Consider the following 506,385-nt stretch of genomic DNA (forward strand, 5'->3'; position numbering starts at 1 on the left):
AGAAGTAATGGTGTATAAAGATATGTAGTTAAGTGCTTAGGTGATGAAGAAGTGCTGAAACAGTAGTCAGGAGATATGAGGTGAGAGGATAGACATCAATCAAAGAAGGCCTCCTGCAGGAGACAACACCACAATCCTCCCTGTCTTTCAAACTGGTAACCTTGGCACAATCCTTGATTCCTCCTTCTCTTTCAACCTCCATATTCAGTCTGTCACCAATTCCTGTTGGGTTTTCCTCCACAGTATTTCCTGGATACCCCTTTCAGGGTCACACCTGGAGTTTCCAGTACTCTACCAGTCACGACTACAGGAGGCAGAGTCAAGCAGAGGCACACCCATTCCATTCCTAGCTTGGCCAGTGGCTAGTGAGTGGAAGGCCATCTGCTACAAGTCAAAACTCCCCTATGCTGGGCAGCAGCGGCATGGGAGAGAGTCAAGGGCAGAGACTCTTTTACTGCGTGGAAAGAGGCAGTGGTAAACCACTTCTGTATTTTTACCAAGAAAACTCTATGGATCTGCTACCAGAACGATTGCAGATGGAAGTGGGGCATTCTGGGAGACATGTGTCTATGGCGTTGCTATGGGTCGGACACGACTCGACAGCATGAGACAACAACAATTTCCCGGCCCTGCCCCTTTTTCTCCATCTAAATGGTCACCAGGCTGGTCATGGTAGTAGTCGGCTTGACTACTTCAACAGCCTCCTCACTGACGTCCAATCTCTCCCCTCTTAAATCCATACTTTCCAAGTGCTTAGTACAGTGCTCTGCACACAGTAAGCGCTCAATAAATATGATTGAATGAATGAATGAATACTTTGTTGCTCAGGTCATTCTTCTAAAATGGCATTCTGCACTTGTCTAATCCCTTCTCAAAAATCTCCAATGATTACCCATTCCTCTTTCCATCACGATGAAGCTGAGCATTGGTTTTAAGGCACTCAATCAGCTCTCTCCCTCTAGTTTTCCACTCTCCTCTCCCACTACACCCCAGCTCACACATTTTTTCTTGTCAACCTAACTTAGTGTGCCTTGTTCTCATCATTCCCACCGCTGACCTCTTGCTCAACACCTGTCTTGCCTGGAACGCCTTCCCCTCTAAATTCAACAGATGACAGCTCTCGCCATTTTCAAAGCCCTTTTCAAATAACAACTCCTCCAGGAGGCCTTCACCAATTAAACCTCTTTTTCGATTTCTAATCTCCCCAGTTCATATTCCCCCTACTGGCTGTTCAGCATTTCTTCTCCTCTTATGCAGTTAAATACTCACAATGCCCCAGATCACTTAGGTACATGTTTTATCTACTTTATTACTTCCTCCTGTCTGTAATTTACTTTAGTGCCTGCCTCCTGTATTGATCTGTAAACTTCTTTATAATAGCTGTGTGACCTTGGGCAAATGACTTTACTTCTCTCAGCCTCAGTTACTTCATCTGTAAAATGGGGATTAAGACTGTGAGCCTCAAGTGGGACAGGGACTGTGTCCAACCCGATTTGCTTGTATCAACCCCAGCACTTAGTACAGTGCCTGGCACATAGTTAATCACTTAACAAATACCATCATTATTATTACTACTAATAATAATAATTAATAATAATAATTAATAATAATAATTGTGGTATTTGTTAAGCGCTTACTATGTACCAAACACTGTACTAGGAGCTGCAGTATAAAGAAGATAAGCAGATTAGTACGGTTCCCGTTCCACACGGGGCTTACAATCTCAGGAGGAGAGAAAAACAGCTATCTTATCCCCATTTTACAGATGAAAAAACTGAGTCCCAGGGAAGTCAAGAGATTTGTCCAGGGGAGTTGTGACTTGCCCACGGTCCCACGGCAGGTAAGTGACTGAGCCAGGAATAATCATAGTGGCATTTGTAAGCCCTTACTATGTGCCATGCACTGGGGTAGATACAATATAATCAAATTTGACACAGCCCCTGTCCTACATGGGGCTCCCAGTCTAAGGGGAAAGGAGAGCAGGTATTTATTCCACATTTTATAGAAGAAGAAACAAAGACCCAGTTAAGTGCCTTGCCTTGCCACACAGCAGAGCAGCAGCAGAGTCAGTTAATCATTCAATCAATCTATTTATTGAGTGCTTACTGTGTGCGGAGCACTGTACTGAGTGCTTGGGTGAGTAAAATGTAACAATATAGTAGACACACTCTCTGCCCACAATGAGCTTACAGTCTTGAAGGGGAGATGGACATTAATATAAATAAATTTATGGATAAATACATAAGTGCTGTGGGGCTGGGGGGGAGGTGAATGAAGGGAGCAAATCAGGGCAACGCAGAAGGAACTGGGAGAAAACGAAATGAGGGCTTAGTCAGGGTAGGTGTCTGGGAGGAGATGTGTCTTCAATACGGCTTTGAAGGTGGGGAGAGACGTTGTCTGTCAGATATGAAGAGGGTGGGCTTTCCAGGACAGAGGCAGGACGTGATGAGAGGTCAGTGGAGAGATAGATGAGATCCAGGTACGGTCAGTAGGCTGGCATTAGAGGAATGAAGTGTGCAGACTGGGTTGTAGTAAGAAAACAGCAAGGCGAGTTAGGAGGAGGCAAGGTGATCGAGTGCTGCTGATGGTAAGGAGTGTCTGTTTGATGTGGAGGTGGGTGGGCAACCACTGGAGACTCTTGAAGAGTGGGGAAACATACACTGAACATTTTTGTAGACAAATGATCCGGGCAGCAGAGTGAAGTATGGGCTGGAAAGGGGAAAGACAGGAGGCAGGGAGGTCAGCAAAGAGGCTGATATAGTAATCATGGTGGAATAGGATAAGTGCTTGGATTAACGTGGTAGCCGTTTGCAAAGAGAGGAAAGGGCAGATTTTAGCGATGTTGTGAGGGTTGAACTGACAGGATTTAGTGATAGATTGGATATGTGAGCTGAGTGAGAGAGATGCTGGGGTGGGGGTCGCATAACTAGCAGGATTGGAACTCAAGTCTTTGGACTCCCAGGCCTGTGCTCTTACCATTAGGCCACACTGCTTCTTGAGGGTAGGGAATCATGACTATTACGTCTAATGTACCCTCCCAGGCACTTAGCACAGTGCTCAGCACAGAGTAGGCACTCAAGAAATAGAATTGATTGGGCAGATTTTCACAGGGCATCACTGCGTCACATGGCATTCCCAGAATTACACATGCAGTTTTGCATGCATATAGGTATCTGGTATCCGCAATTTAAAGAGGGGATGGCAGTTTTGTTCCCACCTGAGGGGAGGCTGAAGCAGGCCTTCCAGTTCAAACTTTGGCTTTCCAAACTGGAGTACTATCCCTTTCTATGTATGGAAGCTACTTCATCACCCTAACCTCCCTGGCTGCCCTCTGTGCCCACATTGCAGCAACCAGACCTCCCCGCAACCTTCCGGGAGCAGGTGAACCAGGGTTTATAAAGTGCCAGGAGGTATGTCTTATTCGGCTTTCTACCCCTGCCTTGACAGTGCTCTATCAATTGTAAATGCTATATAGAGTCTCATCTGTTCTCTGCCCCAAAGACACAGATTTCCTCCAGCCTGCCCTCTTTCCTAGTTTAAATGAAGAATGGGGTGTGGCTATCCTAGAAAGAGGTCAATACCCTTCCCTCAATTGGGTATCAATGTCAGTGTCATCATCCCCAGAAAATACTGAGTGTCTACTACGTGTGCACAGTACTGTACCAGAGCTCTACTGTGTTCCAAGTAGCATATTGGCCGCCTACTCTGTGCAGGGTACTCTACTGAGCCCTGGGGGGGGGGTGGGGGGGACGGTAGTATAAAGTGTGATTAATTAATTCATTCATTCTATCATATTTATTGAGTGCTTACTGTGTGCAGATCACTGTACTAAGTGGTTGGAAAGTACAATTCAGCAAAGAATAGAGACAATCCCTGCCCACAATGGGCTCACAGTCTAGAAAGGGGAAGACAGACATCAAAACAAATAAACAGGCAAAAAGTTTAAGTGCTTACTATGTGGGGTGGATACAAACAAATCAGGTTGGATACAGTCACTGTCCCACATGGGGCTCACAATCTCAATCCCCATTTTACAGGTGAGGTAACTGAGGCCCAGGGAAGCAAAGTGACTTGCCCAATGTCACACAGCAGTCGAGTGGCAGAGACTGGATCAGAACCCACGACCTTCAGACTCCCAGGCCCGTGCTCTATCCACTGCACCATGCTGCTTCTCATGCTGATCCCTTTCCTCAAGCAGCTCACAGTCTGTTGGGGGACACGGGAGACATGAATTGATGAATATCCTATAGCTAAGAGTGAGTGAACAGAAATAAACCGTAGACACATGGGAATAAATAATTCAATAACAAATAAATAGCTCAATTCATAAGTGCTGAGGTAGCTGCAGGGATAGCCCGCTTTTGGGTAGGGACTGTCTCTAAATGTTGCCAACTTATACTTCCCAAGCGCTTAGTACAGTGCTCTGCACATAGTAAGTGCTCAATAAATACGATTGAATGAATAAATGAATAGCATGCCTGGGTAGGTGAATGAACTAGGTAGGTTTTTAGGAGGCGTTGAAAGAGGGAAGGGAGTTTCAGGTGGGTGGGGAAAGTGTGAGCAATGGGTGTGGGAGATGAGTCGTCTGTAGGCTGCAGCAGCGTGGCTCGGTGAAAAGAGCCCGGGCTTGGGAGTCAGAGGTCATGGGTTCTAATCCTGCTCTGCCACTTGTCAGCTTTGTGACTTTAGGCAAGTCACTTCACTTCTCTGTGCCTCAGTTCCTTCATCTGTAAAATGGGGATTAAGACTGTGAGCCCCACGTGGGACAACCTGATAAACTTGTATCTCCCCCAGCGCTTAGAACAGTGCTTGGCACATAGTAAGCGCTTAACAAATGCCATTATTATAAGGACCCCATATCTGGGATTCTCAATTCATCATCATCAATCGTATTTATTGAGCGCTTACTATGTGCAGAGCACTGTACTAAGCGCTTGGGAAGTACAAATTGGCAACATATAGAGACAGTCCCTACCCAACAGTGGGCTCACAGTCTAAAAGGGGGAGACAGAGAACAAAACCAAACATACTAACAAAATAAAATAAATAGAATAGATATGTACAAGTAAAATAAATAGAGTAATAAATATGTACAAACATATATACATATATACAGGTGCTGTGGGGAAGGGAAGGAGGTAAGATGGGGGGGATGGAGAGGGGGAGAGGAAGGAAGGGGCTCAGTCTGGGAAGGCCTCCTGGAGGAGATGAGCTCTCAGCAGGGCCTTGAAGGGAGGAAGAGAGCTAGCTTGGCGGATGGGCAGAGGGAGGGCATTCCAGGCCCGGGGGATGACGTGGGTCGGGGGTCGATGGCGGGACAGGCGAGAACGAGGTACGGTGAGGAGACTGCTTTTCACCTAGCTGGTCCACAACCACTAACCACGATCCTATTTTCCCTTGAAAAACGCCCGACCCCTCAAGCGAGGCGGATGGGCCCCCCATCACAGGTCACGTGTCCCCCTCTCCTCCTGAGCCTCGGCCGCCACGTGCTCCGGGGCCTTTTAAAGCGCCTCCAAGCCCGCCCCATCACGTGACTCGGTATGGGGGCGTGACGGGGGAGGGCGAGCGCCTGTTCCCATTGAAGGCAGGATCGGTTTGCGTAGTGACGCAGGCGCAACCCAGCTCCTCCCTCCCTCCGCCCCCTTTCCCCTCCCCTCCTCCCCACCCCGTTTCACCCCCGCCCATCTCCTGGCCGACGACGGCGGCGGCGGCGGCGGCGGCTCTTGGAATGGAATGACATCACCGGCTGTGGGGAGCTCGAGCTGCTGGGAGAAGCGCGAGCCGCAGTGTCTGTCCTCGCGCCGCCTGCCCGCCGCCAGCACGAGCCCCCACCCACCCCCGGGCCAACGCGCACCCTCCTGCCGGAGCTGCTCTCTGGCTCCTCGATTCTTCCCCCTTCTCCCCCACGTTCTTTCTCCGTCGCTCGCCTGCGGGGAAGAGCGCCGGGGTCCGGGTCCGGATTAAATGCAACAACGCCGCCGCCTCCTCTTCTTCTTCCTCCCCCTCCTCTTCCTCCCGCTGCTGCTGCGAGGATGTGAGGGGACTACGAACCTGGGAAGCCCAGTCCAACCAGCCACCAGGTAAAAAAGAAAAAAAAAATCCCGGGGGTGGTGGTGTAGGGGGAATGGCGGGGGGGAGGGCGTGCTGGGAGAGGAGATGCAATGGTGGGTCGGGGGGCCGGGGGGGGCTGCACAGGGGGACGTGATGCACCGGTGCACTTAGGGGCATTGTGCGATGGAGCCCCGGAGAGATGTACCGGTACACGCGGGGGACATTGTGGGATGGAGCTCCTGAGGGGGTGGGGGGAGGGTGCACAGAGATGCCGGAGCTCCCCGGACGCTGCACGGAGGAACCTCTGAGAACAATACCCAGGATGGGGAGGGGGGACGGGAAGGCTCGTTGCCAGCGGACTGCTCCCGGCAGCTCTGCCCAGGAGATGAGAGCTGGATGTTGCAAGAAGGGATGGAGGGTGGGGGGAGCGCTCTTTTGTCCGTGAAGAGGGGGGATGCGACCCCACTGCCTGGGGCATTGGAACCGGGCGGCATGCGGTTGGGGGACGGATGGGGGCGAGAGGGTTTCTGTCGGCCGTGGGGCTGGATGCACCAGAACCCCCCGTTGGTTGCACCGGGAGGGATGGAAGGGGTGGGGGCGCGGCACGGTTGCACCAGGGAGATGCCCCGCCCGGGTATGGGGCATCGCGGCCCGCCGGGGAGGAGGAGGCTGCAGCCTGGACCTGGGGGACGCCGGGCTTTGTGCGGAAGGACCGGGGAGCGGCGTGCCCGGGGAGTGAAGAGGATGGGGAGGACAAGGGATGCTGCTCCTTGGAGCGGCGCCAGCAGAATCCCTTGCCCTACCCTTCGTTCCTACTTCTCCCGAGCTCTGCCCGTCTCTTCTATCTGTTGCCTGGATTTGTACTTCCCAACCGCTTAGTCCAGTGCTTAGTAAGCGCTCAATAAAAATGAATGAATGAATGTCTTTCTGCCGTCTCCCCCTCCCCACACCCCTTCACCCCGCATCCTGCCCCCTCTGTCTCACCCTCCCGTTGGTAGCGAGGGGGCCCGTACCCGCGCCCGTGGGCACTCCGACTCTTCCCAGCAGCAGAGGGCTCTCGCCACCCGCTCCACCACACCCCTCCCTCTAGGCAGTGGGGCGCCCCCTCCCGCTGGCCACCTGCACCCTCTCTTCCGCGCGCCCCTGTCGCTTTGGCTAGTTCACTGCCACCTGGGGCGGGAGCGGCTCCAGTATTCTTCCCTCGGGATTGGCAGACGGATCAGAGGGAGGAAACGGAGGGGGTTCCAAGGAGCTCCCCTTTCTGGACACCTTGCAGAAGGGTAGCGAGGCAGCTGGTCCAATCGAGGCCTGAAAGCAAGGGCGGGTGGTCTGCTGTTTGACTCAACTGATAGGGACAGGGACCCTCCCCCCCCCGACTCCATCCCTTAGCTCCGAGTGGTCGAGGGGGGCGGATACGGGACTCCCCTTCCCGTCCCCTCGGCTGCAGGGTGACGACATTCAGATGAACCGACCCAATCGAACCCCCGATTCAAGGCCCCCTCCCCGCCAGTTCGACTGCCACCACCCTCCTTTTCTGCCCTCCTCCCCACCGGCTGAGATTGTGACTGTGTGTGACCGGGCTGCGGGAGTAGGGATAGACGTGGGGTATATGTGTGGAGTGAATGAGGGTCTGAGTGTTTGGCGTGGGTATGTACGCGTGTTTCGTGAGTCCATGTGTGTGAGGTATGTCTTCACACATGTATGTAGAGGCGTGTGTCTGTATGCCCATCAGTGGGTATGAGTGACTGTGTATGGGGAATGTGGCCGCAGGTGCCTCCGTGTACATACATGTGTCTCTGTGTGCTTTGGTTTTCCATGTGTATGTGGGGAGTCGGGGATCCGTGTGCCTGTGTCTGTAAGGGAGTGTAGGTGTCAGTGTGAATGCGTGTGGCATTGGGTGTGAGTGTGTCCCATTGTGTAGAGAATGTCTTTCTTTGTGCGTGTGAGTATGCGCTTGTCCGTGTGAAGAGCCGCCCGGTTTCCCACCCCCCGCCCCAGCCCCGGCTCCGGGGGGAGAGGGAGGGGCTGGGCCCCGCCCCTGCCCGCGAGCCCCCCGAGTCCGGCCCAGGTGACGTCATCCCCAGAGTAGGTAGGTGTCGGCCTTCCCGCTAGAAGGCAGCGGTCCTCGCATCTCCGGCTCCGCCTCCATTGTTACCCCCTCTCCACCATCGGATCGGATCGGGGGAGGGGGGCGGATGACAGTGCAGTTTGGCAGGAGAAGGGGTGAGGGGGACGGCCCAAGTAATCCGGTGCCGGCGACTAGTCCCCTTCGCTTCGGGGGAACAACCAGCCTAGGCCCCCACCCCTCCCCACCCCATCCCATCGGGAGGGGGATACACGGCTACACGGCCACACAGCTGGACACATACAGTCCCGGATAAAGACATGCATACACCTCGAAGATACACACACGCGGTTGGGGAGGACACCCTTGCCTGGGGAGAAGGGGTGCCATCATCACCCCAGCTTCCAGAACTCCCGTCACAGAGCTCGGATTCTGGGGCCCCCATCTCCCTCGTTCACTCTCACACATATGTACAGACACACAGTTATCCACACGTGCACACCCTTATACAGTTGTTCGTATACAAGTGCACATCTGCACACGTATGCATAGACTCACTGTTGCATCAGACATGCGTGCAGACACACTAATGCATAGTCACACCCAGAAACAATCATTCAGACATACACACTCAAAGACACACCCTCACCGACACATTCAGGCACACACATAGAAGCACTTGCACAGAGTGCACGATGGCACACAGAGCTACGTGCCCAGAGATCTTTGCATAAACAGAGTACACACTCAGTCACAGATTCTTACCCACACCCAAAGCAGACACACAACACCCATAGGCCCAATCGCACATCTATGTATATCACAAAGCTATTCAAAATAGACATTTATACCGAGACACAAACACCCACAGAAACAGATCCCCACACACCCAGAGGCGTACAGAGACCCATATAGGCACGCACACACATGTACACGCACCCCCGCTCGGCTTTCCCCCCAAGTGGGGAATTCTGTCTCAAGGGCAATGTTTGATTGCTGTGGCCTGCTGAGGTCAGATGTCAGGACACTGGAGCTGGAATCCCATTTTGCACAACTCTTCTGTGTCTGGTGGTTCTGGGTTAGGGCGCTGGAGTGTCCAAATGTCTGGCCAGCCCCTGCAGGGGAAGATTGGAGACCTGGTAAACCTCTGGCCCTCTCTTTTACCTGCCTCATCCACTATTTTTGTCTTCCTTCCCCATCCCCTCCGCTCCCCATCCTCTCCGTGCCCTCCTCTACCACTCCCTGTCCCCTCAGCCCTCCAACCTCCCTCCCGCTAAGTGACTCCCTTGTAGAGCAGGGAATGAGTCTATCAAGTCTACTCTATTGCTCTGTGCCAAGCTGCTATTACAGTACTTGGTACCCAGTAAATGCCATTGATTAATTTACAGTTGTGCCCTGCTGCAAGGTTCTGGCAGAGCTGAATGCATGTGTGGGCGTATGCAGGCAAACGGGGGTTTAGGCATATCGTGTGGGTGTTTGTGTGTGAATGTGGGTTAGTAGGCTGGTCTGACTGGTGTGATTCATTCAGTCGTATTTGTTGTGCGCTTACTGTATGCAGAGCACTGTACTAAATGCTTGAGCTGTACTAAGTGCTTGGGATTATGTGTGGGGGGTGTCCCATGGGTCTGCAAGTGAGGGTGTCAGCACATATATTCATGCGTCTGTGTGTGACTGTTGGAGTGATTGTACCTGCATGATTGTGTGGGTCTATGTGTGAGAGTGGGTGTGAATGTGTGTTTGTGTGTGTGTGTGTCTTTCCTTGCTTTTGTGTGGGAGTGGGCTGAGATTGAAAGTGTGGATATGTGTAAAGTGAACATGGTTGGGAGGTGATTAAGAAAGTTGAATGGTTTTGTTGAGAGCAGGGGCCCATTTTACACTGTCAATCAGAGTGAATGGAAAAGTTCCATCCGGGCAAAAGGAGAGGGTGGGGTTATGACGCTTAGGGAGAACTGCGCGTTTCAGGCTAAATTCAGAACCCCAACCTGCAGGTTCGAGATTAAGCCCTGCTGCAGGGCTTGATCAGCAACAAGGGTCAGGGAATAATCCCCTCCCCACCTCTCACCCCCGCTTCCAAAACTCATCAGCCCCCCACAGCCTCACCACCCACTGGTTTGGTCTGCTCTGGGCAGGGGCTGGGGCATGGAGTGAATGGAGCAGTGTCCCTCCATCGGCCCCCTTAGCTGCAGAGGAAGAAGCCCAGGATGAACTGCCCCGATCCTTGAATCCCATTTTAGGGATACCATTGATTGATTGAGTGGGGTCAGATTGGCGGGATCTGCTGACAACGAGGTCTGGCAGGACCAACTTGGCCATCTCCTTTGCAGAGATGCTGGACTGTGGCCAGTTCCCGCCCAGCCCCCATCCCTCTCGCTGTTGTCTTTTTCTCCCAATCAATCAATCAATCGTACTTATTGAGTGCTTACTCTGCATAGAGCACTGGACTAAGTGCTTGGGAGAGTAAAATACAAGAGTTGGTAGAGATGTTTCCTGCCCACAAGGAGTGTACAATCTAGAGGGGTAGACAGACATGAAAATAAATCAATAAATTCATTACTGCTATGTACATAACTGCTGTGGACTTCTCTTCCCTGACTCCCGGGATGGGGAATGTTTTCATTATTCTGGAACTCTACCATGTTGGTCACCCCCTCCCCTCACCCTACGCCATCTCTGCAGGGGCCAAAAATAGATTAGACCCCAGTAAGGGCCAGGATACAGACCCCCACGGCCCCAAGACTCTTGCCTTGGGTCGTACACACACCCCCCGCCCCGACTCCGACTCTTTGGAACCCTCATCGAGCAGGGAAATGTCCCTGGTTCCTGGCCCTGTGCTGGTCTCAATGAAGCTGTCTCCGGATGTCCAGCGTAAATAATAATAATAATAATAAAGATAATTATGGCATTTGTTAAGCGCTACTATGTGCCAAGAACTGTACTAAGCGCTGGATCTGGGGACAGTCCATCCAAGGTTGAGGCGATGGAGACGGATCACTCTTATACCCCTCTCCCCCAGCCCTAGGACTCACGGAGATGATGGCCAGAGCCAGGGCAGTAGGTGGGATAGGACCCTCTGTGGGACAGGGTGGGGGTTGGGGAAAGGCAGGGCTTAGGCTCTGGATGAATAGGAGCACAGAGAGAGGAGAGAGATGGTCTCCCCTCACACCGAAATAGTAAATGTTTCCACAGTCGATCTTGGACCAATCAGTGCCGTGGTGAAGAAATATCTGTTCTCAGACTGGGAGGGACAGGGACTGGGTCCAACGTGATTTTTTTTTAAATGGTATTTGTTAAGCGTTCACTTTGTGTCAAGCACTGCACTAAGCACTGGGGTAGACACAGGATAATCAAGTTGGACACAGTTCCTGTCCCACAGGGCTCCCAGAGTCTAAGTCGGAGGGAGAACAATTCAGTCCCTATTTTACAGGCGAGGTAACTGAGGCACGGAAAAGTTAAGTGACTTGCCCAAGATCACACAGCAGGCAATTGGTGGAGCCCGGATTAGAACCCAGGTCCTCTGATTTTCTTTACCTCCGTCTCAGTACTGAATGTAGTGCTGGGCAGAGTAAGTGTTGACACCCATCCCTCTCACCAGTCAGGTGGGTGGGACTTGGGGAGGGTGAGGGCAGCAGCATGGCCTAGTGGAAAGAGCACAAGCCTGGGAATCAGAGAAATGTGCGGTTCTCCCTCTTGCTTAGACTGTGAGCCCTAGGTGGGACAGGAAGCATCCGATCTGATTAACTTGTATCTATCCTAGTGCGTAGAACAGTGGTCGACAGATAGTAAGTGCTTAACAAATACCATAGTGATAATGATAATAACCTGTTTGACTTTGCAGAGCGGGCCTCAGCGGGTTCTCTAGAAGTGCAAACTCTGCTCAGATTGCGGGGCGGGAGCTGTTCATCATGGGGAGCCAGGTCCCGATGGGTCTGCACCTTCTGCAAATTCATTCATTCAGTCGTATTGAGCGCTTACTGTATTCATTCATTCAATCGTATTTATTGAGCGCTTGGGAAGTACAAATGGGCAACATATAGTGGTGGTCCCTACCCAACAACGGGCTCACAGTCTAGAAGGGGGAGACAGACAAAAAAAACAAACAAAGAAGCAGACAGGTGTCAGTACCAACAGAATAAGTAGAATTATAGCTACGTACACATCATTATGTAGCAGAGAAGCAGTGTGGCTCAATGGAAAGAGCACGGGCTTGGGATCCAGAGGTCATGGGTTCTAATCCCAACTCAGCTGTGTGACTTTGGGCAAGTCACTTTACTTCTCTGTGCCTCAGTTCCCTCATCTGTAAAATGAGGATTAAGACTGTGAGCCCCATGTCGGACAACCTGATCACCTTGTATCCCCCCAGCGCTTAGAACAATGCTTCGCACATAGTAAGCACTTAACAAATGCCATTATTATTATTATCATTAATAAAATAGAGTAATAAATATGTACAAATATACACAAGTGCTATGGTGAGGGGAAGGAGGAAGGGCGGAGGGAGAGGGAGCGATGGGAAGAGGAGGAGGAAAGGGAGGCTCAGTCTGGGAAGGCCTCCTGGAGGAGGTGAGCTCTCAGTAGGGCTTTGAAGGGAGGAAGAGAGCTAGTTTGGCAGATGTGTGGAGGGAGGGCATTCCAGGCCAGAGGTAGGACATGGGCCAGAGGTCGACGGCGGGACAGGCGAGAACGAGGCACAGTGAGGAGGTAAGGGGCAGAGGAGCGGAGGGTGCGGGCTGGGCTGTAGAAGGAGAGAAGGGAGGTGAGGTAGGATGGCGGCATGGTGATGGAGAGCTTTGAAGCCGAGAGTGAGGAGTTTTTGCTTGATTCGAAGGTTGATAGGCAACCACTGGAGATTTTTGAGGAGGGGAGTGACATGCCCAGAGCGTTTCTGTACAAAGATAATTCGGTCAGTAGAGTGAAGTATAGACTGAAGCGGGGAGAGACAGAGCACTGTACTATGCGCTTGGGAGAGTACACCACCACAATAAACAGACACATGCACCGGGGGACGGATCTGGGAAATATGACCAACCTTAGGTTCCATATCCAGACCCCCTCCCCTCCAAGTCAACACAGGCTCTGCTATTGCTGGGGTCTGGGAAAGGACAAAAGCAGTGGGAACCAATAAATGAAAGGACTTTCAGCCACTCCACACCCCCTTTAGGGCTGAAGACCGTTAAATAAATCAGTCAATGCTTGGGACAGATCAATATAACAGAGACTCGATCCCTGCCCACTAGGAGCTTACAGTCTGGAGGACCGATCAGGTTTGCTTTGTCCCCATAAGAGTCGATTTGGTTCTCAGATTTGGGTCTGTCCATGACTTCGCCTACAGTACCCCCACTGGGAAGTGCAGGGTGGAGTGGGGAAGGGATGGGGTCCTCCTCTGGGATCCTGGTAGATCCTCTCGCCCCCTCGCCACCCTGCGGAGAGCTGTTTGCTGTGGCCGGGGCCCTGCAAGACTTCAGTAACATAGCTTCAGGCTCCACCTCTCCCTCTCTTCTCATGAGGTATTCCCTTCCATCCCTCCCTCCCCCCGCAGCCCCCGACTCTTCCGCCCCCGTCCCCTTCCCCAGCCATGCCACCTGTCTCCTCTGGTGGAAAATTCGGCCCCAGGGTGGAATGGAGGGGATCCTAGATTGGATCAGTGGGGGTGAAACCAGGGAAACTGCTCTCTGGAGGAGGTAGCTTTGCACTGGGATTTCTGAGGGGGGTGGGGATATGGCAACTGTGCAGGTGCTATCACTGGGACTTGCATCAGTCGTGACTCCCTCATGTTTGGCAGTTGGGAGGGGTGGTGGAGGGGCAGGGGGTAGTCTGTGTGATCCTGAAGCAGGAGAATATTATTATTTTTATCATTATTATTATCATATGGTACTTGTTAAGAGCTTACTATGTGCCAAGCACTGTTTTAAGTGCTGGGGTAGATACAGGTCAATCAGGTTGGACCAAATCCCTGTCCCACATGGGGCTCACAGTCTGAGTAGGATTTAATCCTCATTTTACAGATGAGGTAACTGAGGCACAGAGAAGTGAAGTGACTTGCCCTAGGTCACACAGCAGGCAGGTGGTAGAGCCAGGATTAGGACCCAGGCCTTCAGACTCCCAGACCCAGGCTCCTTCCATTTGCCACGCTGCTTCCCAACTGGTCTCAACCATGCGCCTGTGGAGTGAGAACCCCAGAGAGCATCTCTCCGCAGGGTTGAGAAATCTGCTCCTGATTGGGTCCAAGGCAGGGAAATGTGAAGCATGATAGAGTATGTGGTGGGGGGAGCCGAGGCTGCTCTGGACCAATTAGGGGCCCCCAGGCCACTCCAGCACCTGCTTTCCCTACAGCCCTAGTCTTAATGTCACCCAGATATTCACAGGAAATAATAATGATGGCATTTGTTAAGTGCTTATTCTGTGCAAAGCGCTGTTCTAAACGCTAGGGAGGTTACAAGGTGATAAGGTTGTTCCACGGGGGACTCACAGTCTTAATCCCCATTTTACAGATGAGGGAACTGAGGCCCAGAGAAGTGAAGTGACTTGCCCAAAGTCACCCAGCTGACAAGTGGTGGAGCCAGGATTAGAACCCATGACCTCTGACTCCCAAGCCCGGGCTCTGAAATTTCAGCACTGGGGAAACCAGACTAATAAACAACCAACCCCATGGGCTTGAGTGCAGCTACTGTGTGTTTGTACTAGGTATGTGTATTCTGAGAGTATATTGGGTCTGTGTGTGTGTTGTGTTGTGTACTGTGCATGAACTAGGACTCTCTGTTTAGGTATTCTTGTACTGGGTCTGTGCATATGTGTATCTTTATGTGTATGTATGTGTACTCTGTGCATGTATTCGGTCTGTCGTGTGTGTGTATTCTGTGTGTACACAAGTTCCCTGTCCTATACCGGAGTGACTGTGCCGTGGGAGCCCGGGGGAAACCGCGCTGCATCTGGAGTCTCGTGTCTCTAAACCAAGTACCAACTCCGCCCTCCACCTCCCTCTTTCCCTCTGTCTCTCCCTTCCACACATCCTCCCACTAGGCAGAAGCAAAATCTAAATGCTGACGACTTGGGCTGGAACGGATATAAGCGTGGGGGGGTTCCTGTCCGTATGGCTGAGCTAGGTCTGCCGTCTGCCCGGTGGCTGGGGGAGCTGGGGCGGGGGCAGGGGGCGTGGTGCGGTGGCTGGAAGAGAGGGGACCACCACACACAGCAATGGCGCCGGGGATGGAGTCGGGGGTTGGGGGGGGAACGAATCATCCGGCGCCTGCAGACTCTGATGATAGTGCAGTTGGTATCCCCAAAGACGGTGCTTGGTGGTTGGTGTCGAGGGTAATGAGGGGCTAAATTGAGTTCCCTCTTCGAGGGGGATTTTTCTCCTCTCTTACTCTCCCCTCTGCCTTTCCCCATGTCTGGGCCTCTTGGAGGGCCTAATGACAAAACATGACTGTGCACATGATGGGGCAGGAAGCACCCCCTCTTCCCCCCTTCCCCCACCACACACCTGTCCCACTCCCTAAGCGAAAGAGAGCCTGAGAGCCCAAGAAAAGGCAGCTTGAGTCTTGCTTTCTTAGTTTGGATTCAATTTGTCCCCATATGATGTTTCAGGAGATCCCTCCATCTGCCAGCCGGTGGATGATCTGCACTCTCTCGCCTCTGCCCCTTTTACCTCCTCGCCCACGGCATTTTTGGTCATCTGTTTTCAGCTCTGCCAGGCGGGAGCGGAACAGGAACTCCCCCACAAAATGTTCTGCTCCCTAAAAGTCTGGGTGGTGAGGGAAGGAGAGGCCTAAACTAACAGGGAGGGATTCACATTGGAATTAGCTGAGTTTCCTCTCCCATCCACCCCCCATCTATAGGTAGAAGGGAGAGTGGGTTGTGCAAGTGGAGAAAGCCTAGCTCATGTGCCTTCAGCAGTGTGTGTGTGTGTGTGTGTGTGTGTGTGTGTGTGTGTGTGTGAGTGTGTTTCAAATCCAACACAGACCTGCTATTCCCTCTGGTCTGCCTCCTCTGAAGCAGTCAGAGTCCCCTTACTTGGCCACAGGCCCCATGTATTTCCATGCCTTGCTCAAAACTCGTCCTTACTGGCCCAGGCCTACTGAGCGTCTTGGCCCTGCCCATCAGGTTGGCCGGTGCCCTTCACGCCAACAGTGCCTTTCTGCCCACCTGGATGTGCCCCCCGCTCCCCCCCCCCCCCCACTCCCCCTCCCAATCTTACCTTCAAAGTAAGGGGTTTGTTCAGGTTTGGGTTAGGGTTCGCGGGAGCAATTGATAGGGCTTAGGGTTAGGTGAGGGTTAAAGGCTTAGGGTTGGGGTTGGAGGCCCTAGTATGTTGGGGATCCAGGGAAATGCGTGAGGGGCATCTGGTTGGCTCCTTGGGCAGAATATTTTGGGGAGCCCTCGGATGTGTGCCCCCAGGTCTCTGCCCTATTGCACAAAGCAGGGAAGAGGGAGGGTTACATCAAAAGCCATTTGGAAGCCCTTGGGTCTCGTAAGAGCCCTGGGGGGAATGAGGCTCGCTGTGGGGGCAGAAACAGCTGCTGCATCAACCCCTCCACCACCCCTTAGGGGGCGTGGTCCCTGGCCTGATCAGAAGAGGCCCCTCTTTGCTGGGAGAGCTAGAGGTGACAAGGGGAGAAAGCCTCCGCTTAAGAATAATAATAATATTAATAATGACATTTGTTAAGCACTTACTGAGTTCAAAACACTGTACTAACCACCGGGCAGATACAAGATCATCAGGCCAGATCCAGTCTCTGTCCCTCACGGGGCTCAATTAATGGCATTTATTGAGTGATTACTGTGTGCAGAGCACTGTACTAAGCACTTGGGAGAGTACATTGCAATAGAGTTGGTAGACACATTCCATGCCCACAAGGAGTTTACAGGCTAGAGGGGAATAATAATAATAATAATAATAATGATGATGATGTTTATTAAGCGCTTACTGTGTGCAAAGAACTGTTCTAAGCACTGGGGAGGTTACAAGGTGATCAGGTTGTGCCTTGTGGGGCTCACAGTCTTAATCCCCATTTTACAGATGAGGTAACTGAGGCACAGAGAAGTTAAGTGACTTGCCCAAAGTCACACAGCTGACAATTGGCAGAGCTGGGATTCAAACCCATGAACTCTGACTCCAAAGCCTTTCCACTCTCCACTCCACTCTTTCCACTCTTTCCACTGAGCCACAGTGCTTCCAGACGTGCTTCTTCCAGACATGAAAAGAATTTATGGATATATATATCCGTAAATATATATATATTTTAAAGTTCTGTGAGGCTGAGGGTCGGGTGAACATCGTGTCTAAAAGGTGTAGATCCAAGTGCAAGGGTGATGCAGACATGAGAGGAAGTTGAGGAAATGAGGGCTTAGTCAGGGAAAGCCTCTGGGAGATGTGATTTTAGTAAGGCTTTGAAGATGGGGAGAGTGGTGGTCTGTCATATAGGAAGAGGGAGGGAGTTCCAGGCCCGAGGGAGGACGTGGGCAAGGGGTCGGCGGCAAGACAGATGAGATCAAGAGAGTAGGTTGGCATTGGAGGAGTCAAGTGAGCAGGCTGGATTCTAATAGGAAATCAGTGAGGTAAAATAGAAAGGCGGGAACTGATTGAGTGCTTTAAAGCTGATGATGAGGAGTTTCTGTTTGATGCAGAGGTGGGTGGGCAACCACTGCAGATTCTTGAGGTGTGGGGAGACGTGAACTGTACTTTTTTTTTTTTTTTTTACAAAGTTGCTCCGGGCAGCAGAGTGAAGTAAGAACTGGAGTGGGCTCACAGTCTAAGTAGGAGGGAGAAGAGGTTTTAAACCCTGCTTTACAGATGAGGAAACTGGGGCTCAGAGAAGTGAAAATGACTCACCAAGGTCACACAGCAGACAAGTGGTGAAGTTGGGATGAGACCCAGGTCCCCTGACTCCCAGGCCCGGGCTCTTTCCACTAGAGCCCACTCTGCTTCCTGAAACCGTGGTAGCCGGAGGGATAGCGGATGTTTCCTGTCTTCTCTTCCCTCTCTGGTTCCCTTCCTCCTGTTTGCAGAACAAGCAAGAGAGAACAGAAGCATCCAAAAAGGAGGCCCCAGCCTCTTTGCATTCCAGGAACTTGGCCTGCAGGCTCCGGATCTGAGGGTTTCTAGCTGAGGGGGCAAGCGGGATGTCATCTCTATGGAGACGGAGCAGCTGGAGACTACTCCATCCTCTCGCCCGCCTGGCCTGCCTGGAGCTGCCACTACCTCTACCCTGGCTCTGCCCCCCCCAGCCCCACCCTCCAGCTTCCTGCCTTGGAGCTCTCTGACCACCTCCAGGCCCCCAGGGTGTTGATTCTCTTGGGAATTCAGAAAGGGAGGGAGGAGGGGAGGCGGCACCAAGGCCCAGAACCGCTCAGGATGGAACAGGACATTCTTCCCTGCTCCTTGGGGAACTCTTATGCCTAACAGCAAAGGTGAGAAGCCCTCTCCTGGGGCTCTGAAGCCGGGGATGGGAAAGAAGTGGGGGCCCTGCTTACTGGAGGGGCCTGGCCGGATTGTGGGGGTTCGGTCTGAGCATCTCTGGGTGTAAGCCCTTGGAGACAGGTGGGGGTAGGCGCAAAGGTGGCCTAAATATTGGCCAGGTCTCTGGAGGTCACACTGGCTCCCCCTGCCAGGGGATGGGGAGATGGGAAGTGGTGGGGCGGGGCAGGGGGAGGTTCAAAATCCAGACCCGGGACCAGCGAGTGTCGACATTTCTGAGTGGGACTGGGTCTACACTAATCAATCTTCACTGCATCCCAGGGCCAGGGGTCTCAATCATTCTGGCTCTCTGAGTCTCCTCTCTGTCTCTCTCTTTCTCTGTTTCCCTGGCCACAGAGGAGCTGGGCAGCATAACAAAGGCTGTTTGGGCAATGCTAGGACTGACTTCAGCTGTGGAGTGGGTGGCCGGGGTGGGGAGGGGACAAGACAGGAGCGAGGAGAAGAGGCAGACAGGGAGGTGGCAGGATTTCTGGGCACTGGGTTTCTCTGCTGCTAAGTCATGGTAATATGGCAGCATGATCATAATAATGATAATTGTGGTATTTGTTAAGCGCTTACTAAGGCACTGCTATGTGCTGGGGTGGATAGAAGCAAATCGGGTTGGACACAGTCCCTGCCCCTCGTGGGGCTCGATGGAGGCTGAGGGGGAGACTGGAGGAGAAAGGGGCTACAGTGAAGAGAAGCCGCGTTGAAGCCGCTAGAGAAGCAGCGTGGCTCAGTGGAAAGAGCCCAGGCTTGGGAGTCAGAGGTCATGCGTTCTAATCTCAACTCTGCCACTTGTTAGCTGTGTGACTTTGGGCAAGTCACTTAACTTCTCTGTGCCTCAGTTACCTCATCTGCAAAATGGGGATTAAGACTGTGAGCCCCACGTGGGACAACCTGATCACCTTGTATCCCCACCAGCGCTTAGAACAGTGCTTCGCACATAGTAAGCACTTAACAAAAATGATAATTATTACAGTGGAGCTCCCAGTGCGGGGAGGCGAGGGGGCAAGGGGAGGGGAACGGGGTGTCTGTTCCCGCACCTCCTGGAAAAACAGTTTGTAGTAACATACTTTAGTCTTTCACAACACCCCCCCCCCACAATCCCCACACTGAGTATGCATGTGTGAGCATGCATGCATGCAGTCATCATCATCATCGTCATCATCAATAGTATTTATTGAGCACTTACTATGTGCAGGCAACTGAATTAAGTGCTTGGGAGAGGATAAAATACAACAGAGCTGGTACACATGTCCCCTGCTCACAACAAGCTTAGTCTCTTGTGTGTATGCGCAGGTGTGTACATGAATGTGTATGTATGTGTGCAAGAGTGGTTGCACGTGTTTATGAGTGTGTATGGGTATGCATGTTTGCATGAGCACACATATAATAATAATGACGGTATTTGTTAAGTGCTTAACTATGTGCCGGGCACTGTACTAAACGCTGGGGTTGATACAAGCAAATCGGGTTGGACACTGTCCCTGTCCCATGTGGGGCTCACAGTTTCTATCCCCATTTTACAGATGAGGTAACTGAGGCCCAGAAAAGTGAGGTGACTTTCCCAGGGTCACACAGCAGACAAGTGGCCGAGCCGGGATTAGAACCCATGACCTTCTGACTCTCAGACCCGTGTTCTATCCACTACGCCATGCTACTTCTATATGTACATATGTGCATATATGTGCGCATATGTACATAAGCACACACAAGTGTACATGTATATACAAGCATGTGTGTGTGTGTGTATACAGTCAATCAGTCAACGGAATTTTTTTATTTTAATGGTATTTGTTAAGTGCTTACTATGTTTCAAGCACTGTTCTAGGTGCTGGGGTAAGTACAAGTCAATTAGGTCAGACACACTCCCTGTCCCCCATGGGGCTAACAGTCTAAGTAGGACAGAGAACAGGTATTGAATCCCCATTTCACAATTGAGGAAACTGAGACACAGAGGAGTTAAGGTCACAGCAGGCAGGTGGCAGAGCCGGATTAGAACCCAGGTCCTCTGACTCCCAGCCCTGTACTCTTTCCACTAAGTCATGCTGCTCCCTATTTACTGAGCTCTTACTGTGTGCAGAGCACTACTAAGCACTTGGGAGAGGAAAGTGTCTTAGAGTAGGTAGACACATCCCCTGCAATCAATCCATGATATTTATTGAGTGCTGACTGTGTGCAGAACACATTACACATTACCAATTACTTGGGAGAGCACAGTTCCATAGAGTTGATAGACATAAAACTTGTCCTCAAGAAACTCACAATCTGACGGGGAAGACAGACATTAAAATAAATTACAGACAGGGAAGCAGCAGCGTGTAGGGATATGGACATAGGTTCTGGCGGTGGTGGAGGAGGTGACTATCAAAGTGCTTAGAGGGCACAGGTGAGGCAGAAGAGAGGGAGAATAGGGTGGGGAGATGAGGGGTTAGTCAAGGAAGGCTTCCTGGAGGAGATGTGATTTTAGTAGGGCTTTGAAGATGGCGAGAGTGGTGGTTATGAAGAGGGGAGGGCCTGAGGAAGGAGTCAGCAGAGCGAGAGGCAAGAGTGAGGCCCAGTGAGTAGGTTGGTGTTAGAGGAGTGAAACGTGCAGGCTGGGTTGTAATGGGAGAGGAATGAGGATAGCTAGGAGGGAGAGAGCTGTCTGAGTGCCTTAAAGCCGATGATGAGGAGTTTGATGCGGAGGTGGATGGGCAGCCACTGGAGGATTTTGAGGAGTGGGAAGACGTGCACAGAATGTTTTTTCAGAAAAACGATCCAGGCACCAGAGTGAATTATGGATTGGAGAGGGGAGTGTCTCTGTGTGGTTCTGGGTGCATGTGTGTGGTACCACCCCGGCTGGTTGCCCTGAGTCCACCAGGAGACCACAGGCAAACGCGCTGCAGGATGAGGGAGAGGAAAGAGCAGACCCTGCCCCCCTGCCCATCCCCAGACCTAATCCTGCTTGTGGACAGGGAACATGTCTACCCACTCCATTCTGTTGTACTCTCCCAAACGCGTAGTACAGTGCACTGCACACAGTAAGTGTTCAATAAATACCATTGATGGATTGATTGATTAATCCAAGGAGAACAGTGTTCTCACTTGCCTTTCTTCAGTTCAGTCACATTGGTCCCTATGGCTGAAGACAGGCTCAGCCCCCACCAGGGCCCCAGGCCTGGGTTCTGTTCCCGTTCTGACCCCAACACCCTGTGTGGTTAAAGAAACAGCATGGCCTAGTGGATAGAGCAGAGGCCTGGGAGTCAGAAGGTCATGGGTTCTAATCACGGCTTCACCACTTGTCTGCTGTGTGACCTTGGGCAAGTCACTTCTCTTCTCTGTGCCTCAGTTCCCTCGTCTGTTAATTGGGGATTGAGACTGTGAGCTGCATGTGGGACAGAGACCATGTCCAATCTGATTTATTTGTATCCACCCCAGCACATAGTACAGTCTCTGGCACATAGTAAGCGCTTAACAAATACTATGGTTATTATTATTATTATTATTATTATTATTAATATTAATAATAATAATTATTAAATGGCTCACCCTCTCTGTTCCCTAGATTCCCTGTGTGGAGGAAAGCACTTCTGGGAGATAGAAAAAGGAGCATCTGGTTGGGCTTGATGAGTTCTGTGTGGGAGAGTGGGGAGCTCCTTGTCCTGAGCATTACTGTTTGTTTATTTTTAAATCCTTGAGCCAAAGAAGCAGGCTCTGGAGCAGACCATGTGGGTTTTACCGTGGTTTTTGTCAGCTGGGAGGGACATTTCTGATTTGAGCAGGGGTAGGTGTGAATGTGGAAGAAGAGCCATGGTTATTGCTCGTTGTGGGCAGGGAACTAAGTACTAACTACTAACTCGGAATCGTACTCTCCCAAGCACTTAGTACAATGTTCTGCACACAGTAAGTGCTCAATAAGTACCATCGATTGATTGATAGATTGCTCAGTGTAATTCATAGACTCTGAGCCCTATGCGGGCCAGGGACCGTCTGATCAGATTATCTCATATAGCATTGTGGCACAGTGGAAAGAGCACGGGCTTGGTAGTCAGAGGTCATGGGCTCTAATCCCGGCTCCACCAACTGTCAGCTGTGTTACTTTGGGCAAGTCACTTAACTTCTCTGTGCCTCAGTTACCTCATCTGTAAAATGGGGATTAAGACTGTGAGCCCCACGTGGGACAACCTGATTACCTTGTATTCACCCCAGCGCTTAGAACAGTGCTTTGCACATAGTAAGCGCTTGACAAATGCCATCATTATTATTATTCCTATCCTAGTGCATAATAGTGCATAATAAATACTAATAGTATTATTACAAAGCAGAATGGGGCTGGGGAAAGGGTAGGCTGGATTCACAGAGACCTGATTTGGAGTCTGAGCAGCCCCCATGGAACTGGCATCTGAGTACTGGAGGATTTGCCCTAAATGTGGCTAAAAAAGGAAGACACTACTCTGAGGACCTAAGAACTTGAAACTAAAAACCAATAAAAATTCTGGGGTCCTTTGCCCCATCTCTTTGCATTCGTATCATGCCTGTCTGTCTGTCTGGGCCAGGTTCCCCCCAACAGGCAGAGTGATTGACAGAGCTGGAAAATTCCAGACCAATGCCAGGTCCTTTCCCGCTGCTGCTGGGCCATGTCACCTCCCCCCACCCCCAACCTTCTTCTCTCTTCTGAGTCGATGACCTCCAGCTTCAAACCTGCCCCATTTTGCCCCATCTCCCCATTCCTTTCTAGCCTCTGACCTCTGCCCATGTATATTTAGCCCATGTTTACCCAGCTGTTTGCTTCCCTTTTTTGTTTATAAATAGCAGCAGGTCTCCCAGGAGTGCTTGAGAGGGGTGGGGGACACTAGTTCTGACTTAATAATAATAATTATTATTATTATTATGGTACTTGTTAAGTGCTTACTATGCACCAGCGCTGTTCTAAGCGCTGGAGTAGATACAAGTTAATCAGGTTGGACACAATCCCTGTCCCACATTGGGCTCACACTCTTAATCCCGTTTTTTTTTTACAGATGAGGTAATTGAGGCCCAGAGAAGTGACTTGCCCAAGGTCACACAGCAGACAAAATGGTGGAGCCGGGATTAGAACCCATGAGCTTCTGACTCCCAGGCCCGTGCTCTATCCACTACACCACTCTGCTTCTCGACTTGTGGGGAAGCGAGCAGAGAGGAGGTCCAAGTCTAGATGGTTCTCACTTGCCAAGGATTAGTGGCATTCTTCCTTCTGGCAGGCCTCTGACTGGGGAGGTGTTTGTCAACCTTCTCCCCTTCCCAAACTCCTCCATGGCTCCCCCAAACCTCCCATTGCACTTGCCCGGGGGTGCTGGATTCCCTTGGATGCTTAGGGGTTAAAGCTGAATATTTTGAGAGTGAGAGCTGCCTCATCCCCCCTCTCCATCTACTCCCCTCTCCCTCCAGGCTCCTGCCCAGGAAGCTGGGCTGGAGAGAGGAGATTTTCAAACCAAACTCTTTCGTAGCCCTGATGGTTTGATTGGCTGCCAAAGCTCCTGGCTCTCAGTTTGGGAAGGTTCCCCCCCACCCCCAGCCCCCTTTAACTCCCCCTCTTCCCTATGGTGTCGGGTATCAGGTTGGCATAAAAACACCCATCTGTTTTCAATCTGGATTCTCATTTCCATCTTCAGTGCATCTTCCCACTCCTCCTCCTCTGCACTCCCATCCCCCTCCACAGGCACACAGCAGTTCAGTGTGTAACTAGATGCTTTCTAAACACACACTGTCACACGCAGTTACACACAGAAACACATATCCAGTCACACCCAGCGTATGCACACACACACACACACACATTCCCCCCCCCCCCCCCGGTTGTTGCTAAGGCCTGGAATGCCCACCCCCGTGGAGCAGGGGGGAGGGGTCAGCTGCAGACCCTCTCCCCCTCCAGGACCCCTACCCGCGACCATGTGGGCCTTTACTGGAGTAGGAGGGACGAGCTTGCCATTTTCCCCCTTCCCTGGACTGGTTTTTCCCAGCCTTGAAGGAAGGGGCTGAAGGATGGAGACCTTTTTGGTGATCCCGGACCTGGGAGCCAGCCCTGATGAAAAGGGTGGGGGGGGGGGGGGGAGTTGCTGTTAAAGCATGACCACAGGGGAATTGCAGAGTTGGGGGATTGAGACCTATCCCTCCCACTCCTTCCTCCTCCATCAGCCTCCTCCATCCTTCTTTTCCCCCTCCCTTCCAACCATCCTTCCTCTTCCCCATCCCTCCCACTCCTTCCTCCTCCATCAGCCTCCTCCATCCTCCTTTTCCCCCTCCCTTCCAACCATCCTTCCTCTTCCCCTCTCTTCTCCCTTCCTTCCTTCTTTCCTCCCTTGCTCCTTCCTTCTCCCCCTCTGACTTCTCACCCCGGGAGCGGCCGCCTACCCCATCCGACTGCTCCTCTTCCTCCTCTCCCGCCCCTTCTCCCATGCTCCTTCCCCCGCCCCCCAAGCCCCTCCCTCGTCCCTGCCCCAGGCTCCACCCACTCCTCTCTTGTGCCTTCGCTCAAACCCCCCCGTCGCCCGCCCCTTCCCCCAATACTCCTCTCGATCCCTCCCGCCCCTTCTCCCCGGCTCCTCCCCCCCACCAGTGTCCGGGCGGGCGAACGCACGGACGGGGCTGTGGCCGCCCAGATTCGGATCCCAGACACCTCAGAGCTGCCGCGGGGCCGGGCCGGGCCCAAGGAGCGCTAGAAGTGGCGAGGCCGGGGGTCCTGGCGGGCCTGGAGGAGCCGGCCCCCCCTCCCCCCCTAGGCTCTGCGGAGGGAGCTAGAGGGTGAGTGTGAGGGGCCCCCCTCGCCTAACCTCTCCCCAACACTGTGCGAGGAGGATCTCCCTTCCCCCACCACTCTCCACAAACGTTGCAAGGTTGGGGGTCCGGGGTTCAGGGGTACCCCCTCCCTGTTTGGAGGGGATCTTGCACGGGACCCTCTTCCCCAAGGGCTTTGTTCCTACAGACAGGAATCCCCCACCCCTCCGCCCCCCGGACAGGCCTCTTGTAACCCGCTACCCCCTCATGGAGGTGTAAGGTGGCCTTGCCTGGCACTGAGATCGGGCAGGGCATGCCGACTCCCCCCCCCGCCCCCCCCCTCCAAGAAAGTATTTAAACCCTGAAACCAAGTAAACAGGTCAGTATAGGTAGATTCTCTGCTTGGACAGGATTTGGTAGAACGCCCCCCCCTCTCCCCCAACACCCCTCCTCATATCCCTCAGATGGGAGGAGTCTGAATGTTTTCCCTAAATTTCTTTATTTTCTGAAGGGCAGGGGAGCAGGGAAGAGGCAGACCGAATAGAAACGGGGGCAGGCTGCGACCGTTATTTCTGCCCCCAGCTCAAGACCCCATCGAGGTATTCCCACACCTGCCCAGAGGTCAACTCACAGCAGCCAAGTTAGACACCGCTCCCTCCACCTCCGTCCGCCCCACAAAAAGCCATAAAGGTAGTCAAAGCAGCAGCAGGCTGGCCTGTCCTCTGCCAGAGCCCCCTCGCTGGGCCTCTCTGCCCAGCCTCTCCAAAACCCTCCCCCCTGTTCAAAGTTTCCCTATCCTCCCAGTCGACTCTGGATTTGCTTGCTTCTCTTCCTTCCACCCACAGACACAGGGAGCCTCAGCTTGTGAAGAGGCCTGGGAAAGTTATTTTTCCATCCTTCTCCCCCTCCCCCCAAATCTAGAAGCTCCTATGGCTAGAGGTTTTCCAGCACGAGGCTTGGGGTGCGTGGGTGGGGAGACTGGGTCCCTGCCCCCCATCTCCTGGTGGGTGGAGAGAAGGTGGCCCATCTGCCCACTCCACGAAGTGGGAATAGAGAAAGAGGAGGATCGAGGGGCGCCCTCCGACCTGGCTTTGAGAAAAGGAATCTGGGACCACCTGCAATGGGAAGTCCCACCAGCTAGACATTTGCCAGATGGTATCCATCGTCCACCCCAAAAACTCCTCCTGCCTGGGAAAGGGTGGAGTTTTTTGTTCCCATTTCTTAGCTGGGAAAACTGAGGCTGAGAGGGAAATTGTTCAAAGTGGCCAGGGCACCAGAACCCAGACGTTCACCTGGTGTTCCTCCTCCTATCCCAAAACCCTCCCTGAAAAATTAGCGTGTCAGTTTGCACCTTCTCCCTCCAAATAGAAATATGGGAAATATGGGGAACATATTTATTCTATTTATTTTATCTTGTTAATATGTTTTGTTTTGTTGTCTGTCTCCCCCTTCTAGACTGTGAGCCCGCTGTTGGGTAGGGGCCGTCTCTATATGTTGCCAATTTGTACTTCCCAAGCGCTTAGTACAGTGCTGTGCACACAGTAAGCGCTCAATAAATACGATTGAATGAATGAATGAATGAATGAAACTTAATCTGGGGTGGAGTCACTGCCATTCTGGACCTGCTCCTCTCTTCACTCCCCTGCCTCCTACCCCCACCCCCAGCTCTCTCCTGAGCCACCACAGTGTCAAGTCTCCCACCCCATCCTCCCTCGTGGGCCCCAGGGGGTGCATGACCCTCACTTCTGGGGAGGAGTCAGGAAAGCTGGGTTGGAACCGAAGTCCTCCAGGGGACAGCATTGGCAGGCTGGCGTCCCCCCACCCCCTGAGTAGCATTGGAACCTGTTGAGTGCTTGTATGTGGGTGTGAAAGGGGAGAGGAATGGCAGAGTGGGAGGCAGATTGGGAGGAATCTTTGCTTTGAAAGAGTGAGAAGAAATCCCTATTGTAAGTTTGGGGTGCTGTAACTGTAGCACTGTACAAAAAGCCTCCAATTCTCTCCTCACTGTGCCAGCCTTGGAGAAGGTTCTTCTCTCCCACTGCCCTGAGCCCCCAGGGAATACCTTTTCGTGTTTTGAGTTTGTGGTTTATCTTGTGGCAGTGGTGAGTCAACCCCCTGCTCCTCCTTCCTTCCCTCCCTCCCTCCCTCTCTCCACACACGAGCACAAGCTTGTCTGATCCCGTAGGTGCACGTGGGGGATTCGTGCTGAGGAGCGGGTGCCAGCTATGTGTGGGCAGGCTGCCTTCTTCTGGGGTCTGCTCTGGGTTTGCAGTCCCCCTGTCCAGAGAATCAGAGGCAGTTGAGGCAGCGAGTCCAGCCCTGGTTAGGGTAGAAGCAGTGTGGTCTAGCGGAAAGCACGCCTGAGAGTCAGAGGACCTAGGCCTGAATCCTGGCTCCACCTCTTGCCTGCTGTGTGACCCTGGGCAAGTCACTTTAATGACTCTTGGCTTCAGTTTCCTCATCTGTAAAATGGGAGTCAGTACCTGTTCCCCTCCTACTTAGACCGTGAACTCCTCTTGGGACAGGGTCTATGTCTGACCTGATTGTCTTGTATCTACTCTAGCGCTTGGCACATAATAAGTGCTTAGCAAATACCACCACCATCATCATTAGTATTATTATTATTGCTAACATGGTTCAGTTTTTCTTTTTGGTGGGAGGGTATGAACAATCTGGGTGGGCTTTCACCATGGAGGCCCATGACCTGGCACACTCGATATCTTGTCCCTAGGCAATCCTGACCCTGGAGTCCAGATCCAGCATGGACAAACCGAGCCCTGGAGCCAGAGTTTAGAATGACCAAATCATAAAACTTAGAAAATGGTCAGCCGCTGGCAAATCAGTTTAGCTCCTGACAACTAAACATTTTTTCAATCCCATCGATGGTATTTATTGAGCACTTATTGTGTGCAGAGCACTGTACTGAGCACTTGGGAGAGGACAATAGACTTCTGTATCAGTCTCCTTGCTGACCTCTCTGCCTCTTATCTCTCCCCACTCTGGTCCATATTTCACTCTGCTGCCCGGATTATTTTTTATGAAAACGTTCAGTCCATGTTTCCCTACTCTCTGTACCTCGATCTCGTCTAGCTTGCCGCCGACCTCTCAACCACATCCTGGCTCTGGCCTGGAATGCCCTCCCTCTTCATATCTGACAGACAATTACTCTCCCCACCTTCAAAGCCTTTTTGAGGCCACATCTTCTCCAAGAGGCCTTCCCTGACTAAGCTCTCATTTCCCCTTCTCCCACTCATTCATTCAGTTGTATTTATTGAACACTTACTAAGCGCTTGGGAGAGTGCGGTATAATAAGAAACAGACACATTCCCTACCCACAGTGAGCTTGCGGTCTGTAGCTAATGAAGCCCTGATTTGCTTCCTTCATTCACCACCTCCTCAGCCCCACAGCACCTACGTACGTACGTATCTGTAATTTATGTAAATGTCTGTCTCTCCTTCTAGACTGTAAGCTCGTTGTGGGAAGGGAATGTGTCTACCAACTCTGTTATATTGTATTCTCCCAAGCACTTAGTACAGTAAGCATTCAGTAAATGTGATTGATCGACAGTGCAATACGCTTGGTAGGGTCAGAGCTAGACCTCATTATCCTCAGTTGCCAGGGTACAACAGCCATGGAAATAACCTCTAACCTACCAGCCTATTGGGCTGGTAATTGTTTGATTCTTATTTCTTAGGCTAGTGTAGTTGTTAGGCTGACTGCCTTCAATGTGCTCTTCCTCCTCTCCTTTCTCTGCTTTAAACTGTAGTCTTAAGAATAATAACAATAATAATGGTAATTGAGGTACTTGTTCAGCACTTACTATGTGCCAAGTACTGTACTAAGTGCTGGGGTAGATACAAGATAATCAGGCTGGAGACAGTACCTGTCCTATGTGGGGCTCACAGTCTAAGTGGAGGGAGAACAGGGGTTGAATCCCCATTTTCCAGATAAGAAAACTAAAGTCCAGGGTCATGAAGTGACTGGCCCAACATCACATAGTAGATAGGCAGTGGGGCTGGGATTAGAACCCCAGTCCTCTGATTTCCAGGCCCAGGCTCTTTCCACTTGGCTACACTACTTGGTCTTATTGGTTCCATTTTCAGGGGGGATTCTCTGTTACCAGCCAATTCTTCAGGTAAAGAACCCTGAAGGGGTTTGAACTCCAAGGAGTGGAGATATTGAGTGATGTGGAGCTGGTCTTAAAGCAGTAGTTGGGGAAAGCAGTACTGGATTCCCCCTTTCATCTGCAACAGAAAAGCCAGAAAGCACCTCCATCCCCTTCCTCTACCCTAAAATTTCCCCAGAAATTTGCTGCCCTGAATTTTTAGAGACCAAGCTGAACTCAGACTTTTTTTTAGTTTTTTTTGTTTGTTTTTTGGGGTTTTTTGCAGGGGGAACTCATCACTCAATAATCAATGTGCCTCCTCCCCTCATCCACCCTTTCAATTCTTGGTAACTCCGACTTCCCAGTTGAACTCAGTAAAGGCCCTGCGCCTTCCTCCTCCTTTTTCTCGTCCTCCTTCTGCTGCTTCTCCTCCTCTTCCCCCTCCTTTTCCCCCTCCTTTTCCTCCTCCTAGTTCCTACAGTAGGGTCTTCAATCTAGTGAGAGGACCGTGGGCCACATCTTTTTACTTCTCTTGTATGTTCAACCTGCTTCACATTAGGCCTCCAGCCTCCAATACAGTCCCAGCCCACAATGGGTACCCAGTACCGTTGATGAATGATGTTGGCTGGGGACTGCCCTTTGGGAGGTCATGGAAATCAGGCCCAAAAAGGTAGAAGTTCCCCTGCCCCTCAGACCCATGGAAGGGAATATTCTTTCCCACTGGCTTGATGTCTTCTGGGCCAGGGGCTACTCTCTGCCCTGAGACAACCGTCAAAGCCCCCTCCCTCCCCCAACCGGATCTGCTCCTTGGAATGAATCACTAATGGTGGAGGGAACTATATTCTCTGAACCCCGGCTCCCCCTCCTCCTCCCCAGGGTTGGGGTGCTGGGGGGGTGGGAGGCTGGACTCTGGCCCCCCGCCCCACGGTGCTCACAGATGATATGTGCTTGGTTGGGCCATGACCCGCCTTCCCCCCCCTCCATTCTTTGTGTGTGTGGTGACTGGGGGGGCCGCGGGTGATTTATGAGGGAAATTCCTGCGGAGGGAGGAGGAAGAGCCTGGATGGAGAGAGATTGGGAAAGAGACAGACACAGCGGCCCCCTATGGACTCTACCAGCTGGATGGGATCCCCTGCACTCTCAGTTGTGGCTTGGGGAGGGGGAAGGGCATGGGAGGTCAGCAACTGATGGTCAGAGAAACACGCCCCACCCCCCATTTCGTGACCAACTGCCTTATCTCCAGACTTAGCTGGGGGGGGGTGGGGGGCGTCAAGGCGACCTGAAGTGCACCCCCCTCCCCACAACTGGAGAAAAGCAATATATGGTCTCTGGACCCAGGGACCCGGCTCCTCCTGCCCCCTTCCCATCCCCCTCTGCTTTCCATTCCTTTGTCTGTGGACATCTGGAGGGGGAGGAGTCGGGTGTCAGTTGGACTGGGCGTGGGGGCGGGAACTGCACAGCCTTCCCATAGGTAGAAAACAGCTGGAAAGTCAGGCCTCCTCACCCCTGCCTGCCTCTCCAGAATTTGTGGTCAAGTAGACTCAGCCACTTTGTGGGAGCAGTCAGATTGGGTAGCTTCCGGGAGGTCCCAGAAGACCTCCTGGAAATCCAGGGGTCAGGGTGGGAGATGAAAAAATGGGAGCTCCTGAGAGCAAGGGGGAGCAGGCTTGAGGTGCCAGGGGGGTAGGATTCATGCACCCTCCCTCCCATCCTGACCCCGGGCACCTTAAGCAGGCAGGATAGGGGAATCCTGTCCCTAAGCCCTTGGGGTCTCGGTTCTTCCTCTCTGATATTTCATTCATTCGGTTATATTTATTGACCACTTACCGTGTGCACAGCACTGTACTAAGTGCTTGGGAGAGTACATTATAACAATGAACAGACACATTCCCTGCCCACAGCGAGCTTAGAGTCTAGAGAACAAGCTTACAGTCTAGTGTTGCCCCCCCACCCCCATCCCCGTTTCTGGTCACTGCGCCCAAGACCCTTGGGCTATGGAAACTGCTTGGTCAGGTTAGGACCCCCCCACCCCCATTGCCCATGGGCCCTCAGACACCTGGGCTGCGTGTCCTGATGAGGGTCATGCAGCAGGGTAAGGTGTGGTGGTGAAGGCAGGCTGTCTGCAGATGGGGGCCCCCAAATCTGGGTTTGTCCCATGGAAAGCCTTGAAGTTGATGTTGAATCCCATTTCTAAACTCCAGTGGGCTCTGTCCCTCCACCACCGGGCTGGGTCTCCAGTTCTCCCTGCCGAGGCCGCCATGGCACCTGTGCCTGCCGCTCCCTCCTGCCCATTGGCTCGGAAACCTGGCATGTGGTGGTGGCAGCGGCAGGGCTGGGTCTCCCATCGCTAGGACACACAGAGCCAGATGGACCACAGTCCTGGCCCGGGCCCAGCCCAGCTGTGTGCCCTCCCCTGCCCCCGGCCCCCAGAGAGCCCAGGTCAGGCACCCGCCCCCTATCCCAGTCCCCTCCCCCAGGCTCGGAGAAGGGGTCAGCCTCGGGCCACGGCAGGGGAGGGAGGCGGAAAGCTAGCCAATCCCACTTCTCCCCTCCGTCTTCGCCCCTGAAGCGGAGGCCGACCCTGAACGACCTGGCTCAAGAGAGGTTTTCTGGGCCTTGGACCCTGCCCAGCCCCATCTCGGTCCTGCCCATAGGCAGACGTGGAGTTCCAGCCTCTGTCCGTCCCTCTCCCCATCCCTGCTGGCTGGGTTGGCCCTGACCCTGACCGCCAGGGTATTTTTAGCCGCACTGAAAGGGAGCCGCGGAGAGCAGGGCGCACACACACCCAGGGCCCAGTTCCGGGTTGCACGGTATACTCTAATTCGGTTTCTGGTCAGGAAAATGACCCCGTTTGCTTGATGGCAGGGGAGGGCGGGCCCCCAGGACGGCCCAGCGCCCTGTCATTAGTTGGGGGTGGCTGGGGCAGGGCCGGAACCCAAGTGGCCTGGGGATCAGCAGATTCTGCTCTCCTGGTCCTGAGCCTTCATCTCTCCCTCCTCCTGGCTGTCCCCCCTGTCGCTCTGCTGGTCTTTCTTTCTGTCTGCCTGCCTTCCAGCACGCCCGCGCATGTGTGTGTGTGTGTGTGTGTGTGTGTGTGTTTGGGGGGGAGTCTGTCTCTAACTCTCTCTGTAGCTCTTTCTGCATCTCTCTTTGTCTCTGTCTCTCCTCATCTCTCTGATTCTGTCTCTGCAGTTGAATTTGAGGGGCTGGTGAGGAGGGTGGATTTCCCCCTCCAGCCCCTATCTCTCTCCCCTGCCTCAGGATGGTCCCTGAATTGGAGAAGGGGGCCCCCAGGGGCAGCTGCTGCTATTTCTTATTTCCAACCTTCCCCCCATCCCCTCGGCTCCCGGTAGGAATAAAGGCAGCCCGGCCGCCTGGCTGCCCTGTTTATCAAGCACAAATGGGAGATAAAATAGTGGAAAACTAATTTTTTCATGCTCATTGGTGAGAAAGATTAAAATTATGCAAATCCACAGCCGAGAGCTGGGTGCACGATAAGGGGCTGTTCAAGCCGGCTGGCTGACTGGCTGGCTGGCTGGCTGCTGCCGTTGCTGCCCCCGTTACTGCTACGGCCGGGCTGCTGCGGCAGGGAAGCTGTGGGGAGGGGGCAGGGGGCCGCCCTGCTGATGGGGCAGGCCTAGTGGGGGTGGCCGAGTGGGATGTGTGTTTGTGGGTGTGGAGGAGCATGTGTTTGCACAGTGGTGGGGTATGTGCAGATATAGGGGCATTTGTGCAGGTGCACATGTGCCAGTATATGCACTCACTGTGGAGTGCCTGTCAGGGTCTGAGTGTATGTGAATGGGGGTGACTGAATGTGCGTCTGTAAGGAGGGTGTGCACATGGGTGAGCGTGTCTGCCTTTGTGTCGCTACACTCCGGCATGTGTGTGTGCATATGAGTGTAACCAGATTGGGTGCCATTAACCCACATTTTTCAGACAGGAGTTCAGCGGGGCCTAGTTGTATCCGACTAGTCCAGACAGGGAGCAGCTTGGCCTAGTGGTTAAAGTCCGGGCCTGGGAATCAGAGGACCCTGACTCTTGCCTGCCACTTGCCTGCTATGGGACCTTGGGCAAATCATTTGACTTCCCAGGGCTTCGGTTTCCTCATCTGTAAAATAGGGAGTCAATACCTGTCCTCCCTCCCTTTTAGACTGCGAGCTCTGTGTGAGACAGGGACTGTGCCTGGTCTCATTATCTTATATCTACCACAACGTTTAATATGGTGCTGAATACTACATAAATGCATATCAATTTCACTCGTTCATTCAGTCATATTTATTCAGTGCTTACTGTTTGCAGAACACTGTACTAAGCACTTGGAAAGTACAATTCAGCAGCAGAGACAATCCCTGCCCACAACTGTTATTATTATTACTGTTGTTGTTATTGAGTTGATTGTCCCTGACCAAAGTGTTTTAACCCCATTCATTGGTGTTTCTTGGCCTGTGGAAGCCAGTGGAACCCAACAAGGTGGCCCAGTGGCTCAATGGAGAGACCTACCCTGAACCCCTGGGGCGATGTGACTTTTCAGAAACCCAGCTGGAAATTTTCTCTTCCCCTTCCCCCAATTTCTGGAGCCCCCACCCCCCAGAATCCTCCTTACCTCCCTACTAATGATTGACCACTCCCCTCCCCCCCCCAATCAACACCCCCCCATCCCTGTCCCTGGTGTTAAGAGCTTACTGGGGACAGGACACCATCCTGGGTACTTTGGGCAGGGTCTTTCCCTGTGTCTCATCTTGTCTCTTCTCTCTCTCTTTCTCTCTCTCTCTCTGTATCTGTCTCCCTGTATCTTTGCCTTTGTCCCCCTCTGTGTCTGTGACCTAGTTCCTCTCATTGCTGTTGCCAGGGGTTTGGGAAGTTTGTGGGCCAGGCTGAGATCAGGTCTTTTCTGATCCCCTTGTTTTCCTGGGCTTCTCCCGTTCTGTGTCTTTGTGCCAGTGTGGCTGGGGAGGGAATCAATGGGGAGACAGTAAACAGGCATTCATTGTGGGGGAAAGAGGAGCCCAGCCAAAGGGCCTGCTTGTCAGCTCAGCCTGGGCCTGCAGTGCCCTCGGGCCATTGTTGTTGCATGCTCTGCACTTGTGTGACGAGGCGTGGCTGCCGGCGGGCGGACATGGTGGTATCTGCACATGTGGGTACCTGTGCACGTACTCCTAGGGTGTCAGTTTAGGTATATGTTTGTGCTTGTGTTTGTTTTGTTTTGCTCTGGGACTGGGGTGGGGGTGGGGAAGAGAGAGAGAGAGAGAGAGAGAGAGAGAGAGACTGGATGATGATGTGCTTGAACTAGAGCAGACTGGGTGAATAAAAAATTTGGGGGGAGAAATCAGGCTCTGGAATAAGAGGACGTCCTCTCCTTTGTCCCACAGAAACTCTCTCTCTTCTTTCCCCCACCCCCCTTTCTCTCCTGCCACCCACCCCTTGTAGTCATTCATTCATTCATTCATTCAATCATATTTATTGAGCGTTTACTGTGTGCAGAGCACTGTACCAAGCGCTTGGGAAGTACAAGTCGGCAACATATAGAGACGGTCCCCGTGCTTCCCTGGGGCTGACTCTGGAGTGGATAGACCCCAGCACGACCTGACCTGCATGATGCTGTTCAGACCCATGGGTGGGCTCCTCCTCACTGCCCCCCCCTCCTCAAGTCTGCTGCACCTCTTCCCCTCCCCACGGGACCCTTCCCTAAGGGAGAGGAAGGGAGAGTGCTGGGGGTGAGGGAGAACTAACATCCAGGGGGAGGGGCTGGGTTTGAGGGCCCTAGTTGTAACCCTGCCTGTCTCCTCCTCTTTTCTCCACAGACGCTGCCCCTTGTGAAGCTCGGCAAGTCAGGCTGCGTGGGGTGGGGGGGGCCTGCCCCCCTCCCCCCTTCCTCTCCCTGCAACCACCCATCCATCCAGGGTCCGGTTGGAGGCGGTACCTGAGGATGTCGCCTGCCCGCAGCATGGCCATGGCGCCCGGCGCTAGCCATTTGGTACTGGTCGTCGCCCTCCTGCTTGGCTGCGTGGCTGAGGGTGAGTACTCCGGGGAGAGTGGGTGGGGAGCGGGTGGGTCTACCCAAGGAAGCTGGCCTTTTGGAGCAACCTCAGCTGGGGAAGCCAACCAACTGAAAGAAGGGGGCCAGGCCCCGACAGAAGGTGGACAGCAAGAGTCAGTCGGTCAATCGTATTTATTGAGCACTTAGTGTGGGTGGAGCACTGTACTAAGCACCTGGGAGAGTACAGTGTAACAGACTCATTCCCTGCCCACAACAAACTTACAGTCTAGATGGGGGAGACAGACACCAATATACACAAATAAATTACAGATAAGTGCTGTGGGACTGGGAGTGGGGATGAATAAAGGAAGCAAGTCAGGGTGATGCAGAAGGGAGTGAGAGAAGGGGAAAGGAGGGCTTAGTCTGGGAAGGCCTCTTGGAAGAGATGTGCCCTCAATAAGGCTTTGAAGCGGGGAGAGTAATTGTCGGATATGAGGAGGGAGGGTAACCAGGGGCAGGACGTGGGCGAGAAAGAGGTCGGCGGAGATGAGATTGAGGTACAGTGAGAAGGTTGGCATTAGAGGAGCGAAGTGTGCGCGTTGTAGTAGGAGAAGCAGCGTGGCACAGTGGAAAGAGCACGGGCTTTGGAGTCAGAGGTCATGGGTTCAAATCCCGGCTCTGCCACCTGTCAGCTGTGTGACTTTGGGCAAGTCACTTCACTTCTCTGTGCCTCAGTTACGTCGTCTGTAAAATGGGGATTAAGACTGTGAGCCCCCCCGTGGGACAACCTGATCACCTTGTAACCTCTCCAGTGCTTACAACAGTGCTTGGCACATAGTAAGCGCTTTACAAATACTAACATTATTATTATTATTATCAACAAGGTGAGGTAGGCGGGGGCAAGGTGTTTGAGTGCTTTATAGCGGATGGTGAGGACTGGACATCCTAGGACAGGGGCCACAGAGAAGGTTTTGTGGTGTCTGAAGCGCCTAATCCAGTGCTCTGCACACAGTAAGTGTTCAATAAATACCACTGCTTGATTGATTGATCGATTAGTTTCCACCTCTCTCTCCTCCTCCTCCGGGCCCTCTCTGGAGTAACAGCTCCTAGGGATCCGGACTCCAGGGTTCAACACTGGAACAATTCCCCATCCGAGCAAAATCAGGTGCCTTCCCTGCCAGCTGGGTAACCCCACAGCCTGAGGCCAGAGGCTGAATCTCTCCTGTCCTCTCCCTAGCCCCTAGGGCCTCTGGAAGCAGGGAACACAGGCCATGGGAGGAGGCAAATGTCTCTCTGGTCTCCTAGCAGCCCAGGCGGGCCCTCTGATTCTCTTGGCCCCTATGGGAAATGTTGGGTGAAGCCCTGCTGCCAGGCAGGTGGGAGGGGTGAAGAGCTCAGGGAGAGGGAGAGAAAAATTCCATCAGCATCTGAGCCCTGAAAAGATTTGGACGGCTTGAGTCAAGAGCTTAAAATGGAGGCGAGAAGGAGAGAAGAGAGAGAGAAAGAGAGAGAATGTTTGTTGGGGGGGTAAAAAGATGGGGAGAGAAGGTGGGAGTGGGCGGGGAAGAGAGATGGGGAGACCAGCGGTGGGGGGGTGGGTCCAGGAGGAGGGGGGAATAGGGAGATGGAAACAGACAGAAAGACAGAGACCCGGAGAGAGATTTGAATAATTTATCGTGCTTTGAAGTTGCTGGAGAAATTTCAGCTGCCTTGGGAAGTCATTTCTCCTTCTCCTGGAAAAAACAAAAGGTTTCCTTTCAGCATTTTCTGCATAATTAATGCAAACGGGGTGGAGCTGGGGGAGGGGCATGTTAGGGACATTTTACTTTTTCTCCTTTTGCAATTCTGGAAGGAAAACAAAAGCAAAGGCTTTTGGTTTCCTTTAAAAAGAAAACGAGCAAGGATTATTGTGGTGGGAGGAAGTTTTTTTCTAATGGGAGCTTGGAAGCAGGCAGAGGAGAGGGAAAGGGGTTTCTCCCTGCTAGAGGACACCTCGCCCGACCCTCAACCATGCACTCCAGCACTTTGGCTGGTCCCCAGCCTGGGACTACTTTGTGTCCCACCCAGTGTGGTGTGGGTCTAAGGAGGAAGAGTAGGAATCCTCCCCCACCCCAATTGGACAAATGGGCAGACACTCCGCCTGTTGATGGGTGGGTGAATATGAACAGAGGGACTTGGGGATGCCCGTCAGCCCCTGGGCCAGAATGATGAGCCACCCAGCTGATGAATCCGTCTCCATCAGCCTCACCAGGGCACTTAGAGGGATCACGTGACTGTGGTCCCTCCCAATCATCCGTCCTTGTGCGTAGCCATGGACCGTCCAACCCCCCCCCCCCGACTTTCTCCTCTATTCGTTCTTTCAATCGTATTTATTAAGCGCCTACTGAGTGCTTGGGAAAGTTCAATATAACAATAAACAGTGACAATCCCTGCCCACGATGAGTTCATATGCAACTCCCATCCATAGCTCTATTTAACCCTCTCCTTAAGGTCCTCAAGCATTCAGCTGCATAACCCTCAGTCATTCAAAGTATTTATTGAACAGCTACACAAATTTCATGGTCTTTCTCTCCCTGCCCTCCTTCTCACCAGGTGAATAAAAGTTTCCTCAGGTGTGTTTCGAACTTGTCGCCCTCCAGCTCCAATGGGTGTCCCATCACCCTGTGGCCACGGGATTTGGTTTCACCCCATCCCTCCCCTTCATGACTCTGTAAACTGTAACCCTGCCTCTCCAGACTGAAGAGTCCTGACCCTTTTGGCGTTTCCTCACACAGAAGCCGCTCCTTCCTACTGTCCACCCTGGTGGTCTGGTGGATTGGTGGAAGATGGGTGGATGGCCAGATAGATGAGATGAGTAGATGAGTGGGTAGATGGGTGGATGGACAGGAATGGTTGAGCTGACGGACAGATGGCTGGAAATCCCCTCCCAGACGAAGCTTAGGAGGGATGGGGGCTGGATGGGGCTTCAGGGAGCCAACCCGCTTTGGGACTTGGGCCAGGGGCTCCCCTGAGCTGATTGCTGCTGGACTGACCACACCGTGCCTGCCCCCAACATGGCAGCCTGTATCATACCCCTCCTTCTCCGTGACCCTTGACTCTTCCCCTCAGGCCATGCCAGTCTAGGGTGGTGGGGGTGGAGGGTAAGGGATGTACTCTCCTAGGCCCATCTCTCCCCAGCCGATGCCCAAACCATACAGCTGGGAGGATGGGAGATGGGGTGTTTGGCTTCAGGTCCCTCCACCCCTTCTCCCAGGCCAACATCTCTGCTAGATAAATATGGCCAAATGGTCAGCTCCTGCAGCTGTGTGTTAACCCGTCTGTCCAGCTTTCTGGACAAACCCACTCTGCCTCCTGCTCCTCCAGTTTCCGCTAGGGACTTCCCCAGGGCGCCTGGCTGCCCCAGTCAGGGAAAGGGAATTCCAATTCCTGCCTAGAGTGGCTGGGGTGGGTTTGGGGCTGTTCAGGGGTCTTTGAGCTGGGATGGGGGCTCTCTGAGGGGCCTAGCTCCTTTCTGCAGCATCTCCATAGCCAGGGGGATCCCTCCTCCCTGAGGGTTAAATGTGTTGGAGGGAAGTAAATGGTACATGCTCTTTGTCTCTGTGGGTCTTTGTCTCTTCATGTCTTGCTCTCAGTGTTCCACATCTGCTTATCCCTTCTGCCCTGTCTGATTCATTTGTTCGCTGCCCCTTTTGTCACATGATTCCCCTTCCCTTTCCTCCATCTGTCCACTGTATGTCTGCCCTCTGACTCTCTCGGTCCCGGTTGCCTATGCTCCTCTCTCATCCCTGCTCCTCACCTTCCACCACTCTCCTTTCCTCTTTCCTCCCCATTTCCCTTATGATCTTTCCTCATTTTCTCCCCAACTTCCCCCCCAAAGCCTTGGACTGTGTTCAACCTGATTAGCTTGTATCTACCCCAGCACTTAGAACAGTGCTTGACATATAGTAAGCACTTAACAAATGCAATCATTATTATTATTATTATTATTATTATTATTATTATTATTATTATTATTAACATTCCCCCACCCAAATTTCACTCCATTTTCTGTTTCTCTCTGTCTCGCAGTCTCTCTTCCTCCCCCGCCATCTATGTCCATCTCCCTGGTGTGTCTGTGTCTTGGGTATCTCTCTTCTCTGTTTCTCTTCAGTGGTCTCTTTCTCTGCCCTTGTCCATCTCTGTCTCTCCCTGGTGTATCTGTGCCTCTCATTTTCTATTTCACTGCCATGGTCACTCTCTTTCTAGCTCTCTCTATGGACTTCCCTTTCTCTCTTCCCTCTCCCGGTCCTGACCTGTGCATTGCCCAGCTGCTGGTGGCTTTCCCAAACACCCACCCCAGCCAGGAAATCCCTTGGGAGATTGAGAAGATGTGGAGGTGTGGGAAGGGCTTTTTGGGATAAAGGATGGAGGGTCCCCCCACCAAGAAAGCCACTCCTGGGGGTAACCACAGAGCTGAGAATAAAACCCCAATTCCATTTCTCCCATCCTAAAACTGTCAGGGGGAGAGGTGTGGGGACCCCAGATGGTGTTTTGCTGTTTCAGCAGGAAAGAAGGTAAGTCCTCCCAGCCTGGACTTTCTTAGGCACCAGTATCTCATTTGGGTCCTCTCTCCCCATCCGTCCCTTTGGGAGGCATGGTTGGGGATGGGAAAGTGATTCATCAACCTGCAGAAAAATATGTGGCAAAAGCAGCTGCCCACAGAAAGAGCCAAAGAACACAGTGGACAAGAGGCGTCCGGCTAGGTCGGAGCATTTGCAGTGATTGGGGCCTGGGGGAAAGGAGGGTGGTGGGAATCTGGAAGGCTTCCTGGAGGAGGCGGAGCCCCCTTTGATTCTTGAGGTTTCGGCCCCATCTCCGGGTCAGCCAGGCTAAGGGTCAGCAGTGCCTCCTCCCCACCCCCTTCCCAGGAGTTTCTAAGCGGGTGCTGATGGCTACCGCACACCGGGTGGAATTGGGGGAGATTGACAGGGAGGGGCTGGGCTAGCTTGAGTCCTTGAATACCCAACGGGTTCTGGCTCATGCTGCTCTGTGCCCAGGCCGTCCTTGATGGTCCTGGTAGAGAAAAGGCCCTTGGCCACCCATCCCCAGACACACCCATCTTCTGTCTCAGCCGGATTTGGCTGCTGTGGGTGGGGAGCTGCCGTGGGGGAACTTGAGCCATTGTACCGGGCAGGGGGTGGCAGAAGGGGTGGGTGGATGGGGAAAAAAGAATAAATTGTTCCCCTTGACACGTCGTCCTTTGTCGCCGTGGTTTCCCGGAGGCGGGAGAGCTGCGTGCTTCGACTCCAAGCCAGATTCTTAACCGACGGCAAGATTGAGCCGCCCAGTGGGTCTACCGTTCAGGACAGAACGTCCAGAGGCTGGGGCGGGGCAGCATATGGGGGCACATGTCTCAAGCAGGGAGACAAAGCAGTGAGACTCTGGGCCTGCTGTGGGGAGGCAGGGGGGTGGCGGTGCAGCGGCAGCAGGGTCACTAAACTGAACCAGAACTCAGCCCCACCCTGGAACTCCTCTCTCCCTGGCACAGGCCAAGCTCCCGCTCCCATTTGTGGCCATTTTGGCTAGTGAGGTAGTGGGGCAGCAGCCTCCCATCCTGCTTGCACTATTCTCCAGGGACCTCCATGGGGAGGGCTTCTTGGTTCTGTGTGGCTCCACCTCCACCTGTTACTTCTAGAGCAGCTCCTGGAAATCGGAACCAGTACCCAGGGACTGTTCCCTTCCTCCCGGCATTGCTCCTCTGTGCCCCCGCCACCCAGCACACACACACACTCCCACCTAAGTTTCCTCTTGGCCCCTGGGCCCAATCTCCTCCTCAGCACCCTTGACTTCCTAGCTTCTCTATATGTCCCTGAGGATCGGAGCTGGGGAGAAGAGGAGGAGTGGAGGCTGATTGCCACAGTGACAGAGAAGTCCAGCTTCCTCATGTTTAGGAGCATACCTGACTCATTTGAGCACAAACCTTGGGGTATGGGCAAGAAATTCCAGAGAGAAATATTAGTTCTGGAGAGTGGGAGGGTGGGAGGAGAAGCTGGATGGGTTAGAATGTCTGGAGTCATGGGACAGACCTCCTCCTGCAGGAGACAGAATTGGGGAAGAAGGTTACCCAGTTCAGTGGAAACATGACAAGGGTTTTGGGGGGCAGGCAGCTGAGCTCATTGGCATGAAAAGCAGTGCTAGAATGGTACTACCAGTGTCTCTGATGCTTAGTGGGTGTTGCCCCCAGCTGTACGCCCTCACCCCTCCCTCTCCACTACCCCATCAGCAGACCCATATAACTCTTCCCACCTGCGGGTTTGGAACCAGGGTAGTGCAGGATGAGCACGGAATCCAGTAAACATTACTTCCCCTCACGGAGATATCGGGGCATGCGATCATCCAGCCCCAAAGCCACCCTGCCCAATAATAATGATGATGATCAAGCAATCAGTGGTATTTACTGAGTGCTTGGGAGAGTCCAATATAACAGAGTTGATAGACACGTTCCCTGCCCACAGCAAGCTAACAGTCTAAACGGGGAGCCAGACATTAATATAATAATGATGGTAATAATTAGCCACATTGTCCTGTCTAGAACCATTGTCTCCACAAAGGATCCCAGAGTGGTTTCTGACACAGGGAGGGTGGATGTACAGTGGGCTGTCTGTACCGCCTAATGGGTCTGTATGGTCACGCCGTGCCTGTGGGGTGGGGTGTGGAGAGTGTGTCTCTGTGAGTGCGTTTGTGAAAGTCCCCCCCAAAGTGACCAGCAGAGTGCTCGGCACACAGCATCCAGGACATCCTGAGGATGGTGATCCTGAGACTGGTGCCTTAGCAGCTGCCATAGCAAGCTTAAATGGTGCACTGAGTGGTGGAGCGGTGTCGGGACGGGAGCAGCAGACAGATCGGCCCAGTGGGGAGCTCTGTGGGAGCAGAGGCCCTGAGAAGATTGGGAGGCCACGGGACCGACTCGGATCTGGTGATGGACCCTGCATGGGGTAGGCAGAATGTGGGTGGAGACTGGATGACCACTTCCTGCTCTGGGAAGGTCGGGAGACCACAAGGCCGACTAGGAACCGGCCGTGGGCCCCACCCGAAACAGACCCCTCAGCCCAGGAGAGGACCGACTCTCTCTGCACCCGGCCCAAGGTGGGGTGGCGGCCAAGCACACAGCTTCTCAAACCCACCCCTGGTCAGGGACGTGATCTCCCGGCCCAAATGGGGCCATCCACCAGCCTGGAGGAAAGCGTGACAGAAAACCTTCTCTCCCCTAGGGCATGAGTAGCAGCATGAGAGCAGGTGCCAACTCCAAGGGCTGAGGACTCAGACGCAGGAAGGGAGGTGAACAGGGCACCCATGGAATTGTCATCCCTTCCAATTCCCCAGCCCCAGGACAAGGGGGCACCCATTGGAGCGGGGAATCAAACCAAAGGAAACAATTCTTCACCTGGGGTGGGATGAGCAGGTGGCATTCGCCATCCTGGGAAGCTGTGCAGCGGAAAACGTCAGCAGGTTCATGGGGGGCTTGGGTAAATCTGTGGGTAAGTGCCCCATGCTGGGTCACTAGAGGGAAAGTCAGGGATGCAGAGGGGACAGTTTAAGGTGTTAGTTGGTCCGTGGCTGACCACAAGGATCCGGGGGCCACGGTCCCACTGTTCCTCCAAATGTTCCAGTGCTGCTGTCAGAGAAAGCAGAGTCCTAGGCTGATGGACACAATGTGAATCATGAGTTTGACCCAGGATGACGCAGGGGCAGCGGGCACTGTCTGTACCGCCCTCTCTCCTCCCTTCTCCCTCTTGCCCTCTGTTCCCCTCCCCGCCACCTCTCCTTGCTCTTTCTTTCCTCTTTCTTCCTCCTCACTCCCTCCCTCCTCCTTTTCTCCAGATGACACCACTCAGAGGAATCTTGATGCATTTTCACACCTATCTTGCCAGCCAGCCTCTTCAACACACCCTTCCCACCACCTTGGGCCTCATTTGTGTTATTTCTAACTTGATTATTATTGCTAATGTTTGCCGAGCATCGATTTTGTGCATAGTGGTATATTAGGTGTTCGGGAATAGGCTCAAAGCAGCTGTTAGTGGATGGCATTTATTGAGCACCTCCACCGGATTGCAGGCTCCTCGAGGGTGAGGACCATGTCTACTAACATTATTGTATTCTCCCAACTGCTTAGTACAGTGCTGGGCTCACAGCAACCACTCAGTAAATACCAATGATTGATGGGCACTATACTGAGTGCTTGGGAGAGCACAGCAGTAGCAGGACATATGGTGAAGATGACAGGCCCCCACCCCCAACCCTGAAGACAGAATTTTCAATCTTCAAGGGGAGACGAACACACCAAAATTTGCACCTTTCAAGAATCCAAACTAGCCGGAACCTCCCTTCTTTCCCTTCCTTCCCTTCCTCCCTCCCTCTTCACCTATGTGTCCCCTGCACCACCCCTGAGATAGAACCAGGCGGGAGCTGGGTTATCTTCCTCAAAGATTCCCACTGCAGCCCGCAACACTGGCATTTCCTGGCTCTGAGCATCTCCCGGGAGAAACAGCAGATAATGTGGCCCAAGCATGGCAGACTGTCTGCAGGGAGAATGCCTGATCTCCGGCCTAGGGGCAGAGGAGGAAACAGAGTGGGTGGCAGCCATGATCCACCTCAGGGATTCCCCCATCTCCTGAGTAGGCTCCTTTGAACAGCAACCACCTGAAGGATCGTTCTGGGGTGTGTTTCTACCCACTGGAGCCAGACAGATTGCGCTGGGGTTGGGGTAATTCTAGCAAAAGGTTTTATTTCTCCTAGGGGCTGCAGAGTCCTGGGGGGAGTGGGGTGGATGGTGTTAGGGTTTTTGTTACTTTCCCACCCCCCTCCCCACCTAGGAAGGGTAGGGCTCTCCTAGGGGAAAGATACACACATACATACACACATGTGTGCGCACGTGAGGCAAAGACACAGAATGAACTCACAAGACACGCAGAGAAATAGAGACATGGAATTGGGCTGATACACAACAGGTGAGAAAATCAATGTCACAAAGAGGGACAGTGACATAGATATCTCCGGAGAGACCAAGATAAGTACACAGAGAAAGGCAGAAACCCAGAGAGATGAGAGAGGCAGATTCAGAGAGAAGAGACTGACCCACATAGAGAGAGAGAGAGTGTTAGCTTCCAGGAGTAGTTCACATGCCACTCACCCATCAGCCCTTGGTCAGGCAACAGCAGGCCCCAGGCACCCTGGTCCCAGTTCCTCCCTCTTCCATGTGACTCCCACCCTCGACCCTTTTTCCAAGTTGCCCCTCCACAAGCCTCGCCACTCTCCGACATGTTCCACTTCTCCCCATGCAGAACTCCCAAGATTCATCAAGGAGCCAAAGGACCAGATTGGCGTGTCGGGTGGCGTGGCTTCCTTCGTGTGCCAGGCCACGGGTGACCCCAAGCCACGGGTTACCTGGAACAAGAAGGGCAAGAAGGTTAATTCGCAACGGTTTGAGGTAAGTCCGTGCCTTTGACACCTCCACTTCTTCCATCTCTGAGGTGCCGCCACTTTCACCACCTCAGGCCACAGATGCCTGAGAGCCCCCAAATTCAGCCCCATTCCCTAGTCTGAAATAGGGTGGCCCCTGTGGCCAGGGTGCTCTTCCTGTCCCTGATTTGTGCCAGCTCTAGTCAGGGCAGGATTGGATCTGGTTCCCCTCCACTCTCCCCACTTCCCAGCTTTGGGTGGGGGAAGGGGGAATGAAGCCCCCACCGACTCCCAGCATGTCTCCCCCAAGGTCCGACAAGATCCCGGAACTCCCGAGCAGGGCCAGAGAGACCCCAGATCCAGAAAAACCCCAGATCTGGGCTCTCTGGCCTCCGTTAGCTCTGCCCAACTTGTCCATCCCATCCTTCTGGCTCCTCTCCCAAATGCCCCTCCTCCTTTCTGCTCCTACCCTCCCAGTGCCTGGGTGGCACTTAAGAGTGTTGAGTTTCTATCCCCCAGGGGCTGGACAGGGGAAACCATGTTGTCTCTTGCCTCCGCGAACCCCAGGACACTGGGGGATCACAGGTTGGCAGGATTTCCCGTCAGGCCAGTGGGTGGGGGTGCCAGGGGCTTCGGGCAGAGAGGGAAAGAAGAGTTGCCCTCACAGCCCCAACAGGACTGAAAGGGAAGACTTTCTCTCCTCTCCTGTCTAACCCCCTGCCCACTGCCCCTATCCCTCCATCACAGACCATCGAATTTGACGAGAGTGCAGGTGCCGTGCTGCGAATCCAGCCACTTCGAACGCCACGGGACGAGAATGTGTACGAGTGTGTGGCCCAAAACCCTGTTGGGGAGATCACCGTCCACGCCAAGCTCACCGTGCTCCGAGGTACGGGGTCCTGATGGTCAGCACAGCTGGGGTTCCCCTACCCTCCCACAGAGACGCAGCATGGCCTAGAGGTTCGAGTCCTGGCTCCGCCATTGGCCTGCTGCAGGACATTGGGCAAGTCACTTAATTTCTTTGGGCCTCAGTTTCCTCATATATAAATGAGTAATCAGTGCCTGCTGTTCCTCCTACTTAGACTGTGAGCCTTGTGGGAGACAGGGACTGTGTCCGACCTGGTAATTTGTGTCTACCCCAGTGCTTAGCACAGTGTGCGGCACATAGTAAGCACTTAACAAATACCACAGCTACCATTATTATCATTAGGGGGTGATGCAAACCAGGCAGTGACAGTCATCCTGGCCCATCCAGTCCCAGACTCCGTCTCCAGTATGTGGCAGCGGAGGGCTCAGAGGGACCGTGTGATGGTGGCCCTCCTGGGCATCCATCTGTCGAAGGTGTACCGCGTGACCCGCTTCACCTTCTCCTCAATAGCCCCTTTTCCCCCTTTGGGAATCACCCTGCCTCACTCCAGCCAGTCCTGTTTCATCCTCCCACGTCCTGTCCTCCCCCGCCCACACCAGTCCAGTTCCCTCCTCACTGGAACTCAGCTTACACTGAGCCACCCCCTCACAATCAGTTGGTGGGGTTTATTGAGCTCTGCCGCGTGGGAAGTGTTGACCTGGTCCTTGTCCTCAAGGAGCTCACAGCGTAATGGAAACAGACAAAAATGATTGCCAAATAGAGGGAACAGGCGGAAGAGACAAGGCTATAGCAGGAAGTAGTGCAACTCTCTCAGGATGAAATAGCTCAATGAATAATTGAATCTACAAATAAAAATAGACGTAGGTACATAATCGCTGAGGAGCGGAGTAAAATCCGTAGATGCCTGGGAGGGTTGTCAGGTGTAGTGAATTCTTCAGGCCGCATGGAAATCAGCCATCTGCTTGGAAGGTAGGAAGTGAAGAAACGGAAAGAGCCGTCAACTCTATCTAGCAATTTTGTCCTTCCCTCCTACCTCCTACACCCCCATCTACATGTATTCACACCTCTGGTATATATATAGATATAGATATATAGATATAGATAGCTAGATAGATAGATAGATATAGATATATGTGTGTGTGTGTGTCAGGGCAGAGGGAACACGGGTTCTGGGTGGTTAGTCTCCGTCAGGCCTTTCCCTGGGTTCTTCACATCCTGTGGAGAGAACTGAGAGAGGTTAAAAAAAACTAATTCTGATTCTGTTTGTCACCAAAGTCTGAGAGAGAATCTGAGAAAAATACAGATCAGGGCCAGAGTCAAGGCAACCGCTGCCATTGCCTCTCTCTAGTTCCTCCTCCTTCCCTTCCCTCTAATAGTAATAATAATAATTGTGGTGTTTTTTCATATATTTACCAAGCACTGTACTAAGCATTGAGATAGATACAAGAGCATCAGGTTGGACACAGTCCCTGTCCCCCACGAGGCTTGCAGTCCAAGGGGGAGGGAGAAGAGGTATTGAATTCCCATTTTTACAGATGAGGAAACCAAGACACAGGGAAGTGAAGTGACTTGGCCAACGTCACACAACAGACATGGGGCAAAGCCAGAATTAGAACCCAGGCCCTCCTCCCCCCAACCTCAGGCTCTTTCCACTAGACCACACTGTTTCTCCTTCCTCGTTTCCTGTCCTTCTCTGTTCCACCGTTTTCCTTCTCTTCCCCTTCCTCTTTGTCTTTATTCTCTCTTTTCCCACCCTCCCTACTTGTCTCAGCTGTCTCAGCCCAAGGGAGCTTGAGTGTTTGCAGATTTATATTGGGTGTTGGGGGGGGAATGAGATGGGAACAGACCTGTGCATGGGTGCCTAGCACTGGGACTATTTGCCCTGGGCCAGTAGACAACACCAACATGATTTAGGGAGTGGTTTGAGGACAGGAGGAAGGACAACCTCCTCCAGGGGTCTTGTACCCAGAAAGCCCCCAACTCTGTGTACCCCTTGGGATAAGACATGAGCTGTCCAAACCCAGAGGGACATAACATCAAAATGCTTAAAGGGTTCACAGTCAAGTGCATAGTTGATGCAGAGAGGAGGAGGGGTAGGGGAAATAAAGGGCCAAGTCAGGGAATGCTTCTTGGAGGAGTTGTGATTTTAAGAGGGTTTTGAAGGTGGGGAGAGTGGTGGCCTCTCAGCCATGAGGCGGGAGAGGGGGAGTTCTAGGCCAGAGGGCGGATGTGGGCAAGGGGTCAGTGGTGAGATCGATAGATCGAGGTACAGAGAGTAGGTTGGCGCTAGGGAAGCGGTGTGTGCAGGCTGGGTTGTAGTAGGGAAGAGAGTTTCAGGGATGAGAGAGAAGAAAAGAGCAACTCTCTGAGAGCCAAAGACCCAGAGAAGGGGAAACAGAAAGGTGGAGGCAGAGAGACCTTCCAACCCTTAGAAGCTGCCCTCCTCCCCTTCTGAATCAATCTGCCCCAGGAACAAGAGAGAAGGGGAGAGTAGTGAGGTAGCCCTCCCCCCCAAAATGTCACGTCTAGACCCCTTTTCACCACCAGCCTCTCTGCCTTTCCTCTTTCACCAGCTCCAGAGCCAGCAGCTGCCCCATTTCCCTACCTCCTGCCTTCCTTTCCTATTTCCAGTGCAGCTCATTATCCCAGTCAACCAAGACCTTCTTAAGCAATGAAAAGACAGACAGACAGACTCTCAGGGACAAATCAGGAACAGAGGCAGGCTTGGGAAGAGAGAGAGACAGGGGCACACATACATAAACAGAGTCACAGGGGCGGAGAGACAATGAGAGAAACAGACAAAGACAAAGCAGGGACAAAGAAGGCAGGATCAGAGAAAGACCCAGACTCAGAGAAGCAGATCTTGGTGAGAGTAGAGACAGCACAGAGTGACAGTGAGAGGAAGAGGGAGGGCATGGGCCAAAAAGACAAGGGCAGGGTTGGGGTGGAGCATGCAATGCATCAAAGAGAGAAAGACACACACACATACACATGCGCATTTGCACGCAAATGGACTGACACACAAAGAGATAGGCAAGGGCAGATGGAGTGACAAACAGAAACAAAGCAGGGACACAGTGAGATCCAGAGAGAGAGACAGAGAGACAGAGGCAGAGAGAGAAGCCTTGAGCTTCTCAGGCCTCTGATGGTCTTGAGGTCTCCCCCAGACACTCCCCTTTCTCAGCATGATGGAGCAATGTCCTCAGGAGATGAGGTCACGCCCCCCACCCCACCCCACCAAACTTGGTTCTTTGGTGCCCAGAGAAACTTGGTGGGGAGTAGGGTGGAGGGGCCTATATTGAGACAGGAATCAGCCATGGGCAACAGGAGGGTTTGAAATCATGGTGCGTGTGGTGTGAGGCTCCTGGCCGAGCCGATCCCTGAATCTGATCACGCCTCAAGCCGCAGTCGTTTTAATTAAACTCAGAGGAATTCCGCACAACGTGCTGCAAGATTAACATTTTTGTTTAATTAGAAACACCCGGTAATAATAGTTGTATGAGACCTCCTCCAACACTCGCGCGCATACACACACACACACACACACACACACGCGCGCGCGTGCGCGCGCGCGCGAGAGAGAGAGAGAGAGAGAGAGAGAGAGAGAGAAAGTTATTCTCTCCCCCCAACACCCACCTCACTGGTGCTGCCTCACCCGCTCTCAGTGGATTAATTGGTTCAGGAAGCAAATGCAGGAGAGGTAGAAGAGAGCAGAGCTCTTCCCTCGGCTGGCCCCCGTGGGATTCCCGAGTGATATCACCAGCAGCCAATAGGAGCTGCAGAGAACCCTTGGGGGGGTGAAACATCCACTCTCACCTGCACCCGCTGCTCTGCTCCCCTCCTCCTTCCCCAATTCCCTCTCCCCTCACTACCCCCTTGCCCAGGCCTTCGGTGGCCTCCTCCTCCCTTCTCCCTGCACGTCCCAAAGGGCATATTCCACTAACAGCCAGAGAGTAACAGAGGCAGCGCCTACTCTTGCTCACAACCCCTCTACCCTTCCCCCTCCTTCCACTCTGCTTAGAGATGCACCCCTGCCACTCTCCCCCTTCCCCCGCACCAAGCTTAGGATGAATGTTTCCTTTGGGACCGGTCCCTGATGGTGATGTAGCAGGAGGCTGAGCCTGCCTTTTCCTTTGCACTGACTCTAGAGAGGTATGTTGGGCGCTGGGCTTGGAGGGGAGGGGTGAATTGTTCATCATCAGCATTGATTGAGTGCCTGCTGTGTACTTGGCATTTGGAAGCGTATGCCGATGGAATCAAAGGAGAAAGACACGGTCCCTGCCCCTGGACAGCTTAAAAGCTAAGATCCCTGAACTAAGAGACTGTGTCCAACCTGATGATCCTGTATCTCTCCCAGCACTTAGCACAGTGCTTGGAACAGAGTAAGCACTGAATAAATATTATTATTATTTTTATCATCATCATCATCATTATTATAATATCTGGGTATGGAAGGACCCCCCCGCAAAATACCTCCAGCATCTTCACCCATGGGGTTTTAGTTGGGAAGGCTGGGGCCTGGCTGGGTGTGTTTCTTTGGGTGGAGGTATGAATTTTCATTTGAGAGCCATTGTGGGTGGGTCACATGGGTAATGGGGCTTGGAAAGGGCAAGCAGTCGGACAAACAAGGGCAAATAGGTCAGAGAGAACCAGTATGGGATCTCCCCAACCCCCCCTTAGAAGCTCTTGGGTCTCATTGGCAAGACCCAGGGTGAGCGAGGCTATGGTGGTGATGTTGGTGGTGGTGGAGGAAGCAGTGGCTCTTGGATGATCTGAGTACAAAATCTGAGGAGAGAGATAGAGAAATAGAACAATTGGGGGTCTCCATGGGTTCAGGAGAGGTTGGGGAAGTGCCACAGATGAGCAGTCCCTAATGGGTCACTAGAGGGAAAGTCACAGGTGAAATGGGGGTAAGTCAAGGGTGGTGGATGGTCTGTACCTAACCCTGAAAGGTTGGGGGGGCATCCAGGAGGGTCACCATTACACAGTTCCTCTGAGCATTTTGGGGCTGCTATCAGAAGCAGAGTCCTGGGATGGATAGACTGAGTGGTCTAATGAGACTTCGAAGGAGAAATGATGTGAAGGCACAGGTAGAGAGGTAGACTTATCCAGAGACACCCACAATATAAGACGGGCAGAAGCTCCTGACCATTGGCTTTCTGGCAATCAGTCAGCTAGAGTGCTCCCTTCTTCTCATCCATTCTCTTCTCCCATTACATACCCCAGTTCACACTCGCCATTCATCTCATGTCAACCTACTCCCTGGACCTCATTCTCGTCTCTCCTGTGGCTGACCTCATGCTCATTTTCTAGCCCCTGTCTGGAACTCGTCCTTCCTTCAAATTTGACAGACCCACTCCCCAGACTCTCTCCATCTTCAAAGCTCTTCTGAGATTACGCATCCTCCGGGAGGCCTTCCCCACCGACTTTCTCTTTTTTATGGTATTTTTTAAGTGCTTACTATGTGCCAGGCCCTGTGCTAAATGCTGGTAGATGCAAGCTAATCAGGTTGGACACAGTTCACGAACCACATGGGGCTCTCACAGTCCTCATCCTCATTTTTCAGATGAGGTAACAGGCCCAGAGAAGTGAAGTGACTTGCCCAAGGTCACATAGCAGACAAGTGGCAGAGCTGGGATTAGAACCCAGGCCCATGCTCTATCCACTAGGCTACGCTGCTTCTCAATGGCCTCATCCCCGCCTCCATTAACTGCCCCACCTTCTACACATTTGAGTCATCACAACGACCTTTATTCATTCATTCATTCAATCGTATTTATTGAGCGCTTACTGTGTGCAGAGCACTGTACTGAGCGCTTGGAAAGTACAAATCGGCAACATACAGAGACGGTCCCTACCCAACAATGGGCTCAAAGTCTAGAAGGGGGAGACAGACAATAAAACAAAACAAGTAGAGAGGTGTCAATACCATCAGAATAGATAAATAGAATTATAGCTATATACACATCATTAATAAAATAGAGTAATAAATGAGGTAACTGAGGCCCAGAGAAGTGAACTGACTTGCCCAAGGTCACACAGCAGACAAATAAGAGAGCCAGGATTAAAACCCAGGTCCTCCGACTCCCAGGCCCGGGCTCTTTCCACCAGGCCATGCTGCTCCCTGTATGCCTTTGTCCTTCTTCCTCCTGTCTGTAAGGTATTTTGGTCTCCATACTCCCCGCTAGATTTTGAGCTCGTGGAGAACGCTAATTCCTGCTGTGCTCTCCTAAGCGCTTAATACAGTGTTCTGCCCACCATAGGCACTCCATAAATATGATGGATGAGGATGATGAGGGGAGGCACAGTGGGTGGTTGGTGGGTGGAGGGGGGAAGGGGGTGGCAGAGAAAGGCCAAAGGAGAGAAGTCAGGTGGGGAGAGGGGAAAGATTGATGGTGGCCCATTACTTACCATGAAGATGGGGGCCCAGGAGGACAACAGTTACCCTGTCCCTCCAAGCTTCCTGGTGCCCCTGTCAGAGACAGAGTCCCAGGTCGGACAGATGGTGGACCTGACCCGGCATAGAGTCTGCTCAGTCTTCCTGGCCCCCAGATGGAAGTGGAGGCGATTGATTTTTTTGCCAGCTGGCGCCAGCCTTTAGCCCTGATTGAGATATTCTCTCTCCCAGTTGGGCAGTACTTTAGTCTTTTGCCCCAGCGGAGCCAAGCGGTTTAGGAAGGAAGGGCAGGTCCAGCCACCCTCCAACCCCCACACTTCTGCTGCAACCCCTAGCCCTGGCGTCTGGCCCTGGGTGGTCTTCTGTAAGTGTCCCATTGGGGGCCAGCTGCAGAGCTCCTCACCTGTGGTTTCCACTGACCCACCTCAGCCCCCTACCATTTCCCCACAGAGGACCAACTGCCCTCCGGCTTCCCTAACATCGACATGGGGCCCCAGCTCAAGGTGGTCGAGCGTACCCGGACCGCTACCATGCTCTGTGCGGCCAGTGGCAATCCAGACCCCGAGATCACCTGGTTCAAAGACTTCCTCCCCGTGGACCCCAGTGCCAGCAATGGGAGGATCAAGCAACTGCGATCGGGTAAGGGCGCCAGGATGCTTCTGGCAGACACTCCCAGGGTGGGGAGATGGGAGGCTGGGTGGGAGTATGTGGGGACCCCCCCCCCCCCCACCAACCTTGAAGGGTCCCCAGGGTTCATTGGAGCCCTAGTGGGTGGCTGGGGGAGGGGACAGTTGGTTTGGGGGAGAGGGCTGAGGAGTCTTAGGGGCTCTAAGATTCTGGGCCAGGAGGCTACGGATCGGGCTGGGGTGGGGTTGGGGGAGACCATGAGGCTGAATCTTGATGCCCGAAAACCAACCGGACATTTCCAAGGCCGTGTCCCTGTGGCCAGGCTCTTCGTCTGAGCCGGAGCAGCATTTGTAAGAAGTTGGAGGCGTGGGGGAATTCAGTCTGCCTGTCTGTCTATCTGTCTCCGGGACATAGCTGTGTTGGACAGCAGCAGTGTTGGGAGGGGAAGGCAAGGCTTAGGTTTTGTCACGTTTCTGTCTGTGGCCGTCACTTCTACCCCTAATTTCCCGGTTTGAGAGAGCAAGAGAGAATGTGTGTGTGTGTGCGCGCACGCGTGTGCACTGCCCCTTGATCCCTGTGGGGTCGTTACATGTAGTTTTGACTGTTGAATGTTCCTGTGACCAGACCATACCCATGATCTCTTTCAATCATCTGATGTAGTAGGAAAACCAAGATCTCTCCACCTCTGTGGTGCCCTCCTCTACCTCTTTCTTTTCTTGGGAGGGAGGGAGGGAGAGAGAATGTGAGAACACCTGGTGGGCTGGGGCGGGGGGCAGTCTCTGTGTGTCTATGTGGGTGTCTCTCTGTTCAGTATCTCTATGGAATCATCTTTACTCTTTTTCCCTTTTGGGGTGTCTGCCATCTCTGTTCCTCTGAATGTGCATCTGTCCTGAGTGTGTCTCAGTCGGTGCATGTCTGGATGTATGTGTTTATATGTACACTATCTCTCAATCTCTTTGTTTCTCTCTGTTTCTGCTTTCCCTTGTGTGTCTATCTCTGCTTCTCTTTCCCCCGATATCTATCTATCTCTATCTCTCTCTCTCTCTTTCTCTCTCTCTCTCTCTCTCTCTCTTTCTCTCTCTCTCTCTCTCTCTCTCTCTCTCTCTCTCTCTCTCTCTCTGTCTCTCTGTCTCCCTCTGCTCTCCGTCTGACTGTCACTACCTCCGTCTCCCCCACCTTTCCTCCTTGAACACATATCAGGTCACTGTAGGGCCTAGCCCCCAACCCCTCCCATCTCAGAACCACTAATTGGGAAGACCTGAGAAGGAAGGAGGTGGGGGCGTGGAGGGGGGGCCCAATCTGGAGTCTTCACTCCTTCTCTCCCCCAGCCCCAGCCCGTGAGGCTGATCTGCGTGCGCTCTCCCAAATAACCCGCTGATCACATGTGTTGTTTTCTCTCTTGTTCCACTATTGTAAACGCTCAGAGACCTTTGGTAAGTGCGTTTGATTCCCAACTAAACAGTGCCCTGGCCCTGAAACTAATAACCTTAACGGCTTCTCCGAACGGCATGTGACGTGGTCTCGGTACTAACCCCCCGGCCAGGACACCGGTCCTTTCTGAAACGGCTGCCCTCCCTCGGGGGCTCCCCCACCCCATCCCTTCAGGAGTGGGGAGGAGCCACGTTCACATCTCCCCTCCCCCAGGAGCTGCTGGAGTTTCACATCTACCGGGGTCAGGAGCTGGGAGGTGGGCGGCCCAGGTGGGACTGGGGAATCGGGGGAGGCAGAAATGTCAGGGAAGCCACTTGAAGGGCTGGAGTTCGAGAGTCCAGGGCCATCTGAGAATACTCCACCCATCTCCTCCCTCAGGGGCCCAGGAGGAAGCGCTCCTCTAATAATAATAATAATGGTATTTGTTAAGCACTTACTATGTGCCAAGCACTGTTCTAAGCTCCTCCCTATGAACCCTCAAGCCCAGTCCCCGGACAAGCTCCAGTCAGATCAATCAATCAGTGGTATTTATTGAGCACTTACTGTGTGCAGAGCACTGCACTAGCACTTGGGAGAGTACAGTATAACAGAGTTGGTAGATACTTTCCCTGTCCACAAGGAGCTTACAGTCTAAAGGGGGAGATAGACATTAATATGAGTAAATAAATTATGAATATAGACATAATGCTTTGGGACTGAGACAAAGGTGACTGAAGAGTGCAAATCTAAGTGTGAGGGTGAAGCAGAAGGGCGTGGGAGAAGAGGAAATGAGGGCCTAGTCGGGGGAGGCCCGCTCCTTCCCTTCCCCTGGGATCCCCCATGTTGGGCTGATTCAGTTGCTCACTGGGTTGCAGGTCCCCGGGGGGAGGGAACGGTCCCCACTAGACTGCCAACCCCACCCACCTCTCTCCTCTTGGAGAGGGGGAATGGGGGTGTTCCTCAAGATCGCTGACCCTTGGTGAAGTAGGAAGCTGTCTCTCTGCGCCCCCCCCCCCCCCCACTACCCCTTAGGCCCCAGGGGACACTTCCTCTCTCTGTCCCCTCCATGCCCCTGGGGGTGAGCATGGAAGTTAGATGGTTAGATGTGAAACTCCACCCTGAAAATCTACCATCTGTGTCCCCCAGAGTGCTCCTGCCCTTCTTGAATTTCCCTCCCTCCTTCCCTCCCCCAGCCCTTGTCTGTCTCTCCATCCTTCCCCTGCTCCCCACTCCCTCTTTGAGACCAGCCACAGAGATGGGAGTCAGCAGTGTGGAGGTCGGGGTGTTTGCCCTTCTACCACTCCCCCCCCGCCCCCCGCCACCTCCTGATGTTCCTGGAGTCTGGCTGTTCACTATCCAGCCAACTCTCTGTCCATCCCATGGATTGTTGGTCAGGCAGGGTTCAGGCTGCAGTGACCTCAGGGGAAGAAGGCCATCCCTTCTTCTGTGCCAACATTCCCCCACAGATGGTAAATTTTCAGATTTTCCTCTTATATTTTTGGTTCTTCTTTCTGAGTCTGCGGGATGTATCCCTCCCCCGCCCCACCACCGTGGTGTAGCTCTAACCCTATCTCTTGTCTCCTCTCCCATCCCCCCCACCCAAACCCTCCATGTCTCTCCCTCTTCCCCTGCAGAGATTGTCCCTGTAAATGATCCCCCTCAGTTCCTTGCTTTATTAACCGAACGAGACCCTAACCTGTCGCTAACCACTTTCCCCTCGGACAGTCCCCCACCGCCTAACCAGTTAACAAGATGCCAACTAACTAGTAGTACTTCCTAGCCTAACCACATAACCTCTCCCAGCAAACATGGACTGTGACCCAGAAATACCATAACCCCCTTCGTGCCTCCCCCCGCCCCACCTCCCCAGAAACAACACAGTGCCCCACCAGCTGGTGACCTAGAGGTGCCCCTCTCTGCCTCCCTCCCAAGGGGTGGGAGATGGGAGTCTCTAGGGGGAAATGGGGCCTAGGGAGAGCTGGGAGCATCTGGTGGATTTTGTGCTGTCTTCAGGACCGGGCTCATAGATTTCCCGTCGAGTGGGTACTCCAGTACGGATCGGACCCCAAGAGGGGGCACCGAAGGATGGGTCAGTTGGGGGGGGGGGGGGCTTCCTCGGCTAGAGGGGAGGGAGAGCGGGGGCGGCTACCAGAGCAGAAGTCCCTCTGCCTCTCAGCCTCCTTGCTTCCCAGCCCCCAACCCCTAGTCTAACTTGGCTAGTAGCATGCAGGCAGGTTCCACTTTGGGCCCTGGGGAAAGGCTCTCACTGTCTCTGAGCTTCTGTTCTCTCTCCCTCCTCTCCCCACTCCGATGGCAATGGGGACAAGGTTGGGGGGTGAGATGGGGAGACAGGATAGCCATGGAGCCCCCAGAGTGCCCCTGCCCCTCCGAGGATGTCCCCTCCAGCCCGGGTCTCCGCCAGAGGCCGGACAGGGCTACCCAAAGTACCACCCCCTCCTTTTCCAACCTGCTGTCCCCAAGTTTCCATCTGTCTTTCACGTAACTCTCTCTGCTTCCCTTACAGAAGGGACCCCAATCCGAGGTAAGAGGTCCCACACTCACTCACCCACCCACCACTTTCCCCACCCAGTAGAGATGCCCTCCTTCTCACCCCCTTCTCCAGCCCCCAGTTACTCTCTTGGTGCCTTCCTCTGTCTTTATTTCCACTGCCCCGTCTACTGTGTTCCCGGCTCTGTCTCCACGTGGCTGTCTGTGTTTCTGTCGTGTCTCTGTAGGGTGGGTGGGGTGGAGGCAGGGAGTTGGAGCCATGTGCCAGGCCTAGGTTGGCCCAAAGGCTTCAGTTTGGGCTCAGTTGGCTCCCTCCTCACCCCAGGCCACAGGAGGGACTCATTGGGCACCAAGCCGCTGGCATCGCGGCAGGGTTGGGGAAGGATGGTGGGTGCCACAGCGCCTGCTGCACCCTGTGGCTCTGGACGGGCTGATCGGTGTTGGCACCTGTTGGAGGACTTGGTCGGGAACCCCTCCCCTTTGGTTTCCTACCGGGGTGAGAGTCCACCTGCTGGCTGAGCCCCCGCTCGATGCCAGGATCGGGTCTGGGGTGGTGGGGGCAGGGTGGACGGTTTCGATATGGGAGGGACACTGGAGGGTGGAGGGCGCTGAGCTCGGCTCTGTCCTCATCCTTTTCAGGCTACTTGGCGCCAGCCGGAAACAGGGACTGGTATTTTCCCCTGGTCTTGGTGGGGACCGGGGCAGGTGGTGGGCAGCAGGGGCCTCGGAGTCCGGGCCGCTGCTCCTGTTTTGCCCCCAGCCAAGCTGACCCTGACAACCACCTCTTCCCCTTGTTCACTGCAGCTAGCCCACCCTCCTTGGCACCCCCCCCACCCCACCCCACCAGCTAGGACCACCATGCCGGTGGGGAGCTGGGGCCTCGCCTGGGGGTCAGGCGGGGGCGGAGAAGACCCTGTGCCCCATTCACCGAGGGCCGTGCTCAGCTACCTGCCCTTCCCTTCCCTAATGTGCAGGCACCTCCCATGCCAGTCAGCAACCTCCCCCTCCCCCCAGCGTCTGGAGCGGGATGGGGTGGGGTTACAGTTGCCCAGTTCTGCCATAACACCCCCACTTCTCGTTTTCTCTCTCTCTCTCTCTCTCTCTTTGTCTCTCCCTCTTTCTCCATGTCTGTCTCTTACCAACTTCCCCAGGAGCCCTGCAGATTGAGAGCAGTGAGGAGACGGACCAGGGGAAGTACGAGTGTGTGGCTAGTAACAGCGCCGGGGTCCGCTACTCGTCACCCGCGAACCTTTACGTGAGAGGTAGGGAGTGCAGCAGCTCAGAGCCATATGCCCTCCCTAGTCGCCCTTCCGCTACCGGTCCAGCGTGGAGAATCTGAGCCGGGCCGGGGGACACCTCCTCTTCTCTCCTCTTGACTCTTCTTCGCTCCCTCCTGCCCTCCCCAAATGGGGCAGGTTGGCAAGGGGGACGGAGACCTTGTCCAGGGCTGGGCCTTCCTGGAACAGAGGAAAAGGATCAGTGTTTGGGGTTCTGGGGGAGGTGCGGAAACAACCCTCCTAGGGAGATGGCTGCCTGTCTCTGGCCTGGGGACCCACCCAGCCTCCCAGGGAGAGGTCCAACTTCCTGGATAAAATTGCTCCTGAGGTGGGGGTGGGGAGGGGCCCCAACCTATCCCTAGCCAATGGGAGAGGGTCTGATGCCCTCGAGAGCTTTTCCAGGGAGTGTTGGGCTACGGGACCTCCCTCTACCTCAACCCTGTTGTCTCTGCTGGCTTGGCTTTTCTATCCTCCCCCTCCACCCCCAGGTTCAAATCTTTGGCCGACCTGACTGCAATAGTGTGTGTCTCTGGTCTAGTGGGGGTTGGGAGGGCTAGTACCGGGTGTTGTCCCCTGAGCACTTTTTTCCTTGTTTCCTCCTTCCTCCCCCCACTCTGCCGGAGACCACAGCTCTGGGAGATCCTCCAAGCACCCAGACCAGGGATCCCCACCAATACCGCCGCCCCCACAGCTCCCTGGCCCTGCCGTTGTGCCCTCCCCATGTCTTATCCTTACCTGTCCCTCCTCACTCAGTCCAAGAGCAGGGTTTGAATTATCTTTGTAGAGGAAAGTCAATCCCTCCCCAGCTGTTTTCCCGCTCCTCCCCTGCCCCATCCCCGTTTTTCCCATCCTTGTGCCTCTCTTCCCCCCCACCCACCCACCCACCTCGCCACAGTCTTAGCAAGACCAGGACACTTGAGTTCGGCCAGAGGCCAGGTCTGGCGTTCAGTGGCTGTCGGCATGATTTCTCCTTTTGGGGAGGTCGTGGGCGGGAGGGGGGTCATTTTTGAAAACTCTGTGGACTTGTTTTTTGGGGGGAAGCTTGTAGGTGGGGGGATACCTATGCCTGCTGGGACTAGGATGAGGAGCCAGTGGGGAGGGAGGGAGGATGGGGAGGGAGGAGGGTGGGGCTATCTTTTTCTACTCTCCCCACCCTCACCTCCCATCTTCCCAACCCTCAAAACCCCACCCTCCTTCCACTATGCTAGCCAGAGGTCAGACTTCTCCCAGGGTGGGATGGGGAGGTGGGGAAGTTCAGTTCTGGTGGGGAGGGGGCTGTTTTCCCTCCAGTGTTATTCTGATTTTCATCCTCGTGTGTTTGATTTGAAAGTAAACGGGGTCTGGAGGTATGGGGATTGGGAAGACAAGGGGGCACTCCTGAAAGGTACAGAATTCAAGGTGTACAAACACACACTAGCACACACACACATATTCACACATATGAGAAGATAGCCATCGTGGTGAATGTTCCACTCTTGGGTTCCGTGAGTTTCTGACACTGCCTTGCCTGCCTTCCCACTCCCCACCCCCACTGGATGGGGACGGGGACAGGGTTTGTATAACTTGAGGTCCCTGAGAAGAAAGGTCTCTGATTGGCCAAACAGTGGGACTTAGACTTGGGGAACAAAAATTATGTGGGAACACAGCCATAGATGCTTCTTATATTCCAGATTTGTGGGTGAGATGGGGGCAGGGCAGGGGCAGGGTGGAAGCTAATGGGTGTTGGAGATGGAGATCCTGGATCTGGGGTCTCTCTCTGGCCCCGCTTGGAAGTTCTGGGGTCTGGTGGGATCCCAGAGGGACTGAGGCCAGGAGTCTGGCCCAGACAGCTGCGGGGCTGGGACTGTGGCTTCTTCCCCCGCCCCACCCACCCAGCTGGGAGCCAGGAGAGGAGGGGGCATCAGCCCCCATCATCCTCACAGAACTGGCACCACTGGGTGCAGTTCTGGGTGTGTTTGGTTGGGGGAGAGGAAGGGGAGGGCCTGCTCTCCAAATTCCTGCCTCTTCCTCCAGTTCCATAGTGTATCGTCCACCTCAGATGGGGCCCATCGAGCCCCCGTGGGCTGGGGGGTGGGGGGCGGGTGTGAAAGCTGAAGTCCCCAGCACCTCCTCCCACCCCTGGAACTTTTCCTGGAGCTTGGACATGCAGGGCCTAGGGAGGGGCTGGGCCCGGGATGGGGTGCAGGTGGGAGGAGGAGAGTTGTCAGGGAAGAAAGTAAACTAGTTGGATGGCGGGTGGGGGTCACAGCATCCAAGGTCGTTGCTGTATTCTTTTAATTTTGATTTTGATATCTATTTTCTTTTCCCTTTGGTTAAAAACGGAAGCAGCCATGGGGGTGGGGGGGCGGGGGGGCGGTGGGGGGGAAGCCTCGGGAAAGGCCTTTTTTTACTCTCTCTGTGTTTCCCCTATTTTTTCTCTCCTCCTCATGTCATTGTGTTCCGCATCCAACCCCCCTAACATCCCTCAGAGCTGCGAGAAGGTTGGTGTGTTCTTTTTCTCCTGTTTTTGCTTTCTTCCCCCCATTTTTACATCCTCGAACGAGAAACAACGGCAAAACGCCCCCCACCCCCACCCCCGCCCATCACCCCCGGAACAAAAAAATCAATTTACAAAAAAGAGAGAGAGAAACGTTCTCCCCCCCCCGCCCCCAACACCCCCCAAACAATCACAAAAAGCCCAAGGAGATCTTTAAGACGCGCGAGGCCCTGCTGGCTCGTGGGTTTCCGAAAGGAGACGAGAGGGTCCCCTGCCCCCCTCTCCGTCTCTCTGTCTCTCTCTCTCTATCTATCTCTCGCGCTCTCTCTGTCTTTGCATCCCCTGGAAATGTGGCTGAGGGCTTTCTTGCACCTTTTCATCACCCCCAATTCCGAGCCTGATGCATGATGGAAGAATGTTTGACTGCTGCCCTTCCCCCCCCCCCCACCCCCACCCACCCGCCCGCTCCCCCTCTCCCTAACCCAAACCCTGCCCTGCATGCCTCTCTGGGTTGATTTGTTCCGTCAAATTGGTGGGGCGGGACCGGGTTGGGGGGAAGAGTTTCCAACTCTTTGGAGTGTCTTTGGTTACGTTCTGTTTGTTTCTTTCTTAATTTGTTGGTTTATTACTTTGAAATAGCTTTTGATCAATCTCTTTTTTTGTGAAGGGGTTCGGATTCCCTTGCTTTTCCTGTTTCAGTTTCCCGGGTTATGCTGTGCTGTGGTCACTTCCCGAAACGCATTGTGAGAAGCCAGTGTTCCTGCACCCCACCCCCACCCCCCCTCCCCTCACTTCCCCCCATTGGTACCCTGGTCCTGGAGAAGGGAAGGAGTCACACAGCTGTAACGTCTGTCTGGGAAAGCGGGGACTGGGGATTGGGGATGGGACTGATGGGGGTCAGAGAGGGAAAGTTACCGACCTCAAAACCTGGTCTGCCGAGCCGCCCCCCCCCACACACACACCCCCACCCCCACCCCCACCCCCGAGACTATTCCGAAATAGAATTTGCAGTCAAAGGTTTAAACCTCTGGGCCCTGGGAGAGCAGGGGCTCCTGTCCGGGCTGAGGGTTTGTTAGAGACCAAAGTTTGTCCATTTTGGGGTCATTGTGGGTCTTCTTGAAAGGAGTTGGTTTCTGCCCCTGCACCTCTCCCTTCCCCACTCTCTCCCTATATCCCTTCCCAACTATCCCACATCTTCTCATCCCCCCCAACCCCAAACTCCCTCTATGCACCCCCAGCTGATTTTCTTGCTGTGATTGGCAGGTTTGTAGGGGCCATCCTGGAGACCAGGGGGTTGAGGGGAGGGGGGGAGGGAAAGGGGGGGAGCGGGGTTCCTCTCCCCCTCTCCCTCCCTCCCTCGCTAACTCACTGCCCTCCTTAGACCAGTCCATAAGCAATGGCTTTCTGCGGGAACAGGTATTAAAGCTGTGTGATTTTTGGAGAAATCCAGTGCAATATTGACACCGTCTCTCTGTATCTCTTTCTGTCCCTCTCTGTCTCTGTGTGTTTTTCTCATAAAGATGCTGAGTTTTCAGTGCTCAGATCATCAGGGCTGGTATTGATTTCTCTGTCTGTCTGTCTGTTGGTCTGTCACTCTCTCTGTCTCTCTCTTTCTCTTCCTGGTCTCAGTCTCCCATAGCTCCCTCCCAGCTCCCCCACCTTAGAAATATTGTGCTATGGAAACTGTGCCTTTCTGAATTAGCAGGCTCAGCACTTCCAAAAAATGGAAGGAAGGGTGGGGGAGGAAAAAGAGAATTCAAAAGAAAACCTGAAAACTTCCTAAACCCCAAATAAAGGTTGGCTGGCCCCTAGTAACCTTGATGGCTAAAAGCAGCAAAGAGCGGGGACAGCCTGAAATGTTTTCTCCCATGTCCCACCCACCCCGACCCGTCCCTGCCCCTCCCCCCACCCCTCCGCAACCCCCCCCCCCCCCCCTTTGATGCTGCTCCCTCCCCTTCTGGGCTCAGCTGGGATATGTATGTGCCGGGCCCTGGACAGGTGGAGAGGGAGATGGGTCAGGGCCCCCCCCCCCTCCCCTGCCCCGGCAGCTGAGTGGAGCCTGTGTAACTGGAACCCCAATTACAGAATCAGGACCAGTCAGACCCAGAGGGGTAAAGGCAGGGGTGCCTAAGTCTCCGGGGAGGAGACTTAGACTGTTTCTGCAGACGTTGATGCGCCATTCCCCCACCCCTTGCCCCCGGGGCTTGAAATGCCTGGCTCCTCAGTTGGTGTCAGGGCTTTGTCCAAGCCTCACCCTTTGCCAGCCTCATGGCAGGGAGGGGCCAAAGGGTGTCCATTCCCCCCCCACCACCACCACCACATCCCTGAGGAGATTTCACCAGAAGATACTACTACACTCCCAGGCTCTGTCCTGTCTGAACTCTGCCTGTGGGGGACATGGGCTCTTCAGCAGCCCTGGAAGTAGGGGCAGGCAAATGGACCAGCCCAAGAGAATTCTTCTTCCAAACTTACCTTCCCCTCCCTCCAGGAAGTCCTTGCGGAGTCAAAAACTTAAGGGTATCATCCCGTCCCCCAGCTCTTCCCCATAAATCACTGCTGGCCCCAAGGCAAGGGTCTGCTGTCTGCTTGACCGCTTCACCGACCCCTCCCCCTCTCCCCAATGTGGAAATTTGGGTCTAACCACCACAACCTCCAACCTCTGCAGCAGCCAGAAACACCCCGACCTGAACCCTCAGAGTTTAGGGTGTCCCTCCAGCCGGCCCTGCTCTGGGGCCCATGGCTGTGCTCGGGGACGCTAACCGAATCCTAGCCCCTTCCCTCCATCGGGTGGTCCCAGGAGAACTAGGAGTGTCCTTGGGACATAAGGCACATAGAGACCTTCCCTCTTTATGTAAGTGAAGACAGTAAAAATATCTGGAGTTTAAGAGAGTTTAAGTATTCAGCAAAACCAATAAACACCAATCAGCATGGAATGGGTTCCCAGCACATCGGAGATTTTCTTGTGTTGGAAGGCTGACCGGGAGGCTGGCCCCAAAGAGCAGAAAATCAACTCCAGTCATAGGAGGCAGATCTTTCCTCGCCCGGTTCTAGACTTCTCTTTCTCAGCAAGAATTCAGCTTCTTAGCCCAGGGACAGTTAGGGTTCTTGCTGGGTTCCTTTCTCCTCTCAGCTCCTTTAACTGCCACTAGAATGTAGGCTCCTTGAGGGCAGGGATTGTGTCTGCCAACTCTACCCAACAGTCCTCTCCCAAGCGCTCAGTCTGGCCCACAGTAAGCGCTTAATAAAGACTATCAATTGATCAATTAATGATTCACGTGATTAATGACTAATGGTTCACGTGACCCTCGTGGACGGATGTCCCAAAACCCAGGCTTCTCCCTCCCCTCTCCCTGTTCCACCTTCCTTTGCCTCCTTTGCCCCGACCTCCTTTCCAAGCCAGTGTCGGTGCACCTCCAGCCAGGCGGACTGGTTCCAAGGGCGCCGGCCAGACAAGAAGACGGTTGTCTTCGACAGACCTGTTCCCAGGGTCTAGGCCCGTGTTCAGATGCAGCCTAGCGATCTCACTACACCCTTTCTCCCAACTCTCTCTCTCCCCCTTCTCCCATTCCCTTCCTCCATACCACCTTTCCCCCTTTCAGGAACCTTGAGACCCGAGGGGGCCTTCCTTTTCTGGCCAGGCTTTCGCTTTTCTGTGGGAGAACTGTCCATGGCGGGCACCTACCTCCCAGGCTCTCCCTTCTCGTTTCTCCTGTCGCCAGATCAGAGCAATTAGAGAGGCTCCTCCACTCTCACCCCTCTGCTATAGGTGGCCACCCAGAGCTATCGGCCCAAGTCTGCCGTTCCTTCGGGTCCAACCCCAACCCCCCAGCCCCGGCCCCGCTCTGGCCTCAAGGGTGGCAAAGGAGACTGGGAATTCTGGAGTATTCCAGCCCACTGGACCCTGTTCTGGAACCTTAGGGTCAGCAGGGGGATGCCTTTTTACCTGCCCCCTCACCCTTCCCAGCCCTCTCTCTCAGGGACCCTGGGGAAAGTTGGACGGGGTGGAGGTTGGGGGAGGGGGGAGATGGTGGAGCATTTCAGAGCACTAGGGCCCCCCCGCTGTGCTGTCATAGCCTACCCTGGTCAGCCTTGGGGAGAGATTTGGTGGGGCAGGGGGGGACGGAATTGGGGTTGGCCCAGATTGGCTGGGTTTCTGCCAATAGTTTTCTTGGGAACAGCAGCAGGAAGTATGCAGGGCGGATTGCAGGAACACTGTGCTGTACTGGTTTAGGCTGTCCTCCTCCTGCCTGTGCCCCTCCCCTCGGACTCTTCCCCCCCACTCCACCCCAACCTCCTCCTCCTCTCCCTGCACTGCTTGTTCTCTGTCTCCCCCAGGGGAAATTAGATTACGCCTTGTCCCATTCACGCACCTCATCCTCAACCCCCCTGGCAAACCAGAGCCCACCCCACCCCACCCCCCCACCCCCGACCTGTGCCTATGAGCGGAGCTGCTGTTGCTGCTGCAGAGACTTCAGGTCGGTGCCACTGTGCACGTGGCCGGCCACTTGATCCCTCCCACCGAGGATGTGCAGCCCTCTGCCCCCGTGCACACCCACCAGGTGACCCTTCGCCAAGGCGGAAAGGGCCGGGGTTGGGGCTCAGACAGGTGTAATCTAAGCTTCCCTGGTGGTGTAGAGCTTGAACACGACTTTGGCATCCCCTTCCCTGCTCCCCCCATTTTGGAGGACGACAGAGGTTCCTCTCTCCCCAAAATGGCCAGTAATGTCCTCGGCCTGCTCCCCGCTTGCTGAGTGTTGAGATGTGAACACTGGTCAATATCGTTTCTGAGTGCTTCAACCGATCACTTCCACCTTTGATTTACACCCTAACCCTCTCCCTCCCTCCCCAACACCCCCCCCCCCTTTCTCCCTCCCTTTTCATTTGGTTGGTGGGGTGGGGGCGGAGGGGAGGGGTCTCTTCTCCTCGTTGCTTCCTGATTTTGATTTGGCTGTGAATCGGGGTTTGAAGGGACAGGGTCTCGCCCCACCAAGCTCCCCAAATGGGAGCCTGGGCTGGGGGTGCTCCAGGGTTCCCTGGTGAATGAGGCTGAAGCTGCCGGCCTGGCCTCCATCCAAGCAGGTGTGTAAAATCTGGGTTCCTCTATGCCCCCACCCCCCCACCTCCTCTCCCCACCCAGGGCCTGGCCAGCACAGAAAACAAACCAATGGCCCAAGTCTGGGCCGCTCCGGAGACACTGCTGCCTGGACTGGGGAGGAAGGAGTGAGACCAGGGTGGAGGGGGACTGTGCCCAGGGAGGAAGGGTGTGCGTGTGTGTGTGCACGTGTGCATGGGTGTGCCTGCCCATGAGGGTGTGTCTGTATGTGCATATGTACCTGGGGGTGTGTGTTTATGCCTGTGTGAATGTGCTGGCTGGGTGTGTGTCTGGGTTTGTGTTGCTGACTTGGGGAATGGGGAGGTGACTTTCCCGGCTCCATGTGGAGACAGTGCCGAGGTTTCCCTGCATCGGCTGGGATCTCGAAGGAGGTTTCTGCTGCTGACCCACCCCACCACCCCGTGCCCACAGGGTTTGCCCGTGCCTGATTCTACTCTCCAAGTGGCATGGCCCCTCCTCCACGTGCATACGCACGCACGCACACACCTCTTCTCCCAGCCCAGGGATCCAGCCCCTGGCCTCCACCCCAGCCAGCTTCACTTCACCGTAGGTGCCATGGTTGGGGGGGGCGGCTCAGCCGGATGGTGGCTCTGATTTGCCATTTGACCCCGCCCTCACTCCTCCTTCAGACCCCGATTTTCAGCAACCCCCACCTCCCCCCAGCCACCCCACCCGATCTGTCTTTGCTTTGCTTTCCTCCCTCCCCCACCCCCACAATTTTTGGTCATCTCCCTCCCCTCGTTTCTGTTCTTAATTAATCTCCGTTCGGATTACCGTCTAGTTCTGTTTCCACGACAACTCTGTCTGCATCCCACACGCCTATGTGTGTCGCTGTTGATGCTGTGTGCTGGCCAGATCCGTCAGCATCCATCAGCATCCGTTTCCCCATCTTTCCACCCCAGAAATGGATATCTCTGCCCCCTTCCTCCTCTCCTCCCCTCCCCGATCCCTCTCTTCAGCCTACCCCTTCCTCTCCCCCCACCCCCACCCCATTAAGGGCTCATCCCTCCTCGACCCCGACTGTCTGCATGCCCTTCAGTTTTGGTTTAAAGTTCTGTCCATCCCGTCTTAGGTGTGACGCAGGGCTCTTTGGGGGTGTGTGTGTGTGTGTGTGTGGGAAGGGGGGGTGGGGGGTTGTGTTTTCTGAAATGCTGGCAGCTGGCCCCCAGGCTTTCCCCTCAACCATAGTGTAGCCCGGAGCCCTCAGGGGCAGAACTCAAAGAGAGACACAGAGATCAGAACTTGAGCCCCATGTCCAACTGTGAAGAAGCCCTGTCACCTCCGCAAACTCCCCCACGGCCCCCACCCAGTTGACTAAAGGAGACGGGTTCTTTGGCCCATCGCCCCTTTCCCTCTATTGAGTGGAAGCTGAAAGCCAGAGCAAGGATGGGAAGAAAGTGTCAAGCTGAGGGCCGGACCTCACCCCCTCCTCCATCCTGGAGCCCCTGCCAGAGGGCCCAGGTGGAGTTTCGGTAGTGACTGGGTACGGGACGGGGAAGGAAAGAAAAGACTTTTGGTGCCCCCCAATGGGGACAGCAGGCACAGCCCCTGGGCTCCAGGAATCATGCACGGTCTCCCCTTGATGGTCCCCTGGTTGGCACTGCTGCCCCCATGTAGGCAACTGTTCTCGGACTGGGCTAGATGAGCAGGTGGGCTAGAGGGCCCGTGGTCCATGCCCCTGCTCTCCCCCAGATCCCCCACAACCCCGACCGACCAGTCCCGGGCAGAGGAGAATCTGGCCCAGTTCCTCAAATGCCATAGAAAAGTTCCCGCGTAGGCCAGAATCTCCCGCTAAAAGTGCCGTTCTGTGGCCAGAGGACCGGGTTTTCTTGAGGAAGTGTCTACGCCATTCACCCATTAACCCTGTGAAAAAGTCACGGTCCTTTGGGGATCACCCACCATCCCTACCGGGAGGGAGACCGGTCATCCCCCCCCCCCCCCTCCACCTCCCATCCTGACCCTATGTAGGAAATGAGGCAAAGATTGAGAGGCTGGGCTAGGTAGCCTGACCAAAATGCCCAGGTGCTAACAGTTCACTCTGAGTGTGGGGATGAAAATGGGGTGGGGCTCCTAGGGGGAGCCGGTGGGATGGGGCAGGCAGGCTGAGTGGAGACCCTGATCTGGGGTCTGGTCAGAGCCCCGAGGGGTTGCGAGGCCGAGAGTCTGGCCCAGAGGGCCAAGGGGGTGGGAACTGCGGTTTATATCCCTGCCCCCTCAGATAGGAACCCAAATAGGGGAGGGGGCACTGGCCCCCATCGCCCTCACAGAGCTAGTGCCAGTGCCTGAACATCTCCCGAGGGCCCCTTCCTCCACCGTTTCCTACCCACCTTCAGGGACCCCCTGCTCCCTCTCCTAAACCTTAGAGCTTGGCCGCATATTTCAGAAAACGGAGCCCCTAAAGCCAGCCCCCTGCCCGCGTCCATGTTCTACCCTGCAAGGCGCGGAAACTGCATCCGCTTCTCAGCTAAGGAGATGCACAGAACATGTCACTCTTCCTCACCGTGGAAAGTCCATTACCCTGTTTTTATTTTTTTATTATTATTATTCTCTTTCTTATGATTAATTATTCTATTTATTATTCCGCCAGGGCTGTGATGTGACAATGTGACGTTCCACATTGTGTCACATCAGCTAGAAAAAGTATGAAGCATTACAGTGGGTTCCCCTGCCCCCACCCCATCTGTCTGTCTCTGTCTCTCTCTCTCTCTCTTTCTCTTTCCCTCTTCCTCCCTCATCTCTCCCCCTCCCTTTCTCTGTCTGTCTTTCTCTTTCTCCAGTATCCACGTGGGCGTGTGCTAGTAATGCCCAAGTTAGAATCCTCTGCATTTTTCTTTCTCTCTGGATCTCTCTCCTTTGCTCTCTCTCTCTGTCTCTCTCTGTCTCCCTTTCTCTCACTCTCTCTCCTCTTTGTTTCTGTCTCTCCCTCCCCTCTCTATGCCTCTGTCTTTCTCTGTCTCTTTCTCCTTTTTACCTATTTTGCATGATGTTTGTGATTCTGAGAGCTGCATCTATTGATGGAACCGTGTCAGATCTTAAAGAGGCTTCGTTAGGGTTTCTATACCCGAAAACCACAAAAATTTCATTAGAGTTTCTCATCTTTTCCTCTCGGTCCCAAGGGGCAGGAGTTGCGGGAGATGGGATGGGACAGACAGTATGAGGTAGTACAGTGCCCTCCTAAGTAGCCTCACCCACACACACTTTCTGAAAGTCAATTCAGAGCTCCCCAGGGGCATTGCTCATCCCCCACCCCCACCCCACCCCTGGCCATAAATTCAATTTCCCAGGAGGCTGGGGTCCTGTCAAACCAGGGAACCCCCTTCAGACAGGGGAGGTGGCAGGCAAGTCCACTCACTGACAACTGAGTTGGGTGCCAGGGACCCCCAGACTCCTATCCTGGGTGCTGGGTCGAGGCGGGGGGGGGAATCCTGGAGCTCCCCCTCCCCCCCACCAAAGGTGTTGGCGTTCAGTAAAGGGGTCAGGGTTGGGAAGGGAGAGAAATGCTGGATCTGTCAGTAAAGATGAGAAATTGCTAATAAATTTTTGTGTAATTATCTGTGCTGTAATGGGTCTAATCTTGATCAATGGAATCCTGTTGCTATGAAATATCGCTTTATGTCTACCTATTCTATATCTCGTTTGTGAAGTTTCTTATTTTAAAGTTTATGATTTCTTTGTGTTTAGTTTTGATTTCTTTATTTTGCTTTTGGTTTATCTTTTTTTTTTTTAAACGGGGGGTAAAGCAGAGCCGGTTTGTATTGAAATGGTTTTCTGCTTTGTTTTCTTTTTCTTTTTTTTGTTCCTTTGTTCCTTTCTTCCTTTCTTTCTTTCCTTCATCCTTTTTGATTTCCTTTCACCCCGTTGTGCATCTCGCTCCCCTCCCCTCCCCCCACCAGTGCGCCGGGTGGCCCCCCGCTTCTCCATCCTGCCCGTGAGCCATGAGATCATGCCCGGCGGCAATGTCAACATCACCTGCGTGGCAGTTGGCTCGCCCATGCCCTATGTCAAGTGGATGCAGGGGGCTGAGGACCTCACCCCCGAGGATGACATGCCCGTCGGGCGCAACGTCCTGGAGCTCACAGACGTCAAGGATTCGGCCAACTACACGTGCGTGGCCATGTCCAGTCTGGGAGTTATCGAGGCTGTGGCCCAGATCACAGTGAAATGTAAGAGGGCAGGTCCGGGAAGACTGGGAGGTGGCGGGAGGTGGGGGGGAATACCCCGCCATCATCACCCTCATCATCTGTTAACGTGTGTTGTCGGGGCGGGGGGGGATACCCTTTTTCTGGAAACCCAGACCATTCATTCATTCAGTCGTATTTATTGAGCACTTACTGTGTGCAGAGCACTGTACTAAGCGCTTGGGAAGTACAAGTTGGCAACATATAGAGACAGTCCCTACCCAACAGGGGGCTCACAAGGATTTGGTGTGAGGGTGAGGGCCCCGCCACCCGGACCCTTCCTTGTCACCCAGTAAGCTCCCAAACACCCTGATGTAGAACCAAGTGGCCCAGGCTCGTTCTGGGGCCTGGGTGATCGCCCTCTGGCTCCAGCAGGAGCCTTGAATGCTTTTCTGGGCCACTGGGAGCCCGCTGTCCCATTCGCATCCCCTTCCCCCATCTCCATCCCTCCCGGCCCCCAGCTTCCAGGGCCGACTCTCTGGGAAGGTCGGGATGTTCAAATCCCAGAAAGTTTGGGGTGGAGTACCCCAGGGGTGCCGTTCCAGGGCCGTAGCGTGGCCCCCATCAGCCAGCGGTGTAACCCCGGCGCCAGGAGCCACCTCTGCCAGCCTACGACACTGGTCGTTTCCTTCCCCGCAGCCCTCCCCAAGGCCCCCGGCACGCCCATCGTGACAGAGAACACGGCCACCAGCATCACCATCACCTGGGACTCGGGCAACCCCGACCCGGTATCCTACTATGTGATCGAGTACAAGTCCAAGAGCCAGGATGGGCCGTACCAGATCAAGGAGGACATCACCACAACCCGCTACAGCATCGGGGGGCTGAGCCCCAACTCCGAATACGAGATCTGGGTGTCTGCCGTGAACACCATCGGCCAGGGCCCTCCCAGCGAGTCGGTCGTGACCCGGACTGGGGAGCAGGCCCCAGCCAGTGCCCCCCGCAACGTGCAGGGCCGGATGCTCAGCGCCAGCACCATGATCATCCAGTGGGAGGAGCCCGTGGAGCCCAACGGCCTGATCCGTGGCTACCGGGTCTACTACACCATGGAGCCCGACCACCCCGTGGGCAACTGGCAGAAGCACAATGTGGACGACAGCCTGCTGACAACCGTAGGCAGCCTACTGGAGGACGAGACCTACACCGTCAGGGTCCTGGCCTTCACATCTGTCGGCGACGGGCCCCTCTCTGACCCGATCCAGGTGAAGACGCAGCAGGGAGGTGAGGCCTGGGGCCGAGGGGCGCCCAGCGGCGCTGACAGACAGGCTGCTCTCAGTTCTCGCTCTCAGGCAGTGTCTCCTCTGGGCCCGGGAAGGAACCAGAGACCTCCCCACAGTCCCCGGCTGGCCCTTCCCCACACCACCGGGCCGCACCATTCAGAAAAGCAGCAGGGGCGAGACTCTGGAGGGAGACTTGGAGGTGTTGGGTGGCCCATCCCTGGACATGAGGAGGGGGCGGGGCCTCCGGAGGGCCGCCATCACACAGCCCCTCCGGGCGCCCCGGTGCCACTGTCGGAAATGGGGTCCTGGCCTGAACGGACCGTGGGGTCGACCCCGGGAAGGGGGCCCAGTTCACGGTCTCGTGCGCCCGCGGGTCCTCTCCCTATCTGTCATTCGATTGGTAGTGTTTATTAGGCTCTTAGTCCGTGCAGAGCACTGTACTGGGCACTTGGGAGAGAACAGTAGTTAGTGGACACGATCCGGGCCTTCGAGGACCTTATGGTCTAGCGCCCAACAGACCCTAAAATAAATTACAGGGAAGGGGATGCAACCAAATCAAATAATACATATCTAAGTCCCCAGGGGGTGTCCATAAGTGCTTCAGGGTCAGGGCCCAAGGGTGTAGATGATGCATTAGGGAGGGAAAGCAAAGGGGCAAGATGAGGGGTTTGTCAGGGAAGGCTATGTGGAGGAGATGAGATTTTAGTAAAGGCTAGAGAGTGGAGGTCTGTGGGATGCGAAGGGGTAGGGAGGTCCAAGCAGAAGGGAAAGCATGAGCCAGGCATTGACGGCGAGAGACGAGCTGGTGAGTAGGTTGGACTGTAGTCGTAGTAGCAATAGTCTTTACTAAGCACTGACTGTGTGCAGAGCACTTTACCGGGTACTGGGGAAGACTACAGAGGTGGGGATCAGACATGGTCCCTGCCCCTGATGTGTGCTGGTTTGTCAGAGAGGAGCCAGTTTTCCCACCTGCACCCCTCCTGAGGGGGTCACAGGGCTGGTGAAGGAGGGGATGTTGTCATGGGACTGGCAAGCAACTGGGAGGGCTCCTCTGCGGGGTCCCGCCATGTGAGCTCCTGAAACAGAGCAAAGTGGCAGGTTGCGCTCCCCAGGGCTGTGAGCGGGAGCCCATCTTTCTTTCTCCCCTCCAGTGCCCGGGCAGCCCATGAATTTCCGGGCCGAAGCCAAGTCGGAGACGAGCATTGGGCTGTCGTGGAGCCCCCCGCGGCAGGAGAGCGTAGTCAAGTACGAGTTGTACTACCGGGAGGGCGAGCACGGCAAAGAGGTGAGGCTGGAGGTCGGCTGGCCAGACAGGGCTGCGCCTCCACAGGCACGTCTGCCTGGTCCATTGTCCAGTGGTTCATCCTCTCTCTCTCTCTCTCTCTCTCTCTCTCTCTCTCTCTCTCTCTCTCTCTCTCTCTGTGTGTGTGTGTGTGTGTGTGTGTGTGTGTCTCCGTCTGTCTCTGTCTCTCGGCCCCTCTGCTTCCAGGTGGGCAAGACCTTCGACCCGACCACCTCGTACTCAGTGGAAGACCTGAAGCCCAATACGGAATATGCCTTCCGCCTGGCTGCCCGCTCACCACAGGGTCTGGGCGCGTTCACTGCGGAGGTCAGGCAGCGCACGCTGCAGTCCAGTAGGTGTCTCTCCTTTCCCGGGCTTCTCTGAGGGAAGCGAGCGAACGAGCGAGTGAGCGAGCCAGGCTAGGTGCCACATTGTGGGGGCAGGAGGCCCAGGAGCAGGGGGAACGGCCCTGGAACCGTTAGGCGTGTAGCCGTGTGTGCACCCGTGCACTTGTGCGCATGCGTGGGGGTGAGGCGGCCCAGGGGGCTCCCTCCGCCGCCTGTCCCCATCTCCCCTTCGACCCCAACCTGGGGATGGAGGGAGCCCTGGAGCACCCCCAGAAGAATTGTCGTGCCACTGGCCTTCAGAGGGTGGAGCCAATTGGAAGGGCTCTCTCGTCCCCTTTGGGCAGAGGAGTCCCGTTGAGACCGGATCCCCCGAGTGGGACCGTCACCGGTCGTCATCTTCGTCGTCGTCATCCCTGCCCCAGTGACACAGGAGTGGATCCTGCCCTGGATGCGGGGTGGCGGGGGAGGAGGAGGAGAATGAGAGAGACAGCTGGGTTAGTGGGGCCGGAGGGTGTCCATAGCCCCAAAGTGCTGGATTTTAGTTTAATGGATTGTCACCTTCGCTGTTGTCCCGGGGATGGTGCCCCCACCCTCCCATCCCCCCCCCCACCCCCCTGCCCCCCCGATGGCAATATTTCCACCCAGATCTTGGCTTGGAAAGGACCAGGTCGGGGGGTCCTCTCCGTGCATGAGTGGCTGTGGCCGGCTGGTCTGTGTGTCTTCTGTCTCTTCCCATCTCTACTCAGTCGTGATCGTGGAAGCCGCGGACAGAGCCCCCTCCCTTCCCCTCCCCGCCCTACCCCATGTCCCCCATTCCTCCATCCCGCCCCGGGCCCAAGTGGGACTGCTCAGTGAGTGCATGTCTGTGTGTGTGCATGTGTGCGTGTGTGTGTGTGTGTGCGTGTGTGTGTGAGGGGGAGGCGGTTCTCCCCAACGTCAGGCCACTGGCCACTAGCGGCCATGCCCTCTGAGCCAAAAGCCTTAGGGCAGAGAGTGAAAGAGGTAGGGTGCTGGGCATGTTTGGGGGTGGGGGGCCGGGGGGATGGTGGGGGCGGGGGGGAGGGGGGCGCGGACTTGCCTGTGTGCTTTTCTTTCCCTTGGACTGTCCCACAGTCTCCGTCCATTCTGCCTCCTCCGGACTGCCAGAGCTGTTGGGAAGGGGGTGTGCAGGGGAGGGGACGGGTCGGGTGGAGCCAGAGGTAGCTGGAAGGGCTTAGTCAGGCCAGCGCATAGCCCGAGGAAAGAGGCAGCTAGCCAGAGGGCACGGGGACTTGGGAGGAGTTGGACTTCTCTCTCCTGGGAGAGAATGGGGATTCTGCGGCCTTGCTCATTTTTACTGAGGTTTGGAACTCTGAATCCCCTAGTAGTGCCCCACCCCTTCCCCTGTCAGCCAGATGATTTCCCAACCCCTGACTCGAGGCCGAGGTTGTGGTCCTAGCAGGCAGCCGGGCATTTTCCTCCCTCCCTCCCCCCAACCCCAGAATCTCCACCTTCCTTGGCTTCTATCCTGTGGGGATTCTTCCCCCATGCCCTGCCCTCCTCCCTACTCTGCAGCATCCCCTTTCCCCCCCCCGCCCCCCCCCCGTCCTCCCAGGCCCCGTTCACCGCCCTCGGGATTGTGTCTTCATCTGTCTGCCTGTCTGTCCGTCTGCATGCGGCCACTGTCCCCCACCCTGCCCCCCCATTCCCCACCCACCCTGCCCTCCAGCCGCCCTCCCCCACCCTCCACCGACACGACACGCCAGGGATCAATGCCCATTTCAGTCTTTGTCACTGCCTCTTGATCTCAACTTTGCTCTGTTTCTGTCCCCAGGTTTCTTTCTCTTTTGTCTTTGCCTCTGCCCCAGTTTCTCTATCTCCTTTCTGTCCCTGTATGTCTGTCTGTCTGTCTCTACCGCTATGTTTCTGTTTGTTCACCTTCTCTGGCTCTCAGGTTCTGTCTCTATGCCTTCTGGGCCTTTATCTCTCAGTCCTGTCTGCCTTCATCTCCTTTTGTGACTCTGTTTCCCTACCCTTGGGTCTCCGTCTCTCACCTTACTAGTTCTTTGTGGTGTGTTCTCTATCTTTCTCTCTCTTTCTCTCTGTTTCACTGTTTCTTTCTCCCTCACTCTAGCCCCCCACCCCAAGCAATCTCACCCAACCTGCCCCCCATCCGTGCCCCCCCTCCCCGTGAAAAGGCTTTTCTGGTGTCTGGTGGGGAGTTCTCCCACCTCTGCTGTCAAGTCCATGCCCCATCCATCTCACAAGCTTCCCCCATCCCCCGACCCCAGCATCCTCCCAGCATCCTCCCTGCCCCTCTTTGCCCCAGCACCTTCCGCATCTCTGCCGGGCGTGGCCTCCCCGAGCCGCATCATCACCAAAGCCAAATCCATTAAACTAAAGGTAAAGTATGGCTTTCTTTCTGGGGCGGCTGTGTTTTGAACTCTTCCGGTACCAGAGACCCAGCCCCCAGCCCCTGAACCCCTTAGCCCCTGACCAAGCTGGAGAATTCGCTCTCACTACCACGCTAGCTGGCAGGGCCCAGCCAACTGGTGTCCCTCCAAACGTCAAAACCCACCCCCCCCCAACCGCCAAACCCCAACGCAGACCCCCTATTTCATCCCTCCGGGTGGGAGTCCCGTCTCCCCCCCCCCCCCCGCCCCTGAAGGCAGTCTCCACTAGGCACCTCCAGGCCATGCCAGTCGTCTCTGGTACTCTAAAGGGTTTGAAAACACCACCGTTCAGTCCGAGGTCAGTAAGGGTCAGTCCCGAGGCTTGGGCCGTCTACCTCAAAGCCCGTGCACGGTGCCGCACAGGTGAGTACAGACAGGTCTCAAGCCGATTCACAAACACAGCCCACCCTGTGTGGGGTCCTGGCCCCACCAGGAGCACCGTGGAAGTGTGGGGACTTGGGGGGCAGCGGGGGGGGGCACACACGGGCGGCCTCCCTAGCGGCCAGCATTTACACACAGGTTGGGCTGACCTGTGAAGGAAACTCCGGCGGTGCCGTGCCTCCCACCCCCCCACCCCCACAAGGGTCCCCGGTTTTGAGCAAGTGACTGGATTGGTCCCGGGGATCCCAGTAGCCGGGGCGGGGGCCGCGGGCACGAAGGGCAGGACGGCCAGACCCTCTCTGGAGCAGGTTTCTGAAATTTCCAGGCAATTCCTCACAACGCCCTCCATTCCTCTCCTGTCCATATCTCCATCCCCCAGACCAGGATGGTCTACTGTCTCATTTTCACCTGGCTTCCTCCTACCCCAACTCCAAGGAGCTGAGCGAGGAAGGAAATGTGGCGGGGGGCTCTCCTCCTTCCTCTCTCCCCTCGCCCCCACTGATCACAGTCCCTCAGAAACCCACTCCTGAGGTGGCCTGGCCCCTAGGGGGCTTGTTCCTCCACCTCCACCCTGCCCCTCCCCTCCCCACCCTCGTAAGAAAGTCTGATAAGTTAGCAGTTGAAGTGCGGAAGGTACGTAACCAGACGGGAGCTCTCTTGAAGACGTTTTCCTTTTTCTTTCATTGTTTCTTCTTCTTGTTTTTGATTAATTTACTCTTCTTTTGTGCCGCTTCTAGTTTGGGATTTTGGTTTGGTTCATTTTCCCTGCCCCTTTCCCTTGATATCCATTTCCCTTTGGTTGGCATTTGGTTTCCATTTGACCCACTTTGGTCGGGGGCGGCTAGCCGGGGAGATGGGGCTGGGGGTGATGGAAGGGGGAGGTTGAGTTTGGAGAGTAGGGACAGAGTCCCCGGACAGGGTCAAGAGGCACCGGGGCCTGAACTCCGCGGGCCAGGAGAGTCAGGGGACCCGGGTTGTCTCTGCAGGGATCCTGCTGTGTGGCCTCCGGTGAGTCCCTGAAACTCTCTATGACCCGGTGTCCTCCTCTGGAAAGTGGGGAGAAGAGTCCTCGGCCTCTCCCTGACTCCCAGGGACAGCAGGGTGGTGGGGGGGGCCAGGGGAGAAGGAACCAGATCGGGGATGGGAAACCCAAAAGCCCAAGAGGCCAGACCCCTTGAGGGTTGACCGGGACCTGGGGACATACCGTTTTTGGAAACGGCCATCATTAACCGGGGCCGCTCCATCCCCGAGACCTTCTCTGGACAGATTAGGTGCCCACTGTGGCTCCAGCCGCCCCTGCTTCCCGAGTCAGAGTCCTGGTGCTGGGTCTGAAGGGATCAGCAGAGCGGGTGCCCCTTACTTGCGTGGTCTGTGTGTGAGGGTGTGGGGAATGGAGATGCTTGGCTAGCCCCTCCCTGCCACCCCCATTCCTTTGGATTTTGGTTTTGTTTCCATCGCCTTTAGACTTTTGAGTTGGTCTTCCTGAGCCAGCTTTTGTTCGTATGTTTTATTTTAGGTTCTTTTGTTATCATTTTCTTTTCTTTTTTTATCTTTCCCATCTTTTGTTTTTTCCCTCCCGTCCCACCTCCCTTCCCTCCCTCCCTCCCTCCCTGCCCCCCCCCACCCCAATAGAACCGTCCGCCCCCCCTCAAGACGTAAAATGCGTCAGCACGAGGTCCACTGCCATTCTGGTAAGTTGGCGCCCGCCGCCAGCCGAGAGCCAAAACGGCGTCCTGGCGGGATACAGCGTCCGCTACCGTGCGCTGGATTCAGAAGACCCAGAGCCCAAGGAGGTGACCCGCATCCCCCCAACGGCCAGCCACATCCTCCTGGAGTCGCTGGAGAAGTGGACGGCATACCGCATCACCACCGTGGCCCACACGGAGGTGGGGCCCGGGCCGGAGAGCTCCCCTGTCGTCGTCCGCACAGACGAAGATGGTAATTGGGCTTCCTGTGGTGGGGGCGGGGGGCGGAGGGGGAAGCCGGGGCCGGGCATGGAAGGGGCAGGAGGGAGAACCGGTGAGTAGAGGAGGGATTGGCCAGGTGGCATCCCTGCCCCAAGCGCCAACTCCATAGGGGATGCTTCCCTAGTCCCATTCCTTCCCCCGCAGCTGTCTGGGCCGGACAGACCCCCAGCCTTTCTCTTTCCTCCTGGGGCTCTGATGAGATCCCCAGGGCTTCCGGGCAGAGCTGGAAGGTCTCCGACCCCCTACCTCTTGAATGCCTGCCCGCCCCTCCCCAGCCGAGTCCCACTGATGCCCCGCCCCATTCCCTCTTCATTGTGGTGGTGGTGGTCACCACTGAGCACTGTAGTGGACACTTGGGAGTCGAATGCATGGTCCCTGCCATCAAAGAACTTCCCTTCTAATGTACTCCAAATGAAGAATTGAACTGGTGCTGTTGGTGGTGGCAGTAGTAGTAGTAGTAATACTCCTGCCCTCTGGGGGAAGTGTGCTTAAAACTAATAATAATAATGATAATTGTGGTATTTGTTAAGCATGAACTGTTACGCTGTTCTAAGCGCTGGGGTAGGTGCAAGATAATGAGGTCCCACATGGGGCTCACATTCTAAATAAAGCAGGTATTGAATCCCCATTTTGTAGCTGAGGGAACTGAGGCACAGAGAAGTGATTTGCCTAAGGTCACACAGCGAGCCAGAGCTGGGATTAGAACCCAGGTCCTCTGACTCCCAGGCCTGTGCTCTTTCCATGAGGCCATGATGCTTCCCTAATGGATCAAGCACTAAGCATTTTTCCTGCACTTAATGGACTAAGTGCTGGCAGAGTACAAAGCAAGCAGGGTACAGTCCCCGCCCCCAAGGGGCTGCCACTCGAATGGGGGAGCCACACCTAAAAGTATTTCCAAACCGAATAATCGTCCCAGATCACGGAATTTGCGACTAAACGTTGGCGCACAAGGGCCGAGCCTGGGCTTAGCCATGCCGGCAGCGGGATGATGGATGCTCACAGCCAACTGTCAATGAGACCCAGTGAAAAGTGGCGGGGTCACTCAGAGCCGACAGTGGTCCCTTTTGCTCCCCAGCCACCTGGAGATGGCCCGGGAACAGGATAGTTAGAAGGAGTCTCACAGTCTCCCCTACCCCTAGGCCAGGGCCCTGTATCTAGGTGGCTCCTTCGGTCCAGTCTGGGCTGCCCCTGTTCTGCCCATCCACCCATCCTCTGGAGGGTCTCCAAGGACTGAGCTGGTTAGGGTTCTTTCCCTCTGCCCTCCTGCCCCATGGTTCGGTCCCCGGGTTGTCAGGGTTAGGGGGTGAGGGCTGGCTCTACCCCCTGCTCCCCACTATCCTGCTGACCCACAACCCCCATGACAGTCAAGCACGTTGGGAGGATGCCCTGCCCTGGCACTTCCCCTCACCTCCACTATCCCTCCCCGGGCCGCTGCCCCATCAGCACGGCTCCCCGGCAGCAGACAAGGAGCCCCATGCTTCCCCGGCAGCCAGCCCAGGCCCCGGCCAAGTCTTCTGGAGCTCCAGGGCCTGGACTCGCTAGGCCAGAAAGCAGCCAAAATGACCATTCTGGGCACCCCAGCAGTTGTTTCTCTAGAGCCATCAATGGCTCTTTTCCAGACCTGAACCCAGCGGGCCAGGGGAAACAGATAATCCTCACCAGGCCACTCGGGGTAGGCAGGGAGATGGAGGTGTCAGATCAGCATGAAAACGGGGGCGATGGGGAGGTCGGGGGGCGGGGACGTCTCGGCAAACTCGGGCCCTTTGGCTCTCCAGTGCCCAGCGCCCCGCCCCGGAAGGTGGAGGTGGAGGTGCTGAACGCAACGGCCATCAAGGTGCTGTGGCGCTCGCCCATCCCAAGTCGGCAGCATGGCCAGATCCGGGGCTATCAGGTCCACTACGTGCGCATGGAGAATGGAGAGGCCCGGGGCCCGCCCCAGATCAAGGACGTCATGCTGGCGGACGCCCAGGTTAGGAGGGTGGGCTCAGGTGGGGGCGGGAGGGGCAGGGCGGGGTAGGGGGTGTCAGGGGATAATGGGGCAAGGAGCGGGAAAGGGACTGGGCAAGGGCAGGAGTCAGGTGGTGTATGGAGGGTGTGTGTCCTAAGGACATCTCGCCTGCCACCGCAGTCGTCATTGAGATTTGCCGCTCTCCCCAACCCACTTCCTGTTCCTCTCCAAGCTCTCAGACCGCAGCCTGTGGGGAGAAGGCCAGGCTCGTCCTGGAGAGGAGAGATTCTCTCTCTCTCTCTCTCTCTCTCTCTCTTTTTTTATGTCTCTGTCTCTCTCGCATGTTTGGCGCGCCGCCCTGCTCTGCTGTTTCTCTCATTGCCTCGACTCAGTTACTGCCTCTGGTTCCAGACATCCTTCCTCACACTGTCACTCTCTTTCTCTCTGCCCTTCCTTCCCTCTCTCTTCCACCTTCCCCTCTCACGTCCCCCACTCTCTCCTCCTCTGCTCAGTGGGAAACAGATGACACTGCTGAATACGTAAGTACCCACCACCTCCAGTGGCCCCCCCCGGCGCTGTTCTGGCTGGGGTCTTCTCCCCTCCCCCTCCTGCCCTGCCCTGTCCTCTCCCTGTCTCATCCTGCTTGTTCTGCACCTGTCCCTGCTGCCTCTGTCCTGTGCTCCTTCCTCTGGCCCTCCCCCATCCCACGCACGTCTCCCTCGGGGTCCCCTCGCATGTGGGTCCCCTCAGCTGCCTGTGCCTGCTGCCGCCACCTTCCACAGAGGGCCTTCCCTTTGGGGGTCCTGGGCAGGGCAGAGATGCAGGGATCTAGGAGGGAGTGAAACCCACCCCCACCCCTGCCCCCGTGCCCCACCCCACCACCAAGTTGGATTCATCTTTGCAGAGCAGTTTTCAGTCCGGAGATGGTTTTGGGGGCCCCGGAGGTGGAGTGAACTTAGACCCGAGCCCAGATCATGCCACCCCCACCCCAACCTCCAATTCCACAGGGGAAAAGCCTGATAGGCCTGCTGTCCGATTTTCTTTAGGTCAACCCTGATTCAGTTTGCATCCCTTAGTATTAAGCACTTAGTACAGTGCTTTGCACACAGTAAGTGTGCAAAAAATATGATCGAATGAACGAATGAATCCCTGGTTAGATGTGGGGGCTGGGGTACCCTGGAGCCTCCCGAGGGACCCGGGAAGGAGAGGAGATGGAGGGAAGAGCCAAAGGGAAACCCTGCTATGTACCGCTGCCCTGTCTGGTCCCCCGTCCCTACCCACCGGCCCGTCTCATCTCAAGCACTTAGTACAGTGCTCTGCACACAGTAAGCACTCAGTAAATAGGATTGAATGGATGAATCTCATCGTCCTGGGGAGGGGGGAATGTGCATGGATGTCAATCAGTTATACTTACTGAGCACTCACTCTGTGCAGAGACTGTACTAAACGCTTGGGAGAGTGCAATCTAACAAGAGTACGTTTGTATGTGTCTTGTCTGTGAGAGGCTGCGGGTGATGGGGCTGGGCGCCAGGTGTGTGAGACAAGACTTCTTTTAGACTGTGAGCCCACCTTTTAGACTGTGAGCCCACTGTTGGGTAGGGACTGTCTCTATATGTTGCCAATTTGTACTTCCCAAGCACTTAGTACAGTGCTCTGCACATAGTAAGCGCTCAATAAATACGATTGATGATGATGACTCCAAGAGTTTGTGCTCAGCACTAGCAAAGCCAGTTTGAAACTGTAAGACCTTTCTGAAGGCCTTGGAGACGGAGGGTGCACCTCCCAGCAATTGCACAGATATCTAACCATCTCCTCTCTTTGCAGCCAGGGGGGCTTCCGAAGGGACGAGGGAGGGAGGAAGGAACGGACGCGTGGACGGTTTTGCAGACTGTTGAGTCCCAGATGTGGGTTTGAGATGGATTCTGGCACGGCCAGATGGGTGAGGCTGCAGGTGCTGAGCAAGTGTGATTGGACCTGTGAGGGTGTGCGCCTGTTGGGTATTCTTACAGTCGTATTGCCTGCGTTCGTCTTTGCATATTTGCTGTTTGTAAAATTGGGTGTGCGAATGTGTGCGTGCGCACACCCGGGGCTGTGTGCCTGAGCGTGGCGGCACTGGCACTCACCCCAGCGTCTCCCTGGCAGGAAATGGTCATTGCCCGGCTGCAGCCCGAAACCTCATACTCCATCACCGTGGCCGCCTACACCATGAAGGGGGACGGGGCGCGCAGCAAGCCCAAGCTGGTGGTTACCAAGGGCGCAGGTAAAAGGATGGCCCCACCCCTGCCCCGCATGCCCTTTAGCCTTAAGACCCATGCTCTCTTTGGGAAAAGTGGGTGGGAAGGAAAGGGAGGAGCTTTGAGATTCCCACCCCCACCCTAGGGGGGCCAGCGGGCCCCTCACCCTCTCTGTGTGTCCCATGGACATGAGAGCAACCCTCCTCCCCCTACCCCTCTGGGCCCGACAAGGTCCTTGAGGCCAGAGATGCTCCCCTCCCTCCACTGTCTCTCTCCGCTCCAGGTTCCTTTCACGGGCCGGCTGCCTAAGTGCATCAACAAAAACTGGTTTGCTCCAGCCAAGCAGCTATTACCCCAACTCAATTTCCCCACCTCGCAGTAGCTATGTTAGAAAAAAAAAGATCTGCCAACCAGCCCAGTAAACATCTGTTGATTCGTTGCACCTTAAGCAAGGAGTGCTGTCTTTCGTGATGGCTCACGGCTGGAGCTGAATTTAAATACCATACTACATCTCCACTCTCCTCCTGGAGCATCCTAAGTGCTTGTGCAATGAAACACTTGCTTCCTCCCTCCCTCCCTCCATTCTATTTGTGTCTGCAAATATATTTCCAGAGCCAGCTGATGAGACCCAAAAAAAAACCCAGTGACAGAAAGCGGGTCCCAGGCAGGAGGGGACAGCGGACGTTGTGCTGACTGTCCTACCTGATGAATCGGAGGGGTGGGGGAGGGTCCAGAAAGTTCCCACCTGCTCCCAAGAAGGGGTAATTCCCTTTTTGACTGTGGTCCAAGGCAGTGCTCATAACGGCGAGGAAGCCGGCTGTTCGCTATCCTGGGGGCCAAAGCGGGACAAGGATTTTTGAGGGGGACAGATGAGGTTAGGGCTGCACAGCTAACATGGTCTGAGGAGTCTCCAGCCCTGCGTGGAAGCCCTGGGGTCTCGTTGGACCCCCGGGAGAGTGAGGCCAGGGGTCCGTTCTACATCACGGGGGGCGGCCACGACCACCTCAGCCCCAGCCAGGAACTGGGTGTGGGCAGAGGTGGGGACGAGGTCGCTGAGGGAGTGGTGAGATTGCTGGTCCTTTCTCCTCCTCCTCACCACCACTCTGGAAGGTTCCTGTCCCCCCCTCCTCAGGGGGTTTCAGTCTGTGCAAGTGGATCCCCACCCCCCACACCAGCTCTCCGGGTCCATGGGAGCAGCCAGCCACCCTCCCGAAACCCCACCCTTAGTGACGTAGCCCAGAAGTCCCCCTCACCGCTACCCTCAAGCTCCAAGCTACTTCCCAGTTGTCTAAACCCCGGAGGAGACCGACCAAGCCTCTGCCACACATGCTGTGTCCAAGACAGCAACCACAATGGGAAGGGGAGAGAAAATCAGGCCTTGGGGGAAAGGTGAAAGGATTTGAGGGATTCCCCTGGGAGAAAGCGTCGAGAACCCAGATGCCAATTCCATCAGGGCCGTGGGGGCTTTTGTATTGACCCCTGGGGATGAAGTCACTGTTGCTGTCAGCTGGCCATCAAGGCCAGACTCCCACCTTGCTTCCCCCAGGGCTCTACCCAGGGGAGCTAACGGGGTCAGAGAGACACCCCCCCCTTCCTGATTGGGTCTCTGTGACCCCTGTTAACTCCCAACTGGCCCCCCCAACCCTTTCTGCTCCTCCTGTACTCTCAACAGGGAGTCGTCTCCTTATGGTCAGTGCTGCTAAGCCTGGAAAAATGGAGAAAGCCAGAGGAAATGGGCCTGAAAGAGCCCCCTTGGACCCAAGGAAGACCTTTCGAACTGTCAGGGGTGGGGGCCCAAGGAATGGCCAGGGAGGTGGGGGAAGAGGTGGCCGTCCACCAGGTCTTGGACGGAAAGAAGAGCTCTGTCCCGAGCGGGTTAGTCATCTGCCCACGTGGAGGCAGGGGGTTGGCCCAGGCAAGCCTTTGCAGTGTCTTCAAGCCCAGCCGAGGGACCCAGGGCCCGCTTCATCCTCCTTCAGCCCGATCACCCACTACCCCCTCCCCCACCCTGCCCATCTCCTGCTGCCGCTGCCAGCCACCCTTCTCCCAAGTGGCCAGGGGGCGTCAGAAGGGGCAATCGGCGAGTTGACCGAGCTCGTCTCTCTGCCTGTCTGTCTTCCCACAGTTCCCGGGAGACCCACCCTGTCTGTGCGGCCGACTGAGGACAGCACCCTGCTGGTGCAGTGGGAGCCACCCGCCGGCTCGGAAGGCCAGGTTCTGGGCTACCGGCTGCAGTTCGGCCGCCAGGATGTGCCCCCTCCAGCCACCCTGGAGTTTCCAGCGCAGCAGACCCGCTACGTGGCCGGCGGCATCCACCGGGGCGCCACCTATGTCTTCCGGCTGGCGGCCAAGGGCCGGGCGGGCTTCGGCGAAGAGGCCGTGGGGGACTTCGCCACCCCGGAGGACGTGCCCCGGGGTTACCCCCAGATCCTGGAGGCCGGCAACATCACCTCTGCCTCATTCCGCATCGGCTGGCTGCCCCCTGTGCTGGCCGAGAGGAACGGCGCCATCGTGGGCTACACAGTGGCTCTCCGTGAGGCCGGGGCCCCCGGCGGCCCCGTGGAGACAGAGCTGCCTGCCACCGGGGCCGAGAACGCGTACACCCTGCGCGGCCTCAAGCCCGGCACAGCCTATGACGTGAAAATCCGCGCCCGCACGGCCAAGGGGCCGGGGCCTTATAGCCCTGCGGTCCAGTACCGGACCTTCCTCCCGGACCAAGGTAGGACTGATCCGCTCCCTTCCCTCCCCCCCGTCCCCCCTGGGGGCACGCAGTTCATCGGCTGAAGTCAGGGGACCACCGGTAGGGCGTTGCTGCTATCTCCCCTTTGCCCCCTCCTTCCCTCCCGGCCCCCCGTCTGCCCCTCCCCACCCTCCACCCAGGTAAGTGCCATTTTCTCCTCCACGTGATGCACGTTTAGTCCAGACGCTTCTGGTGAGATCAGTCCTCCCGACAGGTGGGCCAAGTCTTTCTTCAGCTTTGTGGTAATCTCTCCCTCCCCTCAACCTCTCCCTCCCCACCCCCCCACCACTTCCCCACCTTTGCCTTGGACCTGATCAAAAGGCACTCCCCCAGGTCATCGGTCACTGCCCCCCTGCCACAGCCAGCTGCAGTTCTGCCTCGGGGTCAGGGCTTGGCGAAAGACAGCAAGGACAGAGAGGAGTGGAGAGGAAAAGGAAGAGAAGAGGGACAGACAGGCAAGCAGGCAGGCAGGCAGGGCCCTGTGGAGGTGAAGAGGCTAGGGTTAGGAGCCTCTGGAGAGTCTGGACAGGCTCCAGGCCGGGCAGAGACCGCAGTGGATCCTGCCATCCTCCACCTCCACCGAAGACTCATCCCTCCTAGGCCCCGGGTCTGACTCTTTCTCTCTCTCTCCCTCTCCTTATCCCCCACCACCTCCCTCACTTCCCCCCGAATCCTTCCTCCCCGGCAGTTTCCCCCAAAAACTTCAAGGTGAAGATGGTGATGAAAACGTCCGTCCTGCTGAGCTGGGAATTCCCAGAGAATTACAACTCGCCCATCCCGTACAAGGTGAGGGGGCCTGGGGGCGGCCACGGCCGCACCAGATTAGATCTCACCCTCCCTCCACCCCTGACTCCCCTAATCCCTGTCCCTGTTCCTGTCCCCCATCCTGCCCCTCCCACCAACCCCGATGAGGTGGCTCCTTCAGGGCAGGGATCGTGTCTTTGCCTCCTCCACTTCTCTGAGCTCACAGGACAGTGGCAAGCACTCAGTAGGCACCCAGCACGGTGCCCCTGCATCCAGGAGGTGCCCGGCACTGCTCCTAGATCCAGTAGGTGCTCCTAGATCCAGTCGATACGGTGCTCCTGCGCCTGGCCCGGTGCTCCTGCATTCAGTAGGTGCCCGGTACAGTGCTCCTGCACCCAGTAAGTGCCTGTCACAGTGCTCCTGCACTCAGTAGGTGCCTGGTACAGTGCTCCTGCACCCAGTATATGCCTGACACAGTGCTCCTTCCCACAGTAGGTGCCCGGTACAGTGCTCCTGCATCCAGTAAGCGCCTGGTACAGTACCCCTGCACCCTGTAATTGCTATGGTGTGCTGCGCACAGCAGATGCCCAGTAAGGTGCTCGAGATGCAGCAAGCACCCTGCACAATGCTCACACAGAATAGGCACCTAATACAGCTCTGTGCATGTATATGGTGTTCTACACCCAGTACAGTGCTTTGCACCTGGTACAGCACTTTCAAAATAAGTGTGCTGTTTATAGTGGACTTCCGGTATGGCACTCTGCCCCCAGTAGATGCCCAGTATAGTGCTGGGTACCCAGTAGGCACCCGGTACAGTATTTTCAGTAACTCAGTAGCATTTCTGGCCCCAAAATGTAAACAGAGCAATGGGGAGAGTCCCCAAGGGAAGGATAAGGTCCCTGCCCTCGAGGAGCTGACAGTCTAAGTTGAGAGGAAACACACCCACGTAAATGTTGTGCATACAGCGGGAGCCGGAGGAAATCTGTCGATCTAATGGGTAATAGTAAGAGTGGAAAAGTGACATGATCAAAGAAATAAGGAAATAAAGGAGTGGAGCGTGGAAATGGAGATCATTGTAACCGCCGCACACAGCAAGCGCTTGGTACAGTGTCTTAAATGCCGTAGGCTCCCAGTACGGTGCTCTGCAAGTTGTTGGCACCCAGTTCGGCGTTCTTCACTTGGCAGGGAGGGGCCCGGTACAGTGCCATGCACACTGTAAGCATCCAGTAGGATGCCCTGGCACCTAGTAATCCCCCAGTAGGTGCCCGGTATGGGACTGGGTCCGGAAAAGGCTTCAATGCTGTGTACCCTGAAGGTACCCAGTTCAGTGTTCTTCACCCAGCTTGTGCCCAGTATCATGCTCTGTATACTACAGGTGCCTGGTACAGTGTTTGTCACCCAGCGGGTGCCCTGTACAGTCCTCTTTAAACTCGGCTCTGCCGCCTAAATGCTGTGTGACCTTGGGCAAGTCAGTTCACTTCTCTGTGCCTCAGTTCCCTCATCAGCAAAATGGGGATTCAATACCTGTTCTCCCTCCCACTTAGACTCTGAGCCCCATGAGTGTCTTGATTATCTTGTATCCATTCCAGTGCTTGGTACAGTGTTTGGCATATAGTGAGCACTTAACAAATGCCACAGTTATTACTATCATTATTCTTACTGTAGGTGCCCACTATAGTGTTTTTCACCCAGCAGATGCTCAGCTCAGTGCTCTGCACACTTTAGGAGCCCTGTTGGGTGTTCTTCACCCAGTAGCCATCCAGTACAGCGCTCTGGACACTGTAGGTGCCTTATACAGTGTTCTGTGCCCAGGACTGTGTTATTCTGAACACAGTAAGCATCCAGTAGAGTGCCCTGGCTCATAGTACACCCTCAGTCTGGCACCCTTCACACAGAAGGTGCCCGATATGGGACTGTATGTAGCAGATACCCAGTGGGTGCCCCGGGCAGTGCTCTGCACCCACTATATGCTTCAGCGCTCTGCACTCAGTACAAACCCAGTGCAGTACTCTGCACACAGTGTGCTCCGATGCTTGGCACTGCCTCCAGCTGGGCCCAGAATAGGTGTCCAGTAGGAAACTGTGCACGAAATAGACATCCAAAATGATGCACATGGATTATGGTCTATGGTCCATGCTCAAGTGCTCTGCACACAGCAGGTGTCCAGTTCAGTGTCTTGCACATGGGAGGCATGTGCAAGGAGGCGCCCAGTTCATTGCCGTGCACACAGGAGGTGTGGTGCTGTTCATGCCGGAGGCACCCAGTTCGGTGCCGTGCAAATGGGAGGCGCCCAGTCCAGTGTCATGCACACTGAAGGCACCCAGTTTGGTGCTATGCACACAGGAGGCGCCCAGTTCGGTGCCGTGCACGCGGGAGGCGCCCAGTTCGGTGCTGTGCACGCGGGAGGCACCCAGTTTGGTGCTGTGCACGCAGGAGGTGCCCGGTTTGGTGTCCTGCACATGGGAGGCACCCAGTTTGGTGCCGTGCACGCGGGAGGTGCCCATTTGGGTGCCGTGCACGTGAGAGGCTCCCAATCCGGGGCCGTGCACATGGGAGGCGCCCGGCCCGCACCTGGACTACCAAGGCTGCAGGTCTTGCAGCCAGCTCCGTCTCAGCCCCGCAGGGCCGGGGAAGCTGGTCCCCGGCCGTCCCTTCTTTCCCCGTCTCAGCGGCCCCTGGTCAGCGTTGGACAGTCTCCCCGGGCCAGGTCCCCCACCTTCCCCGTCCCCCCCGCAGATTCAGTACAACGGGCTGACCATCGAGGTGGACGGTCGCTCCACGCAGAAGCTCATCACCAACCTGCGGCCCAACACCTTCTACAACTTCGTCCTGACCAACCGCGGCAACAGCATGGGCGGCCTGCAGCAGACGGTGACCGCCTGGACGGCCTTCAACGTGCTGGCTGGCAAGCCCGCTGTCACCCACAAGCCCGACTCGGACGGCCACGTCACTGTGCTCCTGCCCGATGGCGAGAGCCCCGTGCCCGTCCAGTAGGTCCCTCCCCGGCCCCTGCCCCCGCTCGCCGCCGTCCCTCCCCCGCCCTTACCGGGCCCCATCCGCCTGTGGGGGTCTCCAAACTGCCGGAGTCTCTGCCCCGCAGCCCTCCCGCTGCAGGCAGAGCACGGCTCCTCTGGTGCCGTCGGCCTGCCCTCTCCTCGCCCCCCCCTCCGGGGGGCCGAGGGCACGGAGCGGAAAAACCCGGCCGGCCGGGGCTAGGGAGACAGACAGCAGGTGCCCTTCCTGCCCGCTCGGAGCAGGAGGGCTGGGCTGGAGAAGCCTTCAGTGTGGAGGGGTGGGACAGGAGATAAAGGGATCTGGGTCTTGTCTGTCCCTCCCCCTCCACCCCCCCCCCACCCCCACCCAGGAACTATTTCATCGTCGTGGTGCCTCTGAGGAAATCACGCAGCGGCCAGTTCCTGAACCCTGTGGGGGGTCCTGAGGAGATGAACCTGGAGGAGGTCAGCAGCCCCCCCCCCCACCCTCCCAACCCCGGTCCCCCCGACTGCGGTCTGTCCCCACGGGAATCTCGGCCGGGCCCTGGGGAGGTCTGAGTGGCCATGGCCCTGCCCTCTCCCCCCACTTCACAGCTGATCCAGGACGTGGCCAGACTGCAGCGCCGGAGCCTGCGCCACTCGCGCCAGCTGGACGCGCCCAAGCCGTACATCGCCGCCCACTTCCACGTGCTGCCAGCCCGCTTTGAGCTGGGGGACCAGAAGCACTATGGGGGCTTCGACAACAAGGCCCTGGAGGCGGGGCAGAAGTACGTCTTCTTCGTCCTGGCCGCGCTCCAGAAACCTGAACCGGTGAGCAAGCGCGGCAACCACCCATTTTTCCCCACCCTCCCCTTCTTCCTTCTGTCCGTCCATCCTCCTTCGGTTCTCCTTCTTTCTCTCCGGTACTCTCCCTTGGCCTCCCACCTCTGGCTCTGGCTTTCTCGGAGTCCTGATTTCCCAGGGGTAATTCCCACTCAGAGACCTTCAGAGGAAGTCCGTCTGTCTGTCCGGGGGGAGGGTCTCAAGTCCATCTGATCCTTCTTCTGTCGGGTTTCCTCATCCCCCCTTTCTTGACCCCTGCCCCAGGGCAGCCCGGCTTAAGCTGGCCACCCCCTAGCATCTCCTCCTCCGGCCTCTTCCCCCTTCTAACCTGGCTCCTGCCAAAGCTCCAGCCAGCCACACTCCGTCCCTCCAAGCCCGAGCCCGAGTGTCCCCCAATCGCCTTCCGTGTCCGGCACAAACCTGGGGCTCCACACTCCACCCCAGCAGACGTTGTCACTGCTGATCCCCCGCCTCCTACCTCCCCCACTTCAAAGTACTGCTGAGGCGTGGCCACCTCCTCTGGGAGGCCTTCCCCGATTAACTTCCCATCTTCCCCATCTCAAACCACCCCCCACCATCCCTCAGCCTCCTCAACCCTCTTGGACCCCTCTGTGTGTTCTTTTCCTACCGGGATCTGTTATTTAAATGAAGTCTCCCTCTTGCATGTTTATCCATTTGTGGCTCTTGTCTCCCCAATTAAACTAAGGGCCCAGTACATGCTGGGAAGGTGGTGGGTGGGGGGAGAAGAAGTTGGAGGATGATGACAACCATTTCTCTTCTCGTCTTCTCGAATGTCTAAAGACATTTGCTGCCAGCCCCTTCTCTGACCCGATCCAGCTGGACAACCCAGACCCTCAGCCCATCATCGACGGAGAGGAGGGTCTCATCTGGGTCATCGGGCCGGTCCTGGCCGTCGTTTTCATCATCTGCATCGTCATCGCCATCCTGCTGTATAAAAAGTGAGGGGGGGCAGGGAGGACGGAGCGGGGCTGGAGGGGCAGTGGATGTGGAAAAAAGTGCCAATTTTGGGGTGCGATGGAGAGTAGGAGAGCATGACTGGGCCTGCAGTCACCCAGATGCTGCTGCTTTCAATCCCTAAAGAGCCTCTAGACTGAAAGCTCCCTGTGGGCAGGGAATGTGTCCACCAACTCTGTTGTATTGTCCTCTCCCAAGTGCTTGGTCCAGTGCTCTGCACATGGTAAGCACTCAATAACTACCGCTGATTGATTGAGCCCACCCTACCCCACCAACCTCCAGAGCCCTTGGCAGCACATCTGGGCCAGAGTCCCTGAGATGCGCATCTCCTGCCCCTCTCCCATGCCCTGGTCTCAGCATGGGATTGCGGATGCGCTGGGGGGCTGGAGGGTGGTGAACCAGTGTTTCCACCCTATCGTGGCTGTCCCGGATGGACTCCCAGTCTCTTCCTCCCCATCATTGCACTGTTGCACTATTATTACAATAGTAACGATAATGATGATAATGGTGATGTTGGTTAAGTGCTTACTATGTGCTAAGCATGGTGGTAGAGACCAGCTGAACAGTCAAGCAGGTCTGACACAGACAAGTTCCGGGGTGGGGGGCCTCTGACCCATTTGCTCTGGGAAGCAGCTGGGCCAGCGTGGGGAGAGAAGTGGCCCACTGACCAGAGCCGCTGGAGAGGAGGAGGAAGGAGAGCTGGCCCATGCTTTAACACAGTCAAACTTCAGGGGGCTCAGGAGGAGATGGCCTAAAGGGTGGCTGGTGGAAGTCTGAGCTCCTGGGTGTCCCTCCTGCCTCCACACCACCACCTCCTGCAGCCCCAAACGCCCTCTCCACCCCCTTTCCCCCAGGACTAGAGCTGAAGGAAACAGACTTTTCGACCGGGCATCGAATCTTCCCCAGGCGTACCCAGCTCCCCTCAGGGACCTTTGTGACCAGTGGGGGATTCGGCGCCCCTCTGGCTCCCCACGCTTAGCCAGGCTAATGGGCCGGGAGAGGAAGAATGGTCTCTTGCCCACATCCTAGGGGACCCCCTTTGCCTCCCCTTGGGCGGCTTCCCGTCAGGGGTAGCGCCACGGCCGGGCTCCACAACTGCTAACGCCTGTGTCTTTTTCACTGCCTTCCCTCTGCCGCCTCCCGGGACAGCAAACCGGATAGGTAAGAGCAACCCAGGCAGAGGCCCTTCTCCCCGGCCCAAGAACCTTCGCTGTCACCCTTCTTGCCCTCTCCCGAAACCCCTCCGGGGGGCCCAGGCCCCCAGAACCCACATTCTCTCATGCGGCCTTGCCCGCCCCCAGCACTCTTTCTCTCTCTCTCTCTCTGCCTCTCTCTTGCTCTCTCTCTTTCTCTCCCCCCCCACCCCCTTCCTGGGTCTCCTTGAAGCAAGAGGAAAGACTCAGAACTGCGTACCAAGTGCCTCCTGAACAACGCCGATCTCACCCCCCACCACCCCAAGGACCCCGTGGAGATGAGACGCATCAACTTCCAGACTCCAGGTACCCAGCTCTCCTCGGAGATCTCGCCCCTTGCCCGAGCCCGCTCAGGCTGTCAGCGGGGTCCAGGGCAGACCCGTGACTGGGCACTGGACCAAATGGCCTGATCAGACGGCCATCACCTAGGTCGAGGGGGAGGGGGCAGGCCGGAAAGAGGAGAACGTCGTCTTCTCGCTACTGCGTCCTTGTGTGGGACTCTCCTGATCCCTGCCCTAGCTCAGTCCCGGCACGCTCCAGCTTTTGCCCCGAAAACGGGGCAACAAACAGCCCCCGTTCCTGTGTACTGCCGGCTGGGCCTGGGCAGGGGTCAGGCCCCTGGGCAGAGGCCAGCCTGGGAGAGACTTTCCTGGGATTCTGACCCAGGATGCCCCCTTCCCCCACTCCCAGGTCTAGGCAGGGGTCCCCTGGGCTCCTCTGAAGGCCTCCCCAGATCCACCTGCTCACCCCTCCTGTGCCCAGGCTTTTCTCCCTGCCTTGGGGGACAGAGCTGGGGCCAGTCCAGGGGCGGAGTGTGGGAGATGCTGGCCACTGAGGCCACCACCACCCCCCCGCCCCCGGGCCCCACTGGGCAGCACTCTGCTCCACTTTCCAGCCCCCCACAGTGAGGGCCTGATCTGCTGAGCCCAGGATAGGAAGGACATAGAGTCGGCTCCCCCTCCCCAAATCAGCCTCCCTCCCCCTCCTCCATCCTCTGCCTCCCTCCCTCCCTCCTTCTTAAATTTATGTTGCTTTTTTTGGCCTTTTGTTTGATCAGCATGAGGTTTGAGCGCGGCGGAGCGGCTGGTGTGGCATGTTTTATTGGTTTATGTTTTACTGTTTCCCGCAGATTCTGGCCTCAGCAGCCCCCTCAGTGACCCTGAGTTTGAATTGGAAAGTTAGTTCCCGGGTTGTGTCTTCCTGGCGGTTCCCTTTCCCATTCTCGTCCCCCTCCCACCCCCTTCCCCTCTGCCTGCCCCTGCCTGCCCCCCTGCAGGGAAGGGGTGTGCTCCTCTCTCTGTTGTTGGCTGTGGTCTCCCCCTCCTCCTCTCCCCAACCCCCTCACGTGGTTTGGTTTAACCTGCTCAGTCACTCAGACCATCTGACTCCACGCGTCCCGTCCCCATCCCCGCCATTGCTGCTCACTGCTCAGCTGCCAGTTTTACAGGGAGAGAAATGCAGCTGTCTCTCTGACTCTCTGCGCCCCACCTTGGCCTGGGTTTGGGTCTCTCGGTCCCTCTCCATCTCTCTCTTTCTCTCTCTGTCCTCAGGCCATCTTGATCACTGTGCCTATCTGCATTGTTGGTCTCTGTTCCTCCCTCTCTATCTTTCTTTGCCTCTCTCCCTCCATTTTTCTGTATTTCATTCTCCATCTCCAGTCACCTTCTGTGAGTTTGTACCTCCCTCCTTCTCAATGTTTCTCTGTGTTTCCCACCTCTGTTTTTCTCTCTGTCTCTGCCTCTCTCAGCATCTCTTTGCCTCTGACTCTCTCATTCTCACTCCTTTGGTCTCTCTGTCTCTGCCTGTCTCTGGCACTGGGGATGGTTACCAGGAGAAGAGAAGGGGACTCACAAGTTGTCCCCCCACTGATGGTGTCACCAGATTTTCCAGTGGGGGTGTGAGGGAGGCTGCCTCTGCTGAAGCAGGGAAAGGGAGCAGGGGAGTGGACAAGGAGGTGTCTTGTGTGTTTCCGTCTGTTGGTCAGCCAGTCTGTCTGGGTGTGCGTCTCTCTCCCCTGTGTGTGCTTATGTGAGCTCTGTTCTTCCCAAAGGACGTGGCTCTTCCCGCCCCTCAAAAGGGTCAGTCCCTCCTAAGTGTCCCCAGGAAAGGGGGCGGAGAGAAGGTCCAACTGAGGAGCCCAGCCAGCCACCCCCCCAAGCCCCAAGGCTCGTCACCATTGGGAGCAGAGGGAAGCAGCTGGGAAAGGAGCCAGGAGCAGCGAGATGGGGGTTGGGGGAGCAGGGTGCAGAGCTGTTTGCCAGCTCCAGGACAGAGTCTTTTCTCTTCCCTTTTGGGCTTTGCTGTCCCCTTCCTTCCTCCCCTTCTCTCTCCTCCACCCGAACTGCCTGCCCTGAAGGTTGGTGAGGCGGGAGGCTCATGGCACCGGCACCGGCGGGAAAGGAGGAGGACAGGGAAGAGGAGGAGGAGGAGAGGGCAGGCAGGCTGGGGCCAGGGCCAACTGTAAAACTGACCACCCCTCCGCTTTGCTTTGCCGTCTCTGTGCCGTGTCCTGAGGGGCTGACCGTGCCGCCACACTGCCCACCTCTACATCACCAGATACCCAGGGGCTCGAAATTCTCCCTGCCCCGACGGGGACCCCGGGCACTGGGGAGCAGCCTGGGGCGGCCCCTGCCACCACCCGATCCGAGAGCTGGGTCTCTTGGGAAGGGGTGGAGGGAGAGAGACATCATAGTGAAAACTGTGGTGGGAGGGGGTGCTAGGGGCCACCCATTAAGGTCTGAACAGGATGGGGGAATGTAGGCGGCCCCCAACCCCCAACTCCCACTCCCCATCTCCCTGAAATCCAGTCCATCCCCTTGCGGGCCACCAACGCACCCTCCTCCTGCCCCGCTGTTTGCCGTTTCCCAAGGGGCTGAGAGGGGAAGCTGTGCCACCAGTGAAGAGTCCCACGGGAGGCCAGAAGCCTCATTTCTCCCCCGCCCATCCCCGGCCCCACCCCTTCCATTCGCGGGACCCAATTTCGAGCCCCAGCCACCTCCCTTTCTCTTTTCTAACCTCCGTCCTTCCATTGCAGCTCTCACATTGTAAAGTTGTGTTTCTCCTGCCCCGTCCCGCCCCCCCCGGTTGGATGGCACTGGGGGGCGGGGGGAAGGTTTGTGTTCATCCCCCCTGCTGGGGTCAGTGACTGTCTCCCTCCTGCCAGGCATGCTGAGCCACCCGCCTATCCCCGTGGCCGAGCTCGCCGAGCACACGGATCACCTTAAAGCCAATGACAATCTGAAACTCTCCCAGGAATATGAGGTGCCGGCCCCGCGCCCCTTCCCTTGGGTAGGGTGGGGCCTCAGCTTTCCCCATCCCTCCCCTCTCCCAGTGGGACCCCCTCCAATTGGAGCCAGCCTACCCGTCCTTGGGGTTTGGGGAGGAAAGGCTGGGCCTCCCTCTCTCTCCCCACTATCCCCCACCCTGACGGTCACTCCGCTCTGACCTGCAGTCCATTGACCCTGGCCAGCAGTTCACCTGGGAACACTCAAACCTGGAAGTGAACAAACCAAAAAACCGCTACGCCAATGTCATCGCCTACGACCACTCCCGTGTGATTCTGCTGCCCATAGAAGGTGAGCCGAGTAGGAGGATCTCCCCCACCACCACCCTCCAATTTGCTGGCCACCACTGGCTGGCCACCACCACCCTGAGTTCCCCAAATCCAACCTCTCCCCTCCACCATCTGTCCCCTAAACAAGCTTCCACCCCACCGACCGGAAAACTCCATCCCTCCCTCTCTCCTCCTCCAACACCTACCCGGCTTTACTGGAAAACGGAAACTCCCGATTGTTGGTTTCCAGGTTGGGTGCCAGCTGGCTTCCCCTCTTCCCCACTCCATACTCCTCCTGACCCTCAAGGCCCTCCCCAATAGCCACTTCCTCCAGAAGGCCTTGCCCAACTGATTCCCCCAACACACCCGCCTTCTGGTCATGTCACCCCCTCAGCTGGCTCATTTGTTATTGACAGATCGGGTCCCTCTGGCCTCTGGTGCGTTCGTCTTCCCCATTAGACTTGAAGCTCCTTGAGGACAGGGCTCAAGTCTTTTCCATCTTTCGTCTGTTCGGAGCCTGGGGCATCCTGGGATTCTGAGACTAACAGGGCAGAAAGTGTGTGCCTGCGCCTCTTCCCTTCCCACCCACTGGGGAAGGCCAGTCCCGTGTACTGCCATTCATTCACTCATTCATTCAGTCATATTTATTGAGCACTTACTGTGGCTAAGCACTTGGGAGAGTACAACACAACAACAGACACATTACCTGGCCACAATGAGCTCACAGTCTAGAGGAGGAGACAGACATTGATATAAATAAATACATTTCGAATGTGGACATAAGTGCCATTGGCCTCTGCCCTGACATGAAGAAAGCACGGGACTAGTGGGGCCCCTTCTCTCAGAAAGTGGCCTGGCTGGTGGGGCTGGAGAAGTGATGAGCCACATTGGTGCCCCCCACACACACACACACCACCACCCCCATTCCCCAGTCCGCGTTCTGTCATGCTCCAGTGACCACTGGCGAGCAGGGGATGAGGAGGAGGAGAGGAGGTAGAGGAGGAGGAGGAAGAGGACAAGTCATCATGCAGTAGTCAGCCGCTCCTGGGCCCTCCCAGTCCCAGGGACTCATGCCCTCTCCCGGCTCTTCCTCGCAGGCCTCGTGGGCAGTGACTACATCAACGCCAATTACATTGATGGCTACCGCAAGCAAAACGCCTACATCGCCACTCAGGGGCCGCTGCCCGAGACCTTCGGCGACTTCTGGCGCATGGTGTGGGAGCAGCGCTCAGCCACAGTGGTCATGATGACCAAGCTGGAGGAGAAGTCTCGGGTGAGTGAGGGACTGGCAAGGGCGGAGTGGAAAGGGGAGAGATGGCTGGGAATGTGTCTCCCTGTGGGTCCTGTGGTTCACACCGGGCGACCTTCCTTATCCAGATCAAGTGTGACCAGTATTGGCCTGGCCGAGGGACGGAGACGTATGGGGTGATCCAGGTGACCCTACTGGACACCGTCGAGCTCGCGACATTCTGCGTGCGCACCTTCTCCCTGCACAAGGTACTTGTGGATTGGGGGGCAGAGGGAGCAGGCCCTGCACTGGCAGAGCTGTGGGGGTTCCGAGCCCCAGGGCCTTTGGCTTAACCTTCCCGTTTTGCCATCCTGCCCCCTTCTGTGGGGCCCAGACGGTACCGTGGCAGGATCCGCCACAATCTGGCAGGGAGACAGCCTGACCGACTGACCTCTCCCTCACAGTCAGTCAATCGATCAATCAGTCAGTGGTATTTGTTGAGTGCTTACTGTGTGCAGAGCACCATTCCAAGCACTTGGGAGAATACAATAGAACGCTATCAAAGACACATTCCCTGCCCACAGCGAGCTTACAATCTAGAGTCCAGCATAGGGTTTCCCTCCGGCGACCCAGCAAGGGGCTCTTGGTCCACAGATCTAGCCCAACCCCTCTTGAGCCTGATCGTATTTTGTGCTGTCCGACACTGTATGGGAACGATCCCCATCTGCTTTCCTAGGCGGACAGACAGAGATGGGGGGCTGGCTGGGACCCCTCAGGGCTGAATACCCCTCCCCACTTCCCCTTCCAGAATGGTTCCAGTGAGAAGAGAGAGGTCCGCCAGTTCCAGTTCACGGCTTGGCCAGACCACGGGGTGCCCGAGTACCCCACCCCCTTCCTGGCCTTCCTGCGGCGAGTCAAGACCTGCAACCCCCCTGATGCTGGGCCCGTCGTCGTCCACTGCAGGTACGTTGCTCCTGACTAGAGGCCCCAACTGGGGGTTTGGCTGGGCCCGTGCCCCACCCCCATCTCGCTTGTCTGTGACCCCCAACCCTAGCCCTGCCTTCTGATCCCCATTCCTACTACTGAAGCAGAAGACATTTTGCCTGGCACTAGCCCCTCACTGGGCACTACCTCTGGGAGGGAAAGGTTTGAGGTTGGGGGAACCAGGGAGGAGGCCGTTAGTCTGCCTGGACCCAGAAGAAGGTGGGGGAGGTGAGGAGTCAGGGGGTCCCGGAGATGCTTAGGGTCCCTTTCCTTCCCCTCCCGCTCCTCCTGGTCATCCTCCTCTTCCTGCCCCACCCCATCCCCGTGGCTGGAGGTGGAAGGGGGTGCCAGGTCCCCAGAGCCCGGCCCGGGGTAGCTCCATGGGCATCAGGAGCCAGAGGAGTCGAGGGAACCGGAATGGGGGTCCTCGTGTGGCAGAGTGACTTATCGCCCATGGGCCCCGGCCCCTGAGCCCAGCCCCATGGTCCCCTTTTCAGCGCCGGGGTGGGACGGACAGGCTGCTTCATCGTCATCGACGCCATGCTGGAGCGCATTAAGCATGAAAAGACAGTCGACGTCTATGGCCACGTGACCCTTATGCGCTCCCAGCGCAACTACATGGTGCAGACGGAGGACCAGTACAGCTTCATCCACGATGCCCTGCTGGAGGCCGTGGCTTGCGGCTACACTGAGGTCCCGGCCCGCAACCTCTACTCCTACATCCAGAAGCTGGCGCAGATTGAGGCGGGCGAGCACGTTACAGGAATGGAGCTGGAGTTCAAGGTAGCGGCCGGTGGGGACCTGAGATGGCAGGCAGGACGGGGGACCAGGGGCCTTGTGGGGAGGGGGTGAGGTGGGGTGGCGGCCCGGGGCCCGGGGATGGACAACAGGATGGGAGGGGGCCCCATGTCGGGAGGCAGAGCAGGGCAGGCCAACTCCCGGGGAGTCTCCCCTCCCCCCGGTGACCCCAGCGCCGCCTTCTGTTCTGGCCCCTCCAGCGCCTCGCCAACTCCAAAGCCCACACGTCCCGGTTCATCAGTGCCAACCTCCCCTGCAACAAATTCAAAAACCGCCTGGTCAACATCATGCCCTACGAAACCACCCGCGTGTGCCTGCAGCCCATCCGGGGCGTCGAGGGCTCCGACTACATCAATGCCAGCTTCATCGATGGATACAGGTGGCGCCCCGCCCCACCCCGGGCACGCAGTGGCCTAGGCAGAGGGAGGGGGGAGGCTGGAAAAGAAGGTGCCGGAGCCCTGGAGAAGTGGACTCTGGCCCAACCCTGCCTGGGATAAGCACGCTTCCCCCTGCCATGTGTCCGGGCCCCACGGCTGCAGAGGAGGGTTTTTCCCAGAGGCACCTGTTCCCAGAGGCTGGGGATCCTGGGGTTGTTGGTGTTGCTCCTTCCTGACCCAGCTTGCTCCTGCCCCGCCCCCAGGCAGCAGAAGGCCTACATTGCCACCCAGGGCCCCCTGGCCGAGAGCACAGAGGATTTCTGGCGCATGCTGTGGGAGAACAACTCCACCATCGTCGTCATGCTCACCAAGTTGCGGGAGATGGGCCGGGTGAGTTGCAGCCCACGGGTACCCCCCAACACACACACTGTCCCCTTGGTGGGCAAAGACCCGAGGTGGGGCACCTTTCTCTCCATGTGTCCTTGGGCAACAATGGGGGCACTGCAGGGGAATGCCGATAGGGTACGTGGCAGATGGAGGGGGCCCTGGATGGCCGTTGCCCATCCTCTGTCCCGCTGGGCCCGAGGCTCGCAGACCCCAGCCGGTGACCATCCTTGGGACTTCCCTCGATAGGAGAAGTGTCACCAGTACTGGCCGGCGGAACGGTCCGCGCGCTACCAGTACTTTGTGGTGGACCCCATGGCTGAGTACAACATGCCTCAGTACATCCTGCGGGAGTTCAAGGTCACGGACGCCAGGGTGAGTGCATCATCTCTCCTCTTGCCCCGACCCACAATCATCTGGCCCAAAGGGAAGGGCCCAAGCCAGGACATAGCTTACCGGCGGGAAAGTGGGAAAAAGAGATGGGGAGGGTCAGGGTCGTGGGGAGTTGGGGGCAAGGACAGGGGGACGAAGAAGAGCACAGGCTTGGGAGTCAGAGGATGTGGGTTCTAATCCCAGCTCCACCACTTGTGACCTTGGGCAAGTCACTTAACCTCTCTGTACCTGTTACCTCATCTGTAAAATGGGGACTAAGACTGTGAGCTCTGCGTGGGACAACCTGATTACCTCGTATATACCTCAGTGCTTAGAACAGTGCTTGGCACATAGTAAGCGTTTAACAAATGCTTAAAAAAAATGAGAGTGGGGGGGAATTCACTCTCAGGGGCCAGTGAGAGTCATCAGTTTCGTCATCTTGGCTTGGAAAGGGGCCTGGCTGGGGCACTGCAGGGAGGGGTTGGCACAGTCCCCATCCAAGAGGGACGGACTTGGGAGAGATTGGAACCTGCAGATAGAGAATAACGGTAGATGGGTCAGCAGTGGCGGGGGCCAAAAGAAGGAAACACAACAACTGTACTGATTCCAGATGATGGAGTTGAAGTGAAACCCGTGAGTGAGAAGGAAGTTGGAGGGTTAGCGTGATCAGGGAAGGCCTCCCAGGGGAGGTGGTTGTGTCCTAGGAGGACTCTGAAGTAGGGGAGGGACAGCGGCGAGAAGGTCTGCTGGGGAGAAGTGCAGAGACCCGAGTTTGGGCCAGACATGGACGGCCCCTGGGAGCGGGGCAGGCTTTGGAGGAGGAGGGGCGGAGTCTGGCCGGCGGGAGCCGTGGTGGGCTGCCTTGGGAGGAGCCGGGTTAGAAGCAAAGGGAAGAGGCCGGAGGCGGGGGCTCCAGGGACCAGCCAGGAGGCTGGGTTGGCGATCCCGACACAGGGGTCTGGGGGAGGCCTCGAGCCGGGCTGCCCATCCCCTCCTGGTCCTGACAACCCATCCCACCCGCAGGACGGCCAGTCTCGCACTGTCCGCCAGTTCCAGTTCACTGATTGGCCAGAGCAGGGCGTGCCCAAGTCCGGCGAGGGCTTCATTGACTTCATCGGCCAAGTCCATAAGACCAAGGAGCAGTTTGGCCAGGACGGGCCCATCTCTGTCCACTGCAGGTAGCCATCTGGCAGGGCTGGAGCCTCCGTCGGGGAAAGAGGATGGGACGGGCGATGGGATGGCTCTCTGCTGCCCCTTGGCCCTGCCAGCAGCCAGAGCAAGAGGGATTCGTAGAGGTCTGGGGACGAGCAGCCCAGGGAAAGGCGGGGGCGTCACCGGGTCCGTCCCGAAGGCTCCGGCAGCCCCAGCCACCCTCCCCAGAACCCCGCATCTCCGTTTTTCTGTCCCATTTGCAGCGCGGGCGTGGGCAGGACCGGCGTGTTCATCACACTGAGCATTGTCCTGGAGCGGATGCGCTACGAGGGGGTGGTGGATATCTTCCAGACTGTCAAGATGCTGCGAACGCAGCGACCTGCGATGGTCCAGACGGAGGTAGAGGACCAGGAGAGGAGGGGATGGGGAGGGCAAGACAACTCAAGGAATCTATCCGCTCCATCTCAACCCCACCATCCACTTGCGGTGGTTAACAGCAATCAGTCAGTCTAGCTATCAGTAGTATTTATTGAGTGCTTACTATGTGCACAGCACTGTAGTTAAGCACTTGGGAGAGGACAAAGCAACAGAATCAGCAGACACATTTCCTGCCCATAACAAGTTTATGGTCTAGAGGGGGACAGGCGTTATTATGAATCGGTCATAATATATAATTTAAAGATATGTGCATGAGTGCAGCGGGGTTGCGGGGTGGGGTGAATAGTAAGCACTGAACAAATACCATTATTATTATTGTTGTTATTATTATTAATACCAAGTATCCAAAGATCACAGGTTGAAGTGCATAGATGACACAGAAGGGAGAACGAGTTGGGGAAAAGAGGACTTAGTCTCTGAAGACCATGTGGAGGAGACGTGACCTCAGTTATGTTTTGAAGGTGGAGAGAGTGGTGGTCTGGTGTATATGGAGGGGAGGAGTTCCAAGGTTAGGGGGAGTACATGGGAAGGGGGTTGGCAGTGAGATTGACGAGATTGGGGCACAGTGAGTAAGCTGGCTCCCGAGGAGCCGAGTGTGTGGGCTGGGCTGTGGTCGAAGATTAGCAAGTTAAAGTAGGATAGGACGAGCTGATTGAGTGCTTTAAAGCTGATGGTTAGGAGTTTCTGTTTGATGCAGAGGTGCATGGCCAACCACTAGAGAGGTTCTTGAGGAGTGGGGAGACATGGCCTGAATGTTTCTGTTGATAAGTGATTCGTGCAGCGGAGTGAAGTATGGTTTGGAGTGGGGAGAGACGGGAGACCGGAAGGACAGCAAGAAGGCAGATTCAGTAGTCAAGGCGGGATAGGATAGTGCTCAGATCAGCATGGTAGCAGTTTGGATGGAGAGGAAAGGGCGAATTTTAGCGATGTGAAGGTAGGACCAACAGGATTCGGTGACAGATTGAATATGTGGGTGGAATGAGAGAGACGAGTCGAGGACCAAGCCAAGGTTACGGGCCTGTGAGGTAGGGAGGATAGTGGTGTTGTTCACAGTGATGGGAAAGACAAGGGGAGGGCAGGGTTTGGGTGGGAAGATTAGGAGTTCAGTTTTGGACATGTTTAATTTGTGTCAGCGGGACATCCAAATAGATGTGTCTTGAAGGCAGGAGGAAATGCAAGATTGCAGGGAAGGAGAAAAGTCAGGGCCAGAGATGTATATCCAGCCCCGTGGAGATCCCCCTACTCAGTATCTCTGCCTCTGTCTCTCTCTTCCCTTCTCCCATTCCCAGGATGAATACCAGTTCTGCTACCAGGCGGCGCTGGAGTATCTGGGGAGTTTTGATCACTATGCAACATAAAAAAAAAAAAAGAAAAAAGCCATCTTTCTGCAGACTCTGCCAACCCCTTAGGTCTGAGCAGGTTGCTCCTGCCCGCTGCCCCGGCGGGGGCTGGGTGGGGAAGGAGTGCTGGAACTCTTACTACCCAAAACAACAAACGGAATCAGAAGCAGCAGCGGTGGCTTTTCTTTGTGGATGACGTGGTGGGGGTGGGGGGTGTGGGGGGAGGGTGGGAGGGGAGCCTCTGTTCGGCCCGACATGAGCCAGCGGTGACTCTGGAGTTGGGGAGGCCGTCCCCCGGGACCCTCGCTGGCGGCGTGGGGAAGGTGAGGACCCTCACGGTCCAACGGAGTGGGGGAGGGGGGGCGTCCAGCCCTTCTGCCTCCTCTCCACCCTGCCCGCCCACCTCCCCCAGAGGAGGGTCTGTGGACAGACTTTGGTGTCCGTGGTGCTCTTGACCTGCCAAGACCGCACGCGTCCCTCCCCCTCGTTCCCCACTCCCCACCCCCACCCCCCACATCCTCACTTCCCCAAAGCAACATGGTACTAAAGCAAAGCGCCCGGGGCTCCCCCGTCCCCCTGCTGCCCTGGCCCCGGGGCTGGTGGGGTTCGCTGTTTAAATACTTAGAACATTCCTGGATTCTTTTTGTTTTCTTTTTCTTTTTTTTCCCTCCAATTCCAAACATTTATCTCCAGGGGATTGACCCCAGACCCACAGCTCACGTGGTGCTGGACATCGGGCTGGGGAGAGGGAGAGGGGAGCGGCAGCTGTCGGGCCCGGACCAGGGGTCAGGGACCCTGACCTCTCCCACAGGCCCCTCCTCCAGGCCCTCCGTCTGACAGAATGTCAATGACCACAGCCCCCTCCCTACCCGCAATCCAACTGTTTTCAGTTTGCACTCCCTTCCCCCCTCCCCTTGCTGAGGTAGGAGGGGGCTGGGGTCCCTCCCCTCGGGGGTGCATGGGGGACCTGGCTCCCACCTTGTAGGGCAGGACAGAGATGAGTTTTCTCCTTCTACCGATGCTGCCCCGACTCCCTCCCCCGCTAGGCTCCCGGCCCGTCTCCCCCGCCCCCGCAACCGGGCCCCTCGCGCCTCTGGCCCTGCCCACTGGGCCTGGCCCCAGACTCCGAGTGGTGGTCTGGTCGGAGAAATCGGGGAGCGGTCCACCCCCCAGACGTATCTGCTGGCGAAATACTGTGAGTGGCTTTCTTTCATGTATCGATGTACCTGTTCCGAGTGACATTACCTTTTTTTTTTAATAGTGTATTTTTTCCCTTTTTTTAAAAAAAAATAGTCAATGATTCAAAAAGAAAATTTGCTTATTTGTTCATATTCTGTTCTAAAGACGGTCTATTTTTTCACTGTAGAAAATGCTCTGTGTGGCGGCTGTGATATATAGAAATGGCAGTGCAAATCGCTCCCCGTCCCTCTCCCCACACTTCCTGCTCCTCTCCCATCCTAGAAGTTTAAACTCACTCCTGAGAGAATCAAACACCCTTTCCTTTTTCTTTTTCAAATTGATCTCAGACATATCAAACGCACGCCGGGGTTGGGGGGGGGGTGAACGGAGGGGGTGGGGAAAGAGGAGGTAAGGGCATCCTGAAGAGGGGAGCGTGGGAGATCCTTCCCTGACGCCTGATGCCCGCCCCACCCGAAAGTGGACGAACAGTCCAGGGCCTGGCCACGGGGCAACCAAGGGGCAGACTGAAGTGTCCAGGAATGAACGTCGTACGCTTCCTTTCCATGATTCCTCCTGCTTGGCCTCCTGTGATTTCCCCCCCACCCCCACCCCCCACCGCCCTTCCTCCTCCCACCCCCCCGACAGAGGAGGGGCCGTGGAGAGCCCGGGTCAGGGGAGCAGGCTCTGGGGCCAGCAGGACAGAAGCCAACAGCCAGACGGCTCTGTGCCGCCAACCCCCCAGACCTGTTTTCCTGCATCAAGCAAAAGGCCTCTTAAAGATTGCCGCCCATCTGCCTGTGAGCTGCCCGAATTCTAGGGGGTGGGGGCTGCAGCAAAAAGTCTCCCCGGGCTGGAGGGGAGGGCGGGCGAGGGTGGGGGACACGGGGAAAGAGGGGAAAATGGGCGTAATAAGGAGAAACCTCGGCACGGTACAGTTTTTCCCCTTTGTACAAAAGCGAAACATGGCTGCTTTCATTCACACTGTTACTCCGAACAGAAACAGTGAAGTGGTTTTCGTGCCACTGTGTATGTAGATATATCGACTTTGTATTAAAGGAAGATTGTCTGAAAGAGCTGTGTAGAAGCACGTTTGTGGCCAGGTGACTGGGGGGTCGGGGGTGTGCTCTCAGCCTGGATACACAGAGAGGCTCCATCTGGGGGTTTCATGGCCCCCATTCAGAAGCTCTGGGGTCTCGTCAGAACCCCAGGGGGAGCGAGGCCAAAAGTCTGGTCCAGGGGGCCACAAGGGCGGGAACAGCCCCTTCAACACCCGCAGCTCGGGGGTGGTGCGGATACTGACTCTCCATGGCCCCTAGTATCCCCCGTGCAAAAAAAGATGCTGCCTATGGGTTTTACTTCCATCCCGCTCCCCACCAGGGTTGGGACACACATTTCCTCTTTCCAACCTTCCTTTATCTTCAAAATGACCGAGTCTCCCCTCCATCCTGAGACTTTTGGGGCCAGGAACCTGCACAGAGGAGTTGATGATAGGATCAGTGGCTTGCCCCACACTCCTCACCCTCTTTTGTCCCTGCCAGGCAAGGATGTGCCCACTGAGGGCATGGAGGGCGATGAGCAAGTAGGCGGACATTGTGGGGAGAAGAGGGCAGCGCAGTGCCAAGGTATTTTTTCCAAGCCAGGCCCATTCACATCCAAAGTGACTGCTGTGCTGTGCTGTCATAACCCAGCAGGCAATTGCCTCAGTAGCCACTGCAGTCTCTCACCACCCCATCAGCCAGCTGATTTTCAGGATTTTCCCTGGGTCCTGTCCACCGCAAGGGATGGCCTGGGAGGTCCTTTGGATACACAGGAGCCGGCAGGCAGAACCAGAATCAAAACCCAAGTTTCCTGATTCCCAGAGCAGTGCTTTTTTCCACCCCACCAACAACGCAGCTTCAGGAAGACAGAAGATGAATGGAGCACTTTCTTTCTCTCCCTGATGCCTGACTCTGAATGGCAAGGGAGAGAGGGCAGAGAATGCTTTTCCATCAGCATAGACTGTGGTGCCATACCTCTCCATACCTCTCCATGGCCTGGAACAGGATCAGGTGCTCATTAATCTTTACCTGCCCCACTGGTGGCTTCAAGACACTATCAGCTCTCTCCCCCTTACTCATCCGAGGGGATCTCACTTCAAAGCCTTATTAAAAGTACATCTCCTCCAAGAGCCCTTCCCTGACTAGGCCTTCATCTCCCCTTCTCCCACTCCCTTCTGCGTCATCCTTGAACTTGGATCTGCCCCCTTGGATCTGCCCCCTTTAGTTACCCCCTCCTCAGCCCCACAACACTGATGTACATATCCATAATTCATTTATTTGTATTAATGTCTGTCTCCCCCTCTAGACTGTGAGCTCCTTGTGGGCAGGATGTGCCTATCAACTCTGTTTTATTGTACTCACTCAAGCACTTAGTACAGCGCTTTGCACACAATAAGTGCTCAATAAATACCACTGAGTGATTGATTGCAAACCTGCTCCTTCTTGGGTCCCCCTCACCTTCTGCAGGCCTGTTTCAGCTCAGCACACAGGGCCTTCTATTCCACCCGGTGAAATTGTGCTGGGGTGAATCTGCCAGGAAACTCCTGGGGCTTGGGACTCTGTTTTGGGGTTCACCATTTTGGGTTTTAAGTTAAATGATGCTCACGTTCCAAAAAGAAAACAATCCAACAAGTTCCTCCTACCATCCTGAACCCAAGTCCGATCCGCTAAGCATGAGAGGAACTTGGCCTCAGGCCCCCAGACCCGAAGCAGGGCTGCAGAGTGTCTTACCTGGTTATGGTTTAATTAAGCATCTTTCTGTTCACCAGCACCAGCCCGGTTGGCTCCCGACCTCTGTTACCCATGGTTAGGGCTGGCTGCATCAGAGAGGCATGCTGATGGATTTATGCTTCTCCCTTTGGGGAACTTTAATCAAATTAGCCCTTCTGGAAGATGAACTTCCAGGGAGCACCCATGTTTCCTTTCAATTAGCATCCAATGGCAGCCAGCTGCAGGTGGGGGATGTGACTAGAGGAAGGATGGCGGGCGATGTGGGTGTCTCTGTTCATCCCTTCCACCTCTGCCTCTCCTTATCCTCTTCTGTTTCCCTGAGCCTTTTCCCTGGCCGTTGGGTCTCATCCCCTTAATCTCTCTCTCTTTCTCTGCCCATCTCTGACTCTGTATTTATGCCCCTCCCTAATTCTCTCCTGGCCTGCAGCCTTGCCAGTTGCCCCTAATTGCATACAAGCAGGCAGCAGATTGGCCCTGGGCATGGGCCCGTTCCCCTGGGGCTCCCCCTTAGAGGCCAAACCCTTTCCCCTGCTCCTCTGGGGACCTCCCATTCTACCCGGTCCACTCTGTGGGACTCACGCCTGCCCCAACTCCAGCCCTAGGCTTTTGTCTGCAGTTCTGATCAACCAATCAGTGGGATTTATTGAGTGCTTACTTTGGGCAGAGCACTCTACTAAGCAGCTGGGAGAGTATAAATAGCTAATAGACATGATCTCTGCCCTTAAGGAGTTTAAAGTCTAACAGGGGAGACAGGCACTAAAATAAATTATAGCAGCCAAGAGTAAGGATATCCATCCACTTCAGCATCAACCAAAACTCCTTACCTTTGACTTTAAAGCACTCAGTCACCTTGTCCCCCTCTTACCATACCTTGCTGATTTCCTACTATAGCCTAACCTACACACTTCACTCTTCCAACACCAACTTACTCACTGTACCTCGATCTTGTCTATCTCACCACCGACCCCTTGCCCACATACCCCCTCTGGCTTGGAACTCCCTCCTGCTTCATATCGGACAGACATTCACTCTCCCCACCTTCAAAGCCTCCCTAAAAACTTATCTCCTCTGAGAGGCCTTCCCTGACTAAGCTCTCATTTCCTTTTCTCCCACTCCCTTCTACATAGCCCTTGCACTTGGATTTGCACCCTTTAAGCACTTGATATTCACCCCATCCACAGCATTTACATCCATATCCGAAATTTATTTTCACGCCTCTCCCCACCTAGACCATAAACTCCTTTTAGGCAGGGAATGTGTTACTAATTTTGTTGCATTATACTCTCCCAAGCCCTTAGCACAATGCTCTGCACATGGTGCATGCTTAGTAAACACCATTGATTGATTGATATGTACATAAATGCTGCAGGGGTGGGGATCAGGGGAAGCATCTAAGTGATTAAAGGATGGGATTAAGTTCATGGGAGAGGCAGTGGGGAGGGAAAATGGGGTTGTGGGGGATGAGCACTTAATCCAGGAAGGCTTCCTGGAGGAGATGAGATTTTTAGGAGGGCTTTGGAGATGGAAAGAGGGCCAGTTTCTCGGGTGGGGAGTTCGGGGGGAGCTCCAGGCAGGAGGGAGAGTATGAGCAAGCGATGAAGCATCAAACCAACAGACCCTGAGCCTCTGGTGCCCGCAGTATGTCCAGCCCTGGAAATCAGTGGCAGGGAGAAGAGGAGAAGAGAAGAAGAAACCTGTCCGTCTCACCTTCACAATATTGCCAAGATCCGCCCTTTCCTCTCCATCCAAACCGCTACCTTGCTGGTTCAATCTCTTATCCTATCCCGACTGGATTACTGCATCAGCCGCCTTTCTGATGTCCCATCCTCCTGTCTCTCCCCACTTCAGTCTATACTTCACGCTGCTGCCCGGATTATCTCTGTGCAGAAATGCTCGGGGCATGTTACTCCCCTCCTTAAAAATCTCCAGTGGCTGCCTGTCAACCTATGAATCAAACAAAAACTCCTCACTCTTGGCTTCAAGGCTCTCCATCACCTCACCCCCTCCTACCTCACCTCCTTTCTCTCCTTCTACAGTCCAGCCCACACCCTCCCCTCCTCTTCCACTAACCTCCTCACTGTACCTCGTTTTCAGGTGTCCCACCGTCGACCCCCGGCCCATGTCCTTCCTCTGGCCTGGAATACCCTCCCTCCACACATTCGCCAAGCAGGCTCTCTTCCTCCCTTCAAACCCCTACTGAGAGCCCACCTCCTCCAGGAGACCTTCCCAGACTGAGCCCCCTTTTTGCTCTCCTCCTCCCCATCCCCCTGCCCTACCTCCTTCCCCTCCCCACAGCACTTGTATATATCTGTACAGATTTATTACTCTATTTTACTTGTACATATTTGCTATTCTATTTATTTTGTTAATGATGTGCCTATAGCTTTAATTATATTTGTTCTGACGATTTTGACGCCTGTCTACATGTTTTGTTTTGTTGTCTGTCTCCCCCTTCTAGACTGTGAGCCCGTTGTTGGGTAGGGACCGTCTCTATATGTTGCCGACTTGTACTTCCTAAGCGCTTAGTACAGTGCTCTGCACACAGTAAGAACTCAATAAATACAATTGAATGAATGAATAAATTAGGAGGCATCAGCACCCACCTCCCCCACTGAACCGGCGCCTGGGGACTTCCGGCCCCAAGACCGCCAGCAATTGCCTGCACTTAGAGCCACAGGAAATTTTTCATTCCCTGGCCAAGAAGAGCTTTTGAAGTAGAGGAAATGAAGGCCATCATTCAGCTGCATGGGGCGCCGGGCTGATTGCCAGAAGACAGCATTTTCTCTGCCACTTCTGATCCTAGTCAGTCTCGCTAGACCTCAGGACCCAGGAACTTGAAGGCAACAGTGAAGCAGCGTGGATAGAGCACGAGCTTGGGAGCCAGATGATCATGGGTTCTAATCCCAGCTCTGCCACTTGTTGGCTGTTTGACCTCAGTCACATCATATGTAAAATGGGGGTTAAGGCTGTGAGCCCTATGCTGTGAGCCTTATGTGGGACAGGGACTGTGTCCTGCCTGATTAACTTACGTCTACCCCAGTGCTTAGTACTATATCTAACAGAGAGTAAGCGCTTAACAAATACCCTAAAAACAATGGCAATGGCCCCCATTCCTCAGGCTCGAAGGCACCTGTTTTGGGGTAACACAGGAGTGGCCCCGTTGATGACCAGGATTGAAATGTGGCTCGGTGATGAACAGATTAGAGAAGCAGCATGGTTTAGTGGGTAGAGCATGGGCCTGGGAGTCAGAAGAACCTGGGTTCTAATCCCTGCTCTGCCACATGCCTGCTGTGTGACCTTGAGCAAGTCACTTAACTTCTCTGTGCCTGTTACCTCATCTGTAAAATGGGGATTAAGACTGTGAGCCCCATGTGGGACAACCTGATTACCTTGTATCCACCCCAGCACTTAGAACAGTGTTTGGCACACAGTAAGCTCTCAATAAATATCATTATCATCATTAACTTCTCTGGGCCTCAGTTACCTCATCTGTAAAATGGGGATTAAGAGTGTGAGCCCCACATGGGACAAGGACGGTCCAACCTGCTTCACTTGTATCTACCTCAGTGCTTAGAACAGTGCTTGACACATAGTAAGCACTTAACAAGTACCATAATTTACCAACCATAGAGGGGACTATCGTTTGGCACCTTTAGGGAGTGTGTGAGTGTGTGGGTGGGTCTGGGGGGCAGGGGTGAGGAGGAGTGAGTGGGTATTCTTTAGACTGTGAGCTCATCATGGGCAGGGACTGTATCTGTTTGTTGTTGTATTGTACTAGCCCAAGTGCTTAGTAATAATAATAATAATGGCATTTATTAAGCACTTACTATGTGCAAAGTACATTGCTTTGCACACAGGAAGCACTCAATAAATATGATCAAATGAATACATGCACGTGCATGCACATCAATATCTGTAGTGAACATGCCGTGCCCTTGGCATCAGAGGTCACTCCTCCCTGGGCTGAATACACAGAGAGTTAGTCCTCTCCCGGGCTGATGGAGCTGCCCTGGGCAGGGCCCGTGGCCAGTTCTGAGTTGGCCTTGGGACCTCTGCCCTTCCCAATCTCCTCCCACGTCCTGCCTCAATGGTGGTGAGCCAGCCACATTCCAAGACCTCATTTGATGCCGAGTCCAACTCTGAAGCAATAGCCGGTGAAACTGCCTTCTGCCGCAGACCACCAGGTCTCCAAGCAGTACAGGAGGTGAGACCACGACAACTTTAGAGACCTGCCATTTGCCATGAAGCCTGTTGTCCTTTTGGGTCAAAACTCTGCCCACCAATTTGACACAGGATGCATAGGCCTCCTCAATTTGGTTTTCTAGGGTTGATCCTGGGTTCTTTCCCTCCAACTTCTACACCAATCACACACTTACGACACCTATCATCAATCGTATTTATTGAGCGCTTACTATGCGCAGAGCACTGTACTAAGCGCTTACACACTCACAACCACACATGAAAAGTCTCAACAAATCAACTTTCCCTACTATTTAAGCACTGATTTATAGACACAGCCACCTCTTCCTCCAATCTGTAAATTATTTCAGGGTCTGTCTCCCTGCTGAATTATAAACACCTTGAGGGCAGAGATCATGTCTAAGTCTATTGCATTCTCCCAAGTGTTTAATACGGGGCTCTGAACACCGAAGGCATTCAATAAATGCTATTGACTGATTTCTACTTACAGGTCCATCTGTGCATTGTTGGAGAGCAGAGTTGAGAGACTTTATATACACACTGTGTGGTGTAGTGGACGGAGTCAGAAGGTTATGGATTCAAATCCCGGCTCCACTGCTTGTCTGCTGGGTGACCTTGGGCAAGTCCTTTCTCTGAGCCTCAGTTACCTCATTTGAAAAATGGGGATTGAGACTGTGAGCCCCACTTGGGACAGGGACTATGTCTAACCAAGTTTGCTTGTATCCACCCCAGCACTTAGTACAGTGCCTGGCACAAAGTAAGCGCTTAACAAATACCACAATTATTACAATTATTTCTTTTATCCCCAAATCCTTACTTTTACACTTTATTACTGTCTCCTATCTGTAATTTATTTTAGTCTCCACTAAGACTGTATTATTCTGCAAGGGCATAGGCCTGGCAAAAGGACAACACCCCCTCCCCCGACCCTCCCTGAAAATTGTTTGGAACATTGAGAGAAGGCTGGGCTCTCTGCCCTCTGTCCACTCTGAGGGCAGGGAACAGGGGCCAGGACCTACTGAGGGCAGAGCAAAGGGAAGCCCGGCATTTGGGAGGGGGAGGGTGCCGCTTGTCTTTTCCTCTGAAACCCAACCAGAAGAAATCTTTATGCATTAAATTTATTTAATCAATTAAATGTATATATTGTAAATTATTTATATTAATATCTGTCTCCTCTAGATTGTAAGCTCGTTGTGGGCAGGGAACGTGTCCAACTCTACCAACTACCAACTCTGTTGTAAAGTACTCTTCCAAGCACTTGTACAGTGCTCTGCACACGGTAAGAGCACAATAAAAACCACCCCTGATGATGATGTTTTACTGAGCACTTACTGTGTGCAGAGCAGAGCGTACTACGTGGCTGGGAGAGCACGATTTAGCAGAGTTGATAGACATGCTCCCTGCCCATTTCTTCTTACCTAAGCTATGGCTGGGATAGAAAAAGGAAGCTAGAATGGGTTCATTTGGTCATCATCCATTTGGAGGAATATTGTAGACTAAGCCCTCTTTCCAAATCTTTTGTTAATCAAAGCCTCACCTGGGCCCTGGAGGACTTAGACCTCAGTGGCTGTAAAATATTTCCTTGTAAAGCTTGACTTTAGTATTCTCTGTTGTGATCTTTCCCCATTTGTGGTACGGATTCGGTCTATCTTGTTTGTGGACCTGGGCCAGCTCTGGTCGCCTTTACAGAATCATCAATCCCCTATCTTCCTTTGATGGCCCTAAATATGGGATTGTCGGATTTTGACCCTGGTTTGGGGTTATACAGTGAAATGGACCCTACTTGGATCTTCTGAAGATAAAAATTTATTGGGTGCCTAATAACTGTAAGCCCCTGAGGGCAGGGATCACATCTACTAATTCGATCAATCAATCTGTGGTATTTACTGACCACCTACTACCTGCAGAGCACTGGACTAAGCACTTGGGAAAGTAATAATAATAATAATAATAGTAATAATAATTATGGTTTTTGTTAAGTGCTTCGACACTGTACTAAGCGCTAGGGTAGATACAAGCTCATCAAGTTAGACGCAGTCTGTGACCCACATGGGGATCACAGTCTTAATCTCCATTTTACAGATGAGGTAACGGAGGCACAGAGAAGTGAAGTGACTTAACCAGGGTCACACAGCAGACACATGGCGGAGCCGGCATTAGAACCCAGGTCCTTCTGACTCCCAGGCCCGTGCTCCATCCAGTAGGCCACGAGAGCTGGTAAACCCGTTCCCTGCCTACAAGGAAGCTTACAGGCTACTAATTCTACTGTATTCTCCCTCATCCTTGATACAGTGCCCTATACCCAGCGGGCACTCAATAAACAGTATTATCAGCAAGTTCAAGAGGGGCTTGGCTTTGATCCATGGATAGGCAGTTCATAATGGGTCACCAGAGGGGAAAGTTAAGGATGTAGAGGGGAAATCAGGGGTGGTTGGATGGTGGAAAGAATAACTGGACTGGGAGTCAAGAGATCTAGATTCTAGTCCTCCTGGAGTGAAAGGGTGCTCATGCCTCCTTCCAGAGAGTTCCAAGGGGCAGTCACCCTAGCCTGGGGCAGTGAAAACCAAGAAGAATATTCATCACTCACCGCACGGAATGTGTCTATCAACTCTGTCGTATTGGACTCTCCCAAGTGCTTAGGGGAAGCAGCGTGGCTTAGTGGGTAGAGCATGGGCATGGGAGTCAGAAGGACCTGGGTTCTAATTCCAACTCTGCCACATGCCTGCTGTGTGACCTTGGGCAAGTCACTTCACTTCTCTGTGCCTCAGTTACCTCATCTGTAAAAGGGGGATTAAGACTGCAAGCCCCATGTGACTCAGGGACTGTGTCCAACCTGATTAACTTGTATCTACCCCAGCACTTAGACCAGTGCTTGGCACATAATAGGCACTTAACAAGTACCAAAATTATTATTATTATTATTACAGAGCTCTGCACACTGTAGGTACTCAAATACCACTGATTGATTGATCACTGCACATCCTATAAAGCAGAGCATCGAGGCTCTCCTCCACCAACCCCCTCCCTCTCCCCTATGTGCTTTCTTCTCCCTGCTATACCCCAGCTCACTCCCTTTGCTCCTATCAAGAAAATTTCCTCTCTCCAATCTCCTGTCCCTCTCTCAGACCCACTGCTCAGCATCTTCCCCCTGCCCTGAACTCCCTTCCCGAGCTGCTGAGCCACATCCCTCGTGTCCTTCCAAGCCTTCTAAAAAGCCACGTCCTTTGGGAGGCATTCCCTGATTAACACCCCCCATACCTCAACCACCACCACCACCTCCTTCCTTGTCAAGCTATCCCCTCAGCCATCTCAGCATTCATGGATTGCTCTATTCATTGGAAGCTGCTTGAGGGCTTAACTTCTCTATGCCTCAGTTACCTCATCTGTAAAATGTGGATTAAGACTGTGAGCCCCACTGGGGACAACCCGATAATGTATCTCCCCCAGCGCTTTGAACAGTGTTTGGCACATAGTAAGTGCTTAAATACCATCATTATTAGTATTATTATTACCATCCTCTCAACTGTAAGTTCGTTGTGGGAAGGGAATGTGTCTACCTATTCCATTGTATTGTCCTCTCCCAAGCGCTTAGTCCAGTGGTCAGTAAACGGCAAGTGCTCAATAAATCCCATCAAATGATATTTGGCCATTTCCATGGTGTAGTGGATAGAGCACGGTCCTGGGAGTCAGAAGGTCATGGGTTCTAACCCTGGCTCCACCACTTGCCTGCCGTGTGGCCTTGGATGAGTCACTTCACTTCTCTGTGCCTCCGTCACCTCATCTGTAAAAAATGGGGATTAAGACCGTGAGCCCTAGGTGAAACAGGGACTATTTCCAGCCCGATTTGCTTGTATCCACCCCAGCGCTTAGTACAGTGCCTGGCACATAGTAAGTGCTCAACAAATTCTACAATTATTATCTTGTCTTAAATTGTAATCTTCTCAAGGACAGGGACTGGGCTTTTCTTTCTATGGTGCTTTCCACAGTGTCCAGTATTATGCTCTGCCCTGGATAAGCACTCAATGGCTACTGTTGATGATGATTTGACAGGTGGGTGAACTTTGAACCAACTCCTTAGCTAATTCTTCTCTGGCTCCAAGATCCAAGGGGCCCTTGGCCTCATCCACCTCTCTTCCTCCTTCCACATTGCTCCTACACATTCTTTCATATTCTTTCTTTCTCTCCCTCTCACCCTCTCTCCCCTGCTTGCTCCTACACATTCTTTCATATTCTTTCTTTCTCTCCCTCTCACCCTCTCTCCCCTGCTTCTGGCCAGGCCTTTGATCAGCCTTTAGCTCCTCCCCTCATCACTGCAGGCAAATGCACTAAAAGAGCCACCCTCCCCACACACCTCCCGCACCGGCAAATACCTTTTAATTCGATTGCTTGAACTAGCACCGGGAGATTATTAGTTTTTCTGTAAGATTTGATTTAATTAATTAGTTTCAAAATATCAGCCCAGCCATGCAAGCAAAGAAAAACAGAGATAAATCCCCGCCATAGTGCTGTCTCATCCTTTAAAGGCAATTAACTCTTAGTTATTAGCTTTTAATTAGGGAATAATAATGACACCATTAATATGGTTTATTCTTCTTGTCACCAGACAGCTGTTGCAAACAGATTTGATTATCAGATCCTGGAGGCTTTTTGCCCACCAACCTCCCTGAATGAAACGGCATTAAGTCCTCTCCTATCCCACCTCAGATCCCAGGAGAGTCCGAGTTGGACCCAGGTGGGTCTGGAGCAGCATCAGACATCATGGGGTAGGAGGAGGAGAAAGCAGAGAAAGGAAAAAGAACCAAAAATCAAGACATCAGCAAAGTTGCTAATTTACAAATCAATTTTTCCTAATGAGCTGCTGACGCCCCTCTTTCCATGCATGGCTGGCATCCCGTGTGGAGATTCTGGCCATCACCTTCTCCCAAACCTCAATGATCCCTGTGCCCTGTCCCCCCGAGGCCGGGCTGTATCAATCGCTCCGTCTTCATTGAAATCTGCCTCCACAGAAAACCTTAGTCGCCGGGAAGAGCGTTCAGTTCTGGTCAGCACAGGACAGTCAGGACACAAAAGAGCTGGAGGAGGGATGGAGAAGGACAACCAGGACGGCTGGAGGGAGGGGGGCTGAAGCGGCTTCTGCCTGCAGATGGGTTGAAAGGGCCCGGAGATGCAGGCCCAGAGGGGGAGGGACTGAAGGCTACAGAACCGTCCCATGTTTGGAAGGCACCAGAATGCGGGAAACCCACTGAAGCAGGAAGGTGGGAGGTTTCAAACCTACAAAAGAGAAGCAGCATGGCCCAGCGGAAAGACTCCATCTGGGCCTGGGAGTCGGAGGACCTGAGTTCTAATCCTGTTTCTGCCATGTGCCTGCTGTTTGACCTTGGGGATGTCACTTCATTTCTCTGGGCCTCAGTTACTTCATCTGTCAAATGGAGATTAGGACTGTGAGCCCTATGTGGGACAGGGACTAGGCCTGACCCAATTACCTCATAACTACCTCTGCAGTTAGTACAGTGCCTGACACATAGCAAGAGCTGTACAAATCACATTAAAAAAAGGAAACCTTTCTTCACTCACAGGGCTTAGACTGGTGGAATCCGTACCCACAGAACCTTTTGCAGCTGCAACTCCAGGGATCAATCAGGGGCCACTAGAGGAAAAGTGGGGCTGAACAAGGGGAAGTCAGGAAGGGGTGTTGTCCTCTGAGCATGCCGCTGCCAGCGCCAGAGACATAATGCTGGACTTGGGGTGGAGGGAGCTGGGGGGCAGGATGCAAATCAAGAGGCCAAACCAGTTATAATGTGTGGAGAAGCAGTGTGGCCTGATGGAGAGAGCATGGTCCTGGGAGTCAGAGGACCTGGGTTCTAATCCTGGCTCTGCCAATTGCTCGCTGGGTAAACTTGGGCAAATCCCTTTGCTTCTCTTGAGAAGTAGCATGGCTTAGTGGAAAGAGCACGGGCTTGGGAGTCAGAAGGACCTGGGTTCTAATCCTAGCTCTGCCACTTGTCAGCTGTATGACTTCGGGCAAGTCACTTAACTTCTCTGTGACTCAATTACCTCATCTGTAAAATGGGGATTAAGATTGTGAGCCCCACGTGGGGCAACCTGATTACCTTGTATCTACCCCAGCACTTAGAACAGTGCTTGGCACATAGTAAGCGCTTAACAAATGTCATCATCATCATCATTATTATTCTCTGTGCCTCACTTTTCTCAACTGTAAAATCGGTAGCCAATACTTATTCTCCCTCCTACTAAGAATGTGAGCTCCAAGTAGGACAAGGACTGTGTCCAACCTGATTAACTTGGATCTACCCCAGTGCTTAGAACAGTGCTTAATGCAAAATAAGCCCTTAGCACTATAATAATAATAATAATGTTGCTCTTACCCTGATGCCCTTTGCTAGAAGCTCCTTCAGTTCCCAGCTTTACTTGGGAGACATTGCTGCTTTGCACAGGCCTGGCAGGGGGTGGGGGGGAGGGGGTCAAGCCTGGCCCAAGTGCCTCTGTGGGATGGCCCCCTCCCCTCAAGCTCATGACAACAGATGAGGAGAGGGTCTAACCCTGGTGCTCAGTTTTCAAGTTGGACACAGGGGAGCGGGGGATTTCTCAGCTAGACCAGCCCCTCAGACTGCCTGGAGAACTAGTCAGTCATATTTATTAATAATAATAATAATAATAAATAATTATGGTACTTGTTAGGCACTTACAAGTACCAAGGACTGTTCTAAGTGCTGGAGTAAATACAAGTTAATCAGGTTGGACCCAATCCCTGTCCCACATAGCGCTCACAGTTTTAATCCCCATTTTACCGATGAGATAACTAGGGCACAGAGATGTGAAGTGATTTGCCTAAGGTCACACAGCAGATATGTAGCAGAGCCAGGATTAGAACCCAGATGCTTCTGACTCCCAGGCCCATGCTCTCTCCACTAAGCAACACTGCTTCTCAGCATACTGTACTTAAGCACTTGGGAGAGTACAGACGTATTCCCTGCCCACAGCGAGCTTACAAAATAGTGGAGCCAGAGGGCAGCAGCCAACATACATGGCTGGGCCAGGAGCCCTCAGACCAAGTAGCCAGAAGAGCTGCCCATCATCTCCCCAGTGACATGGTTGAAGAACCGAACACCCTCCTTTCTCCCTCCTACCATTCCTCTCCAAACTCCTCGAACGAGTTGTCTACATCCACTGCCTCCATTTCCTCTCCTCCAACTCTCTCCTTGACCTTCCTCCCCCTTCACTGCATAGACACTGCCCTCTCAAAGGTCACCGATGACCAAATTCCACACCCTCTACTGTATTGTCCTCTCCCAAGTGCTTAGTCCAGTGCTCTGCACATGGTAATTGCTCAATAAATAGCATTGATTGATTAATTGATCCTAACCCTCCTTGACCTTTCTGCTGCCCTCAACACTGTGGACTACCCCCTTTCTCCTGGAAACACCCTCCTCCATGTCAAGCTCTGGGCTCCAGATCCACTTTAGAAAACAATTGACCCAGACTCAGACCCTGAAACCAGGCCAAGACTTGGAGAGAAATCAGGACACGGCCAAACAATTCTAATAAAAAGGGAAATCCTGGTGCTCAGGTTGGCTGACTCGCACAGACATAGCTAAAGTCACTAAGTCATAGAACACCTTGGCCCGAATAGGAGAGCAGTTAAAAGTGGCCCCATTCTGGACTGTTACTTTTACTGCTACCACCACTACTATTAGCCCCAGGGCAAGGACCTATAGCTCTTTCTAGGCCTCTGATGCAGCCTGAGATTTTTTTTATGGTACTTGTAAGTACATTTATTCTAAGCACTGGGGTAGATAAAAGGTAAATCAGGTTGGACACCATCCCTGTCACACAGAGGGTTCACAGTCTTAATCCCCATTTTACAGATGAAGTAGCTGCTTCTGATCCCATACAGGGACTCTGATACTTGCTCCCTCATCGGCCTTTAGGGAGCCTGAAAAGTGGGTTCCCCCCTTCATCTCCCCCAACCCCCTACCCTGCCCCCAATTTTCCTTCCCCAGAATGGATGTTGTGCAGACTGCTGGCCCCACAGTGGCAATGTGGCACAGAACCAGGCTGAGCTAAAACCAGGAGGAGGAGTAAGGGTCTTTCCTTTCACTGGAAACTGGCCACCCAGCTTCTGGATATATCACACTAATGAGCGGCCAGAGGGCTTTGCCAGGAAATGGTTATCTTCATCAAAGAGCTTGCAGGTGTGTGTTACTTTAGGACTAAGGCCAAAGGCCCAGCACCCACTCAATCCCCCACTCCCTACCCTCGAGGAAAGCAGGCTAAACACAACCAGAAGATGACACACAAGACCATCTGTCAATCTGTTATGTACACATCTATAAATTATTTATTTATATTAATGTCTATCTCCCCCTCTAGACCGCAAGCTCATTGTGGCAGGAAACGTGTCTACCAACTCTGTTGTACTGTACTCTCTCAAGTGCTGAGTCTAGTGCTCTGCACACAGTAAGTGCTCAAACACTACTGACTGATTGATTGATCTGACTGAGCCATGCTAACCTGTCCTTCCTTGCTTCTCCTCCCACCTCCCAGGATACTCACCCCTCCCTCTTCACCTACCCACCCGTAACACCTACACGCATATCTCTCCTCTTCCCCCCTCCCCATAATATATTTCAGTGTCTGTCTTGTCCACTAGGTGGTAAGTTCCTTGAAGATAGGGAATGTTCCTATCAAAGACCTGGGTTCTAATCCCAGTTTTGTCACTTGCTGTTGGGTTGTGAGACCTTGGATGAGTCACTTCATTGGGCCTCAATTCCCTCCTCTGTTAAATGTGGATGAAATACCTGCTTTCCATACCCCCTAGATTCTGTGCCTCCTGTTGGTCAGGGATTCTGTCCGATCTGATTACACTGTATTTACCCTAGCCCTGAGTACAGTGCTTAGCACACAATCAGTGCTAAGCAAATACCACAATTATTATTATCATTATTATTAGTTCTATTGTACTCTGTCAAGTCTATAGTACAATGTTCTGCACAGAATAAGTGTTTAGTAAATAAATACATTCTTGTCTAGCTCACCTCTGACCTCTCAATGTCCTGCCTCTGGTCTGGAAATGCCCTCCTTCTTCACATCTGACAAAACAATTACTCTCCCCACCTTCAAAGCCCTACTCTGACTAAGCCCTCTTTTCCTTTTCTTCTGCTCCCTTCTGTGTCACCCCAACTTACTCCCTATAGTCACCTCACCCAGAGGCAAAGCACTTATCTGTAATTTATTTATTCATATTAATGTCTGTCTTCCCCTCTAGACTGTAAACTCATTATGGGCAGGAAACGTATCCGCAAATTCTGTTGTATTGTCCTCTCCCAAGCACTTAATAAAGTGCTCTGCACATAGTAACTGCTCAATAAATACAATTGATTGATCTATAATTTATTCATTTATATTAATGTCTGTCTCTCCCTCTAGATTGTAAACTCCCTGTCCACAGGGAAAGCGTCTACCAACTCTGTTATATCCTCCCAAGCACTTAGTACAGTCCTCTGCATACAGTAAGTGCTCAATAAGTGTGACCTATTGATTGATAATATATTTAACAATACAGGCCAGATGGCAGGACACAGATAAGGGATCCTTGGCAAGATGGATGAGATTGTGCTACAGTGAGTAGATTGGCATTAAGAGGAGCAAAGTGAGCTTGCTGGGTTGTAGTTAGAAATCAGGGAGGTGAGGTAGTAAAGGGCAAGATGATCGAGTGCCTTAAAACTGATAGTAAGGAGTTTCTACTGGATGTGGAGGTAGATGGGCAACTACTGGAGGTTCTTGATAAGTGGTGAAACATGGGCTGAATGGTTTTGTAGAAAAATAATCCAGACAGCAGAGTGAAGTTTGGACTGGAGTTGTGAGAGACAGGAGGCAGGGAGGTCAGTAAAGAGACAGATGCAGCAGTTAAAGCAGGATATGATATGTGTGAGCCCCCTGTGGGACAACCTGATCACCTTGTAACCTCCCCCGCGCTTAGAACAGTGCTTTGCACATAGTAAGCGCTTAACAAATACCATCATCAGTGCTTAGAACAGTGCTTTGCACATAGTAAATGCTTAATAAATGCCATTATTATTATTATATGTGCTCAGATCAGCATAGTAGCGGTTTAGATGGAGAGGAAAGGGCAGATCCTAGCGGTTGTGAAGGTAGAACTGACAGGATTTCATGATAGATTGAATGTGTGTGTTGAAAGAGAGATGAGTCAAGGATAACGCCAATGCTACTGGCTATTAAGACAGGAAGGATGGTGGCGTTGTCTAGGGTGATGGGAAAGACAGGAGAAGACAGGGTTTTGGTGGGAAGATGAGAAGTTAATGTTTTGGAACTGTTTAGTTTGAGGTGTCAGCAGCATATCCAAGTAGAGATGTCCTGAAGGTAGGAGGAAAATGTGAGACTGCAGAGAAGGAGAGAGATCAGGACTGGAGAGGTAGATTTGGGAATCATCTCTGTAGAGATGGTAGTTGAAGCTGTGAGAGCAATTGAGTTCTCCAAGGGTGTGGGTGTAAATGGAGACTAGAAGGGGATCCAGAACTGAGCCTTGAAGGACTCTTGCAGTTAGAAGGTGGGAGACAGAGGAGGAGCCAGTGAAGGAGACAGAAGGATCAGCCAGAGTGACAGGAGGAGAACCAGAAGTGGACGGCACCAGTGAAATCTAGGTTAGATCATGTTCCAGGAGAAGGGGATGGCCGACAGGATCAAAGGTGGCTGAAAGGTCAAGGAGGATTAGGATGGAGTAGAGGCCATGTGGTTTGGCAAGAAGAAGGTCAGTGGTGACCTTTGAGAGGGCAGTTTTGGTGGACTGAAGGGGGTGGAGGCCAGATTGGAGGGGCCAAGGAGAGAATTGAAGGAGAGGAAATGGAGGCAGAAGGTATAGACATCTCGCTCAAAGTGTTTAGAGAAGAATGGTAGGAAGGAGATGAGGTGTTAACTAGTGGGAGCCGTGAGGTCATGGGAGGGTTATTTTTAGGATAGTGGCGATGTGAATGCTCACATTCACGGAAATTCATTTGCGGAATTTGCGGAAATTAGAGGAGAAGAAACCACTGGGAAGTGAATGGTTGACGTGTGTGGTGAGGGAGGGAAGAAAGGAGAAAGGAAGAAAGGAGTTGGCAAGTGCTTTGATAAGGTGCGTTTTAATGTCTGTCTCCCCCTCTAGACTGTAAACTCATTATGGGCCAGGAACATGCCTTCTAATTTATCTTGTACTGTACGCTCCCTAGTGCTTAGAACAGTGCTCTGCACATAGTAAGCACTTAATAAATACCATTGAAGGATTGATAGTGCAAAAGGCTGGGATCAGAGGGCACAGGTGGTGGGGGTAGATTTTGAGAGGAGGCAGGAGATTGCTTGAGATCCTCTTGGGAAAGATGGGAGAGTCGACGGAGTGGTGAGAAGAGGTGGCAGGGAGGACTTAAGAAGAGCAGGAAAGATTTTTAGGGAGATCACAGCTGATGGTTATATTTTATCAATGGAGTACGTGGCCATATCATTAAGGGCAAGTGATGGTGGAGGTTGGAAACCTGGGATAACGTTGCAGCTCTGCCATGGGCTATTTCGATGACTAGAGGCAAGTCACTAAACCGCTTGCTTCTTCAGTGCCCTCATCTATAAAATGAAGAAAATAGTGCTTCCCCTTGCTTACCTTCTGGAATGCTGTGAGGCAAAAATAAAGCAGTGTGAAACTGATTTGGAAAAAGAAAAGAGCCTTACAAAGTAAATTTGAAGGAGCAGACCAGTCTGGGAAGGGGCAGTTGAGGCAGACACACATTTTAAGAAATGGGTCTGGAGTAATCCTTTGTAATCCCCCAGAGAACCACTCCCTCATCCAGCAAGCTGGAAGTCTCTTATTTGATCTCTTGGGACACGAGGTATTCTCCTCCATTCCCGAGTGACCCAAGTTGGGGATAGGGAGAGGGGTATCTAAAATGGGACATGGAACCATTTTTTCAGAAACCACCCCAAAGCAGGACCACTTGTGGAGTTTTTAGCTCATCCCAGTGAAGTTTCCCACTGGTTCCTAGATGGGAATTGCTCAGCTTCAGGGGCTCCTGCCCTTGGGGTGCCTGAGAGGTTCCCCCTAGCCTCAAAACAACCCCAAGGGTCTTCTGTTGTCTCAGTAACCGAAGAGGAAGCCCTTTCCCGTAATCTGTCAGTCAGTCAGAACTTCAGATGCACCTCATTCTCCAAAACCCCTCTACCTCCCATTCTGTGACCATTTGAGTTACTGCCCTGAAAGATGATGCAGACAGATACAGCAGAGGAGGCAGGGAGCAAGGGAAACTTCTCCCTGCCCCCTCCTACCTCACCTCTCTTCTCACCTTCTACAGCCCAGCCCGCACACTCCACTCCTCTGGTGCTAGCCTTCTCACTGTGCCTCATTCTCGCCTGTCCCGCCATCGACCCCTGGCCTGCATCCTACCTCTGGCCTGGAATGCCCTCCCTCCTCAAATTCGACAAACTAGCACACTTCCCCCCTTCAAAGCCCTACTGAAAGCTCACCTCCTCCTGGAGGCCTTCCCAGACTAAGCCTCCCTTTTCTTCTGCCCCTCCTCCCCTCCCATTGCCCTGACTTGCCCCCTCCGCTCTACCCCCTCCCCGCCCCACAGCACTTGTGTATATATGTACATATTTATTATTCTATTAATTTTATTAATGATGTGTATATATCTATAATTCTATGTATTTATATTGATGCCATTGATGCCTGTTTACTTGTTTTGATGTCTGTCTCCCCCCTTCTAGACTGTGAGCCTGTTGTTGGGCAAGGATTGTCTCTGTTGCTGAACTGTACTTACAAGCACTTAGTACAGTGCTCTGCACACAGTAAGAACTCAATAAATATGATTGAATGAATGAATGAATGGAAAGAGTTTGTCAAAGGAAATGATTATCAGCTCATTGTGGGCAGGGTACTTGTCTACCAACTTTGTTGTACTGTGCTCTTCCAAGCCCTTAATCCAGTGCTTTGCACACAATAAGGGCTTGATAAATACAGTAGATTAATTGATCGATTACAGTCACAAAGGGGAGGGATGGGGCTGCGGCCCCAGAGGGAGGGGACACCCTTTGAAGCTGGAGGGTGGAGGTCCAGAGCAAACCACTGGACACCTTTCTTCACCCAGTGGAGTATGAGCAGATGGAATTTGTAACAGTAATAATCAACCGATCATATTTATTGAGCACTTACTTTGTGCAGAGCACCGTACTAAGCACTTGGGAGAATACAGTATAACAGAGTTGGCAGAAACATTTCCTGCCCACAACGAGCTAGAGGGGGAGACAGACATTGATATAAATAACTTATGGATATGTACATAAGTGCTGTGGGGCTGAGGGAGAGGTGAATAAAGGGTGCAAATCCAATCGCAAAAATAATAATTATGGTGTCTGTAGGTGCTTACTATGTGCCAAGCACTGTACTAGGCACTGGGGGAGATCCAAGATCATCAGATCGGACATGGTTCCTTTGCCTAATGGGGCTCCAGTCTAAGTAGGAGGGAGAACAGGTCCTGAATCCCCATTTCACAGATGAGGAAACTGCGGCCCAGAGAGGTGAAATGACTTACCCAAGGTCACCCAGCAGGCAGGTGGCAGAGCCAAGATGAGTAGCCAGGTCCTCTGCCTCCCAGGCCCGGGCTCTGTCCACTAGGCTGATACTGTGCAAGTGAAAATATCAACAACAGGTTCAATTTTAGGTTTGAGTAGATTCAAGAATGAGTGGTCCCTATTTTGTCACTACGGGGAAAGTCAAGGCCGTAGAGAGGAAAGTTTGTGCTGTTGGATGGCTCATGGCCAATCTTGAGGACGGGAGTATGGGGATGGGGGGGCACTGTCACCCAGTTTCTCCAAGAGGCCCGGTGCCATTGTCAAAAACGGAGTCCCTGGTGAGCCGGGCCACATGTCTAACTCCAGAGCGTTGTTGCCCCTGGTCTGATGTCCTTATCTCCCTGTTCAGAGATCTGAGCGATGACCCGGGGGCCAAGATGAAAAGCCGACATGCGGTGCTTGCAGAAAGTGGAGCCCAGAATCCAGAAAAGAGGAAAATTCATGTACTCCTTTTTTCGCAACAAGGACTGAGCGGGTGGGGAGGGATGGGGCAAGGAGCTCAGAAGATGACAATGAGTGAATGACAAATTGGAAGTTGGAGCTCGGTCCCAAGACTCTGGATGGGAAATTGACTTCTCTGGGCCTTCATTCCCTCATCAGATTCAATACTTGTTCTCCCTCTCCATCAGGCAGTGAGCCCTGTGTGGGGCAGGGACTGTATCTTTTTTAATTATCCTGTATCTTTCCCAGCGTTTAGTACAGTGTTCGGCACGTAACAACCTCTTATGCTATTAGTATCATTTCTAAGATGGAGTGTAGTAGGAGAATAGAGTGGATAAGTAGAAGGGAAGCACCTGATTGAGTGCTTTGAAGACAATGGCCTGGGAAGGACCTGGGTTCTAGTCCTGGCTCCACTACTTGTCTGCTGGGTGACCTTGAGCAAGTCACTTCACTTCTCTGTGCCTCAAAATCCTCATTTTACAGATGAGGTAACTGTGAGCCCCATGTGGGACAAGGACCGTCTCCAACCTGATTACCTTGTTTCTATCCCAGGGCTTAGAACAGTTCCTGGCACATAGTAAGTGCTTAACAAATACCATTTAAAAAAAAAGGCCAGGAGTTCCAGCTTGCTGTGAAGAGGAATGGGAAATGATTAGAGCTTTCTGAGGAGTGGGAAGATGGGTGTGGATGGATGTTTAGAAAAATGATCCAGGCAGCAGAATGAAGACTAGACTAGAGGTGGGAGAGGCTGGAAGCAAGGAGGTCAGCAAGGAGGTTGATCCAGTAGTCGAGTCGGGATATGTCAAGTGTTGGGATCAGCATAGTAGCATCATAGTACTAGTAGCATCATAGTAGCATCATCATCATCATCATCAATCATAGCAGTTTGGATGGAGAGGAAAGGACATATTTTAGAAATGATGTGAAGGTAGAACCAACAGGATTTGGTGACACATTGAATACGTGGGTTGAAGGAGAGAGATAAGTCGAGGATAATGCTAAGGTTACAGGCTTGTGAGATCGGGAGGATCGTGGTGTTTACAGTGCTGGGAAAGTTAGGTGGTGAGGATTTGGGAGGAAAGATGAAGAATTCAATTTGGGACATGTTGAGCTCAAGATACCAATGGGACATCCATGTAGATATGTTCTGGATGCAGGAAATGTGATATTGTAGAGAAAGAGAGATCAGGACCGAAGAGGTCTGTTTGGGACCCATCTGCATAGAAGTAGTAATTGAATGATAATAATGAAAATAATAGTGCTATTTGTTAAGCACTTACTATGTGCCCAGGCACTGTACTAAGCACTGGGGTAGATACAAGGTAATTGGGTTGGACACAGTTCCTATCCCACATAGGGCACACAGTCTTAATCCCCATTTTATAGTTGAGGTAACTAAGGCACAGTGATGTGACTTGCCCAAGGTCACACAGATGACAAGTGGCAGAGTCAGGATTAGAACTCAGGTCCTTCTGATTCCCAGGCCCGTGCTCTATTCACTGGGCCACAAAGTCATGAGAAAGAGAGAATGAGCTCTCCAAAGAAGTGGGTGGAAGTGGAGAATAGAAGGGGACCGAGAAGGGACCCTCCCACATTCATTAGACAGAGGGTAGCAGAGGAAGAGCCGGCAAAAAAGACCGAGAAGGAGTGGCCCAGAGAGAAAACCAGGAGAGAACTGAGGATCAAGAAACCAAGGTTAGATGGTGCTTCCTGGAGGAGTGTGATCCACAGTGGCAAAAGCAGCCCAAAGGTCAAATAGGATTAGGACAGAGTAAAGGCTGTTAGATTTGGCAGGGATATTGGTGACCTTGGAGAGAGAACTGGATAGATTGGAGGGGGCAGAAGCCAGACTGTAGAGACCCAAGGAGGGAGTTTCAGGAGAGGAAGTGGAGGCATCAGGTATAAACAGGCTGTTTGAGGACTTGAAACAGGAATGGTAGGGTGGAGATGGAGCTGTAGCTGGATGCTTAGTTTGAGTGGAGAGAGGGTTTTTTAGGACATGGCCACATGACCATGTTTGATAACAGAGGGGAAGGAACCACCAGAGAGTGAGTGGCTGAAGATGGCAGTCAGGGACAGAAGGAGAGTGGGAGAAAATGTATTTAGATGGCGAGAAGGGACGGGATTGGAGGTGCAAATGGAAGGGTGGATTTTGGAAGCAAGGGGGAGTGCTCCTCTTAAGAGGTGGCCAGGAAGGATAAGAGAGTGGATGAGGGGATAAGAGGGAGCTGAAAGCCAGGGGGAGGTTTGGGGGAGTTTCTGCCCGATCGTTTCCATTTTGTCAACCAAATGGATGGCAAGGTCATCAAAGTGAGAGAGAAAAGAAGCAGAGGCACTTTGTGGGGGAGGCTGTTAGAAGTCTGGATTAGCCAGTGCGGGTGGTGGGCATGGAGCCAATAAGGGAGTAGAAGCAGTGTTGCTGAGCAGAGGATAGGGCAGAGTTCTAGAAGAGAAGGATAAATTTGATCCATCCACGACCTGTGTTTGACCTATGGCTGCCCCTCAGCTTAGGTGAGGACCAATCTATCAGGGGGCAGCCCTCTTCCACCGCCATCTTGTTTATGACTTATGATGCCTGGGCAACTCAGAATACAAGGGAATACGAACAGCGGAAGCAACAGAGACAAAACACGTGCAAGGAAAGGGTGCGCTGACAGGGAAAACGGAGGAACACTTCATAGCTGGGTGTCATACCTGCCCAAGGCCTACAAAGTGAGCAGAGAGATGGGTTTTTCTACTTGGAAAGATGATATGATGCTTTGAAAAACAGGAATTGTGGTCCGCAGGGGAACAGAGTAATCAGAATTCATATTTTATAGGGCAGTTGAAATGAGGCATTGGCTCAGGACCCGGGGAACTGACTAGGAGCAGTGAGAAGGGCCATATAGAGGAAGGGCCGAAAAGCCACTTGAAATTAGGGAAAACCGCAGGTTGGATTTTCAAAGATGCGGGAATAGACCGTGACTCGTCTGAATTGATTGTCCGGGATGAAGAAAAAGCTCTGCTCCCTGATGATTCGAGAGGAGTGCCGGGTTCCACCCGCAACCTCTGCAACGAACTGTAGCAGGAACTCACTGGAGCTTGAAGGGGGCAGATTCCAAACAAACAGAAAGAAACACGTCTTCATCCAGCAGGGGGGGAAGTGAATGGGATTTATTCCCACAGAAAGCCGTTCAGGCAGAAACGCCAGCAGAGCGCTTTGGCTACATTTGCAGATCAACAGTCCATTATGGGTCACGAGACGGAAAGTTGGGGGTGTTTGATGATGATCCACCCCTTACCAGAAGGGGATCTTGCTGGTTCCCCTGTACTTCCTAGTGCTGCTGTCGGAGACAGAGTTCTAGGCCAGGTGGAGCCTAGAGTCCGACCAAGAATGGTGTAGATTATGTTTTCAAACTGTAAACTCCCCAACTAGGCTTTAAGCTCCTTGAAGGCAGGGATAATGTTCGTTCGTTCATTCATTCATTCAGTCATATTTATTGAGCGCTTGCTGTGGGCAAAGCACCGCATTAAGTGCTTGGGAGAGTACAATACAACAACAGACAGACACAGTCCCTGCCCGCAATGAGCTTTACAAACTCTGTTGTCTGGTCCTCTCCCAAGGGCTTAGCACAGTGCTCCACACACAGTGAGCGCTCAATAAATTCCACCGATGGATTCACAGTGGTCCACAGTGTTGAGCCCCGTGGCTAAGATGGACCCCATTAAGAATGCACATCCTTTAGAGTCATGGCTTGGCAGCAGTGCCAACAGCCATCTGGGATGTCTCACCCCTTGTTGCCACAGCTTCCAGGGTGGGGCCGGGACACCAGACCAGACCAGGCCAGCCTCAGACCCAAGGGACATTAGCTAAAACCCTCTCTCATCTGGGAACAGTTGCCAACTGAGGATAATAATGATGGCATTTGTTAAGCGCTTACTATGTGCAAAGCACCGTTCTAAGTGCTGACAGACTGATAGGGTCAGGTTTCTCTCCCATCTGGAAAGATAATAATAAAAATAAGTAATAATAATAATTGTGGTATTTGTTTAGCACTTACTATGTGCCAGGCACTGTACTAAGCACTGGGGTAGATGCAAGCTCATCAGGTTGGACACAGTCCACGTCCCACATGGGGCCCCGTTTTGCAGATGAAGTAACTGAGGCCCCCAGAAGTGAAGTCACTTGCCCAAGCGGATTTGTGGTAGAGGCATGATTGAAACCCAAATCCTTCTGACTCCCAGGCCCGGGCTCTATCCACTAGGCCACACTGGTTTTCTGAGAGGGGGCAAGATTGGAGTTTAAAGACAGCGTCATCATTCCCCAAATGCCAGCGCACCAGGATGAGGGGACTCCCGTTGGATGTTCAAACCAAACCAAAGGAAACACTTCTTCTTCCAGCTGGGGGTGAGCAGATGGAATTCGCTCCCCCAGGAATTTAGGCAGCTGAAAATATCAGCGAGTTTAAAAGGGATTTGAATGGATTTGTGGAAAAGTGATCCATGACAGGTCACTAGAGGAAAAAAGTCAGGGGATAGTTTGGGGTATTAGATAGCCACTCCCTGCACGTGACAGAATCCTGGACTGGATGGACCGTGGGTCTGACACAGTAAGAGCCTTTGCTCATTGGTCTATTGCGAAAGATGAGAGGAAAAATGCAGTGCTAAGCAGAGACAGTCAGAAATACGGAGACAAGAGAGATGTCGGGGATGTGAGGAGGCTCAAGAAGGATTTGGATAAATTTATGGACAACAGGGTCGTGACAGGGCACTCGAGATAAATTTAAAAATGTTAGAGGGTGGACTCAGAAATGACAACACATTCTCAGAGTCTCGGCCAGTGAGGGCAATAGCAGCAATAAGATTTGTGATATTTATTAAGCGCTTACTATGTGCAAAGCACTGTACTAGGCATTGGGATAAGCACAAGATAATCCCACATGGGGCTCACAGTCTAAGCAGAACTGGCATTGAATCGTTAAAATCCGCCCCTTCCTTTCCATCCAAACTGCTGCCACATTAATGCAATCACTTATCGTACCCCGCCTTGATTATTGTATCAGCTTCCTTGCTGACCTCTCTGCCTCCTGCCTCTCCCCACTCCAGTCCATACTCCAGTCGGCTGCCCGGATCATTTTCCTTCAAAAACGTTCAGACCAGTTTCCCCACTCCTTAAGAAACTCCAGTGATTGCCCATCCACCTCCACATCAAACAAAAACTCCTCACCATTGGCTTTAAGGCACTCAATCACCTTGCCCCCTCCTACTTCACGTTGCTACTCTCCTACTATGACCCAGCTTGCATACTTCATTCTTCTAATGCTAACCTTCTCACTGAACCTCAATCATGTCTATCTCGCCACCGACCTTTCACCTGGAATGCCCTCCCTTCTTGTATCATTCAGACAATTGATCTCCCCCACTTCAAAGCCTTATCAATAATAATAATAATAATAATGGTAGTTAAGTGCTTACTATGTGCCAAGCACTGTTCAAAGCACTGGGGTAGTTACAAGGTAATCAAGTTGTTCCACGTGGGGCTCACAGTCTTCATCCCCATTTTACAGATGAGGTAACCAAGCCACAGAGAAGTTAAGTGACTTGACCAAAGTCACACAGCTGATAAGTATTGAAGGCTCATCTCCTCCAAGAAGCCTTCCCTAAGCCCCCTAGTCTTCTCCCACTCCCTTCTGTGTCACCCTGATTTGCTCCCTTCATTCATCCTCCCTCCCATCCCCACAGCACATATTTACATATCTAATTTATTTATTTATATTAATGTCTTTCCTGTAGGGCCCCCCCCCCCCCCAAACTGTGAGCTTGTTGTGGGCAGGGACTGTGTCCATTTGTTGTTGTATTGTACTCTCCTAAGTGCTCAGTACAGTGCTTGACAGACAGTAAGTGCTCAATAAATGCAATTGAATGAATGAATCTCCATTTTACAGATAAGGGAACTGAGGACAAGAGAAGTTAAATGACTAGCCCAAGATTACCCAGCAGGCAAGTGGTGGACCTAGGATTAGAACCCAGTTCTCCTGAGTCCCTGGCCCAGGCTCTTTCCATTAGGCCACGCTGCTTCCCAGTTTTGAAAGAGATGGGTGGGGCACGTCTTCATTTCTGAAGGAGAAGTATGATCAAAACCTCCATTTGGAGAGAGGGCAACCAGGATCTGGTCTCAGGGAGATTCCATTCAGTTGTGCCCTAGAACTCCCATCAGGGTAAAGGTGGGTGGAACCTATGCCTCTCAGTGGGAAGTCAGGCCACATGAGCCTACAGAATGTGGGATTAAAGTCCTCATCCAGTTCAGCCAGTGGCAGTCTAAGTAGAAGGGAGAACAGATATTGAATCCCCATTTTGTAGATGACAGAACTGAGGCACAGGTCACACAGAAGGCAGAGCAGGGATTAGAACCCAGGGCCTCTGACTCCCAGGCCCCAGGCTCTTTCCACTAGGCCATGCTGCTTCTACAGCTTGTCTCAATCAATCGTATTTAATAATAATAATGATGATGGTATTTGTTAAGCGCTTACTATGTACAAGGCACTGTTCTAAGCGCTGGGGGGATAAAAGATGATCAGGTTGTCCCACGTGGGGCTCACAGTCTTAATCCCCATTTTACAGATGAGGTAACTGAGGCACAGATAAGTGACTTGCCCAAAGTCACATAGCTGACAAGTGGCGGAGCGGAATTTGAACCCATGACCTCTGACTCCCAAGCTCGTGCTCTTTCCACTGAGCCACACTGCTTCTCTATTTGAGTGCTTACTCTGTGCAGAGCACAGTATAACAGAGTTGGTAGACATGTTCCCTGCCCAAAATGAGCTTACAGTCTAGAGGGGGAGGCAGACATTAATATTTATAAATTCTCAATATGTACGTTAAGTGCTGTGAGACTGAGGATGGGGTGATTTCTAGACTGTGAGCCCACTGTTGGGTAGGGACCATTTCTATATGTTGCTAACTGGTACTTCCCAAGCGCTTAGTACAGTGCTCTGCACACAGTAAGTGCTCAATAAATACGATTGAATGAATTAAAGGGTTCAAATCCAAGGGCAAGAATCATGGCAGAAGGGGCTGGGAGAAGATGAAATGAGGGCTTAGTCAGGGAAGGCCACTTGGAGGAGAGATGCTTTTAATAAGTCTTTGAAGGTGGGGAGAATGATCATTTGTGGGATATGAACAGGGAGTTCCAGGCCAGAGGCAGGACATGGGTGAAAAGTTGGGGTGAGATAGATGAGATCAAGGTACAGTGAGTAGGTTGCCATTAGAAGAGCAAAGTGTATGGGCTATGTTTTTGTAGGAAATCAGGGAGATAAGGTAGGATGGGTCAGCGGATGAGTGCTTTAAAACCTACAGTAAGGAGTTTCTATTTGATTCATTCATTCATTCAATCATATTTATTGAGCACTTACTGTGTGCAGAGCACTGTACTAAGTGCTTGGGAAGTACAAGTTGGCAACACATAGAGACGGTCTCTACCCAACAGCGGGCTCACAGTCTAGATGGGGGAGACGGACAACGAAACAAAACATATTAACAAAATAAATAGAATAAATGTGTACAAGTAAAATAGAGTAATAAATATGTACAAACATATATACATATATACAGGTGCTGTGGGGAGGGGAAGGAGGTAAGGAGGGGGGATGAGGAGGGGGAAAGGAAGGAGGGGGCTCAGTGTGGGAAAGCCTCCTGGAGGAGGTGAGCTCTCAGTAGGGCTTTGAAGGGAGGAAAAGAGCTAGCTTGGTGGATGTGTGGAGGGAGGGCATTCCAGGCCAGGGAAAGGACATGGGCCGGGAGTCGATGGCGGGACAGGCAAGAATGAGGCACATTGAGGACGTTACTGACGGCAGAGGAGTGGAGGGTGTGGGCTGGGCTGTAGAAGGAGAGAAGGGAGGTGAGGTGGGGGGGGGGGCGAGGTGATGGAGAGCCTTGAAGCCGAGAGTGAGGAGTTTTTGCCTGATGCGTAGGTTGATTGGTAGCCACTGGAGATTTTTGAGGAGGGTAGTAACATGCCCAGAGCGTTTCTGCACAAAGACGATCGGGGCAGCAGCGATGCAGAGGTGGGTGGGCAACTAACTACTGGAGGTTCTTGAGGAGTGGGAAACACAGCCTGAACATTTTTGTAGAGAAATGATCCAGGCAGCAGAGTGAAGTGTGGACTGGAGTGGGAAGAGACAGGAGGCAGGGAGGTCAGCAAGGAGTCTGATGCAGTAATCAAGGTGGAATAGGATAAGTTCTTTCATTAATGTGGTAGCAGTTTGGATGGAGAGGAAAGGGTGGATTTTAGGGTTGTTGTGAAGGTTGAACCAAGAGGATTTGGTGACAGATTGAATATGTGGGTTGAATGAGAAAGATGAGTCGAGGATAATGCCAAGGTTATAGGCTTGTGAGACAGGGAGGATGGTGGTACTGTCTAGAGTGATGGGAAAGTCAGGGGGAGGACAGGGTTTGGGTGGGAAGAAGAGGAGTTCTGTTTTGGACATGTTAAGTTTGAGGTGACAGCAGGACATCCAAGGAGAGAAGTCCTGAAGGTAGGAGGAAATGCAAGACTACAGAAAAGGAGAGACATCAGGGCTGGAGATGTAGATTTGGGTATCATCCACATAGAGATGGTAGTTGAAGTCATGGGAACGAATGAGTTTTCCAAGGGAGTGAGTGGTAGAGGAGCCCGTAAAGAGACTGAGAATGAGCACCCAGGGAGATAGGAGAATCAAGAGAGGACAGGATTAGTGAAGCCAAGGTTGGATAATGTTTCCAGGAGAAGGGGATGGTCGACAATATCCAAGGCAGCTGAGAGATTGAGGAGGATTAGAATGGAGTAGAGGCCATTGGATTTGGAAAGGGGATTATTGGTGACTTTGATGGTGAAAGCAGTTTTTGTAGAGCAAAGGGGGAGGAAGTCAGATTGGAATGTGGAGTGGAATGGTAGGAGGGAGATGGGTGATAACTGGAGGAAGCCATGGGGTCTTGGGAGGGTTTTTTTTTTTTTTTAAGGATAGGGAGCACATGAGCATGTTGCAAAGCAGTGGGGAAGAAGCAATTGGAGAGTGAACACTTGAAGTTGGTGGTCAGGGATGGAAGAAGGGAGGGGGCAAGTGCTTTGATAAGGTGTTAAGGGATGGGGTCAGATGCACAGGTGGAGGGGGCGGATTTTGAGACAAGGCAGATCTCCTCTTGAGATACTGCTGGGAAGGATGGGAGAGCTGAAGAAGGGGCAGGAGGAGGGAGGGACTGGAGAGGAGCAGGGGAGATTTTAGGGATCACACCTGATGTTTTCAATTTTGTCAACGTAGGTGGCCAGGTCATTAGGGGCAAGAGATGGGGGAGGAAGGGTGTTAGGGGGCTTGAGGAGGAAGTTAAACATCTGAAAACAACTGGTGAAGGCAATGGGCATGGGAGTCAACAAACATGGAAAAATAATGTTGAACAGGGGAGAAGGCAGAGTGGGGAGAGGGCAGAGTTAAAGCAAAGATGAACTTGAGGTGGACCAAGTCGGCCTGATTTCCACATTTCCGCCAGCAGTGCTCCGCGGCTCATGCACAGGAGTGAAGGAAACAGACTGTGGAGGTGATTCAGGGCTGTGGGTTAGTGATATGAGATTGGCGAAGGGATAGGGGAGCGAGTGAGGCTGAGATGAGTAGAGAGGGTGGTGTTGAAGGCATCAATTTGCTCATCCAGGGAAGGTAGTTTGGGTATGAAGGCTAAATGGGGCATGATGACTTGGGAAAATTGTTTGGAGTCAAAAGATCTGAGGTCTCTGTGGGGGAATAGGACAGATTTGCAGGTAGGGGGTGTGTGGGAGAGAAGGCAGAGGAGGTCATGGCTGGATAGAGGGATTTCAGAGTTGGTGAGTAGAGGTTGTACAGTGACTACTAGAGTGACTGCAGTGTCCTCTCTCAAACGCTTAGCACAGTGCTCTGGACACACTAAGCACTAAAATATCACTGAGGGGGGTTGTGGCCCAGGGAACCCACCCCGTAAGGGGCTGAGCCTATTGCTACCCATTCCTCTGTTGCTGTTACAAACTGAAACTCTGTTCTTTCCCCTCCTTTTTTTATGGTATTTGTTCAATGTTTGCTATGTTCCAGGCACTGTACTAACTGCTGGAATAGATACAAGATAATCAGGTTGAATACAGTTCATGTCACATAGGGTTCACAGTCTTAATCCCCACTTTACAGATGAGGTAACTGAGGCACAGGGTGGCTCAGTGGAAGGAGCATGGGCTTGGGAGTCAGAGGTCATGGGTTCAAATCCCAGCTCCACTGCTTGTCAGCTGTGTGACTTTGGGCAAGTCACTTCACTTCTCTGTGCCTCAGTTACCTCATCTGTAAAATGGGGATTAAGACTGTGAGCCCCACGTGGGACACCTGATCACCTGGTATCCTCCCCAATGCTTAGAACAGTGCTTTGCACATAGTAAGCACTTAACAAATGCCATCATTATTATTATTAAGTGACTTGCCCAAGATCACACTGCAGACAAGTGGCAGAGCCAGGATTGGGACTTAGGTCCCTCTGATTCCCAAGGCCATGCTCTATCCAGTAGACCACGCTGCTTCTCAATTGCTTTGGCAATCTGGAAATCATTTTGGTCCATCTCTCCCATTATGTTATAAGCTCCTTAAGTAGTAGTAATAGTATTAAGTGCTGACTGGGTGCAGAGCACTGTACTAAGCGCTGGGAGAGAATACACAGGTGGGAATTAGACACAGTTCCTGTCTCTTGGGGGAACTCTCAATCTAAGAGTTTAAGAGGGGAGAGGGATTGGAGATGGACACATCAGGAGTGAGGAAACATTAGAACAAGGGCAGAGAACGTTTTGTGTCTTCTTAGGTCCGTATTCCCCTCAATTAGGATGGTGCCTAGTGCTCAGGAGGTGCTCAAAAGCAGTGTGGCCTAGTGGATAGATCCTGGGCCTGGGAGTCAGAAGGACCTGGGTTCTAATTCCGGCTCCACCACGTGCCTGCTGTGTTACCTTGGGTAAATCATTTCACTTTTCTCTGCAGATCAGCTACCTCATCTGTAAAATGGGGATTAAGACTATGAGCCCCATATGGGACAGGGACTGTGTCCAACCTGATTATATTGCATGTACCCCAGCACTTAGAACAGTGCCTGGCACATAGTAAGTGCTTAATAGAGAAGCAGCATGGCTCAGTGGAAAGAGCACAGGCTTTGGAGTCGGGGGTCATGGGTTCAAATCCCAGCTCTGCCAATTGTCAGCTGTGTGACTTTGGGCAAGTCACTTAACTTCTCTGTGCCTCAGTTCCCTCATCTGTAAAATGGGGATTAAGACTGTGAGCCCCCTGTGGGACAACCTGATCTCCTTGTAACCTCCCCAGTGCTTAGAACAGTGCTTTGCACATAGTAAGCACTTAATAAATGCCATCATTATTATTATTATTAATAAGTACCATAATTATTATTATTAAGACTACTGGTAACAATCTGTTCAATGTCCTCAATCCAAAGTGTGAGAGTCCAAAGAATAACAGAGGGTATAAAGAAAAGCCGGGTTGGTCCCAAGGTCCAACCTGCCCAGGACTCTGGGCTGACACCGGGTGACACCAGGATGCTTTAGGGGGAACCATGTGATGGTGGCTGTCTTGGATGCAGACCATCCAATGCCCCATACTGTCCATCAATCTCACCAATGCTGTCTTGATAAGGACGTCTTACTATTCCCGTGCCATTTCCTCCAGCTTTCTCTCTGGTTCTCCCTCATGGCTGAACACCTTCCCTCCGATGATCCCTCGGGCTTGAGAATGGAGGGAAAAGGGCAGTGGGCACTCCAACCCCCTGGACCCTGGCCAAGGAAGGGCTGCGGTTGATGGGATGAGAAGCAGCAAAGCAGTGTGGTACAGTGGATAGAGCACAGGCCTGGGAGTCAGAAGGTCATGGGTTCTGATCCCAGCTCCACCACTTGTCTGATGACTGGCCCAAGGCCACACACTTCACTATGTCTCAATTACCTCATCTGTAAATGAGGACTGAGACTGTGAGGACTGTGTCCAACCCAATTTGCTTGTATCCACCCAGCACTTAGTACAGTGCCTGGCACTTAGGAAAAGCTGAGTACCATAATTAAATTAACTACCTGAGAGTCAGAGGACTTGGGTTCTAATCCCGGCTCCACTTGTCTGTTGTGTGACCTTGGGCAGGTCACTTCACTTCTCTGGGCCTCCTTTCCCTCACCTGTAAAATGGGGATTAAGACCGAGTCCTATGTGGGACAGGGGACTGTTTCCAACCCGATTTGCTTGCATCTACCCCAGTGCTTAGTAAAGTGCCTGACACATAGTAAGTACTTAACAAATACCATTAAAAAGAGAGAACAAGAATAGTCATTCCAGGAGGAGCAGCACTGGGAACAGAGGAAGAAGGAGGGAGACCGAGAAAAGAGAGGATTTCAAACTCCCTCTCAAGCAAAAGATAGTACTGAAATGGTCACCAGCTGCCCTTTCCAGTCCTCAAAGCAGAGCCAAAAGCCCCAGAGCTTGGAAAATGGCCAAGGAGATAAGCTCCCTCCAATACAGAGACCATATCTTGGGGTTTTTTGTTTGTTTTGTTTTTAAAATGGTATTTGTTACATGCTTACTATGTGCCAGGCACTGTACCAAGTGCTGGGGCAGATACAAGATAATCAGGTTGGACCCAGACCACATCCCACATAGGGCTCACAGTCTTAATGTCCATTTCACAGATGAGATCACTGAGGCCCAGAGAATTCACTCATTCATTCAATCAATCGTATTTATGGAGTGCTGTGTGCAGAGCATTGTACTAAGCACTTGGAAAGTACAATTGGCAACAGATAGAGACAATTCCTACCCAACAACGGGCTCACTGTCTAGAAGGGGGACAGACAACAAAACAAAACAAGTAGACAGGCATCAACAGCATCAAAAGAGAAGAGAAGTGACTTTCCCAAGGTCACACAGCAGACCAGTGATGGAGCCAGGATGAGAACCCAGGCTCTCTGACTCAAAGGCCCGGGCTCTTTCTGCTAAGACCAGGTGCTTCTCAGCATGTTGTTCTGCACCGTACACTATGATCCAGTGCCCTGAGCAGTGTGCCCTCAGGTGGCTATCCAGCACAGAGGCAGACAGTCCTGATGATGACTCCATTCCAACCCACCCCCAACTCTGGGAGGAAGACCCTAATATCGAGTCCAAGCCCTCCAGTCCAGAGAACCATTAGGAAAAAACCAGCTCACAAAGACAGTTCGAACCATAACACAACTGGAATTCTGCAGTGTTCAACAGCCTTTAATTCATTATGAACCTAGAGGCGGAGAAAAATATGCAAAAAATACATCACATCCCTAATCTAAAGGGGGAGGGGGGAGGGAAAAATCAAGATTTTTTAGCACATAAGACACATACAAATATATTTCATTGGAAAAAATGTGCATTTCCCATGTCCCATGAACTCTTGGAGAGTGTGGCGCTGAAGCCCCTCATACAGTAAAGGAAGATGGCTCTGCACATGTCAGTCTTAAAACTCAAAGCAGGGGAGGGAGGGGAGGGACAGAATCCAAAGGAAAACCCAGCCACAAACAACGGCGTTCCATAGATCCAGATTCACGTTTAAACATTGCTCACCATCTGAATATGGGCACCTGGGGAACACACTGGTGCTTGATTTTGACAGTATAAATAGTATTTGAAAAGGTACACTATATATGAATACAGTAATGGTGCTACTTCAGCCAGGGCTGATTCATGCAGAGGAAAATTCCTGTTCTAGCCTCCCCTCCCTCCCTCCCACCATCCCTCTCCCCTTCCCCCTTCCCCCATCAATCTCCCCAACCCCAACCAAAAAAACCAAAAACAAAATAAAAAGAAATCCTCTGCTGTTGCCATTCTCTCCATTCCCCTCCCCCTTTAAATATTTCTCTCTGGCCCGACAACTGTTAAAACATCCTTTTTTTTTTTTTTTTTGCACAAGCAAATTATCCTCTAAATCATTTTCTAGTGAACACCAGGAGACAGATATGAAGGAGCAATCTCTCTGGCTAGATGCAAAGCCAGATAAAGGAAAGGAGGAGTTGATTCACTGCCGTTCCCCTCCATCCTGCCAGGGGACCCCGGGGAGAAAAGCATTGGAGCCCTGCTTGATTTTCCCCGACATCTCTCTCTCTCTTTCTCTCTCATTCAGCACGAGATGGTCCTGAGACAAATTCACTTTGCAGTTCAAAACAGCTGCTTTTTCAAACACACACATCCCCCACACACCTCACAGAAAGAACACCCTTCCCCTGATGCCGCCTCCGGAGGCAGGAAGTGTTAAAAAAAGGAGGGAGAGCTTGAATACTGCCCCACCCCCACCATTCCACACCCCCAAATGGCTCCCCATAAAGGATGTGGATGGGGCAAAGTGATCCTGCCTTATCTCTATGGCATTTGCAAGAGCGGATCCACTCTCTCTAGGAGGCGGCCCCGAGGCAGGGAGGAGCTGGGACTCTGAAAAATTGGCTTCCCCCTCAGTGCTCAAAAAGAAATTCCGCCACCCCCCCCAACCAAACACTGTCCCCTAGTAGCATTACTCTGGCTCCATGTTCTCAACTGGTAGGTAGAAGTGCCCCAAGTTCCTCCTACTCCCCAATAGGCTGGTCTCCTGCCTTGATCAATATTCATGAATAAACAGGTCCCACCCCCGGTACAGGTGTGACAGAGTATGACTCCCCCCCCCCCCCACCCCCTGACAACATCCCCACCACCAACTCTCCCACCTCCCGCCCTGTCTTGCTCTGCCCTGAGTGGGGATGAGAACAGGTCACCCTGCAAGGTTTCCGTGCCAACAGAAAAGTGCTCCTGGCCACTGCTGGGGTCTGGGGGAGGGCCTTTGTAACCACACATCCAAGGATTCCTCTAAGGCTTCCATCATGCGATGATTCTCACCATGGTAAGAAGGAGAAATCAAGCAGACCAGAAAAGAAAGTGTTTTTATTTGGCTAGTCGGAGGGGGGGGGGGGGGGGGGGGGGGGGCGGAGGGAGAGGGAGAAGAAGAAGGAGCCAGGGCACTGCCTGGCAATCTGCTTTACGGGGTGGGGGGAGGTGGGTGGGGCTGGCAGTGCACACAGAAAAGAGCAATAGAAGAGCCCACCCCCTGCCCCAATCCCTCCTCTACGGAGAAAGGACTGCAGGGCTAACACGAAATCAGAGAGCCCAGCTGAAAGCCATGCGAGGGTGGGGGAGAGGGAAGGGATGGCAAAGGGATGGTGGTGGCTGGGGAAGCATAGGTTGGGACAATCTTACTTCCTCTCCGTATGAGGGGGCCCCCATGTTTACCCTCCTGTTTGCTCATCTCCCCCTCAGCCCCTCAAGTGATATGGGTGGCCCCTGACAGAGACAGACCTTCCATGCCAAGACACGTCTTTCGTGCCAAGACATGGCAGTTTACGCGGCCCTGCCTGACATAGACAAATAATAGTCAAAAATGGCAACAAAAGAATCCAACGAGCTGTCTTCTCTCCCTCCATTCGGTGGGACCCCGACCAGTTATCCAACCCGGGAAGAAAATGCGGGCTGAGGCTCTCGTGTTTTTGTTAAAGCCACTGCTTTATAAAGCCAGTTTGGGGGACATCCTTCCTTGTTTGTCTTCCTCCGTTTTGTTTTTTAGTGACGTGTGTTTATAGAAAGAATTTAATAAAGGTGGTTTCTGTACAGAATCGCTGCTCGAGATGTTGGGGAAATAGCACCTTGTTCCAAGATGGTTTAAAAATTGAGAGTCAAGTTTGCTTTCACCAATAGGGAAGCCCCCTCTTTCCCTGGCCCAGAAAGGGGAAGCCAAACCCCTTCCCAGCACCTGAGCTGTGCGGTACTAGGGATTTGGGGAGGGTGAGGGGGTGGGGGGTGGAAGAGCTGGGGAGATGCTTTCCTTCCCTGGGAAAGCAGCAGGGGTGACCCCCAGAAACTGAGGCAGCCTGGAGCCTGTCCAGTCTTTTGGACAGCCGACACCAAGGGTAGATAAGAGGAATTCACAGCAAGTTATTGCACAGGGGAGGGCAGGGTGGGGAGCAGGGGATTTCCACTTGGCTCCATGGTTTCCTTGGGGAGTGTGGAGATGGTGGGGTGTGGTGGGGTGGCGGCAGGAGGTGGGTTTAAAACCCCACCCCTGTTAAAACAGGTTGCTCTGGGTCCCAGGTTGGTACTGGGACTGCAAGAGCGACTCCATGAAGGCCAGGTAATTGTGGCCTTGTCCGTAGTCCTCCGGATTCCGGGAACTGCCCACCCGTGGACGCTTGGCTGCCTTGGCCTCGTCTCCTGTGGATGCATCTTCTGGAGGGGCCCCGGTAGTGACAGACTGTGAGAGACAAAAGAGCACATGGCCGTCATTAAAGTGACTCACCAGAACCCAGCCGCTCCTCCCCCTCCACTTCCCCTCCATCTATCCCGGCTCTGCCACTTGTCAGCTGTGTGACTTGGGGCAAGTCACTTAACTTCTTTGCACCTCAGTTACCTCATCTGGAAAATCAGGACTAAGACTGTGAGCCCCATGTGGGACAACTTGATAGCCTTGTATCTTCCCCAGCATTTAGAACAGCGATTGGCACACAGTGAGCACTTCACAAATACCATCATCACCTTTCTTTCCAGCCCAATATCCTCTGAAACCACATAGTTTAAACACTTCGATCCTGGTGGATGCAGGTGCCATCTCACCAATTGGATAAGGAGGTGTTTGAGGCCAGCTGGGAAATGCTCTTTCCTATTCATTCTTATTCATATTATCTCTCTCATCAGAAGGTCAGCAGTGCCCATTAGCCCTGCTGTACATTCAGTACGGTTCCTGGTGGCTGAATGTATTCCACAATTGTAGCCTGGTTGAAACCTTGAAATCTGTAAATCTGTGCAGAAGTAGCTCCCTTATCTCCAGGATCTACTGATCCCCTTTAAGAAAACTGGAGCCAAAGTGTGTGTGGGTGTGTTTATCTTAACAACCACCAGGGTGCTGTGTTCACTACTCTGCTTCCTTCAGGGATGGGACCTCCAGAGGAGGTGGTGTAATAATGGGAATAATCACCACCACTGCTTGCTCAACCTCCTTCGGATGAATGCTTGCCAATAGTATGAGAGGGAGAGGGTGAGAGGGGGACAGAGAGAAAGAAGGAGAGAGGGAGGGAGGGAAGGAGAGAGGGAGGGAGAGAGAGTGTGTATGTGTGCCAGGGGAGAAGGGGAATGTTCCATTTGCCCCTCTTTACAGACTACTTAGGGGGACACTGCTTAGGGGCCTGAGAGCTGAGGTCTTCACTTTGTGTGGGAGGTGAAAAGTGGGAAGAAGAGAATTTGTACAAAGCCAGCCAGACAGAGCTGAAGCAATTATCTGGATAACTAGGAGCCCAACCCCTCTTCCCCTGGTCCAGGAAAGCCTATCCCAACCCCCTCTGCCCCTGCCTTTTTGAAAAGCATTTACTAACAGGGTTCCAGTTGACATGCTGGAATCCTGTTGAACCTGGCTGGAAAATCTCTCTCTCTCTCCCCTCAATCCCGGAGCCTCGTCGGCCACAGCATCTCCTGCCGTGGGCTGCTCAGCCACCTACCAGCCGGGATTTTACTCTCTTGGGAAGCTCCTCCTCCAAGGTGTAGATATCGCTGCGCTTCACCAGGAGCTGGGAGCTGTCCTCAAATTCCACCTGCAGCAGAAACAGAAAGAAAAAATCTGAATGAGAGTCTGAGAGCCCACCCTTCCCGGTTCTTGGTCCCCTCAGTGATGGGCGCAGGACAGGTCAGATGTCCCTGGGTCAGAGAGGCGCCTCCGGCTGAGTTACCACCCAAGTTCCAAATTCAGTCCGAAGGAGGGGGCGGGAGCAGAGGGCATATCCTGCAGTGGTGTAACAAGGGACCCTGGGAGTGGGGTGCAAAAGCTCACTGGATACACACTCACTCCCTCCTGAATGCCCCATGCTCAAAAAATCAACCAACAGTCAGAGCAGACGAGCTCTGAACCACCCACTTCCGACATCAGAAGAGGTGCGATTCCTTGGGGAGGTGGGAAGCCCCCGGCAGTTAAGCGACAGAGAGAAGAGTGCCAGGGATGACCCAGTCTGGCCCCAGAGACTCTATGCTGAGGTCCAGGCAGGGATGCAAGTCCAATGTCTCCTCCACTGCCCTCTCTCCCCCCAGGGGGCATTTGGCCCAAGAGACACCATCCATTTCCTGTCCGCAAATGACCAAACGGTGCCAATGCCTTGGGAAACTGGCTTTAGCCTCTCCTGCATCCTGAGGTCTAGCCTAGGAGAGTCAGAATATGTTTACTGTCCCCTCCCCCTTCCCCACTTTCCCCGAATCACCCAGTGATTATGCCCAGCTGGTCAGTCATTTGTACAAAACCAAACCACTCCAGCTCCCCAAATGTGTCTGTGCTTTAAAGCCTGTCACACTCATCAGCCAGATCGAAAAATCTGGGGATGTGAAACAGCTTCCTGCTCCCAACTGTTCTCTCTGACCCTTGGTTAATTTACCTTACCTCTCCAGTATAGAAGGGAAGATGTCTGTTACCAAAAAATAAAAAGAAAAACCCCCACAAACGAAGAGACAAAGGCAGGAAGAATTCAAATAACTTGATAACTATTTGGAGAAGTTCTTTTCTCTTTGAAGATGCTCTTTTAGCTACTGCTGACTAGCACCCGACCAGAGAGAGGTTAAAGCTAGTTAAAGGATAACTGCTTTAACCTGGAAAATTCAGGAGTGGATGGAAATTCTTCAACTCATACCCTCCTTCTCACTCCAGACCATCACTCCAGACTTCACCCTACCTGGAACTCCCTCCCCTCCATCCCCACAAGCTTCACCGAATCCCCCCCACCCCCTTCCACGTTTTCTTACAAACCCAAGGAGTTCAGGAGGCCTCCCTTGAATCATCTTCCCAGCTCTCGTCAGGCCACCCCCTCCTTCACCTCAGGACCAATTTACCTCCTGTTTTTTTATTTCTTTAACCATTTGGGCCTGTCGCCAATCACTATTCTCTCACTCGTAACTATGGGATATTCATTCAATTACACCTGCTGTCTTCCCATTAAACTGGAAACAACGTGAGGGTGGTGTCTTTTTCTCCTCCTGTCTGTCCCCAATACCCTGCACTCAGCAGGCCCCCAGTATATACTGGGGCTATCAATATTCCTCAGACTAGTTTGGGGAACCGGTCCATCGTCACCCAAGTCCAAAGTGGCTCAGAGACTTTCGAGTTCAAACCCTTTGATCTGCAGGGATCGACAAGGCCTATGGCTGGCGGTGGGAAAGGGAGCACAAGGGGAGAGCCCCAAATTTCAGCTTCTCAAAGGCCAGAGAGGCAGACTGCTCCAGTCCCTGCTCAGAAAGGATCAAATGTGTCCCTCTGAGCAGCAGGGGTTCTCCTGAAGCACAGTCAGTCGACCAGTCCATTGATTAATGGTATGGATTTCTGCCGCTAATCTCCTCACTGTGCCTCATTCTCGCCTGTCCCACCGTCGACCCCTGGCCCACGTCATCCCCCTGGCCTGGAAAGCCCTCCCTCCCAACATCCGCCAAGCTAGCTCTCTTCCTCCCTTCAAGGCCCTACTGAGAGCTCACCTCCTCCAGGAGCCCTTCCCAGACTGAGCCCCCTCCTTCCTCTCCCCTTCATCCCCTCTCCAACCCCCCGTCTTACCTCCTTCCCTTCCCCACAGCACCTGTATATATGTATATATGTTTGTACACGTTTATTACTCTATTTATTTTACTTGTACATATCTATTCTATTTATTTTATTTTGTTAATATGTTTGGTTTTGTTCTCTGTCTCCCCCTTCTAGATTGTGAGCCCACTGTTGGGTAGGGACTGTCTCTATATGTTGCCAACTTGTACTTCCCAAGTGCTTAGTACAGTGCTCTGCACACAGTAAGCGCTCAATAAATACGATTGATTGATTGATTGGATTGAGCACTCACTATGGGCAACGGATTGGCCTAAGTGCTTGGGAGAATCACATACAGAGGAGGGAGATGTGATCCCTGTCCCTGATGTCTGAGGGCTTGCCCGGGGCTAGGGAAATGCCATGGCTGTGGGGCTTAGCCTAACAAGAGAGCAGGCTGAGGCGGGAGCCCCAGAGGAATCTGAACAGAAAGCCCCAAACAGGAGCAAAGCCTAGGCCCTGGCTGACCATTTAGGCCAGCACAGAGGCTAAGCGCTTGGCTGCCAGACAACGTAGCCCAGATCGCAACCCCAAGGGCATCAGGTATCGCCTCCTTGGCCACCCGAGTCCCCGGCTTCTTGCTTCCCCAGAGGAGGCTGGGGGAGGAAAGGGGTTGGAGCAAGGGTCGAGAATCCACCAAGAGCCCTTTCTGGAGATTCCAGCCGTGATTATTTATCGGGTTCTTAGAGTTATCATCCCTGCCCCAGAGCGAGGATGGTAAACGCGAGGGAGTGCATTATTAGTCTGTTATAGCTCACTACTAATCAAAAGAGCCTGCTGAATGTCAGGCAGTACTACCCATAAAAGGCCATCCTAAGGGAAATCTGCAGATCAGATTTTTCATTTCTTTAAACTCCCCTCCCCGCTAATCCCGAGAGGACACTTCCACAGGAAATGGATGGACGGGCTCACACTGGGTTTTGGTGCCCCGGCTCCCAAATGGGGTTCCAAAATGAGCTGTTCTCTACCGGCGTTCTCATCTGACCGCAAAGGGATTGAGCTAGAGACGGGAGGTGCATCTTGATTCTGACGGGGCTTTCTCACGCTGGTGAAAGCTGCTGGGCAGATCGTGTCTCCCGTGGTTGTTCAGTGAGGCTGGATCCCTTGCCAGCCCACATCAACCGGGGTGTGTGTACTGGGGAGGGATACCCCCAGGAGAGCCGGCAGAGCAAACGGCCAGACCCCAGCTGACAGGGCCGCTCGCTCAGGGAAACCTATGTTGACCCTAGGGCCCTGGCCCAGCCCACTGCTCAACTCACCCAGGGGGGTCATTAAGAGCTGAGGCTGGCCCCAAGGGGCATTCGGGTGGAGGGGGCTCCATTCTACTCCTTATCCCATTTGTGGTGTGGACTCTTCTTGAGCAACACTGGCTCTGAAATGTTCAGGCTGAGATCCCCCCAACCCACCACCCCAATGAGCCACTTAGGGTCTAGGGGATTATCTTGGTTCTTGCAGGAAAGAAATGATGGTGGGGGGGGAGGGGAGGGGAGAGAGGGAATGGTCCAGAAAGAGAGATCCAAGCAGCCCGGTTTGCTGGGGAGGGGAAAGGGCCCCACCCACCCCTCTGGATTTAGCACTGCTCCTCGCAAGAACAATTAAAAGCCAAAACCCAAACTAGAAGAGACTTGGGGAGATAAGGAAATAAGGCAGAGGATTAGAGGAAAGTTCATTTCAAGCTTAAGCAGTAGGAAAGGTCAGAGCCAAGCCAGTGTCACTCTCCCCGGGACGGATGAAAGGAACTGGGATGCAGGAGGGAAACAGACAAATCTCAGTGTGGCTTAGTGGCAAGAACATGGGCTTGGGAGTCAGAGGTCGTGGGTTCTAATCCCAACTCCACCACTTATCAGCTGTGTGACTTTGGGCAAGTCACTTAACTTCTCTGTGCCTCAGTTACCTCATCTGTAAAATGGGGATTAAGACTGCAAGCCCCACGTGGGACAACCTGATTACCTTATATCTACCCCAGTGCTTAGAACAGTGCTTGGCACATAGTAAGCGCTTAACAAATACCATTATCATCATCATCTCTGGCACACTCCTCCAAGGGATCAAGGGGTGGCACCAAATCAGGGCACCCATCTATCCACTAGATCAGTATCATCATCATCAATGCTATTTATTGAGCGCTTACTTTTCTTTATGGTTTTGGCTAAGCGTTTACTGTGTGCCAGGCACTGTACTAAGCACTGGGGTAGATACAAGCTTATCGGGTTAGACACAGCCCATTTCCCACAAAGGCCTCACGGTCTTAATCCCCATTTTATAGATGAGGTAACTGAGGCCCAGAGAAGTGAACAGATCTGCCCAAAATCACACAGCAGACAAATGGCACAGCTGGATTACAATCCAGGTCCTGTCATCTCTACTAGGCCATGCTACTATGTGCACAGCACTATACTAAGCGCTTGGGAGAGTACAACATAAAAGAGTTGGCAGATACTAGATCTCCCTGGGAGGATCACACACCCATAATTCTCCACACCCCCTTCTCCCCTGCAATCAATGGTATTTATTGAGCACTTACTATGTGCAGAGTACTGTACTAGGTGCTTGGGAGAGTACAATACAACAGAATTAGTGATATGTTCCCGGTCTCTAATGAGCTTACAGTCTAGAGTCTCCTGTCTCTCTAGTCTCTCTCTCTCTCTGACCAAAATGAATGCAAGGGATTCTGCATCCATCACACTTTGGTCTTTGTAACCTAACCAGACTCCAATAGCCAGGTTTGTACTAAGCCCTTAGAATAGTGCTCTGCATGCAGGAAGTGCTCCATAAGATACCACTGAGTCCTGGATTGCTTGGCTAGCTTGAAGTAAAGATCATGCATGCGTATCTTCAGAGTCCCAGGCTAGCTAACAAGAGGATGGTTTGAGTTTGGGATTCTAAGCCATAATTTAGCACCGGAGGTATCGGAGACAGTTAGGGAATTCTGGGACAGGTAGGCATTTTCTTCTGATTGAAAGCTGCTTCCTGGGAGTGCCGGTGGTTCTATCCTGGGCTCCATATTGGCCTGCCTCCCTGGCCACCGGGAACTGCCCTGTCCCCTCTTCAGTCCCTTCCCAACAAGGTGCCACAGGAAGGTATGACAGGAAGCAGCATGGCCCAGCAGATAGAGCCCAGGGCCGGGAATCAGAAGACCCGGGTTCTAGTCCTGGATCTACTGCTTGCCAACTGTGGGACCTTCGGCAAGTCACTTTACATTACTGTGCTTCTATTTCCTCATCTGTAAAATGGGGAGAAAATGCCAGTTCTCCCCCCACCAACTCCAGACTGTGAGCCTCAAGTGGGACACGGACTGGGCCTGATCTGATTGTACTAGATCTACCCCAGCGCTTGACACAGAGTAAGCACTTAAACGCCACCATTATTACTGCTATCATTGCTTATTACGAGGGAAGCCCCAAATACCAGCTGCCAATTAGCTGGAGGCAGCGTAGGGGAATGTAGTTCCACACTCAGATGGCCTGCAGTGAGCAATCCTCACAGAAACTTGATTAGGCCCTAACTGTTCTTTGCCTGATTGATCGAGAAAGTTGAGAGCAATCAGTCCAGGGTAACGCATTGAGCGCTCACTACGTGTAGAGCACCAGATTGAGCGCTTGGGAGATTGTCTCCTCTCGGATCTATTGCTCACACCCTTTCCCCCTTCCTGGAAAACTTCCCACCCCCCCCACCCCCGCCAAATCTGCCAAACCACTTCCCTCTTCTGAGACCTTCTGGCCTTCCCCAAGTGAGGCCCACCTTCGGGGTCACACCATCCCAACAGCAACTTTAGCACTTAGGGTGACTTTGCCTATTTAATTCCTTACTTTTATCATTTGTGCGTATTCTCTAACTCGTGAACCTATCATACGCTCAAAATCTGTGTCTGCCCATCCTCCTCAGGGGCAGGGAGGTGTTCGCCGCTCTGGACTGTAGGCTCCCCCTCTGGACTGTAAGCTCATTGTAGTGGACACATTCCCTGCCCTCAATGTACTCTCCCAAGCGCTTAGTACAGTGCTCAGGAAATGCCGATGATCACGAGGAGGAGGAGGAAAATAGAGGCAACGAGCCCCGTGCCGACCAATCGACCCCTGCATTCCTTTCCCGCAGCCGACGACCATGGAGGGACAGGAAAATAAAACCTCAAAAGACTGGCCGTGGGATGCCCACCTCGAGGTTGATCCTGGTGAGGAGACGGACCAACCACCCAGGCAGGGAGATGAAGCTCAGTGCCTGAACTTAACCTTTAAACGCCCCCGGGTTTTCTCCCGCAATTGAAACCACTCAGCCATCGGCGCCCCTGAGCTGGGATGAGGCCGCTCAACAGTTTCCACTTACCTGATAAATGTGGCTGATCTGGGCTGAAATGAACTTAGCCTTATAAACGTTGCCATCAGTCCACTGGAGCTGAACCACCTCCCCCTCGGAGGGGGGTCCCAGCTGGATACAGTCTCGGCTCTGTGGACAGAACAGCACGGGTCAGGGGTCTTGTCCAGGGGCAGGTTAGGAGAGTGGGAGGGAATGGGTTCTTTGGGAGATTACTGTGCTCCAGTGGGGTGACAGTGAGACATGTCTACAAACCAGATCGACGTGCCAGCTCCCTCCAACAACAGCCGCCCAGTGAGGGGCTGTGGCACTCTGTTATTCCATGAAAAACAAGGAACATACGCCGGAATGGTACCGTGATGGCTGGAACCTGGGATAGCCTGTTAAGAGCCCAGACCCGGGAGTGAGGTGACCTTGGGCCAGTCACTTCCCTTTTCTGGGCCTCAGTTTCCTCAACTGGAAAGTGCGGATTCAATGCCTGTTCTCCCTCCCCCTAAGACTGTGAGCCCTGTTGAGGACAGGGATCATGACCCGATTATCTTCATGTTTCGCACAGTGCTCAGCACAGATTAAGTGCTTAAACGCTGCAGTTGATTTTTTAAATCATCATTATCAATGATGATGATGATAATAAATACTAATAAAAAGCCTGCTCCCAACGTTCATTCGCACCAACACTCTGACTCGTGTCACTCCATTCTCCCTTGAAATCTAGAAAAATGACCCAAAAGCCCAAAAGGGAGAGGCAGACCCAGGCGCATCAACATCAATGCCTCCTTGAAAGGGAGCTGACTAGAAAACACTTGGTCCAGCTGAGCAGGAGAGGAAACCATTCACGACAGGAGACATGTGGGGTCATTTATGGCTTCCTCTCCTCCATGCTGCTTTCTGGTTGCTAGGTGATTAGAGCCTTTCTTATTTCCTCCCTCGCATGGAGATGTGAGGGGCACTGGCCCTCTGAAGAGAAGGAGGTGGGAGAGGGAGAAGGGGGAGGAAGAGGCGCCGCTTACAATAATGCTCTCGGGATACAAGTTGTCGCTGTAGGAACCGTCGTCGAAGTTGACCTCGTAGAAGGTCTGGGTAGTCATGCCGATCACTTGACACCGATAGTAGAGCCCGTTGCGGTTCTTTGTGATGACTGTCTGGCCCAGGGTCACCTCCCTCAGAAGCTGGCCCTGGAACCGGAGAGGACAGGAAGGGGTCATGCTGGTGGTCCTGTGGGGGGGGGGGGGGGGGGGGGGGGGGGGGGAGGGGAAGACAAGGCGGGGAGGGCATGCACACTTACGCTGGGGCTGGCAGCTTTGTGCTTGGAGCAGGTGATGGACACCGCATAGGGCCAGTCATCGGGCTCCATGAGCACGCCTGCGGTGTGGGCACAGGTCACATGGAAGGAGGTGGAGCAGTGCTCATAGGAGCACTGGATGCAGGCCCCTGACACCTTCTTCATCCGCTTTCTACAGTACACACACTTCTGCGGAGACACACGATAATAATAATAATAATAATAATGGCATTTATTAAGTGCTTACTATGTGCAAAGCACTGTTCTAAGCGTTGGGGAGGTTACAAGGTGATCAGGTTGTCCCACGGGGGGCTCACAGTCTTAATCCCCATTTTACAGATGAGGGAACTGAGGCACAGAGAAGTTAAGTGACTTGTCCACAGTCACACAGCTGACAATTGGCATAGCGTGGATTTGAACCCATGACCTCTGACTCCAAAGCCCGTGCTCTTTCCACTGAGCCACGCTGCTTCTCTAAGAAGAAGACAAGAAGACACGAGAAGACACTGCAATCAGAGAAAGACAGGTGAGCACTGGGAAACCTATCCTGTCCTCTGACAAGCCAGCCCTGGGAAGGGCTGATCTGTCAGAGGAGGCAGTAGGTTCCCCAGGGCTGGCTTGAGGCAGGATGGCCACTTGACTAGTGCTTCTTGCCTCCAGGCTCGGGGACCAAGGGTCGGTCTGAATAGCCAACGACAAAGGGCCTAGGGTATCAGCAACTGACAATCCCCTTGGCCCCCAGACCGCCAAGGTCTTAGATACTGGCAAGAGCCAAGGTAGGCCTCACATAGACACTGCAAAACCCGAAGAACTCCTGGCTTTATCTCTGCGACAGACTCAGCCTCAGGCAGCCTTGATTAATCAGTTGAGCACTTACTTTGGGAGGGGAGGGGGGCGCACTGTACTAAGCACTTGGGGGGGCACAATAAAATAGACACACTCCCTGCCCTCCAAGAGCTTACAGTCTAGTGGGGGAGACAGACACTACAAGAAACCACAGGTAGGGGAAGCAACTGAGTATAAAGATAACATACTTAAAAAAGTGTTAGGGGGTCAGGGCAAGTACCTGAAGTGCTTAGCTAGGACAGACTGGAGAGCAGAGGCGACACAGTAGGGGGTGGGGAGATGAGAGCTTGGCGCTTAGTACAGTGCTCTGCACACAGTAAGCGCTCAATATGATTGAATGAATGAGAGTAATCATGGAAGGCCACCTGGAGGAGATGGTGGGATTTCAGTAAGGCTTTGAAGGTGGGAGAGCCTCCCATTTACCAGATAATAATAATAATAATAATAATGGCATTTGTTAAGCGCTTACTATGTGCAAAGCACTGTTCTAAGCGCTGGGGGGATACAAGATGATCAAGTTGTCCCACGTAGGGCTCACAGTCTTAATCCCCGTTTTACAGATGAGGTAACTGAGGCTCAGAGAAGTTAAGTGACTTGCCCAGGGTCACACAGCAGACATGTGGCAGAGCTGGGTTTTGAACCCATGACCTCTGACTCCAAAGCCCGTGCTTTTTCCACTGAGCCACGGAGGGGGGAGTTCCAGATAGGAGAGAGCACGGTGAGGTGGGGGTGGAGGCAGAGGCAGCAACAATTTCCTGGCAGTTCACTCTGAGGCTAAAGTTTTCCAGTCCCAGCCTCAAGGCCAGATCTACTCAATCAATCGTATTTATTGAGCACTTACTGTGTACAGAGCACTGTACTAAGCGCTTGGGAAGTACAGGTTGGCAACATATAGAGACGGTCCCTACCCAACAGTGGGCTCACAGTCTACTCCTCCTCTCGGGCCCCATAGTCTAGCTTTCCCTCATTTCCCATATGTCTGGCCCTCTCCATTCATTCACTCATTCAATTGTATTTATTGAGCGCCTACTGTGTGCAGAACACTGAAGCGCTTGGAAAGTACAATTCGGCAACAGACAATCCCTACCCAACAGTGGGCTCACAGTCTAGAAAGGGGGAGACAGACAACAAAACAAAACAAGTAGACAAGCATCAACAGCAGAGCAACCCAGTAGAAAGAGCCCAGGGGTCAGAGGACCTGGGTTCTCCTCCTGGCTCCACCTTTGGCCTGCTGTGTGACCTTGAGCAAGTCACTGCACTGCTCTGGGCCTGTTTCCTCCTCTGGAAAACGGGGGTTAAATCCCTCCCACTTAGATTGTAAGCCCCAGGGGAGAGAGGGACTGTGCCAACCTGATCATGTATTTAGCCCAGCACTTAGAAGAGTGCTTGGTACATAGCAAGCACTCAACAAGTGCCATAATTAAATTCCAATCAATGCCACTCCCCAGCCAGGTAAGAGTCCCTCACTGGTTGGGGCTGGGCTAAGACCACAGCCCCAGTCCATCAAGAGGCCCATCAGGGAAAAAGTGCAGAGGTTCTTCCCACAAGTCCCAAAGACAGCAGTTCAGGCACCCTAACTCTGAAGCATCCACAACAGGAAAAACTGAAGCCTGCCGGTTTGAGGGAAATGAAGGGGGAGAGGGAAGTGTACCCCTGTGGGCCAGGAAGACGGGTAACTGGCCCTCCTACTGGAAGAAAACCCTTCTAGCAAATGCATGCTGAAAAATCCCATCAGGGCACAAGGTAAAGAATGGACTGTCTCGGACCCGATGAACAGCACAATTCATTTACTCCTCTGAGGGATGACAGCTAATTATTCTGAATTTCCCCGTCATAAATAATTTACCCTGGGGCCCGTGATACCCCATTAATCAGGGCCCCGGTAAAGTGCACCGTCTCGACTGAGAAAGCACACGCCTGGGTGGGCAGAGAGGCCCTCAGCTTAGGGAGAGTCGGGTTCTCTGGGCCAAAGCTGTCTCCCGCATCCATCGGGCCCTCTGAATCATCCCGAGTCCGACGGAACGTGGAGCTAGGCCGGAGAGTGAAGAAAAGCCTGGCCCGCTACAACGATTGAGGCTCCCCACCCCACTTTCAAACGGGAATGTAGAGCTGGGCTGGGGTGGTGGTGGTGGAGGAGGAGTGCCCTGATGGGTAGGTGCCCGGGAAGAAACATGGAAAATCTGCAGAGGAGACTTGATGAAGCCTGGGTGGTCGGGGCTCGGGGGAAGAGCTCTGTTCTATCTCCTCCATCGATCGATCGTTCCTGGGCAGCCCCAAGCCCAATACACTACTACTATGAGGCTCAGCATTGCTAGAGGGTGAGGGAACCAATCGGAATGGAGGGCTTTCTCCATTGCTGCGCCAAAGGAATGGATGGGCCAAGACACTGCAGACAGCTAACAGGGCTAGGGTTGAGACATCGTAGGTATGGGGGCTTTGGGCCCAAAGTAAAGACCACAGACACAATTGCTTTGGGCTCAAAACCAAATAAGCTGGTGCCACCCTACCAGAGAGTCCCCCCTGCCCACTGGGAGTGCAGGAGGTGAAGAGGGGTGAGGCTTTTGAGCAAGTAAGATGTGGCTTGGGGGTGGCACACAGGTTGCACAGTGCGAATGGGGGGAGCCCTGGGATGAATGAGGCTGGGAGTCCGATGTCGCCCGCACTGCCCCCACAGCTGGGGACCCAGGAGGGTGGGGGGCAGCAGGCCCCACCATACCCCTCAGGGTTGGCACGTGACAACTTCCCATGTGCATCCCAACAACCCCAGGGTCCACTATGTTGCGGGGGGGATTGTGGCAATAATATTAATGCTATTATTGTTAATACTAACAATAATAATGATAATAATAACATTGGTCTCTGTTCAGCACTTGCTAAGCACTGGGGTAGATACAAGACACCCCAGAGAGAGGGCAGATACTGAAACCCCATTTTCTAGATGAGGAAACTGAGGCCGAGAGAAAGCAAGTGACTTGCCCAAGGTCACATAGCAGGCAAGTGGGAGAGCTGGGATGAAAATCCAGGTCCCCCAACTTCCAGGCCTGGGTTATTGCCCCTAGGTCCCACTGCTTCTCTAAGCGCTTACTATCTAGAGTCTCGCTGCCAGCATCCTCAAACTGAAGGACAACTCTAGTATGGGCCAGTCACTGTGCGAAGCGCTGGAGTTAAAACAAAATCAAATGAGACAGTCCCTTTGCCACATTAAGTAAACAGTCTAAGCAGTAGGGAGAAGAGGTATCTCATCCCCCTTTAACAGAGAACAACAATAATAATAATAATGGTATTTAAGTGCTTACTCTTTGTCAGGCACTGTACTAAGCACTGAGGTAGATATAAGATCATCAGGTCAGACAGTCAGACAAATGAGGAAAGTGATTATAGGTGAGGAAAGTGAGGCCAAGTAATAATAATATTATTACATTATTTGTTAAGTGCTCACTCTGTGCCAAGCACCATTCTAAGTGCCATGGTAGATGCAAGATAATCAGGTTGGACACACTCCCTGTCCCATACGGGGCTCAAAGACTAAGGGGGAGGGAGGGAGAACAAACACTGAATCCCCATGTCCCAGATGGGGAAATTGAGGCTCAGGGAAATGACTTGTCCAAAGTCATCCAGCAGGCCAGTGGCAGAGCTGACACTGGAACTCAGGTACCTTCTCCTCAGTCCAAGTCCCATGCTCTTTCCATTAGGCCATGCCTCCTTCATGGTTTTCTCGTAAAGGCAATGCACGCACCAACTACCCCTGCCACTGGCCTGGAATGCCCTCCCTCCTCATATCCACCAGACAACCAATCACTCTCCCCCCACGCTTCAAAACCTTACTGAAGGTACATCTCCTTCTTAGCCTTCCTAAGCCCTCTTTTCTTTTCCTTCTACTCCCTTCTGCGTCACACTGACTTGCTCCCTTTACTCATCCCTCCCTCCCAGGCCCACAGCACTTATGTACATACCTGTAATTTTATTTTTTATATTAATGTCTGTCTCCCCCTCTAGCCTGTAAGTCTGTTGTGGGCAGGGAATGTAGTCTGCCCACCGTAAGCGCTCAATAAATACGACTGACTGACTGACCAGCACCCAAGCGGGCCTGGGCCCTTTCAGGATCTGTCAATGCCCCTCCCCCGCATCCTGCCACCAGCTTACGAGTGGGTAGGCAGGCAAGGAAGTGGGGACCGGTCCCACAAGTTGAGCCTAGGAACCAACTTTCGGGCTTGCTCCTGCCACCCCCCACCCCGGCCATCCAATTCAGCGGCTGTGACATTCCACATGGACGCCTGCCTCCTCGCTAGAGAATGAATTAAAGTGATTAGCAGCCGAGACTGAGACTCGGAGTCACGGCTCTGCGGCAGCCAATGATCTGGGGCCGAGAGGAGGCGGCTATTTAGGGAAGGCCAAGGCGGTCCGGGCCGGGGCTGTCAACGGGCTAAAGCGCTCCCGCCCGCATGAGGGCCCAGCGCCAGGCTCCGACAGGTACCATCTGGTGCCTGTGGATTCAGGCAGGCGGCGACCCCTAGTGGGGGCTGCACTTGCTCTCGCCACTCCGACACCGCCAGGCCCATGGCATCTGTGCCTGAGAGATAATGAAATGCAGCATGTGGTGGCATGCGGCGGGGTGGGAGCCAGACAGCCTTTTGGCCGATTGTACACACAGCTGGCTACCTGTTACTCATTGGCCGTAAGCGATCACAGGACACAATAACTACTTCGGAGACCCCGCCTGCATACGTGCCCAGCCCGGGCCTTCTGGGAGAGGACACTCGGCACAACATCCCTTTCCCCTGACAGGTTTCTCTCCCTCCAACACTTACACCTCCCGCCTACACCTGTTGGCTCTCCTCGGGACTCACGTTTCGCCACAGATGAAGATGCAGGCGCGTGGACACCATTTCATCCGAATGCCACAGTGCCCACGCGGCAAGAAGACCTGCCCTCCCATTCAGGCCCTGGCTTTGTTGACCTGGGGCTCTCTCTGTGCCCCACTTCCTTCAGGCCTGATTAAGAGGAATGGTCTGGGGAAAGGGGAGTCCAGGAAGCAGCCTGATGGCATGGTAGGGAGACAAAGACAACAACAATGGGTCGAAAGGAGTCGGGGGAGGACTGGGGGAAGTTCAAGCCAGAAGTTGCCGTCAGGGAAGGGACCCCAATTCCTTTCAGAAGTGCCAATGGGACTGATTAAGACTGCCACTACCTCAGTGGTCTCGGGCAGCGGGGTCTGCCGCTGGCCCAGGATAGTGATGCCTCTCAGATCAGTGGGCGGGTAGATGGCCAGGAAGGAGTTAACTGCTTCCTTGAGAGGCCCCATTAAGCAGTACAAGTGAGTCTTGTGTAAAAGGATTTTTAATTCATCGTTACAAGTGCTGGTAATGAAGAGGATGCATGCTGGAAATGTCAGGCGATCCATAAAGAGCCCAAGCTGGGGGATTTATCACTTGCGCATCGCAACGTACCGCTCCATCACCCCACCTGAATAATGGATGCTTTATACATCCACACTGGTGTACTGAGCCCATTTGCCCACACCGGAGGGACGACTCTGGAAGCCAACATTGCCTCTTCCTCATCACCCGGCCACCAGCTTAACTGATTCTTGCCCCCGTTCCCAGGTGCCAAGTGGCCCGGCTCCCCTCCGCGGTCACCCTGCCCCTGGTCCGGGAAGTGTTTGTCCATCCTCAAGGACTCCCCAACCTCCCCCTCGCCATCCCCACACAGTCTCCGCTGGCCAGGAGGAAAACGGCTGGTCCGTCCTCAGCTGATGGCTGGGCCAGACCAACCCCAGATGGGCCAAGCTTCGGACTGTGGAAAACTCTCAGGATTTCTGGGATCTCAGACCAAAGAAGGGAGATGAGGATTCCGAGGTGACAGAAGATTCTGAATCCAGGCCCACCAACGATTCCATACAAATGGCACTAGCGCCCAGAGGGCTTTTTGCCTTATCGATCACTTGTACTTATTAAGTGCTTACTCTGTGCAGAGTACTAAGTGGTTGGGAGAGTATCCCGGAGCGAGGGGGTTCTCCCAAAGGGTCTATTTACCAGTGCCGGAGGGAAAAGATGTGAAGGAGCTGGCTTTGATTGGTGCATTTTAAGCCATCAGCAGCAATGGGAGTTTGGACAACGCTGGGGACTCCGAAACACTGAAACCTTCTCTGAGCGCCAGAAGCTCAACCCTTGACCCTCTAGAGCATGGCAGCACGGCCACCCGGCCCGGGGAGCGATCGGACTGGAGGAGGGCCCTTCGATCGAAAGGACAACAGCTCTTCTGTCCACCAAAGGGACACCTACCAATTTCCACCGTTGCTCTGGAATTCCACTAATGTCCACGGGATGACGCTCGAGCACGTTAAGAAAACGGACTTCTGGGACAGCTATCGCGCATATCACATGGATCCACCTGGAAACCGACGAGATCATGAGGGCGAGATTGAACCCTCTTGGAGGTGCGGCTGTTTCCGAGACGGTCGGTGCCCAACGGAGGCCACCATTCCTCTACTCACGCCCCACGAGAGACACCAATGCCAATCCCTTTCCCCCTCCCACCAACCACCTCCCTGCCAGGATGTTGAAATGGAGGTGGACTTTGGCCACCAGAGAGGCATCACCGCTCTCTGCTCTGACCCCAGAGATCGGCAGCCCCAAGAAGCTGGGACCAGAAAGGCAAGCACGAGACATTTGTGCTGGGGCTCCCCCACCTACCTCCTGTCAGTCGTCCGGTGAAGTGCTCCTCCCCTGAGATTACACAAGCAGCATTCCTGGAGTAATTAAACCATTACCCAGATTAATGTGCAGTGCCATCCCGCCAGCCCTCCGCTCTCCACTGAAGCCGCCAGCCGCCCACCTCCTCTCCCGCTTGGAATCAACGTTGAGCCTCTCAGCGGGTTGTGAGTCCAGGGTGGGGGAGTGGGGTGGATTTCTCCAACTAACTCCCCCACGAGCTCTACATTTCAGCCCCGACTCTCTGGCCGATTAACGGGCCGAGATCTAGGGCGCTTCGGCCCTCGTGCTTAGGGGTCTTCCAGAGGGGGTGACGAATGATTACGTCGAGTACGTTACCGCTGTCCAGGAGTTGGTTGTGCACCGGGAACAGGTCCAACCTTCATTGACCAGGTCAGGGCGGATTCCGTAACAACCTGAAAGAAACCAAGTAGTCGGGTCGGAAGGCCGGCTGCCCCAGCTACCGGCTGCTCTGAGCGGGCCGCCTTCCAGAACTGGGCCTCAACCGCCAAGACCGGCACCGGGGGCTCTCTAGCCTCATTCAGGCCCTCAATCCCAGAAGGGAAACCAAGGAACTGGATGCTTGGAGTTCAGAGGTCCTGAGGAAGGCTGAAGCAGCAGGGGAAGAAGCCAGCACGCTCTCTCAACACCCTGGGGGGTAGTAAGTCGAGAGAGGTCTAAGCCTCCTCGACGGGCTAAAATGCGCAGGTTCATGTCCCTGTTCAGTGCATAGGATGCCATCAAGGGTTAGCGGGGTTTTGGCAACTGTCAGCCATGCCTGCCACGCAGAACCCGGAAAGGCTCGGGGCGGGGAAGGGCACAAGTCCGAGAAGCTCCTTTATCCAGACAGATAAGGCCCGAGACTCAGCCCTCCTGCCACAGCAGCCTCCTCAACCCGCAGCCTCTTTCAGTCAAGGACAGGCCATGAAAACAGATCTGACACAGTTGCCTGGAGGGTGGGGCACACAGTCGGTGGGGGAGCTCGGGGGCCTGGCGATGGAGGGTTGGGGAAGCTGCTTGAGAAATGGGTTGAAAATGGAAACCGTGCTCCATAAATATTCCAGTTCAGTGTATCAAAGCTGGATGGGGCAGGCTGAAACTTCAGCATTGATTTTTCAGGTTTAGAGATCCCAAGAGGAAAACTCTGGACTTGGGATCACCGCATCTGGACCTAAGGGAAAGAGAAGCTGCCTTGCCGAGACAAAGAACAGAGATGCCTCTGGTGCTTCTAAGCATCCCTCACGCCCCCACCCCAAGCAACCAAACTGCCAGGGTAATGTCTGAGCCAAATCACACGGCGCAGGCACAAGACTTTACTCAGGGCCTCTCATTTGCTGAGTTGGGCTCAAACTGAGCTGGCAGCGAGTTGGCAGTCAGCCTCCCAACCCCTGCAGAATTTGCTGATTCACACCCAATCCCCCGCCCCACCCCTCACTTCTCCACCATTAGGGGAGGTCACATCTCCCTGCAGAGCCCCCCTGGGGTAAGAGCACACAGCCCTCCTAAGGCTCGCCACTGCCGCTCCAGGTCCACTGTGACGGGGAGCCGAGAGGCCTCCTGGTCCCCAGAGGCCACGATGGAATTCAACCTTCGTTCTAATTCTAATTCTCTTCAAAAGACATTTGTGCTGAACTGCAGGGTGACCTCTTGTCTCCAAGGCTGAAACCATAAAAGTAATTTCATCTGATTCCAGGCTGATGTGACCTCCCATCTGCCAAGGTCAAATAGCAGAGTCGCAATCTTCCACTCCACCTTGACTGGCTGCAAATCTCAACTGGCTGCAGCGGGCACAGCCGGGCATCTCCGGGGCTTCCTTGGGTCTTTGCACTGGGCTACCGCCCGCTGGTCCCGGTGTTTTTATGAGCAGTTAGGCAGAACCCGATTCATGATCCCACCAGACTGGAAGCTTCTTGAGGACAAGGAATGTGTCCATCAACTCTCTTCGATTGGAACCTCCCAAGCATTTAGCTCATGTGCTCTGCACACACTAAGCGCTCAGTCAATACCATCGATCGAATGACTGCCTGATTTTGGACCATCCAGAGCTCTGCAGGATCCTCTTCTCTCCCCATTCCTCCTTCCCCCACCTCCAAGTCTCTTGCCCTCCCACCAACCTCCAAACATTTTGTTTTTTAGAAGGTTCAATTTGTCAGCCCCCAGAGCGGTGAACTGACTATTCTGAAGCCTGGTCTAGCTCAGAAGATCATCATCATCATTATCATGTTTGTTAAGCACTTACTATGTGTCAAGCACTGTTCTAAGCATTGGGGTAGATACAAGTTAATCAGGTTGGACCCAGTCCCTGTCTCACATAGGGCTAACAGTCTACGTAGGAGGGAGAATAATAATAATAATAATAATAATAATAATGGCATTTGTTAAGCACATACTATGTGCGAAGCACTGTTCTGAGCACTGGGGGGGGATACAAGGTGATCAGGTTGTCCCACGTGGGGCTCACACTCTTAATCCCCATTTTACAGATGAGGTAACTGAGGCTCAGAGAAGTTAAGTGACTTGCCCAAGGTCACACAGCAGATGTGGTGGAGCCAGAATTAGAACCCATGACCTCTGACTCCCAAGCCCGTGCTCTTTCCACTGAGCCATGCTGCTTCTCTAGGCAGGGGATCCCCATTTTACAGATGAGGGGTATGAGGTCCAGAGAAGTGAACTGCCTTGCCCTCAAGGTCACACAGCACAAGTGGCGGAGCTGGGACTAGAACCCAGATCCTCCGACATCCCGGCTCAGGCTCTTGAACACTACACCACATTGATCCTTTATGAAGATGTTCTTAAAAGAGAACAGAACAGCCTGAAACTTGTAGGACCGAGGCACTAAAATAGGAGATTGAATTAACTCCAGGGCAAAGGGAATGAAAAGGAAAGCCTGGACCCTTATCTAGAGCTTGTTTCTCCCACCTCAATGGGGAGCCCCAAAGAATTTGTCTCCGCCTTCTTCTGGAAGGGAGAGGTCTCGAGGCAGTAATATTTAAGGACAGCTATTGCTGGACCAGTCAAGCCACTGGAGATGGTCCAAGGGATAAATGAAAGCAGCCCTCAGGTCACTCCAAAAAGCTCGTGTCGGCTATGACTTTTACCCTTCTTCCTCCCCTACCCTTTCCTCCAAAGCAGCTCCGTCCAGGTGGGCAGGCCTGCATTTCCCCAGCTGGGTCTCTCCCCAACTCTCCCCTGGAGGGGTGGGAAGGAGGAGGAACCAGCAGAAGGGAAACTGGGTCAGTTTCCTGGTCAGGCGACAGTTAACCTTAAATCCTGGCCCAATCCACCACCGGGTGCTGGACTGAACCAGGGGGAGAATACATTGGGGGACACTGGCACAAGGAGAAAGCTTGTGCCCTGCAAAAAGCCAAGCTGATCCATGGGCAAAGGGTGCGAAGTTTGGAGCAAAACATTGGAGGAGCTTCTTGTCCTCCCAGGAAGGACATCCCTGGAGTCCATTTCCCATTCTGCCCATGAAGAAGAGCTGGGAGGCAGACCTGTAATAGGTATGTCAGGAGGAGAAAAGTTCCCAATAAAAGAATGGGCTGTCTTCTAATAGATGCTGTCTCCACGGGGGCCCAATCTCCAACTGGAAACATTCTAGGCCCGATCTGCTGGAGTTTCGGCAGTTACACAATTTTGCCCTTGGGTTTCTAACGGGGGACGTTTTCCAAGACGGATTTGGAAACGGAAGGCGACTCGCTCTGCCATCTGGGTCCGCCTCCCCTCCCCGTGCTGCTGGGTGATCTTTGCGGACCTTTAATTGGCACCCCTGAGGCTCTGCTTTTTTTCCCCGACTGCTCCTGCATTTTCCTTCTGACCAATCATCCTTTTCTCCCCCGCTCCCTCGCCTGGCACCCCTTCGCTGGCCCCCGTGCTGCTCCAGCCCCCTCTCAGCCTCTAAAATCTCGCCCTCAAACCGGGGAGGAAGCCACAGATTACCAGAAGGAAAAGGGGGGTGGGGGCCCAGGGCAACATCCAACTCTAGGCCTTCCCTCCCAAAGGGAAAGTTGGAGACTCAGAGTCGGGGTGACTGCAGAGTTGGGTTCCCCGCAGAGAACCCAAGAAGCAAGAGGTGACTTGAGGTGACTATACCTCTGACACCTTCTCTCGGAAGACTTTTCCAAATCCCTAGCAAGTCCCAGTGGGGGGGAGCCAAGAGCCATCTGAGACACAGCCGGTGTTTTCATCCTGTTCCTCCTCCTCATGCTCCCCCCACCCCCGACTCCTGCCAGAGCGCAGACCCTTCAGGGAGGCCTCGACTCACTGGCATGGACCTGCAGGTAGCACTTGGAGCAGGAAATCAGGAAACTCGTTCCATCTTCACCGATGTACGAGTTGGCAGGAAGAGGCTCTATGTTTTCGCCACTTGAGGTAAAGCACATCTCAGGGATCAGGGGCTTGGTCTTCTGGCCACACTTGGAGAGCTGGAGTAAGGAGGAGCCCTCTGCAGCGGAAGCTTGGGACCCCTCTTTGTCTGCCTGGGAGGGCTTAAAGGAGAAGAGTTCATTAGTGCCTAGCCAGGTCTTCCCTTGGCCCTCTACCTTGACAACATTGCTAAAATCCACCCTTTCCTCTCCATCCAAACTGCTACCATGTTAATTCAAGCGCTTATCCTATCCTGTCTTGATCACTCCATCAGCTTTTTTGCTGACCTCCCTGCCTCCTGTCTCTCCCCACTCCAGTCCATACTTCACTCTGCTGCCCGGATCATTTTTCTAAAAGGCCTTCCCCAAAGAGGCCTTCCTCTTTTCCCCGGCTTACTCCACCCTCAGTCCCACAACACTTATGTACATATCTGTCGATCTTTTCAAGAGAGACCAAGAAGGCGCAATCAGAGAAATAGGAGGAGAACCAGGAGAGAAGAGTGTGAGGGAAGCTGAGGTTAGATAATGGTCCAAGAAAAAGGGGGCGGTCCAAGAATCTAAGGCTGCTGAGAGTTCTAGGAGGATTAGGATGGAGTAGAGGCCGTCAGATTTGCAAGAACATCACTGCTGACTGTAGAGAGGGCTGTTTATGTGGAGTGAAGGGGGAGGAAACCAGATTGGAGGGGGCCAAGGAGAGAAATGAAAGAGAGCATGTGGGGACAGTGGGTATAAACAACTCTCTCAAGGAGTTTGGAGAGGAACGGTAGGAAGGAGATGGAGCGATAACTGGAGGGAGCCGTGGGGTCAAAGGTGGGTTTAAGAGACCATTTAGTCCACGCTAGCCAACAAGGTGCCATCACTGCTAAGCGGTGCCCTTCTTGGTCAGTCATGGCTCCTCCTAAGGTGCCTGGAAAGAGGCCTGCTTAGTGCAATGCACCCGACATGGTGCAGTCACTGCAGCAAAGCCCAAATGGCTCCCTGGCAGAGTGAAAGGCTCAGTGCTCCTCCCAGAGTACCACCAGGGAGCAACCTGTGACTCCAAGAAATTAAGATGAAATTTCCAAGGGTTCAAGATCAGTTCAAGACCCACATATGCTCCAGAAGAATCAAAGCAAAATTTCCCTCTCGTTCCCCCACCGTCTCAATTTTGGCATCTCCTCTCTTGCTTTTTCAGCAAGCAAAATCTCTGGAAGGAGATTTCAAGGTTCTTGGTAGTGAATCAGGAATTTGATGAAAAAACAACAACAAAAAAAAACCCTGGCACCAACAATTTAGCGACTCCCACCTCTCTCTCCTGCCTGCCCAGGCAGCTTTTTTCTTTAATCCATAGATTTGGGGCCTACGGAAGGAACGAGGTTGCATTTCTTTCAAGATCCAGAACCCTCGGGTGGGACCTGGCTCTGGCCCACCTGGTGCCGTTCCTAGGTTCAGATCTGAGAAGGAGGCAAAGGCAAGGCTCACACAGAAACGGTCCATTTGCCGAGGAGCCCGTGGGACAGGCCTCTGTACAAACAGCTGGGGGGGGCGACCTAGGAGTTGCGAAAGACACATTCCACTGGTGAAGCAAAACCCTCCTCTCTCTCCTACGGTACTGACCGTATGCCACTGGTGGGAGGGGGAAGGGGATGGCATACAGACATGCCGGTGTTTGCAGCACTGTGCATCTATGTCTTCTGGCCATCACCTCCTGGCCCCAGTGTGTCAGACTGTTATGTCTTGCTCCTCCCAACCCCTGGACCCCTACAGATGCAGCCATGGCAGTTAAGGCGCTAGAGGGCCAGACGTCGTTCGACAAAGCTACATGCCCCAAGTCTCCTGTCTCTAGCCTGGCTTGGTTTTAGAGTTTGAGGAGTTCAGCTGCACACAGTCCCTGCAGGTAGGAAAACTGGGTGCCTTACACCAAGTCTCCTAGAACCCGGCAGCATCTTTCAGCCATGGGATGGCAAGGAATACATTTGACGCAGACAGCCAGGCCTCTTCTCAGCAAATGCCCCATGATGAACCAGGCCCAAGCACACATGCTTTAACACGGTTCTCTCATTCATTCATTTATTCAATCATATTTATTGAGCGCTTGCTGTGTGCAGGGCACTGTACTAAGTGCTTGGAAAGTACAATTCGGCCACAGATAGAGACAATCCCTTCCCAACAATGGGCTCACAGTCTAGAAGGGGGAGACAGACAACAAAACAAAACAAGTAGACAGGGTGTCTTGATTGGCATCTCCCCCTATCCTCTCGTGAGCCCAGGACTTGGGCTCTGCCTAAAAACAGGCTTTAAATCCTGGTTTAAAAGGAAAATGGGGAATCTGTCCATCGGCCCAGTGGCGCCTTCCCATCCCACAGCCTCCCTCGAACTACAAAATGCCACTTTGGCAAGATGAAAAAGCCAGCATTCTGGGTGCTCTTCACCCACTCCTATGAAGACAAGTCAAGTAGGAACATCCTGACTCTACCACTTGCCTGTTATGAGACCTGGGGCAAGTCACTTAACTTATCTACACCACAGTTTCCTCTACTGTAAAATGGGGATCCAATACCTGTTCTCCCTTTCACTTAGGCTGTGAGCCCCATGTCAGCTCGACTGATCTGTATCTACCCCAGTGCTTACTTAGGTCAGTGTGAAACACAGTGAGCACTTAACAAATACTACTTAAAACAAAACCAACCAACATATAAAAAACCTAAACCCAACAAATTCTCCAAGAGGGCAGCATTCCTTCTCTACTCGGTCAGGGGAGGCCTTCCAGAGCCTGTGTCGCGGCCTCCGCTTGGTTCAGGAAAGGAAATGGCCTTTCAGGATCTGGGACAACTGGATACACGAGGCTGCCCAAACTCTCCTGAGAGGATTGTTTCAAGTCAGTGGAAGCCACAAACAGCTCAGAAACAGAGAGACAAATGAAAGGCTACAAAAAAAGCCAGTCGTCAGCAGTTCTGCTGGCCCCATCTGATGGGTCTAAGGGTCAGGGATTACCTGGTTGTATGGGCAGAAGAGAGTGCAGACGGCACAATATGGCTCAGTCAGGGCGGCAGCTGCATTGAATTTCCTCTCCGCCTGGAAGTTGTGCACTTTGTTCTTCCACTGGAGGGAAAGCAAAGACTTCAAGGCCTCCGGATCACTCACATCTTCCTCCCCGGAGAAAGGAAACGCTTCTGGAGAAAATGAGCAATGGGTGGGAGGGCATGGGAGGAGAAAAAATGGAGGGAAGAGGGGGATCTCAGGGGAGAGGAAAAAATCAAGGGAGGGGAGAGAGGGGGACAGAGGGGGGAGAGGAGGAGAGAGCCTTTAGTACTGGTAAGATTCGCAGACCACCAAAAGGAAAAGCAGCAAGGGGCAGGGACCATACTGGGCCCCTTGCTCGTGACATGCCTGGATGGATGGCCCAGAAGGTTCCTTGGGGTGGCCAAAAGGAGATTTCCATCTGCCTCTGGAGCGTGGCAGCCTGACATGAGCTTCAGGCAGCCAGGACTGTGTACCAGCCTCCATTTAGCAGAAGGCCACCATACCCAGGCAACCTGCCCCAACCCTCCCTCCCCTTCCCCGACTCTCCCCAGATATCACCTGGCATTGAAAGAGTCACACCATGCTTCTGGAAGGGGTCATTATTCTTGGTAGGGGAGATGGGACTGGGGAGGCGTGACACAAAGATGGGGAGAAAAGAGCCAGAATAACAGGGACTGGGAGTAGAGATTTCTCAGACACAACAATAATAATGGTAATTGTGGTGCTTGCTAAGCATTTGCTATGTGCCAAGTGCTATACTCAGCACCAGGATAGATCCAAGATAAATCGAGCCAGACGCAGTCCCTGTCCCTCATGGGGCTCACAAACTAGGGTAGAGGGAGAACAGGTGGCTTCATCTCCCTTGTCAGATGAGGAAAGTGAGACCCTGAGAAGTGAAGTGACTCGCCCAAAGTCACACAGCAAGGCACGTGGCAGAGCTGAACAAGAAGCCAAGTCCTCTGACTCCCAGGCGCACACTCTTTCCACTAGGCCACACAGCTCCTCAGACACTTCAACCCTACTTCCCCCAGCAACCTTTGAGAAGGTGGGAAGCCTATTCCAGGTGACTGCACTCCAGGCTCTGACCAGTTCGACGAGGTTGAAACAAAACTGCCAGCATTAAACCCGCCTGGAGTATGCAGCAACGAGCCAACCCCCTCCGTGCCTTCACCCATCGTGCCCATTTGATGTCCACCTCCAGGGAAGTGATAAGAATAATAATAATAATGGTATTTGTTAAGCATTTACTATGCGCCAAGCACTGTTCTAAGCACTGGGGTAGATACAAGGTTATCAGATTGTACCATGTGGGGCTCACAGTCTTAATCCCCATTTTACAAATGAGGTAACTGAGGCACAGACAAGTGGTGGAGCCGGGATTAGATCCCGCAACCTCTGACTCTCAAGCCCAGGCTCTTTCCACTAATCCACACTGCTTCTCTAAAAAGGAAAGGCAGGGCAGGATGAGCCCCAGGCACATCTGCAGAAGTGGACCCTGGGAAAATGAGGCCCCAGTCCTGGGGAGATGCGACAGGAACACCGGGGCCGTCTCAAAGTGACTTTGTCGGCAGGAAGTCTCAAACTACCAATCGATGGGTCCACTTCAGGGAAACCAGAGGCAGCCTAGCCCACCCGGCTCCTGGCCCTGACAGCTTGTCACCAAACGGGTATTTAATTGCTTTGATTACTAAGTGCACTCTCTCCATTCCCTCGGGTCTCATTGCCCGTGCTTCCTGCCCGGAGGAGATACCCGAACGTGGCTCGGCCTGCAAGGCTCGGTGGCGCTTCCTATCCAGGCGGAGGGCGTTCTTGAAGAACAAAACCTGAATCTCTTCTGAAATACAAAGTGGGATCAGTGCAACCGACTGATGGCTTTTGTTCCCTCCTTGTTTTAGGGTGTTAAGGGATGGGGGCGCTGGGCCTCCAGCCCCCTCTCTCCAAGACCCCCTCCCTGTGACCTCTGACTTAAGAGATCCCGCTCTGGAAGCAGAGAAGAGGTGTGACCCTCTCATCTCCTGGGGGGCCCTAACCTCAGGGTCACCCCCAAAGGAGAAGTGGCCTCTTGGCGTGGGCCTAGAGAGCAGAAGGCTTGGGCAGCCCCATCCCATTGAGGGAGAGGGAGAGGGGGAGAGGGGGAGAGGGGGAGAGGGGGAGCGGGAGAGAGGGAGGGAGAGGGAGAGGGGGAGGGGGAGGGGGAGCGGGAGCGGGAGCGGGAGCGGGAGAGGGAGAGGGAGAGGGAGGGAGAGAGAGAGAGAGAGAGAGAGAGAGAGAGGGAGAGAGAGAGAGAGTGTGTGTGTGTGTGTGTGTGTGTGTTGGGGGGCGGGGGGTGTGCAAGAAGAGAACACAAGCTCTGTCTGTGGATAAACTCCAGCAATTTAATCCCTGGGTTGGGGGTGGGGGTTAGGGGGAGAGGAGATAACTGCAGTAGTTCTGACCAGGTGCCTTTTTCCAGCCCTCAAACTGGATTTGGGCTTTGGGTGGTTGGGGCTGAGGGGGGCTTTCCATTTGACCGACGGATTCCGAAAGCCACTTAAACGGAGGGAGGTAAATGGCCTCGAAGAACTCCAGTACAGAATTCTGTGACCAGCCTTGTGCCCCCTGAGTATTAAAAGGACATAGCTCTCTCTCGCCCCCACCTCCCTGCCAGCCCTTGACTATTTCCTTCTCCGAAAAAATCACTCTTGTCCCTGGCTAGCAAGCAGCTTGGCCCCCAACCGATTGGGCTGCCTGACAGCCTTGTGGCTCAACCCCACGGGAAATGGCAGTGTTTGCGCAGAAAGCCATTCCCAGGTTTTGAGACTTACAGAACAAGGTCTGGGAGCACAATCCAGGAGGTCAGACCGCTGGGAAAACCTCTAATGAGCTTCCTCCAGCAAAGCAATCTGGTGCTTATTACTAAGTTTTTCTTCTAAACAAAACAACAATTTGGGGTAGTTCTCTTGGTTTCTTTCTCCTGTAAGGCAGCTGGAAGGTCTTCTAGACTAGCTTATTTCTACTGGTTGGAATTTATTCCCAGGGAAGCAGCGTGGCTCAGTGGAAAGAGCACGGACTTGGGAGTCAGAGGTCATGGGTTCAAATCCCGGCTCCTCCAATTGTCAGCTGTGTGACTTTAGGCAAGTCACAACTTCTCTGTGCCTCAGTTACCTCATCTGTAAAATGGGGATTAAGACTGTGAGCCCCACGTGGGACAACCTGATCACTCTGTATCCCCCCAGCGCTTAGAACAGTGCTCTGCACATAGTAAATGCTTAAATGCCATTATTATTATTATTATTATTAATAGTGAAAAGGCAATTTCCTCTGCTGAGTTAAGCAGCGCAGCCTAATGGAGAGAATTCAGGCCTGGGAGTCAGAGGACCCGGGTTCTAATTCCTGCTCCACCACTGGCCTGCTGGGGGACCTTGGGCCAGTGCCTTTTTTTTTTTAAATGGTATTCATTATATGCTTATTACGTGCCAGGCCCTATACTAAGCGCTGGGGTAGATACAAGCTAATCAGGTTGGACGCAGTCCCTGTCCCACATGGAACTCAGTCAATCCCCATTTTACAAATGAGGGAACTGAGGCATAGAGAAGTGAAATGACTTGCCCAAGGTCACACAATAGACAAGTGGCAGAGCCAGGATTAGAACCCAGGTACTCTGACTCACAGGCCCATGCTCTATCCACTAGGCAATGCTGCTTCTCACTTTGCTTTTTTAAAAAATATATATAGTATTTGTTAAGTGTTTGCTATGTGTCAAACATTGTTCTAAGTGCTGAAATAGGTACAAGTTAATCAGGTTGGACACAGCCCCATGCGGGACAGGGGCTCACAGTCCAAGTAGGGGGGAGAAATGTCACGGAATCCCTATTTTACAGTTGAAGAAACTGAGGCACAGAGAAGTTAAGTGGCAGAGCTGGGATTAGAACCCAGGGCCTTTCGACTACCAAACCAGACTCTTTCCACTAGTCCACACTACTTCACTGGGTCTCAGTTTCTTCTCATCTGAAAAATGGGCATTTGATACCTAGTCTCCCTCCCACTTTGACTGTGAGCAGAAGACGGACTGTGACCGACCCGATTACCTGGTATCTGCCCCAGCACTTAGAACAATGCTTGGCTCAAAGTAAGCACTTAAAACACCACAGTGATCATTAGTAGTAGAAGTAATAAAGGCAAAAAAAGGCCTGTCCTTCAAAGAGCAGCTTGAATGTCCAGATCCTCAACTTCGAAAATAGCGATGACTGCGGCATTTGTTAAATGTTCACTATATGCTAACTGCTAGGGTAGATCTAGGATAATCAGTTCAGGCATGGTCCCTGTACCCCCATCGGGCTCCCAATGTAAGGGGGAGGGAGGAGAGGTATCTCATCCCCATTTTCCAGAGGAAACAAGCAAGGCCCAGAGAAGCCAAGTGACCAGCCCAAGGTCCCAAGTCCCAAAATGGCAAAGACAAGATTGGAATCCAGATCTCCCGACTCTCGCCACAAGGCCATGCTACTTTCCCTTGCAACCCCACCTGGATATGACAACTTGCCCTGCCCTATCAATAGCTCACGTGGCTATAAGCTCTCGCCCCGGGGCCAACCCCGCCCCTGGGCGCTCACCGTCATCACTCGAGGTGTCCTGTTTGACGACTGACAGTGGGGATCGGGTCGGTGGTTTACCGAGCGGGTGGCGCCGACTCTTCTTGATCTCCATCTTCAATTTGGAGAACGTGGCAGAAGCCTGTAACCAGACAAGCCCACAGACAAGGAGAGGGCCATGAGGGATGGCAGAAAAGAGGGGGCCCATCCTGGCTTCTGCTGGCACCTTCTTCCTTAGGGCCTACAAGCCCCCAACCCAACCCACCATCTTGGCAATAGGCTAATATGGCTCTCAACCAGGATTCTACAAGTGGCTGTCCCCGGCCAGTCAAATGCCCCAGGCCTGGATGGCCAAGAATCTGGAAACCTTGCCCTGTAAGGGTAGGGCAGTCGAGCCAGCCTATGCCAAATGGTTCATTCTCCTGAAACAGGCTGCTCCTCTCTGTGCAAGTTCAAGTTTGTTCCTCTGAGGGCCTGGGAGGGCCAGGGGGAGAGAATCACCAGCAGGGCCCAGGGCTTTCCCCAAATGCAATTTTTCCTGAAATCCCAATTATGCCACCGGGTGGCTCAGGCCCGGATTCCTCCCTGTCCTCCCCGGCTCGGGTAGATTTTTCGCCTACCTGCTCCTCCCTGGCTTCGGGGCTGATCTCTGCGTTCTCGGCCTCTCCGTTCTCATCCCCCTTCCCGGCAAGCTCCCCAAGGGCAGCCTGCTCTCTCCACGCCGGGCCCTTCTGCGTGGCAAACTGCTCAAATGCCTGCTGGCAAGACATGCGCTCTTTATCAAAGACCACTTTCTTGGACTGGGGAACCACGTAGAGCATGGGAATGATGGGGCGAGGCTTGAAGTCATCCTCTTCGCTCGGCCCCTCAGAAGGGAGGACCACATTGAGGGGGGCCGAGGGGAGATCCCCGGCCGAGGTGGTGGTGGCTGGAGCCAGCAAGGGGGGATCAAGAGTCGGGGGTGCTAGTGGAGGGGTCTCCTCCTCCGGGCGTGGAGGCAGTGGCTCAGGGGGGTGATGCTGCTGCTGCTGGTGATGGTGGTGTTGCCTCTTCTTTTTGTCACTCTTGGTTTTGGAGGGACGAGTCTTGGTCTGGGCGTCCCCTGGTCCGAGAGATACAAAGTTTCGTTATGAGCCTGAATCGATCCTTCCCCCAGGAGGATGTGAACCTGAAAATACTTACTACCCAAGGGCTACAAGCAATAGCCCAAACTCTTCACCTGGGCTAAGTCAGGGGCGTGGGGTGGCCCACGGCTAACCATGAGGATGGATATCCAAGGAGGGCTGCCGTCACCCCACGTTCCTCTCAGTGTCCCTCCGCCGCAACGGACAGTGCCCCAGACTGGGCTGACCCCACGGCTGCCACTGTAATGGCCTTGCTAGGGTCTGACGTTCTTACCCACGTGCCTGACTGTCAAATGTGTTTGGAAGCAAACAGCTACATCTCCTTATAGGCAGAGAAGTCAAGACCATCTCCAGCAGTGCGGAGGGGGCGGGGGAGGTGCCAAATGCCAGGGCTCAGACCACCTCCTCACCTGCCCCCTCTGTGCAAACTTGGCCTGGAAATAGGGTGGGTCCCCAGCAACTGGCTCCCTTTCAGATCGAACTTCACCAGCTCGATTGGCCTTGTGCCCAGGAGATGATTTACTTGTGGGGGTGCCAAAGTCAGGGGGTTATTTATTGGTGGGTGGCATGGAAAGGAAAAGGGAGGGGAGCCAGAGAATCACTTTCATCTGGGTACACGAAGGCTGGCCTCGATCTGATATAAACGAGATGAGTGTTTATTCTCAGGTGGTAAGCCCAGAATGAGGCCAATGGCTCCTGTGACCACCCCCTCCCCGGCCTGGTGAGGAATTGGCCCAGATAATAACCAGGTTTGGGCCTCGAGGGTTAAGGGGCTGAGACTGGCAGTCAGAGAGAGGGGAGAGAGAATGCACCTGCCTCACATCATCCCACCTTGGGCACCACAGAACTCCTGATTCATTGGCATTTCCAGTGGGGCCTTGGCTGTCAGGAAACCCTTCGGCAGCTTTCCCCTCAAGAACTGTAAGCTCCTTGTGGGCAAGAAACATGCCCACTGGACTCTCCCAAGCGCCTAGTACAGTGCTTTGAATATAGTAAGTGCTCAATAAATACCACTGATTGAATGAAAACAGGCTGAAAGACTGAGCCCCAGCGGAACCCAGTACAGGGTGTAGAGGTCAGACTCTTCCCTGGCATAACAATAGTAATAATAATGGTATTTGTTAAATGCTTACTATGTGCCAGGCACTGTTGTAAGCATTGGGTAGATACAAGATAATCTGGTTGGACACAGTCCCTGTCCCACTTGGGGCTCACAGTCTTAATCCCTATTTTACAGATTAGGGAACTGAGGCCCAGAGACGTGAAGTGACTTGCCCAGGATCACATAGCAGACAAGTGGACAGCAGTTCCCCACTCGCTCCAAAACCCACATCATCAGCCATAAGATCTTTCCAGACCAGCCTGAAAAGCATGAATCAAGTCCCAAATGGAACCCGGGGTGCTGCTCTCCACTCTCCCTGATGTCCCCTTCCTCGGTTGCAATCAGCAGACATTTGATCTGCGAGATGTTGACATCCTTAAGCATAAGTGGCAACCCACGACTTCCTCTGGGAGACGGAGGCCCCAATATTTTTCTAGAGCGACAGAGTGCCATCCATAAAACAGAGGGTTGGATGGGAGAGGTGTTTCTCCACCCCCTTCCCTTACCCTCCACCACTTAACTCCCTCAAACTCCCTACCTACCAAACCTCCAAATTAACCAGGCCAATTTGGCTCAGCACATTCCCCAAAAGCCATAGTGAAAAGTCCTCCGGACCGAGGGTGAAGGAGGGAGCTGTGTGACTGCCGGTTTCCCTCGACGCCTCTGCAGTTAGCTCCACTCCCCTGCCCGTCCCTCCCTGCACTTCATGAATAAAGTTATCAGTCCATTCAAAGGAAAGTAAATAATAGATGCTCCACAGACAGATGCTGGCCCTCAATTTGTTGCCGAAGAGATTGTTCACCTACAGATGCTCAAGCTGGATGGCTCCCTGCAGCAAAAGGTCATCTCCCCCTTTAATGAGAAGGGATGGGGAAGGGCCATACAAAGGGTAGTGTTATCCTAATAATGAAGATTTACAGACCAACTCCGGGCTCCAAAGTAGCGCTTCCCAGACTGCAGAAAATCAGATAAACTGAAACACAATAACACGATACTCTCTGGAAAACGATTAAACCCACAGCGAGATGAAGTTGTTAGAATTCCTGCTGAAGTCATTTGGGCTGATGTCTGAACCTGAGCATTTCCCAGAAGGCTTGGTAGCGAGGGCCTGATTTATACTAATTTATAAAGATGGCACTAGGGCAAGCCCAACTGGTGACTGTTGTACTGGTATAAGTGGCCCTTCAGATAAACGGTTTTGTACGATCGAGGAGAAAGGAATATTGAATTTCCTTAGAGAAACAAACATATTGAATGAAAGTCAAATTGGATTTCTCCCCGGTCACCCAACAACAGATCATATTTCCTCTCTATACACTCAGATAATTCACTGGGAAAACTAAAACAGAGAATAAGAGGCCGGCCTCATCCCCCGCCTTCTCCGCCGACTTTTGAAACGGCGGGGGCTCTTGGCTTCACACTTTCCCTATAGGATCAAGATGGTGGAAGGCTCTCTTGGCTTAGGACTGGGACTAAGCGGTACTTTCTGACTAATAAGAGTAGCCCAGGCCCAGACTCCAGCCGAGGAGCAGGTCCCTGTGAGGGAGACCTGGCTTTGCATGTGTCTTAAAACCCTCCGCCCCACTGCCCACCTTCTCCCCACCCGTCAGTGAGCTGGGAAAGAAACCTTGGCCCTTTCTTCCTCGCTGGGTGTCTGAGAAGCACATGGTTTTGGGGAAGGCATGTCCGGGCGGGGCCGGTTCCCAGCCATCGCTGCTGAACCTGCATGTGAAAGGGTCCTGATGGGGAGCCTGGAGAAGCTCAGGAAAGGAGGGAGGGAGACTAGGCCCAGGAATCCTGGTCACTCGTAAGTGTAGAAAGGAATTCTTCTGGGAGCAACAGTAATCCCAATTTTACGTGGCTCCTGGCACTAAACCCTCTCTAGGTGCTAGACTATGAAAAGGACAATGGCCCTTGCAGAGTCTCTAACCGATTTATAACTTCCTAACTTTATTAATAAGGCATTTATTCAGCATTTACTACACGTCAAGCACTGTTCTAAACTCCAGGGTAGATACAGGTTAATCCGGTCGGACACAGCCCGAAGCAGTTCTGACAGTCGGGAAGCAGCATGGACTCGTGGGTAGAGCATGGGTTTGGGAGTCAGAGGACTTGGGTCCTAATCGCAGCTCCACCATTTGTCTGCTGTGTGACCTTGGGCAAAGCACTTAACTTCTCTGTGCCTCAGTTACCTCATCTGTAAAATGGGGATTGAGACTGTGAGCCCTATGTGGGACAGGGACTGTATCCAACCTGATTAGTTTATATCTAGTAGAGTGCCTGGAACACAGTAAGCACTTGACAAATAACAATCATTATTGTTGTTATTACAGTCCCTGTCCCACATGGGGCTTCACAGCCCAAGTAAGAGGGACAACAGGCATCGAATCCCCATTTTACAGGTGAGGAAACTGAGGCCTAGAAAAGTGAAGTGACTAGCCCAAGGTCTCACAGCAGGCAACTGGCAGAGCTGGGATTAGAACCCAAGTTCTCTGACTCCTAGGCCCGGGCTCTTTCCACAATGTCAGGCTGCTTCCCACGTGGCTCAGTGGAAAGAGCCCGGGCTTTGGAGTCAGAGGTCATGGGTTCGAATCGCGGCTCCACCAATTGTCAGCTGTGTGACTTTGGGCAAGTCACTTCACTTCTCTGGGCCTCAGTTACCTCATCTGTAAAATGGGGATGAAGACTGTGAGTCCCACATGGGGCAACCTGATCACCTTGTAACCTCCCCAGCGCTTAGAACAGTGCTTTGCACATAGTAAGCGCTTAATAAATGCCATTATTATTATTAGTGTGGATCACTTGTCCGTGAATCGATACAAAGCCCTCTCGTCCCTGCTCAGACGGTCCAAACTGCACAGGTTCCAGTGGGAACACATTCCATGTGCTCATCTACCTCCTGCTGGGTGCAGACAATAGGCCTAGCAGGCATACCTGGGTAAGAAGAGATGGCAAAACTCAAAGATCTGATGAAAGGACAGGTGCAGGAGAAGACTGATTCTGCTTTAAAATGGGGGTGGGGTTCAATTAGAAGATTGCATTTCTCTTCATGATCCCTTCCTCCACTATTAGGAGGTCACCCAGTCTAACGGGGACTACGAGCATGCCACAGCTCTCTTCCACAACTTCCAGCAGATCCTCCATTGCTTCTCAAAAAACCCCCCAAGCAAATGAACAACAAAAGCCCCCCAACCATCAGCTTCAAGGCTCTCCACTAACCTTCTCTGTCTTGCCTTTCCGCTCCCTTTTCCTGGGACACACCCATCTCACATTCTTCACTCCTCCCAAGCCAAACTTCTCGACCTAACCCTCCCTCAACAACCCACTGCACTTGCCTTCCCCTTTTACTGGAATACCCTCCCAATTCCAATCCACATTTCCTCTTCTCCTTCAAAGCCTTCCTAAATAGCCACCTCCTTCTGGAGCCCTTGCCTGATTAGCCCCCACCACCTTCCTGGTCAAGCCAAACTTTTGGTTCCCCAGGTGCTCATGAATGGATCTGTATAGATTTTTGATGATTCATTTGTGACTCGCTCTCTTTGCTCTACCCCACTCCCCGCCCCACAGCACTTGTGTATATTTGTAAATATTTATAATTCTATTTATGTATATTAATGATGTGCATATATCTATAATTCTATTTATTTATATTGATGCTACTTTTACTGTTTACTTTTTTTGTTTTCTGTCTCCCCCCTTCTAGACTGTGAGCCCGTTCTGGGCAGGGATTATCTCTATTTGTTGCTGAATTGTACTTTCCAAGCACTTAGTACAGTGCTTTGCACACAGTAAGCGCTCAATAAATACGACTGAATGAACGAATTTTCTCATTCTTAATGATAGCCTATTCATCCCCTTATAGCTACCGGGAAGCAGGCAAGGCCTAGAGGACAGAACCGGAGCCGAGGAGGAAATGGACCTGGGTTCTCATCCCAGCTCCGCCAACTGTCTGCTGGGTAACCTTGGGACAGTTGCTTCACTTCTTGGTGCCTCAGTTTCCTCATCTGGAAAATGAGGATTTAATACCTGTTCTCCCGTCCACTTAGATTAGGTGTCCCATGTGGGACAGGGACTGTGTCTGACCTGTCTTGGCTCTGTCCCAGTGCCCAGTACAGTACTTGGCACCCAGGAAGTGCTTAACAATTATCACAATTATTGTCTTCCCCACCCCTCCATGAGATTGCTCAAGGGCCCAGGGAATCACATCTTTTACTCTTCCCATTGGCAGAGATACCCCCAGGGACCTAATCCAGTGCTTTGGCCAAAGTAATGCCCAATCCATACTGGTGACACTGCTTCTGACAGTCCCATTGCACAGATGAGGTAACAGGCACAGAGAAGTGAAGTGACTTTCCCAAGGCCACAAAGCAGACAAGTGGCCGAGCTGGGATTAGAGTGCTCAATCCATCAATCAACAGTATTTATTGAGCACTTACTCTGTGCAGAGCACTGTACTAAGAGTTGGCTCATGCTTACAGTCTAATGGGGGAGCAAATCAACACTCAATAAATACCACTGATTGACTGATTAGCAGACTCATGGAAAGAAGGGAGTGGACAGTAGGAGGAAGTTATCCTTGCTATGACAAACATTAGTCAAACCACCAAACAAGGCACACTGCCGCCCTGGGCTCTGCACATTCTGGATCAGTTTGGGCAGGATTCCACCCTGCAACACTGCCTCTGGAGCTCTGATCAATCAAGTTTGAAACCTCTCGAGCATCTCTGGAACTTACACCCCTTCCCTCAGGAAGACCCTTGTGCAGATAAAGAGATCCCAAGGCCCAAATCAAACTGGCAGTCTACCTGATTACTGTGTCAAGATACACTTGGCCTCGAAGGGCTTGCTATTTTTTTAAATAAACATTAACCACCAGAAAGACTATTTAGAGCCAATGGCTTAAAAAAAAGTTGGGCCCATTTTAAAACAAGAGTAGAAACTGGTTTAAAAGGTTAACTTAGTTTCCATAAGTCACTTTGGCCACTCTTTCTCAGATGGCCCCAAGGTGCGATCCTTTATTTATTCATTTCATCTATTACATTTCTACAGCACCTTGCTTTCAAAGTACTCAAGGCACTACACAAAGGCTTTCCAAGAGAAATGCCTCAGAACACTTTTAGCTAAACCCTTAGGCTCAAAATAGCCCTTCCAGCCTTGAGGGTTCCAGATTTGAACTGCCCTCTCTGTAAAATGGCTGGTGATCACAAGAAACTGCTGGAAAGTAGATATTCTGACTGTTCCTTTGCCCTGAGTGGGAGGGAGAAAGGGGGGGAACAAGGAGAAAAAAAAAAAAAAACCCTCCCCACACACTCCCAAACCTTCCATCCCCTAAGCAACGTTTATTGGCAATGGCTCCCTTTAATGAGGAGGGATGAATACTGTTCTTTATACTTGTTTCAAAGTTTAGAGGAAGAGAACAAGAAATTTGCTTTGGAAAGTGGCCCTCTAAAAAAAAAAACAACACAGCTTGTCTACTTCACAAAGGAGCTAATCTCAAATTTCTTGCAGAGACGCACTCCTTTTAGCTCCTCACTGATTCTCCTCCCGGTTGACTTTTTCCATGTTTTAACAATTAACTAAAATAAAAATCTCCAATTTGAACAGCACTTACAAACATCCATTTCAGGATAATTCCTCAGTTAGCTCTGGTTCAGCAATTACCTGACACAGTATTCGGGAGTGTGACAACAGATGGAGTCAGTTACCAAATAAATGAGTAATTCTTACAAACCTATTCTCTTTTAAAAAGGGACCAAGACTTGCCTGTAAAAATGTGAGGAGTTATCTTTTTATAAATTCCCATTGAAAGACTAAATCAGAGAATGGTTTTAAAGCATGGAATGTGTAAGTACATGTGTGCAGTCACCCCGACCCCCTTTGCTCTTTGCATCTGCAGGGACTCAGTAAATCACACTTCATACTTCCTGCAAGGAAGCCCACCTGACCCCTGGTGGACTGGATTTTTCCATCAGTATGGTCACAAGGACAGGGCTTTACCTACCATTTTTACCCAGGAGCTAGAAAGAACAGTCCCCACCAGCAGCAATGGCACAAAAGCAGTGAAATTGGACCTATCCATCCACCCATTTAGGAAGAACATGAAATCAGATGCCAGGGGAAGTTATCCAGGAATGAAACAGGAATAAAAAAAATAACTGTGGTATTTATTAAGCATTCACTATGTTCTAAGCACTGGGGTGGATACAAGCAAATCAGGTTGGACACAGTCCCTGTCCCACATAAGCCTCACAGTCAATCTCCATTCTACAGATGAGGGAACTGAGGCACAGGGAAATGAAGCGACTTGCCCAAGGTCACACAGCAGACAAGTGGCAGAGCTGGGACTAGAACCCAGGTCCTTCTGACTCCCAGGCCCCCGCTTTATTGGGGGTGGGGTAGGTAGATTCCTGCCCAAGAAGTCCAAAATGTATTTATTGCTCGAGAAAAAGTTAAAGATGCAGGGGGAAAATTTTTGCAGTTTTGGAGCCAGGGGTCCAGGAGGGTGACCATCACACAGTCTTTCCAAGCATCCTGGTGCTGTTGTCAGAAGCAGTATGGGTCCAAAGATCGCATGAGGGAGAGAGAGAAAAAGAGACACCCACAAAGAGGGAGAGGGAGGGACGGAGAGGGAAAGCGTGGGGTGCTGGATGGGTCCACGGTGAACCAGGAGGATGGGAGTCCAGGAGGGCCACCGTCACATATTTCCTCTGAGTGTCCTGGTCCCATTGCTGACACAGAGTCCGGGGCCAGGTGGATCTGTGCGCCTGAGCCGGGTTGGCCCGGCTCAAGGAGGCATGTTTGGATCACAAGACCAGTTGCTGAGAAGCAACCAACCCTGCTTGCCATCACTTTGGTGAAAGCCAGGCCCTGGGCCCGGCATCACCGTTCCCACATCTCTGAGGGACCTGATGCATCAAGAAGAAATGGCAATAATAAGTTATTTAACACTTACTCTGTGCCAAGCACTGTACTAAGCACTGGGGGAAAATACACTGAGGACCTATAGGCCTGGACCCTAGATTCAAGGGGGCTCAAGGGCTGGGAAGAACAATCTAAGCATGTCTCTCCGCCACCCTGCCAAATATAGTCCATGACGGGGACGAAGCCAATATGGAGAGCTCTCACCTTCTTCCTACTCAGGGAGCAGCCTCCTTCCAAGTCCTGAATGCATTAACACTTGAGTGGTAAATTAGCAATATGAGGCTTAGTCACAAAAGGGGAACAGAAAATGCTGTAAAATATCTCTGGGAGAAACCCCTAAAAGTCTCCCAGATTAATAGCCAACACATCCCCAAACCTGCCAGATAGTAAATGACAGTTTCAAAACCCACTTGATGCCCGAAGTGATTCTCTCTTCTATACAGAAGCTACTCTAGACTGTAAGCGGGTTCATTGTGGGCAGGCAGCGTGTCCGCTAATTCTGTTGCATTGTACTATTCCAGGTGCTTAGTACAGTGCTCTGCACATAGTAAAAGCTCAATAAATACCATTGATTGGTTGACATTGATTACTGAGCAAGCTACCAGAAGCCTCTGGGGTGCTGGGCGAAATCTGATTTGATAGCCCAAAAGGGCTCAAGTCTCTCCTACTGTGATTCATCTGCCACCAGAGCATCATTTATTTCCCCCATCCTCCCCTAGGCATGAGCCAGACAAGTCGGCTCAGCCCCACGATGATCCAAACAGTTCGGGGCGCTGTCTGACAGCGGCAGCAGGACGCCTGGAGGAAACCGAGCACGGTCGTCCTCCTGGACAACCATGAGAAGCAGGATGGTGAAGTGGAACGAGTACGGGCTTGGGAGTCAAATGGTCATGGGTTCTACTCTCAGCTCCACCACGTCTGCTATGTGACCTTGGGCAAATCACTTCACTTCTCTGTGCCTCAGTTACCTCACCTGTACAATGGGAATTGAGATTGTGAGCCCCACATGGAATAGGGACTGTGTCCAACCCTATTTGTATTCACTCCAGCGCTTAGTACAGCATTTGACACATAGTAAGCACTTAAATACCACAATTATTATTATTATCCACCATGGTGGGGAGTCGATCAAACGTCCAACACACTGAACTTTCTTTCTAATGACCCATCAAGGACTGTTTGTGCCCGAAATGATCTGAACCCCCACTTGACCCAGCTGAAAACTTCAGCTGTGAAACTTCCCATGGGAACAAATTCCAAGTATTCAACCCGCCAAACACACACCCCAACAACATCACGCCCAATGAGGTGAAGAAGCACTTCCTACTGTTTTGTTTTCAATCTGCCTCCTCTAAGCTTCAGTGGCTGGCTCCCACTTGCAATCCCATTTAAAAGGCATGTCCTCCACCCCAACCTGGCTATCTCCCAGAAAAAGCGGGCAGGGGAAGGGCAAGAGAAGAGGCACCTAGCAGCCCCAGGGAAGGCAGGAACTTTGCCTTGGAAGAATCATGCAAGCCACGAATGGGGATGGGGATTGTGAAAACCCATGGGCCATTTTTTTCAAGGCTCAAATGCTTTGAGCAAGAAGGAATAGTTGCAGGAAGGAAACTCAAATTTAGGCCTCCTTTCATTAAGGTTGCAATTTAAAAACCATCTAGCTAGTACCAAGCTGATATTCCCTCCCTCATTTAACTGCTCACAAATCTGGCCCCAACATGCCTGCTTCCCTTCTTCAGAGATCCCAACTCTAGGCTCACTAGCCCACCAGTATGGGCTGCTAAATCCCTACATAAGCTAGGAGTTTCAGCAGTGAATATGACAGAGAGAAAGGGCCATTGCTCCCCTGGCCTTCTTGCCCATTTCGTGCCTAACAGCCAAACTCTTCAAGCCCCGCCTCAGGAGGGGGAAAGGGGACACTTTCTGGGCCTGTGGCATAATTGACTCATCAGACAGAGAGGTTCCAACACAAGCTCAAATTCACAGGATGAGAGGCCTGTGGAGTCCATTCCAAGCTAAACCCAAAGCTGTGCCACAGGGAAACCCGGGACCGGACATGCAAACAGACTTGCTCTCCAGCGCTGGGGGCCAAGCTCCAGGAAGGAAGAAATTCCTGGCTCGTGTCGGAAAACCGCCCTCTGGCAGAGGGACCTGGCCAGCACTAGCTACCAGGTGGGCCAGGGACCAGAGGCCCCCACATTTCCCAAAGGCCAGGGACACTGACCATTACTCTAGAGAAGGGGACGGGGCAAATGTATGAACCTGTGGCTTCAGGAAACGGTTCTTAAAAACATTCTTTCCAAAATGTACATTTTTCCTAAAACTTCACTAGCTCCAGCACGGCTTCCAGTCTAGCCAGAAAAACTATTTCAGTTGGAGTCTGCAAGCGAGAGGGAGGGAGCATCTCCAGCTTTGGTAAAAAGTGGGGGCTTTTCACAGCAGGAATCGTTCCCCTCATCCCCCCCTCCGACACACACTCGCACACACACCACAAACCCCAAGCACTCCTTCCCTGACCCAAAGGCTGCCTATTCTCCCTGAATGTGGCCTTACCTTCACCACCCTCCACCACTTTTCGCCGCTCCTCTTCCTCCTCCGGGGGCGGCCCCTGCTTGGTTTCCTCCTCCTCCCCCTTGTCCTCCTCCGGGACCGTCTCTGTCACGATGACCTCCCTCAGTGACTTCTGGTCTTCCGTCTTGTGCCTCCTTGGCTGGCTCCTTTTCCGGTGGGACCTGGAGGGGTGAATATAGAACACTATTTGGCACTGGGCAGCGCAGGCTCGGGGGGGAAGGCCGGCAGAGGGAGACCCTGGCCATGTGACTCCTGGCCAGCCAAGGAGGCTGGAGACTTCTCAACCTTCCAAGTGAAACCCTCTGCCTCAAGAAAACAGGAATATGAATTGACTGATCATGTCCTGTTCCCGCAGCAGGAGTGGGGAAAAGGCTTTTTGGGTAACGGTGGGGGGTTGGGAAGGGAACACATGTGCACTGCTTAAAATTCAGCCCAGAAGATGCTGAGCACTGGGTGCTTTGTTTTATATAATCCATTCCCCCATACACCTACCCCACCACTCCTACTCTTCCTCTATCTAGGCAGACGAGAACCCCACTAGGCATGAAGATGCACCTCCCTTTTCTCCCTTAGACTGCCTGTGAGAAACTTTCCTCTTTTCTTCTCCCCACCCCCCAGAGCACCTGCAGGCCAGGGATGGGCCAGCAAGGAAGGGGCTCATTGCTTAGGATTTCCCAGACCATTCCCTGTTCTTGGCCATGCTATAGATGCCAATCTGGAAATGATTACGCAGGAAATTTCCGGGGCAGACCAAAGTCATGGCAATCCACCCAGAAACCTGGGTGGTGGTGGCCCGAGAAAGCAGCAGCTCCCTCCCTGAGAAAGAAAGGAAGGCCAGAAGAGGAAAAATGAATTAAGAGAACTGGCAGACCAGCAGCAGCTCCTTGCCCAACCTTGGGTTGGAGAGGAAATGGAAGGTAGGGGGATGCTGCCTGATCCGTGAGGGGTGGAAGAAACACGAGTGGGCTGTGGAGGATGAGAGGAGTGAGAGCTTCTACTTATCAGTCCTCAAAACAGCACTCACAAGAGAATGAAATAGGGGTCCCTGAGGAGAAACTATGGCTCTTGACCCAGTTCTTCTTACTCCTCTACAAACAGGTCCAGATGAGTTATTCAGAAACTCTGGGAAAGATGGACAAGAGTGCTGGTGCCTACTGAGGAGATGCAGCCAGCTGAACTAGAAATGCCAGGCGAGTGATTTGCCTCTGGACCAGGCTCATTGGTGTGTGTTGGGGGGGGGGGGGGGGGGGCGGAGAGAGGGAGAAAAATATGGACCTTGTCTCTAAGGGAAGGCTGGGGCCACAAGGCAGGCATCTGGCTGATACGCCAACTTGAATGAGAGGCCCACATCTGGGATAGAGGCACCAAAACCAGATCCTGGCCAAGCTTGTTTTTTTTTTTTTTTTTTTAAGTCCAAGATACACAAAAACCCCTTCATTGGCCAGGAGCAGGGGCTATTTTGAAATGCTGGGAACATGGTAGCTTTGGGGGAGAGAAAAGGGTTTAGAGGAGGTGGCTTCTTGGGACCTGACCCCATCTTGGTTGCTTCCTCAGCCTTGAGATTACGAAGGAAGGCCAGGCCAATCATGACAACCATCCAGCCATGCCTCTAAGGGAGTCATAATCTCAAGTCGTCCAGAAATTTGGCTGCTAATTAGGTTTGGAGTGGAATGAAACTACCAGAGCCCTTAATGAGGCAGCAGACCAAATGAAGAAGGGAAGAAACCCAAACTGAGAAATAATGAATGATTAATAGAGGAGAAAGTGAATCCACACACACAGTCATATATAATTGCTAGACTACAACCATATGGTCGCCCTCTAAGTTTAGATGGTAACTTCACACCTGCAAGCATTCATTAGCAGGCACATGCGACAGTTAGGATCAGCTGTTTGCGTTCTCCGAAGAGGCTAGCAAAATGCTCTCCCTCCCAATCTACTTATTTTACAGTAGACATTATAAAGGGGAGAAAAACAGAAGCCCTCCCTCTTTCAGATACCTTGTGGATTCTGCTGGAGAAAGACAGGGTCTAAACTTGGGCTGTTCAGGAGGCCACAAAATATGATCCCTGCACGAAGGCTTGGGAGAGGGGCTGCTGACATGGGAAAGCTAGACTCCATGTGGCTGCTCTTCCAACAGCTCTGGGAGAAGGCCAGGCCTGAAATGATGGCTCCCTCCCCAAACACCTCCTCCAGTCTCGATGCCAGCATGCTTCCCTCACCCCCACACACGCCACAGGAAACCTCCCTCAGACTTCATTATGGATCCACTGCTTGGCCTAGATTCCTGGAGGGGCTTCCCACAAGGTGGCAAGACAATTACAAGTATACAAGCTCAGTGCATCAAGAGGAAACCAATGAAGGAAATTGTCAAGCCAGCTGAGGGGAAGATAGGATGGAATTGGAGAAAAGAAGCTTGCTATAAAAGGACTGAGCGAACCAGAGCAAATCCAAATCCCAGCTGGGAAAGGAAGGGAACTAAGACCACCTTCTGTTCCCTGACACCACCCCAAAGGGGTTGGCATCTGGCTGCTCAGCTCGCTCAGGAAGCCAGAGGGGCCAGGGTATAGAGCTGGCGGGTGGGAGTGGTCACCCCCGTCTCAGGCCACCCAAATCCAACAAGAAGCATGGCATCTTCGGAAAGCTTTCCACACACAGCTTCCCAGGCTGGAAGGCAGAACAGGGAAACACCATGGCCTAGTGGATAGAGACCAGGCCTGGGAGCCACAAGGACCTGAGCTCTAATCCCAGCTCTGCCACGTGTCTGCTGTGTGACCTTGGGCAAGTCACTTCACTTATCTGGGTCTCAGTTACCTCATCTGTAAAATGGAGATTAAGACTGACTGCCCCAGAAAAGCACTTGGCACATAGTAAGCACTTAAACACCATAGTCCTCATTATTATTAGGGCCAAGGAGAAATGGCTGACAAAGCAAGGCATGCCCCACACCCCTTGGGTGTTTCACCATGGGGGACTGGAGAAGGGAGCTGCGGGCTCTAAATTCCTTCTGGCCGAAACAACTGGAAAAGTATCCCAGGGGCAGCCCAACTCTTGGAGGCTGACTACTAGCCACCACTCTCTCAGAGGGAAAAGCCGTCGGCTAACGGTGACCAGACAGAGCCCGCACCAAGGACTAGGGGTCTCTTTTAAACTCTTCCAAGGCCTTGTGGGTTTACTGTTGTGATGGAGGAAGGAAAGGGAAGGGGTTTCTGAAAACAGAGAGGAGGCTCTAAAGGTAACCTGGGGGTGGGAAGGACCCAGTCACTAATTCCACTTTTCTTATGAAGTGTAGAGGGGGGCCTCAAATACTTGAAATTCAACCTGATTTTACCCACCAAAGAATTTAGGAAAAATCACCCCTTTGGTCCTATAATTTTGGGGAAGAGAAAGGGGTTTAGAGGAGGTGGCTTCTTGGGACCTGACCCCATCTTGGTTGCTTCCTCTGCCTTCAGATTATAGTTCTCCTGGAAGGAAGAGGAGGAAGGGGCAGGGGGGGAGAGGAGGAGGGGCGGGGGGGGAGAGGAGGAGGGGCGGGGGGGAGAGGAGGAGGGGCGGGGGGAGAGGAGGAGGGGCGGGGGGAGAGGAGGAGGGGCGGGGGGAGAGGAGGAGGGGCGGGGGGGAAAGGAGGAGGGGCGGGGGAAAGGAGGAGGGGCAGGGGGAAAGGAGGAGGGGGGGGAAGAGGAGGTGGGGGGGAAGAGGAGGTGGGGGGGAAGAGAAGGGGAGGAAAGAGAAGGGGAGGAAAGAGAAGGGGAGGAAAGAGAAGGGGAGGAAAGAGAAGGGGAAAAGAAGGGGTGAGGGAGAGGAGGAGGGGGAAGAGGAGGAGGGGGGAAGAGGGGGTAATAGGAGGGGGAAGGAGGGAAGGGGGAAGAGGAGGGGGGAAGAGGAGGGGGGAAGGGGGAAGGGGGGGAAGGGGGGAAGAGGAGGAGGGGGAAGGGGGGAAGAGGAGGAGGGGGAAGGGGGGAAGAGGAGGAGGGGAAGGGGGGAAGAGGAGGAGGGGGAAGGGGGGAAGAGGAGGAGGGGGAAGGGGGGAAGAGGAGGAGGGGGAAGGGGGGAAGAGAAAGGGGAGAAGAGAAAGGGGGGAAGAGAAAGGGGGGGAAAGAGAAAGAGGGGGGAAAGAGAAAGAGGGGGGAAAGAGAAAGATGGGGGAAGGGGCGAGGGGAGAGCATTTGCTCCTGGCTGTCATGATTGGACAGGGGCCATGGAGTGGGGGTGGGTAACTCGGGGGAAGACCAAGAGCCATGTACCTCCAGAGGAAGAACAGAGGAGTGGGCTGTGAGGCCCAGGGAGGGGTCTGCATTCAAACCTGAATTTCCTCCTCAAAGATTTTTCCTCTTCAAGCAAGCATGACAAACAGGAACGCTCCTCTCTCCCAGTGCCAGTCAACTTCTCTGATATGCAGGCCATTTAGAAAAACCTTCTAATCCAATTACACATCGGGAATACAGCTGCCACTTATTGGCAACCTGCTCTGTTGACCAATTAGCTTTGGCCACAATCAATTAGCCATTATGCAAATACCACGTTGAGGCTTCTTCCCAAGCTGAGGTTCGTCAGCACATCCGGCTATCGGTGGAAGCCACAAGTCCCAGAACTGGAGTCCCAGCAAACCTGGCCCTCCTTTTCCCACTGAAGCAGAAAATGGTGGCAGGTTAAAAGTAGGGAAACCAAGGGACTCTACACCCACTCCTGCCAGGCCCAGAAAGGAGGTGGCGGCCAATATCAGGGTCCCTATTTTTGAGGCTCAGTATGATTGCCCAGGAACAACAGAGCTGGCGGAGGCAAGGAAATCACCGGAGGTTTAACAGGACAGTTCTGGGAGAGAGTTGGCCCAAAACAAAGAAACAGAGTCCCACAGGAGCAGGATAATGATCTGGGTGTGTCTGCACCCACAAAATACTGGTCTTAAAACTCCGTTTCAATGCTCAAGATTAGGAAGCGTGTTTGAAACAGAAGGGTGAGTCTGAAAGGGCTTCCCCTTCCTCCAGACTGCCCTCCCCCCCCCAACAACAGAAAGGAAATGGGAAGCAGTGTGGACTAGTGGAAAGAGTGGTGATATGGGCATCAGAGGACCTGGATTCTAATCCCACTTGTCTGCTGGGGGACCTTGGGCAAGTCCCGTCTAGACTGTACATTCATTAATGAGCAAGGAAAGTGTCTACTAATTGTATTGTACTCTCCCAAGCACTTAGTACAGTGCTTTGCACACAGTAAGTGCTCAATAATAATAATAATAATGGTATTTGTTAAGCACTGTTCTAAGCTCTGGGGGGTACAAGGTGATCAGGTTGTCCCATGTGGGGCTCACGGTCTTAATCCCCATTTTACAGATGAGGTAACTGAGGCAGAGAGAAGTTAAATGGCTTGCCCAAGGACACAGAGCTGACAAGTGGTGGAGCTGGAATTCAAACCCATGACCTCTGACTTCCAAGCCCGGGCTCTTTCCATTGAGCCACGCTGCTTCTCTCAATAAATACAACCAATTAATTAACATCTCGGGGCCTCAGTTCCCTCATTTGCAAAACAGGGGTTCAATACTTGTGTTCCCTCCTACTTCGGCTGTGAGCTCCACGTGAGATCTGATGATCTTGTATTTATCTCAGCATTTAGTACAGTGCTTGGCACAGAGTAAGCACTTAAATACCACAATTCTTCTTATTATTATTCCTTCATGGGGCCCAACCAGCAACAAACCAGCGGCCAACTCACTGGACTGACTCTGGGGTCCAAAGCGGCCATGGTTGCTAATGGCTCAGATGCCCCTCCCTTCAGCTCTCTCCTCCTGGGTCTGGGAGCTAGGAATGGCAACTGTAGGGTCACCTCATCCTGATAGGATGGCGAGAGGAAGGGATGTGCCTCCGAAGTGCCCCAGGACAACCAATCAAGTGGAGGAGGTTCAAGAAAACTGGGCATTCCAGCAGAACCCGCCAACCAGTTCCAACCTGTAGCTGGAGTGGGGTGACAGGACACCCAGGTACATGGAATTCTCTGGAAGGCAGAAGTCAGGTGACATTAGGACTGGAACAGGTGGGTGGGGTTAAATGCCCAAAACTCCGGGCATCCCATCCCTGTTCAATTCCCGGTTGGTCGGTCAGTCAATCATATTTATTGAGCGCTTACTGTGTGCAGAGCACTCTACTAAGCACTTGGGAGAGTACGGTATAACAGTAAATGGACATATTCCCTGCCCACAATGAGAACAGCCCCTCTGCCACAGATGCAGGATTCTCTTTCAAATCTGATCATTTACAAACACAAGTTAACAGCCGCATGGCTACAGAGGGAGCTGGGGTGTGGAAGGCTGGGGGTGGGGCGGGGCACGCAACAGGAAAATGGCCAAGTAAAGCTGAACAGATCGGCTCAGTGAGGGATGGTGAGATTGGGTTTGCTCCCTTAAAGCCCAAACTCGAGCGCCTGAAAGGTCCCATGGCCTCACGCTGCAGATGCTCTGAAGGAGCGGGCCAGAGCGGTCAAGGGCCTTCCCAGCTTCTCCATTATCCCCTCGCCTTGAGGCACCCAGACGGCATGCCTGGAACCCAGAGTGAAACCCATCTGACTCGTGGGCTACCAAGGGAGGGCATGGCCGCCACTTGGAGAAAGTCAACCCCACTGGCTGCCATCTGTGCCTGGGAGCCAGATGGCTCTTGCCAGCCTTCCCAGCTGGCGGCTCTAGCACCAGGCTCCGCTGGCCTTTTGGAGTCCAAGAGGACAGGCTATGTCTAAAGCGTCATCTCCGGTGGAGTCAAGAGTCCTCTCCTCCCGCCGGCCAGCCCACACTACCTGCGGAGGAGTTTGGCTTTCAGCGCTGCTTTGGTGTCATTCCAGGCAGCCAGCTCCGGGCTGGTCAGGGCTGTGGGTTTCATGTGGTCCAAGACAGTGATATCTTTTCCTTGTTTCCATAATTCGTAGCGCTCCGGCTGCAGCACCCTCACAAATACATCCATCGAGATCTTCACCATATCCTTCCGGCAGGTGCACTGCAAAACAAGCCCAGAAAGCACATGTGGTCAAACTGAACTCTCCTGCCAGACTCCGACAAAGGGCGTCCCCGCTTCTCCTTTAAGTAGTGTGGCCTAGTGGAAAGAGCCCAGGCCTGGGGGACAGAGGACCTGGGTTCCAAGCCCAGCTCCACCACTTACCTGCTGTGTGACCGTGACAAGTCACTTCAGTTCTCCGGGCCTCAGTTCCTTCAACTGCAAAATGGGGATTCAATCCCTGTTCTCCCTCCTACTTAGACTGTGAGCCTCATGTGGGATCTGAATACCTTGCAACTATCCCAGCGCTTAGTACAGTGATTGGCAAAATAGTAAGCACTTAAATACCACAATTATTCTTAATATTATTCCTCAAGGCAGGGTCCTCTAGCCCTGCATGAGCCAAAATACTGTCCACACATGGGTCTTGGCCACCAGGAACTGGGAACCGCTACCACCACGGACTAGAATGGATCCGGGCCTGGCAGACAGACAGACAGGCTACCTGGCTAGGGACAAAGCAGAGCTCTGCTCATTAGACCCAATAACCTAAGAAGCGTGCAAGGTGGAAGGAAAGAGTCAAGCCAGCCCCCCCGGACCCAACTGGTTGGTGGCAATCTGGCCTGCCTCTTTTGGCCCATAACAAATAACAGGTGGATACAGATGATCAGACTTCAGGGAGGAAACTAAGACAACAGCAGCAGCACTTGTAAGAGAAAAGGAAAAGGGAGAGAGGGGGCTGGCAATCCACCGAGACAGCGGTGGCATGGTTCAGTTTCCAAAGCGTATGCGGAAAGTGGAATGGATGTCCCAGAGCAGTGCTTCTGCGGCCACTAGACCAACAGCCAAAAAAATCTGAGAAGCGGTGCAGAAGGGAAAGAGCCTGGGATTCAGAGGACTAGAGTCCCGGCTCCACCACTTGCCTGCTGTGTGACCTTGGGCAAGTCACTTCGCTCCTCTGGGCCTCAGTTTCCTCTTCTGTCAAATGGGGTTTCGATCTCTGTTCTCCCACCCCCTTAAACTGGGAGCCCTTTGTGAGACGGAACCTGTGCCCCATCTGATGTTCTCATAGACTCTGGTGCTTACTGGGGCTTGGCACAGAGGGAGAGCTTAACTAACACCACAATTCTTATCAGTGCCAATAATAATAAAACCCAATGCCCACCACTCTGGAATATCGTCCCCAACATCCCAGGAAGGATGGATCCACCTGTCTACATGTTTTGTCACCTGTCTACATGTTTTGTTTTATTGTCTGTCTCCCCCTTCTACGCTGTGAGCCCATTGTTGGGTAGGGACCATCTCTATAATGTTGCCGACTTGTACTTCCCAAGTGCTTAGTACTGTGCTCTGCACACAGTAAGCACTCAATAAATACGATTGAATGAATGAATGAGAAGGGTGAATAAAAAGGCCACTATGGCACCAAGTCAGGACCAGCATCTTCAGGCACAAAGCAGGAAGGAAAATGGGAAACCTCCTGACCTTGGTTCACAGCCCGACATTCAGACAGGGAGATGAACAGCCATGATGACAACATCCAACAAGAGACAGTGGGGTTGGGTCCATTGATGGCATCCCTCTGGCCTGTCCTATGCCCAGAGGGCCAAGTCGTGGCACTAAAAACCAGGACCCACAGGCAGCCTTCTCTCAGAATCCCATTCGTCGCCTGGGCACAGGCTGCCTTCAGTGATGACCATTCCTAGACCATCCAGCAAGACTACTGACCTACTCTTCGGGTTTGACAGAGTAACTATCATCCTCCCTCCACCCCTCAACCCTGGTAAACAACCTGAGCACAACAACTTTACCCTCTTCACGAATGAACCGAACTAGGCAGTGAACAGAGTAGGCTCCCAATGGACGGAGGGAGAGACTGTGGCAAATTTATGGGTGAGAGGTCCGTGGGAGGTTACTGGAGGAGAGTTAGAAACATAAGAGGGGAAAGTTAGCAACATCAGATAGTCCATCCATCCCTGTTTGGATCGATGACCGAGAAGACTGCCATCCCACAGTTACCTGAACTTATATTCTCTTTTACTCAGATCACTGTATTCTGCCACTTTGTCTATTAGGAATTTGTTATAATATGCCCATCTCCTCCACTAGACTGCACGCTCCTTGAGGGCAGGGATCACAATGTCTACCGACTCTGTTGTATTGCCCTCTCCCAAGTGCTTAGTCCAGGGTTCAATCGGCCCTCTGTCCACCTTGCTGATGTTGATCCTGAGCCAGTAAAGGCATCACTTACATCCTCCTGTACCCTCAGCAAACCTGTCCTTTGTTTTTCAAGGGTAAAAAAGATTTGGGGAATCCGACGTTGTGGGTTTAAAACACATTCCCTTTTAAGGCCTACACCTTCCCCCAACCACCTTGATAGCATTATCATTTCCTCTCCACCAAAAAGCATGAGAAAAACTTCTTTTAAAAGAAAAAAAAAAGAAAGAAAAAAAAAGGAAAAACCACAAACAGGCTAAAGCATATTGCTTTGCCCCTGAGGCTCTCCCTCCCCCCTCTCCACAAGCCACAGTGAAACTCACATGGCCCAAAATTGAGGGTGAATGAGAAAGAGAGGGAAATCGTTTCTGTGGAGTTCCCTGATGCCCCAAGACTTGTAGCATGGTATTTTTTTTTTATTTCAGTTTTTTCATTTCATCAGGAGTGCTGGTCGCCTTCTGCTCTGCTCCGAAGCGCTGACTTGTGGAGCGGTAATAACCTGACTACAGAGCGGGAGGGAATATTTATGGCCAGGCGATTTCCAGCAAACTCAATCCATTTAATGAAAAATCGCGCAGGAAAGAAAGGCTTGGAATGTAATTTGGCCAAGGAGCTGCAGGAACACAGATGGTGCCCAGGTTTCAGATTCCTGGCTGGGCACAAGCTTTCCCCAGCGTCACCATCAATAGTGGCTTAAGGGATTTGTATCGAGCGGCTTTTCAATTGCTTTCCCTTAAGTAATTAAAAAAAGCACCTGTGGGCGCCCATGGAGGGGAGCCCAAGGCCGTGCTCTGCAGAGAAGAGCGCACCAGTCCACCAGTCCCGGCTCTCTCCCCTCCACCCCCCACGCAGACAAAGCATCAACTGGGGACACTCCTCATCCCCATCACTCCCTCTTGGCTGAGAGGGTGTTGATCCCACAGGGCACCGCAATCTTCCCAAATGCTGGCTATGGCACTGAGCTTGGGTGTGTGTGGGGGTGGGGGGAGGCAGAGGGGTGTGGGGCGGGGAGAGAGAAAGAGAGAGACCTGCAAGATACCACTGAGACGATTCTCCAGTTTTTCACTGTGGCGCTGGGTGCCAAGAAGGGCTAAGACGACAGTGGACACTTTCAGGAGGTAGGGGTTCAAAGTCCCACCTCCGTACCCTTTCCCCCTGACTCGGAGTCAAGTTCTTCAGCCCCTCCGTTTTCCTGACAGGTCATACTGAAAGCTGAGCTCACCCCAATTGCACAAAACGCTTCTCACAACGGTCCCTTCAGCCGAAACCCACGGAGAAGGAAGCTCTTTGCCTCTGGTTTCTTTGGGATCTTCAGGTTGTCCACTGCCCACCCAAGCAGCAGGCAGCACTAAATCACCTTGGGCCTCGTTCCCAGCCCGGCTGCCTGCTCAAGGGGCAGGGCACTCTCCTGAGTGGGCCAGAAGAGCTTCCCTGCCTTGTTTTTACTCCTTACTCGGCCAACAAACCACTCTAGTTGCAGAGGCTACAGTCAGAGGGCAAGAGAGGGTGCATTATGGGTTTCCCCTGGGCCCACCTGGCCCCATATACCTGGACTATAGCCAGCCCTACAGGGCCACAGCCCTCCAAGGGCCTGCAGCATCTAAGCGGCTTTTTTTCCCGGGGTCCAAAGAGCAAGGAAACCCAGGCCACCCAGCTCAACTTTGGCTCACTTGGTTCTCATCCCGTCCATCTCCCCTTGGTTGCTAAAGTTCAACGTGGCTTCTCGCGCCCCTCAATTCCCTGCCTCCCACTTCAGTGTCTCCTGCCCTCCCTCCCAACAGAAGAGTGCCCCTCGAGGGGAATTTGACTGAATCATTAGCTTCTGATGAGGAAAAGGAGGAACCCGTGAAAAGGGAGGGTGGAAGATCCCAGAAGGACTGAGCAGCCCCCGGGACCTGCCGTCCTAGAACTGCCATGTAAAGGGCGAGAAATCACAGTCGCCGGAAACCTGGGAGCCACGGGATGGCTCGGAACAGCTCCGGGAGAGCTGCAGACTCATGAGGATTCAACCGTTCTAGAAACGCTCCCTGTTCAAACCCATTCCAGCAAAAGGCAGGGATGTTTAGTAATTACATTAGAGCTGAGGCACACTACCTAGGGACAAATGAAGGAGAGAAACCCTTTCAGGATGGCCAGGAAAGAGAACGGCAGACAGATGGACCTCTATTAGAGCTGGGCATTATTGGGGGGGAAAGAGGGAGGGCACAACACGGGTTCAGAATTCCAAAGTTCCGACGCAGCCAGCAAATGGGCCAAATTCCAGCAACTCTAAGTGATTTAATGTGGTCATTTGTCCCATCAAAAGTGGGTTCACGATTCAGAGACAAGGGGTGGGCATCCCAGCTTGAACAAAGACCACTACCCTCTGCTGCTTCCCCTATCCGGAATGTATTTCATTGTCCGTCTCCCCCTCTAGTCGGTAAGCTTCTCTAGGGCAGGGATGGTGTCTACCGACTCTATTGTACTGGGCACGCCCAAGTGCTTACCACAGTGCTCTGCACACAGTAGACTCCCCATAAATACCACTGACTAGCTGGTCCAAAGCCTCCTCTCCTACCCACTAATGGGCCATTTGAAGGATTAGACCATCAGTCCTAGAGACTGTAAGCTCGTTATGGGCAGGGACTGTGAGCCCGTTGTTGGGTAGGGACCGTCTCTATATGTTGCCGAATTGTACTTCCCAGGCACTTAGTACAGTGCTCTGCACACAGTAAGCACTTAATAAATACGATTGAATGAATGAATGAACGTGTCTGTCAATTTTGTTAAATTGTCTTCTCTCAAGTGCTTAGCCCAGTGCTCTATACAAAGTAAGTGCTCAACACCATTGATTGATTGATTGAGTGCCAAAGCCACTTGACAGCTCTTTACTTGGGTCCACAAACACAGACCCGTGACCTCCTCACAAGGGGCTTCTCCCCACCGACCCAGACCCCCTTGCCCGGACCTGGGCCTGTGGTGGGGTCCTTGCAGAACTCAAGCCTGCTCAAGTGGGTGGTGCCAGCCTCAGACATCCCTGCCCTCCTCCTCCTGCTGCTGCTGCCCACCCACCACCAGCCAAGCCAGAAAGGGTAGGGGGGAGAAGGGCAGGCTTATGTGGTTTTCTACTGTCTTGGATTTGGCCTTCTTACCTCCCATCCGAGTAGGGAAACCTGTATCTGCCTGCTCTCCCTGGGGTGCTTGCGGCTCTCCCAGGTAGTGCCACCAGAAGCCACTTAAGGGGGCCGCGTCTCCCTTTTCAACGTCAGCCCACCAGGCAGACAAAGCTTTAAACAATTCAGAGTTTGGATGGTCCAGAGCCCGATTTCTTTTTTTTTTTCCCCCTCAGGGGTCAGTCCAGGCCTCAAAGCTGCAGTCCAGCCAGAGCTCCACCTTGGCCAAGAGCAACGGTGACGATTCTCTTCAGCTGTGCTCTGCATCAGGAAATGCCTGATAACTTGGCAAAACGCACCTCAAAAAGCCCTTGACAGTTCCTCTCAGCAGAGCTGCCTGCGACAATTTAATTAATCAGCTGAATGTTTTTAATGGCTTTCTCCTTACACCCAGAGAGCAAATGCTGTTTAAAGCCCAGGTCTGACAGCCCTGAGAAAAGTCAGCAACATTAGCAGCTCTCCGTCTTCGCTTTCCCATTCACCCTGAGGCTGCGGGGGGAGCGGGGCTAGCGGAATGAGGAGGACTTGGGACCATCCCAATATACGGCCACTTGGGTAGAGGGACAGCGGCCTCTGGAGGAGCCACTGCTGCACCTGTCAACCCAGCATTTAGTCCTCATCAATATTAATAGTGCCATTTGGAGAGGAACAAGTGGACGGGATCCAAACGACGCCGTCCTTCGGGCCATGGGCTTGATTCCTGGAATTAGGGGAAAGCAAGATTGTGCCCGGCCCTCTGGGCACACGCACCCCCACCCGATTTGTCTAAGCGGGGATCAGAGAGCTGAGCCAGACTGAATCACCATCTTGCCACGGGATTTCAGAAAGTCGCTTGATCTCATTATTTCTCGTCGGCCTGGCAGCAAGACCCCAATAAACGGGCATCCGGACAAAAGGCGACGCAGCAGCTCGGCGAAGCCTCAGGGCCCGGGTCCCAGCAGAAGCCCCTTCCTCCCGGCTACGACCCATCTTTGGACGAAGCCGTCGATCCGATCCTTCCCTCCTTCGGAAGCTTGGCTCGCTAATCAGGGAACAGATGCTCCACATCCCAGACTCCCTCACGGCCCGGCCGCTGCCACGCTGCAGTGGGTTGACGCTTTTTCGCCGATGCAACGCTAAGTGGTAAGAAGAAGCCAAACTCAGCCCTCAAGTTTAGGGATTCCCAGAGGGGCTGTCTTGGCTTCCCAGAGGCAAGCCAGGATTTAAGGGGATTAAAGATTTAGACTGCGCGCCATAGGCCGGACATTTCTGGAATCACTGTTGAAAGACACCAAAACCTTCCTGGCTCCAGGTTCTCTCCGACTTGGGGATTACTGCCGAAACTCATCCGATCAGCCAATGCGGGACTTTTCATTCGGAGCCTCAAGTGGGAAGCAGTGCTGATGGTGGATTTCAACATTCCGGAGGACCTTGGTCGAAAGTTTAGCCTCTCTCCTGTTCCACGCCGGCCCAGGCCCTTTGTTCCTCCCGAGCAAACTCCCCATCCACTCGAACTCTCAACTCACTCTCAACTCTCCCACCTCCAGCCCACTGCTCACATCTCCCCTGCACGCCCTCCCCGCACCCAGCTTTGGTAAAACAGGCCCCTCCTAATCTTCAAAGATCTTCTAAAAAGCCAGCTCTTCATGGAGACCATCCCGATTAATTCCCTCACCTTCCCCCTCACCTGTTTTCTCATTGATTTATCCTTGATTCACTCACTTCCAGGCATTATTTATAGCTACACACTCTTTTACAGGTATCTGTTTCCTTGCTCTTTAACTAATGCTCACTTGTGTATGTTTTTTTTTTTTTTTAAATCATTGGGGCCTCCTTTTCCTCCCTGGCATATTGGGCAATCTAGTCCCCCATCAGACTGCACATTCCATCGGCATCTTTTTCGCTCTGCCGTCTGTTTCCCCAAGCGGTGGGCTCCAGGACAGCACTCCACACATAATGGATGCTCAGTATAAATCTTGGTGTTGGTAAACAACCCAGCCAGCACACTTCAATCCTCTAACGCCAACTTACTCACAGTATCTCAATCTCATCTATCTCGCCGTCGACCCCTTGCCCTCTGGCCTTGAACTCCCTTCACCTTCATAGCCGACGGACAACCACTTTCCCCACCTTAAAAGCCCTCCTCCAAGGAGCCTTCTCTAACTAAGCCCTCATTTCCCCTAATTAATTCCACATCACCCATTGCACTTAGCTGTGCGCCCTTTAAACACTTGATACTCACTCCGGCCCCAGAGCACTTATGTATCTATCCTTACAGTAAAATTAATGACTGAGAGGGGAGAGTGTAAGTCCCCCCTTCACTGTAAGCTCCTTTTGAGCAGGGAACGTGTCTACCAGCTCTACCGTATTATTCTTCCCCAAGGGCCTAGTACAGTACTCAGCATAGAGTAAGTGCTCAAAAAATACGATTGACTGATGAGAATAAGACAGTAGGGCAGTTCTTTCTTCCCCAAGCACTATGGTATTTCAGAGGGGTAGGGACTTCCCCAGTCCAAGAACAGGGTGGGCAAGGTAGCCAGTGGCGTCACAGAAACCTGTCCAAGGAGCAAGAATCAAGTTCCATCCTTGGCAGTGCAAACAACGGGTCCCTTCCCTGAATGTCATTCTCTCTCCGGCCCAGCCTGACTCATCCAATCTCCTCTCCGATCTCCCATCCTCCTGTCTCTCCCCACTTCAAACCATACTTCACGCCGCTGCCTGGATCGTCTTTGTGCAGAAATGCTCTGGGCATGTTACTCCCCTCCTCGAAAATCTCCAGTGGCTACCAATCAACCTACGCATCAGGCAAAAACTCCTCACCCTCGGCTTCAAGGCTCTCCATCACCTCGCCCCCTCCCTACCTCACCTCCCTTCTCTCCTTCTACAGCCAAGCCCGCACCCTCTGCTCCTCTACCGCTAATCTCCTCACTGTGCCTCGTTCTTGCCTGTCCCGCCGTCGACCCCCAGCCCACATCATCCCCCTGGCCTGGAATGCCCTCCCTCTGCACATCCACCAAGCTAGCTCTTTTCCTCCATTCAAAGCCCTAATGAGAGCTCACCTCCTCCAGGAGGCCTTCCCAGACTGAGTCACTCAATCAATCATATTTATTGAGCGCTTACTGTGTGCAGAGCACTGTACTAAGCGCCTTCTCCCTCTCCCCCTCCCCCCGCCTCATCTCCTTCCCCTCCCCGCACCTGCATATGTATGTTTGTACGTATTTATAACTCTATTTTACTTGTACATATTTATTCTATTTATTTTATTTTGTTAATATGTTTTGTTTTGTTGTCTGTCTCCCCCTTCTAGACTGTGAGCCCGCTGTTGGGTAGGGACTGTCTCTATAAGTTTCCAACTTGTACTTCCCAAGTGCTTAGTACAGTACTCTGCACACAGTAAGCGCTCAATAAATACGATTGAATGAATGAATGAATCCAAGCAGCCTCCCGGTTCCCGGCGACCGGTTGCCTTTCCCGGCTTCCAGTTACAGAACCGAGAGAGGGCTGGGAGTAACAGGGTCTCCCGGCAACGGACCGTGACTAACTGGCACCATGGAGGCGACACGCTTGTCCCATCACGATGACAAATGGAGACCCGTCCAACCCCCGAAACGAGGGACTCAGGGATCTAATCTAAGCATCTTTCTCGGCTTCACTTTCGTCATCGCCCTCATTGGGTGCCCAGACGGCCATAACAAAGTGTGCAAGAGAGGCCCCAGCTGTCACCGGGTGGAGTGGACGATCGACAGATCAGAGGAACGAATATTCATAACCAGCCCATCCCAGGAGGCAGCTGGCAGATTCAGAGGAAATGAGAAAACATTCTCAGGCTTGTGGCTTGCCTATGGTTACAGAAAACAGCACAAATTGATTTTTGTTTAGGAAAAAAAATGAATAAAAATACAGGAAGAAAAGCAAACCGTGTGCCAGGGTTACTGGTGCACCTCAACTCACCTCCCTCTTCCTCCTTTCCTCCTGCCCTGCCCCATCCACCACATAGAGCCTTTGCCCATGTAAGGGACCTGTTTCATGCTGCTAAATGAGAGCCCAGAAGTTCCCAGTGTCAAATCAAACACCAATCAGGCCCACAGAGGCTCAACAGCTCAGAAAGTGAAGTATCTGAACACATCGCACACGCTCTGTCATTTGGCCAGAATGATCAGTCTGTTCCCAATTAGGCAATCTGGAGGGTACACCACATTTTCCTTTACAACCTTTGACCTTCACAGGATGCTTGTTCTCCTTTGCTATCCAAGAAGGAAATGGAAAACCAATCACCCCTCGAGCACCCTATCTAAACTGCCTGATTGCTACCAAGGAAATCCTGGCCAAGACGTTCAATTACTCATTAAATCCACCGGGTCAAGAGCAGGTTGTGGTGAGAGCAGACGCCTCCTGGGACGTGGAAATGCCAGCTCTCACCCAAACTTTCCTTTTCCACTGAAGGTTTCTGAAGCAAAACAAAGGGAGCCTCTGCAGAGCACAGACACATAATGATAGTTCCTCAGGCTGGCTCTGGGGTGCTCTATTTTCAGAGCACTTGACCAATAACGACAGTGATAATAATTGCTTATTAGGGCCAAGCACTGTACTAAGCACAGGAGCAGAGCTATGATCATCGGGTCAGACGTAGTCTCTGTCCCACATGAGTCAAAGGGGGAGGGAGAACAGATACTGTCTCTCCATTTTACAGCTAAGGAAACTGAAGCACAGAGAAGTGAATTGACTAGTCCAAGGTCCCACAGCAGGTAAGTGTTAGAGCCGGGAGAGCAGCCCTGGTCCTCTGACTCCCAGATCCAAGCCCTTTCCACTACACCACAAGCATCTTCCCTCTAGACTATAAGCTCATTGTGGGTGGGAAATGTGTCTGTTTATTGTTGTACTGTACTCCCCCAAGCGTTTAGTACAGTGCTGTGCACACAGTATGAGCTCAACAAATACGAATGAATGACTCTTCCTATTCCGGCACCTGAGTGTGCTTCTTAAAGACCCAAGACATGGATTCCACCTCATCCTTCACCTCAAACGGCCATGCCAGGGCCAGGAAAAAATGCTTTGACTTCACTAAGCCAATACTGCTGGAGTAGTGGCAAGACGACTCTATTCTCAATGCGAACACCTAAGTGAAAATGAGCACAAGCCTGTGTCTCCCCCTCCCTCTCAGACTGGGAGCCCCAGGACAGCATCTCATCTGATGATCACATATCTTCCCCTGTGCTAAGGAGAGTGCTTGACATGGAGTCAGCGCCTAAATACCACAATATTTTATCAGTATTTATTATTACTGAGTCAGGAGGTGTGGGTTCTAGTCCTGGTTCTGCCTGTGCCATCAGGGTGAAGGTTTCTGGCCCAAAGAATCTCCTGGGGTATCCCGTGAGGTGGACACGCTTGGCAGGAATCCTGAAAACCAGCTGGCTGACGGGGGGGTAAAGACCACTGTGGCCACCAGGGCAACTGTTTTCCAGGTCATTTCAACTAGAGAAGCAGAGTGGCCTAGTGGACAGAGCACAGGCTTGGGAGTCAGAAAGGCCTGGGCTCTAATCCTGGCTCTGCCACTTGTCTGTTGTGCGACCTTGGGCAAGTCGTTGAATGTCTCTGTGCCTCGGTTCCCTCATCTGTAAAATGGGGATTAAGACTGTGAGTTCCATGTGTGACAGGGACTGAGTTCAATCTAGTTAGCTTGTATCTACCCCAGCGCTTAGTACAGTGCCTGGCACACAGTAACCACTTTACAAATGCCATAAAAAAGCACCATAGATAAATAAAAAGACAAAAAATTCAAGGTGTCATTATTAATCATATGCAATAGAGGCCTTAATTTATCCACAGAGGGTGGCAGGACCGTTGCCTGTGGGGATGAGGGAAACCCATTCTGAGCTCTCACTAAAGGTTGGTTTGTCAATTTAACAAAAGGGATCTCCCTCATTCCATTCTTTTCTTTCCTTCCCCCACAACCAGGTGGGAAGTTAAAGGTGGTAACTATTTCTCCACATCTATCCACCACGGTTTTATCGGGTCCTCCGGATATGTCAAATTGGCTTTTATGAGCCATAATCATCCTGGGCAAAATGACAGAAATCAAGTAAAATGGCTCATTTTTATAAAATGTAATAAAAAATAAAATAACTTCCCGAAAGCAGGACCTAATTTTACCATTTTTATGATAGAAGGGAGATTCCTCCCCGCCATGCACTCTCCCCTCCCCCAAGCAGCTCTTCCAGCTATTAACAGAATGCTGAACCTGCTTTCTCTGTAGTCAACACCAACTACATCTCACCATGGACAAATTGGAAATGGTTACAAAGAGGGGAAGCCACCAATTTAGCAATATTATTATTATTATTGCTAATAATAATAATAATAATAAACTGTGGTATTTGTTAAGCACTTACTTTATGCCAAGAACTGTACTAAGCACTGGGGTTAATCCAAGATAATCAGGTTGGACACAGTCCCTGCCCCACATGGGGCTCAAAGGCTAAGGGGGATGGAGAACAGGCACTGAATCCCCATTTTTACAGATGAGGAAACTGAGGCCCAGAGAAGTGAAGTGAATTGCCTAAGGTCACGTGGCAGAGTCAAGATTAGAGCCAGGGTCCTCGGACTCGCAGGCTCAGGCTCTAGGGCCACGTTGCCTGTTGAGACATCTGCAGGATGTGGTCCCTGACCCACTGCCCACCTGGTCGCATCTCAATCTAAAGGTTGTCTACCTGGAAGAAAAACTTGCTACCCCAGAATTCCAAACAAGTCCTTTCCGTGGTCACGAACAGTCTCAAAACCAATAAGAAACTTGCTTTACACGTCATCAATGAGGACTTCCACGGAGCTGCGTATTGAAAAGTTGGATGGGATTGGAGAAACCACCGCTTTCATGGCCTAGAGGAAAGAGCCCAGGCCGGGGAGTCAGAGAATCTGCTGTATGACCTTGGGCAAATCACTTCACTTCTCTGTGCCTCAGTTCCCTCACCTGTAAAATGGGGGTGAAGACTGAATGCTATGTGGGGACACAGACTGTGTCTACCCCCAGCGCTTAGTACAGTGCCTGGCCCATAGTAAGCGCTTAGCACATACCATTAAAAACAAAAAAAGTGTCCCCAAAGAACGTGGCCCATGTGATCAGGCTCCAATGATTAGTGCCGAGCCAGTCGCAGGCCCCTTGCCTCACTAGTTGGATCTCTGCCTTAGCTGCCTTGACTTTATCATCCAAATCCACCACCCCCGACCACCACCACCCTTCCGCCGGCTGCGACCAGTTAACAAGACAGCGGGGGAGGGCCCATTTCATTCTCTGTACAGTCCCTCTTGACATCTCAACAATGCTTCTGGTGCTCTGGAAAATTCTTCCAACTCCACAGGCTTGCAGACGCCTCGGAGAGCCCTCGCAGGAGCTGCTGGAAGTCCACAGACCAGACAACGTGCAGATCATTACGTGCCACTCTGTAGCATCAGAAAAGCCCTATGGACTGAATCAGATGGAAGACCAAGGCTGTGCATTAGTCTGCACCTGGAAAATGCCACGCAAATGAGCTCAATCTCGCCAAAGCTCAATAGGAATTATTGAGCACCTGTGTGCACAGCCCGCTACTAAGCTCTTAGGGACTCATGAGCTGATGTGGGAGACAGACGCAAATGATTCACAAAGAGGGCGAGCAAGAGGAAGAATCAGGTTATCACAACTAGAGAAGGATAAAGGAGCTGAATAAGCAGCGGGGCTTAGTGGTCAGAATAAATAACATTGAAAAAATGAATAATGGAGTACACAAATGAAAATAGAGATATAATAATGATGACAATCATAGCGGCATTTATTAAGCATTTACTATGTGTCGAGCACTGTTCTAAGCAGTGGGGTAGATACAAGCTAATCGGGTTGGACACAGTCCCTGTCCCACCTGGGGCTCACAGTTTTAATCCCTCAACCCCATTCTACAGATGAGGTAACTGAGGCCCAGAGAAGAGAAGTGACATGCAGGTCATACAGGAGACCAGGGGCAAGCCGGGATTAGAGCCCAGGTCCTTCTGACTCCCAAGCCCGGGCTCTATCCAGTAGGCCCCGCTGCTTCCCAATTAGTGTTGTACTGTTCCAAGTGCTTAGTACAGTGCTCTGCACACAGTAAGCACTCAATAAATACAATTGAATGAATATGGTACAGAAGTAGTGATGGCCTAGCTGTCGGGTCCCTTGGTGCCACCCTGGGGCCATGATCCCAACCTGCCTTGCACCTCCATGGTGGGAAGGTCAGAATCAGGGGCGGACCGCGGCTTCCACAAGATTGTGGAAAAATTGTGGTGGTTGATGTGGTTGCGGGTATGACTGTTGGACTCAGCCATGAGAGGCTTGAAATTCTGCCTCTTTAGTCATGCATCCAACTGCTTTGGTTTTGTTGCTTTTTCTATTTGTTCTTGTCTTTTGGTTTACCACTTTTATTGTTTTGGGTGTGCAGGGGCTGGGGCGGGGGGGCAGTCCCACTCCCCACCCTTAATAACTTGGCAAGCCCCATAGACCAGGTCTAATACCCACCCGTGTAACTCTTTCCCGGTGCTTAGTCATTGAGCAATCAATCAAAGGAATTGTTTGAGCACTTACTGGGTGCAGAGCACCAAACTAAGTGCTTGGGAGACTACAATGGAGTTGGTAGACACGATCCTTGCCCCCAAGGGGCTTACACTCCAGTAGGGGAGATGGACATTAAAATTAATTGCAGGTAGGAGATGGAATGGAGTCTAAGGGAAGCAGCATGACCTGGTGGAAAGAGTGCGGGCTTGGGAGTCAGAGGACGTGGGTGCTAATCCCACCTCTGTCACTTGTCTGTTGTATGACCTTAGGCAAGTCACTTAATTTCTCAGTTAACTCATCTGTACAACAGGGATTAAGACTATGAGCCCCATGTGGAACAGAGACAGTGTCCAACCTGATTACCTTGTATCTACCCCAGAGTTCAGAATAGTGCTTGGCACAAAGTAAGTGCTTAAATACCATAATTATAAAAATAATTATTATCATTAAAGACATGGACATATGTCCTGTGGCAGCGGGGTATAGGTGAGTAGCAAAGTGCTTAGGGGATATGGACTCAAGTGCATAGGAGAGAATTTTGTGGGGAGATGAGAGGTTAGTCAGGGAAGGTTTCCTGGAGAAGACAGGATTTTAGGAGGACTTTGAAGATGGGGAGAACAGTGGTCTGTCAGATACAGCAGTCCCTACTCCAGTACATACTTGGCTCTGCTGCCTGGATCATTTTTCTTCAAAAACATTCAGTCCATGTTTCTCCACTCTTCAAGAACCTCCAGTGGTTGCCCATCCACCTCTGCAAACAAACTCCTTGCCATAGGCTCTAAAGCAGTCATCTTGCCCCCCTCCTACCTTAACTTGCTACTCTCCTACTACAACCCACACACTTCGCTCCTCTACTACCAACCTACTCACTGTACCTTTATCTCGTTGTCTATCTCGCCGTCAAACCCTCACCCACATCCTGCCTCTGGCCTGGCACGGCCTCCCTCTTCATAACCAACAGACAGTTACTCACCACACCTTCAAAGCCTTATTGCTTTCTTCATTTCAATCAGCCTTCATACTCCATCGTCATTCTTCTTCCCTCTCCTCCCTGTCCCTGACCCCTATCCTTCAACTGAGAGCCCTCTGCAGGACAAGGGAGCAGGTCTGATTTTTCTTCTCATCCTAGTACCTTTCCCCAGGACTTAGTACAGTACATATAGTAGGCCTGCACTGAATACTCTTGAATGAATGACAAAAATCAAAACAGAACATCCAAAGTTCCACTGTCAGGAAACTCGTGGCCAAGTGCTCAGTTGTTGGCTGTTCGGAGGGACAAAAATGAATCACTGGCAGCCTGTTTGCCACTCTGACCCACCTTGTGAGAAAGGGCCAGAGTTCTGCCTCTTTGCCCGTTCCACTAAGTGCCAAGAAGCAGGACAGGGGGGCAAAAACCCCAGGTGTCACGTCAATTCTGATGCATGGCATTGGAGCTGGTTGATGGCTCCATTTTGATTTTGGGATAATCGGGGTTTAGGTGGTGGTCTCCCCCTTTAGGAAAAACGGTGAGGTACCTTGAGTGATATAGGGCTGTAAAGGACGCTGGGAGACAGCAGTGGCACACAGGCCAGCCTGGAGGGCACCAACTGGGGGCCACAGGGGAATATCTCTTTTCAAGCGGAAAGTTCAGCAAAACCAGGAGAGAGTGGAAGAATGACAAACTCTGCCAGGGGTGTGAAGAGCAAATTTACCAGTCCAGCAAAAGCAGCAGCATGGCCATCTGGATAGAGCCTGGGCCTGGGAGTCCAAAGGACTTAGGTTCTAATCCCGGCTCTGCCACTTGTCTGCTGTGTGACTTTGGGCAAGTCACTTCACTTCTCTAGGCCTCAATTCCCCCATCTGTACAACGGAGAGGAAGACTGCGAGTTCCATGCAGGATGTGGACTGGGTCCATCCTGATCACCTTGTACTTACCAACACTTCGTACAGTGCCTGGCACACAATAAGTGCTTAACAAATACCATTAAAAAAAAAAAAGGCAAGGGACCATTGCTACATGGGCCCAGTGTGTGTGGGTTTTGCCAGGCAAATGTCGGTGCTTTTTCGGTTGCACCCATGGATACAGATCTTACCAATGATAGCATAAGACCAATGACAACTTTAAAAAAGGGAACTGGCAAATAAATCAGTGTCTAAACACCCACATGCTCACAGAGTCAGTCAGTCCAGGAAAGGTGAAAGGAGGGGAAAAACCCACACATAAAAAAAAAAACCCAAGGGGAGAGACCACACCAAGAAAGGCAGGAAGAGGAGGAAAGGAATAAGGTCAGAATGGAGAAGGAGAAGAGTGGCACTGCCACTTGCCTGCTGTATGAGCTTGGGCAAGTCACTTGACTCCTCTGTGCCTTCATTCATTCAATTGTATTTATTGAGCGCTTACTGTGTGCAGAGCATTGTAGTAAGCACTTGGAAAGTATGATTCAGCAATAGAGACAATCTCTACCCACACCAGGCTTACAGTCTAGAAGGGGGGAGACAGACATCAAAACAAGTAAACAGGCATCAATATCAATAAATAGAATTATATATACGTACATATATACACAAGTGGTGTGGGACGGGGAGGGGGGGTAAAGCAAAGGGAGCGAGTCGGGGCGGAGGAGCTGAGGAAAAGGGGGCCTTAGTCCGGGAAGGCCTCTTGGAGGACATAAGCCTTCAGTAGGGCTTTGAAGGCGGGGGAAGTGTGATTGGTGGATTTGAGGAGGGAGGGAGTTGGAAGCCAGAGGTAGGACATGGGCCAGGGATTGACTGTGGGACAGGCAAGAACAAGGCACAGTGAGAAGGTTAGCATCAGAGGAGCAGAGTCAGTGGGCTGGGATGTAGGAGGGAAGGGAGGTGAGGTAAGAAGGGGCAAGCTGATGGACAGCTTTGAAGTCAACAGTGAGGAGCTTTAGTTTGATATGGAGGTTAATAAGCAACCACTGGAGATTTTTGAGGAGGGGGGCGGTGATGTGCCCAGAACGTTTCTAGAGAAAGATAATCCGGGCAGCAGAGTGAATTATGGACTGAAGTGGGGAGAGGTCAGAAAGGAGGCACATCTCCTCCAAGTGGTCTTCCTCGACTAAGCCCTCATTTCCGCTTCTCCCACTCCCTTCTGCATTGCCCTTGCACTTGGATTTGCATCTTCTATTCACCTCTCCCTGAGCCCCACAGCACTTATGTGCATATCTGAAATTCATTTATTTATATTAATATCAGTCTGCCCCCCACAGACTGTAAACTCATTGTGGGCAGGGAATGTGTCTACCAACTCTGTTATACTATACTCTGGTGCTCAACAAAAACCACTGATTGCAGAGCACTGGCCTAAGCACTTGGAAGAGGACAATACAACAGAGTTGGGAGACCCTAAGCCCTATCCTCAAGAAGCTCACCGTCCAGAGGGGGAGATAAACATTAAAGAAAAAAAAAGGTGCTTTAGTGGGGTTCAACAGAGCCAAGACCCTCAGGTCCACCCCAAGTTTAATTCCCAACTCCAGGCCATGAAACCGAGGGCTGGTATACCTAACGGTCCATCCGGCACCACAAACCCTATGGTGAAGAAGCACGGGCTGGGATGGCACTCTGCCAGATGCCACCCACTCACCCAGGAAAGCCAGGTAGGGGAAAGGAGCTGAAGAAAAGGACCACTTCCTGGGGTCCTTTAACAGCACAGGGTGGGCACACTCCAACTCCCTGATCCGCTACCTTTCCCTCCACTGCCCTTCCGGCCAGTGGGGGCAAGGCTTTGCAGGCTCCCAAGGAGTTAAATGCAGATCGCTGGCCCAGCCACGCCTTTATGGGTTCATCTCATGCTTTCTGGCTGGCAGCTCAGAACTCGTGGGAAGGAAGATGAGCCTTGACCCCCCGTCTCTAGTGTAATTACCAGCATCACAGCAAGTCGCAATAACAAACCAGTTCATTAGGAAACCCACTGGAAACTCTTGCCGGCATTTCATAAACAAAACAATTAGGCCGAGATTTCAGAGGGCTCCCCGAGGCCTGGGCTGCAGGGTTGCTACCCCACCCGCTGGGCAGTGACCTACGGGAGATGCTGGCTTCCGATGGACGGGTCAGAGGCCGGGCCAGGAGAAGCCCACTCGCTCTAAGCCCTTCCGAGAGTCATGAGAAAATGCTCATCGATGATGTATGGGAACGGCCCCAGCTTGTACCCAAGGAGACATTCAGTCCAAGTTTCTTTTTCCTTTTGGCCGCTGCTCGATCAAGATCTGGGTGGCCTTTCTGTTTTCCTGGCCTCAGTGCCCAAAGACGAGGCTAGGTTCGCACTCCCCGCCCCCCGCCCACCCGCACCCCAGAAGAAACAGACCTCATCCAAGCAGAAAGCTCTTCTTGAACTTCCTTTGGGGCCTGGACCTCAATCCCTGTGGAAAGCCAGAAAGCCATCTAATGGCAACCCTGCCTCTAAGGGCCTCTCCTTCCACTGCCTCTCAAAATCCGGGGCAAACTGCTCCAGCGTCTTGGCGCCCATGTAGGGCAGAAACCCACAGCGTCTTGGGCTCCTACGATCTTCGGCTCCTCCACTAATGCATGCGGCAGCAGTCCGGGAAGCATCACCTTCTCCTCCTTCCAGAACGGCAGCGGGTCAGCAACTACTCAGCAATAGGCTCCAGCTTTATAAATCTGCATAGTGTCCGCTCTCAAAAACAAAGAGCTGCCTCTCTTTTGGGGGGTTGCTAGGATTTACCCCCAGACCAAAACAGCCAACGAATGAATCAGGCTGACCTCACCAGGCAGAATCTTGGCCCAGGGCATTCCACCCTCTCCCCGATACAAAGCTCAGGCCAACAGGAAGCCACAAAATGGCAGTGCCAGCTCTCCCCACCACTCATGCCCCTCCTCAGCCCCGGTTCCCCCGTGCTCACTTTTCTAGTCCTCCACCAGGGCGTGACCCCCGTTACGGAACTGCACATATGGGATTCTAGGAGTCTGTCCGGCAAACCCTGAAAGGGCCGTGTGCTGTCACTGCCTTCCAACCTGAGCAAACACCTGTTGGAGGGTCATCTCTGACCCATGAGAGAGGGGAGCGTGCCCCGCCGCTGGTCACCCTGCCTTCTCAACACTGCCCAGCCACCGTCTCTCCGTCCAGCCCAGGGGCCCCCAGAAGCCCTGTGCTGCTCAGGTCGGGCAATGTCTCAATCCAAGTGGTAGATTACCAGCCTAGTGAAGACATCAAATGGTTCTGCCGGCCAAATGTGAAACAGGTGAAATGCTGCTGCCATAGCTCTAAAACAGTGGCGCTGCTCCCGCCCCCCTGTGCCCCCACCAGTGCTATTTCAACAAAGAATGGGAATGGGGGCAGAGGTGGGGGCGGGAGCTGCAGATCTGAAGAGCCCATTCATTCATTTAAATCACCAAGGCCCAATTCCCCGGTGGGAGCTAGCAGTGATTGAAGCCCCCCGATTCTCTGGGTCTGAAGCTTTTTCAACCTGCAACGCTATTCAGAGAAGGGAAGCTGGCAAGTTACTTGAGCTGGAGTAAAACCTGTGCCCTTGCCCCGGAACAGACAGCATTTGTCTCTGGGAGCTACCCTGCAAACAGCCATCCAAACAGGCTGGCAGCCGTCACCAGGGAAGCGAACTGGAAGAAAACAAGCGGCAGGGCTGTCACACAAAGACGAATGATTAAACAAAGAGGGAGCTGGAAGGCCTAGGGAGACGAGTCGGCTCCGACCGCGCATCATGGGTTTCTTTCTGAAACGTTCCCTTTTCCACGTGGAAAGGCAGGGAGAAGGGATGGCCCGTCAGAAATCGCGAGGTATCTCCGAAGGCACATGGGTGGCTGGGGGAGAGAAGGGAAGGGAATCGGGGGCGCAAGAGTAAGGGGACGAGGAGGGGGAGGTGGGAGGGGAGGAGCAGAGCCATCCTCCCCACCCCCCACCCCGCCACTCTGCCAGCATCGCCGAGGACAGAAGCAGCAGACGTACATCAAGGCAGCCAAACAGGGAGCCCCTGAGCCGTGCAATGCTCATTACGATGCTAAATTTGACAAAAAGCAGAGACTCTGGTGGCAAATCAATCACCTACCAACCGACCCCTGAAAAGATGACAAATCTCCTCCTTTCACGGGCCCCGAGGAACCGGGAGTAGGAGAGGAAGAAGAAAATAGGAGTCGGGCTCGGCCAACGGCTCATCTGACAACGGGGTAGGCAAGAGGGTCCCGTGGGCTGGGGAGCAGGCGCTCTGCTGTTGAGACACCACTAACCCTGAACATTCGTCTCTTTATAAGGAATCACAACGCACACAAACGAGCCCCATTTGAAGCCCATCCTAGGCCCTGGCGAACGGTGGAAAGACAACATGCATGCACATCCACATGGCTGGCTCCTGTTCCGGGCCCCAGGGCTCTGACTGAGGACAGGCCAGAGCCAAAGGTGTGAGACGACTCATTTCCCTCCAGTCTCCTTTATGAAGAAAGAAGAGAGACTGTTTGCAATGACACTGGGAATCACTCTCTCTGGGATTCCTGCAGTGAGAGAAGGCTTTTTTGCCCGCCACTGACAGGACTGCGGCACGGGAGCTGAAACCACGGGGCCGGTAGGCATTATTTTACAAACAACAAGCCCTTATTAAGCTACCACTAATGAGAAAGAATATACTACACTGCACTGCCTTTTGGAGCCACACAACCTCCTGCCTTGAAAGCTCAAAGTCCCTCACTTTCTGGGTCTCATCTCCTTTTATAATCTCATAGTGACATCTGAGAGGACCCTCGCCTCCCCCACCCCATACACACATCCAGCGCTTAGAACAGTGCTTTATACATAGTAAGTGCTTAACAAATACGATTATTATTATTATTACCTCCACAAAGTCAATCCATCCCAGAACCCGGTCTCTGACAGGGGCCCCAGGATGTTTGGAGGAACCGTGTGATGGCTGCCCTCCCGGATAACGATCCGACCTCTTAGATTGGGAGCCCCCCAAGGGACCATGTCTAATTATCTCCTGTTTATTCTCACCCAGCACTTAGTACAGTGCTCTGCACACAGTAAGCACTACAATCACCTCCCCAAACTTTCACTCTAGTAGTCCATTATGGATTTTTCCACCCTTGAATCCAAACTTACTGATATTTTCCTCTGCACACTGCATTTATGAATGATTTTCCTCTTCTAGCCCCCACCAGGGTGTTGGCAATAGGGAGGGGCGGAGGGGTTAGGCAGGGAGACAGTGTGCGCTGGTGGACAGGACCCAGATAATAATTGTGGTATTTGATAAGCGCTTACTCTGTGCCAGGCAGTGTACCAAGCGCTGGGGTGGACACCAGCAAATCAGGTTGGAGACAGTCCCTGTCCCTCATGAGGTTCACAGTCTTAATCTCCATTTTGCAGATGAGGTAACTGAGGCACAGAGAAGTAAAGTGACTTGCCCAAGGTCACACAGCAGACAAGCAGTGGAGCCGGGATTAGAACCTATGACCTTCTGACTTCCAGGCCCATGCTCTATCCACTATGCCATGCTCCTCCTCAAATCCTCCCAGATCTGGAAGGACACCTGGGTTCTAGTCCCGGCTCAGCCGCTCAGAAGTCACAGCCACTCTGTGCCTCAGTTTTCTCACCCGTAAAACGGGAATGATCACACTTGCTTCTTACCACCTTACAGGGATGCTGCGAGGATAGAGATAACAGAAGAGAAAACAAAACAGGAAAACCAAGTTGCTACACCAAGTCCTGGCACTGCAATAATGATGAGGGCTTATTTTGGCTCCAGCTTCATTGGGTGCCTCCCTCATCCTGGGACTGTGGGATTTGGGGAACCACAATTCCGGGTTCATCCCGCCCACCCCTTGGCACCTTTCTGCACATAACAATCCTCTCAGTCTGGGTCTCTCTGGGCAGAAGAGCCAGCTCGATCAATCAATTCATCAGTAGCCTTTATTAAGTGCTTACTGTGTGCAGAGCACTGTACTGAGCGCAATATAACTGAGTTGGTAAGACACGATCCCTGTCCACAAGGAGCTTCCAGTTTAGAGAAGGAGACAGACATGAAAATAAGTTATGGTTATGGACATAAGTGCTGTGGGATGAATAAAGGGTACAGATCTAAGTGCAAGGGCAACACAGAAGAGAGAGGGAGTAGGGGAAATGAGGGCTTGGAGAAGGCCTCTTGGAGACATGCTTTCAACAAGGTTTTGAAGGTGGGGAGAGTGATCATCTGTCAGCTATGAAGGTGGAGGGTGCTCCAGGTCAGAGGCAGGACATAGGCGTGGTGTCAGCGGCAAGATAGACAAGATTGAGGCACAGTGACTAGGTTGGCGCTAGAGGAGCGAAGAGAGTGGGTTGGACTGTAGTAGGAAATCAGTGAGGTAAGATAGGAAGGGAAAAAGTGATTGAGGGCTTTAAAGCCAATGATGAGGCATTTCCGTTTGATGCAGAGGGGGCTGAGCAAAACTGGAGGTTCTTGAAGAGTCAGGGAATGTGGATTAAACTTTTTTTAAAAAAAAAAAGGGGGGCAGCAGACTACAGTATGGACTGGGGTGAGAAAAAGATAAGAGGCAGGGAGATCACCAAAGAGGTTGATGCGATAGTCAAGGCGGGTTAGGATGAGTACTTGGATTAATGTGATAGCACTTTGGATGAAGAGGAAAGGGCAGATTTTAGCAATGTTGCGAAGGCAGAACCAACAGGATTTGGTGACAGATTGAATATTTGGCGGGGGGCGGTGGGGGGGGGGGGGTCGAGGATAGTGCCAAGTATACGAGCCTGTGAGAGGGAGGATAGTGGTGCTGTCTACAGTGATGGGAAAGCCAGGGGGAGGACAGGATTTGGGTGGGAAGATGAGTTCTGTTTTCCTTCTGTTGAGGAAAAGTTATTTTTCCACAGGGCAGGGGCTACTAAGGGCCAGAAAAGAGCAGGGGGATAAACTACTCGACACAGTCTTCACTTGGCAGTTTCTGACAACACAGAGCCCACAACCCCTTCAGCTCCATAAATCATCGAGTTAGTGAGGCAGGGAAAGACAGGGAGACCACATCAACCCAACCACATCAACCCCAATCCCTTGGAATTCGACTGGGTCAGGGAGGGAGGAAGCTATCCCGATCTAAGAGGTTCTATCCTCCACTCCCTTTCCTTCCTCCATCCATTCCCTCTACCCCCTCCCACCCTGTCACCTCCCCTCAGGCCTTTGCTTAATCACCCAGAGCAAGAGAAATCATTACCAAACAGAAGGAACAAACAGTTCTCGGAAGCAGCAAACCCAATTTATTTTACATTTTACAGGAAATAAGTTCCTTGTAAACCAAGTTGGGGTGTTAGAACTGATCCCTCCCTTCTCCTTCCTACCGCCCCCCCAAAAACTCTCCATGTGGCAAACAGATCTCTGAACCCCGGCAGCCCCGCCAGCTGTCCCCAGACAACAGAGAAAAGGCCAGAATAAAAGCCAGGTCTTGTCAATGGATCCAAAGGGGGGGGCGGGGGGCGGGGGGGGGAAGGTAAAACAATGAAGCTGTGACCCACCTACAGCTGTCCTGTTCCAGAAAAACTCAGCAGGTACCGGGGGTGAAAGTAAAAATGGACTCATATGGGCATGGAGGTGGGCCAATGTATTTAAAGGTGCCCGACCATTCTGCTAAAACCAGGTGTTCCTGTGGAGGGGAGGAGGGGAAGAAGCAGGCCAATTCAAGTCATGGTAGCGGCAGCAGCAAGACTCCGGCTCATTCTGTGGTCCAGCATTGATTGGAAGAACATCACAGGTCCCCAGGCCCAAGGCAGCATCCCGCCAGCTGAAAGTGTGGGAGCGCTGGAGCCTGAGCTGGCTCTTCCCTGTCCCATAACCCACACCCAGAGTGGGCCTTATGCCATCAGCACCCCACCCAGAGCCAACAGGCCGCTTGGCACACTGCAGTTCGGGCCCCAAAACTGTGGCCTCGGGTCAGTGTCGTGTTGGGGCCATGTCCCCTCCTTGGCACACACGCTGGGAAGGAGCAGCCCAGCCCTCAAGTTGCCATGGAGGAATCGGTGGGGGGGGGGGGGGGGGGGGGGCCGCGGCAGCGGTGGAAAGAGAAGCAAAAGAGCCTGCTTTGGAATTGCTTGAGCTGTCACAGGAACACTGGCATTTAAGCTTTTAGCAGTGCCCCACTCTAGACAACCTGACCTTACTTCCGCCCCTAGCAGGGATCCTCTCCTCAAGCCACAGACAGCCCCTTTCCCAAAGCCAGGAGTTCCATGACAGCAAGGTGAGTTCTACCAGTAGATGGACTTCACTGAAAGTGGCACCCTTCCCTCTGACATCCACGCCCCACCCACCCTCTTCCTACACCCCTGAGCCCACTCCCCACATTTATAACCCAGAACCAAATCAGTCCTGGGCACCCATTTTTCACTACGATTAAACCCTGTCCTGCTCAACTTGCCCTTTCCTTGCCTTACAGCCAGTGCCTTTTCTGATGCACAGGAATGGTTCAGTGTGGGAGGACCCCATTGGGGGCTTCAAGGAGTCATAGAGGGGAGGCGCACAGGGGCTTGAAAAGGGTTGGGGGGGACAGAAGAGAAAGGGCTGGTGGGGCGAACAATAGAAGGGGTTGCTACTTCTGATGAAATTCCACTGGATCTGAAAACTGCTGCAGGCTAACTCCTTCTTGACAGCAACAGCAGCGGTGGCAGCAGCAGGAGCTCTGGACCAGGGCATTCAAGCCCCGGGCCTCAATCCAACCTGCAGAAGATCAAGGCTGGAAGAGAGTGGAGGAGGCAATCTACTTTTCCTGAGGAACAAACCCTCACCCAAAGGTGTGCTTTGCTTCCCTCATGAGGAAAGAAACGTTCCCTGGAATGTGCACTCTTGAAGAACCCCTCAAGCCCAGAAAATCTTAGGTTCAATTCCACCAGCAGCAGAGCCACACTGACATCCAGGCTTGATTTTCTTTAAGGCAACGATGATTATCTGTGAGCTCTCCCACCAGTCTGCCTGCCCAGTTCTAGAAAGTCTCCCTGTTCTCCAAGTGCTGTTCAAAAAGCAGCGTGAGAGCACTGTCCTGGGAGTCAGAAGGACCTGGGTACTACTCCCGGCTCCGCCACTCATCTGCTGTGTGATCTGGGGCAAGTCACTTCATTGGGACTCAGCTACCTAAACTGTAAAATGGGGATTAAGACTATGAGCCCCCTCCCTCTGGACTGTAAGCTTGTTGTGGGCAGGGAATGTGTCTATTGTTGTACTGTACTCTCCCCAGCACTTAGTACAGTGCTCTGCACACAGTAAGCGCTCAAATACGACTGAAATACAACTGAATTCATTCAATCGTATTTACTGAGCCCTTACTGTGTGCACAGCAGAAGCGGCGTGGCTCAGTGGAAAAACCACGGGCTTTGGAATCAGAGATCATGGGTTCAAATCCCAGCTCTGCCAATTGTCAGCTGTGTGACTTTGGGCAAGTCACTTAACTTCTCTGTGCCTCAGTTACCTCATCTTTAAAATGGGGATTAAGATTGTGAGCCCCTCGTGGGACAACCTTATCACCTTGTACTTATTACAGTGCTTTGCTTTGCACATAGTAAGCGCTTAATAAATGCCATTATTATTATTACTATTATTATTATTATTACTAACTGCTTGGAAGGTACAACTCAGCAATAGAGAGAGACAATCCCTGACCACACCGGGCTCCCCATGATTTTCCCGTCACTGTTGACATCACCACTATCCTTCCTGTCTCACCAGCCCGTAACCTTGGCATTATCCTTGATTCACCTCTCTCATTCAACCCACATATTCAATCTATCACTATCAGTTCAACCTTCTCAACTTTCCTCTCCATCCAAACTGCTACCACTTCAATCCAAGTTCTTATCGTAGCCTACCTTGGTTACCGTATCAGCCTCCTTCCTGACCTTCCAGCCTCCTGTCTCCTCCCACTCCAGACCACACTTCACTCTGCTGCCACCCAGTAGATAAGTGGCAGAGATGGGATTAGAACCCATAACTTTCTATCCACTATGCCATGCATAATGAGCTTAGTCCCTTCCGGCATCCCAAGCCACAGACCAGGCCTAGCAGAAACAGCCAGGTCCTCTGACTCCCAAGCCCGTGCTCTTTCCACTAGGCCTCGTTGCTTTGGTACTGACCCACGTACATAGGCAAAACCAGAGGGAGGGTGGGTAGGGGAAACAAGGGTTTAGTTGTGGAAGGCCTCCTTGGAAAGCCTCCTGGAGGAGTTGTGATTTTAGTAAGGCTTTGAAGGTAGGGAGAGGGGTGATACCCTTCTCTCCTTCTACATCCCAGCTCGCACACTCCGCTCCTCTGGTGCTAACCTTCTTATTGTGCCTCGTTCTCATCTGTCTCGCCGCCGACCCCTGGCCCACATCCTACCTCTGGCCTGGAACACCCTCCCTCCTCAAATCCGCCAGACAATCACTCTTCCTCCCCTTCAAAGCCCTACTGAAGGTGCACCTCCAAGAGGCCTTCCCAGACTAGGCCCCACCCCCACCCCCCCAGCTCCCATTCCTTTCCGTGTCACCTCGACTTGCTCCCTTGGCTCTTCCTCCCCCCGTCCCACAGCACTTATGTATATATATCTATAATTCTATTTATTTATATTGATGCCTGTTTACTTGTTTTAATGTCTGTCTCTCCCCGCCCCCTCCCCCCCCACCCCCGACTGTGAGCCTATTGTGGGCAGGGATTGTATCTCTTTATCGCTGTATTGTACTTTCCAAGTGCTTAGTACAGTGCTCTGCACACAGTAAGCTTTCAATAAATATAATTGAATGAATGAATGGTGGAAAAAGCCCAAGCCTAGGAGTCAAAAGACCTGGGTTCTAATCCCAGGTTCTGCCACTTGTCTGCTGTGCCTCAGTTTCCTCAACTGTAAAATAGGGATTTAATACCTGTTTTCCCTCCTACTTAGACTGTGAGCCCCATGTGGGACAGGGATTGTGTCCAACCTGATTAACTATCTAGCCCAGCGCTTTGCACACAGTAAGCACTCATTAAATACAACTGAATGAATGAATAAATAAATGGCGCTCTCACCCCGATGGATTCTGGAACCACCACTGCTGGGTCTACCCCCAAAAAGCGAGGCCTGACCACTTCTGATCCCGTTCAGCCAGTTCGAGGGTCGGGCCAGGTTGAGGGGGTGACTGCCCCAAGAGGGGATCTAAGCCAGACCCCCGATGCCTCACTTAAAGGAGTCCTTCCAGTCGTCTAAAACTGGCCACCCCATCCAAACAAATGATAACACCTTCCCTTGGATCAATGAGGGAGCTGTATTCCACGGGCAACCGATTACACACCAGCGAGTTGGGACCTTATCCCAGTACTTTGGTACACTCTAAGTGCTTAACAAATACCCGTTTTTCAAAAGGGGTGGGGGACACTATGAAGCAGCAATCCACAGAGAGGTCCAACTTGTTTTTGCTACTCCCATTCTGAGATGACACTGCCAACAACATGGCTGAAATCTGCCCTTTCCTCTCCATCCAAACTGTTTCCACGTTAATATACAATCACTCATCCTATCCCCCCCAGATTACTGCATCAACCTCCTTGCTAACCTCCCAACCTCCTGTCTCTCCCCACTCTAGTCCACACGTCACTCCTCTGCCTGGATCTTTTTTTTTTTTTTTTTTTTTTTTTTTTTTACAAAAACATTCAGGACATCACCCCATTCCTCAAAAAACTCCAGTGGTTGCCCATCCACTTCGGTATCAAACAAAAACTCCTCACCATTGGCTTTTAAGCACTCCATCACCTTGCCCCCTCCTAACTTATCTTGCTTCTCTCCTTCTACAACCCAGCCCGCATGCCTCGTTCCTCCAGCGTTTACCTTCTCACTGCCTCTATCTTGCTTGTCTTTCCGCCGACCCCTAGCCCAAAGCTTGCCTCTGGCCTGGAAAGCCCTCCCTCCTCCAATCTGACAATTACTCTCCCCCATCTTCAAAGCCTTATTGAAGCCACATCTCCTCCAAGACGCCTTCCCAGACTAAGTCCCACTTTTCCTCATCTCCCACTTCCTCTGCATCGCCCTGACTTGTTCCCTTTGCTCTTCTCCCCTCCCAGCCCCACAACACTTATCTACACATCTGTAACTTTATTTGTATCAATGTCTGTCTCCTCCTCTCTAGACTGTAAGCTCACTGTGGGCAGGGAATGTCACTGTTTATTACTGTATTGTACTTTCCCAAGTGCTTAGTATAGTGCTCTGCACACAGTAAGCGCTCAATAAATACAATTAAATGAATAAACGAATGAACAGGGAGCCCTACGAGACACTGGGGGGCTACACAATAACAAATCCAGTCACCAGCGATCGATTGATCACTGAGATTTACTGAGCACTTTGTGCAGAGCACCGTACTACACCCTTTGGAGGGGGCAACAGAGTTGATTGACATAATCCCTGCCCACGAGAAGTTTCCAGTTTATCAACCTCCAACTTGAGCCAAGGGGGTGTCTACCCCTAGCATGTCTACCAACTGTTATACTGCACTCACCTAAGTGCTTCATTCAGTGCTGTGCATACAGTTAGCACTTAATAAATACCATTGATTGATTGACTGTCACAATAAATGGGAGAGGAAGCATCCAAATTGGCTACTGCATTGGACCGAATGGCTGAGGCGAACACCTTTCAAGGTGTTTATAAAGGGCCTGGGGCCCTTACTAGACCCTCTGTGGCACTTTGATGACTTCCGGTTACCTAGTATGGATTCACCTCTCTGTCTGGGCTCGGCAGATCCATTCTCACACCCTCCCATTGTTTAATCAGCCATTTATGCCGACATCTTCCCCGTTAGACTGTAAGCTTGTCATGGACAGGGAATGTTTTTGTTACAGTATACTCTCCCAAACTCTTAGTACAGCGCTCTGCACACAGTAAGCACTCAATAAATATTACTGATTTATTAGGCTAGAAGCTCTCCAAAGGCAGGGAGGACATCTTTTCATTCCACTACCCATGCTATTGATGGAGGGCCGACTGTGCAGAGCACTGGTTAAGTGCTTGGGACACCTTGACTTGCTCCATCTATTCAGCCTTCCTCCCAGTCCCAGAGCACAAATGTCCATATCTGTCATTTTATCTATTTATATTAATGTTTGTCTCCCTCTCTAGACTGTTGGCTCATTGTGGGCAGGGAATGTGTCAGTTATATTGCACTCTCCCAAGCGTTCAACACAGTGCCCAGGCTCTATTCACAGCCGCCTGGCTCAGGACTGTGCTTTCTGCACACAGAGAGCATCCAGTGTGGTGTCCAACACCCAGAACTGGGCGCCAGCCAACCCTGGTGATGCTGACACTTTGGAACAAGCAGAATAAGGATGGAGTTACAAGGTTACTGGTCAGTTTTCTGACACTCCCTCTCCCCCCGTCTGCCAACAATCAGGAAGAAATTTCCCCCTCTGAGGCCCTATCGGGAAAGTGGAGGTAGTCTAATAATGGCTCTGGAAGCAAACCCCAGGGAGGCTCACACACTTTTATTTCTTCCAACTTGTGTTTTATCTCAAATCGGATCCTCCCACTTAGCTCTTCTATCCCCGCCTCGCCATCCAACCTATCTCCATGACCTCTGAAATGTTGAAACTCTTTGTTCAAGTCCTTTAAGAGCCGCCTTCTGTGATCGGATACCCATCTCTCGCCTCCCCCGCCCTCCTCCCTAGGCTCCAAATTGCCCGATAACTGGGATTCTAATAAATAATTGAAAGTACACTCACTAGCTAGTGTTCGCAACCCTGTTTAGGTATGTGCCATGTCCCCCGACTGATCGTCCTGGCAGAGAAGGGGACAGTCTCATGGCCTGGGTCCAGATCTGGGCACAGGAGTCAGGGCTAGTCCAGGTGATGCTGGGCCTTTATCGTACTAAGGAGCGGCGGTAGTCATCACCTAACAATTCTTTTAACCTTAACTGAATTTTGCATTAGCTGCCAGTGATTGGTTTGGGTCAATTTGGACAAGAATTTGATTTTCTTTTGGGGAAGAGACTCAGTCCTTGACTGAGGAGAACAGCCCGCTACCTAGCCCTCCCGTCTCCCTCCAAAGTTTGTTTCCAACCCACACTCTTTTTTCTTTTTTCTTTGGAAAAAAAAAAAACCAAATCAGCCAAACTCCCCCCCCCCCCCCCCCCCCGCCCCCCGGGCCCCGAATCTACAGTGATAGGTTAAACAAAGAAACCAACATACTTTGCCCCATGCCCCCCTCTCAGCTCCACTATGAATCATCACCATAGGGAAGCGGCTATTTCCAAGGCTACCATGTGGCACTTAATGGCATCAATGATGCCCGAAGAGCTACTGTTCTCAAGGGACTTTAAACAGCAGGCTCACAGCCTATAAAACCTCATAGGAATCTGGGAGGGGTGACAGAAACCTTAGTGATGTTCAGAAGTCTTGCCACAGGAAACAAGGCCCGTCAACAAGATCCTGAGAAGCTCCAGTGGGATGTGAAAAAATCCAAAAGATTGGGGGGGGGGGGGGGGCACAACAGGAAGCTATAATGCAACAATAACAGAGGGCCCAGGAAATACTCTAGCTGTTCAGGAGCGCTACAGGAACCAGAAACTCTCAAAGTGCACCGTTAGCTGCAGAGGGGAAGACCAAAATTTAGACCCTGTCAAGACAGGCTGATGGAAGTCTCCTCTCCCGCTTCTCTCTGTCCTCAGCACCAGGGCAGGGAATATGTCTGTTGATTGCTGTACTGTACTCTCCCAAGTGCTTAGTATAGTGCTCTGCTAAACACTCAATAAATATGATTGAATGAATAAACAAGCAAGGGGGCCGGGGCAAAGGCAGCCTGAGCTGGGGCCGACCGCCCAAAGGAGGCACTCAGATTTCCTGCCTTCCCTATCCGGATGACGGGGATATATTTTGTTGCTCACAGCTATGGGGGTCTTGCTTTCATTGAGTTGCCCAGCTCATACCCTCTGCTCCTCTGCCGCTAACCTCCTCATTGTGCCTCGTTCTCGCCTGTCCTGACGTCGACCAAAGCCCAAGTCCTACCCCTGGCCTGGAATGCCCTCCCTCCACACATAGGCCTTCCCAGACTGAGCCCCCTCCTTCCTCTCTCCCTCCTCCACCTCCCCCCACTTTACCTCCTTCCCCCTCCCCACAGCACCTGTATATACATATATATATATGTATATATGTTCGTACATATTTATTACTCTATTTTACTTGTACATATTTATTCTATTTATTTTATTTTGTTAATATGTTTTGTTGTCTGTCTCCCCCTTCTAGACTGTGAGCCCGCTGTTGGATAGGGACCGTCTCTATATGTTGCCAACTTCTACTTCCCAAGCGCTTAGTACAGTGCTCTGCACACAGTAAGCGCTCAATAAATACGACAATGAATGAATCTGCCAAACTAGCTCTCTTCCTCCCTTCAAAGCCCTACAGAGGGCTCACCTCCTCCAGGAGGTTTTCCCTGACTGAGCCCCCCTCTTTTTCCTCTCCTCATCCTCCTCCCCATCGCCCCCACTTCCTTCTTCTGCCCTACCCCCTCCCCTCCCCACAGTACTTGTATATATTTGTACATATTTATTACTCTATTTTATTTGTACATATTTACTACTCTATTTTATTAATGATGTGTAAATGGCTATAATTCTATTTATTCTGATGGTACTGACACCTGTTTACTTGTTTTGTTGTCTGTCTCACCCTTCTAGACTGTGAGCCCGTTGCTGGGTAGGGACTGTCTCTATATGTTGCCTATTTGTACTTCCCAAGTGCTTAGTACAGTGCTCTGCACACAGTAAGTGCTCAATATATACGACTGAATGGATGAATGAATGAATGACGGAGTCTTCTACCTGACCCGGGGAAGCATCGGAGTCCCAGGGCGTTCCACGGCATTCAAAGAATGGCGAGAGGCAAGTCGCTCAGTTTTTCTGGCTCCACAAAATGGAGGTGGTGGTTACCGTGTGCAAGCCATGGTAAGGCGGCAAAGGGACAAAGCTACACACAGGTGTGACTTAGGGTAAAAGAGCCGGGGCCTGGGAGTCAGGAAGCCTGATTCCTAATCCCGGCTCTGCTACTCGCCTGCTTTGTGACCTTGGGAGAGTTACTTCACTTCTCTGGGCCTCAGCGTCCTCACCTGTAAAATGGGGATTCAATACCTGTGCTCCCTCCTACTTGGACTGTAGGCTCAAGGTGAGACCTTATTACCTTATATCTACCCCAGCGCCTAGTACAATGCAAATACCACGATCATAATAATAATAATAATAATAATAATAATAATAATAATAATAATAATAATAGAGAGGTGTCCTTCATGTCTAAGATGACATCACTGATGGCGTATTAGTTCTCTGGGCAGTGGTACAGCTGCTCAACCTTAGGCATAAGCATGCACTCTATCATCGATTAATCAACAGGAGGATAAATTGGTATTTTGGAAACCTCTGTGAAGTTTCTGGTTGATAACTGTGGTATTTAAGCACTAGTGTAGGTACAAACTATAATATATACACACATGCATATATATATATATATAGATACAGATATACATATAGATACATACACAACCACACACACACACACAAAAAAAAAAGTATCACTTAGGAATGCCAAGCAGGGTCTGTTAGAATGAACAGCTTCAAATGTCTCACTGAAACATACTTTGCAAACTCCTAGGACACATAAGGGGCTCTTTAAAAACTACTTCAACACTAACTCAAAATGAAGTTGTCTCCCCTCTAAATAAGTCAGTCTTGGGAGCCTGGGAAGGGAATTGAGAACATAGTACTGCTTCAATTCATTTCTACAGGATTTCATTTCCCTCCTGCTGACACTCTGCTCTGGTTACAGCAAAGTTACTGTCATAGGTGTCATAGAAATTAGCAGCCCTTAGCACTTGCATGGCAGGTGCTAGTGACACAAAGAAATAACATTCTTTCCCCTCCAGCCTCCTATCCATCCATCCTCTATTTCCCAGGATTGAGCAGCGGTCCCCCACTACTGCAGCATTTCCAAAAGGACTCGGAGCAAGAAGGGATGCCTCGGGAGACCCTCTTCAACTCCAAGGATGGAACAGGGAGCTCTGTTGAAACCACGTGCTAAGAATGGTGTCACCTGGGGAACCACCCCAAGTCTTTGAGAAGCCAAAAGGGGTGAGGGCCAGAGCTTTCTCTTCCTCCTAGCTGCCCCCAATGAAGCCGGGTCTAGCATCCGCCAGTTTAACGGTGAGGAGAAGCTGGACCTGATACCCAGAGGAAGCCAGAGGCAACTCAGGAGCTGGCCCTCCTCAAAAACAGGCCGCACTACTGACGGTGGAAGAGTCATCTGTCCAGCTTGCTTCTCAGGGTCTCATTGGCCAAAAGAATAACGATCACATTTATTCATCACCTACTGCAGGCCGAGAGTGGTGCTAAGTATCAGATTAGACGCAGTCCCTGGACCACACGAGGCTCCCGATCAGAGAGGGAGGGTGAACAGGTGTTTTATCTCTATTTTATGGGAGAAAAGGGGACCAGAGGGGTTGCGTGACTCGCCTGAGGTCACGTGGCAGGTAAGAGGTGGAGCCGGGGTTTAACCCAAGCCTCCCGACTCCCTGTTCCATGCTCTTTTTGCCATTGTCAAGTTGCATTCCTGAATTCCTGTTGGGGACAGTGAGACAGACAGAAAGACACACCCACCCACCCCTCTTCCAGAATCCCTATCAAATTCCAAAATGGACTGATGCTAATTTCACTACTCTCCCTACACCAGTTCGTACCAGCCCCTGCCCCTCCTCCACTGGACATGCTAACAAGCGGTGGTTTGGGTGGAGGGAAACAGATGATCTGCCAATGGGAAGAATCGTTGAGCTGTGGGGCCTACAAACTACAAAAATAACCTCTAATGAACTGGGAGTTGTGGTAGGGGAAGGTTTGGTCCCATTCTTTAACCCCAGGGGGACCGCTGCCAACTCAGGTGGAAGCCTACATTTGGACCAGGGAACAAAAGCCCAATGGAGCTGGTCACCCAAGGGTCAGGAGCCCAATTGTCACTTCTAAGTGCACCGGTGTCTCCTCCCACCCCTCAACCCACTTTCCCCACCTCTCCCCAGCCCAACTCAGAACTCTGCGGGCCGCTTGTTGGGTAATTTCACGCTACGCCGCTTAACAATGTAAGCGTGGAGGCTCAATCTAAAACTGCACTTCCCAAATGTCACTTGTTTGTGAACACATGGCTGAGCCCAAAATTGCTTTTAATATTAGAGCAGTGCTCACTGGCACCACTGTAGTTAAGGGTCTGTTAGCACTTCCACGAGAAACCCCAATATCGGGGGCTCACAACGCAACGTAGCCGGACAAGGTCACCATGTAAATGAGGATTTGACTTATGGCCGCTCCAGTTTCAATCTCAAGACTCAGAATGTTTCTTGGAGCAGCAGAGAAAAAACTCCAACCTGAGACCCCAAAGAAAACACTACTACTACTACCACCACCACCACCACCACTACTACCACTACTAATAATAATAATGTTTCTGTTTTGCACTTACTATGTGCCAGGCACTGTACTTAAAATGGGGTAAATGCAATCAGGTCCCATATGGAGCTCCCAGTCTAAGTAGGAGGAAGAACAGGTATTGAATCCCCATTTTACAGATGAGGCCCAGAGAACTGAAATGAGTCTCCCAAGGTTGCAGAGCAGAGAAGTGACAGAGCCAGGCATAGATTCATTCATTCATTCAATCATATTTACTGAGTGCTTACTGTGTGCAGAGCACTGTACTAAGCTCTTGGGAAGTACAAGTTGGCAACATTTAGAGACAGTCCCTACCCAACAGTGGGCTCACAGTCTAGATCCTAAGTCCTCTACTCCCAGGCCCGGGCTCTTTCCACCAGGCCACGCGGCTTCTCTAAGAAGTCTAGATTCACCTGCTGAGTATCAGCTCCAGCATAGGAGTTGCCAAGTCCCTCACCAGCCTGTTCCCAGAAGGTATCAAAGGTCCTTCCAAAGAGCTGACAATAATATTAATGATGGTATTTGTTAAGCGCTTACTATGTACCAGGCACTGTACTAAGTGCTGGACTGCATACAAGCAAATCAAATTGGACACAGTCCCTGTCCCACGTGGGGCTCACAGCCTCAATCCCTATTTTATAGATGAGGTAATTAAGGCACAGAGAAGTGAAGTGACTTGCCCAGGGTCACACAGCAGACAGTTGGCAGAGCGGGGATTAGAACCCATGACCTTCTGACTCCCAGGCCCGTGGCTCTATCCACTAGGCCATGCTGATGGATCTTCGAGGAGCACAACCTTAGGCTGTGGGAGACCTGGGCTCACCATCCTCCTTGATACAAATCTAGCATTTTCCTCCTTCTCCTCTCCCAACTCTCCACCACAGAGTAACTAACTGAATTTTCACTTGCAAAAGCATGAAGAAGCAGAAAAATCGGGAAGGTCAAGTCTTGGAAGAAAAGCCCACTCCCAGGTGTGCCAGGGAAGAGCCGAGTGTTTGCCAGGGTACCACCTGAATGTGGGCTCAGGAAACCGAGATTGGAAACCTCCCCCAGCCAGAGCCTCTAGGCCGTGGGGGAGGAGGAGGACGGAATTGCTCCCATTAACTAGCACTGTCCTAAGGTAACATGGGCAGGCATCCTCCAACTCTATTGCATTGGACTCTTCCAAGTGCTTAGTACAGTGTTCTGCACACAGGAAGCACTCAATAAACACCACTGATTGACTGGTTGGTCATGAGGGGACAGGGAGGGTACTGCAGTAACACCCACCCTGCTTAAGCAGCAATGCCCCAGACAGGGGTGGGTGATCATTTCAGCCGGTGGGACTCTGAGCTAATTTGGACAGCCGGCCAAGGAACCCCGCACACCCACCCCTCCCGGCTGGCACATGAAGGGTGGAGGTTGCAGGGACAGAAGCCCCCGCCCCCTTTGACTTCAGCAGTTCCTAAATAGCACTAAGCCAGCCGCAGGCAAAATCCAGCCCTCCCCGTGGATGCGCTCTGGTGAGCTCCTCTGCAGCAGGCTGGGGGCAGGCAGGAACAGCTGCAGGTTTTGGCTGCGGTTGGAGCGCTTCCACGGGGAGGACTGAATTTTGCCCAGCCCTCACTAAACGGTCCTCTGGTGGTGTGAGAGGGTCACCACCCCTTCTAAAGCACCTGACCACCTGCCAGAGGTAACGGGGCTTGCTCTCTGTGAAGTCTTGACACCGATCGTGCAGGGAGTCACTGCCCAGGAGGGTGGCTCGAGGTCAAGTGGGGAGGGAGAACTGCAGGGCCCGGAGGCTGGAATTGGACGGACCAATCAATCAACACATGAAACTGAGCCGCTCCAAGCTGCAAATTTACCGGGGGAGGGGGAGAAACAGAATAACTACTGTCCAGCCTTCAACACTCTGGGGTTTTTATCCCCAAATTGAGACCTTTCTCTCCAAAGACCAGAAAAGTCCCAGATTTTTTGGGGGGGGGGGGGCTTGGGGAGAATTACACCTTTCTCCAAAGCATCCGACTCGGGCCACTGCTGCAGACAAAGTACCTGGCTGCACGGACCAGTAATCAGTCCAGCCTGGAAATTCTTATGACTAATGAAAAATGCCTTCGGACCCAGCGCATGAACAGTTTCCCCATCAGCCGTGTCATCTACCTGGAGACAGCAATGATCTCTCATCCTATGTGTTTTTCACTTTCTGTCCTCATCCATTTTGGGCTTCAAGGAGTAATTATCATTATTTTCCTCAACGGCTGAATATCTTTCTCTCTCTCTCACACACATCCAGGCGTGTGCCCGCGTGAGCGGGTGTGTGATTCATGGGCCTCGTACGCCTCCCACCTTGGACAAAACACTCAAAGCCACAGCAAACTACAGCATCAAGCAGGGGCTGAGCCAAGACGGGGGACCCAAGGCAAGGCGAAGTGCCACAATGAATCCTGCCTGTATCGGCTCTCAGCGGCATTCCCATCAAGCCGTCTCACATCTCCTCCAAGCTGTCAATAAAATCCCGTTCAGATGTATGTTGGCGGACTGAAGAAGAATTTATTTTTGAACAAGCACAGAGTTCAGATGTCAAATTTGTCAGCTAAAGAGAGGCCCCCCGAGACCAGGGGCTGCAAACCACCGGCACAACAAACGAGCCAGGCGCCACGGGGCCGCCACCTCTCTCCACAAAGAGCTGAGCAGCCTGGACGCAGGAGTCCACAGGAGGTCGGCGCTGGAGGACCTCCGTCTGCTTCACCCACAACATGAGCCCGCCCCAACCAAGATCAGAGAGGAAAAACAGGGAGCCACCCTCTCTATCGCCTGGGCTATCCACGACCCTGTCACCACTTGAACCCGCAAGTCACAGGCGGGTTCAACAGCACCACTTGCCTGGAGCCTAGTCCCCCAAGAGGCAAGTGAGAACCGGGGCCACAGAGCCGGAGGAGTAGGAGAGAGCCAACACGGAGTTGGCCACGGCAGTGCTTCTGGACCACCAGAGCTGGGCTGCCCAGCTGCCTGCCAGAGAAGGGGGCGGGCTAGGCACCTTAGGCTCTGATGCAAAGAAGCCGAGCAGGGTGGGGGTAAAGCCCCAAGTCCCCGCCGCCCTTAGTGAGAAATGGGCCGTCGCCTGACCCTCTGCAAACCAACAGTGGGCTGCTGCTGAAAGAAAGCCCGCTTGCTCATTAACAAAACCAACACCCACCTCCCAGGCCGGAACGGTTGTTCGAGCAGCATGCCAGGAGCCACAGATGGAACCAAAATGTCCAAGAGGTGGCGGGCCTCGTTTCCACAAAAGGAAAAAGTCGGCTCGAGTCGACCCCTTACCTGTGTAGCCATTTTGCCGTAATCGATCCACCGCAGGGTGGCAAAGTTCGTCGACTCGGCACAGTTGAAGCCGTGGTTGAATCCAGCATGGTAGCCATAGGGAAATGTGATCATGAACTCTCCAGCCTCCTGGGTGATCTGAGGAGAAACACAGATGATGGGGTCAACACCTGGGATAGCATTTGATAATAGGGCAGGGCGAGAGTCAACGGCTCTGGCAATCTCTAGCCCGTCCCCTCCTCTCTCTCTCTCTCTCTCTCTCTCCTTCCTCTGAACAGCCAAGCCCAAAGTCACCATCTGTTTCTCCCCAGGCGACGAGGACCCTGGAGTTTCCCGAATCCTGGGGTCAGAGAACCTGTGGGGAGGAATTCACTCCAGTGATGGTGGCTGGCAAGGGGCTACCGGGGCCCTCTCTTGGCCCTGCCCCTCACATTCCCGCTGGGGAGTCGTGAGCGGTGGGGAAGGAAGCGGGCAGGGGTGCGGTGGTACGCCAAGCACACCCGCAGGTTCGCAACGTTCTGGATCCATTTACAGCAGAAGCAGCTGCAGCAAAGGTCCTGACGCTGTGCTGGAGCACCATGACCTAGCAGATGGTTGCCTTGGTTGACCACTGTAATCTTCACTGTCCACTTTAGCCAGCTGTTGGTCAGCATTCCTGCTGGACCTGCCCACCTTGCCAAACACCCTAAGTGAGTTTTTGGTCAGAAACCTTCACTGATGACGGCCCCGCCTCAGGAAATCCCAAACCTTCCGATTCCCGGAGCCTCTTGGCACTGGACCGGCAGCAGGACTTGGAAGATGCAAGACTAGCATTCCCTGCCCTTAAGAAGCTGACAAGTTCAAGTTCATGGTCGGGGAGAGGGGGAAGAGGAGAGAGAAACAAGACAAAATGATTTCCAGATAGTGAAAGAATAAAGCAGAAACTGTACAAAGACAACGATACCAAAAACTGAATGTACACATAAACACAAAAATTAAAAACAAATGCACATGAATGTTAAGGGTAGGAATAAACTACACAAGTGCTAAGGGTTGGCGTTCTGCTGATACAACTGAAGGTGAACTTCTCAGGGAGGGATTCCTGGAGAAAGTGTTTTTAGGAGGGTTTTGAAGATGGAGTGATAGGATAAGCCCCAGGAATGTAGACACATATTCATCTTAAAGTCTAGCCTCACTGCGTAAAGAACAGGAGTCAGAGCAATGTGTGTATGTGTGTGCGCACGCACAGGTGCATGCCTGCACATGTATGAGTTGGTTAGAGAGAACTGCCCACACAAGGGAACTGTGGATGAGGAGGTCTGAATATGTGTGAGTGTCCATGCGTGTGCATGAATTTGTGAATATGAGAATCAATGTGAACACGTTTGTCTAGAGGGACAGGAGATGGCAAGAGGATGAGAGCAGCAGCTTCAGGAGGTAGGTTAAAGAACTATTTAGATGGATTGCTTTTTTTCCTTTAAAAAAAAATTAAAAAAAAAAATCAACCTATACGAGTGCTGCTTCCCCAAAGCCGAATCATCAAAAACAGAATGTTAGCAAAGTGGGAAAAAATAATGTGAGCTTTGGTTATGTCTAGTTATTTTACATTCTGAAGCACAGTGAGTCAGAAATTCAGAGTTCTACCAACAAGAACCTGGACAACACTAACCCGAATCAGCCCAGTACTCTGGTTCTCTGGGATGCCAAAGTCTGCTTGGAGGAACCGTGTCTGGTCACCCTATTCACATTCATCTGCATTGTCAGGGATGCATCAACACCGTGCACTTTTCCACTAAAACTCATCACAGACCACTCGCCCATGAATTAATCCAAATCCCTCTTGGAAGTGCTGTCGTTTACTCCCTCCACAGCTTCCTGTGGGAACAAATTCCATATGCTGGCCAGCCACTGGGTCATCTCAGTTTCAGAGCAGTACGGACAAACCGCTTCCCTCGTGGAGGGAGTCAATTTAGCTTCCAAAGGCACCCACCCCTGAGGGATCTGGTTCAGAGTTCCTGGACTATTCCAAACACGCTATGAAATCAGATAATGGTGCTCCAGGCTCTCAGCGATTGGACGAAGAGGATAAAAATAAGGCTGAGCAGGCAGAGTACTGAACACTTATTGAATTGGAGAATTCTAGGGGCCCTGGAATAAACACATTTAAAAAAAAATAGAAGGATACAAACAGTGACACTCCAGCTGGGGTCAAAGAGATCCATTAAAATCCATCGCTTCTGCTGGGAAATTAAGCACTCAAGTTTTTAAGATCATGTAACAAGGCTTAAAAAAAAGAAATCAAACCAATCATCTAAAGGGGGCCAAATACGAACAGTTGTCTACCTTAAACTAGAACAAATTTAAAATTCCATAGTCACAGCATCAATTGGTGGGATGAAGAAAGAAACTGAACTTGAATTTTAAAAAAAGCACCCATGCAATATTTAGAATTGCTGAATCATCTTAGCAGTGCTGGTCAAAGGAACTGGTGATCAAATTCCAAACAAGTCCATGCTATGACTTTTTCTTTCTATTTGGAAAAAAATGAAGGTTTCTCTATGATACAGGCTTGGATTTCAAAACACACACCTACAGAGAAAATGATCCAGGCTACATATTAACCTCATCTTCAATTATTACCCTGATGAAACAGTTCAGGAAAAATGGCAACATTTGTTCCTTGTCTATTCAAATTTAATCTGCTGAAGTAGCCGACAGGAGTTAAAAGCCCATGGAAAACTTTCAAGAAACCAGCTAGAGAGTGGCAAATCCGTCAGAACTGACATTGCTTGGAAAAAAGCCAGGCTTTAAGGACATTGGAGCATTTTTCTTTTCAGATAATGAATTGTACCAATCGGGAAAACTGAGGAAGCAGTAAGTTCCATTTCAAAGCCCCCTCCTGCCTGAGAATGCCATGTGGGAGGATAGAACCTGTAGAACAGAGGGAAGACGTGTGCTAAATCAGGGGCAGGTGTGATTTGGGCTTTCTAAGGCAAACCCTTGTAGTGAAGAAGAAGTTGGCCACTCTGAGGGCGGGAGCCTGGGCTACCCGATCCCAGTTCGGCCTGGGACCAAAGCACAGCCGACCGGAGAAACAGTCTCCCGGTCCAAAGGGATCCAAGGACGGGGTAAGCCTGGTCGGGGGTCTGGCTCCGGCCAACTTTATGACCCCTTCCACCGACCAAAGCAAAGCTGCAGATTGCTAAGTTAAAGAGGACATGAAGATTATGTTCATGCCAGAAAAATCTACATCCCAGTGTCTTCATTTCCAGCCCACAGTGTACGTCCTCAATGTCATTGCTGTCAACATTATCTTGACAATAAATTAGAAAGTGCTCAGGATGACGGACAGACCACGCAGAAAAGTAATAACTACTGAAGGAAAGCCAGCACAAACTGCCACTCAGGAAGAAAGCCCCAAATTTAGTGACTTCTGCAAGCTCTTGCAGAACAAATGAAGAAATCAATAGCAGATTACAGAAATACACATTTTTAATTATTAAAAAGTGCTGGTATTGATTTGCACTTTTTTTTCCAGAAGTAAATACCATTCTGGAGATTTATAAATGAGTGGGTGCATTCACTTGCTTGAGGGCTGCCAGGAATTTAGATGAAGGGAACTAAACTCTAGTTCGAAAGGGACCTTTGTCTCCTGTGGGACCATGATGCTTGGCTTCTTCCATGTCTGCTTCAGGTTTGGTTCCCCCGGGGCATAAATGGCTCAGGGCTGGTGACCTCCTTGCTCCCCAAATCTTCCTGCATCATCCCAAAGCCTCCTAAAAGGGTAGGGAAGGAGGGAGTGTGGGGAGGAGAGAAGCCCAGGCCACATCCCTTGCTCTCGAGGTTTTCTGGAGAAGTTAAAATTCTCCCTATTGGGAGGGAAATCCAGCTTGGCTCTGAGCGAGTGTGAGTGTGTGTCTGTCTCTTCCCCACCACCACCACCAATGCCAGCAGATTCCACAAGACCCCATAGCACGGAGAAGTGGACTGGAGGCTCCCTTTGCTAATTCCGTATGAGTTCTGAGAAAGAGCCAGGTTCGCTGACATCGCGGCTGGGAGACAATGAAACATTGAGGGAGAGAAAACCAAATTGGCTCATTGAGCAGAAAGATAGCTTTGTGGCTCTATCTCTGTCAAGCAGGGGTGTGGGAAGGCGCCTCCAATCGGACCCTTCCAGGGTGGAATCTGACTGTACCATCAGTCACCCTGGGAGAAAGGCTGCCCTGCCATCACTGCTTCCAGCAAGCGACAAGGAGGGAGAATGCCATAGACTGGCCAGCCAGCCAGACAATTCACTTGGGACTTCATTCATTCAATCATATTTACTGAGCACTTACTGTGTGCAGAGCACTGTACTAAGAGCTTGGAAAGTAAAAAGTGGTCAGGAGAGAGCAGGCATGGAGCTGAAACCCAGCGGCAGATGAAAAAGATGAACAAAACGCCAGCAGAATATTCCGCCAGCTGAAGAAGAGAATCCTCCTGGTCACTAGCCCAGCCGAGAGGTGGAAGGAGGGTTCCTTTTCCAACTCTAACGCTGCAGGCGGTTTGATTGAAATGTCAGAAACAATGTTCTGTTTGCCACTCCCTTTCTAGCAGAGAGAGGGATGTGTGGCAGAGCTCACAACTGTAGCGGACAGGGAGCTCCTCCTAGGGAGACTTCAAAAATGTCTCCAGGAGGCTTCCCTGGCCTCTCCCAGTGAGCCCGCCTGGCTCCAGCCCCACAAAACAGGAGAGCACTTGAAGGAGCATGTGCCTGGAGTAGCCCGAGCTGAGTGAGGCCCGCAGAGTGGCTGAGGCATTTCTTTCCCCGGGAGGTATTATTCCGGGAGGAAGGTGAACTATGGAGGAGAGGAACCTTCAGTGGCGCCCAGACAATGGGCACGCCACTTGTCCAACCACCTTCCTGGGCTTTTCTGGGAGAGGCAAACAACGCCTGAATCCATGGGCACACTGGGCCGGAGTTCAGCCTGCGCTCACTCTTCAGCCCACAGCCCAAAGAGGCCCAGCCACAAAAGAGCTGCCAGCGAAGGATCCTTTCTAAGGAGCAAGACCACTACGAGGAGAAGCCACAGAGGAAGCACCAAGGTGCTCGACCCAACGTGGGGAAACTGCTTTCTGCCCAAGAGGCGAGTCAGTGATGCTTAGCCCCTATGCACCCCACTAGTTTCCACCGAAATGACAGCAAGTTCATCTTAAAACCAGACGCTCGCTCTCACTCTCTCTCACCACCACCACCCCCCGCCTCTCCCAACCTCATTCATCACTGCCGTTCACTAGGAAAGGGAAGCAGCCTCTGGAGCAGTAAATTGAATGAGTTCACAATCTTCACGCTAGGAGAGCCAGGAGATTTCGGTTCCATACCGGTTTTCCATCCTTGCACGGGGGCCCATGAGCCTTTGGCGTAGGGTTGGGCCGCAGGTCCGATCCCGGGCAAAACCCCTGACTAGAAAGAGACCCCACACCAAGAGATGGATCTTCCTACTGAGGAGGAGAGAAGGTCCTCTCGCCCTCCTCCTGCCGACAACTGGTTCACCTGGGCTTCGGGAGGGGCCCCTCCTAGGGTCGGAAGACGCAAACTCAAGTCAGCAAGTCCCTCTCTCACCACGGGTCCCAGCCAGAGGGACGGAGGTGGCTTGCGAGCAAGAAAAGGAAGAATGGCCTGATCCGTTTTCCCTTCATTCCTCTGAGGTCGGTCAACCCGAAGGCTCAGATGGGAAGAGGTGACAGAAAGCCATCAAGACTCACAACCCAGAGAGCCCAAGGAATTTCAAAGCCGGTGAGATTGGTTCAGAGGGCTCAGGTCCGGATGCCATCGGCCACGTCCTACCTCTCACAGAGAAAGAACGAACAGACTTCCCCGCGGGCATGTGCCACGGGATTTGGGGTGCTGGTGGGGGGTGGGGGAAGCTCCAACCCGGGCCCAGGCTGGCCCACCCTCGTTCAAGCCGCCGTGGTACGTACCCGGTCGAAGGGGATGCTGTATTTCTTCAAGATGGAGGGAGAAATGAGCGTCATCTTGTGACGGAGAAACGCATCACAACCCTGAGAGCTTCCTGGGAAAAACCCTGGAGGGGAGAGAGAGAGAGAGCACAGGCAGGGTTAGAGCAGCCCCACTGCACGGGGGAGCTGGGGCTCTGGGCCACTGGGGCAAAATATATATATATATATATCCCACAAGATCAGGGACCTGGAGAGGAACCGAGAAGTCGGTACTACTCCCCTGCCGGCGGAGATGGAGAAAGAGAGGGGCAGGGCAGCTAACAGAAGGCTGCTCTTTCCCCGCTTTGGAAAAGGGAGCCAGCTGCTTCACGGAGGACAGGGGTTTCAGGGAAATCCCCTCCAATTTTCCAGCGGGGCTCCATCAGCATTCCGGGTTTGGCTGCTCGTCTGCCCTTAGGGCAGTAATCCATTTCTCCTACGGCCTGCTGGCCGACTGAAGATGGTCGATAAAGCCCCGTCGCCGTCGGTATATGCCTCCCCGTGTTGCTCAGGGTAATGAAGGCAGACAAAAGGCAGGCAAGAGCAGAGACCAAGCAAAAGCCGTTTGGCTGCAGCCCTCCTCATTTCCAGCTGGAGTCAGAGCTGTGATGTTCCCATTTCTCCATCTCGGCAAAAGATCTGCCATTCGGGGTAAGGGCTAAGGGAATCCCTTCGGTGTCGAGAGACGGGAGCTCTGCCCGCCCCTGACTGGCCCGGGCACAGAAGACGCTTTGCCAGCAGGTGCCAAGGAGGGAGCTGGGTGTGAGCCCGAGCCCCATTCAGAGGCAAAAGGTGGAGGCTCTCAAGCCAACTGGCTTTCCCCACCAAGGTCTGCAAGCCTCTTCCCCATATAGCCGGCCCTCTCGAGCCCTGCGGAGAGAGCAGGGCTCCTGCTGCAGCCCGGTGCCCAATATGGCAGGGCAGACTTTGCCTCCGAGGCTCCTTGAAATGGATCTGCTCCTTGATCGGGCTCCTGGACACCTTCCCGTTCACAGTTCTCATCCCCGAGCCATTCGGGAATTAGCAAATACTAGGTCTTGACCCCTATCCAAGGGAGGAAAAGCAAAGCTATACGTCCGTATCACCGCCCCACACCACTCGCTCTGACTTCCGACACCCCAAACAACCCCGAATATGAATTCCCCAGGGCCCGTAGGTACAGGTCCTGAGCCTCTGGAAATCAGGTCAGGCGGGTAAGCAGGCCAAACTCTCTCTGGATTGGGGGTGCTCAGACAGTCTCTGCTGTCTCGGCCCAACCCTCCCAAGCCTCCACAGTCCCCACCCCATCGCACTTGGGGGTTTCCAGGATGGAGAGCCAGTGTCCCCACCAGGCAGGTGGGGTGGTTCGGGAGGTGCGCGATGGGGGACTACTTTCGGCAACCCAAAGGGCAAGCGCATAGGTATGGTATGCCGCCTCTCCCCCATCCCCGGGAGTAAGCCTGACCCCACTGGTGGTTCAGTCGGCTCACTTTGTCTAGGAGTTGGCACTCGCTCGGAGACACCATCTCCCCCGATACAAGAACTCAAGGCCCAGAACAAGACCCAAGTTCAGGAGTAACCAGGGAGGGGAACTCCCAGCCCGCCCGGAGACCTGCGTCCTGCAGAGAGTTCCAACTGCAGGGCCCAGACTCAGAGGAAATCATATACCCATTGGAGGCAGCTGGTGAGAAAAAAAGAAAAAAAAATCAGCCCAAGTTGGGGGTTGGAAAGAAAGAGTACATGGAGGTTGGGGCGGGGGGGAGGGGAAATAACCTCTGCCTTGGGGAAAGAATCTGATTGATGGGCTGTAATGGGGATGTTTGAAAAAGTGCAAAGGATTACTGCATTCCAACAACTTCTTCCCCCCGTACTAAAAGCATTTCAATTAGAATTATGACTGCCTGCCACCCAGTCCGTCGGCCCTCTCTGCCGTTCCTCTTTTTAATGCACAGTTTAAGTGGCTCTAATAAAGGAGCACATTTTAAGTGATTAGCACCAATAACGTGGTAACACATTAATGTTCTCTCCATGGGCTCCACAACTCTCCCAGAGAGCCCATTTATAGCTCGGCTATTCATTTTCCATATTAATCGCAAACTCATTTCACGAACATCTCCATAACACAGCTCAATGACGCATTGCAAAAAAAAAGGTTTAAAAATCACACACACACACACACACACACACACATTCTCTCTCTTTCTCTCACCATGTCTTTGTTTTCACTTCCCTTGATTGCTCCCCCACCCCCACCCCACTATCCCTATGCCCTTCTCGGAAAGCCAGAGCCAGCCACTGGAATGTAAAAGTTCTCCCCCAGCTGAAGGCTGCGAGGTTCGTGGTCAACTCGCTGTCCCTCGTTTCCCAGTTCCGGGGGAGATTCCCCAGCTGACCCTGCCAGCAGACACAGTGGCAGCCTCTTTCTCCGCGGAGGAATCATCCTGTTGAACCTATTCAGGGGAAGCTCTGGGCTGCCAAAACGCCGTCAGGGCTTTTGATTCCTGAGCCCTGGAAAACTTGCCCACATTCAGCCACGCAACTCCATCAGGGCCCTCCTCGAAGGCAGGAAGGGACACACCCCACAGACCAACCAGAGAACTGCTATGGAAAAAACTCAGGAAAGATTGCAAAACCTCCACGTGAGCTTCACTGCATTTAAGTTTCACTCTGAAAAAGGGCCGGATTGTCCTGGCAGGGATGGGAAATCTCCAAACATGGAGACTTCAGGGAGGAGACAGAAAACCCATTCATCAGTTACGGCACTTATCAAATGCCTGCTCTGCGACAAGAGCTGTAGTAAAGTTCCATGGAAGAGGTGAAATAATTTGATCGGACATAGGCCTCTGCCTACAGAGGGAGAGCAGGTAGCTTATCCCTAGTCTTACAACGGGTGGGGAAACCAAGGTCCAAGAGCACTGAGCAAGTCAATGAGGGGGAGGACCCCACCCCAAGCTTCCAGCTCTGGTTGGGCCGGCCAATTAGTTCTCACGGAGAGCAGGGGAAAGGAGCCTCGATATGGCTGCTAGGTCACCGGCTGGTTGCCCGAGTCCCCCAGTCTATTGCCGTCAATGGTTCCCCGCACCCAGGGAGGTGGCAGAGATCAGTTCCGCTCAACCCTGCCCGGCCCACGCTCCTCCTTACCAGGACATTCGAAAAACCCTGTTTTCTAGGGGTGCTTCACCTAATAGCTCCAAGTGAGGAAAACTGAACTTTATCAGGGTGCCCGCCACTCTCAAGGACTCTGTTAAAGGGCGGGGCCCGGGTATCACAAGTGCGAGACCCTGTGCTCCCAGCCCCCATGGGTTGGGTGGCTTTCTGCTGAGGTGGACCTGCAAAACCCCTAGACCGGGGACTTTGTGAACTCCGCTGCCCAGCCAGTTCTAGATCCTCTGCCCAGGCCCGTGCAGTCATGCCCCAAACCTCACCTTAGCCACTGCCTTCTCCCTGTTCTCCCACTAGCCCCACACCCTTTCATGTTCCCGTTGCCCTCTCCAACCACCTGGTGCAGCAGGGTCGCACCGGGGAAGGTGGGAAGAAGAGAAATGGAGGAGTGAGAGGCCTGGATCAAACACCTGTGTGGGGGCCAGGCTCCAGCCCCAACACCAAAGGGGGTTTCACTGCCCTCTGTTCTGCTCTCGCCACTCAGAGCCGTGCCTCCGATAAACCAGGGTGAGGTGGGCGCGAGGCGCTTGCTACTGAGAGTCGATGCAGCCCAACATCTTATCCGTCTTCTCTTGGTCATCTTGGGCCCCAGACGGGCGGAGGTCCAGCTTGGAAACACTACTTGCACAGAGCCTGCAGAGTCACCGTGGGGCTCTCCACAGCTCTGCTCAGTTGCAATAGTTCTGCAGTAGAGCCATTAGGTAACCAATTGCACGTTTCCACTAAGCTGCAGATGCCAACATCTGCTCTGGGCCTTTATTGGCCTGTTTGTTTGGAGAAAAATCTAGACTCCCATCCAGCTTCGCAGGTTATCTCATTAGAGGAGGCCTCTACGCAAGGCCCAGGCAGGAGAAAAATGGGAGCAGTCCCTATACTGGAAGCCCATTGCAGGTAGGGAACATGTCTATCAACTCTGTTGTATCGTCCTCTCCCCAGCGCTTAGTCCCACGCTCTGTGCACAGGAAGTGCTTGATCAATACCATTGATGACGATGATGTTTTCTTGCTCTGCCGATCGTAGACCACTCCTGGACTGGAAGCGGGTCTCGCTTGCGTCTAGGCGACAGTGAGTGGCAGCCCTAATTCAACTCAGGAAGGAAATGAGGCCCTTCGGGAAGCTGCGCCAATTCTCTCAGACCTCGAGGCTTACCAAGCTTCAGGTCTGAAAGTCACAGCATTCATCGAGTGCTCATCAAACACAATACACCATATTTTAACACTTGGCCAAGCACCACAAAAGCCCAAGACACAGACATTGCCCACAGAGATCTTACGCTCTAACATGGGGAGAGATCCCTGCAGATATTGCCCAATAGTGGAAGGAGGTGCTGAGGAGGGTGTAGATAATATTAATAATAATAATAATGGCATTTGTTAAGCACTTACTATGTGCCAGGCTCTATACTAAGCACTGGGGTGGATACGAGGAAATCAGCACCTACGGAGATGTTCAGTTTTGGACCCATGGAGGTAGAGGTCCCCGTCCCATGTGGGGCTCACAGTCTCAATCCCCATTTTTCAGATGAAGTAACCGAGGCACAGAGAAGTGAAGTGACTTTCCCAGGGTCATACAACAGACAAGTGGGGGAGCCGGGATTAGAACCTTCTGACTCTCAGGCCCGTGCTCTATCTACTATACCACGGTGCTTCCCAGATATATGCATAAAGGCCAGGAGGGAGCTTGCTGAGATGATTCAACCCACTGTTTGGGAATCACTCAGGGAAGGCCTGCTGGCTGAGTAGTTCATTATGGGCAGGGAATGTGTCCTTTCATTATCATATTGTACTCACTCAAACACTTGGTACAGTGTTCTGCACACAGTAAGTGCTCAATAAATATGATTGAATGAATGGATTTTTAGCGGGCCTTTGACTGTAGGGAGGGTGGATGCAGACTGGTGGATTTCCTGACAGGGAAGGGAGTGTCTGGCCAGGGAGGTCCAGGAGCCCTAAACTGGGTGAGAATACAGCAGGGTAGAGTTACAAGGCGGGCTTGAGAGGAACAAAGTGGGCAAGTACTGGAGGAAGACCGGCAATATGGAGGATGGAGAGAGCTGGTGGACAGCCTTGAAGCCCATGGTAAGAGCAAGCAAGTCTGACTGTTGAGAAGCTCCCACAGTTGGGGCCCAACTACCTCACTGGAGGGAGAGAGGTGTGCTGAACGATGTTTCAGGAAGACAACAGGAGCAATGTTGAGAACAACTACGAGGGTGGCCCGGTCATATAGCCGGTACACACCGAGTGTCTGAAGCAGGGGGATGGGTAAGGGGATGGAGCCGTAAAACATTTGGGAGGGAGAACTGGCAGGAGTTGAGCAGATAGTTAAGTGGCAGAGCTGAATGTCAGTGAGGAGTCTAGGACCGGCATTCAGACTGTGGGCTGCAGGGATGGGGAGGATGGGGAGGTTAGAGGGACAGGGGAAACTTGGGAGAAGGAGGTGGTCTAAGAGGCCTAGTGAGATGTTCAGTTTTGGATCCATGGAGGTAGAGGTGCCAGCAGGCCACCCAAGTTAGAAGCAGCGTGGCTCAGTGGAAAGAGCATGGGCTTTGGAGTCAGAGGTCATGAGTTCAAATCCCAGCTCCGCCAATTGTCAGCTGTGTGACTTTGGGCAAGTCACTTAACTTCTCTGTGCCTCAGTTACCTCATCTGGAAAATGGGGGTGAAGACTGTGAGCCCCCCCCCCCCCCACCATGGGACAAGCTGATCACCTTGTAACCTCCCCAGCGCTTAGAACAGTGCTTTGCACATAGTAAGTGCTTAATAAATGCCATTATTATTATTATTATTATTATATGCCCCACAGATGAGTGAAGATGCGAGATTGACTAGTGGAAAGAAGGGTTCGGGGCCGGAGAGGTAGTTGGGCCCCACCTGAAGGAGCTCCTCAACAGTTCAGTCTTGCTCATGCTCAAGTCCTGGTTAGGCTATCCTGGAGTGGTCTCTGGGACGGGCCACCACATGGGGCTGGGGGGAGGCTTGTGTCGCACACTTGAATGAAGACTGGGAACAGGATTTTTTTGGCTTGGGGGATTCTGGGGTTCACTTTGGTGGGATTGCCCTGAGGGTCACAGCAATCAAAGGGACCTGGGAAACAGTGTCTTTGAGGCAGACTACCTCCTCCCACCAAAGGGCTCAGTTTTCTTTGTGACAAGCCCCTTGTCACTAGCCTAGTGGAGAGAGCACAGGCCTGGGAGTCAGAAGGACCTGGGTTCTAATCCCAGCTCCGCCACTTGTCTGCTATACGTAACTACGTGGGCTAGTTACTTCAATTCTCTGGATCTCCATTTCCTCATCTGTCAAATGGGGATTAAGACTGTGAACCCTTTGTGGGACAGGAACTGTGTCCAACTCCAATTTGCTTGTATCCACCCCTGCACTTAGTACAGTACCTAGCACATAGTAAGCACTTAAATACCACCATTATTATTAGGGGAGACACCTAGTGGGGCTTAGGGCTGGGAGAGGGACAGGGCAGAGGGGAGGCCACTCCGCCCCATCCCCCAAACACTGAAAAAACAGGTTCCGCCAAAGGACACAAGACGAATGCTCCGAATGCTCCTCTGAGGGTAGTCCAATCTCACTTGGTGACCCGGAAAAGGTTTGGTGGCCCTGTGCTCTGGGGCAAGCACCGGACTTCCTGCTCACAACTAGCCTTATCCTAGCCATTCACTAAGTCCCCAGGGTGGTCATGTGGCCCAATTCAATCCCCACAGACTCATACCAAGTGGGGCCCGCTGGTGCCCACCCTTGTGTTCCCCCAACCCAACATCTCATCGGGGTCATAGGTTTCAAAGGAGGACCCGGCCGTCTTGGTGACAATGAGAGCTTTTTCCAACTTCAGCCCATTTGCCTGTAGGTCAACCATAGTATATTCCTCCATCCACTCCCCAGGCAACTGATCTTTACGGAATTAGAGATCCTAGGTAAACAGGGGGTGGGAGGAGAGAAACTACGACCAAGCTTCGACCGAGCAAGCAGCTTTCCTTGCCGTCACACTGGCTATTTCCAGCACTGCATATTCCACCAGCCAAAATGAACAGTATTTTCTGAGCCACAAACTTGGCAAATGGGAGCTTCTGCTTCGGAGTTGCTTACCCCCCCAATCCGCGGGGGAGTGAAGGATAGTTCCCCAGAGCAAGCCTCGGGACGAAGGAGGATACGCTGGGAAACACTGGACCGTGGGCTGGACCCAACTGGGAACTGAGAGGCGAGTTTCATTCCCGGCCCTCGATCCCGATGTGCAACGAAACTGTGGGCAGGTCAGTTCTCTTGGTGTATCCTGTGTGTGAGGGGGAGGGGTAGTAGTAGGATGGGCTGCTTTTTTTTGGTTCACACCGTAACCGTGGATAGATCAGCCCACTACCTATTTCTTCCAAGGAAACAGGGCTCAAACCATCTGCTGCCATATTTCTCTCCTAGAAACACACTCCAATCTTCTTGGTGTCCTATTTCTTTCATGGAAATGAATCCTGTGTCTCCCACAAAAACCAGATCCAAGGATTCTCCCATGGAAACGAACCCCAAATAATCTCGCCCCCCCCATTTCTCTGATGCAAACAAGTCCTAAACAATCTCGCTGCCCTATTTCTCTCAGAGAAACAAGAGACAAAGATTCTCTCAGGGAAACGAGACCTGAAGCAGTTGTCCACCTTTTCTTCATTCCCTGCTCCTTCTCTGGGCTCCCTGAAATGGACGCTTGGAGCACCCAAAAGAAGCGCAGTCAACAGACAGGTTGTGATCACTCCTACCACAGCCAAACCATCACAAACCAGCTGAAACCAACTGGCTGGAGTCCATTTTTTGCCTATGCCTTTGCCCCCCAACATGTCGGGGTCCTCTGCTTGTGCATTAACCCCTGCCGGAATGGTTACTCCAGGTCATCGAAACCACAGGCAGGTGCCTACCTTTAGCCAGCCTCTCCAGCCGCTTGCCATGTTCTGGGGGGATGGCGTACCTGTAAGAAAAAAAAAGGGGGGGGGGGGATGTGTCAGCAACTGCAACCTTCCCGATCAAGACCAACAACATGGAGGCGATGACCAGAAAGACCAACCAAAGCAAAACCAAAAATCCCAAGCAAACCCCAGAATCAGGAAGGAGCCCTGGCCTATTTCCATGGACGCCCCCTCCTTCCCACCCGCCCTCTTGCATGCCCCTCCAGGTGACATGAGGCTCTCCCCTGCAACCCCACTTGAGAGACGGCAAAATGCCAACCAAAAGGACAGAGCAAATTCCGGAGGCAGCAGGAAGCAAAACCTCAGGCCTTCCCCAATCCCCAGCCCCGCGGTTAGACTTTGCCCACTGAGATGCCAAAATCCGGTCCTGGCTACCCGCACCTAAAATGAGTAACAAGTCGGAGTCCTCACCTACACTTCACATTTCCAGTTTCATTTTTGCGCATCGGATTTACTGACCAGAGGCATTACAGATTCTGGATCCAACACAAGAAGGGATTCAGGGCTGGGTGGAAGCAAGGCTAACAGTGGGCAGAGGTGCCCCTCATGGCTCCAAGGGGGACACTCGAATAACTGGGCAAGCTGGTCCTATTCTAAGCCCAAAGTTCAGGGGCCGACCTGAACAGATGCCCACCCTGGACTTTTCGAGGAAAGAGTAGTAGTAGCAGTAAGTTTTTTTTTTCCATTCTTCTTTTAAAACCCCAGAAGTTCCTGACAGAGGAAATGATCAAACTCTCCTGTTCACTCTACAGGGCGCAGTTGGGCAGCTTTTATCGCTGGTAATTCCACCAATAGAGCAAAGCTCCCTTGAGTAGACTCTTTTTAATATGGTACTTGTTAAACACTTACTATATGCCAGGCATTGTACTAAGCACTGCGTCAGGGTGGGGAAGGAGCCTGTTGCCATTTTTGAGGATTTCACAGTGACCCCAACAATAGGATTTGGACCTCCCATTTCTCCCCACTCCGGTCCATATTTCATTCTGCTGCCCGGATCATTTTTCTCCACAGAAAATGCCAGTGGTTGCCCATCCACCTCCGTATCAAACAAAAGCTTCTCAAAAGCTTTAAAGCTGTCCATCCCCTTGCCCCCTCCTACCTGTGCAAGTTGTACTTTCCCAAGTGCTTAGTACAGTGTTCTGCACACAATAAGTGTTCAATAAATACAATTAAATGAATGAATGAATCTTTGGGCACTCAGCGACTTACCAGAAATCACTTGTTAACCTATAATCAATCCCTCAGTCAATGGTATTTATTGAGTACTTCCTATATGCAGAACCCTGTACTGAGCAGTTGGGAGAATAAAATTCCACAGAGTTGGTATACTCCAGAAGGCCTTCCCAGACTGAGCCCCCTTTTTCCTCTCCTCCTCCCCAACCCCCCAGCCCTACCTCCTTCCCCTCCCCACAGCACCTGTATATATGTTTGTACATATTTATTACTCTATTTTACTTGTACATATTTACTATTCTATTTATTTTGTTAATGATGTGCATCTAGCTTTGCTTCTATTTATTCTGATGACTTGACACCTATCCACGTGTTTTGTTTTGTTGTCTGTCTCCCCCTTCTAGACTGTCAGCCCGTTGTCGGGTAGGGACCATCTCTATAGATTGCCAGCTTGTACTTCCCAAGTGCTTAGTACAGTGCTCTGCACACAGTAAGCGCTCAGTAAATATGATTGAATGAAAGTAGTAGTAGTAGTAGTAGTAGTAGTAGTAGTAATAATAGTAGTAATAGTAGTAGTAATAGTAGTAGTGAGTGGGGGAATCCCTGCCCGATTGCAGCCACCTACCAACTACTACCCCTCAAAGGCTTTAGCACCCAGGGCTCTCCAGGAGAGTTAGAAGGCTCAATTTACATTTCTCTAGCCCCTAAAGACCTCCACTCTCGGCTTCCGCCCAAATGAGCCACATGTGTAGCAGGGAAGGAGGCTTGCTGACATGAGCCAGAGTCACTGCCCCTCCTTCACGTAAGAAGGGGATGAGGAGAGCTGATACTTCCAGAATTTATGACCTTTCAGCCGATTCAATCTGGCAGCTCGAACAAAACCATTTTCTAGGAAAACCACCAAGTAGTAACTAATCTTACAGAACACCAATAATAAATATCTTAATACGCTCCCGGTGCCCTCTGACCGAGCAACGGCAGTGCCTTAAACTATATAATTATCAAACAATTCAATTGCACTGGTCTGGGACGGAGCTGGCAGCCATTCTTTTTAAATGGCCATTTATCACTTACATAAAGATGAGAAAATTAATCCTGATCCAAAGCTCCTTTTGGGGGATTAATGTCCCTGAAAACAGGGAAATGAAACATTCCATTCCTTCTGGGAAAATGCTGAAGGATTGGGAAAGAACTAATTTATGGCTACAAGGCGGCTGATGATTAATGTAATATCCCCAGTCTACAATGCTGCTTTCACTTAATTACCGCCTGTAATTGGGAGTTGTAAAGATAAGATTAATTGAATCTGGAGGATGTTAAAAAGTTTAATACATTGGAACACGGTTCTTGTGTTATCTGAAACTGCAGACCCCTGGAAGCTGCCTTGTGTGTTCAGAAGAGAGGGCCCCAGGAGAGATTAAAAGGAAAGAGTTCATGAGGACCAGAACGGACAGCCAAACTCAATCACCACTGGCCTGAAGAACCGTCAGTCTTTGAACAACAACCCTCATCTCCGCAAGCAGCATGGTTTAGTGGAAACAGCCTGGGCTTGGGAGTCAGAGGTCGTGGGTTCTAATCCCAGCTCTGCCACTTGTCAGCTGTGTGATTTTGGGCAAGTTACTTAACTTCTCTGTGCCTCAGTTACCTCATCTGTAAAATGGGGGTGAAGACTGTGAGCCCCATGTGGGACAACCTGATTACCTTCTATCTACCCCAGTGCTTGGAACAGTGCTTGGCACATAGTAAGCGCTTAACAAATACCATTTATTATTATATATTTTTAGAGAAGCAGCGTGACTCAGTGGAAAGAGCACGGGCTTGGGAGTCAGAGGTCATGGGTTCAAATCCCGGCTCCGCCACTTGTCAGCTATGTGACTGGGCAAGTCAACTTCTCTGTGCCTCAGTTCCCTCATCTGTAAAATGGGGATTGAAACTGTGAGCCCCAAGTGGGACAACTTGATCACCTTGTATCGTCCTCAACACTTAGAACAGTGCTTTGCACATAGTAAGCGCTTAACAAATGCCATTGATAAATAATAATAATAATAAATAACTTCAGATTTAATGCAAACAAAGAACAGTCCCGTCCCGTCCCGAGGGTTTGACCCCAGGCGGGGGCAGAGTACGCTTCTAGGTTCATCTTGGCAAGCTCAGGCTCAGATCCTGTATCTCCAGACCCCAAGCCTGTCCCTTCTCCTCCACCCTTCTCTCAGGATGGGTCGTGGCCCAGATCCTCAGACTCTCTCCTGGCGGTCCAAAAGGCTGGAGCTACTGGAGGGGAGGCCAGGGAAAGGAAGAGTCGGGGCTGCTGATGAAGGAAGCGTACCATCGAATGCTCGCCGATGAGATATATTACTTCCTGTGGGGTTGGGGGGGTGGCCAGATGCAGTGGCTCCAGAGCTGGAAGGTACCGACAATGAATTTAATCTGCTGGGCACAAAACCCCAGGGCAGGGACCCGGTGACACACTACCAAACAGAGCTCAGCGGGGAGAAAGGCAGGGCGGGCACGGTGGAATCAGGTCACAGCAGGTGGGACCTAGAACTCCCCAGGGAAACAAGGCCCACCTCTTCAGCTCTGCAGACTGATCAGAATTGCTTCTGACCCATTAACCTCGGGGGCCCAAACTCCCAGCTAACACCCTACAGCTTCAGGTCAGGGCTTCTGAGACCTCTAAGCCTTTAGACAAGGCAGAAACACTGCTGGGGCTCTGGGGGTCCAGCCTCGGGGGAGAGCAAAACTGGCATGGGACTTCATGGGAGTTTATAAGCCACAAGGAGAATCAAGTGGTTTTAAGTCAGAAGAAAAAAAAGCACACGGTTGGATCCTAGGACCTGATTTGTACGAGGCAAAATGAAGCAGAGCAAAGCCAATTTTCCCTTCCAAGAAGTGACCAGTGAATGTATCTTGCAGTTCTTCGCATTGGCACCTAGCTTCTCCCTCTTTTTCCCCTCTGATGGCATTCTACTGGCGGGAGCACGACTGCAGCTAAAATCCAACTGCCTGCCCGGTCGAGGAGACCTGAAGGAAGTGCCATCCAGATTCATGGATGGCCCCCAGGTGGCCTGTGTGCCACAGGGGAAAAAGGAGAGCCCCGTTCTCCTGCCTCCCCTCCCCCCAACATCCACCTCAGAAAGAGTAAACAGCCACCGCACCTCAACAAGTCCAACAAAATGACCCAATTCCCCACCCTCCAGGAACTTACATTCTCACCCAACATCCACTCAGCAGGATGTCTGGGGGCTGCGTTAGTACCCAGGTGGCTGCACCACCCAGCCGGCGATGGTGTGCCATAACAGGAAAGGCCAAACGGAAAGAGAGAATTACGTCTGTGGATCCGGGTGTTCAGGCGTGAGCGAGGGGGTGGTAGCAATGAGTAGGGCACAAAAAGCGCTTCTTTCCTCTTTACCCATCCAAGGGGGGGAATGGGGTTTGAGGAAGAGCCAGATTGCCTGACCAAACTGGAGGGGAGAGATATTCTAGGCCCGTGGGTCCCCGACTGCTGTGGCACAAGCCCAGGGCAAGTCCCACCACACTTCTTCGGAGGTGTCCTGAAGTCACAAACGGTGGTCGGGGTGCACCCGCCTCCCCTCCAACTCCCAGGGGCTCAGTGATGGGAAGAGGAAGAGAGACAGGTTTGGGGGGGCAGGGAAGCATGCTGACTGACCACCCAGCCTTTCTTGGGTGACTTTTGGAACATAATGAGTGGTGAAGCTCTGATCTCGGCCTGGATATGGGTGGCCAAATGAATGAAAAGGAGCGCCGAGACAGTTAACAAGAGCACAGAACAGCGGGCGGGAAGCCAGGAGAGGAGGTAGGGTCACAGGGCGGCTTTGGAGCAGAGATGAGAGGCTGGTCAGCAGTCAGAGGGCAAGGGGGCAGCCACAGTTGGGTTGGGAAGAGCAAGCGATCGCGTGGACGGAGACAGAGGAAACTCGAGTCGTGAGAAAATAACTTCTGAGAATGACTCCCAGGCCCATTTTGGAGAGCTGTGGAGAAGGCCCGCTATGCTGGAGGTCAGGGGTCTGGGCGTTCATCGGGGACCTGGGGTGATGGAGGCTGAGCGGAAGGGAGAGATCAAAGGGCAGTGGGATGGAAGAAATGGAGGCTTGGGAGTCAAAGACAAGGAATCCAAAGGAACTCCAGGCAAAAGTGCCAGAACTAGTGACGGAGTCTAGAAGGCGGGAAGCAGCTCAGGAGGCTTTCGGGCCGGCCATCCCAAGGATTACGCTCAGTGGACCAGAGAGGGACGGAAAGAGCCAAATGACAGGATGAAAAGGGGAGGTCAGAGAGGGAAGGAAAACCAGTCACCAAGCATTCATCAGGTGCTGAGAAACATGTGATTCAGTGGGACAAAGCATGAAGAAACAGCAGCCACTAGCTTTCATGATGAAGTTGGGGAGAATGTGGGCCAAAGACAGCTATCCACTGGGAAGAGTTGAGAGTCTAAACTGGCTTGGGTTGGGGTAGGGGCATGTAAGCAGGAAGTACAGGTAGAGTTCACATTGGAGGGGAGGGGGAAGGGGATACACAGGGAGAAAAAGAGCAAAATGGGGGAAAGAGCAAGAGATCAGAACAGAGACTGGCAGAACGGGGGAAGCAGCTGGTCTCCCTCCAAAGCTTTCTGGGGCCGAGTACACAGAACAGGAGACAAAAGATTGCATGAGTGGCCGAGGACTAAATACCAGTCCAGGAGCATCCAAAAGGAGGAAGTTAAAAGGTCAACCACAAATGTATCCTAGACTCCAAGGCAGTCAGAAGACACGATGGGTCATGGTCTTGGCAAAGCGGGTCGAGCTAAGAATTGGTGGCTGTGCCTGGGAAGGAGCCCGTGGTCGGGGGTGGGAGCGGAGGTCGGGGGTGGGAGCGGAGGAAAAGGGGGGCCACTACTGCCATCACCTGGGGAGCCGTGGCGGCCAACAAGCTCAGATCAGGAACACACCATCCATCGCCAAAAAGCCCCATTTCTCCCAACTGCCGAGACTCCAGGCACTAATTTTGGAGGCTGAAAAGTCATGAAACATTCTGTTCCGAAGCTATACATAGCACCGGGAGGATCAGTATCCCTGGCAACCACTCCAGGTGACGATTCCACTGCTTCTGAACTAGCGGGGCTCCCCTCCCCCAAATCTGATGCTCAGCAAAGGAGGCGCTAAGGACAAAGCGGCCACGCTGCCACACACCCTCTGCCACACACCCTCACCTAACCATTCTCACTCATCTGCAAGCCCAGGCTCGCCCCCGGGAAGAAGGTGAGATCCAGCAGCAGTTCTATCTGCTGCCGCCCAGAGATCCTGGCTGAAAAAGCACCTCCCTTCCCCCGGCCCTCAAGTTCTGCGGTCGCCGGGTTCCCCCAAAGAATACAGGGCTGTTCCCATGAAGACAGGGTCTCAGCTGACCCTGCTGGAAACCTAACTGGAGAAACTGAGGCCAGGCAGCTCTGCTGGGGCAGGGACCATGGGCAGGGCTGAGACGGGGTGGGATGTCCCTAAGGGCCTTCGCTGGGGTGGCCATCTTTCCCGGGTGGGCCACTGCGGCACGCATGGCAAACCCTGGGCATGTGACCTGCCATGGGAGGCATGGGGGGAGTGGGGTGGGTCTCACTCAGGTCGGGCAGGAGGGAGACAGCAGAAGGATGGAGCAGGCGGCCGGCCCAGGAGGACAAATGACGGAAGGGGTGGTGACCAAGTGGGCCAACAACTGGCTCATCGGGGGAGCTCAAGCCTGGCAGCTTCATCTCAGACCGCCTCTCACTCCCCGCCAGTGATGCGGAAGGAAAACGATTAGTTTGTCGAGCAGCCCGAGATGTGCAAGATCAAGTGGCGTGATGCAAATGAAATGTTTCCCCCCCACCCCCACATCCAGGAGCCATTTTCCTTCCACCAGTGACTTTCACTGGACAGCCCCTTTCCCCCATTTTACTTTTTCAGATGCGAGCCGGAGAAAGATCCTCCCCCATCCGCCACCGAGGAGGCGGCTATTAATAGTGCAATTTTCTTGGTGTTTTGTTTATTCCCCTGGAATGGCTTGATGGATGTGAATAATTAGCAGACTATAAAAGCTAGCAAATGTGCTATTTTCTATCGCTCTAAATCATCAAACAAATAAAGTGTGAAACAGCATTTCTGAATATAATTTTCCCCTCTAATGGCTTAGAATTATTATCAAGAACAATGAAAATAAATAAGCAAATGCCTTGTGAGTTAAAAATTAAATGAGTGTGTCAGGAAAAGGAACACAGACCGTTGTGGAATGCAAGAACCTGTTCAGAAACCATTAGTTAAGGCGGCTCGCAACACGGGATTCACGGCCGCAGAGATGCTCAATGCAGCGGCTAACACCCAGTGATTTACTTCCACTGCCCGTACAGATGCCCTGCTCCAAAGGATACCACAAGTCATGAGACTTGGGAAAGGCACCCAGTGCACAGCTACTCTGATTCAGAGGCACCCAGAGGCCACATCACCTTGTTCTAAGGTCTTATTTGAAGGACAGGCGGGTAGGCAGTCGTGGGATGGGTGAATTTTTACAGAAACCAGTGACTGAGGAAGTATGGTCCCAGGATCATCACACTTCACCTAGATAACACTCTTTTCTCCAGGGTCAGTATTGACAATGGGGGTGCTGACCACTTGCTGGGGGTGGAAGGAGAAAAGAGAGTTGCAGTCCTAGCACAAGACACGATCCCTGTCAAATGGGAAAAGGTGGTTCCAACTTCAAGAAGTGGAAACCCATTAAAGATACCAAACTTGCTAGTCACTGTGGACCTCCCAGGACCCGACTCACGTTCCAGCCTGCTGCTGCTCCCTGGCCAAGGTCCCGGTGGCTCCAAACTGCTGCTCCACCTACTTCCGACCCAAGCCGGGGCCTTTCCGGCTGCAGGGAGCAACGGTTGAAAACAGTGGGCCGATGGGTCGACGACAAGAACACCACTCGCAGGGCTGGGCTGAATCCCATCCCGCTCTGGTCGGCTCAGTCGCCGCTTCAGCAGGTGACACGGCCTTCCGGGGCCCACTGCCTCGTGACAGAACCTGGCCCAGCCCGGATGGCCGGGTGAAGTTACACCATCCGGGTACAGGTCCCCGCTGGCTTCCAAGGCAACGATGGCTACAATTCCCTAGGGGGCAGGCAATTCCTACTTCAGCGGGACTCATTCTCGTGAAAGACGTCTACAGGAAAAGGCCTCCTTGCATCTCCCCCTGGCCTGTGCATTCTCAACTGGGGGTCAAACCAGTTCATTTCAAGCAATCAAGTATTTGATGAGCACCAAGACTCTGCACAGATCTCTGTGCTAAGCACTTGGGAGAGTGCACCAGAGTTAGCAGAGACCAACGCCACCTTCGAGGAGCTTACCATCTAGTGGGCGAGACTGACCCAAAACTAAATCACAGGTAGAGGGAAGCTAGCCAGGATAAAGATCTGTATAGACGTGCTGTGGGGCGGGGGTGGCCTAAGTGCTTTGGCGGGGGGTGAGCTCAAATGCACTTATTGATTCAATCGATGATATTTATTGAGCACTTACTATGTGCAGAGCACTGGACTAAGCACCTGGGAGAGTCCAAGGCAACAGAATTAGCAGATCCATTCCCTGCCCTTGAATGACTGACCAGACCCAGTATTTCTGTGTGCAAACCCCGTTGGCGTTCCTTTCCAAGATCCACGGTCCTCAGCGCCGGTCAACAGTGCTGTACTTCGGCAACTTGATTTAGTCTCTGCCCTCCCCACCCCCCACAGAGCCAACTCTCCGGCACCCCTCCAAAAGTCCAGGCCAATGATTAGATTGTTAATCTCCCAGCACCCTTCTCCTACCCACCCGACTGGGCGCCAAGTGCAACGGGTTCAAGCATGAGGCCTTTGGAAATGTCAGCTCAGTCCACCTCATGTTTGAGAGCAGGAAAGTTAATTTCACAGTGTCTGCACAAGGTCTGGGCAAACAGGCTCCTCGCAGTTTAACATGCTATAATTACCGAAATAGAAACAATGAAAAAAAAATCCTCCAACACCACATTTCAAATGCCTAAGACCAGGTGTCACGTGAGAGGTTAGTCAGTGTGAGCAAATCTGCCTCGCCGACAGACCGGAAAGAAGACCCCTGGCAGATTCAAATGTCGATCCACTCCTCCTCTGGGCTCAATGACAAGCATAATGGAAGAGCCATTATTTTCATCTTCGTCCCCCGAAAACCTATCCGCAGACCTCTAACCCCTGCTATAAAGCTCCCAGTGCCGTCCAGAGACTCGCAGCTAGGGTTTCTTGGCTCCTTTTTGAAAGCAGGGTCCCCCCAGAACCCCTAGCTCTGGGTTACTCCAGTGGATTCCGACTGGCAGGGCACACATCGACAAGCTCCCAAACCCCATTCACATTAAACCGCCAGATCCCGTCATCTGGACAGGGAGTCCGCCCGGCGCTGGGGAGAGAGGCTAGGTGGGAGTGAAGGAGAGCTGGTGGTTCCCTCTCGCTTTGCTGGGGTCTCATTAAAGTTCTCTGACCTGCTTTAACGACAACTCAAAGCACCAAGCTGCTTGCCTGCCCCGCCCAAACTCTATGGCCACTCCTCCCCCACCAAAAGGCCTTTCGGGTGATGACCAAACCAAGGACTTTCCAAATTCAGGAAAATCCACATTAGAAAAGAGGCATAGTTTCTGCCTCTCGTTAAACCCTATGGGCAGGAAATGGGAGAGTCCAATATGGTAGAATTGGTACTCACAAGTGCTTAGTACAGGGCTCTGTGCACTGTAAGCGCTAAATAAATACCACTGATTCATTAACTGAAGTGCTGGGTGCAGTCTTGAGCATTGCTTTGTAGAGAGGACAGGGAACAACCAGGGAAGGGAGCTGTCATTCAAGCAGCCTGAAAAGGTTAGGATTCTTCGGCCTAGGAGAGATGAAAGCTGAGAAGGGGCAGGAATGAGGTTTAGAACATCAGGGGAAATGAGGAATTGCTTCCCAGATCTCTCCTGGCCAGAATGAGGGGGTCCCTACTCAAGAGGGAAGGCACGAGGTTGAAATTAAGAGAAAACAGTACTTCACCCAGCAGGTGTTACACATGGGAAATTTGCTTCTACAGGAAGTTGGGCAGCCAAAAACAGCAGGATCAAGAGGAATACTTACATTGTGAGCCCATGTGGGACAGAGACTGTGTCCAACCTGATTAACAAGTATCTATCCCAATACTTAGAAATAGTGCTTGACACAGTACATTCTTAAAACCACTATTACTATTATTATTTATAATAACAGGTGGCTTCATGGATGAATGGCTAATAATGGGTTATTAAAGGGAAAGTTAGGAAGAAAGAAGGGAAACCATCAGTCACAATGTTCCACCAGACGTCCAGCGTATAGGCCAGATTCATTCATTCAATTGTATTTACTGAGCACTTGTGTGCAGAGCATTGTACTAAGCGCTTGGAAAAGTACAACAATAAACAGTGGCATTCCCTGCCCACAATGAGCTTACTGTCTGGGCGGGGGGGGGGGGGCCAAACATCAATACAAATAAAGAAAATTACAGATGTGTGCATAAGTGCTGTGGGGCTGGGGGAGGAGGGGGAAGAGTAAAGGGAGTAAGTCAGGGTGACGCAGAAGGGAGTGGACTGTGAGCCCACTGTTGGGTAGGGACCGTCTCTATATGTTGCCAACTTGTACTTCCCAAGCGCTTAGTACAGTGCTCTGCACACAGTAAGCGCTCAATACGATTGATTGAATGATTGATTGGGAGATGAGGAAAAGTGGGGCTTAGTCTGGGGAGGCCTCTTTGGAGGAGATGTGCTTTCAATAAGGCTTTGAAGCAGGGGAGAGTAATTGTCTGGTGGATTTGAAGAGGGAAGGCATTCCAGGCCAGAGGCAGGACGTGGGACAGGGGTCGGCAGAGTGACAGGCAAGATCGAGGCACACCGGATCCATGCAGACCAGGCTTATGTGTCCCATTCTAGACCGTTGACTCCCAGTCCCTCTGGACTCGGTGCAGGCTGCCCCACAGGATCAGGAATTAAAATCAGCTGGTGTTGACGAGGCCTCGCTCAGTATTAGTACAGGGCTAGCAGCAGTTGACTGGGGGGCGGAAGCTCTTCTCTAGGACCCCGTGAGGCTGTTTGGAACTCGGGGGATCTCGAGTGGACAGGAGCTGGCTTTTCACTGGGGGAAGCAAGCCTGAACCGGAGGGGTTATTTATGGCAGGTCTAGACCAGTGAGCACCTGTGAAATTCAGGCCAAGAATAGTAGCGTGATCCTGTCCATGCAAGGTGGCTTAAGTCTCACCGTAATTCTCGCCAAACACTCAGCGTGCAATACGTTTTAATCCTTGCATCTGACAGCTGCACCATTCACCTCCAAAACTCTCAATGTCATTGTGCCAAGCTACACTGAGGCCCCACAGCGGGAGGAGTGGCAGTAGCCGCATTTCTCCTCCAAAAGGCCTTCCCTGACTAAGCCCTCCTTTGTTCTTCTTCCACTCCCTTTTGCATCGCCCTGACTTGCTCCCTTTATTCGGCCCCCTTCCCAGCCCCACAGCATTTATGTTCGTATCTGTCATTTATTTATTTATATTAATGCCTGCCTCCCCGTCTAGACTGTAAGCTGGTTGTGGGCAGGGAATGTGTCTATTTGCTGTTATATTGTACTGTCCCAAATGCTTAGTACAGTGCTCTGCACACGAGCAAGCACTCAAAATATATGATTGATTGAATGAATGAATGAATGAATGAATGAATGAACAATGCAGACAGAAGACATGAGGCAAGCCAGGCCAAAACATTCATCTCTCACAGCCCCTCCTTGATGGAGCAATGGCACCTTACACTTAAGAGCTCACAATATGAGTGTGGCCTAATGGAAAGAGCCTGGGCGTCAGAGGATCTGGCTTCTAATCCCAGCTCTGCCACTTGTCTGCTGTGTGACCTTGGACAAGTCACTTCTCTGGGTCTTACTTCCCTCATCTACAAAATGGGGATTCAATACCTATTTGTTCTCCCTGCTACTTAGACTGGAAGCCCCCTGTAGGACCTGATGACCTTGTACCTTCCCCAGCGCTTAAAATAGGGCTTGGCACATAGTGAGCACTTAAATACCACAATTATTGGGATTTTTATGACCAACAGCTCCAGAGTCAGATCCATGGTGCATCCTGTCCTATCAGTGGCCATAGGATCCTTGGGGGTGGTTGCCTCCTGATAACAAGGAAGCAGGGGGGCCAAGCTGAAATATAATAATAATAATAACGTCATTCGTTAAGCGCTTACTATGTGCCAGGTAGTGCACTAAGCTCTGGGATGAATATGAGCAAGTTGGGTTAGAGACGGTCCCTGTCCCACACGGGGCTCACAGCCGTAATCCCCATTTTACAGATGAGGTAACTGAGGCCCTGACAAGTGAAGTAACTTGCCCAAGACCACACAGCAGACAAGTGGCACAGCCAGGATTAAAACCCATGACCTTCTGACTCCCAGCCCCATGCTCTATCCACTACACCATGCTGCTTCTCAACATGGGAAAGATCCCAGGCTCAGGAGTCGAAGGACCACAGTTCTCATTCTGGTTCTGCTGCCTGCTTGCTGTGTGACCCGGGCAAGTCAATCAATCAATCAATCGTATTTATTGAGCGCTTACTGTGTGCAGAGCACTGTACTAAGCGCTTGGGAAGTACAAGTTGGCAACATATAGAGGCAGTCCCTACCCAACAGTGGGCTCACAGTCTAGAAGGGGGAGACAGAGAACAAAACCAAACATATTAACAAAATAAAATAAACAGAATAGATATGTACAAGTAAATTAAATAGAGTAATAAATATGTACAAACATATATACATATATACAGGTGCTGTGGGGAAGGGAAGGAGGTAAGATGGGGGGGATAGAGAGGGGGATGAGGGGGAGAGGAAGGAGGGGGCTCAGTCTGGTAAGGCCTCCTGGAGGAGGTGAGCTCTCAGTAGGGCCTTGAAGGGAGGAAGAGAGCTAGCTTGGCGGATGGGCAGAGGGAGGGCATTCCAGGCCAGGGGGATGACGTGGGCTGGGGGTCAACGGCGGGACAGGCGAGAATGAGGCAAGGTGAAGAGATTAGCGGCAGAGGAGCGGAGGGTGCGGGCTGGGCTGTAGAAGAAGAGAAGGGAGGTGAGGTAGGAGGGGGCGAAGTGATGGAGAGCCTTGAAGCCGAGGGTGAGGAGTTTCTGCCTGATGCGCAGATTGATTGGTAGCCACTGGAGATTTTTGAGGAGGGGAGTAACATGCCCAGAGCGTTTCTGGACAAAGACAATCCGGGCAGCAGCATGAAGTATGGATTGAAGTGGGGAGAGACACGAGGATGGGAGATCAAAGAGAAGGCTGATGCAGTAGTCCAGACGGGATAGGATGAGAGCTTGAACGAGCAGGGTAGCGGTTTGGATGGAGAGGAAAGGGCGGATCTTGGCAATGTTGCGGAGCTGAGACCCGCAGGTTTTGGTGACGGCTTGGTTGTGAGGGGTGAATGAGAGAGCGGAGTCGAGGATGACACCAAGGTTGCGGGCTTGTGAGACGGGAAGGATGGTAGTGCCGTCAACAGTGATGGGAAAGTCAGGGAGAGGGCAGGGTTTGGGAGGGAAGACAAGGAGTTCAGTCTTGGACATGTTGAGTTTTAGGTGGCGGGCAGACATCCAGATGGAGATGTCCTGAAGGCAAGAGGATATGCGAGCCTGGAGGGAGGGGGAGAGAGCAGGGGAAGAGATGTAGATTTGGGTATTGTCAGCGTAGAGATGATAGTTGAAGCCCTGGGAGCAAATGAGGTCACCAAGGGAGAGAGTGTAGATCGAGAACAGAAGGGGACCAAGAACTGAACCTTGAGGAACCCCCACAGTAAGGGGATGGGAAGGGGAGGAGGAGCCTGCAAAAGAGACTGAGAATGAACGACCGGAGAGATAAGAGGAGAACCAGGAGAGGACGGAGTCTGTGAAGCCAAGGTTGGATACCGTGTTGAGGAGAAGGGGGTGGTCCACCGTGTCGAAGGCAGCTGAGAGGTCGAGGAGGATTAGGATAGAGTAGGAGCCGTTGGATTTGGCAAGCAGGAGGTCACTGGTGACCTTTGAGAGAGCAGTTTCCATAGAATGTAGGGGACGGAAGCCAGACTGGAGGGGGTTGAGGAGAGAGTTGGTGTTGAGGAATTCGAGGCACTGCGTGTAGACAACTCGTTCAAGGAGTTTGTAAAGGAATGGTAGGAGGGATATGGGGCGATAACTAGAAGGTGAGGAGGGGTCGAGAGGGTTTTTTTTAGGATGGGAGAGACATGGGCATGTTTGAAGGAGGAGGGGAAGTAACCAGTGGAGAGTGAGCGGTTGAAGATGGAAGTTAAGGAGGGGAGAAGGGATGGAGCGAGAGATTTCATGAGCTGAGAGGGAATGGGGTCAGAAGCACGGGTGGCCGGAGTAGCACTTGAGAGGAGTCATTTCCCTTTCTCTGGGCCTCAGTCTGCTCATCTGTAAAATGGGGGTGCAATACCTGTTCTCCCTCCTACTTGGACTGGAAGCCCCATGAGGGACAGGGACTGACAGGGACAGGGACATTAGCTACCCCAATGTTTAGAACAGCGTTTGACAGGTAGTAAACGCTGAACAAATACCACAATTACTATTACTATTATTATTTTCTGTTTGAAGATGGAGGCCAAGCAGTCATTCACTGGTATTTGAGTGCTTACTGTGAGCAGAGCACTGTACTCTGGGCTTGGGAGAGTGCCCTAAAGCTGGTAGATATGATCCCTGTCCTCTACACTCACTCACTTCCTTGGTGGACTCATTCGCTCCCACGGCTTCAACTATCATCTCTACGCTGATGACACCCAAATCTACATCTCTGCCCCTGCTCTCTCTCCCTCCCTCCCTCCAGGCTCGCATCTCCTCCTGCCTTCAGGACATCTCCATCTGGATGTCTACCCACCATCTAAAACTCAACATGAACAAGACTGAACTCCTTATCTTCCCTCCCAAACCCTGCCCTCTCCCTGACTTTCCCATCACTGTTGATGGCACTACCATCCTTCCCGTCTCACAAGCCCGCAACCTTGGTGTCATCCTCGACTCCGCTCTCTCATTCACCCCTCACAACCAAGACGTCACCAAAACCTGCCGGTCTCAGCTCCGCAACATTGCCAAGATCTGCCCTTTCCTCTCCATCCAAACCGCTACCCTGCTCGTTCAATCCCTCATCCTATCCCGACTGGATTACTGCATCAGCCTCCTCTCCGATTTCCCATCCTCCTGTCTCTCCCCATTTCAATCCATACTTCACGCCGCTGCCAGGATTGTCTTTGTGCAGAAACGCTCTGGGCATGATACTCCCCTCCTCAAAAATCTCCAGTGGCTACCAATCAACCTACACATCAGGCAGAAACTCCTCACCCTGGGCTTCAAGGCTCTCCATCACCTCGCCCCCTCCTACCTCACCTCCCTTCTCTCCTTCTACAGCCCAGCCTGCACCCTCCACTCCTCTGCCGCTGATCTCCTCACTGTGCCTTGTTCTTGCCTGTCCCACCATCGACCCCCAGCCCACATCATCCCCCTGGCCTGGAATGCCCTCCCTCCACACATCCGCCAAACTAGCTCTCTTCCTCCCTTCAAAGCCCTACTGAGAGCTCACCTCCTCCAGGAGGCCCTCCCAGACTGAGCCCCCTCCTTCCTCTCCCCCTCCCCATCCCCCCGCCTTACCTCCCCCTCCCCACAGCACCTGTATATATGTATATATGTTTGTACGTATTTATTACTCTATTTTATTTGTACATATTTATTCTATTTATTTTATTTTGTTAATATGTTTTGTTGTCTGTCTCCCCCTTCTAGACTGTGAGCCCGCTGTTGGGTAGGGACCGTCTCTATATGTTGTCAACTTGTACTTCCCAAGTGCTTAGTACAGTGCTCTGCACACAGTAAGCGCTCAATAAATACAATTGAATGAATGAAAGAGAAGCAGCATGGCCTAGTGGATACAGCACAGGCCTGGGAGTCAGAAAGTCATGAGTTCTAACTGCAGCTCCGCCACTTGTGTGCTGTGTGACCTTGAGCAAATCATTTCACTTCTCTGTGCCTCGGTTCCCTAATCTGTAAAATGGGGATTGAGACTGTGAGCCCCGCGTGGGACAGGGATTGTGTCCAACCCTCTTTGCTTGTATCCACCCCAGCGCTTAGTACAGTGCCTGGCATAGAGTAAGCGCTTAACAAATACGATAATAATGATAATAATAATATCTTCTAGTGGGAGCTCACAATCCAGTGGATTATAAATTGGGGCAGGGCTCCCAAAAACATTCCCCACTGAGGTCAGGGCTGAGAAAGTGCTACAGCCTGGAGCCAAGCCTTGGCTCCGGCTTCCAGCCGAGTCCCCATTTTGCTTTTTTATGATATTTGTTAAGTGCTTATTATGTGTCAAACACTGTACTAAGCACTGAGGTAGACACAAGATAAGAAGGTTGGACATAGTCCCTGTCCCACATGGGGATCACAGTCTTAATCCCCATTTTACAGATGAGGTAACAGGCACAGAGAAGTGAGGCGTGGCTTAGTGGAAAGAGCCTGGGCTTGGGAGTCAGAGGCTATGGGTTCTAATCCCAGCTATACCACATACCTGTGTGACTTTGGGCAAGTCACTTAACTTCTCTGTGTTTCAGTTACCTCATCTGTGAAATAGAGATTAAGACTGTGAGCCCCACATGGGACAATCTGATTACCTTGTATCTACTCCAGCACTTTAAACAGTGCTTGGCACATAGCAAGTGCTTAACAAATGCCATCATCATTTGCTTAAGGTCACAAAGCAGACAAATGGCAGTTAGAACCCAGATCCTTCTGACTTCCAGACCCACAGCGAGGGGTGGAATGGGCAGTCCAAAAAGCTGTGGGGGCAAAATCCCAATTCTGTTGGAGTGGGGGGAGGGGGGAGGAGTAAAAGAGTCCCCTCCACTCTCTCTGGACATTCTTACTGGCTTAGCGGAAAGAGAACGGGCTTGGGAGTCAGAGGTCATGAGTTCTAATCCTGGCTCTGCCACTTATCAGCTGTGTGACTTTGGGCAAGTCACTTAACTTCTCTGTGCCTTAGTTACCTCATCTGTAAAATGGGGATTAAGACTGTGAGCCCCACGTGGGACAACCTGATCACTTTGTATCCCCCCAGTGCTTAGAACAGTGCTCTGCACATAGTAAGCGCTTAACAAATGCCATCATTATTATTATTATTATTACCCCAGCACTTAGAACAGTGTTCGGCACATAGTAAATGCTTAACAAATACCATCATCATCATTATTATTATTATTATTATTATTATTCCATCAGCGTGGCTCATTGGAAAGAGCACGGGCTTGGGAGTCAGGGGTCATGGGTTCTAATCCCAGCTTCACCAATTGTCATCTGTGTGACATTGGGCAAGTCACTTAACTTCTCTGTGTCAGTTACCTCATCTGTAAAATGGGGATTAAGATTATGAGCCCCATGTGCGACAACCTGATCACCTTGTATCCTCCCCAGAGCTTAGAACAGTGCTTTACACACAGTAAGTGCTTAACAAATGCCACTATTATTATTATTACCTTTCCCTCCAGTGACCTCCCATTTCCCAAAATGAAACAGGACAGGCTCTTCTACTGGTTCCCCAGCCTAGACTGGTTCAGCAACCACTGAAACATCCCCCCTCCCTTTTTTCCTTCCCTCCACCCCGCGCCCCCCCACACCCATCAACAGATGAAATTGCCTGGCCCTGAACAAACAGCTGCTTCATTTCTATCAAGAAAATGCCACTCCAACTGCAGAGCATCCCAATTCTGAAGAAAAACCACCTACTCCACCTATCCCCATGATTCCTTTAAGTGAGGAACATAAACACTTGCTCGGGAGATAGGATCTCCCCCAGATCTGAGTGTTTCTTGTTCCAAGGGGGGGGGAGGGGGGCCTTATTGAATCTCTGCAGTTTTATCTCTAATGGATCATTTTACAGGACAATAGATGATGGAATTTGGTATCTTAAACCTGCAGTGTCAATGATTTCATATAATGACATTTTTATTGAAAGCCACCCACAAGATAAACACAGGAGGGGAGGAGTACCTGCTCAGGGAGCCATAATAAAGAGTAAATCAGGAAGATTACAGTCACACAGAGAGGTGGCGAACAAACCCGGCATTTGAAAGGCAGAAGAACAACAAGGCAAAAATAAGGCCCGCAGACAGGTCAGCAGATGAAACCATCCCTACCAGGGGACAAAGGGGCAGCCAATGAAGTCCCTGACTCTGGATCGAGAGATTCCCAAACACCAACCCAGTCAAATTACTGACATGACACAGGTGCCTTAAGGGAATCAGATGTTCCCCAGTCATTCAAGTGTGAATGACTAAATCAACCTGCTCCCATCATCTTCCTGGTAGGGGGAGGGGGGACCCAAAACCAAGAGCAGACCCCCTCATTCTAGGACAAGTATTCAGCTGATGGATTTGCCATTTTACCGCCGACTGTGATTAAGGGAGAGGCTTTGGCAAGGCAGTGTTTTGCCTGCAATTAAGTATCTGACTACGAGCAGAAGTTTCTGATAAGCCTAAGCATGATTCCCATTACCGTCTGCAACAGAGCACTAAACCCAAAGAATGTACGTGGGTCTTAAAATGGGAGTCCCCCCCGCCCACCCCCGTGCAGGGGAGGGTCACTCAATCAATCCACGGTAATAATAATAATAATAATGATAGCATTTGTTAAGCGCTTACTACGTACAAAGCACTGTTCTAAGCGCTGGGGGGATACAAGGTGATCAGGTTATCCCATGTGGGGCTCACAATCTTAATCCCCATTTTACAGATGAGGTAACAGGCGCAGAGAAGTGACTTGCCCAAGGTCACAGCAGACATGTGGCAATGTTGGGATTCGAACCCATGACCTATGACTCCCAAGCCCGGGCTCTTTCCACTGAGCCATGCTGCTTCTCTGCTCCTCGGTAGGCACAGGTGGCCATCTTTCTTCCTGACAGACCTTTGTGGGGTGGAAACTGGGCTGTCACCCACCCGGGCGGTCAGCGGTATTTCTCGTCCAGGGCACCGGACTCGGCCAAACCCCACCAGAAGACTTGGGGCCGAAACTAAATCCACAGCCAAGTATTGCAGGCCAAAACCTGCGACTCGCTCCACCCCCACACTTGCAGAAACGTCCCTTCCAGGAAGCCGAAGCTTGTCACGGTAAACACGCCAGGAAGACAGCGAAAAGAGTTTGCCATGGTAACTGGGCCGGCAAATAAAGAAGATAAATCTCTTGATCTGCCATCTAATAATGATGGGTTGAATCTGGAAAAAAAAAAAAATAACCCACACCCCCACACTCTGGGTCCCTGAATGGGTCTAATCTTTTTCCTGGAACAGTGTCTCTGGAGGCCTCTCTGGAGGCAACCAAGCTCCACCTGAGAGCTAAGCATACAGCCCCGAGAAATGCTCTTAATCCTAATACTGCCCTAAGCAAGCATTATCGAACGACAGCATTAACTCTCCCGAATGACATTTCAGACGGAAGGATTCTGCTTTTCCGAGGGGCAGGATGGGGCCGGAGGAGGAGCCCAAGTGAACACTGAGCTAGGAGGAAATTCTCTGTAGCTGCCTCCCACCTCATGTGGGAATCCATGTGCCCCTAAACACCAAGTCCACAGTGAAGCAGAACTTCAGGACACATTGGAACAGGGCCTTCTTTGAACAACAGAGTCCAAAAATGAACGGCCATCTGCTCCTTCCTGGCCCATCCAGCCTTCCTGGGTAAAGGCCAGCAGCCCTCGGAGCAATAAAGCCCAGACTCCAAGAGGCAGAGAGAACAAAAAAAGCACATGGTGGTGCCACTTTAACTTTGGAGCCCGGGGGTGCGAAGACAGTGGGGATTTTTAGGGGTTGAGGATTGGGAGGGGACCTAATGGGCCACAAAGCCACCAGTTGAGGTATTTCCAGCCCTGCCTGAAGACTCTCACATTTTGATAGAGACCTGGAATGCATGGGTACCCTGTGCTACCACACCTCCTCCAGGAGGCCTTCACTAATTAATCTCTCCTCTCCCCACCCTACTTCTATTATTATTATTACTACCATGTGAGCACTTCCGCCTCACCTCAGAATTTGGGGGCTCCCCCACCCCATAGCACTCAGGCACCTATATCTTTAGGCTAGCTACACCCACCTTCACAACTGAGGCAGCATAGCCTAGCAGATAGAGCAAGGGCCTGGGAGTTAGAAGGTCATGGGTTCTAATGCCGCCTCCACCATTTGTCTGCTGTTTGACTTTGGGCAAGTCACTTCACTTTTCTGGGCCTCCGTTACCTCATCTGTAAAATGGGGATTGAGACAGTGAGCACCATGTGGGACAGGGACTGTTTTCAACCCCATTTGCCTGTAACCACCCCAGTGCCTAGAACAGTACCTGGAACAGTAAGCACTTAAATACCATAATTATTCTTCTCTGGGCTCAGTTACCTCATCTGTAAAATGGGTGATTATGACAGAGTCCCATGAGGAACAGGGACTGTGTCCAATCCGATTTGCGTGTACCCATCCTGGTGCTTAGTACAGTGCTTGGCATATAGTAAGCGCTTAACACATGCCACTGTCATTATTACTATTATCGCAGTGTCTATCCCCGACCCCTGCTAGACTGTAACTCCTTGAAGGCAGGGATTGTGTCAATTATCTCCACTGCACTGGCCCAAGCGTAAAGCCCGGTGCTGTGCACACAGTAAGAGCTGAATACATGCTACTGGTTGAGGTCTGTGACCCCAGTTCAAAAATGCCCTGGGGGCCAGAGCACCATCATCCCCCTCAGCCACCTCACTGCCCCCAAAGAGTGGGCACCAATCAATCAATCATATTTATTGAGCGCTTACTGTGTGCACAGCACTGTACTAAGCGCTTGGGAAGTACAAGTTGGCAACATATAGAGACGGTCCCTACCCAACAGTGGGCTCACAGTCTAGAAGGGAGAGACAGGCAACAAAACAAAACATATTCACAAAATAAAATAGAATAGATATGTACAAGTAAAATAGAGTAATAAATATGTACAATCATATATACATATATACAGGTGCTGCGGGGAAGGGAAGGAGGCAAGACGGGAGGATGGAGAGGGGAACGAGGGGGAAAGGAAGGAGGGGGCTCAGTCTGGGAAGGCCTCCTGGAGGAGGTGAGCTCTCAGTAGGGCCCTGAAGGGAGGAAGAGAGCTAGCTTGGCGGATGGGCAGAGGGAGGGCATTCCAGGCCAGGGGGATGACTTGGGCCTGGGGTCGACGGCGGGACGGGCAACAATGAAGCACGGTGAGGAGATTAGCGGTAGAGGAGCGGAGGGTGCGGGCTGGGCTGTAGAAGGAGAGAAGGGAGGTGAGGTAGGAGGGGGCAAGGTGATGGAGAGCCTTGAAGCCGAGGGTGAGGAGTTTCTGCCTGATGCGCAAATTGATTGGTAGCCACTGGAGATTTTTGAGGAGGGGAGTAACATGCCCAGAGCGTTTCTGTACAAAGACAATCCAGGTAGCGGCGTGAAGTATGGATTGAAGTGGGGAGAGACACGAGGATGGGAGATTGGAGAGGAGGCTGATACAGTACTCCAGACGGGATAGGATGAGAGCTTGAACGAGCAGGGTAGCGGTTTGGATGGAGAGGAAAGGGCGGATCTTGGCAATGTTGCGGAGCTGAGACCCGCAGGTTTTGGTGACGGCTTGGATGTGAGGGGTGAACGAGAGAGCGGAGTCGAGGATGACACCAAGGTTGAGGGCCTGTGAGACGGGAAAGATGGTAGTGCCGTCAACAGTAATGGGAAAGTCAGGGAGAGGGCAGGGTTTGGGAGGGAAGACAAGGAGTTCAGCCTTGGACATGTTCAGTTTTAGGTGGCGGACAGACATCCAGATGGAGATGTCCCGAAGGCAGGAGGAGATGCGAGCCTGGAGGGAGGGGGAGAGAGCAGGGGCAGAGATGTAGATTTGGGTGACATCAGCGTAGAGATAATAGTTGAAGCCGTGGGAGCGAATGAGGTCACCAAGGGAGTGAGTGTAGATCGAGAACAGAAGGGGACCAAGAACTGAACCTTGAGGAACCCCCACAGTAAGGGGATGGGAGAGGGAGGAGGAGCCTGCAAAAGAGACTGAGAATGAACGACCGGAGAGATAAGAGGAGAACCAGGAGAGGACGGAGTCTGTGAAGCCAAGGTTGGATAGTGTGTTGAGGAGAAGGGGGTGGTCCACAGTGTCGAAGGCAGCTGAGAGGTCGAGGAGGATTAGGAACCAGAGTTCAAAGCTCCCCAGAGCTCCCTGCAGAATAATTTAGGAGAGCAGCTGAGTGAGGCCTTGGACAATCAGGTCTCAAACCAGCCAGTGGAGGGATCTCCAGAAGAGGAGCGCAAAGTCTGCATGGAAGAAGGATTCAGATTTCCTGGCTGGTCATTCAATCAACTGTATTTACTGAGTGCTTACTTTGTGCAGAGCACTGTACTAAGCAGCGTGGTTTAGTGGAAAGAGTATGGGCTTGAGAGTCAGAGGTCGGGGTTCTAATCCCGGCTCTGTCACTTGTCAGCTGTGTGACTTTGGGCAAGTCACTTCACTTCTCTGTGCTTCAGTAACCTCACCTGGAAAATGGGGATTAAGACAGTGAGCCCCACTTGGGACAACCTGATTACCTTGTATCTACCCCAGTGCTTAGAACAGTGCTTGGCACATAGTAAGTGTTTAACAAACACCATCATTATTATTATTATTATTACTAAGCACTTGGGAGAGTACAACACAACAATAAACAGACACATTCTAACTACCAGCCGCTCTCCCAGGGCACAGAACCTTTTATGCCAATTGTGGACGATCGTGCCCAGAGAGATACAGGACCCTAGGTAGTGTTTGCCGCAGAAGGAGAAAAGTTCACTATTTAACAGCTGGGGGTGGTGATATGCCAGGGGAGGTATTCCAGGCCGTGCCACCTGACACTAGACCACCTGCCCTCTTCCTGCCTCTGCAATACCACCACTCATGTCATATTGCCTTCCTGACTCTCCCTCCCTCTCCCAGCAGCTTCTGCTGGGGCCCCTTATTCGATGATGCACCACAGGTTTCGCATGTCTCCACCCGCTTTTACATCAGTTACCCCATTTTGTCATCCCAACATCTCTGAGTGACAGAGAAGGACAGAGATTCGGCTCCCACTGTAGAGATGGGGAAGCTGCATCCATGAAGGAAAAGTTAAAGGACTCCACTGAGGACCTGCAATTGTTCTTTTGGTTTGTTTTGTTGGGGTTTGGGGGGGGGTGGGGGCGGCGGCGGCAGCAGAATAAGAGCCCAGATCCTCTGACATCACCCAGGTCTGTTCCTACAAGGTCAAGAGCCTCCCTGGCAAAGGTACCATCCCCACAGAGACAACTGTCACCACAGCTTTTGGAGCTGGACTCCTAATCTCACTCATTCCAGGTCTCTAAGGGCTGCAAAGACCCAGAATGCCCGCTTTCTAGCCTGTCAGCTTTTTGGAGCCTTTACCTTCCCAGTAATCATAATAATAATCAAAATAGTGTTACTTTTTCCCCCCATAGTATTTGTTAAGCACTTACTATGTGCCAGACACTGTACTAAGTACTAAAGTGGATACACACTCATCAGGTTTGACACAGTCCATGTCCCACATGGGGCTTACAGTCTTCATCCCTATTTTCCAGATGGGGGAACTGAGGCCCAGAGAAGTTAAGTGACTTGTCCGAGGTCACACAGAAGAAAAGTGGCATAGGCGGAATTAGGAGCCAGGTCCTTCTGATTCCCAGGCCCTTGTTCTATCCACTAAAGCACTTACTATATGACCAAGCACTGAACTAAACACTGGGGTAGACACAGTCTGTGTCCCACCTGCTACTCATACTCGGAGAGAGAACAGGTACTGAATCTCCATTATGCAAATGAGGGAACTGAGACCCAGAGAAGAAAAGTGGCTTGCCCAACATTACACAGTGGATACGTGGCAGAGCTGGGATTAGAACCCACGTCCTCATGATTCCCAGGCCCTGGCTCTTTCCACCATCTGCACTCAAAAGTCAATAGCTGGTACCGGTGCTCCCACATAAAGATGTCAATGATGCCTGATTCCCCAGGCAAAGGCAAGACAGGAAAATGAGTCCAGCATGCAAACAACCAGTGTAGGCATTGAGGCAATGAAGTACATACATAATCGGTCTCAGAGAATGGCTATTTCACTGATTCGCCCCAAGTACACAATTAGGCAGGGAAAGTGGGCTGATAAGAAATGTCTGGGCTGGCGTTCATTTGCTCTAGCCTTCCCTGGCTGTGGAGCCAATGATGGCCAGAGTTGGGCTCCTCACCCCTTTCCTTGATTTCATTTTTTTCCAGCTCTGCCAGCCAGATAGATGCTCAATAATAATAATAATGATAATAATTACAGTACTCGTTAAGCACTTACTATGTGCCAGGCACTGTCTACATGGCCCTATTTCCCCCGTCCCTTCAGACCTCAAAAAGCATATTTGTTAAGCACTTTCTATGTGCCAAGCACTGGTCTAAGCACTGGGGTAGATACAAGCTAATCGGGTTGGACACAGTCCCTGTCCCACATAGGGCTCACAGTCTTAACCCCCATTTTACAGATATGGGAACTGAGGCACTGAGAAGGTAAGTGACTTGCCCAAGGTCACGCAGTGGACAAGTGGCACAGCCAGGATTAGAACCCAGGTTCTGCTGACCTCCAGGCCCGTGCTCTCTCTATCCACTAGGCCATGCTGTTTCATAAATACCACTGATTAATAGAATCTAAAGTGAATCAATAAGGGTGCAACTGCAAAATTCTAGAAAATGGTCCATGCTGCTCCTGTGTGCCTGCTCTGTCTCGGTTCTGCCTGGCCCACTTATAATCCTGTCATTAGTCAAATGCACCAATTTGAACCAGCATAAGAGTTGAGTTTCGGGGTTCAAAATAAGATTTCCTGTTTAGACTTACTTCACCACCTAGACAAATAAAACCCAGAGTCTGTGGTATCAAAGAAAACAGAGTGAAGCTGAGCCATGTCAATGAAGGGCTGAAGTGGCAAGGAAGAAGGGAGAATGAGAGAGAAGGTGGGGGGGGGGGGGGGGAAGAGAGAGAGAGAGAGAGAGAGAGAGAGAGAGAGAGAGAGAGAGAGAGAGAGAGAGAGAGAGGAGAGAGGGGAGAGAGAGGGGAGAGAGGGGAGAGAGAGGGGAGAGAGGGGAGAGAGAGGGGAGAGAGAGGGGAGAGAGGGGAGAGAGAGGGGAGAGAGGGGAGAGAGGGGAGAGAGGGGGAAAAAAAAAAAAACCAGGAATCAGGTGTTGTATAAAGGAGGTGTTAACCACATCTCTGGGCTTTGTCCCAGAAGAGGAAATGGAGGGATGGGAATGGAATCTGAAAAGCCTCTACCTGGGTCAGCAGCAGTACTTCCAATTTGCTGGGACTACTGTGCTAAGCCCCAACATGGGGACCCTGGCCATCAGCTTCACCCTCCCATTCCACAAGCATAACCCCAAGCCCCTTCCTTGCCAGTATGGCCCTGCCCATTCCTGAAAACCCTCCCTGACCACTATCACGCTGCACTGCCCAAATCGGCTAACGGACAGCGCGGGGAGAGCTGGCCGCAAACAGAGGCCACTTGTACGCCTGCATCGAGCACAGGCCCCAGAGACAGGAAGGGCCGCCGCAGACCCGCCATCAGTTGCCAGCCGTTCTGATCCAGAACCGACCGGCTCTGGAACTCAGCCTCCTTGACTGGGTGCGGAGAGGGGCCCTGTCTCTTCCGTGGCTCTCGGAGAGAATGATGAGCGGCTGCCAGACTGGGGAGGTGAGGAGAGACAGAAAAGCTGGCTGCTTGTGATAGCTGCCATCTCCTGCTCGCCAGCAACTTCTGTTTGAGAGAAGAGATTCGGTTCCTCCTGTGTCGTTCCTCAGCCGGCCCCTTTGGCGAAGCAGGAGAGAGGGGCATCTCAGTCCAAACCAACACCCACATCTCCTCTCCCTGGTGCCTCAGTTTCGGCCTTCCCAGGGCCACAGCCCCTCTCCACCTCACCGGGACCCTCCCCCCTCAAACCACAGGGGAGGGAACTGCAAGGCCAACAGCTCCAGGGCTGACTTGCCTGGATTCTGCAATGCTCCCTATTTCTATCTCTAATATCTGAGCTCCTTCAGCGTCGGGGGAAGAAGAGGCAGGGATCGCATTCCCTTTTCTTCTTCTGTCGTTTTGGCACCCGGCACACTGCAGCCCGCCCAGAAATGTCAGTAACGAGGATGGTAGCTACCCATGTCTCCCACCAGCCCAAGGACAACTGGACGTGATGCCTCCTTCTCCATGCTTTTCACCACCGCGGGACAGGATTGTAGCCACGTTTTTCCTCTGACACTCTGTCCCCTTTGGACCAACTTCTTCTGCTCAATCAAGGAGATCTGGAGGGCCTGTGAGCGAGATCCTGTCCATCCCCCTGGTGGGCCCCTTTCGATCCTAACGGTACCCGTCCCCGCAGCCTAACAGCCTCAAAGAGTCAGCCCTCCAGCCGGTGACACCCTCCCCGCCACACCCCAACCCCCACCATGCCCAATTCTCTGGGCTGGTTGGGGAAGAGAAGCCCATCTATCTCCCTCTCACATCTTGTATCAATGACAGAGTGCTGTGTTCAGAGGCCTAAGTTATTAAAACCAATCTGTGATGCTGTCAGACTTCCATAGATCTTCATTTCAAATCAGGGCCGAGCTTTGAGCCGACACTTTCAAAACGGAAGAGCGCGTTTCGGCTGCAGCCTTCTCTCATCAAAGAGGGGTCTCTCTTGATTCAGGCTGAGAGTCAACAGCGGAGATGAATTATTAGTGTTCTGGGCGGGCAAGTGTGCAGGGAGGAGGCGGGAGGCGGTCTGTTCGGTTCCAGCATTACCGACACGCACGCCAGTGGAGCGGGAACGCGTTCATCCCCGTTCCTAACAAACGGGAGCCGGCCCTCCGGCCAGCCCACGTTGGCCCAATTAACCGTTTCCCGGGGCCTGTGACAAATGCAAAAAACCAGCTTAACCTACATTAGGGCCCACACGCATTGTTGGGACTTAAAAAACGCTGGCCCCCAAACCGTGGCGAGGATTTAAAAGAACAACTGCAGCCCGGGAGCCATGATTCTCGGGAAATGGAGGCTTGATTTGAAATTACATTCAAATCCTTCACTCCCTCATTCGCTTCAGCATCGGCCTCATCACCCGATCCAATTTCCTGGCTCCGGGTGCACGGTGGGGAGGGCCGCTGGACGACATTCAGGATGACCTGGCCAACGGCACCACCTGTAGGCGGAGAGATGGGACGGAGTCCCTGGGAGCAGCCTCTGGGCACTGTGCTGGACGTTTGTATTGATTGACTAACGACTGCGGTATCTGAAGCCTGAATTAATGCCTCCCCGCCGCACCCCACCCATCTCTCACTAATTGACATTTTGACTGCTCAGCGGCCATCAGCAGCCAGGCAGGCATTTTCCAGGGAACAGTGGGGTCTGTCACTCTTCGGCCATACTATGGGCAAAGCATGGCTTTCTTTTCACACCTTCCCCTCCCCACTGCCCCTGAATGACTCCCTCCAACTCCCTCCCTCACGTCATGGGCCTCATTTTGCCAGAATCACCCCAAAGAGCCACAATCCGATGCTGCGGGGAACCCTCCCCCAGCAGCCTGCATGGTAGGGCCGCAGAGGAGCACAGCCGGAGGGGGAAGCTGTGCGGCTCTGAAATCCCTTGCAACTCGTGGCATCTCCCTCCCTCTTCTTCCCTTCAAAGCCCTACTGAGAGCTCACCTCCTCCAGGAGGCCTTCCCAGACTGAGCCCCCTCCTTCCTCTCCCCCTCCTCCCCTTCCCCATCCCCCCCGCCTTACCTCCTTCCCCTCCCCACAGCACCTGTATATATGTATATGTTTGTACATATTTATTACTCTATTTTACTTGAACATATTTATTCTATTTATCTTATTTTGTTAATATGTTTTGTTGTCTGTCTCCCCCTTCTAGACTGTGAGCACGCTGTTGGGTAGGGACCATCTGTATATGTTGCCAACTTGTACTTCCCAAGCGCTTAGTACAGTGCTCTGCACACAGTAAGTGCTCAACAAATACAACTGAATGAATGAATGAATGAATGAATCTCCCACCAAAACGACAAACCAAAAACAGCCTTGGGGTGCCCCTGGGCCTCAAACCCTCAAACCTAAAGCCTGGCCCTGCCCATTCCCTTGGCAGCGGACACTGGGCTGCAGAAGGCTTTTCTCCTCTGGAAAGTGCCATAGTGGAAAAGAAAAATCAAGTTGCCCGGTCCAGGAATCTCTAGGCAGAGCTTGAGCCAAAGGATAAGTTTTGAGGGGCCCCAAATGTTCTCTCCAATAGGTGGAGGTCGGGAAGGGCACCCGGTTGGCTGGCCTATCTCCCCTTCCCCAACAAGTTTTGGGCTGGAAGAGCCCCTGAGGTTCAAGGGATCCAGTAATCCAGGCAATTTATCTGGGTCTGTAAGCTCGTTGTGGATAGGGAACGTATCTACCACCTCTGTTACTTTGTGTGCTCCCAAGCACTTAGTCCAGTTTAGACACAGAGTAAGCACTCAATAGATACCACTTTTAATTGAATTCCCTCCCCATGGCCCTCAAGGGCAACCTGTATTCCCTAATGACAACTCTCGCCCTTACACCATTAAATTGGCCCATCTTGGGTAAGGGGCCTGGGGGCCCACAATACAACACAAGCCTGCTGGGAAAGCGTGCTCACCGAGGGGGGAGGTTTTGCGGGGGCTGCAGGCCTGACCAAAAGGAACAGATTCACAACGAGGGCCCCAGGGCTGCTGACTGCCCTATATTCACAGCCAGAGTGGGAAACAGGGGCCTAGGAGAGCCCAGAAGGCCTTCTGCAAGTTCCTTTGGCAGTCTGTTTCTTAATCCGAGAAATTGCCCTAAGGATTAACACTTACTGTCTGAGTTGGGGCTGACCTCTGCAGCCCCGCAGCACACTGCAGACAGATTTACCATGAAGCAGCCCCTCCATTCCCCAAATCCAAATCCAGCTGGCTACAACGGCCAAACTCTAGCTCAGCTCATCTATCTGCTCTGAAGCCTCCGGAGTGGCAGAAATTGGGGTTCCAGGCAACAGCTTCCCATTTCTTCTTTTGCAAATTTCTAGCTCACCCAAACAAGGGGGAGACCTTAAATTAAACCAAATCAGTCTGGAGCTGGCAGAGGGCAAGGAAGAGAACACCTGATTTCTGTAATCTTTCAGTGTCTCTGACGCTGGCAAATAAATGTGTTTAAAGAACACCGCTCCCTACTGGGGATTTAGCCTTTCAGGCATCTGCCAAAGGAAAACAGGAATGGAAAAAACTCAGCCTATGTACATGCAAAAACATCCTAACCACTTCAGACCCTCTCTCATTCCCCCAGGACAGTCTCTCAGGCCAGCCGTAGCCCTATCCACGGAAGAATACCCCCCCACCCCCCAAGCCCCCAGCCCCATCTCCTGGAAGCCCACACTTTCACGTTTCCTGGCTTTAATAAAAACAAACATTCGCCTCATCCCTAGCACTTCAAAAATCCCAAAAGCACACTCTCTCTCTCTCTCTCTCTCTCTCCACACCCTTTAGGTGCTGGCCTTCCAAGCTCACTCTGGCTATACCACTTAGTGTCACAGAGGGCACCTCGTTTGTATGAAACACACACACACACACACACACACAGAAAAAGAGAAAGAGAGAGGGGGCACGTGCACATGAGTCCTTCTCCCCTCCCCCTCCTCCCCCCATGGCTGTGCTCGATTCTGGGAAGATCATTTCAGGATCTGGGAAATCCACCAGTTCAATGCGGCTCCCACTGGGGAATGCAGAAGAGCATCAGCCCAAACAAAGGTTAGAACGATAATGACGTGACTTTCCAAATGGACATACTGCAGCATGAAGAGGCCAAGAGGCTACTTCTGTTCCCCTGCCACCCACCCTCCCACCCCAATTTCCATAGTTCTCCACAGGCCAAGCAAGAGCAGAATCCCAATCTCTCAGCACCCAAGGACCCAAATGAAGTCGCCATACCAACACCATAATTACAGCTTGGCTTTTAGCCCGGAGGCTAATTAATAAAATGTTCAGCTCTCAAGTTAAAATTAGGATTGACCCACATGTGCTACAAAACGTAGTTAGCACGGGCAGGACGGACCCGTAGACCTGAGTTTTCGTTTTCCAAGCTTCCGCTGTGACCTGGACGCACAGGAGAGGAAGTCCACCTCCACCTAACTCCATTGCCTGGAGTTTTGTGTTTTTTTTTTTTTTAATCAGGGCCCTCTAGCTTTTTAAGGACCTGGCATTAGTCCAGGGATCTGGGGGAAGAGAACACTTGGGTGGGGGTGGGGGGGGGGGTTGTTCTGAGTTATCCTTCATTCATTCACTCAAGCGCTTAGTACAGTGATCTGTACACAGTAAGCACTCAATAAATATGCTTGAATGAATTCATATTGCTGACACTGTAACAGGAGAGAGCATAATAAAATGGTGGGGAGGTGGGGGCAGGGGCACCCTTACCCCATCCGGTCACAGAGCTCACAAGCGTCCCCAAAACGCTTCTCCCTGGGAAACCTGGGCAGGAACTAAACTGGAAGAGACTTCATGGCAATCCACAGCACTGGGCTCTTAAACAGGAGGAGAAGTGTTTCAGGTTGAACAGCTGCAGTTTCTGGGCTGGTCCCTATCTGATGGACAGGGCTAAAACGGGGGTGGACCCTACAGTTGCAGGGACGCATCCCTGACATGAACCCTCCACAAGCTGCAAACGTCGTGAAGAGTGTGACCAAAAAAAGGTTCCTTCCACATTTAGTCCCTCTAAATAAAAAATAAAATGAAAAAATAAAATTGTAACTGCAGTTCCACGAGCTGGGACTATCACGAGCTTCCATTTAGAAGTTCTCCAAACCCTTCAGATACCCTTAGGGTTCAACATGCTGAGATCAACGCAAAACATAGCTGAACTGAATTCCGGAGCTTTTATCAAAAGGCTGTTAACGTCAATTTGACACACAAATCACACACCGTCGGAACGGTAAGGACCCAGAGAAACCTAAATAAATTCCAATGTGGAAAAAACCCGCTAGCAAACTCTCTGAAATGGCTACGCAGTCCTCAAGCTACCCCAGATGGAAGAACTGTGATAAAATGGTGGCTGAGGGAAAGGGGCTGGCAAGGAGTGGGGGGAGGTGAGCCTCCTCTGGAAGCTTCCTGCCTGCCTTACCAGGAAAGAGATGTTCGGGCCCTGGGCTCAGGATCAGGACACTGGGAGGCAGCTTCCCGGTGGCCCAGACAAAGTCCCGTATCCATGGCCACTCAACCCAGTCAAGGGTGTCTGGATGGGTATGTCTTTCCAGAATGACCCCTCCCACCCCCTCTCCTCCCTCCGCCAGCCAGGCTACATACCCAGAACCAGCCGCCTCCTTCCTCAGCTCACGATGAAAGAGGGGGCAGAAACCAGCTGTGGGCCCCAGAATCCAGATGCTGGAGTTGCCCTTCCTGGCCCCCTGAGCCCCCTCAAATCACGCTCCACTCTCTCCAGACATCCCTCCACTCAGGGTCCACCTAACCCGGACATCCCTCACACACGCTTCCCCCGGGGACCCGAGTCTGGAGGGGAAGCAGCATTCACCACAACTGGTTCTGCTCCGCCTCCCCGAAAGCGGCTGAAGAGCATTCCCGGGAAGGGAAAAACCAGAGCAAGAGGCATGTGCACTAGGGCTTCTGCACAAAAAGAAAACAGCTGTTCCCAGCCCACCAGCTGTCCCATCAGAAGGCCTGGGGCAGAGGGGCTAAGGGGCTCTTTTCAGGAAATTGCCTTTTGCTCCGGGAACACCAGGCCGATCTGTTCCAGGGGATGTTGGGAAACAAACTTCTAATTCACCCCAGCTGGGGAAGACTACCTCGGCGGTTGGCATGGGAGACGCCAGATGAAGGCCCAGGATGGCGACAGCTGCTTCTCCCTGCTCAGGCACCAACGCTTGGCAACTCTCCGATTGCGTCCCTCCCCTGCCAGCGGGACTGCTTCTCTTGCCGCCATTTTCTCTCGAGGCCACTCCCCAGGCAGGAGCCTTTCTCTTGCTTACACAGCCCCTCTCCTGGGGTCCTTGCCCTTTTCTCACCAACCCTCACCTCGTGGCTAATCCCCTCCCCCAACAGGGACTGTTAGGTCCCTGGCAAACCTCTTTCATCACCCCCTCCTGCTCCCTCTACATGAAAGTACCATGTATCTGCCCTTTTCCCTCCACTGAGTCATAAGCTCCTGGTGCAGTGGCATGGAATAGGCCTCTTGCTTCAGTCATGCTTGCCCAAGTACTTACTACAGTGCCTTTTTTTTTAATGGTATTTGTTAAGTGCTTACTATGTGTCAACCACAGTTCTAAGCCCTGGGGTAGATACTAGATCATCAAGTTGGACAGAGTCCCTGTATCACATGGGGCTCACAGACTAAGTCAGAGGGAAGTGCTGGGCTTGGCACTCAGTCATATTTAAGCGGTTACTGTGCGCAGAGCACTGGTACTAAGAGCTTGAGATGAGTACAAAATAATATAACAGACATAATCCCTGCCCACAACGAGCATACAGTCTCGAGGGGGAGACAGACATTAATATAACTAATGGCTATGTATACAAGTGCTGTGGGTGCCCTATAAATACTAGTGATTGGAAAGCCCTAGCAGACACAACAGGGAGCTCCCCTCTTCTCTAGCCACCCTGGCCTCCTCGGTTGAGATTTGGGCAAAAGCCCAAGGCCTCTTTTGGGGCTCTTCCCCTTCCTGCAGCCTGATCGGGGGGTGGGGTGGAGAGGAGAACCACCAGAAGCCAGAACTCAAGCTTATGGCCCTTCGAACTGCGTTCACAGGACCTAACCCATGAGCTGACCAACGGAAGGAGGTGTGGCAGCCGGGTGAGGTGGCTGTCTTCGGAAGATGCCAGGTTGAGCTCGGACAGGCAGAACGGGACAGCTTCTTGGGGTGGGGTCTCCAGACTGATTCAAGAGCAGGCAGCTAAGCAAGAGCAGGGAGCCGTTGCCCCTGCCTCTCATCCCCTAATCCTTTGTGGGACTGTGGGCCAACCCCAAGGCGGGAAGGGCGTGAGATGGCAAAGGGGAGCTGTTGCCTGAAATGCTCTCTGGCAGGGTTTCTGAGGCCAAGGTCCACCACCCACCGCTCCCACAAATGGGGTGGAGGGGGGAAGCCTACATCACCTTGTTTAATGGCAGTTTGGTCCGCACCAATCCCCAAGATTGGTTTAGTGTGGAAAAGTCTTCCCCTGCCCAAGAAAAAAAAAAATACCTGACGATTGCCCCTGGAGACCACATCTTTTCAGTCTCTCTTTAGAGGGCCTACACCTCTCCTCTTCTGATAGAGAGCATCTTCAGGGCCTCAGACCTGCCTGGGGCAGAAGCTATCTACTCTTCTCTAGCACTAGGCAATCCCGAGGGGGGCCTGGGCCAGTTCCCAAGCAAGTCTTCCGGCCCACCCTTGTCCCCTCCCCTTACCCCGCATTTCATTTGGATGCCTGGCCCAATGGAGAAATGAGAAGGCTCTTCCCCATTTCAAGTTGCTGCTGCTAAAGGTGACGGCCTTGGTCTTTCTCTGGTCCCCCTCCTCTCCGAGCCGGGAAGTTAAGCTCAGACTCTGACATCTCCGATATCTTTTCCCAGCTCTCGACCATTGCCACATACTCTTGCAGCTTTCTTTGGTGGTTCTGCTCCTGTCTGGCCCTCCTCCCACCTGATTCTGAGCCTTGGGACCTAATCTCACAGCCAGACCTCCACAACTCTCTCCTCTGGCTCAAATCCGTGTTTTCTGGCCCATGTTGGCCGTTTGGGTGCCAAACCTGGTTCTCCCCATGACTCCAGACTAGGGAGGGGTGAGCCAGGTAAGAGGGAAAGGGGAGAACTGGGGAAGTGATGAATGGGGTCGGGCTTCTTCACGAGGAGAGGGATACACAGATACCCAGAAAGGAAGACATAATCCCCAAGCGTAAAAACCTCTGTCAGAAAGCTGAGGATTTTTGCCCCGCTGCACCCATTTGGGCAGCGGAACCCCAAACCGCAAGTTTATAACCTTTCTCACTCCTGCTCTTCCCTAAGGGGGCCTTGAAGGTCACTGCCAGGGTCGAAAAGTCTATAAAAAGGATGAAGGAACCCGGGAAATTTCCACCAAGGTGGAGCCAGAAAAACAGAATCCGTCATTGCAGCCATCTCCGGGTGGGCAGGCGGGTGGGCTGGTGGGGCAACCACTGGGGCCCGGGATGGGTCCTGTGAAGGGCCGGAGCTCCCCCTAGCGGTCCCCCGTGGGCCCCACCAGCTGGAAGCCAGCCAGCTGGATCTGAAATCCCGGGCTTTGCTCGGTGGCAGCGAACAGATCCAATGCTTCTCACCGAGAAGAACTTGAAAAGCCATTAAAAGGAGCTGTCAGAGTGCAGAGCGAAAGGAAGAGACGGAGGAGTGCGGGGCAGCCAAGCCCTGGCCTTCAGGGAGCTGCGCATCAGAGCCCTGCCAAACCAGCTCTGGCATTTTGTCACAACGCATCCTCCTCTGCCCCACAGGATGTCATCTGGGTAACAAGCTCGGCCTAACCGGGATTCACTCGGCTCGACCTCCCCACCTTCTCGGTCCCCAATTTGGTTTTCTGTAAAAGGGCTCCTCTGGGCGTGGCCTGACCCCAGCTGACACAGCACGGCCAGAAGGGCCCACCCACCCACTCGCCAATCCCTGAGCCCTCTTGACATCTTCCCACCCAAAGCGCTTAGCACGATGCCCCAGCACACGGTAAGCACTCGAATACCGTTCACCAATTGATCGGTTGATGGGCCGGTTCCTGGACGAGGAGGCAGAGGGAAGTCTCAGAGCTTCCTCCCAAAAGAGACGACTCGGCCCATGTGGGTGACCCACACCCTGCTCAGAAGGCGGCAAAAGAAGGGGGATGACCCTGGAATTGGTCAATTTGGGGCCTCGGGAAGAGAGGTTGGGGTGGACGAGACTAACACCCCCCCCACACCACCTCCCGGCTGGAGGCTGCTAGCTGTTGTCAGTGATGATGTCCCCGTGGCTGCCAGTACCTGAGAGGGGCCCTTTCTTTCCCAATGCTCCACAGCAGCCGACCTACCCGCCCCATGAGGACAAGAAGCTACTTCTCCCTCCAAACCACCTCTCCCCTCCTTCCCCGAAAGCTGAAGGTGCGGTAAAGTGGAGCCGGCAGAAACTGGAGCATCAGGAGGGTCAGCCCTCTAGGGGCTTTCCCCCAGACTACTGCTGGGAGGCAGGCAATTGGGATCCTAACCCTAGCTGAGCCACTTGCCAACATGTGATCTTAGGCAAGACTCACATCACTTCTCTGGGCCTCAGTTTCCACCTCTGTAATATGGGGAGATTAGACTGTGAGCCCCATGTGGGATAGGGAGTGTGTCCAGTCTGCATACTTTGTATCTAAACCAGCACTTAAATACCACAAAAATAAAAATAAAACAAAACACGCTGGAGCCCAATTCTTGCCGGGCTCTCTGTCCCTCAATCTCACCTATCATCGCCAACTCCTTGCCCACTTCCTGCCTCTGGCCTGGCACCCCCTCCCCCTTCTTATCTGACAGACCACCCCCTCCCCCCTTTCAAAGCCCTCCTAAAAATCACATCTCCCCCAAGAGGCCTTCCCTGACTAGGCCCGCATTTCCCCTTCCCTCCCTCCCCACTTGACACCTCTACACTTGCATTTGTATCCCTTAAGCACTTGCTATTCTCCCCACAGCACTTTTGTACATATCTTTACCCTCCACCATTTCCCCTATCTTGCTTGGATTTTCACCCAACTCCCACAGCACTTCGGTACATATCCATCTGTAATTCATTTTAATGCCTGTCTCCAGCTCAAGTTGGTAAGCTCCTGGTTGTGTAGGGATTGTGTCTACCAACTCTATTGGATCATACTCACTTAACTGCTTAGTACAGGGCACTGCGCACAGTAAGGGCTGAATAAATGCCACTAGGTGTTTCTAATGAGAGCTCTTACTCTGTCCTAGCCTGCATCCATAAATGCCATGGACTGACGACTGTCATGGGGAGAGTCCCCGTTAGAGCAAGGCCTCCCATTTGGCCTCAGGCCAACAAGCACCTAGGCCCAATTTTCCTTTGCTCCAGCCCACTCTCCAACCATCCCAAACTGCCCCATGTGCTCTCCCCTCCACCCTCCCTCTCCAAAAAAAGGGTCCGGCGTCAGACAGGCCCTGGCCCGGAGGAGGGGAGGGGTGGGAATCGCCTAGGCCAGGCTGCAGTCCAAGCCATTCCACGCTGGCTGGTGACCCCGCTGAAGCAAGCCCATCTGCACTCACGTCAAGACTGCCATCACACGGGACCTTGCACGTCTCCCCTTCGAGAGAGGCCACGTCTTTCGGGAGTTTCCAGGATAGCTAACCTCTTTGCTCCCCTCAACTCACAACCTCTGCGGCTCTGCCCGCTTCGGGTTCAGCTTCCCGCCCTCCCCGAATCGAAGGTCGGAAAATGGAGCTTCTCCCAGGCCGCCGCTTCAGGCCTGGCGCCAGTTGCATTTCCCTTATCATGGGCCCTTCTGATTCCCCTCCCCACAGACCACAGAGAGCCAGGGAGTGAGGGAGGGAGGGAGAAAGAAAAAGAACGGAGGGAGGAATAAAGGGCATTTGTTGAGCGCTTACTCCGCGCCATGCACTGTACTAAGCGCTGGGGTCGATACCTGATCATCAGGCTGGACACAGTCCCTGTCCCACATGGGACTCCAGGGCTGAGGGGGAAGGAGAAGGCAGATTTGAAAGATCCTGTTTAAAGAGCATGTGACAGCCTCATTGAGTTCCAGAACTAAGAGAAATGTTTAATATTATCAAATCAAAGGATTTACAAAGACATCTGAAGGGAAAATACCACTTTCCCATATAAAGGATGCAGGCTAGGACAGAGAAAGAGCTCTCATTAGAAACACCTAAGAAACTGACAGGCTCCCATCTTGCCCGCACTCAAATAGCAAACCACCGTAGACTTGCCGGGTATTCATGGACCCACCAGACCCCCCCGCCCCCCGCCGTGTGCAATTCAGACAGTGAGTGCATCAGTAAAACGGCAAATTCAACCACGACCCAGCTCAGCGCCGGTCACAGTAATAGTGACACTGAAATTTCAAAAATCCTTTTGGCGGATTCATGCTTTAATGGCAGGTAGCTACTTATTTAGCTAGCTGTGGTAACACTGTCATTTTCCTTAGTGTCGGGCGGCACTTGCAGGAGAGAGCATGGCTTTAGAGGAAGAAATTGGCGTTCTTCACCACGCCAATACCCACTGAAGTGCCTCCGGAGCTGGAAAAATACCACTGAAGCACAACATTCCTGTTCAGACTGTCAATTGGCACTTTGCATCCTGAACAGCCTTCTCCTCCCCACACAAGCTTCCACTGCTCAAATGAATAATGAAAAAGAAATGAATAATGGTCTGGAAAGTATAAAGAAAACCAGACTCAGACTCACTGGAGCAAGGGTCCGTGTGATTTTTCTCTCAATTCTTGGGGTGGGGAAAACAGACACGCAATACATCTTATTCTGCTCTCCCTCTCTAAACTGTGAGCTCATTGTGGGCAGGAATGTGTCTGTTTGTTGTTATAAGCGCTTGGTAGTGCTATGCACTTAGTACTGTGCTCTGCACACAGTAAGTGCCCAATAAATATGATTGAATGAATACTGTACTCTCCCAAGCACTTAATACAGTGCTCTGCACACAGTAAGGGCTCAAATACGACTGAATGAATCTTCTCGACTTGGCAGGAAACTCCCAAGTCTGACGTCTGAGAAAGCTGTATTCCGGGAAATCCTCTTTATGGTAAAATTCAGTCTCAGTGTGAGGCAGTTTTCCACTGGCCCTGGCAACTCACTTTCTGAAAGATTGGGGTACAAGAGCTTTCCAAAGCGAGCCCAGTGATCTGTCAGGAAGAGGCTTCGCCCAGAGGAAAACAAAAAGGATAGTACTTGGCCACCCAGTGCAGCGGGTGAAACCCTCTCCCTCCTAGGCAAACTGGGCCCCGACCACAGGCCTGGCACCATCTGGGTTGCCCGCAGGATAGACAGGAGTGGTAACAAACGATGGCCCACCCACCTGCCCATAGCTCACAATCTCAAGGGAAATCAGGAGGCTTAAATGGACACAATTGTTAGGAGCAAGTGAGGAGAGGCAGGCGCACCAAAGGATAACAAATAGAACTCATAGGCACATTTGGAGAGCCAAGATGGCTGATGAAACGATAGGAACGGGACTCTCAATTGTGGAAGGCTTCCTGGACCAGATGGCTTTCCGGGAAGGGAGGCTTGGAAGGAGGGGAGGGCCGCGGCTTGCCAGAGCTGGGACGGGAGGATGGTTCCAGGGTGGAGGCAGGCCACGAGCCATGCGGTCTGGAGGCAGGAAAGGAGGAGGGCAAGGAACGGTGAAGAGAGGCATGGGCACGGGCTGGGGCAGCCGAAGAGAGCAGATCGATGGGAGCAGCTGAAAGAGAGCCTTGGAGCTAGTCGGCATCTGGGCTCCTCTTTCCCGCTCCCCCCCCCCCCCGCGCCGCAGAAGGAGAATTTTGAAAAAAAAGTACGAGGACTTTGAAAGTCACAGCAATTTTTCAGCATTCAGACGCAAGCAGGTTGGGCAAGTGCTTTAATGGCCGGGTCTGAATAAAACAAGCCCCGCGGAGCCAACCGGTGGGCCACCGGCACCATCTAGTGGTGACAGGCAGCCCGCCGCAGCTGACCAGCAGCTGGTTCTAGATGAATGCAGTAAAAGATGGGAGCCCGTCAGAGGCCCATTTCTGCTCCGGCTCCAAGGAGCGCATCCCTCTCCGTCCCCAAACCCCGACGGGGATCCACAGAGCGCTTGCCCTGAAGCCAAAATATAAAAAATAAAAATCCGGTGGGGCCGGGTAGTCCAGAGCTCTTTCCCTCTGAAGGAATTGATGCTCAAGGACTGCACGGCATCCCGGCACGTCTAGAAGAGGAGCAAACCAGGGAAGGGGCTTGCCCAAGGTTCAAGACAAAACCAGTGGAAGGACCAGGAAGATTAAAATTCCTCTAGCCTGACCTGCTCTCGAACGAAAAACCGACTCTTTCTGCGAAGGCCATTAGCCGCCAGACCACCTCGCGCCCCTTCCCATATTTCTCCATCGGGTTCCCAGCCCCGGTCGGTTCCACTAACAGCAATGCCCATGGCTGCCCCTGCCACTTGCCTGCTGTGCAACTATAGGCAAGTCACTTAACACCTCTAAGCTTCAGTTTCTTCCTGTGTAAAATGGGGATTCAGACACCTGGGTTCTCTCTCCCCTTTCGACTGGGAGCCCCAGGTGGGATAGTGACTGTCTCTGACCCGAGGACCTTGTATCTCCCCCCAGCGCTTGGCACCAAATCCATGCTTAACAAATACAATCATCATCATCATTACTATTCCTACCACTACCATTAAGGGAGGGGGAGAAAAAAGAAGAAGAAAGAGGAGGAGGAGAGAGGGAAGCAAGAGAGTACAGGGGCCAGAGCCAGTCTCAAGTGCCACTCTAAGGGTCATAAGGTGCTGCTTCTTCCAGCATCAGCAGTCCCTTTGACAGGTGGCTTCCTTCCTAGACATGCAGATTTTATCAGCCAAGAGATAAGCAACCTTTCTGGGGGATGCAAATTTGTCCGCAGGACGAAAGACATTCGCTGCTGGTACCAGAGGGTACCATTTTGGCTTGAATTTGCATCGAGAGGTCAATATTCATAAACTGCGTCAGGATTTGGAGCAGAGCCCCCTTTCGGTCTTGGCATGCTATAATTATATTCTTAATGGCACGCAGCCCACCCCAGGCAACAGAATAAAGGTCCTCGCCAACTTGTTTGTGTTGCTTGCCCAACAGCCACCTTTCGCAGAGTCGCACATGCATACACACGCCATTCATTGTTCATTTTCACACCTCCAAACCTCTAACAAGGAAATAGGTTGAGAGGGGTAAGGGGAGACAGAGGAGAGGGAAACCATCTAGGTTTCTCTCCCACTTTTGATTGATCCTCCCCTAGAAGGCCCCCAATCGGACCTCTTCCAGGCACTGACTCTGAACCGGGGACCTACTAACCAGTAGCCCAAAAGAGCCCAGGGATAGCTCCGAGATTTGCCAGGCCATGAAGACACCAGAGTCGTTTTAGTGGCTTGAGTCAGCAGCATCATTTGTATGATGGGGATTCAGTGCCTGTTCTCCCTACTACTTAAACCATGAGACCCATGTGGGACAGGACTGTGTTCTGACCTGATGATCTTATATCCACCCCGGTGCTCAGAACAGTGCATTACAATAAGCGTTTTATAGATACCATCACCTCTGCCCCAGATTTCCACTCTTCAGGACTCACCTGCTTTGACTCTCTTTCCCTTCTAACAGCTGGGAAGAGCCACTCTGCCCAACAAGGGAAGCCACAGTGATGACCAGGGAACTGCAGTTAGGTCAAGAAAAGAACTGACTACCCAGGGCTCCCAAGGTGCAGGAGGTACATTTGACTGACAAAAGAAGCCAGGTAAATCAAAACCCTCAGGCCAAACGGTTCTGAAAAACGGAAGGGAGGGCGGAGACGCCATTTGTCTTAGAATGCATCCACCAATTTGCCTGTTCTCTTCTAATATCATGCTCAGGGCTGGACCAACTCTGGGAGCTGAAAAGCTTGGATAAACATACTCAGTTCTTTTCCAGTTCCCATTGTGAGGAGTCATCCTGAAACTGGAAAGAGTGAGAGAGATTGAGACAGGTACAGAGAGGCAGAAGGGAACGAAAAGTCAGATTGGGATATAGAGGTGCCCTTGGAATATGTCAGGCCAAGTTCGGCAGTGGATTCACTCACCAGGATTTGGGTTCCCCAAAATGAAGATAGTTGATACTGTAGAGGTCCATATCCTCGGTATGCCAAGCAAATGTGGTCTTCCACATCCCAAAGTACAAATATGGAGTGTTCACACCTTCTATGATAATCCCACATTCATGTTCCACCATGTCCAACAACGTGTTCAAGTTCCCGATATTCCACTCGTCCACGTCCTAAGGAAGAAAAAAAAACAACAGAAAAAAACAGCACTCCATCAACACCCCAAAGAAAACACACTCCTAACACTGGGAGCCCCATGGGGGCTCAATAAATACGATTGATTGATTGATTGATTGAATGATTGAAAAGGGACTGTGGCCAACCGAAACACAACTACCTTCTATCTCCCGCCCCAGTGGTTAGTACAGTGCTTGGCACAGAAGTGCTGAACAAATACCACTATTATTGTTGTTAACTAGGGTGAGGGGAGCCCCCATCCCAACCACTACAACACAGAGCCTGCAGCAGTACCAAAAACAGTCTCCAAATCCACTTAGTCACATAGAGTCTGGGGCTGGTTGGCTGGCTGGTTTTCAGCCGAGGAGTCCCATGGCCCAGAAGGAAAAAAGAACCGGGGAAAACTGGACCACCAAACCAGAAACGTAGCACTTATGGGCTTTTCAGCTCGTGAGCTAGCTGCTTCTTGAACTACTTCCCACCAGCACCCACCAATGTGTGCCATTCTCCACACCTGGAGGGACCAAACCAACCTACGTCTGCCCAAATTTGGCTCTTAAACCTGATGCCGAAAGGAGACGATCCTCTGGAATCTAATATTTTGTGTGTGTTTATTTTTTCTTTTTATTAAACCCACCAGTCACAGGCCTAGTGTGAATGCCTGCTGAGCTGCAGAAAGTAATTAATTGCTGCTCCCTCCCTTCACCGAAGACACTAAGGAGAAGACAAACAGAAACGACAGTGTTGGTCGACAGAGGCTGTTACTGACCCAGCAAGAGGGTCAGAAAGAGCGAGAGGGGGAGGAGGGGGAGGAGGGAGAGAGCGCATGAGCTAGGCTAAACAGAACATATGCTCAAATGCTTCAAACAATGGAGAGAGGAAACGATAAATGGAATATCCATTAATTGGTGTTCTGCCTCTCGGTTATGACAATTTTTCAATCACTTATTATACAATACCATTCCACTGAAGAGATAAAGGGGAACAAATTATCCCTCCTAAACACATTCCATTTCGATTCTTGAGGCAATCGTGGTCTTTTGGTCCAGGTTTTGAGGACCTGATCTAAACAACTCCACTCGCCCTGGATTTGGTCGCTGACTCCATAAACAAGCAGCAGGACGCTGCTCGCTTGAGGCCCAAATTGAAGAATTTCCACCTACTGGTTCCCTCCCCGTCCACCGTCTTCCCACCTCACCTCGTCTGGGGGTTCGAGTTATGGGGGCATGGATCGTCTCTTCCCAATTGATCCACGCATTCTCCTCCCTCCCGTTTCTAGTGTCAGACGCACCGACTAATCAATGGTATTGACTGAGCGCTAGCTCTTTGTGGGCAGGCAATGTGTCTGTTGTTGTATTATACTCTCCCAAGTGCTTAGGATAGTGCTGTGCACACAGTGAGTGCTCAAAAAGTACGACTGACTGCAGGGCCCTGAACTAAGTGCTTGGGAGAGTACAACTGAGTTGGCAGACATGATTCCTGCCCACAAGGAGCTTACGGTCCAGAGAGGGAGACAGACATTAAAATAAGTTACAGATAGGGGAAATGACAGAATAATAGTAGTAGTAATAATAATAATTGTGGTATTTCTTAAGTGCTTTCTGTGTGGCACACACTGTACTAAGCGCTGGGGTGGATACAAGCAAATCGGGTTGGATACAGTCCCTCTTCCACATGGGGCTCCCAGTCTCAATCCTCATTTTACAGATGAGGTAACTGAGGCCCAGAGAAGTGAAGTGACTTGCCCAAGGTCACACAGCAGACAAGTGGCAGATTAGAACCCATGACCTATCCACTAGGCCACAGAGGGGGCTTCAAGATGTAAGAATATGTACACAAGTGCTGGGCGCGGGGTGTCACAGGATTAAGGGGATGCAGATCTAAGCGCATAGGTGGCATAGAAGGAAAAAGGAGTAGGAGAAACGAGGGCCTAGTCAGGGAATGCCTCTTGAAGGAGATGTGATTTTAGTAGGGCTTTGAAGGTGGGGAGAGTGGCAGGCTGTCAGATATGAGGCAGGGAGGGAATTCCAGATGAGAGGGAGAACATGGGCAAGGGGTCAATGGCAAAGGAAGCCACATGGTCTAGTGGATAGAGCATAGGCCTGGGAATCAGAAGGACCTGGGTTCTAATCCCAGCTCCGCCACTTGTCTGTGTGACCTTGGGCAAGTCACTTCACTTCTTTGGGCCTCAGTTGCCTTATCTGTAAGATGGGGATTGAGACTGGGAGCCCTGTGTGGGACAGGGCCTGTGTCCAACCCGAATTGCTTGTACCCACCGCAGCGCTTAGTACAGTGTTCTGCACACAGTAAACACTCAATAAATAAAACTGTGAGCACGGGCCTAGGAGTCAGAAGGTCATGCGTTCTAATCCCAGCTCTGTCCCGTATCTGCTGTGTGACCTTAGGCAAGTTGCTTCACTTCTGTGCCTCAATTCCCTCATCTGTAAAATGGGGATTAAGACTGTGAGCCCCTTGTGGGACAGGGACTGTGTCCAACCTGATTAGCTTGTATCCACCTCGGCGCTGAAAACATAAGTGCTTAACAAATACCATCATTACTACTAATTATTAATAATTAATAATAATAATAAGACAGACGAGATTGCTTTACAGTGAGTAGGTTGGCTCTAGAGAAGCAGCATGGCTCAGTGGAAAGAACCTGGGCTTGGGAGTCAGAGGTCATGGGTTCTAATCCTGGCTCCGCCATATGTCTGCTGTGTGACCTTGGGCAAGTCACTTAACTTCTCTGAACCTCAGTTACCTAATCTGTAAAATGGGGGGATTAAGACTGAGTGACACATGGGACAACCTGATCACCCTGTATCCCACTCAACGCTTAGAACAGTGCTTTGCACATAGTAAGTGCTTAACAAATGCCATCATCATCATCATCATCATCATCAAATGTGCAGGCTGGGTTGTAGTAGGAGATAAGAGAGGTGAGGTAGGAGGGGAAGAGCTGATTGAGTGCCTTAAAGCAATTGGTAAGGAGTTTGATATGAAGCATGTCTACTAACTCTGCTATATTGTACTCTCACAAGCACTTGGTACAGTTCTCTGCATACAGTAAGTGCTCAATTAATAGTACTGATTGATTGATGAGGAGGTGGATGGGAGGTACTTGAGGAGTGGGGGAGACGTGGACTGATTTTTTTTTTTTAAAAAAGAAAAATGATCCGAGCAGCAAAATGAAGTATGGCCATGAGAGGGGAGGCAGGGAGGTCCACAAGGAGGTTAATGGAATGGTCCAGGAGGGACAGGATAAGTGCTTGAATCAGCATGGTCGCATTTGGATGGAGAGGAGAGGGAGGATTTTAGCAATGTTGTAAAATTTGAACTGACAAGGTCACACTTCATCCACTCACTCTCCCCAACTCGGCCACTTGTCCCCTCCCCAGGAATCAGTTCGAGGTGCAAAGCAAAATTCCTATAAGTAATGGAAAAATTGGGAAACCGGGATTCCCGTACTGCACAGCAAAAAGGAGTCAGGAGAAGGAAAAAAAAAGGGTGGGAGTCTTTAAAAGCATGACAGGATAACTTCTGATGTGCTGCAGTTCTCCACCACAGCATCATGGGCCTGCATTAACTCCTCCTGCACAATAGCAAACTTTTCAGATTTACTTCCTGGTAGGCCTCGGGCCTCCCAGATGGGTTACCATCATGCTGCAAATGATAAGTATTGAAAAAAAGCACTGCCCCCAACTTGCATCCAAATAAAGCAAGGTAGGGCAGAAGAGACCAATCATGACTGGCCAGCCCACTTTCTTCCCCAAAAGCTCCCGGCATTTCAGGCACACCTTCTAATCCACTCCCTCAAGGTAACCCTGTGCACAACAAAGGCAGGAAGCAGATGATGCAATGGAGGCTGGGGGGAGTTAACTGACTCACCACTGGTGCCAACCGAATCCACCCATTCAGCTAATCCACCCCTTGCTAAAGGTCTAGCCACTCAAAAAGGCTGCCCGCCTGCTTGTTGTGGGGCAGAGAACTGTGTCTGTTATATTGTACTCTCCCAAGTGCTTAGTACAGCGCTCTGCACATGGTAAGCACTCAATAAACACGACCAACTGGAGGCGCACTGCCACCACATTGCGGCACTAGGCAGCAAATGCAGCTCCAACTGGCTGAATGTTCGAATGCATCAATCCCCAGCTGGACCGGCAGGCAGGCAGGCAGTAAAGCCGCACTCTGCACCCAAAAAAAAAAAAGGGGGGGGGGGGCAGAAACTCAAGGAAGGAAGTAACTCAAGGCTCCTCCGCGGCCCGCTCCTTCCTCAGTCCATGCCCCCTGCTTGGGGACACCCTGTGGAAGCGCTCAGCTTCAGGCAGGGGTTGAGAGTGGGCCTGAGCTTCTGCCTTGAAAATACAGTACACGGAAAACTAGAGGGCATCTTGTGGCCCAACAGCAGATGTCAGTCAGGTCTCAACGCCCAAGTAGCGGGCACCCCCGCCTCTCCAGGCTTCCAGATGGCACACACTTCCCAAGCGCTTAGTACAGTGCTCTGCACACAGTAAGCGCTCAATAAATACGATTGATGATGATGATGATGATGACGACAAGTATCCGGCTCTCCAGCAGAGGGGACGCCTGGCTTCTTTTCCCACTGGAGTGGGGCAGGCTGAGCCTGACAGCTGGTATTCTCCTCAGCCTTTCGGGGATTAGCGGTGCCTGAGCCAAAGCCAACACACAAGCCCTGCCTGGAGGCAGCACACAGTTATAATAATAATAATAATAATAATAATAATCGTGATACTCCTTAAGTGCTTACTGTGTACCAGGCACTGTACTAAGCACTGGGGGCTCACAGTCTCAATCTTTATTTTACAGATGAGGTAACTGAGGCCCAGAGAAGTGAACTGACTTGCCCAAGGTCACACAGCAGACAAGTGGAGGAGCCAGGATTAGAAGCCGCCATGATCTGACTCCCTTGCCTGTGCTCTAACCACTATGCCATGCTGCTTCTGCCAGTTCTAGGTCTGAGTGGTGTAAAGATCGTGGTACCTTCCCAGACTGAGCCCCCTTTTATCCTCTCCTCCCCATCCCCCCCGCCTTACCTCCTTCCTCTCCCCACAGCACTTGTCTATATTTGTACAGATGTATTACTCTATTTTACTTGTACATATTTACTATTCTATTTATTTTGTTAATGATGTGCATATAGCTTTAATTCTATTTGTTCTGACGATTTTGACACCTGTCTACACGCTTTGTTTTGTTGTTTGTCTCCCCCTTCTAGACTGTGAGCCCGTTGTTGGGTAGGTACCATCTCTATATGTTGCAGACTTGTACTTCCCAAGCGCTTAATACAGTGCTCTGCAAACAGTAAGTGCTCAATAAATACAACTGAATGAATGAATGAATAAAGGTGTGGTCAAATGAAGTGGTCTGAACCCAGGATTCTTCCGGGCTGGTGCAGGGAGTGTGGGCATGAGGCTTGGGAGAAGGAAAAGGCTCAACAGACTCTCTCTCACAAAAGGACCTCAGCCTTCATCTTTCAGGAGTTTCAGACTACACCTGACTTATTGGGAAAGCTCTGTACTCTTCCTGGCTCCAAATAATCCAATCAATTCATTATCCAGAGGTAGACAGACGGGTCACTTACTGCATCGTATAAGGAGCCGCTGATATCTGCTCCATAAATCGGAGATACGAAAGTCAGATTCTTCCAGTATTTTCGCTCCAGGTCTTCAAAGTCCTGGTGGCGAGGAGTACAGTACCTAATGGAGAGAGAGACAAATCCAAGAAAGAGGTCATCAACTACCCTCAAAATTTTTCACACATGGCTTCTCCTTCACTGCACCCATACCGCCCCAACCCCCACAGGATATCATACCCTCTCCCGCCCCATTTTTTAATGGTATTTGTTAAGCGCTTACTATGTGCCAGGCACTGTACAAAGCACTGGGGCATATACAAGCTAATCAGGTTGGACATAATCCGTGTCCTGTTTGGGACTCGCAGTCTTAATCCCCATTTTACAGATGGGGTAACTGAGGCCTAGAGAAGTGAAGTGATTTGCCCAAGGTCCCAAAGCAGAGAAGTGGCGGGGCTGGGACTAGAACCAAGGTCCTCTGACGTCCAGGCCTGCGCTTTTTCCATTAGGCCATGTTGCCTAAGATGGAGTAGAAGAAGTAAGAAGGAGTTTGCCATCTTGAAGGGCACCATTACACTTCTACCCAAAGGCCAAAATACCCTAATGTAATAAGAACAAGTAGGTGGCAATCTGGTAATTTAGGAGCTGGGGGTGGGGCAAAGAGAAGGAACACCCTAAACCCTCAGAGTTGGCTAGAGAGCCACTCCCAACACTAAGACAAAATTCACAGCCACTAGCGGGAAACCTTGACAACCGAAAACACATCCGAATAAAATGAAATCTCGAATCCCCATGATAGTAATCCAAGGTGCCCTGAAATCCAGAGGAGGGCAAGTGAGAGATAATGATATTACTGGCTTTGAAGCTTGGCTACCTGCTTAGGAACATTCAGTGAAGACATACTTAGGTTAAGCATTTCATTTTTAAAAGTCAGCCCCTAATTCCCGGGTGCCAAGTCACAACAAGTTGGCACACCAAAGGCAAGTTTGACTCCAGCTAGGGCATCAGTAATCTGGACTCAATTCCTCTGGGCATTTCCTCACTGATTGGAAAAGTTCCATCTCAAGTGGGAAAGATCATTTTTCCAGTAATGAAGACAACAGGTTTCAAAATAACATGGGAGGTGGGGAGACTGTAGTAAGGAAACTTCTGTTCTGCCAACTGGAATTCAGACAATATTATGTTCCGACGAGGGACCATCCTCTGTAATAATAATAATAACAATAATAATAATGGTATTTGTTAAGCACGTACTGTGTGCCAAGCACTGGGGTAGATACGAGGTCGGCAGGTTGTACCATGTGGGGCTCAGAGTCTTAATCCCCATTTTCCAAATGAGGTAACAGAGGCACAGAAGTAAAGTGGCTTGCCCAAGGTCACACAGCAGACAAGTGGCTGAGCTGGGATTAGAACCCTTGACCTTCTGAATCCCATGCTCTTTCGGCTAGGCCACACTGCTTCCTGTCGCTTGCCATCACTCTCGTGAGTTCTGAGAAGCAATGTGGCTTAGTGGAAAGAGTACGGGCCTGGAAGTTGGAGGATGTGGTTCTAATCCCGGCTCTGACACTTGTCTGCTGTGTGACCTTGGCAAATCTCTTCACTTCTGTGCCTCAGTTCCCTCATCTGTAAAATGGGGATTAAGACTGAGTGCCCCATGTGGGACAGGGACAGTGACCAACCTGATGACCTTGTATCTACCACAGAGTTAGCATATATTAAGTGCTTAACAAACAACACAATTATTATTATTATGATGATTATTTTGACATCTTATCACAGGAGGATTGATGCACTTCACAACAGTGACTCGGGCGAAGTTCCCAGTTTTCCCTGGCCAGGGAGGACAGAGGGGCAGTTTCTCCCAGCACTTGCTTACCACAGCCTCTCCCAACTCTACCCTCAAGGCAAGGCCCTTGTGAGCACTGATCCTGCCCTCAAGGCGGGAGTTGGGGAGTCTCGCCCGGAACAACTGAGAACAACTGAGCCCGTGTATGGAGAGTGCTGCACTGGACAACTGGAGAATGGGTTGAAGATGATGATGAGGAAATAATAATAATAATAATTGTTAAGCGCTTACTATGTGCCCAGCACTGTTCTAAACGCTGGGGTAGATACAAGGTAATCATAACCCGGCATGTCTCCTCACTCCTCAAAAGCCTCCAGTGGTTACCCATTCAGTATGGCTCATTGGATAGAGCACAGACCTCGGAGTCAGAAGGACCTGGGTTCTAATTCCAGCTCCACCACTTGTCTGTTGCGTGACCCTGGGCAAGTCGCTTCACTTCTCTTTGCCTCAGTTACCTCAACTGTAAAACGGGGTTGAAGACTGTGAGCCCCATATGGGACAGGGACTGTGTCCAACCTGATTAACTTGTATCTACCCCAGCAATTGGAATAGTGCTTGGCACATAGTAAGCACTTAACAAGTACCATAATTATTATTCCTTTTTACACCCGCTGCTCATCGGGTCTGAGGCACTTCCAGCTCAGAGGCTTCACTCCCCTACACCAACCTACACTCACTGTGTCTCATTCCCTCTCTGCCATCGATCTCTTGCTCACACCACCCCTCCCCTGGCCTGCAATTCAGCAGGTCACCACTCTCCCCACATTTTCAAAGCCCTTCTGAACTTAAACCTCCTCCAGGAGGCCTTCCCAGTGGCATTTTTCCATCTTCCTGGCTTATAAACCCCCTCCTCCTTGTTCAGCCCTTCTGGGCCCCCTGGCTGCACTTGAGGATATCCAACTCATCTTTCAAAAACCTTTGCGTTTCACGGGGTAGCTAGCCTTCACCCCTCATCCCCATCCACAAAAAAATGATCTTCCTGCCAATCCATTAATGGCATTTATTGAGCACTTATGAACATATCTGTAATTTATTTGTATTGATGTCTGTCTCCCCACCTCTAGACTGTAAGCTCATTGTGGTCTGGGAATGTGTCTGTTTACTGCTGCACTGTACTCTGCACACAGTAAGTGCTAAATAAATACGACAATGAATGAATGAAGAACAACAGTCCCTACCCACAGGGAGTTTTCGGCCTAAAGGGGTCCGTATGAAGTGCTTTGGAAGTAGGGTGAAAATCCAAACAAAAGGGCCTCTAGACCCACCCAGAAAGCATGGGGGGAGGGGGCGGGCCACCACCATGCTCTGGCCACCACCAAGCACGATGCTTTTTCTCCTTTCTCTCTTACGGGAATCGGAAATTTTATGCCCAGCTCAGAGAGCAACCTTGGAGCCAACGCCAATGATTCTTTCCAATAATGATCAACTCATCTCTCACTCAACCCACACACTGAATTCGTCACCAACTCCTGTCAGTTCTACCTTCAAAACATCTCTGCAATCCACCCTTTCTGCTACCACACTGACCCAAGTACTTATATCCCCCCTTGACTATTCCATCAGACTCCTTGCTGACCTCCCTGTCTCTCCCCTCTCTAGTCCATACTTCACTCTGCTGCCCAGATCACTTTTCTAAAAAAGCCATTCAGTCCACGTTTCCCCACTCCTCAAGAACCTCCAGTGGTTGCCCATCCACCTCCAACTCCTAACCATTGGCTTTAGAGCACTCTATCACCTTGCCCCCATCTTACCTCAGTACTCTCCTACTACAACCCAGCTCGCACACCTCACTCCTCCATTGCCAACCTAGTCACTGTACCTCAACCTCATCTATCTCTGCAATAACCCCTTGCCTACATCCTCCCACTGGCTTGGAACTCCCTCCTCCTCCACTCTCCCCATCTTCAAAGCCCTTCTTTGCGGGGTTGGGGGGGAGAAATCGCATGTCCTCTAAGAGGCCTTCCCTGACTAGACCCCTCATTTCTCCTACTCCCTCTCCCTTGTGTTTCACTTACGCACTTGGATCTGCACTCCTCAAGCACTTGATATCTGCCCCAGTCCCACAGTACTTAATAACAGTAACAACAATTGTGGTATTTGTTAAGCACTTTCCATGTGCCGGACACTGTATTAAGCACTGGGATGGATACAAGCAGATCGGGTTGGACACAGTCTCTATCCCCATTTTACAGATGAGGTAACAGGCACAGAGAAGTGAAGTGACTTGCCCAAAGTCACACAACAGGCAAGTGGCGGAGGCGGGATTAGAACCAGTGGCCCCCTACCAGGCCTGTGCTCTATCCACTAAGCCAACTCTGTGCATCCATATCGTTATACTCTTCCATTTCCCCTAAATGTAGTTTGTCTTAATGTCGGTCTCCCCCTCTAGGCTGTAAATTCCTTGTGGGCAGGGAACATATCTACCAACTCTGTTGTAATGTACTCTCTCAAGCACTTAGTACAGTGCTCTGCACACATTAAGTGCTCAGTAAATTCCAGTGATTGACTAATTGATTAAATCAGGCAGTGTGCAATGGCAGTCATAAGGTCAAACAAGCACTAGGCATCACCAGGGAAATAAAGCAGTTTCCCACCAAAGAGAGACTGCAAGGGTTAGGACTCTTCAGTTGGAAGAGGCACCAGCTGAAAAGGGGCAGAGCTGAAGTTGGCACAATCACAGTGTATCTCTCTTTATTGCTGTACTGTACTTCCAAGCGCTTAGTACAGTGCTCTGCACACAGTAAGTGCTCAATAAATACGACTGAATGAATGAATGATGATGGGGATGGACAGGGTAAACTTGGAATTGTTGTTTCCCAAATTAAAATACTACTAATAATAATAACAATAGTATTTGTTAAGCGCTCACTATGTGCCCAACACTGTACTAAGAGCTGGGGTAGATATCATCATCATCAATCGTATTTATTGAGCGCTTACTATGTGCAGAGCACTGTACTAAGCACTTGGGAAGTACAAATTGGCAACATATAGAGACAGTTCCTACCCAACAGTGGGCTTACAGTCTAAAAGATATAAGATCATCAGGTCCCACAAAGGGCTCACAGTTTAAGAGGGAGAACACATATGTTCCCTTGTATCACTTGCTCACAGACAATTACTCTCCTCCCTTCAAAGCTTTATTGAAAGCACATCTCCTCCAAGAAGTCTTCCCAGACTAAGCCCCACTTTTCCTCATCTCCCACTCCCTTCTGCGCCACCCTGACTTGCTCCCTTTGCTCTTCCCCCTACCCAGTCCCACAGCACTTATGTACATATCTGTAATTTTATTTATTTGTATTGATGTCTTCTCCCCCCACAGACCATAAGCTCATTGTGGGAGGGAACGTCACTGTTTGTTGTATTGTACTTTCCCAAGTGCTTAGTACAGTGCTCTGCACACAATAAGTGCTCAATAAATACAACTGAATGAATCACTGGTTTCTTAGTGCCCCAAGAACCCAGAATAAAAAGAGGAATAATAATAATAATAATAATAATAATTTGTGGTATTTGTTAAGTGCTTACTACATACCAAGCACCATATTAGGCACTGGGGTAGATACAAGGTCATCAGAGCCCACACGGAGCTCACAGTCCAAGCCGAAAGGCGAACAAATGATGAACCCCCATTCTGCAGATGAGGGAACGGAGGCCCAGAGAAGTTCATTCATTCAACCGTATTTATTAAGCACTTACTGTGTGCAGAGCACTGTACTAAGCGCTTGGGAAGTACAAGTTGGCAACATATAGAGACAGTTCCTACCCAACAACAAGCTCACAGTCTAGAAGTGAAGTGACTTGACCAAAGTCACACAGCAGACACCACAAGCAGGATTAGAACCCAGGGCCTCTGACTCTCAGGCCCATGCTCTTTCCACTCGGCCACGTTGCTTCCCAAGTCCCACAGCACTGGGATGAGGAGGCACCCACTGAAAGTAGACATTCCCAAAGAAACCAAAAGAAAAACTTTTCTTGCCCAGATGGAGGTGAACACATGTAACTCACTCTCCCGGGGAAGCTGAGTGGCTGAAAATATTCGCAGGTCCAAGAAGGGACTCAATATGGTCTAGCGGAAAGAGCAGAAGACTGGGAGACAGAACCAAACCAGTTCAGCCCTCGGGAGTTTCTCCTCCCTACCCCATCAACCTCTCTAGGAGGGGCCAGGAGTCCTGACCATAAATCCATCAGTGGCATTTACTGAGTGCTTACCTTCTGCTTGGGAGGGAGCAGTAAAACAGAGTCAGCAAAAATGTTCCCTGCCCACAAGGAGCTTACCATTTTCTCTAGGGTCCTCATCAATATCATTATGATTATGCTAATATTAATAATGATGATAATAATTGTGGCATTTGTTAAGTGCTTACTCTGTGCCAGGCACTCTACTCAGGCACCGGAGCAGATACAAGGTAATTGGGTTGAACAAAGTCCCTGCCCTCATAGGCTCAGTCTTAATCCCCATTTTCCAAATGAAGTAACTGAGGCCCAGAGAACTGAAGCAACTTGCCCAAGGTCACATAGCAGGCATGAGGCGGAGCCAGGATTAGAACCCAGGTTCTTCAGGCTCCCAGGCCCGTGCTCTATCCACTACGCCACTTCTCCAATTCTTCCCAAGCAACCCACGGTCTCAAGACAACTAGGGCTGAGGTGGAAAGTCTCTGGCTTTCTTCCTCAGCTCCATTCCTTATCCCGGGGAGCAAATACATTTGGGCTCCAGGAGTGCCAGGGCCAACTCTGGATAAAAGCTTGCCCCGGCACAAAGTCTCCGTGCTCCGCAAGCCAGGGGGGCCCCCTCCCAGCCGGGGCCCCACCGTTCCCCACAGGAGACCGGCTTCATCACCTACTTCTCGCTGTTGGCCAGGCGCCGGTACTCCCCCACCGTCATGGGCTTCTTCTGGATGTTGTACTGGGTAAATAAGCCTGACTGCCCCGTCACCACTTGCTGAATGGGTGCAGGGACCACCATGTCATCTATGTCATCGTAGGTCTTCCGGGGCTTCCATTCCTTGGGGGGGATCACCTGGAAGCGGGGGGAGGGGAAGAGAGGAGTCAACTACCTGGCTCACCAGCCCGATGCCATCCCTGACCCAAAGGGACGTGGAGAACGACCCAAATCTCAGCACATGCAACCGCGTGGCCCGACTCCGGGGGACAGGTAGCAACTCAACTGATGCAAAAACTGCTGGCCAGAGCTCAGCAGGGGCAAACCTGGGTCTAGGCCACTGCTCTGGCAAACTCGGGGCCTCGAAAAGGATGTCTCTGACACAGAGACGCAGAGCCTGGCTTGTGCTCGGCAAGCAAGATGAACATCGGGGACTCTGGTGCCTCGGTGGGTGTAGGTGGGCTCAATTGGGCTGTGACCCCTCAAGACCCCCTCCGCTCACGTCTACACTCAAGCACCCGGGACCCACTTCTAGGTCGCCATCCATCCCTCTTCCCCCCGGCTCCCCAACCCTCCTGCATCCCCCTAGCTGGGCCACCTGGCCCCTTCATGGGAACCTGAGCCTATGATCCCATTCCACTTTGTTCTACTGCTGTAGGAAGGACAGAAGTCGTGACAGGGTGCAGCCTCCACAAAACACGGAGCGTCAGGAAGGCCAAAGTTGCTATGGTGGTCACTGCAGCGGCAGCAGACTATTGTGTCAGGCACTCTACTAAGCACTGAGCCATCAGGAGCCCGGACTGCTGCTCCTCCAGCCTTGGTTCCCCAACTGCTTTGTTTTTAACTTTATGTGCTTTCGTCCTTGGTTCCGTGTCTATCTCTTGAATATGAGCCCCCTGTGAGGTAAGGACCATGTCTAATTCTCACCCAGGTACTCTGTCCGACCACTAAGTGATGTAGATTTATCACCACCAATGTCCACCCCCCCACCCCACCCCTACGTTCCAGTCAAGCTGATCTGCTCCCTAAAACTCCATCCTCCCACCCCACAACCACTGCTCCTGCTGCTGGCACGCTCAACTCATGCCAGGTGTGTGGACGACACCTATTCTTCCTCCTCTTCCCTCCCCCCACTCCTTCCAAGCCCTACAAATAATGGCCCACCTCCTCCACGAGGCTTCTCAGATTAGTCCCCCCTGAACCAGATGGCTTCCGGTACTCCGCCATCCTTTATGAGTTCTGTACACATATCTCTGTTTGCCCTCTTAAGTACATCCTTTGTCAGATATAGATATAGAGAAGCAGTGTGGCCTAGTGAAAAGAGGATGGCCCAGAAGTCAGAAGGACCTGGCTTCTAATCTCAGCTTCACCATTTTTCTGCTGTGTGTACTTGGGCAAGTTAATTCACTTCTCTGGGCCTCAGGTAAAATGGGGACTGTAAAATGGGGACTAAGACTATGAGCCCCATTTCGGATACAGACAGTGTCCGAACTTATTAGCTTGTACCTATCCCATGTGGCCTAGTGGACCGAGTACGGGCCTGAGGGTCTGAAGGACCTTGGCTCTAATCCCAGCTCTGCCACTTGTCTGCTGTGTGACCTTGGGCAAATCACTTCACTTCTCGGTGCCTGTTACCTCCTCTGTAGAATGAGGATTTGAAACTGTGAGCCCCACGTGGGACAGGGAATATGGCTAACCCGATTTGCTTGTATCCACCCCAATGCTTAATACAGTGCCTGGCACATAGTAAGTGCTTAACAAATACAATCATTATTATTATTATTATTCTCTGGGTCTCAGTTACCTCAGCTGTAAAATGGGGATTAAGACTGAGTCCCATGTGAGACATGGACTGTGCTTAACCTGATTACCTTGTATCTACCCTAGTGCTCAGCACAGTGCCTAGCACATAGTAACCACTTAACAAGTACAATTTAAAAAAAAAGGCCTAACAGTAAGCACTTGAATATTGTGAGTATATATATATATTCCTTTGTGTTCAGAGACACCACTGACAGCACATTTCACCAACGAGTACATAAGTGGCTGAAAAGGTCAACGCAAGATCCACAATCCCAGCCACACACAAATACTGTCCCTTGTCGTGGTGAAATGCTTAAAGTTCCTCTGAAATTATTATTATTATTATTATTATGGTATTTGTTAAGTTCTTACTATGTGTCAAGCACTGTTCTAAGTTTGGGGTAGATAGAAGTTAAGCAGGTCGGACACAGTCCCTATCCCACATGGGACACACAGTCTTAAGTAGGAGGGAACAGGATTTAATCCCCATTTTTTGGTTAAGGAAACTGAGGCCCAGAGAAGTGAAGTGACTTGCCCACGGTCACACAGCAGACAGTTGGCAGAGCCAGAAGGAGAAGCCAGGTCCTCTGAGCCCCCAGGCACAGGCTCTTTCCACTAGGCCACACTGCTTCTCTGTTGCTTCCTCACCTCTCTTTCCATGTGAAGCTTTTGCTCAGGGAGAGCTGCTCCTTTGACAGCGAGTCTGTCCTCAGTCACCAACTCTGGTCTTCAGCCGGGCCACAGCCAGGTCCGAAGCTTTGTCTTACCACAGCCTTAAACTGCCTCCTCTGCTCTCCTGGCTTTCAGTGTCCCACTTGATCGTAGTCATGTGCTCTGACCCGGTGCTGGTCCCTCCCCCCACTGCTGGCCTACCTCGCCTTTGGAGTCTATGCAGCCTCCTGGGGTGACAGCGGGGGTTGGAAAACCCTCAAAGATCTGTCCAAGTGGGGCACTTATGCTGGGGTTCCTGGTGCAGGCCTCACCCCCACCCACACAATGCCCTCTCCACAAGTTTGGGAACAAACTTCATCCTGCCCTCCCCTGAATGTGAGGGAAAAGAAAAAAATGGAGCACACTTATGGCTCGATGGAAAAATAGGGCTGAAGTCTGGGGAGAGGAGAAATGAGCTGCCAAAGGTTGAGTGCTAATCTGGTCAAAGCAAAGCACCCAGACACCAACCAAGCACGCCTCTCAGGCCCAGAACGGAGAGTTAGGAGTGGAATCCTAAAAAGCCAGGATTTCGTGGGGTGTTCTTTTGTTTGGTTTCTGGTTTTTGTTAAGTGTTTACTATGGGTAAACACTGTTTTAAGCACTGGGGTAGGTACAAGTTCCTTAGGTCAGACATACTCCCTGTTCCCCATGGGACTCACAGTCTAAGTATGAGGTAGAATTCCTAGAGAGCACAACCAGTTGTGGAGGAAAGGGATGAGAACCTAGATTTCCCCCAAGGCTCTCATTCATTCAATTATATTTATTGAGCACTTACTGTGTGCAGAGCACTGTACAAAGCGCTTGGGAAGTACAAATCGGCAACATAGAGACGGTCCCTACCCAACAACAGGCTCACAGTCTAGAAGACGAGCTCACAGTCTAGAAGACTGTCTCTCACTTCCAGCACCTCAGAGGGGCTGAGAAACATGCACGTTCAGCTGTGCCACTTGGAGCCAGTCATTTCACTTCTTTGGGCCTCAAAAATGGGGATTCAATACCTGATCCCCCTCCCCTTTAAAATATGAGCTCCTGTGAGGCAGGAACTGTGTCTGATCTGATTGCATTTACCTTAGGGCTTAGCACATAATAAAAGCTTAACAAGTACCATAATTATTATTAGGTGAGTGAAAAAATCAAATTTTCCTTCAGGGATCCTCTTTTTTATGGTATTTGTCAAGCACGTTGTGCTGGGTACTGTACTAAGTGCTGAGGTAAAAACCAAATAATCAGGTTGGACATAGTCCCTGTCCCAGATGGGGCTCACAGTCTTCATCCCCATTTTACAGATGAAGTAACAAAGGCACAGAGAAATTGACTTGCCCAAGGTCCCACAGCAGACAAGAGGCGGAGCTGGAATTGGAACCAGGTCCTTCTGACTCCCAGGCCTGTTCTCTATCCACTAGGTCACACTGCTTCTCCTTTAGATAAATATTTGAGGGTATACAAGATGTATGGCCCTGTCCAAGGCCCAGCCACCTGCTGAGACCCTCAAGGTTGGGGAGGGAGAGGGGGAGAAAGGAAATCCACCAATCTCACACTCCTATTACCCGGCTAAAATTATCAAAAGGGCCAACTCGGGAGGGTGTTGATAAACCCGACAGCTATAAAGCCTGGGGCCTGGACTTAGTTACTGCTTCACCCTGACCATTAAAATCCATTCACTTGCCCAGAGGATTCACATAGCTAAAAAGTTTAACCAAATGTTTGGCTGAGCAGAGAAAACACTTAGGCCTTTAGCTTTCTGTCAAGAGCAGAACATAGCATGTCTGTACATAGGTCACATCTCCTCCAAGAGGCCTTCCCCAATTAAGCCCTCTTTTCCCCCCAAACTCACTCTCCCTTCTGCATCGTCTACGCACTTGGAGCTTTGGCTTTGGGGCATTAGATATTTACCCCACCCCCAAAGCACTTATGTACATACCTTTAAATAATATATTATAAACTACTTATTCATCTTAATGTCTGTCTCCCCCTCTAGACTGTAAACTCCTTATGGGCAAGTAACTTGTCGGCTAATTATGTTTGCTGTAATTTCCCAAGTGCTTAGAATAGTGTTCTGCACATAGTAAGCGCTCAATAAATACCACTGATTGGTTGATTGGTAGCAGCAATGGACTTTCACTTTAACCAAAGACGGCCAGCTCACTAGAGCTTTTAGCTTGCAATCAAATACCTCACTGTAGACAGTACCACTTCACTGTAAACACTGTAAACAATACAATGAGGGGTAGATTCACAAATGAAGGAAGCAGCATGGCCTAGTGAATAAAGCACAGGCCTGAAAGTCAAAAGGACCTGGGTTCTAATCCCAGCTCCGTCACCTGTGTGAGCTTCTCTAGGCTACAGTTACCTCATGTGTAAAATGAGGATTAAGACTGTGAGCCCCATGTGGGCCAGGGACTGTGCCCAACCTGATTACTTTGTATCTACCCCAGCACTTAGAACAGTGTTTAAACACATAGTAAGTGCTTAATACCATCATCATCATTATTAATATCACTATCCTCCCTGTCTCAAAAGCCCATAACCTCAGTGTTGTCCTCAACTAATCTCTCTCATTCCACCTACATATTCAATCTGTCACCAAATCCTGTTGGTTCAACCTTCACAACATCGCTAAAATCCACCCTTTCCTCTCCTTCCAAACTGCTACCACGTTAATCCAAGCATTTACCCTATCCCAGACGTTTGTCTGCATCAGCCTCCTTGCTGACCTTCCTGCCTTTCCCCACTCCAGTCCATACTTCACTCTGCTGCCCAGGTCATTCTTCTACAAAAACATTCAGTCCATGCTTCTCTGCTCTTCAAGAACCTCCAGTGGTTGCCCATCCACCTCCGCATGAAACAGAAACTCCTTACCATCGGCTTTAAAGCACTCAATTAGCTCACCCCCTCCTACCTAAAACCTATCTACTATAGTCCACACTGCTAGTTTACTCACTGTGCACCCATCTCGTCTATCTCGCTGTTGACCCCTTTCCCACTCCCTCCCCCTTCATAATAACAATGGTATTTAAGCGCATACTGCGTCAAGCACTGTTCTAACTGCCCAGACCACCACTCTTCCCACCTTTGAAGCCTTACTTAGGTCACGTCCAATTAAGCCCTCCTTTCCCCAGCTCCTTCTCCCTTTTGTGTCCATCAATGGTATTTATTGACTGTATAAATTTATTGACTCTCCCAAGCACTGTATTAAGCGCTTGGGAGAGTACAACAGAATTAGAGGGCGTGTTCAGTGCCCATAACGAGCTTACAGTCTAGAGGAGCTTTGCACTTGGATCTGTGACCTTAGGGCATTTGATACAATAATAATAATTTTGGTATTCGTTAAGCACATACTTATGTGCTTCGTTAAGCACACATACTTCGTTAAGCACACAGTTATAGAGCTGCAGAAGGGCTGCAGGCTCATTTGGAAAGAACATCAGCTCGGGAACTCCAGGAAAGAAGAGGAGGGCACGCAGGGAAGAATCGCTGGATGCCTAAAGGAGCTCAGGTCCTTGGAAAAGAGGAAAAATGGAGGGGACTTCCTCAAACCCTTTGGTGTGGGTTTTCATTGCTCTTGCATTTTCCTTTTTCTATTTAATTTCCTTTTCCCAATCTGAGAAGTGCTGTTATCCCCGGAAGTGGATCCCAATCAGGGAAGGATGAGGGTTAGAGAATCTCTGCCCAATAGAGTGGACTCAAATGTACATGTACATAATGTGCAAAATATTTATTTTATTTTGTTAGTATGTTTGGTTTTGTTCTCTGTCTCCCCCTTTTAGACTGTGAGCCCACTGTTGGGTAGGGACTGTCTCTATATGTTGCCAAATTGTACTTTCCAAGCGCTTAGTACAGTGCTCTGCACACAGTAAGCGCTCAATAAATGCGATTGATGATGATGATGATGATACTATGTGCCAAGCACTGTTCTAAGCACTGGGGGAGATACCAGGTAATCAGGTTGTCCCACATGTGGCTCAGTCTTTAATCCCCATTTTCCAGATGAGGTAACTGAGGCACAGATAAAAGTGACTTGCCCAGTCACACAGCTGATAAGTGGCGAAGCCAGGATTAGAACCCATGACCTGACTCCCAAGCCCGCACTCTTTGCACTGAGCCACGCTACTTCTCTAATGTGCTCCACCCTCAGCCCCACAGTACTTATGTACATACCTATAAAGTATTTACTACAAGTTTATATTAAAGTCTGTCTTCCCCTCTAGACTGTTAGCTCGTGGTGGGCAGGGAATGTGTCTGCCAACTCTGTTGCACTGTATTCTCCCAAGCGCTTAGTACAGTGCTCTGCACATACTAAATGCTCAATAAATATCATAAATAAAATGCTCAAAAACAGCTGCTGTTTCTTAAATGCCACGTTTGCCTTGGATTTGACAAAACCTATTATCTCTGAAGCAGCCAAATGCTGTTATCTATTTCCTTGAAACTTAAATCTTAACTCTCTCCTGTCCGATGAGAGAAACGTGGTCAACTTCAGTGTGATGAACACAAACTGCATTCTAAAACCTATAGGCATTTTTACAAAAAGCCAACGGACAAATTCTACATGGGAAAGTTGCTTTGGGATTCCTTGCATTCATCTTCATATAATTTCACAAATGAATTTTCCCTAGGAGAGTCCGACCTCAGCTCCCATTTTTTCCCCTCAGAGTGACAGTTTTATGGAGGGAGGAGAAATTCCACCATTCTGGCTCCTCTAAGCATCCTATAGGAATTGAAATAGTGCACTGGATTGACTACGAGTCTAATGCAGTACTGGCCTATCATAGTCTTATGGTATATCCAGCCTATAAACAATGACCCCAGCATGGCTCTGTACTGTTGTGTTTTGCAATCCTTTTAATTCTTTCCTCCTCTTGGGGGCAGGGAGCACTATCACTCAAGTGGACGTGGCTCCAGAGCTCCTGGAGTTGGGCAGGAGGAGAGAAACTGCTGCCAGAACCAAACTAGATCTGTTAAAATTTGAAACAGCACAAGTGGCAATGACCAAGGTAATGATAATGACCACGGTATTTGTTAAGCCCTTACTAGGTGGCAAGCACCGGGCTGGACACAAGGTAATCAGGTTGGACACTGCCCCTGCCCTGTATGGGGCTCACAGTTCGAGAGGGAGGGAGAACAGGCATTGGATCCCCATTTTTACAGAAGAGGAAATGGAGGACCAGAGAAGTCAAGAGACTTGTCCAAGGTCACCCAGCAGGCAGGTGACAGAGCTGAGATTAGAACCCAGGACTCCTGACTCCCTCCCAGGCCTGTGTTCTTTCCACTTGGTCATGCTGCTTCTCAAGTTTCTCCTCCCCCAGCTCTACCCCCTCCCCAATCTCCACCCTCCCCCACCTCCACCTCTGTCCACCCCCAATTCCCCCACCCCCTTACACCCTCTCTGCCCCAGATCACACCCTCCATTTTGGCCCTGGCTTTGTTCCATCTTAGGTGGCTACAACATGAAGAATGCTGCCCGGAACCAACCATTTTCATTCTTTCCAAAACACTTTCATCACTGTTCATTGCCTCAGGGGCCTATCCAGTCCTACAGCAGCCTCTCCATTTGAATCTATTGAGGCATAGCAAATGAGGAGCTGTGGGGGCGGGGAGGGGCAGGGGAAAAAGCCCCCACCCCCTGCTCCCAGATAACTACCCATTAGTCAAGGTATTCAGGCACCAGGATTCAGCTGACCTTGGCAAGTCCTGCTCGGTGAGCTCCTTGAGATTCGATGTAGGCAATATATTTTCCAAAGTCCCGAAATTCTTCGAAGGTCGGCCGAAACGTCATGATCTTACAGCTAGGGTTTTGGGGATTTGGGTTCTCGGACCCCATGATTCCAGGGGGTTAGCACCAAACCTGGGAGAAGAGGAAGATGCATTTAGGAAAAGAAATCACCCCTTTGCAAGCTTCTTGCTTAAGGCCCCTTCGCTTGCAGAGAACAATGCAAAGCTAACAGGCCACAAAAACCACACTGCATATTCAAGAAAACCTGAAGATAGAAAACCTTAAGCTTGTGCCCTTTCTCTTTTCAAGACATTATTGATACAAGCCCCCAGGCTGACTTGTGCAAATTAAAAATAGACTACTCCTAGATTTAAATAGTAGAGGGGCTGAAGAGCCAAATGCTGTTGAGAATCGGCAAACCAAAAGATTTCTACAACGCCCTCCTTTTAGTTGCTATCTTCGAATCAATACCCTTCAAGCATTTAATGTATGATTTCCCTTATTTGCTTCTTCATTGGATTTCATCAAGAGATGGCAGAATAGTCGGAGATGCAGAGAGCATATTTGCTTAACACTTGTTTCAAACCATCCCGTTACCCACTGAAAACCCTCCTCCTGCCGTCCATTAAGCACACACCGCCATGATCTGAATGAGCGGCTTCAGCCAGGCAAGCTCTGTCAGACCCCTCTGAGGCAACTCAGCACTAGGTCTAACCAGCTGCACCTCCCCTAAAAAGGCCAAATGCACCTGAAATACCACATTTATCTTGGTACAAAAAAAAAATCAAAATACCAAAGAGGGACAGGGACACACACACCCCACCCCATTCATAAATGCTGCTGGAGGTTTCTATGGACTCTCTAAGTTAAAAGCGTGTATGTGGTTGTGCAGCGCAGACACAAATGTCATTAGGGTGTTTTTATTTGTTTTTGTAAACAGGCCATCCTCAAGTTGCGTGGCTCCTTGGGCAAGCACTTCAGTTAGAAAACAGAGATGATGGAGGGGAGGAGAGAACTGATGAAAGCGACAAGAGGGGGAAAAAAGGAAATGGATTTCGGGTGATTACCAGGAACTTCCTTTTTTCTGGACAAAAATGATAGGACATGGTGCATTGTGCTGAGCTGGAAAGGAATCAGATCTGTCGTACGAGGGGCCAGGTGGCAACCCCGGGTGCTCATTCCGCCGCCCCCACCCCGATCCCATACAGCCCCACCCCCCACCCTGTTTGGACTCTCCGACAGCAGCCCAAGAGCACACTTACTGAAGAGTCACTAGAGGGCAGCATGTGCCTGCTCACAACCAGAATCCAGGGCCACCAGGGGAAAGAGGTGGAAAATTGGGAGAGGGGAAAGGTCCGGACCCTCAAGGGGGAGGGGGGAACGGACCCTTCCGGGAAATAGGGCACTGTTCCACAAAAAGGGCTAGGGTTTCAGGAAACAGCACTGTTCCCTGGTTATCTTGGGGGAAATCAGGCGATCCCAGCTAGCTGGGAGGGCTTGAGTGATTTAGAAGGTCTACTTCGACATGGGGGTAGAGAGGATGGAAGGAGAGGCCACTTTGGGGGCCATTTTAAACTGTCAGTGCCTGCTTCTGTCCCAGCAGATGTGGGGAGGGAGGAAAGGGGAAGAGCTTTCAGTTGCGAATGAGATGGAGGAGGCTTCAGTGGCTCCAGCCTTCCCCAGCAGCCCCCGCAAAATCCGACAGGCCCCCGCAGCTTTCCCTACATTCCCACCACCACTTCTCTAGACCCATTGCTCTATGCTCCTATACACTCTACGCCAATTGCTGCAATTCAATTGTAAAAGTCCATTACTTAGATTCAGCCTAACCCTAAATATCTTAATGTCTGTCTCCCACCATCAGAGGGGAAGCTCTTTCCAGGCAAGGATTCTCTATTTGGTACTTTCCAAGTACAGCGCAAGCACTAAAATGGGGATTAAGTCTGTGAGCCCCACGTGGGACAACCTGATCACCTTGTAAATTCCCCAGCGCTTAGAACAGTGCTTTGCACATAGTAAGTGCTTAATAAATGCCATTATTATTATTATTATTATTATTACCAGAGAAGCAGTGTGGTTCAGAGGAAAGAGCATGGGCTTTGGAGTCAGAGGTCATAGGTTCAAATCCCAACTGTGCCAACTGTTAGCTGTGTAACTTTGGGCACGTCACTTCACTTCTCTATGCCTCAGTTACCTCATCTGTAAAATGGGGATTAAAACTGCGAGCCCCCCGTGGGACCTGATTGCCTAGTTACCTCCCCAGCGCTTAGAACAGTGCTCTGCACATAGTAAGAGCTTAACAAATGCCATCATTATTATTACCAGATCATGGAGCTGGACACATCCCCATCTTGCATGGGGCTCCGAGTCTAAGCAATCAATCAATCGTATTTATTGAGCGCTTACTGTGTGCAGAGCACTGTACTAATCAATCATATTTATTGAGCGCTTACTGTGTGCAGAGCACTGTACTAAGCGCTTGGGAAGTACAAGCTGGCAACATATAGAGACAGTCCCTACCCAACAGTGGGCTCACAGTCTAGAAGGGGGAGACATAACAAAACCAAACACACTAACAAAATAAAATAAATCATCATCATCATCAATCGTATTTATTGAGTGCTTACTATGTGCAGAGCACTGTACTAAGCGCTTGGGAAGTACAAATTGGCAACATATAGAGACAGTCCCTACCCAACAGTGGGCTCACAGTCTAAAAGGGGGAGACAGAGAACAAAACCAAACATACTAACAAAATAAAATAAATAGAATAGATATGTACAAATAAATTAAATAAATAAATAGAGTAAAAAAATTATGTACAAACATATATACATATATACAGGTGCTGTGGGGAAGGGAGGGAGGTAAGATGGGGGGATGGAGAGGGGGATGAGGGGGAGAGGAAGGAAGGGGCTCAGTCTGGGAAGGCCTCCTGGAGGAGGTGAGCTCTCAGTAGGGCCTTGAAGGGAGGAAGAGAGCTAGCTTGGCGGATGGGCAGAGGGAGGGCATTCCAGGCCCGGGGGATGACGTGGGCCGGGGGTCGATGGCGGGACAGGCGAGAGCGAGGTACGGTGAGGAGATCAGCGGTGGAGGAGCGGAGGGTGCAGACTGGGCTGTAGAAGGAGAGAAGGGAGGTGAGGTAGGAGGGGGGCGAGGTGATGGAGAGCCTTGAAGCCGAGGGTGAGGAGTTTCTGCCTGATGCGCAGATTGACTGGTAGCCACTGGAGATTTTTGAGGAGGGGAGTGATATGCCCAGAGCGTTTCTGGACAAAGATAATCCGGGCAGCAGCATGAAGTATGGATTGAAGTGGAGAGAGACACGAGGATGGGAGATCAGAGAGAAGGCTGATGCAGTAGTCCAGACGGGATAGGATGAATAGATAGGTACAAGTAAAATAAATAGAGTAATAGATATGTACAAACATATATACATATATATAGGTGCTGTGGGGACTAAGCGCTTGGGAAGTACAAGTTGGCAACATATAGAGATGGTCCCTACTCAACAGTGGGCTCACAGTCTAGAAGGGGGAGACAGACAACAAAACAAAACGTATTAACAAAATAAAATAAATAGAATAGATATGTACAAGTAAAATAGAGTAATAAATACGTACAAACATATATACATATATACAGGTACTGTGGGGAAGGGAAGGAGGTATGGTGGGGGGATGGAGAGGGGCAGGAGGGGGAGAGGAAGGAGGGGGCTCAGTCTGGGAAGGCCTCCTGGAGGAGGTGAGCTCTCAGTAGGGCCTTGAAGGGAGGAAGAGAGCTAGCTTGGCGGATGTGCAGAGGGAGGACATTCCAGGCCCGGGGGATGACGTGGGCCGGGGGTCGATGGCGGGACAGGCGAGAACGAGGCATGGTGAGGAGATTAGCGGCAGAGGAGCGGAGGGTGCGGGCTGGGCTGTAGAAGGCGAGAAGGGAGGTGAGGTAGGAGGGGGCAAGGTGATGGAGAGCCTTGAAGCCCAGGGTGAGGAGTTTCTGCCTGATGCGCAGATTGATTGGTAGCCACTGGAGATTTTTGAGGAGGGGAGTAACATGCCCAGAGCGTTTCTGGACAAAGACAATCCGGGCAGCAGCATAAAGTATGGATTGAAGTGGGGAGAGACATGAGGATGGGAGATCAGAGAGAAGGCTGATACAGTAGTCCAGACGGGATAGGATGAGAGCTTGAATGAGCAGGGTAGCAGTTTGGATGGAGAGGAAAGGGTGGATCTAAGCAGGAGGGAGAAAAGGTATCAAACCCCCACCTGATAGATGAGGAGGAAATCAGGGCCCAGAAAAATCAAGCGACTTGGTCAAAGGAACAAAGCAAGCGAGCAGTGGAGCTAGGATCAGAACCAGGTCCTCTGACTCCCAGGCCTGGGCTCCTCCTGCTGGGCCACGCTGTCCTCCCTCGTACCATTCCTCCTACCACCTTGTTGACTTTGAACATGCAGTAGGTATCGTTTCTGCCCCAGTTAAAAGTTATGGGACTCTACAGTCCCCCTCTTCCTTTGTATAAGGGAACTTACGGTATTGCCAACATTGTCATATTGCTATGGTATTGCTAACTTGCTAAGAACTCCGTATTAGCGGAAACGACACGGTGAAGGCCAAGGGGGTGACCTTGGTGCCACCTAAACCTTCTCTCACTTTAATAATGGCATTTGTTAAGCACTTACTCTGTGCCAGGCGTTGCACTAAACACTGGGGTGGATACAAGCAAATCAAGTTGGACATGGTCCCTGTCCCATTTGAGGTTTACAGCCTCAAATCGCTATTTTACAGATGAGGTTACTGAGGCACAGAGGAGTGAAGTGACTTGCCCAAGGTCACACAGCAGACAAGTGGTGGAGCCGACATTAGAACCCATTACCTTTAATCCACTCGCGGACAAGTCTGTGTTAGGAAGCTCCCAGTCCAGCATACAGCGTGAGGAGTAGAGTGGCTTAATGGATAGAGCATGGGCCTGGGAGTCAGAAGGTCATGGGTTTTAATCCTGGCTCTGCCCCCTGTCTGCTGGGTGACTTTGAGCAAGTCACTTCACTTCTGTGCCTCAGTTACCTCATCTGTAAAATGGGGATTAAGACTGAGTCCTACGTGGGACAGGGACTGTGTCTAAACCGAATATCTTGTATCTACCCCAGAGCTTAGAACAGTGCCTCCTCCGAGCCCGGGCCGGAGGAGGGAAAGGGGGGGCCCGCCCGGGAGAGTGCGGCGCACGTGCAGTCGGAGCGTGCCCGCGCTTACTATGTTGCCAACTTGTAATAATAATAATAATGATGATGATGGCATTTATTAAGCGCTTACTATGTGCAAAGCACTGTTCTAAGCGCTGGGGAATTTACAAGGTGACCAGGTTGTCCCACGTGGGGCTCAGAGTCTTAATCCCCATTTTACAGAGGAGGTAAGTGAGGCCCAGAGAAGTGAAGTGATTTGCCCAAAGTCACACAGCTGACAAGTGGCAGAGCCGGGATTTGAACCCGTGACCTCTGACTCCAAAGCCCGGGCTCTTTCCGCTGAGCCATCTTGCTTCCCAACTTCCCAAGCGCTTAGTTCAGTGCTCTGCCCACAGTAAGCGCTCCATAAATACGATGGAATGAATGAATGAATGAACGAAGCACTGTTCTAAGCGCTGGGGGGTTACGAGGTGATCAGGTTGCCCCCCGCGGGGCTCACAGTCTTCATCCCCATTTTACAGATGGAACTGAGACCCAGAGAAGTGAAATGACTTGCCCAAGGTCATACAGCTGACAAGCGGCGAGTGGGAATTTGAACCCCTGACCTCTGACTCCAAAGCCCGGGCCCTTGCCACTGAACCACACTGCTTAGTGTAATATACTATATACTATCCTATTCTCAAGCGCTTAGTACAGTGCTCTACACACAGTAAGCGCTCAATAAATACGACTGTACAACCCAAGCGCTTAGTACAGTGCTCTGCACACAGTAAGCGCTCAATACGACTGATGATGATGCCTGGCACAGAGTAAGCACTTAAATACCATAATTATTATTATTATTATTATTACACTGGGCCTCTCAGCCACTGGCTCACCCACCAGTTGACAGGAAACCCCTTCAAGTATGTGCCCAGCACAGTACCTCACCCGTTTCCTAGGGCACTCACTACTTTTTGATGACGAATACAATCATTCTGCATTTTTGAGCAGTGGAACTCCTGACTTTGACAAACAACTGGAAAGCACAAACCACTTATAAGCACCTCTAAGTGAGCAGAAATTCCTGCCTGGAATGTATTTTCAAGTCTGTCTTCCCCACAAGACTCTAAACTCCTGGAAGCTAGGGATCTCGCCTACCAGGTCTAATAATAATAATAATAATGATGATGGCATTTATTAAGCGCTTACTATGTGCAAAGCACTGTTCTAAGCGCTGGGGAGTTTACAAGGTGATCAGGTTGTCCCACAGGGGGCTCACAGTCTTAATCCCCATTTTACAGATGAGGTAACTGAGGCCCAGAGAAGTTAAGTGACTTGCCCAAAGTCACACAGCTGACAAGTGGCGGAGCCGAGATTTGAACCGATGACCTCTGAATCCAAAGCCCGGGCTCTTTCCACTGAGCCACGCTGCTTCCTGTCTATTGTGTTGCCCTCTGCCAAGCACTCAGCACAGTGCTCTGCCTGCAGTAGGTGCTCAATAAATACCACAGATGGAATGACTGAAAGAAGTGTCCCTGCCGGGGGTCACCAAATTTGAATTGCAGGGTTCTCAGACAAAATTTTCCAGAGTGCCTAAATGTCTGGGATATGCCTGCTCTACTTTCAGAAGACCCATGAATTCCCACTTCTACCTTGTTCTCTCAATCCTATCTTGTCCAGTGATGCTTTTTACCCTGCAGGTGTTGATGCTAAAGTCAAGAGCGGAAGAAGTACGGCATGGCCTAGTGGATAGAGTACGGGCCTGAGAGTCAGAAGGACCACGGTTCTAATCCCAGCTCTGCCACCTGTCTCCTGTGCATCTTCGGGCAAGTCACTTCACTTCTCTGGGCCTCAGTTACCTCATCTGCAAAATGGGGATTAAGGTTGTGAGCCCCCTGTGGGATAGGGACTGTGTCCAACCTGATTTGCTTGTATCCACCCCAGCGCTTAATACAGAACCTGTCTCATAGTAAGTGCTTAAATACCAAAATTATTATTATTAAGAACATCAGTGAGCAATGCCATTCCAGATCACACCCACAATCCTTCCAATCGATCGAGAGCTTACTGTGTGTACAACACTGCGCTAAACCCACTGTCCAACCAGCCCAGACCTCTGGCCGCAGTCCCAGGATACACCCCTCTTGACCCTCCATCCTCCTGGTCAGGGATGGCCCACGCAAAACCCCTAACTTGCCTTCTAGTCCTGGGCCACACATCCAGAAACCTCTTCTTACCCCTCTTGAACTGCCACAACTTCCTGTGGGAAGCAGGAGAGAGTCCAGGCCCGGGAGTCAGAAGACCTAGATTCTAATCCCGGCTCCACCAACTGCTTGCTGTGTGACTTTGGGCAGGTCACTTCAATTCTCTGGGCCTCAGTTTCCTCAACTAAAAAATAGGAAGTCAATCCCTGATCTCCCTCCTACTTTGACTGTGAGCCTCAGGTGGGACAGGGACTGGGTCCAACCTGATTATCTTGCATCTACCTCAGCACTTCGAACAGTGCTCGACGCACGGCAAGCACTTATATACCATAAAAAAATACCCAAATTCCATCAGCTCACCCTCCACCATGCAAAGACAGGTTTCTTCTTGTCTGCTCTGAACCTGCCACCTTCAGTGGGTGATGACCCCCTTCTCCCCCACCCCAATCCCTACAATCCAGCCAGCAAAGGGAAACCAACTGGAAGTAAAGGCAAATTCTCACTTATCATCAACAGCACTGAGTGCCTACTGGTTACAGTTACTGTTGTACATATCCCCAGAGGCCTGAAAGAGAGGAGGGAGGCTGTTGTAGAGAAACAAAACTGTAATTCCAAGAACGTTCCACTACACACAGGCAGTGAGGCTTCCAGGCCACCCTACGGAAGCCCCTGACAAAGAGGGGAAAAAATAAAAAGTTGGAAAAAAAAAAAATCAAGCAATCCAGCCCTGGTATTTGAGGGCCTAATGTGCGCAGAGCACTGTACTGAGCACACAGTTGGTAGATCTGATCCCTGCCTACAAGGAGCTTCCAGTCTTGTTTCTCTGCTGCACCCAGGCTTTCTCCTCTGACCAGGCCGAGCAACTCCAGTTCATCCTGTCCCCAGTGAAAGCCGCCCTACAGGAGAAGAAAGGCTGGCGTTCTTCCGGAAGGGAGGGAGCCCTGCTGGAATGGCTTCCCTGCTGGACCTCGTGTGACGGCCCATCTGCTCTGCAGATACTGCAGGCCTCCGGCAGCCCCTTTCATCTTGGTTGGGAACGAGGCCCACCTTGCCATCCTCAGATATTTTCGGAACTGAGCCCGCCTCATCTTTGGCTCTTGCATCCTCGAGAAGTCTGGCCTGAGCTCAGGGCAAGGATGGAAGACAACCCTCCACTGCCAACCCCCCACCCACCCTGCCATCCCAATTCCCAACATTGCCAACTGAACCCCAAGGAGTGGTCAGGAGACAGTGGGTCACTTGCACGGTGTATGGATAAAGGCACTGCTCGAAACCCAACTGAGGGTTGCAGCCCAGTCATCTGAACTGGGCCAGGAATGCCCTTTCGGGCCTGGCCAACCGTTCGGGCAGACCTGCTGCCGCTTCCAAATAGTGGACACAGACACAGGACCGGAGGAGATTTCCTGGAGGCTCCAGAGGGAAAGGGGCAAAGCCCCTGGATTTTTCCCTTAACTGAGCCCTGTCCAGGGAGAATGTTAAAGGGCTCCCCAGATAACACTTCGCTGGGATGCAGATTCAGCTAATTAACCTAATGAAGCTATTACAACAGCTAAAGGGGGAACCCAAGAGAAAGAAATAGCCAATTCTTCAAATTCTCTTCCCTCCCAATTAGAAGCCCTTGGTAAGGAGCCTACCCATATGCAAACCCTACAACCCTGTTACTGATCAAGTGGGGGATGGGAGAGAGGCAGAGGAGGAGAGGGCTGTTCTGCACCCCTGACCACCCAGACCCTGGTGGAGGAAGGAGTCCAAACCCAGAAAGAATTCAAACAATAACAATAATAATGGTATTTGTTAAGTGCTTACTATGTGCCAGACACTGTACTAAGCTCTGGGGTCAGTACAAGCAAATCGAATTGGACACAGTCCCTGTCCCACATGGGGCTCACAGTCTTAATCCTCATTTTACATATGAAGTAACTGAGGCCCCAAGAAGTGAAGTGACTTGCCCAAAGTCACACAGCAGACAAGTGGCAGAGCCGGGATAAGAAACCATGACCTTCTGACTCCGAGGCCTGTGTTCTATCCACTATGCCATGCTGCTTCTCAAAACCCCTAGCTATATTTCACACCCTTTTCCCCTTGGCAAATTCCACTGCCCCACATGGAACTCCAATCCCTGCCTGTTCCATAGAACCTTTCCTGACCACCTAAACTTGGTTCCCCCCAGCTGGGGAAATGTACAGCCATCCCCTGCCACAGGTGAGTGGTGCTATTCAAATAGCCCCTCAATCCGAGTAGGGATCTCCCCCGCCCGGGGGGCCTAGTCCAGTGCTCTGCACCCAGGAAGCGTTCAATAAATAGCCTTGATGGATGGGGCATACCGCTCAGGAAGACATCCAAGCTGTCAGGCCGGGCCAGCCGTCACTGGTTAGAAGCAACTAAGTCGCCTGCATTTTGGGCTCCTGGCCAACCACCTTGCCGGTGAGCTGAAACCAGAGCTTCTCAGTCTGGGGGAGGGGGGAATTCTAGGATGAGGGAGGGGAAAGAAACTGCACCCCCGGATGAGAAAGCGAAAGGCTCCCCACGTAGATAACCACTTATGATTAATGGGAAGGAACAGAGGGATTGCGCAAGGGCACTCACCCTTCCAAACCAGAAGTTCAGGCCGATTCAGAGGGAAAGGACGGCTAAATCTCCCCAACCTCCCATCGGGACGGAGGCGGTCCCGGCCCCGCCCGGCCGGCTCGCTGCAGGCCAACACCTCCTTGCTCGCCTGGCAGAGCCCGCCCAATTGCCCTCAAAGAGCACGTCATCTCTCACACCTTTTCCAAGGCACAAAATGGACGAACAGAGTTCCTCTTTGACAAAACTCCAGAGGCGCGCTCTTGGAGGCTGAAACCGGAAAAGTAGCGGATTCTGGGGCCCAGCCTGAAACCACGGGTTTACAGAGAAAGCCGCTTCCCACCCCCAGCCCGTCATCCCGGGTCAGCTTTCCAAAGCGGGAAAGGAGGCTAATATATTCAACCAAGAAAACCCAAGGCCAGAGGTGGGGGTGGGGGGGTACACAGGACTAAAAGGCACCCAATAGGAGAACACCGACTTCGCTGTCTGTTTCTCTCAACCGACAATCCGAGCAGTTCCCGAACAGCCCTGACTCGTCTCGGGTCAGGTCAGCCTGAATCTCTCTTCCACTTCCAGAGCATTAACACACATAGATCACAGTCCACGCTGGAGGTTTCCGCCCCGCTGACTCAAAAATGATCCAGAAAGCTCAAGGAGGAAGCTAGGCAGGCCAGACGGGCGGAAACAAACACAGCTGCAGGACCCAAGGTTCTCCTCTTTCAAATCCATCCAGAGACAAGAGAGCAGGAAACCACTGCAGTCGGCCGGCCGTGTCCTCGGCCGGAGTTCCAAACCCAGGGTCCCCCGGCACCCCATCCGATGGCACCCCACTAACCAGGGCCACCCCCATGATCAGACAAACTCTCCTGAACAACAGTATAGGACACTGGGAAGGTTGTTTGCAGCTTCTCGCCAAGGGCTGTTCGCCTGCAGCAGGGAAATACTCAAAGACCATTTCCCTCTGGGGACCATTCAACTGTGGCCATTTAGGAAGAGTTGGATTGGAACCCGTTCCCCCCCGCCCCCCAATCACTCGGATGCTAATCATCAGAGAAGCAGCCGGCCAACGCATTTCCCGACTGTGAGCGCGCCATAGTTTTACGGAGAGGTTTTCAGGCTCTCCCAGGCCCCGGGTCTGTGTCCCCTCACCCTGGAAGGCTCAGGCTGTTCCCAGAGTCAGAGGGTCTGGCCCCCTGGGGAGAAACCGGCAATCCCGGCCACGTAGGATGACACATCGGTTAGCTAGAAATCCCTACTGACATGGGCTGGTTCCACCAACTTTGAGACGATGCTAAAGGGGAATACAAACGTGACTGTTGCCCAGTACCTTTTTGAGGGAGTGAAAAAGGAGCTGGAGGCATCTGCACCTTTAAAACACCCGTGGGTTCAAGACACCCAGTTCTATCGGAAGGTGCGCATTCATTAGAGGTTCTGTCTAGGATGCCGTTGGGGAACCAGCGAACATTTATCCAAACGCACGAGCAGGTCTGGACACGGATCAGACGGAGTGGTTCAGTCAGGTCCACGCATGAGGCAACCGACCACGTTGGGTCGACGACATGTGACGTTTCACTAACGTGGGGTTTTACGAAAAATCAGAGTTAGAAGAGAAGTAGGTGGTGGTGGGGTTTTTTTCCCCCCTGAGTCAAACTGACAGGAGTGCCAAGAAGGTGAATGACCACATGGAACAGGCCAGGTAGAAGTCTTCGATTTTCAAAAAACAAAAACACACCAAAAAAAAAAAAAAACCCTCAAGGCCACAGCCTCCGCTCACCCCAAGTTGCCCTTTCCAGTATTTATCACCCTGGGCATTTGGATTTCCTTTCTGACCAACTAAAATCTTTCCCACCACAGCACAGGCCCATTTCCTCAGTGGATGTGGAGAACAACAGAGAAGCAGTAATGCCTAGTGGAAAGAGCATGGGCCTGGGAGCCAGAGGACCTGGATTCTAATCCCAGCTCTGTCACTTGCCTCTTGTGTGACCTTGGGCAAGTCATTTCACTATGTCACTGTTTCCTCAACTGCGAAATGGGGATTCTATAGCTGTTCTCCCTCTTAGACTACGAACCCCATGTATGCTCGAGCTGCTGAACGCTGCTGGCGAAAGTCTAAACACCATGCCAACCTCGTTCACTTAAAGTTTATCCTTTCCTGCCTTAACTCTGCCCTCTCCTATGCCAGACAAAACTATTTCTCCTCCCTGATTGACACCCATGCCCATCATCCCTGTCAGCTCTTCCAGACATTTAATTCCCTTCTCAGGTCCCCTGTTCCTCCCCCTCCTCCTTCCCTCACCCCCAACGATCTGGCCTCTTACTTCATTAATAAAATTAACTCCATCAGGTCTGAGCTCCCCAAAGTCACTCCTCCCCCTTCTCCAACCCCCCGGCTCTCAACCCTCTCCACTACTCTCCGATCCTTCCCAGCAGTATCCTCAGATGAGATCTCCTCCCTCCTCTCAAGTGCTACTCCGGCCACCTGTGCTTCTGACCCAATTCCCTCTCATCTTATGAAATCTCTCGCTCCGTCCCTCCTCCCCTCAACTTCCATCTTCAACCGCTCACTCTCCACTGGTTCCTTCCCCACTGCCTTCAAACATGCCCACGTCTCTCCCATCCTAAAAAAAAAAACCCTCTCTTGACCCCACCTCACCTAGTTATCGCCCTATCTCCCTCCTACCATTCCTTTCCAAACTCCTCGAATGAGTCTTCTACACGCGCTGCCTTGAATTCCTCAATGCCAACTCTCTCCTCGACCCCCTCCACTCTGGCTTCCGTCCCCTACATTCCACAGAAACTGCCCTCTCGAAGGTCACCAATGACCTCCTGCTTGCCAAATCCAACGGCTCCTACTCTATCCTAATCCTCCTTGACCTCTCAGCTGCCTTCGACACTGTGGACCACCCCCTTCTCCTCAACACGCTATCCAACCTTGGCTTCACAAACTCTGTCCTCTCCTGGTTCTCCTCTTATCTCTCCGGCTGTTCATTCTCAGTCTCCTTTGTGGGTTCCTCCTCCCCCACCTATCCCCTTACTGTAGGGGTTCCTCAAGGGTCAGTTCTTGGTCCCCTTCTATTCTCTATCTACACTCACTCCCTTGATGAACTCATTCGCTCCCACGGCTTCAACTATCATCTCTATGCTGATGACATCCAAATCTACATCTCTGCCCCTGCTCTCTCCCCCTCCCTCCAGGCTCGCATCTCCTCCTGCCTTCAGGACATCTCCATCTGGATGTCTGCCCGCCATCTAAAACTCAACATGTCCAAGACTGAACTCCTTATCTTCCCTCCTAAACCCTGCCCTCTCCCTGACTTTCCCATCACTGTTGACGACACTACCATCCTTCCCGTCTCACAAGCCCGCAACCTTGGTGTCATCCTCGACTCCGCTCTCTCGGTCACCCCTCACATCCAAGCCGTCACTAACACCTGCTGGTCTCACCTCCGCAACATCGCCAAGATCCGCCCTTTCCTCTCCATCCAAACTGCTACCCTGCTGGTTCAATCTCTCATCCTATCCAGGCTGGATTACTGCATCAGCCTCCTCTCTGATCTCCCATCCTCCTGTCTCTCCCCACTTCAATCTATACTTCACGCTGCTGCCCAGATCATCTTTGTGCAGAAACGCTCTGGGCATGTTACTCCCCTCCTCAAAAATCTCCAGTGGCTGCCAATCAACCTACTCATCAGGCAAAAACTCCTCACTCTTGGCTTCAAGGCTCTCCATCACCTCGCCCCCTCCTACCTCACCTCCCTTCTTTCCTTCTACAGCCCAGCCCGCACCCTCCGCTCCTCTGCCACTAACCTCCTCACTGTGTCTCGTTCTCACCTGTCCCACCATCGACCCCCGGCCCACATCATCCCCCTGGCCTGGAATGCCCTCCCTCTGCACATCTGCCAAGCTAGCTCTCTTCCTCCCTCCAAAGCCCTACTGAGAGCTCACCTCCTCCAGGAGGCCTTCCCAGATTGAGCCCACTTCTTCCTCTTCCCCTCCTCCCCCTCCCCATCCCCCCGCCTTACCTCATTCCCCTCCCCACAGCACCTGTATGTTTGTACATATTTATTACTCTATTTTACTTGTACATATTTACTATTCTATTTATTTTATTTTATTAATGTTTTGTTTTGTTGTCTGTCTCCCCCTTCTTGACTGTGAGCCCACTATTGGGTAGGGACCGTCTCTATGTGTTGCCAACTTGTGCTTCCCAAGCGCTTAGTACAGTGCTCTGCACACAGTAAGCACTCAATAAATATGATTGATTGAATGAAAGTCAGGGACTGTAGTCTAATTTGTATCTACCCCACTGCTTAGAACAGTGCTTGATACAGAGTAAGACTAATGAATACCATAAAAAAAAACAGGTCAGCATCATCCCCATAATACACCCTTCATACAGTGGACTTGAAAACACTTGCTAAGTCACCCCTCAGACTTCTCTTCTCCTAGTTTAGTAATCCCAGCTACTCAGAAGATCAATTTCCCAACCCTGAAGTAATTTTGCTCATTCTGCTTGGGTCCCTCTCTTATTTCCCCACCACCTTTTTCAAAACCGCAGGAACCCAACCTGAAGCAGGAGGCTGATTAAGGACCTGACCAGTGCCAAGTAGAGTGGAAGTTGCCACCAAACTCCCACAGACCTACTGAGGGAAAGGATTGTCTCTATTGATGAATTGTACTTTCCAAGTGCTTAGTACAGTACTCTGCACACAGGAGGCGCTGCATAAATGCGACTGAATAAATGAATGAATCCCTGGAACATGGTGGCTATTGCTTTGGCTGACATAAGCTCCTTGTGGGCAGGGAACATGTTTACCAACTCTATTGTATTGTACTCTCCCAAGCATTTAGTTGACCATCCCCTTCTCCTGGAAACATTATCCAACCTTGGTTTCACTGACACTATCCTCTCCTGCTCTCTCTCTGGCCATTTGTTCTCTGTCTCTTTTCCAGGCTCCTCCTCTGCCTCCCACCCCTTAACTGTGGGGGTCCCTCAAGGTTCAGTTCTGGGTCCTCTTCTATTCTCCATCTACACCCACTCCCTCAGAGAACTCATTCATTCCCATAGCTTCAACACCATCTTTATGCAGATGATTCCCAAATCAACATCTCCATCCCTGATCTCCCTCCCTCTGCAGTCTTGCATTTCCTCCTACCTTTTGAGACATCTTTACTTGGATGTCCTCCTGTCACCTAAAACTTAAATATGTCCAAAACAGAACTCCCTTATCTTCCCACCTAAACCCTATCCTCCCACTGACTTTTCCATCACTGTAGATGGCACCACCATCCTTGAATGAATGAATGAATGAACACTGATGTTATTCTTGACTCCTCTCATTCAACCCACACATTCAATCCATTACTAAATCCTGTTGGTTCAACCTTCACAACATTGTTCAAATCCACCATTTCCTCTGCATCCAAACTGCTACCACATTAGTCCCAGTGCTTATCCTATTCCCATCTTGACTACTGTATCACCCCCTTGCTGACCTCCTTGCCTCTAGCCTGTACTTCTCTCTGCTGCTCGGATCATTTTTCCACAAAAACATTAAGGCCATGTTTCCCCACTCCTCCAGATCCTCCAGTGGTTGCCCATCTACCTCCGCATCAAACAGAAACTCCTTACCATCAGCTTTAAACGCATCAAACAGAAACTCCTTACCATCAGCTTTAAGACAATTACCTGGACCCCTCCTCCTTCACCTCGCTGCTCTCCTACTGCAACCCAGGGTGCACACTTCACTCCTCTAATACTAAACTTCTCAGTGTACCTCAATTTCATCAATCTCACTGCTGACCGCTTGCCCACATCCTGCCTCTGGCTAATGCCCTCCCTCCTCATATTCATTCAATCGTATGTATTGAGCGCTTACCATGTGCAGAGCACTGTACTAAGCGCTTGGGAAGTACGAATCGGCAACATATAGAGACAGTCCCTACCCAACAATGGGCTCACAGTCTAGAAGGGGGAGCCATATCTGCCACTCTTCCCACCTTCAAAGCCTTACTGAAGGCACGTTTCCTCCAAGAGGCCTTTCCTAAGCCCTCTTTTCTTCTCCCACTCCCTTCACCCTGACTTACTCACTTTATTCATCCCTCCCTCCCAACCCCTCAGCACCTAGACATGTCTGTAATTTTATTTCTTTATATTAATATCTGTCTCCACCTCCAGAATGTAAGCTCATCATGGTCAGGGAATGTGTCCTAGTGTACGCCAAGTGCTTAGTACAGTGTTCTGCACACAGTAAGCGCTCAATACAAATGGCTTAGTTCAGTGCTCTGCACACAGTAAGCATTCAATAAATACCATCAACAGATGTAAGGCACTGCACATGGTGCGGAACTTTTTTTTTTTTGGGGGGGGGGGTTAAATGGTATTTATTCAGTGCTTACTATGCGCCAGGCACTGTATTAAACACTGGGGTAGATACAACATAATCAAGATGGACACAGTCCATGACCCACATGGGGCTCACAGTCTTAATCCCCATTTTATAGATGAGGTAACTGAGGCACAGAGAAGTGACTTGTCCAGGTCTCATCATCTACCTGTCCCTTAACCAGAAGTACTAACCTCTAACCCTCCATATTGATGGAATAACAATCATAATAATTATAGCATTCGTTCAGTGCCTATTATGTGCCAGTCACTGTACTAAGCGCTGAGGTAGATACAAGCAAATCCGATTGGACATAGTCCCTGTCCCATGTGGGGCTCCCAGTCTTAATTCCCATTCTACAAATGAGATAACTGAGGCCTAGAGAAGTGAAATGACTTGCCCAAGGTCACCCAGAAAACACGTGGCAGAGCCGGAACTAGAACCCACAACCTTCTGACTCCCAGGCCCGTGCTCTACCCACTACGCCATCCCAAACTACACTGCTGACTCACCAAACTTGTCAACCACTGTGGCCCCCAGATCATTTGCCCTACTGAACTTGTACTTCATCGCGCTCTCCCCATCCTACATTTGCGGGGATGGTTCGTGTCTCTAGGTTGGTCAGTACATTACGTTTTCAGCTAGCCAACTGTGGTCGGGGGTGGGGGGTGTATGTGTAGGTGTGTGTAGGTGTGTTGTCCCACTGTTGAAGGTGGTGAGGGGTGGGCTGGGAAGCAGGAAGAAGGAAATGCTTACCTCTAGTTTGTAAGCTCTGTGTGGGCTGGGATCACGTCTACCAACTCTAGTCAAGCGATGGTATTTACTGAGTGCTGTGTGCAGAGCACTGTACCAAGCACTCTCCCACTCCCTTCGGTGTCGTCCCAACATGCTCCTTCATTTGGCCCCACTTCCGGCCCCACAGAACTTCTGTACATATCTGTCATCTATTTATTTCTATTCATGTCTATCTCCCCCTCTAGATGGTAAGCTCACTGTGGGCAGGGAATGTGTCTGTTTATTGCTATAGTGTACTCTCCCAAGTGCTTAGGACAGTGCTGTGCACCCAGTAAGCACTCAATAAATATGACTGACTACAAGCCAACATGAGGAAGGTGTGATCCCTTGCCCACAAGGTGCTTACAGTCTACAGGGGGAAACAGACATTAAAACAGATTACGGATAGGGGAAATAGTAGAGGAGTAGAAGAATAGTATTAATCATTTAATGAGTCTTTACTGTGTGCAGGCACTGTACTAAACACTTGGGAGAGTACAACACAACAGATACATTCCCTGCCCAAAACAAGCTTGCAGTCTAGAGGGGGAGACAGACACTAATATAAATAAATTACAGATATGTACACAAGTGCTGCGGGGGCGGGGGTGGTGAATAAAGGGAGCAAGTCAGGGTGATGCAGAAGAGACTGGGGAAAAGAGAAAATAAGGGCTAAGTCAGGGAAGACTTCTTGGAGGAGAGGTGCCTTCAATAAGGCATTGAAGGTGAGGAGAGTCATTGTCGGATATGAGGAAGGGAGGGAGATCCAGACTGGAGGCAGGATGTGACTGAGAGGTCTGCGGTGAGAGGGACAAGATTGAGGCCCAGTGAGAAGGTTAGCATTAGGAGGAGCAAAGTGTACAGGCTAGGTTGGAGTAGGAGAGTTAGCGAGGTGAGGTAGGAGGGGGTAGGGTGATTGACTGCTTTAAAGCCGAAGGTCGGAGTTCCTGTTGGATGCGGAGGTGGATGGGCAACCACTGGAGTTTCTTGAGGAGTGGAGAAAAACATGGACTTAACATTTTGGGGGAAAAAATGATCCAGGCAGCAAAGTGAAGTATGGACTGGAGGCAGGGAGGTCAGCAAGGAGGTTGAACCAGAAATTAAGGTGGGATAGGATAAGTGCTTGGATTAACATCGTAGCAGTTGGAATGGAGAGGAAAGGATGGATTTGAGCAATGTTATGAAGGTTGAACTGACAGGATTTTGTGATAGACTGAATATGCGGGTTGAATAATAACAATACTTGTGGTATTCGCTAAGCATTTACTATGTGCCAGGCACTGGTCTAAGCGTTGGGGTATTTATCAGCTAATTGGTTTGGACACAGACCCTGTCCCACATCAGGCTCACAGTCTTAATCCCCATTTTACAGATGAGGTTACTGAGGCAAAGAGAACTGAAGTGACTTCATCATCATCATCATCAATCGTATTTACTGAGCATTTACTGTGTGCAGAGCACTGTACTAAGCGCTTGGGAAGTACAAGTTGGCAACATATAGAGACAGTCCCTACCCAACAGTGGGCTCACAGTCTAAAAGGGGGAGACAGAGAACAAAACCAAACATACTAACAAAATAAAATAAATAGAATAGATATGTACAAGTAAAATAAATAAATAAATAGAGTAACAAATATGTGCAAACATATATACATATATACAGGTGCTGTGGGGAAGGGAAGGAGGTAAGATGGGGGGTGGAGAGGGGGATGAGGGGGAGAGGAAGGAAGGGGCTCAGTGTGGGAAGGCCTCCTGGAGGAGGTGAGCTCTCAGTAGGGCCTTGAAGGGAGGAAGAGAGCTAGCTTGGCGGATGGGCAGAGGGAGGGCATTCCAGGCCCAGGGGATGACGTGGGCCGGGGGTCGATGGCGGGACAGGCGAGAACGAGGTACGGTGAGGAGATTAGCAGCAGAGGAGCGGAGGGTGCGGGCTGGGCTGTAGAAGGAGAGAAGGGAGGTGAGGTAGGAGGGGGGCGAGGTGATGGAGAGCCTTGAAGCCCAGGGTGAGGAGTTTCTGCCTGATGCGCAGATTGAGTGGTAGCCACTGGAGATTTTTGAGGAGGGGAGTAACATGCCCAGAGCGTTTCTGGACAAAGACAATCCAGGCAGCAGCATGAAGTATGGATTGAAGTGGGGAGAGACACGAGGATGGGAGATCAGAGAGAAGGCTGATGCAGTAGTCCAGACGGGATAGGATGAGAGCTTGAACAAGAAGGGTAGCGGTGTGGATGGAGAGGAAAGGGCGGATCTTGGCAATGTTGCGGAGCTGAGACCGGCAGGTTTTGGTGACGGCTTGGATGTGAGGGGTGAACGAGAGAGCGGAGTCGAGGATGACACCAAGGTTGCGGGCTTGCGAGATGGGAAGGACTTATCCAAGGTCACACAGCAGAAAGGTGGCAGAGTCAGGATTAGAACCCATGACCTTCTGACTCCCAGGCCTGTGGTCTATCCATTAGGCCATGCTGCTTCTGTGAGAGACAGGAGTTAAGGAAAACGCCAAGGATATGGGTTTGTGAGATGGCAAGGATGGTGGTGCTGTCTACAGTAATGGGAAAGTCAGGGGGAGGACAGGGCTTGGGTGGGAAGATAAGGAGTTCTGCTTTGGGCATGTTAAGTTTGCGTTGGTGGCAGGACAGCCAAGTAAAGATGTCTTGAAGGCAGGAGGAAACGCAAGACTGCAGAGAGGGAGAAAGAGATCAGGGCTGGAAATGAAGATTTGGGAATCATCCACATAGAGGTGGTAGTTGAAGTCATGAGAGTGAATAAGTTCTCCAAGGGAGTGGGTGTAGATGGAGAATAGAAGGGGACCCAGAACTGAGCTCTGAGGGACACCTACAGTTAGGGGGTGGGAGGCAGAGGAGCAGCCCATGAAAGACTGCAAAGGAGCAGCCAGAGAGATAGGAGGAGAATCAGAAGAGGACAGTGTAAGTGAAGCAGAAGTTGGATAATGTTACCAGGAGAAAGGGGTGGTCGACAGTGTCGAAGAAAGCCGAGAGGTCGAGGATTAGGATGGAGTATTGGCTGCTGAATTTGACAAGAAGGAGATCAGTGGTGACCATTGAGAGGGCGGTTTCTGTAGAGTGAAGGTATTGGAAGCCAGATTGGAGGGGGTCAAGGAGAGAATTGGAGGAGCGGAATTTGAGACGGCAGGTACAGACAACTCGCTCAAGGTGTTTGCAGAGAAATGGTAGGAGGGAGATGGAAGAAGTTGTGGGATCACAGGAGGTTTTTTTTTTTTTTTAGGAAGGGGAGACATGAGCATCTTTGAAAGTAGTGGGGAAGAAGCTACTGGAGAGAACAGTTGAAGATGGCGGTCTGGGAGGGAAGAAGGGAGGAGGCAAGTGTTTTGATAAAGTGCGAAAGGATGGGGTCAGATGTGCAAGTGTAGGGGGTGGATTTTGAGAGAAGCCAGGAGATCTACTCGAGATACTGCCGGGAAGTACATGAGAGTTGAAGGAGGAGAGGAAGGGACCAGAGAGGAGCAAGGGAGATCTCACTTGATAGTTTCCATTTTTTCAATAAAGTAGGTACCCAGGTCATTAGGAGCAAGGGATGGAGGAGGCAGGAGGACAGGGGGTTGAGGAGGGAGTTAAATGTCTAGAGCAACTGGCAAAGTAATGGGCATGGCTATCAATAAGGGTGGAGAAATCATTTTTCCGGATAGTTAAAGCACACAAGGATAAACTTGAAGTGGATGAGGTCAGCCTGATATCTAGATTTCCACCAGCACTGCTCTGCAGCTCGTGCATGACAGCAGACTGTAGAGGGGATCCAGGGCTGTGGGATAGTGGTACGAGATCAACAAGGAGACAGGGGAGGAAATGCATTGAGTTCAGTAGAGAGGGCGGTCGGTATTGAGGGAGTCAATTTGGTCATCAAGGAAAGGTAGTTTGGGTATGGAGGCTGACTGGGGCATGAGGACTTGAAGTTGGATGGAGTCAAAAGATGGGAGGTCTCTGTGGGGGGAACAGGCCAGATTTGCGGGGAGGAGGTATGTGGGAAAGAAGCCAAATGAAGAGGTTGTGGTCAGAGGGATTTCAGAGTTGGTGAGGCTAGAGACTGTACAGTGACTAGAGATGATGAGATTGAGTGTGTGTCCAAGTTGGTGAGTGGGAGAGCTTGAGGTGGAGCGGGAGGTCGGTGGAGTTGAGGAGGGATAGAAAGCGGGTAGCGGAAGGGTCATCAGGAACATCTATGTGAATACTGAAGTCCCTAAAGATCCATGCAGGGATGGAGAGAGAGAGATGGAATGTGAGAAAGCAATCAAAATGGTTCAAAAAGTGGGGAGGTGGGGCAGTAGATGACCATGACTAGTAAGTACAGTATTCTACAGTTCTCTATTATATTGCCCTCTCCCAAGTGCTTAGTTTGGCACTCTACACATAGTCATAGCTCAAGAAATGTCATTGACTGACTGAATGCTCCATGTTTTTTGGACTTCAATGAGAGATGGTAACATTACGGAGAGGAGGAGAAGAGGAGGGGCTTGAGATGTTCAACCCCATTTAATGCTATGACTCTCATCCTGGAAGCTTTTCTAGCTCAGTGGGGCGGAGGCACAATGTCTACTTTTAAGGTGTTGCAAAAAACGCTGGGAAGTAGTGTGGCCTAGTGGAAAACACACCAGCTTGGGAGCCAGAGGACTTGGGTTCTAAGCCTGGCTCCGCCACTTGCCTGTTGTGTGACCTTTGGGCAAGTAGCTTCACTTTTCTGGGCCTCAGTTTCCTCAACTATAAAATAGGGGTTCAATACCTGTTCTCCCTCCAATTTAGAACATGAGCCCTGTGTGGGACAGGGCTGACAAGCTTGTGCCCACCCCAGCACTTAAACAATCCTTGACATAAAGTGCTTGACAAAAACAAAAACACCCTTTGCCAGGAGGAGTCATTCCTCTCCCCCTAGCCCACTCATGCTTTTCAGTTTTCCTATTCTGATCCAGAAGCGGATACCCAGTGGGGGGAAAGGAAAGGGGGAGGAAATATTTTTCCCCCCCCATAGATCCTGTTATTTTAAAACCCTTTTCTCACCGTGTCACGGTCACATTGAATTTCATTCCTGCTTTGCACAATGTTAGCAACTCTGTCCAACTGAGTTTCGGCTGCAAATTGAATGAGCACAGTCTCAATTCCTTCGTCTGGTCATCAATAAAGACGCTGACTAGAGCTGGCCCCAGGACCAACACCTGTGAAACCTGACTCGCTCACTCTCTCCAGGCTAACACAGTCTTAGGTGGCTGCCAGCTGGCTCCAGGGTTACCCCTTAAAGGGCAGTCATCGAAGTGGTGTTTGGTCAAGACCAGCTTGCCAGTGAAGACGCGTGTGGGGGGTGGGGGGGCGGGGGGGATCCAAAATGCTCACAAGAGTTGAGATAAACACTGATCCAACTATGGTTCATCTTCAATCACCCCCCAGAGCGTCTCACCCCCCACCCCACCTCTTCTTTCGAATCCACAGGACTGGTTTACCGTGTGCAGTGCTTGGGAGAGTCCAATACAATAATAATAACTGTGGTATTTAAGTGCTTACTCTGTGCCAGATACTGTACTAAGCGCTGGGGTGGATACAAGCAAATCGGGTTAGATACAGTCCCTGTCCCTCATGGGGCTCAAACCCCATTCTACAGATGAAGTAACTGAAGCCCAGAGAAGTGAAGTGATTTGCCCGAGGTCACATAGCAGACAAGTGGCAGAGCCAGAATTAGAACCCACAACCTTCTGACTCCCAGGCCAGTGCGCTATCCACCATGCCATGCTGCTTCTCAGTAGAGGAGGTAGACAATCTCTGCACTCAAGGAGCTCCCAGTTTAGGTGACAGCTAGGAATTGGGGACTAGCACGATCCTCCACCCAAGTTGATCCATGGAAACTTTTGCCCTGCCAAAGAAATCCTTCAATGGAAACACTGGAGGGCCACCAGATATTATTACTGTGGCATGGCATAATTATATATATACACAAACACATATATAAAATAATTACTCCATGCCAAGCCCTGGGGTAGATACAATGCAAATCAGATCAGATATAATATGTGTCCCAAATGGAGTTCATAATCTAAGGGGGAGGGAGAACAGGTATTGGATTCCCATTTCCCAGATGAGGAAACTGAGGCCCAGAGATATGAAGTCACTTGCCCAAGGTAACACACAGCAGACAAGTTGGAGAGAACCCAGGTCCTCTGACTCCCAAGCCCGGGCTCTTTCCACCAAACCCCACTACTTAGCCAGAAAGTGCACTACAGACTTATATGCAATATTATAGCATATAAGGAAACTAAACTGGTCAGGCACAGTTTGCTCATCACAAAGCCATACTGGTTGCTTCCTGCTATGTTATGTTCTTCTATGTGGGGACATATGGACTTCTGACCTTCTGTCCTAGTCTCTTCTAAGGAACAGGTCAAGCTGACCAGACTGAAATGGCCAGGATCAGAGAGGTAGAGCACTTGCCTATCTCTGATCTTCAAGACTCTCCGTCCTTTGTAAGTGGTCTGCAAAAATATCTGCTAATTCCTCAAGGACTCTCAGACATGTCAGCAGGTCCAGCAGACGGAAATTCATCTTTCAAAATACTCTATCCTTTCCCTATTTTTGTTTAGCTTGCCAATCTTCCATTCTAAGAGGGATTTGTCCTTGTTGGCCAAGCACATGTGATCTATTTTGTAGAGCCAAAGTTGAAAAATTAGAGTCTTTACTGTCTCAGTCATTCGTTTAGCTGCTTTCTTTGCTCCTCCTCTAGAAGATAAGCAGTGTGGCTCAGTGGAAAGAGCACGGGCTTTGGAATCAGAAGTCATGGGTTCAAATTCCAACTCCGCCAATTGTCAGCTGTGTGACTTTGGGCAAGTCACTTAACTTCTCTGTGCCTCAGTTACCTCATCTGTAATTTTAAGACTGTGAGCCCCCCATGGGACAACCTGATCACCTTGTCCTGATCACCTCCCCAGTGCTTAGAACAGTGCTTTGCCCATAGTAAGCACTTAATAAATGCCATTATTATTATTATTACATGCAGGGAAAGTGTTTACCAACTCTGTTCTGCTTTCTCCCCGTTGCTTAGTCCACTGCTCTGCACACAGTAAAAACCATTGATGGATTTCTTTTTGGCTAGCCACATTTTCTTGGATCCTCCTTTTTGGCCTAATATAACTCAAGACAATTTTGGTTACTTTTTAGGTCTTGTACTAGTTATGTTTCCTTTCTCCTTTAGCTTCCCTACTCCTTTCCCATCACAATTCTGCTATTTCTTTATACTCTGCTTTAGTCATCTTTGTGTAGCTTTCCTATTTGCCTTTAAGGTCTCTGTCAAGTTGTGGGTATAGCCAACTTGGCCTCTTATTGGTTTAGTTTGTTCCTGAGCCTGCAGAACTGTCCTTCTGAAGAACGGGCCAACTTTCTTGAATTATGTTGCTTCTTGGAAAAGCAAGTCGGCATGAGTGAAGCTGCACAGTCTAGTGGAAATAGCATGAGTCTGGGAATCAGAAAACCTAGGTTCTAGTTCCAACCCTACTTCCACTGGTTTGCTGGGTGAGAAGCAGCATGGCCTACTGTTAAGAGCACAGGCCTGCAGTCAGAAGACCTGGCTTCTATTCCCAGCTCTGCCACTTGCTGGTTTTGTGACTTTGGGCAAGTCGCTTTGCTTCTATGGGCCTCAGCTGCCTCATCTGGAAAAGGAGGACTCAATATGCATTCTCCCTGACCTTAGCCTGTGAGCCCCATCAGGGACAGGGACTGTGCCTGACCTGACTGTACTCTCTCTACCCCAGAGCTTAACACATAGTAAGTGCCTAACAAAACCCCAATTATTATTATTATTACTCTTGGATAAGTCAACAGCATTGGAGCACCTGAGTGCAGAGTCCTGTAGTAAGTGCTTAGGAAAGTCCCATCGAGGAGGAGACACAGTCCCCTTCCCTTTGAATAGCTTACAGTGTAATAGGGGAGACAGGCAGACATATTACCTATAAATAGTGGAAGGAAGAAGACTAAAGATATAACTTGTGTTAACAAGAAAATGGAAGGACAAATAAATGAATGGAACAAAATAGTGTGCGTGAAACGAGAAAGAAGTGCTCGGGAAGGAGGGGAAGGGAGAGAATGAGAGAGAGGGTTGTCATTCACAGTCAAAGGGTGGCTGTTGGGATGACATAACCTGGGGAGAAACTCAATACCACAAAGTACAGCACCACTTCTAACCTCGTCAATTCCAAGACACCACTCTCTGAACACAACTCCTAACCTGCCATCTCACCCACATACCTCCCACCATGCCAAAATGTCCTCTCCACTCAAAAAAAACCCTCCACTCCACTCACCCCAAGAAATCACGCCCCAGCTCCCTACCAACCAGCCTCTCCTCCAAATTCAGCAACCTCACCCTGGCCCCTCCAATCTCACACCAACCAACCCCGCCTCCCAGCCCTGGAGCTCCTCTGTTCTTCCTGCAGAGGACCGTTCGGGGAGAGTCAGACACCAGGCCCATTTCTGCCCCTTCAAAATCATCCACCTTTCCTTTAACTCTACCCTCTCTTGTGCTCAGGGATCGTGCCTACTGACTCTCTTGGACTCTCCCAAGAGTTTAGAACAGTGTTCTGCACACAGTAAGCCCTCGACAAATACACGAATTGCTCCAGACCTAACGCTCCCTACTGAAGTTCCCAGTGTACCAACATCCCCCTGCTCTCCTGCTCCAATGAGCCAACTACTTTATTAATATTAATAATCATAATAACAACTACGGTACTTGTTACGCACTTACTACGTGCCAAGCATGGTTCCAAGCGCTGGGGTAACTATGAGTTAATCAGGTCTGACACAGTCCCTGTCCCAGATGGTACTCACACTCTTATCCCCATTTTACAGATGAGGGAACTGAGGCCCAGAAGTGAGGTGACTGGTCCAAGGTCACACAGCAGGCATGTGGTGGAGCCAGGATTAGAACCCAGGTCCTTCTGACTCCCAGGCCCATGCTCTATCCACTAAATCACGCTGCTCTGAAACCAGCAGACATAAGCTCCACAAATGCCCTCCCGCCCCATCCTACCTCTCCAACTCTCTCCTATTCCTATTTTCATTCAATTGCATTTATTGAGCACTTACTGTGTGCAGAGCACTGTACTAAGTGCTTGGGAGAGTACAATACAATAGACACATTCTCTGCCCCTACATCCATTATCCCTTTGTTCCTGATCACCTCTCATGCAGCAGTCTCCCTCCCACTTCCAAAATCTGCCTCTTCTATTGTGCCTCTGACCCTCTCACCTTGCTCCCACCCATCTTCCCTCCATAACCCCCATCTTCAACCACTCACTGTCTCACGGCTCCTTCCCCTCTGCCTTCAAACATGCTCCTCTCCCCTACATTGAAAAAAGATCCCACTGTACCCTTACAAAAATAATACTAATGTATGTGTTTCACCTGTCTACTTGTTTTGTTTTGTTGTCTGTCTCCCCCTTCTAGACTGTAAGCCCACTGTTGGGTAGGGACCGTCTCTATGTTGCCGATTTGTACTTCCCAAGCACTTAGTACAGTGCTCTGCACACAGCAACGCTCAATAAATACGATTGAATGAATGAAGTGTTAAGCGCTTACTATGTGCCAGGCACTGTACTAAGCCCTGGGGTAGATGCAACCAAATTGGGTTGGACACAGTCCCTGACCCACGTGGGACTCACAGTATCAATCCCCATTTTACAGATGAGGTAACAGCCACAGGAAAGTGAAGTGACTTGCCTAAGGTCACAAAGCAGACAAGTGGCAAAGCCGGAATTAGAACCCATGACCTTCTGACTCCCAGGCCCGTGCTTTATCCAGTAAGCCATGAAGACTGTGAGCACCTTGTGGGCAGGGAATGTGCCTGTTTACTGTTATACTGTATTCTCCCAAGCGCTTAGTATAGTGCTTTACACACAGTAAGCACTCAATACAATTGTCAGCTTGTCAGCTGTGTGACTTTGGGCAAGTCACAACTTCTCTGGGCCTCAGTTACCTCATCTGTAAAATGGGGATTAAGACTGTGAGCCCCACAAGGGACAACCTGATTACCTTGTATCTACCCCAGCGCTTAGAACAGTGTGTGGCACATAATACATGCTTAACCAAAACTATCATTATTATTATTACAATTATATGAATTAAACTGTGGCATTCGTTAAGCACTTACTAGGTGCCAAGCACAAGGTAATAAAGGTCAAAGTCCCTGTCCCACATGGGGAGGGAGAACAGGTATTAAATCCCCTTTGGGCAATCAATCAAATCAGATTTATTGAGCACTTGCTGTGTGCAGAGCACTATACTAAGCACCTGGGAAAGTACAATAAAACAATTGGCACAGATGAGGAAACTGAGGCCCAGAGAAGTAAAATGACTTGTCCAGGAGGACCTCTCAGATCCAGGCTCTTGCCCCTGGGCCACACTGCCACCTCTTTTCCTGGAGAAGTCAGTTCTCTCCTGGTTCCCCTCAACTCTCCGGCCATTTCTTTTTCAATCTCTTTTCGCTGGTTCATCTCCGGCCTCTCGTCCTCTAACCAGGGGTGTCCCTTAAGGCTCTGTCCTGGTCCCCAGTCTTTCCACTCCCACAGCTTTAGCTCCCTTCTTTATGCAGATGGCTCCCACATCACTGTTAGCCTAAACTCCTTCACTTCTGCAATCTTGCATTTCCTCTTGCCTCCCAACTAGCACCTGGAGCTCAGCATGTCTAAAACGGAAATTCCTCCACTTAACTTTCCCATCAGAATCAAGAGCCCCACTTTCCCCCACGCTCCCCCCCCCCCCACCCATTTCTAAGGCCTGCAACCCTGCCATTTCCCTCAACTCCTTGCTCTCAACTCTCTCATTCCATCTGTTGCTAAATCCTGTCAGTTTTTCCTCCACAATGTGCCCGGGATCTCTTCATATCCCACCTAGACTACTGAATGGAGCCTCTTCACCGACCTCCTTGGATCACACAGAAAACATCTTTCTGCACACATCTCTCTACTCCTTAAAAATCTCTAGTGGCTTCCTATTCTGTTCCACACAATCAAAATCAATAGTATTTGTTGAGCGCTATTCTAAGCGCTTGGGAGAGTACACTATAACAGAGTTGACAGACATGCTCCCTGCCCACAACAATCTTACAGTCTGGGGGGGGGGGGGGGGGGGACAGACATTGCAGGGAATGTGTCTACTGTTATATGTACTCTACCAAGCACTTAGTACTGTGCTCTGCAGCCAGTGCTCAATAAATACGATTGAATGAATAAAGTACAGATATGTATGTAAGTGCTGCAGGGCTGAGGGAGTGAATAAAGGTTGCAAATCCAAGTTCAAGGACAACGATGAAGGGGGAAGACTCTCCCAAGCACTAGTAGTGCTCTTCACACAGTAAGCACTCAAACACCATTGATGGATCAACCCCATCTTCACAGCTCACCTGAAATTCCACCTCCACCAGGGGGTATTCTCTGCTTAATTTTCTTCTCCCTGGATTACAGCCTCAACTACCACCTCAGCACTTATGGCCACCCAGAGAATTTTGGACATAACAGTTTAAGCCCTTATTCACCTAATTTGTCTTTAAAAAATAAAAAACAAAAATCCAGGTATTGGACTACACGCTTGGGGTAGATACAGGATAATCAATTTGGATACAGTCCCTGTCCCACATAGGGCTCAAAGTCTTAATCCCCATTTTCCAGATGAGGGAACTGAGGCACAAAGAAGGTATGTGACTTTAGCAGAGCGGGGATTAAAACCCAGTTCCCCTGACTCCCAGGTCCATACTCTTTCCACTAGCCCACAATGCTTCCCTTTTCTTCTTCCTCCTGTCAAATGACCTTGTGTCAGTCTCTGCTGTTAGACTGCAAGCTTTCTTGAGGGCAGGAGAATAGGTCTAACTTCTACTGTACTCTGAGCTCTTAGTACAATGCTGTGGTTGATGGAAGACGGAAACTAATCGGGAAGAAGCTTCCGGGGGGTGGAGCAAGCCACATCCTCTCTGGCCATCAGTTGCCTCTGGATAAATGGAGTCCCCGGTAAGGGAAAGGCCACCCAATGTGGACCCTCGAGAGAGGCTAGCCCAGTGATTCTTTCAGTACAGAGATTCTAGGAGGCTCTGATATGCGGGCTTCTCTCAGGAACAGGCACTCAGTTCCAAGAGAGTACATGAGGAAGGAGGGAGAAGAGAGGGAAGTCTAGTCAGGAAAGGCTAACACCAGGGGGGGAAAAAGTTTCACAAAAGGCATAAGAGGGAGTAGTCGTCCAAGGAAGTGGTTTCTACCTGCATCCTGAATTACTTAACTCCTGTGTTTCCACACAATGCAAAGAGCTTCTGCGAACTCACATGAAATGCAGGAAATCAAAAGTGCTTCCCCAAAATGGCTTCCCATTCTGTCTTCTACCATCTACTGGCCACACAGCACTTCCATTCACAAATGCCTTGGCCTTTGCACAGTGGCTGGGGCGGTGTGGCGGGGGAGCAGTGGGGGAGAGAAACTTTGGCCTTCACTGTCTTCATTTGCAGCCTTCAGGACAGAAGTAAAGAAAAAAATCTTTTTCTTTAAAGAAAAAAAAAAAAGTCCGCAAACCCAACTCCTTAAGAATCCACCAATCTACACATATCAGGCTGCATCTCTCTCCTCAGTCTCTCTCTCTCCAGAACAGGGCCTGGCTGGACAAAGTAAAGGCTCACAAACAGATGCCCCTTCTGAGGGGGTCATTTCCAGCTGTGGGAAATGAAGCCAGAGCACTACCCCAACCACTGTTAGGGCTGGACTCTCAGTCACATTCATCCCCAAGTCTCTGACGGACCCAAAGATGACTAAGCTCTGCCCCCTTTCCTCCCTCCGCACCCCCCCCAACTCTTACATGAACAGCTGGCACTACTGACAGGGAGTGCAATTGTCCCAGTTTACCATATAGCCCCATGACTCTTCAGACCCAAGGGCACAGCCCGCATATTCAGTCAAGTCAGATGCAGCCTACTTCGTTGCTGGCGATGCTTTTTTAACAACAACTGCAGTATGTGTTAAGCACTACATGCCAAGCACTGTGCTCGGCGCTGAGGCTGAGCCAATGCAATCAGACACGGCCCCTGCCCTGTGTGGGGCTCACAGATTAAGGGGGGGGACAATCCCCATTTTACAGCCGAGGAAAGCGAGGCCTCGACAAATGAAGGGACTTGTCCAGAGTCATCCAGCAGGCAAGGGGCAGAGCCAGGATTCAAACCCAGGTCTCCCGACTCCCAATACTGTGCTCTTTCCGCTAGGCCACACTGTTTCTCTTTCATTCATCCAGTGGTGTTTCAGCACCTACTTTTTTGCTCAGTACGGTGCTCTGCACAAAGTATCATCCTTGAAATCGCCCCCCACCCCCATCGCCAATCTGCCAGTGCTTAGTCCTTTGACAGAGCACTGTAGTACATCCTGGGTGCAGGGGGGTAGAAATACAAGGATAAGAACTTGACAGGCTCCCTTGTCCCTCAGAGGGCTCACAAGGACATCCAAGGAAAGAGTCCAATGATCAAAATGGCAAACGTAACAGAGACTGTTAGCACACTGTGGGCAGGGACTGTGTCTGTTTATTGTTATATTGTACCACCCCAAGGGCTTAGTACAGTGCTTTGCACACAGTAACTGCTCAATAAATATGATGGAATGAATGAAGCAATGTCGCTTAGTGGCTAGAGCACAGGCCTGGGAGTCAAAGTCATGGGTTCTAATCCCGGCTCCGCCACTTGTCTGCTGCATGACTTTGGGCAAATCACTTCACTTCTCTGGGCCTCAGTTCCATCATCTGTAAAATGGGGATTGAGACTGTGAGCCCCACTTGGGACAGGGACTGTCCAACCTGATTTGCTTGTATCCACCCCAGCACTTAGTACAGTGCCTGGCACATAGTAAGTGCTTAACAAATACCATAATTATTATCAATGAACAAAACTGACAATGAAAATAATGAAAGCTGAACCAGAGTCAGAACCTTCCTGAAGTTCTCAAAGTTGGCAGAATACGCTGCTGAAAAGTTCTTCCTGCCCCGTCAGGCCTACTCCCTTGCGGCCATCACCTGCATTACTGACCACAGCCACCGCTCCTTCCCCTCAACAGAGAAGCAACGGGGCCTAGCGGATAGAGTCCAGGCCTGTGCGTCAGAGGACCTGGGTTCTAAGCCCAGCTATGACACTCAACTGCTGTGGGACCTTGAGCAAGGCACTTCCCTTCTCTGGGACTCAGTTCCCTCATCTGTAAAATGGGGAAATAACACTATGTGAACTCCACGTGGGACAGGGACCTTGTCCAACCTGATGATCTTGTATCTACCCCAGCACTCAGCATGGTGCCTGGCACATAGTAAGTGCTTAAATAACATTTTAAAAAAAAAAGTTAAGCATTATAACTTCAAAATGAATCAGGAGGCAAAACACCTTCAGGCTCCTCTAAACACATACATAGTCCCGTCCACCCCCCTTCCTGGGAAACAAGTTTGGGTTTTTTTAAATAAAAAAAAAAAACAAAAAAAACAAAAAAAACCCCACACCTGCTCCTCTCCCCTTTCCAATAAAGCACTTTTGCATCAATCTCATTTGCCCTGACAAGAACCCCATGAGGGAGGGAAGGCCAGAAACGATCCCCAGTCTACAAACCTGGCAGCCAAGGTTCAGTTCTTAAGTCACCACAGGTTAATGATGTTTATTGGAAGAGGAGGCCGCCGACAGTCTCCGTGCCTCGAAGCAAGAATCTCTTGCACCCTTGGTCCACGAAAATACAGCAGTAGCATCTCTCCTGACCCCCTTTTAAACTCAGGGAGCACTACTCAGACACTAGTGGCTAGGAGGGGGACCCTACCGCTACCAGGACATGCGCTTGGCTCTTTTTATGTAGTAGTGGTGACGGCTTGCCTGGAGTCATCCACACTCTCTTTCCCAGTGCCCCTGGTGGGCCAGACCGCATACACGGAAAGGTGAAGGACTGTGAAGACAGGTACAACCTGTAGTCTCAATACAAAAATCTGAGTCCTCAACAGTAGCAAATACCCCACTACACACAAACACGGGCCTGGGAGTCAAAGAGGACCTGGGTTCTAATCCCAGCTCTGCCCGTAGCTTGCTGTGGGACCTAGGCCAAGTCACTTCCCTTCTCTGTGCCCCAGTTTCCTCAACTATAAAATGGGGATTCAATACCTGTTTTCTCTCAGACTGGGAGCCTCACTGTGGGATGGGGAGTGGGTCCAACCTAAATAACTATCTACCCAGCACTTGACATGTGAGCCCGCTGTTGGGTAGGGACCATCTCTATATGTTGCCAACTTGTACTTCCCAAGCACTTAGTACAGTGCTCTGCACACAGTAAGCACTCAATAAATATGACTGAATGAAATACTAGAAAAAAATAAAAAGGAGAAACCCAGGTGGCAAGGCACCACTGAGTATAATACTTTGGGGGAGGGAGGGAGAGTGCTTAATAAAGCACTGCCTTACCAACAGCCTTAATTTATCCATTCACCCTTCCACCTCCACCACTCCTTGACCCCAGACTGCCACTTTGGAATAAGACGCCCTAAAAGCCTTGAGAGGGGCTGAGCGATGAAGTGATTAAGCTCCTTTATGGGCAATCAATGAATGGTATTTATTGAGTGCTTACCATGTGCAGAGAACTGTACTAAGCGCTCAGGGGCATACAACAGATGATCCCATTGTTGGGTAGGGACCGTCTCTATATGTTGCTGATGTATTTCCCAAGCGCTTAGTACGGTGCTCTGCAGACAGTAAGCACTCAAATACAACAATGAATGAATTAGCAGAAACATTCTGTGACCATAATGAGTTTATAGTCTAGAGTCCAGAAGGGCCAGCCCTCTCCTAAACCAAGGGAACGTCCCAACTCCCACCGGTCTTTGTAAGCTCCTGGAAGCCAGGGATCAGGTCTACAGACTATCGTACTGTCTCTCTCCCAGCACTGAATACAGTGCTCCACCCACAGAGAGAAGCAGCGTGGCCTGGTGGATAGACCCTGGGTGTCAGAAGGATCCGGGTTCTAATTCATTCATTCAGTCGTATTTGAGTGCTTGCTGTGTGCAGAGCACTGTACTAAGCGCTTGGGAAGTACAAATCGGCAACATTATAGAGATGGTCCCTACCCAACAACAGGCTCACTGTCTAGAAGGGGGAGGGAGACAACAAAACAGGCATCAATACCATCAGAAGAAATAGAATTATAGCTATATACACATCATTAATAAAATCCCGGCTCCTCCACTTGTCTACTGTGTGACTTTGGGCAAGTCATTTTGCTGGGCCTCAGTTTCCTCATCTGTCAAATGAGGATTAAGACTGGGAGCCCCTTGTGGGACACAGACTGTGCCCAACTTAAGTAGCCTGTATCTACCCCAACACTCAGTCCAGTGTGTGGCACACAGTAAATGCTTATATGCCTCACCCCCAGCCCAAAAAAAAGGCAACCAGGCATTTGATTTGGCATGAATGTGGAAACTAGAAGGTCCACCTGAGCAGGGAAATTAAAGAGGGTGGGGCTCCAACCCTCCAGCCTGTGAGTCCCACCCCCCCAACCCCTCAGCAAAGGAGAAGGAAAGTGGGAGAGGAGGACAGGGAGTACTAGAGTCCTACAGGCTGCTCATCCAGGGTTGGGCACGCTCCAATCCAAAACAGGAGGGCGACAATGATGCTAGGAAGCGTTGCCGAAAGCGAGAGCTAGCAGTAGCCCCAGCTATCAAGGATTTGCCAATCTTGCCAAGCCACGACTGACCAACAGAATATGCCACCACCTCCAGACAGTTACCCTCAATCCATTACCATGCCAAATGGGTCAAGAACTGAAAATGCCCATCGTCAGGATAGTTTCCTTCACTATTAGTGTCCATTATAAAGTTGTACCAAAAAAGCAAACAAAAAATAAAGTCAATCAATGGTACTCATGGAGCATTTTCAGTGTGCAGAGCACTGAATTAAGCACTTGGGAGAAGACAGTACAACAGAGTTGGGAGTCACATGCCCTGACCACAGTGAGCTTACTGTCCAGAGAGGGAGACAGACATGAAAATAAATTATGGATACGTATTTAAGTGCTGTGGGGCTGAAGAGAATATCAAGGGTTCTACGGAGACAGGTCTAAGTGCATAAGCGACAGCAGATAAGAGAGGGGGTAGAGGAGATGAGGACTTAATCACAGAAGGCCTCTTGGAGGAGACGTGTTTCTAGGAGGGCCTTACCTAAAAATCAAGCTCTTGCACAAGCTGTCCATTCAGTCGCATTTATCAAGGACTTTCATTCATTCATTCATATTTACTGAGCACTTACTGTATGCAGAGCACAGTACTAAGCACTTGGGAAGTACAAATCGGCAACATATAGAGACGGTCCCTACGCAAAGCCCTGTACTAAGTGTTTGGGAGAGTACGATATAACAATAAACAGACACATTCCCTGTCCACAACAAGCTTACAGTCTAGAGGGGGGAGACAGACATTAATATAAATAAATTAAAGATACCTATAAGTGCTTTATCCACTCTCTCTCAGCCACTAACTCACGTCCTGGAATCCTAAGAAGGTCTCTACAGACTGGTCACGTTGTCTAAAGCAGAGCTGCTCCAAAGAGGAAGATTCTACCCCTGCCAGGGTCTTATTTCTTTGATTGGTAGAAGACAGACACCACTTGTTAATGACCTTGACCAGATGGATCAGCTATGAAACCAGCCGAGACAGGGCCTCAGTCCACAAGCAGTTCAAAAATGCAGAAATCTGCCCCTTTTTCCAAGAAAACTTTCTCTTGTTCAAGATTCAGCCCAGTCCAGCTTCCATTTCCAAGGCAAATAAGGAAGGAAGAGTAGACCCGGCTGTCACTGGGAAGGCTCCGTGACCTAATTTCTTCATCTGTTAAAAACCCACCTCTTTCCTAGCCTTTCCTACCCCTCCCCCCCCAGCCCCCACCCTGCTGCCATGGTCACCCCACATACTTCAGTCTCCCCAAACTTCAGATGCATCTGAGAGTTTATTCATCTAATTGGTGATGCACATTCACCTGAACTAAATGCTCAAGGCAAAGAACTTGTCTTACACATCTCCCTGTTACTGCTCAAAGAAACTGCCGATTGGATTAACATACCACCAGAGGATTCTCCACATAAGCTGCAGGGGACTCATCTGCTAACTAAAAAAGAGTGATTGGGGGGGGATTCCCCAGGGAATTTAATCAGTGCTGCCTGAGGGGTAGGAGCATTAGGAAAGCAGCAAGCTTGTAGATCCTGGGCTCAGGTCTCTACACCAGCATGGCACAATGGATAGAGCCCAGCCCTAGGAGTCAGAAGGTTATGGGTTCTAAGTCCAGCTCTGCCACTTGTCTGCTGTGTGACCTTGGTCAAGTCACTTTACTTCTCTGGGCCTCAGTACCTTCCTCTTTAAAATTGGGATTGAGACTGTGAGCCCCACGTGGAACAGGGATTGTATCCGACCCAATTTGCTTGTATCTACCCCAGTGCTTAGTACAGTGTCCAGCCCATAATAAGCACTTAACAAATGCCATAATTATTATTATTATTACACCACCCTATTAACCTGGAGCCCCAATACCAACCGAGGTACCTCCACCCCTGCCCCAGCATTCCTCCCAGTTACCCAAGAGACCGAGTGGGCACAGCTCCCAAAATACTTTTGATTTGGGCTGGGAGGTTTCCTTATTCAAAGGAATGGGGAAAAGGGGAGACACTGGGCTCCTCAAATCCACAAGATAAGCAAAGTCTACTCAACATTATTACTGTGGTCAAGTGAGGGTCTCTCTTCCCCGCTCCATATCCCAATGGGCCCCTTGTAGTGGATGAAAGCAATTTCAATTATTAGCAGACAGAGAAACCACATTAAGGAAATCAAAACTTGCCCCCCATTTGCAGGAACACCACTGCAATTTCCCAAAAGAATGCACATTCCCAACACTTGGCTTTGCTCTGAAAAGAATGCAGGCACGATGGAGTCTATCCGCCACACCAAGCAGTGAGTGACTATAACTAGGTGCTCCACTGCTGTTTTCCTGGGGCCAGAAAATATCTGGGTTACGTCTTTCTAACTCTGTAGCCAAATGACTGGGGGTAGTGAGGAGAACTGCACTCACACAACCCACCTAATCCCAAGGGAAGGGAATGTCTCTTTTATAGTGCTACTACTCTAACTTTACCTGGGTCCTGTGGGGAGTATGATCCCCTAGCTCTAATCCTAGTTCTTTTCTAAAACCACAGGAGACCTTAATAAGGGGATGATGATCATGAACACCCAACCAGCATGGTTTCTTTTCTCCCCTGCAAAGTGTTTAGCCCTCCCAAGAAAAAAAAAGCCAAATAGATAAGCAGAGAGGAAATTAACAAGCAGACTGCATTGAGCCATTTCCTATCTCAGCACATTCCCCAAGTTCATATTCGCTCACTGTGTTTCAGCAATTCTTTGAAAAAACCTAGGGAAGAAAGGCCAAGACAGAACAGTGCTTTGCACATAGTAAGCGCTTAATAAATGCTATTATTATTATTATTATTAATAATAATAATAATAAGAAGAAGAAGAAGAAACACTGCATTGTCCCTACTCAAAGTTATAGACCTGTAAACCCATCCAAGTATCTCCAATCCCAGGGTTATGGAGCTACTTTCCAGGGGTGTACTGCGGGTCCAAGGGGACCAAAGGCCAGGGGTAAGAGCTTGAACATTCCTCGGAAGAGCATGAAGCTGTTTGCCTCCTCCTGACTTTCCCCATCACTGTAGACAGCACCACCATCCTTCCTGTCTCCTAAGCCTGTAACCTTAGTCTAATCCTTGACTCCTCTCTCTCATTCAACCTATCACTAAATCCTGTTGGTTCAACCTTCACAACATTGCTAAAAATCTGTCCTTTCCTCTCCAAACTGCTACCACATTAAATCCAACCACTTATCCTATCCTGCCCTGATTGCTGTATCAGCCTCCTTGCTGACCTCCCTGCCTCACCAGCCCATACTTCACCCTGCTGCCCCAGATCATCATTTTTCTACAAAACCGTTCAGTCCATGTTTCCCCGCCACTCCTCAAGAAGCCTCCCATGGTTGCCCATCCACCTCCACATCAAACTCCTCATCATCAGCTTTAAAGCACTCAATCACCTTGTCCCCTCCTACCTCACCTTGCTACTCTCCTACTACAACCCAGCCTAGACACTTCGCTCCTCTAATGCCAACCTAGTCACTGTACCTCGATCTCATCTATCTCACCACCTACCACTCTCCCACATCCTGCAACACCCTGCCTTTTCATATCTGATGATTACTCTCCCCACCTTCAAAGCCTTATTGGAGGCAGCTTTCCTCCAAGAGGCCTTCCCTAAGCCTTCATTTCCTCATCTCCCACTCCCTTCTGCACCACCCTGACTTGCTCCCTTCATTCACCACCCTGGCCCGCACAGCACTTTATACATATCCATATTTTATTTATACATATTAATGAATGTCTCTCCCTCTAGACTGTAAGCTTTTTGTGGGCAGAGAATGTGTCTATTACATTGCTGTGATGTATTCTCCCAAGCGCTTAGTACATGATCACCTTGTAACTTCCCCCAGCGCTTGGAACAGTGCTTTGCATATAGTAAGTGCTTAAATACCATAATTATTATTATTATTATTACTGAAAGCTCACCTCCTCCAGGAGGCCTTCCCAGACTAAGCCCCCCTTTCCTCTGCTCCCCCTCCCCTCCCCATCGCCCCGATGCACTCCCTTTGCTCTACCCCACTCCCTGCCCCACAGCACTTGTGTATATATGTACATATTTATAATTATAATTATGTTTATTCTTATTAATGATGTGTGCATATCTATAATTCTATTTATAATGATGCTACTGATGCCTGTTTACTTGTTTTGATGACTGTCTCCCCCCCCTTCTAGACTGTAAGCCCACTGTGGGTAAGGATTGTCTCTGTTGCTGAATTGTACTTCCCAAGTGCTTAGGACAGTGCTCTGCACACAGTAAGCTCTCAATAAATATGATTGAATGAATGAATGAATGAATACTACTTCTGCTACTACTATTATTACTACTGCTATCACTACTAGGAGCCCCCTCCTCCCCGCCTTACCTCCTTCCCCTCCCCACAGCACCTGTATATATGTATATATGTTTGTACGTATTTATTACTCTATTTTACTTGTACATATTTATTCTATTTATTTTATTTTGTTAATATGTTTTGTTGTCTGTCTCCCCCTTCTAGACTGTGAGCCCGCTGTTGGGTAGGGACCGTCTCTGTATGTTGCCAACTTGTACTTCCCAAGCGCTTAGTACATTGTTCTGCACACAGTAAGCGCTCAATAAATATGATTGAATGAATTGCCCCATACATGGTAAGCACTCAATAAATATGACTGAATGATTGCCACTGGCCCAGCAGTAATTCGTTGACCATCCACTGGAAGTGGAAAGAAAAAGAAAAAAAAAAGCCATCTTGGCACAGGCAGAGTTCAAATCATTCACCCAGGCCTCTGTGCAGCTCTGACCTTTAGGCGGAGAGCACAACCTAAGCTAACCTAGTGGATCGAGCACAGTCCTGAGAGTCAGCAGCACTTGGGTTTTAATCCCAGCTCAGTCACTTGTCTGCTGGGTGCCTTAGGACAAGTCACTTCACTTCTCTGGGCTTCAGTTCCCTCATCTGGAAAATGGGGCTTAAGACTGTGAGCCCCACTGTGGGACATGGACTGTGTCCAACCTGATAATAATAATAATAATAATAATAATAATAATAATAATAATGGCATTTATTATGCACTTACTATGTGCAAAGCACTGTTCTAAGCGCTGGGGAGGCTACAAGGTGACCAGGTTGTCCCACGGGGGGCTCACAGTCTTCATCCCCATTTTACAGCTGAGGGAACTGAAGCCCAGAGAAGTGAAGTGACTTGCCCAAAGTCACACAGCTGACAAGTGGAGGAGCTGAGATTTGAGCCCATGACCTCTGACTCCAAAGCCCGTGCTCTTTCCATTGAGCTATGCTGCTTCTTGTATTTACCCCACTGCTTAGAACAGTGCCTAGCATATAGTGTTACACCATAAATACCATATAAATATAATATAAATACCATAACCATAAACAACCAATTTAGTTGCCTGTTACCAGGCTGAATGATTCAGACACATTTCCATCAGAGCCCAGGTTTTCCAAGCCCCACAGAGGGGTCAAGTGGGATTTTACTATACTGAATTAGCTCTTCCTTAGTGGGGCACCAGCCCCAGACATCAGCGGGTACCCGGGAGGCCAACTTTTGGGGCAGTCTCTTCTCCCACCTCCAGTCACCAATGTGGAAGCAGGAAAGCAAGATGGGGCTGGACCCCACTTATCAAGGAATCCCTGACAGCAACCTCAGAGTTTTCCCATCTGGGTCCCTTCCCCTTCTGGCTGAGGACCCCAACTCTAGAGTAAGGGGGAGGGTCAGGTAGGGCCCTAGAGGGTGCCCAAGGGCCTTGAGATTTTTCTGCTCAAAAGGCAAGGATACAGGGGCACATGTCTTTGCTTTGCAATACTAGTGATAATAATAATGGTATTTGTTAAGCACTAAGTGCCAGACACTGTACTAAGTGCGGGGGAATGGGGGGGAATACAAGCAAATCAAGTTGGACATAGTCCCGATCCCACAGGGGGCTCAGTCTCAATTCCCATTTTTCAGATGAGGTAACAGGCACAGAGAAGTGAAGTGACTTGCCCAGGGTCACACAGCAGACATGTGGCAGAGCCAGGATTAGAACCCATGACCTCCCAGGGCCGTGCCCTATCCACAACACCACGCTGCTTTAGGGGTGCTGATTGAGCGCTTACTGTATGCGGATCACTGGATTAAGGGCTTGGGAGCAGGCAATACATTGTTTGATAGACATGTTCCCTGCCTCCAAGGAGCAGCAGTTTAAGAGCTCCAGGGGGCTGCCGGGGTGGGGCAGGGGGAGGGGTGAATGCAGCTCCCTTTCTCCCTGACTCTAGAGGCAAGGGGGCACCAGAATGGTGTTCCCAAGGGGACAAAGAGAGTTCCCCATAGCAGGCCCTCTTCTCCAGCTTCCTGACCAAGATGCAAGTTTGGAAAAACTGGCCACCTCCACCTTCTACAGCTAATCGCAATGACCCAATAGCCTGGAGACTCCTGGGATATGTCAAACCAAGGCCCGATGAAATCTTGGGTCTAATTGGGCACCAGCCTCTTACAGGGAAAACCAGAGCAACGGTCTGAAAGTTCCTGGCCAGGCCCAACAAGGAGATGTCAAAGTTTCCTGAAAAGTCCCCTGCCAGCTTCTGACGTGTGACCCAAACCAGCCCGAGCCAATGAGGCCACATAACTCCCTGTGCAGAAATCAGACTTGACGGTGCCAAAGCTGGGCAAGATGGAACAGCAACGGCAGTGGCAAAAGAATTCTCTTTCCAGGATCCCCCAAATCCCAAGGGAAATAGGGACCTGGCCCCAAACGTACAGCTCAGCCCCACAAAGCAATTTCATGGGAGTGGGGAACCCACTCTGTAGAAAATTCAAAACCCTCAGCAAACCTTGGATACCACTCCAAAGCAATATTTTGCCAGCACCCCTAAACAGTGCTCATCGAGCACCCATGGTGGTTGGGGGAGGGGGCACACACCACAAGAAAAGGGCTTTGTAGAGACTCATCTTGGCCCTCTTCTTTAGCTCCATTTTACAGACTCACACCTAGGCACAACCGTTCTGAAAGAGACGCTTGGGCAAGAGCGGAGGTGGACGTTGGCCTCACCCAAGCCCTCCGGACAAGGCCCCTTGAGGGGCTCCCCATCCAAGGGAAAGACAAACACATTGAAAAATGAAACTATTCAGATGCCCAAGAGTCAACAGCCCAGGGCCTGGTGCTAGTCGAATCTGCCCTGGCCAATAGCCGCGGTAAGAATCCAAGATGTAAACAGACCGGCAGAGATCTTGGGCCCACTCTGCCCTGAAGAAATGGTGCGTGTCCGGGCCGCGGTGTTCCCGCCCCCCATCTCCCCCTTCCCAATCCAACATTCAACCGCCAAACACCGCCAGATGATCCACCCTGACCCTCCGCTTCCAGAGCCAGGTGGATATTCGTTATGTGGTAAGTCAGCCTTAACTGCTGAGCTGTTCAATCAACGGTACACACAATGCCCACAGTAAGTGCTCGATAAATACGACTGAATGAATGGTACTGATTGAGGGCTTACTGCGTGCAGAGCATTGGACTCAACGCTGGGGAGATTACGAGACAGAGATGGTGAACCTGTTCCCCCCACCCACAATGAACTTACAGTCTAGAGGGAGACATGAAAATAAATTAGGAACATGGACATAAATCCCATGAGGCTGAGGGTAGAGTGAATAGCAAGTGCTTGAAGGGGACAGATCCGAGTGCAGAGTTGATGCAAAAAGCGGGAAGGAGTAGGGGAAGTGAGGGCTCTTGGAAGAGATGTGATTTTAAAAAGGCTTTGAAAGCGGAGAGGGTGACTGTCCTCTGTCCGATAGGCAGGGGGGAGGGTGTTCCAGGTCAGAGGCAGGACACAGGCAAAAAGGTCGGCAGCAGGATAGACGAGATCGCGTTATAGTGAGTAGGTTGGCATTGGAGGCGCAAAGTGTGCAGGCTGGGTTTGTAATAGGAGATCAGCGAGGTAAGACAGGAGGGAGAGAGTTGATTGAACGCCTTAGAGCCAAAGGTAAGGAGTTTCTGTTTGACGCAGAGGTGGATGGGCAACCACTGGAGGTTCTTGAGGAGTGGGGAAAAGGCAGACTGAATGCTCAGAACCATTCGCCTACTTCCCACCTATACCAGAGAAGCAGTAATAATGGTATTTATTCAGCACTTGCTGCATGCACAGCACTGTATTAAGTGCTGGGAAAAACTACACAGATGGGAATTAGACGAGTCCTGTCCCTCAGGGAATTCACACTCTAAAATACCAATTGCTTCACAAGTGCTTCCTTGCTTTCTCTGAAAACCCAAACCGCTACCCAAATGCTCAATAAAAAAGGTTCCAAGCCAACAGAACACCCCCAAAATAGACCTAGTCCATGAAATTTGAAGGAGCCCCTAGTGTTCTAAGTGGAAAATTGGCAGCTTTACTCAGACCAATTCCCAATGGCTCCCCATTGGGGGTCTATCCAGAATCACATAATCAATCAGTAGTATATACTGAGTGTGAGGAAATGGAATGAGGCCTTCGCCGCAGGACTTCACTAAACTGGTCTACAGGATCGGCTTTCGATGCTTCCACTGCTTGGAACTCAGAACTGGTGAGATACCACTATAAGTTACACCCATCACTCCCCCTCTGTTGAAGAGCAGCACTCTCAAGCCTCCCAACAAGTGGGTGTGACACACTGACCCAGATTCTATGCTTTACGGCAGCTGCAGTGACTCAACTAGACGGACGAGCAAAACCAAAATCCAAAAACTAAAAGCAGAGATTAGAACCCCGCCTCTTGTCCAAACCCCTACCAGAGGAGCTGGGTGGTCAGAACAGAATCAAAGTTCCAAAGGAATCTTAAACGCACGAACCTCAGAGAGATGCCAATTTGGAGTGGCGGAAGAATCAAAATCCTGACTCCAACCTGAGCAAAGTCTAAAGCTGAACAGCTTCTGAAGGTTTTGTATTAGACAACTGACCCAGGGGGTAAGACTGCAGAATGTTGGTGAGATATTTAATTGCTTCAGGGTTAACTGTCACACACCCTACTCAGTGACAGCTGTGCCATAGTAATCTCAGACTCCAGAGAGTAGGAAGCAGCTTGGACTAATGGAAAGAGCCAGGGGATCTGGTTACTAACCCCAGCTATGCCACTTGCCTGCTGTTGGCCCTTAGGCAAGCCACTTCACTGGGCCTCAGTTTCCTCATCTGAAAAAAATGGGGATGCAATACCTGTTCTCCCTCCTACTTGACCACGAGCCTGGTATCAACAGCAGAGACTGTTTCTGACCTGATTGTCATATATATCTGCCCGAGTGCTCGGCACGCAGCAAGTTGGTTTTATTTTTAATGGTATTTAAGTGCTTACTAGGAGCTAGGAACTATCCTAATACTAATAATTATGGTACTTGTTAAACACTTATGTGCTAGGCACTGTACTAAGCACTGGGGTGGATAGAAGCAAATCGGGTTGGACAGTCCCTGTTTCACAAGGGGCTTACAGTCAGTCTTCATTTTACAGATGAGGTAACAGGCACAGAGAAGTGAGATGACTTGCCCAAGGTCACACAGGAGCCAAGTGTCAGAGCCGGAATTAGAACCCATAACCTTCTGACTCCCAGACCTATGCTCTAACCACTACGCCATACTGCTTCCCCTTAAGTGCTGGGGTAGATACAAGGTAATCAGGTTGGACACAGTCCACGTCCCACATGGGGCCCACAGTCTACATATGAGGTAACTGAGGCCCAGAGAAATGAAGCCAGTTGCCCAAGGTCACACAGCAGACAAGTGGCAGAGCCGGGACTAGAACCCAGGTCCTTCAGACTCCCAGGCCCGTGCTCTATCCACTAGACCACACTGCTTCTCAAGTGTTCTAATACCACTTTCATTATTATTATTAGAAATCTCTCTGTAAGCTTATTATGGGCAGAGAACATCCCTAATTATGTGGTACTGTACTCTTCCAAGTGCTTAGAACAGTGCTCTGCACATAGTAAGTGCTCAAGAGATACCACTGATTGATTGAGTTTCCTTTGAAAAGCACCGGAGAATACAGTTTCAATGTCTGCCTCCCCCAACCCTCCCAGCCCTGCCCAAGGAGGGGATGACTATCAGGATCCCCATTCTTTGCCGCATTGCTTTCATTTGAATTTCTAAAGGAAATATTTTGAGTGGCCCATCCCCCCCATCCCAGTCACCCCTCCAGGGCTACCTGGGCCTTCCTCCTGTCTGACCCCACTGGAGAACATTCGGAAGCTCATGGCTCTTGAACTAAGCCCTGCTTCTTGCCAGAGCGCAGAGCCACCTTTAAGTCGTTTCTGTGGCCATAATGCGCTGTAGCACTTATCGCTGTCCTCGTTGCCCTATGTTTGGTCTCTCATTTTCATCTCGCTTTATGGGTCCATCACCAACCTCCTCCCCCCACTCCCTTTTTCTAGACTGTGATCCCCTCTGAGCTAGCTAGGGGCTGTGATTAAGTCTCATCCTTGTTCCTTTCCCCAGCACTTAGTAACATTCATTCATTCATTCAATTGTATTTATGGAGCACTTACTGTGTGCAGAGCACCGTACTAAGCACTTGGAAAGTACAATTCAGCAACCAAGAGAGACAATCCCTGCCCACAACTGGCCCACAGTCTAGAGGTAGGAAGACAGACAGCAATACAAGTAATCAGGAATCAATATAAATACATAAAATGACAGGTATATATTCAAACATTCATAACAGTGCCTTGCTCACATACTTCTGAATGAATGATCTTAATGAGCTCCAGGCTACAACACTGTTGGACTTTTCAAAGTCTATGTCTCGAGGCTGAGGTTACCCAACAAAACTAGATGTTCTAGGATTTTCACTCGAGTGAAGATGAGAAAGAAACACCCAGAGACACAGTGAGAGAGAGAGAGAGAGAAACACGCAAAGAAACAGAAAAACAGAGAGAGAAAGAGAGAGAGAGAGAGAGAAATTAAAATGCCTTCTGGAAGAGCACTGTGACAGAGGTAATAATAATAATGATGATATCTATTAAGCGCTTACTATGTGAAACACACTGTTCTAAGAGGTGGTAGGAAAAGAGCCAAGACACCAAAATGTGCAATCGGACCATCCTCAGGACCTGGCCCCTTACCAGTGTCCTCAGCTCAGTCACAACAGGGCCTAAACCTTTTTCAAACCCCTAAGAAGCTTCCACAACAAGCATAGACTCTGACGATCAGCTTCACATATCTGCTCTCTTCACCCGCTTCTCCCGAGTTCTTCTCATTGGACCTCACTCCCACTTCTCCCACCTCCATCCTCTTACCCACACTGTTCCCGCAGCTTGGAAAGCCCCCCTCCCCAAATTCCAAGCCTTCCTAAAAACAAAAAAAAAAAATCACACCTCCTCCAATAAACCTTCCCTGATTAGTTCTCAGCCTTCCCAACCCCAGCCATCTCTAACACGTATGAATTTTTAATACCTGCCTTTAGTACCTACACATGTTATTATATGGGTATTCAATCATACATTCAGGTATTTATTCTGATTACTCCATTTGTACATATTTTTCTCTCTGCTTCCCCAATTAGTGTGTACACTCCTTGTGGGGAAAAAACAGGTCTCTCTTTTCTACTGTACTTTCCCCAGAGCTTAGTATAGGGCATCACACCCAATGGGACCTCGATAAATCCCATTACAGCAACTTCTCAAAGTCATCTGATAGGGATAAGATAGGTGGCTCCGATACAAGAAACTTCCTTCTTCAAAAAATTCCACACCCGTTCAATCCAGATGGCGCCAAATTGCCGAGTCTAAGCAGATCATGATTTCATGTTCTAAAGCTAAAACATGCAGAACATCTTCTGAAGGGCATCTTCTCACCAAGAGGAACCAAACAAAAAATTCAAATCTTAAAATGCATATCACCACCAAAAGGGGGGAGGATGACCATTAAACTTCCAAAAAAGCACCCAAGAGAGATGCAATAAAGCCCTTTTTACTGTCCATTTAAACTAGTTGCATATTAAAGAGTTTGTTTTCATAAAAATACTTAATCTCCACATTTCCAAAGAGAGCTGCTTTTCCTGAACCCTGTATGATCATTTATCACACTGGACTGAAATGTGTTAAAGATGAGTTTTTCACTTGTAAACTCCAGGGTTTGACATCCTCTAGACTGTAAACCCATTGAAGGCAGGGATCATATCTGCCAACTCTGTGCCAACTCTGTTCTCTCTCAAGTGCTGAGAGAAAAGGCATGGCTGAGTGGATAGAGCATGGACCTGGGTTCTAATCCCCATGTCTGTTGTGTGACACTGGACAAGTTACTTCACTTCTCTGGGCCTCAATTCCCACATCTGTAAAATGGGGATTAAGATTGTGAGTCCCATGTGGGATAGGGACTGTGCCCAACCTGATTACCTTGTATCTCCTCCAACGCTTAGAACAGTGCTTAATGCATAGTAACTGCTTAACAAGTACCATAATTAACAACTCTGTTGTAGTGTACTCTCCCAAGCACTTCCATGCCATTGCCAGATGGATGGGATTGGATTGGGGCCTATCCTACAAAATGATTTGAGGAATAATGATTGGAAAGCATCCAATTGGCGGTTGGGGGGGACAAATCACACTGCCATTTGGCCAAACTGAATGGTTGGCTGGGTTTTTTTGTTTTTTGTTTGCTTTTTGGGGGGTGGTCTTCAAACATGAAATCAGCCAGTAGTGGCTGGCCTAGGCAAAATGCACTTGTGGCAGCAGCTGCTAAGGCTACCTTCACCCGTGACATTCTTTTTCTCTTCTGAAGTCATGACGTGGTATTACAGGAACATCAGCAGCCATAGTAGAGCCCCAAAGTCGGTTTTTAAGTATCTATGGGAGCAATTTTATTCAATTCTCCAAGCAATCAAAATTTGGTTCAGATCCTTCTTGGCTCTTCTGTCATTAACTGTTTGGAGCTGTCACAATTATTTTTAAAAAGTGATTTTTTTTTTTAACCAAACATGAAAGTACTATTAAGTCCAAACGGGGTCTGGGGAGTTGAGTTCTTCAAAAACCTCTTATCATGGGGGTGGGGAAATCACATCATAGTGATCCTCGATTCAATGAGAATGAGTTTTGGGAGAGCGATGCCTTTTGATGCACACCTCTTTTGAAACAAATGTCACAGTAACCACTACCAGAAGGTTTTATGTCCTTGCCACATATGGTTAAATTTCTGTGCGATAAATACGCCTGGTTCAGCCATAACCACGCTTTCAGGACAGATTCAAAGCCTTATTGAAGGCACATCTCCAGGAAGCCTTCCCTCACTAAGCACCCCACTTCCTCTTCCACTCCCTTCTACATCACCCTGACTTGCTCCCTTTGTTCTTCCCTCCTCCCAGCCCCACGGCACTTAAATACATACCTGTCATTTATTTTTTTATATTACTGTGTCTCCCCCCCCCCACCCCAAGACTGTAAACTCGTTGTGGGTAGGGAATGTGTCTGTTTATTGCTGTATTCTCCCAAGTGCTGAGTACAGTGCTCTGCACACAATACACGCTCAATGAATGCGCCTGAATGAACAGAATGGGATCCGGACACATTCTTCAGACATCGAGCCTGCTTGGGTCCAAATTCTCAAAAAAAAAAAACTGCTCATGCCCTGTGGGTAGTGGTCAATCCTGCAAATACATGGGGGCGAGTTTACCTCAATACGAGGTTTTGCAAGAATATAACCTTCAGCGTGGCTCAGTGGAAAGAGCACAGGCTTTGGAGTCAGTGGTCATGGGTTCAAATCCCACTTCCGCCACTTGTCAGCTGTGTGACTTTGGGCAAGTCACTTAACTTCTCTGTGCCTCAATTACCTCATCTGTAAAATGGGGATTGACTGTGAGCCCCCCGTGGGACAACCTGATCACCTTGTAGCCTCCCCAGTGCTTAGAACAGTGCTTTGCGCACAGTAAGCGTTTAATGCCATTATTATTATTATTTTTATTATTATTATTATAAGAGAACCTGGTCGGGGGGGTGAGATGCTGTAATGCATATTATCACGTGGCCCACAGTACAATAAGGCTCAGGCAAATGCCACATGCGTGCCCACAACTGTTTCTTCCTACACCAAATCTCCCTGGGCCAAATGGTGAAGCGTATTATACCAGAAGAGATTTACGTGGGAGGAAGAATGGCCCCGAATTCTTACATCATGTTATATTTCAAACTGTGTCATGAAAACACAGGTCACAGCAAAACAAACTGGTTAATCGTTTCCTCCGTACGCTGTGCTCAGGTTCCATAGCCTTGTGGACTATGTCAAATCCGAGCATTCTAACGCAGTCTCCTAATGCAGGTTAGGCAATTGCCACTGCCAAAAGAAATTTTAAAAAGGTAAAATATTCCAAGAAGCAAGAAGCAGACACACTGTACACCAGATAGCTACAGGCCACCTGACCCCCTAAGTCCCAGATTTGATTTGCTTTCTGGGACCGGACAAACAAAAATGGGAAGCTCCGGGCATTTGCCGAGGAGTTTACAAAATGTGTCCGAGATGCCCTAGTTGCCTGGTGCTTTTGTCCTAAAGTAAACAGAAACTAAAGAATGAAGCGAGACCGTCCTTATTCATCCACACAATGCGTTGCCTTTGAAACCTAATTATGGCCACCCCAGTAGCAACAATGTGCACAATATCACTTCTGACCAGACCCTAAAGAACGCTAATGAGATTAACCCGTGGGGCTGAATGTTGTGTCATCCATTCCACAGGGGCAATTGTGCAAGTTTTGATGATGCAAAGAATAGCCTGTCTCTCAGTTAAACGAGATACATGCTTCGTCCTCAATCCAGATACAAATGGGGTTTCCCCTGCCTCCAGATCTGATTCCCAAGGTTGATAAAGCAGCCAATGAAATTTGCCAACCCTTGGCTGGGCCCCTAATCCTGATCCAGAATGTCTATTAACCACTAAATTTTTCCCCCCAACTGGATTCACGCTTTTAAGTGTCCCTCTCCCTTCCCAAAATATATTTATGGTATTTGTTAAGCACTTATTACTTGCCAGCCACTGTACTAAGCGAAGAGGTAGATAAACGATAATCCGGTTGGACATGGTCTATGTCCCACGTGGGGCTCACAGTCTTAATCCCTCATTTTACAGATGAAGGAACCAAGGTACAGAAAAGTGAAGTGACTGGCACAAGGTCACACAGCAGACAAGTGGTGGAGCCAGGATTAGAATCCAGGTCCTCTGACTCCCAGGCCCAAGCTCTCTCCACTGTGTTACGCTGCTTCCCAAAGATCTTAAAACTGACATTAGGAAGAAAAAACCAATAGGCTTCCGTTCCTACCATCACCAAAATCTCTACACTCACAGTGGTTTGGGTTGGAAAAGGAAGTCGAATAGAGGACAGGAAAATGTCTGCAGATTGGATCAAGCTCCCCCCTAGTTTGTATCTAAATAATAATAATGGTGGTATTTGTTAAGCACTTACTACGTGCCAAGCACTATTCTAAGCACTGGGGTAGATACAAGCTAATCAGATTGGATGCAGTCCCTGTCCCACATGGAGCCCACAGTCTTAATCCCCATTTTACAGATGAGGTAACTTGCCCATGGTCACACAGCAGACACGAGGAAGAGTCAGTATTAGAACCCTCATCCTCAATTCCAGGCCTGGGCTCCTTCCACTAGGTCATGTTGCTTCTCAAAATAATGGGCTTCCCAACGACAGCGGAAAGCCTGCTAGACAGATTCCAAAAGACCTGTAACATATTAATGATGATGATAATAATAATAATATTTGTTAAGTGCTTACTATGTGGCAGGCACTATCCAAAGGGGTTGACCAGAAGGCCCCAAAAGCTAGGAAGCAAAAGCCTTCCCAGACACCCGTGTCATCTTGGCTTTAGCCATTTCATGGTGGAAAGGAAAGGGCACATCCACCACATGTCTGCTGGGTGACCTCAGGCAAGTCACTTCACTTATCCGTGCCTCAGGTATCTCATCTGTAAAATGGAGTTGAGGCTGTGAGCCCCACATGGGATAAGGGCTGTGCCCAACTAGACATGCTTTACCCACCCCAGTGCTTAGTATAGTGCCTGGCACATAGTAAGTGCTTAATGAATACCATCATTATCAGTATTATTACTGCTATCTCCTCAACCTCTCCCTCCCTCTTCAGGTACCAACTCTGATAATGTCCTCTCCCAAGCGCTCAATAAATACCGCCAATTGATCGATTGACTGGATGACAGGGTTTTCTCTCAACACTCCCTCCCAAGAGAATGGACAAGCTAGGTTCTCTTGCTCCGGCACCCGGGATAACACAAAAAGCTGTTTTTCTCTTAACAAAGCTCTCATCTGTGCGCCGGCAAAAATATAAAAAGCAACTTAATATTGGGAGCAAATCAAAAAACATTACTCATCAGGGTGCCTTACGTCTTACAGGCAAGTCACTGTGACATGGTATAGAAAAATGTAAGTCGAGGTCTGCGGCTGCAAAAATCGTGCCGGGGCCGGTATTATTTTTCGATGCTCTGGACTGCGACTTCATTCTGGTGGAGTAGGCACAAGCCTTTGTTTTCTAACGCCTAATCTCCATCTACCAAACGAACCCAATGGCCGCTTCAACGGCAGGAATCGTCGCCCAGAGGCACGAGGCCGGGCTGCCCAGCCAGAGTAACAAAGAGCAATAGTCATGGCAAGAAGCAGAAAGGAGTACAGATGAGCCAGGATGGCAGAGCAAATAAAACCCTACTGGAAAGTGAACTTTCAGCCATTTTCCGGCCTGCACGACTACCCCAGGGATCAAAGGATAACCGGGGGACATGACCGGCCGCAAGCTACCATAGCATCGGGTTTCGGGATGGGAAGATCCACTGGGTCCCCTCACTCCCGGATTTCCAATGCTGCCCATTCCCCACCACTCCCTTCTAAATTGAAGCCTCAGGCAGAGAATGACTGTATTTCAGAGACAAACTCCAAAGGTCCACTACTACAGTACAGTCCACCAGTGGACATTCTGTCCAGGAAAACACTTTCCACCTCCCTCCCTCTACCCCAATCCCACACCCGAGGTTAGTGGCAGCCATCTGGGGCTACCTCTTTCTCCAGCACCTCCCGCTCAAGACCGACATTCCGACCCAAAAGGATCGTCAGATCAGAAATCTCCTCGGCCAGAACCAACCACCAAAGTGAGGTTCTTCGGAACGCTACTTCAAGGACTCATGGACGCCAGTAGAGACGCAAAGCCGCATCAACTTGGAAATCAAATCATTCTAAAAAGATATTTCTGCTCTTCTTGCTCATGACTCAATGGTCAACACTGGCCAGTGTTAGAGGCGGGAAGGACTGACCCTCGGTTTCCTCCAGGTGGACAGCCCATAAATTCCCATTCAACTATCCAGATGGACTGTCCATATGGGTGGCATCAACTGGGTAGCCGTTCCATTAATCTTCCCCCGTACCGCCATCCTGAACTGGGCATAACTAGTAACTGTAGATCAACGGATGGCATTTCATGATTTAGAAGCAATAAGGCCTAGACTGTGAGCCCGTTGTTGGGTAGGGACCGTCTCAATATGTTGCCAACTTGTACTTCCCAAGTGCTTAGTACAGTGTTCTGCACACAGTAAGCACTCAATAAATACAATTGAATAAATGAATGATAGGGCCCAGGCCTGGGTTCTAATCCCCGCTCTGTCACTTGTCTGCTCTGTGACCTCGAGCAATTCACTTCACTGGGCCTCAACTACTTCATCTGTAAATTGGGGGTGAAGACTGAGCCCCATATGGGACAGGGACAGTGTCCAGCCTGATTACCTTTTATCTGCCCCAGTGCTTAGTACAGTGCCTAGTACATAGTAAACACTTACATACCATTTAACAGTGCTTTGCACATAGTAACTACTTAACAAATGCCATCATTATTATTATATTTTTTTAAAAAAAGTTCCTGCTATGTGCAAAGCCCTTGAGAGAGTCCACCGGAAGCCCAAGACACTGTCCTTCTCCTTGGGACAAGGGAATCAATGATATTTATTGAACGCTTACTGTGTGCACTGTACTAAGCACTAGGGAGAGTACAACACAAGAGTTGGTAGACCCGAACCCTGCCCCAACAATTAAGACATCAATTTTAAAACTGGGGAAGCGGAGGACAAACGAAAAGGATACCTACAACAGGTACTAGATGCCACGACTGAATAATAATAATGGTATTTGTTAAGCACTTACTATGTGCAAAGCACTGTAATAAGGGCTGGGGTGGATACAAGTAAATCAGGTTGGACACAGTCCCTGTTCCCACATGGGGCTCACACTCAATCTCCACTTTCCAGATGAGGTAACTGAGGCACAGAGAAGTTAAGTGACTTACCCAAGGCCACACAGCGAACAAGCAGACAGCTGGTTCTGCACTTAGAGAAGCAGAATGGCTTAGTGGATAGAGCACAGGTCTGGAAGAGCTGAGGGGATGAGTGTGAGTACCTACGTACAGAGGGAGGCTGCTGGGCTTGATACAATTTGGGGTGTGGAGAAGTCAATCAGGGACGGCTTGGGGGGGTGCAATCTGAAGGTGGGGAGAGCTGTGGTCTGGCAGATCTGAAAAACGAGGATGACCGCCGTATGGCTTGAGTGCTTAAAATCCAAAAGGTCACAGAAGGCCCTGACAGATTTTTTCTTTGGGATTTACTATGGTACGCCTTAAGCACTTACTAACTGTAGGCAAAGCACTGTGCAAAAGTGTTGGCAGAGATCAGACACTGTTCCTCTCTTACCCGGAGCTCCTGGTCTCAGAGGGAAGTAGTCCTGGGTTTTTTGGGGTCCATTTTACAGAGAGGGTACAGAGAGGTTCAGGGGCTTGCTCCAAGTCACACAGCGGATCTGCGACAGAGCTAGGATTAAAACCCAAGTCTCCTGACTCCCAGCCACCTGCTCTTTCCCCTGGGCAAAATGACCCCCCCGATAAAGCCAGGAAAACTGCAGGAATGAACAAAAGACCTGATCAACTTTTGGGCTCATCAGACTGTAAGTTCTGAAGGAGGAATCATGTCTTTCACTTCCTTGGTAATCAATCCTCCTAGTACCGTGCTCTGCCCAACATAAGGGACTCGACACATTCCGCTGATGCTGGCCAGGAAGCCCTACCCCCAAAAAAGAATATCAGAATCACAGGGACAAGCAACACTCGCGTCCTCCTAGAAGTGCAAGTTTGTTGTGGGCAGGGAATGTGTCTACCAACTCTTTTGGTGTAGTCTCCCACGTGCTTAGTACAGTGCTCGATATATCAACCCTATTTAAAGTCCCTCCAAAGGAGTGAAGTGGGGATGTTTTTAGTGCTAACTTGAAGCCACCAGGAAACCAGTTTTGGGGCAAGGGAAGTGACCTTCATTCATTCATTCGTATTTATTGAGAGCTGAATATGTGCAGAGCAATTCTATTTTGATGGTATTGACACCTGTCTACTTGTTCTGTTTTGCTGTCTCCCCCTCCTAGACTGTGAGCCCGTTGTTGGGTAGGGACTGTCTCTATATGTTGTCAAATTGTACTTTCCAAGAGCTTAGTATAGTGCTCTGCATATACAGTAAGCACTAAATAAATACGATTGAATGAATGAATGAATGAATACTAAGTGCTTGGGAAAGTACAACAATAAACAGGCACATTTCCTGTCCACAACGAGCTTACAGCCTGGGAGGCAGTGGGGGGCCAAGGAAAACAAAGGGAGCAAGTCAGGGCAATGCAGAAAGGAGTGGAAGAAGAGGAAAAGTGGGGGGGAAGGGCTTGACTCCTGACCCTACTCAATCCAGTTTCCCTTTAGCCCTCACACTTTTTGATGGGCTTTTATCCTTGTTGTGCTCTGTCCCTGGAAGTCTGTCAGCCCGCCTCGTCTGCTTCAGTAGATTGCAAACTGGATGGGCACGGACATATCAGCACAAAACTGCTGACCATATGCCACAGATTCCAGACCCCAAGATCCCTGTAACTTTCCATAACATCGATAACGGAACCATCATTAGAAAGGTTGCAGAATATGGCAGAGGACAGGACGCCCTGGAGAAAGTATATCCATGAAGTCGCTATGAATTGGAGGCAACTCGACGGCACTTAATAATAATAAGATCCCTGTAAAAATGAGTGATCCCATCATGGATTAGGAGTCGAGAAGGTACTAAGTGCCTGTTAAAATGGGACAAGTCCCAGAAATGTGAAAGGGCTGGACAATACAACTCTGCTGCATTGTACTCCCAGACTAAGCCCCACTTTTCCTCATCTCCCATTCCCTTCTGAGTCACACTGACTTGCTCCGTTTGCTCTTCCCCCCTCCCAGCCACACAGCACTTATACATATCTGTAATTTCATTTATATTGATGTCTTTTTACTCGTGTTGATGTCTGTCTCCTCTCCCCCTTCCCCCCAGACTGTGAGCTCATTGTGGGCAGGGGCTGTCTTTACTGCTGTACTGTACTTTCCCAAGCGCTTAGTACAGTACTCTGCATACAGTAAGAGCTCAATAAATACAATTGAATTGAATTCTCCCCCAAGTGCAAGCGCTTAGCCTCAGGACTCCGCACACAATAAGTGCTCACTAAATATCTTCGATTCATCAGTGATAACAATCCAGTCTGTGAGAATCGCTGCCATCCCAATGCTCAAGAGCCCTGCCCTGAAGGGTGAGCCCTGCAGGTGGGGCGTGCTTAGTACATTGCCTTGCACACAGTAAGCACTCAATAAATACAACTGAATGAATGAATGAGGCATAGAATAAAACAGTTCGATTTTCTTCCTCCTCAGCAAGGTCTGGTGAGGGGACAAGGTAGAAGTCAGCTGAAATGGGATCAGTGGTCTCGGTTTCTCATTAGTCCAAATTTTCAAGAGGGAACTGTAGCAATGCCTCCTGTAATAAGCCTTTGGACCAAATCTCTTTGATGCCCCAGACTACTTGGGGATGAGCTGAGCCGACAGGAGATTAACTAAAGGCCGACCTCCATCATAAAAGATGGAGGCAGCACGAGAAGCAGCATGGCGTAGTGGACAGAGCAAGGGCCTGGGAGTCAGAAGGTCATGGGTTCTAATTCCGACTCTGCCACTTTGCTGTGTGACCTTGGGCAAGTCACCTCACTTCTCTGGGCCTCAGTTCCCTCATCTGTAAAATGGGGATTGAGACCGTGAGCCCCACGTGGGGCAGGACTCATTAACTACCTTCGATTGATCAGTGAGGATGATCCAATTTGTGAGAATCGCTGCCATCCCAATGCTCAAGAGCCCTGCCCCCTTCCCCTCCACACAGTACTTGTATATATTTGTACATTTTTACTATATTTTATTAATAATGTGTATATAGCTATAATTCTATTTACTCTGATGGCACTGACACCTATCTACTTGTTTTGTTGTCCGTCTCCCCCTTCTAGACTGTGAGCCTGTTGTTGGGTAGGGACCGCCTTTATATGCTGCTGATTTGTACTTCCAAGTGCTTAGCTCAGTATTCTGCACACAGTAAGCGCTCAAATACAACAATGAATGAACCCCATCTGCTTGTATCCACCCCAGCGCTTAGTACAGTGCCTGGCACACAGTTAAGCACTTAACAAATACCATAATTATTATTATAAAAGGGGATTTTACTAATGATACATAATATGGACAACAGTAATTAAATCCTACTCCCTCTGATTTAGACTGTGGGACAGAGAATGTATAATAATAATGGCATTTATTAAGCGCTTACTATGTGCAAAGCACTGCTCTCCAACTTGATTAACTTACCCCAACACTCAGCACATTATAAGCACCTAAATACCATTAATATTGTTGCTAAACGCCCAATGACTAAAAGAGGAAGATGAGGATAAAAGCAGAAGTGGGGAATTCAATAACAAGCAGGTAACACTTGAGTGCCAAAGTGGCATCGTCAGAACGGCCTTGAAGAATAAATGGTTTGGTGGAGTCGAGAGGGGAAATGGTTGATCAGTGGGTTGGCGTGGAAGAGTGCCAAATGAGGTAGTTAAAGTTGGCTTGGAGGAAGTGAAGTGCGAACTAGGTGTGGAGAGAGGTGGGTGGGAGATGCACCTTGAAACTGATAGCGAGGGGGGGGGGCGGGGGGAACCGTTCTATGCAATAAGAAATGAGGCAGCAATTGGAGGTGTTTGAGGAAGACACTGGACAAAGTTGTTGCATCGACTTTTCTTCCCGAATTAGCGCAATGTGCGCAAGAATCCGTTTCCAGAAGTTTCCCCAAAGTGCTCCCTTATGGTAATCACTCAGCTTCCTTCGTAGGACACCTCTAAACTACAGGATTGGCTGTTTTAGGTGGGTTCTTTTCCGATTAAGTTAAATTCGAATGGCCATTTTGCTAGATTTCAGTTATTTTTGCATCCCTTTCCACTTCGTTCTTGCTCTAAAAGCAGAAATGCAATACGGGCGAAAAGCGCCTCGGGAGCGGGGAACGTATCTACCGACTCTGTTGCATTGTGCTCTCCTAAACGTTCAGTCCAGTGTTCTGCCCACAGAACGCGCTCGATAAGAGCCACGGGCATTTAGACCCTGCCAAACATTCACGGTTTTAACCCCAAAAACGCAATCCGCTCCCCAATTGAGAAATACCCACCCCCCCACCACCACCACCCCATCTCCCTGTAAACCGATCCCTCTCTGACTTCTGGAGTCACCTTGCAAGTGCTCCCAAATCATGGCGGGCCGCTTTCCCTGTAATTAATTAGTAAGTCAAAATGCCAGGTAACCAGGAGGGGAAAAAAAAAAAAAGAAAGAACGTCTCGAGCAACCTGAACCGACCTACCTTTCTAGAACAAAATGCTCACAAACCCTTCCAGCCTGCCCATAGGTACTGATTATTTGCACCTTCTGGAATGTGACTGTATCCCGGAGTCGAGTCCGGGCTTCTACAGCCCCACCTGCGGAGGGACTTTACCCGGAAAGTACCCAATTTGAGCCTAAAAGCCGTCGCATAGATTCTAGGCTGGGAAAGCCCGGGGTCCAGCCAGCCTTCTCCCAACTGGCCCCTACGCACCCTCAAGTGGCTCCCAGTCGCCTCGCACACGCCAGAGCAGCCGGAGGTCCAGAAAGAGGGACAGCCCGCCTTTACCGCCCGCTTGCAAGCCCGAGACCACCCGCAAACTCCATCCGATGCGCCTTTTGTGCCCCCGGAGACTGCTCCGAGCAAACAGAGGCTTGGACGCCGGGCGAAAGCCCCGCACACCCCAATTACCAAATGTCACACACACGACACGCACACACCACACACACACACTTCCTCTCTCGCGCGCGCGCGCCCTATTGTACACCAACTCCTTTTCCCCGGAGCCGCCTCACCACCTCCTAGTCCTTGTCCCCTGCCAATTCCCGATCCGCGCAGGGACGGCAATGGGGATCCGATCTCGAGTGGGGTGGGGGGAGAAACAGGAGGCAGGGCGATGGGGGCCAGTGAAGAGGAGGGATGCACTAGAGAAAGCGACGCTGGGAGGGGTGGGGACGCGGCCCCCCCGGGGGGGGGGCGGGTGACGAAGGGGGAAGGAGCTGGCACAGCGCAGTTATGCCAATTAGCGCCTCGGAGCCTGGGGGAGGTAGGGACGCCCCTCGGAGGAACCATTTCCCCGCCCGGAATCCCAATAATCATCACCACAATAAAAAGAGCAAGGGATGGGGACGGGGGACCCCGGAGGAGGGGAGACCCGGCCCGGGGCGGTAAAGCGCTCAATCGCCTTCAGAGGAGACCGCCCCCGTCCGCCGCCGCCGCCACCACCCTCCCGCCCCCTGGGCCCGGGCGCCGCTGGAGACAATGAGCGGGGGAGGGCGGTGTCGTGAGGAAGCGGCGGGGCCTGGGCCCCACGGTTCTCGCCGGCCCAACCGCCATGCCGCCTCCGCCGGGGGGCGGCCCCGGGCGGAAAGGTGTGCGGGAAGGGGAAAAGAGGGGGAAGAATGGGGAAAAGAGGGAGGGGAAGGGCGGAGGAAGGAGAGAGGAGAGCTGGTGCGGCCTCCTCTACCGAGGACCCTGCGGCCTCACCTGCGCTTCGTCCCGAGCTGATCACGGACGAAGCAACGGTCGCCGGTTCCTCCGCTCAGGCCGGAACGCCCCCTCCCCCCAACCCCACTCTCCTCCTCCTCCCCCGTCGTGCTCGTTCCGTTCCACCCCCCCCCCCCCCTTTTCAGCCGTCGAGCCCACCGCAGCGCAGGCTCCCACCGCGATCGCCCCGCCCCGCCCCGCCCGCCATTGGTCCTCGGCGCCCACACCCGCCTGCTCATTGGCTCTTTTGGAGGCCCCGCCCACCTCCGCTCCGCCGATCAACAGGAGCAGCACCCGCCCCGGGCCTGAATGGAAGCGGAGGGGTGGGGGGGCGGGGGGAAGAGAGCGGGGGAGAAGCCGGGAGAAGGGAAATGGGGAGGGAGGGAGACTAGGAATGACATCCTCCTCTGATTGGTCGAGGGGTCCGGCCTTTCCATTGGCTTTGAAGGGGCGGACCTGGTCCGGCCCCGCCGCACCCTCCCACGTGCCCGCTGCCCTGCCCGGCTCCAATTGGCTCCAAAGGACAGGGCTTCGAAGGGCGGGGCTGTCCGCCAACCGGCAGGCGGGACCGCTTCGGGTGGACAACGCAGGTTCGGCTCCGCCCCCGGGGCAGACCAGCTGAATTCCTATTGGCTGGGGTGAAGCGGGGAGGGCGAGCCGGACGTGCGATCATAGGCTGAGAAATGTGTCACTCACGTCCCCCTCTTTCTCCTCCGCCCCTGCTATCGGGCTGGGAAATGAGTACGTGTTGCCCGGCACAACAGCCGTTGCGGGCACGGGCAGGCCACACCGGCGAGAGGGAGGAGAGGCGAGGCGAAGAGCGGGGCCAGGTCAGACCAGGCTTGGAGGGAAGGGGATGCTACAGGGGTACCTAGGGCCTAGGTTTTACCTATAATCCTAATTGTGGTATTTGTTAAACGCTTACTCTGTGCCCGGCACTGTACTAAGCGCTATGGTGGATACGAGCAAATCGGGTTGGACACTGTCCCGGTCCCACATGGGGCTCTCAGTCTCAATCCTTTGGGCAAGTCACTTCACTTTCTTGGGCCTCAGTTACCTCATCTGTAAAATGGGGATTAAGACTGTGAGCCCCACGTAGGACAACCTGATCACCTTGTATCCCCCCCCCCCCCAGCGCTTAGAACAGTGCTTTGGACATAGTAAGCACTTAATAAAATGCCAATATTATTATTATTAATCCCCATTTTCCAGATGAGGTCACTGAGGCCCAGAGAAGTAAAGCAACCTGCCCAAGGTCACACAGCAGACGAGCAGCAGAGTCGGAATTAGAACCCACGACCTTCTGACACCCAGGCCCGTGTTCTATCTGCTGCGTCGTGGTGCAGCTCTACACGGGGTGACATTCATTCATTCAACCGTATTTATTAAGCACTTACTGTGTGCAGAGCACTGTACTAAGCGCTTGGGAAAGTACAATAATAATAACGGTACTTGCTAAGCGCTTACTATGTGCCAAGCACTGTTCTAAGCGCTGGGGTAGGTACAAAGTTATCAGGTTGTCCCACATGGGACTCACAGTCTTAATCCCCATTTTACAGATGAGGTAACTGAGGCACAGATAAATTAAGTGACTCTCCGAAAGTCACACAGCTGACGAGTGGCAGAGACAGGATTAGAACCCACAACCTCTGACTCCTAAACCCATGCTCTTTCCACTAAACCGCGCTGCTTCCCCTATACAACAATAAACAGTTACAATCCCTGCCCACAACAAGCTCAGTCTGGAGAAGCAGCGTGGCTTAGTGGAAAGAGCCCGGGCTTTGGAGTCAGAGGTCATGGGTTCAAATCCCTGCTCCCCCGTGTAACTTTGGGCAAGTCACTTAACTTCTCTGTGCCTCAGTTACCTCATCTGTAAAATGGGGATTAAGACTGTGAGCCCCCCGTGGTACAACCTGATCACCGTGTAACCTCCCCAGCGCTTAGAACAGTGCTTTGCACATAGTAAGTGGTTAATAAATACTATTATTATTATTATTAGAGGGCCAATACCCCCCCCACACACACCTGCCAAACTCCTAGCTGTGTGTGAGGGCACTGTTCTCCCTAAAGGGCTCCGACAAGACCGATAAATGGAAAGCCTAAAAAACTGGTTTCTGCTGCCCCATTAGCTCTGTGGAGTTTGCCTGACCCTCTCCAGCCCTGTACCACTGGCCCCTGCCCCCACTTTGTTACAATAAAAAAAAATAACAAATGATATTTGTTAAACACTTACAACGTGCCAGGCACTGTACTAAATAGATACAAGCTAAGCAGTTTGGACACAATCCATGTCCCACGTGGAGCTCACAGCCTTAATCCCTATTATACAGATGAGGTAACAGGCAGAGAATCAATCAATCAATCGTATTTATTGAGTGCTTACTGTGTGCAGAGCACTTTACCAAGAGCTTGGGAGAGTATGCTATAACAGACTTGGTAGACATTTCCTACCCACAGTGAGCTTATGGTCTAATGAAGTGACTTGCTCAAGATCACCCAGCAGACAAATGACAGAGCTAGAATAATAATAATAACTAGTATTTGTTTAAGCGCTTACTATGTGCCAGGTACTGTACTAAATCCTGGGGTGGATACCAGCAAATCCCTGTCCCACATGGGGCTCACAGTCTCAATCCCCATTTTACAGCAGCAACATGAGAAGCCGCATGGTTTAGTGGGTAGAGCGCGGGCCTGGAAGTCAGAAGGTTGTGGGTTCTAATCCCAGCTTTGCTACTCATCTGCTGTGTGACCTTGGGCAAATCACTCTCTGTGCCTCAGTTACATCATCTGTAAAATGGGAATTGAGACTGTGAGCCCCATGTGGGACAGAGACTGTGTCCAACCCAATTTGCTGTACCCACCCCAGTGCTTAGTACAGTGTCTGGCACATAGTAAGCACTTTATACCATAATAATTATTATCATTATTATTACAGATAACTGAGGCCCAGAGAAGTGAAGTGACTTACCCAAGGTCACACACAGCAAAGTGGCAAAATCGTGATTAGAACCCAGACTAAACCCCCTTTTCCTCAGTTCCCCCTCCCTTCCACATCACCTGACTCACTCCCTTTGCTCTTCCCTGCCTCTCCCCACCCCACAGCACTTATGTGTATATATATATATATATATATATATATATATATATATATACATAATTTATGTTTACTTGTATTGATGTCTGTCTCCCCCTCACCAGACTGTAAACCCGTTGTGGGCAGGGATTGTCTCTACTGCTGTATTGTACTTTCCAAGGACTTAGTACAATGCTCTGCACACAACAAATGCAGAGAAGCAGCGTGGCTCAGTGGAAAGAGCACGGGCTTTGGAGTCAGAGGTCATGGGTTCAAGTCCCGTCTCCACCAACTGTCAGCTGTGTGACTTTGGACTGTCTCTATGTGTTGCCCATTTGTACTTCCCAAGCACTTAGTACAGTGCTCTGCACATAGTAAGCGCTCAATAAATATGATTGATTGATTGATTGATTTGGGCAAGTCACTTAACTTCTCTGTGCCTCAGTTACCTCATCTGTAAAATGGGAATTAAGACTGTGAGCCCCCCATGGGACAACCTCATCGGTAAAATGGGAATTAAGACTGTGAGCCCCCCGTGGGACAACCTGATCACCTTGTAACCTCCCCAGAGCTTAGAACAGTGCTTTGCATTCATTCATTCATTCAATTGTATTTATTAAGCGCCTACTGTGTGCAGAGCACTGTACTAAGCGCTTGGGAAGTACAAGTTGGCAACATAGTAAGCGCTTAATAAATGCCATTAAAAAAATGATCACTAAATACAATTGAATTAATGAATGAACCCATGACCTTCTGACTCCCTGGCCAATGGAAGGAGAACACAGGTCCTCTGACTCCCAAGCCTGGGCTTTTTCCACTAGGCTGTACTGCCTCCCCCATTCACTCTAGCACTCCCAATGAGCAAGTGACCCTTACGCCAGCCGTCACTCCCTCAACGCTCTAAAGCTGCATGGCATGGAGCCTGGCCAGGGCTAAGCCCCAGAGCCCTTCCCCTCTTCCTCCACCTCACCTGCTCCCACCACAGCCAGGTACCTAGCCAGCCAAGCTCACCCAGAACTGGTCGGAAGAGAAGGGGAAAAGAGGAGAGGAGGGGAAGTGAGCTAGGAACTAAGGAGAGAAGTGACATGGCCTAATGGAAAAAGCACAGACCGGAGAGCCAAAGGACCCGGGTTCTAATCCCACTGCACCACTTGCCTGCTGTGTGAAGTTGGCCCTGACACAACTTCTCCGTGCTTCAATTTTCTCATTTGTAAAAGGATTCAATACTTGTTCCTCCTCCTATCTGTGAGCTCCCTTTGGGACAGGGACTATAGCCAATCTGCTTAATTTATATCTACCCCAGTTATTATCATTATTAGTAGTAGTAGTATTATCAGGAGCGAAGATGAGCAGCGTGGTCTAGTGGATAGAACCCAGGCCTGGGAGTCAGAAGGACCTGGGTTCTAATCCTGGCTCCGCCAAATGTCTGCTGTTTAACCTTGGGCAAATCACTTAACTTCTCTATGCCTCAGTTACCTCATCAGTAAAATAGGGATCAAGATTGTGAGCCCTACGTGGGACAAGGACCGTGTCCAACCTGATTAGCTTGTATCTATCCCAGCGCTTACTACAGTGCCTTGCAACATAGTAAGTGCTTAACAAATACCATTAAAAAAAAAGATGATATTTCATACTAAGGACAGTCAAAGAGCCCTCTCCAGAAGGCAATAAACTGTCCTAAGACACCAAAAATCAGGTTCGGGAAGGGATGGGTACATTCAAGGTCAAGTCCCTATGATGTTCCTAGTTCCCGAGTTTCCCATCTGTCTCTCTCCCCAGCCCCCCCACCCTCACCAGAAGCAGTGTGGCATAGTGGAAAGAGCACGGGTCTAGGAATCAGAAGACCTGGGTCCTAGTGCCACCAGTCTGCTGTGTGACCTTGAGCAAGCCACTTCATATCTCTGTGCCAGTTCCCTCATCTGCAAAATGGGGATTCAATACCTGTTCGCCCTCCTACTTAGACCATGACCCCCACGTGGGATCTGATGACCTTGTATCTACCCCAGCACTCAGTACAGTGCTTGGCATATAGTAAGCATTTAAAAAATACCACATATTATTAGCCCACTGTTGGGTAGGGACTGTCTCTATATGTTGCCAACTTGTACTTCCCAAGTGCTTAGTACAGTGCTCTGCACACAGTAAGCACTCAATAAAAATGATTGATTGATTGATAGTAGTACTATTATTCCCCACCAACTTACTCTGTGGGTCCCTGGAACACTAAGGAACCAACGCTACAAGAGAGAGCATTTGGTGGGCATTCACTACAGAGCCACGGACTTGGGAGTCAGAAGGACCTGGATTCTAATCCCGGCTCCACCACGTCTGCTGTGTTACCTTGGGCAAGTCACTTCACTTCTCTGGGACTCAGTTCCCTTATCTGTAAAATGGGGATTAAGAGTGTGAGCCCCATATGGGACAGGGACTGTGTCCAAACTGATTAACATATATCTACATTACACAGAACTGTGCTTGGCAAATAGTAAATGCTTAACAAATACCATTATTATTATTATCATTACAAGGAATTGAATACTCCTAGACACCCCTCCTGGGATGTCAAGTTGACTCCCAGCGCTTTGTTCTTGTAGACAACTTACAATTGCTTGCTGTTTCCCCCCTTGCACCTCTCTATCATCAATCGTATTTATTGAGCGCTTACTATGTGCAGAGCACTGTAGAGCGCTCTCTAGTAAATACATCTTTGATAGTGTACAAGATATTCCTCTCTCCTCCTTGCCTCCTTCCACCCCACCATCCCGGTGATGGGTACAATAAAGCAGATCGTCTCTCTTGATTGTCACACCTGTCTACATGTTTTGTCACCTGTCTACATGTTTTGTTTTGTTTTCTGTCTCCCGCTTCTAGACTGTGAGCCCGTCGTTGGGTAGGGACCCTCTCTATATGTTGCCAACTTGTACTTCCCAACCGCTTAGTACAGTGCTCTGCACACAGTAAGCGCTCAATAAATATGACTGAATGAATAAATACGATTGAATGAATGAATGAATGAATGAATGAATTTAGGGGGTAAAGAATCCTATTTGCAAGCTCCCTAAGGATTAAATACTTTACAAATGGATTCATTCATTCAACCGTATTTATTGAGCGCTTACTGTGTGCAGAGCACTCAGCCCAGGATGGGGATGGGAAACAGACAGAGGGTGTTTGGTTCCCCTAACTACTCTATAAATCTTCCAATTCAAGAGTTTGATTTCATTTGGAAAAACTTCCTTTAAAAACGCTGATTGGCTAAATTTCAGTTCGACCCCACAAGAAGTTTGGTTAGACTGTGCTGCTCGCAAATGAGTGCAGAGGTCAAAACACAGACTGCAAGCAGGCAGGCACACACACACACACACACAAACACAAAATGTATCTGTGGGGAAAAGATTTGGATTCTGTATTACTGTGCTCCATTAGATAAATTAGAGAAGCAGCATGGCCTGGATGGATAAAGCCTGGGCCTGCGAGTCAGAAGGACCTGGGTTCATTCATTAATTCATTCAATTGTATTTATTGAGTGCTTATTGTGTGCAGAGCACTGTACTAAGCGCTTGGGAAGTACAAGTTGGCAACATATAGAGACGGTCCCTACCCAACAGCGGGCTCACAGTCTAGCTGGGTTCTAATCCCAGCTCCTCTACTTGACTGCTGTTTGAGCTCTGGCAAGTGACTTCACTTCTATGTGCCTCAGTTCCCTCATCTGGGAAATGGGGATTGAGACTCTGAGCCCCATATGGGACAGGGAATGTGTCCAACCTGATTTGCTTGTATCTACCTCAGCACTTACTACAGTGCCTGGCACATAGTAAGTGCTTAACAAAGACCATTAAAAAAAAAAAAGGCTACCAGGTAAAATGAGAACTGACAAAGGCTCACCCAAATTCCACATCCAGGCTTTACAGCCAATTTTGGTGGGTCACTCATAGGCATAAATCGAGGGATTCAACCATTATCTCCTTCGGACTGCTCAGTGCCTAGAATTCAATGGTCTGCATTCTGCCCACCGTGTCTAAAGACGCCGACTGCACACTTCAGCAGCGGCCACGGAACAGAAGCAGCTGACTGGTTCCCCATATGCCAGTTACAACTCAGCCTGCTGGGGCCCCTGGCGATATTCAACTCCCCATATTGTGTCTGTCCAGTCCAGAGTCTTATTTCAGTTTGTGGAGACAAGAAACTTGGTCCAGCAAAGTACCACCTGGTACCTACCCCCTTTTTTAATACATAATAATTGTGGCATTTGTTAAGTGCTTACTATGTGCCAGGCACTGTACTAAGTGCTGTGGTGGATACAAGCAAATCGGGTTGGACACAGTCCTTGTCCCACATGGGACTCACAGTCTCAATCCCCATTTTCCAGATGAGGGAACTGAGGCACAGAGAAGTGAAGTGACTTGCCCAACGTAACCCAGCAGATGAGTGGCAGAGTGGGATTAGAGCCCATGAACTTCCAACTCCCAGGTCTGTGCTCCATAAATGCTTGTTAAGCTCTTTTGGGTTCTAATCCCAGCTCCGCCACGTCTGCCCTGTGAAGTTGGGCAAGTCACTTCATTTCTCTAGGCCTGTTACCTCATCTGTAAAATGGGGTAAAGAGTGTGAGCCCCATATAGGACAGGGACTGTGTCCACCTTAACTTGTATCTACCCCAGTGCTTAGGACAGTGCTTGGCACATAGCGAGCGCTTAACAAGTACCACAGTAATAATTATTATGTCCCAGGCATTGTACAAAATGCTGGGATAGATACAAGCTAATCGGATTGGACACAGTTCATGTCCCACATCGGACTCACAGTCTTAATCCCCATTTTTTTATGGATAGGGTAACTGAGGCCCAGAAGTGAAGGTACTTGCCTGAGGTGGCACAGCAGATAAGTGGCAGAGCTGGGATTAGAACCCAGGCCCAGGTTCTATCCACTAGGCCACACTGCTTCTTTCAGATTTTTGATTGACCTAGGAGGGTGGCCAGGGCTAATGTGCTTGTTTTCCAAATCCCATGCTATCAGGCCAAATGGGGCCCCCAAAGAAGCTTGAGGAGGGCAGATTCAAAGCAAACCCATGTTAACACTTCTCTCAGCAAGGGGGAGGGGGGAGGGAGAGGAGAGAGATGTGTATAGGATACAGTCCCACAGGAAGTGCAGGGGTCTCGGGGATGAGCTACTTAATGGGTTACTGGGGGAAAGTGAGGAATGTTGGATGGCCATCCTAAGGCTCTGGACAAAGGTTTTCAGTCTCACAGGAGTGTACAGCCCAGCCTAGCAATTTTGGGATTCCTTGCTGAGCTGCCCCTTGTAGATCGGGGGTGAGGAGGAACACCACAATTCTGTGGGAGATGAAAATAATTGGCTTTGAAGGTGGATACAGAAAGTGGGTCTTCAAATACTCTAAACTGAGTCGCTGACTGAAAAATGAACTTCCTGGCTGGGAAAAACAGATGCTTCACGATGCATCAGGCCGGCATGACTCATTCATTCATTCATTCAATCGTATTTATTGAGCGCTTACTGTGGGCAAAGCATCATACTAAGCGCTTGGGAAAGTACAATACAACAACAGACACATTCCCCACCCACAATGAGCCGAGACCCACAGGCAGGCCTCGCATTGTTACTTGGAAGGAGCCCAAGCCCAGGAGGCAGAGGACCTGGGTTCTAATTCCAGCTCCGCCACTTTTTTTGTTTGTTTGTTTTGTTTTTTTAATGGTATTTGTTAAACACTTACAATGTGCCAGGCACTGTACTAAGCTCTGGGGTAGAGTCAAGTTTATCAGTTTGGCCACAGTCCAAGTCCCACATGGGGCTCGCAGTCTTAATCCCCAATTTTGCAGATGAGGTAAGGGAGGCACAGAAAAGTGAAGTGACTTGCCCAAGGTCACACAGCAGATAAGTGGCAGGGCAGAGAGTAGAACCCAGGTCCTTGCTCTATTCATTAGGCCACACTGCTCTAATAACAATAATAGTAATAATAATGATAATCCTCTGCTCATCACCTATATTTTAGCATGGTAGTCTATAACTTCATTTTTGCCTGGGCACAGGTGTGAAGAATCTATGTCCAGGCAAAAATGAAGTTTTAGACTACCATGCTAAAATATTGGCACACTTTCATTCATTCATTCAATCGTATTTATTGAGCGCTTACTGTGTGCAGAGCACTGTACTAAGCACTTGGGAAGTACAAGTTGGCAACACATAGAGACGGTCCCTACCCAACAATGGAGAAACCAAGCAGTTTCATAACATTTTTCAGAAACGTTAATCCTTTTTGAGAAACAAACACCAAGAAATGAAGAAAAAAAAAATTCATCTGTAAAGACATTTATTTTGAGAACTTAAAATCTGCATTGTACAAAAAAAATCAAACTTAGAAAAAACCCTACATGTCATTGTTTTTCCCCCTAACAAATTAACATTCTATCCACGAGGAAAAAGTATATAAAAAAACCCACGCATATTGTTCCAGTCTGCCAGCAGTTAACTGTGATTGAAAAACATCCCTGTTTTGGTGAGGTATGAAACTGCAAACCTTACTGTTAGATGAACAGCCTACCATCCATTCACCCGAAAAATCCCTTGACAAATTATCAACTTTTACATAGCAACTGCAAAAAATTTTACTTAGAAAAACTATGTGTTTTGTTGATTTTTTTTAAAATCTTATGGCTCATAATTCTCCATTTCCTGGTAAATTGGTCTTACCGAAATACATCCTAGCATCCAAAGCTATTACACGGTCTGCAATGCCAACACCAGTGTTGTTTGCCTCCGGTGTTACATTTTTTTTTAACCCAGAAAAAAAAAATCATCCGATTGGCAAATTCAATATTTCAGTGCTAAAAAAAGAGCCCAGTCTTTCAGAAGAGGACCAAAGGCACTTTAGAATGGCTTTAGCATGTTCCACAACGGCATCCTGGATCAGAGCCAGACAACCCAGATAGTTTCTTAGACAGAAAGAGAATCCAACAGAGGTAGAATATGGTCTTGCCCCAGTTCCTTAACTGAATGCAGGCAGAGGGGTTTCTTGCATCGAGAAAAGACAGCTGGCGGGGAATGGCTTTAACTTTTTGATACAAGCCCAAAAACAAAATAAAAAACTGGGTTCCCTTTGACTCCCTGATAACCCCCGAGGCGGGAACAGGCCCAACCCCTAAGCAGCACGTAGCCCAACTTGAATAAAAGGGTTGCCAAGATAGATCATATGCTCACTTCTATCTTCATGGACAATTCCACTGGCCATTAAAAACAAAACAAAGAAAAAAAAACACACAAAAGATTGTTCTAGCATCCAAGCCACTTTCTCGGGAGTGGAGGAGGGGGAAGAGCTTTCTGAGAACTCACGGGCATAATCATTAGCAGCCTTTGCCGGAAGTAGTTTGCAAAATTCATTCAAAAAGGAAAAAAATAGTTTGTGTCGCTAAAACAGCAGAAAAACAGAATGCAAAGTCCAACGTTAAAATAATAATAAAAAAAGCCACAACACATACAAAGTAGATTCCTCAAAGTTTATAGTTTTTTTTGTTTTTGTTTTTTGGGGGGTTTTTTTGCTGTTGTTTTTTGGGGGTTTTTTTTTGAAATGAGGAAGACAAACCTTTTGGGGAAAACTACTTGTTTAAATTAAGCCCACTGATACCCATCGACAAGTTGTATAAAAAAAAAAAAAAAAAAGGAAGAAGTGCTTTACAGAATCACCGGCCATTGCCATAACCCTGGAAGAGCTGGCTTAGGATGGTCTGCAGAGGTTGATTGACCTGCATGGCATAGCCTTTGCCCAGATCGTAGCGGCATGCCGGGCAACTATACACCTCAGCCCTGAAGGATCGATCCAAGCAGTCCTGCAAAAGAGTTCAAACAGTTTAGAGCCTTTGGCGATATTTGCTTCGACCAATTGATCAGTGGTATGGACTGATCCCTCACCGTGTACTATGCGCTTGGGAAAGTACACTATAGCAGAATTGGAAAACACTACCCCCGCCCCCAAGGGTAGTGAAATTCATTCATTCAATCGTATTTATTGAGCGTTTACTGTGTGCAGAGCACTGTACTAAGCACTTGGGAAAGTACAAGTTGGCAGCATATAGAGACAGTCCCTACCCAACAAAGGGCTCACAGTCTAGAAGGGGGAGACAGACAACAAAATAAAACATGTGGACAGGTGTCAAGTCATCAGAATAAATAGAAATAGAGCTAGAAGCACATCATTAACAAAATAAATAGAATAATAAATATGTACAAGTAAAATAAATAGAGTAATAAATCTGTACAAACATATATCCAGGTGCTGTGGGGAGGGGAAGGGGGTAGGGCGAGGTGGGGATGGGGAGAAGGAGAGGAAAAAGGGGGCTCAGAAACGAGGTAACAGGCCTGAAAGCATTTTCAAAAGAAATACTGAGAAGCAGTGTGGCGTAGTGGATAGAGCAGGGGCCTGGGAGTCAGAAGGTCATGGTTTCTAAGCCTGGCTCCGCCACTTGTCTGCTGTGTGACCTTGGGCAAGTCATTTCACTTCTCTGGGTCTCAGTTACCTCATCTGGAAAATGGGGATTAAGACTGTGAGCCCCATGCGGGTCAGGGACTGTGTCCAACCTGAGTTGCTTGTATCCACCCCGGCACTTAGTAAAGTGTGTGGCACATAGTAAGTGCTTAACAAATACCAGTTATTATTATTACTTCACTTCTCTGTGCCACAGTTACCTCAGTCCCCATTTTACAGATGAGACTGTGATCCCAGGTGGAATAGGGACTGTATCCAACCCAATGAGCTCATATCCACCCCAGCGCTTAGTACAGTGCCTGGAACATAGTAAGGGGCTTAAATACGTAAGTATTATTGATAACAACAATAATAATCATAAAGTGCCACACAAGTTCCACGGTTGATCGCATTTTCTGGAGGGGAGGGGACCCATTCCCACTGACTTTACAAGCGGGTCTTACCTTGCACACATTATGCTGACAAACTGTTGTGATGGGCCGAAACACCACTTCTTGACAACAGATACACAGGAAAGTTTCTTCCACTTTATTCAGGAATTTCTGAAATTCAGAGGTCAATTCGTCGTTATGGCCCCACACACCCATTTAATATCTGTCTCTCTCATTAGACTCTAAGTTCCTTTGGGGAAGGGACTTTTTTTTCTTGTTGTTGTTTTTGATTTTTAAATGCCCCCAAGGTGCCCAGGACGGTGCTCGGCACTCGACAGCATCCAATAAATGGGATTCTTGAAAAATGATGAGTTTAGCCCAAAACCGGGAATTAAGGGTCTGGGATTCCATGAACAGAACAGAAGCGCCCTTAAAAGCCAAGCAGGGGCAAACACAGGGTGGTAGTGAATCCAAACCAAAGCCAAAGGGCAACGGTGCATTCGAGGAGGCTTGTGTTTTCAGCTCCAGCGCAATTTTAGATCGGTCCAGACCCCAAAACCTGAGGTGCGTCCCAAGAATTAGGCCCAACTGTAGAGACCCAGAATTGCCTCCAAGACGCCCAGGACTAAAAATGGCCCAGGAGGCTCCCCTCCCTAGCCAATGTTAAGAACCTCCACGAGGACTAGGGCAGGGGAAGGGGTCGGGGCAATGTCATTCATTCATTCAATTATATTTATTCAGCGCTTACTGTGTGCAAAGCACTGTACTGAGCGATTGGGATAGTACAATATAACAACAGACACTTTCCCCACCCACAACAAGGTTACAGTCTAGAGGAGGGACACAGACATTAATATGAATAAATAAGTTGCAAATATGTACATATGTCCAGGCTGAACTCACCATTCCCCCACAAATCCCACTCCCCAGGTGCTCTCTGATCCCCACCCCCATCCCTTCGTGGGCTGGGTTTACTTCATCTCTGGCTTTGTTTTAGGCTGTTTGGAGGGGGCGGGGAAAAGAGGGGGTCTTAGCTCAAGACCTCTATGCCTATCATTCAATTCAATCGTATTTATTGAGCACTTACTGTGTGCAGAGCACTGTACTATCAGATACTAGAAGGTTACCTTTGCTTCAGTTTTTCGCTCTTAGCTTAAAACAGGAGTGTGCTTCCTAAGCCCTGGATAGGTCACATTCCTAGTTAAGGCTTTACTACAACGAACTGCCCCCCACCACCTGGAATGACATGCCTGAGGCCATATAATAAACTGTCAAGAGGTTTTTTTTATAAAAAAAGGAGATCAAGAAATCATCTGCTGAGCAATCTGAAGTCAACAGAAGCAGCCTAGTGGAAAGAGCTCGGGCCTGGGAGTCAGAGGACCTGGGTTCTAGTCCCAACTCTGCCAGGGGTCTGCTGTGTGACCTCAGGCAAGCCGCTTCACTTCTCTGGGCCTCAGTTATCTCATATGTAGAATGGGGATTAAGCGCGTGAGCCTCGTGTGGGACAGGGACTGTTGTTCAACTCAATTTGCTTGTAACCACCCCAGCACTTACATCAGTGTTTGGTAGAGTTAAGCACTACCAAGTACCATCATTGTCATTATTATTATCATTGTTGTTGTTGTTATTATTATTATTATTATTAACACAAAATAACCTCTACCCCGCCCCTCCAATTCAAGAGAAGAGTGGCACAGGGGTGCTGGTGACTTAGGCCCTCAACAGCCGGCCCTGGCCTCCTCCCCAGCCGCGACCGGCCATAGGACTGCAGCTCTCTGGGGGGAGGGGTCTCACTCGCAGGGAAGATGCAGGGGTTCCCCTAGGGCCAGCCCCAGTGGAGATGTGGATTTAGAACAAAGGAAAGTCCAGACTGACCGGTCCATCCTTCAGTGCTTCCAGTACTTCGTTCCACAGCTTCTCGTTGGATTCATCGTCTCGGATGAGGGCCTTCTGCTGAGAGGTCAGTTTGTAGGGCTCCACTTTTGTTTTCTTCGGGGTTCCTCTGGGAAAGGCCGAAACAGTCTCCCCACCAGCACCTGGCAACAGAGAGCCGGGGGGGCAGTCAGCCAGAGGCCGAATGGTGTGAGGGGACCCTTCCCAAGGCGGCCCCTCTCAAGACACCAACCTGCTGATTTCCTCTTTCTTTTTCCCTTCCCTTTCCTTGGGGATTCTAATTCCTCATCACTCCCCTTCTTGTTTTCTTTCTCCTTCTCCTTGTTGGCCACGGCTTCCAGATAACCTTCAGGATACTGGGAGAACACAAACAGGTCAGGCAAAGAGAGACATTCCGGCCCGCCACCCCACGCCAGACCGGCAAAAGCTCACTCTGAAACAACTCGGGGGAAAATGTCTCCAACCAAAAGCCTGCTCCCGCTGGAGGGCCACCGTGCCGGCTCCCGTCGGTATGTTTTCGTCTTGCCGCATTTTAAAATCCCCCACTGTGCCAAAATTACGTTCGCGAGACCCCAAGGGGGAGTGGGGAGGCTTGGATTACGCTTATGCTCTTGGTAGTCATTAAGGCGAGTTAAATAGTCTCACGCCAATTTACTCAGACCATAGAGCAGACGAAAGGAAAAACACTACGAAGCGTCTAGTGGTAGAGGCACCTGCCGTGCCTTACCTGCATTGTGAGGCCAAGTTTTTTTATCCTGTCCTTGCCTTCCTTGGTCCAGGGGCCAGGCTCCTCATCATCCCTCCTCAGGAGGTAACGCCATACCAGGAACCCCGATTTCCCCGTTTCCGGCCAATACTTCACCACCTGTGAAGGAGTAGGGATCGACAGCGACTGAGTGGCTGCCAATTCAAGATGGCGGGACGAGAACCCAGCCCAGACTCATGGAAGGAAAAGGAGAGGCCAGGGGCGCGGCCGGAACCCCTGAGGTACCTTGTATATGCCGTCATAGCGATTCCCCTCAGCGGGAGCGTATTTGCTATGCTTCCCTCCTTTGACGTTCCGGACGACCCGGACGGGTTTCCCAGCTCGCCAATCCTTGGCTTCGGCCCCGTCTCGGTCATTGATGGGAGCGCTGCAGTTCAAAGCCAAGGCTCTGCAAGAGGCATGCGAGACAATTGATCAGTTCTCAGTTTGTTTCTTGTGTTTTTTTTTTTTTTTTTTTTTTTTTACAGTACCTGTTAAGCGCTTACTATCTGCTGGGCACTGTCCTAAGCGCTAGGTGGATACAAGCTAATCGGGTTGGACACGGTCTCATGTCCCACACATAGGTCTCACAGTCTAATCCCCATTTTGCAGATGGGGTAACTGAGGCCCAGAGAAGTGAAGCAACTTGTCCAAGGTCATACAGGAGACAAGTGGCGGGGGTGGGATTAGAATCTAGATCCTCTGACGCCCAGGTCTGGGCTCTAGCCACTAGGCCACGCTGCTTCTCATGACAAGATGCTCAGCCTTTCAAGGAGCTGGAGAAAGTGGAGGGGAACGGAGGGGCTCGATTCCGACTCCAGACTTCCGCACTAATAACAATTGTGGTATTTGTTACGCGCTTACAACGTGCCAGGTACCAAACTAAGTGCTGGGGTGGATACATGCAAATCGAGTTGGACACAATCCCTGTCCCATGTGGGGCTCACAGTCTCAATCCCCATTTTACAGACGAGGGAACTGAGGACCGGAGAAGTGAAGTGTCTGCTGCGTGACCTTGGGCAAGTCAAGTGGCTGAGCCAGGATTTGAGCCCATGACCTCCTGACTCCCAGGCCAGTGCTCTATCCACTATGCCATGCTGCTTCTCTGAATCCGTGTCCTATTTTGCAACTTGAAGTGGTTGGAAATTTTAACAGCTAAGGCTGGAGACAAAGGAACCACACAAGCCTTCAGGTCAGGCCTCAAGCTTGAAACCCTTCCACACTCTCCCCAGAGCCCCCTCTTCTGCAAATGTCCAAACGGGTGACCGCCATGGGGCAACGGGCCAGAGATAAGCTGAGAAAAAGGCCCCACCTGTTCATGTTGGTGAGTTTTTGATCACAGGACTGCTCCGCCGTCCGCTTGTTGCCAGAAAGGTCTCTCCCTCCACTGCCTGTGTACGTGAAAGAATTACCATGGTCCTGAAACACACAGACAAGCCGGTCAGGTTTAGCCCAGGTGCAGAGGAGAGAGGCATCCCCCCACCCCAGCTCCTCCGGCTCCCCGACCGAGCCCCTCGTCACCAGGAATGGCAAAGAGCCACTTACCACGTCGTCCTCATAACCCCCCGCCAGGACCAATGAATATGCCCCGTCGTTGCTTCTCCCGTGGATCCCTGCCACGTGAGGCCTGTGAACCCCAGACTCACTCACCTAGGAGAGAGAGAGGGGGAAGTCGGGTTTTTTTGAGGGGGGCGGGGGAGGTCCATCGTTGACACTTCTTCTCCAGCTTGCCAATATGGTATTTAACCAGACGTTTCTCATACTCACGTGTTCACACACACGCACACGCCCCCATCTTTGTTCGCTACAAAACCAACATACTGTTTCATCGCAAAACTGGCTCTGCTTTCATCCTGTCCTCCTCTTCCTCCCCGCCGCTAACTCTAAGTAATTTGTGGCTGTGGGTCTTCCTCATTAGATCGAAAGTTCCTTGAAAGCAGGGACTGTGTTTCCCCCTGATTACTCTCTTCCCAGTGCTCAGGACAGTGCTCCGCACCCGGCCATAGCAAATGCTACTCACCGATTGGAACTCACTATAGTTTTTGCAGGCATCGAGTCTCTCAATTTAACACCTGGCTGAGACACCCCCCCAACACACACGCGCGCGCGCACACACACACACACACACTCTCTCTCTCTCTCTCACTCATGCAGGGAATCGGTGCTTTTAGGGAAGTAGGTTCATGAAGAGCACGGCCAAGTGGCAACAGCACAGGCTTAGAAGTCAGAGGATGTGGGTTCTAATCCTGGCTCTGCCACCTGTCTGCTGTGTGACCTTGGGCAAGTCACTTCTCTGTGCCTCAGTGACCTCATCTTTAAATGGGGATTAAGACTGCAAGCCCCCTGTGGGATAGGGACTGTGTCCAACCCAATTACCTTGTACCTACCCCAGTGCTTAGAACAGTGCTTGGCACATAGTAAGTGCTTAACAAATGCAAAACAAGTGCTTAACAAATACAGTCTTTTAGACTGTGAGCCCAATATTGGGTAGGGACTGTATATGTTGCCAACTTGTACTTCCCAAGCGCTTAGTACAGTGCTCTGCACACAGTAAGCGCTCAATAAATACGATTGATGATGATGAAATGCGATAATTTGTATTATTATTAGACTAAGCTCATTATGGGCAGGAAATGTGGCTGCTAATTCTATTATACTACTCCAAGTGCTTAAAACAGCGCTCTGCACATAGTAAGCGCTCCAGAAACACCACTGATCGATGAAGGCTATCGAAGGACTGATTCCACATCTCTAAATGTCGGGGAATAAATTATGGCAGCTAAACGATGAGTAATCGTCACGACTACTACCAACACAGCAGCAGACCTGTGACTTCCAGCGGATCACCACCGGCATTATCGAGTGCCTACTAGGTGCGGAGGACTGTGCTGGGCCTGGGGGGTGAGGGAGGGGGCGAGGGGCTACTGGGGACAGAGGCAGCGGACTTGGAGCCTCCTAGCCGCAGGGCACCATATCGGGCATTCGGGAGCATAGGATGGGAATCCAGGTCATGTTCTATGCCCTCGAGGAGTTCCTGGTCCTTGACCAGGAGACAGTCGAGGGAGATGGGCAGCCACCCATTGACAGATGTACGATAGGTTAAAAAGAATATGAGCACAGATTACAAACGATAAAAACAAAAGGAAGCAATTAAATCACTGCTGAGGGAGCTGATGAAATGATACGATGAGAGGACGGTGGGGATACAGGGCTCCGCACGCAGCACTGTCACTTACTGCTGCTGGCCAGGATGATTGTGAGAACCTGGAAAGTGAGATTTTTTCCCCCCTCTTCCAATGACCTGGGTCAATATGGAAAGACTGATCGTCAGTGGATCAAACGGACGCTTTTCCCAGAATCCACGGCGCCCAGACGCACGCAGGACGCCCCCTCCCTCCCACTGACCTATTTGCCATTGCCAGGTAGGAGCAGGGCTGCAGAAAGCTGCAGCCACAGAGCCCAAAGCTTACCTTCCGCTGGTCTCCATGATTGGCTGGGGCGGAGGTAGGGTTGGGTTCGTCTCTCCTCCCTCCCACCCCTGATATCCGGCTACTTTTCCCCAGCGCTAAGTACAGCCCGTTGCACAGATGTCAGCCATCTGTTCTACAGAGGTCCTACAGAGTAGTTCTACATTCTTCAGAGAAACCCTGCCGGACCCTATCGAGTTCCGGTTGATGCTCTCCCTTGGCAATTGCAAGGGTGTCTGGGAGAGACTCGCAAGCGTGGGGTTGGCCTGCTGCACCATCCACCGTTCACGGTTCATCACCTTCTGGACACCAGCTTCGAGATAGGGCGGCCTCCATGGCTCCGCACCCGGAGCCCCCGACTCTGACCTGTGTCCTACGCTCCCGTCTCCCTCCCTCCACCTCAGAATCTCCCCCGAGGCTGCCCCTTTGGGGCTGGACATGGCCTCTCTGCTTCTGTCCATCACCTTAGATTGCTACCTCTTTCCCTGATCAGACCCTCTCCCCTCAACCTGTGCTCACCATCTGGCAGTCTCTCGCTTTTCCAAGATGGCACCACCGACAGCCGGGTCCCAGCCACACCTCTCAGAGTGGCTGGAAAGACCCCGAGGTGAAATCAGCGCACTGGCCCAAGGGCTTCCCAGATAAGGGAAGGCCCCCCCAATTGCGCTAGTGGATTTGTCCCGCATCAGGCCCACCTAGTCTCCACTCCGCTTCCTTCCTATTTGATCTTCACCAACAAAGAAAGCCTTTGCCCAAGCGGGGCCACCACCTCTGCCGATTTCTGCCTGCCAGAAATCATCTGTCTGCTGTGGTCGTCTCTTAACCTTCTGCTGCTACGTCGGGTCAGTTAAACCTGGCGTAGGCCTGCTTACGTTCAGTTTACGTTCCTTAGTCTCATCTGTCGCCACCCCCCTCCACCTCGATTCACTGTTTGCTGGGTGACCTCGGGCAAGTCACTTCACTTCTCTGGGCCTCAGTCTCCTCATCTGTAAAATGGGGATGGAGACCGGGAGCCCTCTGTGGGACAAGGACCACGTCCAACACGATTATCTTTTACCTACCCCAGCGCTTAGTACGGTGGCTGGCACACAGTAAGCGCTTAATACCACAGTTAACTCAAACTGAGGACTGGGGCAGTTCATAAGTACAGCCCTAATGCCTCACCAGGTGCACGGCAGTAAATGCTAGCACAATAAACGTTGATGCTGGTGAGCAAGTTTGCTCTCACCAATCAGCCGGGAGTGATAGAGACGTTTTGGTGTTCCCCCAAAGGGTGCTGGCACTTCAATATATGCAACCTGGAACTCCCAACCGTTGGGACTCCCAGTTCCATGGGTCAGTGCCACCCACCACCATCCCTCAGGCCCCCCACCGGAACAACTGTCAGAACATTGGGGTGGTCGTGACTGCTTAGGAGTCACGGGAATCTGCCTCCTATCGTGGGCAAAGCACTGCATTAAGCCCTGGAGTGGGTGTGGCGGGAATACCCAGGAGAGAATTAAGACACTGTGCCTGGCCCTCCAAGGGCTCACAATAAAAAAAAAAAAAAAAGGAGGGTGGGGGAGGGGCCCACAGACAGACAAGATGACAAGAGCAACAACGTCCAAGACCAAACTCAGAGACCTGAGGGAACTGGCAGGGGGTAGCCGGCAATGCCACTCAGGTCATCAGAATCCATTCGCGCTCCACACCTACCCGATGATCTAAAATGGGTGGGCCCATTCCCTCTTGGGGCCTGGAGGCCCGGGGCGCGTCCGGAGAAAAGGCGACCACCGTCCCGTCCCCCCACCCCTGCACACTCCTCCACCCCCGAATCGGGAGGTGCTGCAGGAGGACGGCCGAAATCTCTGGCATCCAGTCAGGTCGGATGGGAGGCCAGGGCGTGCGCGGCCTCGCGGGCGGCGATGGCCCCAGATGAGGCGGCAAGAGGACCGGCACGTGTTCCCAGTGGTTCCGCCCGGAGGTCCCATCGGAGCACACGTCTAACATCAAGGGCGACCCTGCCTGGAGCAGCACGGCAGGGCCCGAAGCCTCCCCCGGCCCCCACCGCCCCAGCGAGGTTCTGCTGCTTCTCTTCGGGTTTCTTTACTGACTTTACCCAGTCAATCAACAGTGCTCCGCCCAGAGGGAGCACTCCGTAGATACTGTTGATCGAGTGAGTGCTTCACGGGTCCCGACTCCTCCCGCGGAGGAATGTCTCCTGAAGCTCTGCGCCATCAGTGGCGGAGGTTTCCATCCGTCCGAAGAACCGCCCGGGGCATTTCCGTGAGGTGGGGGGGCCCAGCCAGGATCCTAAAAACGGGCAGGCCAACTTGGGCGGCGAGGTCCGCGGCAACTGCCAAGGCGGCAGCCGCCCGTTGGCTTATGGCGCTACAGCAGAGGAGTGGCACCAGGCTGGGGTCCCTTCGGCCATCAGCGGGTCCTGCGCATAAGAAACCTCTGCGAGCACTTGGCGGCAGGCTGCCCCCCTGCCCGTCTGCCCGCTCGGTGCAACCACTGCCCCAGCAGGGAACACGACCGGCAGGGGCGACGAGCCACTAGCACCGGCGTCAATTCCTCCATGCGGGTCCTCGGCCCTCGATGCTCCGGGGCTGGACCAAGTGAGGCTCCTCCAGCATGGATGACGGGAGCCCTTGGTATCGTCGGCCCTGGGTGCTGAGCACCGGACCGAGCGCCTGGGAGGAGACCGAGGGGGTCAAAGATACGCTTCCTACTCTCAAGGCCTTACAATCCAATGGGGGAGACAGACACCGAACCCTTTACCGCTTAGGAGAAAAAGGAGAACGCCAAGGGGGGGAACGCGTGGGGAAATGCGTTTTAGTCCTTCAAGAGGAAAGGGCCCAAATCAATTAAAAGCCCGGGTGCCGAGGTGGTAACTGGGAGGACGGGACCTGGGGAGAAGTCATGTCACTGAGGAAGGCCTCACGGCGGGGGGGCTTGGGGGCGGTGGAATTCCCAGAGGTCTCCAAAGATGGGGAGAGCTGGGGTTCGGGCAGATCTGAAAGGAGAGGGAGCTCTAGGTGGCAGAAGGCCAGAGGCAGGAGAGGGGACGGTGAGAGGCAGTAATGGGACTCTCTAGGGAAAAACCAGAAGAGGGCAGCCGAGCAAGGAGGGCTAACCGGTCAGCCGTCTGGTAGCCGATGGTCAAGGGAAACGGAGAGAAACAGGGAGCCTCCTGGGGCTACTGAGGAGGGGACAGGCGGGAGCAGAAGAACGCTTTAGGAAAATGACCTGGACCGAGAAAGAAGAGGCTGAAGAGGGCTGGGTACAGAGATCAGTGAGGAGGCCGACACTGCCATCTGACCGAGCAAAGACGAGAGCTTGAACCCACGGGGCTGCCATTTGGGTGCAGAGGAAGGGGCGGATCTGAGAAATAATGTGGCAGGAGAATCAGCGAGATCTAGCCATGGAGGGATAGTGGCTAGAACGGAAAGAAGGAGAGGATTCTGGGGTGACACCCGGGTACCGAGCTTCCTCCTGGGACAGGGAGGATGGAGGTGTTAATGGCAGATCCGAAAGTTAGGAGGTGGGGGTGGGCTTAAGTGGGAAGATGAGAAGTACAGCATCAGATGCAGATCGAGTTTGAGGGGCCTTCGGGACACCCAACCAGAGATGTCCCGGAGAGGCAAGAGGGAATGAGGGGTGGTAAATCAGGCAAGAGGTCGGGGCCGGAGAGGGAGGTCTGGGAGCCATCCGCCTGGAAGTGGTTAGCCAAAGCTAGATAGTAAGCTCGTCGTGGGCAGGGAATGTGTCTGCTTATTGTTGTACGGTATTCTCCCAAGCACAGTGCTCTGCACACAGTAAGCGTTCAATAAACAACGCAACTGAATGAATGAATGAGGCCACAGGAATGGATGGAGCTCCCAGAGAGAATGAGTTGTACAGAGAGAAGCGTTTAGAGGACCCAAAGTGGAATCTAGCCCGGGACGCTTGGAGTCGGAGGGTTGAGAAGTGAAAGAACAGCTAGCAAATGAAACGTAGGAGGGGTGGCCCGCAGGGTAGGAGACGCACGTCGGGGAAACCGAGGTGAAAAAGCATTTCCAGGAAAGAGGAGCCGTCGACCATGTCTCCACGGCGGGCCCACGAGTCGAGGAAGACTAGGACCGAGACAGAGTAGACCGCACTGAACTTGGCCTTGTACGAGGAGGTCATCGCTGACACTGGAGAGGGCGGGTTCGGTGAGCTCAGGGAAAGGGTTGGGAGAGCAAGTGAAGGTGGCAGGTGGATGAGACCCATTTTTTCCAAAGAGTCTGGAGCAGAAAGGGAGCGGGGAGATGGGGCGACGGCTAGGTGGGCGAGACGGGCTCCTGCTTGAAGGCGGAGGGGGGGGCGTCGACGAGGAGCGTCCAAGATGGGCAGTGGGGGAGGGAAGGTGAGAGCAAGAGTGATCTCTCTGCTGGGGTGTCTGCCCTCCCCACCTTTTAGATTGTATGACCCTTGAACCGCCTGAACCCGTATCTTTGTTCCCTCCCCCCGCGCTCGGTACGGTGCTCGGCCCAGAGTAAGCACTGAACAGATACCAGAAATCACGACGGTCATAAAAGCAAGGCAGGCCAAGGCACGGTAACGGGCCCCAGCGCCCAAATTTCCCCATCGGCAGACAAGGATCGCCTCGCCCGGCTTGTCAACCACTAAATCCCTAGGCCCGGAAGGGATGGGGAGGGAAGAGGAAGGGGGCTCGTCAGCCATTGGTTTTAATCGACGATTAAAAGTTCATGGCTGCCACTGCCAGTTTCTGGGGCGTGGGCTTCCCTTGGTCATCAGGGCGCTCGCAGTTTGGGCGGTTTCTAGTCCGGTTCGAGGGTGGCAGTATGTGCCCGAGGTCCATCGGGGGTGCCCGAGGGCAGGTCCCTCATCAGCCCCCTCCCGCCCCCGCCTCAAATTCCAGGGCAACCCTGGACCACACCCCCACCTACCCCGCCCCGGGCCACCTCCGGTTCCAAGGGGTGCCAGTTCACAGTGAACCGCGGGGGCGGGGGAACCCACACGGAAACAACGACAACAACAACGACAAAAATACCACATCATCAACAGCAGCAATCGACCGAGGGTCTACCATGCACTGGGCCCAACGATGTCGGGGAGAGAGGGGTGCGTGTGCCCCCCTCCCCCGGCACCGTGCTGGGCGCTTGAAGAATATAAGCAACAAAAGAAAACGCTGCAGCATCCCTGCTCTCAAGGCGCTTACGGGCTCATCCATCTGAAATCAGTCACCAAAGCATCATGCAGCTAACGGGTTCCTACCTGCACTCTGAATTTCCACATGGTACCAACTGGAACCCCGGGGATGGGTCCATAGTGGTTAGAGGGAACGATTGTGCACTCCCTGGTGCGGCCAACACACGCCATGCCCTGTTCAGGGGACAAAAAAGGGACGCTCGTGAAGCACTCTGAACTGGGCCGCTGAAATGGCAAATAAACCAAGCCCAGAAACAGGTGAGCGGGTACCTTGCCCCAGTCTCTCTGAGAGGATGATGTAGCAGATGCCATCTTTGCCTTCTTTTTACTTTCCTTCAACTTCTCCCCAGCCAAGACCACCTCGCTTGCATCATTCCGACATTCTGGGCAATACCTATGTTACAAACCGGTAAAATGAACCCGATTGTGGTCTCGGACATCTGACGTCAACCGAGCCTCGGGGCGCGCGCGTTTCTCTTCCATCCTACGCAGTCTCAGTGACTTTCTACAGCACCAAACGACGGCTTGGAAAAGAAAAAACCTGCAGGAGAGTCTTTGCTGGGGAAGGGGGAGGATCTACTCGGGACCAGGGAGGAAAAGGAATAGGCAAAAAGTAGCTCATCCGTGATTTCCTCACTTTCCCCAACACGAAACAGCCCCAGCCACTCCTCTGAAAGTGAAAGGCACGCTTGTTTCCACCAAGGCTCCAAAATGCAGCAGACTTACAGGAAAGAGCCTGCCCTACTTAGAAATTTGGCCGCAAATCTAATCTCCAGCCTCGCTGAATTTTCCAGTAGACCACAGAGGAGAGAAAAATAATTACGGAATAATAAGACTATGCCAAAATCGCAAGTCGTTTGGCTTTAAGACCCCTGAACTTTCAAGCTCTGTGAAGACAGTACAAATGACATCAGTCCTAGCTGTCAGATGCCTAGCTCAAGTCCGAAATTCAGGGGGGGAAATCATGGGTGCCCACAGGCATTCTGGAGCGGCGCCACGGTTCATTCGAGGACACTGGATCATAAAACCATGTACCACACCATTCTCAGCAGAACCACCATATCCCCTCCAACCCTCCCCCGGGGTCTGCCAGTTCAGGATTCTATTTCCACAAAGGACACCAAGCCACCTGGAGGAACCGACCGATGGTTGCCCTTCTGGATGTCCGTTAAGAACTGACCTTCTGGCAACCCTTGCCGTTCCCTCTAAACTTGTTGCCGACCACTCCTCTGCCAGGCTAGCCAGACCCTTCTAGCCCCCCTAACTTTACCAAAGGTGACCCGCAAAGGGGGACAGGGGTGCATGTGCCCATCCGTGAATCCAGCCAAACCCACCTATGTTTCCGGGCCCTATCAACTTCCAGAGTACCTCTTCCGAAATCCCTGTTTTAGATGGAAGAGCCCCCAGGCCAAACGCTCAGAGTAGGAGAATCTTTCTTTAGATGATTCGCCAGTCTCTCAAGGCAGGGCTCCCTGCCCAAAGAAAAGGCATACCAGCCCAGCACCAGAGCATTCCCCCCGCTTCGGCCCCTCCCCACCCCCTGGGGACTTACCAGTCCTCATCATCTGGAATGCTGCTGAGAGGGGGGTTCAGGCAGTAGATGTGGAAGGCCATATCGCACTCATCACACATCAGCTGCTTCTCTGGGTCCTGTTTCCCTCCACACAAGTGGCAGGCACACACCCTGCAGGTCTTGTTTGGGTTGTCCTTGCAATGCTTACACACCGGTCCGCTCTGCCCTGGACACAGAGAGTAAGCTGTTAATCATCTGGCCATCTCCTACCACACCTCACTACTCTCCTAACGCCAACCCAGCCCGCACGCTTCGCTCCTCTAATGTTAACCTTCTCTCTGTGCCTCTCATAGCCGACCCCTCGCCCACATCCCGCCTTTGGCCTGGAACGCCTTCCCTCCTCGAATCCGACAGACAACGACTCTCCTCCCAGCATCAAAACCTTATTGAAGGCCCATCTCCTCCAAGAGGCCTTTCCTGATTAAACCCTCCTTTCCTCTTCTCCCACTCCCTGCTGCATCGCCGACTTGCTCCCTTTATTCATCCCCCCCTCCCAGCCCCACGGCACTTATGTATATAACTGTAATTAACTTACTTTTATATTAATGTCTGTCTTCCCCTCTAGACTGTAAACTCGCTGTGGGCAGGGAATGGGTCTGTTGTACTCTCCCCCAAGCACTTAGTACAGTGCTCTGCACACAGTAGGTGCTCAATAAATAAGACTGAATGAATGCACAGACTGGGTGAAGAAAGGTAACTCTCCCCTGGAGAGGTCTACTCACCCACGACCCTTAGAAAACATAAGGGCTCTCGCTGGGAGAGGGCTGAGCAGGCCCGGCAACTTACTTTTTAGTGGGTTTTCAAAGCCGACTGGGCTCCTGCTGCCTGGCTCTTCAATTTTGTAAACTTCATCCACAAAGGATATTCTACAGTCATTGAGGGAGTCCCCGGCATCCCTGAAAGAAAACGCCCATCAGAGAGTGGCTTCCGCCCCACACCGAGGCACACATGAGACCACCAAGCACCCAGGAGAGCGACTCACGGGAGCAACCGCGACCCCCCACATCCCAAAACAACTCCAACAACTTCCTATTGAAAGTTTACAAGAGAAGCAGTGTGGCCTAGTGGAAACAGCCCAGCCCTGGGAGTCGGAGGACCTGGGTTCTAAGCCCAGCTCTGCCACGGGCTTGCTGTGTAACCTTGGGCAAGTCGCTTCGTTTCTCTGGACCTCAGTTCCCTTAGCTGCAAAGTAGGAGTCCAATATCTGTTTTTCCTTCTACTTAAAGTGTGAGCACCCTGTGCGACCTGATGATCTTGTATCTACCCCAGTGCTTTAGCATAGAGTTAGTGCTTAATAAAAACCAGTTTTTGTTAGTATTATTACTACAAATCTGGTCCTTCCTAGCTTTCCCATGGTAAACTCTGAGGGCAAGAACTGTGTCCTCTACCTTCATTGAATGTTTCCTAGCACCTGGTAAGCCTTATTATTATTACTGTGGTCTTTGTTCAGCATTACTCTCTGCCAAGTACTACACCAGGCACTGGGGCAAAGACAAGATCATCAGGTCGGACCCAGTCCCTGCCCCACATGGGGCTCACGGTCAAAGTAGGAGAGGGAGAACAGGTACTGAATCCCCATTTCACAGAGGAGGAAACCGAGGCTCAGAGAAGTAAAGGGACTTGCCCAAGGTCATCCAGCAGACAGGTGGTGGAGCCAGGATGAGAACCCAAGCCCTCTGACCAGGGCTCTTTCCACTAGGCCATGCTGCTTCCCCTTGGCCCTGGCTACTAGGCACCCAATAAGGTACTGTGCACCCAGAAGACCCTCGATAAATAATGATGATGGATCTATATTGCTTTCATTTATGGAAGCTTTATACTAAGGTGGGAAAAGAGGGTCGGTTAGCTTGATTTTTCCACCTAGACAGTGGCACAACTGTGACTTTCTTTAATAACAACAACAATAATAATAATAATAGAGGTATTTCTTAAGTGCTTACTCTGTGCCAGGCACTGTACTAAGCACTCAGGTGGCTGTAAGCAAATTGGATTGGTCACAGTCCCTGTCCCATATGGGCCTAACAACTCTCTATCCCCATCTTCCAGATGAGAGAACTGAGACCCAGAGAAGCGACTTGCCCAAGGTCACACAGCAGAAAAGTGGCGGAGCTGGGATTAAAACCCATGACCTTGACTCCCAGGTCCATGCTCAATCCACTTCGCCATGCTGCTTCTAGGATACTGTGGGGCCTGACTGCAGTTTCACCAGCAGCCACGCCCGTCAGCCCAGGTCGGTCAACCTCTCAATGAGCGGCCGGCTCGGCTCCTTGTGGGCAGGGAACAGGCACCCACTTCAGGACTTGGTCCATGGGAAGCGCTCGATAGACACCAGCAATTGATTGAGAATCTAGGATGAGAATGGGAAAGCAGCGTGGCTTTCTCGAGTGGATAGAGAACGGGCCTGGGAGTCAGGAGGACCTGGGTTCTAACCTCGGCTCCACCACTTGTCTGCTGGGTGACCTAGAGCAAGTCACTTCACTTCTCTGGGCCTCAGTTTCCTCATCTGGAAAATGGGGATTGAGACTGTGAGTCCCACGTTGGACAGGGACTGTGGCTAACACAATTTGCCTGTATCCGCCCCAGGGCTTAGCACAGTGCCTGGCACACAGTAAGCATATAACAAACACCACAGTTATTATTATTACTCTATCACTTGTCTGCTGTGTGACCTTGGGCAAGTCACTTCATTAGGCCTCAGTTACCTCATCTGTCAAATGGGGATTAAGACAGAGAGCCAGCCCCATGTGGGATGTGGGACTGTGTCCGACCTGATTATCTCAGAACAGTGCTTGATGCATAGTAAGTGCTTAATACCATAATTCTTAACTATTGTTATTATTCTTCCATTATTACTCTTCTAGACTGTGAGCCCGTTGTTGGGTAGGGACCATCTCTATATGTTGCCGACTTGTACTTCTCAAGCACTTAGTACAGTGCTCTGCACACAGTAAGCGCTCAATAAATATGACAATGAATGAATGAGTTATTATTATTATTATTACTACCCTTTCGGCCCCAAAGAGGGGAACTGGGCTACTGCCCACTACTTAATTCAGTCTCATCTAGGTTCTGCTAACGACGCTGGGGAGAGGAAGATGGCCTGGAGAGCATTTAGGAGTTAAACACTAAATAAATAATAATAACGATGGCATTTGTTAAGCACTTACTATGTGCAAAGCACTGTTCTAAGCGCTGGGAGGATACAAGGTGATCAGGTTGTCCCACGTGGGGCTCACAGTCTTAATCCCCATTTTCCAGATACGGTAACAGGCTCAGAGAAGTGAAGTGACTTGCCCGAGGTCACACAGCAGACATGTGGGGGAGCTGGGATTAGAACCCATGACCTCTGACTCCCAAGCCCGTGCTCTTTCCACTGAGCCGCGCTGCTTCTCTAGCCCGGTGGCCAGAACCCAGCAGAAGGCCCAGCTACTTTCCTTCCTACAGGGTAGTATATGAGCAACCCCGGACGTCTATTGACCCACTCCCCACTTCCTCCCCACTTCCTCGCTTGCTCCATCTTCCGGGGTGGCCCTCTCCACAGCCCAGCCCAGTTCCATCTCCCGGTGGGGGTGGAGGAGAAAGGGAGAGAAGGGGGGCACGTGACCTTCTGGCTGCAGTACAGAACCACACCGCTTGGTGGCCTCCACGGCCCTCGGGCTGCAGCACTGTGTCTCCCAGAGAGCGCCTGGTTGGTTGGGTGCGGGCTGGGGAACTCGGCCAGTGCCTCCCAGGACCTTGGGCCAGCTATGGGGACCCTGCTCCGTCCTTCCTCCCCAATCCGGCAGGCTTCATTATCACTCATTTTGTCTTTTCCATTTCAACACCTTATCGAGTTGTTCTACAGCATAACCCCTGTTGGAGGTCAACCCTAAAGAATGCAGCAGCGGGGAGCAGGCCTTCCTGCAATTAAGCCCCACTTCCTGGAATCGGAGAGCCGGGGGGAGGGGCACCGCCTGGCGCTTAGACCTGGAGGAGCCATTTGTCTTCTGTGACACCTTGGGCAAGTCACTTCACTTCTCTGGGCCTCAGTTACCTCATCCCTAAAATGGGGATGAAGACTGTGAGCCCGCTGTTGGGTAGGGACCGTCTCTACGTGTTGCCGACTTGTACTTCCCAAGCGCTTAGTACAGTGCTCTGCACACAGTAAGTGCTCAATAAATACGATTGAATAAATGAATGAACTGGGACTGTGGCACTGGGACTGTGCCCAACCTGAATAGCTTGAACCTACCCCAGCGCTTAGTAAAGTGCCCGGCACACAGTAAGCACTTAACGAATACTGTAAGGGGGAGGGAAAAAAAAAGTCTGCCTCCCTAACTTTTACAATATTTGGAAGATGACAACAGTGACCCAGGACTGTTTTCCGGAGTGGTGAGAGGTGCCCAGGTGCCCACCAAGTGCAATTTAACACATTTCTTTTGCCACTTGTGGAATTTTGACTTGTCTTCATATGCTTTTGCAGTAGGAGCAATAGTAGGAGCAGCATGGCCTAATGGATTGAACACGGGCCTGGGAGTCAGAAGGGCCTGAGTTCTAATCCCAGCTCCGCCACTTGCTCGCTGTGTGACCTCGGGTAAGTCACTTCACTTCTCTGGGCCTCAGTTTTCTAATTTGCAAAATGGGGGCTCAACACCTGTTCTCCCTCCTATTTAGACTGTGAGCCCCAGGTGGGACCCAATTATCTTTTATCTAACCCAGCACTTAGTACAGTCCTTGGCCCAGAGTAAGCACTTAATACCACAATTATTATTATCATCATCACTATCTATTTGGCACTTATTCTGCCCTGAGGCCTGTACAAAGGACCGAGGGAAATGCGCTCAATAGATGTTAGGGATAAGAACCACCTCCCCACCCTCCATCCCTGATCTTGAGGCGGTCTAGAGGATAGAGGACAGGCTGGGGAATCAGAAGAACTTGGGTACTAATCCTGGCTCAGCCTCTTGTCTGCTGTGTGACCCTGGGCAAGTCACTTAGCTTCTCTGTGCTTCGGCTCCCTCATCTGTAAAATGAGGATTAAGACTAGGAGACCCGTGTGGGACACAGGCTGCATCCAACATGATTAGCTAGTATCTACCCCAGTGCTTGGCACTAGTAAGCGATTCACAAATACCATAAGAAAAAAAAAAAAGTCTCACTTACCCGAGGAGTAAGTTTGCATAGATCTCCTTAATGGTCCTGGTTTCCCGTTTCCTCAGAATCTCGGCATCATACCAGAAGCCCCTCTCTTTTGGTTCATCGGGATTATAGTTCACCATCACCACTTGCCCAACTTCCAGCTGATGCCACTTCAATACGGTCCGGGCCCGAGCTCGAACATCTTTGGAACTCAGTTGGACCACTCCATTCTCTGGGTAGCTTGGAGAAAGCGATAACAGCCCATCAGTGGACAAACCCGAAAGCAGGTCCAGCGAGTGGCCGCAAGGAACTGATGTCCACCAAGGACCCTGGGGAAACATCTGGGCTAAAGGAACCCCACCCGGCAGCTGGTTACCCAGGCTCCACCTGGCTTGGAAGCGGGACTAATCCGCCTCAATCCACAGTTTAGGATTGACTTGGGGATGAGCTACAGCTTAGGGCCTCTAAAGAGGAAAATTAATTTATTTCCTATGACACATTTCCCCGGTATGAATAACGTCTATGACCATATTGGGATGGACTTTCATCATCCAAAAAATACGATTGTGCTACTGGCTATTCTAACAAAGAACTTCATTAATAGTAATAATGAGAAGAAGCAGCGTGGCTCAGTGGAAAGAGCATGGGCTTTGGAACCAGAGGTCATGGGTTCAAATCCCGGCTCCGCCAATTGTCAGCTGTGTGACTTTGGGCAGGCCACTTAGCTTCTCTGTGCCTCAGTTCCCTTATCTGTAAAATGGGGATTAAGGCTGTGAACCCTCCGTGGGACAACCTGATCACCTTGTATCCTCCCCAGCGCTTAGAACAGTTCTTTGCACATAGTAAGCGCTTAATAAATGCCATCATCATCATTATCAACTTCCCAAAGATGCTGGTTGTTGACAGGAATCGGTTGAGAAGCCGCATGGCCTAGTGGCTAGAGCCCGGGCCTGGGATCTAATCCCGGCTCAGCCACTTGTCTGCTGTGTGACCTTGGCCAAGTCACTTCACTTCTCTGGGCCCCAGTTCATGCATCTGTTAAATGGGGGTTAAGACTATGAGCCCCATGTGGGACAGGGACTGTGTCCAACCTGATTATAAGCGCTTAACAAATACCATTTTAAAACTAACAAAATAAACAAAAAAACTTTGAGAGTTGATTTCAAGTGGCAGTAAGGGAGGAAGGAACATGGGGAGATGAGTGATTAGTCAGGGAAGGCTGCCTGGCGGGATGGGATTTTAGAAGGGCTTTGAAGGTGGGGAGACAACCCAAGCACTTAGTTCAGTGCTCTGCAAATACCATTAAAAAATAAGTAGATAAATCCCCAAAGCCCTGGGTTAAGAAGCTGAGATAGGGGATTCAGCAATCCTTCGAGGACCTTCAGTGACCAGAAGCCAAACCCCCCACAAACTCACTCTTCGTATTTCACGTGATATATAATGTCCTCTTCAGCGACAGCTTCCTCTACCTCCGACTTGGAGTCGCTGTCACTTGACTCATTCGTTGTTTTGTGTCTCCTCGTCACGTTGACAATCTGGGCTTCAAACCAAGCTCCCATGTTCATATCTCGGGCATCTACAAATTCATTGATCTGAGGACAAGAAAATGATAAGCCCATAGCCAGGCCATTCCTCGGTTGGACTCATGGTCTGCCCGGTCCGGGACTCTCTCTCCAACAGTGGCACTAGGATGCTTGGAGGGATGCTGTTGGCGGGGGTGGGGCAGGCCACCGTTTTCTCCGGGACACCTGTCCTCATCGGTTAGGGATGGATCATCTCGCAGCCCTAAATCTTCCCTCCACCTACCAACTATACTGCCCTCTCCCAAGCTCTGCACACGGTAAGCACTCTATATGTACCACTGATTATCTGAACATCCCTAACCACGGACCCAGATCCAAACTCCCTCTGGAATCTGCTGCCCCCCCCCTCCCCCGCCCCCCCCACTCCCCGACCCCGCTTCCTGTGGGGAACAGATTCCATCTGCCCCCCATCCAGGCTGAATCGATCAATCCATCTCATTTATTGAGGACTTACTATGCGCAGAACACTATATTAAGTGCTTGGGAGAGTACAATATAACAGTTGATAGATATGTTCCCTGCCCACAACGACCTTACAATCTACAGGGGAAGAGAGACAGTATTATAACTACCAATATGTTCATAAAGTACATAAGTTCATAAGGTTGAGGGAGGGGTAATTAAAGATAGCAAATCCAAGGGCAAGGGCGATGCAGAAGGGAGTGGGAGAAGAGGACCTGAGGCTTAGTCGGGAAAGGCTTCTTGGAGAAGATGTGATTTGAATAAGGCTTTGAAGGTGGGGAGAGCAATCACCCGTTGGATATGAAGAGAGTGGGAATTCCAGGCCAGAGGCAGGACACGGGCAAGGGGTGGGTGGCGAGATAGACGAGATCAGGGTACAATGAGCTCCTCTGATGGCATTAGGGAGGTATGGTAGGAGAAGGTAAAGGTGATTGTAAAAGCCAACAGTAAGGAGTTTCTGTCCTCTAGACTGTAAGTTTGTTATGAGCAGGGAACAGGTCTGCTAATTCTATTGTAGTGTACTCTTCCAAGCGCTTATTACATCACCTTGCACATAGTAAGCGCTCAATGAATACCACTGATGGATTGATTGATGTGGAGATGGCTGTGCAATCACTGGAGGTTCTTAAGGAGTGGAGAAACACGTTCTGAACGTATTCGTAGAGAAGTGATCCAGACAGCAGAGTTAAGTATGGTCTGGTGTGGGGAGACAGGGAGGTCAGCGAGGAGACTGAGGGAGTAATCAAGGTGGGATAGGATAAGTGCTTGGATTAACATGGTAGCAGTTTGGATGGAAAAGAAAGGGTGGATTTTTAGCAATGTTGTGAAAGTTGAACCGACAGGATTTAGTGATGGATTGAATATGTGGGTTGAATGAGAGACACGAGTTGAAGATAACACCATGGTTAGGGGATTGTGAGACAAGGAGAATGATGGTGTTGTCTACAGTGACAGGAAAGTCAGGGAGTTCTGCTTTGCACATGTTAAATTTGAGATGTTGGCAGCACATCCAAGTAAAGATGTCTTGAAAGTAGGAGGAAATGCGAGACTGCTGAGAGGGAGAAAGATCAGGGCTGGAGATGCTGATTCGAAAATCATTTGCATAGAGAAGGTAGTTGAAACCATGGCACTGAATGAGTTCTCCCAGGAAGCGGGTGTGGATGAAGAATAATAAGGGACCCGGAACTGAGCCTTGAAGAACCCCCACAGTAGGGAGTGGGAAGCAGAGGAAGAGCCTGCAAAAGAGGCTAAGAATGAGAGCTAGGAGGAGAACGAGGAGGACAGTGTCAGTGAAGCCAAGGTTGGATAACGTTTCCAGGTGAATGAAGAAGGATTTCCTTTGGTCTTCTTTGAACCTGATTTCTTGTCCTGGTGGTGTGGGAACAGTAATCTCGCTCACGCTGCTCATCCTTTCGTTACTCCCCGAGCCACAGAACTCTCATAGCACTCAGAGAAGCAAGGTGGCTTAATGGATAGAGCACGGGCCTGGGAATCAGAAGGATCTGGGATCTAATCCAAGCTCTGCCACGTGCCTGCCGGGTGACCTTGGGCAAGTCACTTCACTTCTCGGTCTCAGTTCCCTCATCTGGAAAATGGGGATGAAGAGCGTGAGCTACATGTGGGACAGCGACTGTGTCCAACATAATTAACTTGTCTCCTCCCCAGTGCTTGGCACACAGTAAGCGCTTAACAACTACCATAATTAATTAATGCTCCCCCTTGAAACTCCCAAGATGCCCCCTTCCTCTTTAGGCGAATCTTAATAATAATAGTACTTGTTAAGCGCTTACTATGTGCCAAGCACTTTTCTAAGCACTGGGGTAGTTACAAATTCATCAGGTTGGACACAGTTTCTGTCCCACATGGGGTCCACAGTCTTAATCCCTATTTTACAGAAGAGGAAATTGAGGCACAGACATGAAGTGACTGGCCCAAGGCCACAGAACAGACTAGGGGTGGAGCTGGGATTAGAACCTTCTGACCCCCAGGCCCGTGTTCTCTCCACTAACCCATGTGGGCCCTTTAATTCTTCATTCACCCCCACCTCCCGGAGAAACCGGGGCACCGCAAACAGCATTCAAAGACCCTCACCTTATAGAGGCCGAATCCAGGGTCAACCCAATCTGCTTGAACCGTTGTAGTCGGCTGCCCGTCCAGCTCCATCGTCCCTTCCCCGCTGTTGGAATTCTTATCGGACTCGCTCTGGCCAGAGCCGCAGCCGGAGTCGGTGTCCGAGAGCTCCGAGTCCTTTTCTCTGCTGCTGCTGGCAGGGAGCACTGCGGGGGTCTGCCGCACGAGCAGCTGAACAATGTCATTCAGGCCAACACTGTAGTCAAACAGTGAATGCCCATCTTCCATCTGCAAAGAAAACCAAGCAACCTATTCAGTTCGCCTCTTTAACTCACTCATTCACTCGTACTTGTTGAGCGCTTACTGGGTGCAGAGCACTGTACTAAGCGCTTGGGAATACAGCCCACGGTGAGCTTACAGTCTAGAATGGGAGACAGGCATTAATATAAATAAATAACAGATATGGACATAAGTGCTGTGGGGCTGGGAGGGGGGATGAATAAAGGGAGCGAGTCAGGGCGCCGCAGAAGGGAGTGGGAGAAGAGGAAAGGAAGACTTAGTCAGGGAAGGCCTCCTGGAGGAGATGTCAACTCAACTAAACATGTCTGCTAATTCTGTTGTATTGTACTCTCCCAAGTGCTTAGTACAGTGCTCTGCACAAAGGAGCACTCAATAAATACCACTGATTGAATGATAAACTCCTCCTGACCGCCAAACAGAGCCCCTCCTGATTATTACGGTATTTGTTAAGCGCTGACTAGATGTCAAGCACTATTCTAAGCGCTGAGGTAGACAACAGTTAATCAGGTCAGACACACCCCGGTCCCACACGGGGCTCACGGCCCAAGTAGGTGGGAGGACAGGGATTGAATCCCCACTTTACCGACGAGGAAACTGAAGCTCAGAGAAATGAAGCGACTTGGCCAAAGTCACACAGCAGGCAAAGGGCAGAGCTGGGATTAGAACTCAGGTCCTCTGACTCCCAAGTCCATGCTCCTTCCACCAGGCCGTACTGCTCCTTGATTGTAGCCATCTGGAACATTTCAGAACATAAGTTTCTAGCTTCCAAATCGTGGCACCAAGCTTCCACTCCTGCTTTTCAAATTTCTATTTCGCTCCAAGAATAAGACGACATATATTCCCCTAGGAAGTGTGGCCTTCCTAGGACCTGAGTTCTAGAGTCAGAGGACCTGAGTTCTAATGCCGGCTTCGCCACTTGCCTGCTGTGTGACCTCAGGTGAGTCACTTCACTTCTCTGAGGCTCAGTTCCCTCCTCTGTAAAATGGGAATGCAATACTGGTTCTCCCTCCTACTTGGACCGTGAGCCTCATGTGAGACTCAATGACCTTGTATCTATTCCAGCGCTCAGTACAGTGCTTGGCCCATAGTGAAGGCTTAAACACAATTATAATTATCATTACTAGATATTCTGGAGAAGAAAAGGCACGTTGGCGGAGGTGGGCGGGGACGGAGAAATCCATTTTGATTGAATCATCCCCGACTGCCTTGGAAGCGGAGGTTCATCCCAGCCGGGGAATCTCCCACTTCAACTGCCGACTGACCGAAAACCCGGTTTCGGAAAGTTTCACGTTCAGTTTGGAAGAAAAGATGGCCCGGGCTCCTGTGAGATTCCCCAACCTTGAAAACATGGTGGCCCTCAAAATATGGCCAGAACAGGAAATATTTAAGTAGCTGGCTGGTTATGAGGCAAACTCTTAATTTCTCCCCACTTTCTGCCTCCATGGGGGCTTGTGATTGTTCTGGGACAGAAAGGGAGTTTACTAAAGAACAGCCCCCAGGTGCAAAAAAATCAGTCCTGGAAGCTATTTTTATAGAAGTCCCCCTCCCGTCCCCCACATGGCCCCAAAGGAAACCCCTTGAAGTCAAACAAACCATCCTGGAAACAAAAGACTTTAGATGAATGAGATCCCCAACGGCTCAAAAGACTACCCAGACGGCATCCGCTGTTGTGAAACAGGCTGGATCCCAAGCCACGATAGTGGCCCGGCTCCCACCCCGAGTATTTCCCCATCCTAGTCCTAGCCCCTTTAACCAACGTCCTGTGTGGAGCAGAGAAGGGGGGGCGGGGGGAAAACTGCTACAACGGGGCAGGCGATCTTCCCTTCTCCGCCTCGACAAACCCCTGCCTTGACAAACCCCGCTCCGCAAGCCTGGAAAAACAACACAGGGGAAGAAACTCTGCCCTGTTTAAGAAGAAAAGGACCCAGCGGTGGGTGAGAGGAGGTGACAGAGCGCATACGTCAGATTCCTGGGACCTCAGCTCAACTCCCGCCCACCCAGAGGACAATGTTGGCTCGAGAGATTCCAGGCGAGGCCTCGTTTCTATGGTGCTCCAGGAGCCCCAGGACACCAGGCTTCTTCAGGCAGTGGAGGCCTCCCTAAAGGACAGGCCAGACTTCATTAATTAAAACAGAAGGTGCAAAGGACAGATGAGCGGCTTGTGTCCCGCTGGAGGAAAATTGTAGACAGCCTTTCTTCACTCGCTCCAGGATTTCAGCAATATGAAAGTGCAGCTTTAACCAAATGGACTGTTGAAACAATTCTGTCAAATCTGTGCCCGGTGCCTAAGAAGACAATTCCACAGATGCTGGTTCATCCAGTGGTGCTTCTTGGGTAATTTAACCTGTTCAAATCAGTGAGGAATACCTATACTGCAGCAAACGAGAAGCAGCATGACCAAATGGAAAGAGCACTGGCTTGGGAGTCAGAGTCTAATCTCAGCTCTACCAAATGCTGGCTGTGCCTCAATTCTCCCTCCCACTTAAGACCGTGAGCCCAATACATGGCAGGAACTGAGTCCAACCTAATTAATTTGTACCCACCCCAGCACTTAGAACAGTGTTTGACACGCAGTAAGTGCTTAACAAATACCATAAAAAATACCATAAAAAAAGAAGCAGAAGCAAACTTCACTGCCAACGGCATTGTCTCTGAGGGCAAAGGGCAATTCTCTATCTAGGGACCTAGCACGGAAAAACTTAAAAAAAAAAAAAAGAGAGAGAAAATTCTGTATTAGTAGCTAAGGTAGGGATTGCCTCTGTTGCCGAACTGTACTTTCCAAGTGCTTAGTACAGTGCTCTGCACACAGTAAGCGCTCAATAAATATGATTGATTGAATGAATGAATGACGAAAGCTGCCAGAATTTACCGCCTCCTCTCCCTAACCCCAGCAACGAAACTACCGCCGCCAAAGCTTTGTTCTCCCTTAGCTGGAAATAAAGTTAACCACCGGGTGCTTCACAGCAGAAATGTACATGGTTACTACTGGAATGAAAGAGAGGCGAACCAGAGTCAAGTCATTTCCTCTGCAAGGAGACGGCGAATCGCCGGGCTAATCAACGGCACAAGATGGAAGAGCGGGCGTCTGCTTGCCATCAGCCCCAAAGCTGCTGAGATCGCAGAAAGAGACAGGCGAATAAACCCACGCTGCTCTACGTGGGCTGGGAAGACTGAGGCCAAGCCCGCAAGTCAGCCAGAGCCGAAAGGGCTGGGACGCTATGACTGAGCCACGATGCCATTGTTCTGCCTGATTATCGGCTGCAACAGAGGAGAAGCCATTTTGGAACTGAGCCGGGGAAGGAGGAGATTAAACCACCCAGTCATTCAATCATTCATTCGATCGTGTTCATTGAGTGCTTACCGTGTGCAGAGTACTGTACTTAGCGCTTAGGAGAGTACAACAATTAGCAGACACATTCCTTGCCCACAAAGGTCTTATAGTCTAGAGGGGCAGTATGGGCAAGTTGGGCTACCGGCCCCAGAGGGATCTGGAGGTAGGCTAACTCCTTGGGACGTACGTTTCTCCCACCCTGGTCGGACGGGGCCTCTTGGGGCCAGAGTTAACTCCACGCAGCTAGTGGCTTTATGGCAGATCTTTCCCCCTTTTCTCCGCCAAGGTTAGTGGAGTGTAAAAAAAAAAGGCCCCCCAACTTGCTTTGGCCCCAGCAAGGGACAAGATCTGGTGCCCACCTCCAAAGGAGGAGGATCCCAAGAATAAAAGGGTTCTCAAAAAAGCAGGTTGTTTCATATGTTGCTGAGGAGAGTTCCTGCCTATAACTCACATAGGTACTAGTGGAAAAGTTAGCTTGGGTGAAACAAAGGGTACGGTGAGGGGTAGAGGGAGAAGAGTGAAAAGAGGTGAGGAGGAGAAGCAGTGTGGCCTAGTGGAAAGAGCACAGGCTCAGGAGTCAGAGGATGAGGGTTCTGATCCCGGCTTCACCGCTTGTCTGCTGTGTGACCTTGGGCAAGTCACTCAACTTGTCTGTGCCTCCGTTCCCTTATCTGTGAAATGGGGATTAAGATCGTGATCCCATGCAGGACACGTACTGTGTCCAACCTGATTAGCTTGTATCTACCTCAGGGCTTAGTGCAGGGCCTGGCATAAAGTAAGCCCTTCACAAATACCATTTAAAAAAAAAAAAAGAGGAAAGAGCTGGTGGAGCGCCTTGAATCCAATGATGGGGAGTTTCTCTCTCTCATGTGGAGAGACGTTTCTGATAAGGGCATTTTGGAAGAGGATCTGAGCAGCAGTAGGAGAGGGTGGAGGTCGGGAGACCAGCAAGGAGGCCAACAACACGCTACAATCGGAAGGCGAGGAGAGGTTGAACGAGTAGTAACAGTAGTAGTGGTAATGGTGTTTATTGAGCACCTACTGAGTTCAGTGCACTGTACTAAGCACTTGGGAAAGTACAACAGAAGCACAAGACACATTCCCTGCCCTCAAGGAGCTTAGAGTCTAATGGCGAGAGACTGACATACAATGCATACGTATGTAAAGAATGTGAGCTGGAGGAAGAACAAGGATCATCAGAAACTGGGTAGCAGTGTGGCATAATGGAAAGAGCACGGGCCAAGGAGTCAGAGGACCTGGGTTCTAATCCTGGGTCCCCCACGTACTTGCTGTGTGATCTTTGGCAAGTCACTTCACTTCTCTGGGCCTCAGTTCCCTCATCGGCAAAATAGGGATTCAATCCCTCTTCTCCCTCATACTTAAACCGTGAGCCCCATGTGGGACTTGATTATCTTGTATCTACCCAAGTGCAGAGTACAGTGCTTGATACATAATAAGCACTTAGCAAATACCAGTATTATTACTGTTATTCATTCATTCATTCAATCATATTTATTGAGCACTTACTGTGTGCAGAGCACTGTACTAAGCGCTTGGGAAGTACAAGTTGGCAATATATAGAGACGGTCCCTACCCAACAACAGGCTCACAGTCTAGAAGGGGGAGACAACAAAACATGTAGACAGGTGTCAAAGTCATCAGAACAAATAGAATTAAAGCTATATGCACATCATTAACAAAATAAAAAGAATGGTAAATATGTACAAGTAAAATAAATACAGTAATAAAATAATAGAGTTGGAAACCAAACAACTTGTATATATACAAGTGTTGTGGGGAGGGGAAGGAGGTAGGGCAGGGGGAGGAGAGGAAAAAGGGGGCTCAGTCTGGGAAGAGCTCATCATTATCAGGTAGAGCCAATAGGACAAGATGAAATATCAGAATGAATCACTTAGGCTGTGAGCCCCATGCAGGACAGGGACTGTGTCCAACCTAATTAACTTGTATCTATTCCAGCTCTTAGAGCAGCATTTGACACACAGTAAGTGCCTAATAAATACCATTTTTAAAAAATCACTGAAAGGACAATTGAATGTATAGCTCTAATCAAGCGCCATGGATGGCTCTACAGAAAAATGCCGGGGTCAGGTCTCTCCGGGAAATGTTACGGAGGTGAGACCCCGGAGGAGTCAAAGACAATGACACCAAGGTTGTATGCTTCTGGGTCAGAGAGGAAAGTGGTGCTGTCGACTTGCGAGAGTAATCAGTCAATGGTATTTATTGCAAGCTGTGTGCAGAACACTGGACTAAGTGTTTGGGACAGCCAATACATCAGAGTTGGTAGACACTTTTCCCTCCTATCAGAAGCTTCCAGTCTAAGGAACTGTACTAAGCATTTGGGAGAGACAAATAGAACTGCCCTCAAGGCACTTTCCACCTAATAGGGGAGACTGGCAGATGTAAATTGCTGCTTACCGACAGTGGGGCAAGAGGAAAACCAAAGACACCACTGGAAAGAATATGCCAAAGTGAACATGCATGGAAGTGGTACGTTTGAACAGTCGGTATGACAGAACCAGGGGGCTGGGAAATGAGTTGGGCAAGGTCTTTTTGGAGGTGGGCTTTCAGAAGGGTCCGGGGAGGGGGTGCTGACAGATTAGAAGGGGGAGAGAGGGAGAGAAGAAGGTCCAGGCAGGAGGAAAGACCCAGGACCCCCCTTCAGGCCCCTTGGCCCTTAGGTGTAGATCAGATTACTTATTCAACTCCCTTTTGTTGCTGCCAGTTGAATGAGCACACACCCCATTAGACCAGAAGAGCGCGCCGGCCGCTGTAGTCTCCTGTTTCCTACTGTCCATGCATTCTACCTGGACCCCCGTTCGGCGACCCATCTTCCGCCCGATAGCCCAAGCCCATTGGGATCCGGCCTGCCAGGGCTTCCGAAAACCAACTGGTGGGGCCCGCAGGCGGCCTCAGAAAGGGCGACCGCTACATCACCCGGGACCTCTCAATGCAGGCTTCTGCAAGAAAGCGACCCTCGTACTACGGGCTGAGTGTCTTCTCCCAAGCACCGAATACAGCCGTTGTGACCAAGTTCCAGGCTCCATCCATCTGAGGCTTGGGATTTGGGGGAGAGGGCATTGTGGCTAGCAGAAAGAGCCCGGGGGCCCTGGGAGTCGGAGGACCTGGGTTTTAACCCTGGCTCTGCCACATACCTCTCCTTGGGCAAGTCACTTCATTTCTCTGGTCCTGATCCGTAAAATGGGAATAAAATACCCGTTCCCCTTCCTACTTAGACTGAGCCTCATGTGGGCGCTGATGATCTTCTATCTATTCCAGTGCTTAGCACATAGTATGCACTTAACAAATGCTACAGTTATTACCACAGCACTCTGCAGGCAGCAAACACTCTGTAAATAAAGACAATCATGGAGCAAAAACCACTTCCCATGGCACCATCAAGGTTCCTCTCTCAGGCAACAGTCAGGGGTTCCTGGTATCTCCGTCCCTAAGTGTTAAGAGACCCAGCTCAAATAATAGTAATCAGCAACTGCAGTATTTGTTAAACACTGTACTAAATGCTGGGGTAAATGCAGCTTTTGAACAAGAGAGGACGTGATGTGGATTTCACACGCAATCCGGGCTGAAACTCTCTCTGCTCCAGTTGACCCAAGGCTACTTCATTAATTCTCCTTCCCCGCTCCGTCCCCGCCTTCGTCCCCCCCCCCCCTCCACCCACCCACACCGTCCATCCATTTTGTCCCTTGTTTCCATCTGGCTTGAACCTAGGCTTCTTTGGACATCCGTTCGAGTTCACCACTCACAAAACCCGAGTCTGAAAGCACAAAAAGAAAAGGCACTTCAGGCAAGCTTCCCCACCAAGTTCGGCCAATTAAAAACGGTCTCAAAAACTCTGCCCATTCTTTAAGGTTCACCATTACAGTTCAGGTCACCGTCGGCCATTTAAGCACAATTCAAAATTTCCCGGAAAGGGTTTTGCCTGAGGAAACGCTGCCGAGGAACTCTGGGTGTCTGGCGGATTGGGAGCAGATAGAAGGCAAGATAATGATAACAATAACAACCATTGTGGTATTTGTTAAGCGCTTACTGTGTGCTTGCACGGCACTAAACGCGAGACAGAGGAAAGTCGAGCGGCCCGGTGCGGCCGCTCGTGCTTCCTCCTTGGTTGCCGGGGAAAGCCCCCAAACGGTTCTCCTAGGAGAGGGGAGTCTCAGGGGTGGACCGAGTTTCCATCCATCCACCCAACAGTCAGTCGATGGCATTTAGTGAGCACTTCCTGGACGCAGAGCACTGTACTAAGCGCTTTAGAGAGTACAACAGAACAACGTAACAGAGTTGGCAGTCATTCAATCGTATTTATTGAGCGCTTACTGTGTGCGAAGCACTGTACTAAGCTCTTGGGAAAGAACAATAAAGAGACACATTCCCTGCCCACAGTGAGCTTACAGTCTGGGGCGGGGAGAGACAGACATTAATCTACTTAAATAGATTTAGCATCCTGGATCCTGGCCCATTTTCAGGCCAGAAATATCACCCAGGGTGTTGACAGGCAACCCGAGGCTCGGTGAGGGAAACCATTTGCTGGGTCCCCGAGTGCCCGGCTAATCAACATTTGGCACGCATCCCTTGAGTCCACTTTGACAAGATTCAAGTTACACAGCAGAAAACCAGGGGCTTGTTGTCTCTCTTAAAAGTGCTCCCATCCTAGGTTCCCAGAATCCACTAGGTGGTCAACAGTTGAATGAACCTACTCCAAAGCTCAAAAGTCAACTGAGAGGCCTAAGGCTGAGGACACCCTTTCCTTTCCCTCCACCACCCGCCTCCTCCATCCTACCCCCAAGAAGATGAGCCGGGGGGCGGGGGGGGAATGCACCTGTCCTTTCCCCTACCTAGGATCCAGAGACCATATATTCTCATACATTCACTTATTCTTGTCACATATTCACCTCAGCACTTGACAGAGTGTTTTGCACATTGTAAACGTTTACGTGGCCAAAAGCTTTCTAAATCCTCCAAAAGGGTTTCCAAGATTCACTTCATCAAAATCAAGCGCTTACTACTTGCTAAATGCCGGGGTTCATGCAATGCAATCGCATGGGGCTCGCAATCTTAGGGGGAGGCGAAAACAGGCATTAAATCCCCACTTTACAGACGAGGGTACCAAGGCCCAGAGAAGCGAAACGGCTCACCCAAGGCCACACAGCAGGCACGTGGCAGAACTGGGACTAGAACTCAGGTCCTGCGACTCCCAGGCTGGGGCTCCTTCCGCCAGAACAACCTGCTCCGTCTGATTCACTCTGATCAATCTAATTCCCTTAGCACTTCAGATGTCCTTTGTGCGGCTGGGCACTTTCATTTTCTCTGCCTCTATTACTTAATAATAATAATAATGATGGCATTTGTTAAACGCTTACTATGTGCAAAGCATACTTGTGCTTTGCTAGTTCTATTGATGTACGTATCTCCCCATCGCCCCGCAAAAGACTGAGGGAGAAGACAGAGGGAGAGCTGTATCCTTTATCCACCCCAGCCTCAGCCCCACAGCATTTATGTCCATAACCCTAATTGATTTTCATGTCTGTCTCCCCCTCTAGAATGAAAGCTCCTTGCGGACAGGGAATGTGTCTACTAATTGTCAGATTGTAGTCTCCCGAGCGCTTAGTACGGGGCTCTGCACATGATAAGCGCCCAACAAAAGCAACCAAATGAAGTCAGGAAGGTCTGTGGGCAGGGACTCATTCCCCGAAGCGTCTAGTAAACTGCTTTGCTCACCAGCCTGGCCCCCACCTCCACCCCCTCTAGGAGTCCTGGAGCTCTGTTTTGGGTGGAGGGCAGGTCCCCCCCGGACCCCACTGCTCCCTGGTTGGCCAAACCCCAACAGGGGCAGATCCCACAAACGACACGAGTGTTTTCGAACAGACTATTCTCACTGCTGACCAGTACGTATACCTGGGGCAAATCTAACGCTCAAGAGTCAAACGGGAGTTTGCGGAGAAAGCGCCAGGCAGACAAAGGCCACGTGCGTTGAAGCCAAGTCCCGTCGGTCCAGGGGAGCCCAGCTCAGGAACCATCTGCCCGACAAGAAAGCACTCTGGCCTCGTCCTAGATATCTGATGCCCGGGAGTTGCCCGCCGCCCCCCCTTCCCCTCCCCCATCCGCCACCCCCACGGGGCTCTCTTCCCGTACCCCCTCGAGCCGCCTGCCGAGGTCCCGGGGAATGCCGTGAGGCTCCACTGGCCACTGGGGAGGCACACTCTGGCATGCGATCTCAGATAAGAGGGCTCAAACAGCTTTCAGACCATCCAGAAAAACTACAACAAAGAACTAGCTGCAAATTCCCGTCGTGAAGGCCTGAAAATGAGGCAGCTTCCATTTACACCAGTGAAAACGGTTTCGATTCCCTCCCCACATCCCCTCATCCCCTCAAAAGAGCCAGAGGCGGGCAAACTCAGCTGGGGAGAGGGTGCTTGCCCCCGGGGGCCTATGGGGTTGCTTTGTTTGTTGAAAGATACTTCAGAAAGCTCCCATCCCCAGAGATTGTGTTTACCTGCTTTCTCTGGCCCAACAAATGAAATGGTTGCTTCCCGCCCTACCGACTTCCCGCCCTCCCCGCCCGGGCACGTTCCACACAGTTCCAGTTCAATTGGCCCAGTTGGGAACTTGAGGGTGAGGTTTGGGCCAGTGAAATTTGGTCCTCAGAATGAAAAGGGGAAGTAACAAAATGTGACCTGTGACATGGTGCAGTGCACAATAGAAATGAAAGTTAAATTTCTATGGGGGGGGGGGGGGGGATATGCTCACACCTCGATAAAGTCATGAAATATTGCTGATTTGCCAGAGATCTTTCACAAACAAAATACCAAGGATATTACCCAAATTTTGTGTAGAGTATTTACTCAATATTTCTTAAACCGTATGATTTATCCTCCGCGTTAACAGAGAAAGCTTGCTCCCGAGGCCGGGGAGCTTTACAGATAAAGAGCACCTTTGCACCAGAAAAATTATATTCACCCAGACAATCACACCGCCTTCAGAAACACGTTTTCATCCATAGTTTGTGTCTTTGTAAATGGAATCTATTTTTTTTTAATTGAAGGTACTCTTCAGCACTTAAATTCTATTTTCCCTACTCAAAAGAAACTACCTTCCTTTGAACAAATTCCCCAACATCTGCCTTTAACTAGCTTCAGAAATGAGGACTTTCTGGAAAGAGTGCCAAGGTTATATATAGTATGAGCCACTCCATACACCCAAATGAACTTTTTGGGCATAGCTTCCAAGCACTATCTAGATCTCAAATTTCTAACAACTCACCCCTACACCATGGAGAGGGATACCGTTCTGTGATCTGAGACCTTTGGACATCTGATATTCATCCGACCCTCAACTCCACAGCCCTCGTGTGCGAATCTTTAAATCATACATTATAAATTATTAATTTATACTAATGTCTGTCTCCCCCTCTAGGCTGCACACTCATTGTGGGCAAGGAATGTGTCAACTCTGTTGTTCTGTCCCCTCCCGAGCGCTTAGTACGGTGTTCTGCACACAGTAAGCACTCAAATGCCATTGATCGTTTGATCGTTCTACCGATACGGAGCAGAAACGCTATTCACAGACTTGGTTGGAGCCCTCGATAAGGAGAGGAACAAAAGCCAAGAGTAGTTTTCCCTGCTGCTACTAACTGAGCATCCCCTACACATCCAATCCACGGCAGCCAGAGTCCCCAACTGACTGACTGGATACACTACTGGCGAACGGATGCTGAAGCGGGTAGAAGGCACAATTACATGATTGGCTACATGTGAGTTCTTTCTCTGAGCCCACCCGCAGCTGCAATTCTCAAAATGCCGGTCTGCTTTATCACTGGGATTCTCTGGCGAGGGAACTCACCACAGTTTCTAGAAAAACCATACTTCTCAAACCTGCAGAACCCATCCCCAACCACGAAGTGCTTAATTTTCAACTGGGTCACCAGGTGGCAGCAAAATCCAGTTTGAATTTGAAAATTTAAAAAAAAAAAAAAAAAGAAAGAAAAAGAAAAAGTCACCCTCCAACAAACAAAACTTACAATTGTAATACCACAACTGAACAGCCTCACAGTCTCAATCACGGCACCTCCATTCAACTCAACTCTTGTTCCTCCCGAGCCGGCAGGGTAGCATGGGACCGTAAGCTCCTAGTACAGAGCTCTGCATGCAGTTCGCACTCCATAAATACCGATGGTGGTCGGGAACTCAACTCCCTCCTCCGATTCCCAAAGCCACGCTTTCTCCAACTCCAGCAACATCTGACACCGTTTAGCAAGCTTCGGTGTCATTTAGCCACCGCGTTACACGAATTTAAGCTTCACGAATTTAAGGTAGCACAGTGATTAGAAACAGACCTCATCCCTTTGATGATTTACCAGTCCTGGATTGAAACAGGTTTGTACTCCCTGCCCCTACTCGCTAGTTCCCAGAAACGGGCATCGTGCAAGCTGATTCTCTGGACCTCGAGAAACAAAAGGATCAAAAACCCCAAGCCACCGGCGACTCGGTGTCCCACGCACCTTCCACAGATCCTTCCTCTGGAGAAGGAGACAGTCGGTGGGGGGGATGGGGAGAGAGAGAAGAGCGGAGAAGGGGGAGGACCGAGGATCTGCAGGTATCATACCTGTTTACCCCGGTAAAATAGCCTTTGTCTTTCCGGTTCCACCCTGAACACTTCGTGGATCTTGAGTCGCAGCTCCTCCACCTTGGTGAGCTTGGAGAGGGAGTCCACCCGGTGGGTCTCCCTCCCATCCATGGTGCGCACCTGGATCCACATGGTCTCGGCTTTCGCTCTGCGGGGAAAGAGAGGAGGAAGAGGAGGCGAAGGGAGCGTTACACCGAGGGGCTCTGGGGAGGGGGACGTTATTCACATTGGGGAAAATCGGGGGCAGCACAAGGGGAAGGATCCCAACGAGCTGGGGGAGGGGGCTGCAAGGCAGCAAAGCCATCGGCCGTGTGAAGGCGGACGGAGGTGGGGGGAGGGGATGCAGTACCCTCCGGCACACAAACCATCCGCCAGGACCCGGGGACACAGAGAGGATATGGGGAGGGGGGCAGTGAGGGGAGCCACCCCACCGGGGCTCGAGGGGCAGGGCCCCCCCGCCGGAAATCATCGGAATACCGCCATCTCCCCCACCGGACCCCCATATCTCGCCTTCCGGACCGGCAAATAGTCGCGACTTCCTCGTCCCGCCAGAGCGCAGCCTCACCTCAACCACGAGCCACGGGCACCTTCTCGAGCTAGGCCGGGGGTGAAGGGGGGGCGGGGGGGGAGGGGGACCCCGCGCGTGGGCGCGCGCGCACTCCCCGAGCAAATCAATGAGACCTCTCAACCGAACCCCGCCCCCCCCCCACACACACTTACTACTACTCTCCCGAACGGTAGAGCCTTCTCCCTCCCTCATTGGCTAAAGCGGATTCCCGGCTCGGCGCCGCGCCCCGCCCCCACGCCTCTCATTGGTCCGCCATAGGCGGAGGGTGCCGATGGCCGAGCCGGCTCGGCGCGCGAATTCCATCTCGCGCCACAATTGAATTCGCCACTCGGCGAGGAAGCATCGCGAGAAGATGCAAATCGCCGGCCCTTCCCCCCCCCCCCCCCCCCTCATTGGAGGGAGTCCATAGGGAGGTCTCTATATTCGGTTATCTGGAAGCAATAGAGCTCGCAAACTTGTAACATTCCGTTCCATCTCCCCGCGGCCCTACGACGGGGCGGAGCAAATGAGAAAGGGAGGCAGATAGGCGGCGGCGGGGGGCGGGGGGGCTGCAACACCGGCAGCAACGACTCCGGTGTAGAGTTCAATCGGCAGGCTCCTCCTCCCCACCTCCCGTTCTTTGGGCGGGCAGCGCCAGCGGGGACCCCCGGGGCGGTTCCGCCTCCTTTAGGGGAGCTACTCCCAGAGCCTCCCTCCCTCCCGAGACTAAGCAGCTACTAAATGACCGGGAGTGCGCCTTCCCACCCGCCCGGTCACTGGACTTAGTTTCTCTGTCGGGACAGCAGTCGTAATTCAAAGCGGCGGGCACCGAAGCCGTGGGGCAGACGATGAATCCACCGGGCACCGTGCAACCCGCCTCCCCCTCCTTGGCTCTCCACCGCCTTACGGGTTCCCGGGTTTGTGGTCCCCGGATTTAGGGGACTGCAGAGCGCTTACCTTCGGTGGAGGGCGGGGGGGAAGGGGAGGGGGTTGCTCCGCGCTCCGTTTCGGCCCGATGGATCTGAGGTGGGGGTTGGCGGCCCCGCCCGGTTTGGTTGGGAGAGGAGACTCCCGGACCCGACCCACGGGAGCCGACCCCTCCGCCTGCTGCCCGCCACCGGCTGCTCTTTCCCGCGAAAGCGCCGGTTCGTAGTTTGGCGCTGAAAAGCCCGGTTTGGGGCGGGCGCCTCCGGATTGGTCAGCGGTGGCGGGAAAGCGGAGTGGGGGAGGAGCCCCCAGGCCCTCCTGGCACCGCCTTCCTCGCCCTCCTCTCACTGCCCCCCGCCCCCCACCCACTCGGGGTGATGGGGCGCGGGCTGGGCCCCACAACAGAGCCTTTCCACCCGAGTTCGCTGGAAATCCACAGAGTCCAAGCACAAGGCCCTGGGGGTGGAAACAAGCAATCAATCAATCAATCATATTTATTGAAAGCTTACTATGTGCAGAGCACTGTACTAAGCGCTTGGGAAGTACAAATTGGCAACATATAGAGACAGTCCCTACCCAATAGTGGGCTCACAGTCTTCATATCCAACAAACAAGTCCTCTCCCCACCTTCAAAGCCTTATCCAAGGCACATCTCCTCCAAGGGGCCTTCCCTGATTAAGCCCGCCATCTCTCTCCCCCTTTTAGACTGTGAGCCCAATGTTGGGTAGGGACTGTCTCTATATGTTGCCAATTTGTACTTCCCAAGCGCTTAGTACAGTGCTCTGCACATAGTAAGCGCTCAATAAATATGATTGATTGATTGATCCCTTCCCCCCCCCAACACACACACACCCCGGGGGTGGGGCGGTTCGTTTCGGGGGGCTGGCGGGCATGGCTCCCAGCATCCCCACGGAATTCACCGAATTAGCCTCTCTGGGCACAGACACAACCCTTAAAGGCACACCCGCACATAGATGGGAACACACGGATATGGACAAAAGGACACACGAACGTTCAGACGTGCACAGACAGGGACAGAGACACCTGGGCATTCAGACACGCAACCAGAAACATGCGCACAAGATAGGCACGGATGGAGACGCATAAGCATTCGGTTACACACTGGCCTGCAGGGACACACACGTACACCCTCGAACAGTGAGATATGAATTTATCCACCTGCAAACGTCCAGTTGCACCTAGAGGACCCTCCGGGAAACAAGCCAGGTGGCATTGTTTTCTCCCCTCCCCCACGTCTTGGCGCTGAAACGGCTCCTCTGCAGCCAGGCCCAGCCGGCATTTCCCTCCCCAGACCCCATTCTCTGGTTGCTGAGGAGGCTCTGCCTGTTGAAGAAGCCTCGTCTAAGTTTCCCATTGCCTTGAAACATGAGGGGAATGCAGCATCAGAAGAAAGGGTACTGGGAGAAGCCGCGTGGCCTAGCGGAAAGAGCACGGGCCTCGGAGGCAGAATCCCAGCTCTGCTACTTGTCCACTGTGTGGCCATGGCCAAGTCACTCAACTTCTCTGGGCCTCGGTTACTGCATCCGTAGAATGGGGGTTAAGACTGGGAGCCCCATGTGGGACAGGGACTGTGTCCAACCTGTATGCATCTACGGTATCTGGCACACGGTAAACAAATACCTTTTTTAAAAAAAGTTCCAGGTCCCTCTTCCTTCCAAAGGCCTTCTCTGCTCCAATATCCAATTAACAAGCAAGATGGCCCGGGGGGGCTCTTCCCCACAAGGCTTCTCAGACACACTTTCCCAGTAAGAGAAGATCTGGGGGATTCCCTGAACCCAACGAACCTAGTCAGAGAGAGCTATTAGTAATTTAGAAAGCCCTTTGTTTCCCTTCCTCTCTCCACAGCCCACCCACCCCCATGAAGAACATCATCAGCTCATGAGCCCCTAAGTCATCTCAGGACAGCCCCATGGTCCACCCTGCCCAGTATTCTGTCCGACAAGAGCACTGGGGCACTTAGAAGAACCATGTGATGGTCACCCTCCTGAGCACCAAGCCTCCTGATTAAGGATGGGCCAGCCAAGTACCACAGATTCTCTCCTCTCTCAATCAGTGATATTTATTGAGTGCCTATTAGGCAGAGCACGGTAGTGAGCATTTGGGAGCAAAAGACAGGATCTCTTTCCTTAAGGAGTTCATTCATTTGTATTCATTGAGTGCTTACTGTGTGCAGAGCACTGTACTAAGTGCTTGGGAGAGTATAATACAACACTAAACAGACACATTCCCTGCCCACCACAAGCTTACAGTCTAGAGGGGGAGACAGAGTTATTACAGACATGTACGTAAGTGCTATAGGGCTGGGAGCAGAAAGGGAGCAAAGTCAGGATGACGCCGAAGGGGGTGGGAGAAGAGGAAAGGCGGTCTTAGGGGAGGCCTCTCGGAGGAGATGTGCTTTCAATAAAGCTTTGAAGGTGGGGAGAGGAATTATCTGTCGGATTTGAGCGCCGACTTGTACTTCCCAAGCGCTTAGTACAGTGCTCTGCACACAGTAAACGCTCAATAAATACGATTGAATGAATGAATGAATGAATGAATTTGAGGAGGGAGGGCCTTCCAGGCCAGAGGGAGGATGTGGGCAAGGGGTCAGCGGCAAGATAAACGAGATCGAGGTACAGTGAGAAGGTTGGCATTAGAGGAGCAAAGTGCGCGGGCTGGGTTGTAGGAGAGTAGGAAGGTGAGGTAGGTAATCTAGTCGAGGAACCAGCCAGGCATAAAGTATCAATCAATCAATCAATAGTATTTATTGAGTGCTTACTATGTGCAGAGCAGTGTGCTAAGCACTTGAGGGGCATAATACAATAGAGTTAGCAGACACATTCCCTGCCCACAACGAGCTTACAGTCTAGAGGGGGAAACAGACATTGATATAAATGATTTATAAATTATTTACATAGAGTGGAAGCAGGAGGAAGAACGAGGATCTAACTGGTGGTAATCAGAGTATGGAAAAATGAAATCGCATAAGTAGCATATGCAAATTGATATATCCCACAGGTTGCTAATAATGATGGTATTTGTTCAGCACTTACTATGTGCAAAGCACTGTTCTAAGCACTGGGGAGGTTACAAGGAGATCAGGTTGTCCCACGGGGGGCTCACAGTTTTAATCCCCATTTTACAGATGATGTAACTGAGGCACAGAGAAGTTAAGTGACTTGCCCAGAGCCACATAGCTGACAGTTGGTGGAGCCAGGATTTGAACCCATGACCTCTGACTCCAAAGCCCGTGCTCTTTCCACTGAGCCAAGCTGTAGCGATCAATCAAATGGGCGTATTTACTGAGTGCCTTCTGTGGGTCAAGCTTTGCACTGAGTCCTTGGAGAGATTCACAAGTGCTGAGGATTAGTGTAAGTGCAAAAATGCAAAGGGTGGATCAATCACTCAATCCATCGGTGGTATTTACTGAATGCTCATTGTGTGCAGAGCACTTTGCTGTGTCAATGTGGCTTCCACTAATTTGAAAGCTCCCCCAGGGCAGGTATGGTGTCTACCAACTCCGGTGTTCTCTCCCAAGCTCTCTGTACAGTGTTCTGCGCACAGTAAGCGCTCAACAAAAGTCACTGATGGATCGATTGGTGAGAATCAATCAAGGCAATCTTCCTGGAGGAGATTGGATTTTAATACATGTCCCTCTCTGCGAACCATAAGCCCCTGAAGCATTCCGGGCTCAGCTCTACTGTCCATCCAGCCTGGGACTCTGTCTCCGAGAACAGCACCGGGACGTGGTTAAGGATGGTCCATCCAACACCCCTTCTTTCCCTCTAGTGAGTCAGTGTGGACAACCTATCCATGGATCTCTCCAGACCCCGTTTGAAACAGTAGGACCTAATTGAAAGAGTCTGGGCCTGGGAGTTAAAGGACCTACCTGACCTCTCTGGTTTCCTAGCGCAACCCAGCCCGCACCACCAAATAAAGTTCGTTCAGTGCTTAGAACAGTGCTTTGCACATAGTAAGCGCTTAATAAATGCCATTATTATTATTATTATTATTCAATCGTATTTATTGGCTCCACCAAAGCCAACCTACTCACTGTACCTCCATCTCGTCTATCTTGCCGCCAACCTCTCGCCCACGTCCTGCCTCTGGCCTGGAACGCCCTCCCCCTTCGTATCCAACAGACGATCACTTTCCCCAATGCCCTCCCCCTTCATATCCAACGGACGATCGCTTTCCCCACCTTCGAAGCCTTATTAATAATAATAATGGCATTTATTAAGGGCTTACTACATGCAAAGCACTGTTCTAAGCGCTGGGCAGGTTACAAGGTGATCAGGTTGTCCCACGGGGGGCTCACAGTCTTAATCCCCATTTTATAGATGAGGTAACTGAGGCCCAGAGAAGTTAAGTGACTTACCCAAAGTCACCCAGCTGACAATTGGTGGAGTTAGGATTTGAACCCATGACCTCTGACTCCAAAGCCCGGGCTCTTTCCACTGAGCCACGAGCACATCTCTTCCAAGAGGCCTTCTACGACTAAGCCCTCATTTCCTCTTCTCCCATTCCCTTCTGAGTCACGCTTGGACTTGGATTTGCTCCCTTTATTCACCCTGCCCTCTGCCCCACAGCACATATGTACCTATCTGTAATTTATTTATTTATATTAATGTCTGTTGCCTCCTCTAGACTGTAAGCTCATGGGGGCAGGGAAGGTGTCTACCAACTCTGTTATACTGTACTCTCCCCAAGCACTTAGTTCAGTGCTCTGCACACAGTAAGTGTACAATAAATATTATAGATTGAATGACCTGCGTTCCAATCCCAGCTCTACCACTGGCCTGCTCTGTGACCTTGAGCAAGTGACTTCACTTACTGGGCCTCAGTTTCCTCATCAATAAAATGGGGATGAAATACCTGTTCTCCCTCTCAGACTGTGAGCCAGCCTCATGTGGGACAGGGACTGCGTCCAACATTCTTATCTTGTATCTACTCCAGCGGCTGGTACAGTGGTTGGCACACAGTACGGGCTTAAAAAATACCGCAATCGTTATTAGTAGTATTATTGAATCTGCTGGCATGTCTGACTGCCCAATTTAATAATGCTAATTTTGTAGGGTATTTGTTAAATGCTTACTAAGTGCCAGGCACTGTACTGAGCACTGGGGTAGATATAAGCAAATCGGCTTGGACTCAGTCCATATCCCATGTGGGGCTCACAATCTTTATTCCCCATTTTACAGATGAGGTAACTGAGGCCCAGAGGAGTGAAGTGACTCACCCAAGGTCACACAGCATACAAATGGTGGAGCCAGAATTAGAATCCAAGTCTTTCCGACTCCCAGGGTCATGCTGTAACAACTAGGCCACTCTGCTTCTCTAAATACCATGATAATTGTGGCATTTGTTAAGCGCTTACTATGAGCCAGGGTAGATACAATAGAAACAGACCTGTCCCACAAGGGGCTCACAATCTGCTTGTTGTGAGCAGGGAATGTGTCCGTTTATTGTCTTATTGTACTTTCCCAAGTGCTTTGTACAGTGCTCTGCACCCAGTAGGTGCTCAATAAATATGATTGAATGAATTGAATGAATAAGAGACAGGGAGATAGGTATTTAATCCCCGTTTTACAGATGAAGCAACTGGGGCACCGAGAATTTACGGGACTTGCCCAAGGTCACACAGGAGACAAATGGTGGAGCCAGAATTAGAACCCAGGTCTCCTGACTCCTAGGCCCAGGTTCTTTCCATAAGACCATTCCAAATCCCTGTGGGAACATACTTCTTCCCATCCCACATAACATCTTCCCAAATTTAGGCCTGGGTCCGTAAGCAATTCCAACTCTCCACATGGCCAGGAGACCAATTCCCCCCCCTCCAAAAGCAGACTGGGGGAATAATTTCAAAATTTGTCTACACTTTCAGATCCCCGTGGTGGCCACAAGACTCAAAACAACCCAGTAATGGCATCTTCTATGAACCCATGAGGCCCCTCCTTTACCTCCCCACCCCAAAAAGCACAACCTGCCCCGGCAATGACATCACAAAGCCCCCAAAGCAGTAATATGCCAGGCTAATGGATATCCTTGCCTTTGATGACGCAGCTGGTGAAGAAGAAGCAGGTACCATCATAGATCTCCCAAAATGTCGGTTGTAAAATCTCTTCGGCTACTATTTCTCAAAAGGGAGATCTATCTGCCCAACTCTGCCATCGAAGGGCAGGTAGCACTCACCCTGCGCTCCAGCCTGGTCAACCCATTGGTGAAGGTGGAACTGGTAGGGAGGAGTTACCTGGAATGGAAGGTAGAAGGGAATGCAAATATGGATTACAGCAAAGACGTACTGTGCAGCAACAAGACTGACCACGTGCACAAGAGCAAGACCTTCGAGATTGAAGGTAAGGGAAATGTGGCCAACGCCCCAGTCAGGAGGATCCTCGGGCCCCCCAGAATTCTGACCCCTCACCCGTGAGGGATTAAGGTTTCTTTACCAGCCTTGATATTCCCAGTCTCAACCTCATGCCTGCTGAATGTTCGGCAGACATGAAGGAGAAAAAGATGTGAACCCAGGCCTCCGGAGACACATATAGTCAAGTGGAGCTGACAATAAACATACATCGATCACTTTCCCTCTCCCTCTGGCTTCTCCTTCTCTCCTGTCCATACTTCACTCTGCTGCTGGGATCTTTTTTATTTTAATTGATTGGTACTTGTTAAGGATTTACTATGTGCCAGGCACTGTAGATACAAGCTAATCAGGCTGGACACAGTCCATGCCCCACATCTTAATCCTCATTGCCCAAGTGACTTGCCCAAGGTCACGCAGCAGACAAGTGGCAGAGCTGGGAAGACTCCCATGCCCTTGTTCTGTCTCCTAGGCCACGCTACTCTTGACCTTTTTCTAAAACATCATTCTGCACACATCCCCCGACTCCTCAAAATCTTCCCCCATGGCCCATCCATCTCCTCCTGACCATGGACTTTAAGGTACTCAAATCAGCTCTCCCCCTCCTACCCATCCTCGCTCTTCTCCCGCTACATCCCAGCCCGCACGCTTCATTCCTCTAACAGCAACCTAAGCACTGTACCTCGACCTCAAACTCATCTCTCTTACTGTCGACCCCTTGCTCATGCCCTTCTTCCTGCCTGGAACTCCCTTCTTCTTCATATCTGACAGACCACGAATCACATCTCCTCCAGGAAGCCTTCCTCGACTAACCTCTCATCTCCCCACCCTATTTATTCTCCCTTCCTTCTGCATCTCCTACGCACTGAAATCCTCATCCCCAACCTTAGCCGACTCTTTCCTCGACCCCCTCCAATCTGGCTTCCGTCCCCTACACTCCACCGAAACTGCCCTCCCAAAGGTCACCAGTCACCTCCTGCTTGCCAAATCCAACGGCTCCTACTCTATCCTAATCCTCCTCGACCTCTCAGCTGCCTTCGACACTGTGGACCACCCCCTTCTCCTCAACACGCTATCCAACCTTGGCTTCACAGACTCCGTCCTCTCCTGGTTCTCCTCTTATCTCTCCGGCTGTTCATTCTCAGTCTCCTTTGTGGGCTCCTCCTCCCCCTCCCATCCCCTTACTGTAGGGGTTCCTCAAGGGTCAGTTCTTGGTCCCCTTCTGTTCTATATCTACACTCACTGCCTTGGCGAACTCATTCGCTCCCACGACTTCAACTATCATCTCTACGCTGATGACACCCAAATCTACATCTCTGCCCCTGCTCTCTCCCCCTCCCTTCAGACTCGTGTCTCCTCCTGCCTTCAGGACATCTCCATCTGGATGTCTGCCCACCATCTAAAACTCAATATGTCCAAGAATGAACTCCTTATCTTCCCTCCCAAACCCTGCCCTCTCCCTGACTTTCCCATCACTGTAGACGGCACTACCATCCTTCCCGTTTCACAAGCCCACAACTTGGTATCACCCTCGACTCTGCTCTCTTGTTCACCCCTCACATCCAATCCGTCACCAAAACCTGCCGGTCTCACCTCCGCAACATCGCCAAGATCTGCCCTTTCCTCTCCATCCAAACCGCTACCCTGCTGGTTCAATCTCTCATCCTATCCCGACTGGATTACTGCATCAGCCTCCTCTCTGATCTCCATCCTCCTGTCTCTCCCCACTTCAGTCTATACTTCACGCTGCTGCTGGATCATCTCCGTGCAGAAACGCTCTGGGCATGTTATTCCCCTCCTCAAAAATCTCCAGTGGCTACCAGTCAACCTACGCATCAGGCAAAACTCCTCACTCTTGGCTTCAAGGCTGTCCATCACCTCGCCCCCTCCTACCTCACCTCCCTTCTTTCCTTCTATGGCCCAGCCTGCACCCTCCGCTCCTCTGCCGCTAACCTCCTCACTGTGTCTCGTTCTTGCCTGTCCTGCCGTCGACCCCCGGCCCACGTCCTGCCCCTGGCCTGGAATGCCCTCCTTCCACACATCCACCAAGCTAGCTCTCTTCCTCCCTTCAAAGCCCTACTGAGAGCTCACCTCCTCCAGGAGGCCTTCCCAGACTAAGCCCCTTCTTTCCTCTCCCCCTCCCCATCCCCCCCGCCCTACCTCCTTCCCCTCCCCCCCAGCACCAGTATATATGTTTGTACATATTTATTACTCTATTTATTTTACTTGTACATATTTACTATTCTATTTATTTTGTCAGTGATGTGCATCTAGCTTTACTTCTATTTATTCTTATGACTTGACACCTGTCCACATGTTTTGTTTTGTTGTCTGTCTCCCCCCCTAAACTGTGAGCCCATTGTTGGGTAGGGACTGTCTCTATATGTTGCCAACTTGTACTTCCCAAGCGCTTAGTACAGTGCTCTGCACACAGTAAGCGCTCAATAAATACGATTAAATGAATGAATAATATTGGTTCCGAAGATGATGATGGTGATGATGACTCGTGAGGATAGTAGGGATGAAGATGATGATGGTGGCGATGTGATGAGAAAGAGAAAAGAGCTCCAAAACCCTCTGGGGACCTATTGACAGAGCCAGCTTGTTTGTTCCTTACAGACAACTGGTTAGGCGCTGGCAGTCACACCTTTGACTTCTCCTTTCAACTCCCTTCCAAGATCCCCTCCACCTTCAAGAGCAAGATCGGCCACGTCTTCTATTTCATTCAAACATCTTGTTCTGGCCGGGAACACATCTTAGCCAAACAGAGGGAATATCTGCCTGTCCAAGGAACATCAGGGTACTACCATGACAGTGTTAACAAGGTATTGGGGGGGCCGGGGTGGGGGCGGGGGGGCAGCACGTGGCAAACACCCAGCTCAGGACATTCTCCTGGAGATCATAAGTGAAGTGTTTGAGGTGGGGAAGGGGCAGGAGTCAACTAGAGCTAGGGTGGAAGCGTGTTGGACCACAGCTTCCCTGGGAGATGAGCAGCATGGTCTAGTGGGTAGCGCATGGGACTGGGAGTCAAAAGGACCTGGGTTCTAATCTCTGCTCTGCCACTTGTCTGCTATGGAACCTTGGGCAAGTTGTGTAACTCTTCTGTGCCTCAGTTCCCTCATCTGTAAAATGGGAATTCAGAGTGTGAGCTCTGTGTGGGACAGGGACCTTGTCCAACCTGATTATCTTGTATCTTCCCCAGCACTTAGAATGGTGCCTGGTACATAGTAAACACTTAAGAAATACCACTTTTATTATTATTATAGAAGAGTAAGCCAAGAGGCCAGTACGGAAGGACTTCAGTGGGGTCCAAGTCACAGATCCTCATCTCATCAGGCAGGACTTGATGTCTAAGGCCACCTGGCAGTCCAGAGCAAACCACGGGACTGGGCCAGTGCCCGGGACTGAACCAGCTAGCCTGAGGGTAAGGGACGAGGGGAAGATTTGAGGTGTGCGTTAGGGATAGAATGAGAGGTTTAATACAGAGTTAGTGATCGACTCTGTTATATTGTATTCATTCATTCATTCAATTGTATTTATTGACCGATTACTGAGTGCAAAGCACTGTACTAACATATTGTACTAAGGGAGATTACAATATAACAACAAACAGACACATTCCCTGCCCACAATAAGCTTCCAGTCTAGAGGGGAGTTTACAGTCTAGAGGGTTCTGCGTAAAATTTATGATCAGGGTTTAAGATTGATGATGATGATGATGGAATCTCCTGTCAGGAATGATGGATAATAATAGCGGTATTTGTTAAGCGCTTACTCCTTGCCAAGCACAGTATTAAATGCTGGGGTAGATACGAGATCATCAGGCCAGACACAGTCCCTGCCCTACATGGGGTGCACTGGCTACAGGGAAGGGAGAACAGGTATTGAATCCCCATTTTCTAGGTGAGGTAACTGAAGTATGGAGAAGTCAAATGACTTGCCCAGCGGGGCAAGTGGCAGAGCCGGAATGCCCTCCCTCCGCACATCCGCCAAGCTAGCTCTCTTCCTCCCTTCAAAGCCCTACTGAGAGCTCACCTCCTCCAGGAGGCCTTCCCAGACTGAGCCCCCTCCTTCCTCTCCCCCTACTCCCCCTCCCCATTCCCCCCACCTTACCTCCTTCCCCTCCCCACAGCACCTGTATATATGTATATATGTGTATATGTTTGTACATATTTATTACTCTATGTATTTTACTTGTAAATGTTTATTCTATTTATTTTATTTGATTTATATGTTTTGTTTTGTTGTCTGTCTCCCCCTTCTAGACTGTGAGCCCACTGTTGGATAGGGACCATCCCTATATGTTGCAAACTTGTACTTCCCAAGCGCTTAGTACAGTGCTCTGCACACAGTAAGCGCTCACTAAATACGATTGAATGAATGAATGAATGAAACCAGGTGCCCTGACTCCCAGGCCCGGCTTCAAAAGACTAGACCCCCGCTGCCTCAGTCCTGAGAGTATGCACTGGGGGGATCAGTTATGCTGCTGGTGTCTTGCACAGTGCCCCTTCACTCTCTCTTCCCTGCCAGGTATCTTCTCGCTGTCGCATGGAGTGCCATGAGCAAGCAGGTGGGCAAGGGTGCAGCACATTGGCAAGTGCATGGGTGGTCTTCGTCCGTGGTCTTCGTCCATGTTCGCCAGCTTCAGCAGGCTGAGACTAGAACCCCAGGTCTAGAGAAGCAGCCTGTCCTAGTGGCAAGAGCACAGGCCTGGGAGGCGGGAGACCTGGGTTCTAATCCTGGCTCTGTCACCTGCCTACTGTGTGACCTTGAGCAAGTCACTTAACTTCTCTGGGTGTCAGTTCCTTTGCAAAATGGGGATTCAATAGCTGTTCTTGCTCCTACTTAGCCTGTGAACCCCAGGTGAGGACTGGGACCATGTCTGGACTGATTATCCTGTATCTAGCCCAGCATCTTGGACACTGATTGGCATAGAGTGAGCCCTTAAGAAATACCAAAATTATGATTATTGTTATTATTATTGTTATTATCTCCATTTTACAGAGGAAGAAACCGAGGCCCAGAGAGTTTAGTGAAAACATAAGACCCTGAGCAAGGCCGCCCTGGCTCTGCCCCATTCAAGGACTCAGCCTCCATCAGCGACTCCAGCGACCACCCAACACCCCTGACATTCCCCTCTCCGTCCCTGACTTTCCCTCCAGTGACCAACTACAGACCGCTAGTCCAGGAACTGATCCAAAGCCCACTTGAACCTGTTGATTTTTCTGGCCTCACAGCTTCCTGTGGGACATGCCCAATTTCACCCAGCAGGCCCCGGAGCTGAACTGGTCTGAGAGCTCGGACCTCCTCCTGCACCTCCTAGCCTGGGCTCTTTCTCCCAGAAATCACCATACAAATCGCATCGCCGCCCCCGGCCCATGGGTGATACCCAATTCAAGGGAGAGGGTCCCATCCGCCCCTCCCCATTCAGCTCAATCCCAGCCTGCCCCTCCGTGGCCAAGGCCCAGGTCTGGGACGGCTCCAGCCAAGAGGCCCGGATGGCCGGCCGCGAGCGGGCTCAGGAATTGAGGGCGTGTTCAAGAGCCGCTTCCGGCCACTGCTGGCTCAGGCGGAAAGAGGGAGCACAGTGCGGGTGGAGGAGGAGGAGGAGGTGGTGGTGGTGGAAGGGCAGCTGGGGGGCGGGGAGAGCCCCCTTGGTTGGGGGGGGGGAGGGGTTCAACTGAGGTTGCCCTATGGCTGGCCAGGATCAGCCTCCCGGGCCCAGCCCAGCGCCCCCTAAGAGATCTCCCATTGGCCACCGGGCCCGAGGTCTGGTTGCCCGGGAGGCCTGGTGGCCTGAGAGGCCTGCTGGGGGCTTGGCGCCAAAAGGGAGGGAGGCCGGTCTGGGCGGGAAAGGAGCGGCGGGGACAGTGGCAAACAGAGGGCTAAACTGAGAGGGGAGGAAGGGGCCTTAACCTCGGATGTGTCTCCATCGTCATCCGCCCCAGAGAAGCTCTATTAACATTTAAATGGGGGCCCTCGGGTCCCTGAGTAAACCCAAGTTTGAAAGAAATGAAGAAAGGAAAATGGGGGCAGGCAGACCTTAGCACCTTTGCTTTCCTGTGGGCTTTCAGGAGGCTCCTTTCCCGCAACTCTGGGATGGAGGAGCCAGAGAATCCCAGAATCCTCACCCCAGCCGCAGCAACCCAATGATGGCCATCCCCACCCAGAATCCTCTGCTGGGGTGGCCCAGGACGGGTCTCTGCACAGGCTTTTTGAGGAAGGAGATACCGTCTGTAGAGGACGGGATGTGGTGTTTTGGGATGGTGGGGGGAGTTGGCAGTCTGAGGGAGACAGGATTCGCATGCGCACACATGTACGTGCATGCGCACATGCACACACAGACACACACACACACACACACACACACTTCCTCATTCCTTCTTGCTACCTCTGTTCTGGTAGTACAAGGCAGGAGGTGAACGGAACAGGAGTGAGGGCAGGGCGACAAACAAGAGGCAAACGAAAGGGTTTCCCCACTATCTTTGCCCTTCCCTTCTCTTCCAGCATCCCATATTAGTAGAAGAGAACAAGAACCTGTACTATAACTGCTTCCGTCAGGGTTTGATCTACCTCCGAGTTTCCCTGGACCATAACATCTTCATCCCAGGAGAGTGCGTGATCCTCAGCGCCGAGATCGAGAACTGGACCAACAAGTACCTCAGGAGTATGAGCTGTACCCTCAACTCTTATGTCACCTACGAGGGTTTCACCCTGAGAGCTGAACGGAAGACCTTGGAAGAAAAGCAGGAACTGCTGAGCCAGGAGGCCCACATCAACATCATCCCCTTCAGTACTGCCACGGTCATCAACGCCCTGAGCCTGCCTACGCTACTGCCCGTTAGCACCGAACCGCCGGGCGGTGAGATCATGGAGTTTAAGTACGAGGTGGCGGCCACCGTCCACATTCCCTGGTCACTGAAAAAGGTGGTGGCCAAGGTCCCCATTGTTATCCAGTGTCCCCGGGTGGCCAGGCTGGGGAATTAGAAGGCAAGTGACCAGTATCCATCTTCCCTGGTCACTGAAAAAGGTGGCAGTTTAGGTCCCTATTGTTATCCAAAGCCCTCAGCCATGCAGCCTGGGGAATTAGAAGATGAGTGGCCACTGTCCCATCTTACCCTATGGCTGAAAAAAGTGGTGGCTAAAGTCTGTGTTATCATCCAAAATCCCTGTGTAGTCAACCTGGGAGATTAGAAGACAAATGGTCACTGTCCATCTTATGTGATGACTGAAAAAGCTGCATTATCATCCAAAATCCCCAGGTTGACTACATGGGTTGATTAGAAGAAAAATGGTCACTGTCCATCTTATGTGATGACTGAAAAAGCTGGCGGGTAAAGTCCTCATTGTCAACCAAGGCCACCGTGAAGTCAACCTGGGGATTAGAAGACGAGTGGCCACTGTCCATTTTACCTGATGACTGAAAAAGGTGGTGACTAAAGTCTGCATTGTCATCCAAAGCCACCATGTAGTCAACCTAGGGGATTAAGAGACAAGTGGCCACTGTCCATCTTACCTGATGACTGAAAAACATGGTGGCTAAAGTCAGCATTGTCATCCAAAGCCACTGTGTAGTCAACCTGGGGGATTAAGAGATGAATGGCCACCGTCAATCTTACCTGATGACCAAAAAATGTGGTGGCTAAAGTCCGCATTGTCATCCAAATCCATCATGGGTTCAGACTTGCGGATTGGAAGACAAGTGGTCACTGTCCACCTTACCTGATGACTGACAAAGGTGGCAGCTAAAGTCCACAATGTCATCCAAAACCCCCACGTAGTCAACCTGGGGGATTAAGAAGATGAGCGGCCACTGTCCATCTAACCTGATGACTGAAAAAGGTGGGGCTAAAATCCACAACATCATCCAAATTCGTCAAACGTTCAGACTTGAGGATTGGAAGACAAGTGGTCACTGTGAAGACAAGTGGTCACTGTCCATATTACCTGATGACTGAAAAAGGTGGTGGCTAAAATCCATAATGCCATCCAAAGCTGCCATGTGGTCAACCCGGGTGATTTGAAGAAGATAAGTGGCCACCGTCCATCTTACCTGATGACTGAAAAACGTGAAGGCTAAAGTCCACATTGTCATCCACAGCCGCTGTGTACTCAACCTGGGGGATTAAGAGACCAGTGGCCACCGTCTATTTTACCTGATGGCAGAAAAAGGTAGTGGCTAAAGTCCTCATTGTCATCCAAAGTCCCCGTGTAGCCAACCTAGGGGAATAGAAGAAAAGTGGCCACTCTCCATCTTACCTGATGACTGAAAAAGTCGGCAACTGAAGTCTACGTTGTCATCTAAAACCACCACGTAATCAACCTGGAGGATTAAGAGATGAGTGACCACTGTCCATTCTAGCTGATGACTGAAAAATGTGGTGGCTAAAGTCTGCATTGTCATCCAAATCTATCTTGTGTTCAGACTTGAGGACTGGAACACAAGCGGTCACTGTGAAGACAAGTGGTCAATGCCCATCTTATCTGATGACTGAAAAAGGCAACAGCTAACGTCCACAAGGTCATCCAAAGCATCCCCATGTAGTCAACCTGGGAGATCAGAAGATGAGCGGCCACTGTCCATCTAACCTTTTGACTGAAAAAGGTGGTGGCTAAAATCCACATCATCATCCAAATTCATCATGTTTTCAGATTTGAGGATTGGAAGACAAGTGGTCACTGTGAAGACAAGTGGTCGCTGTCCAAATTACCTGATGACTGAAAAAGATGGTGGCTAAAATCCACAATGCCATCCAAAGCCGCTGTGTAGTCTACCTGAGGGATTAAAAGACAAGTTGCCACCGTCCATCTTACCTGATGAGTGAAAAAGGTTATGGCTAAAGTCCGCATTGTCATCCAAAGTCATCGTGTAGGGGAATAGAAGACAAGTGGCCACCGTCCATCTTACCTGATGACTGAAAAAGGTGGCAGCTAAAGTCCACATTGTCATCTGAAGGCACTGCAAAGTCAGCCTGGGGAATTAAAAAGACAAGTGGCCACTCTCCATCTTACCTGATGACTGAAAAAGGTGGCGGTTAAAATTGGCATTGTCATCCAGAGCCACCGTGTAATCAACCCCGGGGGATTAGAAGACAAGGAACCACTGTCCTTCTTACCTGATGACTGGAAAAGGTGGCAGCTAAAGTCCGGATTGTCAGCCAAAGCCCCTGGATGACTGGAACATTAGAAGATGAGTGGCAATAAACCAGAAGTAGGCTTTCTCTGTGTCATATGTGAGAAGTAGAAGCACCGTGGCCTAGCGGACAGAGCACAGGCCCGGGAGTCAGACGGACCTAGGTTCTAATCCCAGCTCTGCCGCTTGTCTGCTGTGTGACCTTGGACAAGTCACTTCACTTCTCTGGGCCTCAGTTTCCTCATCTGTAAAATGGGGATTAAGGCCGTGAGCCCCACGTGGGGCATGGACTGGGTCCAACCTGATTAGCTTGTGTCTACCTCCGGCACTTAGTACAGTGCCTGGCACATAGTAAACATTTAACGAATACCATAACCCCCCCCAAAAAATAGGCAGGGGAGGGAGGAGCACTGGTAGGGGAGCAAGGAAAACAGGGCTGAGGAAGGAGTTGGTGGACAAGTTGCACAGAGCTAAGTGGGATGAGAGAGCTATAACCTAGAATCTCTCCAACCCCTACTCAGAAACTCTGGGGTCTGGTCAGAGTCCTGGGCAGGTGTGAAGCTGGGGGCCCGGCCCAGACAGCCATAGGGGCAGGAACATTGGCTTCACCCACAGCAGGAAACCAGTGGGGCATTGACTGCTCCCCTTGCCCTTATGGAGCTGGCGCCTATCGGGTGAGGGTAGGGAGACCCAGAGATGGGTTTTCTTTGGAGGAGATAGGGGTGGCACTTTTCTTCCCTCCCCTGCCTTCATGGAAATGCTGGCGAAACAAGAATCCCACCTAGGAAGGAAAAGAAATGGGGAGCAGTGATTAATAACCTTCTCATGGTCCACAGGGGCTGGTAGCTGAACCGTTCTCCACCTCTGTGGAGATAAGCCCAGAGGAAACAGGCTTTGGCCTGCAACTGTAGAGAAGCAGCGTGGTGTAGGGGATAGAGCACAGGCCTGGGAGTCAGAGGGGCCTGGGTTCTAATCCTAGGTCTGCCACTCATCTGCCTTTGTGACCTTGGGCAACTCACTTCACTTCTCTGGGTCTCAGTCCCCTCATCTGTAAAATGGGGATTGAGACTGTGAGCCCCACGTGGGACAGGGTGTGTGTCCAAACCGATTTGCCTGTATCCACCCCAGCGCTTACTACAGTGTCTGGCACATAGTAAGCACTTCACAAATACCGCAATTAGTATTATTATGTAGGGTAGATGCACAGAACAACTCCCTGGCATATGGAGTTTCCTGCCTCTAAACTGGGGCCCCTCTTCTGGAGGGAGTTCTTGAAGGGTAGGATGGAGCTCAGATTCCACTGAGCCCTGGGCAGACATTCAGTTCTTGCCCCGGCAGGGGCTGGGGAGGTGGAGAGCAAAGGGGCTGCTTCTGCTTGGCGGTAATCGCCCACATCTCTCCCCCGATACCCTCCCAGCATCCCCCACACGGGGCCCAAGCAAGGCCAGATGAGCTTCCTGTGGGTAGGAGGAGGGGGGAGTTTCTGATGCAGGTGGTCTACTGGAAAGGGGCTTTCTCGGTGCAGGAGGGGGAGTGAGGAGGAGGAAGGGGATGGTTTCCTGCCCCAGCACAAGGGTCCAACCCCTGAGTGGGCCCCTCACCGCCCCCCAACCCCCACTCCAGGCTTCTTGGTATCCTTGATGCCCTGGGGACCCCTCCCCCCACTCTCCAGCTTTCTCTCTGGTCCCACCCACCCCCAGGGGGACTGTGGGAGGAAGGGTGGGGGGGAAGGGCAGCTTCTGGGGGACAGGTCCTAGAGGTGAATGACACCATTTCTTCTTCCCCCACTTCCCCTTCCCTTCCCCCTAGTTTTCTTGGCCCTCTAACCCACAGATCATTAACCCTTTCCCGCTTGGACCTGCAGAACACAAGGCCAGAATTGTTCTGTATTGTACTTTCCCAAGCACTTAGTACAGCGCTCTGCACACCGTAAGCACTCAGTAAATACGACTGAATGAATAAATGAAGAAGATTGGAGAGGAGCATGGTTCTTGGGGGCCGTGGGTGCCCCAGAAGACACAGCTCCATCTAGGGACCAGGGATACCTACGGAAATTCACCTTCTCGGCCCTGAATTAATCAGTGGTCTTTACTGAGCGCTTACTACTACTACTAATAATAATTGTGGTATTTAATAATAATAATAATAATAATGGCATTTATTAAGTGTTTACTATGTGCAAAGCACTGTTCTAAGCTCTGGGGAGGTTACAAGGTGATCAGGTTCTCCCACGGGGGGGCTCACAGTCTTCATCCCCATTTTACAGATGAGGGAACTGAGGCCCAGAGAAGTGAAGTGACTTGCCCAAAGTCACACAGCTAAGTGGCAGAGCCAAGATTTGAACCCATGACCTCTGACTCCAAAGCCCGGGCTCTTTCCACTGAGTCACGAAGCACTTATGGCATGTCAGGCACTGTGCTAAGCGCTGGGGTGGATACAAGCAAGTCGGGTTAAACCTAGTCCCTGTCCCACCTGGGGCTACAGTCTTCATCCCCATCTTACAGATGAGGTAACTGAGGCCCAGAGAAGTGAAGTGACTTGCCCAAGGTCACTCAGCAGACAAGTGGCAGAGCCGGGATTAGAACTTCTGACACCCAGGCCCGTGCCCTATCCACTACACCATGCACTGTACTAAGCACTTGGGAGAGAACAATACAACAGAATTAGCAGACATTTTCCCTACCCGTAATGAGTTTAATAATAATGATGATGGTATTTGTTAAGCGCTTACTATGTGACAAGCACTGTTCTAAGTGCTGGCGTAAATACAAGGTAATCAGATTGTCCCACGAGGGGCTCACAGCCTTAATTCCCATTTTCCAGATGAGGTAACTGAGGCACAGAGAAGTCAAGTGACTTGGCCAAAGTCACACAGCTGACAAGTGGCGGAGCCAGGATTAGAACTCACTACCTCTGACTCCCAAGCCCGTGCTCTTTCCTCTAAGCCACGCTGCTTCTCTACTAGAGAAGCAGAGAAGAAGAAGAAGAAGAAGAAGAAGAAGAGAGGCAGCATGACTCAGTGGAAGGAGCACAGGCTTTGGAGTCAGTGGTCATGGGTTCAATCCCGGCTCCACCAATTGTCAACTGTGTGACTTTGGGCAAGTCACTTAATAATAATAATAATAATGTTGGCATTTGTTAAGCGCTTACTATGTGCAAAGCACTGTTCTAAGCGCTGGGGGGATACAAAGTGATCAGGTTGTCCCACGTGGGGCTCACAGTCTTAATCCCCATTTTACAGATGAGGTAACTGAGGCTCAGAGAAGTTAAGTGACTTGCCCAAGGTCACGCAGCAGACATGTGGTGGAGTCGGGATTTGAACCCATGACCTCTGACTCCAAAGCCTGGGCTCTTTCCACTGAGCCATGCTGCTTCTGTGTCTCGGTTACCTCATCTGTAAAATGGGGATTGACTTGTGAGCCCCCCGTGGGACAACCTGATCACCTTGTAACCTCCCCAGCACTTAGAACAGTGCTTTGCACATAGTAAGTGCTTAATAAATGCCATCATTATTATTATTAGAGGGGGAGACAGACATTAATATGAACAATAAATCATTTATAATATATGATTTAAAGATATGAACATAAGAGCTGTGGGATTGGAGGTAGGGTGAATATCAAATGTCCAAAGGTTACAGATCCAATTACGTAGATGATGCAGAAGGGGGAAAGGAGGGCTTGATTGGAGAAGGCCTCTTGGAGGAGATGCGACCTTAATAATGCCCTACTGAGAGCTTACCTCTTCCAGGAGGCCTTCCCAGACTGAGCCCCCTTTTTCCTCTCCCCCTCCCCATCCCCCCGTCCTACCTCCTTCCCCTCCCCACAGCCCCTGTATATATGTTTGTACAGATTTATTACTCTATTTATTTTACTTGTACATATTTACTATTCTATTTATTTTGTCAATGATTTGCATCTAGCTTTACTTCTATTTATTCTGATGACTTGACACCTGTCCACATGTTTTGTTTTGTTGTCTGTCTTCCCCCTCTAAACTGTGAGACCGTTGTTGGGTAGGGACCGTCTCTATATGTTGCCAACTTGTACTTCCCAAGTGCTTAGTACAGCACACAGTAAGCGCTCAATAAATATGACTGACTGACTGAATGAATAATGCATTGAAGGTGGGGAGAGTGGTGATTGGGTGTAGATGGAGGGGGAGGAACTTCCAGGCCAGAGGGTGGATGTGGGAAAGGGTCAGCGGTGAGATAGATGAGATCAGGTCACAGTGAGTAAGCTGGCGCTATAGGAGCAGAAGGTACAGGCTGGGCTGAAATACTCCATTTTCCCCACCCCCATTCCTCTGCCCACTCCTGCAGCAGGAATCAGATATAAAAATCCCCCTTGCCACCCGCCCCACCCCATTCCCCAGGAATAGCTGGGGGGAGGGGGAGAATGGGACTGGAGGTCCCTGGGCAACCCTACACAGACCCATGTTCATTTATTCATTCAATTCATTCAATGGTATTTATCGAGCGTTTTCTGTGTGCAGAACACTGCACTAAGCACTTGGGAGAGTACAATATAACAATGAACAGACACCTTCCCTGCCCACAAGGAGCTTACAGTTTGGAGACACCTGTCCACATGTTTTGTTTTGTTGTCTGTCTCCCCCTTCTAGACTGTGAACCCGTTGTTGGGTAGGGACTGTCTCTATATGTTGCCAACTTGTACTTCCCAAGCGCTTAGTACAGTGCTCTGCACACAGTAAGTGCTCAATAAATACGATTGAATGAATGGATTAATAGAGACTCATGTAAGCATCTGCGGCCTGCAGAAAAGGTCAGGGATTTTTACTGGGTGATGGAGTCAGAGACAGACAGAGATAGAGAGTGAAAGAGAGAGAAAGACAGAAAGAGACATGTAGGCAAAAAAAGACAAAGAGATAGAAGAGGAAAAAACAAAGATAGTCCGAGAGAGAGAGAGAGAGAGAGAGAGAGAGAGAGAGAGAGAGAGAGAGAGAAAGAGGTTTGTAATGATGCCTTTCCCCAGTTGGTTAGTGACTCTTGGTCATTGACATCTAAAGGCCCCAGATTTGAGTCCTCCCTCCCTTCCTCCCTCCTCCATAGCAGGCTGAGGCCAAGCCCCATCCCCACCTTGAAGCCTCCATTCCCCCATCAGGAGATGAGAGTAGAGGTTTTGGAGGCAGAGTGGGCTAGTGGAAAGAGCATGGGCCTGGGAGTCAGAGGACCTGAGTTCTAATGCTGACTCTGCCACTTTGCCTGCTGTGAAGGACTCCCTTCACACATCCGCCAAACTAGCTCTCTTCCTCCCTTCAAAGCCCTGCTGAGAGCTCACCTCCTCCAGGAGGCCTTCCCAGACTGAGCCCCCTTTTTCCTCTCCTCCTCGCCTCCCCATCACCCTCCCCGCCCTACCTCCTTCCCCTCCCCACAGCACTTGTATATATTTGTACATATTTATTACTCTATTTATTTTACTTGTACATATTTACTACTCTATTTTATTAATGATGTGCATATAGCTATAATTCTATTTACTCTGACAGTTTTGACACCTGTCTACATGTTTTGTTTTGTTGTCTGTCTCCCCTTTCTAGACTGTGAGCCCTTTGTTGGGTAGGGACCGTCTCTATACATTACCGACTTGTACTTCCCAAGTGCTTAGTACAGCACACAGTAAGCACTCAATAAATACGATTGAACGAATGAATGAACACCTATTCTCCATCCCCTCAGGCTGTGAGCCCCATATGGGACAGGGACTACGTCTGACCAGATTATCTTGTATCTACCCCAGCACTTTGTACAGTGCTGCACTTAACAAATATCACAATTATTATTAGGTTTGCTCCCAACTCCTACTCCCCTCCCTTCCCTGGGAACTGGGGGAAAGGAGAGCATAAAGGGGGAGCATGGTGGGCTGCCTGTGTACCATCTCTCCAGCTGGAATTTCTTGGGCAGCACCTGCATTCTGCCACAGGGAAAATCCTGAAGAGCCTAGCTTTTCCATGCAGTGGGAAAAGGCGACTGTTTAAGGAACAGTTGGAGAGGGAAGGGAAGGAGGTGGTGCTTGGGGATAGGGTTAGGTGGAAACAGGCTAAAAGCCACAGTGCCCCCTGTGGGAGAGGAAAGGAAGGAGGGAGGAAGCAGGGTTTGGTGGTGTTTTAGGGGGGCAGGGAGCAGGGTGTGTGTGGGGGGGGGCAAAGTTCCCAGAATTTTAGGGACCAGGACGCTGCGGTGTCCCTAATAATTAGAATAATAATAACTGTGGTGTCTTTTAAAACCAAGATATCTAGGTTGGACACAGTCCCTGTCTCATATGGGGCTCACAGTCTAATCAGAGGGAGTAGGATTCAATCCCCATTTTACAAATGAGGAAACTGAGGTCACACAGCAGGCAAACGGTGGAGCCAAGACCAGAACTCGGGGCCTCTGACTCCCAGGCCCGTACTCTTTCCACTGGACCATGCTGCTTCCCTCCTTAGCGGGGGCTGTGTGGGAGCTGAAGAGACAACTCTGATGCGTGATATAGTAGATAGAGCACGGGCCTGGGAGTCAGAAGGTCATGGGTTCTAATCCCGGCTCCACCGCATGTCTGCTGTGTGACCTTGGGCAAGTCATTTCACTTCTTCTGTACCTCAGTTACTTCATCTGGAAAACAGGGATTGAGACTGTGAGCCCCGCTGTGTCCAACTGGATTTGCTTGTACCTACCCCAGCACTTAGTATGGTGCCTGGCGCATAGTAAGTGCTTAACAAATACCACAGTTATTATTATCATTATCTTCAGTAGCACTTTTGATCAGTCCATCAACTCTGTCTAGGACAGCTCCACTTGGGGCTGAACCCAGTACTGAACACTAGGATAGAAGGAGGGAAAGACTCAATTCCTAACCTCAAGAGGCTATCAGTTTAATGGAGGGGACAGGGGACACCCAGACACACACCCAGACACACACACACACACACACACACACACACACACACACACACACACACACACACACACACCCATCCGTCCGTCCATCTCCTCCCCCCACCACGCACCTACACATCCAACAGCCAGCCACGCTGACTCCTGGGAACTAGCCCTGACTCTCCTTCACAACATCAAGAAGGCTCCATCCCATCCTGACTTCCAAAACGCTGTTAGGAAAGTGAAGAGCAGCTCCAGCATGGGGCCTCCACAAGACCTCAGGAAGACCTGTGAGTGCTGTGGCTACAGGAGTGCCTTCGACTCTGAACCCCAAGGAGCCTGCAATTCTGCTCCTCTAGTTACAGCATCCTCCTGATTTCTGTTTTTATTTTGTGTATTTGTCCTTATTTTTTATGCTGCTTTAGAGTTTTAATGTTTTATAACTCCTGATATGTCTGTCTCCAATCCCTCTCCCATATGCATATTCACATATTGTGAGCCCCTTGAGGGCCAGAGACTAGATGTTCTCTTTTGTTTTGTTTCTAATTTTATTTTGTAATGCTATCTGTTAAGCATTTTCTTTACATCATGCACTGTTCTAAGCACTGGGGTAGATACAAGTTAATCAGGCCAGATTATAGTCCCTGTCCCATATGGGCTCACATTCAAATATTGAGGCACATAGACATGAAGTGACTTGCCCACGGTCACACAGCAGGCAAGGAAAGGACTCAAGTCCTTCTCTGCAGGGTCATATTTCCTCCTGCCTTCAGGACATCCCTATTTGGATGTCCCACTGACACCTCAAACTTAACAAGTCCAAAACAGAACTTCTCACCTTCCCACACAAACCCTGTCCTATCCCTGACTTTCCCATCACTGTAGACAACACTACCATTATCCTGTCTCCCAAGCCCATTGCCTAGGCATTATCTTCAACTCATCTCTCTCATTCAACCAACATATACAATCTGTCACCAAATCCTGTTGGTTCAACCTTCACAACATCACTAAAATCCACCCTTTTCTCTCCATCCAAACTGCTACCATATTAATCCAAGCACTTATAATAATAATGATGGCATATGTTAAGCGCTTACTATGTGCCAAGCACTGTTCTAAGCGCTGGATCCTATCCTGCCTTGACTACTGCATCAACCTCCTCGTTGACCTCCCTGCCTCCTGCCTCTCCCTACTCCAATCCATACTTTTACTCTGCTGCCTGGATCATTTTTCTACAAAAACATTCAGTCCATGTTTCCCCACTCCTAAAGAACCTCCAGTGATTGCCCACCTACCTCTGCATCAAAAAGAAATACCTTACCATGGGCTTTAAAGCACTCAATCACCTTGGCCCCTCCTACTTCACCTCATCACTCTCCTACTACAATCCAGCCCACAAACTTAGCTCCTCTAATGCCAACCTACATACTGTACCTCGATCTCATCTATCTCGCCATCTACCTCTCACCCACATCCTGCCTCTGGTCTGGAACTCCCTCCCTCTTCATATTCATCAGACGATTACTCTCCCCACCTGTATAGCCTCTCCAAGAGGCCTTCTCTGACTAAGCCCCCATTTCCATTTCTCCGATTCCCATCTGCATCCTCTTTTTTTTGGTATTTGTTAAGCACTTACTATGTGCCAGGAACGGTACTAAGCACTGGGGTAGATACAAGAAGCAGCGTGGCTTAGTGGATAGAGCATGGGCCTAGGAGTCAGAAGGACCTGGTTTCTAATCCTGGAACTGCCACATGTCTGCTGTGTGACCGGAGGCAAGTCACTTTATTTCTCTGGGCCTCAGTTATCTCATCTGTAAAATGGGGATAAAGAGTGTGAGCTCCATGTGGGACAGGGACTATGTCCAACCTGATTAACTTGTTTCTACCCCAGTGCTTGGCACATAGTATGTGCTTAACAAGTACCATTATTATTATCATTTTTTTTACAAGCTAATCAGGCTGGACACAGTTCATGTTCCACATAGGGCTCATAGTTTTAATCCCCATTTTATAGAGGAGGTAAACTGAGGCATCGATAAGTTAAATGACTTGCCCAAGGTCACACAGCAGACAAGTAGCGGAGCCTGGATTAGAACCCAGGTCCTTCTGATTCCCAGACTTGTGTTCTAGCCACTAAGCCATACTGTTTCTCCAAGTCCTTGCACCCTTTATTCACTCCTCCCTCAGCCCCACAACACTTATGTACACATCCATAATTTATTTATTTATAACAACAACAAAGTAACTGTGGCACTTGTTAAGCACTTACTATGTGCCAAGCACTGTACTACGTGCTGGGGTAGATACAAGATAAGTCAATCAATCAATCGACCAGTTAATCAATAGTATTTATTGAGTGCTTACTATGTACTAAGCTCTTGGGAGATTACAATATAACAGAATTAGCAGGCATGTTCCCTGCCCAAAATGAGTTTACAGTCTAGAGGGGGAGACAGCATTAACATAAATAAACAATTATAATGTATAATTTAAAGATATGTACATAGTACGGCAGGGTTGAAATTGGGGTGAATATTAAATGCCCAAAGGGCAAAGATAATCAGGTCTCACTTGGGGCTCACAGTCTAAGTAGGAGGGAGAACGTGTATAGAATCCCCAGTTTTGCAGATGAGGGAACCGAGGCACAGAGACGTTAAGTCACTTGCCCAAGATTACATGGCAGGCACGTGGTAGAGCCAGAATTAGAACCCAGGTCCCCTTACTCCCAGGCTTGTGCTCTTCCCACTAGGCCATGGTGCTTCTGTCTATATATTAATTTAATATCTATCTACCCCCTCTAGACTATAAGCTCACTGTGGGCAGGGTACGTGTCTACCGATTATGTTATATCGCACTCTCCCAAATGCTTAGTGCACTGCCCAGCACACAGTAAGTGCTCAGTAAATACAATCGATTGATTGTTCGAAGTGATGGAGCTGGAATTCCCTTCTAGACTGTGAGCTCATTGTTGGGTAGAGACCGACTCTATATGTTGCCAACTTGTACTTCCCAAGCGCTTAGTACAGTGCTCTGCACACAGTAAGTGCTCAATAAATATGATTGAATGAATGAATAAATGGAATTAAAACCCAGGTCCTCTGACTCCTAGGCCCAGGCTTTATCCACTAAGCCAAACTGCTTCCCCATCTGTCTAATTCCCAACTGTATATTTTTTTCCACCCAACACTGAGTATAGTGCTCTTCACACAGAAGGCTCTTAATAAATACTATTACTGCTACTACTATTATGCACTGGATGAGGGATTGAGGCAGGGCCCTTAATTTACAGAGATTTATACCTGTGCTGAAGTGACCGGAATCAATCAATCAATTGTATTTATTGAGCGCTTACTGTGTGCAGAGCACTGTACTAAGCGCTTGGGAGACTCTAATATAACAGAGTTGGTAGACCCGCTCCCTGCTCGCATTGAGCTTCCAGTCTAGAAGGGGAATATTATCGGTTGCATTGGCCGGGAATCGAACCCGGGCCTCCCGCAAAGCTGGCGAGAATTCTACCACTGAACCACCAATGCAGCGAAGTACAATTAAGAAAGTTTCTTACAGGAAGTGGGTTTTTAAATGAAGAAGGAGGGAAAGATCAAGAGAAACCTCCGGTGGCAAGGGAGATCAAACAAAAAATGACCAATGGCTTCAAGGCTTTCTACCAGCTTATTCCTTCTTACGTTTCTGCTCCTTTCGCCGGCTACTCCGATGATACTGGACTCTCCCAAATGTTTAGTACAGCGCTCTATCCAAAGTAAGCACTCAAAAAGTTCCACTGATTGATTGATTGTTTGATTGAGTCTCAAACGGACCTTCTCTACTGTGCCATTCTCACCCTTCCCCCACCTCTGGGTCCTTGTTCCTGACCTGAAGCTCCCTCTCCATTCACATTTTTCAGAATACAACTCTCCCCAGCTTTAAAAACCTTCAGAAAGCCCAAGTCCACCAGGAGGTTTTCCCAGTTAATTTTTTACTTCCCAGAATGTATCATCCCAACGGCCACCTTTCCACTTCCAGTTACCCAGTCAATCGAATTCATTCATTCATTCAATCGTATTTATTTATTTATTCATTCATTCAATCATATTTATTGAGCGCTTACTGTGTACAGAGCACTGTACTAAGCGCTTGGGAAGTACAAGTTGGCAACACATGGAGACGGTCCCTACCCAACAACGGGCTCACAGTCTAGAAGGGGGAGACAGACCACAAAACAAAACATGTAGACAGGTGTCAAAATCATTAGAACAAATAGAACTAAAGCTATATGCACATCATTAACAAAATCAATCAATCAATCGTATTTATTGAGTGCTTACTGTGTGCAGAGCACTGTACTAAGCGCTTGGGAAGTACAAGTTGGCAACATAATAAATAGAATAGTAAATATGTACAGGTAAAATAAATAGAGTAATGAATCTGTACAAACATATATACAGGTGCTGTGGAGAGGGGAAGGAGGTAGGGTGGGGGGATGGGGAGGAGGAGAGGAAAAAGGGGGCTCAGTCTGGGAAGGCCTCCTGGAGGAGGTGAGCTCTCAGTAGGGCTTTCAAGGGAGGAAGAGAGCTAGCTTGGCGGATGTGTGGAGGGAGGGCATTCCAGGCCAGGGGAAGGATGTGGGCCGGGGGGTCAATGTCGGGACAGGAGAGAACGAGGTATAGTGAGGAGGTTAGTGGCAGAGGAATGGAGGGTGTGGGCTGGGCTGTAGAAGGAGAGAAGGGAGGTGAGGTAGGAGGGGCGAGGTAATGGAGAGCCTTGAAGCTGAGAGTGAAGAGTTTTTGCTTGATGCGTAGGTTGACAGGCAGCCACGGGAGATTTTTGAGGAGGAGAGTGACATGCCCAGAGCATTTCTGCACAAAGATGATCCGGGCAGCAGTGTGAAGTATAGTGCTTCGAACAGTGCCAGCGCTTAGAACAGTGCTTTGCACATAGTAAGCGCTTAATAAATGCCATTAAAAAAAGTATAGACTGAAGTGGGGAGAGACAGGAGGATGGGAGATCAGAGTGGAGGCTGATGCAGTAATCCAGTCGGGATAGGGTGAGAGATTGAACCAGTAAGGTAGCGGTTTGGATGGAGAGGAAAGGGTGGATCTTGGCAATGTTGTGGAGGTGAGACCGGCAGGTTTTGGTGATGGATTGGATGTGAGGGGTGAATGAGAGAGCGAAGTTGAGGATGACACCAAGGTTGTGGGCTTGTGAGATGGGAAGGAAGGTAATGCCGTCTACAGTGACGGGAAAGTCAGAGAGAGGGCAGGGTTTGGGAGGGAAGATAAAGAGTTCAGTCTTGGACATATTGAGTTTTAGATGGCGGGCAGACATCCAGATGGAGATGTCCTGAAGGCAGGAGGAGATACGACCCTGGAGGGAGGGAGAGAGAGCAGGGGCAGAGATCTACAGATTTGGGTGTCATCAGCGTAGAGATGATAGTTGAAGTCGTGGGAGTGAATGAGTTCACCAAGGGAGTGAGTGTAGGTAGAGAACAGAAGAGGACCAAGAACTGACCCTTGAGAAACCCCTACAGTAAGGGGATGGGAGGGGGAGGAGGAGCCCACAAAGAGACTGAGAATGAACTGCTGGAGAGATAAGAGGAGAACCAGGAGAGGACGGAGTCTGTGAAGCCAGGGTTGGATAGCGTGTTGAGGAGAAGAGGGTGGTCCACAGTGTCGAAGGCAGCTGAGAGGTAGAGGAGGATTAGGCAGCTGAGAGGTCGAGGAGGATTAGGATAGAGTAGGAGCTATTGGATTTGACAAGAAGGAGGTCATTGGTGACCTTTGAGAGGGCAGTTTCGGTGGAGTGTAGGGGACGGAAACCAGATTGGAGGGGGTCAAGGAGAGAGTTGGCGTTGAGGAATTCAAGGCAGGAATCATATTTATTGGGCACTTACTGTGTGCAGAGCACTGTTTTATGCATTGGGTGAGTACAATTTAGCTATATAACAGACACATTCCCTGCCCACAATGATCTTACAGTCTACGGGAGGAGGTAGACATTAATATAAATAAATAAATTACAGAAATGTACGTAAGTGCTGTGGGGCTGGGAGGGGGGATGAATAAAGGGAGCAAGTCAAGGCAGCGTAGAAGGGAGTGGGAGAAGAGGAAAGGAGGGCTTAATCAGGGAAGGCCCCTTGGAGGAGATGTGCCTTGGATAAGGCTTTGAAGGTGGGGAGAGGAATTGTTTGTTGCATATGAAGACTGTGAGCCCACTGTTGGGTAGGGACTGTCTCTATATGTTGCCAATTTGTACTTCCCAAGCGCTTAGTACAGTGCTCTGCACATAGTAAGCGCTCAATAAATATGATTGATGATGATGATATGAAGAGGGAGGGTGCTCCAGGCTAGAGGCAGGATGTGGGCGAGAGGTCGCCGGCAAGATAGATGAGATGGAGGTACAGTGAGAAGGTTAGCATTAGAAGGCTAACCCAAAGTGTGTGGGCTGGGTTGTAGTAGAAGAGTAGGGAGGTGAGGTATCCCCTTACTGTGGGGGTTCCCCAAGGTTCAGTGCTTGGTCCCCTTCTGTTCTCGATCTACACGCACTCCCTTGGTGACCTCATTCTCTCCCACGGCTTCAACTATCTCTACGCTGATGACACCCAGATCTACATCTCTGCCCCTGCTCTCTCCCCCTCTCTCCAGGCTCGCATCTCCTCCTGCCTTCAGGACATCTCCATCTGGATGTCTGCCCACCACCTAAAACTCAACATGTCCAAGACTGAACTCCTTGTCTTCCCTCCCAAACCCTGCCCTCTCCCTGACTTTCCCATCACTGTTGACGGCACTACCATCCTTCCCGTCTCACAAGCCCGCAACCTTGGTGTCATCCTGGACTCAGCTCTCTCATTCACCACTCACATCCAAGCCGTCACCAAAACCTGCCAGTCTCAGCTCCGCGACATTGCCAAGATCCGCCCTTTCCTCTCCATCCAAACCACTATCCTGCTCATTCAAGCTCTCATCCTATCCCGTCTGGACTACTGCATCAGCCTTCTCTCTGATCTCCCATCCTCATGTTTCTCCCCACTTCAATCCATACTTCATGCTGCTGCCCGGATTGTCTTTGTCCAGAAACGCTCTGGGCATGTTACTCCCCTCCTCAAAAATCTCCAGTGGCTACCAATCAATCTGCGCATCAGGCAGAAACTCCTCACCCTGGGCTTCAAGGCTCTCCATCATCTCGCCCCCTCCTACCTCACCTCCCTTCTCTCCTTCTACAGCCCACCCCACACCCTCCGCTCCTCTGCTGCTAATCTCCTCACCGTACCTCGTTCTCGCCTGTCCCGCCATCGACCCCTGGCCCACGTTCATCCCCCGGGCCTGGAATACCCTCCCTTTGCCCACCCGCCAAGCTAGCTCTCTTCCTCCCTTCAAGGCTCTACTGAGAGCTCACCTCCTCCAGGAGGCCTTCCCAGACTGAGCCCCTTCCTTCCTCTTCCTCTTGTCCCCCCTCCATCCCCCCCATCTTACCTCCTTCCCTTCCCCACAGCACCTGTATATATGTATATATGTTTGTACATATTTATTACTCTATTTATTTATTTATTTTACTTATACATATCTATTCTATTTATTTTATTTTGTTAGTATGTTTGGTTTTGTTCTCTGTCTCCCCCTTTTAGACTGTGAGCCCACTGTTGGGTAGGGACTGTCTCTATATGTTGCCAACTTGTACTTCCCAAGCGCTTAGTACAGTGCTCTGCACACAGTAAGCACTCAATAAATATGATTGATGATGAGGAGGAGGAGGAGGCTAGGGGATTGAGTGCTTTAAAGCCAATGGTGAGGAGTTTCTGTTTGATGCAGATGTGGATGGGTAACCACTGGTGGTTTTTAAGGAGTGGGGAAACATGGACTGAATATTTTTGTAGAAAAATGATCCGGGCAGCAGAGTGAAGTATGGACTGGAATGGGGAGCGACAGGATGCAGGGAGGTCAGCAAGGAGGCTGATACAGTAATCAAGGTGGGATAGGATGAGTGACTGTATTAACGTGGTAGCAGTTTGGATAGCGAGGAAAGGGCAGATTTTAGTGATGTTGAGAAGGTCAAACAGACAGGATTTAGGAATGGATTGAATATGTGGGTTGAATTAGAGAGAGGAGTCAAGGATAACGCCAGCGCTACGAGCTTGCAAGACAGGAAGGATGGTGGTGCCGTCTACAGTGATGGAAAAGTCAGGGGAAGAAGAGGGTTTGGGTGGGAAGATAAGGAGCTCCGTTTTAGACATGTAAAGTTTGAGATGACCGCAGGACATCCAAGTAGAGGTGTCTTGAAGGCAGGAGGCAACGCAAGACTGCAGAGAGGGAGAGAGACCAGGGCTGGAGATGTAGATTTGGGAATCATCCGCATAGAGATGGTAGTCGAAGCCATGGGAGCAAATAAGTCCTTCAAGGGAATGGATTTAGAGGGAGAATTAGACGGGGACCCAGAACTGAACCTTAAGGGACCCCCCACGGTTAGGGGGTAGGAGGCAGAAAAAGAGCCCATGAAAGAGACTGAGAAATGAATGTGTCTGTTATACTGTTATATTGTACTCTCCAAAGCACTTAATAGTGTTCTGCACACAGTAAACATTCAATGAATACAATTTAGTGAATGAATGAATGTATGAAGTGACTTGCCCAAGATCACACAGCGGACAAGAGGTAGAGCCTGGATTAGAACCCAGGTCCTTCTGATTCCCAGGCCTGGCTCTATCCACTAGGCCACATTACTTTTTCATTATAGTCCATGCCCTAGTAAGAACATGATGGGCAGGGAGGAGAGCTTGCAGCCATCAGGGGCCCGGGGCGGGGGTAGGCGGGGGTGGTGAACTGTGTAAACCACTGTTGCGAGAACCAATTCCTTCACACAGGTTCTAAGCCCTGAAATCTGAGAACTGAGGCTCAGCCATCATTCCCTGTACATCATCATCATCATCAATCATATTTATTGAGCGCTTACTGTGTGCAGAGCACTGTACTAAGCGCTTGGGAAGTACAAGTTGGCAACATATAGAGACAGTCCCTACCCAACAGTGGGCTCACAGTCTAAAAGGGGGAGACAAAACCAAACATACTAACAAAATAAAATAGAGTAGATATGTACAAGTAAAATAAATAAATAAATGAATAAATAGAGTAATAAATATGTACAAACATATATACATATATACAGGTGCTGTGGGGAAGGGAAGGAGGTAAGATGGGGGGATGGAGAGGGGGACGAGGGGGAGAGGAAGGAAGGGGCTCAGTCTGGGAAGGCCTCCTGGAGGAGGTGAGCTCTCACTAGGGCCTTGAAGGGAGGAAGAGAGCTAGCTTGGTGGATGGGCAGAAGGAGGGCATTCCAGGCCTGGGGGATGACGTGGGCCGGGCTGTTCCTTTCATGGCTGTCATCGCCTCTAGACTGTAAGCTCACTGTGGGCAGGGAACATGTCCACCAACTCTGTTGTATTGTCACTCTCCCAAGCACTTAGTACAGTGCTCTGCACACAGTAAATACCACTGATTGATTGACTGGTTCCCAATGAGAGACTCCATCACACTCCCGAGACTGTAATACTGTGCTCTGCATGCCACTTGGTCTGCTGTGTAGCCTTGGGCAAGTCACTTAACTTCTCTGGGCTACAATTTCCTCATCTGATAAAATGGAGATTAAGACTGTGAGCCCCATGTGGGACAGAGACTGTGTCCAACCCTATTATCTTATCTCCAGTGCTTAGCACAGTGCCTGGCACATAGTACAGTGCAAATACTGCATGGCTTAGCAGATAGAGCACGGACCTGAGAGTCAGAAGGACCTGGGTTCTAATCCCAGCTCCACCACTTGTCGGCTGTGTGGCCTTGGGCAATTCACTTCATTTCCCTGTGCCTGTTACCTCATCTGTAAAATGGGGATTTGAGACTATGAGCCCCATGTGGGACATGGACTGTGTCCAACCGGATTAATTTGTATCTACCCCAGTGCTTAGAACAGTGTTTGGCACATAGTAAGCTCTTAAAGTTTGTACAGATTTATTACTCTATTTTACTTGTACATATTTACTATTCTATTTATTTTGTTAATGATGTGCATCTAGCTTTATTTCTGTTTATTTTGGTGACTTGACACCTGTCCACATGTTTTGTTTTGTTGTCTGTCTCCCCCTTCTAGACTGTGAGCCCGTTGTTGGGTAGGGACCATCTCTATATGTTGCCAACTTGTACTTACCAAGCACTTAGTACAGTGCTCTGCACACAGTAAGCGCTCAATAAATACGATTGAATGAATGAATGAACAAGTACCATGTTATTATTAAATACCATAAAAAAACACAGTGCTCGATAAATTGAGTGAAGAAATGAGGTTTTTCTCAAGAGCTCCCTCCTCCCCCTTTCTGGCTGTCAGGACAGGCAAGGGGATCAGATGGGTCCATTAAAGAAGGAAACCGTTCCAAGGGTTCCCCATTCTTTTCCCTGTCCCCTAGCTATTATTAGATCAGGTGTGGCCAGGCTTGGCTGCTGGCATGATTTAGGCTAAAAATACTGTGAGCCTGTGAGTGGCAGTGAATCTTCTGAGGGAAAACTTCTGGGTGTGTTAAGAGAGTGGCCTTAGCCCTAGGCAAGGGCCTGGGAGTCAGAGGACCTGGATTCTAATCCCAGCTCTGCCACTTGTCTGCTCTGGGTGACCCTGGGCAAGTCACTTCACTCTTCTGTGCCTCTGTCCCCTCATCTGTAAAATGGGGATCATGACCATGAGCCTCATGTGCGACATGGTACCATGTTAAGTGTGGATCAAACACCGTTCTAAGCGCTGGGGCCGATACAAGTTAATTAGGTTGGACACAGCCTTCTAGACTGTGAGCCCGTTGTTGGGTAGGGACCGTCTCTATATGTTGCCGACTTGTACTTCCCAAGTGCTTAGTACAGTGCTCTGCTCACAGTAAGCGCTCAATAAATACAATTGAACGAATGAATGAACAGTCCCTGTCCTGCATGGGGCTCACAGTCTAAGTAGGAGGGAGAACAGGAGAACTGAGGCACAGAGAAGTTAAGTGACTTGCCCAAGGTCACACAGCTAGCATTTGACAGAGTCAGGATTAGAACCCAGGTCCTCTGACTCCGGGGTGCCTACTCTTTCCACTAGGCCAAGCTGTTTCCCCTGCTGTGTCTGAGCTATCCTTTTTCTACCCCAGCAATTAATCCAGTGTCTGGCAACATAGTAAGGGGGACTTTCCTGCCATTTATCCCCCTCTACATGGCATTTCACTGCTCTAAAACTCCAAAGACCTTTCCTCCCCCTTCCCAAGGCCTCCCTTCCCAAATAGCTGGAGAAGTAAAGCAGATTTGGACACTGGCGCCCCTCACTGGCAGACTGAATCCACACCAAACTGTCTAGATAACGTCCGCGACCAAAATTACCCTTTGGCCTCAAGGATGAAGACATGTCCAGTCTGAAATGTTTGCCTCTATGAGCCTGTAGAGAGTGGCATTTACGCCTGATTTCCCTGGATAATTTGTTAGTCGGCCGGGCTACGGGACTCACAAAAGTAGAACAGTGCTTGGCACATAGTAAGCGCTTAACAAAATACCATCATCATCAAAAGTAGGCACACCAGCCTCAGGGAGTTGGAGAGCAGGGGCCTGGGAGTCAGAAGGACCCTGGGTTCTAATCCCGACTCCGCCACTTGTCTGTTATGTGGCCTTGAACAAGTCACTTCACTTCCCCGGGCCTCAGTGACCTCATCTGGAAAACAGAGATTGAGACCGTGAGCCCCAGGTGGGACAACCCAAATACCTTGTATCTACCCTAGTGCTTATTCATTCATTCAATCGTATTTATTGAGCGCTTACTGTGTGCAGAGCACTGTACTAAGCACTTAATACAGTGCCTGGCACATAGTAAGCACATAGCAAATGCCGTAATCATTATTATGATTATTTGTTAAGTGCTGACTATGTGGCAGGCACTGTACTAAGTGCTGGGGTGAATACAATAATAATAATAATAATAATGTTGGTATTTGTTAAGTGCTTACTATGTGCCAAGCACTGTTCTAAGCACTGGGACAGGGGGGATACAAGGTAATCAAGATTGTCCCACGTGGGGCTCACAGTCTTAATCCCCATTTTACAGATAAGGGAACTGAGGCCCAGATAAATTAAGTGACTTGCCCAAAGTCACACAGCTGACAAGTTGTGGAGCAGGGATTAGAACTCTGTGAGCCCTCTGTGGGACAACCTGATCACCTTGTAACCTCCCCAGCGCTTAGAACAGTGCTTTGCACATAGTAAACGCTTAATAAATGCTGTTATTAAATCCATGACCTTTTATTCATTCATTCAATCATATTTATTGAGCGCTTACTGTGTGCAGAGCACTGTACTAAGTGCTTGGGAAGTACAAGTTGGCAACATATAGAGACGGTCTCTACCCAACAGCGGGCTCACAGTCTAGAAGGGGGAGACAGACGACAAAACAAAACATATTAACAAAATAAAATAAATAGAATATGTACAGGTAAAATAGAGTAATAAATATATACAAACATATATACATATATACAGGTGCTGTGGGGAGGGGAAGGAGGTAAGGCGGGGGGGGATGGAGAGGGGGAGGAGGGGGAGAGGGAGGATTCATTCATTCAATCGTCTTTATTGAGCACTGACTGTGTGTGGAGAACTGGACTGAGCGCTTGGGAAGGACAAGTCATTCATTCACTCATTCATTCATTCATTCAATCGTATTTATTGAGCGCTTACTGTGTGCAGAGCACTGGACTAAGCGCTTGGGAAGTACAAGTTGGCAACACATAGAGAGGGTCCCTACCCAACAACGGGCTCACAGTCTAGAAGGGGGAGACAGACGACAAAACAAAACGTATTAACAAAATAAAATAAATAGAATAAATATGTACAAGTAAAATCAATAAATAGAGTAATAAATATGTACAAACATATATACAGGTGCTGTGGGGAGGGGAAGGAGGTAAGGCGGGGGGGTGGGGAGGAGGGGGAAAGGGAGGATTCATTCAATTAATCGTATTTATTGAGCGCTGACTGTGTGGAGCACCGAACAGAGCGCTTGGGAAGGACAAGTCATTCATTCATTCATTCAATCGTATTTATTGAGCACTGACTGTGTGCGGAGCACTGTACTAAGCGCTTGGGAAGTACAAGTTGGCCACATAGAGAGACGGTCCCTACCCAACAGCGGGCTCACAGTCTGGAAGGGGGAGGCAGACGACAAAACAAAACATATTAACAAAATAAAATAAATAGAATAAATATGTACAAGTAAAATAGAGTAATAAATATGTACAAACATATATACATATATACAGGTGTTGTGGGGAGGGGAAGGAGGTAAGGCGGGGGAGGGGAAGGAGGGGGAGAGAGAGGATTCATTCATTCAATCGCATTTATTGAGTGCTTACTGTGTGCGGAGCACTGGACTGAGCGCTTGGGAAGAGCAAGTCATTAATTCATTCATTCAATCGTATTTATTGAGCGCTGTGTGCGCAGCACCGGACTGAGCGCTTGGGAAGGACAAGTCATTCATTCATTCATTCATTCCATCGTATTTATTGAGTGCTTACTGTGTGCAGAGCACTGTACTAAGCGCTTGGGAAGTCCAAGTTGGCAACATGTAGAGACGGTCCCTACCCAACAGCGGGCTCACAGTCTAGAAGGGGGAGACAGACGACAAAACAAAACATATTAACTGACTCCCAAGCCCGTGCTCTTTCCAGTGAGCCGCGTTGCTTCTGCAAACGGGGTCCATTAAAGGCCACTAAAAAAAAATCATTAAAGACTTCTTTAAAAAAAGGCCAGGCTGCCTCTTTCCCCTCCATTCCCGGCGGCTTGCGATCGAGCAGGGAGGGGTCTATAGAGAGGGCAAATTCGGGCAGGGTGACGGTCAGGAAGAGACCTCGGGGGGGTGGGGGGCAGAGGCAGGGGCGAGGCTCCGCCCCCCTCTCGATTCTTTTCCCTTCCCCTCCCCTCCCCCACTGGAATCCGGCGGGGCCATTCCCGCGGCCGCCCCTTCCACGAGTTGCAACATTTTAACCCGCCCCCAATTTGCTCCTCCAGGCTTTCATTGGTTGATAAATCAAGCCAAGGGACCCACCTCCAGTTGGCCAGGGGTAACTGTCAATCACCGGCGGTACAAGGGCGGAGCGGCAGAGCGCTATAAAGGAGAGTCACGGGGCCGAGGTGGGTGTAAGGGTTGGATTCTTTGCGTGCTTCTTCACCCTCGCGATTCCTGTTTGCGGTAAGTGGACGCGACGAAGAAAAGGAGAAAAACGGCTCCGAGGTGTGTGGTTCCAATACCGGCTTCAGTCCCTACTCCCGCTTTTGCGGGGAGGGAGGTGGGCAGGCCGGGACTGAGTCACTTTTTTGCGGGGGCTCTACGTGCCCCGCTGCCCGGGCCTGGAAGGGGGGCGGGTCGCTGGCTGGTAGAGGAGAGGAGTTAGCCAAGGCCGGCTGGAGGGGTTCGGGGGGAGGAGGGTAGTAGGGTTCCTGGGTCTATAACAACTCACTCTTCCCCCAGTCTTTGGCTGTGGGTGACTGCCCTGGGCTGTTTCCACTTGAATTACAGGTTTGCCCTTGGGGTGGGTGTGGGTCTGAACTTGAGGCTGGCTTCTCTTTCAAACATGTTCAGCCGGGGGTGGGGGGTGAGTGGGTGGTAGGTAGTCTTGAGTCTTTGAGGTGGAGGGTTTGTGGCCTAGCTTCTAATTAGTAGCCTCCTTAGAACCTGGATTTGGTAGAGAAACTGGTCAGAGAGGCTTCAAGGTCCAGACTAGTTAGCCCCAGTCACTGGTCTTGAGGGGAGCCACCCCCCTGACTGTAGGGACAAACTTCTGTGTATTAAAATGGCGCTGGGGTAATAATAATAATGGCTTTTGTTTAGTGCTTACTATGTTCTGAGGGCTGGGGAGGATACAAGGTAATCAGGTTGTCCCACTGATGCTCAGTCATAATCCCCATTTTACAGATGAGGTAACTGAGGCCCAGAGAAGTTAAGTGACTTGCCTAAAGTCGCAGAGCCAGGATTAGAACCCATGAACTCTGACTCCCAACCCTGGACTCTTTCCACTGAGCCACGCTGCTTCTCTAAGCCATGCTGCTGGGGTCAATCACTGGGTGCCTTTGCCCCAGCCTCATTCAGGTTCATTCGAGATCTTTGTTAAGCTCTTACTGTGTGCCAGGCACTGTACTGTATTGGCTGGGGTGGATGCAAGCAAATCGGGTTGGACACAGTCCCTACAATGCTCTGCACACAGTAAGTGCTCAATAAATGCGATTGAATGAATGAATGTCCCATATGGGGCTCAGTCCGAGGCCCAGTGAAGTGACTTGCCGTAGTGGTGGAGGTAGGACTAGAACCTATGACCTCCCGACTCCCAGGCCCGTGCTCCATCCACTCCACCATGCTGCTTTGCTGACGAACAGTGTGTTGGGGGGGAAGGGTTCCCTGGAGGGTTCGAGGCCAAGAATTCCTCACTCTCCCCTACAGCAGTTCTGGGACTGCATAGGGGGAGGATCACTCACCTTGGGTGTGGGGCAGCCATTCTGGAAGGGTACACTCCAAACTTTCCCCACTTCAGTGAGGAAAAGGGGAACTGGGACAGGACTCTAGCAGCCCACGGGGACCCTGTGATCTGATCTAGTAGTATAGATGTGGGGGAGGGAAGCTGGAATGAACTAAAGCACCAATCCATGCTATCTATTGAGCAGAGCCTATTGTGTGTGGGGGCGGGGCCTCATTGTGTGAAGCTTTTGAGTAGAGCAGCCTCCTTAGCCATTCTCAAGGACAGAATGGCTTTCCTAACCTTTCCCCCAGAGAAGACAGGTTATGAAACAGCTCTTTATGTGCTTTGCCAGGTGTTAGGCATCAATCATATTTATTGAGCACTTACTGTGTGCAGAGCACTACACTAAGTGCTTGGGAGAATATAACAGTTGGTAAGACACATTCCTTGCCCACGAGGGGCTTACAGCCTATTTCCCAGGAAGGTGGGAACAAGCACAGTGCTAATTTTCTCTCAGAGGTGGGAGCAGAAAGTGAGTGGGACTTGTAGTGGGAGACAGCCAAAAGGATAGGGTTAAGGAGGGACAGGCAGGTTGCGAAGAGCTAATGGATCAGAGACCCAATTTGAGGTATTTCCCATCTTGCATGGAAGTTTGGAAGGTCTTGGGTTTTGGTGGAGACCCAGGGTGCAAAGCAGGGAGTCTAGCTCAGGCAGTAGTAGTAATAGTATGATGCATTGCATCATATCCAGTGAGGCTCAGATACTAAGCGCTAGAAGTACAAAACAAGCGAACACCCACCGCCCCCCCCCCATTCCCTGTCCCAAAGGAGCTTACCTTCCTTGGGGGAGACCAAGGGAAGTAACTAATTGGTGTACATACAAGAGTGCTCAGGGTAGGTATGAAGGGCTGGACTTGAGGTGCTTGTTGGAGATGGGATTTTAGCGGGGGCATTGATGGCAGGGAGTGTGTGGTCTGTTGGATTTGTGGAGGGAGTTCCAGGCCAGGGGACCAGTGTGGGTGAGGTGAAGTTCAGGCAGCTTTGGGGACAGGAAAGATGGCTTCAGCTGAGAATGATGGAGTTGGGGAATAGCGCTGGCCTCCATCACCTCCTATACAGCTAGTGCTGTTCAGTAAAGTGGCCTCAAGGACAGCTCTAACCCTCCTGAGGTAAGCTTCCTATGGACAGATGCTGCCCACAGGGATGGGGAGATACTAGACTATGCTATCCTTGAAGACAAGTAATTGTCTTACAGCTCCTACTGTACTCTCCCAAGGGTGTAATTCTGTGCTATTTGAGCACTTAATGTGCAGAGCAGTGAATGATAGCTTCCCTTGGAAAGGCAAAATGGTGACTTGAAACACTTCTCTGGGGTGGGAAAGGGGAGCCCGTGTGCCCCACTAAGGGGGCAAAGAACTGGTTTAATGTGTTTGCTGGAGCACCTCAGTCACACCTGAACTCTGCCCTGCACCAGGTGGCACTAATCTTTGTCCATGTGGTAATGGTTTGACCCATGTCGTCTTCCTCGCCCCTTCCCTCCAGACTTGAAGACTTCACCATGTCAGCTAATGGGGCAGAGGCTGGTGCTCAGGCTGAAGAGGAGCCCACACAGCAGGTAGAGGGAATGTGGAGGATTGGGGGGTGGGGGAGGGGGCTTTCAGTGCTGCTTTCCTGTGAAAGGCACTTTCTGGGCTGAGGGTATCATGGGGATTCCACCTGTGGGGGGGCCGGGGAAAGAGGGGCAGGACATATACTCAATGTCTTATCCTCAGGATGGGGGTGGGCCTTCACATTAAGAGGGTGGTGGTCATTACTAACCAGAAACTGAAGAGTCATGGAGTGGTGGAGGGAAAGAGGGCAAAAGGTTGATGAAACTGATACTCCAAATAGAGCAGGTAGAGGGCTTTGCAAACATTACACTGGTGACATTGCCCTGGGGCAGCCTGGAGGTGTGGGGAAAGGAGAAGGGTGTTGAAATGGTCATGGAGGCTCTCTTGCTCCATCTCCAGTATCTGTTTGTCTCCGGCAGAGCGTGGTGGGCCGAGTGGCTAACATGCCCCTGGTCAGTTCCACCTGCAACATGGTCTCTGCTGCCTACACCTCCACCAAAGAGAGCTACCCCTATGTTAAGTCTGTCTGCGACATGGCAGAGCAGGGCGTGAAGACCATCACAGCGGCTGCTGTCAGTGGCGCCCAGCCGCTCCTGACCAAACTGGAGACTCAGAGTAAGTGAATGGAGCCCTAGTCTGTGGGAGGGCAGGGGACAGGACTGGGATGTTCTTTCCTTATCCAATCAATGTCACACTTATTGAGCACTTACTGTGTGCAGAGCACTGTACTAATTGCTTGGGAGAGTATAATATAAGACATATTCCCTGCCCCCAACAAGCTTACAGTCTAGAGGGGGAGTCCAGACATAAATATAAACGAACTATGTATATGTATAAGTGCCGTGTGGCTGAGGGGTGAATAAGGGAGCTAATGAGGGCAACATAGAAGGGGTGGGAGAAAAGGATAGGAGGGCTTAATCAGGGAAGGCTTCTTGGAGATGTGCCTTGAATAAGGCTTTGACAGTGGGGAGTGTAACTGTCTGTGGCATCCGCTTAACATTGAGAGCTGGACCCGTTTGGGACCATTGAACAGCCTTGGACTGTAGATGCACTCTATTAACATCCTAAACTTCCTAAATGGGAAGTGGGATGGGGATCCATATCTCCAATGCACACTGAGACCCTAGTGGGCGCTGTACCCAGAGCCTATGGGAGACACAGCATCCAAGAGGCAATTCCTGTCCTTGGAGCTTGAAGTCTAATAGAGCAGACAACTAAACACAAGCAGATGCATTTACCATGGTTCTCAATCAATGGCATTTGAGTGCTTACTGTATACTAAGGAGAGTACAGGACAGAAGTTGGTGGACAAGATCCATGCCCCAAAGGAGCCCCCATTCTAGAGGGGAGATCCAAGTGGATGAAGCAGCTCTCCTGCATTACTTACTAAAGTGGCATGATGGTGGGAGGATCAAGCAAGAAATGCTTCCTGGAGGGGAGGCTTCTAGGGCCCCTTTGGGGAGCAAGCCAGAATGAGGGATAACCGAGATTTATCTGGAACAGATTGGGAAGGGACCTAATAAGGCCATCTGGCCCAGAGTAGGTGAGCATTTAAAGCAATTGAAGACCGGGATGCTTCAGTTCCCTAGGGAAAAGGAACCACGTTTTTGCTGTCTGTTGCCTCAGCTGTGCTAATCAGCCCCCTCTCCTGATTCTGATACTTCATGGAAGGGCTGCCTGGAGGGGTGGAGGTGGTCAGCAGGGTTTGGGGGGTGGGGGGGGATGGACTTGCTAACAGCTGGCTTCTCCAAAGTGGGTAGAGCACAGGCCTGGGAGTCAGGTCATGAGTTCTAATCCCACTCTGCCACTTGTTTGCTGTGTGGCCTTGGGCAAGTCCCTTCACTTCTGTGCCTGTTACATCCTCTGTAAAATGGGGATTAAGACTGCTCCAAGTGGGATAGACTGTCCAATCCTATTTGCTTGTATCCACCCCAGTGCTTAGTACAGTGCTTGGCATGTAGTAAGTGCTTAACATACCACAATTCTTCTTCTCCCCCAGTTGCCTCTGCCAATGAGTATGCTCACAAGGGACTGGACCGGCTGGAAGAGAAACTGCCAATCCTTCAACAGCCTTCAGACAAGGTTTTACTTTCCTCCCCCAAGCCTTTCTAAGCAATCCAGGATGGGATCGGGGACTAGATGTGGTGTGGCTGTTTTGACACCTAAAACTGGTGTCTAGACTTAGAGTGGGGTCAAGTGAGTAGAGCCTTAAGGCAGTATTTGGTCAGATTCAGTGTCCATCTAGGACACTGTGGAGGAACTGCATACAATGGTTGCCCTCCAGGACATCTCCCTTCCATGTTGTAGTAGATAGGCTATCTACTGCTCCCAACTCTGCCCACCTGCTTCTTGACAAGCTGCCCTGAACCTAGGCACCAGCTCTCTGGAAACTGGTGGCCTTCCATGCTCAGGTTCCCAGCTGTGGGGAAAGCTCTTTTTTTGGCCACCCCAATCTGCCCTTTTAGGTTTGTACTCCCTGCCTGCCACTGTCAGAGGGGCTCCCTGACATCATTCTCCACCAAATTGGCATCTTTATGCTATTCTCTCCAGTCAGGAAAGAACTAGCTTCAGAAACTGAGGCTTTTTTTTTTTTTTTTTTTTCCCCCCTGCTCAGATGAGCAAAGAGGAATCCAGTCTCTCCATCCCCTGGCCCAACTGCCCTGTGGCTTGCAGCACGGCAGGCCTGAACCCCCAGGATTGAATTCAGGCATGGCCCATGGCTTCAAGGCGAGGGGAAAGATCGGGGTAGGAACTCTCCTTTCTCTTCCCACTCATCCAGGTCATTGCCGACACAAGGGAGCGGGTGTCATCTACTGTGACGGGGGCTAAGGATGCAGTGACCAGCAGAGTGACTGGGGCAGTGGACATGACCCGAGAAGCCGTGCAGAGTGGCATGGACCTGACCAAGTCGGTGATGACTAGCGGCGTGAACACAGTCGTGGGCTCCCGGGTTGGGCAGATGGTGTTGAGCGGCGTGGATGCTGTGCTGGGCAAGTCAGAGGAGTGGGTGGACAACTACCTGCCAATGACTGACGAGGAGCTGGGTAAGAGCTAAAGGGGAGGGGATGGGTGGTCAATCCCTTAAAGCTTGCTGGGCTGGGGGGAGGGGGTGTCCCTCCACACCAAATCCCCCAAGGGCATTTGCACAGCCCTGTCCTCTGTCTCCTGCAACATTGAAGTGCTTGGATCCCTGACTTCTCATGCAAATGAAAGGCTTCTGCCCACTCTTGAGGGAATTGAATGTATGCCCTGACTTGGGAAGATGCAGGTTAGAAACAAACCATGTTCCAGACCCCCAGTCTGCCCCGTAGGTCCTGGGCTAGAATGGTACTGTTGTTCCCAGGGAAGGCTGAGGTGAAAGAATACCCTCTTCCTCCTTGCAGCCAAAATCGCCACATCCCTGGAAGGATTCGACATGGCTTCTGTGCAGCAGCAGCGTCTGCAGCAGAGCTATTTTGTCCGCCTGGGATCCCTGTCTTCTAAGCTCCACCACCGTGCCTACCAGCACTCTGTAGGCAAGCTGAGGCAAACCAAGCAGAGCACCCAGGAGGCACTTATGCAGCTCCAGCAGGCTATCAGCTTGGTAAGGCACCACAATGGCTTCCTTCGCCCCTGTCCCCAAGCTGGGCTTCCTGGATGATGTGAAGGGCATCTTCACTTAGTAACTATGATATTGAGTACTTTGCGGTGGGAGACACCGTTAACATTATGGATATGGACAAGTGCTGGGGAGTGACAATCAAGTGCTTAAAGGATACTGATCTAAGTGCACAGGCAACAGAAAAGGGAGAGAGTAGGGGAAATGAAGGCTTGGTTGGGGACAGGGTTTTGGAGCAGTGATTTGTAGGAGGGCTTTGAAGGTGGGCAGGATGGGCTGTCACATGGAAGGGAGTTCCAATCTGGAGGAAGAATATGGACAAGGGGTTGGAAAGACTAAATGAGACTGAAGTACATCATCATCAATCGTATTTATTGAGCACTTACTATGTGCAGAGCACTGTACTAAGCGCTTGGGAAGTACAAATTGGCAACATATAGAGACAGTCCCTACCCAACAGTGGGCTCACAGTCTAAAAGGGGGAGACAGAGAACAAAACCAAACATACTAACAAAATAAAATAAATAGAATAGATATGTACAAGTAAAATAGAGTAATAAATATGTACAAACATATACATATATACAGGTGCTGTGGGGAAGGGAAGGAGGTAAGATGGGGGGATGGGGGAGGGGAAGGAAGGGGCTCAGTCTGGGAAGGCCTCCTGGAGGAGGTGAGCTCTCAGTAGGGCCTTGAAGGGAGGAAAAGAGCTAGCTTGGCAGATGGGCAGAGGGAGGGCATTCCAGGCCCGGGGGTTGCCATTAGATGAGCAAAATATGCAGGCTGGGTTGTAGTTTGAAGTCAGAGGTAAGATGGCGGGCAAGCTGAGTACTTTAACGATGACAGGAGTTTCTGTAAGCAGAACTGGATGGGCAACCACTGGTATGGGGCATTGTGGACTAAAATACTTAAAAAATAATATCCAGCAGCAGAGTGAAGTGAGGATAGACAGGAGTCAGGGAGGTCAGTGAGGAGGCCGTACACAAGGTAGGATAAGTGCTTGGATCAGTGCAGTAGTAATAATGGCACTTATTAAGCACTTAGAACAGTGCTTTGCACATAGTAAATGCTGGGGGGTACAAGGTAATCAGGCTGTCCCACGGGGGGCTCACAGGCTTCATCCCCATTTTCCAGATGAGGGAACTGAGGCCCAGAGAATAATAATGGCATTTATTAAGCGCTTACTATGTGCAAAGCACTGTTCTAAGCACTGGGGAGGTTACAAGGTGATCAGGTTCTCCCATCGGGTGGGCTCAGTCTTAGTCCCCATTTTACAGATGAGGTAACTGAGGCACAGAGAAGCAAAGTGACTTGCCCAAAGTCACACAGCTGACAACTGGTGGAGTTGGGATTTGAACCCATGACCTCTGACTCCAAAGCCGGGGTTCTTTCCACTGAGCCACGCTTGTAGTAGTTTGGAGATGGGCAGATCTTAAAGATGTTGTGAAGGTAGAACTGACAAGATTTGGTGGCATTAAATGATTGAGTTGAGGATAATGCCAAGGTTAGGGGCTTGAGACAGGGAGGATAGTTGTGTTACCTACAGTGATGGCAAGGTGTGTAGTTCTGTTTTGGACATGTTAAGTGTGAGGGGTCAGTGGGACACTCAAGTATCCTGAAGGCAGGGGGAAGAGGGGATCAGGACTTGACAAATATAGTTGGGAGTCATCTGGATAGGCAGTTGAAGCCATGAGAGCAAATGAGTTCTCCGAAGGGGATACAGACCTGAGCCTAGAGGGTGGGTGGAGGAGTCAGCAAAAGACTGAGGAGGAGTCAGGAGAACCAAGAGGACAGCGTTGGTGAAGCTGAGGGTAGAGGGCATTTCCAGGAGAAGGAGCTGGTCCAGTGGCAGAGGTAGCTGAGAGATCAGGGAGGATCAGGGGGGAGTAGAAGCCATTGGATTTGGCAAGAAGGCCATGGGTGACTGAAGGGTGGTGCCCATGGAGTGAAAGGACCTCACTCCAATCTGGTTTCTGCCCAAGGGGAGAATTGGAGGAGAGGAAGTGGAGGCAGTGGGTGTGGACAACTCAGTCAAGGAGTTTAGAGAGGCGATAAGGCAATAACTGGGGAGAGAACTCTTCCTTCCTCCCCACCCACCCCCATGAAACTTGCCGTACTGTCCCACCCTTATCAGAAAGCCACCCCCTCCAGGAGGCCTTCCCTGATCTCTTCCCCCTACTCCATCTTCCCAGTCATTCCATCCCTCTTGGCTTCTCGCATCTCATCAACCAAGAGACTGTGGCTCTCTGGCCTCATCCAGTGAGCCCAAAGCACCCTCACCTGAAGGTGTCTCCCTCCCCCAGGTTGAACATGTTAAGCAGGGGGTTGACCAGAAGATCCTCGATGGCCAGGAGAAGCTGCACCAGATGTGGCTCAGCTGGAACCAGAAGCAGCTTCAGGGGACTGAGGAAAAGGCAGCCCCGCAGCCTGAGGTATCATCACTAGAGTGAGGGTGGGGAGGGTTCTCTCCCGCCCCCCCCCCCCCCCCCCCCATTAAACCACCTCCCAAGACTGAAGCCTTCTCTTCTTCCCCACCCCCAAAAGCAGGTGGAGTCCCAGACCCTCGCCATGTTCCGGGCCATAACCCAGCAGGTGCAGGCCAATAGCACCACCCTCCTGGCCAGTGTGCAGGGCCTGCCTGGCCACATCCAGGAGCAGGTGCAGCAGGTGCGCCATGCTGCCGAGGAGCTCCATGCGGCCTTTGCCGGGGCTGGATCCTTCCAGGCTCTTTCAGGCAGCCTCCTGAGCCAGAGCCGGGAGAAGGTTGGCCAGGCCCGGCAGGCCTTGGATGAGATGCTGGACTACGTGGCCCAGAACGCACCTGCTACATGGCTGGTGGGCCCTTTTGCCCCAGCCCGCTCAGAGCTGCCACCTGCCCCAGAGGAGAAGGCGCAGCCCAACTAAAGCTTGTGGAAACAGCACGCTGAGCTGCTTGTGGTGCCTCCTCGAAATCCTGTCACTTTTCTCCCCTGCCCTCTTCTCCCTTGAAGGAGTCCCAGGCTTCCCTGTAACTCTGAAACTAGCCACCTGCTGGGCTGCCAGACCACACCTATTTGGGTCTCCAGGAATGGCTGTAGTGCCCTCACCAGCTGTGCCTTTGCTTTAAAGTGCCATGTCTCTGTCCAGGGGTTGGGGGAGAATGCCTTTTTTTTTTTTTTTCTTCCACTCTTCCCTCCCCCCCTCCATCCCCTGTCTTCAGGTTTAGAATCACCAGAATCCAATCCATCACCTGCAGATGGAACAAGGGTTCCCGCTACTTCCAAAATTACCTTTAAATCTGATTCCTCCTTGGCAGCTCGTCTTAAACTTCTCATCTCTTATGTGGTCCTGAGCCATGTATGGCTATGATCAGGCCACAGAGGGGAAAATACTGAAGAGTGACTTCAGACAAGTAACTTACTCCTGAGGCTCTTACTACCCTCCCTCTTCTATCCTCTTTCTCCTCCCCCACCCAACCTTCTCCCATTCTTTGTTACTGCCATGGGTTGGGTAGCTTTTTTACCACAAGCCTGTAATTTTTTGGAAAATAAACTTTTAACTGCAGTGAAACAAGCCTTGGTGTTGTGTTTGAAATTGCCAACATCTCCTGTGACCTGCAGAAAACTGGACACTTGCTGGATCCCTTGGTCCTGCTGTGGACTAGATAATCAGTTGGCTTTTTGTTTTTTCCCAAGCATCCTAATGGAAGGAGCTTGAGCTACCTAAATCAGGGCTCTGATACAAGATGGGCCTGTTCAGAGGTGTTTTTGTACCTTCAGCTCTACTGGTCACACTGGGAAAGATCTGAATCTCTGCCAAATGATTCTTCAAAACACCACTCTATAATAGCTTACTAAAAAGGGAAGCTCAAAGTTTGGGAAGGTTCATCTTTGACTGCAAACATGAGCAGAGCCCTCAAGGATTCTACCCTAAGTGCAGGGGGCAAGATAGGCTACCTGGACTGGAAGTGATCCACTAGTACTCTTCATACCTGTTCCTAAGCAAGTGCTGGGTAGGTAGAAGAAAAGCACATCAGATCCAGTCCTTACCCCACACAGGGAACTCAGAAGCAGCATGGCCCAGTGGTAAGAGTATAGGCTTGGGAGCCAGGATGTGGGTTCTAATCCTGGCTCTGCCACTGGTCTGCTGTGACCTTGAGCAAGTCACTTAACTTCTCTGTGGCAGTTGCCTCATTAAAATGGGGATTAAGACTAGGAGACCCATGTGGGACAGGGATGGTGTCCAACCTGATGATCTTGTATACCCCAGTGTGTAGTACAGTACCTGGTACATAGTAAGGACTTAAAAAATGCTGCCATTATTAATCATCTGATGGAGTAGATATCTCCTCCCCAATCTGATGGAGTAGATATCTCCTCCCCACTTTGGGCTTCACTTTTCTCACTTGTAGCCAGGTAAGAGTAGACTAGTGGCATAGCTGAGATTAGAAGTCTGGCTTCTGACATGTTGGCTTCTTCCATGAGACCACATTGTTCTAAGATCTCATCCTGTTCCTGGCACCCACCTCCATCAAGTCCTGTGAGGGCTTTGCCACCCCTTGAAGTGCCTCTTTCTTCCCTTTTGTTGCTTGCTTGACTATCTTCTCCCCCACCTCCACAGCTGAATTCTACTCCATTTGGCAGGAAGTTCAGGGTGCTGTGGGGTTGGGAAGAGAATCAATCACACTATGTATTGAGCACTGTTCTAAGCATGTGGGAGAGTACAATACAACAGAGGTGGTAGGTATGTCCCCTGCCCACAAGGAACTTTGTCTAGAGGAGTAGGTAAGCATTAACAAATTTATAGGGGTGGATTTCAAGTGCAAATATAGAGTAGTTATCCCTATTTTTGCTCCTTTTCAAAATTGATGCCTTTATTATATTTCATTCAGTTGTATTAATTGCTTACTGTGTGCAGAGCACTGTCCTAAGTGCTTGGGAAAGTACAATACAACAAAAGTGACATTCCCTGTTGACAATGAGCTCACAGTCTGGGGTGGGGATAGACATCAATATAAATAAAATTACAGATACATATACATAATTGCTGGTGGGGAGAGGGGAGGAAGAGCAAAGGGAGCAAGCCAGGGTGATATAGAAGGGAGTGGGAGAGTGCTTTCCAAAGCACTTATGCACTATTCCCCAACCAGCTACATATTAGCCCTGTTTTACAGATGAGAAAGTAGGCTCAGAAGATAACAGACTCAGCGCTCTCATGCCTTCTTGAAAGGTAACTCACACTCTGTTGTATTAGCCTTTTCAATGGACTTCCATACTCTTTTCTTTCCCTCCTCCCCATCCCAATCTATAGCACACACTGATGCACAGATCAACTTTCCAAAGCTACACCATCCACATCCCTCTTCAAAATCTTCCATTGGCTTCCTATGACTTTTCACAGCAAACAAAATGCTCTCCACCCTCTGGCCTTATTCTTCCAATCTACTCTCTTTTCTCACTGTTTCCTGACTGTCTTTGTTCCAAGCTAACCTCCTAGCTGTACCTCACACTTGATTCTTCCCCTGCTTCCCCTCCATCATCCCTGTTTCCCTGGCTTGGAACTCTCTTCTGACACAATAATAATGATGGTGTTTGTTAAGTGTTTACTATGTGCCAAGCACTGTTCTAAGCACTGGGGTAGATACAAGGTAATCAGGTTGTCCCACGTGGGGCTCACATTCTTAATCCCCATTGAACAGAAAGGTAACAGGCCACAGAGCTGACAAGTGGCAGGGTTGGAATTAGAACCCATGACCGCTGACTCCCAAGCCCAGACTTTCCACCAAGCAAAAGACTGCAGCTCTCCCTTATTAATAATGATGGTATTTGTTAAGCGCTTACTATGTGCCAAGCACTGTACTAAGCACTGGGGTAGATACAGGATAATCAGGTCTCACATGGGGCTCACAGTCTTAATCGCCATTTTACAGGGAACTGAGGCACAGAGAAGTTAAGTGGCTTGTCCAAGGTCACACAGCAGACAAGTGGCAGAGGTGGCATTGGAAACCACGACCTCTGACTCCCAAGCCCTTCATCATCATCATCATCATCATCATCAATTGTATTTATTGAGCGCTTACTGTGTGCAGAGCACTGTACTAAGTGCTTGGGAAGTACAAGTTGGCAACAGAGACAGTCCCTACCCAACAGTGGGCTCACAGTCTAAAAGGGGGAGACAGAGAACAAAACCAAACATACCAACAAAATAAAATAAATAGAATAGATATGTACAAGTAAAATAGAGTAATAAATATGTACAAACATATATACAGGTGCTGTGGGGAAGGGAAGGAGGCAAGATGGGGGGATGGAGAGGGGGACGAGGGGGAGAGGAAGGAAGGGGCTCAGTCTGGGAAGGCCTCCTGGAGGAGGTGAGCTCTCAGTAGGGCCTTGAAGGGAGGAAGAGAGCTAGCTTGGCGGATGGGCAGAGGGAGGGCATTCCAGGCCCGGGGGATGACGTGGGCTGGGGGTCGATGGCCGGACAGGCAAGAACGAGGTATGGTGAGGAGATTAGCAGCAGAGGAGCAGAGGGTGCGGGGTGGGCTGTAGAAGGAGAGAAGGGAGGTGAGATAGGTGGGGGCGAGGTGATGGACAGCCTTGAAGCCCAGGGTGAGGAGTTTCTGCCTGATGCGCAGATTGATTGGTAGCCACTGGAGATTTTTGAGGAGCCCTTGCTCTTTCCCCTAAGCCACGCTGCTTATTCAAATCGTTCCTAAGTTCCCTCCACCAACGAGCTTTCCCCAACCCATCCCTTGGCATCCCTAAGCCATAGCAAAGCTTCAGCCAGCCCTAGCACTTTTTCCACCTACCGTAAGCTTGTCGTGAGCAGGGAATGTGTCTATTATTATGCTGTACTCTCCCAAGTGCTTAGTGCAGTGCTGTGCACACAGTGGGTGCTCCATAAGCATGACTGAATATATTTGTGTATACAGATTAGATGTAAATATTTTTCTGTCGGTTTCCTCCAACAGAATGTTAGCTGGTAACATTCCTTGTGGACAGGGAATATGTCACTTCGTATTGTGAACTTCCTGAGCACCCGGTATGCCGCATCTCGCCAAATGGCACGGCTGGGACCTTGCCACTTTGATGATGATGATGGTATTTGTTAAGCACTATGTGCCAAGCACTGTTCTAAGCGCTAGGGTAGATACAAGGTGATCAGGTTGTCCCACGTGGGGCTCACAGTCTTCATCCCCATTTTCCAGATGAGGTAACTGAGGCCCAGAGAAGTGAAGCGGCTTGCCCAAAGTCACACAGCTGATAAATGGCAGAGCGGGGATTAGAACCCATGACCTCTGACTCCCAAGCCCGGGCTCTTTCCACTCTTTCCTCTAAGTCACAATGCTTCCCCACTTTGGGGTGGGGGTGGGGATTGTGCCTGATGGGTTCAACTGAAGAGGGGGCCCGGAAGGTAGCGAGAAAGTCGAGCTGAGAGAGGGGAAGGCGGCGCGTCGGTGCCCGGGCTGGGAGACGTGGGGGCGGTGAGGCGTCCCCCTAGTCTTTTCAAACTGAAAATGAAAGTCCCGGGCCGGGAGAAGGGCCGTCCGGCGAACCGCGGCGGGACTGCGTTGGGACTCCCCCGAGGCCCGGCGAGGTCTTCGAAAACAGTTTCCGCTCACGCACCGGGCCGGGCCCTGCCCACTGCCCCTTGCCCTGCGGGGGAGAGGCGGAAGCCTGGGGGCCGGGCCGCCCCGCCCCGCCCCGCCCCGGCGCGGGGCCGATTCTCGACTCCACCGAGCTGCCCGGATCCCGCCAGCCAGCCCGCCCGCCCGCCCGCCCGGGGTAAGCGCCGGGACGCCGGGGCCGGGCACGAGGGAGGGAGCCGGGGCTTGTCCTCACAGCGATCCGGCCCCTGGAGCACCCCCCCGGTAGCCCCTCGTCTGGGACGCCCCCCGCCCCCGGGAGGGGTCTTCGGTCCCTCCCAGGATTGACGGGACTGGAAGCGGGTGCTTGGATCGCCAGGAAAAGGGCTCCCCACCCCGCCTATCCAGTCATTCAATCGTATTTATCGAGCGCTTACTGCGTGCAGAGCACTGTACTAAGCGCTTGGGAAGCAGCGTGGGTTCTATTCCCGGCCCCGCCATCTGTGGGCAAGTCACCTCACTTCTCTGCGCCCCAGTCACCTCATCTGGAAAATGGGTAATTATACTTTCCAAGCGCTTGGTACAGTGCTCTGCACACAGTAAGCACTCAGTAATGATAATAATAATTATGATGGCATTTGTTAAGCGCTTACTATGTGCAAAGCACTGTTCTAAGCGCTGGGGGGATACAAGGTGATCAGGTTGTCCCGCTTGGGGCTCACAGTCGTCATCCCCATTTTACAGATGGGGTAGCTGAGGCACAGAGAAGTTAAGTGACTTGCCCAAGGTCACACAGCAGACGTGGTGGAGCTGGGATTCGAACCCATGACCTCTGACTCCAAAGCCCGGGTTCTTTCTACTGAGCCATGCTGCTTCTCATACGAGACTGTGAGCCCCACATGGGTCACCCGATTACTTTGGATCTACCCCTGCGCTTGGAACACTGCTTGGCACATAGCGCTTAACAAATACCAAAATTATTATTATTATTATTACAACAATAAACAGTCTCCCTGCCCCACACGAGCTTACACTCTGGAGGAGCGGCCACATGCCCGGTTGAGATTCTGTAAGCAAGTGGACGAAGGACAGACCTTCGTTCTGACCCATAGAAAAGACACTTCAACTTTTGAGATCCACAGTTCAGGCTCCCCCATTCCCTCCCAGGAGTCTATCTGCCCCGCCAAATTCCCTGCCTCTGCCCCTGACCCTCACGGCTAGCTGACTCCTTGTGGGTAGAGAACGTGACTATGAACTCTTGTCATATTTTACTCTTCCAAGTGCTTAACCTTGGGCAAGCCACTTCATTCAATTCAATCGTATTTATTGAACGCTTACTGTGTGCAGAGCCACGTAACTTCTCTGTGCCTCAGTTCCCTCATCTGTAAAATGAGGATTAAGACTGTGAGCCCCAGGTGGGACACCCTGATTACCTTGTATCTACCCCTTAGAACAGTGCACCTCAGTTACCTCAACTGGAAAATGGGGAATTATACTTTCCAAGCGCTTAGAACAGTGCTTGGCACATAGTAAGCGCTTAATACAATAATAATAATACAGCACCCTGAACACAGTAAGCACTCAATAAATACCATGGATTGATTGGCCATGGGAAGCAGCATGGCCTAGTGTGAAGAGCATGGTCTTGAGAGTCAGAGGATGGGGGCTCTAATCCCAGCTCTGCCACTTGTCTGCTGTGTGACCTTGGGTGAGTACTTAACTTCTCTGTGCCTCAGTTACCTCATCTGGAAAATGGGGATTAAGACTGTGAGCACCATGTGGGGCAGGGATTTGTCCAACCTGATTACCTTGGAGCTATCCCAGAACTTAGAACAGTGCTCGGCACATAGTAATAATAACTGTGGTATTTGCTAAGTGCTTATGTTGTGCCAGGCACTGTACTAAGCGCTGGGGTGGATACAAGCAAATCGGGTTGAACACAGTCTCTGTCCCACATAGGGCTCACAATCTCAATCCTCATTTTACAGATGAGGTAACTGAGGCCCAAAGAAGTTAAGTAACTTGCCCAAGGTCACACAGCAGACAAGTGACAGCCAGGATTAGAACCCACAACCTTCTGACTCCCAGGCCCGTGCTCTATCCACTACGCCATGCTGCTTGAGCACTTAATAAATACCCTCATTATTATTATTATTATTCTTGGCTCATCTAGTGGGGGAGGCTTTACCCGGACTATCCCCAGTCCCAGGTATGGCACAGGATGGATGCCTTGATAGCCAGTATTTTGTTTTCAGCGCCTAGCCTCCTCCCTTGCCCTTTCTATCATCCATCCATACATACATACATCTCTGCTGTTGCAGGTTCGCCTGCAGAACACAGATTCCATCCAGGTGAGACCCGAACCCAGGAAGACCCACTGAGACCAGAGTGGAGATTCTCACCTCCCGGAAGAAGCCCCAGGTGGCCCCAGGGCTCTTGGCAGGTAGTGCTGGGACCTGACCCGAGAAATGGCCGTGGGCGCCCCGGGCATCCTGGACCTCCTGTGCCGAATGCAGAAAGAGCAGCTCCTGAACCTTAAGTCCAAATCGCTGAGCCTCGGCCAACCTGCCGGCCACCTCCTGCAAGTGGGGGTCCTGCTGGCCCTGGGCCAGGACACGGAGGCCAGGATCGCCCTGGAGGCCCTGCGAGAGGACCGGACAGCCCTGGCCGTGGCCACGGCCTGGGTCAACGGGAAGGACATCCCAGCCCCAGAGGACGAGGTGGATGTCCAGTTGGCCATGGCATCCATCTACCGGCTGCTGGCAGAGGAGCATCTGTGCAGAAAGGCTGGGCAGGATTCCTTCCAGGCCTGGAATACGGTCAGGGGTAAGGCCCAATTTGCATACGATCCCAGTTTCAACCCCGAGGAACCTGGGGGCTTTGTACCGCTAAAGTCAGATGTGGGCGGTTCCCAGGTCCTCCTCTTAAGGGAGAGAAGCTCCCCCCGGAGTATTCCGGGTTGTCGGCCAGGGAGGACACCCGACGCATCCCCCCGGACCCTGCGTTCCTTGGGCACCCCCGCCTCCTTCAGTGGCAGCCTGGAGATCAGCCAGTCACCCACCGTGCCCTTCTTCTCCACGCCACCCCAGCGGGCGCCCCCCCGGCAGCCCAGCAAGTTGTGTGACGGCCCCATGGCCAGCTCGAACCGGGTCCCCGAGGATGGGGCCCTGCTTGAGCCGGAGACGAACTGGCCGCCTGAAGGTCCCCTGCCCGCTAAGCCGAGCCTTCCAGGCCCCCGGTGCCCAGCTGTGGAGAGGAGGCAGCCGGCCCCCAGCACCAGGGCTGCGGGGGACCTCGAGCTCCCGGAGGAGGACCTCCCGGCCCCGAGCCGGGACCCGCTTGCCTCAACCCCCGGCCCTGTCGGATCATCTCCCCTTTCTCCTCCCGCGTCGCTCCCACCCTCATCTCCCAGCGCACCCGATCCTTCCCCCTTGCTTCCACCCTCGCCTTCTGGCCCACTCCCCTCCGTGGACCCTCGCCCCTCCAGCCTCCCCGGGGACGGAGAGCGGCGCTTCTTCAGCTTCGTGGTCCTCCACGCCCCTGGCGACGAGGCCGTCGCCCTGCGGGTGCAGGCCAAGCTAGAGCGGTTGGGGGTGCCCGACGGAGCCACCTTCTGCGAGGACTTCCTCCAGCCCGGGAAGCTGGAGCTGAGCTGCCTGCAGGAGGCCATCGACCACTCGGCCTTCACCGTCCTGCTGCTAACTGACAACTACAACTGCCGGCAGAGCCTGTTCCAGGTGCACACGGCCCTGCACCATTCCATCTGCCGCCGGGACAAGCGGGATTCAGTGGTGCCTTTCCTGCCCAGGGAGAGCCAGCGCCGGGGATCTGAGGTCCAGGCCCTGTTATCGGGCCTGGTGCCCCTGGATGAGCGTTCACCGGTCTTCCAGCGGAAGGTGACCCGCACCTTCACGGCGCAGAGGCTACGAGAGCAGAGGGAGATCTGGAGCCAGGAGCAGGCCATCCGGGTCCTCCAGGAGAGGAGCTTCCGGCTGGAAGAAGAGCGGAGGCGGGAGGCCCAGAGGCGGGAGGCCAAGGCCGGGTACCTCCGCCAGTGCTTGCTGCGGGAACAGGTGGCTGGCATGAGCCTGGAGCCCCAGTCAAACCCTGGCCTGGCTGCCTCAGCCACCCCGGCCACCCCACCTGGGCATCCTCCGTCCCAGACGCTTGTCCCCCAGCAGCTGGGGGCCCCTCAGCCCCTCATCATCCACAATGCCCAGATGGTGCAGCTCGGCCTCCACAACTACATGTGGGGGCGTGGGGGCCCCAGGGAGGAGGGACCTCAGGGGGGCCTGGCCGAGGAGTGGGGGGAGGGGGATGAATCTGCCGAATGCCCCACTAGACCCTCTCGGGACTTGGTCTAGCCTGGGAAGATGGGGCACTTCTACTCCCGGGGGTGGAGGTCGGGGGGGGGCAGTGGCCTCGGGGAGCTGGGAGAGGAGGCATGTATCCACCGGTCCAGCCATCCCTCCGTCCTGGGGACATTGCCTACCTGCTGAATCATCCGAGTCTCAGGGAATTTGGAATTCAAAGGCACCAACTGTGCAGGGGTGTCGAGGGGGAGGGGGTTCCAGTGAGTCTGGCCCCTGCCAAAGCCAGGCAGAGAAGAAGGAACAGCCTCCTTCCCTCCCTCCCCCTGCCCAGTCTCCTCTTTGGAGGGGGATCTTAGAGCAGAGACCCAAGTGTGACCCCACTGTGAAATATTTCTTCCTTTTCCCAGGCGGCGGGCAGGCAGCCATCAGCCACTTTAAACTCCCAGGCTCCCGGGCCTGGACACAGGGAGGCTTGGATTGTAATGCCCCCAGAGCCTGGGCTGGCATCTGAATAAATGGAGAAAATTGGTCTGGGACTGGCCAGATTTGGGTCACCATGAGTAAAAGGCAGAGAGGCCATGGAAGTAGGGGAGTGGGCCGGCTGGGGTGGAGGAGGACGCATCCCCCTCCTTCCCTTGAAGGGTCTTCCTGTCAATCAATCAATCAATCAGTGGTATTTTGGGAGCACCTACTGAGCGCTAGGCACTGGACTAAGGATGGGGAGAGTACAGTTCCATGGGCCGAGCCCTGGGCTGAACCCTGAGGTAGATGCCCTCTGGAGACCTGATAGGATTTTGTGGGGGTCCCTCCAGAGGGAAGACATTCCTGTCCAGAGTTGCTCCAAGGAGCCCTCGGAGACGTGACCTCCTAAGGCCCCTGAGGTAGTTGGGTGGGACCCTCAGCCTGGCATCGGGGTTCTTTGCCCGGGAAAGGCTTCGGTTTGTAGGTGCCAGGACACGGGGGTGAAGCCGCCATTGCCGCTCGGGCCGGATTCCCTGCCTCGGTCCCCCAGGGGCTCCGGCGAGACCCCAGAGCTTCGAACAGGCTGGAAAGACCCCCTCCTGCCCCCCAAGATCGGGCCTCCCCCACCCGTTAGTTCTGCACAGCCTGTCCGCCCTCTCCCACCCCCTTGCTCCGCCTGCCCGCACAACAAACAGTTGACCCCTATGGCTCTGTTCACCCGGGCTCTAAAGACTCATCCCTGAGCTAGTGGTGGTCTGCCCTGGGATCTTGAGGGCAGAGCCTCTGGGTTTGGTGCCCAGCCCGCCAGTGATCCACCAGGAAGGGGTCTAGGTGGTGGACATAAGGGGAGGGAGAGGGGGTTCTTTTCCCCAGTAGTGGGTCTCCCATCCCAATCCCAAATCCAGAAACGGGCAGGTGGCCTTCCTCAGATCCTCATTCATTGTTAATAATAATGGTAAAGATGACAATAATTGGGGTATTTTCTATGTGTTTATCGTGTGCCAAGCACTGAACTAGGCACTGGACTAGATAAAGGATTATCAGGTTGGGGCACGGTCTAAAGGGGAGGGAGAACAGGTACTGACTCCCCATTTTCCAGAAGGGGAAACTGAGACCCAAAGAAGGAAGTGACTTGCCCAAGGTCCCACAGCAGTCAAGTGGCACAGCTGAAATTAGAACCCAGGTTTCCTGACTCCCAGGCCCAGGCTCTTTTCACTAGGACTGGTGCTGAGCTGACCAAGATAGTATTGTACTCTTCCAAGCACTTAGTACAGTCCTCTCCACACAGTAAATGCTCAATAAATATCACTGATTGTTTAATCGAGGACGCACAATGCCCACAGATCCTCTGCATTAGGCTGTGAACTCAAGTGCAGGAATTCCATCTTTTCCTTTAGTTTATTCCCAGTATTGGTGTTCTAGGGATACCCAGTACGGATTGAGAATGTCCTGGTTGCATTAGGCTGGACTGGGTGCAGAGCACTAGACTGGGCATCTACTCTGTGCAAAACATTGTACCAAGTGCATAGGGGGAAAGACCAAAGTCAGATCCCTGCTCTCAAGGCATTTACAGGCTAGTGGAAGATAATCGATCCTGTTGATGGCGAATAGAATATAGATGTTTTAACTTTTACCTAATTTAACTTGATTTCTACCTCCACCACCCCTACCTGGTTCATTAAAAAGAATCAGGTTAAGCACCCCCAAAATTAATTTTAATAGAACATTCTTAAGTCCATTTTGGCAGTGAAAGTTCTAAGAGAAATTAGATTTGTGAGTCTGCTTTCCATTTCACACTCCCCTTTAAGACTAAAGATCTCTTGGGAGGATGCTTATGATTGGAAGTTTGTGCAGAAAGTGTAGTATTTCAGGTCTCCTGTAGAAGGAGAGAGTTTGTTCTAATTTTCTTAAGTAGCCCCAAGTCTGCACCCCAGAACCGGTGGGTAGTGATTGAGAGAGAGAGAGAGAGTGAGTGTGTTTGTGTGTGGGGGGGTGGGAAGACCAAAGTCAGATCCCTGATCTCAAAGAGTTTACAGTCCAATGGAAGACACTCAGTGACGGTGAGTTGAATGTAGATATTTAATTTTCACCTAATTTAACTGGAGTATCATTCCCAATGCCTGACATTCTATAGGCAGGAATCCAGGCTTGGATTGAGTCAATTCCCACTTTCCCATATTGGTTGGGTTGAATTGTCAATATTTCCACTAATGTACCGGCGACATGCATTAGAAGGCTTGGTTGTTGCTAAGGTTGGGATTGACATGGCCTTAGTCTGGCTGGCTGGACCTTGTTATGGGGGTGGGGGACCGGGGGGGTGGGGGGGGAGTTGAGCCAGTTGCCAATGCCAGAGAGGAATGTTATTGCCAAAGAAAAGTTAATTGTGCAGATGTTGGGAGTGGGCCAGAGAATCAAAGCTGAAAGCTTGGAAATTGAAGCGTGATTTAATTCAAATAAAATTATTAATAAAACCTCATCATTTCCCCTGCTTCCTCCCACCCTTGGTGGTAGATTTCTTTTAGACCCCCCCATCGTCCAGCCCCTATTGTGGCTGAGAAGCAGAACGAGGGAACGTTGCTGGGTGACACCCCCCCCCTGGTGGGGAACGTCGAAAAGGCGGCCAAGTTCCCACCGATGGAAACTGGGTTGAGTGGGGAGGGTTGGAGGGGGTTGGATGGATTCATTCATTCGAGAAGCAGCGTGGCTCAAAGGAAAGAGCACGGGTTTGGGAGTCAGAGGTCAGGGGTTCTAATCCCGGCTCTGCCACTTGTCAGCTGAGTGACTTCGGGCAAATCACTTAACTTCTCTGTGCCTCAGTTACCTTATCTGTCAAATGGGGATGAAGACTGAGCCCCACGTGGGACAACCTGATTACCTTGTATCCCCCCAGTGTTTAGAACAGTGCTTGGCACATAGTAGGCTCTTAGCAAATGCCATCATTATTATTATTCATTCGATCATATTTATTGAGCGCTCACTGTGTGCTAAGGACCTGGGAGAATACAACAAGAAACAGACGCATTCCCTGTCCACAATGAGCTCCCAGTCTAGAGTCGGATGCCCCTTATGCACCAGCATTTTGGGAGCAGTGGGGAATGGCCCTCTCCTCCCCAACCGGGTTTTCCAACGGGGAAGGGAGGGGAAGGAGATGAGTCCATCTGAACCAGGCTCCCAGCCTCAACTGTGCCGCCCCCCTCCCCCTCCAAAAAAAACCTACCCCCTCATGGGGCTCTCTGAGTAGGGCCAAAGAGACCTAAGGGTTTCTGCAAGGGCCCCGGGGTGCTCTGGATCCTGGTCCCCGACCAGAAGATTTCAGAAGAGAGAGAGAGAGCAAAACAGAGCTTCTGGGAAAATTCAACTTTGGACTCTCCTGGCCCAGTCCTGCCCTCCTTGTCCCCGTTCGGGCAGTTCCCTGTGGCTGAGCCATTGAGCAGGCCATGGGCCGTTTCAGCAAAACGATGGCCTTCAACCGCTTTGACCGTCTATCATGCTTCCCCAGGCATGTTCTCATCTCATCTCAGGCAGAAACTCCTCACCCTCGGCTTCAAGGCTCTCCATCACCTCGCCCCCTCCTACCTCACCTCCCTTCTCTCCTTCTACAGCACAGCCCACACCCTCCGCTCCTCTACCGTTAATCTCCTTACCATGCCTCGTTCTCGCCTGTCCCGCCGTCGACCCCCGGCCCACATCATGCCCCTGGACTGGAATGCCCTCCCTCCCCACATCCGCCAAGCTAGCTCTCTTCCTCCCTTCAAGGCCCTACTGAGAGCTCACCTCCTCCAGGAGGCCTTCCCAGACTGAGCCCCCTCTTTCCTCTCCCTCTCCTCCCCCTCTCCATCCCCCCGCCTTACCTCCTTCCCTTCCCCACAGCACCTGTATATATGTATATATGTTTGTACGTATTTATTACTCTTTATTTTACTTGTACATATTTATTCTATTTATTTTATTCTGTTAATATGTTTTGTTTTGTTCTCTGTCTCCCCCTTCTAGACTGTGAGCCCACTGTTGGGTAGGGGCCATCTCTATATGTTGCCAACTTGTACTTCCCAAGCGCTTAGTACAGTGCTCTGCACACAGTAAGCGCTCAATAAATACGATTGAATGAATGAATCCATGATCTTTTTCTCCTCACCCTCACCCTTGTGAGGCCAGGGGATGCAGGGCTCGTTGTTCTCAGTGCCTGGCACATAGTAAGTGCCTGACAAATACCATAATTATTATTATTCTTATTCGACAGAAGCCCTGAGGTCACCTAACAGGCCAATGGCAGAGCCTGGGCTAGAAGCGAGTTCTTCTCAGCTCCCAGATCTAGCCTGCAGCTCTGGCATCCACTGCATTGGCCTTCTGCACAGTAAAACTAGGCTCTCCCTCCTCCCCATTCCTCAGGGCCACTCCCCCTGCCCCTCCAGCTCTAGGGGTGACCATCCTACCCTGTTTTTGGCCTCAGACAGGAAGTCACGTTGCTGAGAAACCAAAGTTAGGGCCCCAGCTGGCCTGGAAGAGGAACTCTCACGTCAACAGGGGGAACAGGGCAGAAAACCCAAAATTTTTCTGGACATTTCCCTGGGTGGAGGGTGGTGGGCTCTGGAACCTTTTTTCATCCCAGTGGTCACAGCCATTGGGGGTGGGGATCAGGCGGAAAGCCCCCCTCATCATAAGGACAGGATTGAAGGAGGCAGAATCAGGAAGGGGGCAGCAGCCGGGGCAGACACAGAGCTGTTGTTCCCCAAATCCCACAGCACCAGGACAAGGGGACACCTTGGGAGCTGGATGGTAGCAGGTTCTGGATAAACCAGAGGAAACACTACTCTACCCAGTGTGCGTGTGTTGGACAGGGGGAGGAGTGCGGGTGTGTGAGCAGATGGGATTCACTTTCACAGGACGTTGGGCAGCCAAATACATCAGCAGACCACAGCATTCTCCATCTTTAAAGCCCTTCTAAAATCCCACCTTCTTCAGGAAGCCTTCTGTGTTCAACTCACAACATCCAAGTGGCATCAGTCAACACCCACCCGGAGCATTTGTGAACTTATATCTAATCTTAGCACCTGGGGTGTACCCAGCCTGCACCCTCCGCTCCTCTGCCGCTACCCTCCTCACTGTACCTCTTTCTCAACTGTCCCGCCATCGACCCCCGGCCCACATCCTCCCCCGGCCTGGAATGCCCTCCCTCCGCACATCTGCCAAGCTAGCTCTCTTCCTCCCTTCAAAGCCCTACTGAGAGCTTACCTCCTCCAGGAGGCCTTCCCAGACTAAGCCCCTTCTTTCCTCTCTTCCTCCCCATCCCCCCGCCCTACCTCCTTCCCCTCCCCACAGCACCTGTATATATGTTTGTACAGATTTATTACTCTATTTTACTTGTACATATTCACTATTCTATTTATTGTGTTAACTATGTGCATTTAGCTTTAATTCTATTTGTTCTGACGACTTGACACCAGTACACATGTTTTGTTTTGTTGTCTGTCTCCCCCTTCTAGACTGTGAGCCCGTTGTTGGGTAGGGACCGTCTCTATATGTTGCCAACTTGTACTTCCCAAGCGCTTAGTACAGTGCTCTGCACACAGTAAGCGCTCAATAAATATGACAATGAATGAATGAATTTGCCGATTTCTAACTAGTCATCTGTACATTCAATTACTGGTACGTGAACTGTTTCCTGCTTTAAACTTGTTCTCCTGCTTTATGTATCTGTAAGTACTTTTTGTTGGTCTTTCCCATTCAATTGGGAGCTCCTCGTGGGCAGGAAACTTGTATCTTGCTACTGTTGGATTTCATTCATTCATTTATTCAATCATATTTATTGAGCGCTTACTGTGTGCAGAGCACTGTACTAAGCGCTTGGAAGTACAAGTTGGCAACATATAGAGATGATCCCTACCCAACAGCGGGCTCACAGTCTAGACGGGGGAGACAGACAACAAAACAAAATGTATTAACAAAATAAAATAAATAGAATAAATATGTACAAATAAAATAGAGTAATAAATACATACAAACATATATACAGGTGCTGTGGGGAGGGGAAGGAAGTAAGGTGGGGGGATGGGGGGAGAGGAAGGAGGGGGCTCAGTCTGGGAAGGCCTCCTGGAGGAGGTGAGCTCTCAGTTGGGCTTTGAAGGGAGGAAGAGAGCTAGCCTGGTGGATGTGCGGAGGGAGGGCATTCCAGGCCAGGGGGAGGACGTGGGCCCGGGGTCGACGGCGGGACAGGCGAGAACGAGGCACGGTGAGGAGATTAGCGGCAGAGGAGCGGAGGGTGCGGGTTGGGAAAAGGTCTGCCAGCCGTAGTGATGCACAGCTGAGACAGGCAACGCTGCAGCTCTTCAGGAAGATGGACGCCATGGCGGACGGGCGGAGCAGGCCCAGGAGGGCTCCCAGGAGGAGGAGGTGGATGCTCCCAAGCCCTCAGTACGATGCCTAGCACTCAATGGATACTCGATTAATATCACTGATTGACTGATCGGTAGGTTCAGGAGGGGTTTGAATCCATCATGCCGACCCACAGCCCTTACGTCCATGTCCATAATTCCTTTATATTAGTGACTGTCCCCCTCTAGACTGTACGCTCATTATGGGCAGGGAACATGCCTACCAACTCTGTTATACTGCACTCTCCCAAAGTGCTCGATATAATGCTCTGCACACAGTAAGCGTTCAATAAATACAATCGATTGATTGACCCATCCATCCCCCCCCACCCCCCCCGGTTGGAGACAGGGTCCTGGGCTGGATGGACTATGGGAGAAGCAGCATGATGTAGTGGATAGAGTACGGGCCCAGGAGTCAGAAGGTCATGGGTTCTAATCCCAGCTCTGCCACATCTGCTGTGTGACCTTGGGCAAGTCACTTTACTTCTCTGTGCTTCATGTATCTCATCTGGAAAATGGGGACTGAGACTGTGAGCCCCATTTGGGACAGAGACTGTGTCCAACCCAATTTGCTTGTATCTACTCCAGTGCTTAGAAGACTGCCTGGCACACAGTAAGCGCTTAACAAATACCATGATTATTATTATAAACTGGGATGGATCCCATGCAGTGGTTTGGTTTGCCAGCCCTGGGATTGTCTCCTACAGCAAGCTGGTGGGAGGCTCCTTGGTGGGTAGGGACTGTCTCTATCTGTTGCCAAATTGTACTTTCCAAGCGCTTAGTACAGTACTCTGTATGCAGTAAGCGCTCAATAAATCCAATTGAATGAATGAATGAAGTGCACAACCACCCACCTAAAATGGGAAACAGCTTGATCTAGTGGAACTAGCCCAGGTCTGGGTGTCAGGGGACCTGGGTTCTACTCCCGGCTCTGCCACGTGTTTGGTTTTGTTCTCTGTCTCCCCCTTCTAGACTGTGAGCCCACTGTTGGGTAGGGACTGTCTCTATATGTTGCCAACTTGTACTTCCCAAGCGCTTAGTACAGTGCTCTGCACACAGTAAGCGCTCAATAAATACGATTGATTGATTGATTGCTGGTGACCGTCACTTCACTTCTCTGGGCCTCTGTTTCCTCAGCTGGAAAATGGGGATCAACTCCTCCTCCCTCCTACTTAGGCTAAGGACTCCACGTGGGACAGGGAATGTGTCTGACCTGATTAGCTTGCATCTACCTCAGCACTTAGTACAGTACCTGGCACACATTAAGTGCTTAAGAAGTGCCATGAAACAAAGACAAAAACAAAACAAAAAAAATCCAACCAGTGGGGAAAGTGATTGGCTGAGACTCGGTGAGAGAGGGATGGGGGTGGGGGGGCTGGAAAGATACCAATTCATGAGTTGGCCGCTGCCCCAGATTCCCTGGTCTTCCTCTCTTTCACGTACGGCCCCTCCACCTTCCCCCAACCTCGGAGGTGCCAAGGAGTCAGAAAATCGAGAAGTGGCCTACAGCCACAAACATGTGGAGCTCCGTGGAGCTGCTGGAGGTTGGCATGAACCCCAATTTCCAACTGAGGGTGAAGTCATTGTTTCCACCCCTCCCCTCCCCACGACAGTGCTATGGAAGAGCGGGGGCAAGCTGTGAAAGTTAATGAGCCAGGTCTCCCCAGCCCCACTTGGAAGCTCTGGAGTCCAGTCGTATCCTGAGGGGGGAAGAGGGGAGGCCTGGAGCCTGGCCCAGATGGCCACCGGGGCCAGAAACAGCGGCTTATATCCCCCACCCTGACACCCCTCATTGTGCCCACAGAGCTGGTTCCTATCCCTGTCTTTTTTTTCTTTTTAAATGGTATTTGCTAAGCGCTTATTTGCCGGGCATTCATTCATTCAATCGTATTTATTGAGTGCTCACTGTGTGCAGAGCACTGTACTAAGTGCTTGGGAAGCACAAGTCGGCAACGGATAGAGACAGTCCCTACCCAACAACGGGCTCACAGTCTAGAAGGGGGAGACAGACAACAAAACAAAACATGTAGACAGGTGTCAAAATCGTCAGAACAAATAGAATTAAAGCCATATGCACATTATTAACAAAATAAATAGAATAGTAAATATGTACAGGTAAAATAGAGTAATAAATCTGTACAAATATATATACAAGTGCTGTGGGGGGGATGGGGGAGGAGAGGAAAAAGGGGCTCAGTTTGGGAAGGCCTCCTGGAGGAGGTGAGCTCTCAGTAGGGCTTTGAAGGGAGGAAGGGAGCTAGCTTGGCATTCCAGGCCAGGGAAAGGACGTGGGCCGGGGGTCGACGACGGGACAGGCGAGAACGAGGTACAGTGAGGAGGTTAGCAGCAGAGGAGCGGAGGGTGCAGGCTGGGCTGTAGAAGGAAAGAAGGGAGGTGAGGTAGGAGGGGGCGAGATGATGGAGAGCTTTGAAGCCGAGAGTGAGGAGTTTTTGCTTGATTCGAACTGTAGTAAGCGCTAGGGTAGAGACAAGCTAATCAGGTTGGATGCACCCCATGGGGCTCACCATCTTATTCCCCATTTCACAGATGAGGTAACAGGCCTAGAGAGTGAAGTGATTTGCCCAAGGTCCCAAGGCTGACAAGTGGTGGAGCCAAGATTAGGACCCAGGTCCTTCTGACTACCAGGCCTGGGTTCCACTCACTAGACACCCCCCCCCCCCCACGCCCCCCACCCCATCTTTGAGTTCCTGAGAAATTCTCAGGCTGTCATAGTTGTTGTGTTTCCTTATCAGCCCGCAATGCTACTTTGGCAAGTCTCTAGCTTTTAACTGGGTGGCGGGAGCGCCTTCCTGCTCCACGTTTCAGGGCTGGAGTCTCCCATCTGTCAATCCACCCACGGGGAGACAGGCACTTGGCAAAGCCACACTCCAGGTTGTAACTTTCTTTTTCTTTCCTCAGCCTTCTCTCTGATCTCCCATCCTCGTGTCTCTCCCCACTTCAATCCATACTTCATGGTGCTGCCTGGATTGTCTTTGTCCAGAAACGCTCTGGGCATGTTACTCCCCTCCTCAAAAATCTCCAGTGGCTACCAATCAATCTGCGCATCAGGAAGAAACTTCTCACCCTCGGCTTCAAGGCTCTCCATCACCTTGCCCCCTCCTACCTCACCTCCCTTCTCTCCTTCTACAGCCCAGCCCGCACCCTCCGCTCCTCTGCCGCTAATCTCCTCACTGTGCCTCGTTCTCGCCTGTCCCACCGTCGACCCCCGGCCCACGTCATACCCCTGGCCTGGAATGCCCTCCCTCTGCCCATCCGCCAAACTAGCTCTCTTCCTCCCTTCAAGGCCCTACTGAGAGCTCACCTCCTCCAGGAGGCCTTCCCAGACTGAGCTCCCTCCTTCCTCTCCCCCTCGTCCCCCTCTGCATCCCCCCGTCTTACCTCCTTCCCTTCCCCATAGCACCTGTATATATGTATATATGTTTGTACGTATTTTACTTGTACATATCTATTCTATTTATTTTATTTTGTTAATATGTTTGGTTTTGTTCTCTGTCTCCCCCTTCTAGACTGTGAGCCCACTGTTGGGTAGGGACTGTCTCTATATGTTGCCAACTTGTACTTCCCAAGCGCTTAGTACAGTGCTCTGCACACAGTAAGTGCTCAATAAATACGATTGATTGATTGATTGATTGATTTCCTCAGTCACCCAGACATCACCTCGGCCTAACACCCAAGAGGAGTCAGCCTTTTCCTCCTCCTCCATTCACGACAGCAGAGGGTTTGGTGCTGGCAACCCCCTCACCCAGGGCAAAGGGCTACCCAAATACTCTCATCAGATCAAGCATGGCACCACCCTGGCCCAGTCCCCCTGCCTGGCACCCGGGCATTTGGACCACCCCCGCTGAAAACCCCTGACAACCTCAAGTGACTCAATTGATCCAGACATCTCTTGACCCTGCTGATAGTTTTGGCTACACAGCTTCCTGGGGGAACTAATTCCATCAGATCTCCGCCCCCTCCCCTCACGGCAGGGTGAAGGCGTGTTTTCATTTTGAACCTGACTCCCTTAAGCTTTGATGGGTCCCTCTAGACTGTAAGCTCGCAGGGAATGTGGGCAGGGAATGTGTCTGTTATACTGTACTCTCCCAAGCGCTTACTACAGTGCTCTGCACATGGTAAGTGCTCAATACAATTCAAAGAATGAATGGGGAAGCAGGTTGGCCTAAGGGAAGCAGCCCAGGCCCGTGAGTCAGAAGACCTGGGTTCTCATCCCAGCTCTGTCACTGGTGGTTGTCCATTCACCACCGTATCAAACAAAAACTCCTCACCATTGGCTTTAAAGCACTCCATCACCTTGCCCGCTCCTACCTCACCTTACTTCTCTCCTTCTACAACCCAGCCCGCACACTTCATTCCTCTAGTGCTACCTTCTCACTGTGCCTCCATCTCACCTGTCTCACCACCAAACCCTAGCCCACGTCCTACCTCTGTCCTGGAATGCCCTCCATCCTCAAATACGACAGTTACTGTACCTGCCCTCAAAGACTTATTGAAGGTACATCTCCAAGAGACCTTTCCTCATCTCCCAATCCCCTGTCTCGCCCTGATTTGCTCCTTTTGCTCTTCCCCCCTCCCAGCCCCACAGCACTTATGTACATATTTGTAATTTTATTTATTTGTATTGCTGCCTACCTCCCCCAATCTAGACTGTAAGCCTGTTGTGGACAGGGACTGCCACTGCTGTTGTGTTGTACATTCCAGCGCTTAGAGCAGTGCTTTGCACATAGCACTTAATAAATGCCATCATTATTATTCCCAAGCGCTTAGTAGTGTTCTGCACAGAGTAAGTGCACAATCAATACAATTGCGAGCACGGGCCTAGGAGTCAGGTCATGGGTTCTAATCCCCGCTCCGTCCCACAGACAGTGTCTGCTGTGTGACCTTGGGCAAGTCATTTCACTTCCCTGTGCTTCGGTTACCTCATCTGTAAAATGGGGATTGAGACTGTAAGCCTCATGTGGGACGGGGACTGTGCCTAACCCAATTTGCTTGTATCCACCCCAGCACTTAGTACAGTGCCTGGCACATAGTAAGTGCTTAACAAATACCATAATTATTAATAACAAATTAAACTTGGGCAAGTCATTTCACTTCTCTAGGCGTTTCCTCATCTGAAAAAAGGGGATTAGCTCCTATTCTCTCCTACTGAGATTGCGAGCCCCCTATGGTAGGTGCTTAACAAATACAATTATTAGCAATAATACTAATAACGGATGCCTCCTCATCCAGTGTGGTAGGACTGGGGAAAATACCAATTCTGTGAACTTCAACCCTGTCCCCTCCCAGCCGCCATCTTCCCCCAATGAAGTCTTGCCTCTTTCCGTCTGTCCTCACTCGGCAGCTTCTCCATCCCGCTGACCATGCTAGATGTCTTCCTCTGTCCCTTTCCCAGCTCTACTACATCCTTCCTGAAGCGTGGGGACCAGGACTGTACTTACTATTCCATGTGTGGGTGTCCCGGAGTTTACTCAGTGGCAGAACGGGTTGGTTTTCCAACCCTTTCCTGATAAGGCCTTCATCTCAATGACCCATTTCCTGACAAATGAGTCCCTGCATCAGGCCAGGAGGCGGTGGCCACGGCGCTGGCTATGGCCACCGCCACTGCTTCACTGCGTAAGGCACATGAAGACAGGATCGCAGCCCCAGGTGGGTCCTTGGGTGTAGAAAAATGCCAGGGAGTTTCCCCTTCCAACCCCATCTTCAATGCTGAGCGTGGAACTCTGTCTTCCCCCACCCAGACCGCATGATCCTTGGTGGTCTCCGAAGTGTGTGATCTTAAGCTTTGCCCGCCTGATGTAGTCCGTGCTTCAGAGGGTAGGTACCAGCTCATGGGTGTGAACTCACTGTGTGAAGCCCCTGCCCCCACCCTAAGGTGGCAACTTTGAGCTAGCAGGGACCAGGAGGAGAGATGGAGAAAATGCCAAACTCGGGGGAGGGGGCGCAGGGAGGGAAGAGGGAGGCTCATGGGCAGTGACAACGCTGCTGGCCACGACTCTAGCCAGAAGGGCCTGGACCAAAGTGGTCTCCACCAGCTCCCTCCGGCGCCCCACGGCTGGGTCGGCCTCAGCCCCGGTCGGCAGAAACCTGGGGCGACTCGACGAGGCTGCAGGCTTGGTTTCGCATGACCCTCTCTCCTGGCTTTGCCGCGGCCAGCAAGGAGACAAGCGTTTCCTTGAAACCTTCTCGGGAGGCACCCAATCAACACCATTGACTGATCGATTGAGTTTGATCGACTTCCTCGGAAGGTGGCTCTTCTCCCAAGGAACCTGGTTGGGTCCTTTAAAAGCCCAGTCTTTCTCCATTTCTGAGGTCTGAGTGTGCTACGGCTGAGGACTTGGAGGCCCGGGAAGAGGAGTGGGGTTAGGATGGTTTTTGGGCCCCGTCTGGGATCTTTTGCGAGCTCCAAAGCCCCAGGGGAGCCGGCGGGCTCCAGACCCCACAACACGTCTCCTGTCGCCCCTGCCCCGTGCCATTTCCCAGACCTCCTGCCCGAGTTCATTAAAAATACACACACGCACTTGCTTTGGCTACTCACTTTTGTTTTTTTCCAAAAGCACTTAAGCGTTTGGGTTTTCAATGCCCAAAGCCCTTTACAATCAAGAATCAACAGAACATCCCTGAGAAGATAGGACAAAGTTTTTCCTGTTTTACAGGACGATGGACTGGATCGGGGGTTGGGTGGGGGGGGGGGGTGAAGAGGGAGAGGAGGGTTCAGTGCTGGGCCCAGACCCTAGGATGGGTCTTTCTGGACCGACGGACAGGGGAGACCAGGGCTGGGGTTTGGGGACACCAAAATCTACCCCCTCCCCACTTTTTGGTGGGGGATGGCGAGTTTCAACCGCCACTTGGGGAAGAACCGTGGCTTTTCTGGACAAGGCCAGCCAGCCACTTTCTCGGAAAAAAAATCACAGATGATCTCTCACTCTGGAAGTGCTCTGCTCTGCGAAGTGGCTAGATTCAAATCCTCTGACAGGAAATGCCACCTGCTAGCTATAGGGGCTCCCCGGATGGTGGTTTGGAGAGGAAGAGGGGCTACCAGGTGGGAGTGCCCCAAGCCCACGCCCTCCCTGGGCCCAGAGCGGTGGAGCTGGGCTGACCCCTCCAGTGGGAACATTTCCCTTTGCAACCGCGTGGGCTCCAGGCTTAAATCGGCAGTTGGGGCCCTGGGGAGTCTCCTGACCCCAACCCTGCTGGTTCGTGTTCCTTAAAGGATGCCAGCTGACTCCCGCCCCCCACCCCCTACCCTGATCAGGCCAGAGCCTCAGCAGCTGCGTGGGCTGCCGCTGGCCAACTGGGCAAAGTGACGGAGAGCGGGATGGCTCCATGTGGCTCCCCCAAGCCCGACATCAGGACCGGCCCCGGGGCCCAGGCTGCGGCCCGGCAGGCCACCCCTTCCTCCCTCCCTCCCGGGCGGTGCCAAGCCAGGCTCCTCCTAGCTACTTGGTTCCCTTCTAATCATTCTGAAATGAGGAACTGCCACTGTCACCCCAACCGGCTTTCTCCAGCTCATCCTGGGTTTCAGTGAGAACAATAACTGTGACTTTTCCACTTCGACAGAAGTTAAATTGCTGTATTTATCAATAAATAACTTTCAAAGTGAACACTGCAAAACGAAAAGGCGGACCAAATTTCCTCGAGGCAGGGCGCGGGGGGCTGGGACGGGTCAGGTAGGTGGTGGACGTGGGCTGCCCCAGCGTTATCGCGTTAGCTCCGGGCAGCTGCAGGATGGCGCTTGAGCATCAGCTCCACGGTCTCCCGGCCTGTTTCCCCAGGAGGCGGGGGACCGGCCGTTTCACCTCCCGCCACGCCATTCCCTCGGGCCGGCTGGTCCACGGGCGTTCTCACCACCTAACGGGTATGAAACGGCGCCACCTCTCCCGCGAGGGACCACCCCTGCGCTAATGCATTGCTTTCCGGCGCTACCTGGTCCTGGCTGGGGGGGGGAGGAGCGAAGGGAGGGGGGCCTCTCACCCTGAGCAGCGAGAGCCCCGGCTGTTGTCCACACGCTCGCTTCCAGCCAAGCTCTCGGGGCGGGGTGAGTGGCCTTCTAAACCCCACAAACCCACTGGCAAAACTCTTGACTACGCTCGGGTCTCACCTGGGAGCTGCTTCCTGTCTGATGTTCCCGTCTGGATGACGGCTGGAAACCCCGGCCATGGCCAAAGTCTACCACGTGCTGTCGCGCGATTAGAAACGGGGACCGAAAAACGTGACGTGCATGGAAACCATCCGATCCAGGCTGGAACTTCTGGCTCGTCTCTCAAAGGCAACCTCCGAGCGGCGTAGCTGGCCCGGGCCGGCTTCTCGGCGTGGGTGGGAGAGGCCCCGGACAAGGTGGCCAGAACAACGCCGAGACCCGGAGTGAGGTTTGTAGGGCGGCACCGACCGCGTCCCCTGGGAGACTGGCCCACTAGGCCTAGTGACCTGCTTTAAATGAACTGCAAAACGCTCCCTGTTTTCAACTGAGTTTGACGGGAAGAGAAAAAAATTCACAAAACAGAAATCCAGCTTTACAAACGGGCAGCCAAAAAAAAAAAAAAAAAAAATCAGTGGACTTCAGTACGGTGCTTGCAACTTGGCTGCTTATCAAAAACCAAAAACAAAAAACACCAAATCAGCTGTAGTAAAGTGGTGCGAGTGGCAGCTACAAGACATCAGCTAGCCCAGCCTGCTCCCCCCCGTTATGGTGGCGACTGGGGGGTGGTGGGGAGGGATGGGAACGGGTCAGACTGGAATCAGAGTCATCTTGTGGCTTGAAAAGCCAAGTTGAGTCTCGAGGCTCCCCCCGCCCCATACCCCCGCCCCCTTGCCTGCTCTGAAGCAGCCTGGTGGAGTTCTTCCGGCATGGAAGGGGAAGGAAGAGTGGGCTGTGGACAGCCTGTGAGCCTTTCTCTGGGCCGGTGGGTAAGAAGGTCACGGCTCTGGGCCCCCGGCCAACCTCCTCTCTCCCCACCACGGGGGCGGGGTCATCGAAGACCTCCCTCAGTGGCGTGGAGATTGAGGGGGAAGGAGAATTTCAAGACACTTGGGTCTTTCCTCCTTCCCGGCACGGGGTGGGGGTGGGAGTGGGAGGCAAGCTCACCTAGTGCAATTCCCTGAAGGCGTTTATCTTGAGGAGGTGGCAGAGACTTGCTGCCCTTGCTTGATTCCTTTCCCTTGCTTCAGGAGGAGGTGGGGTGGGGGGTGGGGAGTGGGAGGAGGAAAGTGAGGGCAGTTCGCTTGAAGAAATCCCTCCCTGGGAAGACGAAAAAGAGAACCTGTTATAAACGGGTGGGAGGGCTAGGCAGGCGGGGCGAGGAGCGCCCCCCGCCGGGCTAGTGCATCTCAATGAACGCCTCCAGCTCCTCAGGGATAAAGCCCTTGTAGGGGATCTTGTGCTTGTCCAGGGCTCGGGCAGCAAGGCACCGGAGGGTGATGTAGTTGAAGGGCTGCATGGTGCTTTTGAGCAGCTTCTCGTCCAGCAGCTCGTAGGCGGTTTTCTTGAAGGCGTTGGTGGCATCCAGGTGGGCCCCGGCCTCGATGAGGGCAGCCATGATGATGGGGCAGTTGTTCAGGGCAGCCACGTGCAGCGGGGTGTTGTTGTCGAAGTCCCGGCTGTCGGGGTCGGCCCCGCACTGCAGCAGCACGTTCACCACGTGGATGGAGGGGAACTTGCCCACGGGGTAGCGCCCCACCGTCGTGGTGTCCTTGTCGGCGGCCATGTGCAAGGGCGTGAAGCCGTTCTGCCCCCGGGGGCTGCACTTGAGCAAGCGGTAGATGGTCTGGCGCTTGAGGTGCTCTTGCTCGGCGTCGCAGTCCACCTTCTGCATGAGGAAGATGAGGTGAAGGATGATGGCCAGGGCCTTGGTGAACTGCAGGCAGTCCCCGGGGCCCTTGGGCTGCCGCAGGGCCCGCTCGATCTCGCGCACCCCTTTCCCAAGCACCCCCATCAGCTCGGGGAAGCCGATCTGCGGGCTCAAGCTCTCCTTGGTGGCATGTTCCTGGAGCACGTAGGAGAAGAGCTCGGCGAAGGAGAGGAAGCTGCTGGCGGTCATGGGGCTCAGGGGCTCCAGGTGGCTCTGCTGCATGTCCAGGGCGTACTTCCACAGGTGGATGCAGCGCTCGAAGTTGCCCGCGTCGGCATACACGGCCCCGCGGTAGCGGATGTAGTAGGAGGTGTCTGGGTGGGAGGGCCCCAGGATGCGCTCGCGGATCAGGAGGGCCTGCATGCGCATCTCGTCCGGGTCGGTGATCAGGGCCTCCAGCTCTTTGGCCGTGGTCACCTCGGTGGAGTAGTCGTAGGCCAGGACCAGCTGCTGGGGCTCGGGCTTGGGCAGGTAGGCGCCCCCCTGGTGGCGCAGGTCCATGGCCTGCCTCCAGTACTTGAGGGCGCCCAGCAGGTCCCGCTTCTTGTCCACGAAGGTGGCGCCGAGCAGCTCCAGGGCTTCGACGGCCGCCTCCCGGCTGGTGGGGCAGCACTTCTCGTAGGGCTCGGCCGGCTCGGGCTCGGCCGCCTCCCGGGGCTCTTCCGGGCCTGGCGACTCGCCCGCTTCTGGGGGCTCCTGGATCAGATACTCCACGATGTTGGTGTGGCCCGTCACGCTGGCCGCCAGCAGCGGCGTCATGCCGTAGCCGTCCCGCTCCATGCGGGCGTTGCAGCCCAGCAGGAGCTGCAGGATCTCCAGGCTGCCCGACTCGGCGCAGTCGTGCAGGGCGGTGTTGCCCTTGGCGCTGCGGCGGTTCACCTGGGCCCCCTGCTCCAACAGGTAGCGGGCGATCTCCCGGTGGCCCTTGTAGCACGAGATCATCAGGCAGGTGTGGCCGTGTCGGTTGGCCACCTCCAGGTCGGCCTGGTGCTCGCCCACCAAGTAGCGCACCACATCCAGGTGGCCGTCAAAGCAGGCGGCCCGCAGCGGGGTGGAGTTGGTGCGGGTGGTGCAGTTGACCGAGGCGCCCCGGCGGAGGAGGCTCTGCACCACGTCCAGGTGGCCGGCGGCCGAGGCGGCCCACAGCGGCGGGGCCCCCTCGATGGTCTCGCCGTCGAAGTGGACCGAGCCGCCGGCCTCCACGTCGACCCGGCAGTGGTCGACGAGGTACTCCACCACGCCCCGGTGGCCGTAGCGGGCGGCGATGAGGAGCGGGGTCCCCCCGGGGCCGCCCGAGCTCTCCCCCGTCAGGTTCTCCATCTCCTCCCGGCTCCGGCCGCTCAGCAGCTTCTGCAGCAGCTGGAGCTTCCCGTCCCGGGCCGCGTTGTACACGGCCGTCCGGAGATCCATGGCCTCCGGGGGCCCCCCCGGGCCATAGGCCGGGAGGGAGGGAGGGAGGGCGGGCGGCGGGACCGACTAGAGCCCGGCGGCCGGGGGAACGAAGGCCGCAACCTTCACGGTTTCCCCCGCCGCCATTTTACGGCCGCTTCCGACAGAGGGGGCGGGGGGGGAGGGGGAGGGGAAGGAGGGGGACAAAATGGCGGCCGGGGGGGCGGGGCGGGAGGAGCCGAAAAAAGACGAGCCGCGGGGCCTCTTGGGAAACGTAGTCCGAGTCGGGTCCGCTCCTGCTTGCCCCAATGGGCTCCGGAACGGAGGGGGACGCCGAGCTGCAAGGGGATAAAGGCGTTTCGGCCCGCCTCGACGACGCCATTTCCCAGCAGCCGCGGCAGCTCAGAGCCGCGCGCGCCGGAAGCGCGCCTTTCTCCTTTCGCCCTCGCCTCAGTGGGCGGAGGGAAGGGGGCGCTGGGAATCGTAGTGCCTCCCGCTGGGACGGACTCCTTTGGGAAGGGCTGATGAGGAACGCGGAGGCTGAGTCCCTCAGCGGCGGGAGGCGTAGCTGAGGGGAGATAATAATAATAATAGTGATAGCATTTATTGAGCACTTACTCTGGGCAAAGCACTGTTCTAAGCGCTGGGGAGGTTACAATCAATCAATCATATTTATTGAGTGCTTACTATGTGCAGAGCACTGTACTAAGCGCTTGGGAAGTACAAATTGGCAACATATAGAGACAGTCCCTACCCAACATTGGGCTCACAGTCTAAAAGGGGGAGACAGAACAAAACCAAACATACTAACAAAATAAAATAAATAGATATGTACAAGTAAAATAAATAAATAAATAGAGTAATAAATATGTACAAACATATATACATATATACAGGTGCTGTGGGGAAGGGAAGTAGGTAAGATGGGGGGGATTACAAGGTGATCAGGTTGTCCACAGTCTTCATCCCCATTTGACAGATGAGGGAACTGAGGCCCAGAGAAGTGAAGTGACTTCATTCAATCGTATTTATTAAGCGCTTACTGTGTGCAGGGCACTGTACTAACTGCTTGGGAAGTACAAGTTGGCAACATATAGAGGCGGTCAGTCACCCAGCTGACAAGTGGCGGAGCCAGGATTAGAACCCATGACCTCTGACTCCAAAGCCCGGGCTCTTTCCACTGAGCCATGCTGCTTCTCTGGCACCCCCCGCTTGGGTCGGCTCTCGGAGGGCAGCGCCAGCCTGGCCGGTGGCCCTCCAGGCTCTGACCGGGCACTAGGGCAGGATGACTGCTCTCTGGCAGGTGCCCGCCACAATAATAATGATGGTATTAAGCGTTTATTGTGTGTCAAGCACTGTTCTAAGCGCTGGGGTAGACACAGGATCATCAGGTTGGCCCACGTGGGGCTCACAGTTCTTAATCCCCATTTTCCAGTTGAGGTCACTGAGGCATGGAGAAGTTAAGTGACTTGCCAAAGGTCACACAGCCGATGAGTGGTGGAGGCAGGATTAGACCCCATGTCCTTTCAATCGTATTTATTGAGCACTTACTGTGTGTGGAGCACTGTACTAAGCGCTTGTACTAACCACCACGTCCTCCAACTCTCAAGCCCGGGCTCTTGCCACTAGGCCACGCTGCTTCTCCTAAGGCCGCACTAGAGTTGCATCCTGTTGGATGGACGTCCCGCTGAGGGAGAGGCCTGCCTTCGGGCCACCATAACTGGGCTTCTGGGGTTTGTGACCAGCAATGGGGAGGAGAGAGAGGGGCAGGGAAGGGAAGAAGTGTGGATCCTAGAAGCAGGGTGGCTTAGTGGATAGAGCATGGGCCTGGGAGGCAGAAGGACCTGGGTTCTAATCCCGGGTCTGCTGTGTGACCTTGGGCAAGTCACTTCTCTGTGTCTCAGTTACCTCATCTGTAAAATGAGGATTAAGACTGTGAGCCCTAGGTGGGACAGGGACTGTGTCCCATCTGATTAACTTGTCTTCACCTCAGTTCTTAGAACAGTGCTTGGCACATAGTAAGTGCTTAATAAGGATTATTATTATTAGCCTCTGGGCACTTGTGTGAGCCCCAGCCAGCTCAAATGCCCCTCTCCTGGAGCCACCATAGGTTATTCATTCAATCGTATTTATTGAGCGCTTACTGTGTGCAGAGCACTGTAATAAGCACTTAGCTGCTTCTGCCTGAGTGGTCTCCGGCTTGATGCCTTTTGTTGCTCCACTTCTCCCAGGGACCCCCAGTTACGATGGGGCGGGATATCAGGCACCTCTTTGGTTTCCAATTTAGATGTCGGCAAAAACCAACACTGCTGAAAAACAAAACTTAATCGCATGTCCTGGTGGTGGTGGGACATATCTTTCCCTTCTTAACCTTCTTGCCCTCTAGATTAAGCTTGTTGTGGGCAGAGAATGTGTCTACCAACTCTGTATTGTAGTGTACTCTCCCAAGTGTTCAGTACAGCGCTCTGTACACAGCCCTCAATAAATACAATGGATTGATTGAGGACTGTGAGGTCTCTGCTCTGCCATCCTAAGAATTTTAAGGACTACCTGCCATGCGGCCAGGACCGGATGACCTTGAGGCCCCTACCAGCGAAGCCCAGTTTGGGGAGGTAGGTTGGCACAGCAATTGATTCTTTCACTGGGTGTGAGGCTAATAATAATAATAACTGGTATTCGTTAAATGTTTCCTATGTGCCAAGGACTGTTCTAAGTGCGGGGCAGATCCAAGATAAACAGGTCCCACATGGGAATCACGGTCCAAGTAGGAGGGAGAACAGGTATTGAATTCCCGTTTTGCAGATGGGGGAACTGAGGCCCAGAGAAGTGAAGTGACTTGCCTGAGGACAGACGGCGGACAAGTGGCCGAGCCGGGATCAGAACGCTGGTCCTCCAACTCCCCGGCCTGGACTGTGGTCTTTCCACTAGGCCACACTGCTTCTCTGGGTCCCCTGCGGTCTGAGGGTCTGCAGGACTGGCTGCTCCCCTGAGTTACGCTCCCCTGGCCTGCCCTACCCCTTCCCCCATCGGCCAATTGACTACCTCTGGCAGCCAGCCTCCGGCTCCAGCTCCTTCCAGGCGAAGGGTGTTTGAGGACACCTATTCTGAGAACTCCAGCTGGCCTGTTTAGAGATAACTGGAACCCTGATGCCATTGTTTAATTCTGGAGCTAACACCCGGGGCCTCCAGGAGATGGCTGGTGGCGCTGCCAAGGGGTGAGCAGCTCAGAGAGATGTTGGCGTGAGACAGAAAAAAGACACGGGGATTGGGCTGATGGCATTTTCCACCAGCACTGCGCTTCACTTCTCTGTGCCTGAGTTACCTCTTCTGTAAAATGGGGATTAAGACTGTGAGCCCTGTGTGGGTCAGGGACTGTGTCCAACCCGATTAACTTGTATCGACTCCAGCGCTTAATACGGTGCCCGGCACATAATAAGCACTTAACGAATACCACAATTATTATTACTATTACTATTATTATTATTACAATCCTGCCATGGTGAGGGGCCCATAGAGGGAGCCAATGGGATGGAGGTGGGGTGGACAGGCTGGGCCGAGCTAATAGGTCTGAGAAGCAGCATGGCCTAGTGGATAGAGCATGGGCCTGGGAGTCAGAAAGTCATGGGTTCCAATCTCTGCTCCGCTACTTGTCTGCTGTGTGACCTTGGGCAAGTTACTTCACTTCTCTGGGCCTCAGTTACCTTATCTGGAAAATGGGGATTGAGACGGTGAGCCCCACCTGGGACAGGAACTGTGCCCAACCCGATTTGCTTGTATTCACCCCAGCGCTTAGTACAGTGCCTGACACCTGTCTACGTGTTTTGTTTTGTTGTCTGTTTCCCCCTTCTAGACTGTGAGCCTGTTGTTGGGTAGGGACCATCTCTAAAATGTTGTAATGTAATAATGTAATAATGGCATTTGTTAAGCGCTTACTATGTGCAAAGCACTGTTCTAAGCGCTGGGGGGGATACAAGGTGATCAGGTTGTCCCATGTGGGGCTCACAGTCTTAATCCCCATTTTACAGATGAGGGAACTGAGGCTCAGAGAAGTTAAGTGACTTGCCCAAGGTCACACAGCAGACATGTGGCAGAGCCGTGATTTGAACCCATGACCTCTGACTCCCAAGCCCGGGCTCTTTCCACTGAGCCACGCTGCTTCTCTACCACGCTGCTTCCAAGCACTTAGTACAGTGCTCTGCACACAGTAAGCGCTCAATAAATACGACTGAATGAATGAATGGCACATAGTAAATGCTTAACAAATACCATCACTATTATTATTATTATTATTAAATAGCTGGAAACACAGGCAGGGACCAAATTAGCTTCTGCACAACCCTCTGGAGTCAGGGGTGGGGAGGGGAAGTTGTCTACACGGCAGGGCCTGGCTCGGCACCAGGCCTACCCAGCAGTCCGTCCAATCCTTCACCGCTCTGCCAGCCACCAGGATGGTGATGATGATATTTGTTAAGCACTGACTATGTGACAAGCACTGTTCTAAGCCCCGGGGAAGATACAAGTTAATCAGGTCTGACCCAGTCCCTGACCCACATGGGGCTCACAGTCTAAGTAGGAGAGAGAACAGGTATTGAATGCCCATTGTACAGATGAAGAAACTGAGGCACTGAGCAGTGAAATGACTTGCCCCAGGTCACACAGCAGGTAAGTGGCAGAACCGGGATTAGAACCCCAGTCCTCTGACTCCCACGCCCGAGCTCTTTCCACTAGGCCTTGCTACTTTTCTGTTTCACTCTTCCAAAACACACTAGCCTTATGCCTCTAAGACCTCCCTTGTGTGTCACCTATACATTTAATAATAATAATGATGATGGCATTTGTTAAGTGCTTACTATGTGCAAAGCACTATTCTAAGCGCTGGTGGGGGGGATACAAGGTGATCAGGTTGTCCCACGTGGGGCTCACAGTCTTCATCCCCATTTTACAGATGAGGCATCTGAGGCTCTGAGGAGTTAAGTGACTTGCCCAAGGTCACACAGCAGACATGTGGCGGAGCCGGGATTCAAACCCATGACCTCTGACTCCAAAGCCCATGCTCTTTCCACTGAGCCACACTGTACCTTTAAGCACCTGATACTCGCCCTACCCTCAGCCCCACAGTACTTGTTTACAGATCCATCATTTATTTTTATGTTCGTTTCCCCCTCTAGATTGTAAGATTCCTTGTGATCAGGGAATGTGTCTACCAACTCTGTTGTATTGCAGTTTCCCAAGTGCTTAATGCAGTGCTGTGCATACAGTAAGTGCTCAATAAACACCATTGATTGATCCGGGGAGGTTATTCCAGGACTTCATTCATTCATTCAATCATATTTATTGAGCGCTTACTGTGTGCAGAGCACTGTACTAAGCGCTCGGGAAGTACAAGTTGGCAACATATAGAGACAGCCCCTACCCAACAACGGGCTCACAGTCTAGAAGGGGGAGACAGACAACAAAACAAGTAGACAGGTGTCAATGCCTCCAGAATAAATAGAATTATAGCTATATACACATCATTAGTAAAATAGAGTAGTAAATATGTACAAATAAAATAGAGTAATAAATATGTACAAATATATACAAGTGCTGTGGGGAGGGGAAGGGGGTAGGGTTGGGGGGCGATGGGGAGGGAAGGAGAAGGAGGAGAGGAAAAAGAGGGGCTTAGTCTGAGCTCTCAGTAAGGCTTTGAAGGGAGGAAGAGAGCTAGCTTGGCGGATGTGTGGAGGGAGGGCATTCCAGGCCAGGGGAAGGACGTGGGCTGGGGGTTGATGGCGGGACAGGCGAGAACAAGTCACAGTGAGGAGGTTAGCAGCAGAGGGTGCAGGGTGGTTGTAGAAGGAGAGAAGGGAAGTGAGGCAGGAGGGGGCGAGGTGATGGAGAGCCTTGAAGCCGAGAGGAGTTTTTGCTTGATTCATAGGTTGACAGGCAACCACTGGAGATTTTTGAGGAGGGGAGTGACATGCCCAGAACATTTTTGTACAGAGATAATCCGGGCAGCAGAGCGAAGTATAGACTGAAGCGGGGAGAGACAGGAGGATGGGAGATCAGAGAGAAGGCTGATGCAGCAATCCAGTCAGGATAGGATGAGAGATTGAACCAGCAAGGTAGCGGTTCAAATGGAGAGGAAGGCCGGATCTTGGCGATGTTGTGGAGGTGAGACCGGCAGGTTTTGGTGATGGATTGGATGTGTGGGGTGAATGAGAGAGCGGAGTCAAGGATGACACCAAGGTTGTGGGCTTGTGAGACTGGAAGTATGGTAGTGCTGTCTACAGTGACAGGAAAGTCAGGGAGAGGACAGGGTTTGGGAGGGAAGATAAGGAGCTCAGTCTTGGACATGTTGAGTTTTAGATGGCAGGCAGACATCCAGATGGAGATGTCCTGAAGGCAGGAGGAGATACAAGCCTGGAGGGAGGGAGAGAGAGCAGGGGTGGAGATGTAGATTTGGGTGTCATCAGCGTAGTGATGATAGTTGAAGCCGTGGGAGCGAACGAGTTCACCAAGGGAGTGAGTGTAGATAGAGAACAGAAGGGGACAAAGAACTGACCCTTGAGGAACCCCTACAGTAAAGGGATGGAAGGGGGAGGAGGAGCCCGCGAAGTATGTCTAAAACTGAGCTTATCTCCCTTCCCAAATCCACTCATCCACTAACTTTGCCATCGTAGTAATAATAATAATAATGATGGTATTTGTTAAGCGCTTACTATGTGCAAAGCACTGTTCTAAACGCTGGGGAGGTTACAAGGTGATCAGGTTGTCCTACAGGGGGCTCACAGTTTTAATCCCCATTTTACAGATAAGGTAACTGAGGCACAGAGAAGTTAAGTGACTTGCCCAAAGTCACACAGCTGATAGTTGGTGGAGCCAGGATTTGAACCCATGACCTCTGACTCTGAAGCCCGTGCTCTTTCCACTGAGCCACGCTGCTTCTCCTTAGTAGATATCACCATCATCCTCCCTGTCCCAGGTATTTTCCTCGACTCTTCCATGCCTTTCAACTCTCACACCCAGTCTGTTGCTAAATCCTGTTGAATTTTCCTCCACAACATTTTCTGGGTTCACCCCTTCCTCTCTGTCCAAGCAGCCACCATCCTGGTCCAGGCGTTGGTCATATCCTGCCTTGAATATGGTATCAGCTTCCTCCTCACTGGTCTCCCTGCATCCAGCCTCTCTCCGCTCCGGTCCATACATCACTCTGCTGACGGATCATTTTTCTAAATCTTTGTTCTGCACATGTCCAAACCCGTCTTTCTCTGCATCAAGCAAAAACTCCTGACCATGGCTTGAAGGCACTCCATCAGCTCCCTTACCATTCATTCATTCAATCATATTTATTGAGCACTTACTGTGTGCAGAGCACTGTACTAAGCGCTTGGGAAGTACAAGTTACTTTACAGTTCTCTTCCTTCTCCCGCTACACCTCAGCTCACATTCTCCCACTCCTTTCTTCCTAAGCTCACCTCACTGTCAAGTCTCCCCCACCCTCCTCATCCCCTCTTGCTCACATCCTTCCTCCCATCTGGAGCTCCCACCCACTTCCAATCCGACTGACCACAGTTCTCCCCCATCTTCAATGCCCACCTCCTCCAGGAAGTCTTCCCCAGTTCATTTTTGTCTTCTTCCCAACCACCACCTAAGCACTTCTGGGCTCACAATCTCCAGTTGTCCTTATACAATGTCAGTTGGAGTTCCAGAGGGAAGGAAATCATGCCTCTCCCCCCTCTAGACCTTAAGCATGCTGTGGACAGGGAACATGTCTACCAGCTCTTTTGCTCTGCACACCACAAATGCTCAATGAATGCCATTGATTGATGTCTCAGACTGCAGAGAGTCACAAAGCATCAAGGTGGTGGGTAGGTGGGGGGTGGTGAGGAAACCAAAGAGGCAAGAAACACAGACCTTTTGTTTGCTTCCATCTCGGTCTGGGAATGACAGAGAGAGCCGGAGAGTTGTGAGGGAAGGAAAGGAGAAAGACTTGTCCGGAGAGAGTCGTCTTGAACGAGTCGTCTACACGCGCTGCCTCGAATTCCTCAACACCAACTCTCTCCTCGACCCCCTCCAGTCTGGCTTCCGTCCCCTACATTCCACGGAAACTGCCCTCTCAAAGGTCACCGATGACCTCCTGCTTGCCAAATCCAACGGCTCATACTCTGTCCTAGTCCTCCTCGACCTCTCAGCTGCCTTCGACACTGCGGACCACCCCCTTCTCCTCAACACGCTATCCAACCTTGGCTTCACAGACTCCGTCCTCTCCTGGTTCTCCTCTTATCTCTCCGGTCGTTCTTTCTCAGTCTCTTTTGCAGGCTCCTCCTCCCCCTCCCATCCCCTTACTGTGGGGGTTCCTCAGGGTTCGGTTCTTGGTCCCCTTCTGTTCTCGATCTACACTCACTCCCTTGGTGACCTCATTCGCTCCCACGGCTTCAACTATCATCTCTACACTGATGACACCCAAATCTACACCTCTGCCCCTGCTCTCTCCCCCTCGCTCCAGGCTCGCCTCTCCTCCTGCCTTCAGTACATCTCCATCTGGATGTCTGCCCACCACCTAAAACTCAACATGTCCAAGACTGAACTCCTTGTCTTCCTTCCCAAACCCTGCCCTCTCCCTGATGCTTTCCCATCACTGTTGACAGCACTACCATCCTTCCCGTCTCACAAGCCCGCAACCTTGGTGTCATCCTCGACTCCGCTCTCTCGTTCACCCCTCACATCCAAGCCATCATCAAAACCTGCCGGTCTCAGCTCCGCAACATTGCCAAGATCTGCCCTTTCCTCTCCATACAAACCGCTACCCTGCTCGTTCAAGCTCTCATCCTATCCCGTCTGGACTACTGTATCAGCCTCCTCTCTGATCTCCCATCCTCCAGTCTCTCCCCACTTCAATCCATACTTCACACTGCTGCCCGGATTGTCTGTCCAGAAACGCTCTGGGCATGTTACTCCCCTCCTCAAAAATCTCCAGTGGATACCAATCAACCTACGCATCAGGCAGAAACTCCTCACCCTCGGCTTCAAGGCTGTCCATCACCTCGCCCCCTCCTACCTCACCTCCCTTCTCTCCTTCTACAGCCCAGCCCGCACCCTCCTCTCCTCTGCCACTAATCTCCTCACCGTGCCTCGTTCTCGCCTGTCCTGCCATCGACCCCTGGCCCACGTCATCCCCCGGGCCTGGAATGCCCTCCCTCCCCACATCCGCCAAGCTAGCTCTCTTCCTCCCTTCAAGGCCCTACTGAGAGCTCACCTCCTCCAGGGGGCCTTCCCAGACTGAGCCCCCTCCTTCCTCTCCCCCACCGCCCCCTCTCCATCTCCCCGGCCTTACCTCCTTCCCTTCCCCACAGGACCTGTATATATGTATATATGTTTGTACATATTTATTACTCTATTTATTTATTTATCTTGTACATATCTATTCTATTTATTTTATTTTGTTAATATGTTTGGTTTTGTTCTCTGTCTTCCCTTCTAGACTGTGAGCCCACTATTGGGTAGGGGCCATCTCTATATGTTGCAAACTTGTACTTCCCAAGCACTTAGTACAGTGCTCTGCACACAGTAAGTACTCAATAAATACGATTGATTGATTGATTGAGAGCGAGGGAGTGATAAAGGAGCAGCTCTAGTCACTTTTAAATTTCACAGTTGCCAAGATCCCAAGAGTTAATTAAAATCACCCAGCTAAGGGTGTCAGCAAGAAGCACAAAACATTGCCCACAGAAGAGAAACAAGCATCATGCAACCTGGTTGTCATAGCAACCAGACAAGCACTCCTATGGTCGATAAGCGTGATGCTCTTTGTTTGCATGAATGGAGCCGAACTTAAGGTGGGCCCCCGTCCCTGAAAATGCTGCTTGCGGGGCCCAGTGTGTGTCCTCCCTTTCCTCCTCCCCCTCCTCCCTGCCTTCCCCTGTGTCAGAGCCCCCATCTACTTCCCAGCAGGCCATGAATGGTAGAACACCTGACTAGTAGCAAACATCTGCTCTCCAAGGCCCTGGATGGTTTTTAACAAAAATGATCTGGGCAGGAGGAATGACCTATTGCCTGGAGAGGGCAGAGACCTCAGGTAGAGAAGTCAGCGAGGAGAGCGATGCAGCAGTCAAGCTGGAATAGGACAATCAATCAATCGTATTTATTGAGCGCTTACTGTGTGCAGAGCACTGTACTAAGCGCTTGGGAAGTACAAGTCGGCAACACATAGAGACAGTCCCTACCCAACAGCGGGCTCACAGTCTAGAAGGGGGGAGACAGAGAACAAAACCAAACATACTAACAAAATAAAATAAATAGAATAGATATGTACAAGTAAGATAAATAAATAAATAGAGTAATAAATATGTACAAACATATATACATATATACAGTGGCCGGACCAGTGTAGTGGCCTTTCAGATGGAGGGGAAGAGGCAGATTCTGGAAGTGCTGTGGAGGGAAAACCGACAGGATTTAGCGACAGACTGAAGATGGAGGTTGAAAGAAAGGGAGGAGTCAAGGATGAGGCCAAAGTTGCAGGCCTCAAAGATGGGGAGAAGAAAGATGGTGGCGGTGGTGTCAACTGAGATGGGAGGAGAGGCTTGGGAGGGAAAATGCGGAATTCATTTTGGGGAATGTTGAACTCGAGGTGTCTGGTGGACATGCATGCGGAGATGTCCTGAAGGCGGGTGGAAATGCGAATTGCAGATAGAGAGTTGGATTTGGTTTTTTTAAAAAAACAAACCAAAAATGATATTTGTTAAGCACTTACTATGTGCTAGGCACTGTTCTAAGCTCTGGGGTAGATAAAAGATAATCTGGTTGGACACAGTCCTTGTCCTCTTGTCCTTGTCCTTGTCTTAATCCCCATTTTACAGATGAGGTAACTGAGGTACAGGGAAGTTAAGTGACGTGCCCAAGGTCACACAGCAGACCAATGGCAGAGCCGGGATTAGAACTGAGATCCTTTGACCCCCAGGCCCATGCTGTTTCCACTAGGACTGAACTCCTTATCTTCCCTCCCAAGCCCTGCCCTCTCCCTGACTTTCCCGTCACTGTAGACGGCACTACCATCCTTCCCGTCTCACAAGCCCGCAACCTTGGTGTCATCCTCGACTCCGCTCTCTCGCTCACCCCTCACAACCACATCTCCTCCGAGAAGCCTTCCCTGACTAAGCCCTCATTCCTCTTCTCCCACTCCCTTCTGGATCACCTTTGCACTTGGATTTGCACCCTTTCCAACTAGGGCATTTGCCCTGTGGCCACCCTGCAGCTACTCCCCCAGCCATCTGGTGGCCATCCCCTCCTTCCCCGGCTGCTGATGGTGTACTTACTTACTCACTCACCCACTTACTGTCTGAAGTGATTCTATCATGAATATGTGGGCAAATGTATGGGCATGGGAAGGTATGAAGTGTGTGTGATGGTAGATGGGTGTCAGTGTGGGCATACAAGAGAAGCAGAGAAGCAGCATGGCTCAGTGGAAGGAGCACGGGCTTGGGAGTCAGAGGTCATAGGTTCTAATCCCGGCTCCACCACATGTCTGCTTTGTGACCTTGGGCAAGTCACTTCTCTGAGCCTCAGTTACCTCACCTGTAAAATGAGGATTGACTGTGAGCCCCCTGTGGGACAACCTGATCACCTTGTATCCCCCCTAGCACTTAGAACAGTGCTTTGCACATAGTAAGCGCTTAACAAATGCCATCATTATTATTATACAAGTACAGAGGACAGAGCATCACATCAAGTGGCAGCTCAATAAATGCTGCTACCACCACTATTACTACTACTTCTACTACTATTACTACTACTGTTATTACTACTATGGCTAGTACCGCTACTGTGGTATAGTGGATAGAGCACTGGCCTGAGAGTCAGAAGGTCATCAATTAGTTGGGAGAGCGTTAGACTGAAGATCTAAAGGTCCCTGGTTCGATCCTGGGTTTCGGCATTTCACCTTAGAGAAGCAGCGTGGCTCAGTGGAAAGAGCCTGGGTTTGGGAGTCAGAGGTCATGGGTTCTAATCCCAGCTCCACCACTTGTCTGCTGTGTGACCTTGGGCAAGTCACTTCATTTCTCTGGGTCACAGTTACCTCATCTGTAAAAGGGAAATCAAAACCGTGAGCCCCTTGTGGGACAGGGACTCCGTCCAACCCAGTTGGCTTGTATCCACTCTAGTGCTTAGTACAGTGCCTGGCACATAGTAAGCGCTTAAAGAATACCATAATTATTCTTACTACTACCATTACTGAGAAGCAGTGTGGCTTAGTGGAAACAGCACAGGCTTGGGAGTCAGAGGTCATGGGTTCAAATTCTGCCTCCGCCAATTGTCAGCTGTGTGACTTTGGGCAAGTCACTTAACTTCTCTGTGCCTCAGTTGCCTCATCTGTAAAATGGGGATTAAAACTGAGCCCCTCCGTGGGACAACCTGATCACCTTGTAACTTCCCCAGTGCTTAGAACAGTGCTTTGCACATAGTAAGCACTTAACGAATACCATAATTATTATTATTATTATTACTGAAAGCTCACCTCCTCCAGGAGGCCTTCCCAGACTAAGCCCCCCCTTCCTCTGCTCCCCCTCCCCTACCCATTGCCCCGATTCGCTCCCTTTGCTCTACCCCCTTCCCGCCCCACAGCACTTGTGTATATATGTACATATTTATAATTATAATTCTGTTTATTATTAATGATGTGTACATATCTATAATTCTATTTATAATGATGCTACTGATGCCTGTTTACTTGTTTTGATGTCTGTCTCCCCCCCCTTCTAGACTGTGAGCCCGTTGTGGGCAAGGATTTTCTCTATTTGTTGCTGAATTGTACTTCCGAAGTGCTTAGGACAGTGCTCTGCACACAGTAAGCTCTCAATAAATACGATTGAATGAATGAATACTGCTTCTGCTACTACTATTATTACTACTGCTATTACTACTAGGAGCCCCCTCCTTCCCCTCCCCACTGCCTTACCTCCTTCCCCTCCCCACAGCACCTGTATATATGTATATATGTTTGTAAGTATTTATTACTCTATTTATTTTACTTGTACATATTTATTCTATTTATTTTGTTAATATGTTTTGTTTTGTTGTCTGTCTCCCCCTTCTAGACTGTGAGCCCGCTGTTGGGTAGGGACCGTCTCTATATGTTGCCAACTTGTACTTCCCAAGTGCTTAGTACAGTGCTCTGCACACAGTAAGCGCTCAATAAATACGATTGAATGAATGAATGAATACTATTGCCACTACTGCTACTATCACCCCCACCACTAGTACTATTACTACAGTTACTCCTGCTACAATGCCGACTCTGCACTCCCGTTTTTGAGTCATGAACCCCAGCTCCCATCCCAGCATGATGTCATTGCCCCCAGGCCTAAATTGTTCAGACCTGCAGGATCTCAGGTTCACTTCTTGCTTTTCTTTCTCTTTTGTAAAGAATCAATTTCTGAGACACAGAGAGGTCGAGTGACTTCCCCAAGGTCAAATAGCCAGCCAGGGGCAAAGTTAGGATTTGAGCCCCTGCTCTGACCCACAAGCCACGAGGGTTGAACAGCAGGGAGGAAAGAAGCCCTGTCTCTCCCTTTGTCTCTGTCTCCCTGCGTCTCTGCCTCTCTCTTTCTAGCTCCATCTTTCTGTCTTTGACTCTTGACTTTTCCTCTCTGCACCCCTGTCTCCATCTGCCTTTCTGTCTCTGACCCTCGTGGTCATTCATTCATTCAATCATATTTATTGAGTGCTTACTGTGTGCAGAGCACTGTACTAAACGCTTGGGAAGTACAAGTTGGCAACATATAGAGACGGTCCCTACCCAACAGTGGGCTCACAGTCTAGAAGGGGGAGACAGACAACAAAACAAAACGTATTAACAAAATAAAATAAATAGAATATGGTCATTCTCTTTCTCTCTCTTTCTCTCCCTGCCCCCACCCTTCCCAGTACCCTATCCCAGTCCTGCCCCAGCTCCAGTCCCAGCCCCCAGGAAACTGGAGGGGTTAGGGCAAGGATTTGGCCACTGCATTATCCTTAGTTCAGTGCTTAGTGTTTGGTCCAGTGCACAGTTAGTGCTCAATAAGGACCAAACCAGATGGATTGATTGCCATCCTGGTGATGGGGAGCCTGGAATGGTTGTTTCTCTCTTTCTTTTTTTCTCTCTTCTTTCTCTTTCTCGCTTTCTCTTTCTTTTTCTTTACTCTTCCTCTAGACTGTTTGTTTCTCTAGACCATAAGCTTGTTGTGGGCAGGGAACATGTCTACCAACTCTGTTATAGTTTATTCTCCCAAGCACTTAGTACAGTGCTCTGCACAAAGTCAACACTCAGTAAAAGTGATGGTTTGGTTTTTCTCTCTGTTTCTTTTTTCCCTCCTTTCGTTCTTTCTTTTACTTTCTCACTCTGTCTCTATCTTCCCCCACCCTCATCTTTTTTTCTCTCCCCCACCCCCTTAGGTACAGCTTGTGCTTTTGGGTCGTGGTGGATATTTAATTGCACTTTGCTGAGAATGCTTCTGCACAATAAAACTTGCCCGTAATGAGAACAGAGTTGGGAGTGAAGGTTACTGACAGAGAGACAGATAAAGACAGAGGCAGAAAGTGGCAGAGAGATAGACAGAGTTCCACCAAAATGGGCAGAGAGACATTGAGACAGAGATAGACTAAGACTGATAAAGAGACAAAAGAATCACAGAGATGGACAGGAAGACGTAGCAACAGAGACTGAAAGGCAAAAAACGGGCCTCCCTCAGCCCAGCTCCACAGACCATTTAGGTCCTGGCCTCAAACCCTAACAGTCACTACCCCCACCCCATTTTACAGATGAGGTAACTGTGGCCTAGAGAAGTGAAGTGATTTGCCCATGGTTACAGAGCAGACAGGGACTGTTAGATGGTTCTAATCCTAGCTCTGCCATTTGTCTGCTGTGTAACCTTGGGCGAGTCACTACATTTCTCTGGGCCTCAGTTACCTCATTTGAAAAATGGGGATTGAGACTGTGAGCCCTATTTGGGACAGGGACTGTGTCCAACCTGATTAGCTTGTATCAACCCCAGCACGTAGTACGGTGCCTGGCACATAGTAAGTGCTTAACAAATACCATAAAAACATACATGTACATATATATTGCCACTGGCATCCAATTTCCATATCCTTTCATCACCCTTGTCAGAATTGGGTCATTTTCCAGCAGGTCATATTCCCAGCAAAGTCACATTCCAGAACTGCTGAAGCTCATTACTGCTGAAATTTAAGTTTTCAGATTAGAGGGGGAAGGGATGCCTAACTCTAAGGAAGCCTTGAAGATAGCTTGAGGGGCCTGCTGGCCTGTTGTCAAGGGAAAGAGAGGGCTTAATGTGGCTCAACGGAAAGAGACCGGGCTTGGGAGTCAGAGGCCATGGGTTCTAATCCTGGCTCCGCCACTTATCAGCTGTGTGACTTTGGGCAAGTCACTTAACTTCTCTGGGCCTCAGTTACCTCATCTGTAAAAAATGGGGATTAAGATTGTGAGCCCCATGTGGGACAACCTGATCACCTTATATCCCCCCAGTGCTTAGAACAGTGCTTTGCACATAGTAAGCGCTTAACAAATACCATCATCATTATTATTATTATCTGGCACTTCTCAGTTTTGGTGGCTCACAAGTCACTCAGTCCAAGGGGTTTATTGAGAGCCTACTGAGTGCTAAGCACTGTATTCATTATTTGGGAGAGCACAACAGAAGCAAGACACAGGCTCCCTGCCCTTAAAGGGTTTACAATTTCAAAGGAAAGATGGACCCAAATGACAGACAAATAGCAGGAGCAGGCAAAAGAATAAGGACAGAGCAGGAAGTAGTATATCAGGATGAAATAACTGAATATGCAACTGCCTAATCTCCCACCCTCTATCCACAGTGCCATTTCAGCACTTTTGCACTACTTAAACACCCCTTACCACTTCTGTCCATATTTTACGTACTTGACCACTTCTTCCTATCTTCCATTTATTTTAGTGTACATCTCCTCCACTAGATTGTAAACTCCTTGAGGACAGGGATCATGTCTTCTAATTCTATGGTGCTCCCCCAAGTGCTTAGTACAGTGGTCTGTATGCTGTACATCTCTACAGGGATGTCCCCCTGACACCTCAAGCTCAATGTGTCCAAAACTGAATTTCTCATCTTCTCTCCAAAATCTTCCACCTAACTTTCTCATCACGACTGATTCTACCATCACCACCACCTCCTCCCCTTCCCTCAAGCCCACTAGACACCAGCACACTCTTTGCTAAGGATGCTTGCTGGGTTGGTGTGACTGTGGGTATTGTGAATTAATGGGGGAAGGCTCCCTGGAGGAGGTGGGGATTTGGGAGGACTTTGAAGTTTGGTAGAGCTGTCATCGGGTGGATTTTCTGGGGGGATGAGTTCTAGGCTGGGGAGACAGCGTGAGCAAAGGGGTCAGAGGTGGGAGAGTCAAGAGCAAGGGACCATTAGAAGGTGAGCTTGAGGGGAGGGAAGAATACGAGCTGGGGTGTAGAGGGAGAAGAGCGTGGATAAGTAGGAGGGCAAGAGGGTGAAGAGCATTGATGCCAATGGCCAGGAATTTCTACTTGATGCAGAGGGGAATGAATAACCATCAGAGGTTTTTGAGGAGTCCAGGGGACGTGTGCAGGATGCTGTTTGAGAAAAATTATTCGGGCAGCGGACTGGAGCATGGACTGAAGAGGGGAGAGGCTGAAGGCGGAGAGAAGAGTGAGAAGGCTGATGTGGTCATCGAGGTGGGATAGGACAAGTGCTTGGACTAGCGCAGTCTTTGGAAGCTTTGGAGGAATGGAGAGATGTGTGCCGGGTGGTGAACCAGGAAGAGTTTCAAGAACAAAGGTATAACAGGAAGCAGTACAAATATATCATTAATAAACTTTGTGCCTTTTGTTAAGCACTTATTATGTGCCAAGCAGTGTACTAAGCACTGTGATAGATGTAAGATAATCAGGTCCCACATGGGGCTCACATTTTCCAGATGAGGAAACTGAGGCCTGGAGCAGTGAAATGACTTGCCCCAGGCCACACAGCAGACAAGTGGCAGAATCAGGATTAGAACCCAAGTCCTCTGACTCCCAGGCCCGGGGCTTTTGCCGCCAGGCCGCACTGCGTATCAAGTGGGAATGCTGTACAAACAATTGAAGATTTATTTCAATAAATGTAGCCCATCGCCTTGGCACCTCTGAGCTCCGCGGGAGTTTCTGTTCCACGTTCAGAGCTGTTGCTCATGTGAGCCCCAGCATCCCTTTCATTCATTGCTATTAAACCCTACAGCGATGCATCACAATCAATCCCGTCTGGACAGGATGTGGTGGACATGGGTGGGGAGTGGGGGGGAGGCGGGGGGAACGTGGGCTGGGAAGATGGGGAGAGAGGAGGAAGAGGAGGAGGAGGGCGATTGGGACGGGATGTTGGGGGTCTGAGGGGGTTGGCTCAGGATATGTGAGGGGGGATGGGATGTGGGGTCTGGAATGGGCTGGAACAGGATGTTGGGAGCCTGGGGGACTGGAACAGGATGTGGGGGGGCTAGGCCAACTGGGACAGGATGTTGGGAGTCTGTAGGGCGAGTCACGGGGTGGGACAGGATGTTGGGAGTCTGAACCGTCCGTCTGCTGCTCTGGGTAATCTGTCCACAGGACCCGACCTCTCCTTGCCCGCTAGCCAACTGCTGCCTACCTCCCGCCTCCAGATTGGGTCCCTCTGGGAGGCAGCAGTGTGCTGGGGGCCGGGAGGGCAGACAGGGGGCAAGGGGGGTAAGGGGCAGGCAGGAGCCTGGCAGGCAGTCCACCATGTCCACTCTCCTGCTGACCCCTAGTGGACAGCGGCGAGGTGGGGGAGGAGGGGTGGGAGCAGGCTATTGTCTTCAAGGCTCTCCTCCAGTTGTCTGCTGCTTACTGACCCACTCCTTTCTCCCCTACTCAATCGCTTCGCTCCTCCCAGGCTAACCTGCCAGCTCCGCCGCTTACCTGCTGGGTGACCTTGGGCGAGTCACTTCACTTTTCTGGGCCTCAGTTTCCTCATCTGTAAAATGGGGATTCAATACCCGTCCTCCCTCCTACTTAGACTGTGAGCCCCAGGTGAGACAGGGACTGTGTCCGGCCTGATGACCTTGTATCTACCCCAGTGCTTCGAACAGTGCCTGACCCTTAGGTAGCCCTTAACAAATACCGTAACAACGGTTATTAATTACCTTGCTCTCATCTCTCGTCTCCTGACCGTTGCTCACTCCTCGCTCTTCATCATCATCACCATCCAACGCCCCTCACTGTCCCTTCTACATCCTCAACTTTCCCTTGAGTAGCTGAGGATGGAAAAGAGCCCGGGCCTGGGAGTCAGAGGCCCTGAGTTCTAATCCTGACTCCGCCGCTCGTCTGCTTTGTGATCTCAGGCAAGTCAGTTCACTTCTCTGTGCCTCAGTTCCCTCATCTGCAAAATGGGGATTCAATACTTGTGACACTGTGGACCACCCCCTTCTCCTCAACACGTTATCTGACCTTGGCTTCACAGACTCCGTCTTCTCCTGGTTCTCCTCTTATCTCTCCGGTCGTTCTTTCTCAGTCTCTTTTGCAGGCTCCTCCTCCCCCTCCCATCCTCTTACTGTGGGGGTTCCCCAAGGTTCAGTGCTTGGTCCCCTTCTGTTCTCAATCTACACTCACTCCCTTGGTGACCTCATTCGCTCCCACGGCTTCAACTATCATCTCTACGCTGATGACACCCAGATCTACATCTCTGCCCCTGCTCTCTCCCCCTCCCTCCAGGCTCGCATCTCCTCCTGCCTTCAGGACATCTCCATCTGGATGTCCGCCCGCCACCTAAAGCTCAACATGTCGAAGACTGAGCTCCTTGTCTTCCCTCCCAAACCTTGTCCTCTCCCTGACTTTCCCATCTCTGTTGACGGCACTACCATCCTTCCCGTCTCACAAGCCCGCAACCTTGGTGTCATCCTCGACTCCGCTCTCTCATTCACCCCTCACATCCAAGCCGTCACCAAAACCTGCCGGTCTCAGCTCCGCAACATTGCCAAGATCCGCCCTTTCCTCTCCATCCAAACCGCTACCCTGCTAATTCAAGCTCTCATCCTATCCCGTCTGGACTACTGCACTAGCCTTCTCTCTGATCTCCCATCCTCGTGTCTCTCTCCACTTCAATCCATACTTCATGCTGCTGCCGGGATTATCTTTGTCCAGAAACGCTCTGGACATATTACTCCCCTCCTCAAAAATCTCCAGTGGCTACCAATCAATCTGCGCATCAGGCAGAAACTCCTCACCCTGGGCTTCAAGGCTCTCCATCACCTCGCCCCCTCCTACCTCACCTCCCTTCTCTCCTTCTACTGCCCAGCCTGCAACCTCCGCTCCTCCACCGCTAATCTCCTCACTGTACCTCGTTCTCGCCTGTCCCGCCGTCGACCCCCGGCCCACGTCATCCCCCGGGCCTGGAATGCCCTCCCTCTGCCCATCCGCCAAGCTAGCTCTCTTCCTCCCTTCAAGGCCCTGCTGAGAGCTCACCTCCTCCAGGAGGCCTTCCCAGACTGAGCCCCTTCTTTCCTCTCCCCCTCGTCCCCCTCTCCATCCCCCCGTCTTACCTCCTTCCCTTCCCCACAGCACCTGTATATATGTATATATGGTTGTACATATTTATTACTCTATTTATTTATTTATTTATTTATTTATTTTACTTGTACATTTCTTTCCTACTTATTTTATTTTGTTGGTATGTTTGGTTCTGTTCTGTCTCCCCCTTTTAGACTGTGAGCCCACTGTTGGGTAGGGACTGTCTCTATGTGATGCCAATTTGTACTTCCCAAGCGCTTAGTACAGTGCTCTGCACATAGTAAGCGCTCAATAAATACGATTGATTGATTGATTGATTGATTGTTCTCCCTTCTACTTAGTCTCTGAGTTGCAGGTGGGACCCGATTACCTTGTCTCTAACCCCAGCACTTACTACAGTGCTTGACCCAGAAGAAGTGGTTTAAAAATATCACTATCATTATTGTTGTTGTTATGTATCCAAAGCTTCTTGAGCCTTTCACCATCGCCTGGGTTCTCTCTGTCCCTTGTCTCTGCCTTTTCCTGTTTGTCTTTCTCGCTCTCTCTCAACAGACTCCACTCAAGATGGTTTTGGCTATATAAAAAGATGAGAGGTCCGGCCTCAGCTACCAGAGGGAAAGTTAAGGACGTAAAAGGGACAGTGAAGGGTATTGGATAGAGATAATGATGAAGAGGAAGGAACACCCTAGTCCATCCACCCCAGGATTGTCTTTCCAACAGTAACCCCAGGGCGCTTGAAGGAACAGTGCAGTCATTGCCATCTTGGACTTCTCCCTGCCATTTCTGACATTTAGCATTGCCCGGGGAACCCACGGATCTTACAATCTAGCTGTTCCTAGAAAATCAGTCAATCAGTCAATGGTATATACCGAGTGCTTAGTGTGCAGGGCAGATACTAAGTGTTTGGGAAAGTATGACACGACAGAATCGGTAGACGCAATCTCTGCCCACCAGAAGCTTATGGTGTAGAGGAGGAGAGAGAGACGTGAAAATAAGTTACGGATATAGATATGAGTGCTGGGGAGCTGAGGGTGGGGTAAATATGAAGTGCTTAAAAGCATCCAGATCCAAGTGCATAGGCGGTGCAGAAGGGAGAGGGAATAGGAGAAATGAGGGTTCAGTCGGAAGGCCTTTTGGAAGAGATGTGATTTTAGTAGGGCTTCGGAGGTTGGGAGAGTGGTGATCTGTCGGACATAAAGGGGGTGAGATAGAGGAGATGGCGGTACGGAATGAAGTGCGTGGGCTGGGTTGTAGTAGCAGATCGGTGAGGTAGGAGGGGACGTGATTAAGTGCCTTAAAGCTGATAGTAAAGAGTTTCTTTTTGATACGGAGGTGGAAGAGCATCATTGGAGAACCAGTGAGTACTCCAAGGGAGTGGGTGTAGATGAAGAATTAAAGGGGATCCAGAACTGAATTAGGGGTGGGAGGCAAAGGAGACCGAGGATGAGCGGCCAGAGAGACGGGAGGAGAACCAGGAGAGAAAACATGAGCATTGTTGCTCGGTAACCATGTTGCTAAGGTAATGATGAGTGACAGACAGTAGGCAGAGAAGGTGGACATTTCGGTTTGGTTTCTCCTCTCGCCTCTCACCCCCTTGGCCAGCAAGCACACAACATCTTCAAATGTTTGGCAACGGAGTGGAAGATCGCAAATCAAGGGGAGCTGTTGGGGGTTGGGAAGAAGGGGCGCAGCTTAGAAGCGCACGGGCCTGGGAGTCAGAAGGACCTGGGTTCTAATCCCGGCTCCGCCACGTGTCTGCTGTTTGACCTTGAGCAAGTCACTTCACTTCTCTGGGCCGTTCCATCATCTGGAAGATGGAGATTAAGACTGCAAGCCCCATGTGGGACAGGGAGTACATCCAACCTGATTAGCTCATATCTACCCCAGTGCTTAGAACAGCTCTTGGCACATAGTAAGCATATAACAAGTACCATCATTACTATTAAGGGGGAAGAACAGCAGCAGGAAGGAGTTTATGCACACCAGCTCTGATTGATTGTCCAACAGTTCTGCCTCAACTCCCAGCCTCACCAGCCCCCATTCTCTGAAAAGACTGGAGAGCTTTTGAACAAGGCTGAAAAGTCCCCAAGTCATCTGCTAGATCGTAAGCTTCTTCAGGTACTAAGTGCTTAGTACAGTGCTTAGTATGCAGTAAGTGCTCAATAAATACGATTGAGGTAAGGGAGTGTGTCTACTTACTCCTTTGGACTCTCCCAAGTGCTTAGTGTAGTGCTTTGCCCAGAGTAAACGTTCAATAAATACCATTGATTGACTGGTGACTTTCTGACCCATTAGTTCATTCATTCATTCATTCATTCAATTGTATTTTCTGAGCACTTACTGTGTGCAGGGCACTGTACTAAGTGCTTGGAAAGTACAATTCAGCAATAAAGAGAGACAATCCCTGCCCACACAGGCTTACAGTCTAGAAGGGGGCATCTAATCCTGGCTCCACTACCTGTCTGCTGTACGTCCTTGAGCAAGTCACCTAACTTCTCTGGACCTCAGTTACCGCATTTGTAAAATGGGGGTAAAGACTATGAGCCCCATTTTTTTTTTTAATGGTATTTGTTAAGTGCTTACTATGTCTCGGACACTGTACTAAGCACTGGAGTAGATACAAATTTGGAAAAAGTCCATGTTCCACATGGGGCTCACAGTCTTAATTCCCATTTTACAGATGAGGTAACTGAGGCACAGAAGTTAAGTAACTTGCCCAAGGTCACACTGCAGACAAGTGGTGGAGCTGGGATTAGAACTCAGGTCTGAATGTGTCTGTTGGATTGTACTCTTCCAAGCGCTTAGTACAGTGCTCTGCACACAGTAAGCGCTCAATAAATACTATTGACTGACTGACTCCCAGGCCCATGCTCTGTCCACTGGTCCATGCTGCTTCATAGACTGTGTCCAACCTTATTAGCTCGTGTCTACCCCAGCGCTTAGTACAGTGCTCAGCACATAGTAAGTGCTTAACAATACCATAAACATATAGGTCTGGGCTTCCTGCCTCTCCCCAGCTCCATACCACTGCCTTTCTGTCCGACCCCCATGTTCACAATTAATCAATCAATCAATCAATGGTATTTATTGAGCACTTACTGTGGGCAGTGTTTAGGAGAGTACATCAATCACTGGAATTTATTGGTTGTACTGTATTGCACTGTAATGAGCGCTTGGGAGAGAACAATACAGCAGAGTTGCACGTTCACTTCCTACAAGGATCTCACTGTCTAGAAAAGCTGGCAAAAGGATAAAGTAAGTTATAGATAGGGGAATGGAGAGTATAATAATAATGATGGCATTTATTAAGCACTTACTATGTGCAAAGCACTGTTCTAAGCGCTGGGGAGGTTACAAGGAGATCAGGTTGTCCCACAGGGGGCTCACAGTCTTAATCCCCATTTTACAGATGAGGGAACTGAGGCACAGAGAAGTTAAGTGACTTGCCCAAAGTCACACAGCTAACAATTGGTAGAGCCGGGCTTCGAACCCATGAGCCCTGATTCCAAAGCCCGTGCTCTTTCCACTGAGCCACGCTGCTTCTCTATAAGGACAGGTACACAAGTGTTGTGAGGCTGGGAGTGGGGTGAGGTGAGGTGAGTATCAAGTATTAGAAGCAGTGTGACCCAGTAGAAAGAGCCCGGGCCGGGAAGTCAGAGAACCTGGGTTCTAATCCTGGCTCTGCCACTTGTCTGCTGTGTGACCTTGAGCAAATCACTTAACATCTCTGTGCCTCAGTTAACTCATCTATAAAATGGGGATTAAATTCTCCTCCCTCCGATTTAAGACCGTGAGCTCGATGTGGAACAGGAACTGGGTCCAACTTGATTATCTTGTATCTACCCCAGTACTTAGAACAGTGCTTGATACATAGTAAATGTGTAAAGAATAGCATGGGAAAAGTGTTTAAGGGATAACAGCCAAGTGCATTAAGTATGAGAAGCAGTGTGGCTCAGTGGAAAGAGCATGGGCTTGGGAGTCAGAGGTCATGGGTTCTAATCCTGGCTCTGCCAGTTGTCAGCTGTGTGACTTTGGGCAAATCCCTTAACTTCTCTGAGCCTCAGTTACCTCATCTGTAAAATGGGGATTAAGACTGTGAGCCCCATGTGGGACAACCTGATTACCTTGTATCCCCCCCAGTGCTTAGAACAGAGTTTGGCACATAGTAAGCACTTTTTAAAAAATGGCATTTGTTAAGCACTTACTATGTGCCAAGCACTGTTCTAAGTGCTGGGGGGGATACAAGGTAATCAGGTTGTCCCACATGGGGCTCACAGTCTTGATCCCCTTTGTACAGATGAGGCACAGAGAAGTGAAGTGACTTGCCCAAAGTCACACAGCTGACAAGTGGTGGAGTCAGGATTAGAACCCATGACCTCTGACTCCCAAGCCCGTGCTCTTTCCACTGAGCCACGCTGCTTCTCCCTAACAAATGCTTAATAAATGCCATCATTATTATTAAGTAATGTAGAAGGGAGGGTGAATTGGAGAATCAATTAGTCAAATTTTCTGTGTGCAGAGCACTGTACTAAGTGCTTGGGAGAGTACGATATAAGAGAGTTGGTAGACACGTTCCCTGCTCAAGTCCAGCTTACAATCTAGAGGGGGAGACAGACATTAATATAAATAAGTGAGGACTTAAGCACTTGGTTGAGAAGCAGTGTGGCTTAGTGGATAGGGCACAGGCCTGGGAGTCAGAAGGTCATGGGTTCTAATCCCAGCTCTGCCACATATCTGCTCTGTGACCTTGGGCAAGTCACTTTCATTCATTCAATCATATTTTTGAGTGCTTACTGTGTGCAGAGCACTGTACTAAGCGCTTGGGAAGTACAAGTTGGCGACATATAGAGACGGTCCCTACCCAACAACGGGCTCACAGTCTAGAAGGGGGAGACAGACAACAAAACAAAACATGTGGACAGGTGTCAAGTTGTCAGAACAAAACACTTCACTTCTCTGGGCCTCAGTTACCTCATCTGTAAAATGGGGATTAAGAGTGTGAGCCCCATGTGGGACAGAGACTGTGTCCAACCTGACTGGACTAACTTGTATCTACCCTAGCGTTTAGAACAATGCTTGGCACATAGTAAGTGCTTAATAAGTACCATCATCATCCTCATCGCCTGTGCACTTGACTCCAATTCCCTTAAGCACTTTGATATTGGAGAAGCAGCGTGGCTCAGTGGAAAGAGCACGGGCTTCGGAGTCAGAGATCATGGGTTCAAATCCCAGCTCTGCCAACTGTCAGCTGTGTGACTTTGGGCAAGTCACTTCACTTCTCTGTGCCTCAGTTACCTCATCTGTGAAATGGGGATTAAAACTGTGAGCCCCCTGTGGGACAACTTGATCACCTTGTAACCTCCCCCAGCACTTAGAACTTAGAACAGTGCTTTGCACATAGTAAGTGCTTAACAAATGCCATCATCATCATCATCATCATATTCACCCCCTCCCCAGCCCCAGGCTCACAGCACTTATGGATATAGAGCCGTCTGTAATTTATTTTAATGTCTGTCTCCCCATCTAGTCTGTAAGCTCGTGGTGGGCAGAGACCACCTACACCAAGTCTATTGTATTGTCCTCTCCCAAGCACTTAGTACAGTGCTCTGTACATAGGAAATGCTCAATAAATACCATTGATCTATCATGTCATTTTAGTAGGACTTTGAAGGTGGGGCAAGAGGTGATCTGCCTGATATGAGGGGGAAGTGAGGTCCGGGCCAGAGGGGAGGACATGAGCAAAGGGTCAGCTGCAAGGCAGACAAAATCGAGGTACGGTGAGTAGGCTGGTGTTAGAGGAGCAAAGTGTGCGGGCTGGGTTGTATTAGATCAGAGAGGTGATCGATCAGTCAATCAGTTGAATTTAGAGAAGCAGTGTGGCTCAGTGGAAAGCGCACGGGCTTTGGAGTCAGAGGTTATGGGTTCAAATCCCGGTTCCGCCACTTGTCAGCTGTGTGACTTTTGGCAAGTCACTTCACTTTTCTGGGCCTCAGTTCCCTCATCTGTAAAAAGGGGATTAAGACTGTGAGCCCCACGTGGGACAACCTGATCACCTTGTAACCTCCCCAGCGCTTAGAATTGTGCTTTGCACATCAATCAATCAATCAATCGTATTTATTGAGCGCTTACTGTGGCAGAGCACTGTACTAAGCGCTTGGGAAGTACAAGTTGGCCACATATACTGTCCCTACCCAACAGTGGGCTCACAGTCTAGAAAGCACATAGTAAGTGCTTAATAAATGCCATCATTATTATTATTAATTGAGCGCTTGCTGTGTGCAGGGCACTGAACTAAGAGGTTAGGAGAATGCCACACAACAGTATAATCGACACATTCCCTGCCCACAACGAGCTTACAGTCTCGAAGGGTAGGCAGACATTAATATAAATAAATCATGGATATGTACCTAAGCGGTGTGGGGCCGGGGAGTGGGTGAATAAAGCGAGCAAGCCAGGGTGATGCAGAAGGGAGTGGGAGAAGAGGAAAGGAAGGCTTAATCAGGGAAGGCCTCTTGGAGGAGATGTGCCTTCGATAAGGCTTTGGAGATGGAAAGAGTACTTGTCTGTCGAATATGAAGAGGGAGGACATTCCAGGCCAGAGGCAGGACGTGGGCGAGAGGTCAGCAGTGAGATAGACGAGATGGAGGTACAGTGAGTGGGTTGGCATTAGAGGAGCGAAGTGTGAGGGCTGGGTTGTAGCAGGAGAGTAGCGAGGTGAGGTAGGTGAGGGCAAGGTGATTGGTTACTTTAAAGCCGATGGTAAGGAGTTTCTGTTTGATGCCGAGGTGGATGGGAAACCACTGGAGGTCCTTGAGGAGAACCTTGAGGTAAGCTGGGAAGGGACTAGCTGATTGAGTGCCTTAATTTCGATGGCTAGGAGTTTCTGTTTGATGTGGAGGTGGATGGGCAGCCCTTTCAGGTTTTTAAGGAGTGGGAAGATGTGGACTGAACTTTTTTTAGGAAAACAATCCAGGTAGCAAAGTAAGGACTAGAGTGAGACGAGATGGGAGACAAGGAGAGCAATAAGGAGGCTGATGAAGTAATAATAATAATGTCATTTATTAAGCACTGTTCTAAGCACTGGGGTGGTTACAAGGTGATGAGGTTGTCCCACAGAGGGCTCACAGTCTTAATCCCCATTTTACAGATGAGGCAAGTGAGGCACAGAAAAGTTAAGTGACTTGCCCAAAGTCACACAGCTGACAATTGGCAGAGCCAGGATTTGAACCCATGACCTCTGACTCCAAAGCCCATGCTCTTTCCACTGAGCCACACTGCTTTGCTGCTTTTCAGTAGTCAAGGTGGATAGGATAAGTGTTTCGATCAGCCTGGTAGCAGTTTGAATGGAGAGAAAGGGGTGGATTCTAGAGATGTCGTAAAGGTAGAAAGGACATCTGGTGACAGACTGAATATGTGGATTGAATGCAAGAGAAGAGTTGAGGATAATGCCAAGGTCTTGGGCTAGTGAAACGGGAAGGATGGTGGCGATGTCTGCAGTGATGGGAAATGTCGCGGGGAGGTCAGGTTTGGGTGGGAAGCTGAGGAGCTCTGTTTTGGACACATTTGTTCATTCACTCAATTATATATATTCTCTGCCCCTGCTCTTTCTCCCTCCCTCCAGGCTCGCATCTCCTCCTGCCTTCAGTACATCTCCATCTGGATGTCTGCCCGCCACCTAAAACTCAACATGTCCAAGACTGAACTCCTTGTCTTCCCTCTCAAAC

General features: G+C 51.4%; 7 protein-coding genes and 2 non-coding genes across 29 annotated transcripts; 4 read left to right on the top strand and 5 right to left on the bottom strand.

Moving 5' to 3' along the window:
* The first annotated feature begins 5,758 nt into the window (after positions 1 to 5,758).
* On the top strand, positions 5,759 to 101,615 carry PTPRS (protein tyrosine phosphatase receptor type S). 16 transcript variants are annotated; one of them, XM_038740621.1, is made up of 36 exons: positions 5,759 to 6,080; positions 35,215 to 35,427; positions 44,711 to 44,856; positions 45,576 to 45,717; positions 52,544 to 52,732; positions 57,790 to 57,900; positions 60,384 to 60,395; positions 69,398 to 69,667; positions 70,322 to 70,903; positions 72,054 to 72,187; positions 72,392 to 72,536; positions 76,977 to 77,282; positions 79,087 to 79,280; positions 79,772 to 79,798; positions 81,402 to 81,519; positions 83,619 to 84,212; positions 84,922 to 85,019; positions 87,714 to 87,967; positions 88,342 to 88,435; positions 88,565 to 88,780; positions 89,594 to 89,751; positions 90,917 to 90,928; positions 91,154 to 91,266; positions 92,090 to 92,137; positions 94,124 to 94,221; positions 94,412 to 94,535; positions 95,611 to 95,786; positions 95,891 to 96,010; positions 96,550 to 96,704; positions 97,223 to 97,508; positions 97,724 to 97,902; positions 98,164 to 98,290; positions 98,534 to 98,659; positions 99,680 to 99,834; positions 100,072 to 100,207; positions 101,536 to 101,615. In XM_038740621.1, the coding sequence occupies exons 2-36, from the start codon at positions 35,340 to 35,342 to the stop codon at positions 101,602 to 101,604; spliced, it is 5,802 nt and encodes a 1,933-aa protein (XP_038596549.1). In that variant the 5' UTR covers positions 5,759 to 6,080; positions 35,215 to 35,339; the 3' UTR covers positions 101,605 to 101,615. The 16 variants fall into 16 exon arrangements, with proteins under 16 accessions (XP_038596549.1, XP_038596553.1, XP_038596551.1 ...); XM_038740625.1 differs by lacking the exon at positions 92,090 to 92,137; XM_038740623.1 differs by lacking the exon at positions 90,917 to 90,928.
* A 37,175-nt stretch (positions 101,616 to 138,790) lies between these two features.
* Positions 138,791 to 358,363, bottom strand: KDM4B (lysine demethylase 4B). Of its 4 annotated transcripts, none has more exons than XM_038772313.1 (22): positions 358,311 to 358,363; positions 300,577 to 300,741; positions 292,345 to 292,520; positions 285,664 to 285,778; positions 279,864 to 280,057; positions 238,798 to 238,847; positions 230,736 to 230,839; positions 224,796 to 224,933; positions 187,017 to 187,213; positions 180,222 to 180,400; positions 169,145 to 169,626; positions 168,546 to 168,666; positions 163,927 to 164,102; positions 160,854 to 161,076; positions 156,929 to 157,005; positions 156,572 to 156,627; positions 156,161 to 156,269; positions 149,037 to 149,222; positions 148,762 to 148,926; positions 147,764 to 147,883; positions 141,336 to 141,428; positions 138,791 to 140,098 (listed from the first exon to the last, which is right to left on the bottom strand). In XM_038772313.1, exons 2-22 carry the CDS (start codon positions 300,715 to 300,717, stop codon positions 139,913 to 139,915), a joined length of 3,288 nt encoding a protein of 1,095 aa, XP_038628241.1. In that variant the 5' UTR covers positions 300,718 to 300,741; positions 358,311 to 358,363; the 3' UTR covers positions 138,791 to 139,912. The 4 variants fall into 4 exon arrangements, with proteins under 4 accessions (XP_038628241.1, XP_038628240.1, XP_038628242.1 ...); XM_038772312.1 differs by having other exon boundaries at positions 163,927 to 164,105; XM_038772314.1 differs by lacking the exons at positions 292,345 to 292,520; positions 358,311 to 358,363 and having other exon boundaries at positions 163,927 to 164,105; positions 300,577 to 300,649.
* On the bottom strand, positions 349,999 to 350,059 carry LOC119920624. The gene has a single exon (XR_005448355.1). It is a non-coding gene; the product is annotated as a U7 small nuclear RNA (small nuclear RNA).
* A 10,474-nt stretch (positions 358,364 to 368,837) lies between the features above and the next one.
* UHRF1 (ubiquitin like with PHD and ring finger domains 1) lies at positions 368,838 to 404,758 on the bottom strand. The gene is made up of 16 exons (XM_038772746.1): positions 404,603 to 404,758; positions 392,359 to 392,625; positions 389,639 to 389,814; positions 388,247 to 388,462; positions 383,891 to 384,000; positions 383,084 to 383,270; positions 381,802 to 381,925; positions 381,598 to 381,705; positions 374,432 to 374,536; positions 374,199 to 374,305; positions 373,133 to 373,295; positions 372,869 to 373,006; positions 372,374 to 372,497; positions 372,124 to 372,284; positions 370,321 to 370,419; positions 368,838 to 369,221 (listed from the first exon to the last, which is right to left on the bottom strand). Exons 1-16 carry the CDS (start codon positions 404,753 to 404,755, stop codon positions 369,075 to 369,077), a joined length of 2,385 nt encoding a protein of 794 aa, XP_038628674.1. The 5' UTR covers positions 404,756 to 404,758; the 3' UTR covers positions 368,838 to 369,074.
* A 7,426-nt stretch (positions 404,759 to 412,184) lies between these two features.
* ARRDC5 (arrestin domain containing 5) lies at positions 412,185 to 421,672 on the top strand. Its single transcript, XM_038739978.1, has 3 exons — positions 412,185 to 412,453; positions 415,081 to 415,286; positions 418,969 to 421,672. Exons 1-3 carry the CDS (start codon positions 412,201 to 412,203, stop codon positions 419,446 to 419,448), a joined length of 939 nt encoding a protein of 312 aa, XP_038595906.1. The 5' UTR covers positions 412,185 to 412,200; the 3' UTR covers positions 419,449 to 421,672.
* A 10,264-nt stretch (positions 421,673 to 431,936) lies between these two features.
* TRNAS-GCU lies at positions 431,937 to 432,007 on the bottom strand. Its single transcript has one exon. It is a non-coding gene; the product is annotated as a tRNA-Ser (tRNA).
* Positions 432,008 to 442,666: 10,659 nt separating this feature from the next.
* Positions 442,667 to 452,717, top strand: PLIN3 (perilipin 3). 3 transcript variants are annotated; one of them, XM_038740115.1, is made up of 8 exons: positions 442,667 to 442,700; positions 445,503 to 445,575; positions 445,990 to 446,185; positions 447,570 to 447,652; positions 448,350 to 448,614; positions 448,954 to 449,153; positions 451,472 to 451,600; positions 451,713 to 452,717. In XM_038740115.1, exons 2-8 carry the CDS (start codon positions 445,519 to 445,521, stop codon positions 452,070 to 452,072), a joined length of 1,290 nt encoding a protein of 429 aa, XP_038596043.1. In that variant the 5' UTR covers positions 442,667 to 442,700; positions 445,503 to 445,518; the 3' UTR covers positions 452,073 to 452,717. The 3 variants fall into 3 exon arrangements, with proteins under 3 accessions (XP_038596043.1, XP_038596045.1, XP_038596044.1); XM_038740117.1 differs by having other exon boundaries at positions 451,716 to 452,717; XM_038740116.1 differs by lacking the exon at positions 442,667 to 442,700 and adding an exon at positions 442,706 to 442,742.
* A 6,386-nt stretch (positions 452,718 to 459,103) lies between these two features.
* On the top strand, positions 459,104 to 461,096 carry TICAM1 (toll like receptor adaptor molecule 1). The gene has a single exon (XM_038771771.1). The coding sequence runs from the start codon at positions 459,201 to 459,203 to the stop codon at positions 461,094 to 461,096; it is 1,896 nt and encodes a 631-aa protein (XP_038627699.1). The 5' UTR covers positions 459,104 to 459,200.
* A 15,605-nt stretch (positions 461,097 to 476,701) lies between these two features.
* FEM1A (fem-1 homolog A) lies at positions 476,702 to 479,216 on the bottom strand. Its single transcript, XM_038772981.1, has one exon. The coding sequence runs from the start codon at positions 479,152 to 479,154 to the stop codon at positions 477,214 to 477,216; it is 1,941 nt and encodes a 646-aa protein (XP_038628909.1). The 5' UTR covers positions 479,155 to 479,216; the 3' UTR covers positions 476,702 to 477,213.
* Between the last annotated feature and the right edge of the window lie 27,169 nt (positions 479,217 to 506,385).

Source organism: Tachyglossus aculeatus, chromosome X1, assembly GCF_015852505.1.
Source record: "Tachyglossus aculeatus isolate mTacAcu1 chromosome X1, mTacAcu1.pri, whole genome shotgun sequence".
Taxonomy (NCBI): Eukaryota; Metazoa; Chordata; class Mammalia; order Monotremata; family Tachyglossidae; genus Tachyglossus; species Tachyglossus aculeatus.

What these genes read in the sequence shown, in the direction of transcription:
- KDM4B (XM_038772312.1), bottom strand. Translation starts at nt 300,717, where the DNA reads ATGGGGTCCGAGAACCCAAATCCCCAAAACCCTAGCTGTAAGATCATG. An exon ending in TTTGGGGAACCCAAATCCTG is followed by an intron (nt 238,848 to 279,863) that starts GTGAGTGAATCC and finishes TTTTTCTTACAG; the next exon opens with GTACGCCATCCCCCCAGAAC. An exon ending in ACGGCAAAATGGCTACACAG is followed by an intron (nt 187,214 to 224,795) that starts GTAAGGGGTCGA and finishes CTTGTTTTGCAG; the next exon opens with TGCACCTGCCGGAAGGATAT.
- ARRDC5 (XM_038739978.1), top strand. Translation starts at nt 412,201, where the DNA reads ATGTCGGTTGTAAAATCTCTTCGGCTACTATTTCTCAAAAGGGAGATC. An exon ending in CAAGACCTTCGAGATTGAAG is followed by an intron (nt 412,454 to 415,080) that starts GTAAGGGAAATG and finishes TGTTCCTTACAG; the next exon opens with ACAACTGGTTAGGCGCTGGC. An exon ending in ACCATGACAGTGTTAACAAG is followed by an intron (nt 415,287 to 418,968) that starts GTATTGGGGGGG and finishes CTTCTCTTCCAG; the next exon opens with CATCCCATATTAGTAGAAGA.
- UHRF1 (XM_038772746.1), bottom strand. Translation starts at nt 404,755, where the DNA reads ATGTGGATCCAGGTGCGCACCATGGATGGGAGGGAGACCCACCGGGTG. An exon ending in CTGGATTCGGCCTCTATAAG is followed by an intron (nt 389,815 to 392,358) that starts GTGAGGGTCTTT and finishes TCTTGTCCTCAG; the next exon opens with ATCAATGAATTTGTAGATGC. An exon ending in AAGCACTGAAGGATGGACCG is followed by an intron (nt 370,420 to 372,123) that starts GTCAGTCTGGAC and finishes TCTGAATTTCAG; the next exon opens with AAATTCCTGAATAAAGTGGA.
- PLIN3 (XM_038740115.1), top strand. Translation starts at nt 445,519, where the DNA reads ATGTCAGCTAATGGGGCAGAGGCTGGTGCTCAGGCTGAAGAGGAGCCC. An exon ending in GACCAAACTGGAGACTCAGA is followed by an intron (nt 446,186 to 447,569) that starts GTAAGTGAATGG and finishes CTTCTCCCCCAG; the next exon opens with TTGCCTCTGCCAATGAGTAT. An exon ending in AGGCAGCCCCGCAGCCTGAG is followed by an intron (nt 451,601 to 451,712) that starts GTATCATCACTA and finishes CACCCCCAAAAG; the next exon opens with CAGGTGGAGTCCCAGACCCT.
- TICAM1 (XM_038771771.1), top strand. Translation starts at nt 459,201, where the DNA reads ATGGCCGTGGGCGCCCCGGGCATCCTGGACCTCCTGTGCCGAATGCAG.
- PTPRS (XM_038740621.1), top strand. Translation starts at nt 35,340, where the DNA reads ATGTCGCCTGCCCGCAGCATGGCCATGGCGCCCGGCGCTAGCCATTTG. An exon ending in AGGAGATGAACCTGGAGGAG is followed by an intron (nt 88,436 to 88,564) that starts GTCAGCAGCCCC and finishes CCCACTTCACAG; the next exon opens with CTGATCCAGGACGTGGCCAG. An exon ending in CCCTGAGTTTGAATTGGAAA is followed by an intron (nt 92,138 to 94,123) that starts GTTAGTTCCCGG and finishes CCCTCCTGCCAG; the next exon opens with GCATGCTGAGCCACCCGCCT.
- FEM1A (XM_038772981.1), bottom strand. Translation starts at nt 479,154, where the DNA reads ATGGATCTCCGGACGGCCGTGTACAACGCGGCCCGGGACGGGAAGCTC.